Raw genomic sequence first — 576716 nt, forward strand, 5'->3', positions numbered from 1 at the left:
GTAAACTGCCTATTTTATCACTTCATGCCTCCCAGCCTGACGACGATGTCATCCTCCTGTGGAATTGTGGCGGTTTTTTCCACCACCTGAATGAGCTACAACTAAGCTTTACACCTGCTTTCTGCATTGCCCTCCAGGAAACGTGGTTCCTGGCAATGCAGACCCCTGCCCTCTGCGGCTATAAGGGATACTACAGGAACCATAGCGACTGTAATAGAGTGTCAGGTGGAGTTTGCGTTTAAGTCCTCAACTCAGTCTGTAGTGAACCTGAGCCCCTTCAAATCCCTCTTGAAGCTGTGGCTGTCAGAAAAAGGATGACACAGGAAATAACCATCTACAAAGTATATCTTCCTCCAGATGGTGCAGTACACCTGAACATATTGGCTGCACTGATTCATCAACTCCTTAAACCTTTCCTGCTTTTGGGAGATTTTAGTGCCCATAACCCCTTGTGGGGTGACACCATGCTTACTGGCCATGGTAGAGATGTTGAAAATTTACTGTCTCAACTCGACCTCTGCCTCTTAACTACTGGGGCCCCCACACATTTCAGTTTGTCTCATTATACTTACTCGGCCATTGATTTACCACTTTGCAGCCCAGGACTTCTCCCATCTGTCCACTGGAGAGCCCACGATAACTGGGGTGGTAGTGATCACTTCTCCATCTTCCTTTCACTCCCCAGGCGTCATTCACCCAGATGCCTACCCAGATAGGCTTTAAACAAGGCAGACTGGGAAGCTTTTACCACTGTCATCACTGTTGAATCCCTCCCACATGGTAACATTGATGTAGTAGTTGAACGGCTCACCACAACGATCGTTTCTGTGGCGGAAAATGCGATCCCTTGTGCCTTGGGGTGCCCCCGGCGAAAGGCAGTGGATTAAGGGTTGCTGAAAATCGCTGAGGCCATTAAAGAGTGTAGGCAGGCTCTACAGCGACATAAGCACACTTACAGCTTTTAAACAGCTCCGTGCTTGTGTTCGCCACCTTATAAAAAGACAGAAACAGGAGTGTTGTGAGAGCTATGTCACGGCCATTGGGTACAGTACGTCGCCTTCACTGGTCTGGATGAAGATCAAATGTGTTTTTGGGTACCAGACCCCAACAGGTGTCCCTGGCATTAACATCAATGGCATGTTATCTTCCGACGCGAACGCAGTTGCCGAGCACTTTGCTCGAGCCTCTGAGTCGGAGAATTACACCACTGCCTTTCGCACCCTCAAATGGTGGATATAAGAGAAACTCCTCTTATTCACTGTACACCACAGTGAACCACTCCATTTACTGAGTGGGAGCTCATCAGCGCCATTGCACATTGCCCCGACACAGCTTCTTGGCCAGATCGGATCCACACTCAGATGCTCAAGCATCTATCATCGGACTACTAACGAAATACCATCGCCATCTTCAGCGGCATCTAGTGTGATCGCGTATTCCCATCGCAGTGGTGGGGAAGCACCAGGGGTGTGAACTAGAGATCAGAAAGGAGCTGTGTATGCCACATTTGAACTTGCCAGTGGGTCCTGTGACGTCATCTCCAAACTCACTGTCTCTTTACGCCCGGAGGCTCAACTCACCATCTCGATGGCTGCCGGTGTAACTGAAAATGCGCCACTTGAATCTGCTGTCAGATTCAAGTGGACTATTGCAGTGTAGCAAGGAGAGAGGGACATTATGAGTTCACAAATATAAAAGAGGACTTGCAGTGGCATTGCTGCTATTTACACTAATGCTGGGCGTGATGATTATTAATGTACTGCTCAGTCAACTGTAAATATTATTCTGTTTATGTATTCATTTATATAATTTTGTGTGTGTGTGTGTGTGTGTGTGTGTGTGTGTGAGAGAGAGAGAGAGAGAGAGAGAGAGAGAGAAAATTTTAATATGTTGCAGCTGTTGTCATATATTATGAATATGTTTTGGTAATTGATTGTCTTCTTTGTTTTTTTTTTTTTTTTTTTCAGTGTATCCCCCAAGGCGAGCTGCTAGAAATTTGGATGATTTCTACTACAGCACAGCTCCACAATCTCCGGTTGACTCTGATTATCATGAACATCAACTTTCTTCTCCAGTTACGATGAGCCCTCCTATTTTAGAATTTCCAAGTCATCGAAGGCATGATCTACATGCTCATCATGGCCCCCTTTATAAACCTGTTGGTGTAAGAGCAGACACAGCCCAAAGCTCATCACGTATTACACCCCAAGGTAGCCCAGTCTCACATACAAATCCACTTCTTGTTACTGGCCGTAATTTCCACCCTGTTAATTTATCAGAGGCTGGTGGTGTTTATTTTACAATTGGTGATCATGTTAGTGATAGTACTCAAACTGAAGGTGCTTCAGGGTTTACACATGAACATGGTGAACTGCAACAGTGTTATGTGGACTCTGGACATTATTGGGTTCCTGTGGATAATACACAGTCATCTTCAGGCCAGGCTTTCCAAATCCAGACAGGATTGGGAATAGGGCTTCCAGGATTCAGGAGAGTGTCTTCTGCTTCTGGAAATCTTCTTCACTTGGCACATGGCCCACCTCAGCTAATTTCTGCAGTAGGTCCTACTGGTTACTATTTCCAGCCTGCCCCAACACCTTTACTCAGAGCAGGGATGAGTATTTCACAAGGAACTCAGCGACGGGGATCTCTTGAAGAGTCTTTACAATCTGGATCACCAACTTTCCTCCATTCCACACCATCAAGCTCTGTCAGTTCAAGTCCAAAGTTTTTTCATACCCATCTGACTGAAGATAAGCACGACCCTCACCTAAGGTTTGATGATACTTTTTAGTATACAGAGTAAGCCATATTTTCGATATTAATTGGCTAACACAAATGACTGCTCATTTACTGAAGTTGACTGAATTTAGAAATAATATTCAGTGTGAGTTAGTCATAAATTCCTAAAGTAAATTACTTTATATTAAATTTTCAGTAGCTCTACTGCGCATGGGTAGAGTGTGTACACATTGCAGATAAAAGTGAATAAAATAAAATTTGTTATTCTGTTGAATTTAGTTTTGCTTTTCTTACAACCACTCCTGTTTACTCTCCTGTTATAAAACCATAGCATTCTGTGAAACTGTTGTCTCCAAATTATAAATTTATGTAAAAAGAGTAGGAATAACACTATCATATTGCATTATATCAGTCATTCTGTCGTGTCCATTTGGATGGCTTTCGTTGAATTCAGTTCTTCATGACCTACTCATTCTTCCATGCTGCCTTGAATCCTTTCTCACCCCAAACATATTCCTGCATTTTGTGTCCCCCCCCCCCCCTTTTTTCCTTCTGTTGTCAGTTTATGAATGTTCATAGTTGCTGTGCTTAAATTTCCATCCTTGACTTGTGATTAAAGTTGTAGTGTATGTTTATCATTCATTTTGTAGACTTTTAGCAACTATTATTGTTTGAATTATACTGATATTCCAGGATAGTACATTATATCAGACTGTTCGCTAACATATTTCTTCCTTCCTGTCGTAAAATCCAGGCTTCCACATCTGATGTTTCATCCTTGGTGACTTTAGTAATATGGGCATTAGGCTGTGATCTAAGTCATATCATTGTGCTTAACATATCAGTGCAGAATATGTTTATAAATGCATGCATTTAACCAAAACTAAAAGCACAGTAAAAAAAAATTTATTCAGAGTTAATTATAAATTCCAAACAAAAGGCTATACTCTCTGTTTTGGCATAAATTTTGCAATATACAGTGATGATCAGCCAAAGAACCTATAATGTTAATTAAATAACAGTGCTTCAAATTATACATTTTAATTAATTAGTTTGTTTATTTCATAACTTTTTTGCATGTGTTTCTTTTACTAACATTGATAAACCCTATACATTAAATCAAAGTTAACTATAAGTGATGTTCCTGGTTTCGACAAAAAATTAAGGAACCACATAAAGAAATTGTCTGTTTACTATGTTTCACCACATTTTATCGTATGGAATCTCTATTATTTTACACATTTTCTTATTTTCTACAGTTGAATGCACTATATGCTTCTCTCAAAGAGTTGAATTTCAAGCTTTGGATTTCTCCTGTAGAGCATGATTTTGGCCTTGGATAAGGGTGTCCATTTCATTTTTATTATAAAATCGAACATTTAAAAAATTTAGAAAAAACCTTGGACAATTAAGGAGAAAATGGGATGCAAATTGCCTTTGCAGAAATTAATGAACACCTTTGCATCATGCACTCAGGTGATTCCAAAAAACTTTACAGTCATTGAACTATCACACCCTTTTCATGTTTTAAGTATTTTACCAAGAAGTGTATATTGTTTTGACATTTTCTCATAAAAGTGAGCACATGATATGCCATCAAAGGGCCATCATTTTGAGAAAGCCATGCCTTTATTGTTTCAACTTTCATTCCTTTTTGCCCATCTGATCACAGTGAGTTCACTAAGGAAAACACTCAGACATTCCACAATTTCTCCATTACTGATGGTAAAAACAAGCTCACTTTTTAGATTATTGTTAAAATTACACTTTCGTTTTGGCATAATCAAACAGTGATAGCATAGATTTGAAAGTCTCATATCCAAAATAATGGCTTCAGAGTGCTTACCACAATGGAAATGGGAGTTCTTACTATCTAAACCAATCAAAAATGCAACTCAACATGAAATGGTATGATCAACAGTGTAAAACATTAACAGTAAATAAAGAATGTAGAGCAAGTTGTACAACTGTCACTTCCTAGTGTATATACTTGTGTAGTAAATTGTTATTATAAAATACTTTAGCCATGCAGAATCACAGAAAAGTGGGACATTTGATTGCCCTCAATAAAACTTTTGGAACTGTGGGACATCATGGGGAAAAAAACTGGACTGTCCCAGGAAAAATGGAACAGATGCACACCCTACCTTACAGCAATCATTTCTTTTGCTGATACTATGAGGGCATGCTGAAAAATAATTCGTCCAATTTTTTTTATGTGAAAAAAGTGGTTCATGGTGTGGGTTCCTGTAGTCATGTCCTAGTTCATGAACCACGGGCAACGTATGAGTGGCCAAGTAAGTGGTCCCGACAGTCGGGATACCAATTACTTTGGAATAAGGCTGGGCATCTCGGACATATTCTGAGTCGTGGTCACCTTTGTGCTCATACGGCAAAGACTACCTAATCCACCGGTTAGTCCCTCAGCCGTTAGGGGTAAAACCCAATGGGACTCGGGGCAAGTAAGGCTAGCAACCTGCTTCCCTGGTACTTTAAATATGATGCTGGCAACAATCAGAGCAAAATGCCTCGGACCTTTGGAGGTGACGGAGTCCTACCTCTAACTGACAAACTAGGGACTCCTAAGATACGACTCGGCAAACAAATGGTAATGAGACGGGGAGCTATTAATATCAATGGGGGCTACTCTGGGAAGAAGGTAGAGCTGGCAGAGGCTGCAAGTAAGATGGGGCTGGACGTTCTAGCTGTTAGTGACATTCGGGTAAGGGGTGAGAAAGAAGAGGAAGTGGGAGAATACAAGGTCTACCTGTCAGGAGTGAAAGCAGGAATAGCACAATGGGGTGTAGGGCTTTACATCAGGAAAGAAATGGAACCCAGCGTAGTTGCAATAAGGTATGTAAACGAACGACTGATGTGGATAGATTTGACAGTGTCTAGCAAGAAAATTAGGATTGTGTCAGTATATTCGCATTGTGAAGGGACAGATCAAGATAAGATGGATAGTTTTTATGAGGCACCCAGTGATGTAGTTGTTAGAGTAAAGGACAAGGACAGTGTTCTGCTCGTGGGTGATTTTAACGCCAGGATTGGAAATCGAACAGAAGGGTATGAAAAGGTTATGGGTAAATTTGGAGAGGATATGGAGGCCAACAGGAACGGGAAACAACTCTTGGATTTCTGTGCCAGTATGGGCTTAGTAATCACAAACTCCTTTTTTAAACATAAGAACATTCACCGGTATACTTGGGAAGGCAGGGGAACCAGATCTGTCATTGACTATATAATAACAGATCAGGAATTCAGGAAGGCTGTGAGGGACACACGTGTATTCAGGGGATTCTTTGATGACACTGATCATTATTTAATCTGCAGTGAAATTGGGATTGTGAGGCCGAAAGTGCAGGAGGTCAGGTCCATATGTAGGAGGATAAGAGTGGAGAAACTTCAGGATAAGGAAATCAGGCACAAGTACATAACAGCGATCTCAGAAAGGTACCAGTTAGTTGAATGTAGCCAATTACAGTCATTGGAAAAGGAATGGACAAGGTACAGGGACACAGTACTAGAAGTGGCTAAAGAATGTCTTGGAACAGTAGTGTGTAAAAGTAGGAAGAAGCAAACAGTTTGGTGGAATGATACAGTCAAGGCAGCCTGTAAAAGGAAAAAGGAGGTGTATCAAAAATGGCTACATACCAGAACCCAGGTAGACAGAGAAAGTTATGTTGAAGAAAGAAACAAAGCCAAACAGATAATTGCAGCATCCAAGAAGAAATCGTGGGAAGACTTTGGAAACAGGTTGGAGACTATGGGTCAAGCTGCTGGAAAACCATTCTGGAGTGTAATTAGCGGTCTTCGAAAGGGAGGTAAGAAGGAAATGACAAGTATTTTGGACAGGTCAGGAAAACTGCTGGTGAATCCTGTGGATGCCTTGGGAAGATGGAGGGAATATTTTGAAGAGTTGCTCAATGTAGGTGAAAATACGATCAGTAATGTTTCAGATTTTGAGGTAGAATGGGATAGGAATGATGATGGAAATAGGATCACATTTGAGGAAGTGGAAAAAATGGTCAATAGATTGCAGTGCAATAAAGCGGCTGGGTTGGATGAAGTTAAGTCGGAACTCATCAAATACAGTGGAATGTCAGGTCTTAAATGGCTACACAGGATAATTGAAATGGCCTGGGAGTCGGGACAGGTTCCATCAGACTGGACAAAAGCAGTAATCACACCAATCTTTAAACATGGAAACAGAAAAGATTGTAACAACTACAGAGGTATCTCTTTAATCAGCGTTGTGGGTAAAATCTTTTCAGGTATTGTTGAAAGGAAAATGCGAGTATTTGTTGAGGACCAATTGGATGAAAATCAGTGTGGGTTTAGGCCTCTTAGAGGTTGTCAGGACCAGATCTTTAGCTTACGGCAAATAATGGAGAAGTGTTATGAGTGTAACTGGGAATTGTATCTATGCTTTATAGATCTAGAAAAGGCATATGACCGGGTCCCTAGGAGGAAGTTATTGTCTGTTCTACAAGATTATGGAATACGAGGCAAACTTTTGCAAGCAATTAAATGTCTTTACATCGATAGTCAGGCAGCAGTTAGAGTTGACGGTAAATTGAGTTCATGGTTCAGAGTAGTTTCAGGGGTAAGACAAGGCTGCAACCTGTCTCCACTGTTGTTCATATTATTCATGGATCATATGTTGAAAACAATAGACCGGCTGGGTGAGATTAAGATATGTGAACACAAAATAAGCAGTCTTGCATATGCGGATGACTTAGTTGTGATGGCAGATTCGATTGAAAGTTTGCAAAGTAATATTTCAGAGCTAGATCAGAAATGTAAGGACTATGGTATGAAGATTAGCATCTCCAAAACGAAAGTAATGTCAGTGGGAAAGAAATATAAACGGATTGAGTGCCAAATAGGAGGAACAAAGTTAGAACAGGTGGACGGTTTCAAGTACTTAGGATGCATATTCTCACAGGATGGCAACATAGTGAAAGAACTGGAAGAGAGGTGTAGCAAAGCTAATGTAGTGAGCGCTCAGCTACGATCTACTCTCTTCTGCAAGAAGGAAGTCAGTACCAAGATTAAGTTATCTGTGCACCGTTCAATCTTTCGACCAACTTTGTTGTATGGGAGCGAAAGCTGGGTAGATTCAGGTTACCTTATCAACAAGGTTGAGGTTACGGATATGAAAGTAGCTAGGATGATTGCAGGTACTAGTAGATGGGAACAATGGCAGGAGGGTGTCCACAATGAGGAAATCAAAGAAAAACTGGGAATGAACTCTATAGATGCAGCAGTCAGGGCGAAAAGGCTTAGATGGTGGGGTCATGTTACACGCATGGGAGAAGCAAGGTTACCCAAGAGACTCATGGATTCAGCAGTAGAGGGTAGGAGGAGTCGGGGCAGACCGAGGAGAAGGTACCTGGATTCGGTTAAGAATGATTTTGAAGTAATAGGTTTAACATCAGAAGAGGCATCAATGTTAGCACTGTATGGAGGAACTGTATAAGGGGGGCTATGCTCCAGACTGAACGCTGAAAGGCATAATCAGTCTTAAATGATGATGATGATGATGAAAACTATTAAAAGTTTTTAAATAAAACAAACATTATTAACTTTCTACATCTTTATTGTACATGTCCACATGTTTGCAGCCCCCTGCTGATGGAGGGCTCCAAATTGTAGCATGTAACATGGCGGGGTGTAACTTAACTATGTCAGTGCATGAGAAACAGCTTGTTGTAATCAAGTTTTGAATTCGAAGAGTCTGTCCACACACACACACACACACACACACACACACACACACACACACACACACAGAGAGAGAGAGAGAGAGAGAGAGAGAGAGAGAGAGAGAGCAACCTCTCTGTCGTGACAATGCCAGAACACACTCAAGCACAGCAACATTTGCAACAATGTGATGCCTTGGATTCACTGTAACTGATCATTCTCCATTGAATCCTTACTTAGCCCCTTCCGATTTTCGTCTGTTTCCAGAATTTGAAGAACACATTCGAAGACTTCATTTTGATAGTGATGAAGCAGTTTAGGTACAAGGGACATTATGGTTCCATCAACAAAGTGAAACATTCTACAGTGATGGTATCAACAAACTGGTCTCTCTTTGGGAGAAATGTGTGTCTCCAGGCTGACTATGTTGACAATTAAATATTTGACATTAAGCAGGAAAGCTATAGTATGCTAATGAAGCTTGTTTTATTTAAAAATCTTTAAGAGTTTTCACGTAAATTTGTAGGCATTACTTTTCAGCATGCCCTCATATTCTGTAGATTTTCAATTGCCTTTGCCATTAGCCAGCACAAAATTCTATTTTTTTCCCCTTCTCGGTGTTCTTTACAATCTTAGCATAGCGTATTTTTTGGATTGTTGCTGTGCACACATTTTGCTATGAGTAAGATTCTGCTCTAGAAATACTGTAGTGGAATATGTTGTCAAATACGTTAACACATACATGAATTCATTGTGGAATTAATTAGAAATTGGATCTCAAAGACCAGCAAACAAACAATTAGATGACCATCACTATGTTTCACATACTTTATAATCCAGTTGTAGTTGTTGTCTTGATTCAGTCTTGCTGCACATATAAGTGTTCATCAGAAGGAAACCTATTGGACTTAGATTCTGCAAACCATACCTTACATTACAACTATCAGAGTTCTTTACCTTGACAGCTGTTATCAAATGTTACTTTTCTTATGGGTGTTTTATCTATATACAGAGGCAATTTCACCTTACTACTTCAATCAGACAGCTACATTTCATGCAATCTCTTAATAGTCAATGTCAGCACTTCTGTTTTGTCTTGCATGGAAACTTACTTTAAGCATGTTTGTCAAGAAAGGATCCTTACAACTTCTCTGGAAATTTGTGAATTAAATTTACCAGAGTTTTACAAGATCTTTCACATTTCACAATTGTTAGCTTTGTCTTTTTCAGTTTCTTAATTGCATTTTGAACATGTTTTCACAAAACATGAAAATCTAATATGATCTCGATCCAATCACTGAAACATCATTATTTCCACATTCAAAGCATATGCTTGCATTCATCTTCATTAATGTGTTTTTCTCTGTCTGGAAAGAATACATGTAAAGGGACTAATGTACTTTCCATGCTCACACAATGCTTCAGTTTCGATCAGTTTCCTGTGATTCTGTTTCTTTCATTTCATATGGTTACTGGAGTTAGTATTTTATTTGAAACTGCTAATGTTTATTGTCCATTGTGTCAGAAGCAAGATCATCAAATGTAATGAGTGAGAAAGTTCAATGTCACTCTCTTGGCGAAGGTGCTGCTTTACAGTGAGAAATTGTTTGTGTGTCAGGATAGCTATTTCAAGGAAGAAGAGTTGCTGCGGTTTTGAATGTAGATAGAAACAAGTAAAACATGCCAAGGGAATGTTAGAGAAAGATGAGGAAGCTAGAAAATTATGAAAGTTGGTAACTCTGATGAAAAAAAAAGTTGTATGGATAAGCAGATTACCAAATAAATTCATTTACTGAGAATATGATGTGGTGTCAATTCTATAATTATCGTCACAAAAGGGAATATCTGAGACTTGGCACATTGTTGGCCACCCTTACAGAAGTATAGCACATTATTATATGGAGTTTTTCACAACCTGGAATTTCGTTATGAACATTTCTGTGGATGTAAACTGTCAATGAAGAAAGATGATGTGGCTGCATGCTATATATTTTTCTCGATGTCAATTTTTAAGACAGATCCAGATGATGAATAACAGAAGTGTTCCTCCTTGATGAAACATGGATCTGTTCCACCCACATTCTCAAGCAATGCTGGACAGATGCCATAACAAGAGGAATAATGGTAATGCCTTCCAGAAAGGGAGGCAGATGTAATGTTCTGCTTGCAGACAGCTTGCTAGGTTTTCTGCCAAACTGTCTCCTATTTTTTAAAGAAGAAAATTGAGACAATCTTGAAGGAATGAATTGTGATAAGTTCACTAATTCGCTAATCCCAAATAAGAAAAAAGAAACATCAACAGGTATTATTGAAAATGCTCTTTACCATTGTTTTGGTGTTGTTAAGCTACCTACTGTGGTAAAGCAAGAGGAGGAGGTCTTTGTTTTTGGCTTCAACATTGGAATGTCAAAGTAAGTGAGAATTTTTAAAATGTGCTTCTTGTAGATCTAATATCACCCTATAAACCACTGTTCCCCAAATATGAAACAGATGAAGTGGCAAAAACATACAGGTGTACAGTCACTAGGCTTATCACTTCCATTTTATTCAGTTATAATTGATCTGTATCTATATTAAAGGTTACATTATGCGCAATAATAATAGTTTATCCTGTCTATAATTTGAGCACTTTCCAATGAAACACTTAGGAAAGTCACATCTAAAGACTTGTCAACCATCATTCCTATTTGGTGCATTCTGGAAAAATGTGTCTAAGTAAATCAATTGTAGAAAAGTCAGTGGAAAAAAATAAAATAAATAAATAAATAAAAAAGTGATCATTTCATTAAATGACGACTGTGAATGTGACACTCCCAGCATTTATGATAGCGACGAAAGTCATGTTTATGGAGTTTTTCCATTGTCGTCACAGAAACGTTGCACAGGCAGATTCAGCTGAATGTTTGCAGTATATGGTCAACAATGGTAAGTACTTGTGTAGCAAAAATATATCTTTGCAAATGTTAAAATTGCAATAAGATGACAATTATTGTCAACTGAGGTGAAATGATGTTATCTCAGTATTCAGTGTTATTAAGGAAATTTCTCACTGCTTACAATATAATTGCTTCAACACTTAGGCAGTGTTCTGATGTCACTGTTCTTCTTTCTTCCTATACCAGTAGACTTATTTAAGATACATTTTTGCATCTTGATTAACATGCAAAAATTTTAATTTGTAGGTAGTTTTATAAATGAATAGGCTGATCAGAAAATGTAGTAAAGGTCAACTGTAAACCTAACTATCACTTTCTCATGAGAAAATTAAACTGGTGACCCTGTGCTCTTGATGCACCAGAAAAACCGTATTTGTCATGAGTAGCTCAGATTATCTCATGTTAGAACTCTCTTAAAGAGTTTCAATTTAGAATAGATGAAAATTTGGTTTATTCTTCAACATCATAAAAAATGCATGTTTGTAAACTTATTGTATGCCATATTAACCCTTTCATGGGCCATGGGGGATATACTTCCATCTAAATATATTTCTGTACAGTGTTTATGGGAATATGTGTTACCACTTCTGTTTGCTCCTGGCATCTAGTGGCAGTGTGCTGCACCAGCCTTTAGGACTGTGGGAAGTTTATATCCCGCCAAACAACAGTGTTTTAATGGTTACTGGGAAGTATGGGTACCACCTGTGTAGTTTCTGGAAGAGGCCTGGGAAGAATATTTACCAAAAAATTATGCTGTCATTTGTGGTCCTTGAGAAGCATAGTTGCCACCAACTTAGGGGTATTCCAAAGCTTTTGGGAATGCGTCTTACCACCTCTGTCTATGTCTGACATTTTGTGGTAGTATACTGCACCAGGTCTATGAAAACTTCCACAACAACCAGTGTCTGTCTGTCATGGAATCACTACTGTTGTTGTAACACATTGCTTCACTTCTGCAATATACATTATTATGACCTGCATCAGCTCATACCTTTACTGTGAAATAAAGTTTCAAGAATAGTTTTCACATTGTGGTAAGTAAACTTTAATATCGGTAACAAATATTTTTTAAACAAAGTAAAAGAAAACATTAAATAAAAACAAAAAACATTGTTCATTAATTTTTTTACATGTGATGGCAACACTTAACAGCTCACGAAAGGTCAGTGGGATATCAATTTACTCCCACAGTTTTAATAACTCACCAAGGTGCCATGGTGGTATATGTACCACCTTAGTTTTTGCCGTAAACCACAGAATAAAATTATCAAAAAATAAATATTATTAGTTGATCAAAATTCGAATAGGATACCAAAAAAATTATCTTCGCTGAGTTGCTACAAAAAAAGCGCCTGCGAAAGAGTAAAACATTTTTGCCAAAAATAAACTAAAATGGAAACACAGTGCATCTCTTTTAGAACACACTGATATCAGTTCCATCTATGTACATTTAATAGTTCACAAGTTCAAATGAAATGCAAGGTTACTTGCATGTTTCGTGTGGGATCTGGGAACTCTGTCTCCACATGCTCCTGCTGAAGTACCAATTCTAAAATAATTTTTGAAGTGAATCTATTTACAGTACTTTTCCAGACAAAATAAAATTATATTATAAAGCAATTCTTTATTTTCTCTGCTACCAGTAGCTCTATTTGGAGTAACACATTATAGCACATACTTCACACCACAATGTTCACCACTCACACTTTACACTTAAAAAGTCATTGCAGTTACTGCCATCTGCACATAATAATCCTTCACAATTTTGGTTGCATCTAAGCTGCTCGAAATGGTTTTGTTGTAAGTATATCACAATATTGTACAAGTCAGTGATCAACACACATGATATTGTATTCACCTTAACCCTCACAACACCAGGAATTCACTTTACCTAGTAATTGCATCATACTTACATACCAAACCAATTATGAGTTATTGAATGAACAACATTTTGGGTTCAGAAATTTGATACAACCATAAGGAAAAAATTTCATGTAATTTGTATTTCTGTGATTGGAAACATGTCCATGAAGGATCTTGAAAATTAGAAAACTATTTCATCTGTATGAAAATCCTTTTTATTGGACTCAAGACTGCTTTTGTGGCACTACAACCACATCTTCAGGAGGACACCTAGATCTAAACACACCACCATTATACACTGCTCAACAGAATTATGGAAACATTGCTTTGCTCAACTGCTGTTCTTCATTGAGCAATAATTGAGGTGTGGTTATGTTACCAAATTATACCTTTATCTTTCACAAATTAAGTACTCAACCAGACATCATTATTACATCCCTGGTCATTTACATAAAAATAAAAAATTAAAAAAAAACACACAAAGTGGAGACAGTCTTTCCTCCCGTCATCCTGGGTGCATTTCATTGGGCTTTGAGAGCTTAAATAACATTTATGCCCTGCATGAGCATTCATCACTGCCTGACATGTATGTGGCATGCTCCATATAAGTTTAGGGAGGTCATTGTGGGGTATCCGTTTTCATTCTTCTGTGATGGCCCTTGGAAAGTCTTTGGTGGAACAGGACCATCACGAACACATCTGTTAAGCATGTCCCACATAGGCTTGCTGGGGTTTAGATTGAGACTCGCCACCAGCCATTCCATTACTTCAATGTCTAAGGCTTCTCAAGACTTCCCCTGCTAATGCCCACGACATAAGCTCTGGCATTTGAAGGAATTCAGGCCACTGCCATATACATTAGCCACCACATGGTCCAACAGGATCTGTTTGATGTACTGCCTGGCAGTAAGGCAACCATGGATGATGACCAGATCCATATGGCTGTCAGCACTATTACTTCCCCCCACTTTGGAAATCTGTCAATTCCCTGGGCAGGATTTGGCAGGTATTGCTCATCATGGCAGGTATTGCTCATCACAGGTCTCTGCACATGAACATGGCCATCACCTTCAATCAGAGGATCCGTGGACTCATCTGTGAATAACACATTTTGTCAATGACAAAGTTGCCAGTTGACATGGAAATGGCAGAAATGGAGGAGAGTTGCAAGATGTCATGTGAAGTGGAATACTCAAACAGGATTTTTGGGTTTTAAGGTCCATTCTCTTGACTTGTTTATTACAGTCATTGGACGCAGTGGCTTCAGTGGGCCTTCCGAGACCATATTGCAGTGTTCTGGCAGTATCTGCATGACACTGCAACATGGAGGTGGCCAGAAATGTCTTCACATGGGGTTGTAATGCGTCAGCAATCTTGTCCAACTCGTCTTGTATACAGACCTGTCTCCCTGTAGCTTGTCCACAACCTATGGATGACACATAGAGTGTGACTGATATCTGCAGCAACACAACCATAAGTCCATCCATTTTGGATCAAACAGAATGCTCTTGAAACTTGGGCTGCTTTGATGTTTTCCATTGCATGTGCTTGGTTGAATATAAAGTCTGCAAATAATGACTACCATCTGTGCATTCCACTAGAAAACTCTATGACAGAGGTACAGCCAATAGATTGCGGATGATATTAATTGTTGTTTTAATTGAAAGTGAAGATCTCAAGCCATGCAATAAGATGACGGGTACTGGCTGTGTCAAAACAGATTTAACAAACTGGAGGTTAATACATGTGTGCTCCTAATTCTTTTGAATCGTGTATTTATCCTTTTGTATAAGTGCATAATCTTAAATGTAGTTGTAATTTATTTATTTATTTATTTATATACTTGTTCCATAGATCTGTACATGTGAGCAAGTCACTCAGATGTAGAACGTGTCAATGTACATAATAAAATACATAGAATAAAGACATTGTTATAGTATTAATAACAGTGCACAAAAGTCATACTTATTAGCTTAAGAACTAGTCAACATAAATGTGAAGATAGCAGTTTCATATATAGGGCATTATTTCATCTATTTTAACCTTGAACAGTAATCAAAACTTCCCACTTTGGGTTTAAAAGTGACCCAAAAATGGAAATGAGAAAAACAGGAATTTTTACATTAGGGCATTATTACATTAGTTTAACAGTAAACAGTGTCAAAAAATTTAAAATCATCTTTCCAATCTGGGTTTTACTTATTTCTCTGAAAGAATTCCTCTAGTGAATAAAGTGAGGTCTCAAGTAAATAATTTTTCAAGCTACGTTTAAATACTGATGTACTACTCCTTATACTTTTGATGCTGTTGGGTAGGGAATTGAAAATTTTCGTTCCAGCGTACTTTACCCCTTTCTGAATAAGTGTCAAGTTCTTTAACTCACAGTGGAAATCCTCTTTTCTTCTGGTGTTATGTTCATGATGTAGGCAATTCGTTTCATACAGAGTGGGGTTATTTATTACGAAGCACATCAGTGAAAATATGTACTGAGATGTTGCTGTCAGTATTTTAAGTCGTTTAAAAAGATTTCGACATGAGGTTTGTGGGGGTACACCACAAATGATTCTTATTGCTCTTTTTTGTGCTGTGAGGATTTTCTTTGCGGCAGGTGTATTGCCCCAGAAGATGATGCCATAACACATGACTGAATGAAAATAGCCAAAGTAAGCTGACTTTGAGATGGTAATGTCATTGAAGCGTGACAAAATTCGTAAAGCAAATGCCGACGTCAGCCGTTTTAGTGTTTGTAGAACGTGATGTTCCCAGTTCAGCCTACTGTCCACGTATACGCCTAGGAATTTTGATAAGTACACTTGCTTTATCATCTGATCATTCTGTGTGATAACTATTTCTTTTGGGTTTTTGTGGGTTGTCTGGAACTGGATAAAATTGGTTTTTTTCAGGTTTATTGAAAGGGAGTTAATACTAAACCAACCCAGAACTTCTTTAAGGATATCATTGACCTCAGATTCTAAGTCAGTAGTTGACACATTATCCACCACAATGCTCGTATCATCAGCGAACATTGTAAATTTACACTGCTTATTGATGGATAAAGGCAGATCATTAACATATATGAGGAACAGCAAGGGCCCAAGCACTGATCCCTGTGGCACTCCCTGCTGCACAATTCCCCACTCAGAGTCCACTATATATTGTGATACACTATCTGAAACATCTAGAATAATCTTCTGCTTCCTATTTTCGAGGTACGATTTTAACCAGTTTCCTACAGGTCCTGTAATTCCATAATGACAGGCCTTCTTGAGGAGTATCTGGTGATCTACACAGTCGAACGCCTTTGATAGGTCGCATAGGACACCAATTGGCAGCCTCTTTCTGTTTATAGACTCTAGAACATCATTTGTGAATGAGAAAATTGCGTTATCTATTGAAACTCCCGTTTGAAAACCAAACTGCTGACTGTTAATGATGTTCAGGTCACCAAGGTGTGCCACAATCCTGTTGTACAGAGCTTTTTCTAGGACTTTTGAAAATATTGTTAATAGAGAGATAGGGCGATAGTTTGACACATTTGTAGCATCCCCTGCTTTGTACAGGGGCCTGACAACAGCGTATTTCATTCTGTCTGGAAACACTCCTTGTTGCATGGATGTGTTGCAGATGTGAGCCAAAACTTCGGTCACTTCACTACAGCAAGCCTTCAACAGCTTGCTTGAAATATCGTCGATACCAGCAGAATGTTTATTTTTCAAAGACTGTATGATTTTTTTGATTACATTGGCAGTAATGGGAGGCACACTTATTTGACTGAAAGGCTCTGGAAAATTATTTTTCATTATACAGGCAGCTTTATCTACAGAACCATGGCAACCTATCTGTGTTGGGACAGTTAAAAAATGTTGGTTAAAGATTTCAGCAATTTCCTCACTATTAGTTATCTCTGAGTTGTCAACAGTTAAAACAATATTTTTGTCTTTGGTGTAGTTTACAGTCCCTGTTTCTCTCTTTATCACATTCCAGATTGTTTTAATTTTATTTTCAGAATTAGTAATTTCAGATGCTATACACATACTTTTAGAGTTTTTAATTACTTTGGCAAGAATTTTACAGTAGAGTTTATAATGTTTTAGCTGAGCAGGGTTGTTAGAAGTCTTTGATGCTATGTAGAGTTGTCTTTTTCTCTGACACGAAGCTATAATGCCCTTAGTGAGCCATGGTTTTTTTGCAGACCTAGCAGGTTGGACTCTGTATGACTTTTTTGGAAATACACTTTCAAAGGTACCTGCTATCTCATTTGTGAAAAAATTGTATTTTGAATTAGCAGTTTCTGCTAGATAAACAGGTGTCCAGTCAGTATGCTGAAGACATGATCTGAACGTTTGAATAGCTTCCTCACTTATTTTCCTTACTGTTTTCCATCTAGGTGAGGTGTCACTCAGAGGAATTCCCAAACTGTTGAAAGTAACTCGTTGTCCGTCATGGTCAGACAGACCATTTATAACCATTTCAATATTAATATGGTTGACTTTACTCTGATCAACAAAAACGTTGTCAATGAGAGTACTGGAAGAGGTTGTGGTTCTGGTGGGCGAGCTAACCACGGGAACAAGGTTGTACGTGCACATAAGATTTTCAAACTCCACCTTGCAGGGAGAATTAACCAAGAAATCTATGTTAAAATCCCCAACAACTACCATGCCCCTATTTTTTCTACTTAAGTACAACAAAAGAGTATCTAATTGTTTAACAAACACTTTAAAATTACCAGATGGTGCCCTGTAAACTGCCACAACTGTTAATCTGGAGGCAGTGTCTGAGAAAGCAGGTGTACCAGTTTCTTTGGCTCTTTAGTGTATGACAATCTTAGGCTCTTTAGTGTATGACAATTTTAGGGCTGATCTGGATCTCCCATGGGAATTGCCCACTATTTTAACTGATAATGAGATGAGTGTGGTTTCTATTTTAAGATTTTGTGATGCCTGGAATTGTTTGCCGAATATTGGGTGTGAGATTTTAATGTGTCATAGTATGTTTGTCACCCATTATTTCTAAGCAGTCATCCAGTCACTTGTGTGTGTGTGTGTGTGTGTGTGTGTGTGTGTGTGTGTGGTATCAACGTTCGATACCACACTTGTTAGGGGCTGCAGTTACCGAGTGCGGTCCGTATTAGTATCGTTGGACCTGCGACCAGCATTGCTCTGCGGCTTGTATCAAGTTTATAGTGAGCTCTTGTCCACTCTGGGTCGTAATGCCAAGTAGTAAAGTAGCATAGCCTTCAGCTGATTGGAAGCAACCTGTAACAAGGCACTTAATAATGTATGGCCAAGTGAGGCCTCAATAGCTATCTGTTTATAATTTTATGTATGCAGCCAAGAAGAATCCTGTACAATCAGTTAAGTACAATATACAGGGTGTTACAAAAAGGTACGGCCAAACTTTCAGGAAACATTCCTCACACACAAATAAAGAAAAGATGTTATGTGGACTTGTGTCCGGAAATGCTTAATTTCCATGTTAGAGCTCATTTTACTTTCGTCAGTATGTTCTTCCACCTACACTCAATGGAGCACGTTATCATTATTTCATATGGGATACTCTACCTGTGCTGCTATAACATGTGCCTTTACAAGTACGACACAACATGTGGTTCATGCACGATGGAGCTCCTGCACATTTCAGTCGAAGTGTTCGTACGCTTCTCAACAACAGATGACCGATGGATTGGTAGAGGCGGACCAATTCCGTGGCCTCCACGCTCTCCTGACCTCAACCCTCTTGACTTTCATTTATGGGGGCATTTGAAAGCTCTTGTATACCCAACCCCGGTACCAAATGTAGACACTCTTCGTGCTCATATTGTGGATGGCTGTGATACAATACACCATTCTCCAGGGCTGCATCAGCACATCAGGGATTCCATGCGACGGAGGGTGGATGCATGTATCCTCGCTAACGGAGGACATTTTGAACATTTCCTGTAACAAAGTGTTTGGAGTCACGCTGGTACGTTCTGTTGCTGTGTGTTTCCATTCCATGATTAATGTGATTTGAAGAGAAGTAATAAAATGAGCTCTAACATGGAAAGTAAGCGTTTCCGGACACATGTCCACATAACGTATTTTCTTTCTTTGTGTGTGAGGAATGTTTCCTGAAAGTTTGGCCGTACCTTTTTGTAACACCCTGTATTTTTTACCAACGACTTCTAATTATTTTAGTCGTTGCAGATCCAGACCATGCAGCCAGCATCTTATCGATGTTACTAACAAATCTGCTGTGATTTATATGTTTCTATTTAGCATTGGCTACCAGGCAACATTGGCGACTACTTGTTCATCATCATCATAACAGTTTGTACTGGTATTTTGTCCTTGACTTTATGTAATTATTGTGATACGTTTTGTCTGACTTTTATTCAGGGCTTTTCTGATACTCACCTCATTGTGACTGTCTTTTTAATTCTTGTATGTGAAAGCAGCTTGGTTTTCCAATTTATTATTATTTATTATTATTATTTAATTAATATTTATTTTCACCATACTCGTCCGTATATCATTCATGCAAGGGTGCTAATAACATTGCTGTTCAGTGCCCTCACCCACAACTCGGCCAACATACACCCTTCATTTCATGCACTTTCTTATTGGAGTCATTTAATTTTGTGGCGTAATAATAACCTTTATTCATAATATTGTGGTATAAATAACAATAATGGTCACTATACTCTGTACTTTTGTTTGTCATTGTTTTGCAAGAACCAGGGTTTCGAAGGTGATGATGAGGTGAGGTGAAGGTTGAAATGTATTGGAAACATTATTTATGTGAAGATGAGATACTTTGAGTTACAAAGAGTTCTTCAGGGTGATTCAGATGGTGATGAACTTTTTTCTGACAACTCAGAAGAAGATTTTATACTGCAGACGACTATAGAAGATGAATCATCTAATAGAAGTGATACTGATTCTTCAGATATTGCAAATAGAAATATACAATCTCCTACCACTACTACTATTACTACTACTACTATTATTATTACTGCTGATAAATTAATATGAATGTATCCTTAACTAAACATAATTTTACAGTACTTAATTTAGAATTTGTAATTGCTTTCCTATACTTTTACAGTTATTCATTTGTTTAATTCAAAAATTATTGTGTGTTATGGATCAAGAAGATTCATATAACAGAAGAGGAAATGATACTGTTCTTTGGAATGTAGACCAACTGAGCCGGCCGGTTCTAGGCGCTTCAGTCTGGAATCGTGCGACCACTACGGTCGCAGGTTCAAATCCTGCCTCGGGCATGGCAGTTTGTGATGTCCTTAGGTTAGTTAGGTTTAAGTAGTTCTAAGTTCTAGGGGACTGAGGACCTCAGATGTTGAGTCCCATAGTGCTCAGAGCCATTTGAACCAAGTGACTGTTTCTTCATCGTCTGATGTAACACATAAATAAGTGGCTCCTGGTGGCACAGTTAGGTCAGAATCAGTGCCCAATTCACAAGGTGGATGTTTTCCTGTTGATAACATTTTGAGAGAATCTCCTGGACCTATACCACACACAAAAAGAAATGTAAGTGATGGACATTGTCTTGTTTATAGACAACTGTATAATCAAACATATTTTGAAATGTGCTATAGCAAAGCCACACAGAATACTAGGAAATGACAGTTGATCAGTGAGCACAGAAGAAATAGAAGCATTTATTGCCATTATTTATGCTTATGGAGTGTGTGAGTGGTTGTAAAAGTACAGACCTCCACAGCTTATGGTCAGACTCCTGGGAGCTAATATTTTGTGGAGAAAACATGAGTAGAAATATATTGTGTGAAATTACGAGATTCCTGAGGTTTAGTGCAAAGTCTATGACCTCTGTATGTTCACAGACTGATAAAACTTGCATTGGTTTCTGCTCTTTGGAACAAATTCATAAAAAAACTGCACCATGTGCTCTAAATCCAGTTCTGACATACTAGTAATGATAGAACAACAACTCTTCCCATGTAGAACTAGGTGCCGATCCGCACAGTCCATGGCTTCGAAGCCAGATGTGTATGGACAAAAGTAATGTTTAGCTGTAGATTTTGACAGCAAGTGTATTCTCAATGGTTTCCCTCACCTAGGTAAGGACATTTCATGATCCCGAGATGAAAGGATTTCCAATTATGTTGTGATGCACCTAACCGAACCATTTCTATCCAAAGGCAGAAATGTCACTACAGGTAATAACTTCACTTTCCTCAAACTTGCCAAGAAACTGAAAGAAACATTGCTTCCATTGTAGGAACTAATAGAGCAAGAAGAGAAGTATGACATGCTCTTAAGTCTTTGAAAGTCTCTCTGTATTTGACAAAAATTTTAAAATAAGATGATATTTTCTTGATGGTCTATCAGGGAAAGAAAGTAAAAAATGTGCTAATGATGAGTTCCTTTCATTCTCATGTTACTATAAATATAAATGAGGAAACAGTCCAGAAACAGTAAGTTGTTACAACAAGACAAAATTTGGGGTTGATGCAGAAGAAAAAATGGTCAGGTAGTATTCAGTCAAGACAGCCTCAAGAAGGAGGCCAGTACACTCCTTCTACAATAGTCTTGACCTAACAAGAACATATGCATATGTAGTATTCAGAGCTGTTCCTGAGACAAAGATCAAAAGAAGACATTTTATTCAGCAACTTGCAGAGGAACTATGCACTCACAGAATGTGCATAGATTTGTTCACTTAGTTGTACCACCAGTGATTATGAAAAAAGTGACAGAAATGTCATTCTTAAACTGTGCAAGTGTAATAAAATTACTTCCAAGTACTCTGTTTGTAAGAAGATGGTTTCAGAAAAAATGCTCAAAGTAAATTGAATACAAATGTATCAATTGTGCAGAAGTATGAACTAGCTAAAATTACTGTAAAAATGAATAATTAAATTTCTCTATGCATTTAAGCCTTAAGTAAACCACCTCACTTACTTACTCTTTTTGTTGAAAATTATTTTGTAATTACTGCTGTTAGGCATTTTATTCACAATTCTGTTTCTTAAATTATATATATAATGTGCAAAAATATTAAAATATAATATCTGCCTACAATATTGAAATAATAATTCAGAACCTTTTTGTTATACTTTAATGGTCAAATTGGCCTCTGTTTGTGTTAATGAGGCCAGAGAAAGGCATTCTAGTGCTAATCTCAATATTCACTGTAGGATAATAATCCTGTTTATTTTTTCTCTCAGTTTCTTAAAAAAAAATGCTTCCCTTACATTTTCAGAGTCCTTCCTCATCACCTGTCCAGTTTCTATCAGTATATCAAATACTTAGGACCTCTCACGAACTCCCATTTAGCTTTCCCTCTCTGTGCCATCTATCTCTTCCCTTCTGTCATTATTTTCCTCATCATGATCTGTTACAATGAAAACTTGAACTTCCTTGTTTCCAACCATCTCTTATTCACCTAGTAAACCCAGTACTCCATCTTTTGTTTTCTCTTCTTTCATTGTTATTTACATTGGCTGCTTTCCTTTCCATTTTCTCTGGATCTCCAGCTTACACCCCTCCAACCATTGCTCATAGTAACTTCTCCTGATACAGCATTTAACAGATTCAAGTCCTGCAAAATATCCTCAGTTTTCTTTTCAGGAATTCCTATCAATTTTTCCTTTTCATGCATTGATAGTTTGATTAGCACAACTGAAATTAGGTCTTCCTCATGTAATGGGTTGTCTAGTATAAGTTATTTTCAGAAAAGCTTGGAAAAAATCTCCATAGCTATTGTACCTACTCTCTGAGAAGTTTATCCTCTGAAAAATGCTGTTTCTGCCATCACCTTGAGTACTGTTTGACCAGTATTTATGTAAGAACTTTTTCATAAATTTTACTCATGAGACTGGTAAGTATTTCCTGTTTCAGTTCCCAAGACAGAGTGTTTCCTTCCATTCTCCTGGTGATGCAATCTATTTTTCTCCTATTGACCCAGTATTCTGGTAGTACTCCACTGAATTATTTAATAAAAGTTTTAAGGTTTAGTAACCCTTTTGCAGAAAAGCTGTGGAAAGTACATGCTTTCAAATAGTGTTGTTCATTGGCAATATGTCCACTGTTAATACCACCTCTAATGAGACTTCTTAATTTTGAATTTAATTCCTTCTCTTCTATTTCAGCAATAAAATCAGTGTTTTTGTTAGCAAAATCACTGACCTTGTGCGGAACACCATCTACTCATGCAAACACCTCCTTTGTGTTATCAACAACAAAATTTTGAATTGAATCTATTTTGATGGATAGTGAAGATTTAACATTATCTATCTTATTATTTATTTCAGAGATTGTCTTTTCACATTTCTCAGTTTCTTCACTAAAAGTAGTCTTCAAAGCATCAATGGCTTTTTAATTTTCATAAATATATTTTTTGTGTTCCATTAGCACTATATGACTGAAGTTATTAATTTTATACTACCTTCCTCATTTTGGCCGTAAGCCATTCTCAAAGGCTTTAAGAAAGAAATACGTGAAAGGGCATCAATGAAGAAAAAAATTGGTGGAATTACATAACATGTACAATGTAAAAATGGAAGAAGCGATCACTCGGTGAAAAAAAAAAAAAAAAAACATTGAAAAAATACATAATACACAGATCATAAAAAACAAAGACAGGTAGAACTTGCCAAAATATCTATAACATATTCTTAACTAAAACAAAACTGAATTTGTCAAGCATGAACACAATGTATCCGATCTACATTACTTGATGAAATCTGAGTGCAAGATGACTGACTGTACACGTTGAAGTGTTAGGTAAAGAAGATCATCAGGAGGCAGTTCTATAAAGCGTTTATGAAAATTATGTGTTTTGAAGTACTAATACAATTGATTGATACAATGTACTTTTAAATGACAAATAATATTCTGTTATATCTATTATATCACGCAGTTTTTTCTCTAACACTTATCCATCTGCTGCAAGGAGACTGGCAAAAATTATCGCTGCAAGATGGCGTCAATATAAAAAAATGTCATTCTAATAAGTGAACATCTAGCTGTGGAATAAAATAATAAATTACAACAAATGCATAATTTAGTATCCAGAAGTGCAAATATATAAAAGTAGAAATCGATATATTGTTATTCCAACCATAACATTAAACAAAGTTGTGTAGGTTTTGATCTTCTTTATTTATTATATGAGCTCAACATAGTTATTACACAGTTTTATTTTATAACACCACTACTTATTCATAACATTTGCTTTCATGAGAAGATATTTATGGTATTTCATTGTTCCTGCGTACTTCAACTATTAGGTGACAGTGAGCAATTTATACTTGTATATCAACGATTTTTTGTCATGCAGCAATATTTTTGAAAGCACCTGTAAGCCATTACAGTTGTCATTTAAACGTGCATTGTATCAATCAATTGTATCAGTGCTCCTGTATTTGCAACTTATAATTGTCATAAATACCATACAGTAGTGCCATCAGTACTTCTATATTTCAAAACATATAATTTTCATAAATGCCGTATAGTATTGCCATCTGATGATCTTCACCTAATACTTTCATGTGTACAGTGACTGAGATTGCACTCAAATGCCGTCAAATGATGTAGACACAGATACTCTGTGCCCATGTTTGACAAATTCAGTTTTATTTTACCTAAGAATATGTAATAAGTATTGTGGTGAGTTCTATCTGTCTTCTTTTTTATGATCTTTACTTCATGTATTTTATCAAAATTTCTTCACTGAGTGAGTGCTTGCTTCCTCCATTTTTATTACAGACATTTTATGTAAATATTTTTTCACTGATATCCTTTCATGTATTTCTCTTGTAGGGCCTTTGAGATGGTGTAAGCCTGAAATATGTAAGGCAATATAAAATTAATAAATACAGTGCTCAAGGCTAATATCAGTTTTTGAGTGTTTTCTTGAATATTTTTCGGGTATTCAGTCATGAATATTTTTCGGGTATTCAGCCATGTGGTGTCATAAACTGTTGACTCAACAGATAATATTGCTGAAGAAAATACTTTTGTTGGTATCAGTGAATATGTAGCCACAGGAAATGAAAATACAAACAGCAGTATGAAGGAAATGGTGCAAATGTTTAAAAGCAAATTATCTAAAATAAGGAAAACTGACTGACCTGATTCTAGGAATACTGACAAAAAATTAGATGACATGATGAAGGATATCAAACAGACTAATAATAAATTAGAAGAATCTCCTAGGGATACCAACAATGGCATAGACAAAATGGAGGTAGCTTCCACCATGAAAATAATAGCAACTGAATTAGATGAAATGATGGATATCAAACAGACAATAATAAATTAGAAGAATCTTCTAGGGATACCAACAACGGCATAGACAAAATGGAGGCAGCTTCCACATGGGAAATAATAGCAACTGCATGGGATACTAACAAAGAATTTAAAGCAAGAAATGGGATTACAAGCTTCAAAAAAGAAAAATTAGTAACAAATTATTTATGTAAAATAGATGCAGCTGCAAAATTCATAAATGCTTAGTGAGATGTTGCTACTGTTTTTAATGCACTCAAAACTTATGATTTTAGGTTTTTCCAGTGTATGGAAATCTTGAATCTTTCTTGGGTATTTGCTGGGTGGCATCATCCAAAAGATGTGATATTTCAGCAAGCTGACTTCTTGCCATCTTCAGGCATTCCTGGAATCTGATTGATATCTGATGGATGCTGACTCTCTATAGTCTTTACTCCCCTCCCACAGCCTCCGTCTTGGGCGCTTCCATGCAATCCATGGCCGATGGTGGGGGAAGCATAGCACCGGGTGATGAGGGATGCACGGCACCCTACAACAGATCATGAACCGCAGTCGTTCCACGGTACCAGCTGCATGCAGATCTCAGCTGCCATGGTAACAGTGTGTGTTCTTCAGATGTCCTTACAACAGCAGATTTCTGTAAAGACTGCCAATGTGATCCGATCATACTCAAGGCTGGATCCCAGGACTTGGTTAACTGAAAGACACTGTTCTTATCTATTAGCTCATCATGCAGCTGGATCTCCATTGTCTCTTCGAGAATACAGTTCCAGAAGATATTCAGTAGCTGCAACACCTTCATGCCATCATAGTTCATGCCCTGTCCATGGGAGATGAAGTGCTCTGCCACAGTGGACTTTATTGGCTGTATGTACACTCAGTGCATCTCTCCTGTTCCATCCAGATAGTCTGACCTGCTACATTTTCCTGTGCTGGCAAGGAATTTGGTAAGCTTCTGGTTTCCATAGTCCTAAGTCATCTTTGACTGATCCTCATAAGGCGGGCCTCGGATGGAAGGTGAAACACACACTTGACATTGTGTTTCCAGAGGATTCTGCCAATCTTTGCTGATGTGTTCCTGAAGTATGGTATAATCACCATCACAACTGGTTTTGTCTTCATTCTCAGTAGACTGCAATTTCAGCTTCTTCGGTCTTAGGGCATGTTTTATGGGACAGTTGTGTTAACTGTTAATGTGGAACACTGCCTGTAAGTGCTGCAATTCAGCTGCTAAGCTGCCACAGTCTGAGTTTTAGCATGCTCTGTGCACCAGAGTGCTTGGGACACCTTCTCTCTGTGAAGGAGCATGACAGCTGGTTGCATGCAGGTACAAATCTGTATGTGTCGGTTCACTGTAGACACTGTGTCGTCTGGTCTTGGCTTGATGAGCATATCCAGAAATGGGAGCTGGTTGTTTTATTCTACCTCCATCATGAGCTTGATATTCTGGTGCAGCAACTTAGGTGCTGTAGAAAGTCTTGTAGGTGATGTAGTCTGTGCAGCCAGATTGTGAACGTATCATCTACATATTCAAAAATGCAAGAGGGCTCGTAGACTGCCGACTCCAGGGCTGCTGCTTCAAAAGCCTATACGGACATATTGGGTGTTATTGGTGATAGTGGGCAGCCCATCACTACTCCATGTGTTTGTTCATAGTAGTTCCCATCAAACAGAAAGTATGTTGATGTAAGTATGAATTTGAACAGTTTCGTTAGCACTGGTCTGAACTTTTCTCCTATGAGGCTTAGGAATCTCTTAAAGGTACCCTAGTAAAGAGAGATACCACATCGAACATCACCATTAGATCTTCTTGCCCAGTCAGAATTTCTGAAGCTGCTGGATGAAATGCACCAAATTTCTCATGTGGTGCTGACATTTTCCCACAGAGGGGCTGAGTGTCAATGCTAGTTGTTTTGCTAATTCATATGTTGGTGCTCCAGTGTTGCTCAATTGGGTGGAGAGGCATTCGTTTCTTGCGGTCTTAGGTAGTCCGTAAAGTGTAGGAGGTGCATCTGCTCATGGATAAAGTTTCTTAATCATCATCTTCTTGTGTGGAAGGTGTGCTGGAGAAGCTCTGAAGAAGGAGGCACATTGTCCGAGACCTGCACATGGCCTGACTGCAGGAGGACTCTGGTTCATGATCTGACATGACGCACTGTGCTTCCCTCACCACTGGCCACGGACCACACATAGACACTGAGGGGGAGGCTACAGGAGGGATGTAAATGTTATTATGTTGGAATCCATCAGTGATAAATCAGATCCAGGACTGACTGAAGATGGCACGAAGTCGGCTTGCCAAAATATCGTGCCTTTTGGATGTTGCCATCCGGCTGAGTAACTGAGAAATATTCAAGATTTTCGTACGCTGGGGAAACCTAAAATCACACATCAAGTACCTCTACAGGGAGGGATGCACAACAAAATCAAAAACCTTTACAAACTTTGGAACAGGAAGGAGTGCCTTTTGGCCTCCCTTGTCTTTCTACTGAGCTGCTGAGAGACCAAATCATACCATCTTTTGCTAAGGTCCTTCATCATATCAGAACCACAGCCACTAACTGAATCACCAGAACACCTTGTCTAGCACTGGTTAGGGAGAGGATCCGGTACACTTGACGCAGACTTGATGAGACATCAAGAGAACCCCTCTCACTCCACTTACAGCTGGCCTCGACACTCTCTCGTGACTCATGGGAGTCGATAGGTGCAGTTAACTGGTCTCTGCCCATTTATTGTCTTCTAATTTGTCATTAGTCTCTTTGATATCTTTCATTATTTCATCTAATTTTTGTCAGTATTCCTGGAAGCAACTTTGTTAATTTTCCTTATTTTAGCAAATTCACTCTTAAACATTTGCATCATTTCCTTTATACTGTTGTTTATATTTTCATTTCCTGTAGCTACATCCTCATGGATAACAGCTGGAATACTTGCTTCAGCAGTATTATCTGTTGAGTCTGCAGCTTTTAGAGCCATGTTCTGCTCTTTGTTTTCCTCTAAAGCTCTCATTCTGTATTCCTTGCCCTTCTTAGAGCTCCTAAGTTAGTATATATATTACAGAATTCAATTACTTGTATTTAATCCCTTCTTATATCCAATATGAACTTCAACTTACCTGCTGTAAGTTTTTGAGATCTGTATTATCTGGAGGGCATAGCTGATTGAAGAATGTGTCTGCATTGCGTATATGTGTTGAACTCTGTACCTATGCATTTGCACCTCTAGTGCGCTCCTTTGCTGGCCCCACTGTGGCTTGGACTGCGTCCTGCATGCTCCCTATGCACAGTGATTCTCTCTCTCTGAGTTGGTGACTAACCTCCCAATGTCTGCTGCCACTGTCTTCTGTCTCCTTTCTCACAGTGTCTGACTGTGAGATTTCACTCAGTAAATAACTATACGCCTAGGTCACAAATTCAGTTTTTCCATGAAGCAGTCTTATTACATTCCATGACATGCACTTTTCACACTCCTCAACATGTGCTATTATAATTCCACATTTATCCCCTCAGGAGTCCTTCTAATTCAGAAGTTCACCTCAAGCACAATTCTAAATCTCTAGTAAACTGTGGCACTATTTGTATTTCTTATTTCCATTGCAGTTACTTCAAAATTGCAATCCCTATCCTCAGCAATCCAAAAAAATCTCTCTTCTGAAGCATGGGGTGTCTAATTACATATACTATCCTTAACACAGGTTTTTCAACAAAATCATCCCCCGTAAGGGATGCCATATTGTAATTTTCTCCCATAGTTCTAAACCTTCCATAGATATTTATCTGTCTAGCCATGAGTTTGTAGGAAGTGGTGTAGGTGAAATTCAGTACAACTGGACTTTCCTTGCCACTCAAGACTGTGAAAGTTAATCCTTTCCTGGGTCAACTTTGTGAATCAATGCATACAACTCCACCCTACCTATTCTGTGTGTTGCTCTTGCTGACATAGTCCCTTGAAGCAGTTCTCATAGCATACTGGATTCGTTTGGAGATGCAAACAGCCTGCCCATGTGGCTATAAGTGGAAATGTGAGTAGCTTATCTACTTTAAATAAATTCCAGGATGCCAGTATGGTGTATTGCATCCCAGTACCAACTGAAGAAATCTTTACTACACTGTGTAGAACTTCAGTAGTATTCGTAGATTGCTGACAGAGTAATAGTTGTCATTTGTTTCCTTATACGAGTAGTTTACTGCATAGTAGCACTATAGTAGCAAAGCTTTACTGACACTTGGGCTCCCCCTTCCATTTATTGTGGTCAAGGTGGATTTTAATAATTGATATTTGATAAAGAAAAATCTTAGTTTTGCACCTAAATGTTGCTTTAATTATTCAGAATGGCTGCGAGGGAGTCCACTCTCATGACTTAATTCATAGTTCCTCACACCATTGATGTACTTCAGTAGCATGTGGCTTTCCAGTCTCACTGCTTGGGTTCCAAAATTGGGAAACGCTTCTTACCCACTGTAATAGCATTCTTCATTTCTGCTCAAGAATGTGAGTCATCCATGTTAACTGCAGTGTCCCAATACAATTTTAAAATTGGCAAATTGTTGTCTAAAATAAGAGGATGCCAAAGGCTGAAAGAGATTTCCTTAGACTAGATAACAGCTTTATAAATAGTAAACTGATGCTAAATTTTTAAAAAAATCTTAAAAACAACTTATCAAAATGTAAGCGTTAGTGCAAAACAATAAATGAGACCAAATTGAGGCCGGCCGCTGTGGTCGAGTGGTTCTAGGTGCTTCAGTCCAGAACCACGCGGCTGCTACGGTCGCAGGTTCGACTCCTGCAGCGGTTATGGATGTGAGTGATGTCCTTAGGTTAGTTAGGTTTAAGTAGTTCTAAGTCTAGGGGACTGATGACCTCAGATGTTAAGTCCCATTTGAACCATTTTTTGAACAAGACTGAGCAAGTACTTTGGGTAGAATTTCTGGTTCTCCAGTTTGATCATAAATTAACATTGACAGATCACATCAATAGCATAAGTAGTAAATTAAATTCAGGTTGTTATGCAATACAGAAGCCAACTGAAATTATTAATACTGAAGTCCTTTAAGTGTTTTACTGTGTACATTTTGAATCCATTGTGTCATATGGAATAGAACTATGGGGAAGCTTGGTAAATGTGCAGAAGGTATTTATCACACAGAAAAGGGCTATTTGCATAAAAAAAAACAATGAACAAGCATTTTTGTTCTTTGCAAGGTGTAAATGTCATCAGCCCAAAGAATTTCTACTTGTCACATCTTTCATATGACCCACAGTGTCAACGGAAAGTGTCAGTTTCACGATACAAACAAAATTATTTTTAAGGCACCATTTTACGTGCCCATTCAATATCACAGTTTCAAATTAGTCTCGTGAAATATTCATTTTATTGATATCAATTAACAGTGACAGTAAAAGAGGAAGAACAGTCAGTACTCCAGCAGTGACAGCAATGCTATCCCCCATGCTGACTGTTAGTGCCATGCAGCAGCACAGTTCAGTTGCTGTTGGTATATCTGTTACTCTTCCTGTTTTAATACAAAGTGAGGTGATGCAGTGGTTAGCACACCTGACTCACTTTCAGGAGGACAATGGTTCAAACCCACATCCAGTCATCCTGATTTAGGTTTGTCGTGATTTCCCTAAATTGCTGCAGGTAAATGCCAGGATGGTTCCCTTGAAAGGGCACGGCTGACTTCCTTCCTCATCCCTCCCTAACCCGATGGGACCAATTACCTTGCTGTCACCCCTCATTCCCCACCCCCACCCAAAAAAAAAAAAAAATCAACCAACCAACCAAGCAAGCTATCTTGTTTTAATGTGCCTGTTAATACATATTGATATATTGATAAAATGACTATCACACTAGACTAATTTGGTGCTACTGTATTGAATGAGCATGTAAAATTCTTCTTTCAATATGATTTTGTGATTTTGTTTGTCATGGGAAATAAACTGCCACTCTCCATTGCCACTGGGCACTGCATGAAATAAAGGCTGAGCAGTATTTGTCCATGCTGATTCCAGCTACACAATGCTAAAATTAAATTGGAGTTATATGCTGAAACACCGGAAAAACGTGCCAGTTGACTCGTAGGAGAGACAACCTGTAAATATAAAATACTAGTAACACTGAGGATATTAGTCATTTCAACAAAAAAAAAAAAAGAGGAGGTTCATTAATACAAAACAAGAACCTGTTGGAAACAAAGAACAATCCAACACTGGACAAGTTGTTATGAAAAAAGTGTTACATAATGCAAATGGACTTATTCTGTTGCTTTCCATACAATATCTGCCAAATAAATAAAGAACATTTATGCCTTTAAGAACACAATCGGAGAAATATTGGAAAAATCCTTGTTATTCCTTAAATGAATTTTCTAATTGTTGGAAGGTAAATCCAAAAGTATAATGCATGCAAATCCAAAAAACTGTCATTCAGTTTTGATAAGCAGTATGATGTATATGTATGTAAATCTAAATGTGAGGGAATTAGTCATATCCATTAAAGGAACAAATTCATACACTATAAAACATCATCTCTTTATTATGCTGTAATCTGTTCTATACAGGGTGCAACAAAAACGTACACCACAAATTACGGAACACGTTCATCACATGTACCCGAAGAAATTATGTTATGTGAACATGGGTCTGGAAACACTTTGTTTCCATGTTACAACTCATTTTCTCCAACTCATTCGTCGTGGGAAACACACAAAAATGGAACATTAGAATCATGGGGTACATGCACTCTTTGTAACTTCTGGTTACGTTGTGCACCTCCAGTGTTTTGTTTTACTTGTCATTGTTGCCATGTGATGTATGTCATTGCCTGTTTACAGGTATCATCAACTGTTCCAGCAATCTGTACAACCGTTGACAGCTTTTGGTTATACGTGTAGAGTTAACCACAGACTTGGCTCATGCAATGACAAAGTACACAAAGGCAGGATGCGAGATGCCAATTTGAAGTATGGATCAGCTGACGTTAATGGCACTCATGCTCAACGTTTGTACCGGGAGAGTTTTCCAGGACGAAGGTGCCTGGACAGGAAAACGTTTGAAGCCATTGATAATTGACTTAAGGAACATGGGGCACTTAAACCTGATACTGGTGACGGGGGGAGGCCTAAAAAGATGGGGACACCACAACGGGAGGCAGCAATTTTTCATGCAGTTGACAATGACCCTACTGTCAGTACAACACATGTAGCTGCAACACTGAACGTTGACCAGGTGACTGTCTGGCGAGTGTTACACAAGGAACATCTGTATCCGTACCATTTACAGCATGTGTGGGCAAGTCAGCAGTTGATTTTTCTGCATGGGAACACTTCTGTGAATGGTTTATTCAACAAAATGTGACCCCTAATTTTAGTGCAACAGTGCTGCTCACAGATGAGGCATCATTTCAATGAGATCAGATTGTAAATTTTCACAATCTGCATGTGTGGGCAAACACCAATCCTCACTCAGCTGTTAAAGCAAATTCGTCAACAAAGATTTTCTGTCAATGTTTGGGCCAGCTTTGTTGGTGACTGTTTGGCAGGGCTCAACAGACAAAATTATCATATTCTCATAGAGAATGTTCTATCATATCTGTTAGCAGATGTGCCTTTAGTTGTGCAACAAAATGCGTACCTCATGCATAATGGAGTACGTTCTCATTTTAGTGATAATGTCTGTTGGCTTCTAAATATCAGATCTGGTGACAGATGGATAGGTAGAGATGGACCAATTGCCTGGCCTCCGTGCCCTTTGGACCTAAACCCATTGGACTTTTATTTGTGGGGGCATTTGAAAGGTTTTGTGTATGGAAATCTAGTACAAAATGTTCATAGTCTATGTGTCCGTAGTATGGAAGGTTGGGAAATCATGTGCAATACTCCAGGGATACATCAGTACATTCAAGATTTACTGTGATGGTGGGTTCATGCTTGTACCAATGCCCACAGAGGGCATATTGATCATCTCCCGTGAGAAAGAGTTGCATGTGGTATGCTGGTGTGTTCTGTTCATGTGTGTTTCCCATGATTAACGAGTTGGAGAAAATGAGTTGTAACATGAAAACACAGAATTTCCAGACACATGTTCATTTAACATAATTTCTTTATCTACATGTGAGGAATGTGTCCTGCAAATTATATTGTACATTTTTGTTACACCCTGTATGTATACTACATATTAGAATATCCAATGTAAATGTTATTGTATAATCCAAATGCCAAGTCGTATATCTAATGATGCAACATACATCAACTGAAATTTATTTTATTTATTTATTTATTTATTCATCCGTGGAACAATAAATATTGTATGGATGTTGTCAGTTACAACACATGAGCACACATTTACATTTACAATGAAACAGGTTTCTCGTATTTTGTGTATTTTTTAACTAGTCATACACACATTTATAATTACATAATATTTTGGTGATAATGTCATATGTTGCTAATAATCTACATCTATGTTAAATATTCTTTTACAGTATAACAACTTTTACTTACTAAAAAGGTTTTAAGCTTTTGTCTGAAAGTGAGGGGCTCATTTATTTCTTTAATTTCTTGTGGTAATTTGTTATACAGTTTTATCCCATTATAAAATATACTTTTTTGCGTCTTTGCCTTGTTCTTTCTATCTAGGTGGAGGTGGTGACAAGCTCTTGTTTCATGGTCATGTATTAGGCTGTTTGTGTTGTACATGTTGAGATTTTTCTTAATGAACATTATGTTCTGAAAGATATACTCACAAGAAACAGTTAGAATGCCTGGCTTTCTAAATAATTCTAGACAGTGGGCCCTGTTGTTGCTGTTTGTTATTATCCTTATGGCTCTTTTTTGTACTTTGAACACAGTTTGTATGTTACTGGCACTTGTTCCCCAAAACATGATCCCATAGCTGAGGACTGAGTGTAAATATCCGTAATATGTTATTTTAAGACAGGTATTATTGCATACCGGTGCAAGGATTCTAAGAGCATAGCACGCTGTGGATAATTTCTTTGCCAAAATGTTGACATGGTTTGTCCATTTCAGTTGGCTGTCTACATTCATCCCTAAGAGTTTGGTACTTGTTACACATTCTAATTCATTATTATTAACTTTTATTCTAGTGGCATTATGTTTTTTGTTCAATTGGAAGTTAATATAGTTAGTTTTCTTTACATTCAGGGTTACTTTATTTTTTAATGACCAGTTGTGGACATCATTGAGAGCCTCGTTTGCTCTTTCTGACAGTTGTGTTGGATTTTCACCTGTTATTACTATGTTGCTGTCATCAGCAAAAAGTATTTTTTCTCCATGTCTGATACTTTGTGGGAAGTCGTTAATGTATATAAGAAACAATATTGGGCCTAATACACTTCCCTGTGGGACGCCTATATTCACATTTTCTTGGTCGGACAGGTGTTTTATAAGGGAATTGTTTGAAACTTGTGATATCTCAACTCGTTGAACTCTGTTTTCCAAGTATGATTTAACGACTTCTTTGTCACACCTCTTATTCCTATTTGCCCTAATTTATGAAGTAAGATTTTGTGGTCAACTGTATCAAAGGCCTTGGACAAGTCTAAAAAGATACCACTTACATTTTCACCTTTGTCCAGTGCTTCTAAAATTACTTTAGTGAGCTGTGCTGTAGCATATTGTGTGCCTTTTCCGGGCCTAAAACCAAATTGGTCATTGGAAAGAAGATTATATTTATTCAGGTAATTTAGCAGTCTCTTTTTGACTAGTATTTCTATTATTTTAGAAATGATAAACAGTATAGAGATCGGCCTGTAGTTCCTCTACATTTTGCACATCTCCGTTTTTAAGGATAGTATAACTTTTGCTTGTTTTAGGTACTCCGGAAAGTATCCAGATTCGAAAGATTCATTAATTATGTCTGTTAATGGGCCCTTTATGGAGTCTATACAATCTTTAATTACACAGACTGGGATTTCATCAAGTCCTACTGAAGTTTTATTTTTTAGTTGGTGTACTACTAATGCCACTACCCTTTCTGTAGTTGGCAAGAGCACCATTGAGTTTGTTGGCTAGTTCTGAGTAGGTAAATCATACGTATCTGGAAATTTCTGCTGTAATTTTTTTGCAATGCTACTGAAATATGAGTTTACAAAATCAGCTAATTTTTTAGGGTTACCTACTGGTACACCTTTGTTTTTAATATGTGAATTGAGGTCCTTTTTAGCAGAGTTAGATGTTTCCTGTTTGACGATGTTCTAGGCTGCTTTGCTCATGTTTTCAGCTTCAAGTAATATTTTGTTGTTTGAAAGTTTTTTTGCGGCTAGCAACACCTTTCTGTATATTTTCCTGTACTTTTTGTAGAATTGCAGAACTTCTGGGTTAGATTGATTATTTTTTATGGAGTTCAGATATCTAAAAGTTTCTGAGGATTTTTTGATACCTGTAGTCACCCATTGATTTCTCTTTGTAGTTTTAATTTGATAAAGAGTTTTGGGAAACATCTCTTCAAATCTGAGTTTAGAAATTGACATGAACTTGATAAATTTCTGATTTGCATTGGTTTCTGCATAGACTTCCCTCCAATCTTTATATTCTAGCTGGGATTTAAACTGATAAAGGGCTGATTTGGAAAACATTCTTTTGTATGTACAAAGTTTAGGAGGAGTTTCTACATGAATGTTAGTTTTTAAGATCTGGCAGAGGTGGTCTGATAGGCCCAGGTTTTGGACAACAATATGACATTTTTTACTATCAATATCTGTAGCTACATGATCTATAGATGAGGAGGATACTTTCGTTATTCTAGTTGGACAATTAACAAGGGACGATATTCCATAACAGCTTAGAATATTCACATATATGTTGCTAGCCTTATCAGGCTTCATCATATTAATGTTTAAGTCACCACAGATAATTACATTTGCTTTTGGTCCAGAAACCTTGTCTAAGCTTTGATTCAGTTTTGAGAAGAATATATCAATGTCTCCACTGGGAGAGCGGTACACACAAAAAATGACTAATTTTTTTGCTATGCCAGGTCCTATTATTTCAACAGCGGAAAGTTCGAAATGTTTGTCCTCACCTAGATCTAAAAGATCATATCTAACTTTAAATGACATACCTTTTTTTACATAGATGCATGAACCTCCACCATTCATTGAGATTCTGCTATAGTAACATGCACGGTCAAATGAGGCTAAGGCAATGTGTTCAATTTCCTTCCCTTTGCACCAGTGTTCAGTGATACACAAAAATTGGCTATCAAAATTTTCCAATTCTACTTCCAGCTGTTGTGCTTTGTTCTTTATGGCTTGAATGTTTTGGTGAAACACCGTTAGGCATTTGTTTTCACTTATCTTGGTGGCGCCTTTTCCTGTAGACCTGATGCTAAAAAATCCTTTAGATGAGCTGGTGCCATGGTTATTCTTCTGTTGATGACAGTTGAGGTGAGTCTGTTGCCAGATAGACTTGGAAGTTGGTGTATCTGAAGGTATCTGCCTTATGTTAGTCTTGTAACTGAGGCCGGGTACCAAAAATCCTTGTTGTAGATTCCTCTGCTTGCAAGCATTTATCTCTTTCCTTGTTATGTGGTGTTGTTCACTGCTTTGCCCCAGCAAAAATCCTGGCTTCTCAAGGGTGGCTGCCTTCTTCTGCTGTGATGACTGCTCCTATTACCACTGCTGCTGCTGTGTGCTGTTGCAGTGAATGCCAGTGATTCTGGTTGCTTGGTTATTGATGTTGGAACTACTGCTTCTGATGTTGCTGTGACTGCTAATGATTCTGGTTGGTTGGTTTTTGATGCTGTAACTATTGCTTCTGTTGTTAGTTCTGCTGCTGCTAATGTTGGTTCAGTAGTAGGTTCCTCTGTTGCTACTGTTTTTTGGATGGTCCATTTGCGTGCTGCTCCTGTTTTTGCTGGTGTTTCTGCTATTGGAGATTTATACCATCCCAGTTCAGTGGCTGTCACTTTGTAATTGCATTTAATTGCTTCCCTTATTAAGTTTCCTAACCTGGCCTTTCCATTTCTGTTAAGGTGAAGCCCATGTTTCATAAAACATTCTCTGTCAAGTGTGCTTGAGTCAGTTAATTTCACATTGCTGAATAGCCTACAACTACTTTTGAGTTTTGCATTAATTCTGTGAATTTCCTATTTCACACATGACCATTCAGGTAAATCATGCCTGTGGGTAAAGTTCACGAGTAAAATGTTTGTATTTGACAGAACTAGCAAAAGACTCAAGAGCTGTTTATACATTTTCATAGCATTGTTTTCGTAAATGTCTTTAGCTCCTGCGCAGATTACAACACTGTCCTGCTTGTCATAGTTATATTTTACGATGTTTTTCGTCACTTTTTTGAAACCAGCATCTGGTTTAACCATGCCTGTGACTGTCGTTGATTTACTATTTACTTGCAGTTCTTGAGAAATTCCTTTGGCGTGACTGTCTCCAAAGACGTCAACTTTTGATTTTTTCTTCTTTGTCACACACATCGGTTTTTGTTTATTTGTATTTTCACTTTGTTGCAAAACGTCATATTTGTTTTTATCGCAAAATGTGACAGATTTTACGGAGTTTGTTATTCTTTTAGTGGACAAGGAATTACCTTTTAGCGACACTTTTATCCACTCAGACGTTGTTTCACTGTCTTGCATCACTTCACTAGCGTTTTGCATATCCTTATTGCAGGCATCACTACTATTCGACAGAACACTGTACCTGTTTTTATCTGTAATTATAATTTCATTTGCTGCCTTTGATGCCTGTCTATCACTTCCTTTCCGCTTCTCATAACTCACCAGGTTCCCGTTTTGTGGCTTCATTGTTTTATCATTTAGAATATGGCGCAACTTCTTCAGCTCACAGTTTTCATTAGTTATATGCGAAATCTCATGTCTTAGAACATCTACAACTTTTTGTAAACTTGAAATGCGTTTGTTTAGTTTTTTGATTTCACTTTTACAGTTTTCACAGGATTCCTTTTTTACGACAGAACAGTAACTTTAATTCACTCATTCACTATGCATCACTACACTCATCGCCATCTTGCATATGTCCTATATGATTGACTAAATAAGTAAAAGAAATATAATTACCTCCTTTGATCTGCTCCAGAGCATTTTCTGTTTCTGTCCATACGACTGATGGTGGTTGTTCTATGAGAACATCAGTAGCTTTGGGTCTGTGGTGACTTTCGCATGTGTCACATGTGTGGGCTGATTATAAAATGGGTGGGCTTTAACTAGAGTTCATGTGGATAAATATGGACAAAATATAATTTAAAATAGCAATTTATTGACCTTACACAACTCCACCAATAAATTCATTATAACAGACATCATAACGTGATAAATTTGATTTGTAATTTAGATAGAATTTATTACTATGTTGTTTGTGCTTATTTCCACTGTAAATTTATAGTTATTGTGTGCATTTATGTATCAGCATCAACAAGATAAAATTTCATAGAGTGAATATACATCCATAACTTTTTACAGCAAACTGAACTTCTGTCTTTCATTTCTTCTTCAGTAAAGGGCATCATCTTGTTTGTCATGTTCACCTGAAAATTGTCTTTCGCTAACTAGAAGTAGTTCATGCTAACATTATTTGTTGTAGAGAAACAGTAACCACTGTTGATTTCTATGTACAGTGACAACAACAAGTAAAGTTTTAGTAAACATATGGATAACCTTTTTGATGCTCATAAAACTGCAAGAAGATTCAAAACATCAAGATGACTTCACTTGTTATTGGAAAATGGAATTTAAATCAATGGAGTTTGAGCATGTATTATCTGAAGATTATGTAGTACCCATCAAAATGCATAGTTGTTGTATAACAAAACCAAAGACGGATTCTATCTTTTTGTTGGTATTTTAAGTGTACAGTAACAGACTCGAAACTGTTCCACCTTGGCCAAGGATATTTTAAAAAAATTATGTGTGACTGTTAATTTACATAAGTAACTTGATGATGATGATGATAATGACAATGATAATGATAATGATGATAATGATAATAATAATAATAATAATAATAATAATAATAATAATATGACTTAAGAGACACTGTAATAATTAACATTTCATTTCTTAATCATTTCCAATTTTTGTTTATTGCTGTAGCTATAAATACAAGGATCTTTGTTGCTACCTCACTTGCATCACTTCGTGTGCCAGCCTCCCATAAACCTTTATAGCCTGATATTCTCTTTGCGTTAAAAACAAACTACGGGGAGAGCAGCAAAAATGTTGGGCTTTTGAACAAGAATGATGTAAACAATATAAAATAAGAAGCTACCCCTCCTAACAGCAAAATACTGCACATTTCCATTCCTCTATCAGGAGCTTCAGTAAACCTGTATACATCAACTGTATTTTCCAAAACACACACTCCCTAGTAACAGCGAAATATTGCAAATCGATTCCATTCTTACATTGGAAGCTAAAGTACACTTATACAGGGTGATTCAGGAGGAATGTCACATAATTTGTGAGTCGGGTCTACATGTGAAAATAAACCAAAAAATTCCTAAGAACATGTCAGATTTTCGATCGTTACAGAACTGGACTGGGTTGAAGACTACATACATCCATGAATGAATATGAAATGCTGTGTGTGTACTGTGGTGGACAGAATAATGATGGGACAAATGAATGATTAATCTTACAAGATGTGTGGGGGTTCTCCAACAAATGAAAGCATTGTGACGTTGCACGGAGGCAACAGCTGCAAGTGTACTCAGTGCACAATTATGGGTTGGATCAGTGAGCAGCCGTGAGGCTGTGTGTGTGTGTGTGTGTGTGTGTGTGTGTGTGTGTGTGTGTGTGTGTGAGAGAGAGAGTGAGTGAACGGAGTCTGACCACCAGTACAGGGCTACAGGGCACGCCATCAACTCGATATTCCACAAATGTGAGTGTGACATATGTTATATTCTGAGGGCTTGTACCCATTCCATGTGCAGACCGTGCAACATCTGCATCCAGGTGACTAAGTAAGCAGACAACAATTTTGAACAATTTTGTGAGTGGTTGGCTGTACACAGAGGCATCATGTAATACACTTTATTTACCTCGTGCATAATTGAGTACGTCCTCATTTTAGTGATAATGTCTGTTGGCTTCTAAATATCAGATCTGGTGACAGATGGATAGGTATAGATGGACCAATTGCCTGTCCTCCATGCCCTCTGGACCTAAACCCATTGGACTTTTATTTGTGGGGGTATTTGAAAGGTTTTGTGTATGGAAGTCTAGTACAAAATGTTCATAGTCTACGTGCCAATAGTATGGAAGGTTGGGAAATCATGTGGAGTACTCCAGGGATACATCAGTACATTCAAGATTTAATATGATGGTGGGTTCATGCTTGTACCAATGCCCACAGAGGGCATATTGATCATCTCCCATGAGAAAGAGTTGCATGTGGTATGCTGGTGTGTTCTGTTCGTGTGTGTCTCCCATGATTAATGAGTTGGAGAAGAGGCCACATTTACATGCAGTTGTCATGCATGGGTGATGGAGAACCAAAATGACACTAGGGAAACAAGATTTTAAGGTGGGTTCTCAGTTAACGTCTAGTGTGTTATGATTGATGACCTGGTGTAGGGCCTGTGTTACTGCCAAATTGCATGACAGCTACAGCCTACACATATTTCTGGATAGAAGACCTACCTGCACTTTCGTAAGACCTGACATTAGAGTAACGATGGCAAATGTACCTACAACATAACTGATCACTGATTCCTGTACCGCACATTTATCTGAATAAACTGCTTTCTCAATGGTGGATTGGCTGTGACAGACCCATTAACTTGCCTGCCGGGCCACCCAACCTACTCACATTAGACTTCTATTTGTGGTGCTGTTTAAAGGGGGATGTGTATGCTATGAAGGCGGATGCATCTGTGGAAGTTGGCGCTCACATTACTGACACAATTAAACCCCACTGAGATGATGTGTCGTGTGCGACACAACACACCCTCTAATGCATTGACAAATGCATTGAGATGGGTGGGGCTTCATGAACACCTCTTGTAGGAAGGATCAGTCATCCATTCTGCCATTATTGTGTCCACCCAGTGCCCACACAGCATTTCGGTAAATAACATTCACACTTGTCTTCATAATCATTCATAGATTTGTGTTGTCTTCAACCTGCTCCATTTCTGTAATGATCAAAAGTCAAACACATATTCATAGGACTAGATTCGTAGAATCACCTCTCAAAGTATGTGATATTCCTCCTGAATCACCCTGTATATGTAAGCAAATCTTGAAAGATAACATACCGACATGAATAGCACGCATTTCTCAGCATGTCATGCCACAAAAATAAACTATATCTCAAAACACTTGTTTTTGAGGCACATTAATTTTATTTTCTCCTAGAAAACTGCAAAATTGTTACCACTGAGAAAAAAGCAAAAAACTGTGAAACACAAAATAATAAACAGATATTTACTTACTTTTAAAACAGATTAATCCTTCTGACAAAGGCCATTGTTATATGGTCAGAACATTGGTCTGATAATTAAATTAAATTAGAGATGATACATAGAATACCCAGAAGAATTCTGATCATCATGACACTGACTGTAGAAGCCTACTAATTCTGTTGTTGTCACTGATGGCGAAATAATCAACCACTATTTGCAAGTGTAAAGTCTTTTGTCACAGTCCTTTCTATTGCAAGAACAGATAAATACCTTAGGCTTTCATCAGATATTGAGTTCCTTAAATAACTTTTTACATGTCCCATTCACAAAAATGTTCTATCACATGATGCAGAGGGTGCTTGAATAGTTACTGCTATTTGACTTACTTTGTACAAAACCTGTAATCCAAGTTTATATTGTTCTAATGACTTGAGCAAAGCAAGCAAAATGTCAGTCTTCACTCTGATTTGCTGTTCACGTCCTATGATAAGATTTTTCAACATCTTAATTTCTGATTTCAAAGATTCAGTATTGTGAGAATTAATTTTGTGCCAGTGGCAGTAACATCTGCTGATCAATAAAATTTTCGCTTTTTGGGTTTAGATAAGTGATTCCTTTAAATATTCTAGAGTCTGAAATAAATCATTTCTCAAGTTCTCTGTCTATTATATGTAAGACAATATCAAATACAAAAGAATTTAAACCATTTGGTTGTACAGGTTCCAGGCTGCCTTTATTCAGCCAGTCACAAACATACACTCCTGTAAATGGAAAAAAGAACACATTGACACCGGTGTGTCAGACCCACCATACTTGCTCCGGACACTGCGAGAGGGCTGTACAAGCAATGATCACACGCACGGCACAGTGGACACACCAGGAACCGCGGTGTTGGCCGTCGAATGGCGCTAGCTGCGCAGCATTTGTGCACCGCCGCCGTCAGTGTCAGCCAGTTTGCCATGGCATACGGAGCTCCATCGCAGTCTTTAACACTGGTAGCATGCCGCGACAGCGTGGACGTGAACCTTATGTGCAGTTGACGGACTTTGAGCGAGGGCGTATAGTGGGCATGCGGGAGGCCGGGTGGACGTACCGCCGAATTGCTCAACACGTGGGGCGTGAGGTCTCCACAGTACATCGATGTTGTCGCCAGTGGTCAGCGGAAGGTGCACGTGCCTGTCGACCTGGGACCGGACCGCAGCGACGCACGGATGCACGCCAAGACCGTAGGATCCTACGCAGTGCCGTAGGGGACCGCACTGCCACTTCCCAGCAAATTAGGGACACTGTTGCTCCTGGGGTATCGGCGAGGACCATTCGCAACCGTCTCCATGAAGCTGGGCTACGGTCCCGCACACCGTTAGGCCGTCTTCCGCTCACGCCCCGACATCGTGCAGCCTGCCTCCAGTGGTGTCGCGACAGGCGTGAATGGAGGGACGAATGGAGACGTGTCATCTTCAGCGATGAGAGTCGCTTCTGCCTTGGTGCCAATGATGGTCGTATGCGTGTTTGGCGCCGTGCAGATGAGCGCCACAATCAGGACTGCATACGACCGAGGCACCCAACACCCGGCATCATGGTGTGGGGAGCGATCTCCTACACTGGCCGTACACCACTGGTGATCGTCGAGGGGACACTGAATAATGCACGGTACATCCAAACCGTCATCGAACCCATCGTTCTACCATTCCTAGACCGGCAAGGGAACTTGCTGTTCCAACAGGACAATGCACGTCCGCATGTATCCCGTGCCACCCAACGTGCTCTAGAAGGTGTAAGTCAACTACCCTGGCCAGCAAGATCTCCGGATCTGTCCCCCATTGAGCATGTTTGGGACTGGATGAAGCGTCATCTCACGCGGTCTGCACGTCCAGCACGAACGCTGGTCCAACTGAGGCACCAGGTGGAAATGGCATGGCAAGCCGTTCCACAGGACTACATCCAGCATCTCTACAATCATCTCCATGGGAGAATAGCAGCCTGCATTGCTGCGAAAGGTGGATATACACTGTACTAGTGACGACATTGTGCATGCTCTGTTGCCTGTGTCTATGTGCCTGTGGTTCTGTCAGTGTGATCATGTGATGTATCTGACCCCAGGAATGTGTCAATAAACTTTCCCCTTCCTGGGACAATGAATTCACGGTGTTCTTATTTCAATTTCCAGGAGTGTATTTCCCAAGATGTTTTGGCAACTTTTAAATCCTAATATGAGAAGAGGAGTCAGTGGAAATATCAGTACCTGTTTTGCTGCCACATTTACACTTTCTTTCCATACGTAAAAACCTGAGTCTGATCCACACATTTGGCTGAAATGATCCCTTCCACTAAGTTGATTACAGGAACAATATCACAATTTTTGCCTTGATTGAAATTAGATAGTAACTTGCACTTTCCTGGAAAACATATGAACAGGCTTAAATGAAAAAATAAAAGAAGAATTTAGCGTTGCTCTAAATCCTGATGTTTCTGCAGCTCGTTCTGTATTTTCTCCTTGAATGTTTGTTATGGTTTCAATGTCAGCTTCAGTTGTCTTCTTCATAAACAAACATGAAGCATACTAATGGGATCATCTAGTGTCACTCAACTTTTTTCATTCCACTTTTCCAGCCTTCATTTTTACTTGTGTATCGATAAACAATTGATGCACTGTGCTGATATAAATATAGAATCGCTGCAGTGTCATAAAAAAATCTGTACTTAACGTGATCCCTTTACCTGTTGCTACTGTGACGTGATTCAACTTGTGGTTCAAATAGTGTGTGTAGATGGCTTGTGGGTCTTGCCTGCTTAAAAGAACTTGAACACCTGCACAAGAACCACTGGTAACTGGAGCTCCATCATATGTTTGTGCAGCATGGTAATTTAAATTAACTCCACACTGGTTTTCTTTGTTGCTGAGTAACAAGAGAAATACATCAGATTTTTTTGCAAGTTCAAAGCCAAGAAACCCATCGTGTATGCTACCATTCAAATAATGCTGAATGAAAGTTGATAGTTGCTCAGTTTTTGAACATGATATTGCTTATGGTGCTAAGAATTTCATTTTGTGCATCATGAGGTGTGTATTTTTCCATTTAGTTCAAGTTTTTCCCCAACATCTGGAATTTTGTTTTCTTTTTTCTATAAGATCCATTAATGATAAAAAATTTCCCGTATTTGCATTATCTTTCGATTCATTATGGTCAGTGGGTCAGTGTTAACTTTGTCATAAAATGAGCTTCAAATGTATTTCTGGCTTTAATAAGGGATGATACAAAGTTGTTTAACAAATTGACAGAGTGGTTTACCATATGCCTAAAAATTTATATGAGTTATTTTAATTTTATGAAATAAAGTTTGACTTTGGACTTGGAGTTTGTAAGTTGTCTGTCTTATTGAGGTAGGCCATGAAAATTTCTCCATATATGGAGAATGCTATCTTATCACAGCTGTGTATTGAACTAATACTGCAGTTGTTGAAAAGTAATGAATGCTTACAGGAAAAATGTGTAGAAGCTCCAACATCAAAAACTTACATTTTCATTCAGTGACAAGGTAAAGTCAAATGATTAAACTTTAAATTCAGGCAGATTTAAAAGTGATGTACTCATTAATGACACAGGGAAAATGGGCGTGTCATAATTATAAACTCTGTGCGTTTCATAAATTAACCTCTTACTATACCATTCAGTACGACAAGATCTGTGCTCAAGTGTTCTGAGATGATATATGTGAAATGAGTCACCATGATGGGCAAGACAAACACAATACGAACCAACATGCACATACCCATTATATAGCTACACTTTTATTTGTTCCATTTGATATTGCTCTTCCAAATGTTAACACTAATTTAATTCTTGTTCCTTTTTTGTGCATTTTTGTAATATGTTGTTTCAAACAGTACTCCAAAATACAAATATAATTTTTTACAAATAATCAATACTTTAATAGAAATTATAATCTTCCTCAGTGTCTTCAAACGTGGTTTCTTCTGAAGGAATGTAAGAACACAATGCCTAAAAGTAGATATTGTCAATGGAAATGTAATTGCAAGAAGAAATCCTCCCCTTGAATGAATATCTAATAGAAAAATACCTACAACTCTAAAAATTAGTAGTCATGCATGGCATGTTAGTTGCAAAAGCATTGTTTTAGATGTAACCCTCTTTACACACCATGCATGCCCATGTTGTTTCACTTCATACTTTTCACTTCATGAAGACTTTGCACATCCTTGTTGATCTTTGTGTGTGTGTGTGTGTGTGTGTGTGTGTGTGTGTGTGTGTGTGTGTGTGTGCTGGATTGATACATTTTGGGGAATGATCCAATATTGTGCTTGGAGTCAAAGAGGTGTTCCATGTACTGATGGTTTCCCACACTTAAAGGTAGTTCATTAGTTTTAATGAAATTATAAATAGTTACAATGGACAATGTGTCCATGTCATCCTCCTATATTCCTGTTATGTAAACTGTTTAAATATTCATTATATCATTATGTACAATGTTTAATTGCATTTATAATGGTGAAAATGACTCGTGGATTAAAATAAAGATATAAAATCCAAAAATGGTTGTTGAGTAAAATAGGTAACTTTTTAGCAACTGGTGTATATTAAAGAATTTTTTAGTGACAGAAGTGGTTAACCCTCTTTACCCTTAGCTGTATCTCCAACTTTTTCTTACAAAAGTTTGTATGTTGACACATAATCTATAAGTATCTTAACTTTTCCATCCAAACTATATCTTATGACTGTGTTGTCTTTTGAGGAATGTATTATTTATGAAAAGTATATTTTACAAACTAAAATTCAGAAAACTTTCTGTCTCAAATATTCCTTGTTTCAGAGCCAAAATTTCCCATAACCACCTCATAACCAGACCTATCAGTCCCAATGTGTGCATTCAAATCCCCTATTATTGTAGTGTTTTCTTGTTGTACCTGCTGTTGTAGTTTTCAAAAAATTCTGATATCTTATCATCATCCCACCCTTGTTGAGGACATTACATTTGGATTATTTTAAAGCCACTGTTGCTCATGTTTATTCTGGCTTGAATTATTCTTTCACTAATCAAAGTAACATCAATTACAGGAGCAATATTCTTGTGGAGTACCAAGCCACTTCCATTTCATGCCTCATTTCTTTGGCCATTCCAGTACCTTGCAGTTCCCTCTGAACATTTTTGATCTATAGTGGCTGGCAAAAAAATAGATGAGTGAAGCTTACTCCATCCTTTTACAGTGCTGGTATGTTATAGAAAAAATTCAAGTTCACTTCCAATAATTACAAAAATAGTAGAAAATACTAGTCAATAAAATGAACAAGTTGATGTACTTATAAATTGTAAAAATAACTTGGTTATTATGATAACAAATAAAAACCAATTTGGGTTGAAACTTAGATAAAAATGTTACTTTTTATTTCAAGCAGGAGAAAACATCATAACACATCACAAAATCAAGCTGGAAGAAATTATAGTTTTTTGGTGTGTGTGTGTGTGTGTTTGTGTGTGTGTTGGATCAATATGTTTTGGAAAATGTTCCCAATATAGAGAATATAAAAGAAAGCTGTTAAAATATAATATGAAGATTTCTGTCAGTATTTTCCAATATGTTGGTTAAATTGTTATCGCAGACTAACTTACACTTTGTTTTAACCAACAGAAAATTCCAGTGAGTAAGTTTCTCCGAAAACATTTGAATTGCTTTTGATAACTCAAACAGCATCTTTAATACACTATGATAGCTGTAACTGATGTTTTGTACAGGATGTGTAATGGGACAGGTGTGCATCAGAAGGGAAACAGCAAAATAAGAGACAACTGAAGAAAATTTGGGATATATTTTCAGTGATGGAATACCCTGGGGCAACAGGTCAAGACTGACTGTCAGTCAAGGAGTGTGGTCAAAAATAATAAAGGAATAGGAAACAGGAAATTGGTGGTTCACATTGGTGCAGCTCATGGCTGGTTTTAGCAAGCAGGGCCAAGTCTAGAACTTGAGAGAGAAGCAACTGTTCTCCAAGACTCTTCTGTGACCCAGTGTGTGATGCTCATATCATATTCCCCATTGGTTAAAATAGTGGTGTGGGTATGCAAGTCTGTTCAGTAGAGAGACAGGAAAAGTGGCATGATACTGAATTCAGGAACTTATGCTGGATTGAACTGCCTCTGCCATGAAAGGCATGCTAGGATGGCCCTACTATGGAGAGCTCTGTTACAATTATTTTTGTAGTGTTGAGGGGAAAACTGTGTATGGTTATATTGTTGAGGTTTCTTGAAAGAATTGTTACAAGGATTTTACTTTTAAGTGCGAAATTTCAGAAACAAAATAATCTTTCCAGTATCTGTTTCACACAAAGCATGAAATTAATGAGTGCTTCCACTGAAAATAAACACTGATTGTAAATGACATCAGAGTCATCGATACAAGCAGAGTCTGATCATACCAATACCTCATTAATTATTATTTCCCTTAATAAAATTCCTGTATGCCAAATATTGCGGTTCTCACGAAGAGAAAAATATGCAACTTCTTATAATAGAACACAATTATTCCCAATGCACTAATCATTCTACAAAATACGACACTTTAGTGTATATTTAATGTCACATCATAGTAGTTCACTACTTTGGTACAAACCTGTCCCCTAGATTTGTGCCATCAAAGTTTTAATATTAGAATTCTTAAGAAATTACCAAACATAAAGGTAGTAGTAGTCTGGTACCCATATCTTAAACAGTGAAATTCAAATACGGTATGAAATAGAAACCTTATATGCTACATGCAGAATATTAAGTTCCAGGGTAAGTGGAAGGAATACAGATTAATGGGGCTAACTGGGCACTAAAGAGTAAAAGGTATACCTACTCACTTGAAAATTCCTTGAATTACCTCGTGGAGCAACGGTTGTAACACATCATGTATTGAAATACTTAGGAATACACAGCAAAACATACACAGTTAAATCTTACTCCTAGATCAGAATTTCACTGTTGCTGCAACATGGTTACGTCATTTGAAAAATGACATTATGCTCAAAGTTCAATGACAATCACAGGGCATCAGTTTGTGTTATGCCTACTATGAACCGGTCATATGTACCAAGAGAGTGGGACCCAAAATAGCAATATGTCAGGATATAGCCGGTGAACACACAAAAGAAGAAGAAGAAGAAGAAGACACACCATGAAGGAATTATCTGAATTTGACATAAATTTTTAGATGTGATGTGCATGTACAGACAAATAAATGGTTACAATTTCAGAAAAATAGGATAATTGATTCAAAAGAAACAACTTCACAAATTGAGCAAGTCAGTAACATGTTGACCCACTTCTGCCTCTTACACAAGCAGTTAGTTATTCAGCTTGGCACTGATAGAGTTGTTGTATGTCCTCGTGAGGGATATTGTGCCAGATTCTGCCCAACTGATGCGTTGGATCATCAAAATCCTGACGTGGCTGGAGGGCCCTGCCCATAATGTTCCAAAGATTCTCTGTTGGGGAGAGATTCTGTGACCTAGCTGGCCAAAGTGGGGTTTCACAGGCATGAATACAAGCAGTAGAATTTCTCACCATCTGTTACCTGGACTCTTTCTGACTGGAGTAGAATTGTCTTCAGTGATGAGCTCCAATGATCAGCAAAGACATGTCTGGAGACTCCCCAGACAGGTGTGGGATACCAACCAGTCGGCAGCTCGTGGTCGTGCAGTAGCGTTGTTGCTTCCCACGCCCGGGTTCGATTCCCGGCGGGGTCAGGGATTTTCTCTGCCTCGTGATGACTGGGTGTTGTGTGATGTCCTTAGGTTAGTTAGGTTTAAGTAGTTCTAGGTTCTAGGGGACTGATGACCATAGATGTTAACTCCCATAGTGCCCAGAGCCATTTTTGATACCAACCAGACTGTCACCCACCATATGGCCTGACAACCAGGAGTGGTGGTCGGGAGAGTCATTTCTTTTCATAGCAGGACCTATTTGCTTGTTATGCGCAGCAACTCTACAGTGCAGCATACATCGACAATAGTCTACACCCCATTTTGTTTCCCTTCATGGTAAGCCATCCTGGGTGTACATTTCAACATACTAATGCCTCCCAACAAATGGCAGGAGTTTCTACTGCTTGTATTCATGCATGCCAAACCATACCTTGTCAAGTAAGAACATTTGGAGCATTATGGCTAGGGCCCTCTAACCAGCAGAGATTTTGATGGTCTATTGCACTAATTGGGCAGAAGTTGGCATGATATCCGAGGAGGAGGAGGAGTAGGAGGAGGTTAGTGGTTAAAATCCATTGACATCGAGATCATTAGAGATGGAGCACAAGCTTGGATTAGCAAAGGATGGAGATGGAAAGTGGCCGTGCCCTTTCGAAGGAACCTTCTCAACATTTGCCGTAAACCATTTAGGAAAATCATAGAAAACCTAAATCAGCATGATCAGATGTGGTTTTGAACCATCTTCCTCCTGATTGCGAGTCCAATATGTTAACCACTGTGCTACCCTGCTTGGTGGCACAATATCCCTCAGGAGGACATCCAACAACTCTATCAGCTGAATAACTGCTTGCATAATGACCAGAGGTGGACCAATGTGTTGACCTATATAAACGCTGCCGCATTCACAGGGGATGCCATACATGCCACAAACTCAAAGACCTATGTTGTTTGTAATAGGGCATAACATATCTCTTATGTTGGATACAGGCTGGAAATTGGTCTCTGTCCACGTCTCTTCAGCATGCATCCTATCTTGGATCAACTACGGGCAAGATAGGATGTGGGTTGAAGAGACATGTACTAAGACCAGAGTTCCGGCCCATATCCAAGATAAGAGATATATGACACCCTGTTAAAGACAACATAGATCCTTAAGATTTTGGCCTGTATGGTGTCCACGGTGAATGTGACAGCATCTACATAGATGCATAGTTTGCTATTTGCGCTATTGGTGAACGTTGTGCAGAACATCAATGTCTTATTGAACAAAGGGAACTTGAGAAGTCAGCTGTGGTTGAACATTGACTAGAAAATGGGGATAAAATTCAATTTGAAAAAACAAGAGTTTTGGCTCAAACACTGTCATATTCAGATTCTGCTCGAAAAAAAGCAGCTGAAATTAGAATAAATGGCGGCAGTTTTAACAGAGACCAGGGGTAGACACTTAGTAGGGCATAGGGGAAGGGGCTTTGGACATTAAGTGAAGGTAAAGACGGAGGTTTGACACTTGTTGAGATGTGGGAGCATCAGTTTCAAATTTGCTGCCAGCCCTTCATGCCATCTGATGTCACTTGGTCCAACAGCGGGACAGAGCCACTGGAAGCTGCCCAACTTTCCTTTGGCACATGCACCACTGCAGCCCTCTATGGTAGGTTCCAGATGCTGTCATTGCATCTATATAAGCGGAACAACATGCCATCACCAACAGTCAGTGGTTGTAACTACTGATGACGATAGTGGAAACTGCTATCAGATGCTTGAATATTTTATTCAAAGTGATGGAGGTTGTAAACTGAGAAGACTTTATTTAACTTCAGCCAGCCTGGACAGCTGACACTGCACCTCCCACTTGCCTCTGTTCTTCAGTGTTGGTCCAGACTTTGATTCCAGGCAATGCCTTGGGACACTACGACCTTCTGCAGTGCTGGTCAACCCTGCCCAGTGCCACAGAAGCCACAGGTGGTGCAACCCCACCCCACCTCAGCTCAGCATACCAGAGACACCATCTTAGTGCTGTCTCCCAAGCAGCATGCATCCACCCTATTCTCTGCTGTCTTGCCTGCTCCTACAGCACCAGAATATTACATGATGATGCAAATGCACTCAAATGACTGTATGAGTTGGCTGGATTAATTAAAGACTTGTATTCATCTTTATGCCTGCCAATTGCCACTTCAGATCAGTTACATGGTGGACTGTAAACTATATAAATTAGTAAAGAAATAATAAAGAAGTTATTGTACCCTCACCAGGACCTTCCTCTGCTGTACATATCTGCCTGATCTTTGGCAGAGAAATGCACCCACAATCAGCAGATCTTTTCTCCCTTTCAGCTACCATACAATGCTGTGCTCAGAACATACATTCTCAGAAATTTCTCCCTCAAATTAAGGCCTATGTTTGATACCAGTAGACTTCTCTTTGCCAGAAACACCATCTTTGCCTGGGCTAGTCTGTTTTTTATGCCATACTTGCTTCATCTGTTGTTTCAAGGTATCAGAATTCCCTAACTTTGTCAACTTCATTATCACCAATTTTCACAAGTTTCTTTCTGTTGTCATTTCTGCTAATTCTCATTACTTTTGTCTCTCAGTCCGTATTCTGTAATTATTAGACTGTTCATTCCATTCAGCAGATCCTATAATACTTATTCACTTTCACTGAGGATAGCAATATCATTAGAAAATCTTGAATTTTAATCTCACTCTCAAACGTTTCTTTTCTTTCCTTCATTACTTATTTGATATATAAATTGGACATCTGGGGCAAAAGAGCCCATCACCGTCTTACATCCTTTCTAATCTGAGCACGTCATTCTAAGTCTTCCAGTCTTGTTGTTCCCTCTTGATTCTTGTACATATTGTATATTACCCATCTTTCCCTATACCTTACACCTATTTTGCTGAGAATTTCAAATATCTTGCACCATTTTAAATTGTCATATAAATTTTATTGTTGACAAATCCTATGAGTGTGTCTTTTTCTTTCTTCAGTTTTGCTTCCATTATCCATATTCCAACAACAGAACTGCCTCTTTGGTACCTTCACATTTCCTAAAGCCAAACAGATCACCACCTAACATATCCTCAATTTTTTTTCCATTACTTACTTTTGTCAGCAGCTTGGATGCGTGAGCTGTTAAGCTGATTGTGAAATAGTTCTTGTGCTTATTTGCCCTTTCTATCTTCAGAATTGTGTGGGTGATATATTTTTTGAAAGTTTGGTGATGGTATGTCAGCAGCCTCATACATTCTACACCAAACTTGAATAATCATTTGGTTGCAACTTCTCCCAGTGATTTTAGATATTCCAATAGAATGTTATTTATCTCTTCTGCCTTATTTGATCTCCAGTCTTCCAGAGCTCTTTTATATTCTGACTCTAATACCGGAGAGCCCATGTCTTCCACATTGACTCCAATTTCTTCTTCTATCATGTTATCAGACAAATCCTCTTCCCACATATCCACTCTCATCTGCATTTAAAAGTGGAATTCCCAGTGCACTCTTTAATGTTGCGACCCTTGATTTTAATTTCACCGAGAGTATTTTGACTTTTCTATATGTTGGGTCATTTTTCCAAATGATCATTTGTATTTTGATTTCATCACATCTTTCCTGCAGCCATTTTGCCTTGGATGCCCTGCAATTCCTATTTATTTCATTCCTAAATGATTTATTGCTGTATTTCTATCTTTCCCTGAATGTTTTTGTGCTTCCTTCTTTCATCAATAATTTGAAGAATTTCCTCTGTTGCCCAAGGTTTCTTCATAAATTACCTTCCTTGTACCTACGTTTGTCTATCCAGTATCTGTGACTGCCCTTTTAAGAGAGTCTTATCCAGAGTATTCGCTATTACCATCTGAAATTTATTGCAGAACTCAGTTAGTCTTTCTCCTCTCTCATCCTTACTGCCCAGTCCATATTCTCCTGTACCCCCCTTTTTTGATTCCTTCCCCTACCTCCATATTCCAGTCCTATAATGAATTACCCATTCAGTATTGTCATATACTTTCTCTGGCTCTTCATCTTCTGCTTGCGATGTTGGCACCACTACCTGGGCTAGCATTGTTGGCATCGATTTACTGTTGAATCTGGTGAGAACAACCTTATCACTGAAATGTTTACAGTAGTTCACCCTCTCCCCATCTTTCCTATTCATAATGAATCCTTCTCCTGGTATACTATTTCTGCTGCTGTTTATATTACCCAGATCACGAAAGTTAAGTACTGTCAGGCTTGGCTAGCACTTGGATGGGTGACTGCCTGTGTCTGCCAAGTGCTTTTGGCAAGCAGGGTGCATTCATCCCCTGTGATGGCAATTGTGGAGCTACCTAACTGAGAAGTAGTGACTCCAGTTACAAAAACTGACAACAGTTAGGTAGCACCTCAATTGTCAACACAAGGGTTGAGTGACTCCAGTCACAAAAACTTGTCTGGGAGAGTGGTGTGCTGATCACTTGCCTCTTTATATCCACATCCAGTGACGCTTATCGGTTGAGGATGACATGGGAGGCAGTCAGTGCTGTTCGACCTTCTGAGTCCCATTCCCATGGAGTTTAGTGTGACTTAAATGTTACCAGATATTCGTCTGACCTGAAATCCTTATCTTCATTCCATTTCACTTCACTGACCGCAACTATGTGTATATTGAGTCTTTGCATTTTTTTCAGCTTTTCAAGCTTTCCTACTATGTTCAAACTACTGACATTGCAAGCTCTGACTCACATGAGGTTATCCCACTGTTGGTTATTCGATCTTTATCTCATGCTCACCTCCCTCTTGACAGCCCCTGGATGTCTGAAAAGGGGACTAATCCAGAATCTTTTGCCAATGCATAGATCATGACAGTTTTTTCAACTACAGCCCACATGTCCTGTGGATACACACTATGTGTCTATAATGCTGCAGTTTCCATTTCCCTCTGCTACCAGATGCCATTGATCATTGCTGATTTTTCTACTGCTTTAGTGGCAGTTTCCACCACAAAGGCAAGAAACTGTCTTGAGCCTTTGTCAGCCCCTCTGTCCTCTTTGACAAGGCTGTTGGCAGGATGAGGGTGTGTTTTATGCCAATGTTTGTACCATCTACAAAGCAAGCAAACTTGATGTGGTAATGTTACTGATTAAAGGTCACAGATATACACAAGAAAAAGTGCCATAAGATGGAACCTTGTGGGAGACCATGCCTGATAGCTTAACACATGTTGACACTCTCTATTTCCTGCCAGAAAAATGCAATTTGAACTATTTTCCAGCATTTCCTGTTACACACCAATATTCCAATGTACTCAAAGGTATATTGTGATTTACACAGTCAAATGTCTTTGAGCAGTAGCCTGTCACTTATTGTTTAATGAATTAAGTACATTCTCACTATATGCATAGATAGCCTTCTCAATATCAGAACACTTAAGTAATCTGAAATGTGTCTCTACCAATATGTCATTAATTAGGTGGTTAAGAAGCAAATTGTGTATTACCTTTTTTCAGGGAAAATTGAGAATTCTGGGAAAAGTGGAAGTGAATGGAAATTTAACAGTGTTTCTTTATCTCCTTTCTTATACAGAGGTTTAACTATAGCACATTATTACTATTCATGGATGGGCCCAATAGGACCACGTGAGGTACAATCCATCAATGTTGCTTTTGATGGTTGGCCTTCCTTTGTGTCCAAATTTGGTTCATCTTTTCAGAATGAAGTTTCTTTCTTTCATGAGACCATGATGTTACAGTCAGTTTTCTGATTTTCCTCTTACCAGCTTTCCAAGCAAATATCTTTTGCCTGAATGTTATTCTATCTGTAATGTCTGCCTGAGTTATACTGGTTATTTTAAGAGCCTCCTTAATCACAGCGATCCATTTAATTGGCTCAGTTTTGCCCTTACTTCTGTTTTCGTAGAATTCTATCATTTGTTTTTTCAACATACTGGTGCCATTCTTTTAATGTGCCCATAAAATTTAAGTCTTTGTTTTCTCATGTCACCATGTATGTGTATTCTTCTATTTCCTTATTACTTCTCAGCCTAAAAGTTTCTCCATCAGTGATTTTGGGGCCTAATATTTTCCTACTAATCTTTCTTTCTTTCTCTAGAATTTCTTCAATATCCCTCTTTCTATTTAAAATTAAAGTTTCTGCTCCATAAAGACTTTCAGGTTTGATTACAGTGTTGTAATGCCTAAGTTTACTGAATTTAGAAAGTGATTTTTTATTATAAATATTTTGTGTTAATCTGAATGCAGATGCCATTTTTCAACAGTGATCTTTGTTTGCAGCTTTTTCCATACTGTTTTCTTATATGATTTCTCCCAAGTGTTTAAACTGAGAAACCCTTTTATTGTTCCTTATTTTGTGTTCAAAAACTATGGTGCTTGCTTGTTACATGTCACATATTCTGTTTTTCTGAATGTTATTTGTAGTCCTACTTTTTCCACAACTTCTTTAAGAATTTCAATTTGTTTTTGAGCCGTGGTAATATCCCTAGTTAAAATTGCCAGATCATTTGCAAAGGTGAGGCTATCTATTCTAACATTACCTCTGCCTAACTTGATTGATTCATCTATACTTTGACTTGACTTTTGCTCTCACCATTCTGTAATCACTTTTTCCAATACACAGTTAAACACAAGGGGGGAGTCCATCTCCCTGTCTAACACCAATCTTTATATCAAATGGTCCAGAAATTTCTCCCATGAATTTAACTTTAGAGGTAGTGTCAGTTAACATTTCCTTAATCAGTGTTAGTGTTTTATTATCTAGCCCTTGCTCCTTTAAAATTTGGTAAAGAGATTCATGATCAACTGAGTTGTAGGCCTTTTAAAAGCCACAAATGTATTGTATATTGTATATTTATTGGTCCTTTGAATCATACACTGTACAGGGGTACATAATGATATAGGACAAGTCAAATAATTTGCAATAAAGTTAAAAGAAAAACTGTTGTATAGTTTTCAGTATATAGCAATATAACTCTAACGTACGGGAATAACATTTCGCAAATACACAAATAAATTTTACATGCACACATTCATACTTTCGGCCTTCATTATACAGACACACCCATATATGTAATAGACCACATATAATACACAGATAAATCTACATGTACACATTTCTTATTTTGGCCTTAATGGTATAAACTATTTAAATTTTTCACATATTTACATTGTAGATAAATATTCGTCAACACTATAGTAGCAATTCTGTAGCAAGTAGTCACTCATTGCAGTTTTGAATTTATGCATGCCAGTTATTGCCTTAATTTTTTTAGGTAGTTTGTTGTACAGTCTTTTTTCCTGCTTTCAAGGGTCCTTTTTGTTTTAGTGTTGTATGTGAAAACTGCATATGTAAATCTTGATTATTCCTTGTGTTATATGAATGGATATTTTGGTTTTTTGGAGCAATCTTGCTATTTTCATGTACGATTTTCCTTATAAACATGATTGTTTCTAGGATATGTAGGCATGGTAATGGAAGAATATGAAGCTTTTTAAATGAGGGTTTGCATGAAGATCGAGGTGCTGAGCCTTCCATGGCTCTTATAATTCTTTTTTGTGCAATAGAACAGCTTTTGCTGGGTGGTGAATTTCCCCAGCAAATTAAACAATATCTTAGTAATGATTCTGCTTGGGCATAGTACACATTTTTTATGGCTTGCATTGATGTGCATCCAGCAAGAATTTTTATACTATAACAAATGGTATTTAATTTACTACATAGGTTTTGTGTGTGTTTCTGCCATCTTAGGTCATCTTGCATCCAAACTCCCAAAAATTTGGTGCTATTTTCAATTTCAAGTCTTTTGCCTAACAGTTCTATGGTTGCAGTTAAAGGCTGTTTATTCTGCACTGTGTGTAGATGCAAAGTGTTTGTTTTATGTGTGTTTATTATTAAGTTGTTCATTGCGAACCATTCTGATACATGTGAAGTGCTCTTTTTTTATTTCATTTTGGAGCTCTTCTGGGGTCTTTCCTTTGATAAGTATATTTGTACCATCGGCATATTTAATGTACTTATTTATAGTTAGGGCTGGATGGTTCCAGATCATTTACAAACAGCAGGAACAAGATTGGTCCCAGTGTGGAACCCTGCAGCACACCATATTTAACACACTGTTTTTCTGATTGATAGGAAGTTAAATTTTTTCCTTCTTTGTACAAGACTTCAACTATTTGGTGTCTGTTTTGTAGATATGACTTTACCCACTCATAGGCTGGGCCTCTGACCCCAACATTTTCTAGCTTTCTAAGCAATAGACCATGATTAATGATGTCAAATGCTTTTGAAAGCTCTAGGAATATTGCTGCTATGTGTTCTTTTTTATCTAATGCATTTAAAGCTTCATTTAAGAAATCGATAATAGCTTTCTCAGTGGATTTACATTTTCAGAAACTATGCTGTGTGCTGAGAAAACTTTATTTTTTTCAATGAAATCTACATGTCTTTTATAAAAGATTTTTTTCAATTATTTTAGAAAAAACAGATAGTAGAGAGACTGGCCTATAATTTGTTATATCTGTTTTCACCCTTTTTGTACAACGGCTTCACTTTAGCTATTTTTAGCTTTTCTGGGAAGATTTCCTGAGAAAGTGAACTATTGCATATGTCTACCATGGGCCTAACTACTAAAGGTGCACATTTTTTAATGATATGGTCTGGTATGTTGTCAGTACCAGAGGAAAATTTTGATTTTAGCTCCCCTATTGTTTTTAGCATTTCCTGTTCATCTGTTGGGTATAGGAAGAGAGATTTGTTACTAGGGATGTACATACTATATTCTTACCAGAAATCCTTTGGTGCCTAAGGATTAGTTTTAAATTAAGAATTTGTTCCCAAAGGATCTGTTTGGTCTAAAGCCTGCTTAGTATTCAACAATTTTAGGTTCTAACTGTCCTTGGACTCGATCAAGTAAACAATGTGACAGAATTTTGTATGTGACCAGAAGAAGAGAGATTTCTTGGTAATTATTAAAATTGGTCCTATCCACTTTTTTATGCAATGGATGACTTAGGGCAGTTTTCCAAACCTTAGGTACTTTCTCAGTTTGCTAGATATGTCCTATTAGTTGAGTGATCTCTTTTATAGTGTTAGAACCAACTGATTTTGTTATACTATCTTCTTCAGATGCTTTATTGTTTTTAAGTCTCATAATCTGTTTAATTATTTTGATTTCATCAGGTTCTTTAGAGTTAGGTTTGGTGTTATTAGTTTGCTGTAGTTGGAATTTATTTGCTATTTCTCGACAGTTTAATAGGTTTTCAAAATAATTAGCAAGTACCTTACAATTTTCTTGGTTGTTATGAGCCTAAAAGACATTTCCATTTTTGAAGCAAAGACTTTGAGATCAGTAATCAGTTAGTTTTGTTTTAAATGTTTTATAAAAGTTTCTTGTATTGTTCTTTTGATTTTCCAGTTGTTGGATTGTTTTTTTGTCAAGTTTGTTTGGGATAACATTTTTTGTTTCGAAATGTTTTTGAGGTTGAAGTTATACTATTATTCACATTACATAATGGTTAGAATCTATATTAGCCTCTTTCCTAACTTGGACATTTAAAATTTCTTTGTAGTTAGGATATGAAATTGACACATGATCAATTTGAAATTCCCCAATAAATGTATCGAGTGCCTGCCAAGTTTTTTGTTTTGAAGGGTTCTTTTTAAAATGTGTAGACATGATTTTAAGGTTAAAATGTTTGCATGTTCCAACAAGTCTTTGGCCATTTTGGTTTGTCCATTTATGTGCAGGAAATCCACCCAACATTTTCTTATATTTTTTGTCTTTACCTAATTGAGCATTAAAATCACCGATTAAAATTTTAACATGGTTTGAGGGATTTTTCAAGACAATGCTTTCTAATGGTTCCCAAGCTTCATTAACTTCTTCAGGTTTTTTACAGTTATCCTCATTCACTGGCATATGTATGCCTTATTTGCACATTTAAGAGAAATTGTCATTAGTGTATTATTAACAGATTTTATCTCTGTTATTGAATTTAAAATATTTTTGGAAACTTCAAAAGCAACTCCCAGATGTGCTGTGTTATTAAGTATTCTTTTAGCAGTTTTACTTTTAAATAGACGATAATTACAGAAATCCATGGTTCCGACATTCATGTTTCTTAAAGTGCCAAAATTTGAATTGTCTGTTCCTTTAATGTATATTCCAGTTTATGAAGTTTACATTGTTGAGAAAGTGTTTTTATGTTAAGTGTTGCAAAAAATGTATTTGTTTTGGTTTTAAGTTGGCCAGAGGACTCTGACTTCCTCTGTTGAATCACACTGCATTTTAACCTGGCTGCCGCAGAATCCGAAAGACCAGTTACACCAGTAATACTGGTGGTGGATTGAGCACCTGGGGTAATATGGTTATTATCAAAATGCTCCATGATGATTGGACCTGGAATCGGGTGGGGTTGAATAGACTCATTGAGTGAACTCAAGAGTGTTAAGACTGGAAGGGTTAGTTCCAGAATATTAATTTCAGCCATCTCACTGATGAACAGACACTGACCATTTTGCAGCTTGCTACAAGACAGATGCAAAGCAAATTTAGTTTTATTTTGCCTTGGTCCAGGACTTCTTATTCTGTATTCACAGCTGTCCACCATATCTGGTAGAACGTACACCTGTGGCCCGTCTGTAACACATTATTTGAGTCAGTTGGGGAAATGTTCCAAACTCAGAAAAACACTTTTTAACTAACTTTGTTCTTATTTTATCTAAATCACTTTAATTTTTCAATTTTAAAGACTTCATGGTGGACATTGCTACTGGTGTAGTTTCTGCTGTTAACGATCGGGTAACTTGACCCAATACAAATACAAATGTTTTATTTCACCATTGAGCAAATTTACATGCAATTGGTGTTATCGGTGTTAACTTAATAATAATAACAATAATAATAATAATAATAATAATAATAATAATAATATAAACTTTGACATGACAAATGTTATTAACTACAATATAATAATCCAAGATGGATAAAATACATAATTTTGGAAATGTCAATAACAAGAAGCAGTTTCCTAATAGATCAATTACAAGATAAGTGAACTACATAGTTCACTGACTGACAAACATGTAATCAAACAGATAATTAACAATAAGTACATGAAACAGTAATAAAATAGTTGTACAGTGTGGCATATGTATAGTTTGCAGTTAAGTTATAGTTCATTCTCATAAGGAAAATGGGTCATTTGTCACATACTCAAGGAACTCTTTAGCAGAGTAAATTACTCCACCTTGAAGACTGGTTTTAAATTTATTTACTGGTACTGAGTAGGCATTTTCAGGTAATATGTCGAAGTAGACAGGACCAAGATATTTGTAGCTGTTATGAGTCTTTGCAAGCCTAGCATATGGTATTTAATTGTATGTCCACTTTTTATGTTATGGTCATGAACTGTTCTCCTTAAGTCAAATTTACTCAGATTCTCTTTAATGAAGACTAGGCAGTTGTAAATACACAGGCCAGGAATTGTCATTATATTCAGTTTCTTAAAATAATCTCAATATGATGCATAAGGGCTAAGTTCTGCTATTCACCTTATGGCTTTCTTTTGCCATTTAAACACTAATTTTGAGCCTACAGAATTGCCCCATAATAATATTCCATAACTTGGGTGCAAATGAAAGACTGCAAAATATGCATATAACAGAAGTTCTTAACTGACACTTTTCCTCAGCTTATACAGCAGATATATGGCATGTAACAATTTGCCACACCTCTTCTCTGTGTGGGTATATGAAATCCTAATAATTTTACTGTTTTGTTATCATGACTGGGACCATTCACATTGAATACAATAGCTTCAGTTTTACTATCATTCTTCTGCAGTACATTTGCCTCAAACCAAGTAGTGCACCTCTCCATTGCCACTGCCATACTGTGTTGCACGTTTTCAAGATTGGAATCACATGTGATGAGTGTTGTGTCATCAGCATATAGCACAGCATCACAGGATGCAACTGCAGGTAAATCATTTATATAAATAATGAAAAGGAAAGGTGCAAGAACAGATCCTTGAGGTACACCCTTTACAACTGGGAGACATTCTGACATTTGATTATTTACTTTAACTGACTGTTTTCTATTGTACAAGTATGACTGCATTAGGCATAGGGCATTCTCTCTCTCTCTCACTCTGTAGTGGTAGAGTTTTTTTGTGACAGTATTGTGTGAGACTGTACCAAAAGCTTTCCTGAGGTCCAACAGTGTTGCACAGATAATATCTTTATTTTCAAAACAACTGTATATTTTTGCTACCATACTTTCAACTGCTTTGACTGTAGAAAGGCTGGATCTGAAACCATACTGTGAGGAGGTGAGTATATCATTGTGTTCAAAATATTGACTCATCTGTTTATGCATGCAGCATTCTATTATTTTTGATATTATGGGTATAAGTGATATTAGTCAATAGTTATCTGGTGATGCTATATCTCCTTTCTTATGTACTGGTTTAACTACAGATATTTTTAAGCATTCTGGATAATTACCTTCACTTTAAATTTTGTTGATTATTTTAGTCAGTGGCATTACAATTTGATTTTTGATATATTTAGTAACATAATTGGAGAGACCATAGCAATCCTCTGCTCTAGAATTACCGAGCTTAGCTATTGATTTATTGACCATCTTCTCGGTTACACAAATCCAGTGAAAGCTGTCTGTCTGCTTACTGTTCATTTTTGGCAGCAGTGCCTCTGCCTTACTCACATTCTCCATAATGCTATTATCTGACTGAGGACTGACAAAATGCGCATTTAGAACATCAGGTAGAATTGGTGTCTGGTATACTTTATCATCACAGTTACTTTCTGTTTTAATACTGTCCCATACAGCTTTGCATTTATTTACTGAGTTCAGTATATATATGTATCATTTGCTTTGCACTTAGCTGCCTTGATTGCAGACCTGTAAATCTTTTTCACTTTCACGTACATTTCCTTGTCAGCATTATTGTGCTTGCACCTAATATTCATGTTGCTGAAGTTATTTGTAATGACTATTTTAGATATTGCATGGCAGCACCTACTGAATCTGACAACTCTATCATTTCACTAACTGTTATGGAATGATTATTAAAAAAGTTGTGCAACACTACACACCTCTTATTGATGTATCATTTACTCTTAATCCTATCTTTTCCTCTTCATCTCTGGTTCTACCAACTTCCTCATTTTTATTTTGTTATCTAATATGATTATCTTTTTCTTGTAATGCAGGTTCTTTGATGCTCATGTTGTTACCTTCAATACTTTGCAATATTTCTTGTAATGAAATTTTATTATCTTACATCTTCCAATTCTGTAGCACTATTTGAAGTTATTCAACATTATTTGAAGTTATTGCTTCCATTGAAATCACTATAATCTATGCTGCAGACAATTTGATGTGCATAATGTAGTAGCATCAGCATCAGAACTGTTTCTGAAGACAGTTTCTTTTTTTCCTTACAAGGAACCCCCATGAGTGTGAGGTCACAAATTCAATCTTTAGTAAAGCTCATGTGAAAGGGTTGTGTTAACAATTATGACAGGAAAACACATTAGCTGCCAATGACTCGCCATGTACATCAGGAAGATGACAGAAAATGAGTGTCTTTGGTGCAAAGATCAATCTTCCATGGGATGCATGTGTTGCACTTCATAAAATGGACATTGTTGATATTCATGTTCAAAACCAACCATTAACATGCACCATGAACACTGAATTAAAAATGGCACTACATAGTGTTCACAAGGTTTAAACCATCAGGATTAAAGGTAAACTCCTTTGTGAGTTACAAACAACACAAGATGTTCAGCTAGATATCCACTCTTAAAGGCTGCATATAGAATCATACTGGTGTAACAGGGCAATGTGAACTGATGGAATGTGATGGGACAAAACCAAACGTGGAACAGTCTGTCACAGAACTTAACTTAAGACTGGTTATTTTTTATGGAATAACTGCAGGTAATGTGATAATATGTTTTATAGGCATGGAAAAGACAAACATCCAGAGGCTGCATTTGTGCAGTGGTTCCAGGTGGTATGAATTGCAATGTCACATGCTTTTCAAGAGGGACAGTTTGGCCTAAAGGAGTATGATATTTATACACAGACCAGGAATCAAGCAAAAGCAAGTTATTTTGACCAACTTTTGGCCAAAAGTAGTGTTCATACCATAATTTAGTTACCTTATGCTCATTTTCCCATTCTTATTTACTGTGACACAAATATTATCTGCTACCCTTGCAAGATCATATACACAAGAAAGAATCTTTGAGGGCAGAGCATCTCAAACTTCTTGCAACATAATAAATAACTTTCCAGCCAATTTACCATCCACATACACATTTAGCATAATTGTATACAAAAGCATTGAGGCATTGATGTTAGTCGACCTTGATACAGTTCTCTTGGTACCTCTACGTTCCATGGTTCCTTTCATATGCATTTCCTCTTCACATCCGATTGGCTGGCATTGAAAACAGATTCTCTACTGAACTATGGGATAAGTTTATTTATTTCATCTACAAATTTTTGGGCAATTCCACAGTTTTCTGTGCATTGTCAGGTTGATGCTTTGCTTGAAATTTTATTATCTTACATCTTCCAATGCTGTAGCACTATTTGAAGTTATTCAACATTATTTGAAGTTGTTGCTTCCATTAAAATCACTATAATCTATGCTGCAGACAATTTGATGTGCATAACATAGTAGGTCACTATCATGCACATCCTGTAAATTGTATCAAGCAGCCTTGATATGCACAAACACCTGTTTTCATAATAAGTGTGCCTTGTCCTCCCTTGAATATGCATAGTTTTTCTTATGCACTACATGGTCATATTGCTGTGGACTTATTCAAAATCTGTTCATAATTGCTTTTTACTATGCCGGTATGATCTTCCATGCATGTAATTTTGTTTAGTACCTGCTCCTTGTACAACAATTGTCCTTCACTACATTTCACTGGAGAACAGATTTGTTGCTCCCTATCCAACAAGAATGATGAACTACATAGCTTGACACCTGTTTCAATATCACTTTCACTTGTTATGAACAGATTGTCATCATTGTACTCCTCATGTACACTGTCTGCACAGTCAGGCATATACAACACCACACATTCCACTGACTCATCTTGCAGAAATACTAATACTTCATGTGCCACTTCTTTCTCACTCTGTGCAATTCATTGGGGTGCTTTCTGACAAAATGTCAACTTTGGCAACTGTTGTTGTAGATATAATGCAATGTTTGCTTTTTTATTGTTAGCATTGCTCTGCTTTGTGTGAACACTGTAGCAGTGTTGTTAGTTACTTGTTGACTAAGGAGTTCAACTATGCTCTACAGCCTCATGCTGTGCTCACCATTGGTTACTTCCAGTCCACTACCTGTTGCCTTTAGCAGCCAATATTGTGGTTGCATGGTAAAGGTTCCTTATTAAAAGGTAATCTTATTGCCTGTTTGTAGAATTTAGTCTAATCTGGGATAATTTGGGGAGAAAACAGCTTTCAAATGAGGAAAGAACTTTATTAATAAAGTTATTGTGTTTTTCATTCATGCCATGAGCACTGTATGCCTCACTCCAGTTCATGTCTTCCAGGAGTTAACTAAAATAATCAGTATTTGTCTTACTGACTGTCCCTTGAATTCAGATTTATTTGAGATTTTATCCTGATCAGTACTAACATTTAACAAAAGAAACTGCATATCACGGTCTGTGACACTATTTACTATGTTTTTGTGATATAATTGTGTTTGTTAGACCTTTATAGAAAGATATAATCAGTGGCTATTTTTTGAGCGATTAGTTACCCTGATTGGGAAGTTAACAGTAGGAATGGAGTTAAATGATACTATTACTGACTGCAACAAATTTTTACTGGAAGAATTTTTAAGAAAACTGACATTAAAATCACCAGCAACCACTATTTTTTCTGATAAACAGGCCAATAGAATTTCAAGGGGTTTTATGAATAGATGAAAATTACCTGCAGGTGCTCAGCAAACACTTATTATTGTGAAGGATTCATTGTGAAATTCTACTTTTGTCACAAAATTAATGACTATCTGTGTTCTTAAACTAATGACAGTTCCTAATGTGTGTGACAGCTCCTACTTTCTCCATTTCTGCTCTACAGAAGTTAGATGCTTACATAAATCCTGTAACAGTTAACACATGTATACCACTGGTCATATGTTGATCAGAGAGGCAGATTATGTCAACTAGGTTAAAAGACTGTAATACAGGGCAGCACAGTTCAACTCCTTTGACTTGCATTACATGAGATAACTTTCCATCCCTACATTTTATAAAAATAGTGTCACTAATAGAAATGAACTTGACGTTTTTACAGTTTTAAAAAATTTTTGTTTTATTTCCATATATGTATCTACTTAAGAAAATGTTTGTGCAGAGGTTGGATTGGGATGAAAACTTTTATGTAGAATGCAGCTTCCTAGTCTGTGCAAAGAAGAAACAGGGAAATAATTAATATCTGGCTTGAAACTTCCTTGCAGATTAAAACTGTGTACCAAACTGAGACACAGACTTGGGGCCAAGTACTCTACCGACTGAGCTATCCAAGCACAACTCATGACCCATTCTCACAGCTTTACTTCCACCTCTACCTCATCCTCTAACTTCCAAAGATGTGAGGATAGGTCCATGAGTCATGCTTTCATAGTTAAGCTGGTAGAGAACTTGCCCACAAAAGGCATACTTCCCAAGTTTGATTCTCAGTCCAGCACACAGTTTTAATATGCAAGAAACTTTCATATCAGTGCACACACTACTGCAGAATGAAAAATTCAGTTTGGAAGTATCTGACTTGTGACTTGATTCAGGGGAATGTAATAAGACCATTCATGTACCTGTTACATATCAATGGCTCAGCTAATAATACTAGTCATAACTTCCAACTTTTCACAGCTGATCCATGAAGAATTCTTTTTTGATAAATCTTGAAGTAATATGCATGTAGATGCTGATAAAATATAAAACATGGTGTGAAGACTGTCATTCCTAAACAGCATCCCATACGAGCAAACCAGTTGCATTTTTACTTGTGGTTACTTGTACTTTAGGTACTTGGGCTATGCACACTTCTGTTTAAAAAGAATAATTAAGTATAGACATATGTCAAGCTGCACATGTCTGCTCTCATGCCCTCCAACTAACTTTCTCTACATAGCTTGTAACTGTGATCCTGCAGTCAAATAGTCGATGCATTGGCTAGAATTGTGAGTTAATAAAGTACACATAAATACAAAATAGAAATTAAATGAGTAATTTAATAACAAGGCTTCTATTCTAACATCTGCAACTGGTGTAGATGATAGAGAATTAGGTTGAATAATTTTTAGTCAAGAAATGACATTTTAAATAAACAGTAAGTGGTCCTATGATATTCAGTTAAATAGCAACAGAAAATACCTTCCTCAAATGCAATTAAGTTACATTGAGAGTGATATGAGAAGGGTAGCAAAATCCCCAAACTAAACAGTCATCAGAGATATTCAAAAACAAAGTCAATTTCATAATCACAACACACAAAATATTCACCAGATTAAAACAGTTCAGAGTTCAACATGATTCACAAATTAACACATGTGATGCAAAGAATAGTCACTCGTACTCTGTCTATTCTTAGTCCCATAAATCAAGCAGAAATAGTTGAGACTCCTACTCTGGAGCACATTCAGGCCTCTCAAAATATAAAGACCCTTCAGAAGTTTAAAGTACAGCAGTGGCCATTCACTGCCCAGAATCAAACATCTCCAAAATCAAGTACCACTTGTTATCACTGGCAGGCCTGCCTTCTTCCAGAACTCACGTAATAGTGTCCATGATCGCTCCCTTGAGTTCATCACTTGAAAAATAGTCCCAGTCTCCACTTGACTCCTGTAGTGTTCTGCTATTGTGTACTTTTCCACTGGCTGAAGGCCATCCTCACCAAAAATACATCACTCTTACACACTGCAAACATAATTTAACTCATCTTGACCACTTCATGGACTAAACTAACATATTATGACTATATTTAAATAAAGAAATGTTATAAACAATCAGTCAATCTCAAACCATTTTTAATAAACATAAATAGAGGTTTGTCCATAAATACACACATCAAAAAAAGTTTTGCATCACCCCAGTTCCCAGAACCCCTGAAGACAGACGTTGACTGTGGATATTGTATCACAGATACAGTCCCTTTGACTGTTCAGAGATGTCATTGAACCCGCCCAATGATGTGAATAACCATGCATGAGCAGCGCCTATTAAATGGAGGGGGTTCGATAGCCAATCAGTCCCAGACGTTCCACTAGGAAGGAGGTACACGGCTCAAGTTGTCAGTAGTTCAACCATGCCTAGAGAGTCAATACCATGGTTTGATCATGTCCACATTGTTACTTTGTGCTAGGAAGGGCTCTCAAAAAGGTAAGTGTCCAGGCATCTCGTGGTGAACCAAAGCAATGTTGTTCGGACATGAAGGAGATACAGAGAGACAGGAACTGTTGATGACATGTCTCACTCAGGCTGCCCAAGGGCTCTACTGCAGTGGATGACTGCTACCTATGGATTATGGCTCAGAGGAACTCTGACAGCAATGCCACTGTGTTTAATAATGCTTCTTGTGCAGCCACAGGGCATTGTGTTATGACTCAAACTGTGAGCAATAGGCTGCATGATGCGCAACTTCACTCCCAATGTCTATGGCGAGGTCCATCTTTGCAACCATGACACCATGCAGTGCGGTACAGATGGGCCCAACAACATGCCAAATGGACCACTAAGGACTGGCATCATGTTCTATTCATCAATGAGTGTCACATATGCCTTCAACCAGAAAATTGTCAGAGACATATTTAGAGGCAACCCGGTCAGGCTGAATGCCTTAGACACACTGTCCAGCGAGTGCATCAAGGTGGACATTCCCTGCTGTTTTGGTGTGGCATCATGTGGGGTCGACATAGGTCACTGGTGGTCATGGAAGGTGCCATAACGGCTGTACGATACGTGAATGCCATCCTTCGACCGACAATGCAACCATATCATGCATGACAATTCACGCTCCCATTGTGCACATCTTGTGAATGACTTCCTTCAGGATGATGAAATCGCTCGACTAGAGTGGCCAGCATGTTCTCTGGACATGAACCCTATTGAACATGTCTTGATGAACTTTTTGACAGTATGCCATGACAAATACAGGCATGCATCAATGCAAGAGGACGTGCTACTGGATATTAGAGGTACTGGTGTGTACAGCAATTTGGACCACCACCTCTGAAGGTCTCACTGTATGGTGGTACAACATGTAATGTGTGGTTTTTATGAGCAATAAAAAGGGCAAAAATGATATTTATGTTGATCTCTGTTTTTCTCTACAGATTCTGGAACTCTCAGAACTTGGGTGATGCAAACCTTTTTTGATGTGTGTGAATAAGTCAGTATTCATGTGCAAGTGAGCTCATGATAAATGATGACAGATTGTTGCTAAATGTTATTTAAACTATTATTTGTACCTCTTTAACAGAACCATCTTTCGGTTCTCTTTTCAATTTTGGTGTCCACTCGCACATGTGATTGACCACTCTTAAATTAGCACTACTCTTTAATAGCACTTACAATCAACATTTGAATAAAGTTACTGGCAATATAGAAAACTGTTCATTAAATAAATACAGAAGTATGACAAAATATGAGGTATTCATGCCTGTATTCATTTGCTGTGTTATTGTGGCATACATGATGTTCTGACAAACAGAACATCTGTTACATAATGAAACAGATATAAAAGACATTGTAAATCAATAAATAAAATAGACTGAGATGCATAGCTCTCAGGGATGGTAGCTATAGTGCAATGCTATCATCTGAGATATTGTTTACTGAAATTGCATGAAGTGATTAAAACTTCTTAATACAGATGTTCATTGATAACATGTTCATTTATTGTAAAATATTAACACCTGTAATTTTAAAGATAGTGAAATATTGTTGTGTCATTGTATGCACATCATTTTTCTGGGATTACTGATGTATTTAGATTTGCATTAATGTTTGACTGTGAGTTATTGTTGAATCTCAAAGAAGTGTCACTCAGTCATTTTTAAGATTCTCTGCCACTCCACCATTTCTTGGAGCATCTCCTGCATAAAGGCCATGTGAGTAACAACCATCCAAATTTCAGGCTTTGGGTTTTTCCCCATTTCTGGCAATGCAGCTAGTCTTTGTACCTGGACTAGTTCATACTGCTTACCTATTTGGAAGCTGGAACTGCCATGGCACACCCTGAGACCTGGGCTTGCTAGTGTTCAGCTGTACAGCAAATTCATATTACCTCATCACAATAGTGGGTGGCTGATTAGCTCACCTAAATATGTGTAATGTTACATACCTCCACTTAACGTGGCTTGTTAGCTCAATAACTTGGCACATTAAGTAGCACCAAATTTAACACACACAACATAGTAAAAACATACATAATGTAATAAATGGAATAACCTACTTGTGTGTCAGAACACTTGTGTAAGTATTCTTGTGGTGGTGTGTGAAACAGTATGTATCAAAAGAGAAACATCATATTATCAGCTTAACAATGTAGAAAAAAAGAAGACACGTCAAGTTGCAGACAGGCATGACTAAAAGACACTCACATACAGCTTTTGGCCACAGCCTTTGTCAGTAAAGAGAATCACATACACACCACATTCATACACACACAGACAAACAAGCACATCTCACGCACACACAACCACCAACTCCATCATCTCTTCTGGAATGCAGCATCATGTAGGATGCAAGCAGCGATCTGGAGGGGGTGGGGACTGCAATTTGATTTGTCTTCTTTACAGTAAGCAGAAATCTATCTTTGCCTACGTTCTTGATATTCCTATCTGGAGTTTCCATTGTTTGGTGTTATCAGCTTAAATTTCTTATATGTGTCACAAATTATAAAATCACAGCATGTTAATTAAATGCAAAAATAAATTTATAAATTTGAATAAACTCTCTAGTTAGCTCATTATTTGCAAGAGTTTTTACTGGTTTTGTGCTTATTTGATTGCACCATTTTTGCTTTGACCACATTGTAGCACTTCACCATCACCATCACAACACATGATCAGTGTTCTGGCATCAAAGATTAGATCAGTCACAGTCCAGCCACCACCACAGAAATTCATGATGCTCTTGACAAAGTACTGCATCGAGCATTTGTCAATCCACAGTCATTGTCAGTGCTGAAGGATGATAGCTGTCAAAATATGACTGTGGTTTAGTTACCAATAATGATATGACTTTCCAAATCCCCATAGGTCAGGCATTGAACACCCTCCCCACTGGAATAAATATATTCACAGACAGGATAGTAAGAAAAAACTGATTTGTAGCATAGGCAGAACACTTGATTTGGCTTGACATTTCAAACACTCTGCCCATGTTACCACTAAAAAACACTCTTTTGCACTATGCAATTTGTTGAATAGCATAAATCAACTAACATTTCATCATTTCTCCACAATTTTATCATATTTAATTACAAACTTTAAAACTAATTCTACATTATGCTGAAATTGCCCATTTAGCTTGCCCATAATGCAGCCTATTTCTGACAGTTTGAGTCGTAACATGACGTTCTGTGGCTGCACAACAAGCATTATTCAGCATGGTGGCATTGCTGTCAGAGTTCCTCTGAGCCATAATCTGTAATTAGCGGTCATCCACTGCAGTAGTAGCCCTTGGGCGGCCTGAGTGAGGCATGTCATCAACAGTTCCTGTCTCTCTGTATCTCCTTCATGTCCGAACAACATTGCTTTGGTTCACTACGAGACACTTGGATGCTTTCCATGTTGAGAGACCTTCCTGGCACAAGGTAACAATGTGTGCATGATTGAACCATGGTATTGACTGTTTAGGCATAGTTGAACTACAGAAAATATGAGTCGTGTACCTCCATCCTGGTCAAATGACTGAGACTGGTCGGCTGTTGGACCCCCTCCATTTAATAGGTGCTGCTCATGCATGGTTGTTTACATATTTTGGGAGGGGGGGGGGGGGGGTGGCGACTTTAGTGACATCTCTGAACAGTCAAAGGGCCTGTGTCTGCGATACAATATCCACAGTCAACATCTCTTGTCAGGACTTCTGGGAACTGGAGTGATGCAAAACTTTTTTTGATGTGTGTAAATTTATTGACTTGGAAAATGAGTTCATGGTCCAATCTGCACAACAAACAAAGAATGTTGATGACGTCAAAGTTGAATAGAAAACCGTAACAGAAACAATGTAACAGAACTGTAGTAGTTTAGACAAAAAAAAAATTAAATGTTGAAAACAGTATGGTAACTAATCTAAATGTTTCAGACCAAAAAATTTCATTAGTTCAGGGAAATTGTATTCATAAAAATCTATATTCAAATAATGGTATTGTGTGGTCCAACATTCCAATCAAACAATTTACATTCAGTGGTTTTTATACACAGCTAAGGGATAGTTTTTGTGTTGGGCATTAATGATGACCAAAAGATAAAATTTGTTGAAAGATGTCTTGAAGGTGAAGCTCTATCTTGGGTAAATTTAAATTTAAGTCAGTGGAAAACATACCAAAGTTTCAAAAAAAGTTTTTTAAATAAATTTTGTTCAAAAAATTAACAAGGGAGAATTAAAAATGAATTTCTGAATGGTCCAAATCATAGTAATAGGGATGATACACTAAAAGAATTTTGTAAGAATCAACTTAAGAATTTAGCACACCTTGACAGGCCATTTGACAAAATGACATTAATTGATTCACTAAGAAGGAGATTGCCAGAAATGTTGCAGTGGGATTTAGTACACAGACCTGAGGATTGTCTAGAACAATTTTTACAATATGTAGACAGGCTGGATAGGGCAGTAGAAAGAAACATGTACCATAACAATCATAATGATAGAGATCAAAATGGTAACAGCAACAGAAACTGAGATGGTGGTAACTTTAATCACTGTCAACAGAAATTTTGAACCTCAGCAGAACAGGAATAATGGGGATAACCATGGGCAATATAATAGGAGGAATAATCATAGAAGCAACTGTTCAGGAAATGGTGGTCGCCTCAATGAAGGTTCACATTTTTGGGGCGAGAAAAACCACAAGTACAGGAACTCCAAGTTACACACACATTTAGAGAATAATAATAGTATCAATAATGTAACACAGGTATCTGAAGTTGAACAAAGGTACATCAGATTTCTCATTTATGTTTTGATCAAAAGTTTTGGAATACTATGTTCAATTACAATGATGTAGATACTAATCACAAACCAGAATGTGAGAGTAATGAGAAAATGATGTAGTATGTACTAATAAATTCTTCTTTTGGTCAGAAAACAATGTTATTCATATATGTAAAACAAGTAATGACTTTATTGGATATGAATTAGGTTGTATTTTTTATGTAGATGTGAATGAGAGCTGTGAAATGACTGGGGTTGGTAAGTCTGCGACTGGTAGCTTATTGCAAATGAATGTAGGTGAGGTATGTGACTTTGATAGTGATGAGAGCTGTGTTGTTAATGACGTTACTGATGAAGTAGTGGAAGAATATGATGATCATATTGATGATAATGAGGATCAGGATGAAGATGATGATGATGATGATGATGATGATGATGATGATGATGAGTATCAGGTTTTTGTGGAGGTTAAGAATAATGAAGTTCTAGAGCTATTTGCAAATACAGGTAAGGTAAGTGATATTTGTGATGATGTAAGTGAGAGCCATGGAACACCAGTCCAGTCAAAGCAGTTTTTCGTTAATGTCATGCAGAGAAATGATCCAAACAGTAAAGGTGAGTTATCTGTAAGCTTTGAGAATAAAGGATTAAAATGTTTTGAAATTTGTTTAGGACCATACTGATGTCAGCATAGATAAATTAGCATTCTGGAATAAGTTAGCTGTGGTTAGTCAAAATTTGTATCCAAATTGCTGGCATGATGTATTTTGTGTTCGTTGTGTAATAAGTGATGTTAATTGTGCTATGGAACCCATTCAGTGTGTTCAATCTTTACCTGACAACATGTGTAAACAAAGTGATGCTATGATACCAGTAGAGTTGTTAAAACCTTGAAAAAACAGTGTAGATGTAGCATTTGATGAAATTGAAAGTGATCTTTTACACGAAGCACCTAATAGCAGAGATGATAATTCAGGTTTTGGATTTCCTTACATTACGATTAAGATTGATCAGTGGGAAGGGAACTGTCTGATTGATACAGGTAGCCTGATTTGTGATATATCTGAACAACTTAGAGACAAAATCCAGTATAGTAAGAATTTTGTGGAAATGCCCATTGTAGGTGTATAGATAAGAGGAACTACAGGTAAGCAAAGCAAATTGGTAAAATCTCAAGCACTTGTAATGTTTAGTATAGAATGCAAAACCTGGATGCTTAGTGTTCCATAGTCTGGAAGAAAATATAATTCTCAGTATGGATTAGATAGTGAAAGATGAGGTGTGTTTTGCATGGAATGCTGAGGAATTGTTTATTTTGGAACCTAAAAGTAATACTTATGTGAAAATAAGTTTCTGTATCTTAAACTGTGGGAAAGTTTTAACTATTTGCAAGACATTGTGAACCAAGATGAGTACCACATGTTTGATGATAATATAGATGTTGATGAGATTGAGGATCAGCATTTTGAAAGTATAGTGGAATCTAAAGTAAGGGAAGCTGCGATTCTTAATGACATACAAAAGGAACAACTTATAAATTTGTTATTGGAGTTTAGAAATGTATTTAGTGAAACACCAGGGAGAGTGAAAGGCTATCAGTGCATGCTTTACCTTAAAAATTATCAACCTTCCTTTCTCAAGCCATATACTATACCATTTTCAAAAAGGAAAGATGTAGAGAAAGAAATTCAGAAAATGGAAACATGGGGTGTAATAGAGAGAAGTAGGAATGCTTACAATAATCCTTTAGATGTGGTAAGTAAGAGAAATGGTGGAGTGAGAGTTGTTTTGGGCTCTAGACATCCTAATAAATTTCTTATCAGAGAGAATGATCAGCCTGAGAACATGGATGAGCTGTTACACAAATCTGATCATGTAAAATACATGAGTAGTTTGGACTTGACCACTGGATTTCACCAGATCCCACTTGAAATTAATTCTAGGAAGTATACAGCATTTTTGTATGGAGGTAAGTGTTTTCAATATTGTGTGGTGCCATTTGGTCTAAATTTATCTGTAGCTGAATTCTTAGGAGCTCTCTATTCTGTTTTAGGAAGTGAAGTGAATTCAAAATTAACTGTGTATGTTGATGACATTCTGGTCACAGAAAAGACTTGGGAACAACATTTGAATCTGTTAAGAGATGTGTTTTCAAAATTAGACTCAGGAGGCATGACTTTGAAAATAGGTGAGTGTAAATTTGGTATGGAAGAAGTCAAATCTTTAGGACATGTTATATCTGAAAAGGAATTGCACCTGATAAAGAAAAACTTGATGATATTGCTAATTTTCCTCCTCCTCATAACAAGAAACAGCTTAAATCATTTTTTGGGTTAACTGGATTTTATAGAAAATTTTGTAGCAGCCAAGCTTTCAATGCTCCATGCTCGTGTGAACCTTTGAAGAAGAATACCATTTGGGATTGGAATCAGCAGTTTCAAGATGCTTTTGATGAAATCAAACAACAGTTGTGTCAAAGTCAGATATTGTTCAGACCAGATTTGTCTTTTCCCTTTTGTATTATGGCAAACAGTAGTGATGTTGGATTGGGTGCTCATTTATTGCAGGAGGATGAAGTTGATGGTGTTATTGAACATAGATGTCTTACATTTGCTAGTAGAGTATTGCAGAAACTTGAAAAGACATAAACTATTACTGAGAAAGAACTTTTGGGTGTAAATTGGGCATTCAACGAATTTAAAAATTATTTAATAGGTCACAAAGTCATCAGCTATACAGATCGCAAAGCATTATGTCATCTCCAGGTGTGTAAACTGTACCATAACAAAATTACTCATTGGGCCTTGTTTTTACAGCAGTTCAATTATGAAATCAGATACATTAAGGGCACGGATAATATAGTTGGTGATGGTTTATCTAGGACACCTTTAGGAGGTGAATTATCTGACAACATTGGAGAAGGAGAAAAAGAGTTTAAAATTATGTAGTTGAAAGGTGTCGAAAGAGGAAAAAGAGATCTTGAAAATTTGCAAAGACATCTGTACGTATCAAAATCATGATTAAAACTGGAAATTGGTTAAGAGCATGATAGGTAAGAAAGGAGGAGAAAAGACAGAACAGTATTATAAGGTACACAAGGGTATTTTATTCAGGGAACATAAGACTGACTCAGAGGATTGGAAACTATGTTGGCCGGAACAGTGTATTGATACTTTAATTACTTATACACATGAGAGTTTTGGTCATTGTGCAACAACCAAATGCACACAAAAGATTCAGGAAAATATCAATTTTTATAACATAGGAAGAAGAGTCAGGAAGAAGATTGCTAGGGCTGACAGATGTCAAAGTGTGAAGGTAAGTAACCAAACACATAGAGGCCAAATACAAAACATATTGCCTAATAGTAACCTTGATCTCATGTCTGTTGATGTTTATGGACCTTTACCTAAGTCTAAGAATGGATTTTGCTATGTTTTTGTGGCGGTTGATATATTTTCAAAGTTCATAAAGTTGTTTCCTCTCATGAAAGCTACCAGTAAGTAAATCATCTCTAAGTTTGAAAATACATATTTTTATCAGGCAGGTATCCCTAAGACAATTTTATCTGATAATGGTTCTCAGTTTACATCACAAGCTTGGAAAGATTTTGTTGATCACACAAAAATAAAGCATATTCTAACCTCAGTGTATCATCCTTCGAATAACGCTGCTGAAAGGTATATGAGAGTGATTGGAAGGTTAGATTAGATTAGATTAGTTTTTCATTCCATAGATCCGTGCTGAGGAGATCCTTGTGGATGTGGAACATGTCATTTTTTTTAAGCTGAAATAACAATACTAATAGTATGAGTATATACCATACATCATTTGTTTCTATTAAATAATTCGTCAATGGAGTAGAAGGAGTTGGTTTCTTTTAAACTGATCTTTATTTGTAACTAAATTTTTTATGTTTGCTGGCAAATTATTAAAGATGAGTGTTCCTGAGTAGCGGACCTCTTTTTGAACTAAAGTAAGTGCTTTTAAGTCCTTGTGCAGATCATTTTTGTTCCTGGTATCATATGTATGAACTGAGCTGTTTGTTGGAAGACTGTTTAGAACATATTGTAGTAAGACTCATACCAATTGGATAGATTTTTTGACTGAATCTAGATGCTTCTCACCATTACTCTTTGCATATGACTGAACTCATTGATATGATTATAAACTTTATTCATTTTGTTGTGTCGAAACAGTTTTTGCTGGTTTGTACCCGGTGTGGTTTGGATTCATGGGTTGGTCCCCATATTTTAAACTCGGGCTCTAATAGTTTTCCATTATTTTGTTCTTTCTTGAGTCAACATATCCTTGAATACTATGGTTTATATGGCTGACTGATTCCTACTTATGATCGAGCATATTCTTCTGGTCTGTAACTGTCATTGTGAGTTTTTGAGTCAGCTCACTTGTTGTATTCTTAGGCTCTGAAAATTTTTCTCTTCTCTTTTGAAGATTTTGAGGGTTTCATTGTATGGATCATAACTTAAAATTTAGAATTTCTAGTAATTTACATTGTCTCTGTATTTATTTATATAGTTTAGTTGTGTAATGTTGTAGTGTTGACCTTGTATTAGATGTCTTGTGGACAGTACACGCCACAGATCTGAAAATCTGGATGCCATATCCTGATATATGTATAGATTATGATTTTTGTAGTAGATATTTTTCTTATGTTCTCTGTAATATTTTATGTATCAGATACTTCTATACATCCATCTGCTATCATGGGCATAATTTTGTACACTGTTTGGCAAACTTATAGTCTGTCACAAAATATTGTAAACACTCTATTTCCAAATTTTGTGAGGGGGATATTGTAATGAATCATCCTCCTCCTCAAACATCACCTTTTTTTTTTTATAGAGATAACCGATACCATGTATAATCTCGAAACTCGCATAGGTTAAAATTATCTCAGCTGTTTCATTAAAAGAATTCATATGATTTTGTATATGATGTATTATATTTGAGGCTAAAATGTATGAAAAGAAATTAATGTGTTACAATCAATATGTACTAACAGTTAAAATTACTGTTCTTTTAAAAATATTTGAAATTACAAAATTTGCGGCATACTTAAAATTCACATTATTAATTGCTTAATATAATATTAATGACTGAATTCATTTCCGGATTAATTTATGAAATAATGATACATTTTAGCAATGATTCATCTTTTGTTCTGTAAACTCTTTTGAATAATGTGAGCACTGCAGAATGTAGGTAGTGGTGGGCATGCATGGAAATGCTCATATTTTGCTAAACTTGTCGACAACAATGTAATTATTGGTTTTTTGAATCTGGCAATTGTAAATTCAGTGTGATTTAGAGAAATGGGATAAAATAAAAAGAATATTCATAGCAACAGGCAACTCTTCAACAGTTATTTTGTCATCACGAACCTAAGAAATCTTAATTTTCAGCTGCAAGAAAGTACTTCACACAAGACTTTGAGCCATCGGCAACAACAACGAGATTATAAAGCTAAGTAAAAAAGTTCTTCTTTTGTAATCTTACTCCTCTTGCAACTTTCAAAAATTTGTGGATAGAATGATGACATTAATAGTGATGAGTGGGAGGGTAAGAGTACATACTGACTAGTGCCTCATTAGGTTCATTATACATTCCACCTCCACCCACCTTTGCCTCTGTTCTGATCACAGAATCCCTCATCAAACAAACATTCATGCCCTCATTCATTTCCCTTCCTACAAATAAATTAACGAATGTCTCAACACATTTTACAATATTCATATACAATATCCTTTACTGAAATTGCACGAAGTGATTAAAAGTAGTTAATTCAGAAGTTCATTGAGAACGTGTTTATTCATTGTAAAATATTAATGTCTGTAGTTTTAAAAATAGTGAAATATTGTTGTGTCATTGTATGCACATCATTTTTCTGGGATTGTTGATGTATTTAGATTTGCATTAATGTTTGACTGTGAGTTATTGTTGAATCTGAAAGAAGTGTGACTTAGCCATTTTTAAGATTCTCTGACACTCCACCATTTCTTGGAGCATCTTCTGCATAAAGGCCACATGAGGAACAGTCATCTAAATTTTGAGCTTTGGGATTTTCCCCATTTCTGGTGATGCAGCTAGTCTTTGTACCAGGACTGGCTCGTACAAGTTACCTAGTTGGAAGCTAGAACTGCCATGGCATGCCCTGAGACCTATGCCCACTAGCATTCAGCTGTACAACAAATTCATCTTACCTCATAGCAATACTGGCAGCTGATTAACTTGCCTAAATATTCGTTATGTTACATCTTAATACAGAGAACAGTGAATGTGCACAATTAATGCAACATGAAAATATACTAGCCTTTGACAAGACATTTAATGAGTCACATCTGGGGCCAGCAAATACAATCAAATTAATGGGGATAATAGCACTTGGGAATACAAAGTGCAGTGAGCATGTAAGTTCATTTTTAGGTCTGTGTACAGCAGATTATGCAAAAGAACTTTGTTCACTTCTAGAAGTTGGGTACTGGAGGTCATTGGAGCAATTAAGCATTTCAAATGATTGAAAAAAATAATGATAAATGCGAGTCATGCCTTTCCAAGAAGAGCTGTACGACAGATGAACATAACTGTGGATCTACACTGCCTGCACAAAAAATGAAACACTTGAAAAGTGAGAAGAAAACAAAATGAAACTTTGTGGGTTGAGAGGGCATGTGATGTTACTGCAGTGATTAAAATATATAGTCAGATCTACAAAGAACTTGGCAGTATGAGCCCACTTACCAGTATGATGTTGAACCCTGTCTGGTCTTAATGTATTTACTGATTCTGTTCACATAGGTGTCATTAAGTCATTGTGTACTCTCACAACTGTTGAACTGGTCCTTGATACACTGGATACTAGCACTGTTACAAAGCTGCTATCCCAGCTGGCTCCAAGTGTATTCTATTGGGGATGGGTCTGTGGCCTTACTTGCTACAGCAGTACCTCAACATCACATAGACATACATGCCACCTGTGGGATCAGTGTTGTTTTGCTAGAAAATGATACCACAGTACTGTCACATGAGAGTAACAAATGAGGACACAGGTTGTCTGTGATGTACAGTTGTGCCATCAGGTTTCCCTGTTACTGGAGCCATACCTGAGGCTTCCCACACCATGATGCCAAGAGTAACACCACTGTGCCTCTCCAAAACATTGCAAAAATGGGACTTCTCCACGGGTCATATTCGATGACAATTGTCACCTTGGCTAGTGCTGGTTTACGATTCATCATTGAACAGAATGCAATGCCACTCATCAGTAGTCCATGCTTCCCAGTCAGGACATCACTCCAAAGCAACTGTTTGTGTTATGGTGTCAATCACAGCCTACACATTGGATGGCAATTCCCTAATCTGGCTGCTGCTAGTCTAAGACCCATGGTGTGGGATTAGACAGAATGTTACAGGGAGTCCATTACTTGTTCTCAGGTGGCAGGCACAGATGTGAAGGGGTTACAATGTCCTTAGTGTGCAGTATGAAGAACCTTCCTCGTGGTGCTCAGACACCCGATGACAAAGTCAAACGCTTTGAATTTTCGGCGCGGTTGCAACAGCTCATGGAAGAGGATGCGTTCAGTGCGAAACTTGTTTTCAGTGATGAAGCAACATTTTTTCTTAATGGTGAAGTGAACAAACAGACACAATGTGCAAATCTGGGCAGTAGAGAATCCTCACGCATTCGTGCAGCAAATTCGCAATTCACCAAAAGTTAACGTGTTTTGTGCAATCTCATGGTTTAAAGTTTACGGCCCCTTTTTCTTCTGTGTAAAAAACGTTACAGGACATGTGTATCTGGACATGCTGGAAAATTGGCTCATGCCGCAACTGGAGACCGACAGTGCCGACTTCATCTTTCAACAGGATGGTGCTCCACTGCACTTCCATCATGATGTTCGGCATGTCTTAAACAGGAGATTGGAAAGCTGATGGATCGGTCATGGTGGAGATCATGATCAGCAATTCATGTCATGGCCTCCACGCTCTCCTGACTTAACCCCATGTGATTTCTTTCTTTGGGGTTATGTGAAAGATTCAGTGTTTAAACCTCCTCTACCAAGAAACGTGCCAGAACTGCGAGCTTGCATCAACGATGCTTGATGGGGACATGCTGTGCCGAGTGTGGGAGGAACTTTATTATCGGCTTGATGTCTGCCGAATCACTAAAGGGGCGCATATCGAACATTTGTGAATGTCTAAAAAAACTTTTTGAGTTTTTGTATGTGTGTGCAAAGCATTGTGAAAATATCTCAAATAATAAAGTTATTGTAGAGCTGTGAAATCACTTCAATCATTTGTAATAACCCTTTATAACTTTGTACAGATGAGCACGTAGGTGCAAAGCCTTAGACCCGACGTAAGTAGTGCAAAGTTTTTATTCCAAGCGAAGCTAAAGCAAAGCGTCCCGTCTGCACTTGATGAACTGGCCGAAAGTGGAGTGGCGCTCGTAGAGCTGCACAGCGCTGGCCAGAGGGCGCTGTGGTCGGCAAAGATATTCTGCTCTTGTAATGCCAACCTACGCTGTGGCATCAGAACTATTGACACCACAGAGACCATCTGCTTCTGGACCCTTAATTTCTTGGACAGAGTCTTTGGAGGACTATCCTTAAAAAGTTTTGGTTCCTGTACTGAAACCTTTGTTTCTTAAGGGGCTCAGGCACTGGCTTGATCAGAAGCTACACCTCTGCACCTGGAGGTATCTTGGACACCATCTGCTTAGGCTAATCCACTGTCCCCAACCCCTCAGAGACAAAGATAAGAGCACCTTTATCCAGATGGACCCTCCTGAATTTGGGTCCTGGAAATGCATCACCCCCAGTCATCTCAAAGAGAGCTATCTAAACGAGTTCCATCTGCTGTGAAGTGACGTCGAGCAGTGGCTATCCATCTTGGATAACCACTATCTTGAACACTGAGACTGCAGTAGTATAAGTCTGTTTCCCTATTTCCTGTCTTGGCTTTTTCTGGATGTGATTATCCTGAGAAGTGGAAGTGTCAGACTTCTCCCTTGTTCTCTTGTTTCCTTCTCTCCATGACAGTCTTTCTTGGTGGCGTTAGGTTAAAGAATTTTTAGGTCCCCCTCCCCCAATTTTGTTTAGGAAACCATTCTTTACCTCCTTTTTGTTTCTGTTCTTGGAGAAGTTTTCTCCTCTGAGCCCCTGAGAAATATTTAATTTTTTTTTTTTTTTTTTTTTTTTATTTTTTTTTTGTTTTTTCATGTTCTGTGCTCTCCATTTTGGTTTTGCAAAAGTTGTGGAAATGTTCAGTTAACACCATGGAACCCCATGCAGTACAAGACTATTTAGTCTGAGAAGTCACCTGGTATCCCTGCCACTCCATTAGTAACACATCTTCCCATGTGCCATGCACCCATTAGCATGGATCACATGACAACTTTGGTTGCATATCAGGGTAAATGAGGTACAGCTGTGGGGTTGGATATGGGAGAAATGGGGCATAATAGGACACTCTTCATCTTAACCACTGAGGCCTTTCTGCCATGGGAGACACTGCCAGTAGCTGTGCTACTTATGGCATAGCCCTCAGTTCCTTGCAAATATGCAAACCTCCCTTGCCTGCATGGATAGTGCTTCAACAAGGCAGTGTCTTCTGGAGAGAACTCAGTACATCATTCTCATTGGGAAAGAATTCTGAGGTATGAAAGTCTCAGGTGTACCCCAAGGAGGCATTATATGACCATTGCTATTGACAATTCAAACATAAAATGATCCAGTGGATGATATCAGAAGCTCCATTAGGCTGTTTGGTGATTATGGTTTTGAACATAGAGAAGTTGCATATCCAAAAAATTGTAGTGAAATAGAGGAAACTGTGCAGAGAAATGGCAGTTGGTGCAGGTACACATTTACGGTATTGTGCATGAGTAGGCACAACTGTCTCTGTCAGATACTGTAAACAGTCACAGCAGTGTCTGGAGTGATTTGAGGCTGAAGAACCACATAGAAATTATTTGCCAGAAAGTCAGATCCAAATTGGAAATTAACTGGGAGAATCCTTAGCGATTATGTTGATTGCTGAAAACTGATTCTTGAATATTGTTTGGCAATCAGGATTCTTACTTGGTAGGAATATTAGAGAAAATATAGAAGAAGCAAAAAATTACTGAACATTTTTTAAAAGTTCCATTTAGTCAGTACAAGATCATGCTGATGTTTACTGTTAAAATTCAAAGACTATACATTCCAAGTATAGCCTAGTAACATATCTCTTCTTCCCATATGCATCTCAATAAATGAGCATCATGCTGGAATCAGAGAAATTTGAGATCATATAATTTACAAATGTAACTGATGGGAGGATAATAATAGTGGTACATGATGTACCCTGCAACACACACTCTAAGTTGGTCTGTGGAATAAAAATTTAGATGTAAAATGACAAGTTTGATTCATTGGTAGGTTATTAAACAGCTGTTGTTAGTCTACAAAAGGTATTGCTTACAACATATTTTTAGTACCTATATTAGCATACTCTTGAAGTGTGTGATAACACAATATGGGACATGATGAATATAAAAAGGAGATCTTTGTGAATGGTCAGTCTGGTCTGACAGGCGAGAGGATATAACAGAAATTCTGGAAAATCTCAACTGACAGGCATTCCGAGAACGACACCAAATATCTTGCAAAGCTCACTTGAGAAATTTTAAGAAATACAAAGCAAAATAACTTGAGGAAGGTTACAATATTTACCAAGCAGCACTGTGGTGTCAAGGCTCTCTCAAATGTTCACAGACTGTACTTCCCAGCTAATAAATAACACAAGAAAATCTAACCAAAATACATGATGAAGAAACACACAGGATACCCATAAAACAAATGAACTGACAAAACACTATTTTAGGAAAGAACGAAGAATGTGTTTTGATGAGAATGCAATGTAATTCTTTAGCTGCACATTTTTGTAGTACAAAAGGAGAACTTCACTATACAAAATGTTTACAAGCAAATGACCAAAGACAGTTGTGGACCAAGACAGTGATGAAAGGTCATTTTTTTGAAAATACAATCTTGGCCACCAAAATAAAATTATTTGTCATTTAAGTAACAATTTCAAATACAAAAGAGGCCTGTGTGCACACATCGCTTATATGTAAGTTTATGGATCTAGAGCCAAAATTTTGAACTTCATGCCAAAATAAAATTGTATTATCTCTCAAAATATGCAAAATTTTGAGTAAAAAACACACACAGCACTATCATCATAACTTAACTATTCCATAACAGTGAAAAAATAAATATAAATGTCTTTTATATTAGCACCATTGAAATAAATTATATGTTAGTTGAAGAGCATAGTTCAATCTTTGCACCAAATATGAAATTTATCAAAATACAAAAAACAATTGTATATAATGCTGCAAAACCCAATAGGCACAAATGCTGATCTAACTTACAGTTTAAAGTGCACTTGTCAAGGAGAATATACAAAGTAAACGATGTCATTTTCACTGTTAGCACTAACAACATCTTATGCTCATGAGAAGCAGTTTCAGCTAGTTCATCATTCATCTGTACAATTTTCTGTTGTATTGGTAGTTGAGGTGGCCAGTAAATACAATCAAACATGTACAGAAAGGTAACACACTAATAAGTTTATTTACAGCATGTACACTTAATTATTAAGTTATACACAACTTTGAAATCTACAATGTACTGTAGTGAGCTGATTATAGGTAACAAGAATGGACTGTGTAGATGAGCTACCACTAAGTGTCATTGTTGTTTATAACATTGAGTAAGGTCACTTTACTTGATTGCTTAATACATTTTTTTCGATTAAAGTTAGTAGGACAGTTTTTGGCACATATGCCAGTAGGATAATATACAAAGAACTTTCAATTGATAGAGACTGATCAACACTGCAATGAAAATATTTGATATAAGTAAATGTGAATTCATGAAAAATTAAACTGAACTATTTTGTGTTCATCATTGAACTACATGGCTTACAACAAAAGCAGTTTCAGATTGTGAGGCTTCAGTTCTGCATATGCCAGTGAGGAGCTTCAACCTGCAACCAAGTAAGTAAACATTACACACAGGGCCTTTCTAGGTAAGGTTAGGTTCTTGACACTAAGAACAAGCTCTTACAACTGACAAAATTGGAATCCAGTGTTAACGAAAAGTGAATGTTTAGTGACAGTAACAGTGAAACACTGAATTAGAAATTCAGCTGAAAATATTAAAGTGCAGAGACCATTCTTACTTGAAAAAGTGGATAGTGTACAGAAGACTAATAAAAGTGACAAAATTAGTTAGGATGCTGCACAGATGAAATGGTAGAGATGGCACCAAATTGAGGATCTACTAATTGAAAATTAAGAATCAGTTGCCATGTTTTGCAATCAGGATCAGTCAGTGGACATATGAAGAAAACTGACACCATCATGTAAGGGTTTCAGCCAATAAGGAAACAGCTTGGAGCCCACATGTGAACAAATAAGCCCAACATAGAACCATGAACAAATTGGTGGGAATGGAAATGCAATACCAACTAACATCAAAGAAATATTAAGTTAAAGTGTTTTTGTTTTCAAGTGTTGTTTACTATCCTTTCAAGATGAGTGTTAAAACAGTGCAAGACACTGTGACTAATGTTAATGAACAGGGGGCAAAAATTAGTGGAGAAAAAGTAATATTTAAAGGTGAAATTTACTAAGGTGTTGAATTTAAGTCAGAGTTAGATCCAACCCTGTTTGATGAAGTGAATGACAGTCAAGTTACTTATAAAATGTCAAGAGCTTCACCTACTGATTGTGGTAGCGTGAAGAGTGAAAAGAATAATTCAGAAGTAGTGGGAAAGATAATGATAATGTGAATTGTATTAAAAAAATAAAGATATACAATGAAAGTTTTAAACTGAGGGCATTAGTTCATTATTATTACAGTCATTGCCAGATCTCAAATGGGACATTGGCAAGTTAGATTCAAGTCTGAATACAAAAGTGGGCAAAAATGGTAATGAACTTAAAAGTAATATGGATGACCTGGATTTGAAATTGGACCAAACTAATGAGAACACTACTAACTTAAAATGAGACTTGAGTAAATATATCAAAGACTTAGATGATAAAATAGAATATTTCGTTGTTTGTTCAGACAATAAGTTAGAAAAATTAATGAAAACTTGAATGTAAAGGAAAATACTGTCAGTTATGAATGAGAGTCTATGAAAGATAAAATTGCAAAGTATTGTGAAAAGAGGATGGAAGCTGTTGTTGCATAGCAAAGAATTTACTGGGGATGACTAAGTAAAACTGGGACACCTATCATGGTAATGCAAAAGCTCTTGGAAGCAGGAAAGTTTGTGCCAGCCAGGTGAAGCTACATCAGTGGCTATCTGCTGTTATGGTAAGCAATGTCAGCAACTGTTGAGCAGTTACCACATAGCCTGGCTTAGCAGAGTGACCATAATCATAATATCATTGACACAACAGAAAAGAATAGTCACTGTGGCATAGGTGATGTAACTGCTTCATGTCTGAGGCATGGTCCTGTTATGGAAACTCATGCTTTGGCAAAATAAGGATGGACTAAGCCAGTATAAAAAATCCTTCTAGACAGAAGTGTTGCAGTGTACCAGCAACCAGCTCTGAGAGGTGTCCTAAGATGGCCCATGAGTCTATAAGTCTAAAGGGATTGACAAGTCTCCACCTTTGGACTCTGCCACTGCTAGCTGCAGCCCTGTTGCTTACGCCATGTCCAGTGATGTGGACTTAGTGTCCTACATCTAGTGGGCAACCTGTTGGCCTACCTCAACTACTGCTAGACTTCTATCCTACAGGTCTACAATTTGAGCCTGGCCCCATGCAGCCGTTCAGCTGGCGTCATCTGTGTGGCAAACTGCTCGTTGTCTGCCTCTACTCATGTGGACAGACACTGCTGCTGCTGACACGAGCCATCTCACCAGTGCTGGGCCCACAATGTGATTCAATATGCCTCTGTGCTACCAGACAGTCTGTAGTTGGCATTGTGAGCTGCCACCCACTGCTGCAATCAACATTGTTGCAGAATTGCTGCCATCATCGCCTGCTGATTGCATGACACTGTAAGCTGTCATGCTACACACTGATGGCTGCTTCTCCTTGCTGGCTGTGTACAGCTTACATCTTTGAGACATTGACTTCTCTGAGTATCATCACAATTGTCATAGTTGATGAACTATAAATGAATGTTTTAACAATAATGTTTTCATGGCAATACAAATGACCGCTACCATGCCTCCACTCACTACTCCACTGCTACCACACTCCAGGCAATAAACTGCTGGCCTCCTGACCTCTCTCATCCTGATTACGCCACCCTACATAGAGACCTGCCACCCCAACTTCAATAAGTGGTATCTGAACCGGTCACGGATGTCTGCAGCTGGGTCCAGCGCCACATCTCAGATCACAACAAGCAATCCAGCAAATCAGTTTTGGTGAGTGAATTTTATTTTTTTTGCCTTTTTGCTTTGTTTTGTATGTGGTCATTGTAGACAGAGATGATGTGCATAGGAACATTAAGGTATGATATGTGAAACATGAGGGACCTGTGCATTTATCACAATTTAAAGAACATTGTAGAGAGTACTATTTATGAACCCCACCCCTACAAGGCAGGTGGGATGACTTGCATGCCTCAGTGATAAAGACAGCTGTACTGTAGGTGAAACCGCAATGGAGGGGTATCCATTGAGAGGCCAGACAAACATGTTGTTCCTGAGAGGGGCAGCAGCCTTTTCAGTAGTTGCAGGGTCAACAGTATGGATGGTTGACTGATCTGGCCTTGTAACACCATTCAAAATGGCCTTGCTGTGCTGGCACTGTGAATGGCTAAAACAGTGGGGACACTACAACTGTAATTTTTCCCAAGGACAAGCAACTCTACTGTATGGTTAAATGATGATGGCATCCTCTCAGGTAAAATATTCCAGACTTAAAATATTCCTCCATTTGCATTTCCAGACAGGGACTACTCAGGATGATGTCATGATCAGGTGAAACAAACCTTGAATTTTACAGGTTGCAGTGTGGAATATTAGTTCCTTTAGTTAGGCAAATAGGTTAGAAAATTTAAAAAGGGAAATGGATAGGTTGAAGGAAGATATAATAGAAATTAGTGAGTTCAGTGTCAGGAGGAAGAGGACTTCTCATCAGGTGAATATAGGATTACAAATATAAAATCATATTGGGGTAATGCAAGAGTAGGTTTAATAATGAATAAGAAAATAGGAATATGTGTAAGCTACTGTGAACATCATAGTGAATGTGGTATCATACCCAAAATAGACACTAAGCCCACATACACCACAGTAGTACAAGTTTATATGCCAAGTAGCTCCAAAGAATGAAATGTAAGATTAAATTATTCAGATAGCTAAGGAAGATAAAAAATTGTGATAGGGAACTGGAAAAAGATGAGAAGGAAAATAGTAGGTGAATATGGACTGGAGTAAACCAATGAAAGAGGAAGCTGACTGGTAGAATTTTGCACATAGCATTTAATCATTGCTAACACTTGACTTAAGAATCATGAAAGAAGATTGTACATATATGTGGAAGAGACCTGGAGATACTGGAAGGTTTCAGATTGATTATATAATTGTATGATAGAGATTTTTGAGCCAGATTTTAAATTTTAAGACATTTACAGTGGCAGATGTGGACTCTGACCACAATTTATTGGTTAAGAAGTGTAGATTAAGATGAATGACATTGCAAAAAGATAGGAAATTAAGATGGGACCTGGATAAATTGAAAGGACAAGAGATTAGTAAGCATTTCAGTAGGATCATAAGGTAATGTTTGACTAGAACAGGGAAAAGAATGCAGTAGCAGACAAGTGGTTTGCTTTGAGAGACAAAATAGTGAAGGCAGCAGAGGATCAAATAGCTGGAAAGACAAGGCCTAGTAGAAATCCTTGGATAACACAGGTGACAATGAATTTAATTGATGAAAGGAGAAACCATAAAAATGTAGCAATTGAAGCCAGTGAAAGGGAATACAAACATCTAAAAAAAAAAAAAGAGATTGACAAGAAGTGCAAAATGGCTAAGAAGGATTGGCTAGAGGACACATTTAAGGATTTAGAAGCATTTTTCACTAGGGGAAAGAAAGATACCACCTACAGGTAAACTGAAGAGGCCTTTGGAGGAAAGAGGAGGAGCTGTATGAATATCAAGAGCTCAGATGGAAAGCTAGTAATAAGTAATGAAGGGAAAGCTGAAAATTGGAAGCAGTATATAAGGAAGATGAACTTGAGGGCAATATTATAGAAAGAGAGGATGTAGATGAACATGAGATGGGAGATATGATACTGCAAGAAGAATTTGATTGAACACTAAAAGACATAAGTTGAAACAAGGCCCCTGCAGTAGATGACATTCCATCGGAACTGCTGGTAGCCTTGGGAGAGCCAGCCATAACAAAGCTATTGCATATGGTGCACAAGATATATGAGACAGGTCAAATACATTCAGACTTCAAGAAGAATGTACAAGAGCCATGGGATACCTCTTGATATCATGTTGGACATCTTTTTGCCCAGTTTAGAGCAGCAACATGATGTGGCATGGACTTATCAAGTTGTTGGAAGTCCTCTGCAGAAATATTGAGCCATGCTGCCTCTATAGCTGTCCTTAATTGCAAAACTGTTACTGGTGTTCCACAATGCAGTTTCGTCGGCTGCAGAAATGACCTGGTTCAATGCGTTTGCCTCATTTTTGGTGCTTCAAATACCATTTCTTCAAATGTGGTTTCTTCTTAAAGTTTATATAAAAAAAGTAGTAACATAATTCATTTTTCCTGTTCACTAGCAAATTATTATGACGGCTACCTGCACATTGTTCCACCGTCAACACACACCAAGAGTTCACTGCTGACTGACTACAGTCAAAGATGACTCCAGCGTCAAAGACATTTTACACAACACACAAGCTTCCACTTGTAATCAGTCTCTTTGATATTCTTCGTCACATCTACTAATATTAATCAATATGCTGGCACTCTCAAAAATATAAGAAAATGAGCATAAAATAAGGCAAATTATAATTCACAAAAAAATGTTCTGACAAAAATATAAGAAAACATTTACAACTTCCCTCACTAGATTTGGTATCGACAAATCCAGTAGAAAATAACACATCTCCCAGATCCATTATAGGTGGAGGGTCATTGGGTGCAAAATTACCAGGGTAAACAACAGAATGACTGCCATCAGGGTAAGTGTTCATTGAATGTGAATGGGAATTCACTAACCACCAAATGGCATTCCCAGTAAGGCATTATCCTCCAAGGTGGTGCAGTGGTGAACTGTTACTTGATGGGCATGCTGAACAGAAACGAACTTATGTTTTCATAAGACACAGAGGCTCATGTGTTGGTGACTAATCTTGACCTCTTGTATAGGTAGGGACTGAATGCTCCATGATATTTATTATGTGGAGTAGGGGTCAGTGATGTGGAATATTTGGGATTAACGTTGCTCAGTTTCTGTACTGGAGCAGGGAATTTTGGGGAGTATGTGGAAGTATTTCCCAAGTTGGTGAGGTACTGTGCAGTCCTAGGGCTAGATTTTCTGAATAAGCATCACACAAAAACTGATCTTTTGCAGCACATTGTCACTCTCAGTGTTATGTTCCAGCAGGGAATCTCACTAGGTTCACTGATCATGAAAGTGAAACTCACTAATCTGCATACACATTTATTGAAGCTCAATTTCCTTGATAAAATACTAAGAGGTAAGGCACAGGAAAATTACTCTGGGCGAGGGTGGGTACTGACTTGCTGAAAAATGTGTTGTGTGTTATGGAGCTGTTGGAACACAGTGGCATATGGGATACTTCACACTGTTTTGTATGTAGAACCATGTGCACATGTGCAGGAAGTATCTACATCTACGTCTATGTTTATATTCTAAGAACCACTGTGAAGTGCATGGCAGAGGGTACATCCCAGTTTACCAGTTATCATGGCTTTTCCCATTCTATTCATGTATGGAGCGTGGAAAGAATGATTGTTCAAATGCCTCTGTGCATGCTGTAATTAGTCTAACCTTGTCTTTATGATTCCTATGGGAGCAATATGTAAAGGGTTGCAGGATATTACTAGAGGCGTAGGATCATTCACACAGGAGGATCATACAAATGTACCATTTTTTGGCAGTTGTACAGACTTCCACATAGGGGACATAGAAATTGTCATCTGTGGTGTAGAGAAGCAACTGAAAGAGTTGATAACAAATAAGTCACCAGGTCCAGATGGCATCCCGATTTGCTTTCACAGAGAGTGCTCTGCAGTGTTGGATACTTACTGAGCCTGCATTTATTGTGAATCTCTCCTGCAGCAAAAAGTCCCAAGCAACTGAAAAACAGCACAATTGACTCCTGTATATAAGAGAGGCAAAAGAGATGACCTGCATACTTACAGGCCATTATCCTCAGCAATGGTTTGCTGCAAAATTCCTGGACACATTCTGAGTTTGAATATAATAAATATCCTTGAGACAGAAAAGCTTCCATCCACAAATCAGCACAGTTTTAGAAAGCATTGCTTGTGTGAAAATCAGCTAGTCTTTTTCTCACATGATATCCTGCAAACCATGGATAGAGGGCAACAGGCGAAGTCCATAATCCTAGATTTCCAGAAAGCATGTGACACAGTGTCCACTGCAGACTTGACAATGGTCCAAGCATACAGTTTATGTTCCCACATATGTGTGTGGCTCAAAGACCTTTTAAGTAATAGGACCAAGTATGTTGTCCTCAATGACAAGTGTTCATCAGAGACAAGGGTACCATGAGGAGTGCCCCAGGCAAGTGTGATAGGACCACTTATATTCTCCTTGTATATAAATGTCCTGATGAACAGGGTGAGCAGCATTTTACAGCTGTTTTCTGATGACACTGTGGTGTACAGGAAGGTTTCATTGTTGAGTGATTGTAGAAGTATAGAAGATGACTTACATGGAATTCCCAGTTGGTGTGATTAATGGCAGCTTGCTCTAAATGTAGAAAAATGCAAGTTAATGCAGATAAATAGGAAAAACAATCCTGTAACATTCAAACACAGCATTATTAGGGTACAGCTTGACACAGTCACATTGATTAAATATAGATGTAACATTGCAAATTGATATGAAATGGAATGATCATGTCAGGATAGTAGTAGGGAAGGTGAAGGCTGGACTTCATTTTATTGGAAGTATTGTGGGATAGTATTACTCATCTACATCTACATCTACATCTACATTTATACTCCGCAAGCCACCCAACGGTGTGTGGCGGAGGGCACTTTACGTGCCACTGTCATTACCTCCCTTTCCTGTTCCAGTCGCGTATGGTTCGCGGGAAGAACGACTGTGTGAAAGCCTCTGTGCGTGCTCTAATCTCTCTAATTTTACATTCGTGATCTCCTCGGGAGGTATAAGTAGGGGGAAGCAATATATTCGATACCTCATCCAGAAACGCACCCTCTCGAAACCTGGCAAGCAAGCTACACCGCAATGCAGAGCGCCTCTCTTGCAGAGTCTGCCACTTGAGTTTGTTAAACATCTCCGTAACGCTATCACGGTTACCAAATAACCCTGTGACGAAACGCGCCGCTCTTCTTTGGATCTTCTCTATCTCCTCCGTCAACCCGATCTGGTGCGGATCCCACACTGATGAGCAATACTCAAGTATAGGTCGAACGAGTGTTTTGTAAGCCACCTCCTTTGTTGATGGACTACATTTTCTAAGGACTCTCCCAATGAATCTCAACCTAGTACCCGCCTTACCAACAATTAATTTTATATGATCATTCCACTTCAAATCGTTCCGCACGCATACTCCCAGATATTTTACAGAAGTAACTGCTACCAGTGTTTGTTCCACTATCATATAATCATACAATAAAGGATCCTTCTTTCTATGTATTCTCAATACATTACATTTGTCTATGTTAAGGGCCAGTTGCCACTCCCTGCACCAAGTGCCTATCCGCTGCAGATCTTCCTGCATTTCGCTACAATTTTCTAATTCTGCAACTTCTCTGTATACTACAGCATCATCCGCGAAAAGCCACATGGAACTTCCGACACTATCTACTAGGTCATTTATATATATTGTGAAAAGCAATGGTCCCATAACACTCCCCTGTGGCACGCCAGAGGTTACTTTAACGTCTGTAGACGTCTCTCCGTTGATAACAACATGCTGTGTTCTGTTTGCTAAAAACTCTTCAATCCAGCCACACAGCTGGTCTGATATTCCGTAGGCTCTTACTTTGTTTATCAGGCGACAGTGCGGAACTGTATCGAACGCCTTCTGGAAGTCAAGAAAAATAGCATCTACCTGGGAGCCTGTATCTAATATTTTCTGGGTCTCATGAACAAATAGAGCGAGTTGGGTCTCACACGATCGCTGTTTCCGGAATCCATGTTGATTCCTACATAGTAGATTCTGAGTTTCCAAAAACGACATGATACTCAAGCAAAAAACATGTTCTAAAATTCTACAACAGATCGACGTCAGAGATATAGGTCTATAGTTTTGCGCATCTGCTCGACGACTCTTCTTGAAGACTGGGACTACCTGTGCTCTTTTCCAATCATTTGGAACCTTCCGTTCCTCTAGAGACTTGCGGTACACGGCTGTTAGAAGGGGGGCAAGTTCTTTCGCGTACTCTGTGTAGAATCGAATTGGTATCCCATCAGGTCCAGTGGACTTTCCTCTGTTGAGTGATTCCAGTTGCTTTTCTATTCCTTGGACACTTATTTCGATGTCAGCCATTTTTTCATTTGTGCGAGGATTTAGAGAAGGAACTGCAGTGCGGTCTTCCTCTGTGAAACAGCTTTGGAAAAAGGTGTTTAGTATTTCAGCTTTACGCTTGTCATCCTCTGTTTCAATGCCATCATCATCCCGGAGTGTCTGGACATGCTGTTTCGAGCCACTTACTGATTTAACGTAAGACCAGAACTTCCTAGGATTTTCTGTCAAGTCGGTACCTAGTATTTTACTTTCGAATTCACTAAACGCTTCACGCATAGCCCTCCTTACGCTAACTTTGACATCGTTTAGCTTCTGTTTGTCTGAGAGGTTTTGGCTGCGTTTAAATTTGGAGTGGAGCTCTCTTTGCTTTTGCAGTAATTTCCTAACTTTGTTGTTGTACCACAGTGGGTTTTTCCCGTCCCTCACAGTTTTACTCGGCACGTACCTGTCTAAAACGCATTTTACGATTGCCTTGAACTTTTTCCGTAAACACTCAACATTGTCAGTGTCGGAACAGAAATTTTCGTTTTGATCTGTTAGGTAGCCTGAAATCTGCCTTCTATTACTCTTGCTAAACAGATAAACCTTCCTCCCTTTTTTTATATTCCTATTAACTTCCATATTCAGGGATGCTGCAACAGCCTTATGATCACTGATTCCCTGTTCTGCGCTTACAGAGTCGAAAAGTTCGGGTCTGTTTGTTATCAGTAGGTCCAAGATGTTATCTCCACGAGTCGGTTCTCTGTTTAATTGCTTGAGGTAATTTTCGGATAGTGCACTCAGTATAATGTCACTCGATGCTCTGTCCCTACCACCCGTCCTAAACATCTGAGTGTCCCAGTCTATATCTGGTAAATTGAAATCTCCACCTAAGACTATAACATGTTGAGAAAATTTATGTGAAATGTATTCCAAATTTTCTCTCAGCTGTTCTGCCACTAACGCTGCTGAGTCGGGGGGTCGGTAAAAGGAGCCAATTATTAACCTAGCTTGGTTGTTGAGTGTAACCTCCACCCATAATAATTCACAGGAACTATTCACTTCTACTTCACTACAGGATAAACTACTACTAACAGCAACGAACACTCCACCACCGGTTGCATGCAATCTATCCTTTCTAAACACCGTCTGTACGTTTGTAAAAATTTCGGCAGAATTTATCTCTGGCTTCAGCCAGCTTTCTGTAGCTATAACGATTTCAGCTTCGGTGCTTTCTATCAGCGCTTGAAGTTCCGGTACTTTACCAACGCAGCTTTGACAGTTTACAATTACAATACCGATTGCTGCTTGGTCCCCGCATGTCCTGACTTTGCCCCGCACCCGTTGAGGCTGTTGCCCTTTCTGTACTTGCCCGAGGCCATCTAACCTAAAAAACCGCCCAGCCCACGCCACACAACCCCTGCTACCCGTGTAGACGCTTGTTGCGTGTAGTGGACTCCTGACCTATCCAGCGGAACCCGAAACCCCACCATCCTATGGCGCAAGTCGAGGAATCTGCAGCCCACACGGTCGCAGAACCGTCTCAGCCTCTGATTCAGACCCTCCACTCGGCTCTGTACCAAAGGTCTGCAGTCAGTCCTGTCGACGATGCTGCAGATGGTGAGCTCTGCTTTCATCCCGCTAGCGAGACTGGCAGTCTTCACCAAATCAGATAGCCGCTGGAAGCCAGAGAGGATTTCCTCCGATCCATAGCGACACACATCATTGGTGCCGACATGAGCGACCACCTGCAGATGGGTGCACCCTGTACCCTTCATGGCATCCGGAAGGACCCTTTCCACATCTGGAATGACTCCCCCCGGTATGCACACGGAGTGCACTTTGGTTTTCTTCCCCTCCCTTGCTGCCATATCCCTAAGGGGCCCCATTACGCGCCTGACGTAGGAGCTCCCAACTACCAGTAAGCCCACCCTCTGCGACCGCCCGGATCTTGCAGACTGAGGGGCAACTTCTGGAACAGGACAAGCAGCCATGTCAGGCCGAAGATCAGTATCAGCCTGAGACAGAGCCTGAAACCGGTTCGTCAGACAAACTGGAGAGGCCTTCCGCTCAGCCCTCCGGAATGTCTTTCGCCCCCTGCCACACCTTGAGACGACCTCCCACTCTACCACAGGTGAGGGATCAGCCTCAATGCGGGCAGTATCCCGGGCAACCACAGTCGTAGTCCGATCGGGGGATGCATGGGACGAGCTGGCTGTCCCCGACAAACCCCCATCCGGACCCCCACAGTGATGGCCATTGGCAACAGCCTCAAGCTGTGTGACCGAAGCCAACACTGCCTGAAGCTGGGAGCGAAGGGATGCCAACTCAGCCTGCATCCGAACACAGCAGTTGCAGTCCCTATCCATGCTAAAAACTGTTGTGCAAAGAACGTCTGAACTAATCTACAGAGAGCGCAAACAAATTGACACAAAATTGAAACGGTTATTAAAATACAAGATTGCCTAGTAAATGCAGTAATGCTGCCACTTGTGCACTGCTGACACACTGCTCGGCGGCGGAAGGAGACTACGCAATTTTACACTATTCAGGTACTAAAACGCGATGTTACAACTCTCAAATACTATAATACGCCCGAAATTTATGAATTAAACAATGCAAGTACGGTACCAAAAACACACAAAGAAATTAAGAATTAAACTATGTAACAAATGAGTGAGCTAGGAGTATACGACTTGCTGCTGCAGCTGCTTATCCAACGGCGGCAGGGAACACACTGACTCTGACCAACCGACACTGGCCGCTCAAAACAAAAACAGAAGACAGACGACTACGCGAATTTACACTATTCAGGTACTTAAAACACGATGCTGCAACTCTCAAATACTACAATACGCCCGAAATTTATGAATTAAACAATGCAAGTACCAAAAACATGCAAAGAAATTAAGAATTAAACTATGTAACAAATGAGTGAGCTAGGAGATGGTGAATACAATGTTAGTGTGACCCATTCTTGAATACTGTTAAAGTGTTTGGGATCTCCACCAGGTCACATTAAAAGAAGACATCGAAGCAATTCAGAGATGCGCTGCTTGATTTGTGACTGGTTGGTTCTGTCAGCATGCAAGTTTTATGGAAATACTTCAGGAACTCAGATGGGAATACCTGGAGATAAGATGATGCCCTTTTTACAAGAATGGCAGAAGTTTAGAAAATCAGCAATTGAGGCTAACTGTAGAATGATTCTACTGCCCCCAAAGTACATTTCACATAAGGCTGACAAAGATAAGATGAGTCGCAGATAGGCAACAGCAAAAAGACTTTTGTCCAACAAAGCCTTTGTCAAACATAGACGACACTCACTCACACACACACACACACACACACACACACACACACACACACACACACACACACAAACGTAACTCTCACCCACATAACCACAGTCACAGGAAGCTGAAGCTAGACTACTAGCAGCAGCAGCAGTGCATGATGGGAGGGGCAACTGGGTGGGGGTAAGGAGGAGTCTGGGTCAGGAGGGGGTGGGATAGCAGGGTACGGGTGGGGGGTAATGAAGTGTTGCTGGGGAGCATGCAGGAATAAGGTGCAGAGAGGGGTAGGGCAGGTAGGTGCACTTGGGAGGTGACAGCATGCATGGGTGGCAGTGGCGGTGGGGGGAGGGGGGGGGGTTAGTGGAAAAGGAGAGAACTAAAAGACTGGGCGCATTAGTGGAATAGAGGGCTGTATAGTTCTGGAATGGGAATACGGAAGAGGCTAGATGGGCGAGGACAACGACTAACAAAGGTTGAGGTCAGGAGGGTTACAGGAACATAGGATATATTGCAGGGAGAGTTCCCACCTGCACCAGAAAGCTGGTGTTGGGTGGGAAGGATCCATATGGCACAGGCTGTGAAGCAGTCATTGAAATGAAGAATGTCATGTTGGGTGGTGTGCACAGCAACAGGGTGTTCCAGTTTTTTTTCCCACCATCTATCAAACCTACACAATGTACTTGTCCATCCCTACATGACCCCTTCTCCCAACCCCTTACCTCATTACTCATATCCCTGTAATAGACCTAGAGGAAAGACCTGTCCCATAGATCCTCCCACCACCTCCTACTCCACTTCAGTCAAAAACATTACCTATCTCATGAAAGGCAGGACTAACTGTGAAACCAGTCATGTGATCTAGAAGCTAGGCTGCAACCAATGTGCTACATTCTATGTGGGCATGACAATCAACAAGCTGTCTGTCCACATGAATGGCCACTGACAAACTGTGGCCAAGAAACAACTGGACCACCCTGTTGCTGAGCATGCTGCCCAACATGACTTTCTTCAGTTTGATGACTGCTTCACAGCATGTGGCATATGGCTCCTTTCCACCAACACCAGGTTTTCTGAATTGCACAGCTGGGAACCCTCCCTGCAATATATCCTACATCCCCATAACCATCCTGACCTCAGCCTTCATTAGTCATTGTTCTCACCCATCTAGCCCTTTCATTCCGTTTCATGTCATTACTAAGTGTTACAGCCATGTAGTTGTATGAGTTTACAGATTCCCACTATGACTTACTGATCTTATATTCACTGGATACTGTGTTTTTTAGTTTTATGAAGTGCACAATTTTACATTTATGAACACTGAAAGCAAGTTGCCAATCTTTGCATCACTCTGAAATGTTATCAAGGTCTGATGATCTGTACAGCTTTGTTCAGACTGTACTTCACTCTAGATAACTGAATCATCTGTGAAAAGTATGAGAGTACTGTTGATATTGTCTGCAAGATAATTAATATACAACATGAGCAGCAAGGGATCCAACACACTTCCCTGGGGTACCCCTGAAGTTACTTCTACATTAGTCAATGACAATCCATCCAAGATAATATGCAATGACCTTCCAACCAAGAGGCCAATGGCCTTGCCACAGCGGTAACACCAGTTCCTATCAGATCACTGAAGTTAATCACTGTTCGGCTGGGCTGGCACTTGGATGGGTAACCATCCGGTCTGCCAAGTGCTGTTGGCAAGAGGGGTGCACTCAGCCCTTGTGAGGCAAACAGAGGAGCTACTTGATTGGCTATGATTCTGGTCTTGTAAACTGACTTATGGCTAAGAGAGCAACATGCTGATCACATGCCCCCCCCCCCCCCCCACACACACACATCTGAATCCAGTGATGGCTGTGGATTGAGGATGACACAGTGGCTGGTCAGTACCATTGGACCTTCATGGCTGGTTCAGGTGGAGGTTTTTTTTCCTACCAAGAAATCCTCAATCCAGTCACAAATTTCATTTGATGCTCAGTACAATCATACAGTACTTTTTATAATAAATGTAGGTGTGATACTTAGCCAAATGCTTTTCAGAAACTGTGTCTACCTGAGTACACTCATCCATGGCTTTCAGAATGTCATATCAGGAAAGTCTGAGCAGAGTTTCACATGATCTATGTTTTCAAAATCCCTGCTGGTTGTCATGGAGGAAATCGTTCTCTTTGAGAAAGCTCATTCCGTTTGAGCACAGAACATGTTATAAGATTATAAAACAAATGGGTGTCTAGTATGTTGGACGTTAGTTTTGTGGATCACTTCTGCTGCCCTTCTTGTTAAGATTTGTGACCTATGCCTTATTCCATCTACTGGGAACAGTTTTTGTTCAAGAAATCCATGATAGTAGATTATAGTTAACAGAGTGGCTAACTCAGCCACATACTGGGTATAGAATCTGATAGGGATTGCAAGGGTCCCTGGGGCTTTGTTCAGTTTTAACAACTTCAGGCATTTCTCAATGCCGCTGACACTATAACTGAAAAAAGAATTAAAAAGTACAGTGAAGGAGAGATTCATTTTAACCTTATGGCAATTGTATCAGACAGAAGGATGATATATGAGAGGAAAATTCAAGAGATACAAAAACAAGTGGAGGAGAATGGAATGGAAACTGATGCTCAGCAGAGTGAAATTGCAAGATTAAAAGTGCTCATAGAAGAGGAAGAAGCCAAAATAAAAAGATATCAGGCTGAGAATATTAGAAGAAAGCATAATTATTTGCCTTTAATTGTTGAAATATTAAAGATACTAGCAAAAGAGGGACAGTTGCTGCCACTATACGAAAAGGCAAAGGAAAGACATTTAGAAAAAGAAACCAAATGAGAGGAAGTGAAAACTTAACTTATTTCACTCTTCTTTTCAGTGGTATGAGAATTAAATTGGAGCAATACTCCTGGATTTTCCTTCGCAAAGGAACATTTGAAAATAGAGTTAAGCATTTCTGCTATTCTCAATTTCAGTATCTGCCTTGTACATGGGTGACTGGACATTAACTTTGGTGCCACTAACAGCCTTTATATACAACCAGAGTTTCTTTGGGTTTTGTGAAAGATCTTTTGACAGTAATATTCTATGGTAGTAATTGAAGGCTTCAGGCACTGCTCTCTTGACTGACAAATGCATTTCATTCAGTATATCTATGTCTATGCTAGGGCCACAGATATGTTTCATTATGATTATCTGAAAGCTAAAAGAATCTACATAAAGGAAGTAGAAACAGCCAAGAAGGCATATAATGTTAAGTTCATTTCTGAAGCCTGCAACCCATTCAAAGCATCCTGATAACTGGTTAACGAACACAGTAAAAGACTCACTGATTCATTAAATGCTTGAAACACTGATGATTATGTTAAATACTTTATTAATGTTGTTGGGAATACTTTATCTGAAGTACCAGATTTAGAAATTGATATTAAAATAGAATAGAATAGGATCTTTATTTGCCTTTCAGTATGTTTTCCATACAATTGACATCTTCAGTGTGTTCAATACATTTTTTTTTAAATTACAATAATTATTATTGTACATAATAATAATAATAATAATAATAATAATAATGTCGTGTGATGAGGGCTTCCCAACGGGTAGACCGTTCGCCTGGTGCAAGTCTTTCGATTTGACGCCGCTTCGGTGACTTTCGTGTCAATGGGGGATGAAATGATGATGGTTAGGACAACACAACACCCAGTCCCTGTGCGGAGAAAATCTCCGACCCAGCTGGGAATTGAACCTGTGCCCTTAGGATTGACAGTCTGTCATGCTGACCACTCAACTACCGGGGGCGGACATTATTGTACATAATTGTGAAAGTAATATTGATAATACAACAATTATTCATTCACAATTGTAATAATAATAATAATAATAAATGGACAGGTAGACAATTTAAGAAAATTCTTTCTAGAACGAGCAAAATACACAAAGCAATCACTCATATAAATACATCAGCTACACCATTGCAATTTCATAACCACTTCTACAACCCTTTAGATCACATAACATCAACAGATACAAAGAAAGTAAATTGGAAAAAGAAAACACTACATGGCAAGCACCCATATCATCTAACACAGCCACACATAGATCAAGACGCATCCAACACATGGCTAAGAAAAGGCAATATATACAGTGAGACGGAAGGATTCATGATTGCAATACAGGATCAAACAATAAACACCAGATATTACAGCAAGCATATTATTAAAGATCCTAATACCACAACAGATAAATGCAGACTTTGCAAACAACAAATAGAAACAGTAGATCACATCACAAGCGGATGTACAATACTAGCAAATACAGAATACCCCAGAAGACATGACAATGTAGCAAAAATAATACATCAACAACTTGCCATAAAACATAAACTAATAAAACAACACGTTCCCACTTACAAGTACACACCACAAAATGTACTGGAGAATGATGAATACAAATTATACTGGAACAGAACGATTATAACAGATAAAACAACACCACATAACAAACCTGACATCATACTCACCAATAAAAAGAAGAAATTAACACAACTAATTGAAATATCCATACCCAACACAACAAATATACAGAAGAAAACAGGAGAAAAAATTGAAAAATACATCCAACTGGCTGAGGAAGTCAAGGACATGTGGCACCAGGATAAAGTCAACATTATACCAATTATATTATCAACTACAGGAGTCATACCTCACAATATCCACCAGTACATCAATGCAATACAGCTACATCCAAACATATATATACAACTACAAAAATCTGTAATTATTGATACATGTTCAATGACCCGAAAGTTCCTAAATGCAATATAACATATACCATACAGTTACAAGGAAGTCACGCTTGACCGAGGTCCGCGTCACGTTCCATTTTTAAGCAGACTTAAGTCTGAGGAAAAAAAAGATGATAATAATAATAATAATAATAATATATCATAACAGTTAAATATACAATAGTATCAAGATATATTTATGGTACATCTTACGTATCCATATAAAAAGTCTTTGTTGGTACATTACTATCACAAACATATAGGTATAATTCATATGGCAGTTTTTTGTTTCATGTAGCATATCTCTTTTGTGTCACTGTTTAGAAACTCATCAAGTGAGTAATATGGCATACATTTGAGCCACCCTTCTATTGTTTGCTTAAAGTTATTCTTTGGTAGTTCACTCACAGCCTTTAAGAGTTTGTTATAAAATTTCAAGGTAAGGTGTTTATGGCTCTTTGTTTGGTTTGTGTTAATGTCAGCTTTGTGTATGGTAGCAAGCAATATAAGCATTAACAATTTTTGCACACTGACAAGGTGGAAGAAAGGACTTCCAGATGACTTAGTGAAAAGTGTGAAAGGTTTTAAACACCCTGTTAGTGCAGATATATATGGTAAGTCATGTGGTGTTCTCAAGGAAACTGTATCTGATATTGCTAAACTTTTGACTGCTGTCATTAACCAATGCCTTGAGGTTGGTACTTTTCCAGACTTCTTAAAACTGGAAAAGACAGCACCAGTGTATAAAAAAACGTGATCTTAACCATCCATCAAGCTACAGACAATTTCTGTATCACCTATACTAGCAAAAGTGATTAAAACTATTATGTTATTTTGAGGACAAAAACCTCTTCATGAATAACCGACATGAATTTAGAAGAGAGAAATCTACATTTACTGCAATACTTGATATGATAACAAAAATAATGGAAGCATTTGAAGAAAAGAACTGGAAGGCTTTAATTCTTTGTGATCAGAGCACTCTTTCCAGATGACACAATGTTAATGAATAAGGGTAGAAATTTAGCTGAGCCACTAAAGGATGCTGATATTTTGTTTGAAGTAGCCAGAAAGTGGTTCAAAGCAAACAAAATGAAATTAAATGAAGGTAAAACCCAGGAAATATTATGCAGCCTTGGTGACCATGGATCCGCACCAAATGTTGATAAGTGTGAAACTCCTGGGATTCCCCATGAACAATAAGCTGGCATGGAACAAACACACTGCACATGTGTATTCCAAGCTCTCAAGAGTAATTTATCTCCTGAGGAAGCTGAAAGATGTGATAACAGATCAGTACTTAATCACAACATAATACGCACTTTTCCACAGTCATGTCACATATGGACTGCTGCTGTGGGGACACCCTAGTGAAAGTAAAAACATATTGCTCCTACAAAATAAGTCTGCAAGAATAATATTTTCGAGCAAGAAATCTGACCACAGCAGGCCCATTTTTAAATAGTTTGGAATAATGTCAACATTTAGCCAATATGTTTCCAACCCTCTTCTCTATATAACACTTACAATCACTGTGTTGTCAATTGACACCATTATGTTTCACCAACTGCAGAGTGGGAACACAGAATGTCTGCATTTGATTACGCTGGTGGTAAATGACAACAATCTAGTACAGGAGTGTTCCACATGGAGCACTTTCATCTCCTTTGAATAGGGAAGTCAACAGTCAAATTTTTGCCATGCTGTGTTACATGTGCTGTAGTGTGTAGCTTCACATTTTTTCCTTTCTGTTTCGAGCCTGTTGAGGATTTATAGAAGACAAAGGTGTTAGAAGTTTCCTAAAGGTAAGGTTATTGTGTGTTTGTTATTTTGGTGAATGCTGTTAGCTACATTGTTTCAAATCTGGTTTTTGTCATTTGACACCATTATGATGACATGCATTCATATAGCATGGATATTCCCATTTTTTAGGTAATACTTTTGATGTTCAGTTGAAATAATTTTGAAAGATAATAATTCTTAATATATTTAATGGATATTTTGATTATTTTCACTCATCACATAGCTCATTTCAGTAAATATTTTAATTTTTCAGGCTCTGATATGGTGAAACTTTCTGACAAAGAAATTGAGCAGATTCAATTAGTGCTCAATGACAGTGAGCTTTCAGAGCTCTCAGACAGTGAAGAGTGCAGCAGATACAAGGAGTGAAGAAGCACCATGGGAGTGCTGGACCTCACAACATGAAAGAGATACTCTAGAACCTGAAAAAGAAGTTTCACAAGCAGAAAATGAACAGCTGCAAGGTAATGTCAAATGAAAAAAAATGCCTTTCACATGCCTTGACGCTACTTTCAGTGGTCCAGATACTACAGCTGATGAAGAAGTAGGAAGAGAGAGAGAGAGAGAGAGAGAGAGAGAGAGAGAGAGAGAGAAAGAGAGAGAGAGAGAAACTAATTGGAGTGCATATTTTGATGTGTACATTAGGATTTCTCAGATTGCATATGTACTGGGAGCCTCACACAAGAAAACCTTTGATTGCGGACACATTTTCTGTAAATAGAATATTCAGACTGAGGAATCATCTTCATTTACTTGACAATATGGAAGGTGGCTCTCCAGAAGACAAACTTTGGAAGGTGAGACCACTGCTAAATAGAATCAGGGAAACTTGTCTCAGTCCAAAACAAGAAGAAAGGCAAGGTATTAATGAGCAAATGCTCCCTTTCAAAGGAAGGACTGTAATGATGCAATTTGTTCATGGTAAACCAAACCCTGTTGATCTAAAAAAATTGTTTGTTGTGGAGTTTCCAGAATTGTATATGATTTTGAAATATATCAGGGCAAAAGTACAGGAAATTGAAGTGAGCACAAGCATTTGAGCCTTGGTGGTTTCACTGTGATGTGACTGAGTGGAAACATTCCACAAGGCTGCGGGTACAGACTATATTTCGATAATTACTTTACATCTATGTCAATGGTGCATGAGTTGTTGAAAAATAAGATCTTTTCCTTTGGGACCATCAGAGGTAACTGGTTACAAAAGTGCCCACTGAAATCTGAGTCTGAACTATAGAAGGAAGGAAGAGGATCTGTTGATGTTTGTGTGAACATAGAAGAAGATCTCTGTGTCATTTGCTGGCTCAGTAATAGCGCTGTCACCCTCAATTGCTCATACGTGGGTGCAGACATTATCTATAAAGTAAAGAGGTGGAGTACAGCACAGAAGCAACTACTGGAGATCACAAGACCAGCCATCATAAAGGATTACTGTGCATTTATGAGCATTATTGACAAAATTGGCTCTTTGATCTCTCTGTACAGAATACACATGAAAACTAAGAAGTAGCGTGTAAAAGTAATTTTTCACATGGTCAATCTCTCTATATGCATCTCATGGCTACAACACCTAAGAGACCTGGATGCCAAAGGAAAAGAACATAAAGAGAAAATGGATCTGCTGGAGTTCAGAAATAAGGAAGCTGAAGCTTTAATTCTAATGGAGAAGGAAAACAGCTCCACTCTGAAGAAAAGAGGACATCTGTGATTGATTGAGGATGAGTGTGAAGATGAAGAACCCATGTCGTATGTGGCGAGGCCAGTTTCGGATGCCAGATATGACAAGTTTTCTCATTCACCACATTGCACTGAAGGGAGGGAACAAATATGCAAATTAGAAAAAAGTCACTGGCAGAAGCCAAGTTCAATGTTCCAAATGCCATGTAACACTTTGTTTGAACAAAAATAACAATTGTCTTGTTAAATTTCATATTAAATAATCTGTTGTAATAAATTTTATCACTTGAATGGTGTACTAATTATTTCTGTACCAAGAAGATGTTGACTGCATTATATGTACCTGTAGCAACACAATGGTGTCAAATGACAACATATTTTTCAAAAACCATTTTCGAAATTTCTTTTTTTTTTCAGCAAACATGTGGAGGCAAATCATTTGATCAACAAAAATGCAAAAATAAAATTTTTCATTGGTGAAGAGAAAATAATAACTGAAAGGGATAAAAGAAAATCAAGGATCCTCCTGGAAGAGATAAGAGATTCACAATTACAACACAAGAAATAAGGCTGATGTTGGTATTCGAGGCTGTCACTTAAGCAAGGCACTGGACAGTTTTCTCACAACAGTCCTGAAGGTGTTCAGCTACATACCACTGGATTTTCAAACATGGCTACTGAGGATGTTCAGAGCTAGAGTGTTGCATATGCTCAAGCAACAGCCACTATATTCTGCAAATGAATTTTTCTCTGCAAGTGGAATTGTACACTGTTCAACATAATACCATCACTTGTGAAGCTACAAACTTGAAAGATTTAAGAGCTATAAAGTGTTGTTTATAACCATTGTTTATAAGATCAGTGTTGCATATCTTCTTGTCTATTATCTTTGATTTGGTAGTTGTTTTGATACGCAATCTCTAAGATGTGATGCAATCTGTCTGGTCATGACTAGTGAACAATATTGACTTAGTAATAATAATAGTAATAGTATCTATAGCCTTAGGTTTTGTTTTATATGCATTATGCAATAGTATCTGTTTCTTTAGAAATTTCTTAATAGTGACTGTATACCATGGAGGATCTCTCTCATTATGAACTGTCATATTGGATACATATTTTATCTAGTGCATCGTGAACAATTCTTTTGAACTTGAGCCATAGCTCCTCCACAAGCTCTTACCTTAAGCTGAACATTTCAAGTTCCTGACTGGGATATGACACTACTGTTTCTCTGTCTAGTTTGCTGAACATATAAATCTTTCTGTCTTTTGTACTTTGATATTCATTCTGATATAACTGCCTCATGGTCACTGACACCATTTTCTATGTGGACTTCCTCAAATAGGTCAGATTCGTTTATTGGTATTAGATCTAATACACACATAAAAAAAGTTTTGCATCACCATGGCTTGTGTTGTTTGTAGTTCAACAATGCCTAGATGGTCAATACAGCAGTTTGATCACATCCACATTTTTATTTTGTGCCAGGAATGGCTCTCTACAAGGGAAGTGTCCAGATGTCTTGGAGTGAACCTAAGCGATGTTGTTTGGACATGGAGGAGATACAAAGAGAGAGGAACTGTCCATGACATGCCTTGCTCAGACCGCCAAAGGGCTACTACTGCAGTGGATGACCACTATCTACAGATTATGGCTCAGAGGAACCCTGACAGCAATGCCACCATGTTGAATAATGCTTTACATGCAGCCACAGGACGTCGTGTTATGACCCAAACTGTGAGCAATAGGCTGCATGATGCACAACTTCACTCCAGATGTCTATGGTGAGGTCCATCTTTGCAACCACGACACCATTCTGCACGGTACAGAAGGGCCCAACAACATGCTGAATGGACTGCTCAGGATTGGCATCACTTTCTCTTCACCGATGAGTGTTGAATATGCCTTCAACCAGACAATCGTCGGAGAAGTGTTTGGAGGCAACCCGGTCAGGTTGAACACCTTAGACACACATTCCAGTGAGTGCAGCAACATGGAGGTTCCCTACCATTTTGGGGTGGCATTATGTGGGGCCAACATATGCCGCTGATGATCAAGGAAGGCACCGTAGTGGCTGTACGATACATGAATGCCATCCTTCGGCTGATAGTGCAACCATATTGGCAGCATATTGGCAAGCCATTCATCGTCATGGGCAACAATTTGCACCCCCATATGCACATCTTGTGAATGGCATTGCTTGACATTGATGGCTAGAGTGGCCAAAATGTTCTCCAGAAATGAACCCTATCAAACATGCCTGAAATGGAGTGGAAAGGGCTGTTTATGGACAACATGACCCACCAACCCCTCTGAGGGATCTATGCCAAATTGCCATTGAAGAGTGGGACAATCAGGACCAATAGTGCCTTGATGAACTTTTGGATAGTATGCCATTTTGAAAACAGGCATGCATCAATGCAAGAGGACATGCTGCTGGGTCTTAGAGGTACCAGTGTGTACAGCAATCTGGACCACCACCTGTGAAGGTCTCGCTGTATGATGGTGCAATATGCAATGTGTGGTTTTCATGAGCAATAAAAAGAGTGGAAATAATATTTATGTCAATCTCTATTCCAATTTTCAGTATAGGTTCCGGAGTTCTCAGAACCAAAATGATGCAAAACTTTTTTTGACGTGTGTATACAAGGGGCAATCAAAAAGTTTCCATTCTAAGGCTATATACTCCAGAATCATTATGCCAATGAATTACCATGAACATTGAGGCAATCATCTCACTGACACACCATGCTGAACATACCTGTTTGGTAAAACACCATGTCCTGCTGTGTGAAGAAGTCCACAACTGCCTGCTGTACATCCTCATCTACTGCACATCCTCCTCATCCTGTGGGAGAAGGAGTGGTTAGGATCAGAGAACAACAAGCTGAGGCCCGTAAAACCAATGACATACACATAGCATTCCTCCTTCTGGTCACAGTGACAGAAGAAAGTACTTTTAATGCACCTCCAGATATGACACTGTCCCCTGATGCATGGATTCCTATTTTGGCAGGGAGACCCACTAGTATGCAGTGCTCATGGTGTACAGGTTTCTGTACACCACATTTTAACTGAATGCGTTTTATACCAAGCCATGCAAGCTGCAACCCACTTACCAGCTGACCTGCCCTCTATTTTAGGTGATGAATTGAATGTGGTTCATCTTTTAAGATTCTGTGTGATGTCTGGTCTTGTTAGTAGTGTCTTAGGTAGAAGGTTTTAATGTGTTTATGGGATGGTTGCTTCATTATTTATTTTCCAATTGATTGTGTAGACACATTTCCTTGTTACACTATTTTAGATGTTGTGTGGTTACAGTCCGTGTGTTTTACTCATGTACTACCCTGAGGCATCTGCCTTTTGTTGTTTTGTGTCACAATGTGGGTGAGAGAGTCCCATGCTGGTTGCAGTTTCCATTTCTTAATTTACATTTTGCTGCATGCTTCTCACAATTGATAACCATACTTGTACTCTTTTAGTTGAATACAGGCGCTAATGATGTCACTGTTGATTGCTCTATACATACCACCACCACTACCATCCTATGGAAGATCATGTCTGAGAGTCTCAAAATCAAGTTCTCTGCCAACCATATTTAGACCATGTCATCATATAAGGTTTATGGGAAGAGCAATGTTGTATTTTTTTACCATGAGAGCTACATAATGAGTACAAATTGTGTCTGCATAAACTGCCACCAGTTAACACTCTCACAACACAGGTATATTACAATTTATGGACTATAAGCAAAACCCTACACTGTAATCTATAAAAGCTTCCATTTAAGTAGCAGAGTACTTTCAAACGAACAATATGACTATACTAAACATCAGATATGATATGTCTTCATTCTTTACAGTCGAAAACAACACCCATCAAGTTTATGGCATCTGGTAGAGTTTCATTGTTGCTTCTAAAGCAATGTTTAAATGGCAAAATCCTCAGCCACTCTCTGACTTTGGTATAATATGTGACCTATGATTAGCAAGCTTTTCATTTCAACTGATGAAACAACTATATATTATATGATCTTGTGGCAACCATCAACCAGGAGTGACTGCCACCTACGAAGTGCAGAGTAAACAGTCTTTGGGGACTCATGGTTCTTTGGTTCAGTCTTGTGGACTTCGGTTGCAATGTGCATTCTGTGAATTTCTGTAGTGTTTTGTGTGATTAGACGAATTTAATAAAAGTGCCTGATTGTAACTGGCTGGAGTTTTCTGTGCCTGGTCAGTCACTACAGCCAGTAAACTCATATTGGTTATCCTGAGTCGTTGCATCCACTCGCTGTGTACCACCAGTTTTGCACCAATAGACCATGTTGCATCCACCAGCTTTTCCGACAGTGGAGGACACCGCGATCGCAGAATGGGCATTTGACTGTGAAGTACAACGCTTCACCCCATGTGCTAATAATACACTGTGAATATTCGTATCTCTGGTGTTTGCTTCGACCAGCCAGACGACCCTAACCTCTGCTGGCACACCACACCGGGCACTGTATACATGGGGACGGACACCTTCTATGGCATTCTATGCTCGATAGAATGCTCCTCCAGCACAAGATCAAGGAAACCCCTTGCCCGAGTTCCTACTGCACAACATGGACCATGTGGCTGTCCAGTTTTGGGGTCCACATGCATGGTCGCCCCCTCCTCAGAGCGGTAAGCCATTTAATGTCTCTCCCTCCATGCCAGTCAAAGGGACACTCATGTCAACCACACAGGGCCATGTATATGCCTACCCATCCTGTCGCCCCATGCACACCTCGGACGACGTACCTGTCTTGGTTCTGCTCATCACTCTGTTTGAGATTTTGTGTGCATTGGCCATTGATCCTTCCATGCCTGCTGTGATGTGCTCATTGTGTGGCCTACAGATTTCCTGCCTGCACGGACTGGATATCATGTCTTGCCTGCACAGCTAATGGATGTCTATTGCAACATATCACCTTTCACTGAGGCACAGTTTGCATCAGTGAACAACATGCAGAATCCCCATATGATTCATGCCTTTTCTACACCCCTGCAAGCACTGGTTCCTCGTCATTTTCCATAGCTGCCGCCATTACAACTGGACAACCCAGTGATGTGGTTTACCTTGGTGGACAACATGTGGGACATACACGGTATTGCAGATGACAGCATTAGTTTTGTGTGTTTAGTGAACTACCTGCATGACCACCCTGATCTCATCAGTGACTTGTTGCTGAACCCACCCAAGAGCGACAAATATACCTCTGTCCATGCACTACTCATTGAACAACTTTCTCATCCACCAGCTGATGAGCTGATGTGATTCACAACATTATTTATGACGAGCCTTTAGGTGACAGAACCCCCTCACAGCTGTGGCGAGGCTTGTGTGCTCAGGTAAGTACCCAGATCTTGCTGAACTTAGCACTCTGGGCATTTTGGTTGGTGAAACTGCTGCAGGAACTACAATTACATTGGCTCCCACACACTGCAGCTTCACTTAAGGATAAACTATGGCTGGCAGACCAGGCATATACCATTATTTGGCACCACCACCTCCCTCCGTGCAGCACAGTGCCTAATACTACCAAGGTTGGTAATCCTGTGAGTATACTTCCACCGTCAGGTGGTAGAGGCTGGGCACGTGCGTATCACAGAACAGCAGCCATCTAGCAGCCAAGATTGGGAATCACAAGCAGGACGGCAGCAGCCTCTCTCTTCCCAAGTCGGGTTAGCGCCTGCCTGCCCCACCTTCCCCTCACCAGACGCATCAGCTGGTGGGACGAGTACAGCTGACTCACATATATTCTGGTTCCACTCGACTTACATGGACACCGCTCGCAACCACCGCCCGCCCTGCACATTTCCAAACGCCGCACATGGGCAGCAGTAGGCGCCACGGCTCTCAGATGCATGCAAAGGTGCCCACAGACGTCGCATTCTGTCAGATCCCCCACTTCATGAGGACATCTGTACGCTTTGGATTTAGGTTCACACTTGTATTATCTTGTTGATACCGGAGAAGACGTTAGTGTTATACCTCCCATATTTACTGTAAAGGACATGACACCAGCCAAACTGTTCCTTCAAGCACCAAATAAATCACCACTTCTTGTTGACAGTTTGGCTGAGTTACCTATTGAACTCACACCTGGCAAACAGTTCACTTGGTCCTTCTACGTGGCTGATGAAGGAGACCCAATTTTAGGCATTGACTTCCTTTCCTGTTTCGGACTGTCTCCAGACCTCCAGTTGCCTTCATTATTGCACCTCACCTCATCCACTCATATTGTGTGTTCAGTTGCCTCCTCGGCCCCCCCCCCTCCCCATCAGCTTCCTGATGATTTCAACATGGCTCTTATCGAGTGCTCTTCACTGATGACAGCCCCGCAACTTCTGGGGCCCAGCTTCAGTCCAAGAGCACTGCAGTCGATGATCTCCATGTTCGCAACTCCAAACTGAACCATGTAATATCATCAGCTATGCAAGCCCTCACCAAGGCACGATGCCTCATACAATGGCTGTCAACACCGCCACCCTCTGACACCAGCAATGCACTACATGAGACTTTGATGCTGCTGCCCCCTGACACCGGAAACGCACCTCACGGAACTTTGTCGCCGCCAATGCGGACAGCTTCCTTGGCACATCTGGTTAGTGACTCTTGCATGCTACTGATTCCCATTGGTGATGGCCCCCAAGCAAGTTCGACAGCCCAGCTGAACGCTATCACGAATTGCATGACACACAACATTGTCACAATAGATGGGCCACCAGTGCGTCATAAAGCGAGCCGACTGCCGCCACATAAACTATGCCTCGCTAGGGCCACAGTGGAGAAACTTCTGCAGGCTAGTATTATTCATCTGTTGGACAGTAACTGGTCTTTGCCCATACATTTAGTTCCCAAAAAGGACGGCACAGTGCACCTCTGCAGCAACGATCGCTGCCTCAATGTGTGGACAGTATTAGACAATTATCCAATACCTCATATACAAGAATTCGCACAAGTACTTAGCGGAGTAGGCATCTTCAGTGTTTTGGACTGCTGCAAGGCATATTTACAGATACCCATGGAACAGAGTGACATACCAAAGGCAGCGTTGATCACACCTTTCGGACTCTACGAATTATGTTACACACCTTATGGTCTCAAAAACGTGGCCCAAACTTGGCAATGTTTTATAGACTCATTTCTGTTTAACTGCACATATTGTTACACATACCTTGATGACATACTCATTTTTTTCCTTCTCTGACAGAGGACACGAAATCCACCTGGCCACAATACAGGACTTATTGACATGTAACGGAGTCAAGATCAATAATGACAAGTCACAATGCTGCTGCACCACTGTCACTTTTTGGGGGTACGCCATCTCCTTGGAAGGTATATGCCCCCCTTCAGGAGCGGGTTGACTGCATTCGCCATCTACCTCTCCCAGTGTCAGTTCGTGAATTACGCCGGTTTTTAGGAACTATCAATTTCTACCATCGTAACCTGCTGATGGCAGCAGCAATTCAAGCCCCTTTGACTGACTCATTGGCCAGGAAACAAACCTCAGGCAATCGCCGAGTACAGTGGTTTCTACCGAGTGAGGTGGCGCAGTGGTTAGACACTGGACTTGCATTCGGGAGGACGACGGTTCAATCCCACGTCCGGCCATCCTGATTTAGGTTTTCTGTGATTTCCCTAAATCACTCTAGGCAAATGCCGGGATGGTTCCTTTGAAAGGGCACGGCCAACTTCCTTCTTTGTCCTTCCCTAATCCGATGAGACCGATGACCTCGCTGTCTGGTCTCCTTCCCCAAAATAACCAACCAACCAACAGTGGTCTGAGAGCTTTTGAAGACCTTAAGCTAGCGTTAGCACATGGTGTCACTCTCACCCACCCTTTACCAGATGCCTGCACCTCTATTGCAGCAGATGCAAATGATTTTGCAATTGGTGCAGTCCACCAACAGCATGTCGGTGACACGATACAACCACTCCATTTCTTTTCCAAAAAACTATCTACAGCTCAACATAAATGGTCAGCATTTGACAGAGAATTGCTTGCAGTTTATGAAGCTGTAAAATATTTCTGCACCGACATTGGAGGAAGGAACATAACAATTTTCACAGACCATCACCCCCTCACGGAGGCTATCCATAACCCCACTGTTGACCTTCCCCCAATGTAGGTTTTGGCAGATGGACTTAATTTGCCAATACACAACAGACATCCTTTACATCCGAGATTCTGAAAATGTGGTGGCTGACTACCTATTTTGGCAATTTCATCCCACATTAATTTTGATGAATTGGCCCCCTTACAGGACAATGATACTGAATTGCACTACCTCCAACAGGATCTGGATACTTCCCTCCAGATCGTTTCCCAAAACCTACCGGGCTTGGTCAGGCCACTGTGGCATGATACATCCATGAGCACTGCCCGGCCTATTGTTCCCCTCCGCTATGTCACCAAGTATTCACTACATTACATAACCTTTCACATCCTGGTGCTAAGGCCACTATGTGCCATGTTACAGAATGCTTTGTGTGGTCAGGTGTGAAGAGGGATTGTCGTACTTGGGCTCGTGCATGTTTACAGTGCCAGCACAGCAAAGTTGGCAGACTCACACAACACCGTCAAAGTAAATTCAACATCCCCAAAGGCCGCTTCCGACATGTGCATCATGACCTCATAGGACCGTTATCCGTGTCTGATGGTTTCAGGTATATCCTGTCTGTCACTGTCCATGTTACATGTTGGATGGAGACAATACCCCTGCAGGACATCACAGTGGATTCCGTAGCATGTGCATTCATATCCTCCTGGATAGCTTGATTCAGCTACCCTACATCAACCACCACTGACCAGGGAAGGCAGTTTGAACCCCTGCTGTTTAACAAACTCTGTGGGGTGGATAGATTCCGCACTGTCGCTTACCACTCACAAAGCAACGGACTGGTTGACTGGTGACACAGGAATCTGAAAGTGGCCCTCTTGTGCCAAGGTGCTGAGTGGTCTGATGCCCTTCCCTGGGTAATGTTAGGAATGCACAGCTTACAAGACAGACCTCCAGGCTTCACTTGCAGAGGTCCTGTATGGCGAGACCCTAGTTCTCCCCTCAGAGTTCATCAGTGACAAAGCCATCGTCAACATGTGTGTGATCCACATGCCCTTCCATGACCACACACCTGTCCTTGGGTCTTTCTGCATTCGGCACTGGACTCTTGGTAGTTCATTATGTTACAGGATGACACAGTCAAACCGGCATTACAGCCGCCTTACTCTGGCCTGCTCTGAGTAGTGGCTCGCATGGACAATACTATGGATGTTCTTGTCAGTAACCATCAGCAGACAGTTTCCTTTCAACACATGAAACCAGCCTGGTTGATTGAGAAATCTGTACCACACCCTCTCGAGTCAAATGTTCCTCCGTCAGGTGATGACTCCAATCTCACACAGACCTCCCACTCCCCTGTGCCCCACCATGATCATATGAGCACCAAGCCTACACCTGTGGGCAGCTCAGGTGTTGCATGTGATGATACTGTACCCTCATTTCTCTCAGGCACTGCATGTGACAATCCACAACCTCAGGCTCAACTTCATGTTGCATGTGACATTACCTGTCGCAAGTGTTGGCAGCCAGTGCTCCCCACAGAGTGTTCCAGTGTTTCTCCTGAACTATCTTATTTTTCCCCACCACCTCCCCTAGTGCCCTCTATGTCCACTGCCAATGAAATCTGCATCTCAATCAACACCTCTGAGTGCCCACACGATGAGCTTTCCTTGCAGCTCCACTAGGTATCCATCTTTGTCCTCCGCATAGGGGACACTTCATGTGAGTCGACCCCCACGTCACATATCACCATCCTGGGCACAGTCCCCATCCCAAATGGGGTGGATATGGCTGGCATAACTGTAACATTTAGCACTGATGGAATGCTCAAGCTTCGCATCCCCCCTCTCCTCCTGTACTTCAACACTGACATCGTCTGTGCCAGTCCAGTTCACGGGTGCAGGTCCACCAGTCTGTCCTCCCCACTGGATGGCGGATTATACAAGCACCTGCCCACCCTGCACAGACAAAATGGACTCTTCGCACATGTCTCTGTCAACCAGCAAGCGTCTCACAACACCACTACACAGGAAGACGCCCATGTCCTTCCTCCAGTGCTCCGCGCTCCTGGAGGGACGAGTAACTGCCACCTATGAAGTGCAGAGTGAATGCTCTTTGGGGACTTGTGGTTCTTTGGTTAGGTCTTATGGACTTTGGTTGCAATGTGCATGCTGTGAATTTCTGTAGCATTTTTCTTGTGTTTTGTGTAATTACATGAACTTAATAAAAGCGCCTGATTGTAATTCGTTGGAGTTTTCTGTGTGTGGTCAGTTGCTACAGCCAGAAAACCCACAATATTTTCAGTGGAGCCACATGGGATCAACCAAATGTAATGGCAAAGTAATGACAGCCCATGATCGTATGAAATCTTGAAGCTGCATACAGCTTCTGACAGATAAGAATCTTCATCAGATTTAATTCCATGGGAATTTTTGTCCTACTTATGAATCTGCTATCAAGTGGCAGCTCACTTCCAACAGAAAATACTATGACCTCAAGTATTTGAAAGCAATTATCACCTCTTTGTCTCCTCTACCTGCACTTGCTGCCAACACATCCTTGTTCTTCCACCCACATGTGATAGTTGTTAGTTCTTAGTTTCTTACCTAAATGTGCAACCAATTACAAATTACAAGAAACTGAAAACAAAAACAGAAACTGAAGACCTGCAATTACCCATGTGTAAATCACTGATTTGTGTGCACAGGTGTACATAAAAAAGATCTGATGTATCAAGTTTTTGAGATATAGATATTTTTGTAGCATGTAGGTTCTAGATGAGATTTACACATGCGCACCTACACTAAAATATGAAGGAATCTGTTTTGTGTGCCAGAAGCAAGAACAGGATCAGAGGCTGCAAGAAGTCAACATAGAAGCCATTAAACCTCAAAGTATGTACTGGAAGGTGTAATCCATAAAAGACAGTAATACACACACATCAGAAGATTCAAGCTTTTCTAAAGAAGATAACATGACACAGCAAAGATAAAATTATCTGAAGCAGAATGCCATAGACTCTGGAACATTGATTATAGGCCTACCAATCATATTTTGTAACATATAAATAGTACAGTCACTGCTTAGTGACTGTTGCTTTCACTTAGTTACAACTTCAGGACCAGGCTAGGTCTAAGCTAGGAAAACTCACTAATCTAAACTCTTGCATTCCTCAACTGTTATCTGCCCTGTTTTGCACACTATAGCCAAGTCTAGAGGTTTCATTACAGAACTGAGTTATAAAACAGCAAGAGCAATACACAAGACTGAAATGTAAAAACTGGGTGTACCAATATAGCTACTGCTAAAAGAAAAGTCACACAACTTTAGGAAGAAAACACAAAACTAATTAAGTGACTTCATTGTCAGCCAGAGTGCTACATCAAATCTTTATAAATGTATTGCTACATCAGAAATTGGCATTCATCTCCATTTATGTGGACATTTCTGCATTTTTGATCTTTAATGTAGTGTCTGAATACATTTTTATGTACTCTGCTAATGTTAATATTTTGTAGCTCTGGGAATTAAGATATTTTGAGTTTTGTTTTCTTGTATCTTCTCAACACTGCATATCCTTTTTACTTCAGTTATTGAATTACATCATCATAGAAATTTAAAAAAGAAATTATTGCCACTTATGAGCCAAGCCAGAAGAAATGGTGCAAGTGCATTGAATCATGTAGTAGTGAAATTGGTTGGTTGGTTGATTTGGTGGAGGGGACCAAACAGTGAGGTCATCAGTCCCATCTGACAAGGGAAGGATGGAGAAGGAAATTGGCCATGTCCTTTAAAACAAACCATCTGAACATTTGCCTGAAGCATTTTAGGGAAATCACAGAAAATCTAAATCAGGATGGCTGGATGTGGGTTTGAACTGTCGTCCTCCTGAATGTGAGTGCTGTGTGCTAACTACTGCACCACCTCACTCAGTATCTAGTAATGAAGAACAGTATAATGAATTAGTTAAAACTGTGTGCTTTTTCTTTGAAGTGCTGAGAGTTTTTCTTATTAATACAGGCACAGCAGACAAAGGAGAGAAATAGACTAACAGCTGAATCTGTAAAATGAATTCAAATGATATAATTTAATTTATGTCAGCAAACGGAACTTTCAAACAAGATTCAGTCCAGTGAAAAATATACAAGGGATATCATATGTAAAGTAAAGGAAGTATGCATGATGTGTAGGATATAATACTTTTATTGTGTTTGTTTCACATCTAATATAGTCATCTGGCATTATAAAATTGAACTAACACTGTTTCATTTGGAAGCCCTAAAGTGTTTAGCCTGGATTTCAATAGGAACATCTCAATCACTGTTGATTACCTGGGATACAAAACAGCTAAGAAGTATGGAAGTCATATTTCTTTATTTAAAAAAGAAAAAAAGAGAACATTCTAGAACAGCTATATATATGATATGACATCAGCAATCTTTGCTTTATTCTATCCTCTTATTGAGATACAGACTAGAACCATCCTAAAAGCATTGTGATCAATCATGTTGCAGGTGTTCTCATTTTGGGGTTTCAGAATATGGTAATCCTGTCAGAAGTACATAAAAATATTCAAGTGTTGCAGGCGTCATGGCTCAAATGAACAATGCCTTTTCTACTGGGCAACTGTTAGCTGCTCATTGATCTGTTTTGACATCTGTAAAATTCCTTTCAGTAATGAATAGGAAGCATGCATGTTCAAGTAATGATAATTTGTGAGGATTATCCAGAAACTAAGGTTTCAAGGCATGTACCTTTAGCATGGAATGTGCAGTAGGGAATTGGTACCACTGCCATGTAGTGGGAAGCCAGCAGAAGGAACGAGCATTCTCAGCAATCAGTAGCTCACTGATTAGTGTTGTGGTCACTGTTAGAAATGAGCTTTCTCATTCAGACTCCCACTAAGTGCAAAGTGCACATTATAATTTGCTACCTAGATACTAAGGGCATGAATGGTGCTGCGATTAATCATGAAATTGTTTCAGTTTATGGAGAGGACATAATCTCAAGATAGCATGTGACAAAATGGGTACAGAATTTCAATTTTGGAAAGACAAAAATTCGTGATGAAGACAGAAACAGAAGACTGTTGTAACTGCTGATGTGGTGCAAAAAATTGAAGAACATCATCTCTCAATTCAACAGTTGATGACCTGCATGCACTTTCTCCAAACATTTCCTGAACTGTTGTTCATGAAATCATAACTGATTGACTAAATTATTGCAAGTTGTGTGTGCAATGGGTGCCCAAGGTGCTGACCAAAGCACACAAAATGAACAGAGCCAGTTTTGCTCGCAAATTTCTTAAACATTTTGAGACTGAAGGGGAGGCTTTTCTCAACTCTACAGTGATAGGAGAGGAAACTTGGGCTTATCACTATATTCCAGAGAGCAAACGACAATCAGTGCAGTGGCGCTGTACTCATTCTCTCCCAGCCAAAAACTTCAAAACTCAGCAAACAGTGAGGAAAATCATGGTGTCAGTGTTTTGGGACAGAAAAGGGGTTCCCCTCATTGACTTTCTGGAAAGAGGTGAAACAATAAATCCTGCAAGATATTGTGAGACCATGAAGAAAATTCACAGAGCCATGCAAAACAAATGTCGCGGGATGCTGACCACAGGAATCCGTTTCCATGACAATGCATGTCCACACACTGCTCATGCAACACAAGAGTTGTTGACTTCATTTGGTTGGGATGTTTTAAGCCATCCCTCTCACAGCCTTCATCTTGCACCCAGTGGCTATCATCTGTTCACTAAATTGAAGCAACACCTTCCTGGAAAACACTTTTCTGACGACAACGAGGTGAAAATTGAGGTGAAGAACTGACTGAAAAAGGAATAAAAAAACTTGCCCCACAGATGACAAAATGTATTGAGGTAAATGTTGATTATGTGGAAAAATAATACAAGACCTATACTACAAGGCATGGAAATTTTATTAAAATAAATTCATTTTTTGTACTTCAAAAAATTTTTGTAACCTTATTTTCCAGATTATCCTTATAATACTTACACTTTGACTTATTTTTGCTTCTTTCATGTGCTTTTCTTTCTGCTTTTTCTTCTTCTGTGTGTATCTTCTCATCAACATTGTTCTGTGGTTGGAATTGTGCTAAGTAATACATAGGTATTACTTATCTAAATACCTGGTAGTTTCTAGCATATACAACAATGCACATTTCACCACCAGTTGTAATTAACCAAGTTTCAATCCACGATTCTTTTTTTGTCATAAGCAATTTAGAATATTTATGAAATACATACGGAAGGCACAAATTCAAAAGTTTCAGTATGAGTTAATAAAAAATATCACACACTACACTGCAACCACTCTATATCCATGGTTTTAATTACTTGCACAATACAAAATTAAATTAGGCCTACTCACATAAAATATTAAATTAATGACAAATCTTGTTTTTATGTGTGTGTGCTGTATTGGGGGGGGGGGGGGGGGGTGCAAGTGCAAGTCTGGCAGACAGTTTTAATCTGCCAGGAAGTTTCATATCAGCACACACTCTGCTGCAGAGTGAAAATCTCATTCTGGAAACATCCCCCAGGCTGTGGCTAAGCCATGTCTGCGCAATATCCTTTCTTTCAGGAGTGCTAGTTCTGCAAGGCTCACAGGAGAACTTCTGTAAAGTTTGGAAGGTAGGAGACGAGGTACTGGCAGAAGTAAAGCTTTGAGGACAGGGCATGAGTTGTGCTTGGGTAGCTCAGTTGGTAGAGCACTTGCCCGCGAAAGGCAAAGGTCCTGAGTTTGAGTCTTGGTCCGACACACAGTTTTAATCTGCCAGGAAGTTTCATATCAGCGCACACTCCGCTGCAGAGTGAAAATCTCATTCTGGAAACATCCCCTAGGCTGTGTCTACACCATGAAGTTTCAATTGGTGTGAATGTTTACCATCCGTGTGGAACTGTGTCCAGACACTAGTCCCACATCAGTCAAATATGACAACCATGTTCAGCTCCTTAATGAACATACAGTTACAGTGAAGCCATTCACACTTCCACGTTGTGGAAATCTTTTGAGGCAATGTGCAGGCAGGTTAACAAATGTTTTGTTCAGTTATTGGTGGAACAACAGACAATTAAGTGACAGCAGGACGCTGGTGTTTTTATTGCCCTAATAAATAGAGACATTTATGACAGAAGCCTTCATGTGGTTTACATCTGTATACTGAGCTTAAAGCAACAGTAAACCCACAAACAGTCATAGACTCTTCCCTGTTCCATGTCCAGAGTAACTAATGGTCAGACTGGGACAGGGCAGATACTTTTCTATAAGATTGATTTGCATGAGACATATTTGTAGTTACCACTGGATGAGAAATCCAAGAAATACTTCATGATAAACACTCTCCTAGGTTTGTTCCAGTTTCAAAGACTAACATTTGGAAGTCCTTCAGCTCCTGCGATTTTTCAGTGGTTCCTGGAACAGTTAACAGCAAAAGTTCCTTCTTGTACAAACTATTTGGACAATATTGTAGTAGCGGGTCACCCACCTGCTAAAAATTTAGAATATTTAGATTGCTTGTTTCAATTTCTTTCCGTGGCCAGCTTAATGTGCAATAAAGAGAAGTGCTCCTTCTTCCAGGAACAACTGAACTACTTAATTCACATAATTAATGCACAGGGTGTTCATCCTACAATTTCACATTTGACTGCAATTAGAGATCTGCCAGTACTCTGTATGATTAAGGAGCTCCTATTTGTCATGAGTAAGCTTTCATATTATATGATGCTGTGGAAATTGCTGCATTGCTCAACTGGCTGCCCCAGAAAAATGTTCCTTTTGTGTGGGCCAAGGAATGCCAGAATGCATTTCAGCAATTAAAGGACACATTGTTAAGATGTTGTTGATGTTTGATTAATTTAGACACAGCTAAGCCCAATGTGTTAACTGTGGATGCATCTTCTTATGGTATCAGAGCTCTTTTCTCCAATAAAATTGGTTCTCCTGATAAACTTATTGCTATGGTATCAAAAGCTGTTACTAAAGGTCAGGGTAACTACAGCCAGCTTGAAAAAGAGGCACTCACCATTATCCATGGTGTTAGAAAACTCCACCAATATTTTTATGGTTGGATGTTCTATTTGCAGACAGATCATTGGCCTTTGACAGCCTTGTTCAATACTGCCAAGCCTGTCCCACCTCTGAGAGTGCAGATGTTGCAATGCTGGCCTCTGATATTGTTTCATGATTGATGTGAGTTATTGTACAGGCTCACTGCCCAACATCCAAATGCTGACTTCTTGTTTTGATTACTGGTCTGTTCTGACACAGCATTTGATTCATCTGAGGAATTGTGTTTTCAAATTGATTCACAGAATTTTGAAAATCTTCAAAATTTTCCTCTCAATTTTTGGTGTGTTGCCATTGCAAATGTTTCTGATGCAGCTCTTAAGGTTGTTTTGCCACATGTGTGCCATGGGTGGTTCTGTAATTTGAAAGAAATTCACCACCCAGTAATGTGTCACTACTTTTTATATCAGGTGTTCTGCTGTTGCATACACAGAATGACAGTGCATGTGTCATGATTCCTCACTCTCTTCAGTGGTAAGTTTTATCTTTATTGCTTCACTTTCATTGGGGTGTAGTTTGCATGAAGCAAATCACAAGACATCATTTTGCTTGGTAGTGAATGTAGGAAATGACCTCTCTTTGTGAAGTTTCTGCAGAACATCAGTCAGCTCCACTGCAATACTTGTTTGAGTGGCTGCATCTGTCCAGCCTATGAATACTCATTCATATTGACTTTGCAGGTCCATTCTGGAACATGTGATGGTTGTTAGTGGAAGACACTTGCAGTAACTTTTCTTTTGTTGTCCCCCTGACATCCTCCACTACTGCATGTACAGTATAGGCTTTGTTTTCTATTTTTGTCTTTAACATCTTCCTGAGGTCATTGTCTCAGGCAGTGGACCACAACTCATGTCAGCTGATTTCCAACAGTACACTCTGTAACCATCACACCTCTTCACCCTCAGTCTAACAGTGAAGCTGAACAGTTCATTCAAATGTTTGAACTGTTACTTGCCATGTGACAGGAAGTCAGCAGCAGAATTATTACATGGTTTTAGACACTGTACCCTGTTGCATCTTCTGCAGCCACCACAGAAACAATTTCTCCCACCTGATCAGACAAAGTTTCAGCTGCAAGATGAAGTCTTCTACAAAGTTTTCAGAAAGAAACAGCATTGGGAGCATGGAATCACTACCAAAGCTGTCAGACGTTCTTCTTATGTCATCCAAAATTCTGCAGGGCCGCAGTGGTGCCACCATAACCAGCTTTGGTGTGCTTCTGAGTATGTTACTGATTCTACCACAGAATGTTTGTCCATAGGCCCAACACATCTCTGGGGTTCACAGCAGCAATTGCTTCCATCTCTCCAACAGTCAAGACTGGCACCATCCACAGTGGAACCCATGGAGGTTGATGCTCAGCCACCTCAACTGGCGCTACTGATGTCACCACCACTGGCTCCCACCCTGTAGCCTGAATCAATGCCTGTGGATGCACTATGCCTGGACAGTCGTCATGCCACTCTAGAAAATCACTTTGCTCTTCAATTGACCACACCATCTGCATCTCCGAATGTGGGTGTGTCTGTGACTGGTATTTTGTCTGGTGTTCCCAGTCACTTTCAAGGTCGATACCAGGTGTGGACAGGTAGCTGTCATCCTCTACAATTACACTCTCCATCTCCTCATATGCATCCACACTGAATTTTCTCTGCTGCCATCATTACATGCATCCACCATGCATGATGGTAGTGTGGAGTTTTGAGGGTGAGGAATGTGGATTCATCCAAAGAGCGGGCTGCCAAAGTAAGGTTGGCACCTCAAAACAAAACCACAGAAAAGTATAGTCACTGTATACTGCACTGATGAATGAGAGATGATGGCATAGCCATGCCTCCTAGAGCTTCTCTTTGTTATTGCAATGGCTTGGTTACTTACATCTGAGCAGAGGGACACTTGCCCAGTTTGTAGTCAATGGTTTAGATGACAGCAATGTCTTAGATAGGCCACCAGAGAATTAAATTTTTTAGATGGAAATTAATGTGAACACTGTGCAAATTTGTCTGCATTAAGTAATACATTAATATTCAGAGACAGTTGTAAATACTCATAACATTCCTGTGGAAATGGATTGTACAAAGTTAAGTAAATCTACCTCTACATCTACATCTATACTCTGAAAACCACCATGAGCTTCATGACAAAGGTATGTCCAATTGTACCAGTTATTATGGTTTCTTCTGTTCCATTCACATATGGAGCAGAGGAAGAATCATTGTTTGAATTCCTCTGTGCATACAGTAATTATTCTAATCTTACCTTCATGATCCCTATGTGAGCAATATGTAGGGGGGTTGTAGTACAGGGTGTATCAAAAAGAATCATCTGATTGAAAAAAATCATAACTATTATGTTATTCGAGATATGTGTGTGAACAACATACTGCTGGAAAGAGCAAACTCTCGAGTTTTACATGGTTCCTGCTAGGTAGCAGCAGTGTGCACCCACTTCAGTTCTAGTAAAAATGGTGTCAGGACAACAGAAAGTGTTTGTGTTCCACATTTTATGCAGTCTGGGTCAATAATAACTGTTCAGCATGATCTTTGTACTAGGTATGGTGTGGGTTGTCCTACAGTACAGAGCATTAGATGATGTAATGAACAATTCTGAGAAACAGGTTGTTTACATAAAGGCAAATCGCTGTGCCATCCCTGAGTGTTTGACACAGGCGATGAATGCATCCACCATAGTTTCACAAGAAGTCTGCAGAAATCCATTCGCCATGCAGCTCGACAGCTCAAAATGCCCCCGATGTCCATCTGGAATGTGTTGCAACAATGTTTACACATGAAACCCTACAAAATTCAGCTACTGCAAGCTCTTTGTGAAGGTGACAAACACAATGTATGGAATTCCATAATTTCATTCTTGGCTAGACAGAGGTTGATAGTTCTCTTCCATGCTTAGTGTTCAATGATGAGGCAACATTCCATTTAAATGTAAAGGTGAACTGTCATAATGTGAGAATATGGGGTATGGAACAACAACATGAAGTTGTACAACATGAGAAGGACTCTCCAAAATTTAATGTGTTTTGTACCGTTTCATGGGAAAAGGTGTATGGTCAATTTTTCTTTGCCGAGAACACAGTTACAGTAAGCACATATCTCGATAAGCTTGATAACTTACTTTTGCCACAGTTGGAGACTGCTTCAAATGACTTCATTTACCAATAGGATGGGGCTCCACCACACTGGCTTCTGGAAGTGCAGGAATTTTTAAATCAAAGAATGACTGAAACATGGACCAGTCACTCTGGACCAAATGATTCAGACTTATTTTACTGGTCTTCAACGTCACCGGACCTGACTGTACGTGATTATTTCTTGTGGGGGTTTATAAAAGACTCTCTTTACGTGCCTCTGTTACTGACAATAATGAACAAACTGAGACATTGCATAACAGCAGCTGTGGAAGCTGTAACTCAAGACATGCTTGCTGCAGTGTTGGAACAGTTTTAATACTGCATTGACATATGCTGTGCATCTGAAAGGGGGCATATTGAACACCCATGAAAAGGTATGAAAAAAATTTTCTTGAATTTCCCATTCATCAAAAAACAATATTCATTGTATATGTTTATTAGTTTCAGAAATACAGACATGCCAAATTGGATGATTCTTTTTGATACTCCCTGTATATTCCTAGAGTGATCATTTAAAGATGGTTCTTGAAACTTTGTTAATAGGCTTTCTAGGGATAGTTTACGTCTGTCTTCAAGTGCCTTCCAGTTCAGTTCCTTCAGTATCTCTGTGACATTCTCTCATGGATCACACAAACCTGTAACCATTCGTGCTGCCCTTCTCTGTATATGTTCAATATCTGTTGTTAGTCCTAACTGGTATGGGTTCCACACACTTGATCAATATTCTAGAACTGGTTGCATGAGTGATTTGTAAGCACTCCCCAATATTCTACCAATAAACCAAAGTCTACCACATGCTTTACCCATGATTGATCCTATGTGATCATTCCATTTCATAGAATGTGAAGTTTGGAAGGTAGGAGATGAGGTACTGGCGGAATTAAACCTGTGAGGACGGGATGTGAGTCATGCTTGTGTAGCTCAGTTGGTCGAGCATTTGCCCACAAAAGGCAAAGGTCCCGAGTTCGAGTCTTGGTCCAGCACAGTTTTAATCTGCCAGGAAGTTTCATTCCATTTCATATTCCTAAAAAGTGTTACACCAAGGTATTTGTACGAGTTGGCCGATTCTGACAATAACTCATTGGTTTTATAGTCACAGGATACTATGTTTTCTCATTTTGTGAAGCACAAACTTTTACATTTCTGAACATTTTATGCAAGTTGTCAATCTCTGCACCACTTTGAAATCTTATCAAGATCTGACTGAACATTTATGCAGTTTCTTTCAGGTAGTACTTCATTGTAAATAACTGCATCATCTACAAAAATCTTGATTTTACTCTTAATATTGTCTGTGTGGTAATTAATACACAAAATGAACAGAAAGAGTCCTAATACACTTACCTGGCACACACCCAAAATTACTTCTACATCTGACAATGACTCTCCGCCTAAGATAAGAGGTTGTGTCCTCCCCACCAAAAAGTCGTCAATCCTGTCAGAAATCTCACTTGGTACCTCATATGATTGTGTTTTGACAACAAGCATAGGTGCAGTACTGAGGCAAATGCTTTTTGAAAATCAAGAAATACAGCATCTACCCAACTGCCTTGATCCAAAGCTTTCAGTATATCATGTGAGAAGAGTGCGTGTTGGGTTTCACATGATTGATGTTTTCAAAATCCATGCTGGTTGGCATACATTCATAAAGTGAACTAATATTTTACATGTTAAAAGTTTTACTCAGTGTCATTCTGGAGCAAACCAAAGAATCTAACATTGTGTCAACAAGTGTATTTTTTTATGATAGATCATAAATAAGTCATGTCACCTATAGTAATGCTTATGGAAATTAAAGTTTGTCTATGTATAGCCCTTCTGGCTGAAATCAAGAAAAATGTGTTGTCTGAAGTAGATTAGATTAGTACTTGTTCCATAGATCATGAATACGACACTTCGTAATGATGTGAAACATGTCAGGTTAATAAAAGATGTCTATATAAGATATTACATTACACAAAATATTACATGACACTTAATATTTTTAATATTTTTTCGTGGGGGTTGGGGAAATTACCCACTTACTATATCCAAAAATTCATCTAATGAGTAGAAGGAGTTGCCATTAAGAAATTCTTTTAAATTCCTTGTAAATGCTATATGGCTATCTGTCAGACTTTTGATGCTATTAGGTAAGTGACTTTTGTGGCAGCATAATACCCCCTTCTGAGCCAAAGTTAGATTTAACCTTGAGTAGTGAAGATCATCCTTTATCCTAGTGTTGTAGCCATGTACACTGCTATTACTTTTGAATTCGTTTGGATTGTTAATAACAAATTTCATAAGTGAATATATATTTTGTGAGGCTACAGTGAAGATCTCTAGCTCTTTAAATAAATGTCTGCAGGATGATCTCGGATGAGCTCCAGCAATTATTCTGATTACACGTTTTTGTGCAAAGTAAAGTGAAACTTGACTTAATTAATTTTTGTCTGTTTGTGAAGGAATGTAAAATGTTATTATTGTTTATTGCTGTGGAGTGACATTTTGTAGAGTCATTTTATGGACAAAAAGCAAATAGATGATTTCATATTTAATAATTTTGTTGTGAAGAGGTATGGAGTAATCAAGTAATGATGATATCAGTGAGGTATAATGATGTTTTGAATTGATGGTGTATTGTGTTATATGTAGTGATGAAGTATAATTTGGTATTTTTATTGAGTTGTTGCAAAGAATTTGTAGCGTTTTTCCGTAAGTTTAATGAACACAACAGATACACATAACAGAGATTTTAGTCATCAATAATATACACTCCTTCCCTGTTTACAATAGTCTGCCAACACTGGAGTAACTTTTTCAGTTCTGTGACTATAGGAATCATGTGGTTGTGAGAACAAGAAACCACTGAGCCATGTTCAGAGTGCATTTTCATTCAGAAATGAAGTCGCTTGAAGGTTATTTCACAGAGAACAGAAAAGGTGAAAATCTGAGGGTGCAAGATCAGGTGAATAAAATGGGGGTAGAATAACTTCCAAACTCAGTTTCTGTGAATGTTTTTTATCAGTCTAGCAGAAAGCAGGGGGACATTATCATGGAGTAGCATCACTTCATGCAGTCTTCCTGATCATTGTTCTTGGACTGAATCTGCAAGATGTCTCAATTGTTCACAATAAATGTTAGCAATGATGGTTACACTTTTTGGAAGCAATTTGTAGTACACCACACCATTCCTGTTCCACCAGTTGCATAAAATTGTCTTTTAGTGATGAACACAGATCTTTGTATGGGGTTTACTGCTTTGTTTGGCCTCAACCATTCATTTCTTTTCCTTATGTCGACATAAAGACACAATTTCTCATCACCAGTAATGATACAGGATAAGAATGGCTAGTGTTGTTCATGAACCTGTTGATGATGCGCAAGTAGAGATGTGCATATGGCCAGCCACTGATTTTTGTAATTTTGGCTTAGAGCATGTGATGCCCAAACACCTGATTTTTTTAATCTTCCCCACTGCATTCTAATGTGGCACCATGATGGAACGATGACAGTTGACCACATCTGCCAGTTCTCTAGCACACTTACATGGATCATAGTGGATTAATACATTCAAATGGTCTTCATAAAATCCTGATGGTCTTCCTGAACGTGGAGAATAACTAATATCAAAACGATCCTCCTTAAAATGAGAAAATCATTTTCTTGTCATGGTCTGTTCCATGGCATTAACTCAATACACATTGCAAATGTTTCTGGCTGCCTCCACTGCTGTCTCGACTCTGTTGCACTGAAACAGCAGAATATGTTGGACATGTTCCAATTTCTACACTTGGCATTCCATTTTCTGGAGTCCATAGCTTCACTCACTATCTCCAATCAACAGAATGACAACATTTAAACAAAAACAGCAACAGTGAACTACAAATAAAAATTACAATTGATAAATAAGCCCATAAGAATTGGAACACCAATGTGCAAGACAAAAGCGCTATGAACGTATGCACCAAACTAATAAAAATGGAGCTACTACTTATGAATATGAGAGATATTATGTGATGCAGCAATGATTAGTGACCCTGTCTTTGTGGTAGTTTAATTCTGCAAATGCACTTCTACAATCAACAAGATTGCGAGGAAAGAATTTGATGGATAGCAGACATGAGTAATTAAATCTGACTATATAAGGGCTAAGATGATTTTTTATATGAAAAGTCACTTATATTACTTGTGGCAGCATTGGAGTAATACCCCTGCAATTTATGGCTTGGTAAGTAAAATGTTGAATGAAGTCTTGACTTATTTAATCGTTAATCAAATATATATACTGCTGCATATCCTATTTTCAGATAATTATAATACTTGATTCATTCATGAAATAAATTATGTGTATAGATGATTTTTTTTTATAATTTCAATAATAATATGCTAAAAATGTACCAATAATTAATCTGTTAAACAAGCAAGAAAAACATAAAATATCTGACAGGAATGAATGATGGAAGTGAAATAGTTTTGGTATAAGTAAAAGTGGAGAATTTTAACTATTGGACTTAATCTCAGAATCATTTAAATTCAAAATTAGCTTCCATCTGCTTTAATTTAATTATGTAAAATTCTGTATGTTCATATTATTAACAATTTACTTGTTAGGATGATTAATCCAGTTTCCTTCAGCATAAGGGAAAAATTGTATTATTATGCTAATTTGGAATATTTTCTGTATTTTTTTGTGCATATATGGAAATGGAGAATCAGGAAATCCAGAGAAATTGGAGAAAAGTAATTGGGGAATGAATCAACAGCCAGAATTATTTGAGGCTAGAGGACAATTTGGAATCAGAAGTATGTGTATTCCCAAGATTTTGCCATGGAAGGAGTGAGCAAAATTGTAAAAATGGTCTGTCTCTTCTTGTTTAATGTTTCAAGAGTGAAAGCTGAATTGTTTAAAAGTTAACATTCATGTATACTGAACATTTTAATGAATTTTAATTTTTGTGGTATAAGATGATGACTAGGTTTCAGAGACAGTTGCATACTTGATATTGTAGATTTATATTATTTGAAATTTTCTGTGTTTGACTTTTGCTTAACTTCAAAATTCTTTAGGTGAAGTGTGATTTGCTCTTTGTTTTACACTGAATTATGAAGTCAGGTATTTGTAACTATCTCTCTATATAAGTCAATGTAGTGGCAGTGAAACATAGCAGAATGGGTCACTGTATCTGCTATTCTTCTGCATTTCTTAAATCACTATTTTTTTGTTAATTTTATATGAGTTTAGTTATATACATGTGTGAGGAAGGCAATGACAAACCACCTCCACTAGGACTTTGCCTAGTCGGCAGTGCAGGTCTCCTGTATCGCCCCTACGCTCCTTGGAGTATGGGACCTCATCAACATCATCATCATCATCATACACATGTGTGGTGTTGATACAGTTGGAAACTTAACAAAGATTGAGGTTAATGGTGGAAGTTCATAATTATTTATGCAAATGCACTGTGTCTGTTTTTTTGGACATGTTTATTGATATCAGCTGTTTTGGGACTTTACAGGGAATCAGCGGCAACAAGTGAAAACGTGTGCTGGATTGCATTAACCACTGTGCCACCCAGACAGAATGGTTATTGCAACTGTAGACTATGTTGACATGCCTCTTGGGTGACCCACATTCCCACCTAGCTCCACCTATCTGCAGTCCCTGGGTCAGCCAAGATGCGTGTCAAGATAGTCTGCACAGGTGTAATAAATACTGTGTCCAGGTGGCACAATGGTTAATGCTGCTGCTGGTAAACAGGAGATCCTGGGTTTAAAAACTGGTCCAGCTTACATTTTCACTTGTTGCTGCTGATTCCGCGTAAGGTCCTGATGCAGCTGATATCATTAGTCCCTTGCCTTTCCTTTCCTTTCTCCTCCCTCCACTTTCAGTTTCCATCATAATTATTTAACTAAGATTGTAACTTCTCTATGTAAGACTTTGGCAAAATATCATACTGAACAGTAGTAATACAAATTTGTTTAGGTATGAAGTGAGGATTGCTATACACATGGATTGGGTGTGGGAATGAGACATGGGCATTGGCATGTGGGTGGGGGTTAAGGGTTGTGTGTAAAGCATGGCACGCGGATGCATGTGTGTTTCTTTTGTACCTGAAATCATTCTTATTTTGATAAATAATTTTATTTTTGGGGCAAAGTTTGTATTTTCAAGATATTATCCTTTCATTTGTGTCTTGTTGCATAACTGATTTTGCACTTTTGTGAACCTGACAATTCGCATGTTTCACCTCTGTCTTGTTCCTCCCCTGTGTTTGATCATCTTGCGTGTAAAATTTTTTTTATTATTATGAAGTTCTCCTTATTCATTATGAAAATATGCAGTTTAAGTGGTACATCACAATTCTTCCTTCCTTCCTTCCTAAAATGGTGTTTGGTTAGTTCTTGTCTCTTTTGGGTATGTGGCTGTTTTTACATCAGGTATTTCAATGAGATTTTTGGTGTTATTAAGTAGTTGGTAAAGGGAAATACAGTCTACAAGTGCTTTAGAGAGCTTTGACACTACGGTTCCAGTTACTAAATTTTGCAGCCATACTCAAAAATTTGTTTTGTATGTAATCTCAAGTAGGTCTAGTTCAAATGAAATAAAAAGGAATGTTAGCCTGTTAATGTCATTGATTACATTTTTCATGCCTAAAATGTTACTTGCAAAGGTGAAGCAGACACAATCCTCTAGAATTACTTTTCCTCAACAGAAGTAGTTGAAGCCAGAACTAATTTTCAAATTTTGGACAGGTCAATATTATCTCAATTGTTTATCTGAAAAATTTCGTATAATTTTATACAGAAAATGTTATATTTCAAGCTAAAAACTATGAAATTGAATTACTTTATTTTTGTTACAATCGATACGTACAGGTTCTGTATGTACAGTTAATATTAATATTTTTTAGAACATTTGGAGTTACAAAATATTTGGCACACTTAAAATTTCTATTATTAATTACACAATTTGGTACTGTTTATTGTATTTATTTCTGGATTCATTTGTATAAATTAATAGAAATTTATTTGTCAAGAAAATTTGTAAAGCCTTTGGAACATTGTTATTGCTGCAGAATGAGGAAGTAGTAATGGGCATGCCTCTGATGTGATCTGACATGTTTTTGTATTTTGGAAGAACAATGTAATCTTGGCTTTGTTAATGTGAAAATTCAAAAGACAGTGTGATATAGTAAAATGTGACGCAAACAGAGATAAAAAAAGATTTGCACAGGCATTCTTCAACTTTATTTACATCAGTTGGAACATGAGAACCTAAAATGTGAAAATTTCAGCTTCAAGAATCGGACCCCTAGATATAAAGAACTGGAGCCAACCACAAGAAAAAAGATAAGTAAAAAGTGTACTGTTAATCTTACTCCTCTCAAATTTTCAGAAATGACTTTACCATCAATGACAGTAGTGACAATGAAGGAGGGAGGGGTAGATTACAAGTGGTGGTGTCATCCGGGATCAATTGACTAATAATGAAGTTTTGTCTGTTGCAGGAAAGAGAAAGTATTTTATTGCATTTACAGTTTACGTATGAATGAATTTCTGATAAGACAAAGAAAGAAGACCCAGGGCTGCCCAACAAAGCAAGTCATATCAACAGTGATGATGTACTGCCAACAATAACAGTGCGGATCAAATGAAAGAGAACTTTAAAACTACAACCAGGGACATCAAAAAGGAAAGATAAGTATAAACTATTTGTGAACTTAATTTGTTTGTGGACTTGTGTGCTTGTTAACTAAATGAATAGGGATGAGGGTAGGAGTGAGATAGAATTGGAAGCTGTATGATCCAGCCAGGACATATCTGAGCCAAGTGAAATTGTAGTCAACAAAGAAACAGTAAAAATTGTAAATTAACTAAAAAAAACACTGTTTTTAGCCTTGTTCCACAATTTACTATTAATGTTATTGCACAACCTAGGATTCAGGTTATAAGCCCATTTTCAAGTGCATTACTTATTTCCAAAGATGATAATCCACAGATAAACATGATCACAAAGCAAAAATATCATCTCAACTTCTTAAGGTATCGATCCATAGCTTAATGTAAAATTATGTCAATGACCATATTTTTCTAACAAATTACATACATTATTACACATTCACCAATTGTACTACACTGACCAGACTAAAGTTATGTATCAGCCAAGATATTTTTACCTACAACAGACTGGGGCCCAAAGTTTTGCTGCTGTCCTGGGGTTGTGATTACATCTAAGAGAGCTGAATAATTGAAATGGGTTTGCTCTTTTAATAGTAGGTGTGGGGATATACACTTCTGTTTTTTAATTTCTAAAATTTCTAATGGTTGAGTTTGGTCCTCTTTTCCTCTGTGTGTAGGACTTGTACATATAATGTGTATCTGTGGTTATTGTTCAGGCAATGTTCTGCAAAGGCTGAATCAGCCTTCTTCAATCTCCAGTTTCTGTGGTGTTCTTTAAGCCTGGTACAGATTGACCTCCCCTTCTGTCCAATGTATTAAGACACACTCACAGCATGTGATTTTATAAACCCCACTTTTTGTGACAGCTGGTTGTTTGTCTTTTGCATTGAACAAGAAACTACGTATTGTCTGAGGGACATAGAAAAACACAGAGAAACCCTTTGTCTTCAAGATGTTACTTGTGCTATTTGATGTTTTCCCTATAAAAGGTAATCTGCACTATTTCCTTTCCTGTTTGTCTGTGTTTTTCATTGAGGACAGTAGAGATCTGGCTTGCTTCTTCATATTTTTAACTAAAATTTTATCAATGGTGTTGGGGTCAAATTCATTGTTTATGGCTTCTGTTTTTATTGAGTTAAGTTCCTGCTCAACGTCTTCTTGGATCATGGGGATAGGAAGGAGACAATGGATAATGAGATGGAATGCTGCGTGTTTGTAGGTTGTAGGATGTTTCAAGGAAGCAGGTGTGAAAGTGTCAGTGAAGGAATCTTTTTGGTAAATTTTAAATATTATGGTTACTGTCTTCTATCTTTAAGCTAATGTCCAGGAAATGTATGCTGGGTCCCTAACTCCCTGCTGACCTTTATGTTAGTGTGCCACTGGTTCATATTTTCCACAAATTTATGGAGTTGTCTATTGGAACCTTTCCACATGCAAGGAATATCATCTGCATATCTGTACCAATACACAACATGTTTTTCCAGTGGTTCTCTCTTCAGAAAATCAGTCTCCCACTTGTCCATGAACATTTCTGCTAGTAAGGAGGATAAAGGTGAGCCACTTTCCAGACCATCTGCTTGCTGATAATAGCTCCCTTGCAAGCAGAAATAATTTTGGTTTAAACAACATTCCACTTTACTAACAATGCTGCCGGCCGGTGTGGCCGTGCGGTCTAGGCGCTTCAGTCTGGAACCGCGTGACCGCTCCGGTCGCAGGTTCGAATCCTCCCTCGGGCATGGATGTGTGTGATGTCCTTAGGTTAGTTAGGTTTAAGTAGTTCTAAGTTCTAGGGAACTAATGACCACAGATGTTAAGTCCCATAGTGCTCAGAGCCATTTGAACCATTTGAACTAACAATGCTCAGCTGCTCTTCTGGATTTATGTTATGTGAATATAATGATTGTGACACAATATCTATACAGTATTTCACTGGAATTCATGTGAATAAGCTATTCACATCAAAAGAGACTAATTTTGCATCTGTTGAAACCTTAACACCTGTTAACTTGTTAACTGAATCTAAACTGTTCTTAATGCTATATTTCCCTATGAAGTTCAGATTCTTCTTCAAGATGGTGTTGATTCTCCTGCAAGTCTTGTGTACTGGAGCTTGTATTGCATGACGGATTGTCACTTCTGGTTTGTGAAGCTTTGGTAAACCATACAGCTGTGGCGCCCTAGGGTTCATTTGCAGCATGCTCTTACAGGCATATTCAGAAAAGATATTGGAGCACTTGTTTACTACCTGCTTAGCCTGATCATTATAAGTAGCTGTTAAGTATCTCTGTAGTTTCCATAGCTGCACTGATTGGAAAAAAATCCTTTACTTTGCTTGCATAATCTGTTCTATTTAACAGCATGAGGTACTGAACAGCATACTTAGTACACAAAACAATGTTGCAGGATTAGATGTGAATGCTAGACCAGACGTAACCTATCCGTTGGAGTGAGTAATGAGAAATCTCGGAAGGGGGGGGAGGGGGGACGGAAAGATGTGGGTGGATCCACTCCCATACTGCTCTATGGCTGTATGCCTGTGCTGGTCCAGTTGACTTACCAGAGATCATAGGTGCTGGGTACTGTACTCAAGCATCTGTCAACTATGTCAGTGTTGTGACTGAGATTTGTAAATTGTTAGCCAAGAAATTATTCTATATGAAGAATTCATGGAACTATTTGTTTACAAAAATTGTCACTGGCATGGATATGTTATTCCACATAAATGGATGTTTTTTCAAGTAGAAGGATTAACTTCTCAATACATTATGTAACTTTAAATCGGTATGTATTTTTTATTATCAATTGTAAATGAATCTTCTAGGCCTCTCTTTATGTAGGTTAGTTTGTGTGAACAATTAGCAATTAGTGTGGAAGACATTTGCAACTTTAGACAGTATAACAAGATGTATACATTTTTGATTTCACACACTGATTTTGATCCTCAAGCTACTCGATTATGTCATGATTCAAAGCTATTTATGACTGATTACCTGTATTTATCCTGAGTACTGCAATATTGTATCTCATTGGAACTTGAGTTGTGGGCAAACTCATGCTTAACTCTGTTTTGGATACCCCTGGTCGTCGTGACCATGTGTGTATACTCAAGGAGAACGTGCAGCTGTTAATTGAGGCTAGATGCTTTCTATAATTACTTTTTACTTATAATTGAACTTATTGATATGTTTATGAACTTTATTCATTTTGTTGTGTCGAAACATATTTTGCTGGTGTGTGCCCAGTGTGGTTTGGATTCATGGGTCGGTCCCTAGATTATAAGCTTAGGCCCTAATAGTTTTTCATTATTTTGTTCTTTCATGAGTCAACATATCCTTGCATACTCTGATTTATGTGGCTGATTGATTATGTGCTATATTCCTACTCATGATTGAGTATATTCTTCTGGTCTGTACCCGTTTTTGTGAGTTTTCCAAGTCAGCTCACTCGTCGTACACTTAGGCTCTGAATTTTTTTTCTTCTCTTTTGAAGATTTTGAAGGTGTGACTTTACAGATTTAAGCTTGCAATTTGTAATTTTAGTAATTTATATTGTCTCTGCATTTTTTTCTATACTCTAGTGTTGAATGTTGTAGTTTTGACTTTGTATCATTTGTCTTGTGACAGAATGTTCCACAGATCTGGAAATCTGAATGCTGAGTCCTGATATATGTATAAATTATGACTTGTATAGTAGATATTTTTTATGTTTTCTGTAGTATGTTATGTATCAGATACTTCTGTACATCTGTATTTTCTCTTTTGGCATCATTTTTACACCTTTTAGCAAACCTTGTAGTAGGTCACAAAATATCATAAACACATTGTTTCCAAATTTTGTGAAGGGTATATTAAAGGGACACCCTCCTCTAGATTTACGTTTCCTGAACAGAAGTAGTTGATACCAGAACTTATTTTCGAATTTTGGACAGGTCAATATTATCTCAACTGCTTATCTGAAAAATTTCATATAATTTTATACACAATATGTTGTATTTCAACCTAAAAACTATGGAATTAAATTACTTTATTTTTAATTACTTTTGAATACATTATGGGAGTGACAGTGATCAATACATTACAAATATTTACTATTAAAAACAGTCTTGATCACAATTTATTTAGTATGGTGACCGGTTTTGACCAGTACTGTGGTCATCTTCAGAGCAATGAGCAAGAACCACTTTCTGCTAGAGAATCACTACTCACATTCACAGCAGTGATTCTCTAGCAGAAGGAGGTTCTTACTCATTGGTCTGAAGATGACCACAGTAGTGGTTGAAACCAATCACCATACTAAATAAATTGTGATCAAGACTGTTTTTAATAGTAAATACTTTATTTTTGTTGCTACAATTGATATGTATAAGCTCTGTATGTACAGTTAATTTTTTAGAAACATTTGAAATTTCACACACAAATTCTATTGTTACTTGCGCAATCTGGTACTGTTTATTATATTTATTTCTGGATTCATTTATAAATTAATAGAAATTCATTTGTCAAGAAAATGTGTAAACCCTTTGGAATATTGTTATTACTGCAGAGTGAGGTAGTAGTAGACAGTAGTGGGCATGCCTCTGATATGATCAGACATGATTTTGTATTTTTGAAGAACAATGTAATTTCAACTTTGTTGATGTGAAAATTCAAAAGACAGTGTGAGACAGTAAAATGTGACACAAATAAACATAAAAGAAAACAAAAAATCTGTGCAAGCATTCTTCAATGGAACATGAGAACCTAAAATGTGAAAATTTCAGCTTCAAGAATCAGACCCCTAGACATGAAGAACTGGAGCCAACTATGAAAGAAAAGGTAAGTAAAAAGTTTATTGTAAATCTTACTCCTCTTGAATTTTCTGAAATGACTTTACCATCGACGACAGTTGTGACAACAAAGGAGGGAGGGGTAGATGACAATATACACCTTAGGCTTTTTCCAATACTTTGTAGGATGTAAAGGAGACTTCCCAGGGCTGCAGAATATTACCTTTCTGCCAAAATTCCCTTTTCACAGATGAATTAAGAGTCAAAATACAGTGGTATGTGCCTTATGATATTTATACATACTATGCATAAATTAAGCAGATTCAGAAGGATGTAGGCTGCAGTAGGTACTGGAAGATGAAGAAGCCTGCACAGGATAGAGTAGCATGGAGAGCTGCATCAAACCAGTCTCAGGACTGAAGACCACAATGCCAACAATATGTATAAATTGTTGTACAAAAATCTCAAAGCAGAGTGTGTTGATTCTGACATGGTCCTAACAACTAATAAAACTAATGTTTAAATTACATGTATGTTTTTTAATTTTCATTATTGATACATTCTTTATTTTGTGTATTCTTTTTTTGTTATAAAACTGATGTACTGCAGATATAAGATAGAATATTCAGTTGATAAACATTTTTCCTTTTATGTGGGAGAAAAAAAAGGTGACAAAGAGTGAATTAACTCAAAAATAATTGATACAGAACGTTATTCATTTATATGTAAAAGTTTGATCTGAATTTTGTACTGCAATGTCAAAAAAAAAATTCTGTGATACATGTTTCTACAAAAAATTCGAACTTAATAAAACTTCTTTTTCTTGAAAGTAACTCTAATCAAGATGGGTGCTTGCAGCACAGAACCATTGATCTGTATTCTATGAATATTATGACTAGTTTTAATTCCACACCTACTTTCTTTCATTTTCCATCAGTAGAAAATTGTTTTGGTTATGTGGAGAGTATTTTTCATGTATACTGCACCTTCAGGAAAAACGTAACAAATTTGTTGTATGGTAAATCATTGTAGTATTTCAAAACTGCAGTTAAAATATTACAGCCATCAAACTGAAAAAAAAACTTCAGATCAAAGTACACTTCATATATTACACTTTCTTGATGAATCATTTTGCTCTCTATTTGCAACATAATAGTAACTCTTATATTTGAGTAGCTCAGATGCAAAAGTTGCATTTTTTGTCAATTTTGAGTTGGACACACTGCTGTTTAGATTTTTTCAGCACCTACACAATGGAATAGCTTTCAGGGTGCAAAACCCATTATAAACTGTTGAAAATGGCTGTAGAAAATGATGTTCAGTTGCAGAAGTGACTAACTCCATGTTTTCTTTGGGTGCAAAGCTCGGTAAATGTCCAATTTCATTTCCTAGATCTTTTTGTGACTGTTTTAACTAAGATGCAACTTCCCTTCAATTTCTTCATTTTCTAAGATTTTGTTGATGTTTTACTAAGATGCAATTTGGATTTTATTTTATTCCCTACAGTAACTTGTGATGTCAAAAGCATGAGTGTGTTAAAAAAAAAAAACCCTAATGTTGAACATCCATTTTTGTTCTTTTTTTGAAGTTAAATAAATCAGTTTTTCCTGGTAAAATATTGTCACTTTACATGCCAGTTTTGCAGAATTTTCAGCTTTCTCTTTGAAAGAAAACATATTCTGTTTGCATTCATAATAATTAAATTCCATCCTCCTATCATTCATTACATATCGCTGAATAGCATGTTTTATAACTGAATGTTTGTTTCATAATTGGACTGATATGTTTGCAAAGCCTGCTAACTGCATAAATCTGGTGCAAAAACCACTAAGCCAATATTTCACTGAAGATTTCAATGTATAAAACATAAGTGCAGATTTCAGCCATTAATATTGAGTCATTAATTATATTTTTACTTTAAAAAAAAAAAAAAAAAAGAAATAAAGTCTTTAGTTTTAATAGTTTGGATGGGATGAGTTTTTCAGAAATATTTGAGTTTCACTTATCATGCAGTTAGCAGATTTTGCATCAAGGCTACTCATTTGTTGTTTTGTATGATTTGCAAGTAAGGTGTATACTGAAAGATAACACAGTAAATATTGATTGTGTAATCATTACATGAGATCAATATAGGACATGTGAACTTAACTATGTTATTTTTCAGTAATGATAATCAGGTATTTTAGTATGATGTTAAATTTTGAATTTATACATTTATTCTAAATTAGTGCATATAATAATTTGGCAATATCTTACATAAATAAAATCCTCACCTTTTCATTTTCCTGGTGAGTAATTAGAACACATTTGAGGTGATGTTAATTGCATTTGAAGACACCAGTCATTAAAAAAGGTTGCACAAATTTCATCTCAAAATTTTTGTCTGTTCACCAAAATTGTACTACAATTAAAACTGTCTTCCTGTATATAATTCAATAAAACCACGATACTGAATTAAAATTGATGTGTACCTGGAAAATTCACTGGTCTTTCTGAAACAGAAGCAGACTGTGAGCTGCCTCCTCATTTAATGCACTCTCCTTCCTTTATTCCTGAACTCATTTGTAGTACAGTCACTATCACTTTCAATACACTCTTATCACAATCACCTATACTGCACAGTGTGTATTAAACAAAAGATATAATGGTTGAAGGAAGACAAGCCAAACTTTCACTAGTAATACTGAATTGTAAATTGGTTCCACACACTCCAAATATCAAGCATGATGCCACTCCTGCATTCTAGAAATGAAACCAAAAATATCAGTGGAACAATTAGATTTTCTGTTTAGAGGGACATGATAACAACTTTACTTAGAGCTTCTTAACAGTGTTATTATAGTTAATTTTATTTTACTCTCTTGTATTCTTTGTTTATCAGACTGGTTCTGATATTTCACACAAGCCTTTCTTTCAGGCTTTAGATCATTGACAATAATTATTGTTACTTTGAATTATCAGAAGTATTTATGAGCATTCCTCTTCCTTGGGTGGTAACAGCCTTTCATTATAATTTTAATAAAGTAGAAAATATGCTGAAATTTTCAAGAGAGCTCTATGAAATACTGTAATTATATAATTCAAAAGTAATAAGACTAAAAATCTTTTGAGTAATGTCATCAAAGGCTGCAGCGATACTGTGAGCAGAAGTTGCACACAATATGCCATTTTCAGTATGACAATTTCTGTTGTTTTGTTTTTAGCATTCCGAGAAATATTTCATTTCACACTTCCTTTAAGGTATGTTCTTTTAATTTATAATTGATTTATTGGGTAAAGAGAGGTGTATTGGTATGATAATAGGTTGGAATGCAGAATGTATAATTTTTTTTTCATTTTTTTTCATGAAGAATTCTCTTCTCATACTTGTTATCAGTAATTGTATTATTGACATCTTTACTTAGGCAATGCAACTCCTCTGAGTGCTTTCAACATAAATAATACTGGCTTTTTAAATACAAAATACCACAGAAAAATAGAAAGAAATTTGTACTAAGACTTGTTTCTGTTTATAAATTTGGTGCTGCCTCTCTGGCTTGTTTTCTTAGATACCTGCAGTAAAATATATTTTCTTTAAAGTACTGTTCAATGCTTGACAATGTGACACTATGGGTTTCAGGCAGAAAAATCCACACATGTACTGCTCCTAATAGTGACATGCCAGCAAAGAACCACTGCAACACATGTGCTCCACCAAAATAGTAGAGCATGTCAAAATAGCACTGGATGGCGGCAAACATAGCGAGGTACCCAAATGACATGACAATACCATGTGCAATTCCTCTTATTTCAGTAGGGAAAAGCTCTGCAGTCATGATCCATGGGATACTCAACAATCCTGACATGCTTGTGCAAACATAGGCCAGCACACAAACTACAGGAATCCAAGTTAAACCTCCTCCTGTAGGAAAAAAGAATAAACAAATGCTAATATGTTCACAAATAATAGTTTACTACTACTACTACTACTACTAATAATAATAATAATTGATGTTGTTGTTGTTATTATTCATTTCTTTATAACACTTTATTTTCCTCATTATGTGAAGGGAGTTTTCAGAATCTCATAGCAAGTTGCCTTACTGTACCTCATATGTTCTCAGAAATACTACATAGTGGGAATGACTACTTAACTAAAATGTGGCTAAAACAGTACTTCAATCATTTAGAGCATAGTGAATGGTTTAATACTTTTTCTGTATCAATTTATTATTTGTTTAACTATTGCTGAACACAGAAAAGATAATTCTTTGTTCATTATATTATGAGCTTTTAAGTAGAAGTGAGTCATTTATTTAGCTTTTTCTGTATCATTTTGTAGTTTGATATATAACTTATTGTGTTCACAGGAGAGCTTCTGTAAAGTTTGGAAAGTAGGAGACAAGGTACTGGCAGAAGTAAAGCTGTGAGGACGGGGCATGAGTCATGCTTGGGTAGCTCATATGGTAGAGCACTTGCCCGCAAAATCCGGCACACAGTTTTAATCTGCCAGGAAGTTTCATATCAGCACACACTCCACTGTAGATTGATAATCTCATTCTGGTAATTTATTGTGTGTTTGTGTATTTATGAGGCCCAGACTTGTGAATATTAGTGGTGTAGTGTAAATTCACGCTGTCTTTAATATGGGTTGGGACTGTGAATGCTGTGTTTGGATGTGAGCTGAGATGGAGACCCTCCCCTCACAGCTTCAGGCAGTGCTGGCTTCAGCCAAACAGCTTAAAGCTGTGGCCAGTGTGCATCACTGTGGGAATCAAAGGGATGTCCGGTACATCCCACATGTCCTCTGATTGTTTCATTGCTGTAGTTGGCCTGGTTACTGTCCACACGGATGTTAACCTCTCACCTGCAGTTGAATGACAGGTCGTTTTGCAGTGTGGCAACTGGCAAAAGCCTTCCAGGGAGACTGATGAAAAGTCCTCCCTGGTTAGTCTGATGAACATATTTCAGGCACTGTCTGTGGATGATAATGATCCTGAGCCAACTTTAGTTGCTTGCCCAGTTTCAGAGGAAACCTCTTGCTGTGCAGGGTCAGGGTATTCACAGCCGGTGAGATTATCAATGTTTAGGAGCTCTAATATTAAGTGTGTAATGGAGTCTCTAGGGGAGATGGCTGGAGAGGAGGTACAGAATTTGTTAATGGTACTGACAGCTGGCTAAAGCCAGAGACAAGTTCAGCCAAAAATTTTACCGAGGACTTAACGTTATATGGAAAAGATAGACAAAATTCAGTTGATGGTAGTGAGTGTGTTACTGTTAGAAGCAGTTTATCTTATAGTGAAATTGAAGTAGACAGTTACTGTGAGTTAGGATACATTGATGTTATACCCAATAATTGAAACAAATTTATAATTGGTTCCTTTAAGTGACCCATGGTTCAGATGATATAGTTTCTGAAAGTTTCAAGGAATATTTGAATCTCATTTTGAATAGGTATCCAACTCATACAGTTGTAGCTGGTGAAGACTACAGTCTGCCCTTGATATGTTTGTGAAAACACATGTTTAAATAGTGCAAAGGACATCACATATCACTTTAAGTAGTTATGGTCAAAGACCATTTTCCCACTCATTTTGTACACACGTCATGGATACAGGAAAATTTCCAGTGAAAATGATGTTTGATCATTGTTGTAAAAGTACAAGCAATGCCTACAGATATCTGTTAACAGCAAGAGTTAAATATATATGACAAAACACAATATCAACATATAATATTTATAAATAATATTTAGTTATGCAGAGATGCATGGAGTGTAAATTAAAGGCATACACAAAATTAAACAACAAAGACTCATGAATAATCATTAGCATATTTAAGGGGAAATGTCTACTCCAGTGTGCAGGAGCACTCAAGGGGCAACACACAGCAACCTTCTAGATTTAGGAAACATAACTGGAAGGTACATCATAGACATAACTGGAAGGGTCATCATGGTTATGTGATTGGAAGTGTCACCATCTTGGATTTGTAGGGTATATAACAAGCCTTGAGGGCCACAATTGATCATTAATCTTTGGTAGTGCATAGTGTCAACATGGCTTCCTCCAATGTGCTAAGCATCCCTAAATTATTATGGATAAAAATGAGACCAGTGATGAATGTGATAAATTCTTCAAGCTCATCTCTGCAAGATATGGCATAGAGATGAAGCTACCATTTCTCCTACAGCAAGAGGCACATTACAAAAAATTGGTGAGGAAGCACTAAAAACCATTCTGAGAAAATATAAAAATGCTGTGGTTGTACCACATAAAGTAGAATTGACGGACATTAAAATAGCTGTACAAACAGATGGGCTATCTGGGATACTGAATCACCTAACATCAAACCGTAGCTTTTGTGTGTAAGTACATTACTAAGGGACAGCAGTAGGACTGTGAGCAATGGTTGGAACATGGAGTTTAATGTGCATCAACTCCAATTCTAGGATAAAGATATTATGTTCAAATGCAAGCCCAGGAGTGAACAACGATAGTGGTTACCATCTTATTGATTTTATGAAGTGCCCTGATATAATCTACAATAAAATTTTATGTCTTCCTTGGCTAAAGAAGACACAATTACCAGACTGCAAACTATGATTTATAACTATAGACTGGATGGTGTGTTTGATCCTGTGGAAGACTGTCTAAGTATTTCAAATGCCAACGAAAAGTATGAATGATACACTCCACTGTACTCTGTGCCAATCACTTCTATGTTACAAACTATTCGAGAACTTAAAGAACAGTTGCTGCATTAACAGTATTTCTCAATTTGCCTGCATGATAGGTGACTGGGGTACAAGTAAACTTTCCAGACAATCCAAAACAAGAAAGATTGTAAACTATGTTCTATCTGCCTGTAATTTTAATTATTTACCTGTGAACTATGTGGAAACTAACACAGATTCCCATAAATATTACCTGAGTATTACATATAAGTGTATATTTTTCTCAAAATCAGGACATTGTTCTTCACAATACTGTCAATATTGATACTGCTGAACTAAGACTGGTCATGTGCTAATAAAGAAATTGAGCACCATAATTTAGAACTACAGAAACTATGTAAAAAACTAAATCATGGATGCTTGCTAGACATTAGCAAACTGAAACATGTAGAACATACCAGGCACGGACTTCACTTAAACAGAAATGGAAAGCTCAAGTTAGTGAACCAGATAACGGAAATTTGTAAGGAACTGCATAAAACCACAGACCCAATCATCTTAGATTATAATCAACAAGTTTTTTTTTAACCACCTGGATTGGAATGAACCCTGTTCACATGCTGAAGAAACTGACTTGGAATTGAGTAAATTGTTATTACAGTGCAGTGTTACAAAATTGTGTAATAATTCGACTGATTCAGAATACCATGTCACAAAGTGTTGCAAAATATCAATGCCCTTTAGGATAATGCATCTAAATGTGCAGTATCTTACGAATCAACTCAATTTACTGCAAGTATTTGTGGATGAGAATTCATCACACCTGTTAGTAATTACAGAACATTGACTAAAAGACAATGAAATTGAGTATTACAAATTAGATGGTTATGTGTTAGCAGATACTTACTGCAGGTAACAACACAAAGGGGATGGGGTGGCAATATTTGTAAATGAACATCTTCCATTTAAGAAAATCTCATTTGTTGAACAATACTGCAAAGAAGGAACAATTGAAATGGCTGTTGTTGTGGTCCACGTAAACACTCATTCAAGCTGGTTAGCTAACATAAAGTTATTGGTATGTACCACCCACCAAATACAGATGTGTTGTACTGCCTTGATAGACTTAACAGGCCAATTAGACAAACAGGCCCCACTGACCTTAGCATAGTTGGAGACTTAAATATTGATGCAAACTCCTGCAGTATAACCTATTTGAAAATAATAGATATATTAAACTCATATAATCTCACAAATATAGTGAACTGTGACATTAGAGTAACAGAGTCAAGCTCCAGTAAGATAGATTATGTAATAGTCGACAAAAATTTAAAAATAGTGTTAACTTTCAAAGTGTTGATTTTCATTACTCAAATCACTATTGTCAGATGTTAGAATATTTAAGGTTTGCTGTAAGAACAGCAACTAAGGTAATTGAGAAGAAGTGGATCCTGAAGAGCACAAACATCAGTGCCTTCAAAACTAAGTTAGCTGAGGAGAAATGGGTAACTATTTACCAACCTAAAGGGTCAAAAAACAAATGGGAAAATTTTTATAGGACATTGCTGAAGCTTTTTGACTGCTGCTGCCCTCTCAAAGAAATAACTAGGGTATGAACCAACTCTAGTCTTGAAAGTAATACTAGGCTGAAACTTGCACCTAGGCCGATTAATTTAAGGCAGAATATATATCATCTTGACTATTTATGTAAGGAAATAAAGCTACACATATTTAAGGAAAAGTAAAATCAAGTAAAAAAAACTTTTAAGACAGACCTTTTACATTTGAGGAAACAGATAAAGCAATAGAGCATTCAGCCAACATAGGAAAGGCATCCTGGAAACTAATCAATAATCATCATAAAGCCACCAGCAAGGGACAGAGTGAACCAATTAGTATTAGATACAAGGGCCATCTACTGAAAGATCCAAATGAAGTATGTAATTTATTCAATAAGCATTTTGTCTCTCCTTTTGACCAACCAGCCCCTATTATAGATCTACAGGCTGGTACACCAAATGATGTCACGGATGGTATAGAGCTGGAATTTATGGAGGTGAATCAGAAAGGAACATTTAACACAGTACAAAAGCTAAAGAATAAGCAATCATCTGGATGGGATGGTATCTCAAGTGTGGTGTTAAAGAAATGTGCCAATGAAATAACTAAACCCCTTACCTATCTTATCAACTGTAGTATTAATGAAAACGTATACCCAAATGCCTTAAAAATAACTGTAATTCAGCCAGTCCATAAGAAGGGAAGTAAAGAAGATGTTTCAAATTGTAGACCAATATCATTCATCCCTACCTTCAGTAAAATATTTGAAACAGTTATCCTATCAGAGCTCACATTTTTCTAAAGACACAAAATGCTTACCAAATCACTGCATGGGTTTAGGAAAGACCTAACCACAGCCACTGCTGTTACCAGTTTCTTCCATGAGATGTATAGCAATATACAATGGGGTATGCACACAGCCAGAATATTCTTTGACCTGAGCAAAGCTTTCAACTCTGTAAACCCTCTGTAAACCATGAGCTTCTCTTAAAAAACTGTGGGCGTACAATATCAGTGAGGCATCAATGAAACTTCTATCCACCTATCTGGTGAATCGGAGACAGAGTACCAAACTTACACATCAAATTGACAATAAGTTCTTAACTTTTAAATCCACAAGTGAAACAGTGACACAGTGAGTCCCTCAAGGCTCAATTCTTGGACCTTTCCTTTTCTTTTTTAGCATATATTAATGACATTGTACACCCCATTAAATTGCACATTGTAAATTATGCTGATGATACCTCAGTTTTATTTCATGGTAAAGATTGTGAGGAACTTAAATTTTCAGCAAATAATGGGATACTAGAATTAAGTTCATATTTTCATGCACAAGAATTAAGGATCAATGTAAATAAATCCTAGGTGCTTAAATTTACAACTGGCAGCTCACACCACTCATGTGTAAATGAGATATGCAGTATAGTGGCAGAGGAAGTAAATGAGTGTAAATTTCTAGGGGTCCATCTAGACTCAAAACTCTGGAGGATTAGCCACATTAACACTGTATGTAAAAAAGTCAGCAATGGGCTGTATCTTCTTGGCCAACTGTCAAAAACGGTGCCCACCCACATGCTTAAAACTGTGTATTATGGGCCAATCTATCCCCATCTTAGCTGCTGTGTAGAAATATGAGGTTGTGCTGCAGACATTCACCTTAACAGAGTACTTTTGCTACAAAAAAGAGGATTAACAATTATACATGAACTAGGCTATAAAGACTCTTGCTGTGATGTTTTCAGACAACACATGTACTTCACCATATACTCTTTGTATCTTTATAAATTAATTAATTTTTTGTCTCATAGAAAACTGAAGTAACTAAATGTAGTGATATACATGACCACAACACCAGGTCTAAAGAGAATTACTACCAACAAAGAACAAGATTAAAAATGACGGACCAGAGTCCATGTACTAATGGACTGATTTGGTATAATAAACTGCCAGAGTCCATGAAAAACAGTAATAAAAACCAATTCAGATCAAAATTAAAAGAATTCTTAATTGAAAAGTGTCTCTATTCACTAAACAAGTTTTAAATGGTTGAGTTTAAGAGCTGTAAAATAATGTCTAAGAAAAATTGGCTGAGTTAATATATGTAAGATGTAATGCATTATTTTGACAAGCATCAATTTACTGTTTAACTACTACTGTAAGGCCAAGATCTAAATGTCTTTTTTTGTTTGTAACTGTACTTGACATTTGAAAAAGCCATTGTATTGATGACTCCACGAAAAAAAGCTATTAAAAGGTTTTAAGAAAAAGAATAAATGTATCAAACAGATTTAAACCATTCCCCATTACAGAAATTATTATTTTAGGTGTAGCTAATGTGTTATGTATACTCAAAAGAAAACTGGAAATGGAAGAAGTCAAAGTAAAAAAGTACAAAGAGAGAGAGAGAGAGAGAGAGAGAGAGAGAGAGAGAGAGAGAAAGAGAGAAAGAGATATCCTGAATTACTGGAGCAAATCATCTCCAAATTTTCTTTCAAGAAGGTCTATACTTTTCCATGCATAATGAGCAGGACCCGAACATGTTGGTGCTACATGGGTACCCTTATATCTAGTGGTACATATTCCAATAACTACAGGAGCATACTTGTTAGGAATTCAAGATGTGTGTGGCTATTTATAGACCAATAAATGAAGCAAGGACCAACAATGTGATCCTTGAGAAGCTGGCACAATACCTTTACAATTCAAGGACATTGCTTAGGCACTTCTCTCAGCCATCAAGGATTATCAACTGACCAGTACCTGAGATATTGATTTCCTCGTGGTTTTTAAATGATGCTTCATCCAGAAATAAACTCTTACATATAAATTTTTGTAGATACCATCCTGAGATCTGTAACTGGTTTTGAAAGTCATTGCCATGAAGCTATTGATGGAGTGAAAGTAAGAAGGGTTAAATGTGTTTGAATGGGGTAGTCACTGAACATTCCTTTGGCTAATCCTACTCACACATACAAGATGTCTTGTAGATACATATGGCTTATGCATTGCCACTGCTAAAATGTTAGTTGCATTTATATCCTCAGTTAATGTTCTATTTTGTTTCCAGTTTCTCAAAATTATTTTATAATGTTTGCAACACAGCTTGAGAGGGCCTGGCACAATCATGGTACCGTTCAGGATACAGCCGTATTCCTGCTCTAACAGTTTGGTGAGCCTTGCCATAAATGAAAACTATACCCACCTTTTCAACTTTCATGTACATTGTTAAAATCTGAGTAGCTTTGCAACAAACTGATTCTTACAACAGTAGACAGACTGATGACCTTTAAATGTACAGCTAAACACATGAACTTTGGCTGTGCAATGTATTTGCTTACATCTGGTACAGTAGGCCAGAAATTTGTGGGACCTTTTGGGCTGATGGTGGGGCAGTGGTTTGCTTTACTGTTGCCTTGTTACTGTTAGACCAAGTTCCACTCATTGCTCGAACAGTCCATGGGTGTACTGCCAGTCCATAGTGTCCAACGGGCACAATATTTTGGTGATCAGACATGTCACCATCATTAGGTGCACTGATGAACTGAGCTCCTGGGGGCAGGCATCCATCTTAAATCCCCTCTCCTCGTTAGGCATTCTCTCCATGGTCCATGCCCGTGTGTCAGCGGTTGCTGAGACACTGGCGTCAGCGTCAGTGGTGGCGTCAGTGTAATTGCCTTGTCTGTCCTAGTCGCCCGTTCGTTTCCTTTGCTGAGCATCTTTTTAATTAGACTCAATGCTGGTTCGCATGCCCTGCTGTGGTTGTAGCTGCAGTCTTGATTGTTGAGTCCATCCCTGGTAAGAATTTTGATAGACTCTCTAATGGTGCTGTCCCAGTATTTAGATGTATGTGCCAATACCCTGGTATGTTGGTAGTCCATTTCATGATTTTCAGACAAACAGTGCTCTGAGACCGCCGACATGTTGGGGTACCCAAGTCGAGTGTGCCCCTGATGTTCTCTGCAATGATCTTTGATGGTGCACACTGTTTGTCCAATATAAGTCTTCCCACATTGACATGGAATCTGGCATACACCAGCCTTCTGCAAACCGAGATTGTCTTTGACACTTCCCAATAATGCTCATGTCTTATGTGGTGGGTAACAGACAGTTCCTACTTGATGTTTCCTCAATATTCATCCTATTTTTCCAAATAGTGTGACAGTATATGGTATATAGGCAGTGGCTATCTCTTTCTCTGTGACTTCTTCCATTTCCACACACTGTACTGTAGAAGTGGGGCAGAGAGCGCGTCTGATCTGCCATTCCAAGTACCCGTTTTTCCGGAATACAGTTCTGAGGTGTTCCAGCTCTTGGAGCAGACTCTCTGCGTCAGAGATGGTGCACACTCTGTACACCAGTGTTTTTAGCACCCCATTCCACTGCACAGGGTGGTGGCAGCTATCCACATGCAAATACAGGTGGATGTGCATTTTCTTCCTGTATACCCCATGGCCCAGGGTGCCATCCGCTCTTCTTTTGACCAAGATGTCCAGGAATGGTAATCCTCATTCTGCTTTGGTCTCCATAGCGAATTTTATGTTCACATGTATGGAGTTCAGGTGTGAAGGAAGTTTAGGAGCTTGTCCCTTCCATGAGGCCAGATCATGAATGTGTCATCCACATAACGTAGAAAACAAGTAGGTTTCCATTTGGATGACGCCAAAGCTTCCTCCTCGAAATGCTCCATATAGAAATTCGTGACCATCAGCAAGAGTGGGCTCCACATTGCAACTTCTTCTGTTTGTTCATAGTATTCTCCATTAAAGAGAAAATACATGGGGGTCAGAACATGCTTGAAAAGGTGAGTCATCTTCTCGTCAAATTTCTGTGCAATAAGCTCAACTGACTCTCAAAGAGGTACCCAGGTGAATAATGAAACAACGTCAAAACTCACCAGGATATATGAGTCTTTCAGCTTGAAGTTGTCGAGACGTTTTATGAAATCCACAGAATTACGAATGTGACTAGGGCATTTACGCACATAAGGGCTTAGTAATTCTGCCACGTACTTGGCCTGCAAATATGTAGGTGCCCTAATGTTGTTGACAATTGGGCATAACGGCATCCCTTCTTTGTGGACTTTAGGGAGTCCATAAAGTCTTGGCAGTACAGGTCCTTGAGGTGTCAATTTGCGGCCTTGAGAAGAGCTCTATTCTTGTTCTCCACCTTCTTTGTGGGGTCAGCGTTGATCTTCCTGTAAGATATGTCATATAGCAGGCTCTGCATCTTCTCAATGCAGTCCTTATGGGAAAGAACGACCGTAGCATTGACTTTGTCAGCCGGTAAGAGAACAAAATGTCTGTTCGCTGAAATATTGTGCCCGTTGGACACTATGGACTGGCAGTTCACCTGTGGACTGTTCGAGCAAGAAATACACTGAGAGAAACTGCAGACTCAAGTTCCACTCATGTTCACTCACTGATGTCCTTTTTGTAAACTAGCATGTATCTTAGCAAAAACTGCACCTTGATATGTTTACCCATTCTGGATATTCACTTTTGGCCATGAAAACTGAAACACCAGGAAAGATAGCTAATGATAAAATTTTAATTATTATGCTTGTATAGTGTAGTAGGCAGAGTACGCAATTAATATTGTAGGTGGTTTCAGGGAATACAGCATGCCATAGAGTATGAACTTGGATGATATTATAAATATGGGGACATCATTCCACATCATTCCATGCTGTTCCAACTCTATGCTAAAGTTTCTCAATATCAGTGAATGGTGAGTGGTGGGAGGCTAGTCTATTGGTTACCTGGGACCAGATGTTTCAGTAGGTGAGGCATTAGGAGAAATTGCTGGCTAGTCAGGTTAAGTAAGAGCAGTATGAGCAACATTCTGTCTTACATTACCTCATTGAAGGATACCTCCAAGTTAGGGCACAGTAATCAGCCTTAAACATATCAGAAATGTAATAGATGACAATGATGTGAACCCAATGGTACCTCCATACAATCATGCCATGTGCTGAGCTTGTATGATGAGTAATGCAGTCAGGCAATGTTTGTTCTCCTTTGAGCCTGCACACATGTATTCAACCATCATAAGACTGTACACAGAACTGGGACTAGTCTCAAAACACTTAGTGGTACCACCCTTGTGCCCATTGTTGTCACTGAGCACACTTTTGTTAATATGCCTCTCTCTGTTGCTGCTTCAGAGGAAACTGCAACAATGGCTACTGTGATGAAATTCTGTGGTGTTTCAGATGTGCTCACACTGTCCATGTAGATTTCTGTCTTGTTACAAACAGGCCTATTTCCTGACTCACAGTATGTGATGGGTCTGCATGATCCTGTGGAGGTGCGCAAGCAGTATGCATATCCTCTCGGGCACTAAGCACATAGAGCCATTTAGATCTTGCAGCCAGCTGGTGTGGCCGTGCAGTTCTAGACGCTTCAGTCTGTAACCGCGTGACCGCTATGGTCACAGGTTTGAATCCTGCCTCGGGCATGGATGTGTGTGATGTCCTAAGGTTAGTTAGGTTTAAGTAGTTCTAAGTTCTAGGGGACTGATGACCACAGATGTTAAGTCCCATAGTGCTCAGAGCCATTTGAACCATTTTTTTAGATCTTGCACAGCATTGATTATCGCCCTCCTCAAGCTATAGATTCCATATTTGTGTGACACTGATGGGCTTCCAACCACTGAAAAGCATATTGTGATCTTCAGACAAACAACAAATATTCAAATTGGACTTCTGAACGACAAATCAACACAATATTTCCTTATATACAGAATCTACTTGGCACTACTCTTACTTATTTTGTGCAGTTGCCCTGAAATGCTAATTAATTGCATATGCAAGCCCAAAGTACACTTCGTGCCTGTTTGATATTCCCTACAAGCCACCTTCTTGATGTTGCAAGTTTAGTGGCCAGAAGTCCATCTGGGATGGCTTGTCTTAGCTTCCTCACCCAGTACACTCAGTTTTGAATTGGACTTCAAATGAAGTTTACATTTATCACAGATATATTTTTCTCCATTATTTATAGTAATTCATCTGCATCAGAGTCAGTTTAAACTGATATTTAATCTAGCAATACTAAGCATCTTCACCTTGCCCGAAGTTTAGTAATACACTGAATATACTGGTGTCTGAAAATGTTGAGCAAACATTTGTACACTTCACAATTGTTTTTAATGGAAGGAGAAACTCCTTTATTATAAGGCAGTGCATAACCAATTATAATTCTACTGAAAAACCATTACTTTTCAGAGATCGTCATCTTAATAAATTTACTACATTTATGTCATCACTAGGCATCAGTGTCCACAGTGAGTTCAAAGGCCCCTCAGCTAGAGCCATCATGGCACTAGTGCTGCAACAACAGTGCTGACAGCAGGTATGACACTACAGCACTGCTCTCTGGAACCAAGGGGAGAGGCTGCAGTGTGATGCAATGCATGCAGTGTGCTGCAGTGCAGAATGTAAGATGTTGAAGAAGACACACCACAAGGAACCTGGAGACACCACTGAACAAGTGGGCTGGATTGACTTCACCACATGCCTGGGCAGCTGTGGCTGAGTTGGCAGCCATTAAGAAGACTGTGCTGGCCATGCTATTGTAGTATGGTATGTCTAGTGTGGTTTGCTATAGAGCTGTCTGTCCTGCCTGGTCTGGGAAGACATGAGAGAATGTTGAGCACCACAGAAGACTGCATATTGGAGGGAATCAGGCAAGCAAGCCAGCAGAATGGATTTTACAGTATGCCTGGGAAGCCACTGTACACTTGGTGGCCAATAAGAAGAGTGTGCTGGGCAAGCAGTGGAGTTATGGCACAACTGGCTCTGTTTGCTATAAGGCTGTCTGTCCTGTCTGTTCCTGGAAAGCACAACTGGGTGTAGTGTCTTGAGCTATACGAGTCATACAGCACTTCCTTAAATTCTTTGTGCATATTAATTATCTCACCAGTATGATTGGTTGTTTGTTCACAGGAGAGAGCAGATTATTTCTGTATACATACAGTTCTATTCAGTGGTAGAGCAATCAATGCTATTGTGTGCATGCTCAGTCCTGTTATGAAATTACTCCTATTCCTGAGTATGGCATTTTGTTTATAGAGTGCAATTGTGTTGTAGTACTCAGTGAACCATTTATGTTACAGTACCTGTTGGCAGCTCACATGAGAATGTATAATTGAAACCAGCCTTGGCATAGTTTCTGCTAGGGTACTTGGTATCAATCTGATTTCCTCTAGCAATGATTGTGTTCAAAACCTTGCTTCTTCTGATTAATGTTGTTGTCACAAACCTGCCTTAAGTAGAAAGTCTAAATTATTTGTTGATTTTACAAATTGCTTTGATACGGGTTATGTCTGGTAACTTCATCAGTAATTTATAACTGTCTTGTTGGCCAGGTTGTGTGTGCCACTTGAAAGAGCTTTCATGTGATAATTGTCACCATCATAGGAAGCTTGTATGTAGTGCTCTGGCATAGGTACAATGGTTTGTTTTGAGTCTGTTATGCATTTTAGTATTTTTTATAAGTTGTACTTATTTTGGTGGGTGGCTCTATGTACTTCCATTATTCCACTTGTTTTAACATGATGTGTCTACCCTTGGGTTCTGTTACCTGTTTTTGTATCTTTAAATGTTTATTTTAACACCCTGTAATTTTTGTCTGATTTAGATGTTACCACTCTGTTAATACTATTGAATGTTACAACTCTATTAGAATTGTGAAACCTCACTGAAAAATTGTTTTTGGCTTTCTATTGTTGAAAATTTTGAAGAGTATGGATCAATCACAGCTCAACTCAGTCTCCCCACTCCATATAATGTCACATTTTGGTGGCAGAGCATGGTCATGGACATGGAGAGCTGTGAGTGGTAGGTAGAACTAGTTTATAACATACACTCCTGGAAATGGAAAAAAGAACACATTGACACCGGTGTGTCAGACCCACCATACTTGCTCCGGACACTGCGAGAGGGCTGTACAAGCAATGATCACACGCACGGCACAGCGGACACACCAGGAACCGCGGTGTTGGCCGTCGAATGGCGCTAGCTGCGCAGCATTTGTGCACCGCCGCCGTCAGTGTCAGCCAGTTTGCTGTGGCATACGGAGCTCCATCGCAGTCTTTAACACTGGTAGCATGCCGCGACAGCGTGGACGTGAACCGTATGTGCAGTTGACGGACTTTGAGCAAGGGCGTATAGTGGGCATGCGGGAGGCCGGGTGGACGTACCGCCGAATTGCTCAACACGTGGGGCGTGAGGTCTCCACAGTACATCGATGTTGTCGCCAGTGGTCGGCGGAAGGTGCATGTGCCCGTCGACCTGGGACCGGACCGCAGCGACGCACGGATGCACGCCAAGACCGTAGGATCCTACGCAGTGCCGTAGGGGACCGCACCGCTACTTCCCAGCAAATTAGGGACACTGTTGCTCCTGGGGTATCGGCGAGGACCATTCGCAACCGTCTCCATGAAGCTGGGCTACGGTCCCGCACACCATTAGGCCGTCTTCCGCTCACGCCCCAACATCGTGCAGCCCGCCTCCAGTGGTGTCGCGACAGGCGTGAATGGAGGGACGAATGGAGACGTGTCGTCTTCAGCGATGAGAGTCGCTTCTGCCTTGGTGCCAATGATGGTCGTATGCGTGTTTGGCGCCGTGCAGGTGAGCGCCACAATCAGGACTGCATATGACCGAGGCACACAGGGCCAACACCCGGCATCATGGTGTGGGGAGCGATCTCCTACACTGGCCGTACACCACTGGTGATCGTCGAGGGGACAATGAATAGTGCACGGTACATCCAAACCATCATCGAACCCATAGTTCTACCATTCCTAGACCGGCAAGGGAACTTGCTGTTCCAACAGGACAATGCACGTCCGCATGTATCCCGTGCCACCCAACGTGCTCTAGAAGGTGTAAGTCAACTACCCTGGCCAGCAAGATCTCCGGATCTGTCCCCCATTGAGCATGTTTGGGACTGGATGAAGCGTCGTCTCACGCGGTCTGCACGTCCAGCACGAACGCTGGTCCAACTGAGGCGCCAGGTGGAAATGGCATGGCAAGCCGTTCCACAGGACTACATCCAGCATCTCTACGATCGTCTCCATGGGAGAATAGCAGCCTGCATTGCTGCAAAAGGTGGATATACACTGTACTAGTGCCGACATTGTGCATGCTCTGTTGCCTGTGTCTATGTGCCTGTGGTTCTGTCAGTGTGATCATGTGATGTATCTGACCCCAGGAATGTGTCAATAAAGTTTCCCCTTCCTGGGACAATGAATTCACGGTGTTCTTATTTCAATTTCCAGGAGTGTATTTTGATGTAATGGTTTCAGTGCCCCACCAAGGCAGATACTATAGTTTGGTGGTCTGTCTCAGTGTTTCCACAAAGAAGGTGACTGGGATGGACCTGTATGAGGACAAGTGGCATATTCCTAAAAAAAAAAAAGAAAAGAAAAAAAGAAAACACCCACCTTACTGGGGGAAGTGCTGGTGGAATGGTGCAATGACTCTGTGAGGTCTGCTTTTGCTCAGTGGGCCACCTTACCAGACATGCATCTGGTAAATGTGCCATCTCCCATATATAGTTGTTCATATCATAGTTATCTTCAGTTGTCACATGATTAGATTCTATGGTTTGAGTAGTGTCAATGGAGTAGAAAAGTGTTAGGGATCTTAAAGCTTATTGGTTGTTGCTACTGATGGTCTCTGGCCAATCAGAACAGGCAATATGGAAGGCTATGTAGGAGATATTCACTAATGTACATTGCTGTTGTCAGTTCATTTAATGGTTAAAGATGGAGAACCACTTTTCTTGGGGTTGTGTGGATGCATGTGTGCTTCTTTGTTGGTTGTTCCCCACTATCACAGTTAGGGCACCAATGGATATCAATGTCTGAGTCAAATCATCACTATCTGTAGGCCATGTTTAAGGGAGGAGATCATTTCATGTGGGTTTGCACAGATGTATGTATGCATCTTGTTAGTTAAGCCTTGCTAATGGAAATTGTTTTGACTGTCTTTTGGCCAGGCTGAAGGGGAGTGACCTATGTACATTCAGTTGCATAGAGACATGCATATGATTTGTTGGTCAAATCCTACCAAGGGGGACTGTGGTATTTTAGGCTGTGCTAAGAGGGAAACTGGACTGCACTAGTTACATGTGTGTATATATGCATATAAGTCAATTAGTATCCTTAGGTTGGTTAATCCTTAAAGGGGAGGTGACTGTGCTCATGAATATCTAATATTTGGAGACCATAGGCAATGCTGAAATGGTATACACCTTACGGCTCTTGAGCTATGTAAATTTGAGTAACTTGGATCTGGCTGTTACGTAAGGAGACCTTAGTGCTATAAAGCGGGGAGGCAGCCCATGTCATCAAAGCGAGTGGATCCAACCAATGTTTGTATAATGTTAAGGGCAGTGAGATCTTGGCGAAGCTTATCTCATTTATGGAGTCATGTTCTAATAATATGGTTCATCACTCCAGTTACTGCATTGGTAAGATATCCAAAGAGTAAATGTAATTTTAGACTACGCTGTATCTGTGGTGGAGGCATTATTTTGTAATGTGTTGCTCAAGAGTTTTTTATTGTTTAGATCCTTGGTGGTGACTTACAGTTATAAAATAAATTTTTACATCCCATATACCTTAAAATTTAGTTGGAATTCGTTTAAGGGATTAGTATGCCTGAACATAACTGATACGTGATTAACTGGATTTGAATTAAGGGACTGACAGATATTTAAGAGTAGTCATGACAAAGATGTAGGGTGCAAAATAATTAGTGATGTATGTGTTTTTAGTGGAGATTGTTTGTGTATGTTAGTCTTTTTTATTTAGGTTTGTTGATCTCTACAGTGGTACAGGCAAATGAAGTGAAGATTTTGTATGTAAAGCCAAGTCTGTTTAAGCTCATATGGCAGCCTTCGTGTTGATTAACAGGCATGTGCAAGCTTCCCAGCCGCATCACTCCTACTGAGTGGCTGCAGTTTTGAGGTGGGGAGGAAGTGCCATCACTAGACTTCACCATCCATGGTAAGTTCAAAGGCCCTGTGACTAGAACTGTGGTGGCACTAGCGCTGCAAAGTGATGGCCCTAACAGGAGGTGTGACGCTACAGCAGCACCCTCCGAGCCAAGGAGAGAGGTCATGGTTGTGCTGCAAGTGAGAACATAGGGCATCACAGAAAATGGACACATCAAAAGGAACCTGGAGCCAATGCTGAATGTGTGGGCTTGATTGATTCGACTGCATGCCTGGGTGGCCATGACTGAGTCAGCTGCTATTATGTAGAGTGTGCTGATGGATCTGTCTCATTACTGCACACCCAGTGTGATTTCTGTCCTGCCTGGCATGGGAAGACATGAGAAAACATGGAGCAGCACAGAAGACTGCACATCAGAGGCACCCAGGAAGCACCACCAAGCAGGCTGGATTTGATGGAACACATGGGTAGCCATTGTGTACTTGGCAGCCAATAGGGAGCATGTGCTGGCTGTGCAGTGGAGTTGCAGTATGCCATGCTCTGTTTACTATAGAGCTGTCTGCCTGTTAGTTCTTGGAAGGCGCAACTTGGGGCAGTGCCTTGACCAATGTGAGTGTGTGTTACACAGTGCTTCCCTAAACTCTTGGTGCAAGTTGTTATTAATTAACTTCTTGCTATTATGGGTAATGTGCTCATAAGAGAGAGCAGATCTATTTCTATGTACATTTCTATGTACACTAAGTTCGGTCATAAAATTAGTATGTTTATTCACTGTATTTGTTTCATAGTAATTATTGAACCACACATGAGCCAGGTGCCAGGTGATGTGAGCATGTATAATTGAGACAAATATTGGCATATTTTCTTATAGAGTGCTTGCATCTCAATCTGGTTTCCTCTTTCAATGTATGTGTTATAAGCCTTGCTTCTCCTTGTTAATGCTCTCATCACAAATGTCCTGTAAGCACACAGTCTAAATTATTGTGAGAGCTTGTGAAAGAATTTTATCATCTTTTTATTTCCAAACTGCTTCAGTATTGGTTATGTTTGGTAATATTGTCAACAAATTTAGGTAAATGTTTCATTGGCCAGACTGTGTGTGCAATTATTTCAAGCTAGCTTTCATGTAAGAATTCTCACAGTTATAGCAAGCATGTTTGGGGTGTTCTGTTCTAGGTACAATAGTTTTTTTGAGTCAATGATGCATTTTAGACGTTTTTTATTAATGGACTTATTTTGGTGGGCAGCCCTGTGTAATTCAATTATTCCAGTTATTTGAACATTAGATGGCTATCTTTGCAGTCTGTTACTGTTTTTGAATTTTTTAATGTTTATTGTAATCCCTTGGAAATTTGGACTACTTTAGAGATTATCAGTCTGTTAATACTCTTAGAAGTTGCAAATTTTAAAAAAAGTGCCATTTTTAGAATTGTGGAATTTCATTGTAAAATTGTTTTTGATATTCCATCAATTGAAAATACTGAAGCATATAGATCACTCCTACCACTTACTGTACAGCACAACATTTCAAACATTTTTCTATATTATGGCTTCAGCTCTATAGTAACTAATCTCTGAAATGTTAACTTTTTCAGTGATTAATTGAGAGGTATGTCTATCATGTTTTCCAGAGGAATAGAACAGGTTTTATCTCTCTATGGCTATACTTTGAGCAAAGTAGAGTATAATTTTGATTTGAAAACCAACCTCTTAAGAGTTATGTGCAAATTTTTCAAAGAGGGCTATAGAATAGCCTACCAAAATTTAGCATAAAAGCTACTTCTTTTCTGAAAATGGCATCAGTATGTTGCATTTTCTTGAGCTTCTTTGTGTCATAAAATATTAAAGAAAATATGAAATGCTGTGGGCTCTGGTGCAAATAAATTGCATAATTTCCTTTTTCTTTTAGGCACAAAGACTTGTAAGTAGCTGCAACACTACTATTTATAATAGTATGAGTTTCTAAAGGATTATGATAGGAAAAATGGTCACAAAATCTTATTTGGATCCTACAATTTGATCTCAGCAATTAACTTTCCAACATGGGTAAATAAAGACAGTAGCATAAGGTTGTTTTTCAAAACAAGAAAATAACTGTATACTCAGTAACAAATGCTGTCTCTGATGATGAACAGTTAGGAAGATAAGATAGTGCTTTACAGTATAGATACTTTTCAATGGAAATCAAAATAACTGATGACTCCAGGATAAATGTTTTTCAGAATAGTTTACCAGAGAAGACCTGGGATGAAATTTATAATGAGCCAAAGGCTGATATAAAATTAATATAGTCTCATTTGAAAATAGCTTTCTGCATAAGTTAACATGGAACTCTAGAGGGATTAAAGCATCATATGAAAGGAAAAGGAAATGCATCTGTTTCTGAGAACAAGTAGAGATAATATAGTAGTTGCTCATTACAGAAACTACTCAAGATTCACATTATGTCAGAACTCAATAATTCTGACAACACACTTCAGGTCATATGGAATGTAATGAAAGAAGAGATAGGATAACAGGGTACAGAGCATGACAACATTAGATGGAATGGCTATAAATGATGGTATGAACTCCTCACATAAGATATTTGCATAATGCAGATTATTTTACTCAGACATATGGAAAAGCATTAAAATTTCGAGAAAACAAGATGAAAAACATGAGTAATTTATATTTTTGTGTAATTTTATTTCTCATTTTAACTTTTACCTTGTGAGATTTCCAGAAATATGAAAGATACAAGTAATTAAAGCATTAGGAGCATTTGAAGTGTGAAATAGAAAAGTGAAGAACTGTCCTCATATGCTCATTATGTATCTACCTCTAAAGTGGAAAGAATTAACAATGTTTGTTTGTAATGACCCTATTTCAGATGCGAGTAAGTTGAATATTTTATAGTACTAATATCATCTGATACTAACCTACAGCATACCAAGCAGGGTACTGCAGAACCCCAATATAGCTACTACATTATTTGTGGCTGGTGGAAATACTTTATACTCTTCAGACAATGTGAGACTGTTAAAATGTTTCCACTAAACACTGCAACTTTTGAATTTTTTCATGTAAATTTATCTATACAATAGATAATTGTAATTTTTATGGGGGTCCTTAGGGATCCCACTTCCAATTGATGAGAAAAGATGCACACTGTAGAAAGTTATGTTGATATAAGTGTGAAATGAATATTTTAAATTTTAATGCATTGTTGTGTGTAATAATGGTCCATCAGATATTTTTCTCTGTTAGTCATTTCCTTCAGTTGTGTTGCTAGAGTATATTATGTTTCAAAATAAACTTGTCAAAAAAAAAAAAGAAAAATGAAAGTTAGAGAAGAAACATGGTATACAAAGTGAATGAGAGATAGAAGAAGTAATACAAATAATAGGCACAATATCAGAACCAGGAGATAGTGATGTGGAGTCTGTGTGTTCAGAAATAGAAAATAATGTGGAGTCTGTGTGTTCAGAAATAGAAAATAATGTCGAAGGAATGGACATGGCTGAAGATGTTATTGAAGGAAGGGACAATGAAGAAGTGATTGATGAGATTCAAATGCTAAAGAGACCTACATACATGATGAAAAATGGAAAGATATGACAGTCAATGTACAAATAACCAAGCAGGAATCAGAAACAGGATATTCTGTCTAAATATAGTGGTTTCTTAGTGACTTTCAGGAGTGTGTCTTCTATTAAGGCTTTCATGTTGTTCATTAGAACTAATATAGTAGAAAAAGTTGTAAAATACACAAACCTAAAAGCAGAGACAGTCTGCAATTTATGGAATGTGACTCTTCTTTTTAATATATGTAATTGGATCCCAACAAGTACAACAGAAATGTTCAGTTTCATAGGGCTCTTTGTAATTATGGAAGCACTGAAAGCTAAAAGATAACCATATGCAACAAAGGAAAATATTCCCAGCTTTATTTTCAAGAAATAGGTTTTCTGAACTTCTTTTGTACATCAGATCTGACGAGATGACCACTAGAGAGGAGCAGAGACAAATAGACAAATTTTGTGCATTTAGAGAAACATTTACAGCTTTCACACATGAATGCTGTGTACACTATTACCTAAATAGTCATTTGAGATGGGATGAGCAACTGGTAGCTTTTCTTGGGAAGTGCCCTTTTATGGTTTACATGAAGTCCAAATCAGCTTGATATGGCATAAAAATTTGGGCCCTCTGCAGTGCTGAATCTTCACATGCTTTGAACTTACAGGTATACTGAGGGAAAAAAGGATCTATGGAAAAGAATCGAGATGCTAGAGTTGTAATGGACCTTACATCTCCTTTCATAAGTGTTCCACTTGCACAGGAGCTATTGAAGCAAGGGCCAACCTTTACTGGTACATCTGTATTTCCAGTTAATGCCTTTTTAAACACAATTTTTATCTATGTTCGCATCCAATGAAAATCTAACCCTAGTATCATAAGTGCCTAAAAAGAACAAGGCAGTAATTCTTTTGAGTTCTAAACACCATAATGCCAACTGTGGCACAGAAAAGGAGGAGTTTAAGCCCAATATTATTCTACACTATAGGAAAACTTAAAGTTCTGTTGATACCATGAACAAAATGGCAAATAAGTATTCATGCAACAGGACTACCAAGCTATGGCAATTTGTACTATTCTTCAATGTGATTGATGCAGCAGCCATAAATGCCTATGTTATTAGGAACAAAAAATATCCTGACTGGAAGGCTCATGCACACAACAGAAGGAGAGAATTTTTGTTATATCTAGGACAAGAACTTATAAAGCCTCATGTGAAGCAAAGAATGCAGAAGCCAAATCAAATGCCTGAAAACACAAGAACAAAAATTAAGAAAATATTTATTGGTGAAGATACAAGTCCAAGTTCAATGGCACCTCTGCAAGTGACTCCCATGTTGGACTTTGCAAACTGTGTTGTAGGAAAAATGACCGGAGATGTAGAACAAAATGTGGCAAGTGCTATTGTTGTATGTGTAGTCAACATGCAGTTATGAAAACGAAACGTATGCAGAAATTGCACTGATTCAAACTGAAACATGAGGAATTACAAATAGACACGAGATTACTGTGTTATTATATGTGACTACTTTTGTTTCTATACATCTACCATGTCTAACAATACATTTTGCTTTGTGGTACTCTGGTACACCCTCTCTTCCCCCCCTCCTCCTCTTGTGTACCTTTTTTTTATGTGGAAGATTAAGAATGTGTCAGCTGAGTCTGCAAGGAATTACGTGATTAGTGTGAGAAGAAATGGCCACTGATGTGTTATCCAGCACCTCTTAAACACTAATAGTAGTTAAACTACTTATTGTTACTAGGAAGTTATTCAGAATGTGTGCTCCTGAATAATGACATCCGTTTGGACCAAAGTAACTGCTTAAAATCTTTATATAGTTTATTCTTATTCCTAGTGCCAATTTTCATGAACTAAGCTATTAATCAAATGAATATATAACTTACAGCAAAGGGGACTATGAAATAACTACAAGGAGGAGCAGTAATCAGTAAATCCTGTTATCTGAACAGATTTCTGCAGGAAATTTTTGAATTCACACAAGTAATTCAAAATAAATCCCATTGGGTTTCAATAAACTCTATCTTGGCTTCATAAGATACCCAAAATACATTATAATGTAACCTCATGCAATTAAGACTATATATTCCAGCTTTTTAACTTTTTGTCATGTCTCTCAGTTTATATTTACATAACAAATAGTAGTTTGTTTTGGTGTTTTCCCATTTTTTGATTGTGCTCTCTTCAACTTAATTTTTATTTAGTTGCAATCCCAAGAATTTTATCTGCACAGCCTCTTACTTTGTACTTGGATGGAAATTTGTCACAGGTTTTAACTGCAAATAGTGAGCATATCCAAAGTTTAATGAAAGTAAACTGACTACAATTCATTTATTAATGTCCAAGAATCCATCATAAGTAGCTGCTTCTAATACTGTTTTTGTCTTACCATTTTTTTATAATATTTGTATCATCTGCCAACAAAATAAGGAAGAATAGAATTGAATTTCCTGTTGATGATAAGGCCATTATAGTTGGAGCACATGCTCGGAGATGACCAGGTTAGGGGAAGGAAACTGGTTGTTCCTTTTAAAAGGGGATATGATATCATTCCTCCTAATCTATTTAGGAAAACTACAGGAAATCCACATGTGGAAGCCTGAATGAAAAGCTCCTTCCAAAAATGAGTCCAGTCTCCAACACTGTTTGCACTGCAGCAAGGTCATCATGCAAAAAAAGTGCACAAGAATGGAGAATCTCATACCAGGTGGCCACCTTCACATATTTATACTACTCAGAACAAAAGGTATGAAATATACCACTGCACATCACTTATCTTCTCTTTGACTGGTATTGGTCATGGATTATTGCATTAGTGGGGCTCATTATAAAATATGCTATTGATATAGACATTACAAAGGAGTTGAAAAATTATTTGCCTTGATTACACAGCAAAAGGTCACATGTCTGCTACTTAAATTTTCTCACGATTGTCAGTTAGGATTCTTGACACCCAAACTTTTGAAAAACTATTGGTAACAATCTAAGGAGACTAATTCTTCCTGCTTGGAGACTTGATGTAATGGACTGAAAACTGATAAATATTCTTCAGACATGAATGCAAAGTGGGTCTGGTAAATTTCAATGGAACAAGGGCCACTGTGGATGAGGTCAACTGTGAAAAAATGGTTTTGTTGATTTTTCTACTGCTCGTGTACACTTACCGTCTGAATATCTTGTGTATATCTTCTACACATACACAAATTAAAAGTCTCCACCCCCATCCCCCTCATGGTTTCAATCTGTATGTTCAAGCTAATCTCAGTAATTGTAGGGATTTTGATACGGTTTTTACTAATAGACTGATTCTCAAGGAAGGTTTGCGGGCACATGGAATAGAAGTAACTCCGCCTGCAGCTGTGCTAAGCTAGCGCAAGCTGCTGCTACCGGGAGGCTAGTGTGAGCTACTAAAGACTTTCTAAACTCCCTGTGATGTTGGACGTATCAAATATAAAGCTGACAAGAACAGAATTTTTGGTATATAGTTAATGTTTAAGGGGTGTAACGGGAAATGGGCAAAAAGGTCACACTGAAAATGTAGTTGTTGTTAGACTGGTGCTGATATTGCATGTTCAACTAGTGGCCATAGCTAGTGCTGAAGTCAGGTGGAAAGGTCGGTGTGGAAGCGTGCGACGCCTGTCATTGCCATCAGATGTAACTTTTTTTTCTTTTTTTTTCTTTTTTTTTCTCTTTATTGGATTTCGATTCCCCTCGGGGGGGGGGGGGGGGGGCTGGCAGCGGCACAATACACTGCTCTGCAGCCTACAGAAAAGTTAAAAAACAGAATTAGGAGATATGAGAACAATAAAACCATCACTGTTAAAAACTGAAACATGGAGAAAAAGATGTGAAGAAAATATAAAAACAAAAGATTGGTGATGCTGATTAAAACACATAGTAAATAGGCAGGCACAAGTAAAAAACACCGCGACAATCTGGTTTCTGTTCGCAAGAGATAAAAAACACAACTAGGGACAGTATGGTGGCTGTTCGCAATACTGACAGGGAATGCACAACACTGAACACTCACTTAAAACAGCACTATAGAGGCGACACGGCGGCAGATGGGGGGAGGGAGGATCCCGACCGATGAGGGGGAAAAGAAGGGGAGAAGAGGAAAAGAAAAAAGGGGGGAGCTGATGGATGGAGGGGACACAAGGTGTCACTCCAAATGCCAGTTAAATATGGAACAGATAGCATTAGTGCCTCACGTGCACTTTCTTGGCATTTTCTGGTTAGATCATTTAAGTTATATGAAAGTGATAAAATAAAATGTTGTGTGACTAGGGCCTGCCGTCGGGTAGACCGTTCGCCGGGTGCAATTCTTTCGATTTAACGCCACTTTGGCGACTTGCGCGTCGATGGGGATGTAATGATGATGATTGGGACAACACAACACCCAGTACCTGAGCGGAGAAAATCTCCGACCCAGTCAGGAATCGAACCCCAGCCCTTAGGATTGACATTCTGTCGCGCTGCCAACTCAGCTACCGAGGGCGGACATGAAAGTGATTATCTTCAGTTACTTAAAGTTATTCTCTGAATTTTCACCACAACTCTACGAAGTGGCCCTTAAACAAAATTACCGCTACTCTAGACAATTCATCCGATCGTCAATGCTTAATGCTATCCATGTAAAGCCGGGGTGGGTCACTAATAAAATTATAAACGTAGTAAACTCAAGGAAATGAGGGGGCTAACATGTACGAAAGATTACTTAGCATGATTTAGATTTTCTATGGTTTCCCTAAATTGCTTAAGGCGAACGTCCATTTGGATAGTTTGCAAAGGTAACCGCCAATTTTCTGTCCCACCCTTGTCCACTCTGGCCGTGTGCTCCACTCCTATTGACCACGACGTCATCGGTACTGCAAATATTAACAATTGTGGCCTTTCTTCGACAGTGAAATGAACTTTTACTCAGCATTAATAAGCAAAGTCGCTCAAAGTAGTTCCATACTCATGGAATGAGCGGAGGGGAGCAGATGCAGGGATTCCACATCTCCTTTCTGGCCCACGTCCTAGTGGAGGTTGTTTGCCGTTGCCCTCCTGTAACGAAGTGTGACGTGTGTGTAAGTGTCGTGTGGATGACAGTGTTGAGTGCTTGTACAATGCAGTTACGGGATTGTGCTGTTACACACGAAGGGAAGGGAGTGTGTGAAACCCAGTGTCGGCACATAGCCTGCTCCTCTTGATGACCTTCAATAGCGTCGAGCGTAACGTCCGCATCCGACAGAGTTCATCAACAGTGTCACGTGCTTTCACTTCACGAGTCATCGCAGGGAAGATTTGGAATTTCATCTAAGACATTGGAGCAAAGATTAGTGACCAGGAAGTTGACACCACCACTTCTCCTTCCCTTGCTGACCAAATACTGGCAGTGAAAATTTCATTCACCACCAGGATTCGAACTGGCTTAACTTCGAGTCGAACGCCATAGCACAAATGTGAATTAGCGACTTTCTTTGCGACTTCGGCTGCGGTGGCAGGTAAATTAATAATAACATTAATATTAATAATAACAATAATAACAATAGCAATATTTTAAACATAGCTGCACAACAGCAACGGTTTCACGTAATAAAATTATAAACAGCCGACCAGTTACAATGGATAAAGAAATTCTTTACCTAGGTTACGACAAATATAAATTTGTCTTCTTCAGAATGTAACAATTTTACATTAGTAAGGACTAATGTACCATCGCCGTTTTTACAATTGTCGGCATAGATCCATGTGTCAAAAATAAAATATAGCCCTAGAATTAGGGTTTGTAACGTTAATATCAAATAGCTTACAACCGACTGAGTGTAATCGGCGAGCGTAGTTACTCTGAAAACAGGGCAGGTGGCCCTCGTGCCGAGAACCATGTGCCAGTTGGCGTACAAAGGCAACGTGTAAATTATCAGTATTAATAACGTCCTAAGGTAAAGTAACACTAAAAAAAGGAAGGAAATTAACACTCCCGTTATAACAGTGTGGGAGCATTGGTACAAATAATGTCAGTGTTGAGTGCTTGTACATTTGTACCAATGCTCCCATACTGTTATAACGGGAGTGTTAATTTCCTTCCTTTTTTTAGTGTTACTTTACCTAAGGACGTTATTAATACTGATAATGTAACGGCGATGGTACATTAGTCTTTACTAATGTAAAATTGTTACCTTCTGAAGAAGACAAATTTATATTTGTCGAAACCTAGGTAAAGAACTTCTTTATCCATTGCAGCTGGTCGGCTGTTTATAATTTTATTAATAACAATAGCAGAAATCGTAATAACTGTAATAATACAACAATTGTTACATTCCATCCTGTATTTTCTATTGTTTCACAATAATAATAATAACTAAGTGAATTAAGGAATGGCTTGAAATAGTTTGATATTTACCATTCATTATGTACATTGTAGAAAATCCCGACAGTATCATACTAATGGACATGCCGAAGCAGCTGAAGAAACAGAGTGTTCGACGACCGAAGTGTTTCAATAAAATTGTGTTTGCCACGCTCATACCAAATCGCACCATCCCCAGGAATACAGTCGCCAAGTTTGGATCTATCTCAGTTCCAATGTCCTGTGGAAGAAAATATTCTTTACAAGATTCGCTTTATTTACATCGAGTTACAATAGATATCGTGAATGCATTGCATTTTACAGATGCCTAATGCACAGTCAGTGTAAAACGTTTTTGGGCATTCCTGTATTTTGGCTGTGAAACGTGTCCGGATGTGAATCAGTACACTAACAAAGACGTAGATTGTAAATTTCAGATGATGTGGTATTTATGTATTTCATCAGGTACATAAAAATTAAAAGCACAATATCAATTTCGTCACTGACACCAAAATTATAAATTTTGTTTCTTCTCGACATGTAAAATGTATTTAGACACGAGAAAATTTAAAGACAACCCATTTTAACCTGTGATTAAAGATGAAAGGCAGGCTGGGATGAGATGAAGTTGAAGAAATAAATCGGCTGTGGTCTTGTTTAACAAATAATTCTGGCATTCAGCTCGATTAATACGGAGAAAGCACAGAAAACCAAAATCAGGATGGTCCGACGGCAGTTCGAACCTTGTTCCTCCTGAATGCGAGGCATGTGTCTTAAGCATTATGGCAATTAATTTAGAAAACTGAGCCCTTGTCAACAAAAAAGAAAAGTGTGTACATAAGAGTTATAGTACGGAAACAGTGTGTTTGGAGCATAGCTCTCGTCGTGCTGTTTAGTACATTATCAATCGATTTGTGAAGGGTTCAGATAATTTTTGCTAACAAGAATTAAACAACTGTTGATAACTTAAGTTTTAAACTGTTATCAGTTTTTGTTACTTAACGCAAATAATGAGAGTCGCAGTAATTGCGCTATCCAGCTTTCTCTGTGCGTTTGAGATAACATTAGCCCGCATCTCGTGGTCGTGCGGTAGCGTTCTCGCTTCCCACGCCCGGGTTCCCGGGTTCGATTCCCGGCGGGGTCAGGGATTTTCTCTGCCTCGTGATGGCTGGGTGTTGTGTGCTGTCCTTAGGTTAGTTAGGTTTAAGTAGTTCTAAGTTCTAGGGGACTGATGACCATAGATGTTAAGTCCCATAGTGCTCAGAGCCATTTGAACCATTTTTTTGAGATAACATTCATAATTCCTCATACGACCCTTACAGGAAAAAATTTGTGAGCATTAGCTTTCTTCATAGCCGTGCCAATATATTTCGTTACCATTAGGCCAATAAATTCTCCTTAAACTGACTCCACTGTAAAACAGTCGCCGAATAGTTTTTTTCAGTACCTTACCTGGATAAGTTTTGCATATCACGTGTGGATGATCATTTATAATTTAGTTATATTTGAGATCAGTGTTTTAAGGAATAAGCATCATAGCATTTTACGCTTATGCTCTGGATTTATTAACATGGTGTGTCATGGCCTAGTTCAAAATCTAAAAATGTAAACTACCTAATAATTTGTACACAGACTGTATGTATTGGGATGTTTGATATTTACAGACATAAACATGTATAAATTCTGATGAATGCAGAAATTCTGAATCATACACAATGAAATTCTGAGAACTCTGAATGCTTCTTTAGGTGCTTTGATTTATTCAGCATCTACGTGCGTTTCTTCATACAAATCTGTCTTACGATATCATTGACATTCACCTGTTGTAGAATCTTAGAACATATTCTGAACTCGAAAATAATCAGTATATCCATCAGCATGACATTCTCCAAGTCAACCAACATGGAATCCGAAACCACCGATTATGCAAAACCATGTTCGTGCAATTTCTCACATTACATCCTGAAAGCCACTGATCAAGGCAAACAGGTAGATGCAATAATTCTTGACTTCCGAAAAGCATTTCATTCAGTACCACATGAACGATAGTAACGAAATTTGTGACTACATCGAGGATCTATTGGCAGGAAGGACGCAGCATGTTATCCTATCTTGAATGGCGAGTGATCGACAGATGTAGAAATAGCTTCAGTAGTGCCCCAAGAAAGTTTGGATCCTTTCTGTTCGTATTATATATTAAAAATCCAGCAGACGATATTAATACACTGAAGCACCAAAGAAACTGGTATAGGCATGCGTATTCAAATACAGAGATATATAAACAGGCAGAATACGGTGCTGCGGTCGGCAACGCCTATATAAGACAAGTGTCTGACGCAGTTGTTAGAGAGGTTACTGCTGCTGCGATGGCAGTTTATCAAGATTTAAGTGAGTTTGAACGTGTTGTCATAGTCGGCGCACGAGCGATGGAACACAGCATCTCCGAGGTAGTGATGAAGAGGGGATTTTTCCGTATGACCATTTCGCGAGTGTACCGTGAATATCAGGAATCCGGCAAAACATCAAATCTCCGACATCGCTGTAGCCGGAAAAAGGTCCTGCAAAATAGGACCAACGACGACTGAAGAGAATCGTTCAACGTGGCAGAAGTGCAACCCTTCCGCAAACTACTGCAGATTTCAGTGCTGGGCCATCAACAAGTGTCAGCGTGCGAACCATTCAACGAAACATCATCGATATGGGCTTTCGGAGCCGAAAGCCCACTCGTGGTCCCTTGATGACTGCACGACACAAAGCTTTGCGTGTCGCCTGGACCCGTCAACACCAACACTGGACTGTTGATGAGTGGAAACGTGTTGCCTGGGCGGACGAGTCTCGTTTGAAATTGTATCAAGCGGATGGACGCATACGGGTATCGAATCCATGGATCCTGTTCAAGCCGATGGAGGCTCTGTAATGGTGTGGGGCGTGTGTAGTTGGAGTGATATGGGACCCCTGATAAGTCTAGATGCGACTCTGGTAGGTGACACATACGTAAGCATCCTGTCCGATCACCTACATCCAGTCATGTCCATTGTGCATTCCGTCGAACCCGGGCAGTTCCAGCAGGACCATGCGACACCCCACACGTCCAGAATTACTACAGAGCGACTCCAGGAACACTCTTTTGAGTTCAACCACTTCCGCTGGCCGTCAAAGTCCCCAAACATGAGCATTATTGAGCATATCTGGGATGCCTTGCAATGTGCTGTTCAGAGGAAGCCTCCACTCCCTTGTACTCTTACGGATTTATGGACAGCGCTGCAGGATTCATGGTGTCAGTTCCCTCCAGCACTACTTCAGACATTATTCGAGTCCATGCCACGTCGTGTTGTGGCACTTCTGGGCCCTCGCGGGGGCCCTACACGATATTAGGCAGGTGTACCAATTTATTTGGCTCTTCGGTGTAGTAACCTTACACTTTTTGCTTTTTGTAGGTGATGTAGATGTAAAAAGGCTATTTTTTTTCAATCTCCGATCGACTGTGAAAAGGAAACCACAGTGAAAATTAAAAAAAAAAAGGTTTGATTTGCAACATTTAGCTACACCTGCCAGCTACTTCTCCAAATAGTCGCCGCTCTGACTTACACATTTGTAGTAGCGTGGCATAAACTTTTTGCAATACCCTCGTCGTAGAGGCAGCCGCCTGTGCTTTCCACCAGTTACCTATACGTGTCTGTAGTTCGCTGTTTGTGCCACAATGCTGTTCTCATTGCTAGCGGCTCATCTGAGACACTTCCCGTCGAAAACGCTGCAGGAGCTTCGTTATTGCACCTGCAGTGTGAAGGAAATGCATGACAGCTACGTTATGTGGACTGAATGAAATCAGGAGGAACACCTAAATAGACACTTCGAACTTGGTGGGAGACACTAAAAGTTGTGTGCATTTTTGCGTGCTCACTGTGATCTCAGAATTGAGTAGTGCGACATGACGCTATCGATGGGCATACAAGAGACGCTGCGCGACACATCTGTGCCAAGATTCATTGGATTTTCACTGTTATTTTAATGACACGACCAATAGGAGGTTAAAAAAATAGCCCTCAACTGAAAGGAAAGCTGCACTAATATTCAGTCAGTTCTAGATAAGGCTTCATAGTGGTGCAAAGATTGCTGTAATGTTCAGAAATGTACACCCGTGAACTTCATAAATCGCGAAAACAATATATCCTGAAACTCCAATATCGACGAGTCACAGCTGGAATGAAACAGCTGATACAAATACCTACTTGTCACAATTCACGGGATTACTGGGTGGAGGCAAAGTCTTAGGTAAAGTAGGTGGTAGTCATCGGTTAATTGTTAGGTTACTGAGAATATGCAGTCAGTATATAAAGGAGATGCTTACGAAATTCTCGTACAGTCCACCTTAGAATATTTCTCGAGAGTGTAAGAAGGGATATTGAACGTATGCAAAGAAGGGAAGCAGTAATGCTGACAGGCTTTTTGACCGACGGGAGAATGCCACGGAAATCCTGAAAATCCTACACTGCTGGTCACTTGAAGATAAACTCTATCTATTCCGCAAAAGTGTACTTGCACAATTTTAAGAACCAGTATTAAATGAGGAATCTAGCAACACCCTACGTATCGCTTACACAGATACCACAAAGACAAGATTAATCAATTCCCGCGCTTGATGTAATCATTCTTCCCGTACTCTATACGCAAATGCAACGCGAAGAAACCAAATAACAGTGCAATGGGAAGTATGCATTTCACAGTGGTTTGCAGAGTGAGGATGTAGATATATACATGTAGATGTGCTATTGTATCAGCACCTGACACCTAACTATGACGAACAGCTTCTTATGGAAATGTCATGCAATTTCTACAAAATCATACACTACGCTTAATAACCGTTCAAGCACCAGTAAGATCTTGAATATGATTACGTAGGGTTTACGGCGTAATAAGTCATGAAAGTCTCTTCGGGTTTGCTGCCAGATGCTAAAATCAACTTGACTCGATATTTCGGCGATCCAACTGGTCGCTATCTTCAGGAAAATGCGGCTTTTGCTGATGAGTCCCGCTGAGAACTGACACCAGGTTGCAAATCGACGTCCTATATAGGCCACCGTTCAGTACACGGCGCATGCGCCGCCCATCACTGTTTCTGCCTTCCAAAACAGGGAGGTTGGCGCCGCCCTTAGTGAAACACTGCTGGCAACGATATATCGCAATCAAGGCCGCACCGAAGAACGTTCAGTCAGCATGCGAGATAATACAGGATTCCACGTTTTGCTAAGAGGAAACCCATTGTCTCTGTTGATTAAATTATCAGCCAACCTAATTTCAATCGCCTCTTTATAGACACTGTTCCAAAAACCGGAAATGTTGGCAACCACAACAGTTTCCTCAAATTTCATTTTGTGTCCCTCATTTAGGCATTTGTTAGCAAGTGTGAACACCATATATCCAGTTCGGTGGATTGTATTCGACGATTGGGATCTTTGAAGTTTAGTCCTTCAGATCTGTTAGTGAGTTTCGATGTGGTATGCCTATTTACACGAGTTCCTCTGGAAGAGTCCCTTAGTTTGATCAGTGAAAAACTGGATGAAGAGCTGGTGAAGCTTTGTCGTCATGTGCTGACCTCGACGTATTTTTTATTTAACGGTAACATTTTTGAACAGAATGACGGAGTGGCTATGGGTAGTCCTTTGTCACCCATAGTCGCCAATTTATTTATGGAGGACTTCGAGGACATGGCACTGAGGACTTCAGCTTTGCAACCAACGTGCTTCTGGAGATACGTGGACGATACCTTCTTCGTCTGGCCGCATGGACGTGATGCTCTTAACAGATTTTTGGACCACTTCAACTGTCTTCATCCCGCGCGACCCCTACGGTCGCAGGTTCGAATACTGTCTCGGGCATGGATGTGTGTGATGTCCTTAAGTTAGTTAGGTTTAAGTAGTTCTAAGTTCTAGGGGACTGATGACCTGAGATGTTAAGTCCCATAGTGCTCAGAGCCATTTTTTTTTAACTGTCTTCATCCCCATATCAAATTTACTATGGAGGTCGAAAATGATGGGATGCTTCCATTTTTAGACGTAATGGTTTATAAAAAACCAGATGGAACTTTGGGACACAGTGTTCATCGAAAGCCAACACACACAGATTGGTATCTGCATCCTAAGAGTTGTCATCCACCGCACCAACGTAGTGGCGTCCTTAGGACTTTGGTACGGAGAGCATATGCCATTTCCGACGCAGACAGCTTAACCCAAGAACTTGAGTATTTGATGACTGTTTTTAAGGAAAATGGATACACTGAGAAGTAGATTCGTCGGGCTATGGAGTTTGGACCATCTCCGGAGGTGTACGAAGAGGAACACAGATCTGTGGCCTTTCTTCCTTATGCTGGAGGCTTATCGTTTAAGATTGGACGAATTTTAAGGAATTTTAACATTAAGAGTGTGTTCCGTCCACCTTCTAAGATTAGGGCTCTGCTCGGCTCTGTGAAGGATGATTTGAGGCTTAGGAAACCCGGAGTATACAAAATTCCGTGTCAATGTGGGAAAGCTTACGTTGACCGTTCTGTTCGCACAGTGCATGACAAGTGTGTGGAACATCGCCGTCATACGAGGCTACAACAGCCGGAAAAATCGGCGGTAGCAGAACACTACCTAAATGAGGGACACAAAATGAAATTTGAGGAAACTGTTGTGGTTGCCAACATTTCCGGTTTTTGGAACAGTGTCTATAAAGAGGCGATTGGCTGATAATTTAATCAACAGAGACAATGAGTTTCCTCTTAGCAAAATGTGGAATCCTGTATTATCTCGCATCAAAACTGAACGTTCTTCGGTGCGGCCTTGATTGCGATATATCGTTGCCAGCAGTGTTTCACCAAGGGCGGCGCCACCTCCCTGTTTTGGAAGCAGAAACCGTGATGGGCGGCGCATGCGTCGTGTACTGGACGGTGGCCTATATAGGACGTCGGTTTGCAACCTGGCGTCAGTTCTCAGCGGGACTCATCAGCAGAAGCAGCATTTTCCTGAAGATGGCGACCAGTTGGATCGCCGAAATATCGAGTCAAGTTGATTTTAGGATCCGGCAGCAAACCCGAAGAGACTTTCAAGATCTTGAATAATTCTAAAAAGACAAAAGGTGCTCATTTTTCGCTTTTCAGTAGTGTAATTTAACGAACGCACAACTCTTGTATTATTTTAAAGGTAGTCTATAATATACTGACTGTGACGAAGGATAAGTAGAGTAAATTTTATTCTCTGGCTCCATGATCTGTGGATTTGCAGTTTTAACTAGTAGCTGCGCATATTACAGTAAGATATATTAACAAAAAACTAAATAGGAGTAACTCAGGAGTGAGTCTAATACTCCGTACGAGCAGGCCTCGGAAGATCCTCATCCGATAGACGTCACTGGATGCACGTATGGAGGGGCATGTGGTCAGCACTCGGTTCTCCCGGCCGTTGTCAGTTTTCGTGACCAGAGTCGCTTCTTTTCAATTAAGTAACTCCTCAGTTGGCCTCACAAAGGCTGACTGCATCCCGCTTGGCAACGCGCTCGGCAGACTCGAAGGATCACCCATCCAAGTGCTAGCCAAGGCAGAACCAGTGTTACCACTGCACCAAGGCCCTTGTCTAGTGGGGCTAATAATGAATAACAAAATAGGAATGTAGTTCAGCAACTAGGAACAGCATAGTCAATGCATTTCTGTAGTCAAAATGGATATAAAGCGGACACCAGTGATAGTAGTACAAGTTCATGTGTCGACTAGTTCCGCAGGTGGTGAAGAGGTTGAGAGAATGTATGATAAAAGAAATTATTCAGATAGTTAAGGGAGATGGAAACTAATTGTGATGGGGGACTGGAATTTGATTTTAGGAAAAGGACGACAATTAAAATTGTGGAGAATATGAACTGGAGGAGAAGAAAAGAAGTTGAAACCGCCTGATTGAATTTTACACGGAGCACAATTTAATCATTGCCTGCACTTGGTTTAAGAATCATGAAATGAGGTTATATATGTGGAAGAGACATGAAGAGACGGAAAGGTTTCAGACAGATTAGATAATGGTGACATATAGATTCCGAAACCAGAATTTTAACTACAAAATGTGTCCAGGGGTTAATGTGGACGATTACTATAGTTAATTGGTTATGAACTGCAGATTAAAACAGAATAAACAGCAGAAATCTGGGAAAGTAAGTGGATGGAACCTGGATAAATTGAAAGACCCAGATGTTGCTGAGAGTTTCAAATGTAAAGTTAGGCAACGGTTTATTAAAACAGAGTAAATGAATACTACAGAAAACAAATGTGTAGCTTTGAGAGATGAAATAGAGAAGGCAGAAGAAGATAAAATAGGAAACAAGACAAACCAGAAGAAATCCTTGAATAACACACGAGATGTTGAATCTGCTTGGTAAAAGGAGAAAATGTAAAAATAAAGCAACTGAAGTAGCTAAAGAGAATAAAGACGTCTCAAAAAATAAGATTAACAGAAAGTTCAAAATGGAAAGGTAGGAATGATTAGACGGGAAAAGCAAGATATTTATCATTATCGTAAATTAAAGAGACTTGAAAAAAGGAGAAGCACCCTATGAATATTAAGAGCCCACATGAAACGCCCGTACTTTGCAAAATGAGGGAAGGCTGACAGATGGAAAGAATATGTACGAGGTCTACATAAGGGAACCAAACTCGAAGACAGTGTTATAGAAGGAGAAGAGAATGTAGATGAAAATGGGAGATATGATAGTTCCAGAAGAGTTAGGCACAGCACTAAAAGACTCAAGTCTAAACAAAGCCCCTGGAGTAGACGACTTTTCATCAGAGTTATTGAGGCTCTTGGGAGAGCCAGCCATGACAAAACTGTTCCAGCTGGTAAGCAAGGTATATGAAACAGGCGAAAAACCATCATACTTCAAGAAGAATACAGTGATTACTATTCCAAAAGAAGACGTATCCTGATAAGTGTGAGAATAAAGCAGCTGTTGACAGGTGTGAATATTATCTAATAATTAGTTTAAAAGTCATGGTTGCAAAATACTACATCGAATTATTTAAAGAATTATGGAGAAACTGGCAGAAGCCAACCTCGGGGAAAATCAGTTTGGCTTTCGGAGAAATGTAGGAATATGCGAAGCAATACTACCCTACGACTTATCTTGCAAGACAGACTGAAAAAAGACAGACCTACATATATAAATTTTGAGAAAGCTTTTGACACTGTGGAGTAGAATATGTGTGTGTGGTCTTCAGTCCAGAGACTGCTTTGATGAAGCTCTTCATGCTACTCTATCCTGTACAAGCTTCTTCATCTCCCAGTACCTACTGCAACCTACATCCTTCTGAATCTGTTTAGCGTATTCATCTCTCGGACTCCCTCTACGATTTTTACCCTCCACGCTGCCCTCCAATACTAAATTGGTGATTCCTTGATGCCTCAGAATATGTCCCACCAACCGATCCCTTCTTCTAGTCAAGTTGTGGCACAAATTTCTCTTCTCTCCAATTCTATTCAATACCTCTTATGTAATCTACCCATCTAGTCTTCAGCATTTTTCTGTAGCACCACATTTCGAAAGCTTCTATTCTTTTCTTGTCTAAACTATTTATCGTCCACGTTTCACTTCCATACGTGGCTACACTCCATACAAATACTTTCAGAAACGACTTCCTGACACTTAAATCTATACTCGAAGTTAACAAATTTCTCTTCTTCAGAAACACTTTCCTTGCCATTGCCAGTCTACATTTTATATTCTCTCTACTTCGACCATTATCAGTTATTTTGCTCCCCAAACAGCAAAACTCATTTACCACTTTAAGCGTCTCATTTCCTAATCTAATTCCCGCAGCATCACCCGATTTAATTTGTCTACATTCCATTATCGTCGTTTTGCTTTTGTTAATGTTCATCTTATATCCTCCTTTCAAGACACTGTCCATTCCGTTCATCTGCTCTTCCAGTTCCTTTTCTGTCTGTGACAGAATTACAATGCCATCGGCGAACCTCAAAGTTTTTATTTCTTCTCCATGGATTTTAATTCCTACTCCGAATTTTTCTTTTGTTTCCTTTACTGCTTGCTCAATATACAGATTGAATAACATCGGGGGTAGGCTACAACCCTGTCTCACTCCCTTCCCAACCACTGCTTCCCTTTCATGCCCCTCGACTCTTATAACTTCCATCTGGTTTCTGTACAAATTGTAAATAGCCTTTCGCTCCCTGTCTTTTACCTCTGCCACCTTCGGAATTTGAAAGAGAGTATTCCAGTCAACATTGTCAAAAGCTTTCTCTAAGTCTACAAATGGTAGAAACGTAGGTTTGTCTTTCCTTAATCTATTTTCTAAGATAAGTCGTAGGGTCAGTATTACCTCACGTGTTCCAACATTTCTACGGAATCCAAACTGATCTTCCCCGATGTCGGCTTCTACCAGTTTTTCCATTCGTCTGTAAAGAATTCGTGTAAGTATTTTGCAGCTGTGGCTTATTAACCTGATAGTTCGGTAATTTTCACATATGTCAACACCTGCTTTCTTTGTGATTGGAATTATTATATTCTTCTTGAAATCTGAGAATTTATCCTTTGCAATTCCGAAGGCAGCAACGTTAAAATACAGTGAGAGAAATGTTATCTACAACCTGTACGAAAACCAGACTGCAGTTATGAGAACCAAACGACAGCAGTAATTGAGAAAGGAGTGTGAGAAGGTTGTAGCGTCTGCCCGATGTTATTCAAGCCACAAATTGAGCAAGCAGTAAAGGAAACAAAGGAGAAGTCTGAAAGGGGGCTAAAGTTCAGAAAGAAGAAATAAAAACTATGAGGTTTGCCACTAACATAGTAAGTCTGTCTGTTCATGCAAAGTACTTGCAAAACCTATTGGGCGGAGCAGATGTCTTCAAAAGCGGTTGTGCGATGAGCTTAAACAAAAGAAAAACCAGTAAAATGTAGTGGTATCGAATTAAAGCAGATGATGCCGGTGGAACTGGGCAGTAAAATAACTGACAATGGTCGAACTGGAGAGGATATGAAATGCAGACTAGCTGTGGCAAGAAAAGTATTTCTGAAAAAGAGGCATTTGTTAACATCTAGTATGAATTAAAGGATAAGGAGTCTTTTCTGAGCACATTTGTCTGGAATTAGTCGTGTGCAGGAGTGAAATATGGACGATAAGCAGTTCAGACAAGATGAGAAAACCAAGCGAGATTGTGCAGTGGTTGGTACACTGGCCTCGCATTCGGGAGGACGACGATTCAAGCCCGCGTTCGGCCATTCTGATTTCGGCTTTCCGTTATTTCCCTAAATCGCTTGAGACAAATGCCGGTATGGTGTCTTTGAAACGGCATGGCCGACTTCCTTCCCCATCCTTCCCTATTCCGATGGGACTGATGACCACGCTGTTTGGTTCCCTCCCCCCAAATTAATAACTCAATCAACCAAGATGAGAACAGAAGTTTTTGAAATGTAGTGTTGCAGAGGAATGCTGATGATTAGATAGCTAGCAGGAATAATAAATGAGAAAGTACTGAATCAGAGTGGGGAAAAACAAGTTTATGGCACAACTTGACTAAAAGTAGTGATCGGCTGTTAGGACACAGCCTGAGGTATCAAGAAATAGTCAGTTTGGTAATGGAAGGACGTGTGGAGGGCAAATTTGTAGGAGAAGGCCAAGGCTTGAGTACAGTACGTTGAAATGGATGTGTGTTGTAGTTATGTAGAGATGGTAAGGCTTGCACAGATTAAACTAGCATGGACAGTTGAGGACCGAAGACTACAACAATAGTAGCATTGTTTTAATGAAGGTCGCCTGTGGGGTACTGTAGGCTGCACATGACCGATTCTGCGCTCTGCTGTCATGGCGACTAAAGGTAACATTTCTAACGTCGTGGAAGTCACGTGGCACTCCTAACTACTCCATTCACGTTAATGGCAGGAGAGATGATTTCGCTACACAGCTGCTATTTCTAGATTCATGAATAGTTCACCGGTGAGGTACGGCGGATTCACTGCAAGAGATCCATTTCATTTTATGTAAATTTATTTGCAGCTGCGAATATGGACAACCATCAACTATAAAGTGGAATGACTACAATGAAAATTTGTGCCGGATCGGTATACGAACCTGTATTTCCCGCTTATCTCGAACGGTCACCTCACCATTAGGCTATCCGAGATCGTTTCAGGGCCAGACCCAAACTTCCACAAGTCGTCAACCATGTTTCTCAATATGCACTTGTACATTCATTGTGTATATTGCCGTACAGGGGCATGCACGAGTTTGAACAACATAGGCACTACAGTATCGTATGAACAGTGTTCTTTTGGCAAATTGGATACATCCACTCGTGTAGTTTTCGACATACTCGTAGTTTGTGCTCTGTGACATGGAGTGAGCAGAGGTATACGAGTGTCATTCCTATCCGTATCGAGGTGTTTCTGGATGGTGTGGCTGCTCACCGCTTGTCGTTACTGAGTTACTGACGAGTCATTTGCTGAATTGTTACCCAAGTATCCGACGTTACAACCCACGACACTTGACGAAACTTATCCTCAAAATGATGTTGCCCCCTGCATTTGCGTCTGGCATAAATTTTCTTCGAATCCAGTTATTCATGGTACCGGTACACCTTTGACACGGTGGCACATGAAATCCCAGTGCCGCACGACCCATATGGAGATGGAATGTCCCATGCGCCGGGAACTCATGACAGTGATCTGGTTATATGCACTCGAACGTGTGTCTTGGCCGATTCTGCGCTCTGCTGTCATGGCGACTGCAGGTAGCCGGCCGGGGTGGCCAAGCGGTTAAAGGCGCTACAGTCTGGAACCGCGCGACCGCTACGGTCGCAGGTTCGAATCCTGCCTCGGGCATGGATGTGTGTGATGTCCTTAGGTTAGTTAGGTTTAAGTAGTTCTAAGTTCTCGGGGACTGATGACCTTAGAAGTTAAGTCCCCTAGTGCTCAGAGCCATTTGAACCATTTGAACTGCAGGTAACATTTCTAACGTCGTGGAAGTCACGTGGCACTCCTAACTACTCCATTCACGTTAATGGCAGGAGAGATGATTTCGCTACACAGCTGCTATTTCTACTCAAATTACTTACGGATACACGGGGTGGTCATAAATAGTCTATAAGCTTTTAAGTGTGTTGCAGGGTGGGCTGTACTGAGAAATAATTATTAAGAAAAAATTGGATACGTTGCGCATTTGCTAGCTAATTAGCACTGAAGTTAGCCAATGAGAAAGTAGTGCGCACAAAGTCAAGCAGCCGGCCAGAGACGGCGTCGCCAAACGCGTTCGTCGTTTGGTTTCATAAGACCGAATAAGAGCGAAGTGCAAAAATTGGACATAGGACGGCAGTAAGGATCGGACCCGAGCCAAAAGCTGAGTAGTCCCGTGCATTATCATCTACACTATGATAACAACTGACAATAATTGTATCTGGCAGGCTGCTTGAATTTTCATGCACAACGGCCTGATTGGCTAACTTCAATGCTTATTAACTCGGAAACAGCGCAATTATCGAATTTTTTCTTAACAGTTATTTATTGGCGCAACCTACCATTATAAGCTTTTCAGACTGTTTATGACCCCACTGTACATAGTCTTTGATTCAAAGTTCATATTTGATCTTTCTACTGTCTTGACTATACATGTGAATATTTGTGTTGTGGTTTAGGTCTATATGTTTACGGTGTCTTGCGATGGTCTACAGGGCGGGAACAATAAAACTGGACCAGCAAATATTTCATGTATCTTAAGATAGGCAATCCAAGTTACATGATCGCCTCCTGGGGTAGATGATGTAAGTTGGATTGCCTTTCTTTAAAGTGCATGAAATATTTTCCGGGCCAATTTTATTTAGCCTGCCCTGTGTGTAAAAGTTATGTAATACGTGATAAAGCTATAAGGTAGGTAGTTTAAAGTGTAGAAACTAATTTCCGTATTGGTCAATTTCTTTTTGAATTTCGTTTGTAAACAATTAGGGTTATGACCTCTCACTTCCAAAAGTAGCACATAGCTGCTGAGAGAGAACAAACGCATGAATACAATTTAGAGCCAAGGCGAAGAGATCGACTGCTGTTCGATTACATTACTGGCGACAAATCACTGGAGACAGTAATTAGCGTAAAATATCGAGGAGTAGCCATGAGGAGCGACCTAATGTGGAATGACCACATAAAACGAATTTTAGGAAAAGCGGATAGCAGGTCGAGATTCACTAGAAAAATCTTACGGAAATTTAATTTATCCACGAAAGGAATAACTTGCAAAACAACTGTTAGACCAATTCATGAGAGTTGCTCATCGTCTAGCAATCTTAAAAGGTTGGGTTAATGGAAGAGATAGAAAGTGTCCAACGAAAAGCGAAGTGTTTTGTTATGGTATCGGGTAACTGGCGCGAGAGTGTTACGGAGATGCTCAACAAACTTCAAGCAGACTCTGCAAGAGAGGCATTGTGCATCACGGTGGGGTTTACTGTTGAAATTCCGAGAGAGAACGGTCTGGGAAGAATTGAGCAACATATTACCTTCTCCCACTTTCGTACCGCAGAATGACCACAACGAGAACAGCAAAGAAATTAGAGCTCAATACAGAAGTTTACTGACAATAATTAGAAATAGAAATAGTGTCTGACAAATCAAAATATCTTCATCCAAGCTTGAACTGTTGAATTAATACTTCTTGTTTCTACGTATTCTTTAGCTAGTTATTATATGCGTGAATTGCGAGTTATAATCATCACAAAATCTTCAAAGCACCGTCATTTTAATTGCTTGTTGACTATCTTTATTTATCACCTCTCTTAGTCACATTTCAAGTTTTTCACATTTCTTTTTGACCACATATTAAAGACGAGAACTCTTTCTTTGAATACATTTATTAATTTATGAGCATGTATGTGCCTTAAATACAATGTTAACTTACCTCGAAGAAGTTGATTGCATAGAACAAAGTTATATAAATTCCTGAAAACTGCTGAACGATAAATAGCACAAACATGATTCCCAATGGCTTGTAGCCAGTGGGTTTCAGGAAGGACTTCATGCGCATGGGGAAGCTTGAAACGGCGAGCGCCCGCATGTCCTGCGATCTAACCATCGCAGCTAGTTGTCTCTTGTGTAGCGATTTCTGGAAAAAAAGGGAAGATCGATTAATTTTGCTGTATTTACCTGTGTCTCCGCAATAATTTTTGTGGAAATATTATTAAGGCGCTAGCTCAGATTGTGACTGGACAGATGCCTTAAGTTTTTTTAGTGTGATTAAAGAAAAGAAAGTTAAGACGATTCAAGCGATTCATTTCATCAGCGATCTTCCAGATTCATACATGCCAGTAACTATTGATGTAGCTAATTGACATATATCAGTACCTTTGCCACGCAATGGAACTAATTTTGAGTACATCATTTTATAAAAATTTTAAACTCTCACTTTTTTATTGTAGGGGATCCAATATTCCGTAAATACGTCTTATGGCTTCCAGAGGGCTCTCGTACTGTGCCCAGAAGAAGTATAATACGAATAAATGTACTGAGCGGGGTAGCGCAGTGGTTGTTAGCACACTGGATTGTGCTCCGTCGCTAATGACCTCGTTGTCGACGGGACGTTAAACTAATCCCCTCCTCCCCCTTTCCTCCACGAATAAATGTAAAGGTAACTGCAAAACATAAGTCTTCTCAGTATTCCCAGAAACACTGAAATTGTTTTGTCTTTTTTTTTTCAGCTCCGGACCTGATATTTTGGGTCTAGCGCTTCGTCGCATTCCACAGGTGCTGAGATGATCTCTTCAGAAGGTCTGCTGAAGCTACTTTAAAGGCTCGCTTTGGGGTTATGTATTGGTTCGTGTTATCTTTCATATGCTGCTTTTATTGATACCATCGCTTTGTTTTGAGAAAAACATGAATTTTCAGAAAGAATTAAAACTTACGAATTACATCATATGAATACCAAACAATTTTTCTATAAATACAGGGTTATTACAAATGATTGAAGCGATTTCACAGCTCTACAATAACTTTATTATTTGAGATATTTTCACAATGTTTTGCACACACATACAAAAACTCAAAAAGTTTTTTTATGCATTCACAAATGCTCGATATGTGCCCCTTTAGTGATTCGGCAGACATCAAGCCGATAATCAAGTTCCTCCCACACTCGGCGCAGCATGTCCCCATCAATGAGTTCGAAAGCATCGTTGATGCGAGCTCGCAGTTCTGGCACGTTTCTTGGTAGAGGAGGTTTAAACACTGAATCTTTCACATAACCCCACAGAAAGAAATCGCATGGGGTAAAGTCGGGAGAGCGTGGAGGCCATGGCATGAATTGCTGATCATGATCTCCACCACGACCAATCCATCGGTTTGTAGCAATTGTAAACGGTAAGGCTTTTGCTTTAGCCTTTTCCGTAAGATTTTCCAAACCATCGGCTGTGGTACGTTTGGCTCCCTGCTTGCTTTATTCGTAGACTTCCGCGGGCTACGCGTGAAACTTGCCCGCACGCGTTCAACCGTTTCTTCGCTGACTGCAGGCCGACCCTTTGATTTCCCCTTACAGAGGCATCCAGAAGCTTTAAACTGCGCATACCATCGCCGAATGGAGGTAGCAGTTGGTGGATCTTTGTTGAACTTCGTCCTGAAGTGTCGTTGCACTGTTATGACTGACTGATGTGAGTGCATTTCAAACACGACATACGCTTTCTCGGCTCCTGTCGCCATTTTGTCTCAGTGCGCTCTCGGACGCTCTGGCGGCAGAAACCTGAAGTGCGGCTTCAGCCGAACAAAACTTTATGAGTTTTTCTACGTATCTGTAGTGTGTCGTGACCATATGTCAATGAATGGAGCTACAGTGAATTTATGAAATCGCTTAAATCATTTGTAATAGCCCTGTATATTCGCATCGAATATTGAAAGCGACAAAAGCGTGACTATTGAAAGGTTACGTTTTACAGACAGACAGTGTTAACTACTATTTAACTGGAATTAAACATGTTGCTCAACCCTGAACTCACGTGCTGTTTCAAAAAGTTTCATCCGATTTTTCAAGACCACTTCTTCAGTATGAAGGAAGACAGAAACTTGGTATGAATTTTAACTTACGTATTGAAACTAAAAGTTCACATTTTTCAACACCACTGTTAATTTGCCGATCCATGTGGTTGCCGGTAGGGGTCTCCTGGTGCAGCTAGGTCGCGACCTCGCTCTTTCATTAGCCAGTGTGTATCGAGTCTAGATGACAAAAGCCGGCACCGAAAGCCGTTTTAGGTTCTCCGTTTCTACAGGTGCCATTCAACTACAGTTGTGCCGCATGGTAGCTGACTGCACCCCCTGCAGATCCAAGAATTCGATGACAGCACCTGCAGGTTCAAGACACTGCGTTTCTGCGACGAAATCAGCGGAGCGTACACCTGAGAGGCTCACTATTGTTTTTCGAACTACGCCTGTCGATAGTTTACTGGCGGTTCTCCGGATATGCCGGTTGTATAGCATGCTACATTACAGGGTAGCGTTGTATTGGTAGGGGGCGTGAACAATTTGATCGCGTGTATGAGATCACAGGAGCTCATTTTGTATCTGTACATATTATAAGTTGAAGTACATCGCCGGGTTTTTCTGTCTTTAGATACGATTTTCATTAACAGATAGACTGATTCATGAGGAAGGTTTGTGTATGGAGGGTGACGCAGCTACGACAAGCTACTCAAGATATATCGATAATGAATAAATATATCGATTTGTGGTTTTCGCCAAGTCATAGCGGATTATAAGGCGAATTTCCTGCCGTTTTCATGTAATTTTTATCGTTTATAGTCGCAGAATTAAGACACTGACTTTGTTTTTTTAAAGGGAACTGTAAATATTTTCTGTGGTGTTTTAATGACGCTTCTACGAGAACTTCAATGACATGACATGTATAGGACTTGATCAAATAGTACCGAATTAACATCATGGCAAATCGCTGTCCCGCCGCCAGGGGAAGAGGTTCCACAAACATCTGCCTTTATACACCGAATATACACTACTGGCCATTAAAATTGATACACCAAGAAAAAAATGCAGATGATAAACGGGTGTTCATTGGACAAATATATTATACTAGAACTGACATGTGATTACATTTTCACGCAATTTGGGTGCATAGATCCTGAGAAATCAGTACCCAGAACAACCACCTCTGGCCGTAATAACGGCCTTGATACGCCTGGGCATTGAGTCAGAGCTTGGATGGCGTGTACAGGTACAGTTGCCCATGCAGCTTCAACACGATACCACAGTTCATCAAGAGTTGTGACTGGCGTATTGTGACGAGCCAGTTGCTCGGCCACCACTGACCATACGTTTTCAGTTGAGAGATCTGGAGAATGTGCTGGCCCGGGCAGCAGTCGAACATTTTCTGTATACAGAAAGGCCCGTACAGGACCTGCAACATACGGTCGTGCATTATCCTGGTGAAATGTAGGGTTTCAGAGACATGTAACAATGGCACCCCATACCATCACGCCGGGTGGTACGCCAGTATGGCGATGACGAATACATGCTTACAATGTGCGTTCACCGAGATGTCGCCAAAATCGGATGCGACCATCATGATGCTGTAAACAGAACCTGGATTCATCCGTAAAAATGACGTTTTGCCATTCGTTCACCCAGGTTCGTCGTTGAGTACACCAACGCAGGCGCTCCTGTCTGTGATGCAGTGTCAGTGGTAACGGTAACCATGGTCTCCGAGCTGATAGTCCATGCTGCTGCGAACGTCGTCTAACTGTTCGTGCAGATGGTTGTTGTCTTGCAAACGTCTCCATCCGTTGACTCAGGGATCGAGACGTGGCTGCACGATCCGTTAAAAGCCATGCGGATAAGATGCCTCTCATCTCGACTGCTAGTGATACAAGGCCGTTGGGATCCACGGCATTCCGTATTACCCTCCTGAACCCACCGATTCCGTATTCTGCTAACAATCATTGGATCTCGACCAACTCGAGCAGCAATGTCGCGATACGTTAAACCGCAATCGCGCTGTGGAGCAATGGAAGAAAATCATTTTGTCGGTTGAGTCTTATTTAACACTGTTTCCAATTTCTGGCGGAGTTAACGTCCCAAGAGTGAAACATGGCGGATGTTCGGTGATGATTTGGGCAGCCATGTTCCATGGGCCCCATTGGTATTACTGCCAAGATTATTGTGATCATTTTGGTGGATCAGGCCCATCTTATGATGCAATTTTTGTTCCCCAGTGGTGATGCTGTTTGCCAGGATGACAGGGGTCCTATTCACACAGCTCAGATCGACCAGCACTAGTTTTGTCACCACAAGGATGAACTGCCGCATCTCCCCTCGACACCACAGTCACCATATTTCAATATTATAGGGCCTTTGTGGTCTGCTTTGGAGAAAACGGTGCGTGATAGCTATCAGCCTCCATCTTCGTATCCACTAATGTATAAGATTCCCTTGAAAACTATATAGGACCTGCTATTGTCCATTCCGTGACGACTGGAAGCTGTTTTGAATGCCAACGGTTTTCCTATACCCTATTATTAATGCTATTATGTTGTGTATTAGGTGTTTCCTTACTTTTGTCCACCCTCTGTACTTTCTGAAGCTTTCTCGTACTTACCGAAAAGAAGGCTGTCTTTACAATTTACGGGAGAATCGTAATACAATTCGAGGCCACAGGTGACGTAATTTTAATGACACGGTTACTGTCGGCGAAAGGTCGTGAGGATTTTTTTTTAACAATCTAGCAGTCGCTCTAGTTGTTATTTACCCCAGTTGAGTGTAACAACACTCCATTTACTACAATAGCTGGTGTACCTATATTATAACCTAGTGTATGTTTCCTTCCTGCGGAGTCTCGTCAAGGACAAGTTTTGCACCACTCCACTTCCAGCGACACTGTCGGAAATGAGAAGGCAGATTACTACAGTCATTGAGGACATTCGTCAGACGTGCTTGAAAGACTGCCGCAGCCATTTCGACGCCATTGTCATATGGTTTTTAACCTTAGGCGGGAAGAAATTGCAGAAGTTTTTCGCTACTATAACCTCAACTGCACTGCTCATAACAAGGCAAGCTACCAACTATTTATTTGTTATACTTGCCAAAGGACAGCCAGACTGATTTCAACCCATACCGTGAACGAGCGTGTTTTTGGTCAGTATAGAGATATTCATGTCTAAAGGTTATGACTATGTTATTTCAAGTACCAGATTCATTTTTTTTTAAAAATCCCGCATCAAAATTTATCAGTTCTGAATGTAACAGCAGCAACAATAATTTCTGTGTTTTAGTCAATTCATTGAGACAGAGCATTACACGTCTTTCATCGGTTGGTTGGCTGCAGTGCGTGGGTAAAATCTGTTTGCATAAAATCATTTATTAAAATTTTAAGAGTATATTAACTTTTTTATATGACAAATATTAACTTTAATTGTTTTTAATAGATCTGATGTAACGAAGGGATGTCGATAAATATCTTGTCTGTTTGGTTCTGGTTCTCCAACGCAAATTCCATCATTAATAAAACATAAATGAAAATACTATTCCAAGTTGAATGTACAGAGTTTATTATCAAAATTATTTCCATCAGAACGCGGCGATCGTAAATACAAAGTAGTAGAGTTGAATTTCAGGAGGAATTGCTCAAGGTGAGTTTAGTCAAGTTTCCTGTTCCAATGATGAATGCAATCACTATGTTTAGTGAAAAACAGAAATTATCAAAACGATAATTGATGGTAAGCAATGAAGTGCGGCGAATACTTTGCTGCTAAACACAACGACCCAGTAGTTTGCCTACTAAACGCTTAAGAAAAAGTTCGGTAACTAAATTCAGTCAGGTCAAAGAGGGCATTATAGCGTAACATAGTGTTAAAAGTGTTGGTATTGTTGCTTGTATTCGAGAGTTCCGAATTTAGACGCTACGGACTAAGTCCTAGCAAGGTCACGCTGCTCCACAGGCGCTACCAGATTCGTAACCAGACGCAAAAAGAATACTTAAAAAACGGCGACAGGGTCGGTATAATATTGATAACTCGCTGGAAATGAAAGGAAGTGTGACAGCATGTTGACAGAGGTCTCTCAGTCGAGCACAGAAAGCTGGGCGTAATACGGCGTGATGTCAGCGTAAGTACAGCGTCAAATGGGGCTGGCTCCGCTTCATGAGACCGTTGAAGGAACTGGAAAAAGACTGTGTGTGTCAATTAGCGAGCAGTAACGGTGCATTGTAGTGGTGCTTTTCATTACAACATGACCAGGAGACATTTGTCTGACTTCTCACGGAGAAGAATCATCGGGAAACTGGGAGAAGGACGAAGTGCGCCGAGTGTAGCCCAGGAGTTTGGTGTTGCGCTACCTTGTTGAAGAGGCAGGAAGGAACTTAGTTGAAGCAGCGAATGCAATTGCAGCCACATTTAACAGCACTGCGAGGCACGCGAACTCGTGCTCCACAGTGGCACGGCGACTGCATGGGGTTGGTGTTTTTGCCGGACGATCAGTACAGTGTGTTCCGTTGACACATGCAGATCGGCGGCACCGTTTGCGATGGTGCCAAGAGCATAGAGACTGGTCCAGCGAAGTGTGCTATCACGTGCGGTTCTTGAATGAGAGCAGATTCAGTCTGAGTAGTTATTCTGGACGTCCCCTCATATGGCGAAAGGTGGGAACACGTAATGCACCCAGGAACATTGTCGAAGGTGATCGTTTTGGTGATCCAGTTGTGTGGGGAGGCAAAATGTTGCTTGGGCGTATTGACTTCCACATCTTTGAACGCAGTACAATCACCAGACATCGTTATTATGACACTATACTCCTACCCCAAGTGTGTTTTCTCATGGGTGCACTAGGTCCTGACTTCATTTTTATGGACGATAATGCACCACCGCATGGAACAGCGCAGGTGGAGGAGTTCTTGGAACAAGAGGATATTCAGCGAATAGACTGGGCTGCCTATTCCGCCGACTTAAATCCCATAGAGTACGTGTGGGATTTATTGGAGGTGACGTATTGCAGCACGTGCAGATGCATCAATGAGTGTCCAGCGGTTGTCAAGCGCGTTGCTGGAGAAATGGAACTCCTTACCAACATTGTGGCCAGCATGGGAGGATATTGAAAAGCATGAATTGCCGCCTACGGTGATCACACATCCAATGAAGGACCATGTCCCACCTTTTCTAATGTACAGCGGATCATCATAGATCGCGGCGACTTCACTGTAACTATACTGCTGGCCATTAAAATTGCTACACCAAGAAGAAATGCAAATGATAAACGGGTATTCATTGGACAAATATATTATACTAGAATTGACATGTGATTACATTTTCACGCAATTTGGGTGCATAGATCCTGAGGAATCAGTATCCAGAATAACCACCTCTGGCCGTAATAACGGCCCTGATACGTCTGGACATTGAGTCAAACAGCGCTTGGATGGCGTGTACAGGTACAGCTACCCATGCAGCCTCAACACGATACCATAGTTCATCAAGTGTAGTGACTGGTGTATTGTGACGATCCAGTTGCTCGGCCACCATTGACGAGACGTTTTCAATTGGTGACAGATCTGGAGAATGTGCTGGCCAGGGCAGCAGTCGAACATTTTCTGTATCCAGAAAAGACCGTACAGGACCTGCAACATGCGGTCGTACATTATCCTGCTGAAGTGTAATGTTTCGCAGGGATCGAATGAAGGGCAGAGCCACGGGTCGTAACACATCTGAAATGTAACGTCCATTGTTCAAAGTGCCGTCAATGCGAACAAGAGGTGACCGAGACGTGTAACCAATGGCAGCCCATACCATCACGCCGGGTGATATGCCAGTATGGCGATGACGAATACACGCTTCCAAAGTGCGTTCACCGCGATGTCGCCAAGCACGGATGCAACCATCATGATGCTGTAAACAGAACCTCAATTCATCCGAAAAAATGACGTTTTGCCATTCGTGCACCCAGGTTCGTCGTTGAGTACACCATCGCAGGCGCTCCAGTCTGTGATGCAGCGTCAAGGGTAACAGTAGCCATGGTCTCCGAGCTGATAGTCCATGCTGCTGCAAACGTCGTCGAACTGTTCGTGCAGATGGTTGTTGTCTTGCAAACGTCTCCATCTGTTGACTCAGGGATCGAGACGTGGCTGCACGATCCGTTACAGCGATGCGGATAAGATGCCGGTCATCTCGACTGCTAGTGATTCGAGGCCGTTGGGATCCAGCACGGCGTTCCGTATTACCTTCCTGAACCCACCGATTCCATATTCTGCTAACAGTCATTGGATCTCGACCAACGCGAGCAGCAATGTCGCGATACGATAAACCGCAACCGTGATAGGCTACAATCCGACCTTTATCAAAGTCGGAAACGTGATGGTACACATTTCTCCTCCTTACACGAGGTATCACAACAACGTTTCACCAGGCAACGCCGGTCAACTGCTGTTTGTGTATGAGAAATCGGTTGGAAACTTTCCTCACGTCAGCACGTTGTAGGTGTCGCCACCGGCGCCAACCCTGTGTGAATACTCTGAAAAGCTGATCATTTGCATATCACAGCATCTTCTTCCAGTCGGTTAAATTTCGCGTCTGTAGCACGTCATCTTCGTGGTGTAGCAATTTTAATGGGCAGTAGTGTAATTTCTTGGAGCAAAAGTATCGCTTCCGTTCGTCTCATTGGGTATTTCTTTCAGTTTCCTTCTGTACTATAGTGCAGCAGTTCTTTCTATATATTGTCAAAGGTTTATCGTGCTATGTTTCGTGGCAGTGGAACATCATAGAAAAGTACTTTCGGCCATAATTTTCCACACTAGTGCGTGTTCAACGTTTATTCACTGACATCTATATTGACTGTCTTCCAGGGCTGCTTAGAGACAAGGCTCAGGCCTCATATGAAGTTCTGCATCTCATCTGAAGAAGATTATAGAAAGAAGAGGAATAGCATTCTAAGAGCTCCTATCTCTGCAAGGAGTGTATGACAGTCTTTAATTGACAGTGTAATCAAGTTCTTTATGCGTGAGAGCTGCTTCGAAGATACCAGGTCAAAAATATTTAAATACTCAGAGCATGCTATAAGTTAAAATTAAAGCAATTACTTTAATTTGTAAACGATCGCTGGCCACGCAGCCATGATGAAAACTTTAAGCATGTTATAAGAATAAAACACAGCTCTGCGTTTGACCATTTCTCAGCCTTCGATCCCGTCTGGAAAATGAACTAAAAGTAGCAACCAAAAGAGCCATTTCTTTAATCTTAGCATCTAAAATGGTTAAAAGTAGCACAAGAGATTCAATTCAATGGCAAGTACTGAACTTACGTTTTTGCCACCGAACCATTTGAGCGATGCCTCTGCTTCGTCAACTCTTCCTCTTGCAATGAGCCAGACTGGGCTCTCGGGAATGCACGTCCATATGAGAATTATTGGTACAATTATGTATATCATACTCAGCCAGGAACAGGTTCGCCAATGTAGCAATGCTCCTTCGCCGTAGATTATAAGCATTCCTAAAAAAAAAAAGAGCGAACAACGTTTCTTTCTGTTTTACAAGAAATATGTCCGACACATAAGATTTCACAATTTTTGGAGGAGGCCAATATATTTCTGCATTCAAAATAACTCGGAAACTGATTAGAATAAAATGAAATTACAAATTTATAGAAACTCTGAAAGTAATGTGTATTGATGAACCATGACATCATATCCTTGCAGCTGTCATTTTGACCAAGTCAAGTTGGCAGGAAATATCATTTTGATTTACTTGTGAGCTGTGTACCAGTGAACATGCAGTGAATGGAGACTGACATTGCAAGTCTGATTCAGACACAATGCACAAAACGTGACATCAACATTCACTAACAAATCTTAGAGGTCAAAAGTCGTCTATTCGTTTTGATCTAAACTAATCCAGATAGGCGCTACCTTTTCCGATTATATCCTCAACCAGTTTTGATTGTCTAATTCGCCATTACTTTAGTAGACCCACCTTTTCCCATATAACTACAGAATTTCTTTTCTCCGTGCACTTGAAATGGGACTGGGAGGAGGCTAGTAATTTACTTACTTTTTGCATACTACATTCGTTTACCGGGCGTACAATGTCATACGTTTCTGGTAGCATACATTCTTTACTAAGATGGCCCAATAGAGGGATGCTACGAATATGGTACGAACATACGTAGACGCAGTTCACATCAAATAATCGGTTTTATTAATGGTGAGGAATACACGAGAATCTATTACTTTATCTCTTGATAAGCAAGATTTTTGACCATTCTGGGGATTTCGTAGGGTATGGAAATGTGTGACAAGGTTGAATATTCACAAGTCAAGTTCACTGCCGACCGGGGTGGCCGAGCGGTTCTAGGCGCTACAGTTTGGAACCGCGCGACCGCTACGGTCGCAGGTTCGAATCCTGCCTCGGGCGTGGATGTGTGTGATGTCCTTAGGTTAGTTAGATTTAAGTAGTTCTAAGTTCTAGGGGACTGATGACCTCAGAGGTTAAGTCCCATAGTGCTCAGAGCCATTTAAGAGTTCATTATAATAATACGAATACCATCACAAAGTATACACAACGTTATTGCATCCATATAAAAAGAAAAATGGTCCCTCGACACATGTAGTGATTACACTCAGTCAAGATTGAGTGGGAACGTTGGAATACGTGAATTGGGAGTGTATTTGAAACTAGGAAATGTCACAAAAGGAAAAATAACTCGGTTTTCCATTTGCGCTATTAAGTGCTCAAAGAGGTTCTAAGGGCTTTATGATCTCATCCCAATGCCATACAACCATACAGGCAAAGACAGAGGGATTGAACTACAGCGGGATAGAATCAGAGATCACAGCTTTCCCACAGAAGTCAATAAATTCAATAACTTCGTTTAAATCTCTTTTCCACCACACGAACAGGAGTTCATACTGTATAGAATACCAGGTGTAAAAGTATGAAACCGGAATTCGGTTGCAATAATTACACTCTGTTGTTTGAAACTGATAAAGAATATTTTATTCAAAATAATCTCCATTGTTATTTATACATTTCTCCCACATCTCCGGCAGGCTATGAATAAACAGTTCTTCTTTTGAAGCGAACCAGTCAGCGAGCCATTTTCGTTCATTTTCATGCGAATTGAAGTGTTGTTCAGTGAGAGTGTGTCCCAGTGATGCAAATAGATGATAATCGGACGGAGCGAAGTCTGGAGAACAAGCCGCATGCCCTAGTATTTCCCAAATAAACGCCTCGATCGTTTCGCTGATTCGTTTTGCTGTGTGTGATGGGGCGTTATCATGGAGCAATATGACTGTGTTGCCTTTTTCGATATTCCGGTCGTTTTTCACGTAATGCTCGATTTAAATAGATAATTTGCTGTTAACGGTTTCACCAGGTTTTAGCAGCTCATAATAGACGACACCCTTATGATCCCACCAAACACAGAGCATTGTCTTCTTTCCAAAGCGGTTTGATCTTGCAGTGGATGTCGATGGTTTGCCTCGATTCACCCACAATTTACGACGCTTAGGATTCTCAAAATATATCCATTTTTCGTCACCTGTCACTATTCGGTGGAGAAAGGACTTTCTTTTGTATCTGGCGAGCCAGCCGGAGTGGCCGTGCGGTTCTAGGCGCTACAGTGGTTCTAGGCGCTACAGTCTGGAATCGAGCGACCGCTACGGACGCAGGTTCGAATCCTGCCTCGGGCATGGATGTGTATGATGTCCTTAGGTTAGTTAGGTTTAATTAGTTCTAAGTTCTAGGCGACTGATGACCTCAGAAGTTAAGTCGCATAGTGCTCAGAGCCATTTGTATCTGGCGAGCAGTATTTCACAAGTGGTCTTTCGATTTGCTCGCTGTCTGTCATTCAGTTCACACAGAACCCATTTTCTGCACCTTTCCCATAGCTTTCAACCGCAGCCTAGCGACTTTCTGCGCCACATTCAATTGTTCCGCGAGTTCCTGTTGAGTTTGAGTATCATCTTCATCCAATAAGGCCACGAGTTCGTGGTGGTTTTTCCACGCTCGTCGTTTCTCACGTCAAAATCACCACGTTTGAATTTCTTGAATCACTCTAAACACCGTGTTTTTCCCAAGAGCAAGTTCGTCGAAAGCTTCGACAAGCATTCGATGCGATTCTGCAGCAGTTTTCTTCAAATGACAACAGAAAACCAATGCTGTCTGCAAATCGTAGTTCGTAGGCACAAAACTAGACGTGTTTAAAACGCGATCTCACAGACCCTACACTGACGGCTACCACCATCTATAGGGAAATTCCGGTTTCATATTTGTACACCTGGTACTTTGGTCTATTCACTGGTGGTGCCTCTAACCACGAAACAGTTACTTTCATTACATGTGGTAATTTCGCAGCACAAAGGTTCAAACCTCAATGCATGGGCAACGATTACAAAACCCGAAATAAAAGTAATGGAAGCACACGCAAGAACCAAGAATTGATATCTGATGGCGATTACACAATTAAACAGTTACACACTTCATTAAACATGAGTATGACACTGAAATTGATCACTCTAGAGTATTAACTTATCTAAGCGCTGAAAATGATCCAGTGGCAAATGATGTTCGTGAGTTGGGAGATATTAATTCCTACGGGCATGCCAAGAGATTCAAGTTACCAGCGACAGGTGTTGAAAGCACGTGGTTACGTCCAATCTGAACAAAAGTCAATGTTAAGCTCACTCACTGCACAATAAATGCATAGGAATTACACCACGAATGAAACAAAAAAAAAAAAAAAAAGTATCCGAATGTGCATTTGAAATAGCTGAAATATTGCCTAACACAGAATAACCGTTAAAGATGACACACTCAAATGAAGTCATACCACGCTATGTTCCGGAGAACAAGATTCGCAGCTCGACAACAAATCGCAGAGCAACTAAAAAAGCTCTGGCCAAAGACCTTTGCCTCTAGGACAAGTTTTTTTCAGCAGGGTGGGGGCGGTCCTCTAGCCAATTATGCGGACGAAAAAAAGCCAGAAAGTTCAGGATCGATTGGTAACTAGTTTGCCAGGATCGATTGGTAACTACAAAAAGTTGGCACTCCCGTGCATGAGAGAAAAGAAACACTCTGTCCCACAACTGGCATATTTGAAAACTCATTCACTATGTTTACATGCGGCTCCCAAAACAGGGTTTCGTAAACCGATTTTAAGCTACCATTTCTGGTAGGCCATGTGAACATTCCCGAATCTATTGTGGGAATCCGTTTATAGGTGCTGGTTTTCCACCTACACAATCGATTTTTGTTCCCACGTAAACGTACAACCGTTTTTGAACGTGCTTGGGTTGTCCAGGTTGCGCTATTTTTTCGAAGTATACGGCTAATATGGAGATAGTGACTTATTGTGCAGTGAAGGAAAGTAGAAATATTAGACTGAGCATGAATCTATCTCTAATGTTTCATTGAAGAGAAACAGCGATTATGCTGACTAAATCAGACGCTGGAACAGCTGTTTCCCAGACGCCGTATTTAACTAAGCTAGCAAATCCGCTTCAGACCTTCACATGTAAACATCACAGCGAAAAACTGTTTCAGAAATTTGGTTTCGTCTTTCGGAAGATGTGGCACATGTAAACGTAGTGATTCACTCATACATTTGCTCTTACAGATTCCATTTAGGGGAAATGTGATGAAGCAAACAGATTTGCATATTCACTTTCCAAAAACTTCATAAAATAGCACAGAAAACAAGTGTGTAACTCATAAACGTAATACCAACGAAGATAAATGGAAAACATGGAATAGGGCTAAAATAGACCCCTTTCAAGGTGTAGGGGAATATGCCAGCAAGCGAATCAGTGACTGCTTGTAATTGCAGTTTAGGGAGTATATTCACAATGAAAATCGAAACGGTCGACTGTCAAAAAAATATGGAAACAGTTGATGTGACAACCGAAGACTTTATACGGTAACGTCGTCTGGATTTTGGCAATTCCTATATGGAACCGTCATTGTCACAGGAGGCGAATATCTACGATAAATGTATATGATACCTGGTCCCTAACTCCGATAAGTACTTGGAAGCAATCGCAAAAGTAGCGGTTGGTACGGCCTTGCGTATCAACACTACTGGCCATTAAAATTGCTGCACCTCGAAGATGTGCTACAGACGCGAAATTTAACCGACGGGAAGAAGATGCTGTGATATGCAAATGATTAGATTTCAGAGCATTCACACAAGGTTGGCGCCGGTGGCGACACCTACGACGTGCTGACATGAGGAAAATTTCCAACCCATTTCTCATACACAAAGAGCAGTTGACAGGCGTTGCCTGGTGAAACGTTGTTGTGATACCTCGTGCAAGGAGGAGAAATGCGTACCATCACGTTTCCGACGTTGATAAAGGTCGGATTGTAGCCTAGCGCGATTGCGGTTTATCATATCGCGACATTTCTGCTCGCGTTGGTCGAGTTCCAATGACTATTAGTAGAATATAGAATCGGTGGGTTCAGGAGGGTAATACGGAACGCCGTGGTGGATCCCAATGGCCTCGTATCACTAGCAGTCGAGATGACAGGCATCTTATCGGCATGGCTGTAACGGAACGTGCAGCCACATCTCGATCCCTGAGTCAACTGATGGGGACGTTTGCAAGACAACAACCATCTGCACGAACAGTTCGACGACGTTTGCAGCAGCATGGACTATCAGCTCGGAGACCATGGCTGCGGTTACCCTTCACACTGCATCACAGACAGGAGTGCGTGCGATGGTGTACTCAACGACGAATCTCGAAGCACAAATGGCAAAACGTCATTTTTTCAGATGAAATCAGGTTCTGTTTACAGCATCATGATGGTCTCATCCGTGTTTGGCGACATCGCGGTGAACGCACATTGGAAGTGTGTATTCGTTCAAATGGTTCAAATGGCTCTGAGCAGTATGGGACTTAACATCTATGGTCATCAGTCCCCTAGAACTTAGAACTACTTAAACCTAACTAACCTAAGGACATCACACAACACCCAGTCATCACGAGGCAGAGAAAATCCCTGACCCCGCCGGGAATCGAACCCGGGAACCCGGGCGTGGGAAGCGAGAACGCTACCGTGCGACCACGAGCTGCGGACTGTGTTTTCGTCATCGCCATACTGGCGTATCACCCGGCGTGATGGTATGGGCTGCCATTGGTTACACGTGTCGGTAACCTCTTGTTCACATTGACGGCACTTTGAACAGTGGACGTTACATTTCAGATGTGTTACGACCCATGGCTCTACCCTTCATTCGATCCCTGCGAAACCCTATATTTCAGCAGGATAATGCACGACCGCATGTTGCAGGTCCTGCACGGGCCTTTCTGGATACAAAAAAATGTTTGACTGCTGCACTAGCCAGCACATTCTCCAGATCTGTCACCATCTGAAAACGTCTAGTCAATGGTGGGCGAGCAGCTGGCTCGTCACAAGACGCCAGTCACTACTCTTGATGAACTGTGGTATCGTGTTGAAGCTGCATGGGCAGCTGTACCTGTACACGCCATCCGAGCTCTGTTTGACTCAATGCCCAGGCGTATCAAGGCCGTTATTACGGCCAGAGGTGGTTGTTCTGGGTACTGATTTCTCAGGATCTATGCACCCAAACTGCATGAAAATGTAATCACATGTCAGTTCTGGTAATAGATTTGTCCAATAAATACCCGTTTATCATCTGCATTTCTTCTTGGTGTAGCAATGTCAATGGCCAATAGTGTATACTGCAACATAAAGACAAGTCGATGAACGTTTTTACCAATAGCCTCGAAAAGTACATGACCGATTTACTTCTTCTGGCTATAAAATCCTATTTTTCAATATAATCTCCGTTCAATGCGAGCGCCGCCTTTTTGGGAAGGCCTGTGTGCCCCATGGTACCACTCTATTGGTCGACGTCGGACTCAACGTCTTGCCGCATCAATAACCGCCCTCATCATCCACATACTGCTTCCCGCGGAGTGCATTCTTCATTGGGCCAAACAGATGGAAGTCGGAAGGTGCGAGATCCAGGCTCTAGGGCGGATGAGCAATAACAGTCCATTCAAGTTTTGTGAGCTCCTCTCGGGTGCGCAGACTCGGGTGACACCTTGCGTTGTTATTGAGAAGGAGAAGTTCGTTTGCATTTTTGTGGCTGCGAACACGCTCAAGTCGTTTCTTCACACCCGAGGATAGCGCAATACACCTCAGAGTTAATCGTTGCACCATGACGGAAGACATCAAACAGAATAACCCCTTCAGAGCCCCAGAGACCGTCACCATGACGTTACCGGCTCAGGGTGCGGCTTTGAAGTTTTTCTTCGGAGGAGAGGTGGTGTGGTGTCACTCCATGGATTGCCCTTTTGTTCCCGGTTCTAAGTGAGGAACCCATGTTGCATCGCCTGTGACGATGTTCGGCAAAAGATCGTCACGATCAGCCTCGTAACGAGCAAGCAATTTCGTACAGATGGTTCTTCGTTGCTCCTTATGGTCTTCTGTTAGACGGCGAGGAACTCAGCGGGCATACACCTTTCAGAACTCCAACTGTTGGACGACTGTGTTCACACTACCAACAGCGACGTCCAGTTGAGCAGCGAGGTGTTTGACTGTGGTCAGTCGATCACCTCGAATGAGTGTGTCCGCACGTTCCAACACTGTGGGAGTCACAGCTGTGTGCGACTGGCCAGCACACGGGAGATCGGACAGGTTTGAGCGACCTTGTTGCGATGATGACAAGGCGCCTCGCACAACGACTCACTGTGCTTTTGTTCACTGCCAAGCTTCCGTAGACATTCTGCTAGCGCCTATGAATATCTGCGATGCTCTGGTTTTCCGCCAAAAGACAGTCAGTGACAGCCCTCTGCTTGCAACGCATCTCCTTTACAGATCCCATTTTCTAGACAAGTATTGCGCCGCCACCTACCGGAACTTCATGAAACTGTAGGGACTGAAGCGGGAATGTTGGACGATGTCCCACAACAGATTCCACATTTTTTCAACCGAAATTGGCAGAGAAAAAAATTTATTGAATGCCCCTCTTTGTTACCAACGAGCTCGAAAAGTTCTTGACTGATTTACCTCAAATTTTTACACAATACTGTAATAAACATTCATAAGACGTTGGCTATGTATTTTTTTAAACGACAATGTACAGGTTTTCCGTTAAACCCGACTGAGAGAAAGAAAATACTGTGCTGTTCTGTGAAAATGCGTGGTTTTTATTTCTTTCTTGCAGTAAGTCTCTACTACGGTAGAAGGGCATGTAAACCATTAGACAAATTGTTTCTCCTATGTGTATTGTTTCTCCTCATACAGTAATTCACACAAAAATAGTATACACAACAATGTGCTGTACTGTTTCCTTCCTCGCCATCGGTTTTATAGAAAATAGGAATGTTGTATTTATGGCTTAGCGGCTTACAATTGGAATACTACTACAGAATCTGAATTGTTCAAATCTTTGTAACCCTATCTATTCACAGAATAAAAACATTTAAACTATGTGAAATACAGTCACCGAAACTACTATCCTCCCAGATACATCAGTTAGTGAGGTAGATGTCTGTTATGCTCGTATACCAGTGATACCAAATGATTTACCCATTCATTTTAAGCTACTGCAATTCACAATCAAGATCTCGTTCGCAATAACAGTAAGCAAGGCTCAACGTGAGAGAGAGGGGTAAGAGGACATAGAGTGGGGAGGGAGGAAATAGAAATAGACATGGGGGAAAAGAAGATGGACGGAGAGAGAGGGAGGGTGGGATAGAGAGACGGGGGAGGGAGAGAAGGTGGACAAATATTTAAAGGGAAGGGGATGGAAGAGATGGAGAGCGAGGCACAGGAAAACAAAAGTGCATCATGAAGGAATCCGAATGAGACGAAAAGCGGTAGATTTTAGGAACATGTACAGACAAACACATGATTGTAATTGCAGAAAAAAACTGATGATTTATTCAAGTGAAAGAGGTTCACAGAATGAGCAAGTAAATAATGCATTGGTCCACCTCTAGCCCTTATGCAAGCAATTATTCGCCTATAGTGAAGCTCTTTCTCTTGCATAAATCATTCAATTTCTCTGGAATTGTAAAAATTTGTTTGTCTGTACATGTATGTCAGATATACTGATTTTCTGGTGCGTCGTTTTTTTTTTTTTTTTTTGTCTTACGGTGTATACCCAATTCCCACACATACACTATGCGATCAAAAGTACCCGGACACCCCCAAAAACATACGTTTTTCATATTAGGTGCAGTGTGCTGCCACCTGCTGCCAGGTACTCCGTATCAGCGACGTTAGTAAGCATTAGACACCGTGAGAGAGCAGAATGGGGCGCTCCGCGGAACTCGCGGACTTCGAACGTTGTTTGGTGCTTGGGTGTCACTTGTGTCATACATCTGTACACGAGATTTCCACACTCCTAAACATCCCTAGGTCTACTGTTTCCGATGTGATAGTGAAGTGGAAACGTGAAGGGACAGTTGAAGGGCGTCGTAATGTGTAATAGGCAGACATCTATCCAGACCATCACACAGGAATTCCAAACTGCATCAGGATCCACTGCAAGTACTATGGCAGTTAAGCGGGAGGTGAGGAAACTTGGATTTCATGGTTAAGCAGGTGCTCATAAGCTACACATCACGCCGGTAAATGCCAAACGACGCCTCGCTTTGTGTAAGGAGCGTAAATATTGGACGATTGAACAATGGAAAAACGTTGTGTGGAGTGACGAATCACGGTACACAATGCGGCGATCCGATGACAGGGTGTGGGTATGGCGAATGCCCGGTGAACGTCATCTGCTAGCGTGTGTAGTGCCAACAGTAAAATTCTGAGGCGGTGATATTATGGTGTGGTCGTATTTTTCATTGAGGGGGCTTGCACCCCTTGTTGTTTTGCGTGGCACTGTCACAGTACAAGCCTACATTGATGTTTTAAGCACCTTCTTTATTCCCATTGTTGAAGAGCAATTCGGGAATGGCGGTTGGCATCTTTCAACACGATCGAGCACCTGTTCATAAAACACGACCTGTGGCGGAGTGGTTCCACGACAATAACATCCCTGCAATGGACTGGCCTGCACGGAGTCCTGTCCTGAATCCTAATAGAGCACCTTTGGGATGTTTTGGAACGCTGACTTCGTGCCAGGCCTCACCGACCGACATCGATACCTCTCCTCAGTGGAGCAGTCCGTGAAGAATATGCTGCCATTCCCCAACAAACCTTCCAGCACCTGGATGAACGTATGCCTGCGAGAGCGGAAGCTGTTATCAAGGTTAAGGGTGGGCCAACACCATACTGAAATCCAGCATTACCAATGGAGGGCGCCACGAACTTGTAAGTCATTTTCAGCCAGGTGTCCAGATATTTTTGATCACATAGTGTGTTCAGCGATTCGCTAGTACAATATAAAATAGTCCACTGTTATTCGTAAATGCATTTTCTTTACTGCATTTTTGTTACGTTGCACCTATCTGTGTCTTGTCAATACAATTCAGTTGAGCTTAGTGTGTGCATTAGTGATTCTTTGGTTCTATAACGAAATCACAGCGGCATATATACCCTATTTATTCGCAAATGATTTTCTAGACTTTTTAGTAAAACTAAAAAGGAGTTTCTCCGAACACCAGTATAAAGTGGAGACCAATAACCTTCTGCTGACTAGCATATTGTTTCGAAGCAAGATGTGCCATTAAGAAAAATTCACTCGTCGCCAAGAAAGCTCGTTTTGCCTCCATTTGGTCACACTATTTACTAAGGGATTCAGGTGTGAAATTACGCTTTTTGTCGTTTAGGGTAAACTTGAGTTTTTTCCTTAATAACTACTAATTGTTGAATAGTCGGACGTATGGTTATATCGCATCCCCACTGTCTACATTGTTTTGCACTCCTTGCTTCTGCGCTATGAAGGAACTAGCGAATCTACAAACTGAAATACAACGCCTCCTTTAACATACCTGATGTCGTTAGGTTTAAGTAGTTCTAAGTCTAGGGGACTGATGACCTCAGATGTTAAATCCCATAGTGCTCAGAGCCATTTTTAATATACCCCGTATGTCTGACCCCTACGTTACAGTGAAACCACTATTCAGATGCTTGGGGTAACTATCATATTTTTCTTTTCTCTATGCAATAAATTAGCTAAGAACGGTCTACATCTGACTGTTACAAAGTTCTTCTCTGAATATGCATTCGGTTACCAGTGTAGCCCGAAGGATTGTTCTAATGTAACGTGACTTGAAAATTATCGTTCTTTATGCCTGATTTATTTAGTTTTCATTGATATTTAATTCACCATGGACACCATGGATGAGGAGATTTAGCCTCAGCTAGAACGGTATTGCTCATCCATTTTAATTTCACGTACAAATTTCTTTTCTTTGGTCGAAGGTTTCAGACTCCCTATAAATTACATAATAGGTTTTTATCCGAATTCTCCTAGCTAAATGAAGAACGCTAAGATTAGATTAGATTAGATTAGATTAATACTACACTCCTGGAAATTGAAATAAGAACACCGTGAATTCATTGTCCCAGGAAGGGGAAACTTTATTGACACATTCCTGGGGTCAGATACATCACATGATCACACTGACAGAACCACAGGCACATAGACACAGGCAACAGAGCATGCACAATGTCGGCACTAGTACAGTGTATATCCACCTTTCGCAGCAATGCAGGCTGCTATTCTCCCATGGAGACGATCGTAGAGATGCTGGATGTAGTCCTGTGGAACGGCTTGCCATGCCATTTCCACCTGGCGCCTCAGTTGGACCAGCGTTCGTGCTGGACGTGCAGACCGCGTGAGACGACGCTTCATCCAGTCCCAAACATGCTCAATGGGGGACAGATCCGGAGATCTTGCTGGCCAGGGTAGTTGACTTACACCTTCTAGAGCACGTTGGGTGGCACGGGATACATGCGGACGCGCATTGTCCTGTTGGAACAGCAAGTTCCCTTGCCGGTCTAGGAATGGTAGAACGATGGGTTCGATGACGGTTTGGATGTACCGTGCACTATTCAGTGTCCCCTCGACGATCACCAGTGGTGTACGGCCAGTGTAGGAGATCGCTCCCCACACCATGATGCCGGGTGTTGGCCCTGTGTGCCTCGGTCGTATGCAGTCCTGATTGTGGCGCTCACCTGGACGGCGCCAAACACGCATACGACCATCATTGGCACCAAGGCAGAAGCGACTCTCATCGCTGAAGACGACACGTCTCCATTCGTCCCTCCATTCACGCCTGTCGCGACACCACTGGAGGCGGGCTGCACGATGTTGGGGCGTGAGCGGAAGACGGCCTAATGGTGTGCGGGACCGTAGCCCAGCTTCATGGAGACGGTTGCGAATGGTCCTCGCCGATACCCCAGGAGCAACAGTGTCCCTAATTTGCTGGGAAGTGGCGGTGCGGTCCCCTACGGCACTGCGTAGGATCCTACGGTCTTGGCGTGCATCCGTGCGTCGCTGCGGTCCGGTCCCAGGTCGACGGGCACGTGCACCTTCCGCCGACCACTGGCGACAACATCGATGTACTGTGGAGACCTCACGCCCCACGTGTTGAGCAATTCGGCGGTACGTCCACCCGGCCTCCCGCATGCCCAATATACGCCCTCAAAGTCCGTCAACTGCACATACGGTTCACGTCCACGCTGTCGCGGCATGCTACCAGTGTTAAAGACTGCGATGGAGCTCCGTATGCCACGGCAAACTGGCTGACACTGACGGCGGCGGTGCACAAATGCTGCGCAGCTAACGCCATTCGACGGCCAACACCGCGGTTCCTGGTGTGTCCGCTGTGCCGTGCGTGTGATCATTGCTTGTACAGCCCTCTCGCAGTGTCCGGAGCAAGTATGGTGGGTCTGACACACCGGTGTCAATGTGTTCTTTTTTCCATTTCCAGGAGTGTAGTTCCATGGATCATGAATACGATATTTCGTAATGATGTGGAACGAGTCAAATTTTCCAATACATGACATAATTAAGTTAATTTAACAACATACTTAAGTTAATATAACAACTTTTTCATTTTTTGTGTTCTTTTATTTTTATTTTTTATTTTTTAATTTTTTTTAAATTTATATCTAAAAATTCTTCTATGGAGTAGAAGGAGTTGTCATTCAGAAATTCTTTTAATTTCTTCTTAAATACTTGTTGGTTATCAGTCAGACTTTTGATACAATTTGGTAAGTGACCAAAGACTTTAGTGCCAGTATAATTCACCCCTTTCTGTGCCAAAGTTAGATTTAATCTTGAATAGTGACGATCATCCTTTCTCCTAGTATTGTAGTTATGCACACTGCTATTACTTTTGAATTTGGTTTGGTTATTAATAACAAATTTCATAAGATAGTATATATACTGAGAAGCTACTGTGAATATCCCTAGATCCTTAAATAAATGTCTTCAGGATGATCTTGGGTGGACTCCAGCTATTATTCTGATTACACGCTTTTGTGCAATAAATACTTTATTCCTCAGTGATGAATTACCCCAAAATATGATGCCATATGAAAGCAACGAGTGAAAATAGGCGTAGTAAGCTAATTTACTAAGATGTTTATCACCAAAATTTGCAATGACCCTTATTGCATAAGTAGCTGAACTCAAACGTTTCAGCAGATCATCAATGTGTTTCTTCCAATTTAATCTCTCATCAATGGACACACCTAAAAATTTGGAATATTCTACCTTAGCTATATGCTTCTGATTAAGGTCTATATTTAATAATGGCGTCATACCATTCACTGTACGGAACTGTATGTACTGTGTCTTATCAAAATTCAGTGAGAGTCCGTTTACAAGGAACCACTTAGTAATTTTCTGAAAGACAGTATTGACAATTTCATCAGTTAATTCTTGTTTGTCAGGTGTGATTACTATACTTGTATCATCAGCAAAGAGAACTAACTTTGCCTCTTCATGAATATAGAATGGCAAGTCATTAATATATATTAAGAACAGCAAAGGACCCAAGACTGACCCTTGTGGAACCCCATTCTTGATAGTTCCCCAGTTTGAGGAATGTGCTGATCTTTGCATATTATGAGAACTACTTATTTCAACTTTCTGCACTCTTCCAGTTAGGTACGAATTAAACCATTTGTGCACTGTCCCACTCATGCCACAATACTGAGGTCTCACGTTGGCCAGAGTAAGGCTTAGTTTTGCAAAAAAATATGTAATTTCTTGACGTAATTATGGTAATTAAGAAGAACTTTATTAATGATTTGAGGAACAATTGAAATATTTCACGAACAACTATTTTTAGCTATGTAAATGCAGTGTCTTATCTCTTCAACGCCCGGTTATTTGGGGTAAAAAAGGACGTTTCGAGAAAAACAGCCACTAGGAGAATACTTGAGGTGTCGAACAGTTTATCTAAAGGCCTAGCTATTCTGCGCATAAAAGGTTACAGTGGTGTGATATTTAACTGTGAAAATGTTTTCCTACTACTAAATCGTACTAAATTCAGGACATTTAGAGACTAGAAGATCCTAGTAAAGCAAATGCGATGTTAATAACATCATACTTTCTGAACAAAACTTGAAAATAAATAAAATTTTTGAAAAACAATCGGTCAAATGTTTTGTGAAGTGATTTGTCTAAAAGTAAGAAATAAAATAGATTAGAGAAACGCCGGCCGCTTTGGCCGAGCGGTTCTAGGCGCTTCAGTACGGAATCGCGCTGCTGCTACGGTCGCAGGTTCGAATCCTGCCTCGAGCATAGCTGTGTGTGATGTCCTTAGGTTAGTTAGGTTTAAGTAGTTCTAAGTGTAGGGGACTGATGACCTCCTCAGATGTTAAGTCCCATAGTGCTTAGAGCCATTTGAATTTAACTAGATAAACATTTGACGCGTGTTTGAATGGTGCCCGAAATCATCTACAGCAAATGACGTGTGTTAAATGTTTCTCTAATCTATTTTATTTCTAACTTTTAGCAAGTCATTGCACGCAACATTAACCGATTGTTTTTCAATTTTTTTTCTTAGAGTGTCACATCTCTATTCACAACTGCGACGTACTCATAGCGTGGTAATATTGCAGTCAAATCACGTTCCCGTGGTTAGAATGAATCGAATTCAAATCCTTGTATAATGACGCTGATTTACGTTTTCCGTCGTTTATCGAAATAAAGAGACGAATGCCCCTCCTGACCTTGTCAAAGTGATTCGTGTTGTGATTTTTAGGCGACGTTCAAAATATGGTTTTAAAACTAATTGAAGTCTGACTGGAAAATAAATAATTGACTAGATGGTCAGTTACAGGAAGACGCGCAAGTTTCCGAACTCCTCAGGTTAATTTCGCGTAGCACATCAACGTCTCATTGCAGCTTTCTGACGAAACAGTGGCCACGACGTAGTATTTCATTGCAAGCACCGTTGCCCTGCAGCGCCTGTGTGCGTGCAGTAGTGTGTGTGTGTGTGTGTGTGTGTGTGTGTGTGTGTGTGTGTGTGTGTTTGACGAAGAATGTGCTGTCCGGCAGAGATCCAACACCGCCGCACAACACAACAGCGTTCTTGGCCCATATGAACTAATCTTAGTTTTACCCAGTCTGTCTGTCATGCTGAGACTGTTTCATGGGTCGTGAAATGCGAGCTTGACCACTTCGTTCAAAATGGTTCAAATGGCTCTGAGCACTATGGGACTTAACATCTATGGTCCTCAGTCCCCTAGAACTACTTAAACCTAACCAACCTAAGGACAGGACACAACACCCAGTCATCACGAGGCAGTGAAAATCCCTGACCCCGCCGGGAATCGAAGCCGGGAACCCGGGCGTGGGAAGCGAGAACGCTACCGCACGACCACGAGCTGCGGACAACCACTTCGGTTTAGTCCCTTTGCGAGATAGAGGAGTCCGAGTTCAGCATCTCAAAACAAGACAAATTCATGAAGGATTTTCAGTTCTTGTGGACTGACAAGGGAAGAGCGTGGCCTCGAACACACAGAACCACATACAGATACGCTCAGAATGTACACTACTGGCCATTAAAATTGCTACACCAAGAAGAAATGCAGATGATAAATGGGTATTCATTGGACAAATATATTATACTAGAACTGACATTTGATTACATTTTCATGTTATTTGGGTGCATAGATCCTGAGAAATCAATACGCAGAACAACCACCTCTGGCCATAATAACGGCCTTGATACGCCTGGGCATTGAGTCAAACAGATCTTGGATGGCGTGCACAGGTACAGCTGCCCATGTAGCTTCAACACGATACCACAGTTCATCAAGTGTAGTGACTGGCGTATTGTGACGAGCCAGTTGCTCTGCCACCATTGACCAGACGTTTTCAATTGGTGAGAGATCTTGAGAATGTGCTGGCCAGGGCAGCAGTCGAACATTTTCTGTATCTAGAAAGTCCCGGCCCGCAGCTCGTGGTCTTGCGGTAGCGCTCTCGCTTCCCGCGCCCGGGTTCCCGGGTTCGATTCCCGGCGGGGTCAGGGATTTTCTCTGCCTCGTGATGGCTGGGTGTTGTGTGATGTCCTTAGGTTAGTTAGGTTTAAGTAGTTCTAAGTTCTAGGGGACTGATGACCATAGATGTTAAGTCCCATAGTGCTCAGAGCCATTTTTTTTAGAAAGGCCCGTACAGGACCTGCAACATGCGGTCGTGCATTGTCCTGCTGAAATCTAGGGTTTCGCAGGAATCGAATGAAGGGTAGAGACATGGGTCTTAACACATCTGGAATGTAACGTCCACTGTTCAAAGTGCCGTCAGTGCGAACAAGAGGTGACCGAGACGTGTAACCAATGGCACCCCATACCATCACGCCGGGTGATACGCCAGTATGGCGATGACGAATACACGCTGCCAATGTGCATTCACCGCGATGTCGCCAAACACGGATGCGACCATCATGATGCTGTAAACAGAACCTGGAGTCATCCGAAAAAATGACGTTTTGCCATTCGTGCTCCCAGGTTCGTCGTTGAGTACACCATCGCAGGCGCTCCTGTCTGTGATGCAGCGTCAAGGGTAACCGCAGCTGTTCTTGCAGCTGGTTGTCGTCTTGCAAACGTCCCCATCTGTTGACTCAGGGATCGAGACGTGGCTACACGATCCGTTACAGCCATGCGGATAAGATGCCTGTCATCTCGACTGCTAGTGATACGAGGCCTTTGGGATCCACCACGGCGTTACGTATTACCCTCCTGAACCCACCGATTCCATATTCTACTAATAGTCATTGTATCTCGACCAACGCGAGCAGCAATGTCGCGATACGATAAACTACAATCGTGGTAGGCTACAATCCGACCTTTCTCAAAATCGGAAACGTGATGGTCCGCATTTCTCCGCCTTACACGAGGCATCACAACAACGTTTCACCAGGCAACGCCGGTCAACTGCTGTTTGTGTATGAGAAATCGGTTGGAAACTTTCCTCATGTCAGCACGTTGTAGGTGTCGCCACCGGCGCCTACCCTGTATGAATGCTCTGAAAAGCTAATAATTTGAATATCACAGCATGTTCTTCTTGTCGGTTAAATTTCGCGTCTGTAGCACGTCATCTTCGTGGTGTAGAAATTTTAATGGCCAGTAGTGTAAATCGCTCGTCCCAAAAACTGCGCGTCTTACCTCTAGTGGCATTTCAGTGATCACCTACAGAAGGTTAAATGGGGGTTAATTAGTAATGCGAAGGAACAAAATGTCGATATAAAAGGGCAAAAGGCACTCATATTTCAGTGTTATTATTTTTTACTGTGTTTCCATCTGCTTAAAATAATTACGCTTTCAGAACAACAAACTTTTTCAACTAATCTGATACTGTTGCACAGCTATTCAGTCTTCAATGCGTAGCAGAAGGATTTCAATGAAGTGGTCTAAGCAATGAGGAACAGAACAATACGCATGGCCATTTTTTCACATTCAACATCGCTTCTGCATTAAAGCAGTCCAGTATCAAACACCAAAATAATTACATTTTGAAAGGATGATATTGGTATATCATTGCCATAAACTGGCTTTTGCCAAGCATATTGTAACATAGGTTTGTACTTCGGAGCAGAAAGGTTGGTTGTATAGTACAGAATGAAGCCTGATGATGAAAGGATGACAGTGTAACGTTACTTGTGGTTTTTGACGTTATAGTCTCACAAAATAGATTGTCCTTTTCACATAGAGCTTACAATGCCAAACCAATTACACATCAAATGATTAGCAATATTTGCTGTGTTCGGTGTATTTTTGTTTCTTCACGTTACCAAAGTTACTTTCTTACACCTTGAGTGGGTTATCATCCAATTGCCTCTCGTGGTGACACACGAAGTTTCGCTTGCGCTTGGCTCGTACCACTTTTTTTAGGATGAGCTATTTATATTCTAAGCACATTTTCGTGAGGTTCCGAGCGTTCTAGGTCACGCACTTCGGTTGTCAGTATTATAATGGATTTAATAAACCTTGCATACTGACAGGTTTCAGATAGATTATATAATGGTAAGACAGATATTTAGGAACCAGGTTTTAAATTGTAAGACATTTCCTGAGGCAGATGTAGATTCTGACCACAATCTATTGGTTATGAACTGCAGATTGAAACTGAAGAAACTGCAAAAAGGTGGGAATTTAAGGAGATGGGACCTGGATAAACTGAAAGAACCAGAGGTTGTAGAGAGTTTCAGGGAGAGCATTAGGGAACAATTGACAGGGATGGGGGAAAGAAATACAGTAGAAGAAGAATGGGTAGCTCTGAGGGATGAAGTGGTGAAGGCAGCAGACGATCATGTAGGTAAGAAGACACGGGCTAATAGAAATCCTTGGGTAACAGAAGAAATATTGAATTTAATTGATGAAAGGAGAAAATATAAAAATGCAGTAAATGAAGCAGGCAAAAAGGAATACAAACGTCTCAAAAATGAAATCGAGAGGAAGTGCAAAATGGCTAAGCAGGGATGGCTAGAGGACAAATGTAAGGATGTAGAGGCTTGTCTCACTAGGGGTAAGATAGATACTGCCTACAGGAAAATTAAAGAGACCTTTGGAGAGAAGAGAGCCACTTGTATGAATATCAAGAGCTCAGATGGCAACCCAGTTCTAAGCAAAGAAGGGAAAGCAGAAAGGTGGAAGGAGTATATAGAGGGTTTATACAAGGGCGATGTACTTGAGGACAATATTATGGAAATGGAAGAGGATGTAGATGAAGATGAAATGGGAGATAAGATACTGCGTGAAGAGTTTGACAGAGCACTGAAAGACCTGAGTCAAAACAAGGCCCCGGGAGTAGACAACATTCCATTAGAACTAGTGATGGCCTCAGGAGAGCCAGTCATGACAAAACTCTACCATCTGGTGAGCACGATGTATGAGACAGGCGAAATACCCTCAGACTTCAAGAAGAATATAATAATTCCAATCCCAAAGAAAGCAGGTGTTGACAGATGTGAAAGTTACCGAACTATCAGTTTAATAAGTCACAGCTGCAAAATACTAACGCGAATTCTTTACAGACGAATGGGAAGATCTGTTTGGATTCCGTAGAAATGTTGGAACACGTGAGGCAATACTGACCTTACGACTTATCTTGGAAGAAAGATTAAGAAAAGGCAAACCTACGTTTCTAGCATTTGTAGACTTAGAGAAAGCTTTTGACAATGTTGACTGGAATACTCTCTTTCAAATTCTGAAGGTGGCAGGGGTAAAATACAGGGAGCGAAAGGCTATTTACAATTTGTACAGAAACCAGGTGGCAGTTATAAGAGTCGAGGGCATGAAAGGGAAGCAGTGGTTGGGAAAGGAGTGAGAAAGGGTTGTAGCCTCTCCCCGATGTTATTCAATCTGTATATTGAGCAAGCAGTAAAGGAAACAAAAGAAAAATTCGGAGTAGGTATTAAAATTCATGGAGAAGAAGTAAAAACTTTGAGGTTCGCCGATGACATTGTAATTCTGTCAGAGACAGCAAAGGACTTGGAAGAGCAGTTGAACGGAATGGACAGTGTCTTGAAAGGAGGATATAAGATGAACATCAACAAAAGCAAAACGAGGATAATGGAATGTAGTCAAATTAAGTCGGGTGATGCTGAGGGAATTAGATTAGGAAATGAGACACTTAAAGTAGTAAAGGAGTTTTGCTATTTAGGGAGTAAAATAACCGATGATGGTCGAAGTAGAGAGAATATAAAATGTAGACTGGCAATGGCAAGGAAAGCGTTTCTCAAGAAGAGAAATTTGTTAACATCGAATATAGATTTAGGTGTCAAGAAGTCGTTTCTGAAAGTATTTGTATGGAGTGTAGCCATATATGGAAGTGAGACATGGACGATAACTAGTTTGGGCAAGAAGAGAATAGAAGCTTTCAAAATGTGGTGCTACAGAAGAATGCTGAAGATAAGGTGGGTAGATCACGTAACTAATGAGGAGGTATTGAATAGGATTGGGGAGAAGAGAAGTTTGTGGCACAACTTGACTAGAAGAAGGGATCGGTTGGTAGGACATGTTCTGAGGCATCGAGGGATCACAAATTTAGCATTGGAGGGCAGCGTGGAGGGTAAAAATCGTAGAGGGAGACCAAGAGATCAATACACTAAGCAGATTCAGAAGGATGTAGGTTGCAGTAGGTACTGGGAGATGAAGAAGCTTGCACAGGATAGAGTAGCATGGAGAGCTGCATCAAACCAGTCTCAGGACTGAAGACCACAACAACAACAACAACAACTTTCCATTACATTCCACGATAACAACCATGAGGTCCTCTTTAACGCGACACATTACCATGCTTAATAAGCAGTAGGAAAATCGTTGGCATTCAAAACAGCTTCCAGTCGTCTCGCAATGGATAAATAAGATTGGCTGGTTCAAATGGCTCTGAGCACTATGCGACTTAACTTCTGAGGTCATCAGTCGCCCAGAACTTAGAACTAATTAAACCTAACTAACCTAAGGACATCACACACATCCATTCCCGAGGCAGGATTCGAACCTGCGACCGTAGCGATCGCTCGGCTCCAGACTGTAGCGCCTAGAACCGCACGGCCACTCCGGCCGGCGATAAATAAGGGGCCTATATGGTTTTCAAGGGAATCTTATACCATTCTTCCATCAAAATGAGGCACGATCAGGTAACGATGATGGTGGTCGTTAGCGCTCACACATCCTTCTCTCCAAGTAGACCACCAAACCTCAATAATATTGAGGTTTGGTGACTGTGGGTGGCGAATGTGGTGACCAGAGAGGTGCGACAATTCATCGTCGTGCTCACAAAACAAGTCCTGGATCATACGAGCAGTGTGAATACGTTCCCTGTCCTCTTGGAGAACAGCATCACCAACGGGGAACAAATATTGAACCATGGGATCGGCCTGATCGACCAAAGTGGTAAATTAATCCTTAGCAGTAATGTGACCGTGACGAGTATCTATAGAGCCCATAGAATACCACAAATGGTTGCCAAATCATCACTGAACCCTCGCCATGTTTCACTCTTGGGACGTAAACTCCTCCAGAAGTTGGAAACCGTGTGACGCAAGACTCGTCCGACAACATGACCTTCTTCCATTGCTCCACAGTCCAGGTTGTATGGCTTCGGCACCACCTTTTCCTTTTTCGGGTGTTTGCATCACTGGCAAGTGGTTTTGAAAATCCAGCTCGCCCTGTAATTCCCTATTTATAGAGATCCTTCGCGTTGTTTTGGTGCTGACACAGTTCTCGGGCGCGATATTCACTTCTATTGTTACTTTTGCAACTGTTTTATTTTTCGGCAAAATCCTCTTCAACGACAGTTCGTCACGATCACTCAGCACGCCCTTTCGTCTGCGTTGTGTCTTAGCTGATGTTTTCCCGCTTTCCCCGTAAGCGGTATAAATCTTCGACATGGTGCCTCTTGAAACAACTAACGCTTCCGCTGCCTTGGTTACGGAAGTACCCAGCATCCGACCACCAACAATTTGCCCACGGTCGAATTCACTTAGCTCCGACATAATGTACTTACGAGCACACAGAGCACTGTTCTGACCACGACTGACACTTGAAACGTATTGAGGGTATTGCACGGTGCCCCTCGTGCTCAAATACAGTATCACAACCTGTAAGGTTGGCTAGCATCTGCATTTATGTTCAAGCGTACATTTCTCACGGTATTTCCATATTTTCGTCCAACTCTTGCACGGACGGAGCTGACACCTCAATTTATGGAACAATTCTAAATCAGTTAGGGATATTCACGCTGTCATTTGTCCATCAGTGGCTAAACTCAAATGATACCACCAAATTCCCGCCACGGCTATATTTTTTTTTTTTTTTTTTGGAACTCATTTATAAACACATTTTTCACAAGCTGTAAATTTTAGTCGTTACTCTGCAGCGCGCCATTAACAGTTTTGGCTTCATCGCTTTTACAGCTTCAGATTCTGCAATTCTGTCAGCTTGGTCTTACGTAACATTCCTTTTTCAGTTTCACTATATTTGTCTTAAAAGATTGTTTCCTCGTTATTATTACTACGTACATTTTCGTGTTAGACATCTTTGCCTGTTCTGAAACCAAGCAACTGGAAGCTAATCGCTCCATATTCTTCGTGGTCGTCCAATCCTTTTTCTTCTCCTGGGGCTGTAGTCGAAGGGCTTCCTTGGTAGCCAGCTGATATCCATACGTAGTAGATAGTGATGCAATTCCTTTCTATACTGTGGGAACTTTTTACTATTTCTAAAGCATGGAGTTCCTCTCTTATCTCACTGCTGCTCTTTTGATCTTCTAATTGTATCCTGCAAAAGGTCTTATAAGTCTCACTTCTGGCGTTTCAATTCTCTGTGATTCTTTGGTAGTTAAAGTCTATATTTTTGATCGCTAAAGCAGTAAAGGTACAGTCATGGTGTTACAGAATTTAAGAACCGTCTCTTTCCTAATTTTGTTCAGGACTAATCTCTTAATCGTACAAAACGTGTGTATTATTATAGTTTCTTTTCAGGTTTACCTCTAAAAAAAGCGACGAGAAAATCATACAGCTTCCACCGTCATACCTGAGCGAAAGAACTTGACGAGAACCCGAGAAAATTTTGGTCCTACTTAAAACAGCAAAGCGGGTCTAAGGCTCTTGTCCACTCACTCGTTGACCAGTCTGGAGTAGTAATAGAAAATAGCAAAAGGAAAGCTGAAGTTTTAAATTCTGCGTTTAAGAAATCATCAGGAGGGTCGTACAAACATTTCCGTCGGTTGACCGTCGCGTCTCTCGCAAGGAGGACATAGTAACAGATATCGCTGGCGAAGAGAAGAAGCTGAAAGAGTAAAAACGAATAAGTCGCCAGGACCGGATGGAATTCCTGTTCGGTTTTACAGAGACATGGGTCCTTTACTTAGCTTGCATTTATCGCGAATCTCTCGAAAGTCCCAAGCGACTGGAAAAAAGAGCACGTGACTCCTGTGTATATAGGAAGGGTAAGAGAATGGAACCGCAAAATTACATACCAAATCGCTTTACACTGATTTGCTGCAGAATTCTTAAACATATTCTTAATTAAAATATAATGAATTTGCTTGAGATTGAAAAGATTCTTTCCACAAAATATCGGTACGAATTTAGAAATCATAGCTCGTGCGAAACTCAGCTAGTCATTTTCTCGCACGATATTCTGCAAAACATGGATACGGGCAACTGGCATATTCTATATTCCCAGATTTCCGCAAAACGTTTGACACGCTGCCGCACTGCAGACCATTAACGAACGTACGAGCATACTGAATATTTTTCCATATAAGTGAGTGGCTGGAAGACTTCTGAAGTAATAGGAATCAGTACCTTGTCCTCGAAGGCGAATGTTCATCAGTGAATGGGTATCGTCAGGAGTGTCCCAGAGAAGTGTGATAGGACCGCTCTTATTATCGATATACATAAATGATCTGACGGACAGGGTGAACAGCAATATGCGTCTGTTTGCTGATAATACTGTGGTGAAAGGGAAGGAGCCACCGTTAAGCGACTATAGGAGGAAACAAGATGACTTAGACGAAATTTCTACCCGTTGTCATGCATGGCAGCTTGCTCTAAATGTATCCCATAATGTTCGAATAAGGCATCAACAGTGTGCTGTTTGACACAGTGACGTCGATTAAATATCCAGGCGTTAAGTTGCAAAGCGATATTAAATGGGACGAGCTCGTCAGAATGGTCTTGAGAAAGACGATTGGTCTGATTCCGTTCATTGTGAGAATTTTAGGGAAGTGTAGCCCATCTATAAAGGAGACTGCGTATAGATCATTAGTTTGACCCATTCTTGAGTACTGATTGTTGGTTTGGGATCCCCACCGCGGCGGATTAAATAAAAACATAGAAGCAATTCAAAAGCGCGCTGCTAGATTTGTTACCGCTAGGCTCGATCATCATGCAAGTATTGTGGAGATGTTTCTTGAACGAAAATTGGAGTCACTGGAGAGAAGACAACGTTCTTTACGCGAAACACTACTGAAACATTTACAGAACCGGCATTTGTAGCTGACTGCAGAGCGATTCTCCTGCAGCCAAGGTAAATTTCTCGTAAGGGTAAGAAGATAAGAGAAATTAGGGCTTGTACGGAGGCATATGAACAGTCGTTTCTTCTCGCTATATTTGCAAGTGGAACAGGAGAGCAAATGAGTAGTAGTGCTGCAAGATACCCTCCGACATGTACCATACAGTGGCTTGCGGAGTATGTATGTAGCTGTAAATGCAGATATAGATCAGTATCGATTAGGGCCTTTATAAACTTTTTCACATCTACTCAGACATCCTTAGTGAGTCGTCGTTACAATGTACATACTACATGAGGTTACGTAACAACAACAATTATGATAATAATAATAACAATAACAGTAATAGTAGTGTAGTAATGAATATATGGTGCAAGGGTACGTATTTCTCCTCCAATCATTATTTATGATTTTATGAATTGCTTATGTCACAGTTTTGATGCTCTCAGTGTCATATTTTTAACACGTCGATGCTCGGGAAATGAATACGATGGGATATTTTTGTTTTTCTTCTCTTGAGATGAGCAGCCTCTTTCTTTCCCATTACCTGATTGTCTGCCTGTACGATATGGTAGCATGGGGATGTATTTTCGATTATCGTGGGTAGATTAGAAAAATTTCTTTCCCTCAGAATGTAATGATGCCATTCTCCCAATTTGCTCTCCAACATCCCTGTTTGCGTTTCTCAGACGCCTGCCGCGAATCCTGAGCCTCCCCGGCTTTTATGTTCCACTCGACTGATCAGCCGAACGGCACCATAACCTGCCCTTGCAAAATACGATGCGCCGTCCTCAACGGACGCGCAGAGGCTGGTTTTTAGACTCACTCTTCTTGCAGGCTCAGATGTGTGAGCATGGCTGTTCTCCTGGAATATACTTTTAGTACAAGTCGGGTGACTTTGTGTGAGTTAGGGTGTTATGAGGTATGAAAGCATCAGTGCTTTCATGTTCAATTAATGATCTGTTAAGCTTTATCACTAATATTCGCAATGATTCGTGTGAAACATAAGATATTATGCTCATGTATTGAGCTTCAGAAGTGTGTATGCATGTGCATGTATCACACTACCTCATGGTAAGCTCCGTGTTCCATGTGTTGCCTTGATTATCCAATGCTATTGGTTTTGCGGAGTGTTAATTGAGCGAAATACTTAACGATAACGAAATTTTCCAGTGTAGAGGATTTGGTCTCTTTCACGAGCGATAGTCCATTAGTTGTTTTTTGTGACTTTGAGTTTCATTTATTTTCTCCTTTCCACCATCTTCATAAACCATTATATTTCACACCGGCCTGCGAATTTAGTTGCTGAAGCAATACGACTGATAGAACCACGCCCCTCCTCTGTGTGGTACTGGATACCCGGTGGCGCCAAACCTATATTTTATGGTAAATGATCACTTTTACCAAAGAGAGCTCGATTCAATGAACAAGTCATACCCTTATCACTAATTTCAGTTTCTTATAAAGAATTATAAAGAATTTTACTAGATTTAACGTGATTTGCTTCCACGTTTTGGTCCTGTTTCCTGTTGTCCCTGTACAAAACGGCTCTGAGCACTATGGGACTTAACATCTGTGGTCGTCAGTCCCCTAGAACTTAGAACTACTTAAACCTAACTAACCTAAGGACATCACACACACCCATGCCCGAGGCAGGATTCGAACCTGCGACCGTAGCGGTCACGCGGTTCCAGGCTGAAGCGCCTAGAACCGCACGGCCACACCGGCCGGCTGTCCCTGTACACATTCGTTACCCTTGTACATCTTTCTTTCCAAACATGTTCTCCATTTCGCAGTATTCTTAGTGAGTTCTAAGAAAAGGAAATTTAAGCAACCAGTGCTCATTAAATTTTCTTTTCCCAGAACTCGCTAAGTCAGAAAACATATATTTTGTAAACTTATAAAGTCTTTTTATATCTGCCACTATCATTATTGTTATTGTTATACCACTATTATTATTTACATGAATGGCATTCACAGTTGCAAATATGGACCACCATCAGCTGTATAATGAAATGACGACAATGAATTTTTGAGGCATTGCTAAGGGGGTGGGGTGTCGGGTCAAAGTGGGCAGACGTTGCAACCCGAGGCCTGGCCACGATATCCCGTTCTCCCTCTCAGAACTAAGAAGGTTGGTAGGCATAGAAACCAAGGGGGCCAAAATGCATCAAGTAAAAGGAGGAAAAATTTTTTTCATCACCAATGTGTTGCAAAATTTCGTGTTATGGGACGCCTCATAATACCGAGAGGAAGGCAAACGAATACCGGCCCTCGTCGGCTACCAAACAGGAAGAACAACATAAGAGGTCATCACGTTGCGACGTGAGGGTGCTCCATGGTGCTACTCGCTGCGGAATTATCGATGCATGTCTTCTTCCATCAATGTGGTTGCCATTGCTAGTTCAGTCTTAATAATAACCAAAAAAAAAACTTCGTGGTTCAACGTCTCCTGTCGTTGATAATCCAGCTATGAGGTGTGTTATGGAACGAACTTCGGAGAAATTTGAGAAGTATTGCTGGTACTTGGGATTCTGTGCGATCGCACAGTGTCATTCGTTTAAGTAGGGCCAAAAATCGAGGGCTGTCTTCTCACAGCCACCAAACAAGTAGTGTACGGGGTGGCCGCATATCTATGTCACAGAATTCGTTTCTGCCCTCGGAAAATACACGCCATCTGGGAAGAGGAGTGACTGTGCAGTTATCTGGCCTGGAGACACGCTTGTGACGAAAGCCAATATCTGGCACATCAAATGCCAAACATCATTCGCCGATCCGCAGGCAAGACCATCGTCATCTGTATCCATCTTTTCGTAGGTGACATACGAGGTGCATTCAAGTTCTAAGGCCTCCGATTTTTTTTCTTATTAACTACTCACCCGAAATCGATGAAACTGGCGTTACTTCTCGACGTAATCGCCCTGCAGACGTACACATTTTTCACAACGCTGACGCCATGATTCCATGGCAGCGGCGAAGGCTTCTTTAGGAGTCTGTTTTGACCACTGGAAAATCGCTGAGGCAATAGCAGCACGGCTGGTGAATGTGCGGCCACGGAGAGTGTCCTTCATTGTTGGAAAAAGCCAAAAGTCACTAGGAGCCAGGTCAGATGAGTAGGGAACATGAGGAATCACTTCAAAGTTGTTATCACGCAGAAACTGTTGCGTAACGTTAGCTCGATGTGCGGGTGCGCTGTCTTGGTGAAACAGCACACGCGCAGCCCTTCTCGGACGTTTTTGTTGCAGTGCAGGAAGGAATTTGTTCTTCAAAACATTTTCGTAGGATGCACCTGTTACCGTAGTGCCCTTTGGAATGCAATGGGTAAGGATTACGCCCTCGCTGTCCCAGAACATGGACACCATCATTTTTTCAGCACTGGCGGTTACCCAAAATTTTTTTGGTGGCGGTGAATCTATGTGCTTCCATTGAGCTGACTGGCGCTTTGTTTCTGGAATGAAAAATGGCATCCACGTCTCATCCATTGTTACAACCGACGAAAAGAAAGTCCCATTCATGCTGTCGTTGCGCGTCAACATTGCTTGGCAACATGCCACACGGGCAGCCATGTGGTCGTCTGTCAGCATTCGTGGCACCCACCTGGATGACACTTTTCGCATTTTCAGGTCGTCATGCAGGATTGTGTGCACAGAACCCACAGAAATGCCAACTGTGGAGGCGATCTGTTCAACAGTCATTCGGCGATCCCCCAAAACAATTCTCTCCACTTTCTCGATCACGTCGTCAGACCGGCTTGTGCGAGCCCGAGGTTGTTTCGGTTTGTTGTCACACGATGTTCTGCCTTCGTTAAACTGTCGCACCCACGAACGCACTTTCGACACATCCATAACTCCATCACCACATGTCTCCTTCAACTGTCGATGAATTTCAATTGGTTTCACACCACGCAAATTCAGAAAACGAATGATTGCACGTTGTACAAGTAAGGAAAACGTCGCCATTTTAAGTACTTAAAACAGTTCTCATTCACGCCACTGGCGGTAAAATTCCATCTGCCGTCCGGTGCTGCCATCTCTGGGACGTATTAACAATGAACGTGGCCTCATTTTAAAACAATGCGCATGTTTCTATCTCTTTCCAGTCCAGAGAAAAAAAATCGGAGGCCTTAGAACTTGAATGCACCTCATACAATGGAGAGTCCGTGAGGTGCATTTGATGTAGACGAGACTGTCACATCCGCTTTTCGGTAACTATTAGGTACCAAGCGGACTGAACGTGGCGGCGCTCACCGCGATATTTCCTTTAAATCACGTTCGATGCCCTACTCTGCTGAAGGTTGTTATATATCGCCCTCAACGATGCCAAGATTGTGCGCAATAGTGCAGCGCCGATGTGTCTTAGTTTAAGGAATAATTGCCCAATGTAGCAGAGAGGCACTGGGATATGCGATAACAGCACCAGTGGAGAGAGAGAGATCGGCACTAAAGCCTCCAGCAGCAAGCTTGTACGATGTGTCGGGCAACTTCGCCACATCTTCATGTTGGGGCTTACAAATAGGGCCTTCGCTCTGTCCTGAACATTAAAAAGATATAAGCCCCTCTGCCCTTGGGAGGGTGGCAGACTCGTTGCCGATCTTAAGAAGCTTCCCCATAGTAATAAAGGATCTCAAAGCTGCCAGCATGCGGCGGTCCAGAGATGACGGGATCGGAAATGTCTGCGCAACATGGGGAATGCGGGACGCCAAATAGACGTTGGCAATCGCGACTGTTGCTGGATGTCTCGAGTCCTAAGACGGTGATCAGTTAGCCCTGCTCTGATCTGGGCTAATGGACGCCTGCCGTTGATGGCTATCGAGCGCTGAATGTCAGTTGTGAGATCAATGCCCAAGGAACGTAACGTGTCACTTATTCGTAGGGGAACGACGCACCTATCGGGCAGCCTTTACCTATAGATAGAGCATGCGATTTTTGGAATTTGAGACTACTGCCCGATGCCGGTCGATAGGTCGCCATCCACGCCGGTGCTGCGCGGACATCATCGCCGTTGCGAAGGAGTACCAGATCGTCGGCATAGGCAGTGCAGCAGAAAGTGTGTCCGCCGAGTGTCATCCCTGCCAGTACAGTGATTTCAATGTAAAGGCGGACAATATCGCTGAAAGAGAACAGTACCGTCTCACGGATCGCTAGATAAGGATCGGCGGCGTGAGACGGCCATTGTACAACACGCATAGACATCGCGCCTCTACGAAAGTGTCTGGGTAGCCCATTTGTCCTAGTACCGCTGTCAAAAACGCGTGGTCAATCCTGCCAAAGGCCTGGCTGAAGTCGAGGGAGGCCAAGACCCCAGACATTTGACGAGCCTTGGAATGAGCAGTCATGTCACGATACCGACAAAGTGCTTTGTGGGTGTTATGATCGCCTCCTAGTGATGTCTGGTCCAGTGAAACGACATAACGGACCGTCTGCTTGAGACGTACCCCTAGCAGTCGAGCGAAAATCTTCATGTCACAGTTGAGTAAGATCAAGGGGCGATAATCGCAGAACCTTGATCCTCCTCTAGTTTGTGTATTAGTACGATCAGTCCTTCAACGAAGGCTCCAGCGAGCGGCACCGTGGGAGACAGTTGATCCGGCAGATGTCCAGGCTGGCTCCAGCAATTGCTGGGAAGCCCGGTAGAACTCCAGAAAGCTCCCACCCGTATCACTTCAAGGATCTCCACCTCTCTTACATCTTCAATCAAATCCATTGCCGCAGCCAGGGTGATCGTGCCAAAAGTGAGCTGAGAGACCTCCGCTGTCACCTCCGTGGGATGGATCTTTTCCGAGTACAGCCTAGTGTAGTGAGCGTGAAGGACGTTCCCTATATTGTGCTGAGTATCCAGGCATCGTCTGTCGCCTGTTGTGACAACGTGGATCAAGGCCCGTCGCCGGCGTCGTCTTTCTGCAATGATACAATAGTGGGTGATCCCACCTCAGCCGCTATGTCTCGAGCGCGCGCTGACGACCGCCCCTCAAGGTGGCGGCGTGTGAGGGTGATGATCTGAGACTTGGCGCGATTTACCACCGTCTGCCGTGCCGGCGAATGCGGCAGTATGGAACATTCCCGTAGAATGCTGTAATAGAAGTTCGTGGAATGTCCTCTTCATGCCGCCACGCCTCCACCGTAGCCGGTCAAGGTCTCCCAGAGGGCAGCCTCGCAATTTGGCTATCCGAGCACGCCCGACAACCAGACCTAAACTTCCGTATGTCATCAACCATGTGTCTACAACTTTCACCCGTTCATCCATTATGTATATTCTCGTACAGGGGAGACATTTTAACTGAAAGTCACTAGCCCAGTTTCGGTGGATAAATACGATATTACGTTCCTTCGAACATGCATGCATGTCCAAAGGAACATCACATAGCATTTGTGAATAACACAGGCATTGCAATATCGCCTTATTATTATTATTGTTATTATTATTTTTACCACTATTAGTGGCAGCATCAACAGTAGTACAAGTACTACCATATTAACTTTATTAGTTCATAGTCTGTATTATTTTCTCACACAGCCACTTCAGACACTCAGATCATATGAATGGAAATGGAAATGCCGTGTGGCTAGTGCCTCCCGTCGGGTAGACCGTTCGCCTGGTGCAAGTCTTTCGAGTTGACGCCACTTCGGCGACTTGCGTGTCGATGGGGATGAAATTATGATAAGGACAACACAACACCCAGTCCCTGAGCGGAGAAAATCTCCAACCCAGCCGGCAATCGAACCCGGGCCGATAGGTATGAGATTCCGTCGCGCTGAGCACTCAGCTACCAGGTGCGGAAATCATTTGAGTACTACTTCTCATATTAAAACTGTTATTTCTTAGGTAACTATGATGTAAAAAGAGGTACTGTGTGTGTGAAACCCCGATCCGATGTAAGAGAGGGCCTGATGGCCCTAATCAGATCAGGTTAAATAAATATATAAATGAAAAAATATCCATTCGTAGCATCCAAGCTAAACTCGTGGTATTTGTGATCCTAAGTAGAGCGAATCCCCACATGTATGACAGTGTTTCTTTGGATCGGATGTTATCGAAGTATTTGAATTCTTGGCGGCCATGTTACACTTAGAGTTTTATGGATTGTGGGTCAATCCAGTGGTATCATTTCTTCTTCAGTTTCAAACATCTTATCCAACGTTTCCCCCGAGAGGTGGTCTTGCTGACCCACTTAATGATGTTAATAAACGTATTTTTCGTCTGTATTAGATTACCATAGGAAACTAAGATTTATCGCCGATGTTAAGATCGTTTTCTTTGTGCCGATCTGGAATTTTATATCATAAATAACTGGTCCTGTGGGAGATAATATCCAGTTCGAGTCACCCCCTGATTGGCAGTCACACTGCAAAAGCATCCTAGAGAAAGCAGAAATAGAGTGGGATGCGGAATATTGGGTTAAAAGTATGTCCACACGATGCCTCTTTCGGCACTGTATGCCTCAAATTAGGGATCGTCACAAACCCCAAAATCCATTAGACCGAAGGCTGCATTTTTCAATTTTGAGTGTTTTGCATCATCAATGTCCTTAATTTCAGTTTGTAGTAGTTTGTTGAGGAGTTACAAATACCTCATATTTTCTTTTATTTAGATGTCTGGCTCCTCAGTTGTGCTTTTAAGTAGCAATAGCATGAATATTTGTCGAATATTATAATATCCTTTTTTCATGAATTTGCGGACTTCTTCTCTGTCTTCCTTATTCGAGACTTGTCTTACTTTTTACAGTAATATGATCGGAGTCTTTCTGTCTAATACTTGACGCTGAGGGCATCACATGTGAAATTTTTGTTCAAATAAGCCTAATCTTCAGAAGTGGCGTTCCACTTCTGTAATTATCTACAAATTTTGCGCTTTCTTTGGAATCAGCAGATCTTACTGCACATAAATAACCTTAAAACATAATCTCAATATACTACACAACAAAACACACATGGGCCCCAGTTGCACGTCGTCTGCTAAACAATGCAAGACATTTCAACCTGAGGCGGGAAGCAATGCGCAATTACGCGCGGCCTCCATTTCGAGAAAATTACCCATAGAAAAATGCGCTTGCGTAGTTGCGCTGTTGGAAATGTAAGTGCATACGTCAATTTAACAGAAAAAAGCATCGTGTGGACACACCTTAATTCTTACATTGTGAGAGAAAGCATAGTTCGACGTTGGACAAATAAAACACAACAGAGATGTGTCGAGAAGCAAGCTACTCTGGCGAGATCTAGGCTTATCTTTATTTGGATGACGGTATGCACTTTATGAAATTCTGTAAGCTGCAGGGATAAAATACAGGAGCGACAGATTATTTAAAACGTATAAGAAACCAGACTGCGTTTGTAAGAGTCGAAGGACAAAGAAGCGAAGTAGTAGTTGCAGTTCATTTGTAGACTATTTCCGATGTTACTCAATTAAATCCGTACATTGAGGAAACAATAAAGTGAATTAACGCAAAACTTTGAAAGGAAATAAAAATTCAAGAAGAATAAAACTTTGGGCTTTGCAGCCTGCTGTTGAACGGATACTATCTTGAAAAGAGGCTATAAGATTGTAATATCCCCTTATATTCTACTAATTATCCCGGCACAATTCTGTGAGTGAATTACGTTTCCTACTTGACCATCTATATACTCGCAGAATCGATGCGCAAAGTAGTACAGTACTATTACTATTCCATGAGCGCATAATTACTCTTTGCAACATTCTCTCTGGAGTGTGTTGAGAGGACTTCTAGGATCTTCTCCGTGCCGAATAGCCGCATTTTATAATTGTAATTTTGGTATCGAGATTACTGGAAGAAAGAGATTGAAAATATATTGTATGCTAATCAAGAGAATATATACTGAGCATTTACATCAAAGGCGTGTAAGGAATTTCATTACATATGTGTATTCTCTAATTGGAAATTTGCACGGAGGTGTCGTTTAGTTGGTAATCAGAAGGGAATTTCCGATGAATTGGAAACGAACCTGCAATTATTAGATCCAAGAGCTCCAATATTTCATCGGATAATTAAACTCTATCAAAGCAAACTTTCCGCTTGATCTGAGGTTTCCCGACTGACTAAGCAACGCAAGGAAACCAAGACATTTTATTTACACAGGATTGCAGATCGCTTCGAATCATCGAGACTGCGGACAAGGAGAGTTATCGTCCGATTCTGATTAAACAAGTAAAGCTTAATTATAAGTTTCTTGAGCGACTGTGATGACTGTGATATAGCTGCTTATGAATGAGATCATTAATAAAATACTAATAACTAACTTTCCTCCTCACCAGCAACCAGTATAAACACAATATTAATTAAAATTATAAGATAAATATCATCAAAAATAAAACAAGAGTAATGTTCTCAAATTAAATAATGTGATGCCTAGGGAATTAGTTTAGGATTTGAGCAAAATAACTGATGATGGACCAAGTAGACAGGTTCTAAAATGTAGACTGCTAATAGCAAGGAAAGAGTTTCTGAAGAAGGGGATCTTGTTAACACAGAATGTAAAAGAGTCAGAAAATCTTTTCTGAAGATATTTGTCTGTAGTTAAGAACTGTACAGATAAAAAGTTCCGGCGACAAACAGTTTAAACAAGAAGAGAGTAGAAGTTACTGAAATTTTGTGCTGCTGTAGAAGTGAGTTGAAGACTACATTCAATGAGTAGATCGGTTAAGTAGTTACAGTAGTTATGCAGATATGAACAGCCTTGCATAGAATACATGAGCGTGGAAAGCTGTCTTCGGATAGAAGCAACAACAACAACAACAACAACATCGAAAAGAGCATGTGTGATGCATTAAATGAGTTCACAAGGTATACTCACTTAAATGTGGTCAGTTCTAGTCTTAGGCAAACACTTAGCAGATTTTACTCGAGCCTAACGCTCCGTCTATTGTGTAATGAAAACTGGATGGCAGTATTTTGTTTCCCTTTTGTCTTTAATCTGGGTCATTCTGTTAGTCTAAAATTTAATCGTCGGATAGGTGTACTGGATCGTTTACAGATGTTTATTTTCAGCTACAGTAATTTTCTGAGAAGATCTGCTGACGCTGTTAATAAACGCTTTACTGAAGACAGCCTATTCAATTGTCTGTTACTATTATTTATGAGAGAATGCACAAAAAGTTAAGGATATTCACATGTTATCTGTCAGTCACATCCTAAACTTATTTAGTAACAACTTCATGTAGTATGTTGTTACGTAAGTGCGTGTAACGTAAGGTACAAGGATATAGTTACAGAAATGAGTGCGCAATCGTACCAAGTGATGCAAGCGTTGCTCCCGCCGAAGTCAAAGCTCCCCTGATCTCTGGCTTTGCAATTTCTGTCGTGTAGACAACAGCTGGACTCGATCCCATACCTGAAATTCATGACCAATCATAAATACTGAGTAAGAACAATATAAAAGGAATTATTTTTTTAACGTATTAGGGTACAATTTTGCAGTCTGGAATATGAGAGTTCCATACATCAATTAGCACTCCGACACTGCCACCTTATCACTTTTGCTACGTGTTACTTCAGAATGACATACTTCACTTTAGAGTAATGTACACGCTGAAATAAATGAGTCCGAGAAAGATAGTGATGTGAGGTTGATGTTCGGAAGCCTTACGTTAGGTATGTTGCAGGGGCAAATTTTGACGTTTCATCAGTATACAGCTAGAGAGAAGCAGCTTCAATTTGAGAACCACTCTAAGACCATTACATGCATCTTAATTAATACCGCGAAAGAAAAAGAGAGAGAGGGACAGAAGCTAATAATTGTTCAGGAAATTAGGTCTCCCAGTGCAGAAGGGAATATATTATGAAGAGAGAGTTCTTCAAATGAAGTAGGTTTACACACACAATTTGGAGTTACAAATAACCACCCTTTGCAGCAGCTTCAGTACGTTATTGGTGTGTTTAGAGCGGGAATTGAAGTGACTGAACAACTTATCCCGTAACACATAATATTAATTATGATAAACGTACGTAACAACGTGAAAGAAGAGCAGCATAATCTTTGTGAGATCTTTATCTCTTGCGTAGTAAAGTCCGCTTCCAAAAAACAATTGTAAGTTTAAAGTCTACAGGCATAAATATTAAAACGACACTTTTTATGTGGCATTGAAAAATTCCTTTACTAGATCAGGGTGGACTAAATTAGTTGTAAATTTATTTGTTGTAATTTTTAAGAGTCAAAAAAATATGAAGAGGACGCAGGATGTTTCACATTGTAGCTTCTAATTTCGGCATGCTATCATACATAAAATTATTTATTTTCAGAGTATAACGCATGGCAATATACTTATATAGTTGCTCCGCAGTTATTTTTTATCTATGTCATGACTTAGAAGACGATTTTGGCAACAGTAGAGTAGCAAATAAACTGTAATTATTATCTAGTAATATGGCTATGGTCGCCCTGAACTTCTAATGCTGCCTATCATCTGTGAAGTACGAATACTGTGGGATTATTGAACACCTGAGTGACATTTTTGTCGGTCATCAAGAAAAGTCATCCTATAGCCGCGGGAAGAGTTGATCTAACTAAAATTGTATTACAATCTAGTCCTAGAAATATTAAAATGATTTATGTCCGGGAGCGCGCTTACCCTGACAATGAAAATATGCTATTATTATCAGCCTGTAGCACCTGGTAGTATATTGAACAACTAAGTTAATGTGAGAAAATACTAGTAGACAAACATGTTTTTGAATTTATCTCTGGAACGAAAGCAATAATAAATTCGACAGGGAATTTCTTCAACGACGGTATCGTGTTTTGGAGGAATATCAGGGAAATACATGAAGTATAGCGAATATTACCGTACTACGACTTACCTGTGCCTATGCCGGTTAACATTCTTCCAATAAGTAGAGGCACGAAACTCTGCCCACTTCCGATTAAGGCCCAGCCTATTATAGAAGGTATAGCTGCCATTTTGATTGCGTTGAGACGACCATATGATTCCATAAGACAGCCAGCAGTCATTGTTCCAACCGGCACAAACAGTACTAAAGAACTGGCTGAAAGATTATAATAGATTAGTACCAATGGTGCAGATTTTTGGTAGATTTACCAAGTATATTGGGATAGAATGCAATGCAAACCTCGAACAGGTTACACGTAAGTTACTTCCATGACACAGGATAGTTTCAAACGCAAAATTCGTTTCTTAATATTTTTAATTTTGTTATTTCGTTCTTTTTATTCAATTTCCATCAAATTTGGATTTTCAAATGAGAAAACATAATAAAAGCAGTCTTCAGAGCATTCTAATTATAAAACAAAATTTAGTACAGAAATGGTAATTAATGTAACGCAAGTGCTGAATCATTGTAAAATTTATGTTGTTATGAAGTGTCAAAGTGACAATATGCAAGCTAAAATGTACGTTAAAATTTTGTGGTAACAGAAACGTAAAAAGAATGAACATTAGTTGGACTTCATTTGAAAACTTGAATGGCGAATTCAAAAGCAAATTTTCTCTATGCATGAAATGGAAAGCCTACAACCACTGAACACAGTCTGTGTTAATTTACAGCAATTATATATCGACCTTAAATTCGAAAAGCATCGAAAATTGACAACAGACCTACGAAATATTGATAGAAGTACACCATCTGGCCAAAAAGTTCTGAGGCTGATTTTAATCTTGGCGTACAAGCGACGACAGCTCAGTAACTACGGTGTCAGCTTAAACTAACAACTGTCAACAATAAATGTGCGTTCAGCCAGTCAGTGAACAGGAGTGTTCAAGACGAGAAAAGTGTGTGCAAAGTTTGTTCCGAACACTGACTTCCGAATAAAAACAACGACACGTGGACGGCTACCGCGACTTGATTGAACTGCAAAATGCGGACAGTTCTTTTCTCGAAAATACCGTCACGGATGATGAGACTTGTTATCAATACGAACCGAACACAAAGTGACGAAGTGAAAAAATTCGGATGAAGGGCCAGTGCTTTGACGACATACCAGACATTCAAGCCAATGTGAGCCCAAGTTGAACAACATCCCATAGAGGAAGTTTTCTGATAGTTTCGCATGGTTGTATGAACATTCTGTGAGTTGTGAGCAAGTGGCCAAAGACTATGTAGCTTTAAAACCGCCATCTTAACTTTTCTCTATTTTTTATTAATCCAGTCTCGAAACTTTTTGGACTTTTCACTCTGATAGTAACAAGAAGAGAGGTACATCGGCAAATCAGCCAAGAAAAAGATGAAGAAGATGGTCGGTTTACATCGCCATGTCTTCACCCCACCCACGTGAATTTGAACACCGTTCATTCTGAATGGTTTTCTTGAGTCTGAACCACTACGCCACATCGCTCAGCAGAAAAGACATGAGATGCCATGTCTTAATGACCTGGTGGCCTGGGCATATAGCTAGACGAGCTGAGCTAAGACGGAGTTAAAAAATTCTTAATGGATACCTCACGATAAGAAACCATCTCCACGATAGCCTAATGTAAACGATGCAGACGACGTCGGGAAACCTGCAGCATAATTCTGATTGCACAAAGGTAATGATCGTAATCTTTGAGAAGTAAGAAAGCAGTCAAGAACCAGCAACAGTCAAAACAGGCTGCTGCTGATGAGAAAAAGCATTATAAACTGCAAAGGGAACCTATTTCACTGAGTAAAAATGTGCAGAGACTTTGTTTTAAAGGAACCACTGTGACGTAACCTTATGCAAATTCTACTACATCTGCAGTTGAAAGCAGAAATCTTCTCCAAAAAGCTGAGAAAATACGAGGGTTGGAATATTAATAGTGACAACTATTTATTTACAACTTTACAAAACAGGTACATGTTCTTAGCAGCGCCAGTTGTGTTGATAGTTCGAGTGGAGCGGTCTATTGTCCGACGAATCTCTAGCAGTTCCGAAGCGAACGCCAAGAAGTGCTTCCTTTAATTTAGGAATCAGGTTAAAGTCACAAGGGCTTAAGTCCGGAGAGTGTGAGGAGTGGTACAGTTCTTCCCAGCCCCACTGATAGAACAAATCAGTTACAACTTGCGCCATATTCGCCCGGGCATTTTTCTGCAAAATGATGGGCGGTTCATGCAGAAAGTGTCGCCGCTTTTTCACTAAGCTGGTCGCAGCCTGTGTTCCAAAAACAAACGGCTTAAAGAATGATGCGGCGACACTTCTGCAGGATTCGCCCACCATTTTCCAGGATACTGCCCGGGCGCATATGCCAATACCCAAGTTGTGACTGATTTGTTCGCTCGCTGGAGCTGAGAAGTGCTGTATCACTCACCACACATCCGGACATACGTCCTTGTGACTTCAACTTGATTCCTAAATTGAAGGAAGCATTTCATGGCATTCGCTTCAGAACTGTTACAGAGATTCATCGGACGGTAAATCGTCCACTCGAACTATCATCACAACTGCAGCTGCTAAAGAGTATCCCACGACTTCGACTGGCGACGGGCTATACAAAATACTGGTGACTACTTTGACGGACAGCAAAACTTTGAAACATGTATCTATTTTTTATAAATTGTAAATAAATAGCTGTCACTATTAAAGTTCCAACCCTCGTATGTACTGAGAATTTACAATTCTCATTCAGTATTAAGTACCAAGGCGTTACAATTAACTATCTCTTTAATAACCAGCAACTCTAGTTAAAAGCACGCTATTTTGCAGTTAGGGTAACCACAGCTTATATTATACATTGTTACTTGGAAGAAGGTTCAAAAAATTCTAAGAAATCCTTTAAAATGTTTTTTGAAAGTGAATGGAAATTCTTCAAGGCCGCATTGGCTTCCTATATACAGCTGCCTATATAAAGCTAATGCGGCCTCGAAAAATTTTCATTTATTTAAAAAAATTAAGGGATATTTTAGAATTTTTCAAATGTTCTTCGCAATAACAATGTCTAGTTAACAGGCTATTGTTCTCTAAATGAAATATTTTATTTTCTATTACTACTTACGATTCTATTGTAGTAGGAGAGAAAAAAACAATGCTTACCAAGCCACGACGCCTGTGATTTAGAGATATTAAGTTCGTCTGCTTCCTTCATAATACTTGGTACTAGTATAGCAGAAAATGCCAGTGAAACACCGACAACTATGTGGAACGACATAGCGGCAGCTGTAGCAAATATCTGAAAGAAGACGAGAGATATCAGCACAAGTAGAAAAAACACATAATTCTCACTTACAGTACTGGTGTAACTGATAAACAGCAGTTCAGTTATTCAGATCACTCTTATCACGAATACGTATTTAGCAGTTACCCCATGGCTTCTCCTACTACCGCATTCATTTTTCATTAATTTCCTTGTTAACGAGATCAGACAATAAGAAAGAGATTTTTTTAAAATTTCTATCACGAAAGTAGAAAATTTCGTAAAACTTAAGTAGCGTTACAAGTCTGGACTGACGTGTTGATTAGTGATGAGAACCACTGGACAGTCAGTCATACGACAGAATAATCCAACGGCGACAGTAACTATCAGAAGTAACGTCATATACCATCCAATAACAACAGAATATTTCTTGAATAAGTGATTATCAATGCCCGCATCTCGTGGTCGTGCGGTAGCGTTCTCGCTTCCCACGCACGGGTTCCCGGGTTCGATTCCCGGCGGGGTCAGGGATTTTCTCTGCCTCGTGATGGCTGGGTGTTGTGTGCTGTCCTTAGGTTAGTTAGGTTTAAGTAGTTCTAAGTTCTGGGGGACTGATGACCATAGATCTTAAGTCCCATAGTGCTCAGAGCCATTTTGATTATCAATGTCATCGCTTTTAACGCTTATTTATTTATGCAGCGTATGGCTATATAGCAAAAAATGTATACTATTGTCTCAGTTACACACAAATATCCAGGCAACGAATGTGGACTATTGATTCCTCCGTCACCACCAGTAACTCTGTTTGATCGCCAAAGCTCTCAGAGAACATTCTCGAAATACATGGCAAACAGTCTGCTTTTCATCTCCACACTCGCGAATTAGAAAGCTGTTGACTTCCACTTGTACAGAAAGTCGGCACACCTTCCAGTGTTGGTCCTAATCAGATCATGCGTGGCAATTGAAAGCCAGATGACATGATCGACATGCACGGCATCTTTATTGATTTTATAGTGACATTAATCGCCATGTATGTCTCCCGCGTCATTAATACACTCCTGGAAATTGAAATAAGAACACCGTGAATTCATTGTCCCAGGAAGGGGAAACTTTATTGACACATTCCTGGGGTCAGATACATCACATGATCCCACTGACAGAACCACAGGCACATAGACACAGGCAACAGAGCATGCACAATGTCGGCACTAGTACAGTGTATATCCACCTTTCGCAGCAATGCAGGCTGCTGTTCTCCCATGGAGACGATCGTAGAGATGCTGGATGTAGTCCTGTGGAACGGCTTGCCATGCCATTTCCACCTGGCGCCTCAGTTGGACCAGCGTTCGTGCTGGACGTGCAGACCGCGTGAGACGACGCTTCATCCAGTCCCAAACATGCTCAATGGGGGACAGATCCGGAGATCTTGCTGGCCAGGGTAGTTGACTTACACCTTCTAGAGCATGTTGGGTGGCACGGGATACATGCGGACGTGCATTGTCCTGTTGGAACAGCAAGTTCCCTTGCCGGTCTAGGAATGGTAGAACGATGGGTTCGATGACGGTTTGGATGTACCGTGCACTATTCAGTGTCCCCTCGACGATCACCAGTGGTGTACGGCCAGTGTAGGAGATGGCTCCCCACACCATGATGCCGGGTGTTGGCCCTGTGTGCCTCGGTTGTATGCAGTCCTGATTGTGGCGCTCACCTGCACGGCGCCAAACACGCATACGACCAACATTGGCACCAAGGCAGAAGCGACTCTCATCGCTGAAGACGACACGTCTCCATTCGTCCCTTCATTCACGCCTGTCGCGACACCACTGGAGGCGGGCTGCACGATGTTGGGGCGTGAGCGGAAGACGGCCTAACGGTGTGCGGGACCGTAGCCCAGCTTCATGGAGACGGTTGCGAATGGTCCTCGCCGATACTCCAGGAGCAACAGTGTCCCTAATTTGCTGGGAAGTGGCGGTGCGGTCCCCTACGGCACTGCGTAGTGCGTAGTGCGTCGCTGCGGTCCGGTCCCAGGTCGGCGGGCACGTGCACCTTCCGCCGACCACTGGCGACAACATCGATGTACTGTGGAGACCTCACGCCCCACGTGTTGAGCAATTCGGCGGTACGTCCACCCGGCCTCCCGCATGCCCACTATACGCCCTCGCAAAAAGTCCGTCAACTGCACATACGGTTCACGTCCACGCTGTCGCGGCATGCTACCAGTGTTAAAGACTGCGATGGAGCTCCGTATGCCACGGCAAACTAGCTGACACTGACGGCGGCGGTGCATAAATGCTGCGCAGCTATCGCCATTCGACGGCCAACACCGCGGTTCCTGGTGTGTCCGCTGTGCCGTGCGTGTGATCATTGCTTGTACAGCCCTCTCGCAGTGTCCGGAGCAAGTATGGTGGGTCTGACACACCGGTGTCAATGTGTTCTTTTTTCCATTTCCAGGAGTGTATTAAAGCTGTAGTCAATTAACATCCTTGTAGTTTCCAGGGATGGATGACGAGAGCAAAGCCTTCCTTTGCTAGTTATTGGAATGGCTGCGCGAACAGGGCGGTGAGGTCATTTCTGTACTTTTTGTACTCCTGTACAGGTGCACTTTCCCGTCGCAGGGATGGAGCTGGTATGTGGCTAAGTATGGGTACCCAGAAAGTAGATGTAGGTCTGACTGCACCAGTTACAAGACGCATAGTATGGGGTTGAGCTCTGTGTCAACAAGTCTTGTGTAAGCACTATTCGCCCAAGCCGGGGAACAACGTTGAAAGTTCTGTATTAGCGACAGTTGGTTGCAGCCTCCATTTGCGGAAACATTCACCAGTAGCGGATAAATCATTGGTCAAAACAGACTCGGCAATTTCAAGATCGCGATGTCTTATTGCGAGTGTCCAGTCGTCAGAATGACCGAACTTTCTTGGTGAAGTTTCAGGCAAGCTGAACAAAAGAGGGACCAGAACAGATCCTTGTGGCAGATCATCTCTTTGCTTAATAATACTTGGGAACATCAGTTACTGGGCATTGCACTGATGAGATTGCCAGTTTTTAGGCCTGGGATGACATGTACAAGATTCAGTATGGCACCTTGCCTCCAGACGCTAACAAAGGCAAGAGTTGGCGAATCACACACACACGTACACACACACACACACACACAACATCAGCAGAGCAGAGTTGTTGAGCTATACGCTTGTAATAATAATAATAATAATAATAATAATAATAGTAATACATTCATAGAGTTGCCTGCAGTACAGGAAGGAAGGTTAGAGCAATGAGGTCTTCAGAGACTCTGCCATAGCTCAATTGGAAAAATATTGAGGATGGAATAGGCAGTGGCCTCATCCAACAAACCGTCCTAGTATTCGGCTTAAGTGATTGAGGGAAACCACATGGAATTTAAATGAGAAAATAACGATATCCGGACGCGTATCGGTATTCCTCTCTCTTCCAGTTCAAGTCCTTAACCTCGGCCCTGTGTGCCGTGGACTGAAAACATGTCAGAGATTACTGATCCGTCTGTCAGATGGAGACGTTTAACAACGTGGTCCCTTTCGAGGGAGTTGATATAAATGGACACCAACATTTGCCCTCTGCCTTCCATTCCTTTCATTTTCATAGTATTGGTACAGCAGAAGCATGTAACTAAACTGCACGAGACCGAATGGCATGTGGTAGTCGTTACGCCGCTGAACTACGCTCGGGATCCACATTTCGGCTTCTCTGAATCACTTAGACCGAACCCTCGGATGACTCCTTTGATATGGCCGCTGCCTGTACCCTACTCGACCAACTGAATTACAGCTTTGCCTCTAATGACCTCACTAAGGAAACAGGACACTCAACTCTAACACACCCTCCTTTCTTCTCTTTCTCTCTTTTATTTTTTGGTGCTCATAGCTCCTTTAATAATCTTCTTCTTCTTCCTGGCAACCGTCCCGAAGTCATATCGTACGCTTTTTTTTAATTTCATGATTTGGAAATGACGATTTGCTTCAAACTATGTGAGCAGATCCCCTTGCTGCTGTCACAGTGCTGGTCAGCGGGTGGGGTTAACTGACGAGCCAGTCGGCGCTTCCTACTAGTGGGCTCTCTCTGGTTACTCTGGTAATACCGTAGAAGGCGACGAGCAGGTCGGAGGCCTGCAGGAGGCGATCGTTTGATTGAAACACAGCTGGCCAGCCGATTCAAGTTACCGACTAATGTGCGCCCTACGCTTATTTCCAGTACTGTCGTAGGAGGCGATGAGTAAAGAGAGCAGCAACAAATTTTTTGAAAAATAACAGATTTTCACGTTGTGTGTTTCGATATCTTTAAATATCACATTTTATCTGAGTATAAAATTATTTTTGAAGACGGAAAATGAATTACACGGCTCTGCAAAACTTAAGTGCGAGCTAGATAAAGTAACATAACATATTAACTTCGCCGTGGAAGTTAATGAAAGTGCGATAGCATGTTACCAGAGGCCTCCCAGTCGTGCACGCAAAGTTAGACGTCACGTGGTATGAGGTCAGCGTAACTGTAGCGCGAAATGGGACTCGCCCCACAACAAGAGGCAGTTGAAGGAAATGGAGAAAGACAGTGTGTGAATCAGCGAGCAGTTACGGTGTACTGTGGTGTTGTTGTTCATTACAAAATGGGCCGGAGACAACATTTGGATGACTTAGTACAGTGAAGAATCATCGGGAACTGGAAGAAGGCCGAAGTGTGGCGAGTGCAGCCCAGCAAGTTGGTATGTGTGACGTGAATGGGGAGTGCTCCGAAATAGAAGCATTGCTGCCCAAAGGAGAGGAGGCTGTCGACCATGGTCAGCTATAGCAGCAGAGGACCGCCATACAATGTGGTGACGAAAGTCACGGAATAACGACATGCACATGTACAGATGTAAAAATTTGTAAATTTGTGGTAAGCTCTTATGAGACCAAACTGCTTAGGTCATCGGTCCCTAAGCTTACACACTACTTAATCTAACTTAAACTAACTTACGCTATGGACAACACACACACACATGCCCGAGGGAGGACTCGAACCTCCGACGGAGGGTTAGCCGCGCGGACCGTGACAATACGTCCAAGACCGCGCGGCTACCCCGCGCGGCATGTACAGATGGTGGTAGTATCACGAACACGAGGTATAAAAGGGTAGTGCACTGGAGGAGCTAACGTTTGTACTGAGGCAATTCATGTGAACGGGTTTTCGACGTGATTAAGGATGCACGACAGGAATTAACAGACTCTGAACACGGAATGGTAGTTGGAGTTAGGCGCATAGGACATTTCATTTCGGAATTCGTTACGAAATTCAATATTCTGAGATTCCCAGTGTCAACAGTGTGCCGAGAACACTATATTTGAGACATTACCTCTGACCACGGACTGCACAGTGCGACGACCTTCGCATAATGACCGAGAGCAGCGGAGTTGTCAGCGCTTACAGACAAGCAACAGTGCGTAGATCAACCAAAGAAATCAGTGTCGGTCGTACGATGAACGTATCCGTTAGGACAGTGAGCCGAAACTTGGTGTGGCTGTGCTATGGCAGCGATCGAGGGATGCGAGAGCCTTTGCTAACAGCACACTGCCTACAGCGCCTCTCTTGGGCTGCTGGCCCTAGACGAATGGAAACCCGTTACCTGGTCAGATGAGTCCCGATTTCAGTTGTTAAGAGCTGATCGTAGGGTTCGAGTGTGGCGCAGACCCCACGAAGCCATGGACTCAAGTTGTCAACAGGGCACTGTGCAAGGTGGTGGTGGCTCCTTAATGGTGTGAGCTGTGTTTACATGGAATGGACTGGGTCCTCTGTATCAACTGAACTGATGATTGACTCGAAATGATTATGTTCGTCCACTTGGAGGCCATTTGCAGCCATTCATGGACTTGATATTCCCAAACAACGATGGAACTTTTATGGATGATAATGCGCCATGTCACCGGGCCAAAATTGTTCGTGAGTGATTTGAAGAACATACTGGACAAGTCGAGTGAATGATTTGGACACCCATCGAACATTTGGCCACCCATCGAACATTTATGGGACATAATCGAGAGGTCAGTTCCTGCACACAGTCCTGCAACGGTGGCACTTTAACAAATATGGGCGGCTATAGTGGCAGCATGGCTCAGTATTTCTGCAGGGGACTTCCAACAACTTATTGAGCCCATGCCACGTCGCGTTGCTGAACTAACGCTGGGAAAAAGCAGGTCCTACACGATATTAGGAGGTATCTCTGGACTTTGTGCAACAGGCAGGAAGGAAGGGAGAAGGAAGATTTGGTTTCATGTGTAAGTAGGCTGTTTATGTTTTCTTATTGGCAACGTTACGTAGCGCTCTGTACGAAAATCACTGGCTGTGCTGTGTGCAGTCTGTGGCTAGTTTGCATTGTTGTCTGCCATTGTAGTGTTGGGCAGTGGCAGCTGGATGTGAACAGCGCGTAGCGTTGCGCAGTTGGAGGTGAGCCGCCAGCAGTGGTGGATGTGGGGAGAGAGATGGCGGAGTTTTGAAATTACATATATTATGACTTTTGATGATATTAAGGTGAATACATTGTTTGTTCTCTATTAAAATCTTTCATTTGCCAACTATCCCTATCAGTAGTTAGTGCCTTCCGTAGTTTGAATCTTTTATTTAGCTGGCAGTAGTGGCGCTCGCTGTTTTGCTGTAGTTCGAGTAACGAAGATTTTTGGTGAGGTAAGTGATTTGTGAAAGGTACAGGTTAATGTTAGTCAGGGCCATTCCTTTGTAGGGATTTCTGAAAGTCAGATTGCGTTGCGCTAAAAATTATTGTGTGTCAGTTTAAGCACAGTCCTGTATAAAATGTTCTAAGGGGACGTTTCAAATGTCCCGTCGACATCGAGGTCATTAGAGATGAAGAACAAGCTCGGATTGTGTCAAGGATGGGGAAGGAAATATGCCGAGCCCTTTCAAAGGAACCATCCCGAATGCGCAAGTAGGAATGGACGCAGGTCAAACAGCGGGTACAGTTGTAACCACATTTAATGGGACTGCAAAGTATGCAATCTCACGCTCCACAGTGGCAAAGCGATTGCATGGAGGTGGTCTTTTTACTCGAAGACCAGGAAGTTGTGTTCTGTCGACACCTGCACATCGGCGGTACCGTTTGATATGGTGCCAAGAACATAGAGACTGGACCAATCAGGAGTGGGGTCGCGTGCTCTTCTCGGCTGAGAGAAGAATTGGTCTGGGTAGTGATTCTGAACGCACCCTCATATGGTGAGAGGTGGGAACATTCAGTGCACCCAGAAATATTGACGAACATGGTTCAAATGGCTCTGAGCACTATGGGACTTAACATCTGAGGTCATCAGTCCCCTAGAACTTAGAACTACTTATACCTAACCAATCTAAGGACATCACACACATCCATGTCCGAGGCAGGATTCGAACCTGCTACCGTAGCGGTCGCGCGGTTCCAGATTAAAGCGCCTCGAACCTTCGGCCATTCCGGCCGGCTTGACGAACATGATCGATACTATACTGCAGCAGTTCCTTCTACGCATTGTCCACGTTTCATCGAGCTATGTTACGTAGTAGTGACACATTATCCGTAAGTTACTATCGTCCTTAAGTTTTGCACACCAATGTATTAGTTAAGTCAAAACGAATGTAAGATGTGTCACAGTTTTTCAGACCAAAGGATCAAAAACAAGCTTTCTTCACAGCGGAAATGATGATTATTTATTCTTTACTTCTACTTAAATGACAGCATAACATTCTATTATCACATTTTCTCAGGCTGATAACATTTTCCTTGTTTGAGACAAAAATACGTGTTTCGCGGCGTGCCACTCGAGTATCTTTTTTCTGCATACCAAGGCAAAATTAAAAGTAAAGAAAAATTAAATCGTGATCATCTGATCTTTCCACCTGTTCTAGCAGTTTCGTTGTCATAAACATTAACACCCGGTTATATACTGCTAAACACCAAGTTAGTTTTGTATAGAATCCACTATTATGAACTTGGTCGCTCAATTTTCATGCGTTCCGAAGATGACAACAGATTTTAAAGACTTTTCTTTTTCTTACATTTCTGATTCCTCTGAACCGCACATAAACACTAACACTTCTGAAGATTTCTGTATGGAATAGCATAATAAACTTCTAACGGAACTGATCCCTAGCTTTTCGACAATTTATTTGAAATTCCTTTTTTTCCTGTTCAGCCGGAAGAACCACTGAAACGGCGCGAGACATCCACCTTCGGAAAAGTCGGTCCGTGTCTAGTGTCAGCCATAGATGTCAGTTTATCTGAGTGAAGAATGTGATTTTATTCATTACGAATGGTTGAGGAAAGCTTGTATCTGTAAAAATAATGGGTTTGTTAATAAAATAAATTTTCCTGCTATCCGTCACGATTTTCTTTTTATTTACATTTCGCACTACCGGTTTCGGGAAATGGTTCCAATTATCAAGTGCTTTTTCCGTGTGGTATGCCATTTATTCGTGATGTTTTCCGTGTATGAAATGCTGAATTTCTGCTGCAGAAGACAACAAGAAAATCGTAAGAAAAAACTCTTACCAAACTCGCCATTATCTCGATACAGGGTATCCGAGTAGCAATGGTCAATGTTCAGGGATATGACAAGAACACTCAATTGAAGCAAAAACGTCGTATGGACATTTAGCCTGTTCTGAATGGTGTCAGAGATAGAACACATTTAAAACAATTTCTTTTTTTGAGCTAGTGGCGCGCACTTGTGTGTCTTTTCCATACAATCTCTTTGACTTTGTAGAAGTTGTCCATGGTGTTTTGTGACTGAAGTAATACGGGAGATTGAGAGTGTATCAGAGAGGAACATCGGTTAATTTTGTACAAGCGTTGGCTAAAATGCCACACATCTACGCTAATGAACAATATGCAGATATGGTATACGTTTACAGTTTCTGCGATTATAGTGCTCCTGCTGCTGTCGAAGAATAACATCGGCACTATCCGGCTCGACGAATTCCTGGTCGTAGAGTGTTTACTAGAGTTTTCAACTCTTCTTTTTTTACTTCAAATGAACGTTCCTGTCATACTCCAATGACCATTCCTCCTAGGTCACTCTGTATAAAGATCGACCATTAATTAAAAATTTACGCGTGTACAGAAAAGACAACAGGACAGTACAGCATTTCGGCTTTCGAAAACACCACGAATAAATGACACAGCACACGAGAAACACGCTTGAAAATGGAATCATTTCCCGATAAGCATCGTGCAAGAGATAAATAAGAAGAAAATCGTGACTGAGAGCAGAAAAAATTACTTCATGAAGAAACACATAAGTGAGAAATGATGTTAACGTCATCAAATTTATTGAAGATGGGAAGGAGAAAGGAGTTATGGCGCTGACAGAATAGGAGACAAGACATGGAATCAAAACGTTAGAGATGAATAAGTCAATATTGTGCAGGAGGGACGTAGACTGGGGTTCGTGAATCTACCGCAAAGAAAAAGAAGCGAAGTTTACACGATTAATATCTCACTTGATTTTATAGATAAATGTATAATGAGATTGCAATTTCTTAGATCTTATGAACGATGTAAAGAAATAATCACCGAGTGGCAGGAACTTCAAAGCCTTTATCGCTCAGAACTGGACTGCAAGGCTAGGCCCAGGGACGTGCCCCGCTCTTATTTCGTGTATACATACCTGAGGTGATGGACAACATGAGCAGCAGTCGGCGGCTGTTTGCTGATGACGCTGCGGTGTACGGGAAGGTATCAATGAGTGACTGTGGGAGGATACAAGGTGACTTAGATAACATTTCTAGTTGATGTGATGAATTGCAGCTTGCTCTAAATGTAGAAAAAATGTGAGTTAATGCAGGTGAGTAGCAAAAACAATCTCGTAATGTTGATAGAGCATAATTAGAACGCTGCTTGGCACAGTCACGTGTAACGTCGCAAAGATAAATGAAATGCAATGTTTGTGTAAGATCGGTAGTAGAGGAGGCGAATGCTCTACCCCGCAGCCTTGCAAAGTAACAAGAGAGTTAAGATACACAGGTAGGTCAGTCAACAACCATATAAGGTTGTGACCGAATGGCAACAGTTTTGTGTAAAACAGCGAGCGTCCCACAACATGAAACCTTGGGCGTCGAACGACAGCCAAGGTAAACAAGTATTGACGTCATCCAGCGGAGATGTGTTTGTGGAATTGTGTCAATGCGGCGTCCTGCAGTTCGATCCGTGTCTCGGGGTAGACCACCTACCTGGGTAGAGCCTACCAAAGTGAAGTGCACGTTCGGGACGCTCGGTATCGGCTTAATGCGACGCGAGGGCGAGTCACGCGGTCTGAGCAGGCAGTAACGCCGAACGTGCAGTGCCGATTACACGCATTAGAGCCAAGTCAAGTCAAAGTAGTACCATACGCAGGGAATGAGCTTAGGGAAGCAGATGCAGGAATTCAGAATCACAGTTCTAGATAAGGTCCCAATGAAGCGGGTTTGTGCCGGCCGCGGTGGTCTAGCGGTTCTGGCGCTGCAGTCCGGAACCGCGGGACTGCTACAGTCGCAGGTTCGAATCCTGCCTCGGGCATGGGTGTGTGTGATGTCCTTAGGTTGGTTAGGTTTAAGTAGTTCTAAGTTCTAGGGGACTTATGACCTAAGCTGTTGAGTCCCATAAGTGCTCAGAGCCATTTGAACCATTTTTTTTTGAAGCGGGTTTGTCATTGCCTTCCTCCGACCTGCTTTGAAGTGTCAGGGGTGTATCTGTGTCATGTGGGTGACTATGACGAGTGCTTGTACAGTGTAGTGTCCGACCAGTCATGTTATGGATGACGGGAAGGTGCCGGCATATACCCTACTTCTCTAGAATAGCTCCACACACTGAAGACCTATTTCTCTGACGCTAGTTGCTTGTCGAGTTGTTAAACGTCCACTATGTGATCAAAAGTATCCGGACAACTGGCTGAAAATGACTTACAAGTTCGTGGCGTCCTCCATCGGTAATGCTGTAATTCAATATGGTGTTGGTCTTGATAACAGCTTCCACTCTCGCAGCCATACGTTCAGTCAGGTGCTGGAAGGTTTCTTGGGGAATGGCAGCCCATTCTTCACAGAGTGCTGCACAGAGGAGAGGTATCGATGTCGGTCTGTGAGGTCAGGCCCGAAGTCGGCGTTCCAAAACATCACAGAGGTGTTCTAGAGAGTTCAGGTCAGGACTCTGTGTAGGCCAGTCCATTACAGGGATATTATTGTCATGTAGACAATCCGTACATTATGAACAGGTGATCGATCGTGTTGAAAGATGCGATCGCCATCCCCGAGCAAGAAGATGCTTAAAACATCAATGTAGGCCTGTGCTGTGATAGTGCCACGCAAAACAACAAGGGGTGCAAGCCGCCTCCATGAAAAACACGACCACACCATAACATCATCGCCTCCGAATTTTACTGTTGGCACTAAACACACTGGCAGATGACGTTCACCGGGAATTCGCCATACCCACTCCCTGCCAGCGGATCGCCACATTGTGTACCGTGATTCATCACTCCACTCAACGTTTTTCCACTGTTCAGTCGTCCAATGATTACGCTCCTTACACCAAGCGAGGCGTCGTTTGGCATTTACCAGCGTGATGTGTGACTTATGAGCAGCCGCTCGACCATGAAATCCAAGTTTTCTCATCTTCCTCTTAACTGTCATAGTACTTGCAGTGGATACTGGTGGAGTTTGCAATTCCTGTGTGATGGTCTGGATCGATGTCTGCCTATTACACATTACGACCCTCTTCAAATGTCGGCGGTCTCTGTCAATCAAAAGACGAGATCGACCTGTACGCTTTTGTGCTGTACGTGTCCCTTCACGTTTCCATTTCACTATCACATCGGGAACAGTGGACCTAGGGATGTTTAGGAGTATGGAAATCTCACATACAGACGTATGACACAAGTGACACCCAATCACCTGACCACGTTCGAAGTACGTGAGTTCCGCGGAGCACCCCATTCTGCTCTCTCACGATGTCTAATGACTACTGATGTAGCTGATATTGAGTACCTGGCAGTAGATGGCAATACAGTGCACCTAATATGAAAACTACGTGTCCCGATACTTTTGATCACATATTGTATTTTGTACTAGAGTACAATTACACTCTCGATACCTGTCAGCTCTTCTATGGGAAACAATCTGGATCTGCGAACAGAACAGCGCGTTTGTATCAAGTTCTGTACGAATATCGGGAAAAGTGCCTCGGAGACCCTTGTAATGATTCAACAAATGTTTGGGGGACAGAGCATGAGCCGTACGCGTGTGTTTGAGTGATATGCTCGGTTCAGGGCCGGCCGTACAGCCGTCGAAGATGATGCTCACACTAGAAGACCCGTTAGCCGCACAACGCCAGACATTATTGCCAAACTTCAACAATTGGTTCGTGCGGATCGACGTCGAACCATTCAAGACCTTGCGGATGACGTGTGAATTGGCTGTGGGACATGTCAACGAATGTTGACTGATGAATTGGGCATGCATCGTGTCGCCGCAAACTTTGTGCCAAGGATCTTGACTGCCGATGAGAAGGCACAACATGTTGAAGCGTGCACGGACCTTCATCAGTCCGCATCTGATGATCCAACCTTCTTGTCACGGGTTATCAGTGGCGACGAGAGCTGGATATATGGTTATGATCCAGAGACAAAGCAACAATCATCCCAGTGGAAGAGCCCAGGCTCTCCAAGATCCAAAAATCCGAGACAGGTGAAGAGCAAAGTGATGAGCATGATCATCGTTTTCTTTGATATCAAGGGAATTGTGCACAAAGAATTCGTCCCACCCAACCAAACAGTGAATTGTGACGTTTTGCAATGGCTCCTTGAAAATGTGCGGCGACGATGGCCCAACTTTGGCGTCAACTGCTGCATCACGAAAATGCGCCCTGTCACACATCTTTGCTCACCAGGACCTTTTTGGCTAAAAACAACATGGTGGTTGTACACCACCAAACTCACCAGATTTGGCACCTTGCGACTTCGCGCTATTCCCAAAACCCTGAAACTCATGTTTAAAGGCCGTCGGTTCAACACTCTAGAGAGGATTCAAGGAGCATTGTTGGCAGTGATAAACACCCTCAAAGAACAGGACTGCCAGAAAACATTTGACCAGTGGCAGAAGCATTGGGACCAGTGTGTACGTGCGGATGAGAGCTACTTTGAGAGTGATGGTGACCATCATTCCAAAGGTAAGGTTTTCAACAGATGGCAGCACGAGTCCCGAAAGTTTTGGATAGCACCTCGTATCTACATTCCGCAAGCCAATTTACGGTGTATGGTTGAGGATACTTCTAGAAAGACTATATTGTACGTCTTCCTTGTTCCATTCACGAATGGCATGTGGGAAGAATGACTGTCGGTGAATTTGTGCATGAGCTTAAGTTTTCTCGTCACGGTTATTTTGCGAGATAAATGAAGGAGGAAGCAATATATAGCCCGACTCTTCTCGGAAGTACTCTTTCGGAATTCCAACACCAAATCTGTCCGTAATACGTAACTCCCCTATTGTAGCGTCTGCTGCATGCTACTGGAGTTCATTGACCATCTCCGTAACACTACAACGCCTATGTGTGTCCGCATATGACGGTAAATGGGAACATGTAATGCACTCAGGAAAATTGTTGATCATGATTGTTTTGGTGGTTTAGGTGTTGTGCTGGGGGGAGGCATAATGTTGCAAAGGCCTACTGACCTCCAAATGACTGGACATGGTACACACATCGGCCAACGTTATTGTGGCACTGTACTCCTTCCCCAGGTGCGCCTTTTCTGGAGTAAATTCGCCTCCCATCTTATTTTTAATGATGACAGTGAGCGACAGTATCGAGTAGCGCAGGTGGAGGAGCTCCTGCAACGAGAAGATATTTGGCGAATGGACTGAGCTGGCCGTTCCTCCGACTTGAATTTCATAGAGTGAATGTGTTGGGGAGACGTAACGCAACACTCCCACATGCACCAACAACCATCCAGCAGTTCTCAACCACTTTGGCGGTGGAATGGAACCCCCTGCTATGAGAACTCCTTACCATACTTGTGGATACCATGGGAGCACGTTACAGAGCATGCATTTCCGTCATGGCGATCACACACCCTGTAAATATCCATTTCCTACCTGTTGTAAAGTTCAAAGGACCATCATAAATCCCGATGACTTTACTCTAATGATTATCTTCGAATAAAAGTTTCATTTTTGTTCGTCTAGTTGCGTATTTCTTTCAGTTACCTTCGATACCATACTGTAGCAGTTCGTTGTATGTATCATCAAAAATTTCTTCAAGCTGTGTTACTTGCAGTAACACATCACGCGAAGGTCCTTTCGTCCTTAAGTTTTGCTCGCCAGTGTAGTATCGTGAGAGAAGATGATGTGCGTATAAGAAAGTGTTTCCATTGGCTCCAAGGTGAAATGAATTTTAATTTGCGTTGTTCGCTTGGATTCGGCCTCAAGTGCCACGGTATTTAATATAACAGTCCGTCCTAACAATTACACTTCTATAATTCTAATGTGAATTTTCTGATAGCCTAGAGACATAGTTAGTGTGAGACAACCAGGAGACAAATTAGAGCAAAATGTGCTAACTGTAAGAAGCTGCATAGAAAGTGCGTCCCACACTCACATAGGGTAACCTCTTTCCGTTACTCTGGTTTCTCTCTGTCTTAAGCTGTCTTAAAATTGAAAACCTAATTCATCACTCGCTTTTACTGACAAAACATCATCACTAGTTATGTTGTAATCATTATGAGTAGATGACACTTTCGTTCCTTTGGTTTTATAGACTGAATGACATTTTCGCTTATGGATGACTTATTAGAGAAAAAAGACCTGTTTTTAACTGTAGCTGCATGAGTAGGTCTGAAAAAATATTTTTAGTCAATGATTGCTTCAGTCAGACCAGAGAATCCAGTCTATTCCGTGTAAACACAACCCACACAATTATGGAGCCACCACCGGCTTGCAAAGTGCCTCGTTGACAACTTGGTCCGTAGCTTCGTGGGGTCTGCGCCGCACTCGAAACCTACCGTCAGCCGTTACCAACTGAAATCGGGACTCGTCTGACCGGGCCACGGTTTAACAGTCGTCTAGGGTCCAACCGATATGGTCAGCAATCCAGGAGAGGCGCTGCAGGCGATGTTGTGCTTTTTAGCAAAGGCTCTCGCGTCGATCGCCTGCCGCCATAGCCCATTTAGGCCAAATTTCGCCGCTCTGTCCTAACGGATACACTCGTCGTACATTCCAGGTTGATTTCTGCTGTTATTTCACGCACAGCTGCTTGTATGTTAGCACACTATGCATGCATTACAGTCCCATTTAACAGTCGAACGAGGTACATGGTTGGACACTAAAGCGGACATTAAAAGGCATACATGTAATTATTTTACGAATCATTTATTGGGAAGACTCGCCATGAACCCCAACACTTAATAAGACTGATAGATACAGATCTGGTTGCAGGAATTATAAATATCCTGAATAATATAAAGAAATATAAAGTTCTGCTTTTTATCTAAATGACAACTTGGCGTGAGGTCCAACTTAAAATGGACATATTTCGTAACAAAAATTTTTTTTAGATCTGAAGAAGACAGAAAAGTCTGTCGAAACCAGTTGCTTTAAATGACGATATATTTATGCTATCTTGGCTTTAGAATGTTTTTAGTAAGTTAAACAGATCGCTCATTGTGTCTTCTCAAAATGCGAAAATTCAGTATACATAAAATAAAATTCGCGATAACTAGCGAGGCTTACACCGACGGTGTCCCTCACGAATTTTACCTTTTACACCTAACTTAGTCCTACCACGTGTTCATAAATTTCGATAAGATTTATGAAAGAGAAATTATCAGTTGGTAAGCTCAGTTGGACATAGATCTGCGTACAATTAGCACTACAAAACTTGGAAGTATGTTAATTGCGGATATGGACGACCATGAGCTGTAGAATGGAATGACGACAATGAAAATTTGTGTCGGACCGGGACTCGGACCCAGATTTCACACTTATCGCGAGTGGTCGCTTTACCATTTGGTTATCCGTGCACGACTCACCGCAAGACGCAAACTTCAATATGTTGTAAACCATGCGTCTGCAACCTGTACTCGTACATGCATTATGTATATTCCCGTACAGATGAGACATTTTACTCGGAAATCGCTTGCGCGGTGTCTAAGATAAATACGATATTGCAGTGCCTGTGTTATTCTGAATTACGAGTATGATGCAAAGTTCCTTTGCATATTAATTCAGAATAACACAGGCACTGCAATATCGTATTAACTATTTTGATCTGTTCTCTCAGGAACCTGATAAGCTTTTCCATATATCACACTCTATTGGAGCTTTTAAATGATGTTCCCAGCCCACAGAATGAATTTTCACTTTAGCATAGTGTGCGTTGTTTTGAACCCTTTTGGCAGATTAAAGCTGTGTGTCGAACTGAGACATGATCGCAGACCCTTACTCAGTCGACACACCTTTGCCGGCGAAAAGCAAGGTTCCGCTATCGTGTCCCAGTCCGGCACATAGTTTTAATCTGCCAGTAAGTTGCAGTTACTTAGCCCCATTCTTGTTAAACCAAGATTATTGGCTGCTTTCGTGTCTTTGTACTGTTGTAGCCGGATCACCATTGTACCGTTGATACTCTATGGTGTTGTCTTCGCAGACTCCAAACCTTCCTACCTTGGTCTGATTAAGTGACGTGGTAGTGGGGTAAGTTTGTGATTGGAGAGGTGTGGACGTGGAATCATTGTTCTCTGTGCCCACTGTATTGAGTCTCAAGAAGTGTGCCTTGTAGTCCATGTTTCCCTCAGCCTAATCAATGGATAATGTAGTCTATCCTGCGAAAATTAAACCTTTGTGCTTTGGGATTTGTTTTAACATTAGACATCATGTCTCCTACTGTCTCTTTATACAGAAAATTTTGATCACTGCTTATCAACCCAAAAAGTACTGTCCAGTTTCTAAATCTGGAGAGTGTTATCCAGTGGGAATTTGTTGTTTCTGTATTGCTGCCATTGCGTGCTCTTCTGGATTTAATGGATGGTTAAATTGTCTCTTAATTAAAAATAAGTTCTCTTATTGGAGAGCCTCTGGTGTCAGTGGCTATGGTAAAAGACGGATCTTAACGTTTATGGCGACCATTTCTAGTAGTTTAATTCCGTGTTCTTAGACAGCAATGTCTCTTCCTGCGACCACATAATACTCTGTGCTACACGAGTACTGTGCGCAAATTGAAGCGATGGTCCACATTCCATTGGTACCAATGATATCTATTATAGAGGTATGTTGGAAGGAGAGCTGAGTGAGTATTGGGGCTAGGAGATTGTCATTAAATGTAATTATTGCAGCCATGAGTTAGAAATTCCCAACTACTGCTTTGATTCCCGGAAGGAGATGGAGATAGCAGGCTGACCTAATGTTCGGTTTCGGTAGGTATACAAGATTTACACGCACTTCCTCTTGAATTGTCAACAGTTCTGCCTTCATCAAGGTGCACTGCGCTTCGTTCATCTATAAGAACCTAATCCGTAAGTCTTTGTAGATTTTTTTAAGGTTGAACGTTTCATTCTCTCTGAAGCAGGTCTGCCACAATTATCACAAAATTCAATCAAGTCAGTAGATAGATAACCCGAGATTAAGGTCATGTCATCAGGCCATTGTGTTGCTAGGTGCATGATATTTTCATCATTTGGAGCTCAAAACTTGTCATAAGTTGTTCTGCTGCCTGAAAATAGAGCCTTTCTCCCGTTTATTTAATTTCAGATTCTTACAAAAAATAGCGTAAATTATCGCAGCTTCGTCAGGTCTTGAAGCTTCTCCACATTCATGTCTTGAAGCTTATTCGCATTCGTGTCGTGAAGTTCCCTCACATTCGTATCGTGAAGCTTCTTCAGTTTCTTTCAGAGGAGCTACAGTGACAGTTTGACAGTTTATTTCTTGTTTTTGAGATTGCACCTAGGCTACTCATCTACACTCCTCATGCAATATATAATGTTGTGCTTACGTTACTATTTTCATACTAGGTGTCATAAAAGAACAAAGTGTCGGGATTACAGCTCCATATCTTGCTAAAGTCCTGGTCTAAAGTGAGGTATTTAGTGAGTTTCGATGCCTCTCCCCTACCAACATGTGTCGTTCCAACTGATAAAAATTTCATAGATTTCACAAAGCGCTGTTGTTTGTGGTGCAACATTATTTCCTATTCGCTTTTGTCATGTTTCGACACTGAAGCGGCTGGTCGTCTGTGGGAGGGGGGGGGGGACAAAGTGTTTAACGAATCGATAATTAGTGTGTGTATGTGGTTTAAGGGTGCCCAACAGCGAGATTATAAGCAATTTTGTTTTTGTTTTGTTTTTGTACTTCGTCCACTTCTTACCTATAAATACACCCTTCAACTAACCCATCCATATACGTTAGGAACTATGTTTGCAGTGTTAGCCAGTGACAGTACCGGTGTGTTGTGTTTCTGGCGAGCGATACTTGATACAGCATCATTTCATAAAGTTTTTAGGATCAAAGAATCTGTCAGTTACATTACCGACAACTGTAAGTGATGGCAACGGTTCTGATTGATCTTCGTTAAGTCAAAGCAATATTTCTTGTTTCTCATAGCAGCTGATCTTTACCGGTTTCTTCCTTTAACTGACGATAATTTAATATAAAGCTCTCCTGTATCGTGTGATTGAGTTAGTCAAAATGGTGTGAGGTTTCAATGAATACCATTTCCATCTTCGCCATATGACGAACTCACTCAGATGGCAACGTGAGAGTGTTATATTAGTTCAACAAGCTGAGAAAGACAACGTGATGGTGATTTGTACCTAGTATGCGGCGGCGACGTATTAGTATGCTCTGGGCTAGTCGAGTAGCGACTGTATATCTCAATATAACGATGAGCTGTATTTACTTTTTTTTCTTTATTTGTTTACATAGTTTACGCCCACATTGGAGCAGTAAATCAAACATAATACAATAGAGTCTACAATGATTAAGTTTAAGTCTTAGCAGTCAGTAATTTCTTCGTTTCCCAAAATTTCTTCATTCGCTGTGATCTGGCTGCTCGTTCTTCTGCAGATACGACTACCTTCCTCCGTTCTGATGGTTTGAATGTCAGCCGTGTGTATTTGTTCTTCAGAAGCAGTTTCTCTTCTCTGTGTTGAATTTGGTGTGTGGTGATGTTCAATTCATCCAGATCACTTTGTAGTTCTTTAAACCAGACATTTTTGGTTTTACTGTTACAGAAGTAGTCAGAAAGTTACTTCAGGATTCTAGTATTTAGTAGGCGAAATATGTGGCCGAAAAATGCAATCCTTCTTTTCGCATTGTATCAATAATGGATTCACTATCTTTATACACTGCTGAATGTGGCAAAAGTCTCCACTGCCCATTCATTTGATATTTTTTACTGATAATTATTCGGAGTGTTCTTCTATCAATTTTCTGCAATTTGTCAGTTGTTGCTTGAGTATTTAGTTTGAATAGTGTTTCACTTGCATATGTTGCTTCCGGTTTAACGACGGAGGAGTAATGTCGAAATTTAGCATTTATTGAGGGAGATCGTTTTTTGTAGGTTGGCCATGTGGTTCTCTGCGCTCGTTGTAGTTTTAATGTTCTACTATCTATTGATGCTCTTTCATTAGCATTCCAGGTAATAATCTCACCAAGATATTTAAACCTTTTTACTACTTTAATTCTTTGATTATTATTGAATATGATATGGGATGTGTCAACTAGGAAGCTGGGCATCATTTCTATTTTCTCAAACGAAATTTGCAATCCAACCTTTGCCGCTAATCGTTCTAGGTGTTCTATCGGAACCTTTGCTTCATCAATATTGTTTGCTAACAGCGCCAAATCATCTGCAAATGCAAGGCAGTTAAGTCGAATCTTTCTTCCAATAGTAACAGATAGTGGGCATATCTTGTTCCATTCACACATGATTTTCTCCAGCACACAATTGAACAATATTCGAGACAATCCATCGCCTTGTCGAAGGCCAGTATGAATCTCAAAAGTTTCAGAGAATTCATTTCTGAACCTTACTCTAGCTTTGGTATTCCGCAGGGTGACTGCAACGAGGTTGGTAAGTTTCTGATGTGAACCAAATTCTTTAAGAATTGACAGTAGAGACTCTCGATGGACACTGTCGCAGGCTTTTTTAAAATCTACAAAGGTGATCACTAGCTTCTTGTTCCTGACTCTTTGATGTTTCATTATCCATTTGAGACTAATAATTTGATCAGGTCAGCTGCGTCCTGGACGAAAGCCTCCTTGATATTCGCCCAGTTCACCATCAAGCTGTTCTTGAATTCTGAAATACAGAACCTTGGAAAAAATGTTATAAGTAATATCCAGCAGGGATATACCCCTATAATTATTTGGATCCGATCTATCTCTTTTTTTGTGTAGTGGATGGATTATTGCAACATTCTATTCCTCTGGAATCTTCTCAGTATTCCAGATGTCAGTAAAATTTTTGTGTAAATTCAGAATAGTTTGTACATTTGTATATTTTCAAAGTTGTGCCACTAGTTGGTTCTCACCTGCTGCTTTATAATTTCGAAGTGAGTTAATCGCTGCTTGTACGTCATCTGGATGTGGTGGTATAACTCTTTCTAAATGCGTTTCATTTCTTGGATAGGGGTCAAACTCCTAATGATGTTCAGGTTCCGCGCTATTTAGTAACTGTTTGAAATATTTATCTAACATCATTGAATTGTCATAATTGTTATGTCCTACCTTTCCGTTTGTATCCTTCATCATAAGAGTAGGTGGAGTGTATTTCGAGTGGTACTGTTTGAATGTCTGATAGTAATCTCTTATCTTGTGGCGATTAAAAGCATCCTCGATAGATTTTAGCGAGTGCTTATGTAATTGCCTTTTGACCCTTCTAATTTCTTTGGCGGTTGATCTTCTAGCATTTATTAATTCCACCCTGGAGCTTTCGGCTCTCTTTTGTTGGCCATTTAACTAGGACTGATATCTATGTTGAATCGCTACATAACATCCTCATTCCACCAAGCGTGTTTCTTGCGTTTCCGTACAGGAGCTACTTCTTCAACCAAGGCTTTTAATCGATTGACAGTAATATAACTAGGGTCATATTTACTCTTTGTATCTAACTTTCGAGGTTTGCTTTTTCTTTAAGGTGTCAGTATGATTTTAATTTTTGAAATGTAGTGGTCTGAATCACATCGACGCCATGCAGCACTTTAACATTATAGATTTCCTTGTGGAATTTCTGATCTATGGCCACATGATCCATCGGAACTCTCCTAGCTTGACGTTAGAGCATTTCCATGTCATTAACTTGGGGATCTACTGCCGCAACTCTGCTATGCTCAACTCTAGGATTGGTGTAGTCGACTGCTGAATACTGTACCGCTGTCTGGCTCAGTAGTGCCCATACAAATATCATAGATACCTAACTAAACCCAACAATGCGTCTTATCACTGGCACAATCAAATCTACTCCCATACATTGGCTATCAGTACAAAGTCATATCCCCTCCCTCCCCCCCCCCCCCCCCCCCGCCAGATCTCAGACGTAAAGACGTTCTCTTAAGAGAATTCAACAAAATAATGGACAATCCAGAACTACTGATACATTCTAACATCAGCAGCGCAAATGCTAGTTTCCTGCGTTCGAGAAAACCACCAACAAGAGATGGCATAAACTTGACGAATAGCAACTACCAAACTAACACTGAGTGGCAGAAGAGACTTAACAACAAATGCTGCCCAACAATGCCTCCTGTGAAGAAGGCGTCGCCACCTGGTTTCAGTCTCCCTCGCAGACGATGGTCCACACTAAACAGAATCCGAACCAACCATGGGAACTGTGCTGCCTCCCACTTCAACAGGAACATAACTTCAACGCCTGAGTGTGACTGTGGTGCTACACAATAGACGATCTAGCACATCATCACCGAACGCAGGACGAGAAAGTATAATGGCACTGCTAGTAACTTTGCTGTCGCGACTCCACAAACTATAGATTACATTCTTAATCTCGAGATACAAGTGTAAATTTCAGTCATGACAGATGTTGTATCTTTAGCCATACGCTAAATAAATAAACTTATGTGGTCTTCTCCTAAATCTCGTTGTCTTCAAAACCAATCCATTTGTAGTACAAAATTCAGTTAACCGTTCCCCTTTCTTGTTTGTAAGTTTATGCGCTGGCCATCGCCCCAAAACACCTCGAAATTTCTTCTCTCGTCCTATCTTCGCATTACAGTCTCCAAGCAAAATTTTAATGTTAGTATCCGGATGGTCCTTACTATTTGATCAAGTTAATCCCAGAATTTTTCCGTTCACTCCTTGTCAGTTCTGTTTTTAGTATTAGTTGGAGCATGAATATTTATCAGTGTGTATCTTTTGTTTTCCACCTTAATTGTTAACAATGCCATTCTTGAGGAATTGGATGAAAAATCCTCAATGGAATCTAATATTCAATTATTTACCAAGAAACCCACACCAAATTGGGGAACATTTTCTATTACCCTTTCTCCTGATGGTCCCTTATAAAGTCGATATCCTCCTGATTCGATCGGGTCCTGGTCAGTATTGCGTAACTCTTGAAGGGCTGTGATAACTATGTTCTGTTGATCTAAGACATCTGTTAAATGTTTCAATTTACCAACTTTCCTTAAAGAATTAATATTTACTGTTGCAAAATACGAAAATCTTCCTGGTTTGTTAAATTTTAGCACCTTCTTATGTGGAACATGTTGCATGTTTGTTAGTTCATTCTTTGCATCACTAGGCGCTCCAACTCTCCTTTGTCCTCTATGTGACACCCCACCGTATCTGAATGGTGTCTTCGCCTGGATAATCTCATTGTGACTGTTCAAACCAGTGGATTCTTTCAATAGAAGACTCTTACTCCTCATATTTGTTTGATTGTCTGATCATTGATCAAGTGTCTGACCAAGGTCAGGGTTTACAATTCCAGATGTGATGTGGAAAGGCGACGGGTGAATTATGGATGGTAAAAAATGAGATAGATGGGATGTGTGTTTGGTCTAGGACAGCTATTTTATGTCGCTCAAGTCCGCCAAAAAGCTGGTGAGGACCCCCCTATCTGCCACCTGGGATGCGCCACGTAGGAGTACATCTCTCCTCCTATTTTGACAATGTATTTCAGTGCCCCATATGGGGTGGGCTGGCAGCAGCATAGGTGCCGCTCTTCAGCCAAGAGACAGACAGTAAGTACAGAACATGGAGACATTTAAAAACGCAACAGTAAGAAGGGAAATACGGCGAAACAGACGATAAAAGGGGAAACATAATGGAAGATAACGTGAAAAAAGGGAGTGTCTGTAAAAATGGTGATAGAAAGCTAAAAACTGTACACTGACAGCAACACTATGTACAAGTCCAGCACATGATTAAAATCACAGCTCTTGATGTCACAGGAGAACAGCACCAAACACAACACTGATGTAACACACCGATGATGATGAACAAACAGAGAGGATCTGCCAGGGGTATGGAGACACGAGAGAAGGGAAGAAAGAGAGGAAGGGCGCAGCTATAGGGGTGGGGGAGAAAGAGGGGAAGATGGTGGGGTGCGAGCCAAAGGCCGTCCGGTGTGGCCATGCTGTTCTAGGCGCTTCAGTCTGGAACCACGTGACCGCTATGGTCGCAGGTTCGAATCCTGCCTCAGGCATGGCTGTGTGTGATGTCCTTAGGTTACTTAGGTTTAAGTAGTTCTAAGTTCTAGGGGACTGATGACCACAGATTTTAAGTCCCATAGTGCTCAGAGCCATTTTTTGCGAGCCAAAGGGACCTGGGGAGGGAAGGGCAGGGGAGGAAAAGGAAAACAGCCTAGGAGGGGTTGCAGAGACTTGGGGAGAGTGGGGGAAGGAGGAAAACCGCTCTGGGGGAAGGCAGGGGGAGAATAAGGGGGCCCCTGAGGAGGGGGGGGACAAGGCCAGGCTACAGTTGGTACAAAGGGTAGATGTCATGGTGAAGTTCATCATCTGGGAGGGGGAGATGCTGGAAATTGCCCTGATGAAGGAGATGGAGGGTGAGACACCGGTAGAGGCCCGGCAACGGGCGGGGGGGGGGGGATAGAGACAAAGGAGGAAACCAGGGGGTGGGGGGATCACGCCTGCACATAGTATAAAGGATGTGGGTATGTTGGAGGAAAAGGAGGAGGTGGGGGAAGGGGACGGTGTCATACAGGAGTTGTGTGGGGGAAGGAAGGCGGATACAGAAGGCAAGGCGGAGCAAATGGCGGTTTTGGAGGGTCTTATAAAAGCGGTGGGGGGGGGGGGGGGGGAGGCGAAAATCCTGACAACACTGCCATAACAGAGAACAGAAGATGGGATGGATGAGGGATTTGTAAGTATGGAGGATGGAGGAAGGATGCAGTCCCTATGTCTGGCCAGACAGGAGTTGCAGGAGGTGGAGGTGGGTCGAATTAACTTTTATGGAGGTCTATTATCAGTCAAGCTGTCATCCACTGCAGATGAGTGTGATACAGTGTGTGTTCTGTATTTCCTGTTTTGTTACCTTGTACATAACGTGAACATGCAAAAAATGCTTACACCCTTTTTGTCTTTATTTCCATAGTTTAAAGCTCATCACTTTCATTATTACACGGCGTATCTGTAACTTCGTCCATTTTACAGAAGTAGTGGTGTAAATGAGGTTGCAGCACTTGCAGCGCCGCGACACTGCCACATGGTCTCTAACCTTGCATACATCTGCTGTTCTAAAACGACAGGGTTGCGTACTCTCGGGCTTACCTCAAAAGCGTGAATGGCGGAAATTTTACCACAAAAGCCAGTCTTAAGTCAAGGGTTCACTTCTTCTTTAAATTCCTTAGACAACAGAATTTTATTTGGGTTCATTTCGTCCATATACACTAGTGTGCGAAACTTAAGGTCGCAAGTAACTTTTGCATGATGTGTCACTACCAAGCAATGTAGCTCGGTGAGACTTGGACCATACATAGAAAAAACTGCTACAGTATAGTACAGAAGTTAACTGAAATGAAATATGGAATGAGACGAATAGAAATCACACTTTTAGTCAATGACAGTTATTACACTGACGTCACCGCGATTTATGATGTCATTCTTAACAGGGTGTGATCACCTCAGACGGCAATGCATTCTCAGCAATGCGCTCCCACGCTGGTCACAGGGTTGGTAAGGCGTTGTTGTGGTAGGGCGCTCCATTCCTCCACCAGCGAGGTTCACAATTGCTGGATGATCGTTCGTGCTTGTAGAAGTGCGGCAATACGTTTCTCAACGCATCCCACGCACCCTCTATGGGATTTAAGTCGGGGGAAAGGGCGGGCCATTCCATTCGCAGAATATCTTCTCGTTCCAGAAGCTCCTCCACCTTGCCATGCATAAAAATGAAGTTAGAGTCGAATGCACACCAGAAAATACGCCATAGGGAAGGAGTGCAGTGTCACAATAACGTTGATCGGTGAGCGTGCCGTGTTCAAAGATCTGGAAGTCAGTAGGACATGCAACATATTGCCTCTCTACGCCTTAACACCTGGACCACCAAAACGATAGTTTTCAACAACGTGGCTGGGTGCATTATGTATTCCCATCTCTCGCCATATGATGCTACGTCCAGCATTTGTGGCGGAATGGAACGCCTTCCACAAGAACTCCAAACCAAGCTTGTGGCCAGCTTAGGAGAACGTTCCAGACAATGGCGATCACACACGCTAGCAAGAACCATGTTCCACCTTATTTAACGTCCAGGGGACCATCATAAATCGCTATGACTTCAGTATAAATATTGTCTTTGACCAAAAGTGTAACGCTGTTTGTCTCATTGTGTATGTCTCCCAATTACCTTCTGTACTATACTGTAGCAGTTCTTTCTGTATATGGTCCAAGTTCCATGGAGCTATGTTCCTTGGATGTGACGTATCGTGCAAAAGTTCAAAATGGTTCAAATGGCTCTGAGCACTATGGGACTTAACATCTGTGGTCATCAGTCCCCTAGAACTTAGAACTACTTAAACCTAACTAACCTAAGGACATCACACACATCCATGCCCGAGGCAGGATTCGAACCTGCGACCGTAGCGGTCACGCGGTTCCAGACTGAAGCGCCTAGAACCGCACGGTCGCACCGGCTGGCTGCAAAAGTTAATTCCGTCCTCATGTTTTGCACATCAGCGTATTTCCCATCGAAGATCTTGTATTGTACGTGATTCAGTCCAATTAGTTTTCTCTTTTTCATGAGATCTCATTAAATATTGTTAACTTTGTTTGTGTATGCCGCCAGTTTCTGTTGATGTTGCTGCTATTCAGCCTCTCTTATTACGACATTTGCGGTGGTCTTCATGGTCGGTCTTGAATGGCGGTGATTTCCCGAGTTATGTTCTCATGAACAACTTTAGTGTCAGTTCTTCGTATAGCTCTAATGAACACGATGTTATGTTGCGTAACAGAGGTTTGCTTCATCATTGCAGCCGTTTGCATTTTTGCTATTGCACCACCGGGATCTGCCTCAGCCATGCCAGTATAGGAAATGACTGATCTTTCTGAGACACTTTTTAATTTCGCATTTTCTGCTACAAGCTGTTCTATCCTGCTTCTAATAACTGGTGAGCTGACTTGCCTTAGTTTTCGCCTTTGGCGTAATCCCTCCTTAGGATCTGATACACTGGTTTACAAAGGACGCATTCACCGAACTTGTCACCGATTTTGCTCATCCGTCGCACAGTTGTAGTACATTTTTAGATGCAAAAAATGCTATTCTAGTACGATGCGCTTCTCAAGCGTTCTCTAGAAAAGAAATTCAAAGTTTTGTAAGCCTTTTGAATGCCGCAGGAGAGTGCCATCCCTCTTGTAGCGGCGTTAGCGTCACCAGCTTATATGGCAAGGCTAGGAGTCCGTCTGTACAACGTTCGATTTTCGTAATTTTCTTTTCTTTTTTGCTGTTTTTTAGTCAAACACTTGCGTCGCTACGACAAATCATGTTTCTTCGGAAAGAAGAACAAAAACAGTTACAATAATAATAATAGTAATAATAATAATAATAATAACTGGCTGAGGAAGTCAAGGACATGTGGCATCAGGATAAAGTTGACATTATACCAATTATACTATCAACTACAGGAGTCATACCACACAATATCCACCAATACATCAATGCAATGCAGCTACATCCAAACTTATATATACAATTACAGAAATCCGTAATTATTGATACATGTTCAATTACCCGAAAGTTCCTAAATGCAATATAACATATACCGTACAGTTAAAAGGAAGTGACGCTTGATCAAGGTCCGCGTCACTTTCCATTTTTAACCAGACCTAAGGTCTGAGAAAGGAAAGAAGATAATAATAATAATAATAATCAGTGTTGTACATTCGCAGCGGGATATAATCTGTTGTTCTATACGTGTTGTACATTAAAGTTCCCTACCACGTTTTTCTGTCGGCTTGTGAAGGCTAATCTCAGGAACTACAGTAGGAGTTATGATAGAGTTTTCACTAACACATACGTTGATTTATGAGAAAGGTTTACGTAGATGATTTGTTACCGCTATGCCAGATAAGTCCTCCCACCATAGATTCGTGCGAAGTCGTGACGAGTCGCTAGCTAAGATATTGCAAGGAATCGTGCTGAAATGACCATTTGTTTATCGATACATGCACGCACATTCACAGTGATGTCATGACTGGTTATACCTGTTTTGAATAACGTACACCGTATTTGCGACACGCACTTGGATGTATCGATAGGTAAATGATCACTTCATTACTATTCCTTATGATATCTCGATTATATCTTGACAGGAACTTTCCGAAGAAAAATGATTCATTTAGCGATAAAAATGTTTGGTGGATGATTAGAAACCGGTTCTAGGCGCTTCAGTCTGGAACCATGCTGCTGCAACGGTCGCAGGGTCGAATCCTGCCTCGGGCATGGATTTGTGTGATGTCCTTAGGTTAGTTAGATTTAAGTAGTTCTAAGTCTCGGGGACTGATGACCTCAGATGTTACGTCCCGAAGTGCTCAGAGACGTTTGAACCAGGTGAAGATTAGAAAAAACGAAAAAGAAATGATTAGACTAGCACGCAAAAAAGGAAGGAAGGAGGACTAGGGTTTAACGTTCCGTCGACATCGAGGTCATTAGGGACGCAGCACAAGTCCCGAGTGATTCATGGACGGATAAGGAAATCGGCTGTGCACTACGATAGGAACCATCCCGGCATTTGCCTGAAGCCATTTAGGGAAAGTACGGAAAACCTAAATCTGGATAGCGGACCTCCTGACTCCATTGAACTAAAAACTGCGCCAGTTCGCTGGGTGAGATTCGAACGCAGTATGCGCAGAGTTGTTGTTTGCGCTAACTCGCTGCTCTAAGACTCGCTGTAAGCGGAGGAAAAGAAACCCACATAAAAATGGAACAATGTCTTACAAAAAACTAAAGAAAGACTATGGTTGTCGTTCGGCATTCAACAGGGACGCAAAACTTCGAACCTCTTTTGCCCGAAAATCTTGAGAAGCGCATCGTGTTACAATCGTGCGGGAGATGAGCGAAATCGGTGACCCGTTGGGAGTATGATTATGCCCTGTTCACGGACTGGACCCTGTCTGCAAGCGATTTCGCGTGGCCTCCCATTAACTGCTCGGTGTTTCGTCCACGCCGAGTTGCGAAATAACATGTGCGGGACAGAGTCTCGTGACCGTGGAGCAGCACGCTCGCCTCCGTCGCCGGCCGCCCAGCCACGCAGCGCCCCGGGCGTCAGCCGACCGCCGGCCCAAGTCGCTCGCGTGACGCAGCAGGCACCAGACAGCCCGTGCACTGCGCCAATCACGGCTTCGCTTCACCTTCTGGAGCCGCCACCACTCGCGGCGTTGCGTAATCGGCAACCGTGAAACACTGACCGTTGCGCTGCCGCACAAGAACTCTGTGAGACTTCTACAGCCCACATGCGACCCCATGAAATGTGCATCATATTTCTCTTTCAAATTCTAAAGGTGGAAGTGGTAAAATACAGGGAGCGAAAGGCTATTTACAATCTGTATAGAAACCAAATGGCAGTTAGAGTCGAGGGGCATGAAAGGGAAGCAGCGGTTGGGAAGGGAGTGAGAGGGTTGCTTCCTCCCCCCAATGTTATTCAATCTGTATATTGAGCAAGCAGTAAAGGAAACAAAAGAAAAATTCGGAGTAGGTATTAAAATCCATGGAGAAGAAATAAAACTTTGAGGTTCGCCGATGACATTGTAATTCTGTCAGAGACAGCAAAGGGCTTGGAAGAGCAGTTGAACGGAATGGACAGTGTCTTGAAAGGAGGATATAAGATGAACATCAACAAAAGCAAAACGAGGATAATGGAATGTAGTCGAATTAAGTCGGGTGAAGCTGAGGGAATTAGATTAGGAAATGAGACACTTAAAGTAGTAAAGGAGTTTTGCTATTTGGAGAGCAAAATAACTGATGATGGTCGAAGTAGAGAGGATATAAAATGTAGACTGGCAATGGCAAGGAAAGCGTTTCTGAAGAAGAGAAATTTGTTAACATCGAGTATAGATTTAAGTGTCAGTAAGTCGTTTCTGAAAGTATTTGTATGGAGTATAGCCATGTATGGAAGTGAAAAATGGACAATAACTAGTTTGGACAAGAAGAAAATAGAAGCTTTCGAAATGTGGTGCTACAGAAGAATGCTGAAGATTAGATGGGTAGATCACATAATTAATGAAGAGGTACTGAATAGAATTGGGGAGAAGAGGAGTTTGTGGCACAACTTGACAAGGTTGGTAGGACATGTTCTGAGGCATCAAGGGATCACAAATTTGGCATTGGAGGGCAGCGTGGAGGGTAAAAATCGTAGAGGGAGACCAAGAGATGAATACACTAAGCAGATTCAGAAGGATGTAGGTCGCAGTAAGTACTGGGAGATGAAGAAGCTTGCACAGGATAGAGTAGCATGGAGAGCTGCATCAAACCAGTCTCAGGACTGAAGACCACAACAACAACAACGTTTAACATCAGCTTGCTTTAACTGTAATTTCCATTCTGACTTTCCATATAAGCACAGTACAAGGTGTTATAGAAAAGACTGTATTCTACTCGAATGAAATTAGACTTTTAACTGACGCATAGAAACTATAAGTTCACCTTGGCGTCATTTGTGAGTTAGCGGTGTATGTAGTTGAGGGCAGCGGTTTCCGTGCTGCAGTTATCTCGCTCGCAGAGTTGACTAAGCAATGTGAGTGGAGTCGAAATGTCTGTAAAACAGTAACAAAAGGCTATTTGCATTGTTCTTCGTTTCCACTGGGGCAGTTCATTTACAGCTGAACGAAATGGTTTTTGTCGATAGTAGTACGATATCGCACGTCCTACAGTTCAAAGCATTTGGCCACGGCACAGGCCCCGTGCGCTCAGTCAAGATGTAGATCGCATTCAACAGTGTATTCGAGATATAACCATTCCTAAAGTGTCTCTCTGGAGTGTTTTGCGGCGACGTTTTTGTTTCAAGCCATAAAGGATTTAGTCGCTTCAAGCTCTTCATGATGGTGACAAAAAATGACATGTAGAGCTTCGTGAATCAACTCGGGGCGTGTAGTTGAAGGATTATTTCCTTTGACGTTTAGTGTTCATTGCTGAAGCTATGTTTCATGTAAGTGGGAAAGTTATCGGCCACAACATAAGAATATGCGGAATATAGCAGATACATACCGTAGTCGAGCACGAAACTCTTCAAAGATTTATGTGTTTTACGCAATTCCCAGTGATAAGCTTTAGGTCTCATTCTTTTATACGGAAAAGACGGTTGCAAGAATCACGTAATTCGATATGTCACAGATTTGGGTTTTTCCACGGTTGCCAGAACATTCCAAAAGTTTCATATTTCAGGTGGACGCTCTGACATCTGCATGTAAGAACATTTCTTAACAATGAGTTGCCTCAACGATGGATCGACCGTAAGAGGAGTACGGATCTCGTATTGCAGTAAAATTCTCCAAGGTTGTCTTCTCTCGCTCTATGTATTGTGTGTGTGTGTGTGTGTGTGTGTGTGTGTGTGTGTGTGTGCGAGTTTGTGAATTTCTTTCCAACAACTCTGGGTGATGTCGAAGCCGTATAGCAACAACAATGAACGCAGTAACACCAGATATGCTCCTCAATGTATGGAACGATTTTGACTGTCGTGCGACCAGTGGAGTTCACCTTGAACGGTAGTGAAAAATAAATGAAAACTTTTATCCTAAACGACTTTGGAAAAAAAGTAGACTAAGGCTGTATGCGCAGGCATGTAAAAGATATACAATAATAATACCGGATGGTTCCTTTAAAAATAAAAACTGAAGCCCCATGTGTAACTTAAAAATGACCCCTAATCTCTATCTTTATTCAGTAGACGATATAGATATATCAAACCAGATAAAGTTTTTGAAACCTACTGTATTGTATAGCACTCTGCGCCTAGAGTACTGCAATTTAGGCATCTGACAGAATTATTGTGTAGTAATTAGCGACCGTTACAATTGCAAAAAATGGTTCAAATGGCTCTAAGCACTATGGGACTAAACATCTGTGTTCATCAGTCCCCTAGAACTTAGAACTACTTAAACCTAACTAACCTAAGGAGATCACACACATCCATGCCCGAGGCAGGATTCGAACCTGCGACCGTAGCAGTCGCGCGGTCCCGGACTGAGCGCCTAGAACCGCTAGACCACCGCGGCCGGCGTTACAATTGCAGCCCTGCTGAAAGCAGCGTAGTATGGCTGCAGCTAAGCGAGATGACTGTTTGATTCCACTCTTTAGACGTATGAAGGGCATCCTAATTCAGTTTATAGTGCTAATTTACGAAATTTTTGGATAAGAATTTACTCTACCTGTCGGTGTTTATTTATTCCCAAAAGGGAATAATAAGAGTGGGCGACCAAGGACGAAGTGTTCGTATTAAAAAGGGTGTAAGACAAGGATGTAGCCTTTTGCCCCTACTGCTCAATCTGTACATCGAGGAAGTAATGATGGAAATAAAAGAAAGGTTCAGTAGTGGAATTAAAATTCAAGGTGAAAGGATATCAATGATACGATTCGCTGATGAATTGCTATCCTGAGTGAAAGTGAAGAAGAATTACATGATCTGCTAAACGGAATGAACAGTCTAATGAGTACAGAGTATGGACTGAGAGTAAATCGAAGAAAGACGAAGGTAATGAGAAGTAGTAGAAATGAGAACAGCTAGAAACTTAACATCAGGATTGATGGTCACGAAGTAGATGAAGTTAAGGAAATCTGCTACCTAGGCAGTAAAATAACCAATGACGGACGGAGCAAGGAGGACATCAAAAGCAGATCAGCTATGACAAAAAGGGCATTCCTGACCAAGAGGAGTCTACTAATATCAAATATCGGCCTTAATTTGATGAAGAAATTTCTGAGAATGTACGTCTGGAGTACAGCATGTTATGGTAGTGAAACATGGACTGTGGGAAAACCGAACAGAAGAGAATCGAAGCATTTGAGATGTGGTGCTACAGACGAATGTTGAAAATTAGATGGAATGACAAGGTAAGGAATGAAGAAGTTCTGCGTAGAATCGGAGAGGAAAGGAATATGTGGAAAACACTGATAAGGAGAAGGGACAGGATGATAGGACACCTGTTAAGACATGAGGGAATGAATTCCATGGTACTAGGAAGGTTGCAAGTGCTACTCTGAGGTTAGCACAGGAGAGGAATTCGTGGCAGGCCGCATCAAACCAGACAGAAGACTAATGAAAAAAAGAAAACCCATCAGGGACACAAGCTGATGTTATTGACAAGTGAGGTGATAGGTAGTTCATCAGTATAGTAGCATGACAACAAATTCAGACCAAGTGAAACACAAATGTCGCAATGAAAGGTGCTTAAACAGTCGCATCACAGCGCAGTGTACCTCTCTCTGGCACCAGAGCGGGCGTGTATTGTCGGATGCAAACGATCGTAAAGGTGCCAAACGTCATCCTGCGATGGACTGTCCCAAGCGTCTTGCGCCTTTTGTTACACTTCGGCAACGTTTCTAGTAAGTCCCAGAGAACGAGTAAAGTCGTTCTTCATCATGTCCCAAACGTGTTGAACTGGCGAGTGATCTTGCTGGCCAGGGCAGATACTGTACACAACGAAGAGCACGTTGCGTCACAACAGCCTCTTGTGGACGTGCATTGTCCTGCTGAATAAGCACGTCAGCTTCCTGTCCAAGAAATGGTAGTCGCGCGGGGATAACAGCCTGTGCAGTGTAACGGCCACTGATCGCTTTACCCTGCCGAAACACCAAATCTGACCGCTAGTTGTGAATGATGACCGCCCACACTATGAAGCCTAGGATGGGACCTAAGTGTCGTTTGCGAATCGGCACCGAAGTACCGTGGTGTCAGTGTTAGCCTGGTCAGAGGCACGCGTGATCTTAATCCTGCTGCAACCAGACGCTTCCCAATAGTCTCTGACGACGCAGTAGCTGCAACATATCCCCGGATTTCGACTCTGGATGATGTTCGGTTGGCCACCGTTGTTCGCACAATACGTCGATCTTGACGTGCGTGGGTACTGCGCGGACATCCAGAGCCTGGTCTACAGATGTCCAGATTTTCCAGAGGCCGCCACTGGAAGCAGCAACACCACACCGATAGACTGTGCCCAACATGTCCAGCATTCCATCAATACGTCCATCCAGCTTCCAGAAGTCCCACAATGCTACCCCATTCAAATGGATGAAGCTGTATGAATGTTGCAAATACTCTTCACCACTAAACTCAGCACAGTTCCTGCCTGCAGAGTAGAAACAGATGGTGCACAGACGTGCCTCCTGAGAGACGTATGATCGCCGATCTGTGTGACAAAGGAATCACTAACACTGCACTCCTCAGTATGCACTTATTATACCACGGTGCCATTCAAAACTGTCCTTGAAGGTGTTGCAGTTTTGCGGGCAATGTATATACAATATCTGATCAAAAATATCCGGAGACCTATTAGTGAACATTGGTATGGTATTCATCCACTTTCGCCTTTACGACGACTAGAACTCTGCTGGGGCCCTTTCAATATGTTATCTGGATGTCTGTGAAGGAATGACAGCTCTTTCTTCCTCAAAAGCCGAAACAAGAGGAGGTAGTGTTGTTGGACGCTGGGGTCTCGAGGGAAGTCGACGTTCTAACACACCCAAAGATGTTCCTTTTGTATCCCACCTGGAAGACGGCGCGTGGGTCTGCTCCTGAAAACTGAAAGGTTGGCCGAATGACGAAAGCGAGTAGGAGCAGGAGAGGTAAAACACTTCGGTACTGCGTGTAAAATTATAGATGTTTATTATAGGCAAAAACCAAGTTAATAAATGGATGCATAAGTTTGCAATGATGAGCGCGTAGGTACGAAGTCTTAGACCCGTCGTAAGTAGTGCAAACTCTCTATAGGAAGCGAAGTGTCCCGGCCGTCAGTTCTTGATCAAATGGGCTGAATATGGAGCGGAGCTCGTAGATCTGGACAGCGCCGGCTAGAGGATGCTATCGTCGGTGCCGGCGTCGTAGTGCCAACCTACGAACTTGCACCTACACCGTGGCATCGTAGCTATCGATACCACAGTTCCGTTGAGTTCAGGTAGGAACTCTGGTCAGGACAGTCCATTTCAGGAACGTTATTGAGCACAAACCATTGGCTCACAGATACTATTTTATGACAGTGTGCACTGTAACGCTAATAGAATCAGTCATCATCTGCGATGTGTTCTTCTACTGTGCGCAATATACAGTGCGGTAGAATGTGTCCATATCCCTCCGCTTTTAACGTTTTCTTATGCTCAGTAAGGGCACCACACTCTGACCACGAAAAACATACTCACACTAGAGCACCACATCGTCTGTACTTCGCTGTTGGCACTACACATGATGGCAGGTAACGTTCTCCAGGCATTCTCCAAACCCAAACCTTTGCATCGGACTCCCAAAGGGTATAGCGTGTTCATCACTCGTTTCCGGCTATCCAGTATCCAGTGGCGTTGCTCTTCACATCACCTCAAGCGTCGCTTGGCATTGATTACAGAAATTTGTCGCTTATGAGCAGCCGCTCGACCATTCTACCCCATTCTTTTTAACTCCCTTCGCACAGTCATTGTGCTAGCTGGACTGCTGGTAGCACTTCGAAACTCACGAGTGATTCCTTCTGGGGATTTTATACGATTTTTAACAAGTACCCTCCGCAACGCTCTGTAGTCCCTGTCCGTCAATACATGAGGTCTGTTGGACTTGGTTAGCTGTGGTTATTCCTTTACGTTTACAATTCACAGTCACATCACCAACAACTTTAGAAAGTTTGATATGACCGTAATGGATACGTTACTCAGCTGTCATCCAATGATTAATCCATGTTCGAAGTCACTGAGTTCTCTTGATCTATCCATTCTGCTGTTACTGCTTCTTTAGTGACAACACAGTACTCTCCGTCCAGTTTTGTACTGGCGGCTCCGCCTCTTGTGACAGCTAATGGTCAACTCCGCATTATATGGGAGTGAGTGGATACTTTTAATCAGCTAGTGTGTATTCTATATACAGGGCGTAACAAAAATATATGTTTTAACTTTCAGGAAACATTCCTCGCACATAGAGGAGTAAAATGTGTTATATGGACATGGGCCCGAGTACACTTTATTTCCATTTTAGAGAGCTCATTTTCTACTCCTATTCGCAGTCACATACCTCATGGGAAACATGAAGTGCGCCCTTGGTTACCTTTGGTCAGAATGTATAGTAACCTGTTATTCGGTGTTTGTTGTTCCCATTGAACAAAGGCAATACTGATATATGACTCACTTAATTTCTTATGTTGTCCTGTTTCATTGTTTGTGTCGACACGCGACGAACTTCATTGCTTGTGTTGATATGCGACTAACTTCATTGCTCTGTTAGCATCAACTCTTTAGCGTTCATCACGGTTATGTTATTTATTTAATATTAAAATTTTGAGAAGCAATACTTCAGTCCTGTGTAACACTTTTGTAATAACTGTGCTAAGTGGGACTATATGAAAGGGAGAGAGCGAGTGATACATCGATTTTCAGAGAGTCGAACAAGAAGCGTGTGAGTGGGAGCTAGCGTGGCATGGAGAGAGTTGATGGGTCGGTCTTGTGTCGGAATAAAATGTATACCAAGTAGTGTCGAACACTTACATTCTGAGTACGGTGTAAGCTTAACATTACCATCAACATTATGTGAGGAAGGATCAAACTGTTTTAAATAATGTGAGCCTGTCAACCTGTGTTGACAGTCCTTACGTTGGTGAGCCGTGATTGTTACTTGGCTGGACTGACTGCAAATACTGATGTATTCTAAAATATTTCATTTGTATCCTAATGAGAGTTCACTCGCTATAAAACAATAAAAGTGGATCTAAAACATTAAAGCTGTTTTATACATGTGGAAATTATTTTCCACACTGTGTGTTCGCGGATGTGACACGAGTGGCAAAAACAGATGAAGTGTAACTTCACACTCCACGAACTGAAGTGAATTTCAGGAGCTTATTTTTCATTAGTGCAAGGTGTAAAAACCATGGGAATTTTAAATCTGATAGCTGTGCGGTGACAGTAACACACATTTACGTTCTATAACTCGTCATATTGCAGCATTCTCGACGTAAAGAATGAGCTTACTTACTTTTGCAAATATATTTGGGCAATATTCCTACTTGTGTGACTAATTCAAACAAAAGTGTTCTTAGGATTTCTGTAATGTACTTTCTTTTGAGGTTTTGTTTGCTAATTGCGAACGAGTAACTTCGGCTCCGCCACCTCTAAAATCAATAAATGTTATTACATTATTAAATATGTAGGCACCACACTCAATCCGACCAGTGTACAAGCCAGAGGTAGTTAATCTACCACAGGGATTCGATCCGGGATTGGCTTAGCGCCCTCTGTGGGGTACCCGCGCTCTGCGATTTACACTATACGAGGAGGTTTGTTGTGTTTGTACCTAGTGCTGTGTTTTCATTAATATTAGTATATAAAGTTATCTGCCTTCTTCGAACCCCGTAAATATAGCGAAAGTACGCAGATATCAAACATTTCACTATTAAAACATGGGTAGGTACAGTGGACATTGCGGGGACTTGATGGACGAGTTAACTGGAAGCTAAAAGCTGCGTTGAAAACTATCGATCAGGTTTACATGACCACTACAAAGTGCGTTGGTGATATAATGGTATGGCTGTCTTCTGTTACATTATTTCACAGAGTTCGCCAGTCTCTGGGAGAATTGTTAGCGCAGTGCTTGCAACGAATAGGTTTTAGGGATTTCCTCCCCTGATAACGAGACAGAACCAGCTGTTCATACCTCACCCAACTGAGAAGCGGCCTTTCCTTCCTCAATGTCGGGGAAGCCGGAGGGGAAAGACGAGGTTGCTACCAGTAGGCGATTCTGAAGTTAAACGTGCGTTGCACAATTTTAGGGTAATGGCGTCATTGGAAAAAGAGCGAGGGATAATACAGAGTAGTCTGGATGTGTATCCTGGCAAGAATAATCTGTCAGATGGAAGAGGCTATCTCGAGAAAAATCGAAAACACAGCTACATATTGATATTCACGAGGGTTCCCACGATATCTGTCGCCAGTGACCTGAAATATGTTTGGTTCTTTCCGGAAATTGGCGGAAATGTGACGACAGCTTAACCGCACTCGTACTGACTCAACACATCTCTTGAGTTGCAGCAATGTTTCGAGAATTGATCGGAGTTCACTGGTGGAGGGTCTAAATCCGAGGCTTGGAGTAAGTGATGAGTTTGGTTGCAAATTTATCGACCTGCAGTGTATGATGGAGGACGTTGAAATTACCTTGAATGCTTAAGACATACGGTACACATGTATCTTTCAAAGCATTTCCCATCGCTGGCCACTACTTTCTCCCATCTTTCGAGCAGTGTACGAATCCCGCGTCGAAAAAATTGTTCATCTTTTGAAGCGATCCTCGAATCGATACAATTTGTGACTTCTTCATGAGATCGGAAGTGTTGGTCAGCCAGGCCATGCGCCATTGATCTAAACAGGTGATAGTCAGAGGGAGCAATGTCTGGAGAATACGGTGGGTGGGGTAGGACTTCCCAGTTTAACGTTTCCAAGTACGTTTTGACCTCTTTTGCAACGTGGGGTCGAGCGTTGTCGTGCTGCAAAATCACTTTATCGTGCCTCTCGCTGTATTCCTGCCGTTTGTCTTTTAACGCTCTGGTCAAACGTATTAATTTCGTTCGATAACGAGCACCTGTGATTGTTTCACTTAGTTTTAACACCTCATAGTACACGACGCCGAGCTGGTCCCACCAAATGTAAAGCATGATCTTGGAGCTGTGAATATTCGGTTTGGCCGTCGACATGGAAGCATGGTCGGGATATCTCCATGATTTTTTGCGCCTAGGGTTATCGTAATGAACCCATTTTCGTCCCCGGTCACAATGCGACGCAGAAATCCCTTCCGCTTTTGCCCCTGAAGCAACTGTGCACATACATACAACTGCCTTTCTACCTCTCTTGGTTTCAGCTCACACGGGACCCAAGTTACTTCTTTCTGAATCATGCCCATAGCCTTGAGACGTTTTGAAATGGCTTGCTGTGGCACTCTCACTAATCTTGCCAGTTCTTCTTGAGTTTGACGCGAGTCTTCACTCAGCAATGTCTCCAATTTCGCATCTTTGAAAACTCTCTCTCTTCCACCACTATGCCGGTCTACGACGTTAAAATCACCGTTCCTGAAGCGTTGAAACCACTCACGACACGTTCTTTCACCAATGGCGTCCTTGCTTTACGTACTTGAGAGCATTCGATGAGACTCAGCCGCTGTTTTCTTCATATTGAAACAAAACAAACACCTGCCGCAAATGACAAGAATTAGGCTCGTAAACTAACATTTCCAATCGAGAACAACTTTATGGTGCCGATAGAAACCGACTAATGTTTGAATGAGGTTATGTTGACCGAAGTCCAAGCTAACTTCCTGACGTCTGCCATCAGTTTCTTTCGACCGCTACTTACCTTTGTCGCCACCTATCGGTCAACGGCGGAAGCAAGATTGTACACCTTGTATCTGTATATTTAACTACATACATCAACAAAAGTTTTACATCACCCGATATGTCGTGCAGTTACGTCGTTATTGTGATTGTTCCTATGCCCATCGGAAAGTCACCCATGATTGTAATTGCGATGTACCGAAACTACAGTTGGGTAGTTTTGGTATAGCACATAAATGACTTAGTAAGTGGTAGGATTACCGGTAGTATTGGTAGCATTGGTAGGGTAAGAAACTGAATGTGTAAGAGAGAAACTGCGAGACGATGACTTCTCTTTGTCTCTTTTTATTGTTTAATTGTTTTGCACATAGTTAGAACCGCACATCGTTCAGTGTTAGTCCATTGTATATTTTATATCATTTTGTGCTGTTTCCCTGCACTCACCAGGGCGAATAGTGTTGAAGAAAATTTGTTCTACTGTCGTGACAATGAAATTAATCACTTGGTATTCGGAAACATATGGCCATCCATCAGCGACGGGAGGGCTTTTGGACGCTTAATCTTATCTGTGGCAACAGCGTGAACACGTTGATATTCAGCGTTGAGCCACGTGGTGTCCACGGCATGGCGGTTAAGTGGCTCCTAGCCAGGAAAAATTAAATGAAAAGTTTTCCTCCAGTCTGGATGTCTAACATCGATAACGAGGCTCGTGAAGCATACACAGCTCTAGCGACGACTTCGTCTACGTCTGCCAGAAATTGTTGTAGGAGAGCTCGGTGAAACTGATGAGCACATCTGGCTTTCAAGAGACTAGATTGCTCATCAGGTGAGGTCGCAGACATAGTAGACATCAACGTTTTATTAGTTGCTTCAGAAGTGGTCTTCGACATTTTTCATGATCTGTGTAAAATGTTCCATATGTTTGGTAGATTGTAGTCAGAGTTTATCTTTCTGGTGGTTATCTCTTAGACGTGTAGCCACTGCATTATGATATACGTATTGTTCCATAGCACTCATACTTGACTTGTGTCTTGTTTTCGATAGTCCCTGTATTGTTCAATTCCCACACTTCTAAACGATGAGACATGCTGAAGAACGTTGGTCGCTTACTAATATTCTGTGAGTTACATGGCCCTATATACGGGATTATTACGTGATGGTGTTACAGAGTTTCAGGAATGATGGAGAAGGATAAATATATCAATTTGAGGCAAGGGCCCTGGTTCGGATACGACCGAGTCAAATGTTATTAGCGAATGTCGTTTTGATACCTCTGACAGTTGACCTCTTCTACAGCAAGCTTTTTGCTTTCCATATTTTGAGAAGTGGTAGTAGGGAACAAAAAAAGTAAAAAATGTCCAGTAAATATGGGATCTAAAGTGTATACCTTAAGAGGTAAGAGTACTTATTCGTCCTTGCTATTGTGAAACGCATGTCTTCTGCTGAACAAGTGCTCATAGCTCTTAAGGTAGGCAATTTAGAGACCATGTTTACTAGACAATTCCTTGTTGTTTTGGTCCATACTACCGTTTGCCAGAATATGGAAAGGAAAGCGACTGCAGTAGAAGAGGTCCACAGTTGGAGGTATGGAGGTATAGTAACGATTTTCGCATAAAAATTTATATTAGATCGTTTCCGGGCCAAATTCACTTGTCTCAAATTGATACATTTATCCTTCTCCATCATCCCTGAAAGTCTGTAACATCATCACAAAATCATCCTGTAAATCCACACTCAGTTTCTAGACGGTTAGGCGCTTCCAGTTCCGAGTAGACTCTAGTAAGACACCGATCATATATGCAAACAAAGTGGTCGAAATGAGGTAACGCCCTATACTCGCGCAATACACTTCATGTACATGTAACGTGGGTAGGATCTTAACTGACCAAGTCTATTGTGAAAACTACAGTAGTCTACGCTTACTAATAGTAGCCTACGGTAGTTTTGCAACCCTAACCCCGACGTTGTATGTAACATACACAGAGTTAACATGGGCGCTACGTAAGGGGCAGAACGCCACACTCAGATTGCAGTATTTCAGTTGAAAGTAAAGTCCCATTAGGACGCATGAAACACTTCTGCGGAACGGTAGAGTGAACATCCATCACGCCACGATCGACAGTCGGGACCAATGAAGGGGTCTGCATCACCAAGTTACGCGCAGAAGGCTTCTCAAATAGGGACGTTGCTCGACATGTACACCGCAGTCAAGTGATGTGGTGTGGAAATGGAATCGGTTCCAGTTGACAGGTACTGCTGATGACTTACATCACAAGGCTGTCCACGCACGACAAGTGCTTAGGTTTATCGAAATCTACGATATTTGAATCGAAGGGTGCTGCAGAACTGACTTTTGCATTCGAAGAGGCTATAGGACACACTGTTAGAAGACGACTGCATGAGGCGAATCTCAGTTCCTGACGACCATGGCGATCACAGCGTCGTACACGACAACACCACGAACTCCGTTACAGACGGGCAAGATATGATGCAGAATGGACACCTTAGGATTTGCGTCGGGTGTTGTTCCCGGCGAAACTCGACTCTGTTTGTCTCCTGATAATCGCAGACCCCGTGTTTGAAGACAGACCGTTAATATCGGACGCCTCCAACAATGTGTCCCACTTGAGCAACAAGGTGGTGATGGAGTGATGTTCTAGAGTAGCATTACATGGGGCCACCGTACACCTCTCGTGGCTGCTGAGCGCCACCTCACTGCTGTATGGTAGGGTAACGAGATTTTGCAACCAATAATGGGACAAAACCTGCCGAATATCTCCATTCAGCTACACTCTCTACTCATTTAACCTGCTGAGCACTTCATCATTACCATTTAACTCAAAAATTTTGTAGTTATCCTATGTCTCACACACTTTGTACCCTATGGCTGCCTTACATACATCGACCAAATCTTCTCCATCCATCTTAGTGGGGCACAGACCTTAACTTCAACACTTATTTCCCCCCGGACTTAGGTGTTGGAGTCGATTTACCAACACTCTAAAAGGTGACCAGGTTCTCCTACCTTAACACACCCAACATGAAAGAACTCTATCCTTAATGTCACCGAATATTTCTCTACACCCCCCCTCCTCCCTTCCATCCCCAAAACTATTTCCATACCAACTGAAACTCCTACTGGAACACTATCAGCGCCAAAATCGAAAGCCACCCAATTATCTTGCACAACCTCAATCACCTACCCGTTATTACTTCCTTCAAGGTAATCTATCTCAATCTATATTCACTCATCGTCGCTCCACACCTGACCCTGACACACTCACTCGCCACTTCCAACCATAGCGACATCTCCATAATCTCCTTTAGCAAAGAAACGCTGGGACTGACGACAGAAATTTACGAAAGTCAGCTCCACATTTACCATAATCTCAGCAAAATATTAAACAGCTTTCTACCGCCTCACTGGTATAAATATTTCAGCAAATTACCCTCCCTTTCTTAACAACCAACCATTACCACCGACCTCTTTGTCTCATATCTTGAAGATGTTCACTGTTCCCAATGATCTGAGCTTTGACCACTCCATGCCCACAAATGTGCACCAGTGTAAAAATACAATCACTTCACCTCTTGCCCACAGCTTTCAGTACCTAGACACAACGCCACACGTCAAATCAAACACTCCAATTACAGCACAAGACATTAAAACAACAGTCTACAGAAAACACAACAGCGCCTGGTCATGACTCCATGACCGATGGCCATCTTAAAGGAGTTCATTTCTTTTTCCTACAAGCCCTAGCAACGTTGTATGGTGTCATCGCACACGTTGGTTTCCATTCCCAGTTGCGGCTCTAGGCGCTACAGTTTGGAGCCGCGCGACCGCTACGGTCCTTAGGTTAGTTAGGTTTAAGTAGTTCTAAGTTCTAGGGGACTGATGACCTCAGCAGTTAAGTCCCATAGTGCTCAGAGCCATTTTTGAACCCAGCTGTGGAAGACCTCCAAAATTCTAATATTCCTTAAACCTAACAAACCTCCCAGAGAAACCTCTGTTTATGAATACATCAGCTATATTTCAGCCTTCAGCAACGTACTCGAATCAATCCTAACCCACTGTACCTACAAACGTTTGGAAAAGCACATACGCCTTCCTAACAGCCAGCATAGATTCTGTCCGAAATACTCCACAGGCGAACAGCTTCTCATCCACATTCATTTCCTTTCCCTACAACTGAACAAACACCATTGTGCTATCATTGTCTCCCTCGACATCGAACAGGCCCTTAGTATGGCATTCCAGTCTCCTTTACCGGCAACAATCACAAACACTTCCAATCACTTACATTTGTCTTATAGCTTCGTTTGAGACACAGCACTCCTCTTTGTCACCATCAACAATACTCAATTCAGTATCTTCTGCCCATCTACAGGAGAGGCCCAACGATCTGTCGTACCCCTCCCTTCAACACGGCTGATATTTCACAGCTACACGCCCCCATCCTTCGGCTTCACTATGCTGATGACGCTGCCTTCGTTACCCTCCACCCAATTCTCCAAAACTTTTCAATGGTTCCTTCTAACCAGCCTCAATAGCTTTTTCCTCCTGTAACATTTGGTACCACAAGAACAGTCTTGTCAAAAACTATGTAATAATCGTGCAATGGAATTTAGTCTCCTGACAGCCACCTTGCCATCCATACTAGAAATATCTTTGACTAACACTCTACAACACGCTAACATGGTACCATCTATTAAGCATCCAACAAAAGGCCCACGATACACTGAAATTACAGTAAGGGGCAGACAAATGAAAACGAGACAGATGTAAAAAAAATTAAGTAAACTATTTGTTATTTCATAAGTATCGCCATAACTGTGAATACGTTTCCCATTGTGAGACAAGGCTGTCAATGCCTTCACGCAAAAATATTTGCGATTGCTTACGAACCGCGACTGTACCCAGGAGAGCACCTCCTCGTCGAAAGCAAATCGAAGGCCACTAATGTCTTTCCAGGGCTCACATGTTGTCAAGTTTGTTTCGATATCGTTGCAGAAGTTTGCTGGGAAGCCCTTACACTTCCTCCTGATCTCTCCCCCTGCGATTTCCGTATTTTTGGATCGTTGAAGGAAGACATTTGTGATCGTCGATTAGTTTCCGTCGCAGACGTGCTCGCCTGAGTACAATCACGATTCCGTGGACAACTGCAAACATTTTTTCCATGAAGGCACTGACAGTCCTGTCTCGCAGTGGGAAAAATATGGTCACAGTTATAATCAATAATTTTGAAATAATAAACAGTTTACTTACTTTTTTCCGTCTTTTTATGTTTTCATTTGGCTGTCCCTTATAAAATTATTAACGGACCTGGGGATTACATCTTCGGTATCTTACTCTGATATCGAAATACTGAAGTCTGTTAATGCAGCCAATATAGCCCAGCTGCATGACACGTAGCTCTTGATTAGTGACCAATGGGATTCACAATGTGAACTCCGTTAATAACACAAAAACAATTGAACAGCGAGAGTCGTCGAGAGCTATAAACACACAGGTCCTAAACACTTTTTTTAAAAATGTCCATGCCAAAGCTGGACCGGTACACCGTTAATCTGATGGTGTGTCGCGATCAACATCATAGGTTTGCAGCAACTGGTCAGCCAGCGTGATGGCCAGTCTTACATCTGATCGATAGCAGGTTTGTGTCTTACACACTGTTGAAATCGATATGCTGTGATATTAAATACCTTCTCCCTCTAATCGGAACACTGAGTCGGTAATGGGCTGGGCAGTAGCGTGGACAGCGGGGAATGATGAGCTATAAGATAGACATCCTACTAGTGGAGTAGCATGTCGACATCGGGATTGGTACCGGAAGTGGCGTGTGAGGGAGTAAACGCTCAATTTCTATTTGTAGTTACTGCATTACATACACTCCCACAGGCTCCAGTGGACTACAGTGTTGTAGAATTTTAGAACATGTTTTTTGCTCGAGTATCATGTCGTTTTTGGAAACCCAGAATCTACTCTGTAGGAATCAACATGGATTCCGGAAACAGCAATCGTGTGAGACCCAACTCGCTTTATTTGTTCATGAGTCCCAGAAAATATTAGATACAGGCTCCCAGGTAGATGCTATTTTCCTTGACGTCCGGAAGGCGTTCGATACAGTTCCGCACTGTCGCCTGATAAACAAAGTAAGAGCCTACGGAATATCAGACCAGCTGTGTGGCTGGATTGAAGACTTTTTAGCAAACAGAACACAGCATGTTGTTATCAATGGAGAGACGTCTACAGACGTTAAAGTAACCTTTGGCGTACCACAGGGGAGTGTTATGGGGCCATTGCTTTTCACAATATACACTCCTGGAAATGGAAAAAAGAACACATTGACACCGGTGTGTCAGACCCACCATACTTGCTCCGGACACTGCGAGAGGGCTGTACAAGCAATGATCACACGCACGGCACAGCGGACACACCAGGAACCGCGGTGTTGGCCGTCGAATGGCGCTAGCTGCGCAGCATTTGTGCACCGCCGCCGTCAGTGTCAGCCAGTTTGCCGTGGCATACGGAGCTCCATCGCAGTCTTTAACACTGGTAGCATGCCGCGACACCGTGGACGTGAACCGTATGTGCAGTTGACGGACTTTGAGCGAGGGCGTATAGTGGGCATGCGGGAGGCCGGGTGGACGTACCGCCGAATTGCTCAACACGTGGGGCGTGAGGTCTCCACAGTACATCGATGTTGTCACCAGTGGTCGGCGGAAGGTGCACGTGCCCGTCGACCTGGGACCGGACCGCAGCGACGCACGGATGCACGCCAAGACCGTAGGATCCTACGCAGTGCCGTAGGGGACCGCACCGCCACTTCCCAGCAAATTAGGGACACTGTTGCTCCTGGGGTATCGGCGAGGACCATTCGCAACCGTCTCCATGAAGCTGGGCTACGGTCCCGCACACCGTTAGGCCGTCTTCCGCTCACGCCCCAACATCGTGCAGCCCGCCTCCAGTGGTGTCGCGACAGGCGTGAATGGAGGGACGAATGGAGACGTGTCGTCTTCAGCGATGAGAGTCGCTTCTGCCTTGGTGCCAATGATGGTCGTATGCGTGTTTGGCGCCGTCCAGGTGAGCGCCACAATCAGGACTGCATACGACCGAGGCACACAGGGCCAACACCCGGCATCATGGTGTGGGGAGCGATCTCCTACACTGGCCGTACACCACTGGTGATCGTCGAGGGGACACTGAATAGTGCACGGGACATCCAAACCGTCATCGAACCCATCGTTCTACCATTCCTAGACCGGCAAGGGAACTTGCTGTTCCAACAGGACAATGCACGTCCGCATGTATCCCGTGCCACCCAACGTGCTCTAGAAGGTGTAAGTCAACTACCCTGGCCAGCAAGATCTCCGGATCTGTCCCCCATTGAGCATGTTTGGGACTGGATGAAGCGTCGTCTCACGCGGTCTGCACGTCCAGCACGAACGCTGGTCCAACTGAGGCGCCAGGTGGAAATGGCATGGCAAGCCGTTCCACAGGACTACATCCAGCATCTCTACGATCGTCTCCATGGGAGAATAGCAGCCTGCATTGCTGCGAAAGGTGGATGTGCACTGTACTAGTGCCGACATTGTGCATGCTCTGTTGCCTGTGTCTATGTGCCTGTGGTTCTGTCAGTGTGATCATGTGATGTATCTGACCCCAGGAATGTGTCAATAAAGTTTCCCCTTCCTGGGACAATGAATTCACGGTGTTCTTATTTCAATTTCCAGGAGTGTATATAAATGACCTAGTAGATAGTGTCGGAAGTTCCATGCGGCTTTTCGCGGATGATGCTGTAATATACAGAGAAGTTGCAGCATTAGAAAATTGTAGCGAAATGCAGGATGATCTGCAGCGAATAGGCACTTGGTGCAGGGAGTGGCAACTGACCCTTAACATAGACAAATGTAATATATTGCGAATACATAGAAAGAAGGATCGTTTATTGTATGATTATATGATAGCAGAACAAACACTGGTAGCAGTTACTTCTGTAAAATATCTGGGAGTATGCGTGCGGAACGATTTGAAGTGGAATGATCATATAAAATTAATTGTTGGTAAGGCGGGTACCAGGTTGAGATTCATTGGGAGAGTCCTTAGAAAATGTAGTCCATCAACAAAGGAGGTGGCTTACAAAACACTCGTTCGACCTATACTTGAGTATTGCGCATCAGTGTGGGATCCGTACCAGATCGGGTTGACGGAGGAGATAGAGAAGATCCAAAGAAGAGCGGCGCGTTTCGTCACAGGGTTATTTGGTAACCGTGATAGCGTTACGGAGCTGTTTAACAAACTCAAGTGGCAGACTCTGCAAGAGAGGCGCTCTGCATCGCGGTGTAGCTTGCTCGCCAGGTTTCGAGAGGGTGCGTTTCTGGATGAGGTATCGAATATCTTGCTTCCCCCTACTTATACCTCCCGAGGAGATCACGAATGTAAAATTAGAGAGATTCGAGCGCGCACGGAGGCTTTCAGACAGTCGTTCTTCCCGCAAACCATACGCGACTGGAACAGGAAAGGGAGGTAATGACAGTGGCACGTAAAGTGCCCTCCGCCACACACCGTTGGGTGGCTTGCGGAGTATAAATGTAGATGTAGGTGTAGGCACTTGTGGTGCGACAGAAGTATGGACGCGATTGATGTTCTGCTGTTGATAGGGTCGTAGCGCTCCCAGATTTAGACCTATGATTGTGGTTCCTGAGGTCCTTGTAGGTTTGAGAAGAGTATGGGCTGTACCTGTTGCCACTGTCAAAGTTGGTTCTCATGACGGACCTCCTGCCTGTGCCCAGCTACCATGTCCAGAAGCTGGTACCTCCCGTGACCACAGGGTCCTCCCAGAAGTTGAGTCTAGATGTAGGAGTCCGCACTGTAATAGGAGTTCGAAAACAGACTGTGAAGTTGCAGAGATGAATGCAATTAGTCGAGCAGTGTTTTTTCTGCGGGGTCTGCGGGTCGGCCGGCCTGCTAACACTGATGGGAGCGGCTCCATAAGTTGTGAGGAAACTTGTCAGGACTTCCACAGATAATGTCATCACCTTCCTCATCTGCTCATGGATTAGACGATGGGTAAAAATGATTTTTGGTCAGATTTTCGATGACATTTCGTTGGCAAAACAGCTGAAATGTAAATGAGGTGAACTGAAATGTATTGAGAACAAAGATTTGCAATCTCTGCTCTTCTAGTGGCAACTGTAAATATGCGTCTGCGAGATAAATCGTAGAAAAATACTGGCCAACTGTCAGTTTTTCCTGTGATTCTCCTGGGTGCTGCTTTGGACGCTTAGACATCGTATGTTAACAATTGTCTTAAAATCACCACAGATTTAGAAACCGCATTGCATATTTTTTAACTACAACCACAGGTGTTGCCCATTAACTTAATGATACTGGCGTAATGACGCCAAACGTATAGAGTATATCTAGTTGTTCTTTAACAGCACCTCCAAAGCAAATGGAAGTGGTCGAGCTCAATAGAAACTCACATAAGAGAAATGCGAGGATGGTTCCTCTGAAAGAGCGGGGCCAGTCTTCTTCCCCAACCTTACCTAATCCGAGCTTGTGCTCCGCCTCTAATAACCTTGTTGCTAACGGAACATTAACTTCTAATCTTCCTACTTTCCTTTTGTTTTAACAATATATATGATTGAAAATTTGTAGTACAGTCGTATGAGGTTTGAAAAATTGCTCATACTGTTTATACAACTTATTCAGGTGTTAAAAATGAATAATAATGGATAATAGATTGATTCTCTCATCTGCTCTAAAACCAAATGCTATGAAAGCATCTATTCCAAAAATATTAATGACTATTAATGGGTTTACAACCAAAAATGTTAGTTATTCCTGTATGTTCGGACACTTTACTTGTGTGCTGAGTTAAAACCGAAGTGTAATTATTTTCCCTTTGCGGCCACTTGAGAGACAATGAACCGACACCACGAAATATGTCCTGACTCATAAGGGACACAATGGCTATAAACTTGCTGGCTGTTGATGATTAATGTGGTCACTAGGTTGTTTGGAGTTCTGTCGGCTGCTGGCACAGATGTGATACCGTGTAGAGGTGCTCCAGATCTTGACGTAGACACTTGTTTGTGAAGAAACGTTGAAGACAGGTGTCCGGGCCTCTAGCAGGAAAAACACTTAGGCGTCTTGGTGCGCGCAGTGAGGCCGCACGTTGTTTATCTTAACACGTTAGGGGGAGTTGACAACGTTGTGCTGGGGCCGAAAGTGTTTTTTTTTAAATCAGGTTTGGAAGCACTATCCGACGAAGCGGAGGAAGCACCCGGAGCTAATTTACATCTTAATCTACCAAGATTTTCCAAAATACCTTGCGTTGGAATCAGAGAAAAGGAAAGTGTATTTTGGCTGGATCTTGCTTACAACATGGACTACAAAACATGCTGTGCAGAAGCAATTTCAAGCGATTTTTCTAAGTGCAACACTTCACTGAGAGAATGATCAAGTGACGAAGGCACTTTGATCATGCTTCTCGACCGGTAGCTAAACGAACGATTAAATCCCTAATAAGTTATTCAGCATAAGATTCGTTGCAGTGTTTACATGCGAAATTGCACTGACGAGGCCTAGGCTGCGTATAATTTAGCAGATTGCTTTCAAGATTGATTAAATGTTGTCCTTGTGGCTACTGTGTAAATTTGTTAGCCACGGAAATTGCAAATGAAATATGTGTTAAAAAGAACGGGAGTAACGTAAGACAGTTTATGTGTATCATACATTTTTAATAATTACATTTTAAAAATAGGTGCAAATAGTTCACAAGAGAAAGCAAGCAGTATATCGAAGAAACAATGCAGAGGACATTTAGTGAAATAAAAATTACTTTTATATCGCCATCTGAAATAAGGAATATAATTAAGACCCTAAAAAGTACAATTTCGTATGATGTGGATAATATGTTCAGTAACATACTGAAAATTCTAGGCCCTATAATACACTCCTGGAAATTGAAATAAGAACACCGTGAATTCATTGTCCCAGGAAGGGGAAACTTTATTGACACATTCCTGGGGTCAGATACATCACATGATCACACTGACAGAACCACAGGCACATAGACACAGGCAACAGAGCATGCACAATGTCGGCACTAGTACAGTGTATATCCACCTTTCGCAGCAATGCAGGCTGCTATTCTCCCATGGAGACGATCGTAGAGATGCTGGATGTAGTCCTGTGGAACGGCTTGCCATGCCATTTCCACCTGGCGCCTCAGTTGGACCAGCGTTCGTGCTGGACGTGCAGACCGCGTGAGATGACGCTTCATCCAGTCCCAAACATGCTCAATGGGGGACAGATCCGGAGATCTTGCTGGCCAGGCTAGTTGACTTACACCTTCTAGAGCACGTTGGGTGGCACGGGATACATGCGGACGTGCATTGTCCTGTTGGAACAGCAAGTTCCCTTGCCGGTCTAGGAATGGTAGAACGATGGGTTCGATGACGGTTTGGATGTACCGTGCACTATTCAGTGTCCCCTCGACGATCACCAGTGGTGTACGGCCAGTTAGGAGATCGCTCCCCACACCATGATGCCGGGTGTTGGCCCTGTGTGCCTCGGTCGTATGCAGTCCTGATTGTGGCGCTCACCTGCACGGCGCCAAACACGCATACGACCATCATTGGCACCAAGGCAGAAGCGACTCTCATCGCTGAAGACGACACGTCTCCATTCGTCCCTCCATTCACGCCTGTCGCGGCACCACTGGAGGCGGGCTGCACGATGTTGGGGCGTGAGTGGAAGACGGCCTAACGGTGTGCGGGACCGTAGCCCAGCTTCATGGAGACGCTTGCGAATGGTCCTCGCCGATACCCCAGGAGCAACAGTGTCCCTAATTTGCTGGGAAGTGGCGGTGCGGTCCCCTACGGCACTGCGTAGGATCCTACGGTCTTGGCGTGCATCCGTGCGTCGCTGCGGTCCGGTCCCAGGTCGACGGGCACGTGCACCTTCCGCCGACCACTGGCGACAACATCGATGTACTGTGGAGACCTCACGCCCCACGTGTTGAGCAATTCGGCGGTACGTCCACCCGGCCTCCCGCATGCCCACTATACGCCCTCGCTCAAAGTCCGTCAACTGCACATGCGGTTCACGTCCACGCTGTCGCGGCATGCTACCAGTGTTAAAGACTGCGATGGAGCTCCGTATGCCACGGCAAACTGGCTGACACTGACGGCGGCGGTGCACAAATGCTGCGCAGCTAGCGCCATTCGACGGCCAACACCGCGGTTCCTGGTGTGTCCGCTGTGCCGTGCGTGTGATCATTGCTTGTACAGCCCTCTCGCAGTGTCCGGAGCAAGTATGGTGGGTCTGACACACCGGTGTCAATGTGTTCTTTTTTCCATTTCCAGGAGTGTATGTTCTGCTCTTAATCACTTATGCAATGCATCATTAACTCAGGGTGTTTTCCCAGGCTGACTGAAATATACCATTTTGAGGTATCTCTATAAGAAGTGTGACTCCACAGACGTGTATAAGATCCGCCCAGTGTCACTCCTTACATCATTTTTCCAAAATTTTTGAGAGGTTAGTGTGCTCCAGACTTGTCATCCACCTATGCAGAATAGGGTACCTAGTAAATCACGACTTGGATTTTAAAAGGGCCATCAGTGAGTCAGCTTTTTATACATTTATTGAGCCCATGATGACATCCTTAAAGATAGAATTTCACTTTTTGCGATCTTCTCTGGCTTATCGAAGGCGTTTGATTGCGTCTTATTAGAGGACTTAAGTTTTTGTGGAATATGTAGTTCAACACATGCCTGGTTTGGTTATTATTTAAGAGACAGTATTCACAAAGTTACCCTAGGCTGTTCGAGTAACACGAAGAGGGATGCCACACCATTTGTATGGGGAGAAGTTACAATGGGAGTCCTTTAGCGTTCGATCACTGGCCCACTACTGTCCTTGTTTTATTTCAAAGGATTTGAGATTTTATTTGAACCAGGAGACAGAAGCAGTTCCGTTTGCAAATGATAATTCACTGTTGTGAAGCCGAGCAAAGAAGTATAAACACAGAAAATAGTAAATGATGTTTTTGTGAAAATTACTAACGGCCTCTGCACAAATGGGCCAGCTTTTCTTTCTTTAAAAAAGAGACATAGTAGATCCAGTTTGGTTCTGGCAAAAATATCCCACTCCTTTGAACATAATACCCAAAAAAAGGAAACAGCATAGAAAATTACTAGTTCTTAGGTGTGCATATTGATGAAAACTAATTGGATAATCCATATACACTCCTGGAAATTGAAATAAGAACACCGTGAATTCATTGTCCCAGGAAGGGGAAACTTTATTGACACGTTCCTGGGGTCAGATACATCACATGATCACACTGACAGAACCACAGGCACATAGACACAGGCAACAGAGCATGCACAATGTCGGCACTAGTACAGTGTATATCCACCTTTCGCAGCAATGCAGGCTGCTATTCTCCCATGGAGACGATCGTAGAGATGCTGGATGTAGTCCTGTGGAACGGCTTGCCATGCCATTTCCACCTGGCGCCTCAGTTGGGCCAGCGTTCGTGCTGGACGTGCAGACCGCGTGAGACGACGCTTCATCCAGTCCCAAACATGCTCAATGGGGGACAGATCCGGAGATCTTGCTGGCCAGGGTAGTTGACTTACACCTTCTAGAGCACGTTGGGTGGCACGGGATACATGCGGACGTGCATTGTCCTGTTGGAACATCAAGTTCCCTTGCCGGTCTAGGAATGGTAGAACGATGGGTTCGATGACGGTTTGGATGTACTGTGCACTATTCAGTGTCTCCTCGACGATCACCAGTGGTGTACGGCCAGTGTAGGAGATCGCTCCCCACACCATGATGCCGGGTGTTGGCCCTGTGTGCCTCGGTCGTATGCAGTCCTGATTGTGGCGCTCACCTGCACGGCGCCAAACACGCATACGACCATCATTGGCACCAAGGCAGAAGCGACTCTCATCGCTGAAGACGACACGTCTCCATTCGTCCCTCCACTCACGCCTGTCGCGACACCACTGGAGGCGGGCTGCACGATGTTGGGGCGTGAGCGGAAGACGGCCTAACGGCGTGCGGGACCGTAGCCCAGCTTCATGGAGACGGTTGCGAATGGTCCTCGCCGATATCCCAGGAGCAACAGTGTCCCTAATTTGCTGGGAAGTGGCGGTGCGGTCCCCTACGGCACTGCGTAGGATCCTACGGTCTTGGCGTGCATCCGTGCGTCGCTGCGGTCCGGTCCCAGGTCGACGGGCACGTGCACCTTCCGCCGACCACTGGCGACAACATCGATGTACTGTGGAGACCTCACGCCCCACGTGTTGAGCAATTCGGCGGTACGTCCACCCGGCCTCCCGCATGCCCACTATACGCTCTCGCTCAAAGTCCGTCAACTGTACATACGGTTCACGTCCACGCTGTCGCGGCATGCTACCAGTGTTAAAGACTGCGATGGAGCTCCGTATGCCACGACAAACTGGCTGACACTGACGGCGGCGGTGCACAAATGCTGCGCAGCTAGCGCAATTCGACGTCCAACACCGCGGTTCCTGGTGTGTCCTCTGTGCCGTGCGTGTGATCATTGCTTGTACAGCCCTCTCGCAGTGTCAGGAGCAAGTATGGTGGGTCTGACACACCGGTGTCAATGTGTTCTTTTTTCCATTTCCAGTAGTGTACTATAACTGCTAAAATGTTAACGTTCGGCTACAAGTAATTAGAACTACATGCGGGGTTCACACACGTACGACTTTCAGGTATCTTTTTTAACTGCTGGAAATATTAACCACAGTTTTACAGAACATTTATTGATTTATGAAATTTATTATCAATGATCCATCTAAGTTTTAGGGTTCAAATGTTCGAATGTGTGTGAAATCTTATGAGACTTAACTGCTGAGGTCATCAGTCCCTAAGCTTACACACTACTTAACCTAAATTATCCTAAGGACAAACACACACACCCATGCCCGAGAGAGGACTCGAACCTCCGCCGGGACCAGCCGCACAGTCCATGACAGCAGCGCCTAAGACCGCTCGGCTAAGCCCGCGCGGTAAGTTTTAGAGTAACAGAGATACTAACTAGTATAACACTAAGAGGAAAAATGATTTACATTACTCTTTACTGAATCTAGCTTTGGCACAGAAAGGAGTAAAATGTACTGCAATGGAACTCTTTGGAAATCTACTCACGGAAACAAAAGTCTGACAGACAGCAGAAGCGTTTTTAAATGTATCTTAAGGATGTTCCTCCTTAAAAACTCTTTCTACTACATAGAAGAACTTTTTACTAGAAAGAATTAGACGTTTTTACACAAAAAAGCTTTTAAATGGTCTGCACGTAGGCATGTAAATATTTTATTCTTTTTTTAATAATATATATATTTGTTCTATCAACAAGTTCTACATCATAACTTTTATCGTGAATATGAACTATGTAACAAGCAACTAATTAACTAAGTAACTGACTGAAATTACAGAAAACGGCTAGCTTCTTGCTTCTCGTAATAGGTGTAAGTTCACTACTAGCTCATGTAAATTGCTACTGGAGGGAAGGAAGAACGCACTTTAACAGTGTGGATCCGTGATACCTTTTGCCTTGTAGTGTTGCAGAAGATACTGCAGGAATTGCCGATGATGATGATGTCATGTGACGAGGGCCTCCCGTCGGGTAGACCGCTCGCCTGGTGCATGTCTTTCGATTTGATGCCACTTCGGCGACTTGCACGTCGATGGGGATGCAATGATGATGATTAGGACAACACAACACCCAGTCCCTGAGCGGAGAAAATCTCCGACCCAGCCGGGAATCGAACCCGGGCCCTTAGGATTGACAGTCCGTCGCGCTGACCACTCAGCTACCAGGGGCGTCCTGCTGATATCTCTTTACATCCCTCGGAACTGGGAGCTGCTGCGAGAGTGCGATCGCGGTCTTTTTCTGCAGCAGCAGCTGGTTCTGCTGCGTTTATTGCTTTTGGTGCAACACCAGCTGCAAGTTCTGTGCATTCTGGATTGATCGACGAACACTCGTTACCCTGATGATCAAGTCACTCGTGATTGACTTTGGTACCGTACTATGATACCACAATACTACTACTTACTATGTACCCAACCTCTTGACGCTGATATCTTTATCAGAATATTTTATGAGCTGAAGATGGCAGTAGCCGACACCAGTAATAGCGAAATGTACAGTTTGTGTGATCAAGACGGACCTTTACAAACAAAGTGTCTCAGTATGATCACGGACTCATTTACAAATCTTCTGTCTTCAATTGACAAAATACTAAAGTCTGTTAAAATGGTCAACGCAACGCATGCTGCAGCAGTACTTAGCGCTTGGTTCGTGAACTTTAAGATTTGCATAGTGGACTCCGTTGCAAAGCGAAAACCATCATTGAGAACTGTAAAAACCCAAGCTCGAGTCACTGTTCCAGGAAATCCTCGGTGAAGCAGGGTCGGTATTCTGTTAACCTTACGGTGTGAGAGGATCAGCGTCACAGGTTAGCAGCAACTGACTTTATATTGTGCGTCCTCAGGATTTTCTCACTTACGTACTCGCAGCGCTGTTTCCTGTCCGGCAGAGTATTATATCTGTCTCAAATTCCTCTATCATTTTCGGAAAATACTGTATTTTCCATGAACTGGAAGATCAAAACCGAATTGTCTCTCGAATCACCTCTGATCCCAGACTGCTGCCGCACCTTAATTAACACGTCCACCCTCCCTTCATCTCCACACGCTATCATATCATATCCCAAGGAAATTGCAACAGATCCCCTCTTCCTGACACATAAATCTGCCCTAACATCTGCAAATTATACCAGTTGTATCCGTAGCCCCTATATCTTTTCCTTAGATCAAGGCTCTAGTACGTCTGCCCTCCTATCGATCCACCATCGTTCTTTCCCGTCCCAGTCTCCGCTTATACGCTGCCTAATCACATTAATGCGACCACCTCTCAAAAGCCCGAGTAACCATCTCTTGTAACGCGGACAGCCGCGAGACGTGCAGGAAGAGAGTCAGTGTGGTTCTGGAAGGTAACGACAGGGATGTGGGGCCCTGCCGACTCCAGTGCCGAAGTCAGCTGCGCTAGGTTTCTCAGTTGAGAATTCATAACGCGAACAGCCCGGTCGAGACGGTCCCACAGATTCACAATTAGGTTTAAATCGGCGGTGTTTGGTGGGCAGAGGAGCACGGTAAACCCATCCTTGTTCTCCTAGAACCACGCAGGTACACAGCAAGCTGTAGGACACGTTGCATTGTCCTGCTGATAGACACAACCGTGCCGAAGAAAAACAAACTGGACATAGGGGCGGACATGGTACCGAAGGATAGATGCATACTTGTGTTGATCCATTGTGACTTCCATAATGAGATCACCCAAGGAATGTCATGAAAACATTCCCCAGACCATAACGCTCCCTTTTCTGGCCTGGATCCTTCGGACAATTGTTGAAGGGTGTTTGCTTTCAGGCATTTCACGCCGAACACGCCAACGGCCATCTGTCCAATGGGGCATAAAACGTGATTCATGTGAAAAGCTCGCCTGTCACCACTCAGTGACCGTCCAGTTGCAGTGATGGCCTACCAATTCCAGCCTTCGTCGGCGATGAAAAGCAGTCAGTATGGGTGCCTGAACCAGGAAATGGTTGAAAAATGTTTCAAATGGCTCTAAGCACTATGGGACTTAACATCTGAGGTCATAAGTCCCCTAGACTTAAAACTACTTAAACCTAACCAACCTAAGGACATCCGAACCTGCGACCGCAGGCGAGCGGTCCCGGACTGAACGGCCTAGAACCGCTCGGTCACAGCGGCCGGCTCTGAACCAGGAGTCTGCTGCGGAGGCCCGTACGCAACAACGTTCGCTGAACGGCCGTTAAAAGATACAGTTGGTAGCCCGTCGGTTCATCTGAGGGGTTGAGGGGGGAGGGGGGAGGGTCAGCTGCTCAAAATTTGCACGTCTGTTCGTCCGCACACATCTCCGCAGCCGTCGTTCACCACTGTCATCTATGGCACATGGTGCACCACAATTGGCTCGGAGCCGATTATCAATAGCTCCATTTTGACAAGCATGGTGTACTTTAACCACTGCGGCACGTGAACTGTTTACCGAGTTAGCCATTTCGAAAATGCTTCCACCTTTGGCCCGAAAGCCAATGTTCTTATTAAGTTCACCATGGAGATCGAAACGGATGGGATGCTCCCTTTCCTAGATATTTTGATTAGAAGACGAGCTGACGGCACTTTGGGCCACACCGATTTGTATCTACATGCGGATAACAGCCACCACCCGGCACAAAAGAATGGCATGCTCAAAACTCTTGTACACAGAGCTCACACCATCTCCGACAGGGACAGTCTCCAACAAGAATTGGACCATCTGAAGACCGTGTTTCGGAGGAACAGTTACAAGGAAGGGCAAATTCGGAAGGCGCGACATCCCACACGTGCAGCACCGGCGGAAACTGGGGATGAACCTCAGGAGAAGGCGGCCTTGGCTATTATTCCGTTTTGTGGGGCCTTATCCGGGAAAATTGGACGCATTTTAAGTAAAGACCAAGTGAAAACCATCTTCCGTCCTCCAAGCAAAACGAAGAGCCTTCTTGGTAGTGTCTAAGACAACCTTGGTCTACGTAAATCAGGGGTTTATCAGATATAGTACCAATGCGGTAGTGCATACATAGGGCAGACCATTCGTACCATTGGGGACCGATGCCGAGAACATCAACGGCACACTAGACTGCAAAAGCCCAGTAAGTCGGCAATCGCTGACTGAGCATTGCCTGCCGGAACTCCACAGCATGGATTATGACCAAACCAAAGCCCTGACACAGACTTCCAAATACTGGGACTGTGTCATAAAAGCAGTCATAGAGATCAGAGTAAGGGAGCCACAGCTAAATCGTGACAGCGGTTACATCCTTAGCAAGGCGTGGGAACCCGCTATCACCCGGATTAAGAAGAAAAAAGATATTTCCCAGAGCGTACCGACTTCGGAGGAGGAGGGAAGAATAACGAGAGCGGTGCCAGCAGACCCACCTGAACGAGAAGACCAAGGACGCAGCGCCCAGACGGCGGGAGAACGGACGCTGTACCTGGACCGCACCGACTCATAGGAGGAGCCTGAGGGAGGAGCGGGAGGGGGATTGTCCTATACATACATGGCGCCGGCCCACCGCCGGTCAGTACATCAGCGCACCTGATGATGGCAACGTGGTCGATTGCCGAAATATTGTGTCCTATGCACACTCATACCAGGCTGTTTACCCGAGATTTATTTCGTCATTGTTCATACCCTTTTGAACGTCGGATAAATCGCTCCGTTTCCGCATTACGACAACGACTGCTCTGTTTTCTGCACCCCTCGATAGGCTTTATATAAGTTACACTGCCAGTGTTACCACTTGCCGTCTGTGAGTGGTTATTGAACGTTGACATCGAACATAGGTGGTGGTCACATTAATATGACTGGACCGCGTACAATCCACTTTCAACCCAAGATCATCGCCCTTGCTGTCAGACATACCCGCTCATCTACTTCTATTGTCCTATTGCCTCTCACTTCTCCATTCTTTTTTTCTACCCTCTTGGCATTCACAACGAACTTTCCAGAAGGATAATCGTCGTCACCATCTTAGCTCCAGCACACAACTGCTATCGGTGTTTTTGCAGAAAATCAAATGTAATCCGGTCGCAGGTTCGAATCCTGTGTGTGATGTCCTTAGGTTAGTTAGGTTTAAGTAGTTCTACGTTCTAGGGGACTGATGACGTCAGCAGTTAAGTCCCATAGTGTTCCGAGCCATTTGAACTTTTCAAATGTAATCGTACTTATTCGATTGTAATCATATGATTTTAATCTTCGTAGCTGTAGGGTCTATTTATTCTTTCAGCTGATCATGATCGAAAACTGTGTGCTGTAGATTTGCAATAGTGGTTTATATGTTGTGTGCGGCGAGTTGTGTATTTTAATGTGTTCTTTATTTGGAGTGTAAATAGTGAAAGATGGAAGCGAGAGGAACAGTGAATTATTGTGTGTTACTGCCGGAAATAAAGCAATTGTTTGGTTCACTCTCTATTCTTTCCGACCCTTTTAAGTAAAAAAGAAAAAAAAGATTTAGGTATTGACTCCATGTCTGTCTCTGTAGCTGGGTGTTAGCGCATCTGACTGCCACGCCGAAGTCCCGTGGTCAGTCTCCGCTACTGCAAGGGATTTTTCCTTGGCGGGGTGCACTCTACCTCGTGGTGCCAGTTGATGAGCTACTTGAATGACAGGTAGCGGCTGCAAGACCTGGAAAGCTGACAACGACCAGGAGAGCAGTGTGCTGACCCCACAGCCCACAGCCTCCGTGCCGCATCCGAGGCCTACGAGAAAGACAGGCCGCGCCGCGTGCGTCGTGAAGGTAGTCCTGCGCTCACTCGCTCGCTCAAATCAGTAGACAAACTACGTTTCTACCACTGTTAACTCGTAAATAGGCCTGTCCGTACAAACTAAAACTGAATCTTCCACTGAAATCCGCTATTATGAAACCTTACTGTTATTAGTCCTATAATGGTGGGAAGTCCATGGGCCTACTTATAATTTGTTACGGCTGTACTGGCGTACAATAAAATAAAATCATGCTAAAATGATTATCAGTTGCATAAGGCACCACTTCCAGCATGTAATGAGTACTGTTAAGCAGAAGAGACTAAATGCTATAAACACGCCGTTATACCATTTATATCGAGTATTGATCTTAAATTAAATTTTGCTGTAGTACTGTTAATCAGTAAGACTTCATAATAGCAGATTTCAGTGGAAGATGCAATTCTCGTTAGTACTTACACGCCCAGCTGCGAGTTAACAGGTTTAGAAACACATTTTGTCTGCTGAGCTGAGCGAGTAAGCGAGTTCAGGACTACCTTCGTGGCGTACGCGCCGCGGCCTGCCTTTCTCGTGGGCTTCGGCCGCATCAGAATGACGTCATTGACATAGAAATGACATGGCGGCCTGTCCTGGCTGAATGGCCCGTCATGCCCAGAACGCGGAGCTGGTGTGATGTTACATGGTCATAGGCCCGGAAAGGCTTTATTTCTATGTTAGAACTCTTGGTAGTGTGTTATTATGGGAAGCACAGATGAACAGAGTGCACCAGCAAACAACATGAAACTCTTTCTTACGTGAACTGTTCAAATTGCCCTCTTGGTTATGCCTGGCCAATGTTTGGGCACGCACTCTTGGTGCCTGTTAGGGCCTCATGTTCATCCAATCAGGCACAACAGATTAACTTAAGGAGTATTGTATTTGATCTGGTAGATGCTGTGCTCTTGTTAGTGCGTCGAAATACCGAAACACGTACAACACGCTCCTCATTTCAGTGATCGGGTTCTAAATAATCGGTTCCATGACATGTGGTGAATTAATTCCATGGCCCCCACGTTTCGTCTGAACTTTTATTTCCGGTATCATTTGAAAGACCCTGTGTATCAAACATCAGTACAAGGTACAGAGGAGTCTTTTATGGTTGTATTGTGGAAGACTGCAAAACCATACGCATTACTGCTGAGCTGAGCGAGTAAGCGAGTTCAGGACTACCTTCATGGCTAACGGAGGGATTAGTTTGAACATTTCGTGAAATAAAGATTCATACGGTTGTTGTTGGTGTTGTGATATTCCATCTGAAAATTGGTTTGATGCAGCTCTCAATGCTGCTCTACCCTGTACAACGTTCTTCATCTCCGAATAAGTACTGAAACCTACATCCTTCTAAATCCGCTTATTGTATTCATCTCTTGGTCCCCTCTACAGTTTTCAACCTTTCTCCTCCTCCTCCCCCCCCCCACTTTCCTCCAACTCTAAATTGGTGATTCATTGATGTCTCAGAACGTGTCCCATCAACCAATCCCTTCTTCTAGTCAAGTTTTGCCACAAATTTCTTTTCTTCCCATTTCCATTCAGTACCTCCTCATTAGTTACGCGGTCTACCAATGTGGCCGCAGGTTCGAATCCTGCCTCGGGCATGGATGTATGTGATGTCTTTAGGTTAGTTAGGTTTAAGTAGTTATAAGTTGTAGGGGACTGATGACCTCAGATGTTAAGTCCCATAGTGCTCAGAGCCATTTGAACCATTTTTGGTCTACCGATGTCATCTTCAGCATTGTTCTGTAGCACTATATCTCAAAAGCTTCAATTCTCTTCTGCTATAAACTGTTTATCGTTTACGTTGCACTTCCATACAAGGCTATGTTCCATACGAATACCTTCATAAGAAACTTTCTAACAGTTAAAATTTAACAGATAATTTTCTTGGCGCGTCTGCAGCCAGATCATGCAATGATATTGTCACAACATTTCAGCGATCCACCTGGCCGCCTTATTCAGGTAACGTCGATGTTCGCTAAATATCACCGGAAATGATTCCTACTTAGCGCGTCAGTCATCACAGGGGCCCCCTTAGACTCTGGATACAGCGGCTTTTCAAAACGCGTACGACTTCTGCCTGACGTGCAAGAGGACACGAGTGTAAATTCTCTTGGGTGTCTTCGGGATGCCATTTCATGTTTTCTAGATCCTCTAGTGCTGCCAGCAGTAGCATAGTAAGGGTCAGCAGGCCGACCGATCGCGCTGGAAACTTGGCTGTTTACACAGCAGTCTGCATCCCCTCAGATATCAGCTGCGACAGTGTTCGACCATGCCCACCGTGCGGTCGAGCATCTTCATGAGCGGGATGACCTAGCTGCCGATGTCGACATTTGTCGCAGCATACGTGCACCGTGCTGTCGCTGTCGCCACCTTCCGCGAAGCCGACGTCTTCTGGCTGGGGGGGGGGGGGGGGGGGGGGGGGCGGGCGGAGACTGTGGTCTCCTGTCAATCCTCCACTGCTGTTTGTGGGCCGCACCGCCCCTCAGTTCGTGTGGGCTGCCCGTCTGCGCCGGCAGTGTGTGCCGTCTCCTCTGCGTCTCCTATGGCCACGGTTGCTGCGCCTGCGTTCGATGAACCATCTGCCAGGCACTTAAATGTGATTTGCAGAGTATCCATGTAGATGTAGATGAGCCGGTGGTATCTCTCGCCAGAGGCTCGCACTCAGTATTGCGACCGGGAGCGGGCGTCGGCCGGAACGTTCCTCGGTGTTGTGACGAAACGCGACTGGCTCGGGCGTCAATGGCGGCCGTTTTGTACACCACGAAGAACCTAAAGCGCCTGCATCAGAGACCTTCGCTGCTGCCCCATACTGCAAAGTGGAGGTACAGCGCCCCATTGGTGAAAGGAGGCAGATCGATCAATTGCAACGGAGTTTGCGTCTCTGCTGGACGAGTAAAAGACTATTGTTTCTTTTAATGTCAGAAAAACATTAATATACCGGGTGATCAAAAAGTCAGTATAAATTTGAAAACTTAATAAACCACGGAATAATGTAGATAGAGAGGTAAAAATTGACACACATGCTTGGAATGACATGGGGTTTTATTAGAACCAAAAAAAAAAAACAAAGTTCACAAAATGTCCGACAGATTGCGCTGGACAGCAAAACGTCTGTGACTGCGCATAACAATCGTGTATAAAAGGAGAGAGAATCAGATGCGCCAGCAGTAGCAGCATGTGGATGTAACCCGAAAAGACGCTTTTAGTGAAGCTGTATTATAAGAATGGGGAATGTGCTAGTTCAGCGTTACGATCCTATCACCATAGGAAGGGGATTCGAATAGGTAAAGGTCCGTTGACAAATGCAGCTTTGGCGAGCATGATTTCGAACTTCGAAGCCACGGGTTGTTCAGACGATAGACCCCGTAGTGGCCGACCGAGCACAAGGCGTAATGTTGCTGCGACAGTTCAGGAAGAAATGGAGACAATAGCGGGTTCGTCTATGCACGGGGAAGTCAGCGCTCCTGTAGTCGCACGTCGCACCGGCATTCCATACACTACTGTTTGGTTGGCACTTAGGCGTACCCTCCGATGCTATCCGTACAAAATCCATCGGCATCATGAACTGTTACCTGGCGATTTAGTGAAGAGGAGGGCATTTGCGGTGTGGGCGTTTCAAAAGATGGCGGAAGATGACGATTGTTTGACTAACGTGTTGTGGACCGACGAAGCTCATTTCACGCTCCGAGGGTCTGTCAACGCCCACAACTGCAGAATTTGGGCTACCGAAAATCCTAGTACTGTACGACGAGAAAGTGACGGTATGGGTTGGATTTACCACATCTACCGTTACCGGGCCTTTTTTCTTCGAGGAAATGCGTGATTCTGGTTTTCTAACTGCTACCGTGACGGGTGAGAGGTACGCCGATACGTTACAGAATCGCGTCATCCCCAGCCTGGCTGATAAACACATGCTGGAACGTACGACGTTTATGTAGGATGGCGCTCCACCCCATATTGTTAGACGCGTGAAATATCTCTTGCGCGCGTCGTTTGGTGATGATCGTGTGCTCCGCCGCCACTTTCGTCATGCTTGGCCTCCCAGGTCCCCAGACCTCAGTCCGTGCGATTATTGGCTTTGGGGTTACCTGAAGTCGCAAGTGTGTCGTGATCGACCGACATCTGTAGGGATGATGAAAGACAACATCCGACGCCAATGCCTCACCATAACACCGGACATGCTTTACAGTGCTGTTCACAACATTATTCCTCGACTACAGCTATTGTTGAGAAATGATGGTGGACATATTGAGCATTTCCTGTAAAGAATATCATATTTGCTTTGTCTTACTTTGTTATGCTAATTATTGCTATTCTGATCAGATGAAGCGCCATCTGTCGGACATTTTTTGAACTTTTGTATTTTTTTTGGTTCTAATGAAACCCCATGTCATTCCAAGCATGTGTGTCAATTTGTACCTCTCTATCTACATTATTCCGTGATTTATTCATTTTTCAAATTTATACTTACGTTTTGATCACCTGGTATATTAACGACTTGCCACTCTATATTCATGAACATACAAAGTTAGTTCTTTTTGCTGATGATACAAGTATAGTAATCACACACAAGAAGCAAGAACCAGCTAAGGAAATTGCAAATAATGTCTTTCAGAAAGTTATTAAGTGGTTCTCTGCAAATGGACTCTCAGTAAATTTTGAGAAAACACAGTTTATGTAATTCTGTACAGTAAATGGCATACTACCATTGATGAATATAGACTATGAACGGAAGTCTGTTGCTAATGTAGAATACTCAAAATTTCTGAGTGTGTGCATTGATGAGAAATTGAACTGGAAGAAACACACCTATGATCTGCTGAAACGGTTAGGTTCAGCTACTTATGCTATTAGGGTTATTGCAAATTTTGGTGATAAACATATTAGTAAATTAGCCTACTATGCCTATTTTCATTCACTGCTTTCATATGGCATCATATTTTGGGGTAATTCGTCATTAAGAGAGGAAGTATTCATTGTACAAAAGCGTGTAATCATAATAATAGCTGGAGCCCACCCAAGATCACCTTGCAGACATTTATTTCAGGAACTCGGTGTGTTCACAGTACCTTCGCAATACATATATTCACTTATGAAATTTGTCATTAATAACCCATCCCAGTTCAAAAATAACAGCGAAGTGCATAGCTGCAACACTAGAAGAAAGGATGATATTCACTATTCTGGATTAAATCTCACTTTGGCACAGAAAGGGGTGAATTATGCTGCCACAATTGGTCATTTGCCAAATAGTAATAAAAGTCTGACAGATAGCCAACCAACATTTAAAAGAAAATTTAAAGAATTTCTGAATGACAACTCCTTCTACTCAATAGATGAATTCTTAGATATGAAGTAGTAACTGTAAAAAAAATACTAATTAATTAATTATTTTGTGTAAAGAAAACATGTTAAAGTGACACGTTCCACATCATTACGAAATGTCGTATTCAAGATCTATGGAACAAGCATTAATGTATGTATGTATGTATGTACAGTATTCCACATTTTACTTAAAGGATAGCCCTTGTCTCTATTTGTAATATTATCTGTCGGTCTAATTTCAGTCAATTTCTGTAAGACGCGGCCCCAATAGCGAGAAGCAGGAGCAACTATCTGCGTCTCATCGTACATCATTTTGTATCTCTCGGTGAGAGTGGCGGAACTTATTATAGATAGAGACAAGACTTGAGAATAATATTATCAGGTTACGTCGTCACATTCATATGGCGTTCTGGTACATTCCGTTACTATGTCTTTCTTATGCTTAACGCACTTTGAAGAATGGTATAAAATTAGTTCTAACGTGGAAACAAAGCATTTCTGGGCCACGTCCAATAACATAGTTCCTCCTGCTCTGTGTAAGGAAAAGCAATGAAAAACGAAAGGTTTATCCTCAGAAAGTGGTTTCATTTTGATGTGGTATGGACAGGCGTGTGCTCAGCATACACGTCTCCTGGCTGTTGTCGGCATTGCAAACCTTGGTGCCGGACTATTCATTCAGGCATCTCCTCAGTTTATATCACGAGGCAGTCACTCACGCTGTCCATTTCTATTTTTTTTATTTTTTCAGAACTGGCTGACCACTTTTTGCGATGACCTGGAGATATGCAGATGTGCGAGACAGCTGCCGACATGCAAGTAGTTTCCGCACGTTTGTACAAAACGCAAGGGCTCGTCCAGGATTTCAACCTGGGACCTCCTGCACCTGAAGCAGGAATCACACACGTTTTTCTTCTTGCATGAGTAATGTAAGCAAACAAATTTTAGCATAGACCTGAGGATACAGCTACAGCTGCGTCCTGAACACGCTAGTGGTTACACATTTTACAGTACCGATATTGTGCTTGATGGGGGAGGGGGACTGCACATGTTACACTTCCGATATTGTGCTTGATACCCACTTTTAAAAATTGCCCGTACATTGTGGGGATCGAATCCATGACATCTGAATTAGAAGTATAAGGCGCTATCCTCTCTTTATTTTTATTGTTTTTTATTCCAGCCCGTCCTTGCTCTCTCCATTTTCGTCTTCATTGGCGTTAGCTTCATCGGCCTTACGTTTAAACGAAATGATCTTCTCCTCTGCCTAACACGAAAGTGAAACTGGTACTGCAGCGCAGTTTTTTTCATTGTTCTCGGCGGCTTTGCAGTCATCTACTTTAAGGAAGCAGAAGTCTGTTTTCTTCTTAAGATTCACCTCTGGGAAATATAACGAAAGGAAGAAAAAATAAATACAGTAATTATTTGTTTGCTCGTCCTGTTCAGCATGAGTTTTCCCGTACGTGTAGACTTGCTACTTCTGGATGCCTAATTAATATCTGCCTATTAAAAGTAAAGTGAAGAATGTAAGAAAACTATACACTGGCAACCTTTCACATACGCAATCTAACATAAACGTCCCTCCGGCTTAAGCATTCACACACTTGATAGAATATTAAAATTGATTTCCCATCAGTTGCAAACAAAAGAATACAAATATAAAATTTGAAAATCTGCACGTACGCGCTTTTCTTCGTTGTTGCCCTTGTCGGCCTTGGGATGATTTTTCTGAAAGTTTTTTTTTCTGAAACTGGTAAAATAATTATAGAAAGAACTGAATGGAACTCAATAGTTCTTCATATGTCCGCACATACGCGCCTTTTCAATCGTTGACGAATCCCGCTGTTTCAGATGTCCAATTGTATTTTACATATTAGTCTTACACAAGAAACTAGCAAAACACTTTTCTTATAGTTTTTACTCCGTTGTATCTGTGGTGCTGCATGGTCAGGTATATCACAAAATCCTCTTTGTTGTTATCTTCTTTGTTGGTAGTGTAGTACACCCTGAGTCCTGATAACCAGTTCACAGCATTATATTTAACCTCTGGAAATGGGTTTGCATCAGGATTGAGAAAATCGGCTGGCGTTACTGCATTCGGCGAAGTCCTCCTGACGCATGCCAGTTTCTGCCTTATATAGCCCCTTATATCTTTTGTGATATTGCAGACGAATCTGTGTTCCTCGCTGTCAGTTATGCAGTTTGGCGAGTCTGTTAAATGGATTGCATCGAGACTAGACTTCGTCGCGATTTGTCTGGTTATGGCAGTGTACCACAGAGCTTTTACCAGTGAAGGAAAGTACGAATTATGGATGTTTTCCTAAGTCGAGCGACAGTTGTTGGTCGGAAATGTGGTCTGTTACATTCCTTGATTTATTTTCCATTATGGTCTTGTAGATTTCGTTAACTTTAGTCATTTTCTTTTGAGAGAATCTCGTGGGTATATAACTGTACTTTATGAGAAAATACCGAAAGTGATTGAGCGCAGCAGGCATGTGGTGTACAGTAGGTGGCCGGAGGTAAGCCGGCCTAATTTCGTTCAGGAGATGAGCGGTCATACTGTGCGGTGACATTCCCCACACCTGGTAGGTTTTGCACGCGTAAAGGGCTTGTGTCTTCTTGTGCACATCGATGAAATGTAGTCCTCATTTTAGTGTCGGGAGAGTCAACGTGTCATATTGTACTTTAGATATGTGGCCACGAAATATATAATGTCCAAGAGTTGACAGGACACTTTTTGTTAAATAGTGACGTATAGGCAGCCCTTGGGTCACTAATTTATTTTTTAGTGATGTATAAATTCATCAATCGAACTTTTTGAAGCTCATTTAATTTTCTGACACTGTGTATTTGTGTACAAGCGCTAACCTTAGTAAGCAACTGCTTATTACTGGCGGCTATGGTGTGGCGTATTGTGCTCCTAAAAGCGACTAGTAGACATTTCATCTTAACAGTTTCTTTTAATTGACTGTGATGTACCACGCCTATTCCTTGCTCAGTGCTCATGATTCCTGCCCGCATCTCGTGGTCGTGCGGTAGCGTTCTCGCTTCCCACGCCCGGGTTCCCGGGTTCGATTCCCGGCGGGTCAGGGATTTTCTCTGCCTCGTGATGGTTGGGTGTTGTGTGCTGTCCTTAGGTTAGTTAGGTTTAAGTAGTTCTAAGTTCTAGGGGACTGATGACCATAGATGTTAAGTCCCATAGTGCTCAGAGCCATTTCATGATTCCTGATTTTGTCCCATTGAATTGTGCACCTGATGCTTTTTCATATTCCCTTATTATCTGGAGAGCCATCTCTACCTCATTGGCATGACAAGGAAGGCAATATCGTCGGCTTAAGCTCTACACACTCTTCTGCCTCTTTATCTGCAGTCTTTTTAAACGTTCCGTCAAACCAACAGTGGTTCTATGGCGATGACAAAAAGTGCCATCGACATAGGGCACCACTTCCTTACGGAACTGTTTATTGGAACAGACCACCTGTCGGACCGTGTGTTATGACCCTTGATGTACTGTTCCTTAACAAATTCTGTGTTATGCTGATGAATTGCAGGGAAAACCACAGTGTATGCATGATTTTGAAAAGGTAGAGGTGGTTCACCCTGTCAAACACTACTTCAAAATCTAAGCTTATATTTCATCTTGGAGGCGTCTTCGACAGATATTATATCCATGTAGTCCGCTAGTGTTTGATATATGAATCTACCTTTTCCGACACTCGTCTGATTTCATCCAATGACGGTGTTCATCACAGTTTTCATCTTCACTGACAGAACACGAGTAAAAAATTGTAATCGCTATTTAGCAACGTACTCTGCCTTAAATTCGTTACCGTGTTATTACTTGGTCTCTTTCGTACTAATACAAAAAGCCCTTTTCTAAATTTTTGAGGAATGTTCATATCAGGCTTCATTAGTTCGCTGCATATCGCATTCAGTTTCGTCTACAGTTATGGCCAGGAGACTATAAAGTTCCATTGGGATACAGTCATATTCTAGGATTTTGGTTTTTAGACCGTGAAATACAACACCTTCCATCTCATTTTCTGTCACATCTGTAACGAGTTCGTCTGTATCCGCAGGGCTAAGTCTGGTCGTCAAGTTTCTTCAAAGCTGCCAAGTGCATTTGAGTCATCGTTTTACTGGACATCAGTTCTGTGTAATGATTCTGAATGGCATTTCTAATATAGTTTGGTCTTGTTAAAATAGTGCCTTCGTGGGATTTTAGTTCAGTTAATATCTTTGTTCTTGCTCTTTTATTCTCGCATATTAGGTGGCACATGGACGTCTCTTCATCTTTTGCCGTATTATCCATCCTAGCTCTGATTTTGAAACCTTGTATCTGTATCCATTCTGAAATTAATATTTTCGTTAGAACTGTTTTAATTCTGGAATAGTTTTCAATTACTATAGCATATCCCGTGAATATTTCATCATGGATTGCTGAATTTTTTGTTTAGTGCATTCTGTCCGCCATTTTATTACCGAATCATACGTACTGAAATTAGCTTCACTTTCATTACACGCCTGAGTGAACCGCTGTCTACATTATGGATCTTCTATGTGTGCAACATTGAATTTCCATTGTCCTTTACCTCGGTACGTTTCCTGTTTCTTCAAATTCAGAGTGCAAATATAAGCTGCATGGTCTCAGAAGCTGGATGGCCAAATCTCAGTTTGCAAAATTTGGTGTTTGAGGTTATCTTATTCGGTCTAATCTAACTCCAGAGTGATCTGCCACGTGAGTAAAACCAGGCGACGCTCCAAACTTGTGTTCCCACGTATCGATTGAAACAAAGTCCTTAACTATGTGTCCTAGTTCCAGCGATTTGTTAAAATGTGGTGTCTGAGTTTTGGCCTTAGTTACAAAGCTAAAATCTCCCCTGAGGATTAGTTGGTCCGCAAATAGCGGAAGCATCTCTTGTTTGAAGGATTCCGCTCTGCGTCGCCTGTTGGTTGAGCCTGATTGTGCACATACACTTACGATTCTAGTATTATTGATGGTCACAGCAATTCCTCTAGTTCTTTATTCTTGTCAATAATTCCTCCTTTTGTTAGGATTGCAGTACCCAAATCAGAACCACGTCACGGGTTTGCTATCACGTTGTAGCCAGGTATCTGTTCTAAATTGGTTTCTGCTACCTTCTGAAGCAACAGGACATCAGTGTCAGCAGCGTATATTAGGTCTTAGATGTTAAGCTTGAGAGAACTTCAGATCTTATTTATATTTAATGTAGTAATTTTATATGCTTTCAGATTACTCACTTGTGGTTGTACTGTAGTGACTATGAATATTCTACATTTTAATACACGTCAGAGCCCTCTTCTTTATCATCTTCCTATGTACCCACACTTGTGTCTTCGTGTGCCGCTTCAGTTGTCTTCGAAGGATATTCAGTAATTCTGGAAGTCACTGGAATCTCCCCCATATCAGCGTCCATGTTTCCGTCTTCTACCTCTGCTGCCCAGTCAGTGGTGGTAACACCCTTTAACGTTATACTGCGACATTATTGCTGTTCTTATACCTGTCTTCTCAGTATCCTGGTTCGCCAGTCTTCGATCCTTGGGGGTTTAGCAGTTTTTTGACTCTCGTTGGTATCCAGAATTTCTTGTTGGGTTTGTGTTGATATGCGTTCGTCGGTTATTGCTCTTTCCTTCTTCTCTTTGTTGGAGGAAGTTTGTTCTGTTGACGGAGTCAGAAATTTTTCTATGACTTCATTTACTTCAGTATCAGTTGACGGCTCTTCTTTCCTCTCAGGAATAGCCATAGGGGTCTCAGAGTGCTTCTGAATGCTATTTTCGGGAGGGGGTTCAACATTATTTTCTCTAGTCGGTTGTTCGGTCATTTGACGAAGTGCCGCCGCTGCGTAAGTAGTGAACAAAATTGTCATCTTCGGAGGCTCCACTGTTTCTCCTGTTTGCAGCTGTGCAACTCGTCTGTTGATGCACACGAAAATGATTTGGCGAATTGCAGATCGCGCACGTCCTTGGTTGGCCGTCATAGATAACGAATCCTCTATACCCAATAACGTTAATGTATGACGGTATATGTCGTTGAAGGTCCATCTTCAGCTGCCAAACACCATTCAAAACTGGAAATTTACGGGCATTTGACCATTTCTCGGCGAATTTAGATGGAACTTTCCCATAGGGGGCAATCACTACATTATTTCCTCTGCAGAAACTTCAAAAGGTAATTCAAATATCCTAATAGCGAGTCCTGCATGATTAGCAGTAAGCTCACCGTCATTGTGATTGAACTGAAGTGACCCACCAGTGGATTCCACAACTTTCCCGTATGATTCGAAGTTTTTCAAATTCAAATACATGACAAGTGATAAGTGATGTCTGATTGTATCCTCAGATCGAACTTTAACCACTTCTTCTAGCCAATGCTCGACTTTAAAAGACTTGGGTCGGGCAAAATACTGATCGGAAGTAAATTACAATGTGTCTTTTCTATTAAGTTCAGCCAACACTGATTGTTCTTTACAGAAGACTCAGACTACGGCAAAACGCTGGCGTAAAGCCGTCGGCACACGGACTGTGCTGTCGAACGTTAAAGTTGAGCGTGCCAAGTTCAACGTGCTGCTGAACGCCCGGGAACGATGCGACTTGTGCATACGGTACGTGGGCCCCAACGTGGTATATGCGATTGCAACGCACTCCAGCGGCAGGTGAGGGATGCTTTTAGTTCGTAAATCACATTGTTTACTGAACGGGCGCGCGTAAAATTCCCACGCTAACTCTATTAAAACGCACATTTCCTCCATCATCCACGAAAAGGAAAGTACCATGTCCAATCAATAAGGACACAGGCTTATTAGAGTTCCATTACAAACACTGCGGTACAAATTTGGAATACTTCTCCGCATAAGATAAACATTATTTCATCATTCCCACATTTTAGTAAAACCCCAAGGTCAGTCTCACTTGATCACTGTTCCTACCCAGTAGCAGAATCTTTGCAACTTCTGAATTACGAAGTGTAAAAGAAAAAGGAGCAAAATATCTTTATACAAGTAGCGCAAGCTGTGCTGTAGATTAAGCCAATCGAACAAAGTCATCCCTCAAAAATAGGTGAACTTATATTTACATAACATCAAATATTATAGTATATACTTATATTAAACTAATAATAAAGTATCAGAACCTAATAAGAACGAGAATGTTAGGAAGAAAAAAAAAGGAAGTGGCAAGACACGAACTATCAGCCCAACACACACTACAATATCAGATACTATACCAACAACACGCCGAGTGTTTCTAATCATAGTATGTTACCCATTGCTGAAAACCTTAATCGTACATATGTTACTAATTTAAATTTAATTATAACAGATTGTACCAAGAACAATACGTTTTGGGTGAATCTTCACTGTGTCGCTGCCTTCAAATAGCCTACTCTCATAATACGAAAGTAACAATAATTCTTTTGCCACGAATATGATGTTTCTCATTATTTTATTGGAACGAATCACGCAGGTAACAACAGGTTTTCCAGTGATTCTCGATTTGCTGGTGCTCAGAAACAGCATATATACATATAGGCATGAAATGAATGCCAACATGGCGCCTCACAACTCTGTACTGAAGGGGGACGGCGTATGTGTGTCGTAGGTGGCGTTGTGCCATCTCATTGGTCAACGCTCAGACGCACGCTCAGAATATCTGACATGCCAGATATTGCTCTGCACGTTCTGAAAGACTCCCGAACGTGTTATTCCACGCTATGACGTCATAAACTCGGCACGCTCAACGCTCAACGCTCAACGTTCGGATGCAAGGTCCGTGTACCAGCTTTACGGTGTGGATGTGAACAAAGCCAGCCACTGCGCGAAGCACTACGGAACAACCACTCGCCACCACCGCTGCAGGTAGACTGACCACTCAGCCACAGAGGCGGACTTTCTGTCAGCAGTGTGTCATAAGCGTTTGACCACGAAGTTTTGATACAACCTGTATTTCAGTAAACTTAATTGTTAGATCTTGTCCTTGTCTCTTATGAGCAGCTACGACAGATTGAAACGTAACTTACAAATATAACTCTCGAGCTGCTAGCGTCTGGTGTTGGGCGAGGCGATGGCGTGGCCGAAATTGAGCAGACGGGTAAGAGCAGATAGCGGCAAGGGGAGTCGTTGCCAGAATGGCACGCGTGTGGCTGTCAATGTCCTCATTACTCACTGTTGCGATTACTGAAAGTATCTATTCCAAGAAAATTTTGTTACTTCCCTATTTTTATTACTGGTGCATCTAAGCAGGATTTAGTACCGTGTCCCCATTGTAGATATTATTGTTATTACTGTTGTTATTGTTCCTCAAGTAATAGCTTTCGAACTTCAACTGAATGCATAAATAAAACTGAACTCCGGCTAAAAAAATACAGGGCGTTACAAAAAGGTACGGCCAAACTTTCAGGAAACATTCCTCACACACAAAGAAAGAAAATATGTTATGTGGACATGTGTCCGGAAACGCTTACTTTCCATGTTAGAGCTCATTTTATTACTTCTCTTCAAATCACATTAATCATGGAATGGAAACACACAGCAACAGAACGTACCAGCGTGACTTCAAACACTTTGTTACAGGAAACGTTCAAAATGTCCTCCGTTAGCGAGGATACATGCATCCACCCTCCGTCGCATGGAATCCCTGATGCAGCCCTGGAGAACGGCGTATTGTATCACAGCCGTCCACAATACGAGCACGAAGAGTCTCTACACTTGGCACCGGGGATGCGTAGACAAGAGCTTTCAAATGCCCCCATAAATGTAAGTCAAGAAGATTGAGGTCAGGAAAGCGTGGAGGCCATGGAATTGGTCCGCCTCTACCAATCCATCGGTCACCGAATCTGTTGTTGAGAAGCGTACGAACACTTCGATTGAAATGTGCAGGAGCTCCATCGTGCATGAACCATATGTTGTGTCGTACTTGTAAAGGCACATGTTCTAGCAGCACAGGTAGAGTATCCCGTATGAAATCATGATAACGTGCTCCATTGAGCGTAGGTGGAAGAACATGGGGCCCAATCAAGACATCACCAACAATGCCTGCCCAAACGTTCACAGAAAATCTGTGTTGATGACGTGATTACACAATTGCGTGCGGATTCTCGTCAGCCCACACATGTTGATTGTGTAAATTTACAATTTGATCACGTTGGAATGAAGCCTTATCCGTAAAGAGAACATTTTCACTGAAATGAGGATTGACACATTGTTGGATGAACCATTCGCAGAAGTGTACCCGTGGTGGCCAATCAGCTGCTGATAGTGCCTGCACACGCTGTACACGGTACGGAAACAACTGGTTCTCCCGTAGCACTTTCCATACGTTGACGTGGTCAACGTTACCTTGTACAGCAGCAACTTCTCTGACGCTGACACTAGGGTTATCGTCAACTGCACGAAGAATTGCCTCGTCCATTGCAGGTGTCCTCGTCGTTCTAGGTCTTCCCCAGTCGCGAGTCATAGGCTGGAATGTTCCGTGCTCCCTAAGACGCCGATCAATTGCTTCGAACGTCTTCTTGTCGGGACACCTTCGTTCTCGTCTTCCTGTCGGGACACCTCCGTTCTGGAAATCTGTCTCGATACAAACGTACCGCGCCACGGCTATTGCCCCGTGCTAATCCATACATCAAATGGGCATCTGCCAACTCCGCATTTGTAAACGTTGCACTGACTGCAAAGCCACGTTCGTGATGAACACTAACCTGTTGATGCTACGTACTGATGTGCTTGATGCTAGTACTGTAGAGCAATGAGTCGCATGTCAACACAAGCACCGAAGTCAACATTACCTCTTTCAATTGGGCCAACTGGCGGTGAATCGAGGAAGTACAGTACATACTGACGAAACTAAAATGAGCTCTAACATGGAAATTAAGCGTTTCCGGACACATGTCCACATAACATATTTTCTTAATTTGTGTGTGAGGGATGTTTCCTGAAAGTTTGGCCGTACCTTTTTGTATACTAAACAACTGGATGTCAATACAGAGAAACGCCTTACCCCGTTCTATATTACTTCATAACCATGGGAATATTTTGCAGATTTCAAACATTAAAACATGTGTTAAGTAACTAGACTGCTTTCAGAAACATTAGTAAAGTAATACACAATTAATAAATAAACTGAACAAACTGTTCATAGATTACTAAAAATAATGAATTGTTTGACTTTATATGCTGTGGTATGGACAAATACCTGAGGTAACGCAGGCGCCGTTTCCACTTGTACTGTAGTTGGTTCATATACATTGTTGAGACTTTTCAACTCTTGGCAGTTGACAACAACCGCCTGCACTTCCACTTTCTGTGGGTCGGAAATGCAGCAGCTACGCTCATCATGTCTGCAACCAGATAAAGAGAAAATGCTTGTGAATTTGATAGGTAATACACAGCGTGTAAAATAGCCTCTATAACAAAAATAAAGTGCATGTTCAACGATGGCTACATGTGCCCAAAAGTACACTAGAAAGATATATTTTCACACTGTGTGCGTGAAGGCAAAATTTTAATGAAACTGTTGGGCAGCATTTCGGAATGTAATCACTCTCACGAACATTACATTGCTATGTGGCCCTTCTTTGTAATACACTGTGTGTTTCTTGAAACGAAGAAAATATAAGCTGCTGTTATACATTCATATGTTTGCTCCAGAAACCACTGTACATTGTATAGGTAGGTACAGGGTAACAATTATTGAACCATATGAAATAAAATCGTTATAACTTCTGAATGGTTTGTGTTAGGAGGTTGAAACTCCTCGGTTGGCCGCGGGGCATGATGGGAATTAGTACGCTCAAGCGCACGCGCCTTGTTCTCGTCGGCCATTTCCACGTGAAAATGTCACGGTACAGTGTGTCTGAGCGTACTCCTCCTTCCTTTCTTAAGTACTGGTGTACTGTGCAGCATTCCAGTCTTTAGGTACGGATCTTTCGTCGAGCGAGCGGTTGTGTATGACTGCTAAGAATAAGTCTGTTGTATCAGTATACTCTTAAAGGAACCTAATTACTACTAGGGCTATCCGGAAAGTAAGTTCCAATCGGTCGCGAAATGGAAACCACTGTGAAAACCAGATGAAGCTTTGCGTGGACGTGTTGGACAGTGTCTCTAATACGCCCGTCGATCGCGTCACGTCGCTCTTTTAAGGCGTGAGCGCACTGTGAGCGCGTAAAGATGCCTAGAAAATTGTGTCTCCCGCCAAGCACGAGGCCCCTGTGAGAAATTTACCCCGTAGCTATGCAGCCCACATAACAACTGTCATGCGTATCACCTTTCAAAACAATTCTCAGCCGCATTCTGCAGGGGCAATGAAGATGCTCCTGCAGCGTTTTCGATGGGAAATGTTTGATCACCCACAATACAGCCCGTAATTGGCTCCCTCTGAGTTTCATCTCTCCTCACATGAATCAGTGGCTGTGAAGACAACGTTCTGGGCACGGACAGCGAGCTGTAGACCACTGTAGAGAATTGGCGGCAAGCAATGGCGGCTGCCTTCTATGACGAGAATATTGGAAAGTTGCTACAACGCTATTACGAATGTCGAAGTCGGAGCGGCAAATATGCAGATTACTTTGCAGAAGGTGTAGCTAACTGTTGCAAATAAAACATTTTTGCTTTTCACAGTGGTTTCCATTTTCTGGCCGATCGGAACTTACTTTCCGAACATCCCTTGTATATTGTATGGAACGGAAGTCTTTCCTTTGTTAAGTGATCTAAGCTACTTCGTTATACCTAGGGTATCTGCTTCTAACGTACTAGTCTTGTCAGCTGTTCTTGGTTCGAAATCTGGAGTATTTACTCCGTCTCTCGCTCTGTGTGTAATTACTGCTTATGAGCTATGATTGTTCGGGATCCCGTTTTCATTTATTTACAATGTAGTTGACTTGTCACGCCGAATACGCTGTTGAACTTGATTCAACGCCAAATGAAAGGCGCTATTGCGCAGGCGACCTTGCGTGACAAACGGCTCGTGGGAACTGTCGTGACTGGCTACGGCCACGCTGTTGGCCTCCGCGACTCACACGGTTTGCATGCCATGTATGTTAAACGAAAAAAAAAAACTTTGCATCAACGATCCCACTACGATCCATGTTATTGTCATTTCGAACACTCCCTAGAATGGGGAGGTCGAAACACAACACGTCCAATGCTAGAGATATATTCTGTTGCTAAGGACCAAATAATTTCATCGGGTCGTTGAACCCTAACCACCCTTCCCTTTCCAGTTTCGCAGAGTAAAGGTTGGAGTCCACAGCAGCGAGTAGACTAAAGACGGAGAAAACACGTATGTCAATCTACATCTACATCTATACTCCGCAAGCCACCTGACAGTGTGTGGCGGACGGTACTTTGAGTATCTCTATCAGTTCTCCCTTCTATTCCAATCTCTTATTGTTCGTTGAAAGAAAGATTGTCGGTATTACACTGAGTGGGCTCTAATCTCTCTGATTTCATCCTCATGGTCTCTTCGTGAGATATACGTAGGAGGGAGCAATATACCGCTTGACTCCTCGGTGAAGGTATGTTCTCGAAACTTCAACAAAAGCCTGTACCGAGCTACTGAGCGTCTCTCTTGCAGAGTCTTCCACTGGATTTTATCTATCATCTCCGTAACGCTTTCAAATGGCTCTGAGCACTATGGGACTTAACATCTATGGTCATCAGTCCCCTAGAACTTAGAACTACTTAAACCTAACTAACCTAAGGACATCACACAACACCCGTAACGCTTTCGCGATTACTAAATGATCCTGTAACGAAGCGCGCTGCTCTCCGTTGGATCTTCTCTATCTCTTCTATCAACCCTATCTGGTGCGGATCCCACACCGGTGAGCAGTATTCAAGCAACGGACGAACACGTGTACTGTAACCTACTTCCTTTGTTTTCGGATTGCATTCCCTTAGGATTCTTCCAATGAATCTCAGTCTGGCATCTGCTTTACCGACGACTAGTTTTATATGGTCATTCTATTTTAGATCACTCCTAATGCCTGCTCCCAGATCATTTGTGGAATTAACTGCTTCCAGTTGCTGACCTGCTATATTGTAGCTAAATAATAAAGGATCTTTCTTTCTATGTATTCGCAGCACATTGCACTTGTCTACATTGAGATTCAATTGCCATTCCCTGCACCATGCGTCAATTCGTTGCAGATCCTCCTGCATTTCAGCAAAATTTTCCATTGTTATAACCTCTCGATATACTACAGCATCATCCGCAAAAAGCCTCAGTGAACTTCTGATGTTATCCACAAGGTCATTTATATATATTGTGAATAGCAACGGTCCTACGACACTCCCCTGCGGCACTATTACTTCGGAAGACTTCTCTCCATTGAGAATGTCATGCTGCGTTCTGTTACCTAGGAACTCTTCAATCCAATCACACAATTTGTCTAATCGTCCATATGCTCTTACTTTGTTCATTAAACGACTGTGGGGAACTGTATCGAAAGCCTTGCGGAAGTCAAGAAACACGGCATCTACCTGGGAACCCGTGTCTATGGCCCTCTGAGTCTCGTGGACGAGTAGCACAAGCTGGGTTTCACACGATCGTCTTTTTCGAAACCAATACTGAATCCTACAGAGTAGATTTCTAGTCTCCAGAAAAGTCATTATACTCGAACATAATACGTGTTCCAAAATTCTGCAACTGATCGACATCCCTTCTGGAAAACGGGGATGACCTGTGCCCTTTTCCAATCTTTGGGAACGCTACGCTCTTCTAGAGGCCTACGGTATACCGCTGCAAGAAGGGGGGCAAGTTCCTTCGCGTACTCTGTGTAAAATCGAACTGGTATCCCACCGGATCCATCGGCCTTTCCGCTTTTGAGCGATTTTAATTCTTTTTCTATCCCTCTGTCATCTAGTTCGATATCTACCATTCTGTCATCTGTGCGAGAATCTAGAGAAGGAACTACAGTGCAGTCTTCCTCTGTGAAACAGCTTTGGAAAAAAACATTCAGTATTTCGGCCTTTAGTCTGTCATCTTCGGTTTCAGTACCATTTTGGTCACAGAGTGTCTGGACATTTTGTTTTGATCCACCTACCACTTTGACATAGGACCAAAATTTCTTAGGATTTTCTGCCAAGTCAGTACATAGAACTTTACTTTCGAATTCGTTGAACGCATAGCCCTCCTCACACTACATTTCGCTTCGTGTCATTTTTGTCTGCAAGACTTTGGCTATGTTTATGTTTGCTGTGAAGTTCCCTTTGCTTCCGCAGCAGTTTTCTACCTCGGTTGTTGTACCACGGTGGCTCCTCTCCATCTCATACCATCTTGCTTGGCACATACTCATGTAATGCATATTGTACGATGGTTTTGAACTTTGTCCACTGATCCTCAACACTATCTGTACTTGAGATAAAACTTTTGTATTGGAAATATTGTAGGTGAGAGTGTTGTACTTGGAGGATAGTGTACCTACGAACACGTGATGTTTCCAGATCGGTGTTTCTACCTAGTGATTGATTTTAGAATCACACTACGTAATGCGCACCAAAAACCGCCATAAACAGTTACCAGCATTTTCTACTGTCCCTGTTCTGAGAAATGAGGTTGTGTTTAGTGCAGCGTTTGTAAATACTACGAATTCTACATATTTAAGTGCTGTATAATATACCGAAGTTATCTGAGGATATTATTAATTCTTCAGTTACAGAGTTTTATAGTGAGTAAAATCTTGTATATTTCTTAAAACTACTGGCATAGCGTATGGACGATTAAGCCATATTCGTCAGTCATGCACCACCTTTTACCTTGAAAAGGAAGGTCTTCTACCACGGAAAACGTGATATTTGCAAATGAACTGAGTTTCTTTAAAGTCTTAAAAATTTTCCCTCTCATAAAAATGGAAAGTGTTCTTAGTTGCTAGTAGTTTCTATTTCAAAATGTTTTTAACTTGTAAATGGTTTTTCATTATACATCTTCTTAATTAGATTTAATTTACTGATTATTAGCGTATGGCAGCCCGCATCTCGTGGTCGTGCGGTAGCGTTCTCGCTTCCCACGCCCGGGTTCCCGGGTTCGATTCCCGGCGGGGTCAGGGATTTTCTCTGCCTCGTGATGGCTGGGTGTTGTGTGCTGTCCTTAGGTTAGTTAGGTTTAAGTAGTTCTAAGTTCTAGGGGACTGATGACCATAGATGTTAAGTCCCATAGTGCTCAGAGCCATTTAGCGTATGGCAGAGTAATAACGTAACGTATATACTCTTAAATACAGTATTGACAAGATTTTCCGATAGTAACATATTAACATTTGAATAGAATCTATATACCTAGGTACATGACCATGTTGTACCTGTAACAGATTTCCATCTTCCTTTCGGATGGATTTTTGCAATCTTGTGAAAAGACTGCTGTATACATAAAGTGAATGCTATTATTGAAAATGGAATAAGAAAACACGCTGACGAAAAGGAAATCGCAACAGCAAAAAATAATTCCTGTAGAGTAATGAAATTTCGGGAATAAGTTTTTCTGTGTAACATGTTTGAGTGATTAACATTGCAGGATCATAGTTTAATGTAAGCTCGAGATAGGCCATTGCAAATGTCAAATGCTGTTACGTTAATAACCGGTGTAGCCGCCAGACTGTTGCATGCAAACATTCAAACCTGCATGCATTTTGTCGTGCAGGTGCCGGAAGTCAGTTTGTGGGATGGAGTTCCATGCCTATTGCACTTCGATGGTCAACGCTGCAGTTGTCATTCGATAATGTTCCATATGTGCTCGATTGGAGACAGATCTGGTGATCGAACAGACCAATACAACATATCGACACTCTGTAGGGCATGTTGGGTTACAATGGTTGCACGTGGGAAAGCGTTATCCTGTTGGAAAACACCCTCTGGAATGCTGTGCATGAATGGCAGCACACCAGGTCGAATTACCAGACCGACGTACATATTTGCAGTCAGGATGCGTGGGATAACCACGAGAGTGCTCCTGATGTCATACGAAATCTCACCGCAGACCATAACTCGAGGTGTATGTCCAGCGTGTCTAGCACGCAGACAGGTTGGTTGCAGTCCCTCAACCGGCTTTCTTCCAACCAACACACGGTCGTCACTGGCACCGAAGCAGAACCAGCTTTCATCAGGAAACACAACAGACCTCTAACCTGCCCTCCAATGAGCTCTCGTTTGACACCACTGAAATCGCAAATGGCGGTGCTTTGCGGTCAGTGGCATGCACGCTATAGGACGTCTGACGTAAAGTTCGTTGTGCCACTGTGGTGCCAACTGCTGCTCAAATTGCTGTTGCTGGCACAACCATACGCCGAATACGATTGTCTTCCCTCTCGGTTGTGACACGTGTCCGTCTGAAGCACGGTCTTCTTGCGAACGTACATTCCCGTGACCACTGTTACCAGCGGTCATGCACAGTGGCCACATTCCTGCCAAGTCTTTCTGCAATATCGCAGAAGGAACATCCGTCTTCTCGTAGCACTATTGCACGACCTCGTTCAAACTCAGTCAGGTGTTGATAATGGCGTCTTTGTCAGCTTAAAGCATTCAGGACAGTTACAGTGTGTCTTTAAAGCAAACCTGATTTGCATCCCTGTAGTTGCGCTACTGGAGTCTCTGTTATGCGACGGGCGCGAAAATTCAGGAGACATCACCTTTCAGATGTAGAAACACGCCTATCAACTTTAGCTTATGTCGCAGAACTCCTCCTTGGTGTTGCGATTTTTTTCCCTTCAGTGTATATTAAACTCCTATTACAGACCAGCCCAGCAGGAGAAGCCTGTAAAATGTTCCGCGGTGGAACACTCCTCATAGTCAAAACATAATCGACCACAGGCATAGATACCGGAAACAAATGTTCACTGGACAGAATACTCGCCGCCCCCTTAAAAGAATTCATTGGTCACTTTGGTCGTCGGTAGTGTAGACACTATACCAGGCGCTTATGTTAGCCTTCTCAACGGACGGAAGTGTGTAAGCGCTAGTCTGTTATGGAGAAACAGCGCATTAAGATGGGTCGAAATAGAGACTTTGACAGAATCGCAGAAAAGAACTATCATTCAGACGAGCCCATGAGAACACCGTGAATGAAGTTGCCTGATTTATTGGTGTTTCAGTGCGGACTGTACAACGTTTCTAGAACAAGTGGTCTACCACTCACAGCCATGTAACACGGCGTAGGAGCAGTGCTCGTAAAAGATCCTAACCGACAAATACTGGAGACGAGAGTCGCGTCTTGTCAGAGACAGTTTCAAACGCTCTCAGTGAATGTAGGTCCATCTGAATCAGCTTCCGAGCGTTCATTGTGAAGGGAACTGCATTCGATAGATATTTGGAGTTGGGTACCTCACGAAAGGCCATTACTCACAGCGACCCACAAATATGCACATCTTCAGTGGGACAGTCAATACTGGACAGCAGCTGACTGGAGCCGTGTAGTGTAGTCGACGGGTCGGGATTTTGCTGTTTTTCAAATGTTGCAAGTGGTCGACTGCACTGATAGTCCAATGAGGTGTTCAGCACGTAGTGTTTGGAGGAGGTAGATCAGGCCAGACGTGGTTCTGTTATGTTTTGGGACTGGTTTTCTCACCACGATTTGGACCCAGACATTCATGTTACCATGAACATGAACCAGGATGTTTATTTCAACAGTCTTGGTGACCTAGTATCTTGTACAATATTATGACGAGTATGCTGTTGGCATACCCGTCTTCCAAGAAGTAAACTGACAATATCCATGTGTACAGGCCGCTTTCGTACGTCAATGCTCAGACGATGAAACGTAGCAAACAACATTCCTCCAATTTGGCATCTAATAAAAAGATCGCTTGAACTGGATACGGCATACCGAACAAACCTGCAGACTCTCCCTTGCCGAGTTGAGGCTAGACGTTGTGTTACGCGGTATTAGCGTGATGTCGCCTTTAGGTGGCTTTCTTTTCTCCGGTGTACTTAACGTAAATAAAGCCATTAAAGCCTTAAATATTGATAACATGATTGTTTCAGAGATATAATAAGTGTGGCAAAATGAATTATAGTTGTAAAAAGTCGTGTAAGTATCCGCAATACCTCTTACAACATCTATAGCAAAATAATAAACGAAAGACTAGGAAATATCTCGGATATAAGTTTAACGAAGGAGCAAGCATGTTCCCGAAAGTGAAGATCATACATAGACGACGTTTTTGTACTGAAACAGATGATTCAAAAGAGACGAAAATTTAATCTGCATTTGTGGATTATGAAAAAGTATTTGACAGAATTCACAGAGACAAACTATGGGCAATAATCGAAAAAAGAGAAATCTCTAAACATATTATCCAAACCACAAAAAGCCTATAAATGAACACCAGAATTAGAAATGACCCGGTTAAAGACATAACACCTGAGATACAAATCAAGGTGTAAAATAATGGTTCAGCCTGTCATCAACATTATTCAATATCTATACAGATGACACGATCAGGGAATGAATAAAAAATAGAACACCATCAGGCATAAATACTTGGAGAAATACATAAACTAATTACTCGCGGATGATCATGTTTTCATACAAAATAGCGAAGATAAATCACAAATAGCATTACATAAACTAAACGAGATAAGTGCAAGTTACAATCTGACTATATCCATAAATAAAACGAAAACAGCGGCCTTTTAGATATTTACCCAGTATGACCAAAATATTCCTCAATAATAAACCGCTAGAACAAGTAGCCCATTTCAAGTATTTAGGAAGTGTCATATCGTGTGATCAAGATATGGATGTACAGAAAAAAATTAACACTTACTAGCATATATGTGGGACAATAAGAAGAACAATGAAGGCTAAAACAAGAAAAGAGACACAACTGAAATGTCGTGGCAATTCCTACTTTACTTTGGGGCAGAAAGTTGGACACCGAAAAATAAAGATTTACGGCAACTAGAAACATCAGAAATGGAATTTCTAAGATCTGAGAAAGGCTTCAAAAGGCAATCCAGTATAAAGGAAAATGGAGGGAACGTGTAATCCTTATGTCACCACAAAGCATTCCTAAACTAGCAACTGATTATAAACCATGAGGCAAGAGAACTGTGGGAAGACAGAGGATGAGATGGTGAGACCGGAACTGGCCCTAGACCTAACCCTTGAGTGGCAGAAGAACAAGAAAATTGGTTCTCTTCGGAGAACACAAAGAACTATTCGTGGCTGTTGTTCACATAGAAACTCAGCCTGCAAAGTTAGTCGTGTCAGGTAGATTTCGTTTTTATGACTGTCCTTCGATATAACGTTTAGTCGATATAATTGAAGAAACATGGCTGAACATAATTTCACATAACTGAAGAATATCGAGTGTAATGAAACGTTCACAAAAGTAATGCGTGACAAACACGTTTGTCAGCAAATTAACTGTCGTGCAAGGATTCAGCTAAATGGTCGCGAAAGATTTACAAATCCCCAGGCGGGTTGTTCTAAATGTCGCACACTCTCTTCTAGCAAAGGACGCCACTCGGTTCGAACAGGAATTTGTTTTCAAACATTTGTATTCAGAGGCATCTTACATAGCTAACCATGCTTGCGACAGATTGTGATTGTGTTGCTCTTTGTTTGTACACAACACCGCTTGCAGTCTTTGAAGAGGCGGGAGATGTTGGAGATTGGGGGGCAACACGCCTGCACAGACGGTTACCTCAGCAAGTAGTTGACGCGTTTAGAATACGTGTGTTAGTATTGTCATACATATGCAGCAAATATGAACGAAACCGTTAATGTTGGAAACGTATTAAATATGTTTCATCCAAGTTACTCGTAAGAAGGCGTTAGCCAACAGGAGACGTTGTAGGACAGTATGATCACACCTCCGCAATGTATTTTGTGGATCTGATTATTCAGTAACATGAATATTCATTTGACTGCTCAACTGAAGATACATTGGATAGGCTAGGCGGTGAAGAAAATGTGTTTATGGACGACAACGCGATTAATAGTGTTAAAGATTGTGTGCTATTGGCAGTGGCGGAAAGAGTACTCCTCGAAGAGAAGCTATCAGTTCTTGTGACTATGAACCTTCACTAGAAAAGAAATCCAGTACTGTTAGTATTTTAACCAGATTTTAGGAAGAACGTCTTGAACGTATTTATGATGATTATCATATACCTCCATGTAAAGTTCGTTATTGAAGACACATCCATCTATAAAAAGCATATCGAACATCAAAGTAATATATGACTACGTGGGAAAAAATATGTAACGAACATCTGTTTCAAGAAAACAAAGCTAACAAAGAACGGAAATTAAAACAACGCATTGTATCCCAATCTGACATAGCAAGGAATGAAGGAAAATGTGGCCATTACTGGTATCTGAAATATTGAGCAATGCGAAAAGCAATAGATAGTGGGAACATAAAGTTCAAATGTTCTGCAGCTGTCGTAGCACTTCTCAATGAAGAATACAGAACGTGCCTTATACATATCACTACTTTCATGACAGCTAGAGATGACCAAGATATTCGCCAGTTTCGGACTCGTTTTGTTGAAGGAGTAAGCCAGAAAACTGCAAGGTTCCAGATACAGCCACACTGTACTCGGAACACTGATCAACGTGGATTTAATTATGAACTGAACTAACTTCTGGTGCGACACTATATAAAAAAGGGAAAAAAGCAACAGTTGCCTTGGTTCAGTCTGCAGACATATGACTCATAGTTATACTCGTACAATAGACGTTGGACTTCCAATGAGTGGAGAGAAAATGTCAAAAGACCATTTAAAATCCTTTTTCGTGAAAGCTGTTAATGGCAACGTCGCAAATAACGAAAAGCTTATACAACTTTGTGATTCCTGGGGTGCTCTCAAGGACACAACAATAGTAAATGATTCATTTGCGGGTAAAGGTACTGAATGCATGATCATTCCGCCATACACAACAACATAGGTACAGGTTTTGGATGTATACGTATTCTGTCAATATCAACTATATGCATGAAGTATAACTGACTCCATAAGGACTCTCTCCAGTGACTTCTCACTAACTTAGGAAATAGAATTTTCGTAATGAAAATGCATTCAATTATTCATAATGTATCAGCTTATGTTTAAATATTCCTGGTGAGCGGGTGGGTAGAATACTCCTGCATATGTTGCTCAATTCAAGAATATGTTTAAGGTGGCACTTGAAGGGCTTATTTCAATAGTGATACAAGTCCATTTTTGTTCATTCTGTGATATAGAGTCCTAAAGGTAAATGAGCTCTGAAAAATCTGTAGTTGAGATACCAGAAATATTCAAGTATATATACTTAATCATTTCTGGTATCTCAACTGCAGATTTTTCAGCGCTCATTTAACTATACGACTCTGTATCTCAGAATGAACAAGAATGGACTTGTACCACTATTGAAATAAGCCCTTCATTTGATTTTGCAGCTCAAGAATGTGAATCTGAGAACTATCCAGGTAATGCTTTCGCCAAATGTCCCGACTGTAATTCTGCATATCGTTTCATCCATACTGTTGAGGAACCTCATATACATTTTTAAAGTCCGATAGTGGGCTCACTAAGAGGAACACAGCCAAATGCTTTAAACATCCTGGTCATAGTGGTACGTAAGGCTTCTAAAATAATACAATTGGAACACCGGATTCCTATTGGAGTTGAGAGACTTGCCTTTTAAATGGGGATCGCGCACCAGCTACGGAGTTCATAAATCTGCAAGTGGACGATTGTTCCCAAAGTGTGTTTGTTTTCACATGCATCATGTATAATTTAATGTTTTCCCGATGCGCTGCTTATTATTAGTCATGCACCAAAGAGATACTTAATTTTGAATGTCTCGCTGTTTGTGAAATGGCTTGCTGCTGCGTGTTGTGGTTGTCTCGTGGCTTTAATTCACCACAGGGAGGAGCATGCGTATGAGCTACAACGTTGTATAAGGGTTTTGAAAACGTAGAAAGCTACGTAGATGACTCCTATGATGAGCTTTGGTTAAATTTTATTCTCGCATACTTCTGTTCAAAAGAAAAAGGAAGATACAGGTTTAACGTCCGACGTCACTGGAGGCGCGACACAAACTGGCATCGGGGAAAGATATCTGCCATGTTCACTCCAAAGGAACCATACTGACATCCCCTTCCAATCCTCTCTTTCTCTCACTCTGTCTCTGTCTCTCTCTCTGTCTCTATCTCGATCTCTCTCTTGTTGTAATTCTATGGAATATGTATAGAAAACGGAATAAGAAGTCCTCTTGCTAGGAAAATAATATACACTGCCCGACAAAGAAAGTGAAGCACCCTGAAGCAGAAGAAGTTTACTGCTTGAGGAAGTATGTGATGTTACCTAAGTGATTGGTAGATTGAGTCAGATTTATAAAAAACTTTGCAGTATGAACCCACATACCACTATGACGTTGCTACTGTTCCGGCCTGGATACATGGACTAATTCTGTTGGGAAGCTCTCACAAAGCTGTTACATTTTCTACTGTGGCAAGATGGCCCACAACTGCTGTAACTGGTGCTTGATATCCAGGACACTGGCACTACGATGGAGTTAACGTCCGAGCTTGTCCCACACATGTGCTGTGGGAGTCCGATCTGGGTATCTTGCTGGCCAAGGGAGTACCTCAACGTCTCGCAGACAGTTCGTAGAGACACGTGCCACGTGTGAACGAGTACTGTCCTGACGAAAATTGGAACCATGATACTTTCACGTGAGAGGTAACATATGAGGACGTAGGACGTCCGTGATTTACCATTTTGCCGTGTGAGTTCCCTCAATCTACATCTACAGCTACATGTACACACATATCCGCAAGCCACTGTATGGTGCGTGGTGGAGGGTACACAGTACCACTGCTAGTCATTTCCTTTCCTGCTCCACTCGAAAACAGAGTAACAAGTGTCTATATGCCTCCATACGAGCCCTAATCTCTCTGGTCTTAACTTCATGATCCATACGCGAAATCTACGTTGGTGGCAGTAGAATCGCTCTGCCGGTTCTCTAAATTTTCTATGCTCCTCGAAAGGAACATCGTCTTACTTCCAGTGATTCCCACTGCAGTTCCCGAAGCATCTCCGTAGTATTTGGGTGTTGTTTGAACCTACCGGTAACAAACTGCAGCCCGCCTCTGAATTACTTTGATGTCTTCCTTTAGTCCGACCTGGTGCTGATCCAAAACACTCGAACAGTACTCAACAGTGCGTCGCACTAGTGTCCTAGTCTTCTTTACAGATGAGCCACTCTTTCCTAAAGTTCTCCCAATAATCCGAAGTCGTTATTGGACCTGACATTTGAAAAATGATGCTCAGTTTGAATTCTGAATCAAGAATGACTTGAAAGGTTCATGGAGAGGTTTCAGGCATCAAAAAAGACCGATATTATATTTATCTTGCAGCTAAAACACAGGAAAATTTCAAGAAGTTGGACTGTTTGATGAACCTTAACATTCACTTTTTGATTAATCATCTTGTTTTTGAACCTGAAAATTTGACTGATGTCCGTGAGAAACAGAGAACACGTTCATGAAAACATCAAAGCGATGGGAAGACGGTATAGGACCGCTGGAATATTAATATGATGAGAAAGTACTGCTGGTCACATCACACAGACGTACGACATGCACTTCAACGGAATATAAGCTAGATTACAAGTTTTAAGAAGAAAAGGGAATGAAAATGTAAGGCAGTGGACACAAAATTCCTGCATAATAAAGGGGTGATTTTATTGTCATACTTCAGTAAAATCTTTATTCATATTAAAAAATTAAATTGCTTTTCATTATAATTACTTGTGGTTTTCTGGTTTTCTAGTTTGTAAAGGTTACGGGGGAAAACCTGTGGTCAGATGTGGTTTCAGTGCTTGTAATACCCTATTATTGAGCCATTATCTAACTTAAAAGTAATGAAATATTTGTTCATTGACCTATGAATTCAGTCCTCGTTGGTAATTACTGTTATGTAACAGACTAACTAATGAGGTAATAACAACCATTGGCAACTTTTAAAAGGTAATGAAACAAGTCGTACAATGGATAACGTCTTATTAATTATAAATTTAAAGGGTAGGACTAGCTTTAAAAGTTAACAGTCTTGCATGAAATACACAGATTAACTACCACTCGACAGCACATTTTAGTTAAGAGGCATCTAACTATAAAATGAAAGTGCACGCTTATAAAAGATTCTATTTATTTCCCATAACGAGCATTCAGGTGGGAAAACCTTCAACAAGATAGCAATGAATACAAAGGTAGAGAACAGTTATGTTTAATTCCGCTATTGGTACCAATTTTAGGATCGCGTAATTAATATTGCCGATGGTTAAGCGAAGAGCATATTAGAAAGTGCTAATGAAAAGTGAACTTGGAAGAACAAGCACCATTCACAGATGCAACGCGTCCTGCAAATCAGACAGCTAAGCGCGGTCATCAGTAACCGAAACGGTTAACTCCGTAAAGTTAACGATGCCACGCTCCCTGAACTATTCCACGGAAAAGCATTGCTGGCCGCATCGCACCAAATAAACTTACAGTACTCGGCTGCGAGAGCGCTGCGTGTGAGCGGTAGTTACGGGGAGTAGGACGTCAAACGGGCCGGCTTAGAGCAGGAGAGGCACCACAGGACATTTTAATTTTCACTATCTATACTTTTACAAATAAATTCATAAGGCTTTGTGAGCATGACCAGGAAGGATTCAGGATTCACGCCCATAGCAGTGGAAGTTCAAAAACATTACAAAATAATTTTTTTTACATGCGAAATGTCATCATTTTTTCACTTACTATTGGCTGCATTTGTTGCTATAAGTACATTTTTCTTCATATACATATGAGAGATTCTTCGATGAATTTTGCACAGCGTGTAAACCATTCTTACAGGTGCATGAAACTCTAGAATTTATTTAATTTATGAAAAAGGAATGAGCTGTTACATTTTAAACTTCATGTTTAGAGAAAACTCAAATTTTATAGTTAATTATCTTAATTTTATCACAGTTTTTAATAGATCTGGAAAATTGTAGACGCTCCCAAAGGAAACATCCAACCACCGCTTTCTTTAAGTAAAGCAGACATTCCTCCACGTAGGCACTGCATCCTTGAATGAGCGCTTTCAAGCCGCCCAGTGAGTTACCTCCCGTCGCATTAAGATGGCCAGCCCCTAGTCAGGAGAAGCGCGAGGGTGGAGGCCCTGAAGACCACTGAAAGCTACACGTTTTTGGCTGTGGCGAAGATCGAATGCTTGCGAGTTGTTTCCCTCTGCCGTCTCTTCCTGTTAGGCTGCTGTGCCGAATAAACGGAAAAATACAGCTTCCCACAAACTGAAGTGAACAGCTAATTCAATTCCTAACTTAACTGTTAGCAACATGTGGAATTACGTACGTATTTTTCAAGTAATAATATGAATTTTGAAAATGACATCTCAGTTACCCATTCATTATGTTAATAAACCTAGGGAGCACTATTAGAGCATTGAAAATGCATTAATATGTAGGATGGCGAATGGACACGAATAATTAAGCCACCTTACAACAGCACCTCCATCTCTTCGACGCTAACAGACTACATTTCATGAAATGGAAAAATTAAACAGTTCAACTTTCCCAGAAAACTTACATATCGACGAAATACTTAACAATTTATAAAAAAAAACCTCGGTGAAAGTATCAGAAGCCAGTGTGGGCGGCACAACAGGAGTACAGCCGGCAGTCATTAACCAACAAAATGAATGAAAAAAACAATGGGACAGCTATCACGCGCATGAGTGAAGAGCACAAATGAATCCCACCCCGTTCCTTCCAGGAATGAACCTCGCAAGAAACATAAGGAGTGCCCTTAATGGCATCAGAAATGCGCACGCTCGAACCAAAGAAACTCTACATTGGTTGAAAATGGCTTATGACTCCCAGTGCCAATGTGGAATCAAATAACAGGCACTAACGCACATCATATACGAATTCCCATCGAGAAATTTTGGAGGAACCGTGAAGGATTTCATCGATGCTTTGTCCGTGACAGTCAGAAGCTCCCTAGACACACAACTGTGATAGTAAGATTAAGTTACTCTGATGTTTGTAAATATCCGACCTGCTCTGTCTGATCTTTTCAGTATTCTATGATTTTACATCTATTTGTAGTTTACAGTGTGATATTCACAGATTTGGAATGAACTGTATTAATATCTGTTAGTAACAAAATTTGCTGATTTTCGTACATAATATTATATTAATTTTAATTGTATCGTATGATTCCGTAGATACGCCATACGCTAAATAAATAAGTAGATAAACAATGACTACTTCCCAGGTACACAAAAACGATCAGTATTCTACATGCCTCTTTTTCCAGTGATATTACTCATCTTGTTCCATTACTAAAACATCGATTATCATTGAACATCGTCGTCGTGTTAATGGTAGGTTAAGTACGTGATAAGTTATTATGCATCCTACATCCAGCAGGTGTTTGAAAGTGGAATACATTAGTTTATATATTTCTTCTTGCAGCATGGAAACGGTTTCAACAGAAAACAGTTGTGTAACTGCAGTGGGCAGTTCGTTGTTCTCGACACTCTTAGGCGGCTTGTTATTACTTGTAATCCTCCTTAATAGACCATTACAGTGCTGACAGTAGCTTTGCAAAAACAATGGTATTAACCACCTGTGGAGCCCATGGCTACGCAGTTTAGTTGTAAGGCAAACGACAGAATTTAAAATCCCTTCCTTAATATTCTCAACAGAGATTCCCCCTGATGAACTACCAACTGGCCAGAAAAGACTCAAACTCACAACTCGAACTGCAGGCTCTGGCTAGAGAATGGAAAGCATATTTATAAAGTTCGGACATGAATTATTTGTAGCGACCCATCTATTCAGGTTCCATTTATGGGGTGGTATATTCTCTACATTTTTGCTGAATTTCATTACTATTTTGACACATCACTCTTTAAGTTATCAGCACACTTGTTATTTTTCTTAGTCTATTGAAACCATATAATTTAAGTCCACGTACTTGCATTAATCACATATCACACAATAAAATTATTATTTTTACTTGAGATCTGTGACTAGTTTCGTTGCTACTAACAAATGCAAGCAGTTAGCTATTTCACTCATGAGCAAATGTAATTCTTAAAACGCGTTTTCATGCAACGATGCTATTGTCAGACACTTCTCGCTCTCTTAGATGTCGTACAGTTCCCCAGCATCTTAACAATGTCGTTTATACCGTTCTGGGCCGGTTGCAGCATCTGCTGACAGAGTGACACTTCTGGAAAGAATGAGGGAAAAGAAATCCTAATACATGCACATACTCAAAAATAAACCTGTACAATGTTTGTGTATAACACATATACACATTAAAGAACTGAAGTGTCGTCTTCTTACAAGTATTTTGACTTCCGGAAGGCGTTCGATACAGTTCCGCACTGTCGCCTGATAAACAAAGTAAGAGCCTACGGAATATCAGACCAGCTGTGTTGCTGGATTGAAGAGTTTTTAGCAAACAGAACACAGCATGTCGTTCTCAATGGAGAGACGTCTACAGACGTTAAAGTAACCTCTGGCGTGCCACAGGGGAGTGTTATGGGACCATTGCTTTTCACAATATATATAAATGACCTAGTAGATAGTGTCGGAAGTTCCATGCGGCTTTTCGTGGATGATGCTGTAGTATACAGAGAAGTTGCAGCATTAGAAAATTGCAGCGAAATACAGGAAGATCTGCAGCGGATAGGCACTTGGTGCAGGGAGTGGCAACTGACCCTTAACATAGACAAATGTAATGTATTGCGAATACATAGAAAGAAGGATCTTTTACTGTATGATTATATGATAGCGGAACAAACACTGGTAGCAGTTACTTCTGTAAAATATCTGGGAGTATGCGTGCGGAACGATTTTAAGTGGAATGATCATATAAAATTAATTGTTGGTAAGGCGGGTACCAGGTTGAGATTCATTGGGAGAGTACTTAGAAAATGTAGTCCATCAACAAAGGAGGTGGCTTACAAAACACTCGTTCGACCTATACTTGAGTATTGCGCATCAGTGTGGGATCCGTACCAGATCGGGTTGACGGAGGAGATAGAGAAGATCCAAAGAAGAGCGGCGCGTTTCGTCACAGGGTTATTTGGTAACCGTGATAGCGTTACGGAGATGTTTAGCAAACTCAAGTGGCAGACTCTGCAAGAGAGGCGCTCTGCATCGCGGTGTAGCTTGCTGTCCAGGTTTCGAGAGGGTGCGTTTCTGGATGAGGTATCGAATATATTGCTTCCCCCTACTTATACCTCCCGAGGAGATCACGAATGTAAAATTAGAGAGATTCGAGCGCGCACGGAGGCTTTCCGGCAGTCGTTCTTCCCGCGAACCATACGCGACTGGAAGAGGAAAGGGAGGTAACGACAGTGGCACGTAAAGTGCCCTCCGCCACACACCGTTGGGTGGCTTGCGGAGTATAAATGTAGATGTAGATGTATCTACGATTTACATTTCTTTGCTCAGTAGACTAGGGAATTACCGTGCCATGCGTAGGCTGCTATTAAGACCACAATACATACGGCTGCGTTAAGAGTACTGAGAGACCGGGAAGTATTGAATGGTGATGAATGGCGTCGCACTGTGTTAAGTGGTGAATGGTAGTTCTGTACTACCCAAGATGATCAACGTCGGTGAGAACGGCGGCGACCTGGGGAGAGGTCAAATTCTTCAAACGTTTTGGGGAGGCACAGCGGTGTTACTCCTGTCTTCAAGGTGATGGGAGCCATCGTGTATGACATCCGGTCTTGGCAGGTAGTGGTTGTCCTATGTAAAATAGCTACGTGCGTCTAACGCTTCTATCCAGTCACTCGTTGACCGCTATGGTGTGGCAGTAGAAGATAAATAAAGCCGAAGTTTTAAATTTCGCATTTAAGAAATCGTTCACGCAGGAGAATCGCACGATATACCATCGATTGACCATCGCCTTCTGAACTAATAAACTCTATGTAGTGGACTGACAAGACAGCCAGTCCACAGTGACGGGTAACCGAAAGGCACGCGTACACACACGCCGACTTGCGTGAAGTCTGGAACAGGATACGTTATTAATGCACCAAAGAAAAGTACGGATCGTCTGTTTACTTAACTTTAATTCATCCTTGTGGTACATCGCTCTTGACTATACAAATGAGACTCTCTCTAGATATGATTAATGGCGCCTTGCTAGGTCGTAGTCATGGACTTAGCTGAAGGCTATTCTAACTGTCTCTCGGCAAATGAGAGAAAGGCTTCGTCAGTGTAGTCGCTAGCAAAGTCGTCGTACAACTGGGGCGAGTGCTAGTCCGTCTTTCTAGACCTGCCGTGTGGTGGCGCTCGGTCTGCAAATACTGACAGTGGCGACACGCGGGTCCGACATGTACTAATGGACCGCGGCCGATTTAAGGCTACCACCTAGCAAGTGTGGTGTCTGGCGGTGACACCACACTCTATACGCTGTTTCTAAAGCGCAATGCAGTGTGATATTCATAAGCATAAGACATCCTTACTTTTATTTAGACAGAAATCTGCCAAGTCACGCCGTCAACCATTGGCGGGGTGGCGTAGTGGTTAAAAGACTGGAGCGGAATCGAAATCCTCACTCGGCCGCATGGTTCGGTTTTCCGCGATTGCCCTTAAGCGAGGCTATGGCGTAGTTAAGCCATGGCTAGTGCTCCTTCTCTGATGATATCGACGTTGGCGGGACTTTAACCTTATTTCCTGCGCCCTTCCCTCCATTAACTAGGCGTTAGTTCTGAATCTGCGTGTGGAGTCCACGTTCACAGTCTTCAATGAAGCACGGTATCAATTTCACGAGACTGCTGTTGACACCTATGTTTAAAAGTGAAACTGTTTTTAATTAAATTGGTGTAAATTCATTATATGCACTACTGGCCACTAAGATTGCAACACCATGAAAGTGACATGCTATAAACGTCAAATTAATATGAAATTTACTGTTCCTTATATTGCCTGTGCTACGTGCAATATCTGACTGTCTCCTGAATCAAAGATACGTAAATTCGATGATATATCATAAAATACGTATCAGTCATATGAAATTTTATGTGACACTCCAAACGTCACTTTGAAAGTTATCAATAAACGGGAGTTGGTATAAGATGTGAAATGATCAACACATCTTTTATAATTACCTCTTGTGAGTATTAAATTCATTCAGACAGAACTAACAATACTACTTTAAGTTAAACACGCTATGTTAGTATGCTACTGAAGACGAAGCATACTTAAGTGGCAGACATCCAAAAAGTTTCATCCTTCAGTTGCTCTACATTTTCATATTCCATTACAGTTAACACTTGTTTTGCTTAGTGTCTCCTATGGTCCATAGTTGAATCCGCCCGTTCCAATAACGAGTCAGAAAATATGCCTTAAAACCGTTAAGAGCTGTTGTACTAATAATAATAATTTTTATTATTTTCGTCTAATTTCGATTTTAAATTATCACCAGTTTGTCAAATACTATCAATATACCATGGCAGGATGGTTCGTTCATATCAAAAGTACAAAAGCACAGGTAAAATGCAGGCGCTCAGTGTATCAAGCATCATCATTTTACAACATAGTTAAGTTTGTTGACATCAGATGACAAGCCATGGGGCAAAAGTGGCTCTGGATAAAAGTCGGGTAGTCAGATAAACGTTAAGAATGGATATTTACACTAGAGAGCGGAAAAATTGCGGAAGCGTAAAACTGACTTGGAATTCAGAGACAGCCATATAACATGTGAGATGTAAATAATTATAGTACCACAACGATAGTGGCTGCACGGACAAAGGATCGTTCGTAGAATGAGCGACTTCTTCACGACATTTGAAGTAAATAGCTGGCCGTCGTGAATGGCGTTTGTCAGGTCGGAAAATTGAGCGCATTGGAGTGCTACTGCAGTTACACGTTTGTGGAAGCATCGAGTAGAGGACAGCCAGACAAGTTACGGACTCGGCAATCGACCGCGCAATGTTTAGTCAACGTGTTATGCAAGATACCTTGGCAATGCTGGAACGTTTAGCTACGCATCAAGCAGTCGGGCCTGGTGATCTAGCCGTAAAGCGCGTGCCTGGAAAGCGAAAGAACGAGTGATCGAATCCTGATCGGAAGTCGACTTGCCGCGCCGGAACTGGAGGAGGGGACGTTAACCCTTTCCACTCCGTAATGCAGAGACAACGCGTCTCCGTGCTCTCTTAATTAAATCGAGCGCGCCACAGTGAATTACGTGAGTCTCTTAGCGGAAAAAATGAGGCTACTGACCAACAATTAGAGTATATAATAAAACAAAAGTGCGCTTTCATTTAAATGTAGTTACATAAGCATCGCAATACAAAACAATTCATTGTTGATATTTTTTTGAAACTCTTCAGGGAGGATTGTTTCCATCCTGATTTCACTCAAATTGTCCTGAAATGAATCACTGTACTCATCAAAATCATTGTGACTCTCGTTTTGACATAGATATTCCTCTAAATTCTCTGCAATGTATTCTACTGAAAGGACTGTCCTTGAACGATTAAAATTACTTGATAGTTGTCGTTTGTCACTTGCCGCTATAGTGTTGCCACATCCGCTGCCAGCCACCGTTCCTTTATAGGCGACACAAAACACCGTGGGCCACTTCACAAACGCTGTTAATGTGTAACGCAGAGTAATGTAGGAAGCGGCCGTCGACAAGTATGACGGAAATGGGAGATGGTCTGCCGACAGCTGATTTTGAATGATCAATGATTGTACTGCGGTAGACGACAAAATTTGTAACACTGAACTGAAACCCATATCTTAACCTGACCGCAACCTCGTGATGTACGATGTAGCTGAGAAAGCGGCGATCATCCATCTGCGGCAGAACTAAAATCTCGATTGCTGTGTTCACTACGTATAAGGCTAGCCTCTACGAGCAAACTCAAGATAGAAAAATTCATAATATGTTTCTTTGCATGGCCATCTTCTGCAGCAATATTTCAGTTTTAGCGGTAAAAGCAGACTGTAATTTTTCACTATCACTGGTTACCTGAAACTATCCTAGCACTGGCTACATGGGATGCTGTCTTACCAATCGATGAGAAATCGTGGTTGGCACTTGGTTGCAGATTGTAGGCGACATTAGCAGATTCCAAACGAAAAAAGATTGGGAGAAAGAAAATAAAGAGCTAATAAAAAATTCAATACGATATTGAAAGTGACACGGCAGATTATCATAAATAAAAACCATTTAACCAATTAACTGAATAAAAATAATAATCAGAGTCTTTTTATTAATTTAAAAAAATAAAAAAATTGATGTATTCGGCGAGATACGAACCTTCGACTTTCTACACGGCATTTTTCTTAGACGCTACTCCCTTTTTTAAATAGATGCTATTCATTTTTTGAGATATGACCCTACATTCTTTTTTGTGTTATTTATTTATTTTATAAAAATCTCTGTTGTTCGAAAATAAAAGACTCTGTTCTCTGTAAAATTAAAAAAAATATTTCTTGAAATGTAAATAAGTATACTTTTTCAACATAACTTTTTTTAAAGCACGTATCATATCCCTTTTTTCGTTTTTTATTCGTTTAGATCACACAGGACGCCCTCCAGGCGAAAAATAATAGCACCAGTAACAAGCAAAACATAAATGGAATTAAAAAAAAACACCCTCCTGGCAGAACAAACAAAACAGCATCTGCGCCCGGCCAACTGCTGGGTAGACGCGCTCAGAACCCAAGGCAGTCAGGCATGTTCTGGGCACGTCTTTGCGATGAATATTCCATTTTGCCAATGCAATGGACCGAGTCCTGGTATTACGCAATCATACTGAAATCTTCTCCTCATATCCGGGACACCCCAGCTGCAGGGGGAATCGAAAAAAGCACTACCCAAAAAGTTGTCATAGTACAGTCGGTATCGCGGATGGTGCATGAGAAAAGTAAGGCGATCTTTCAGGAATTTCCAAAAATCAAGAACACTCTTATCGCCTTCTTGCAACAAATAAGAGATCGATAGGGCTTTTATGCTGTTCACTTCGTTGGTCTTCGTACGTTGGAAATAAGTCTCATCTGGGAACTGAAGTGTCTTCGGTGTAATGGCATGGGAAGCCGTACGTAGAAGAAAAGCAAGCATTTTCTGAATCAGCTGCTACACCTCTGCAGTAGATCGACACATCAGTCGATGTTCGTCCGTATCAAGCGTGTGACAACGAGGGCATAGCGGCGAATCTGTCGTGTTAATGGCATGTAGACAAAGTTTTGTCATGTATTTTCCATAAAGAACCAGATACCACGTCGCACGAGCCTTCGTGTCGACGAGGATATGGTGCATAGAACGCCAAACCACGGGCCGCTAGATCGTAGGGTATCGGCTTTCCACAACATTCAGAGTATGATTTTTCGTCATTAGGCGGTAAATATCACGTGCCATCGGGTTCCTGGTACTACGCAAGTCGGCATGGACATAATTGTATTCGATGAAAAAGGTCCTAGTAAGTGAGAGAAAGGAAGATATGGGCTACTGCAGTGGGTGCCACTCGGTAGGGAGGGCCAGTTCATTAACCAGGCTTCCCGATAATCCGGTTCGGTGGCGGGTCCACGATTTAACCATCGAACTTACATAAAGGGCAGCTGCTCTTGCTTGGACGTTGACAAGGCCGAGGCCGCTGTCTCGAGAAGGAAGTGTCAGCGTGTCGTAGCGGACTTTGAAGATAAGACCCGCACTTACAAAGTAGCCGAACGCCGCCTGCACTCTGTGTGCCATTGCCTTTGGCATCGGTAAAATCTGTGTTAAATAGCGTGGTCGCGAGGCCAGATGAGTGTTAACAAAATCCGCCCGCTGTAACGTGTCCAATGCTCTCACGAGATTGCCACGAACGTTCGTGCGGACAGCTTGAAGCCGGCGTTTATAGTTAAATGAGATCGTGCGCTGTACATCACCCATGAAGGTGATCCCCAAACATTTTAGCTTGTCCACTAATGGCAATGGAGCCACACTTCCTGCTGGAAGACCTCTACCAACGAACGTTGTTGTTGTTATGGACTTCAGTCCAGAGACTGGTTTGATGCAGCTCGCCGTTATACTCTATCCTGTGGAAGCTTCTTCATCTCCGAGTAACTAGTGCAACCTACATCCTTCTGTATTTGTTTACTGTACTCATACCTTGGTCTCCCTCTACGATTTTTACCCTCCGCGCTTCCCCCCCTCCCCCCCCCCCCCAATACTAAATTGATGATCCCCTGATGCCTCAGAACGTATCCTACCAACCGATCCCTTCTTCTAGTCAAGTCGTGCCACGAATTCCTCTTCTTCCCAATTCTATTCAGTACCTCCTCATCAGTTATGTGATCGACCCATCTAAAAAAATTGTTCAAATGGCTCTGAGCACTATGCGACTTACTTCTGAGGTCATCAGTCGCCTAGAACTTAGAACTAATTAAACCAAACTAACCTAAGGACATCACACACATCCATGCCCGAGGCAGGATTCGAACCTGCGACCATAGTGGTCGCTCGGCTCCACGGCATTTTTCTTAGACGCTACTCCCTTTTTTAAATAGATGCTATTCATTTTTTGAGATATGACCCTACATTCTTTTTTGTGTTATTTATTTATTTTATAAAAATCTCTGTTGTTCGAAAATAAAAGACTCTGTTCTCTGTAAAATTAAAAAACGCTTTCCTTGCCATTGCCAGTCTGCTGGAACACGTGTTTCGACAGGAATTCCTCAGGTGTCATGTACGAGAGGGATGCCTCCACCTTATGTTTGCGGGACGTTAACGGACACCTGTGCATGGCTCAGCTGCTGATGCCCACATTGTCGCTCCACGGGGGGCAACCAGTGCACCGTGACTCCTGGCAGTGTGTGCGGTCTAGTGGACAGGGGCGAAGGGCGGTGCATGCTTCACGATCAATTTTTAACTGTGTAATTACTTGTGATGTGTATTGCACATATTGCATATATTCCAGTCCCGCATACTGATTCTTTTATATATATATATATATATATATATATATATATATATATATATATATATATATATATATATATATCCTTGAATTTCCCCTTAGTGAGATCCTTCCTCTCCACCACAGAGCCACCAATTTCCAGGTAGAGAAGGGGAGGGGGAGAGGGCAGGTGGCAAGGGGGAGTGGGGATGGGGTGGCGAGGGTGGTGATCAGTTTCCTGAAAACTTCTTTATATATAAACTATATTTCATACATTGCTTTAAATCCCCTAAATTGTTTAAATAAACAATGTTCCACACACTGACTGAATTGTTTAAACAATATTCCGTACACAGCAATCGGTTTCCAGAAAATTCCTTAACTAAGTAAATAAACTATATTCCATACACAGCCATAAATAACTAAAAAATATTCTATACATTGTCTAAATTGTTTAAACAATATTCCATACACTACAATCGAATTCCCTCCAAATGACCGATCAACTGAAACTTTTCCCACCAATTTCCAGGAGGGAGGGTGGGAAGGAAGGGGGTTTACCAAAGGGGGAGAGGTTAATTAATTGATTAATTTAAGTAAGTAGTCGGTCAAATTGATAAGAGTGAGAGGGGCTATTACAGTAACTCATACCTAAAAGCGTACCTGTAGCAGCAAGGGGGAAGGTTTCCTGAGGGGGGAAGGGAGTGGGAGGGGATAGGGGAACAGCAGGTTAAGTGCCTGTCAATCAAAAGGAAGAATCCTTTTAGCAGAACAATAGGTTAAGGACCTATCAATCAGAGGAGAAGAATAGGTTAAGTACCTGTCAATCAAAGGAGAACAATAGATTTGCCCCTGAGTGCATACCTGCCCCTGATGTAGGCAACCTGCACTAACAAATGCACCACAACAAAGCTTGTTCCACTGGTAGCTGCTGTTGTGTAGAGTTGTCGGTGCTAACAGACAAGCAACAACGAGTGAAATAACCACAGGCATGAATGTGGGACGTACGACCAACGTGTCCGTTATGACAGTGTCCCGAAATTTGACGTTAATGGGCTATGGCAGCAGACGATTGACGCAAGTGACTTTGCTAATGGCACGACATCGACTGCAGCACCTCTCCTGGGTTCGTGACCATATCAGTTGCATCCTAGACGATTCTAAAACCGTGGCCAGGTCAGATGAGATCCGGTTTCAGTTGGTAAGAACCGATGGTAGGGTTGAAATGTGATACAGATCCCACGAACTATGGACCCAACAAGCCACTATGCAAGGTGCTGGTGGCTCCACAATGGTGTGGGCTGTGTTTACGCGGAATGGACCCTGTCCCCTGATCCAACTGAACCAATAGTTGACTGGAAATGTTTATGTTCAGCTACTTGGAGAAGTTTTGCAGTCATTCATGTACTTCACGTTTTACTAATGACAGTGCACCATGTCACAGGGCCACAATTGTTCACAATTGGTTTGAACAATATTCTGGACAATTTGAGCGAATGGTTTAGCCACCCAGGTCGACCGACATGAGTCCCATCAAACATTTATGGGACACAATCTAGGGGTGAGTTCGTGCACAAAATCCTGCACTGGCGACATTTTCGCAATTATAGACGGTTGTAGAGTCAGCATAGCTCAATATTTCAGCAGGTGTTTTCCAACGACACCATGTCGAGTTGCTACACTACGCCGGGCAAAAGGAGGCCCGTCGCGATATTAGGAGGTGTCCCATGATTTTTGTCACCTCACTGAATTACAGATGTTTACACACTTACAGGTCTGTTTTGACAAGAATGTGGCAGATAATAAGCTCTGGGCTTAAAGGCTCTGAGCACTATGGGACTCAACATCTTAGGTCATAAGTCCGCTAGAACTTAGAACTACTTAAACCTAACTAACCTAAGGACATCACACACATCCATGCCCGAGGCAGGATTCGAACCTGCGACCGTAGCAGTCGCGCGGTCTGGGCTTAAAAGGAGAAAATGTATACTGTAATTGCGTAGGCTTCCATGGCCAGAGTCAGTTGGCATTAAAGTTTTCTAAGCATGGTATCACGTCATAATGTAAAAAAAAAAAACTGTGTTGGAGAATTCAACGTGTCTGCCACGGTTACAGTGGCCTTCTTATGGGTCACCAGAAGACATTTTTAGTACGTGTTTAATGACGAGTTGAATGCTCACGATAAATCAACGCGAGTTCATGCGGAGCATAATTCGTCAAAACCCTCATCAAAGTCTGCAGTGGAAAACTTTGTGGTGAAGTAGCACTAAACGGGTTCAGCAGCGAATAAAAACCGTAACCATCTGAAAGTTGTTGGAGTACGATTGAAGGAAAGCCCGGAAAAAAATCAACCAAATCATCAACATCATTTATATGTTGTTGTTGTTGTGGTCTTCAGTCCTGAGACTGGTTTGATGCAGCTTTCCATGCTACTCTATCCTGTGCGCAACCTACATCCTTCTGAATCTGTTTAGTGTATTCATCTCTTGGTCTCCCTCTACGATTTTTACCCTCCACGCTGCCCTCCAATACCAAATTGGTGATCCCTTGATGCCTCAGAACATGTCCGATCAACCGATCCCTCTTCTCCCCAATTCTATTCAATACCTCCTGATTAGTTAATTTATATGTGCAAGTGGAAATTAGGAGAGAGTCGTTGGGGAAGATTATCAAAAAGTATCTGCATCTGTATGCTTGTACATTTCTGTTGCACATGAGTTAAAGCGTCCAGATGGACTTTTGGTTGCTAACTTCTGCCGATAGTTTCTGAGTGAAGTGGAATCAGGATTTTTGGTTTGTCGGATTTTCATTTCTACAGATTTCAGCTAATCAGGGTATGTGAACTCACAGAACATGCGCCACTATGCACTGAAAATTCCCCATCAGTACTTTGAAGAGCCACTGCATACACTCAGGACTGGTGTATGGTGCGCAATGTCTGGTGTCTACACCGTAACACGATTCTTTAACCAAACTGTTATTGCTAACCTGTTTGTCCGCAAACTGTTTTATTCAAACACGCATCAACTCGCAAAAGCCGAACGACTGTATAGATATTTCAGCAAGATGGAGCAACAGCACACACCGCCTTGCAGCCTTGTCATGATGTGTTCGGTGAGGAAAGGACAATCAGCAGAGACAACAGAATCTCCTGGCTTGTGGTCTTAAGTCCAGAGACTGGTTTGATGCAGCTCTCCATGCTACTCTATCCTGTGCAAGCTTCTTCATCTCCCAGTACCTACTTCAACCTACATCCTTCTGTATCTGTTTAGTGTATTCATCTCTTGGTCTCCCTCTACGATTTTTACCCTCCACACTGCCCTCCAATACTAAATTGGTGATCCCTTGATGCCTCAGAACATGCCCTACCAACCGATCGCTTCTTCTAGTCAAGTTGTGCCACAAATTTCTCTTCTCTCCAATTCTATTCAATACCTCCTCATTAGTTATGTGATCTACCCATCTAATCTTCAGCATTCTTCTGTAGCACCACATTTTGTAAACTTCTATTCTTTTCTTGTCCAAACTACTTATCGTCCACGTTTCAATTCAATACATGGCTGAACTCCATACAAATACTTTCAGAAACGACTTCCTGACACTTAAATCTATACTCGATGTTAACAAATTTCTCTTCTTCAGAAATGCTTTCCTTGCCATTGCCAGTCTACATTTTATATCCTCTCTACTTCGACCATCATCAGTTATTTTGCTCCCCAAATAGAAAAACTCATTTACTACTTTAAGCTCTCACTTCCTAATCTGATTCCCACAGCATCACCCGATTTAATTCGACTACATTCCATTATCCTCGTTTTTCTTTTGTTGATGTTCATCTTATATCCTCCTTTCAAGACACTGTCCATTCCGTTCAGTTGCTCTTCCAGGTCCTTTGCTGTCTCTGACAGAATTACAATGTCATCGGTGAACTTCAAAGTTTTTATTTCTTCTCCATGGATTGTAATTCCTACTCCGAATTTTTCTTTTGTTTCCTTTACTGCTTGCTCAATATACAGATTGAATAATATCGGGGATAGGCTACAACCCTGTGTCACTCCCTTCTCAACCACTGCTTCCCTTTCATGTGCCTTGACTCTTACAACTGCCATCTGGTTTCTGTATAAATTGTAAATAGGCTTTCGCTCCCTGTATTTGACCCCTGCCACCTTCAGAATCTGAAAGAGAGTATTCCAGTCAACATTGTCAAAAGCTTTCTCTAAGTCTACAAATGCTAGAAACGTAGGTTTGCCTTTCCTTAATCTATTTTCTAAGATAAGTCGTAGGGTAACTTATATAAGTTATTTTATTTTGCCAATAGTGTGTGAAGTATCAAATGAAAGCTGATGATGTCAGCAACACCGCAATGGGTTACATTTCAAATCCTGCATGTGTAGCAAAAGTTAAACGCGATTTTCTAAAAGCTAGATAAGCGAATGTGCCTCAGCCGTAAATCCTGTACAGAGAGATCCCACACGTAATGCGGAATTGATCACTAGCTGTCACAAGAGGCGGACCCGCAGGTACAAAAGGAGGCGGGAAGTATTGTGTTGTCAGCAGAGAAGCAATAACAGCAGAATGGGTCGGTCGAGAGAGCTCAGTGACTTCGAACGTGGACGAGTCATTGAATTTCAGCTGAGTAACAAATCCATCAGGGACACTTCAGCCTTCCTAAAGCTGTCAAAGTCGACTGTTGGCGATATGATTGTCAAGTGGTAAAAGTCGATTGTTAGCGATGTGATTGTGAAGTGGGAAAGCGAAGGAATAAACAAACCTAAATAAAGTCCAGTCAGATCTCAAGTACAGACGGACAGGAATCGTCGAGCTTTGAGAAGGATGGTTGTAAAAAATCGTGTAAAATCAGAAGAGGGAATCACCGGTGAATTACAAAGAGCTACCAGCAGTCCACATAGCACAATGAATGTGGACGGGGAATTAAAAAAGAATGGGGCACAATGTACGAGCAACTCCTCGTAAGCCACGCATTCCTGTTGTCAGTAATAAGCGACGCTTGAGGCAGTGGAAAGAGCGACGCCTGTGAATAGTGAACGACGGGAAACGAGTTGCTGGGAGTGATGGATCACCCTATACATGCAAGTAGTGCGAACATTAAAGTACGGAGGAGGTGGTGTTTCGGTGTGGGTATGTTTTTCGTGGTTAGGTTATATTCCTCTTATTGCTCTTAAGAGAGCGCTAAATGCGAAAAGATACAAACACATTTTACAGCACTGTGTACTGAGTACAATAGAGGAAGACTTCGGAGTTGATGGTGGTTTGTATCAGCATGACAATGCAGCCTGCCATAAAGCAGCATCTGTGAGGCAATGGTTTGTGGACATAACATTCCTGAAATCGCGTGGCCTGCCCAAAATCCCGACCTCAACGCAATGGAACACCTCTGGGATAAGTTTGAAAATCGATCTCCTTTTATGTACCGTTTCATAGCTTTGCGTCTTTAAACGCGTCTTCTATATGACTACAAGTCACATGAGAGCTACATTTAATTGATTGGTGCTATTTTACACGCAATACGAATGCGCAGAAAACAAATTTCAGCGTGATTTCAGTTTCACTTTAAACCATACGTGTCTGGGAAACTGACTGAGTGAGCTGGTAACTAGGTTCCAGTAACCACATCGAAGAGTATAGTACCTAACAAAGCACTGTGGCGTTCAATTACTACAAAATAATAACCTACACTATGTGATCAAAAGTATCCAGACACCCCCAAAGACATACGTTTTTCATATTAGGTGCATTGTGCTGCCAGCTACTACCAGGTACTCCATATCAGCGACCTCAGTAGTCATTAGACATCGTGAGAGAGTACAATGGAGCGCTCCGCGGAACTCACGGACTTCGAATGTGGTCAGGTGATTGGGTGTCACATGTGTCATACGTCTGCACGCGAGATTTCCACACTCCTAAACACCGTAGGTCCACAGTTTCCCATGTGATAGTGAAGTGGAAACATGATGGGACACGTGCAGCATAAAAGCGTACCGGCCGGCCTCATCGGTTGACTGACAGAGACCGTCGACAGTTGAAGAGGGTCGTCATGTGTAATAGGCAGACATCTATACAGACCATCATACAGAAATTCGAAAATGCATCAGGATCCACTGCAAGTAGTATGACAGGAAGGCGGGAGATGAGAAAACTTGGATTTCATGGTCGAGCAGCTGCTCATAAGCCACACATCACGCTGGTAAATGCCGAACGTTGTGCGGAGTGACGAATCATGGTACGCAATGTGGAGATCCGATGGCAGGGTGTGGGTATGGCGAATGCCTGGTGAACGTCATCTGCCAACAGTAAAATTAGGAGGCGGTGGTGTTATGGTGTGGTCGTGTTTTTCATGGAGGGGTTTGCACCCCTTATTGTTTTGCGTGGCACTATCACAGTAGGACATGTTCTGAGGCATCAAGGGATCACAAATTTAGCATTGGAGGGCAGCGTGGAGGGTAAAAATCGTAGAGGGAGACCAAGGGATGAATACACTAAGCAGATTCAGAAGGATGTGGGTTGCCGTCAGTACTGGGAGATGAAGAAGCTTGCACAGGATAGGGTAGCATGGAGAGCTGCATCAAACCAGTCTCAGGACTGAAGACCACAACAAAAACATCACAACACAGGTCTACAATGATGTTTTAAGCACCTTCCATCTTCCCACGGTTGAATAGCAATTCGGGGATGGCGATTGCATCTACCAACAAGATCGAGCACATGTTCATAATGCACGGCGTGTGGCGGAGTGGTTACACGACAACAACATCTCTGTAATGGACTGGCCTGCACAGAGTCCTGACCTGAATCCTAAAGAGCACCTTTGGGAGGTTTTGGAACGCCGACTTCGTGAAGGCCTCACCGACCGACATCGATACCTCTCCTCAGTGCAGCACTCCGTGAAGAATGGGCTGCCATTCCCCAAGAAACCTTCCAGCACCTGATTGAACGTATGCCTGCGAGAGTGGCACCTGTAATCAAAGGTAAGGGTGGGCCAACACCACACTGAATTCCAGCATTACCGGCGGAGAACGCCACGAACTTGTAAGTTATTTTCAGCCAAGTGTCCGGATATTTTTGATCACATAGTGTATTTTTCCCCATTTATGTATACTTCTTCAATTTTTGATGGATTTCATTGAAGTTATTTGACGCTGAAGTGGACACGAAACAGCACAGAAACTATCTCGGTTGTTACGTGACGGGTGAGATTATTGACCAAACGTCAACGTGATTTGATAATAAAATGGAACATATGCTGCTCCAAATACATCGCTTTCATTTGAATTTCGCTTATATTCCGTCACGCGGCGCTCCGTGAAGTGAATGGCACGTGTCGGAACAACCGGAAATCTTACGTCGTGATAGAATTGGGCGCTTAAATGTAAGAAACGAGGCAAAACAAACGCAGAGAGCTCGAAGCCATGAATTACTCCCGCAGACGTCTTTACTGCGGCCGTTGCCGTCGACGGGACGTTAAAAGAGGGAGAAGAAAGGCCGCACTCTTGAAGCGTTGTTGCCGTTCTTGCTCAACTATCGACCGAGGCTGCGAGTATGCTGCGGTAAGAAACGTTTAGCTTCCTTGGTTTGTTTACGTGGTCCGCTTCACAGTTTCATTTCTGGCTAGCCGTCCTCCCAATTTGCAACTTCCGTCGATATTCTTATCACATAGACAGAAAGACGACTGCCATAAATAGCATACTTAAAAACGAATTATCTATTCAAATGACCCGCATCTCGTGGTTGTGCGGTAGCGTTCTCGCTTCTCACGCCCGGGTTCCCGGGTTCGATTCCCGGCGGGGTCAGGGATTTTCTCTGCCTCGTGATGGCTGGGTGTTGTGTGCTGTCCTTAGGTTAGTTAGGTTTAAGTAGTTCTAAGTTCTAGGGGACTGATGACCATAGATGTTAAGTCCCATAGTGCTCAGAGCCTTTCAAATTATGTAACACTTGTATATACATCAGTTCAGCAATCTTTATGTCCCGAACTCATAACCAAGTACTGCATGGTCAGCAGATGCTCCTATGTGTTATCGATCTACACAATTACGACGGTGGATTAGTTGTTAAAAGCTATAACGATGACACATAGATAAGAATGGTCGTGATCAATTTACAACTTTAAAGAATTACTGCTTTAGCTAATGTTCACGCAGAATAGATTACAGTTCATTAAATTCTTGGATTCGCAGTGCTAGCAAAGTGAAAGTTAGTGAAAGCAGGCGAAACTGGTAGATGGCAAAATTTGTCTGATGACTTGTAGTGGCGGACATTTAGAAAATGACAAGCAGAGAAAGACTTCAGTTATCTATAGGGTGGGAGAGTCACGCGACTGCAAATGCTGCCAGACACGGGTTAGCGTGAGATTGTTCTAAATATTTATCCCTGAAAGGCATTTAGTTAGGGAACAGGGTCGTGCAGACAACTTCTTCGGTCTCTTAGCAATTAGCAGACCCGAACTTTCCAAAACAGTTAACGTAGATGAGGGAATTACTGACCTTCTGGTTGTTATAGCATCAACGATTACATATGTGAAAAGGAACATTAAGACACATAGCAAAATATTTTTGCTTAGAAAGAGTAACAGGCAGCAAACTGTAGAGTATCAAAGCAATCAACATTATTCAGCTCTGAGGACGAAGATGTGGAGTTCAGACGTATAAAATACATAACCATTGTAAAATACCCTGGTCGAGGTTGTGAGGGATGGAAAAGACCCATGTCAAAAAGTTGCTACGAAAGCAAACAGCTTCACCATAGCTTTAAGTGAATTAAAAGCGTTGTTGACGGACATCTGAAAGAGCCAGAATGAGCGTAACGAGAACAGTGCGAAGGACAATCATTGAATTCGACGGTAAAAGTTTGTCAACCGATCTAACGAACAAATGCCAAGAGGCTCTGGTCTTATGTAAAGTCGATAAACGGATTAAAATAGTCTATTCAGTCGCTGTATCCATACTCGTACCGAGGCTGAAGATGACAGAGCGAAATACTGAATTCGATCTTCGGTCACTTTTTCACAGCGGAAGATCTCCTATCCATGGTCGCACGAGCGCCAAACTGGAAGATGTTAAGAAAAGTGATCGTGAATCAGAAAATCAGTTAAAAATCACTCAGTGGTGAGAATGCATCTGTACCTGATAAGATACCTGTAAGATTCCACAAAAAATGTGCGAAAGAACTATCTCTCCGAGATACAACAGCAGATCACCGTAGGTCGCTGCAGCAAGAAATTGCGCCAAACGATTGAAGAAAAAAGAAAAAACGGAGATCATTTTCCGTTTTCCAAAGGGCCGACGGACTAATGTACATAATTCTAAGTCTTCATCGTTGATGTCAGTCTGTTGTAGAGTTATGGAACATGTTTTATGCTCACAAATTTAAGGACTTTTAAATAACGAATATCTCCTTTTTAGAAGGTTTGTGCAAACAGAACTCTTATGGGACTCAGCTCGCTCTGTTCATCTATGAGATCCAGAACACCATAAAGAAGGACATCCATGTTGATGCCGTCTTCTTTGACTTCCATAAGGAAGATACATTTCCGCACTCCCGTTAGTGAAAAGAATATGACCTTTCCAATTATCAAAACAGATTTGTAACTGGATTCAGGACTCTGTAGCAGACAAGCTCGCACGGTAGTCCTTAAAAGGACGAAATCGCCGGCTGCAAAAATAATTTCGGGTGTACTCCAAGAGAATGTTGTAAGGGTGTTAGTCTTTATACGTACAATGCGATTCATCTGCCCATACCGCTGTCGTTTTATGCAACCCGTAATGTTATATTCGATATTCAAAAACCATGTGCGAGATTTTCATATTCTCTCGCTCACTACATGCAAACTATTGCATCTATATAAAAAAGGCGCACGACCTTTCTTTGTAGGAAATTTAAGGAGTTAAATTTTTTAGTGGCCGTATTTTTCGAGTTATTCAAGGAAAACGTACAAAAGTGACCTTCAAACGCACCCCCCTCCCCCACCTCCCCCTCCTATAGTCAGCCCCCACCGGTCAGGATTTCGTATGTTGTTCGTGGTACTCCCGTTTACTACTGTACAGAAATCTGCGACTGCACGAATTATTTCCCACATTCGACCTTTCTTTGGTCTTCATTGACTGGGCTTATTACGAAATCGGCTAAGACGAGCACTTACAAATTATAAAATTGACATTTGTGTAAATTTTATCTAACAGTTTTGTGAATTTTTAAAGAATAAAGCAAGGAATTACATTGTTGTATCTGTGAGGCCTTCTGAATATGAAATTACTGTGCTTGTGAGGGTTAAGTTTGGATGTTTTGTCAACGTAATTAGTTTTAGCACAACGTATACCAAAGCTCTTTTTCTTTCATTGCCCGCATCGTCACGTTTAAGTTACTAATGATAACGAAATAGTCGACTATGATGATTGCGTAATAGCCCATTCAATACAGACCAAAAAAACGAATATTGGGAATAGATGGTGTAGCTGGAAATTTTTGTACAGTGGTTAGAGGAAGTGCCACGAAAAAGATACTACAAATTCTCACTGTTGGAAGATGAGTGTGAGCGTGGGAGCGCATTTGAATGCCACTTTTGTACATTTTTCTCGAATAACTCGAAAACCGCCGCCTCCAGCGAAAACGTTTCCCAGTACAAAATTTAACTACACACACCAAAAAATGTTTTGCATCACCCCAGTTCCCAGAACTCTTGAAGATAGACGTTGACTGTGTTTATTTTACCACAGACTCAGTCCCTTTGACTGTTCAGAGATGTAACTAAACACGCCCAAAGATGTAAAAAACCATGCATGAGCAGCGCCTATAAGACGGAGGGGGTCCGACAGCCAGTCAGTTCCAGTCATTCCACCAGGAAGGAGGTACATGGCTACTGTTGTCTGTAGTTAAACCCTGCCTAGACGGTCAATACCTCGGTTCGATCGCGTCCGCATTGTACTTTGTGCCAGGAAGGGCTCTCAACAAGGGAAGTGTCCAGCCGTCTCGGAGTGACCCAAAGCAATGTTGCTCGGACATGGAGGAGATACAGAGAGACAGGAACTGTCGATGACATGCCTCGCTCAGGCCACCCACTACTGTAGTGGATGACAGCTACCTACGGATTATGGCCCAGAGGAACCCTGACAGCAACGCCACCGTATTGAATAATGCTTTTCGTGCAACCACAGGACGTCGCGTTAGGACTCAAACTGTGAACAATAGGCTGCGTAATGCGCATCTTCACTCCCGACGTCCATGGCGAGGTCCATCTTTGTAACCACGACAGCATGCAGCGCGGAACACATGGGACCAACAACATGCCGAATGTACCGCTCAGAATTGGCATCACGTTCTCTTCACCGACGAGTGTCGCATATGCCTTCAACCAGACAATCATCGGAGACGTGTTTGGAGGCAACCCGGTCAGGCTGAACGCGTTAGACACACTGTCCAGCGAGTGCAGCAAGGTGAAGGTTCCCTGCTGTTTTAAGGTGGCATTATGTGGGGCCGACGTACGCCGCTGGTGGTCATGGAAGGCGCCGTAACGGTTGTACGATACGTGAATGCCATCCTCCGACCGATAGTGCAACCATATCGGCAGCATATTGGCGCGGCATTCGTCTTTAGGGACGACAATTCGCCCCCATCGTGCACATCTTGTGAATGACTTCCTTCAGGATAACAACATCGCTCGACTAGAGTGGCCAGCGCGTTCTCCAGACATGAACCCTATAGAAAATGCCTGGGATAGATTGAAAAGGGCTGTTTATGGACGACGTGACCCACCAACCACTCTGAGGGATCTACAACGAATCGCCGTTGAGGAGTGGGACAATCTGGACCAACAGTGCCTTGATGAACTTGTGGATAGTATGCCACGACGAATACAGGCATGCATCAATGCAAGAGGACGTGCTACTGGGTATTAGAGGTACCGGCCCACCACCTCGGAAGGTCTCGCTGTACGGTGGTACAACATGCAAAGTGTGGTTTCCATGAGCAATAAAAAGGGCGAAAATGTTGTTTATGTTATTCCAGTATTCTGTACAGGTTCCGGAACCCTCGGAACCGAGGTGATGCAAAACTTTTTTTGATGTGTGTACACTAAATTTCCTACAGAAAAGGCCCTATTCGTTTTCTCTATAGGGATAATAGTTTGCGTGTAGCGAGCGAGAGAATATGAACATCTCGCGAGTGGTTTTTGAAGGCCATTTATAACATTGCATGTTGTGTAAGAGGACAGCGGCAGGCGCAGCTGAATCACTGTGTATATATATGCATCTAGCGGTTATCACCGGAAGCTCCGTGAGACTGTTGGCGAAATATGCTGTTGCCTGCAGGAATATTGTAATGCCAGAAGATTGTGATGAAATACGGAAAGACTTGCAGATAATCGACGACTGTTGCAAGGGACGGCAGTTGATCACGAAAGTTTGCCAACTGTGTATAAATAACCTGAAAGTTCTACTACTGTTCGATTAAGCTATTGAAGGCAAATTACTTTAAACAGTAAGAGCCGTAAAGTACCTAGTAGCAACTGGCCTGAGTGACCAAAACTGGAACCACCGTGTAAAGCGAGTTACAGGGAAAACAGATACCAGGCTGAGACTCATTGTAAAAATCCTAACGAAACTAATCCATCCACAAAGGCTATGGCTAATGAACTACGATGCGTGAGAGTGTTACGGAACAGCACATCAAACTGCAGTAGCAGACGTTTCAAGAGAGGCGTTCTGCATCACTGGGGACGTTTGCTGTCAAAACACCAAGAACATACGTTCCAAGAATATTCAGGCGACATATTACTTCCTCCCATGTACATCTCGCGAAATGATCGCGATGAGAAAATAAGAGGGATTCGATTTCGTGCTGATACTAATCAATAGTCGTTCCCACGAACGACTGGCGACTGAAACTGCAAAACGGAGAAATGATAGCGCTACCGGAAGTCCCTTCCACCACACACCTCACTCATAGTGTCATACATTCTGGAGTACATAAATGCAAGCGCAATGTGTCAGCAGCACAGACGCGTTATTCATCAGAATGAGTTTAGGAGGAGAATCGAGCGATTTGGACCAAGCCATGATTGCAGGAAACTGAAAGTTGGAGATCTCAAAGGTATTACATATGCTCCCCTTCACTTTTAGCGATGTTAATCTGATAGGAAAGAGCCATAAACAGGAAATGTGCTAACTGTCCAAAAACCCAACAACTAAAGAACAGGCATCCACATCTGCTTGAGATATTGAATTAGGCGTGACGCAGCAAAATTTTTAGATAACAATTCGAAAGGAAACATGACCAAACATCCATTTACCCCTTAAGCACATTTTTTGTATTAAAACTTAAACTTTACGTTATGTACGTACAGTATGCATGGCTCTTTTCTGTTTTCGAATAATGTAAACACATAATTTTTAAGTGTTAAAATGGTTCAAATGGCTCTGAGCACTATGGGATTTAACTTCTGAGGTCATCAGTCCCCTAGAACTTAGAACTACTTAAACCTAACTAACCTAAGGACATCACACACATCCATGCCCAAAGCAGGATTAGAACCTGCGACCGTAGCCGTCGCGTGGTTCCAGACTGTAGCGCCTAGAACCGCTCGGCCACTCCAGCCGACTTAGTGTTAATACAAAGAAATGTGCTTAAGTGATAAATGGATGTTGCGCTACACTTCCTTTCGAATTGTTACTTAATAATTGTACTACGTCACGCCTAATTCAATTTCTCAAACAGAAGTGGCTGAATTGCACATTTGAACTGAAACCGTCGTGGGTTCCTCTTCAAAATATTATGTACTCATGTCCTCACTCCGCTCTACAAGTCCTAGAAGTTAGTAACAGAAATTTCTGAACACCCTGTATGTATCCAGAATGAAATGAACACACACGCACGCACGTACGCACACACACACACACACACACACACACACACACACACACACACACGCATAATCGTCACCAGAGTGGTTGCACTACCACACCAGGTACCCTCCTTTCCCACCACTATCCTCAATAGTTCCCATGATTCCTCAGTTAACCTAGCAGGAAGGTAAAGTGCAGTGAGCAGTACGAGAGTACCTATGGCCATTTATAACAAATAGGAGACGCAAAAGTAAAGGCGCAGTCTGTATTCCTTATTTGTAAATAATTTGAACGTTAAGGTAACTAGAAGTGTTGCTATGAAATGCTATGTATCTGAAAGCAAAATATTATAGCTAAGCAAAAAAATATTTCTTTGTAGACCACTGAAGATGCTCAAAGCAATTAAGTGAAACAACCATAAAAATTCAGTTAGAAAGGGCGATCAGTAGTTGTTCTTATCTACAAGATAAACCGGATTGGTTTAGGAAATGAGAATAAATGGACATTAAATGTTGAAGAGAAAGTTCAAAATGGTTCAAATGGCTCTGAGCACTATGGGACTTAACATCTGAGATGATCAGTCCCCTAGAACTTAGAACTTCCTGAACCTAACTAACCTAAGGACATCACACACGTCCATCGCGAGGCAGGATTCGAACCTGCTACCGCAGCGGTCGCACGGTTCGAGACTGAAGCGCCTAGAACCGCTCGGCCACAAATGCTGGCAAAGAGAAAGTACTTTTTTGTAATGTAGCTGTGAGTCTTTATAGTAAAAAGCAGGGGATGGTATACAAATTTTGTGCTTTTATATCTTATCGACATGAGCTTGTAAGGAATAGTATTACGTAATATGGAAATATAAAAATCAAAACACATGCGTAAGGAAGTGGAAATTGGAGTTTGTCGTCCGGTATACGGCGGAAAATCAAATTCCACCGACAAAATTTTGTATGTAGTTTAAGGATATTGTCTGAGTATTTCGGCATAAGAGACTTGTGCTCTCTGATGGCTCGTTACAGACTAATTACAATTCGTTTGATTTATTACGCCGGTTTAATTCCGTGTTTTTATTGCTCCAAAAACATCTGCACAAGAATGCATATGACGACGGTAGCCATTTGTGCCTTGTTTGGAACCAAAGCCGCGCGGGATTAGCCGAGCGGTCTCAGGCGCTGCAGTCATGAACTGTGCGGCTGGTCCCGGCGGAGGTTCGAGTCCTCCCTCGGGCGTGGTTGTGTGTGTTTGTCCTTAGGATCTACATCTACATCTACATTTACATGATTACTCTGCAATTCACATTTAAATGCTTGGCAGGGGGTTCATCGAACCACAATCATACTATCTCTCTACCGTTCCACTCCCGAACAGCGCGTGGGAAAAACGAACACCTAAACCTTTCTGTTCGAGCTCTGATTTCTCTTATTTTATTTTGATGATCATTCCTACCTATGTAGGTTGGCCTCAACAAAATATTTTAGCATTCGGAAGAGAAATTTGGTGACTGAAATTTCGTAAATAGATCTCGCCGCGACGAAAAACGTCTTTGCTTTAATGACTTCCATCCCAACTCGCGTATCATATCTGCCACACTCTCTCCCCTATTACGTGATAATACAAAACGAGCTGCCCTTTTTTGCACCCTTTCGATGTCCTCCGTCAATCCCACCTGGTAAGGATCCCACACCGCGCAGCAATATTCTAACAGAGGACGAACGAGTGTAATGTAAGCTGTCTTTTTAGTGGACTTGTTACATCTTCTAAGTGTCCTGCCAATGCAACGCAACCTTTGGCTCGCCTTCCCCACAATATTATCTATGTGATCTTTCCAACTGAAGTTGTTCGTAATTTTAACACCCAGGTACTTAGTTGAATTGACAGCCTTGAGAATTGTACTATTTATCGAGTAATCGAATTCCAACGGATTTCTTTTGGAGCTCATGTGGATCACCTCACACTTTTCGTTATTTAGCGTCAACTGCCACCTGCCACACCATACAGCAATTTTTTCTAAATCGCTTTGCAACTGATACTGGTCTTCGGATGACCTTACTAGACGGTAAATTACAGCATCATCTGCGAACAACCTAAGAGAACTGCTCAGATTGTCACCCAGGTCATTTATATAGATCAGGAACAGCAGAGGTCCCAGGACGCTTCCCTGGGGAACACCTGATATCACTTCAGTTTTACTCGATGATTTGCCGTCTATTACTACGAACTGCGACCTTCCTGACAGGAAATCACGAATCCAGTCGCACAACTGAGACGATACCCCATAGGCCCGCAGCTTGATTAGAAGTTGTGAGGAACGGTGTCAAAAGCTTTCCGGAAATCTAGAAATACGGAATCAACTTGAGATCCCCTGTCGATAGCGGCCATTACTTCGTGCGAATAAAGAGCTAGCTGCGTTGCACAAGAATGATGTTTTCTGAAACCATGCTGATTACTTATCAATAGATCGTTCCCTTCGAGGTGATTCATAATGTTTGAATACAGTATATGCTCCAAAACCCTACTGCAAACCGACGTCAATGATATAGGTCTGCAGTTCGATGGATTATTTCTACAACCTTCTTAAACACTGGTACGACCTGCGCAATTTTCCAATCTGTAGGTACAGATCTAGCGGTTGTATATGATTGCTAAGTAGGGAGCTATTGTAACAGGTTAAGTAGTGTGTAAGCTTAGGGATTGATGACCTTAGCAGTTAAGTCCCATAAGATTTCACATACATTTTTTGTAACCAAACTTGTTCCATTCACTCACGGTACTTACTGATGACAACATGAATATCCATTTTACTCTTCACCCCTCAAACTTCCATTCGGTCTCAGGTTTGTTTCTCCTGAACAATTAGTTGTACGTTAACTGCGATACGCAACAGCATCGGTAAGTTTACTAATGAAGGTTTAGCCGATATGCATGTCGTGTTTCGGTTCACTGTATGCAATGGGCGAGCGGCACGGCACTATTGTGAGTTGTTCCCGCGGCCACAGAAACCACAACACAGTACTGTTGTATCTGTCTGAGTGTTGTTGCATTACTCTGTATTTAGTGTTGTACGTTTTCGTGAGCTGCATATCATAGGCTTTTTAATGTTGTGATGGTACTGTCACAGGCTAGGGTAACAACCCGAGTAAATCATAATTACTCTTCAACGAGCCACCAGAAACCAATGGTTCGTTTTAGCAAAATATTCAGAAAATATCCCTGCATAAACTCCAAAATTTTTAAGTTTGGTATGAGGGACCCGTGGTCTCCAGTGGCTCGTTACCGACTAACTTATATTCGCAGCTGCGTGCTCTGAAAATATCTGCGCAATACTGCACACGCCGACGTTACACATTGTATACAATAATATCACAGACATGCCAGAATTGAAAGAAAAACTGTCATAAACACAGAATGATACAATAGAATATTCGATAAATAGAAGACGTATGGAGAAGATGAAACATCATTCTAAATATTGGTGCTTTAAAAGCTACTCGTGCATGATAATCAAGATTCACCCACATTTTACTGTAGAACAGAAACATGCAGGTATCAACTAATCCAGAGGTAAGAGCCTACACATACAAAGGAAACTAACAACAATCCGAAAGTAATTATGAACATTCGCAACAAGAATACATTTACGAGAATCATTGTCATCTATATGTTCTCACACCAGAAATATAAAAACAAATGGTATACCATGTGACACATCTAAAGGAATAGTTAGTTTACTACAGACATCACGCGAAACAATAAACATTCCTCTGATATACAGTCAGGAGCAGAAAACATGACTATTGTTTTAGTTATAGAATTATCATTTACTAGCGTTCTGTCTGCAGTTACTGACTTCATTGACAACAAAAATGATTGAACCAATGGCAACAATTATACTTCTTTCACAAGGAAAGTAATATACTTTAGACAAATAATAAAGAATCACAATTTATTTTCTATCTGCTCTGGAATGTGTGCTGATTGGAAACTGACAGCAAAGTGGAAGACGAGATACTGGCGAAGGTACAGCTCTAAGAGTAAGTCGCGAGTCAAGCTTGGATAGCTCAGTCGGTAAAAAAATTAAGGACCAAAAAAAATTTTTTTTTAAATCGACAAATTGATAGAGTGCTTTCCCGCTGAACGCAAAGGTCGCAGGTTCTAGTCCCGGTCCAGCACAGTTTTAATCTGCTAGGAAGTTTCGATAATCAAATACCTGTGATTCTTCTCACGTATTCCTGTGCCGGCCGAGGTATTCCTGTGTGGTCATCACACAATGACAACCAAAGAAACACTATGAGGAGGAACCTTCGAGAAATATTCCAACTCTTAATGAGGAGTTATGCAAATCACCCTACATGAAGGTATTTCGTGTTGGAGAGAACCCACGTGCGCTCAGAAACCTAAGTATTCAGTGCGTGTGCGGAAAAAAAAGACGAACTTGAAGGGGCAGTGCAGGCTGTCTTCAGAAACAAAATGCGGACGGGAACCCATGTCCAGAAACGTAACCGAACGACGCCCTAAAGTGTGGCAGCTATAGTGGTCAACGCCTATTGCAAGGCGACTTCGCAGTAAATATAAGTTTGTGCGGAAGTTCTCGTAGTGGTTCGGGACGAACACCACTCCGCCTGTTACAACAACACTGCAGAGATTGCTAAGCTGTACGTCAAAGTACAAACATTTATTGCAAAAGGGGTAACCAATAAGCAGGTCTTTGCCCCCATATCTTCGAGGCACTATATTATCGTTCAATAACGTTCCTGGACCACGGTTTCTATACATAATTTCTTTCCGAAGACACCCTTTAAAATCCTTCGAATTTAATTGAAATCGGTTTGATACAAAATGGTTCAAATGGCTCTGAGCACTATGGGACTTAACATCTATGGTCATCAGTCCCCTAGAACTTAGAACTACTTAAACCTAACTAACCTAAGAACAGCACACAACACCCAGCCATCATGAGGCAGAGAAAATCCCTGACCCCGCCGGGAATCGAACCCGGGAACCTGGGCGTGGGAAGCGAGAACGCTACCGCACGACCACGAGATGAGGGCGGTTTGATACATCCTGTATACAAAGCGTGAGGCAGCTAAGGGAGGCCACTCCAAATAAATCCAGAACGACTAAATACAAACTCTGCTTCTTTTTTTGTGCCTTTGTCTTGTATCGGTGCAGGGTCGACATGGCTCCTGAGCGGAATATGTGTGACACAACGCTCTGCGAGTAGTATTAGTCATGGGAAAGTGAGCTAAAGGTTTTTAAATGTTTGCGAATCGTGTAATTGAGGCGTAACTTGGGTACCAGCAGGATTTTCACCTAGTGGAATGTGGGAAACGGCCTAAAAACCAAATCCAGACTGGCTGACACACCGTTTCTCGTCGTTCATCTGCCGCGTGGATTCGACCCGTAGCGGGCGCACTTCCCTTGAAGCGGTGCTTTAACACCCACGGCTAAACGGGCGGGTAATGACTAAATACACACTACCTGGCGAAAAGTATTCAGAACCCTTGCGTAATGCGGAGTTGGCCACTAGATGTCATTAGAAGCGGACCCGTCGGTATAAAAGCGGGAGGTGGTGTGCTGCCAGTAGAAAAGCAGTAGCAGGAGAATGGGTCGGTCACGAGAGCTCAGTAACTTCGAACGTGGACTAGCCACTGGATGTCACAAGACTAACAGATCCGTCAGGAATATTTCATACTATCTATAGCTGGCGACATCGACTGTTAGTGACGTGACTGTGAAGTGGAAACGTGAAAGAACAACCCCAAGTAAACCAAGACCTGCAGACTTCAAGTAGAGACACCGTCGAGAATTGTGGAAGGTGGCTGCAAAATATCGAATGAAATCAGCCGAAGGAGTAACTCGTGAGTTTGAAAGCACTACCAGCACTCCTCCTAGCAAAATGGCAGTGCGAAGGGAGTTAAAAAGGATGAGGTACAATGGTCGAGCAGCTCCTCATAAACCACACATTTCTGTCGTCTACGCTAAGCGACGCTTATGGCGGCGTAAGCAGCGATGCGGCTAGTGCGGTTAGGCATTAGAGAACTGTAAACAAGTGATCGGGAATGGTGAATCAGTATATACAGTGTGCCAATCCTAGGGAAGGGTTTGTGTTCTGCGAATGCCTGGAGACCATTCGTTACCTGTCATCGTGTGTAGTGCCAACAGTGAAGTATGAAGGAGGTGCTGGTACAGTTTGGGGTATGTTTCTTGGTTAGGATATAGTACCCTTATTACGATTAAGAAAACGCTAAATTCGGAAGGACATGAAAACGTTTTACAGCATTGTGTACTGCATATAGCAGAGGAACATTTCGGAGATGATGATTGCTTGTGTCAGCATGACAATGCACCTTGTCATAAAGTAGCATCTGTGAGGCAGTGGTTTGTAGACAACAGCGTTCTTGAAATGGACTGGCCTGCCCAGAATCCCGACCTGAACGCAGTGGAAGAGCTGTGAAATTAGTTAGAACGTCGACTTCGCTCCAGATCCCAACATCCAATACTACTACCTTTTCTGGTTTCGGCTCTTAAAGAAGAATGGACTGACATTCCTCCACATTCAGACAGCTCATTGAAAGTGTCCGCAGTTGAGTTCAAGCCGTCATAATGGGAAGGGTGCGCAGAACCCATATTAATATCCAACAGCAAGTGTCCGGATACTTTCGATAAGATAGCACAACATAGTGCTATTTTTGCTAAGTTAAGCGGACAATTCACTAATTTTCTGAGTAACGAAAGTAATTTTGAACTTCTACAGCTGCCAATTTGTGACACCGATTATTTCTGGATAAAGGAAGTATATTTTTTTATGTGACATTGGAAAGAGGTTTCGAAACTAACAGCGGCTCAGACCACAGTCGCCGTCCGCTGTGACCGAGCGGTTATAGGTGCTTCAGACTGGAACCGCGCGACCGCTACGGTCGCAGGTTCGAATCCTGCCTTGGGCATGGATGTTTGTGATGTCCTTAGGTTAGTTAGGTATAAGTAGCTCTAAGTTATAGGGGACTGATGACCTCAGATGTTAAGTCCCATAGTACTCAGAGCCATTTGAACCATTTTGTAGACCACAGTCTCACCATAAGGAGGAGGGGTATTACGAACGTCTGTCTTATTGTTCCAAATGTAACTCAGGTAAGGTTACTGGCTTTAACAAAGAGCTTGAGTCACAAAAGTATGGCTCTGCTGTTGTAGCGAAGATAAAACTTCTTCATGAAGCTATTTAGGCTTTCACAATGTTTAAATATGTTTACTGTTAGAGAACTGGTGATATTGTATTTTGAAACGAATCATGATCGTGCCAAGTACTCACGATCTCTCTTGGCAAGCATTATAAAAATTCAAGAAGCTGGAAGAGTGAGAAATAAAATAGCTCAATGAAAAAATAAAGCAAGAGACATGCAACCAATTGGTCTTTTGTTTAATTGATGGGACTCTAAATACACTCCTGGAAATGGAAAAAAGAACACATTGACACCGGTGTGTCAGACCCACCATACTTGCTCCGGACACTGCGAGAGGGCTGTACAAGCAATGATCACACGCACGGCACAGCGGACACACCAGGAACCGCGGTGTTGGCCGTCGAATGGCGCTAGCTGCGCAGCATTTGTGCACCGCCGCCGTCAGTGTCAGCCAGTTTGCCGTGGCATACGGAGCTCCATCGCAGTCTTTAACACTGGTAGCATGCCGCGACAGCGTGGACGTGAACCGTATGTGCAGTTGACGGACTTTGAGCGAGGGCGTATAGTGGGCATGCGGGAGGCCGGGTGGACGTACCGCCGAATTGCTCAACACGTGGGGCGTGAGGTCTCCACAGTACATCGATGTTGTCGCCAGTGGTCGGCGGAAGGTGCACGTGCCCGTCGACCTGGGACCGGACCGCAGCGACGCACGGATGCACGCCAAGACCGTAGGATCCTACGCAGTGCCGTAGGGGACCGCACCGCCACTTCCCAGCAAATTAGGGACACTGTTGCTCCTGGGGTATCGGCGAGGACCATTCGCAACCGTCTCCATGAAGCTGGGCTACGGTCCCGCACACCGTTAGGCCGTCTTCCGCTCACGCCACAACGTCGTGCAGCCCGCCTCCAGTGGTGTCGCGACAGGCGTGAATGGAGGGACGAATGGAGACGTGTCGTCTTCAGCGATGAGAGTCGCTTCTGCCTAGGTGCCAATAATGGTCGTATGCGTGTTTGGCGCCGTGCAGGTGAGCGCCACAATCAGGACTGCATACGACCGAGGCACACAGGGCCAACACCCGGCATCATGGTGTGGGGAGCGATCTCCTACACTGGCCGTACACCACTGGTGATCGTCGAGGGGACACTGAATAGTGCACGGTACATCCAAACCGTCATCGAACCCATCGTTCTACCATTCCTAGACCGGCAAGGGAACTTGCTGTTCCAACAGGACAATGCACGTCCGCATGTATCCCGTGCCACCCAACGTGCTCTAGAAGGTGTAAGTCAACTACCCTGGCCAGCAAGATCTCCGGATCTGTCCCCCATTGAGCATGTTTGGGACTGGATGAAGCGTCGTCTCACGCGGTCTGCACGTCCAGCACGAACGCTGGTCCAACTGAGGCGCCAGGTATAAATGGCATGGCAAGCCGTTCCACAGGACTACATCCAGCATCTCTACGATCGTCTCCATGGGAGAATAGCAGCCTGCATTGCTGCGAAAGGTGGATATACACTGTACTAGTGCCGACATTGTGCATGCTCTGTTGCCTGTGTCTATGTGCCTGTGGTTCTGTCAGTGTGATCATGTGATGTATCTGACCCCAGGAATGTGTCAATAAAGTTTCCCCTTCCTGGGACAATGAATTCACGGTGTTCTTATTTCAATTTCCAGGAGTGTAGTTGTAAATCTTTACGTCTCCTAACAGATATGCTGCCGCAGTTATTGGTAGGCAACTTACGAGGCATAAAGCAATCCATGCGGTACCAATATGACCGACGACCCCCCAGTTCTACACAGATATTCTTAGCAGAGCATTTGGAGATAGCTGGATCGATTGTTTGGGAACACAAAATGTCCTGCACGCTCACTATACCTCATGGTTCAAAAGGCTCTGAGCACTATGGGACTTAACATCTGAGGTCATCAGTCCCCTAGAATTTAGAACTACTTAAACCTAACTAACCTAAGGACACCACACACTTCCATGCCCGAGGCAGGATTCGAACCTGCGACCGTAGCGGTAGCGCGGTTCCAGACTGAGACGCCTAGAACCGTTCGGCCACACCGGCCGGCTCACTATACCTAATACTTCTGGGCTTTTGTATGTGGGAAAACTGAAAACAAGAGGTGTAAAAGGAAACATAAACGAATCCCGCTGCGATAAGTCCAGACGGAATTTAACGTGCAGTATTGTCCTCCCGGAATCGCTCAAGGTCGAAATTTCGAGCATTAATCAATTGTAAATGTCAACATTTTGAGCATCTGATATGCAGTCATAATAATAAACATGCGAATCGTTCTTGACAAGGGAATGGTCCGATCGGACATGTCGAAACCTATTGTGAAATTTTTCACACACGAAGAATACACCGAAAGAAATGCACTCTCAGAATATTAGCTGCTATGAAGCACTGCAAGTATTTAAAAAACGTTAAACTACTCAGTTTTACCGCACGAAGAACCACTTATAACAGCGCTTAGTGCGGGAATCGGCGAATAAGCAGATGTAGCCGTGACAAGAGGGCGTAGCGCCGCATAGCGCGAAGACCAATGTACACACGCGCGAATTTTAAGCTCTTAAACCATACCAGAAAATGTGTCAAATCATTATTTTTGAGTAACTTGTTGTTCATATCGATAGATAAACTGCTGCAGATGTGAAACTTCCTGGCAGATTAAAACTTTGTGACGGACCGAGGCTCGAACCCGGGACCTTTGCCTTTCGCGATCAGGTGCTCTACCGATGTTATTTCACTCTACTCGCATCTACAACTGAACGCGGCAATGTTGTATTGGAATACTAGTACAAAGTTTGCCATTCTTTGCTAGTAAATAGGCGCTCATCGCACATTACAACAATGGCAGCGCGCTGGTGTAGCAACTATTCTCCACCACAGCCTCATATATATTGCAGATAATAAAGAAACTGCTGTACAGACTCATAACTGACAAACACGGGGAGTATTCATTAGTAACGACATACACTGTAATCAACTAAAGTTCAAGCTCTGCGCCCGTGCTTTCTGTGCCGCAATAGCTACAACGGTGTGCTCAATCTCAGCATCTTGCGTCTGACATTATAACGATGAAGTGACCAACCAGAAAATAACGAAAATTCTCCTGCAAATGTAAGAAGTTTGTATCTTTAAACTGTGCAAAGGAAATGTTTCTCCTAATCACGGTCTGATTTCTATGACTCCTCAAAGCTGAGACTCACCAAAAAATGCTCAAAAAAGCACTCTTTCTCTCAAATATTACATCGTATTTCGCCCCCCTTTTAACTAAAGTGTAATATTCGTACATGAAATAAAAGTAGACATTTCCAAAATTCCCGGCAAGGTACAAAACATCGGTGTTTGTCAGACGATGTAACCAGGATATGAGCTCAAAGTCAGGGGTCAATCATAATGAAATGGATTGCTAGTTCTGCGTGGAATCTGAATTATACTAACAATCTTTTCGTACTTCTCCTAAAGACAAAGGGGTCGTTATGTCCAAGCGCAGAGTCCAACAAAAGCAATGAATTATTTTCTGCAACTAGTAAGAAGACATTTTGGATGTAGTAGGGAAAGTTATTCTCTCATTTTCCCAGATTTTGCGACAGCGATTACATGACTTTTGCCACTAATCAGTCTTTTTCGGCCATAATTTGCCTTGAGGTTATTCAAGACAGATATAAAGCTGCGAAAACAGTAATTCACTGATACTTATCTCTGGATTTGTTGTTTACGAATTTGCCTTAGCATTCATCGACTGGACAAGCGACTCTTTCTTTTTTTCTCAAAATAATAATGTGTGATTTGCATGCAGTTCTTACAGGAAACCTGACTGGCTGGCTTTATACACAAAATTTTAGGGGTAACAGGAAGCTACGAATTTGTCTATAGCACTATGTATTAATGACATCTCCTCTACACATTTACTTGAAGTAAATTTCGTAAAATTGCGACTTCCTTTTCCGTATAATTTTCTGCCTGTGTTTAACCAGGCCGAAGAGCCTTGAAATCAGTGATGTTCAGCTCATTTGCAAATCAGAGGGCCTAGTCTGGCAGATATACCTCGGTAACGGTACACTGACTCCCTCGAGCAGTTCCAGATTTTTCAATCAGTTTTTCTTTCAGATTTTTGTGAGTTTCATTTTGGTGCGTATTTCTTACTGCGTATAAATCTTCCTTCCATTTATAAAATTCATTTTCAGGTTTTACGAAACGAAGCCGCCTTTTCAGACAGCTCAAGTTTAAGCTTTTTATCCCTCCTTTGTTTAACCAAAAATTTTACAGGCTTTTATTTCTGAAAACTGTTATTATACACGCTTTCCTTGACCCAGGAAGGTACCTTATTTTTGTTGTAGACTTCAGTTAGTACAGCAATCATCGCTCGAACCGGAATTCACGGAATCGTTCGAGTTCTTTCTGGATTCTTCTACTGTTTACACAATTTCTAACGAAATGGAATGTATGACCAAGAAATTAAATAATAAGTAACACATATGCAGGTCGTCAGGAGAAGTAAGTGATTTCGACTGCATACCATGTTCTTCTTATTTTTATCTTTGCGAGGTTGAAAACATTAATTGGATACCACATTACCTCGAAACTCTGGAACCTACACAAAGACAGAAGCTATTGGTAAACATATACGAAGAAAACACAAAGAAAATTAATTCAGTTTTATGGTGCAAATGATACAGCCATTGTTGCAACGAAATGGGTGTTTATTTTGTCGGTGGCCGGTTTCGGGCTATGCTCATTCTCAAACCAACCAACGTTTGTCAAGCAAAATGTCCATCCAAAATGGCAGTAAATAACGTAGATACGTATGTGTATCGTCCCAATTAATATTCGTTAACAAGCTACAATTCTGGCTGTCTCTTTTTGCATCACAATCTAAAACGAGTTGTTGTCCCGCATTACCCAGCACGTTGAAATTATGCAAATTCATGTTTATCTCCATTATTAACACTTAGCGATACTGCAAAGGCAACTTCTAATTATTATGTATATTAAATGAGTTGTAAATTCCAGCGAGTAGTAACTGAACAACTGTATTAGTGAAACTATCAATGGAAACTGAAATTCGCTTTACCAATTACGATCGCATTGTGCCATGTTATCTCTTTACCGATGTGCCGTCAGTGAAGGATATGTGCGTGCCGTGTTGCATATGTGCTGCCTGCTACAGCTACGGTAAGGGTGTATATTTTTCCAGCCACATGGTAAGCTAAGAATTTGACAATTTTCAACATTTTTAAAAATTAGCAGCCTAAATTCTGACATTGTGTCTCTGTCGGTGTACTTTTCAGGGCAAGTTTCGACATGTCATATTCGACCGTTACCTTGTGAGTAAAGTGGTTCATTAGGGCAGTTCTCTGTATGACCTGTTCTCGTAACGACGGGAGGTCGTTGAAGGCTCTTTCCAATATCGCAGAAAGTCTATATAATTTCATTAAAAAACAATATTGGTACCACAATTGGTCAGCTATAATTTTTTTTTAAATTAGTTGCGAACATTATAAAATTAGTGAGCTGTCCATTATAATTTAGCAAAACTCGCATCTCGATATATTCATCCGTTCTGGATGTATCTAGGGGTGCCTATAATAGCTCCTTCATTTTGCGCAACTGTGAGTCCTTTGCCAAAGTTACATGGATAAATGTACAAGAATTAACACCAAATTTATCTATAACGTTACTTTTTCTCACAAAACTACCGGAAGCATTGTGGTGCATTCGCCACAATTAATCTGCCATTGCGAGACGTCATGAGTGTCGCTTTACTCATTCCTTCAGCTGTATAACACAAAATATTGACATATGCTTCTTAATCTAACTACATGTCTTACTACAACAAAACAAACTACAATGGGTACAACACAGAATAACGTAAGCGATAAATGTTTAGACGTACAGATCCATCCATCTTTTGTTGTTTCACCCTTCCTGAGGTTCAAAATAAACACGAAACTAAGCAGTTCTACAAGGACACCAGACTACAAATCACAGAAAACTTTCACTACGCTACACTCATTTCTAGTTCTAAACTGCATAACTACTGCTACATATGTTCACTCCAAAAAATTCATTTCTGCCATGGCATGAAATTGCTTCTTACCTAATATCTTTCACTTTCCATTTCGGGTGGTAGAGGCCAATTCGTGTAGTGAGAATCTTCTCTTCTACTTTTCTTATCTGTTGCTTGTATGGCTACCTGTTGGGTAACGACAAGATGAATTGTAAAACCTCGATGGTCTGAAAGAATTATCTCTTTATTGGTGCAAAACATGCAATCTTTTGCATTTCAGTTCACTTGTCAGAGGTGATATCATCATATCCACAATATAAGTTAAAATTATCGGGCTGTTCGATACCTGTGTCTATGAGTTTATCTTTTCAGTGCGCTCGAAGTCAATTTCACGCTGTTGATCAACACGTGCTTGGTCTTGGACAATTTCATCAGTTGGGTTAGTAGCTATGAGATTCGTGAGAGCCTTTACTATATTTGAACGTCACTGGCATCTTTAATATGTGAGCGACCCGTCCTCTTCAGTGAAAACCAATAAAAAAATACGTCCCTTTCACAAAATCTGTCACGTGCACCTTGCATCCTTTAATTCTGCCATTACAAGTCTTATAGCTACCAAAACCTTATGTACAGAGCATTTCAGCACTCAACGCCAATTCTTGCTCCTGTGACACAACAGAAAATTCCGCGATAGTTTCCTCAACGTCCGGTTACATTAGGTTTATTGCACCGGCAGCGAGACTTTTACCCTTGAAAGCCCTCACAGTTAGGTTCACAAACATGTTCTTTAATGTTTTCACGGCCCAGTCAGTGGTAGCCACTCTCCCTACTAAGACGTCGCTTTCTACGACCGATATGGTAGCGCAGTGCTAAGACTCTGGACTCTCTTTCTAGAAGATGATGGTTCAGACATAAATATTCAGGTTTTCCCTAATTTCAATAAACCGGTTAAGGCAAGAGCTGCGTAGTCTAGCTTAGAAATCTTACCTAGTGTCACCGTTGGACTTAGACGTGTGATTGCTAGGCTCTCAAACTTTCAAGAGAATGTGCAACAGTCTGCAACGTTATGTGATATTTTGTATTCTGAGGGAGTGATTTGTACTTGGTCACATTCGAGGCCAGGAAACAAAAACTGAGCCGGCCGTGGTGACCGAGCGGTTCTAGGCGCTTCAGTCCGGAACCGCGCGACCGCTACGGTCGCAGGTTCGAATCCTGCCTCGGGCATGGATGTGTGTGATGTCCTTAGGTTAGTTAGGTTTAAGTAGTTCTAAGTTCTAGGGGACTGATGACCTCAGATGTTCAGTCCCATAGTGCTCAGAGCCATTTGAACCATTTGCCAAAAACTGAGTTCTAGTATCTTGCGATACTTAAACATCGCACGAGTTAAGACGACTTTATTGTTATTGTTAACGTGCTTCTTAGGTGCTAGTAGACTGAGCTACATTAAAAATGGTGTGAGTGAAATTGTACGATACTATACCTTAAGCTCTGTCCCACGACTACATCAGCAACTTTTTACAGTGTGACAAAACCTACACTCACTAGGAATTTTATAATCTGTGTAATCGAAATACGATGTAATCCGCCCAACTACTACTTGAGAACCTGCAGCTTTATGTAATCAATAACGTTTAAATGGGCAACACTGTTTGCGATTATTTAATTAATAAATAAATTACATTAATATATCAAGCTATTCACGCTGCGTATCCTTGGCTTACACGTTGTGCGCTATTGTTTGTAGAATAGATCCAACAAAGCAAGTAGATTATTTTGCAGATTACATGGCTCTGCTTGTAAGAAGACGGACAAATGTAGGTGTGTGCGATCCGGCTTTCCATCAGTGATGAGTTATTGCTATTCAGTAAGGCGTCGCACGTTTGTCTAGCAGTACGTGGAGTAAACTCACAGTGCGGAATATTGTGAACTTCGAATTTTAACATTACCAGCAACGGAATGCTAGAAAAATTGTTATTTTTCATAGGGGCTAAAGCCAATTTCTAAAATTATTTGTATCTGGAATTAAGTGAGGACTTTAACAAAATTTCAGTGGTTCAAATGGCTCTGAGCACTATGGGACTTAACTTCTAAGGTCATCAGTCCCCTAGAACTTAGGACTACTTGAACCTAACTAACCTAAGGACATCACACACATCCATGCCCGAGGCAGGATTCGAACCTGCGACCGTAGCGAAAATTTCAGTGAACTTCACAATTTTCCTCTGGTTCGGAACGTTGATTGATTTCAGTCATAGTGAGTAGACTTTGGTTGTTATTTTATACGCGTAAGCCAGGAGTTTGGTAGCGACTTAGTGCTTTTTTTCTTTACTCGTTCCTTCGAAATACTTAGATACGGCACCATCTACACAAAGCACGCCAATAGCTATGAATTGTAAGTTAAACGTGATTTACAGTGAATAAACATTAAATTAAAAATTATCCTGTGTCACCGACCGTCATTTAGCTACGAACCTACAATTCTGTAGTTGCAGGCTCTTGAGGTAGCTGCAGTGAGCTTCAGTTTGGACTTGAGCGACATAATACGGATGTGTGTGGTCTCCTACATAAAGGGACGGCATCTCTACAAGCACAGTTCGATCATACGACACATATAAGTGGAGCGAAGCTGGCACTGACTTTACAATCTCTTACCTCCACAAAGTTCCAACTTCGTATTTTGAAGCAAGTGTGAAAACGACAACGATCTAATTTCGAATTCTGACAGAAAGCGTGAGCAAAACAAAGTATGCACTTCAAAGATGCGTGGGATTAACTGAGAAGCCGTGAATAGCACGAACAGTCCACAATGACAACCATGGGCAACATGTCACTACAACAGCAAAATAAGTACAGCGTACCATAAACTCAGCGAAATGGACAGCTTAATAGATTGTAGCGAATTGGTTTAGCCACGGCTAGCACCATGGCTGTTGCGAATCACCTGTGCACACAACTAACTATTCTGGGCCCGAGCCCGTTCCCAGAGAAGATATCAGCTGCATGAACTGAAAGCAGTAGCGCAATGCTTAAGGTATTGGACTCGCATACGAGAGAAATGGGCTTGAAATCACTATCCAAGCACTCAGAATGAGACTTTCTGTGGGTTCCTCGAAGCGATTAAGATGAATGACGTTGAACTGAATCTTTCATCAACGTGGAGTGTGGCTCGGTGGCTCAGTGGGTTCCAAACGTCCGGGATCCAATCCCCAGTTAGTCCTAGTCACCAGTTTTTTCACCTCTGGCAGTGATATGTTAATTTTTTATACCACTTATTGTTACCAAGCTGCAACGTGGTGCCGGCCGCGGTGGTCTAGCGGTTCTGGCGCTGCAGTCCGGAACCGCGGGACTGCTACGGTCGCAGGTTCGAATCCTGCCTCGGGCATGGGTGTGTGTGATGTCCTTAGGTTAGTTAGGTTTAAGTAGTTCTAAGTTCTAGGGGACTTATGACCTACGATGTTGAGTCCCATAGTGCTCAGAGCCATTTGAACCATTTTTTTTTGCAACGTGGTTAGGAGTCCATGTCAAACTGTAGGTCTCCCTATAACTTGCTGGGTAAGCGACTCTCCGCCGGTACGGACGCGCCCAATCGAGCGACCTGCCGCACGCACCTGCCATTGAGAGTGGTGGGGGAAGCCGCGAGCGAGCTGAAGCGACATTCGTCCCGGCGCGCTGAAGAGACATCTCTTCGTCTAACGCCGAAGATGACTGGGCGCGCCATTGCAAGCTGCAAAGTCATGTCGCGTCACTGATCTTCCTATCGTGGCGCGACTGATGGAACAGTTTACGGCGGCAATGTGTAACGCTATGCAGACTGCGCTGTGAGCAATAAAGGAGCGACCTACTGTGGAGACACCAGCAGCCCCGATCGCGGTTTTTGGAGGTTTCCCTTGGTCGTGAGGTGAATGCCGGAGCTGTCCCCACAAGCCCTTCCAAATAAATTGCTAATTAGGAGAAATAAAATGTGGCCCTTCCACTTGTCAAGAAATAAACAGAGCCAACATTAAATAGTTAGTATCTAGCACCAGTTCAGTTGTCGCTCTCAATTTCCAATCCAGATCCATTAGAGTAGCGAATGAAAAAGTAAGACAGTTCAAAGGTTGGGGAAGGCATGAGCATATCACTTCCAGAAAGACCATGCGTAGTAAAACGCTGTGTGTTCATACCAAATTTCATATAGAGGACACCTTTACCTATACTTCTTTAATAGCGTGCAATCCTACAACCAAAATATTACTGATATTTCAAAATACATTTGAAAGGACGTTATTTGTACGCCTAATGCCATGGTTCTTTCAGACGAAAACATACGAGGGTCGCGCAGACAGTAATGCACCACTTTTTCTTTCTTCCGTAATTACAAGGCGCGTTCGATAAATAATGCAAAACTTTCCTTTCTGAAAGCATGTTTCTTTTATTCAGGATTCCAATAAACATATTATTCCCCACAGTTTTGGCAACAAAACCTACTCATAATCTGATTCCAGAAAGTCTTTCTCACCATCTGGTTTATGTTCTTCAAGTGAGTCGTCCGTAGTTGTTCGTTTTATTGTCCTTCTTCATGCGGGAGTGAGTAGAAGAATTCATGATGGGTGGGGAGGATAAATGGAAGCAAGCCCAGAAGATTTTTGTAAGAGGGGCGTTTGAAAAGCCCGTGCAAAGTCCGAGAGATGGCACCATCGGCGCGTATCGAGGTCATGTTTAGTTAGTAGCATCTTTGGAAAGAACTCACATCAAGTTACAGCCATATTGGTCCATTTATTTGTGTTTGGCATTCGTGTAGCCGGCCGCGGTGGTCTAGCGGTTCTGGCGCTGCAGTCCGGAACCGCGGGACTGCTACGGTCGCAGGTTCGAATCCTGCCTCGGGCATGGGTGTGTGTGGTGTCCTTAGGTTAGTTAGGTTTAAGTAGTTCTAAGTTCTAGGGGACTTATGACCTACGATGTTGAGTCCCATAGTGCTCAGAGCCATTTGAACCATTTTTGGCATTCGTGTGAATCAAGGAAGTCGAGTGATTGTCAAAAGATGGACGAAAAAGAATTTCGTGTGGTGATTAAACATTACTTTACGAAAGGCAAAACTGCTCAGGAGACAAAAGAGAAGCTTGAAAAACATCACGGTGACTCTGTACCTTCGATTAGAACAGTTTATAAGTGGTTTCAAAATTTTCGGAGTGGCCATATGGACACAAGTGATGCTGAACGTTCTGGACGCCCTGTGGAGGTTACGACTACAGAAATCATTGATAAAATCCATGATATGGTGATGGATGACAGAAAAGCTAAGGTGCGCGAGATTGATAGTGTTGTGTGCATCTCGAATGAACGGGCACATAATATTTTGCATAAACATTTGGACAGGAGAAATCTATCCGCAAAATGGGTTCCGCGATTGCTCACGCTTGACCAAAAACGGAATCGTGTGAAGTGTTGCGTGGATGGTTTGGAGCTGTTAAGGAAGAATTCGCAGGACTTTAAGCGTCGTTTCGTCACTGTAGATGAAACATGGATACACTACTATACTCCTGAGACCAAACAACAACCTAAAAAATGGGTTACCAAGGGAGAATCTGCACTAGAAAAGGCGAAGACCATTCCTTCGACCGGAAAGGTTATGGCAGCTGTCTTTTGGGATTCGCAAGGGATGATCCTCATCGACTATCTGGAAAATGGTAACACTATTACAGGTTCATATTATTCATCGTTATTGGACCGTTTGGAAACCGAACTGCAAGAAAAACGCCAGCGATTGGACCGCAAAAAAGTCCTTTTCCATCGCGACAATGCACCAACACACACCTCAGCAGTTGTGGTCGCAAAATTAATGGAAATAGGATTCCAACTCGTACTCCAGACTTGGCTCCTTCGGACTACTGTTTGTTCCCCAGTTTGAAGAAATGGCTGGTGGGTCAAAGATTTTATTCAAACAAGGAGGTGATTGCAGCAACTAATAGCTATTTTGCAGACTTGGGCAATTCCTATTATTCTAAAGGGATCAACAAATTAGAACAGCGTTGGACGAAATGTGTAAGTCTAACAGGAGACTATGTCGAAAAATAAAAAATGTTTACCCCAAACACGTAAGCAGTTTTTATTTTTGCACGGACTTTTCAAACGCACCTTGTATTTAGGAAGTTTAATCTCTGGATATTGGTTTTACAGAGGTGACAAGACGACAATCGTTGGAGTTTTGCCTTTTCTGTCAGGTTTTTCTAGACACAAGTGCAAATGTACCTCGTTAGTGCCAGCTGCTTCGTGAAATCTTGCAACTAGTTTTCTTTTCGTTCACTAGGGAGCAGCATAGAGTGGGCTTTCACTTTTATTCCTTTGCCACATCAATTTTACACGCTTTACCATGCTCTAGACACACTTATTTTTCTGGGAAACTTCACTTGTACCTCTTTGTTCCTGACCCCCTCAATTGGTCGTAGCTGAGGAAGCAAGTTCAGTGAAGTTTAATTCAGCGTTACAGCATTAGCAGCAAGTGTAACGGCATCTTAGCACCGTATTTGATATAAGAAATGAACAGAATCTGGTGGTTAGTGTTGCTGTTATAAACAGTCGTACACCTCCAAGTACAGTAATTATCATGACAGATTCAAAAGTCCGGCAGCTATCACTATTATCTGGTGCAGCGTCAACTATACAGGCCTATTAGCTATGTGTTCTCGTGTCTTGTCAGATTTTGGCAGTGGTGACATGCAGGAAAAACGTCAGTCCACTACATAGTTGGCCTGAATTAGAGGGTAGTTCCCACTTGGTGCTGTCACCCGCACATCAGTCAGTACAGCAGGCTGTCTTTTGTGGTTTTCAACCATTTATGATCGACTGTGGTGACTGATTCGCAAATATTAGTCAAACTGCTGCTGCAAATCTGTTCCAGGTCCAGCTGTTTCTAAATGATTCCTAGAGTCCCGCTCCAAGTCCAAATGTTTGTCATTATGCATTTTCCCTTCACTCTGCCCTTCCTCTGGAAACAGAGCTTGCGTTTCTTAACAACTGGATGGTAGTATGGGTCCCTCCGCCAGTCACGAGTGTCATTGTAATACTTTTCTCATATATTGTTTGTTGACTGATTCCTCTCGTCTTGTTACCAAAGACCACGAATTTGTGTAATTTAACACAGATGTTTGTGATGTTGGTTTCTGGCTATCAACTTGTGTTGATTCGGGTATCTGCTTGCCGGCGCTATTAGCGCTCTCCCCTAGAGGACGTCATTGACGCCAGCAATACTGCCGTTTACAAGATAGCGAGGCCAGCGGGAGTTACGGCACGCTGTAGACAATGGTATTCAACTGGACAGCACCACGATGACACAAATCTGTTTCCATGACTGATGAATTACCGTATTCAGGGTATTCAGCGGTACTATAGAGGTGTCGATACTTTTATAGGTAGCGTCTTTTCCGGTATCGGCGAATACTTACGTCACGTAGAACCTTCGACCATCGATTACGGACTATAGGAGTTTGATGACAGAATTCAATTTCCATGGCCGTGCTGCTTCCTAGAATCAGATAAATAGAAGAACAATTATGTGATGTGGTTTAGAGTGCTGCAAACGAACTCGGCATTGATCCATGAACCAGTGGAAGGTACAAGGAATGGTGGGTCAGAGTACGTTATAAGGGTCTCAGATGATCTAATAAAATCCTAACATCGGCCAGAACTAATGGTTTGGCTCTCACTTCGCCAAAAATACGCTACAGTTGGGATTCAAACATTTTCCAGTATGAAATGATAAGGGTCCCATTAAAAAAATTTAATAGAGTGTTTTTGACTGGCCTGCTCATAGCCTGGTTTGAGCCCATAGAATGTTAGTGTGAAGAACTATAAAAAAGAAAGATTCAGGTTTAACTCATGTCGACGACAAAGTTAATAGATGTGGAGTGTTAGTTCGAATTGGACAAGGATGGAGAAAGAAAATGATCGTGCCTTTTTTTTAAGATACCATCGTATCGTCATTTGTTTTAACAGGCGTAGGAAAAACAGAGGTAACTGCAACCACTGCGTCACTTTTCACGGTGGCTGGATAAAATAATCGCATACGGGCCATATTATTCTCCTGTAAAGCCGACACTATTCACTACAGGCGGAGTAGCCGCGCGGTTTCAGGCGCCTTGCCACAGTTCGCGCGGCTCCCCACGTCGGAGGTTCGAGTTCTCCCTCGAGTGTGTGTGTGTGTGTGTGGTCCTTAGCGTAAGTTACTTTAAGATAGATTAAGTAGTGCGTAAGCCTATGGACCGATGACCTCAGCAGTTTGGTCCTATAGGAACTTACCACAAAAAATTATTCACTATATTTCTCGAATTACAGATGCAAATTCTAGTTTTAGTGTACCAGAACATAGTGGAAAGCTATCCTCGAACTTTAGACTCTTCTATGGTAGGCAAAGAGGATCTTACGTGCTAATGTGTTCTTTGCTGGCGTCTTTGGAATAAACACCAATTAACGTCTAGTGATATTTGGGCAAATATTGCATTAAAAAAATGGTTCAAATGGCTCTGAGCACTATGGGATTGAACATCTGAGGTCATCAGTCCCCTAGAACTTAGAACTACTTAAACCTGACTAACCTAACGACATCACACACATACATGCCCGAGGCAGGATTCGAACCTGCCACCGTAGCGGTCGCGCGTTCCAGACTGTAGCGCCTAGAACCTCTCGGCCATACCGACCAGCTTGTATTTCACACGCATCGTACAAGAAACAGGAATGTAGGTCACCCTAAAAGCCTATAAAGTCTGACCACAGCGCAGAACCGTTTTTACTTCGATAGTAACGATGCCAATATGATTAAGAACAATGATGGGTGAAAGGAATGTCTGACAAAGAGCCTGCACCTATACGCTTTAGAATACTCGTGTGTTCTCCTTGTTATGCTCCCGTCACTTCCATAAAGATTAAGTACTATACGAAAGTAATGGACACAGAGAACAATCGTATCGCTTTACACCGCCAGCAGCACTTAAGATCGTTGCTAAGCTTTCGTTCCCATTGACAGACACCATATAGCTGATAAGAAGTTCATTGCAGCTCTTTTGTCGCATTTTATTCTTCCGGTGTCGAGTTTGTTAAATACTGTTGGCACTGGTCGAACGTGTGTGTTGAGCTTTCCTGACATGCTTTTCTGCAAACGAAATTATGCATTGTTTTTGTTGTCAGTACTTGTTACAAAGCACCTAGAGACTGAACTTATGTAGAGTGTAAGTGCTTTCCACTGTCACGCGATGTACGAGACCTTACCCAAATCCTGAAAACTTGGCCATTATCTAGCCAGGTTGTCGAATTCCTGCATTTCTCCTTGAGTTATACCAGTCTCTTCACCTTGACATATAGGCTACGTATTCTACTCTTTATCTTTGCCTGTTCTTATGCTGTAATCTTTTTCACTGAACCCACTGCAAAGCTGACTAGTCCAACAATGTCCTTTATTCCGAAAAGCAGTTTGTACACCGGTCTCTTTGAATATTATACGAGGAAAAGGAGGAAATTCCTCAGTCTTCCACAGACGATTTTATCTTCGTTATTTTCGTGTATGACGTGGAAACCAATTTCAGCTTGTCCTGATTAATTGTTCTTTCTACACTCCTGGAAATGGAAAAAAGAACACATTGACACCGGTGTGTCAGACCCACCATACTTGCTCCGGACACTGCGAGAGGGCTGTACAAGCAATGATCACACGCACGGCACAGCGGACACACCAGGAACCGCGGTGTTGGCCGTCGAATGGCGCTAGCTGCGCAGCATTTGTGCACCGCCGCCGTCAGTGTCAGCCAGTTTTCCGTGGCATACGGAGCTCCATCGCAGTCTTTAACACTGGTAGCCTGCCGCGACAGCGTGGACGTGAACCGTATGTGCAGTTGACGGACTTTGAGCGAGGGCGTATAGTGGGCATGCGGGAGGCCGGGTGGACGTACCGCCGAATTGCTCAACACGTGGGGCGTGAGGTCTCCACAGTACATCGATGTTGTCGCCAGTGGTCGGCGGAAGGTGCACGTGCCCGTCGACCTGGGACCGGACCGCAGCGACGCACGGATGCACGCCAAGACCGTAGGATCCTACGCAGTGCCGTAGGGGACCGCACCGCCACTTCCCAGCAAATTAGGGACATTGTTGCTCCTGGGGCATCGGCGAGGACCATTCGCAACCGTCTCCATGAAACTGGGCTACGGTCCCGCACACCGTTAGGCCGTCTTCCGCTCACGCCCCAACATCATGCAGCCCGTCTCCAGTGGTGTCGCGACAGGCGTGAATGGAGGGACGAATGGAGACGTGTCGTCTTCAGCGATGAGAGTCGCTTCTGCCTTGGTGCCAATGATGGTCGTATGCGTGTTTGGTGCCGTGCAGGTGAGCGCCACAATCAGGACTGCATACGACCGAGGCACACAGGGCCAACACCCGGCATCATGGTGTGGGGAGCGATCTCCTACACTGGCCGTACACCACTGGTGATCGTCGAGGGGACACTGAATAGTGCACGGTACATCCAAACCGTCATCGAACCCATCGTTCTACCATTCCTAGACCGACAAGGGAACTTGCTGTTCCAACAGGACAATGCACGTCCGCATGTATCCCGTGCCACCCAACGTGCTCTAGAAGGTGTAAGTCAACTACCCTGGCCAGCAAGATCTCCGGATCTGTCCCCCATTGAGCATGTTTGGGACTGGATGAAGCGTCGTCTCACGCGGTCTGCACGTCCAGCACGAACGCTGGTCCAACTGAGGCGCCAGGTGGAAATGGCATGGCAAGCCGTTCCACAGGACTACATCCAGCATCTCTACGATCGTCTCCATGGGAGAATACCAGCCTGCATTGCTGCGAAAGGTGGATATACACTGTACTAGTGCCGACATTGTGCATGCTCTGTTGCCTGTGTCTATGTGCCTGTGGTTCTGTCAGTGTGATCATGTGATGTATCTGACCCCAGGAATGTGTCAATAAAGTTTCCCCTTCCTGGGACAATGAATTCACGGTGTTCTTATTTCAATTTCCAGGAGTGTATAAGGCTTTTAGAAATATTCGTTTGTGTATTTTCTGTCCGCGTGAAAATATGTGCTGTATTTTCATATAAATGTTTGTTTTCATCCAAACTTGATCAATGGTGATTAATGACGTCTGTAATATCTGGCGTCGTAGGAATGTATAAAAAGAGTGTAATACGTTTTGTATGTACAACCAACCAAGAGAAAGCGTTTTGCAAGATTTTTGCCGCATTTGTTGAGTATTGACTAAAACCAAATGCGAACACATACATATGAACAGTGTTTGGACTGTTGCAAAATACGGCAGTCAAAGATGTGGCTGAAGGCCGGTGACCCAGAATCATAAAATTCGAGGACGATTTCACACGCCATAAAGAACATGGCCAGTGTTTCCTGTGCTGTGTTCGGGAATTTTCTTATTGATTACCTTGCAAGGGCAAAACAATAACTGGCGAATAATAGACTAGCCTTTTCGATGAAGTGGATGAAACAACATGTGAAAAGTGGTCCATATTTTAAAAGAAATAAAATTTAACTTTCCTCAGGAGTATGCAATGGAAATACTGAGAGATTTTTAAGTATGAATGGAAGAATCACCTCAGATTTGTCACCGTTTGACTTCCACCTATTACCACACCTAAAACAACTTTTTGCTGGATAATGTCTTTTTGTATTATGTTTCATATGTTTCATCTATGAGCTTCCCTAGCCTCACAGTGTAAATATCTCTTAAGCGATATTATCCATATCTATAGCTGTTCAGCTATTCCTTTTTTTTTTTTTTTTTTTTTTACAGGTCACTGCACTATTACACTAGGTATCACAGTTGTGTTAGAGGCAGTATAAACTGGCTTGGCTAACAGGTGTCAGACTACACACGCAGATGTTCGAAATTTGATTCAAGGTTAGTCGTTTCTGGCTGTTATCATTACTTACGTCTCCGGCAGTGCTTTGCGTGTGTGAACAATGTCAACATACATTGTGCGTTGGAGTCCGCGCTAAACTGTATATGCCCCAGCCTGTGTAATCCTGATGAAATACCAAATAAAACTCGGATCATGTCTAGTAAAGCACTGTAGTGTACAATCCAAGTTAATTATTTTACTATAGAAGAACTGAAAAAAATTACCCGATAAAAAATTACAGAATTCTTCGACAAAAGGAATAAGTGACATCAAATATTCATAGGGAGTGAGACAAGAAACGGAAACGAAACACGTTTAGAGCGCAGCACTGTATTAGGTGAACACTGCATAAACGCCAGTTTGTCAGACAGTAACCTATATTGTGGTCATGTGAAGTTCTTGGCCAGTCGTTACGAAATCTTGTGGTATATATATACGTGTGACTGGACAGCAAATAGGTAGTGAGAAAATGGCTCTGAGCACTATGGGACTCAACATCTTAGGTCATAAGTCCCCTAGAACTTAGAACTACTTAAACCTAACTAACCTAAGGACATCACACACACCCATGCCCGAGGCAGGATTCGAACCTGCGACCGTAGCAGTCCCGCGGTTCCGGACTGCAGCGCCAGAACCGCACGGCCACCGCGGCCGGCCCAGGTAGTGAGAGTTCAACTGTAGTGGGGCTACAAGATGTATGTCATTTCGTTAGGGACCAATTACAGGAAAAGGGAGACTTTTACCTCGATCTCGGATATTGCTGCATATTTGGAGCTACTTGAAGTTGTGACACGGGAAAACTTTGATGTCTCAGGAAGACTGTGTACGGTGGCGTAAGATAGCAAGTCGAGGATGGCATCAGCTTTGATGAAGAGTGCATTACGACAGTGATCATCTAGAAAATATAGCAGTCCACTCTCACGCTGAATCATTAGCTAACCCGACTTGCCCACTAAACCGAACTTACCAACTGACATGTCTGACAAATGGATCTGTTAACCTGACTACTCGCGATCTGTCCCATTCGTAGGTGGAAATGGACGAATACGGGTATGGTTCGGTCTGCAAGGTGCTACACTGAGGTTGCAGCTTTAGGTCACGTTCACGTGGCAACAATCTGATCTCTGGTGCTTGTAAGTAAAAACACCCCAAATTTTTAGTTTTTCAATTTCCTTGTGGGCTCAGTGCAATAAACAATATTTTTTTTCAAAATAGTAATGGTACCATTCAAGAAGAAATGGTAGGTCACTCATATCATCTATATGCATACGTAAAAAGACGTGGGACGAACTTTTATCACCGTAAATAGACCCGAAATTTCATCTAATGACGCATCCGTAACGGATGTGAAAATGGCAGCATAAGGGAGAATATATGTTATTGAGTCTAACTTGCGTGGTGGACTTAAGCGCCTAGAACCGCTCGGCTACCACGGCCGGCGTGGAATATAACAGTTCCTTTGAAGGAGGTGTAACAGATTCCCTTCTCTAACGTTGTCCCATCGCAACTTGTGCTCCAGGTATAATGACTATGTCATCGTCTCGACGTTAATTTGTAGTGTACCTTCTTTTCTTACTATTGGATGGGATTACATGACTGTATATGATCTCTGGGGATTCATTATGGCCGTAAACAGCAATGCGATGCTAATCAGAGCCTCCAAGCGTCGTGGCATAGAATCAGAGGGCATGGATATTTTTTTGGGACCTCTACGTTAGTTCTCAAAGCTCTAGCTGTGCTTGTTGGAGCACCGTGATAAGAATGTCACACACAAACGACGTCCCAGACATATCTTTATTTTACTTTTTTAATTAGTCTCAAGCCTCGAAGAACCTTTGAAGCGAAAGAACGGAACAAGTGCGGGACGAGCGACATTCCCATCGGTGTCCTTCCATCCTGATTTATGTTTCCCGATATTTCTCATCCCCCCGACCTCTTCCTCCCTCATGAAAAAAGTCACAACGTAATTCATAGAATGCAGACAAAATATAGTTAGGTTTGTGATAGTGAACACTCAAACAAGCAACACAATTCTGCGAAATGAGAGGAATTCCTGTAAGGAATAAAGTGAGTGTGACACAAGAACGTCTTTCAGACCCATGACTGATAACTCAAATTTTTCAGTTCTGCAGGAAGACCATTGAAAAAAGAACTGTAGAAAAGTACACACCTTTCATTATTATGGACGAGGATATGTTATTCAGGCAAAAATCTTTTTATGGAGCGTGTTTACTGAGTGTAAGATGCAATTCGTCTCGAATGAGTCGATGTTATTAACAACAAACATCATAACGGACTATACGAAAAGCAATGGCAAAGCTGAAATTCGGAGTCAGATGAACAACAAGCGACACGAAGCTCGCATCCAGACTTCATAGAAGGTTCACACCGCCCTTTTCTCGGCTGAGTATGTCCTTAGCGATTTTACAGCGTCATGTTACGGGAAACAACAGAGCGGAAGTAAGCAAAGTAAACAAGATTTCGCTTCTCATTGTCAGCGGCAGGAGAGACTCCTGGGCTACAGTCGTCACACTTTGTCCTTCTTCCAGTTTCCGGATGTTTCTTACCCGTGTGAAGTCATCCAAATGTTGCCTCCGGGCTATGTTGTAATTAAGAACACCACCACAGTGCAACGTGGCAACGGCCTTGCCGCAGTGGATACACCTGTCCCCGTGACATCACCAAAGTTAAGCGCTGTCGGGCGTAGTCGGCACTTGGATGGGTGACCATCCGGGCCGCCATGAGCTGTTGCCATTTTTCGGGATGCACTCAGCCTCGTGATGCCAATTGAGGAGCTACTCGACCGAATAGTAGCGGCTTCGGTCAAGAATACCATGATAACGACCGGTAGAGCGGTGTGTTGACCCCACGCCCCTCCTATCCGCATCCTCCTCCGAGGATTATATGGCGGTCGGATGGTCCCGGTAGGCCACTCGTAGCCTGAAGACGGAGTGAGTGTACCACAGTGCAACGCGACAGCTCGCTGATTGAAACACACTGGGTTTTCGCGTTCCTTCAGCTGCCTTGTGTTGCGGGGCCAGCCTCGTTTGCAGCTATAGTCACGCTGACCTCCACGCCATCTAATGTCCGTCTTTCTGTGCTCGACTGGGAGACCTTTGACCTTTGGCAACATGATCCCACATTTTGATTTATTTCCGCTGACTGGTTAATTATGTTACGATACGTTACCTATCTCGTTCTTAAGTTTTGCAGAGCAGTGTATTTATAGAATTTAGCCTTTTCTGGTTTCATAAGAAACTTCGCAGTTAATTTTCAGCTCTTCATTTTGTTCACTTAATCTCAAGGCACTGAACTTGCTTATTGGAGGAATCATGCCCCATATCAGTTTGATATAGTTATGGAGACTTTCAAGCAATAAAGTGACCATATAGTTCGCCAAAATATTACATTTTTTGCAGTTATGGGACCATACCTACCATCTAAAAAGATCAGGTATTTGCGGTCGTATACTGAAATACAATGTTTTAAAACGACAAATTTATTTTGGCTGATTTAGTGCAGTTGCTGCATTCAGTCGAGGTAGGGGGAGCTTGTACCTAAGACATAGTTTTTGTGTTTTCGATGTACACTATTGGCCATTAAAATTACTACACCACGAAGATGCCGTGATACAGACGCGAAATTTAGCCGACAGGAAGAAGACGCTGTGATATGCAAATGATTAGCTTTTCAGAGCATTCACACAAGGTTGGCGCCTGTGGCGACACCTACAACGTGCTGACATGAGGAAAGTTTCCAACCGATTTCTCATACCCAAACAGCAGTTGACCGGCGTTGCCTGATGAAACATTGTTGTGATGCCACATGTAAGGAGGAGAAATGCGTACCATCACGTTTCCGACTTTGATAAAGGTCGGATTGTAGCCTATCGTGATTGCGGTTTATCGCATCGCGACATTGCTGCTCGCGTTGGTCGAGATCCAATGACTGTTAGCAGAATATGGACTCGGTGGGTTCAGGAGGGTAATACGGAACGCCGTGCTGGATCCCAACGGCCTCGTATCACTAGCAGTCGAGATGACAGGCATCTTATCTGCATGGCTGTAACAGATCGTGCAGCTACGTCTCGAACCCTGAGTCAACAGATGGGGACGTTTGCAAGACAACAACCATCTGCACGAACAGTTCGACGATGTTTGCAGCAGCATGGACTATCAGCTCGGAGACCATGGCTGCGGTTACCAGTGACGCTGCATCACAGACAGGAGCGCCTGCGATGGTGTACTCAACGACGAACCTGGGAGCGCGAATGGCAAAACGTCATTGTTTCGGATGAATCCAGGTTCTGTCTACAGCATCATGATGGTCGCATCCGTGTTCAGCGACATCGCGGTGAACGCACATTGGAAGCGTGTATTCGTCATCGCCATACTGGCGTATTACCCAGCGTGGTGGTATGGGGTGCCATTGGTTACACGTATCGGTCGCCTCTTGTTCGCAGTGACGGCACTTTGAACAGTGGACGTTACATTTCAGATGTGTGACGAGCCGTCGCTCTACCCTTCATTCGATCCCTGCGAAACCCTACATTTCAGCAGGATAATGCACGACCGCATGTTGCAGGTCCTGTACGCGCCTTCCTGGATACAGAAAATGTTCGGCTGCTGCCCTGGCCAGCACATTCTCCAGATCTCTCACCAATTGAAAACGTCTGGTCAATGGTGGCCTAGCAACTGGCTCGTCACAATACGCCAGTCACTACTCTTGACGAACTGTGGTATCGTGTTGAAGCTGCGTGGGCAGCTGTACCTGTACACGCCATCCAAGCTCTATTTGACTCAATGCCCAGGTGTATCAAGGTCGTTATTACGGTGAAATGGTTCAAATGGCTCTGAGCACTATGGGACTCAACTGCTGTGGTCATAAGTCCCCTAGAACTTAGAACTACTTAAACCTAACTAACCTAAGGACAGTACACAACACCCAGCCATCACGAGGCAGAGAAAATTCCTGACCCCGCCAGGAATCGAACCCGGGAACCCGGGCGTGGGAAGCGAGAACGCTACCGCACGACCACGAGATGCGGGCTATTACGATGAGAAGTGGTTGTTCTGGGTACTGATTTCTCAGGATCTATGCACCCAAATTGCGTGAAAATGTAATCACATGTCAGTTCTAGTATAATATACACTCCTGGAAATGGAAAAAAGAACACATTGACACCGGTGTGTCAGACCCACCATACTTGCTCCGGACACTGCGAGAGGGCTGTACAAGCAATGATCACACGCACGGCACAGCGGACACACCAGGAACCGCGGTGTTGGCCGTCGAATAGCGCTAGCTGCGCAGCATTTGTGCACCGCCGCCGTCAGTGTCAGCCAGTTTGCCGTGGCATACGGAGCTCCATCGCAGTCTTTAACACTGGTAGCATGCCGCGACAGCGTGGACGTGAACCGTATGTGCAGTTGACGGACTTTGAGCGAGGGCGTATAGTGGGCATGCGGGAGGCCGGGTGGACGTACCGCCGAATTGCTCAACACGTGGGGCGTGAGGTCTCCACAGTACATCGATGTTGTCGCCAGTGGTCGGCGGAAGGTGCACGTGCCCGTCGACCTGGGACCGGACCGCAGCGACGCACGGATGCACGCCCAAGACCGTAGGATCCTACGCAGTGCCGTAGGGGACCGCACCGCCACTTCCCAGCAAATTAGGGACACTGTTGCTCCTGGGGTATCGGCGAGGACCATTCGCAACCGTCTCCATGAAGCTGGGCTACGGTCCCGCACACCGTTAGGCCATCTTCCGCTCACGCCCCAACATCGTGCAGCCCGCCTCCAGTGGTGTCGCGACGGGCGTGAATGGAGGGACGAATGGAGACGTGTCGTCTTCAGCGATGAGAGTCGCTTCTGCCTTGGTGCCAATGATGGTCATATGCGTGTTTGGCGCCGTGCAGGTGAGCGCCACAATCAGGACTGCATACGACCGAGGCACACAGGGCCAACACCCAGCATCATGGTGTGGGGAGCGATCTCCTACACTGGCCGTACACCACTGGTGATCGGCGAGGGGACACTGAATAGTGCACGGTACATCTAAACCGTCATCGAACCCATCGTTCTACCATTCCTAGACCGACAAGGGAACTTGCTGTTCCAACAGGACAATGCACGTCCGCATGTATCCCGTGCCACCCAACGTGCTCTAGAAGGTGTAAGTCAACTACCCTGGCCAGCAAGATCTCCGGATCTGTCCCCCATTGAGCATGTTTGGGACTGGATGAAGCGTCGTCTCACGCGGTCTGCACGTCCAGCACGAACGCTGGTCCAACTGAGGCGCCAGGTGGAAATGGCATGGCAAGCCGTTCCACAGGACTACATCCAGCATCTCTACGATCGTCTCCATGGGAGAATAGCAGCCTGCATTGCTGCGAAAGGTGGATATACACTGTACTAGTGCCGACATTGTGCATGCTCTGTTGCCTGTGTCTGTGTGCCTGTGGTTCTGTCAGTGTGATCATGTGATGTATCTGACCCCAGGAATGTGTCAATAAAGTTTCCCCTTCCTGGGACAATGAATTCACGGTGTTCTTATTTCAATTTCCAGGAGTGTATTTATCCAATGAATACCCGTTTATCATCTGCATTTCTTCCTGGTGTAGCAATTTTAATTGCCAGTAGTGTAATAGTAGGATGCTTATTGTATTTGTCGTATATTTTTGAGAACCGTAATAAAAGTATTGTTAGATTGGGATCATTTCCATGTTCCTTCAATTAGAATATTCCAAACATTTTTCTTGTATTCAGAAACGTTAGTAGTTGCGGTAATTTCCTGCGTTGGTAAGTAGTAACGGTTATCGAAACACGGTATTATCAATTCTTTATGAAATATTGGTATGGAGGACGGGGGTGTTTCTACGTAAAGCTTGTTGCAGTGCAGTTTCCATCATAGACTCACAGACTGGTGACTATCGAACGGCGTTAATTTTTCACTGTTCAGTTATGAGATGCATAACTGTTAATAGTTTGTGATCAGACTATCTAAGGTAATACAGGAAGCTGTACCAAGCTATCGGAGGAACACAGAGAACTGTGAAATAACATACTCAGGCTGAAGAGCGCTACATTCCAGGCCCGCACCCGAGGCACCTAATTCAGAGGGGAATTCACACAGATGTCCGCTTTGTGGAGCAACAGGCTCGTTTATATCACGCAGCACGAATTAGGTTGCGCGACACATGTCGTTCCGAGAATCAACCCCAAGCGTCAGTGTCCGCGGCCTCGGCTATTGTGCTGGAGGCTTTGTGAGCGCCATTGGGCAAGCTGCAGCGCCCAGACACGCCACTCACTCTGGTCTCTGCTCTCCCGCCAATAGACAGGGTCAACGAATCGCAGCTACTCCAATCAGCTCTCTTATTGTTCTGTTGTCGTGGTCAGAAATAGCCATGAACGAACCAGAAAACAGTGACGAAAAGGAAACACCGCGTTTCGAGCCAGGAAAACTTTGTGAAGGACAAGCAGCAGAATAAATTTAAGCCTAGAAAAGATATATGACAGAGTGGATGTGAGGTGCACCTTCTGAGAGGCTACGTAGATAATATCAGCCGCAGTAAACAGCGTTGCCAGTTCAGCTCTCTCTGCCCATTGAAGAAGCGCAAGTAATTCGGAGCAAACACGCAGTTTTGATCACGTGACACTAATTTACAACTATGTAAAGGAGAAGAGAAAACTTTTTACTTTACGAAACGCAAGTGGTGCTTTATAATTTTTTTATGAAGAGTCAGTCGTATTAAAAATTTCGTTGAGAAAAATGTTAAATCTTCAAACGGCAATCGTAATTTAGGTTCCCCGCGATTTCCCTAAATCCCTTCAGGTAATTGCTGGGAAGTTCCATCAAGAAGACTATGACTGATTTCCTTCGTAATAATAGGTCAGCACTCTCATTTTTCACTTCCGCAATCAGTCATAAGAGCAGAAACGTTATGCTTCACTCACAGGCACTCATCACATCCATACTGACGATAAAAGAACACCCTTGATGCATAACACTGAGTATGCCGCACGGACACATATCCAAATAGGTCGTGGCTGTAGAGTTCCAACAAACTACCAGTCAAGAACTTGGAACTTAAATGAGACAGGCCGGCCAGTGTGGCCGTGCGGTTCTAGGTGCTTCAGTCTGTAACCACGCGACCGCTACGGTCGCGGGTTCGAATCCTGTCTCGGGCATGGATGTGTGTGATGCCCTTAGGTTAGTTAGGTTTAAGTAGTTCTAAGTCTAGGGGACTGATGACCTCAGATGTTAAGTGCCATAGTGCTTAGAGCCATGTGAACCATTTTTTTTAAATGAGACACCGGTATATAATGCCGCTGTAAGCACTATGTTGTTGTTTTGGTCTTCAGTCCGAAGAATAATATAATGCCCTCGTGTAACACCAACACTTTGTGCCTATTATTGTCTATTCATAAATGTACACTGATCAGCCTGAACATTATGACCATCGACCTACTATCGATATAAACCCGTCCAGCATAGTCACCTGGCAAGGAATGACTGCTAGTCAGACACACGCACAGTGCATGCAGTATCAGTGAGCGTGCTGTCCGTTTGTAAAACGGGGAAAGCCCGCTATGAGTCTGATCGAGGGCAGATAGTGATGACAGGGAGGCTCGGCACGAGCATTTTGGAAACCGCACGACTTGTCCGGTGCTGGAGGAGTGCTGCTGTTAGTGTCTTCAACCCAAGATGAAACCACGTCCAGACGTCTTGGGGTTGGGCGACCACCCCTCATTACACACGTCGGACGACGTAGGCTGAGCAGACTGGTAAAACAGTAGAGTCGGCCAACTGTGGCGGAACTAACCTCAGACTTTAATGCTGGTCAGAGTACAAGTGTGCCTGAGCACACAGTGCACCGAAGACACCTAACATTGGGCCTCCGCAGCCGACAACCTATGCATGTGGCACTGTTAACACCACACCATCTGCAATAATGACTGAAATGGGCAGTTGGCCATCGGCACTGGACGTTGGCGCAGTGGTAGAGTGTGGCATCATCGGATGAATCCCAACACCTTCTTCATAATGCCGATGGGAGTGTGCGAATCTGTCGTCTCACAGGGGAACAGCTCCTTGACACCTGTAATGCAGGGCGGAGACAAGCTGGTCGCGGCTCCATTATGTTCTGGGGAACATTCACGTGGACATTCGTGGGTTCAGTGGAGCTCGTGCAAGGCACCATGTCGGCTAAGGAGTATTGTACATTGGTTTCAGACTTCATAGCGATCATGTTTCCCAATGGTAGTGGCAGTTTTCAGCTAGATGATGCGCCATGTCACAAGACCGGGAGTGTGATGGAGTGGCTCGAGGAACACAGTGGTGAGTTCCAATCGATGTGCTGGCGCTACAACTCGCCAGATCTGAACCCGATCGATCACACCTGGGATGTGATTGAACGAGGCGTCAGAATTCACGGGCATTGGGTGACTTGTTTGTGCAGATGTGGTGCCAACTTCCCCCAGCGACTGACCAAGGCCTTATTGCTTCCATGCCACGAAGCGTCACCACTGTTATCCGTGCTAAAGGTGGACATACTGGCTATTAGGTAGGTAGTCATAATGTCCTGGCTGTTTAGTATATATACTTTTTCGCTATATGTCGTAATGAGAAATATTTTAATGTTTGACTTATGTATGAAAAAATGTTGGTAGTCTTACTGATTCAGGCATAGGGATTGATAGGTAGAATTGTTTTCTCAGGAAAGGAAAAGCTGGAGGGAAGCACCTCTGTGTATGGGAGGTAGTTAGTGCGCCTCAGTGAAAGGCCTAAGGGCGCTTGTGAGCGCTCCAAGAGAGGAACGGTGATCAGTCAGTCGCCAGTCCATAGACCGTTAACATCTTGCGTTGCAAGCGAGGCTAAATTATCTGCAATTTTACAGGAAATAAGCTTCGGACACACGCTTGACCAACTTACTCCGACTTGGAATGTGTCTATGGTGTTTGGATATGGTAGTAAGAATTATAGTAGAGCAATTTGTGTGCTGAACTACGCTTACGCAGTACTAGTCAACGCTGTCGCCGCAGCACCTCAACACATCGTCGCCTCTAGGCAATGTACTTTTTCAATGGATTTGTAAAAATACATGAATCCGTATCTCCTTTGCTACCATCTAATACATTAGCGGAATTTAATCTTCATGTGTTCCGAGTCCTTAGTCACGTAACCTATAATATGTCCTATCCCTAATCCCAAAAGTTATCGAGTGTCAATAATGTTGACTTTAATTATAAAAGACTAATTTTGTGAATAACAACAACTGAAGAGCTAAAAATATGAGTAAAATCACTAGTTACATTAAAGAATGGCTGCACTTCTTAGATTACATAATCAGAAGAAAACATTTGCTTGCAGCAGAAAATAACTAGCAGCCGATTCCAATCTGTTTCGAAGCCATTCTTAAATAAATAAGTGATTCAATGGGTGAATACTGTGTAATGCAGTTCAGCTTTCTGCAGCTACACACACGCTCTGAAAAACACAGTGAAGTGCATGGAAGACGATACTTCCCATTTTACCAGCTATCAGGGCTTCTTCCCGCAGAAGAATAACTGTCTAAAGATATCTGTGAGCGCTGTAATTAATCTAATCTTACCCTCACGTTCCCTATTGGAGCGATACGCAAAGAATAGTAGAATATACGCTAATGAGCCTAAACATTATGATCACCTGCTTAATATCTTGTATTTCCACCTTTGGAACGAAATACATCACTGATTCTGCTTATCGTGGATCTGACAGCTTGTTGGTAGGTTTGTGGAAGTATGTGGCATTACATTTCTACTTACAGGTCATGCAATTCGCGTAAATATGTGACCCCTGATATGCGTACGCGGTGATGATGCCCGATAGCGATTTAGATGTGTTCCATAGGATTTACATCAGGAGAGTATGGTCGCCGAGACATCAACATGAGTTTACTTTAATGCTCCACAAACCACTGTAGCTCGCTCCTTGCTCCGAGACCCGGACAATTATACACTCCTGGAAATTGAAATAAGAACACCGTGAATTCATTGTCCCAGGAAGGGGAAACTTTATTGACACATTCCTGGGGTCAGATACATCACATGATCACACTGACAGAACCACAGGCACATAGACACAGGCAACAGAGCATGCACAATGTCGGAACTAGTACAGTGTATATCCACCTTTCGCAGCAATGCAGGCTGCTATTCTCCCATGGAGACGATCGTAGAGATGCTGGATGTAGTCCTGTGGAACGGCTTGCCATGCCATTTCCACCTGGCGCCTCAGTTGGACCAGCGTTCGTGCTGGACGTGCAGACCGCGTGAGACGACGCTTCATCCAGTCCCAAACATGCTCAATGGGGGACAGATCCGGAGATCTTGCTGGCCAGGGTAGTTGACTTACACCTTCTAGAGCACGTTGGGTGGCACGGGATACATGCGGACGTGCATTGTCCTGTTGGAACAGCAAGTTCCCTTGCCGGTCTAGGAATGGTAGAACGATGGGTTCGATGACGGTTTGGATGTACCGTGCACTATTCAGTGTCCCCTCGCCGATCACCAGTGGTGTACGGCCAGTGTAGGAGATCGCTCCCCACACCATGATGCCGGGTGTTGGCCCTGTGTGCCTCGGTCGTATGCAGTCCTGATTGTGGCGCTCACCTGCACGGCGCCAAACACGCATACGACCATCATTGGCACCAAGGCAGAAGCGACTCTCATCGCTGAAGACGACACGTCTCCATTCGTCCCTCCATTCACGCCTGTCGCGACACCACTGGAGGCGGGCTGCACGATGTTGGGGCGTCAGCGGAAGACGGCCTAACGGTGTGCGGGACCGTAGCCCAGCTTCATGGAGACGGTTGCGACTGGTCCTGGCCGATACCCCAGGAGCAACAGTGTCCCTAATTTGCTGGGAAGTGGCGGTGCGGTCCCCTACGGCACTGCGTAGGATCCTACGGTCTTGGCGTGCATCCGTGCGTCGCTGCGGTCCGGTCCCAGGTCGACGGGCACGTGCACCTTCCGCCGACCACTGGCGACAACATCGATGTACTGTGGAGACCTCACGCCCCACGTGTTGAGCAATTCGGCGGTACGTCCACCCGGCCTCCCGCATGCCCACTATACGCCCTCGCTCAAAGTCCGTCAACTGCACATACGGTTCACGTCCACGCTGTCGCGGCATGCTACCAGTGTTAAAGACTGCGATGGAGCTCCGTATGCCACGGCAAACTGGCTGACACTGACGGCGGCGGTGCACAAATGCTGCGCAGCCAGCGCCATTCGACGGCCAACACCGCGGTTCCTGGTGTGTCCGCTGTGCCGTGCGTGTGATCATTGGTTGTACAGCCCTCTCGCAGTGTCCGGAGCAAGTATGGTGGGTCTGACACACCGGTGTCAATGTGTTCTTTTTTCCATTTCCAGGAGTGTATTGCTGAAGGATGACACCGCCATCCGGGAAGGCATCAAGCCTGAAGGGATACAGGTAGTTCGCTGCTACCATCGTGTCTTCGATTTCTACCACAGGTCCCACGCAAGCGCAGGATAATGCCTCCCATAGCGTAATACTGCTCCCAACAGCCTGCGTCGTGGCGCGGTGCACGTTTCGATGGCGGCGTTTGTGGAGACGACCATCGACCTAGTGTAGCAAAAATGTGATTCACTCGAAGAGCCGACATGTTTCCATTGATCGACCGTCGAATTTCGATGATCCCGTGCTCACTTCAATCGTAATTGATGATGTCGTCGAGTGGATTTGTGAACACGTGGAGGTGGTCTGCTGCGGAGCTCCATGTTCAACAATGCACGATGAACCATGTGCTCCGGAATACTTGTGCGTGCACCAGCATTGTGCTCTTTCGGCAGAGATGCCGCAGATCACCATCTATCCTATGTTACAGAGCAGACAAGCCTCCAAACCGCACTTTCTGTGAAGAGTCGTCAAACTATTTAGCGCCTAGTGGTAGTGTCACTGTCCTTCTCGCCCCTTCTGCGCTTGCGACAGTAGCACTTGAAAATTCGACCAGTTTCGCCATTTTCGAGGTACTCGTTGATAGACTCTGCGTAATAATAGTCCGCCCTTTGTGAAAGTCGCTTGTCTCGATGGATTTCCCCATTTGCAGCCTGTATCTTCTTTAGGAAGATCCCCCGTCTGGCCCGCTTACATACACTCCTGGAAATGGAAAAAAGAACACATTGACACCGGTGTGTCAGACCCACCATACTTGCTCCGGACACTGCGAGAGGGCTGTACAACCAATGATCACACGCACGGCACAGCGGACACACCAGGATCCGCGGTGTTGGCCGTCGAATGGCGCTGGCTGCGCAGCATTTGTGCACCGCCGCCGTCAGTGTCAGCCAGTTTGCCGTGGCATACGGAGCTCCATCGCAGTCTTTAACACTGGTAGCATGCCGCGACAGCGTGGACGTGAACCGTATGTGCAGTTGACGGACTTTGAGCGAGGGCGTATAGTGGGCATGTGGGAGGCCGAGTGGACGTACCGCCGAATTGCTCAACACGTGGGGCGTGAGGTCTCCACAGTACATCGATGTTGTCGCCAGTGGTCGGCGGAAGGTGCACGTGCCCATCGACCTGGGACCGGACCGCAGCGACGCACGGATGCACGCCAAGACCGTAGGATCCTACGCAGTGCCGTAGGGGACCACACCGCCACTTCCCAGCAAATTAGGGACACTGTTGCTCCTGGGGTATCGGCGAGGACCATTCGCAACCGTCTCCATGAAGCTGGGCTACGGTCCCGCACACCGTTAGGCTGTCTTCCGCTCACGCCCCAACATCGTGCAGCCCGCCTCCAGTGGTGTCGCGACAGGCGTGAATGGAGGGACGAATGGAGACGTGTCGTCTACAGCGATGAGAGTCGCTTCTGCCTTGGTGCCAATGATGGTCGTATGCGTGTTTGGCGCCGTGCAGGTGAGCGCCACAATCAGGACTGCATACGACCAAGGCACACAGGGCCAACACCCGGCATCATGGTGTGGGGAGCGATCTCCTACACTGGCCGTACACCACTGGTGACCATCGAGGGAACACTGAATAGTGCACGGTACATCCAAACCGTCATCGAACCCATCGTTCTGCCATTCCTAGACCGGCAAGGGAACTTGCTGTTCCAACAGGACAATGCACGTCCGCATGTATCCCGTGCCACCCAACGTGCTCTAGAAGGTGTAAGTCAACTACCCTGGCCAGCAAGATCTCCGGATCTGTCCCCCATTGAGCATGTTTGGGACTGGATGAAGCGTCGTCTCACGCGGTCTGCACGTCCAGCACGAACGCTGGTCCAACTGAGGCGCCAAGTGGAAATGGCATGGCAAGCCGTTCCACAGGACTACATCCAGCATCTCTACGATCGTCTCCATGGGAGAATAGCAGCCTGCATTGCTGCGAAAGGTGGATGTACACTGTACTAGTGCCGACATTGTGCATGCTCTGTTGCCTGTGTCTATGTGCCTGTGGTTCTGTCAGTGTGATCATGTGATGTATCTGACCCCAGGAATGTGTCAATAAAGTTTCCCCTTCCTGGGACCATGAATTCACGGTGTTCTTATTTCAATTTCCAGGAGTGTATTTTGGTTGCCGCTTCACGTGCCCACAACGCCACCAGGCGGCATCCAACGTCGCGTAGGGCGGTGGTCATAATGTTTTGGCTGATCAATGTACCTAGATTCATAATTTTAAGCTGGTTCTCGAAACTCTGTAAGTATGCCTCTCGAGATAGTTTGTTTCTATCTTCAAGTATCTGCCAATTCAGTTTCTTCAGCACCTCCATGACAGTCTCTCACGTATCAAACAAAACTGTGAACATTCATTCTGCCCTCTCTGAATACGTTCAATATGCCCTGTTAGTTCTATTTGGTGCGTGCCCCACACACTTGTGCAGAACTCTAGGAAGGGTTGCACGAGTAATTTTTAAGAACTGTCATTTGCAGACTGGCTGTATTTCGCTACCATTCTACCAATCAATTGAAAACTGCTACTTGCTTTATCTTAACTGACAGGAGAATGGTCCAATTGCATTCAAATTTTTCTCACAGGGATAATACAACGAAAGAAACACACTTCCAAAATTTTAGCTGCTAAGGCGCACTGTGAGTGTTTAAAAAAACCTTGAAGTTACTCGGTTTTTCCGCATCAAGAACAGCTTGTAACAACAGTTTGTACAGCCATTCGTGACTGGTGCGCGATTTAGCGAATAAGCAGACTCAGCCGAGACAAGAGAACGTGGCGCAGCGTAGCGCGCTTCCAAAGTGCAAACACGAAAATTTGTAGGACTTAAACCACACATAAATGTATCAAATCATTAACTTTTTGAATAGCTTGCAGTTTATATCGATAGCTAAGCTGTTGCAGATGTAATTGTTACACAAGTGACTGACAGAGGTAATAAAATCAAGGCAGTGTATGACGTTACATTACAGACGACTTCCATCAATCGGGACTTTAAATTTTCGACATGGTAGTACAGATCTTATAATAATTTTTAAATAATGTATCTTTTACTAACAATGAAGCAATCCCTTGTACGAAGTGTGTATTGAATGATAAAAACAAACTTTTCTTTACATTAGGGACACATGATAAAAGAAAACTTAAGGCATTCAGGCAATTCAAATAATTATTAGTTTTTATTGAGAGAGAACTAGAATGAAGTAAGAAATGGTGGTGGCCATTGTTTTGCATATATTGCTGTGTAACGCGCACACTTGATAAAGTTCGTAAGACGTGGTGATGCAAATTGACAATTAGCAGATGACTGATGTTTAACAATACTATCGGAAATTATACTGTCTGACAATTTTGTGAAAAATGCACTGTGGAAACATTTCTTTATTGAGAGGCTGAATCACATTATTAGTTCCGAGTGGAATCTGAATTACATTAACAGTCTTTTCGTCATCATCCTAAAGACGCAAGTGTCGTTATATCCAATTGAAGAGTCCAACAAAAGCAATGAATTAATGTCTGCAGCTGCTGAAAATTGAACATTATTCTCTCCCATTTTTCTAGATTTTGCTACGTAGATGACAAGATTTTTACAAATATACAGTTTTTTTAAATTTTTGTCCTTATTTGAACTGAGGTCCGTCAAGAACGCTACAGCTGTGGAAACGTTAATCATCTGATAGCTATCACTGGCATTGTTGTATACGGATATGTCGACTGCACAAACGAGTCTGTCTTTATTTCGCTCGAAATGATAAAGTGCGGTTTGGATGCAGTTTTTGTACGAAACCTGACTGATTGGCTTTTTACACAGCACTTTAAGTGATAACAAGAAATTTTATTTTCATACCGTATTACTCATTCATGAAATATCTTCACGTTTACTTCTAGTACGCGACTTCTTTTTCCGTATAATTTCCTGAATCTGTGTAACCAGAAGGCCCAGTCTCGTAGATATCCCTTGGTAACGATGCACTGACTGTCATGTGTTGTTCTAAATTTTGCGAATAGTTTTTCTTTCACACTTTTGGAAATTTCATTTTGGCGCATATTTTGTTCTTCGTGTAAACCTTTCTTCCGTTTGTAAAATTAACGTTCAGATTTTACGAAACGAAACAGGCTTTCCACACTGCTTAAGAGTAAGCGCTTTCTCCTCCCTCATTTAACCAAATTATTTACAGCTTCTTCTTTGTCACTGAAAGCTATTACTGTATATGTTTTCTGTGGGGGTAGAAAGGTACTGTATTTTTGTTCTGGACTTTAATTAGCGCAATAATCATCTTTCATTCACAATTTACGGAGTTGTCAGAGTTGATTCCTGTTTGTTCTAATGTTTACACAATTTCTAAGCAAATTTTGACATCATTCGAATGAATTTCCAAGAAATTAACTAATAAATAATACATATTTAGAGCGCCAGGAGAAGTACGTGATTTCAGTTGTATACCAAGTTCTTTATATTTCATCTTTGCAAGGTTTAAAACATTATTCGATTCCACATTACTGTGAAACCCTGGAACCTGCACAAGGACAGATACTATTAGCAAGCATATACGAAGAAAACACAAAGAAAGTTAATTCAGTTTCATCTCCAATGTTAACACTTAGCGATATCGCAAAGGGAAATGTTAATTATTATGGATATTAAATGAGTTGCGAATTCTAACGAATAGTAACTGTGAACAATTGTGACAGAGAAACAATCAACGATAACTGAAATTCACTTTATAAATTAGGATCGCACCGACAACCAAGGATATCTGCCTGCAGCGTTGAGCACGTGCTGTCTGCTACAACTGCGGTAGGAGTTTACGGTTTTCCAGCCACCTGTCGAGGTGCGAATTCGGCAATTTTCAGCATTTTTAAAAAATACTTCAAATGTGCCTTAGTATCTACAATTTTGACAGTGTTTTTCTTTCGGTGTATTCTTTTTGTATAAAAAATTTCAGGGCAAGTTTCGACATGTCGGACTGACCATTCTCTTGTGAACCTAAGTGATCCGTTCGTTTCATATCCCCACAAAGTATTACACCCATGAATTGACCGGAACCAATCATGACTCGCTGATACTGTAGTCGTAGCATGCCATGTTTTGTTTCGTTTTTCTTAGTGGACAATTTTAAATTTCTGAATATTTAAAGCAAGTTGTCATTCTTTGCATCACTTTGAAATTTCAGCAAGATAGGACTGAAAATCTGTGCTGCTTCCATTATAAATAACTGTATCAATTGCGAAACGTTTGAGGTTACTACTTACACTCCTGGAAATTGAAATAAGAACACCGTGAATTCATTGTCCCAGGAAGGGGAAACTTTATTGACACATTCCTGGGGTCAGATACATCACATGATCACACTGACAGAACCACAGGCACATAGACACAGGCAACAGAGCATGCACAATGTCGGCACTAGTACAGTGTATATCCACCTTTCGCAGCAATGCAGGCTGCTATTCTCCCATGGAGACGATCGTAGAGATGCTGGATGTAGTCCTGTGGAACAGCTTACCATGCCATTTCCACCTGGCGCCTCAGTTGGACCAGCGTTCGTGCTGGACGTGCAGACCGCGTGAGACGACGCTTCATCCAGTCCCAAACATGCTCAATGGGGGACAGATCCGGAGATCTTGCTGGCCAGGGTAGTTGACTTACACCTTCTAGAGGACGTTGGGTGGCACGGGATACATGCGGACGTGCATTGTCCTGTTGGAACAGCAAGTTCCCTTGCCGGTCTAGGAATGGTAGAACGATGGGTTCGATGACGGTTTGGATGTACCGTGCACTATTCAGTGTCCCCTCGACGATCACCAGTGGTGTACGGCCAGTGTAGGAGATCGCTCCCCACACCATGATGCCGGGTGTTGGCCCTGTGTGCCTCGGTCGTATGCAGTCCTGATTGTGGCGCTCACCTGCACGGCACCAAACACGCATACGACCATCATTGCCACCAAGGCAGAAGCGACTCTCATCGCTGAAGACGACACGTCTCCATTCGTCCCTCCATTCACGCCTGTCGCGACACCACTGGAGGCGGGCTGCACGATGTTGGGGCGTGAGCGGAAGACGGCCTAACGGTGTGCGGGACCGTAGCCCAGCTTCATGGAGACGGTTGCGAATGGTCCTCGCCGATACCCCAGGAGCAACAGTGTCCCTAATTTGCTGGGAAGTGGCGGTGCGGTCCCCTACGGCACTGCGTAGGATCCTACGGTCTTGGCGTGCATCCGTGCGTCGCTGCGGTCCGGTCCCAGGTCGACGGGCACGTGCACCTTCCGCCGACCACTGGCGACAACATCGATGTACTGTGGAGACCTCACGCCCCACGTGTTGAGCAATTCGGCGGTACGTCCACCCGGCCTCCCGCATGCCCACTATACGCCCTCGCTCAAAGTCCGTCAACTGCACATACGGTTCATGTCCACGCTGTCGCGGCATGCTACCAGTGTTAAAGACTGCGATGGAGCTCCGTATGCCACGGCAAACTGGCTGACACTGACGGCGGCGGTGCACAAATGCTGCGCAGCTAGCGCCATTCGACGTCCAACACCGCGGTTCCTGGTGTGTCCGCTGTGCCGTGCGTGTGATCATTGGTTGTACAGCCCTCTCGCAGTGTCCGGAGCAAGTATGGTGGGTCTGACACACCGGTGTCAATGTGTTCTTTTTTCCATTTCCAGGAGTGTATATCGTCAACAATGTCATTAATATACGACACGAACAACAAATATTCCAAGACACATCCATGGGGACCACCAGAAGCTACCTCTAAGTATGTCGTTGATTCTCCATGCAAAGTAACACGCCGCGTTCTCCCTACCAAGAAATTCGCAGTCCAGTCACAAATTTCACTTGATATCTCACACGATCGTACTTTTGATAATAAGCGTATGCATGGTACGGAGTCAAATAGTTTTCGGAAATCGACAAATACTGCGCCTACCCTACAGGCACTTAGGATTTCATGTGAGAAAAGTGCGATTTGGGATTCGAATGATTAATCCATGCTGGTTGGCATGAGGGTCACTCTGTCCAAAACATATCTTTACAAAAATGGTTCAAATGGCTCTGAGCACTATGGGACTTAACTTCGGAGGTCATTCAGTCCCCTAGAACGTAGAACTACTTAATCCTAACTAACCTAAGGACATCACACACATCCATGCCCTAGGCAGGATTCGAACCTGCGACCGTAGCGGTCGCGCGGTTCCAGAATGTAGCGCCTAGAACCGCACGGCCACTATCTCTGTACGTTTGAGCTCAGAATATGTTGTAAGATTCTACAACAAATGGATACTAAGGGCACTGAACGGTAGTTTTGTGTCTCACCTCTGCTACCCTTCTTGCACACGTGTGTGTCCTTCCCTTTCTTCCAAATATTGGGCGTGGCTTTTCGTTCGACGGATCTACGGTGGATTATGATCAAAAGAGGGACTGACTTGGTCGCCAATTCGGTATTGAATGTGGCAGGTATTCCATCGGGCCCTAGAGCTCTGTTCAATTTGAGCTGTTTCTTAGTGCCAGTGACACTAATATCTATATAATCATCTTTTCAATTAAATTGGGGCAATATCCCCGGATTTTCATTTGTAAATGAACATTTGAAAAAGAAGTTCAGAGTTTCTGCTTTTGCTTTGCGACCCCGATTCGGCCTCTGTCTCGTCCATGAGTGTCTGGACACTAACTTCAGTGCCACAACAGCCTCTACATACGATCAAAATTTGAGTTTCGTGACAGATCTTTCCATAATATTCTGCTACCGTATTCGCTGAAGGTTTCTCGCATTACCCTCCTGACAGCAAAGCCCGTTTTATTCAGCATCACCCTATCTATAGCTCTATGATTTGTTTTACACTTCTTATGTAGTGGACTCTGTTTTCCTAAAAGTTTCTTTCCAATGACTGCATACCATGGAGGGTTCCTCCCATTGTGAACTGTTCTACTATGCATGTATCTATCAAGTGTATGATCAACTATTCTTGTAAACCTCAGTCACAGTTCTTCTACATGTTCCTTTCCAGAGCTTAGTGTTTCGAGTTCCTTATTGAGATACGACACTAACACCTATTTATCTAGTTTGCTAAAAATATGCATCCTTTTATTTGTTTTACTTGCCCTTGTGTACTTTGTAATCATTGTCACTACGACTGCTTCATGGTTACTGATACCATTTTCCATTTGGAAATCTTGAAAGAGGTCAGGTCTGCTTCTTGCTATTATTTACAATACATTACCATCATTATTGGGATTCCGAACAATCTGTTCAACCTAGTTATTAGAGAATGTATTTAGTAAAGTTTTGCAGGACGTTTTGTCACGCCCATCACTTGCAAAATTGTAATTTTCTCAGTTGTTCGTTGGATGATTTAAGTCTCCTGCAACGATGACAGTATGACTGGGTAACTTACACGCTAGTTAACTTTAGTTTTCTCTAAAATTTTCCGTCTCCTGAGGAGATGAGTCTGGTGGTCGATAGAACGATCCGATTATAACTTTATGTTCACCATTGATACTGACTCTTGTCGAGACAATCTCACACACAGTTTCAGTTCTTATCTCTGTGGAGTTGAGTTTCTTGTCTTCTGCGACAAACACATCAACTCTATTTATCATTCTCCTATCTTTTCGATATACGCTTAAATTTTCCCCAAGAATCTTACTTCTATGAACTGCTTGTTTTAATTAACTTTCTGTACATGGTATTATGTGAGCTACACTGCTTTTTAATAGTGCTTCAAATTATGGGACTTTGTTGCGAACGCTTTGGCAGTAAATTACTAGAATTTTAATACTCTCGGCTGTAGGAGGCATTTCTTTTCTTTTTATACTGATTCTTCTGGGTCCCCTACATCCATCGTCATCTAGACTATATGAAGAATCACCTAATCTAACAAACAGTTGTGTGTACTCGCGCACACAGTCAGTTACCTCTGATGTGCAGTGCAAGTCTGAAACATTTAGGGCGGCCGTGAATTTCTCAACCATATGGCAAAAGTCCAGGAATTCATAGCCTAGCTTTTCTCTGGTTCAGTTCCTTCTCTCGTCTCAGAACCTAGAGGTCATTATCAGTCTGGGTACAACGCTGCAAACTGTGAGCGTTGTTGAAACTCCGTGAGCAATACTGGTCGTTTCAACTTTCTCTGCCCATCGCTGGAATGATCCAAGTATGACCTCGGAGATCAGACGAAAGGCATCGTTTGTTCTATCGTGCAACACAATCTGCACTTGGTTGCACCCTCTTCTCTCAGTGGTTGCCGGAATAGTCTCTTCAACGTGTTGAATGAAGTCACCCAGGCATACACACTGAGTACACCTGCTATTCCTTCCCACTCCTTGCTGCTATTTCCCTAAGTGGCACCATTATTCGCCGTACGTTTGGGCTGCCGAAGATTAATAGACTCTTCCGTTTTGCGCTGGCCTGCGTTTGGCACTGGACACTGCAGGTGAAATGAGTCTCAATGTCTCATTTCCAGTGTCAGTGGAAGTCAGTAGATAATGTTGTGGGGAAGGCGAAACAAAGACTGCGCTTTGTTGGCAGGACACTTAGAGGATGCGACAAACCCACTAAAGAGACAGCCTACATTACACTTGTCCGTCCTCTGCTGGAATATTGCTGCACGGTGTGGGATCCTTACCAGGTAAGCATGACGGAGGACATCGAAAAGGTGCAAAGAAGGGCAGCTCGATTCGTGTTATCGTGCAATAGGGGTGAGAGTGTCACTGATATGATACGCGAGTTCGGGTGGCAGTCACTGAAACAAAGGCGGTTTTCTTTGCGGCGAGAAATATTTACGAAATTTCAATCATCAGCTTTCTCTTCCGAATGCGAAAATATTTTGTTGACATCCACCTAAGAAAAGAGAAATGATCATCATAAAAAAATAAGAGAAATCAGAGCTCGAACGGAAAGATTTAGGTGTTCCTTTTTCCCACGCGCCGTTCGAGCGTGGAATGGTAGCGAAATAGTATGAAAGTGGTTCGATGAACCCTCTGCCAGGCACTTAAGTGTGAATTGCAGAGTAACCATGTAGATGTAGATGTAGATGTAGATGTAGATGTAGATTGTTGCTTAGGGGAATGGGCGTAACACGACAAATTGTCCCTTGTTTCTGTCTCTCCTGTTCAGGACACCTAGCCTTACCAGTGACATGCCACTCATAGTCGAGTAGACGACTAATGACAGGTCCCGTGCTTCCTGCAGGGGAGATAGGATCCACAGGACAGAATAGTACTTTAGGTACGACACTCACGTGAGCCAGCGTTCCAAACAATTTTTGGAATGTGTTATTGTACTGCGATGGCCCCTGTATTCTAGAAGTAGGTTTGCTCATTACTTGAATGGATATCATAAGAAAAAGCTAGACAGTTCAGTTAGCAAACGTTATTGAGAGGGAGAGGTTTCCTCGTCCATTAATATCTCATTGTAGAGAGCTATATAGCAACTGATGACAGTGACTGATTTTGCGAATCTCTCCACGCTCGAGATTTATACCAGCAGGTTCCATTTTATCTGATGAATCTCTGAAGTTTAAAATTATTAACACCTATTTCCAAATCATATCTCTTATTTGGACTGGTTGATGTATTTCTACGTGGGTACAAGTAGTTAAAACTGCCAAACGACTCCCTGTTCCAATGCTGCTTTCGAATCTATATACCGAGCGAGATAGCACAGTGGTTCGCACATTGGACTCGCATTCGGCAGAACGACGGTTGAAATCCGCATTCGGCCGTTCAGGTTTAGGTTTTCCGTGAATTTCATACATCGTTCCACTCAAATGCTGCCATGTTTCGTTCCCCATACTTGAAACAATACTAGGCTGTGCTCCGTCTCTAATGACCTCGGTGCCAAAGGGACGTTAAACTGTATTCAAATGGTTCAAATGGCTCTAAGCACCATGGGATTTAACATCTGAGGTCATCATTCCCCTAGACGTAGAACTACTTAAACCTAAGTAACCTAAGGACATCACACATATCCATGCCAGAGGTAGGATTCGAACCTGCGACCGTAGCAGCAGCGCTGTTCCGGACTGAAGCGCCTAGAACCGCTCCGCCACAGCGGCCGGAAAACTGTAATATTCCTTGCTTCCTTCTAATCTGTATTCTCCTGTATAAAACAATTTTGTGTTTTTGATACAAAATAAATAGTCCAATTGCTTAAAATTCATTAATTACACAATCATGGTTATAAATCCTGTAACATTAACTTGGTACCGGTGTCTTACACTCGACCTTCCTCAACAATTTTTACCCCTCAAACTGACGATTCATTTTGCCTCATCATGTGTCCTATCAACCGATTCATTCTTTTAGTCAAGGTGAGAAACAAATTTCTTTTCTGCCCAGTACTAACATAATACTTGCAGCTGTACCCTTGGAGAGTATCACAAGATATATTTAGACCGGGATTAAAATCTCATAGTTCAGCAGTCTGTCATACGCAGGATTAAGTACACTATTAAAGCCATTAGCGGTCGAGCCGAATAATTGGTAACTTTGGAACCATCTACCAAATAAACAAGGATAAGGTTTCTGATATGTACAATATTAGTGCGAAGAGTAATGGAGGAGCTCTGTAATTCCTTACCACTTGCCGTTAGGTACTTGAGGTAAATATGTGTTTAGTAGAAGAGCTAACTGCAAAGTCATGCGCAAATAAAACGACGACGGGTTTAATATCCCGTCTACGACGAGACCATTATACACCAATTGAGGAAGCATAGGGAAAGAATTCGACTGTGTTGTCGTCAAAGGAACCATTTCGCCATTTCCCTTCAGTAATTTAGGGAAACCACGAGACACCTAAACCTGGATAGCCAACCGAGGATTTGAACCACCGTCCTCCAGAATACCAGTGAGTTATCAAACTGTCTGTGCCGGCCGCGGTGGTCTAGCGGTTCTGGCGCTGCAGTCCGGAACCGCGGAACTGCTACGGTCGCAGGTTCGAATCCTGCCTCGGGCATGGGTGTGTGTGATGTCCTTAGGTTAGTTAGATTTAAGTAGTTCTAAGTTCTAGGGGACTTATGACCTAAGATGTTGAGTCCCATAGTGCTCAGAGCCATTTGAACCATTTTTCTCAAACTGTGTGATCTCATTTGTGCATATGCTGATGAGTTTTAGTGGGCTACTGTGTCACGAGAAGAAAAACCTTTAGTTCCTTCAGGCTCTGCAGATTTATCTTGTAATTGCGACACATCCATCATATCCTTCTGAAGTGTATTCATTGGATTTTATTTCCGATGAATTGCTGCCCACGGCATTCGAATGATATTCTCACACTGCAGTGTGCCGTTCATTAATAATTTCTACGGAGACGAGTATTGTCGTCCACGAAATTCAAGGATCTACCGATTGCACAAGCATAGAACAGAATAAGCATTAGAAGTTCCTCTACAACTCAAAATTTTCATAGTCATTTCAAATTACGTTGATCTCTGTATATCCGCCCGTGTTTATCCTTAAATTCGCCATCCCTTTCTATCACGTCAGAGTGTCACTTCCACACGAGAACGGGGTTTTTCTCTGTAGATATAAATGAGTCGGTCGTCAGATTTTAGTGACTGACTACAGAAAGAAATACGACTCGACATATATTTCTCCGATGTTATTGGCAGCTACTACCTCATGCCGTTAATTATGGCCGGCCGATGTGGCCGAGCGGTTCTAGGCGCTCCAAAAAAGAATGGTTCAAACGGCTCTGAGCACTATGGGACTTAACATCTGTGGTCATCAGTCCCCTAGAACTTAGAACTACTTAAACCTAACTAACCTAAGGACATCACACACATCCATGTCCGAGGCAGGATTCGAACCTGCGACCGTAGCGGTCACGCGGTTCCAGACTAAAGCGCCTAGAACCGCACGGCCACACTGGCCGGATAGGCGCTCCAGTCTGGAACCGCGCGACCGCTACGGTCGCAAGTTCGAATCCTGCCTCGGGCATGGATGTGTGTGATGTCCTTAGGTTGGTTAGGTTTAAGTAGTTCTAAGTTCTAGGGGGCTGATGAGCACATATGTTAAGTCCCATAGTGCTCAGATCCATTTGAACCATTTTTGTTAATTGTGTACTGTGAACGTATCTCGGTAAATACCACTTCCAGGAATATGACTATAATCAGTGAAATTATATGTAGGGCATTCTGTTCCTGCATGTAAGTCTGGTTGTATTCTACCTCTGAATGTGGTGCAACGTTAGTTAGTAAGTCATTGTTTGTGGAAGTCGTAAAGGGACGTTGCGTGTTGGTTAAGCCGCTGTGCTCGTATTCGGGAAGAGAAGGGTTAAAATCCCGGTCCCGTCTCCTGATGCGGGTTTTCCGTGATGACCTGATATCATTTGAGTTGAACAGTGGAACTGTTCGTTCAGTAAGGTCGATTCCCTTCCACATTATTGTTTATCCTAGCTATTGCTATGCGTCTATAGATTTCTACGTCCCCAGCTTGTGAAACTTACACATTCATTTTGCGGTGATCTGCCTTGTCATAATCTTTTTAACGCTTTACTGCATTTGGAAACTAATACACCACGTTAAATTGAACTCTGTGACATTGAAGTGTCGTAGGAAAAACGCAGCAGAGAATGAACAGCTTCTGTCACTGCGTTGTGTCAATGCACGTCTCGTTCTGACAAATAACGCTATTGAGGCAATGCCACCTGAGCTCTTCCCGGAATGAATACCAGAGTTGAACCTGGTAGATTTGTGGAGCTCAAATACTTGATTATTGACTCCTTTCAAACTGCAGTCGGTCAGTGAGTCACTTTGGTACGTTACCTCCCTTCCGTTTCCGACGCTACACTGCCAGGTACATCCGGCATGTGAAATGGCGTAAACGTGTCGAAACGACACCAGTCCGAGGTATCTGTGGACGCTAAACCACATATGTATGTTTCCGCTTATACGTTAAATATGGATCGTTGCTCGCACTTTTACCCACGACTACAGTAACAGTTTTTCAACATCGGCAATTGTCTGCCTCGTGATGACTGGGTGGTGTGTGATGTCCTTAGGTTAGTTAGGTTTAATTAGTTCTAAGTTCTAGGGGACTGATGACCATAGATGTTAAGTCCCATAGTGCTCAGAGCCATCTGAACCATTTTTTTTTTCAACATCGGCAAATCAGAGCCCCCTGACCTCCTCAGGGTGTCCAGTATCCATACTACGGTATTTTACAAAGAAACGTACTGACCTATTAACACTGCAAAAATAATATGGTTTATCATTGTAGTTGATTTTAACGCCACAATGTCCTGTGCGAAGTCTGTTAACTGATTGTTTAATGGTTCTAATATACTTCAAGAGTACCTTTCCAACTAGAAAGATATGTTCTATTTGATGGGATTTGACATTTCCCTCATTAGCCAACGCCACCAAAAAATCTTCAAACTGTAGTAACGCTTATCGCTGGACACTTGTAGATCTTGCTCTCACGAATACTTCCTTCTTCCGCTAAACCAGTTCCAGAAATTTGGTTCTACCAACCAACTAAAACTGTTCACTCAACTCTTCTTAAATATGCATGTTATAAATTACAATACTACATCAATCTGGACTACTTTCTTCAAATTCTATATCTTAAAAAGAAGGAAAGAAGATTTTGGTTTAATGTCCCGTCGTCATAGAGGTCATTAGAGACAATACAACTACGAATACACAGTAATACCGTCGTTGGCGAACTAAACCGAAGATCAAACCCTACTTAGCTTGTAACTAAATTCTAAAAAGATAGCACTTAGCATAAAAAGTACATAAGCACCATCTTGAACCAGTAACCTTTCCAAGTACGCTTAAACAACATCGTAGCTGAGATCCCTTACGGGTAATATCTCAATTCTCTGCTCGTTGAGTTATGACTGGATATGAATTGTAATCATAAATGAGGACACCGTCTGTGTCACATAGTATATCTTATTAGGAGGACCGGTTTTGGGCAGCGACACAGGCCTCTTAATCTTCACCTCGCTCAGAAGCTGCACTTTGAAGTAATTGGAGGTATGGATCTGAGATGACTTGGGTCGCAGGTCGAAAACGATTGTCGCAATAAAACATATCAAGTAGCCCAGACGTGTCTTTCTTGTTTAGAATTACGAGTGGCCACGGTTCTCTGAAAGATTGTCTTCAGTTAGGATACAGATTTTAGGGCGGCGTGAATTTGATGACATTCATATCGAGTGAGTCGACAGAGGAGAGATATCCTAAAGGCCTCTGAAACATTAGTTGCGACACAAGTAACAATGAGTGCCATGATGGATTTAGGATTTGTTGAAGAGAAATTGAATGCCACAACAAACGATGTTGAGTGGACGCTTGACTTAGAATTTGAGAATATTCACAAGAGTGAAATCTGCTGACTCTTGACTAAAAGGGAGGGATCGTAATTGTAGGAGTAATTTTACGTAGTCTGAATTGGAGCTACCCTGTAGTGGAGAAATCGGACACTGTGATCTGAGAAATTATTTATCATTATATTTTATTGTTGTCCTCCGTACTATTTCTCCTCGTAATGAGATCATTACGATTGTTGTCTTCGGGAGCCGACAGTGAATTTATCGTCAGGAGTACTCGACGGAAGTCTAATACCACCGTTCTTGTTCCCTACGTACGTAAACAATCCGACAGATAGGATCAGCAGCAATCTACGAATGTTTGCTGATGACGCTGTATTGTACGGGAAAGTGTTGTCGATGGGTGACTGTAGGAGGATACAGGATGACTTAGAATTTATATTTGCTCTAAATGTAGAAAAATGTAAGCTAATGCAGATGAGTGCGAAAAACAATCCTGTAATGTTCGACTACAGCATTAGTGGTGCCTGTTTGTCACGGTCATGTTGATTAAATATCCAGGCGTAACGTTTCAAAGCAATATAAAGCGGAGTGAACACATAAATTCGGTAGCAGTGAAGGTGAATGGTCAACTTCAGGTTATTGGGAGAATCACGGGATTGTACACCTCACCTATAAAGGAGAACGCGTATAGAAAGCTTGTGCGACCCATTCTCAAGTACCGCTCGAGTATTTGGGAGCCCAATCAGATCGGATCAGAAAAGGACATCGAAGCAATTCAGAGGTGTGCTGCTAGATTTGTTACTGTTAGATTCGATCAACACGCAAGTATTACGGAAATACTCCGGAATTTAAAATGGGGATTCCTGGAGGAAAGATGGCGTACTTTTCGTGAAATACTGTTACGAAAAAAAAAAAAAATTACGAAAATGCAGCCAGGTGACGTCGTCGACAACCGCCGATTTTTCGACATGTGCACACCCTGTCATTTTCAAGGCAAAACAGCGTAAACTGCACACACATACGCACACAAAAACACACACACACACACACACACACACACACACACACACACGCACACACACACACACACACACACACACTGTAAACATTAGAGCCATCACATAACCAAAGGTGACCGACGTCAGAAGTTATGGATAGTGAAAATTAATACTCAACGGGTGAAGGAGCATTAAATCAACGGTCTATTTTTCACAAGGGGGAGAGCTGGATTCCACTCACAGTTTACACAAAAACCTCCATCTGAATCTGTAAGGTTACTTGCTAATTTAATTTCAACTGCTTCCTAACAATACTATCTCAATAGCTGGAACTGCATACCAGAGTCTCCGTGTTGTTATATATAGCAGATCTGCTCGGCTGTTGGAAACGAGTGTGACGCTTATGCTTAGTGCATTAATCCTACACAGTCCTGATAGTCTGATCAATATATCACTTGTCACAATTGCATGGAATACGGTAGATACCCCCCATATGCAAACCGAGATCATCTTACGGAACCTAAAAGGACCCTAATATTAGATGGTGGTCGAAAAACACATTTAACATCATATTTACTAAAAATACGACCAATTCTGTTGGGAAATATTCCCTGTGTAAGGCAAAAAGAGCTTAGACTTTGGTGCCACCGCGGTATTATCATCATTCACCCGGTGCACGGCTGGTCGATAACGCCACGCACATCTATAACTTTTCTGACGAAAGGTAACCTCGAGATGGCTAACTCAACTGACAAATACTCGGTCCGAGATGACGTGGGCCCTGTGAACCAAGGTACTAAGTGCTCTATCATGCTGAGCTGGATGCTGACAACTATAACCCCACTGATACAAGTCACTGCCATTACGGCTTCCGTCCGCAGCTCGTGGTTGTGCGGTAGCGTTCTCGCTTCCCGCGCCCGGGTTCCCTGGTTCGATTCCCGGCGGGGTCAGGGATTTTCTCCGCCTCGTGATGACTGGGTGTTGTGTGATGTCCTTAGGTTAGTTAGGTTTAAGTAGTTCTAAGTTCTAGGGGACTGATGACCACAGCTGTTAAGTCCCATAGTGCTCAGAGCCATTTGAACCATTTTTTTAAATTACGGCTTTCAATAAACGGCACGCCCCAACGTACCATCAACCTTCCTCCTGACCAAAACACCATGGAAGGCAGCCATCCATTCCCACATCCATCGCGAAAAAAATATTCGGCTGATTGAATTCAGATGTTCTAAAAATTCGTTCAAATTCTCACTGCCATGAGGTCAAACAGCAAAAGTCTCATCTGCATATATGAAAGACCATACAGGTTTCAAAGCCACCGCCTCCAAGGCACGAGCCTCGAAGACTTATGTAAACAAATTGCCAACAATAGGTGATACCGGGTTTCCATCGCAACTCCAACTTTCTGCTCATAGTAGTGGTCATCGAATAAAAAATAAATGGAATTCAGTACATGTCGAAATAGGTTCGGTAATACAACACCAAATCTAACTTCAATTAACTGTAACGAATCAGCCAGAGAAACGCGAGTGAAGAGAGAGACGACATCAGAACTTACTAGAATGTGGACGTCATTCAAAAGCATTCCCTGTCATCGACGCAAGAAATCAGCCTAGTTCTTGATGCGATGTTCACACCGACCAACTAGTGGACTCTGTTCAACAGAGTAGCAAGCTGTTTTGCTACATGATACGCTGGAACACCAGTGGTACTCAAAATCAACCTAAGAGGAACCCCATCGTTTTGGACCTTCGGTAGGCCATATAACCTATGGGGAACGGCACAATAAGTATTAAGACTCTTGATAGTCTTCCACGACAAGGAACTTTTCTTCAGGAGGTTGTCAGTCTTTCTTTCAACACTTTTTGTGGGGTCAGCACCGATCCTGCGATTCGTCCAATCAGAGAGTAAAGACTGCATCTTTTGAATGTAATCCGGCTTGTCGAAAACGACTGTAGCATTGCCCTTGTCCACAGGTAAAATAATAATATCCGAATCATCTATAAGTGAACGTAAGGCATCCCTCTCAGTTGCTCAGGGATTTTCTCTGCCTCGTGATGACTGGGTGTTGTGTGATGTCCTTAGGTTAGTTAGGTTTAAGTAGTTCTAAGTTCTAGGGGACTGATGATCATAGATGTTAAGTCCCATAGTGCTCAGAGCCATTTGAACCTCTCAGTTGCTGTTATTTAGTCTCCGGTGAACGTGCCACAGTAAACACACAACATGCCTCCCTCTTAGCCTCCTTTACAACATTAGGAAGTAGTTGAAAAACAGCATGTTCAACAGAACTAATAAAATCAGCCACCAACTAACGCTTGGGAGTCGGTACAAAATTTAAACCTTTCCCTAGCACGTATAAGCTGCGCCGTCAGAAGCTTTCTCCATGAGATTGATCACAGATCGTCGTGATAACTGTAGTATATGACTCCGAGCCACGGAACATGTTTTCAAATTTGGAAAAAAAACCTTAATTTTTCGGACTAACTTTTGTAATTTCAGAAAAATGCTGCACCACACATAAAGCGAATGTTAGCATTTAAAAATGGAATAAAAAATATATTAAATTTCTATTACAGGGCTGGGTAGAGTCGAAAGTTTGACAAGTGTTCCAAAGTATAACATTCTCTCTACTTAATTTCCTTTAGAAGCGTGTTCATATTAAATATATTGCTACTGAAAATGATGTATTTACTCGTTGCGTGTTCCGATCTTTTTGTTTCTGTTTCGATACAATTCAAGTCATACTCGACGTCAGCGCAATCAGAAGCATTTGGTAGATATCATCAGAAACTTCCAGATAACTCATTCTCCGTGGAAAGCATTGTTTCATCTAAGACATCCGGATCTGTACTCGCAAGAAATACCACATTTATTTCTTGACAATGCAACATAACAGACTGCTTTGCTGCAACTGTAGTGGTATATTGTAAAAAAAAAAGCCCGTCGACGACAATGTAATTAGGGACAGAAAAGACAAAGGACATCGGCCATGTGCTTTTCAAAGGAACGATCTCGTTATCTGCGTTAATAGATTTATGGAAACCACAGAAGACCTAAATCTGTATGACCGGACGGATATCTAATCCGCTGCACTCCCAAAGGCAAGTGAGGTTGAGACGTGGCATGATGGCGTGTGTCCTGAGTTAGGATAGGCGAACCCTGAACGAAGGTGGGCGTGGCCGACTAACACAGCGAGGTGACAGCAAACGTCAATGTCCCTGGCCAGGGACCCTGAGTGGGCGAGCCAACACTGACAACAGCGTGCGCCGGGCCAGCGCGTCAAGAGCAATTCCCCGAAATTTCACATCCAAGACGGTACCTAATAGCTGTAGTTCGGTGCTCCCAGAGACGGCCGCCATTTCAATAATCTATCAGTATAAAGTTGCGATACCTCCACCAATACAGGTAGTATTTGTTAGTCTAAAAACCTTTCGACTCAGAAAAAATATACAGACTGTTTAAGAAAGTTTCGCCTTCCATTCTATGATAAATGACCTACTCATGACAAAATTAAAGAACCCGTTTCAACATTTACTTTGAAAATTGATAACTCCAGTAGGAAAAGTCACAGCTGTAATGAAGGTGCTATTCGGCGATCCGCTTCACGAGGTAGCAAATGATATACGAAAAGTATGATTAATATTCAAAATTCAAGCGTTTATTGCATATAATTGAATAGTTAAGTAATTGATTTCAGAGTAAAATAAAAATTTATTACAGTAGTAAACTATAGCATACCATAGAAAATAATAACATTAAACATTTTGTTTCAATCAAGAAACTGGGCAAAGCCTATTTCCTAGAATTAATTACCTTTTAAATCTGAGATGTCACTAATTTTCATATTTAGTGAGAAATGGTAAAGTTACGTCATGTTGTCATCACAAGGAGAAAGATCAGAAAAAATCCTTTGAATTCTTAATTTTAATGATTCATTTTAAATTAATCAAAGTATAGTAACTTATAATAACTGAAATTTAATAAATGACTGCTGAAGTCAAGCAATTAACGCAAACACCACCGTGTTTGTTGTGGATGGATGCGGCTTTGAAAGTGGCACAGTGTGGTGCCATTAGTATTAATGTAGATTATAAGATGTAGTTTTTATCATAATCTTCCTGTAGTTGGGCAATAAAGGTATGGGATTTGGAGGCAGAGTGGGAACGCAGGTACACTGACTGGGAACGCAAAGTGAGAAGCAGTGTATGAGCCAGGGATTTTCTGAGTCGGATTCATCTGTATTTTGAGTCGGAAAGTTTAGTGTGAATAGAGATAGATTATGGGCGGCCAGAATGTTGCAGCATTGAACTTTATACAGTTCGGTGTGGAATAGCAAGTTTGAGACTTAATAAAAATCAGCGTGCATTGGCTTATCGTGCGTCATATCGCGTTCGACGTTGCAGAGTTTTCATGTGGTAGCACCTAAATTTAATAATTTAGAGTGAACAATCGGAAACTTGAAATTTATTGGAGTTTTGGCCGCAGTCTTCAGCTTAGTTTACAGGGCTGAAATTTGAAAAAAAAAAGACTGCAGTTGAATCTGAAAGGTACCCTCACTCTCACTCAATCTCATGATGGACTTACGATACTCACGTGCCCACTCTCTGTAACAGATTGCCGATATTCATTGCCAATTCTGTTGATTGAACGGAATGTGAACCCAATTCTCGTGTGTTGCCTAGAGCCATTACTTCTTATTACCCACTTATTATACTTTAATAATTACTGTTTTAGGAAGCAGAAATTTTTTAACTTCATTGGAAGATGAGCGACTGTGTGGGGTCGCTCACCTCGACAACCAAAACCCAACCATTTAGGGACACATCGTTTCAATTTATTTAGTGCTGAAAGAGAACCTTATTTCCGGACAAGGAGTTTACCGCTGCGCCACCAGGAACGGTCTTCGCTAAAAAAATAATCGTATCCATACGTACATTACGACAGCTGAAAGGAATTCAAACTAGTTTCACTCAAATATACACTCCTGGAAATGGAAAAAAGAACACATTGACACCGATGTGTCAGACCCACCATACTTGCTCCGGACACTGCGAGAGGGCTGTACAACCAATGATCACACGCACGGCACAGCGGACACACCAGGAACCGCGGTGTTGGCCGTCGAATGGCGCTAGCTGCGCAGCATTTGTGCACCGCCGCCGTCAGTGTCAGCCAGTTTGCCGTGGCATACGGAGCTCCATTGCAGTCTTTAACACTGGTAGCATGCCGCGACAGCGTGGACGTGAACCGTATGTGCAGTTGACGGACTTTGAGCGAGGGCGTATAGTGGGCATGCGGGAGGCCGGGTGGACGTACCGCCGAATTGCTCAACACGTGGGGCGTGAGGTCTCCACAGTACATCGATGTTGTCGCCAGTGGTCGGCGGAAGGTGCACGTGCCCGTCGACCTGGGACCGGACCGCAGCGACGCACGGATGCACGCCAAGACCGTAGGATCCTACGCAGTGCCGTAGGGGACCGCACCGCCACTTCCCAGCAAATTAGGGACACTGTTGCTCCTGGGGTATCGGCGAGGACCATTCGCAACCGTCTCCATGAAGCTGGGCTATGGTCCCGCACACCGTTAGGCCGTCTTCCGCTCACGCCCCAACATCGTGCAGCCCGCCTCCAGTGGTGTCGCGACAGGCGTGAATGGAGGGACGAATGGAGACGTGTCGTCTTCAGCGATGAGAGTCGCTTCTGCCTTGGTGCCAATGATGGTCGTATGCGTGTTTGGCGCCGTGCAGGTGAGCGCCACAATCAGGACTGCATACGACCGAGGCACACAGGGCCAACACCCGGCATCATGGTGTGGGGAGCGATCTCCTACACTGGCCGTACACCACTGGTGATCGTCGAGGGGACACTGAATAGTGCACGGTACATCCAAACCGTCATCGAACCCATCGTTCTACCATTCCTAGACCGGCAAGGGAACTTGCTGTTCCAACAGGACAATGCACGTCCGCATGTATCCCGTGCCACCCAACGTGCTCTAGAAGGTGTAAGTCAACTACCCTGGCCAGCAAGATCTCCGGATCCGTCCCCCATTGAGCATGTTTGGGACTGGATGAAGCGTCGTCTCACGCGGTCTGCACATCCAGCACGAACGCTGGTCCAACTGAGGCGCCAGGTGGAAATGGCATGGCAAGCCGTTCCACAGGACTACATCCAGCATCTCTACGATCGTCTCCGTGGGAGAATAGCAGCCTGCATTGCTGCGAAAGGTGGATATACAATGTACTAGTGCCGACATTGTGCATGCTCTGTTGCCTGTGTCTATGTGCCTGTGGTTCTGTCAGTGTGATCATGTGATGTATCTGACCCCAGGAATGTGTCAATAAAGTTTCCCCTTCCTGGGACAATGAATTCACGGTGTTCTTATTTCAATTTCCAGGAGTGTAGTTCGACTGTCTTAATCACGTCCTACTTCTACCGATGAGTCCAGATAACTTTGATCATCTATCTCACAAAATAGTCAGCAAGTGCTCCCCCACAGCTGTGGTTTGATATTTCCAGACATTCATGAAGAAAAATCTTCCGTGACTACTGTGGGAGACGAAGTGCACACTCTACGAATAGGGCCAAAGTGTCTGTCATCAGGTATTGTGAAGACAAATTTGATTAGGTAACAAACGCTCCGGTGAAAACGTCGAAAGGCAATGCATTTATGACAAAATAAGACAAATTTTCTTTATGTCGACCTATCTTTAGCAGGACAACCAACGTGCAAACTTATTCGTTAGTGTAATCTTATTTTGTTCAAAGGAAATAAATGAAATTCAAATAGAAAATAAAAGAGAATTATTTCTGTAGAATCGACAGAATCAGATACTGTAGTTACTAAAAACAGATTGCTAATACATTACGCACGAACTTACAACATAGCATCAATTTGTCACTTTTTGCAGCTCAATTACTGATGTCACATTGATTTTGTAAGTCAGTAGTACTGCCTTTTGGAAGAAGGCGAAAGCCACTAGAAGTAGGACACAAACTCAGATATGGAAGGATAGCAGGATGGATCAGCCATATTCTTATTTAAACAACAATCCGTGAATTTACATGAAGTGCGCTCGTGTGGTGGAAAATCTAAACCGAGACCTCCAGACAGAAACTGGAAACACCATTTGTATTAAAACACCATTTCCACCTACTGTCGAGTTGTTTCTATCACAGAATGCAACAAATTATCAAATTTTGCGGCTGTTACACAAATTTAGTCATCTGTTATCTCATCTATAATTTAGCTCAACTGCGATATATACAAGATGTACCGAACTCTACCGACAAAATTTCGGAGATTGCTCAAGCATATTTTCGTACATTCTGGTATGAAGATCTGTGGTCTGTGGCGCATTGTTACTTATTTGGATTTTGTTTGAGTTTTTACCACTATTAAACTTTGTATATATATTGCAGTGAAAAGACCTAGACAACAACACAAATGTCGACGGTATGTGCTGTGTGTCTTGTTTGGAAACGAATTTGCATCATTCACTCACAGTACTTGTCAGTGAAGACAGTAATTCCTACTTTACTCTTCACCCTCGTTCTTGTATTCAGCACTACTTGGTTGTCTCTGGTTTGTTTTTTTGGCAGTATCCTTTTATTGCGAACAGTAAGAAAAGTAAAATCGTATGGCATGAAAGGCTGGAAGACCCCAAAGGGCAGGTTCAGCAACCCAATTAGAAAAGTCTTCCCTATCCTTCGCGAAGTATGAAAACTGTGTGTGCAAGTCGGTCTGTAACTGTAACGGGTATGTGTGTAGTGTAATGTCATGTTTGTGTTGGAAATGGTGAGAGAAGAGCACCAAGGGGGCCATCAAGACTAACATCCCCGTCCAAGAGCACCAAGGGAGCCGCCGAGGTTAACATCCCAATCCGAGAGCACCAAGGGGGCCGCTGAGCTTAACGTCCCCATCTGATCGAACCAAGGGGGCCGCCGAGGTTAACGTCCCCATCCGAGAGCACAAAGGGGGCCGCCGAGGTTAACGTCCCTATCTGAGAGCACCAAGGGAACCGCCAATGTTAACGTCCCTATCTGAGAGCACCAAGGGGGCCGCCGATGTTAACATCCCTATCCGAGAGCACCAAGGGGGCCGCCAAGTTTAACGTCCATATCCGAGAGCACCAAGGGGGCCGCCGAGGTTAACGTCCCCATCCGAGAGCACCAAGGGGGCCGCCGATGTCAACGTCCCTATTCGAGAGCACCAAGGGGGCCGCGGATGTTAATGTCCCCATCCGAGAGCACCAAGGGGGCCGCTGAGGTTAACATCCCCATCCGAGAGCATCAAGGGGGCCGCCGATGTTAACGTCCCCATCCCAGAGCACCAAGGGGGCCGCCGAAGTAAATGTCCCCATCTGATAGTACCAAGGGTCCGCCGACGCTAACGTCCCCATCCGAGAGCACCAAGGGGGCCACCGAGGTTAACGTCCCCATCCAAGAGCACCAAGGGGGCCGCCGATGTTAACGTCCCCATCCCAGAGCACCAAGGGGGCCGCCGAAGTAAATGTCCCCATCTGATAGTACCAAGGGTCCGCCGACGCTAACGTCCCCATCCGAGAGCACCAAGGGGGCCACCGAGGTTAACGTCCCCATCCAAGAGCACCAATGGGGCCGCCGATGTTAACGTCCCCCTCCCAGAGCACCAAGGGGGCCGCCGAAGTAAATGTCCCCATATGATAGTACCAAGGGTCCGCCGACGCTAACGTCCCCATCCGAGAGCACCAAGGGGGCCACCGAGGTTAACGTCCCCATCCAAGAGCACCAAGGGGGCCGCCGATGTTAACGTCCCCATCCCAGAGCACCAAGGGGGCCGCCGAAGTAAATGTCCCCATCTGATAGTACCAAGGGTCCGCCGACGCTAACGTCCCCATCCGAGAGCACCAAGGGGGCCACCGAGGTTAACGTCCCCATCCAAGAGCACCAAGGGGGCCGCCGAGGTTAACGTCCCCATCCGAGAACACCAAGGGGCCACCGAGGTTAACGTCCCTATCCGAGAGCACCAAGGGGACGGCCGATGTTAATGTCCCCATCCGAGAGCACCAAGGGGGCCGCTGAGGTTAACGTCCCCATCCGAGAGCACCAAGGGGGCCGCCGATGTTAATGTCCCTATCCGAGAGCACCAAGGGGGCCGCCGATGTTAATGTCCGTATCCGAGAGGACCAAGGGGGCCGCCGAGGTTAACGTCTCCATCCGAGAGCACCAAGGGGGCCGCCGATGTTAACGTCCCTATCCGAGAGCACCAAGGGGGCCGCCGAGGTTAACGTCCCCATCCGAGAGTACCAAGGGGGCCGCCGATGTCAACGTCCCTATCTGAGAGCACCAACAGGGTGACAGATGATCACCATCGACAGTGTCACATGCCATCTCTTCACGAGACACTGCAGAAAGGTTTTGAATTTAATGCAGGACATTAGCGCAAACCTTTTGATCAGGAACTTTACGCCACCACCCTTCCTGTCCCCTCTGCCGCAACGGCACCATGAAAATGGTCAGCAGCTGGTTGCATACCCGGAAGTTTAACCATCCAAGCACAGGCCATGCCCGACACAGCTTAAAATTCGATGATCTGACAGAAATCGGTGGAAAGACCTCGGTTCAGCAGTTAACTACATTGACAGCGATACACAGCAGTATGGATAGGCTTACCAATGTGCACCTCATATATAGGATCCCTGAAGGCAATGGAAGAGCGGCAGAACAATGTTTTGCTGAGCTGTTACTGCAGCGACGGCAATCTCACCACAGGTGTTTTGCATTGCACATTGATTCCTACGAGAAAGTGGATACTTGCATGCCATGATGCATGCGTATTACAAGCTATTGTGGGTCTTTTCACATAAACAAAAGTAACATAGGCATCAAATCGAATAAATCATAATTACATTATTATTCTGTAACGAACCTTCGGAAACTATAGGTTCCTTCTTGTGTGTCGTCCGAACAAGACACAGCCAGGGCAAAAGCATCACAGGCGCAAAGATGCGAGCTGCTGCCAGTGCCATAGAGACTCGCCACTAGTGCGAGTTCCACCAGCGCCACGGGCGGCGCTGAGGATGAAGATATCGACTTCGCCTCGGCCAATTGCCGGTCGAGTAAAATCCGCCAATTACGGGACGACAACAGACAGAAGCCTACTCGGAAGATGGAAGAGCAGCTCTCGCCCACTTGGTTATAGATCATCGTCCAGGGCTGACTTAGATAGGGAACGTCCTTTTGTGAACTCTTAGAAGTGAACAGTCATTGTAAATTACATTTGCTATCTACGGTGAAGTTTACCTACGATTATTTGCACTTAGCCATTGAGGGCCTTTTTGTGTTATATTAAATGCAGTGTTGGAGACTTCATTATTCGACGAGTCACAAAGATAAGTAAGCCTTTTTCAACTCAGTTGTGTGACTTCGTTACTAATTTGTTAGAGTGTTGTAGAACCTTCGTTTTCCCATCCTGTTACGTGACCCTGGGGCATAGCTGTTAATAGTGGCAGGGAGAAATTGTCTTTGAATTTTTAACATATTACAGCCCTGTCAGCAACTGTGATAAATTAATATGTCAAAAATCCGCCTCAGTTGCAAAATGTTACTGGTCTTTACCCAGGTTTCAGCTAGAGTAATCTAGCCTTCTTCAGGAGCATAAAATAAACTAATGCATGCCAGAATAAGGCACGGTCAAACATAAAAAGCTTAAGTACCGTGGGGTACCATGTCAAGCTACGTTATTTAGCTGAGAATCAGCCCCGATCCCACTTCGTGGAAAGCGGTCGGTTAGCCGCGGAAGCTACGTTGGCACCGCTAAGTAACGTAGCTTGCCATGGTACCCCACGGTACTTTAGCTTTTTATGTTTGACCGTGCCTTATTCTGGCATGTATTAGTTTATTTTATGCTTCTGAAGAAGGCTAGATTACTCTAGCTGAAACGTGGGAAAAACCAGTAACATTTCGCAACTGAGGCGGATTTTTGACATAGAAACTGCCTTAGCGGTGTACTGCACCAGAAGCCGTTTCACGAACTCACAAACTCGACCTACCGTAACAGCATTGGCAACTCGGCCTCCACAGCAGTAGCGACGAGGCCTTTACAAAACGGACGACAAGGGTTTATAAAGCCTTCTACCAGAATACTCAGAAATTATTGAACAACATCTGAATTTTTTGCGACAGAGGTCGGGTTCACACGGAATGTTGTACGTCGCACAGTGAATGTTAAATGACACGCAGTTAATCGTCTGTGCATAATATTCAGATACATAATTCACAGAGTTTATGAAGTGCGTTGCATTATGTTCGTACAGTGTACTAATTCTATTAACTTCATTCATTTGTGTCAACCTGCTGCTTTCACACAATGTCATATAAAGGAAATAGCACTGTTGTTTCGTTATTCGATATTGTAGTCTTGATACGTACGTTAAAAACAAAAACGCTGCTATAGTGATCGCAAGCGATACACGGGCTGAAAACGTATTTGATGAAATTTTCCCGGGTTTTCAGCCGAGTCCTGGCGTCGTATTGTCGCAATGTTTTGACGTGTTTCTTACTCGTCAGCTACAGGCGAAAAGTCGGGTTCACATCCAGTTCGTTCCTTTATAGCAGCTAGCCGCAGACTCCTCTGTCGACGGGTTATTTGCGCTGCCTCTTTGATGAACGAATTTCAGAACCCGTTGAGGCGGCACAGCACTTTATTTGTTCAAAAACAAACGTATGTCCTTGGTTGATGCCGTGCTCTGCCACTGCAGACTTGTGCATGTCACGCTTGCAACGGATGCTGTAGGCGCCAGATGCGCTGGCAGTCTTGGCTGTGGACGGTCCTGCGAATGGAAGGAAAGCCAGGCGCTTGGTTTCTTCTTCTGAATTCTTTTCTTTCTTCTTCTTGCTCGGCTGGGAGCATGTCTTATTTTTCACTTCGAGTATCCGTTCTTGCGAAAGATTTCGCGCAGATGCTGCAACTCGGTAGACAGAGCTCGTGCTGTGTGTGCCAGGATGGTAAGCACAGATTTGCGCTGCACTGGATGGCGGCAGCTGTTGGCGTTTTTAAGTACAGGTCTGTGTGTGACTTCTTTCTTTAGACGAGTTGTTCCTCCGTGTCGTCAGGATTCTCGTCTATCACAATGCCTAGGAATGGTCGGCATCGATGTTCTTATGTCTCCATGGTGAACCTGACGTAATCTTATGCTGTTAAGGTTGCACGGAAACTCGTCCAGGTTTTGCGGCAAATCTATGAATGTACCGTCTGCATAGCTGCAGAACAGGTACGCGGTCCCAAGGGCTGTTTTCTCGAAGTGCTCGACACACAGATTAGGGCTGCCAGAAGATAGAGGGGATCCCAAGGGGACTTCGTCTATCTGTTCGCAGAACCTCCCACCACAGTGGAAGCAGATGGTGGTGAGTGCGTGTCTAAACAATTTTACCATGTCACTGTAGAAGTGATTTTCTAGTAACATCATGGAATCTTCTAGCGGTACCCATGTGATGAGAAACGTGTCTTCGAAGCTGACTAGGAGATCAGGCTTGTCCAGACTTGTCTCTTGAAGCACTTCAACAAATTCTGTCTAGTTCTTGAGACGGTGTGGACAACAGACCACGACAAGTTTTAATAGCCGTGTCAGTTGTTTGGCTATACCATCGTTGGAGAAATTATTGGGTTCATTATCGGGCGCAGTGGAGCTCCTTCTTTGTGTATTTTCGTTAACCTGTAAAACTGTGGTGGCACCAGTGCTCTGGGGTACAGCTCTCTCATCATATCCTTCTCCAGTCCTGAGTTCTTGAGACGGTCTGCCCCGTCAAATGTAGTGTAGGATTTTTCTATACTTGTTTGTGTGCCAGATCCTGTAATAGCATCTGAACCTTCTGCCGTAACAGCACCGTCGAATTGCGTTTGTCAGCTGCTAGGACGACTGTGTCATTGTCCTCATGTAGAACAATTGTAGTCCTGCAATCGGCCAATGAGACGTTATTGTTCAGCATTTTGGCTTTATCGAGGACCCTACAGGCCTCCCTTTTCACCCCTTTGGCAGTATCAGAGGGGAGTCCACGGATCGCCTGCACGATGACTGCAAGTGTGGCATGAAGTACATTGGCGAGACACAAAGAAGCGTCTCGCCGTGCTGTTCAGATCATGTAAGGAGTGTTCGCCTCTGCCACACCAACAAGTCTGCAGTGGCAGAGCACAGCATCAACGAAGGATACATGTTTGTTTTGGACAATCGAGGTGCTGTGCCGCACCAACGGGTTCTGACATTCGGTCATCAAAGAGACAGTGGAAATAAGATTACATGACGATCTTGTCAAAGGGGATAACTAAGCTCAGCATGGAGTGTGGCGTTAGCAAAAATAGGCCAGGAACGCTTTGATGTTAAAATGGCGGAGACAGCGGAAGGAACAGTAGGCACCGCCACGACTCAACGACCGGACCCCTCCTCCATCCCACCACTTGAAGGCGCAGCGTCGAGAAAGCCATCTGTGTGCTCCCCTTTAATACTGGCAAAGAGATGAGAAGAGAGACCTGCAGGCTCCTTGACAAAACCAAAATGCCAAACAGTATTCCCAGTGGTAGAATGCGAGGCTATACGTCACCTTCGTGAGGACAATGACGCAGTCGTCCGAGCACTTTTTTATGCTACTACAGATTCCGGCAAAAAAACAAATGAAGAAGGATCCTACACCACATGTGACATAGATGACCATCTCATACCTTATGAGCTCAAGACTGGAAAAGGACATGATCAGAATGCTGTAACTCAGATCAAAGGTACGAACCACGGCTTGATGGCTTCCCGCAAGAGTGAGTTCCACTACATCCGATAGTGAACACCACACTTTCTCGAACATATGGCATAGCTAAATACCTGGGACACTACTAAAACTTCTCGTGGGTCACTATCCACACCTGGTCAAGAATTCGATAGAATTTGTGAAAGTGCTTTATGAGATACTTCTGGACAAGGGTGATATAGTCAGCTATGGCACCACATCTCTCTTCATGGGTGCCACTAGAAGATTTGATTGGAAGTGCTCAAATGGTTCAAATGGCTCTGAGCACTATGGGACTTAACATCTGAGGTCATCAGTCTCCTAGAACTTAGAACTACTTAAACATAACTAACCTAAGGACATCACACACATCCATGCCCGAGGCAGGATTCGAACCTGCGACCGTAGCAGTTGAGCGGTTCCAGACTGAAGTACCTAGAACCGCTCGGCCACACCGGCCGGCTGATTGGAAGTGCCAGAGAATCACTTTGTCAGCGATACAATTAAACTATTTTAACACATCCTCACTGCCACCTACTTCCAGTTTGATGGAAAGAACAGATAACTGGAGATCTCCTGTAGCGTCAGGCATTGCTAACCTATACATGGAACATTTCGAGGAAAATGCTCTAGAAACAGCACGCCTGAAGCCAGGGACGTTCTACAGACATGTGAACGACACATTCATTTTATGACCGCGTAGTTTGGATAGCCTACAAGAATTCCTGTGTCAACATAACAGAATACAAAACGTCAGGTTCACCATAGAGGTGGAAGAAAACGGATGCCTACCATTCGTAGACATTCTGATAAAGAAGAACCCTGATATTACGCTGGAGCATTCTGTCTGCAGAAAGAAGACACACACGGACCTGTAGCTAAAAGCCAATAGCTGCCACCATCCAGCAAAACGCAAATCTGTGGTTACCACTCTACGTAGAGAGCAAGGCATATGCGACAAGGCAAGTCTGCCTTGTAAATTACAGGATCTGTGTGAAAACTTTTGTAAGAAAGGCTACTCGAAGGTACACGTAATATGCTCTTCCAACTGAGCAAGAAGAAGAAAGAAAATAATCCAGAAGAAGAAACCGAACACTTGGCATTCGTTTCATACGCAGGACCGCCCACAGCCAAAATTGCCAGAATGATGTAGAAGCGCAACATTAAAATAATTTCCTGCTCAACGGTTGAAATCAAGAATATACACTCCTGGAAATGGAAAAAAGAACACATTGACACCGGTGTGTCAGACCCACCATACTTGCTCTGGACACTGCGAGAGGGCTGTAGAAGCAATGATCACACGCACGGCACAGCGGACACACCAGGAACCGCGGTGTTGGCCGTCGAATGGCGCCAGCTGCGCAGCATTTGTGCACCGCCGCCGTCAGTGTCAGCCAGTTTGCCGTGTCATACGGAGCTCCATCGCAGTCTTTAACACTGGTAGCATGCCGTGACAGTGTGGACGTGAACCGTATGTGCAGTTGACGGACTTTGAGCGAGGGCGTATAGTGGGCATGTGGGAGGCCGGGTGGACGTACCGCCGAATTACTCAACACGTGGGGCGTGAGGTCTCCACAGTACATCAATGTTGTCGCCAGTGGTCGGCGGAAGGTGCACGTGCCCGTCGACCTGGGACCAGACCGCAGTGACGCACGGATGCACGCCAAGACCGTAGGATCCTACGCAGTGCCGTAGGGGACCGCACCGCCACTTCCCAGCAAATTAGGGACACTGTTGCTCCTGGGGTATCGGCGAGGACCATTCGCAACCGTCTCCATGAAGCTGGGCTATGGTCCCGCACACCGTTAGGCCGTCTTCCGCTCACGCCCCAACATCGTGCAGCCTGCCTCCAGTGGTGTCGCGACAGGCGTGAATGGAGGGACGAATGGAGACGTGTCGTCTTCAGCGATGAGAGTCGCTTCTGCCTTGGTGCCAATGATGGTCGTATGCGTGTTTGGCGCCGTGCAGGTGAGCGCCACAATCAGGACTGCATACGACCGAGGCACACAGGGCCAACACCCGGCATCATGGTGTGGGGAGCGATCTCCTACACTGGCCGTACACCACTGGTGATCGTCAAGGGGACACTGAATAGTGCACGGTACATCCAAACCGTCATCGAACCCATCGTTCTACCATTCCTAGACCGGCAAGGGAACTTGCTGTTCCAACAGGACAATGCACGTCCGCATGTATCCCGTGCCACCCAACGTGCTCTAGAAGGTGTAAGTCAACTACCCTGGCCAGCAAGATCTCCGGATCTGTCCCCCATTGAGCATGTTTGGGACTGGATGAAGCGTCGTCTCACGCGGTCTGCACGTCCAGCACGAACGCTGGTCCAACTGAGGCGCCAGGTGGAAATGTCATGGCAAGCCGTTCCACAGGACTACATCCAGCATCTCTACGATCGTCTCCATGGGAGAACAGCAGCCTGCATTGCTGCGAAAGGTGGATATACACCGTACTAGTGCCGGCATTGTGCATGTTCTGTTGCCTGTGTCTATGTGCCTGTGGTTCTGTCAGTGTGATCATGTGATGTATCTGACCCCAGGAATGTGTCAATAAAGTTTCCCCTTCCTGGGACAATGAATTCACGGTGTTCTTATTTCAATTTCCAGGAGTGTACTTGTCAGCCCAAGACCTACTAGGGCTACAGGCACCTGGTGTCTACAGCATCAGTCGCAAGTGTGGCAGGCAGTACATCGGCCAGACGCAGCGATCCATCTCGCAGCGGTGATCACAACAAGTGAGGAGCTTTCACCTCGGACACACCGGCAACTCTGCAATACCAGAGAACAGCATCAACGAAGGACACATGTTTGTTTTTGAACACACAAAGGTGCTATGCCTCGTCAATGGGTTTGTAGGAATAGGTTGTTTAAGAAGAGTGGATATAAAAGTTACTTGATAATCTTACCAACTGGGACACCGGTTAACTGTGCTCGGTATGGGATGTGGTTTTAGCAAAAATACGTCAAGAAAGCTTTGATGTTAAAGCGGTAGAGGCAGTGGACGTAATAGACCGACAGCACCAGGGTTCGATGCACGAACACCCCTGCAGCCCCCGCTCACCCCCCTTCACCACACTCCCCAACACCGGCCAGGACATGTCTTCCAGAGGCACGCGCCTGGCCCATCCCGTGGGCCTTCAGCAGAGGGTTCTGTGGTCCAGCTGCTATAAAGAAACGTGATTGGCATAAACCCGACACTTCACCTGAACATAACGAGTAACAAACTCGTCGAAAGGTTGCTACAACGCGACGTCACGACCCGGCTGATAACATGACAATATTTCATCAGCCAAAATCGCAGAGAAAGCCTATACTCCAAGCACATTTTGGTTTAAACCAGACTTCTGGCCGAAAACAACTCAGCAATGGTAGAGGGAAGTGAGTTTTCTGACAGTATGCTTTCTGCATACCTTGTGTGCCTATCGACAATAATACCGGAATGGTACCCAGTTTTGCGTCACTTATTGCACTCGCAGATGCATCCAAGCAAATAGTGAAATGTGGATTTTCCTATACATAGTTCCTTTCTTTTTCTTGACGTGATCAGAATGGCGGCGCTTTCAGAAATGATTTCGATCGTGAAATGCAGCAGCCTTGCAATCTTACATACATATTGGCAAGTGAAGGTATTCATCAGATACTACGTTTTCATTTCAGCAAGAGATCGACTAGAAGCCAAATAAAAGTTTATTGAAATTTTTATAGGTGTAAAGTGAGGAAAGTTAAGGACAGTTGCCACTTTCTGGCCCTAGACGGGTCAATTGGGCCCGACCGATCGCTTTGTCAGCCTCTTCCAATGACGTCATTGGCTGCAGTACTGAGGGGCATGGGGTTAGCACACAGCTCTCCCGGTCGTCGTGTTTAATGATCGTGGAACCGCTATTAATCGGTCGAGTACCTCCTCAGTTGACCTCACGAGGCTGAATCCACTCCGTAACAGTCCTCCCATCAAGGAAAAATCCCGGGTGATACCGGGAATCGAATCCGGGTCTTACGCAGGCAGTCAGCCGCACAGACCACTCACTTACGTAGGCTGAATTTTATAGACGCGCGACTTAGAAAAGGGAACTGATATTTTCATACAATGTACTAAAACCTGCTGGAATTCACACATACCAGCGGTAACAGGTTATCTGCAATGAAATTAAAATGAAATGATAACTACAGCCATTTGTAAAAAATAAACAACTAAAAACTGTTTTCATGTAACGTTGTGAGATTGTAGTCTTAGACAGGGAGAATTATACTTCGAAACGTCACTCAGTTTCCATAACAGACTTCAAAATTTGATTGGTGCCAGAAAATACAGCTTTCGCTAAAAGAAGCCTTTGATAGAAATCGTTACTGATTTGGGAAGTGCAATTTCATCATGGAAAAAAGTAAAATCTTTTTCTTGACTTTAATTTAAATACTTCATAGTTCTGTCACAAATTAAAGGCTCTGTAGTTACTGTCTCCAGAATACATGAATAAAACTAACCGATGTTTAAGGTCTGTTAACCTTTACTTTAATAATGAAGCGGCTTTAAAACCGAACAGTCAGAAGGCAACCGAGCCCTACCGCTCTCAGATAACGTACATTAAGATTTATATGTGTCTCCACTCCTCCCCACTGTAGATATCTGCTGACGTGTTGCTGTTGCTCTCACTTTTGCTAAGGCCGACCTGTCGTTGTCACTTTCTGGTGTCGTCCTTGGTTGTGCAAGATATGTCCTTCCTTCCTCATTCCATTCCAGTTGTGTTTAAGATACGACCTCCCGCAGACTGAGAACATGTCCAGACTCTACAATGATTGGAGAAGTCATCAACACTCGACTCGTGTTCGGGAGGTCAGCCGTTCAAGTTCCCGTCCGGTTGTTGAAATTAGATTTCTCCTGGTTTATCAAACGCACTTAAGGTAAATGCCAGAATGGTTTCTCTGAAAAGGACGTGTTCGATTTCCTACTCTATCGTTCCCCAATCCGAGTGTACGTGTCGTCCTCACTTCCTTCGAATGGGGCCACGGCCGATTTCCTTGTTTATCCTAGTTCAACTAAACTACTGCTCCATTTCTAAAATCTAAACGAACTACGCTTCATTCTGAAATAAATGTAGTAAAGATTCGTAACGAAATTTCTAAGCGACTTCATCACATCACATAATCTTTGAATGGAATTTCGGTTGATGTTAATTTTGATTATGGTTTAACCCGAAGGGGTCTCTTAAACAGAATTTGCAAATGGGATAAAATTTGACATTTAACTTCATTCGTCTCATGAAAGGGTAGGGGCAAACTTCTTCGAACTACATTGCTCGAAAAAAAAGTGAAGCACACAGAAGACATGGTGAATATGACATGTAACTTTACACGTACGCACTATTGGCGGGTATGTAAATGATTACAATTGCAGTTTTCTGTGGCAAGTAGAACGGCCACCACAGTGCGTTAGTGTCGTTTGTATTTAGTGTTCTTGCCGGGCATGGTGGCGTATACAAGTGTCGTTTGTATTTAGTGTTCTTGCCGGGCATGGTGGCGTATACAAGTGTCGAGAACAGCGTCAAACTTTGAGTTAACTCTATGAAGGACACAGAGATGCCGCATAGTCGTGTGAGACATCGTTATCAGCACTTGGAGTTTTAAAGGGGCCCCATAGTGGGTCTCTGTTTAGCCGGACCGAGCGAGGTAGCGCAGTGGTTACCACACAGCACTCGCATACTAGAGGACGACGGTTCAAACCCGCGTCAAGTCATCCTAATTTAAGTTTTCCGTGGTTTCCCTCAATCGTTCCATGCACTTGCCAGGATGGTTCCTTTGAAAGGGCCCGACCGATTTCCTGCCTTATCCTTGAAAAAACCAGAGATTGTGCACCGTCTCTGACAACCTAGATATTAACAGACTGTTAAATACTAATCTTCCTTCCTACCGCTAATCGAATCGTGCAATATTCAGACTTTTGGGACATTCATATGTGACAGTGGCCCGAAGTTGAACCACATGGGAACGCGAAGGAAGGTCAAGGTTCCGGCCGAACACGTCTGACTACCCAAAAAGAAGATCGCCGTACTGTGCACCAAGCACGACGTAACTCCTTCACATCTGCGCCCGCCAATGTACGATGGTTGCCCAAAAACAAAAGCACCGCATTTTTTTCTCAGCCGGAAACAATGCTACGAATGCGAATCATTACGTACACTATGTGATCAAAAGTATCCGGACACCTGTCTGAAAATGACTTACAAGTTCGTGGCGCCTTCCATCGGTAATGCTGGAATTCAATATGTGTTGGCCAACCTTAGCCTTGATAACAGCTTCAACTCTCGCAGGCATGCGTTGAATCAGGTGTTGGGAAGTTTTTTGGGGAATGGCAGCCACATTATTCATGGAATGTTGCACTGAGGAGAGGTATCGATGTAGGTCGGTGAGTCCTGGCACGAAGTCGAAAACATCCCAAAGGTGATCTATAGCATTCAGGTCAGGCCTCTTTGCAGGCCAGTCCATTCCAGGGATGTTATTGTTGTGTAACCACTCCGCCACAGGCCGTGCATTATGAACAGGTGCTCGATCGTGGCCGGCCGGAGTGGCCGAGCGGTGCTAGGTGCTACAGTCTGGAACCGCGCGACCGCTACGGTCGCGGGTTCGAATCCTGCCTCGGGCATGGAGGTGTGTGATGTCCTTAGGTTAGTTAGGATTAAGTAGTTATAAGTTATAGGAGACTGATGACCTCAGATGTTAAGTCCCATAGTGCTCAGAGCCATCTGAGCCATCTGCTCGATCGTGTTGAAAGATCCAGTCGCCATCCCCGAATTGCTCTTCAACAGTGGTAAGCAAGAAGGTGCTAAAAACATCAATGTAGGCCTGTGCTGTGATAGTGCCACGCAAAACAACAAGGGGTGCAAGCCCTCTCCACGAAAAACACGACCACACCATAAAACCACCGCCTCCGAATTTTACTGTTGGCACTGCACACGCTAGCGGATGACGTTCACCGGGCGTTCGCCATACCCACACTCTGCCATCGGATCGCCACACAGTGTACCGTGCTTCGTCCCTCCACACAACGTTTTTCCACTGTTCAATCGTCCAATGTTTACGCTCCTTACACCAAGCGAGGCGTCGTTTGGCATTTACCGGCGTGATGTGTGGCTCATGAGTAGCTGCTCGACTATGACATCTAAGTTTTCTCACTCTCGCCAAACTGTCATAGTACTTGCAGTGGATCAAGATGTAGTTTGGAATTCCTACATGATGGTCTGGATAGATGTCTGCCTATTACACATTACGACCCTCTTCAACTATCGGCGGTCTCTGTCAGTCAACAGACAAAGTGAGGCTGTACGCTTTTGTGCTGTACGTGTCCCTTCACGTTTCCACTTCACTATCACATCGGAAACAATGGACCTAGGGATGTTTTGTAGTGTGGAAATCTAGCTTACAGTCGCATGACACAAGTGACACCCAATCACCTGACCATGTTCAAAGTCCGTGAATTCCGCGGAGCGCCCCATTCTGCTCTCTCACGATGTCTAATGTCTACTGAGGTCGCTGATATGGAGTACCTGGCAGTAAGTGGCAGCACAGTGTACCTACACTACTGGCCATTAAAGTTGCTACACCACGAAGATGACGTGCTACAGACGCAAAATTTAACCGACAGGAAGAAGATGTTGTGATATGGAAATGATTAGCTTTTCAGAGCATTCACACAAGGTTGGCGCCGGTGGTGACACCTACAACGTGCTGACATGAGGAAAGTTTCCAACCGATTTCTCATACACAAACAGCAGTTCACCGGCGTTGCCTGGTGAAACGTTGTTGTGATGCCTCGTGTAAGGAGGAGAAATGCGTACCATCACGTTTCCGGCTTTGATAAAGGTCGGATTGTGGCCTACCGCGATTTCGGTTTATCGTATCGCGACATTGCTGCTCGCGTTGGTCGAGGTCCAATGACTGTTAGCAGAATATGGAGTCGGTGGGTTCAAGACGGTAATACGGAACGCCGTGCTGGATCCCAACGGCCTCGTATCACTAGCAGTCGAGATGACAGGCATCTTATACGCATGGCTGTAAGGGATCGTGCAGCCACGTTTCGATCCCTGAGTCAACAGATGGGGACCTTTGCAAGACAACAACCATCTGCACGAACAGTTCGACGACATTTGCAGCAGCATGGACTATCAGCTCGGAGACCAAGGCTGCGATTACACTTGACGCTGCATCACAGACAGGAGCGCCAGCGATGGTGTACTCAACGACGAACCTGGGTACACGAATGGCAAAACGTCATTTCTTCGGATGAAACCAGGTTCTGTTTACAACATCATGTTGGTCTCATCCGTGTTTGGCGACATCGCGGTAAACGCACATCGGAAGCGTGTATTCGTCATCGCCATACTGGCGTATCACCCGGCGTGATGGTATGCGGTGCCATTGGTTACACGACTCGGTCACCTCTTGTTCGCATTGACGGCACTTTGAACAGTGGACGTTACATTTCAGATGTGCTACTACCTGTGGCCCTACCCTTCATTCGATCCCTGCGAAACCCTACATTTCAGCAGGATAATGCACGACCGCATGTTGCAGATCCTGTACGGGCCTTTCTGGATACAGAAAATGTTCGACTGCTTCCCTGGCCAGCTCATTCTCCAGATCTCTCACCAATTGAAAACGTGTGGTCAATGGTGGCCGAGCAACTGGCTCGTCACAATACGCCAGTCACTACTCTTGATGAACTGTGGTGTGTTGTTGAAGCTACATGGTCAGCTGTAACTGTACACGCCATCCAAGCTCTGTTTGACTCAATGGCCAGGCGTATCAAGGCCGTTATTACGGCCAGAGGCGGTTGTTGTGGGTACTCATTTTTCAGGATCTATGCACCCAAATTGCGTGAAAATGTAATCATATGTCAGTTCTAGTATAATATATTTGGCCAATGAATACCCGTTTATCATCTGCATTCCTCTTGGTGTAGCAATTTTAATGACCAGTAGTGTGGTTTGAAAAACGTATGTTTTTGAGGGTGTCCGGGTACTTTTGAACACGTAGTGCATGTACTATCTGAAGTCTCCTGAGGGAGAGCGCCAAGTTTCCGTCACTTCCGACAGATAGCGTAGCTGCAAGACAGTTTAAAAATGGCGTCTGTTGGTGATGTACGTTACAAGCAACGTGCCGTCATTGAACTTCTCACTGCAGAGAAAGAAGCTGTGGAGAATATTCACAAATGCCTGTGAAAAGTCTATAGAGCGTTTGCTGTCGACGGAAGTACAGTTAGTTGCTGGGCACGGAGGATGAAGTCATCAGAAGGCGGTTCGGCGGAGCTCCACAATTTGTAGTGGCGGGGGAGACCATCCACTGGTGTCACACTTGACAGCCCTGAACTATCCCACTCGTACTTGCACTTGTTTGTGTCATTAAAATATGTCATTTGTGGAAAACATTTTGAGGACGATGAAGAGTTGATTCACACAGTGGAGCACTGGCTCCGCTACCAGGACAGGGGCTGGTACCGACAGGGCATACACGTCCTTGTTTCGCGCTGGAGGAAGGCCATAGAAGGGGATTGATATCACATGGAAAAATAGGCTGTGTAGATAAAACACCATTCTTTCGTGAGTGTAATTCTCATTATGTTAAATAAAGAATTGTTGAAAAAAAAATGCGTCGCATTACTTTCTGGGCAACTCTCGTAGTATTCAGCAATGAATCGCAGTTCTGCACTACACCCCCCCCCCCCCCCCCCATGACCATCGCCGGCGAATGCGGTCCAATGGTATGGCTTCATGTGACGGCTAGTAGTGATTGACGGAACTCTGACGGCAATGTTACGTCACGTACATCCTGCGTCCTCATGTGTTACCTCTCATATGACAGAATCGTGGTACCATTCAACAGGATAATGCTCGTCTAAACATGCCGTTTGTATCCATGAACTGTCTGTGTGACCATGAGGTACTTTCATGGCCAGTAAGAGCCCCCAGATCTCTGCATCATAGGACATGTGTGAACCACACCGAACGTTAACTCCGGCCCAGTCCCAGTATCCAGGCTATCAAGGACCAGTGAAGACAACTGTGGACCAGTTTGCCTCAGAAGAAGATATAACGGTTTTATAATATCCTTCACAAACGAACCAGTACATGCATCAAGGCCAGAGGGGGTGCAACGTCATTCTGATAAATGGGATCATACTTCCAAGTTCTTTGTCAAGTTGATATGGTACTGCAATCACTGAAATAACATCATACACCCTCTTAATCCGTGAAGTTTCATATCGATACCTTCTCTCTTTCTGGGTGCTTCACCTTTTTTATCAGTCACTGTATATTATACATGAGGTTGTTGTAGTCCAGTCTGACGAAAGGCTTCATGCAACTCTCCACGCTATTCTATTAATTGCAGCGCTATCCATCTCTATATAATTATTGCAACCTATATCCATCTTTACCTGCTTACTGTAGTAAAACTGTGGCCCAGGCCTACAATTTTCAGCACCTGCATTTCCTTCCATTAGCAAATTTACAATTCCTTGAAGTAACAGGGTGTGTGCTATCAGTCGCTTCCTGCTTTTAGTCAGGATGAGCTATAAATATCTTTCTTCTCCAATTCGGACCAGTACCACTTCACTAGTTATCTGATCTACCCCTCTAATTTCCAGTATTCTTCTGTAACACATCATTTCAAATGCTTCTGTTTTCTTCTACATCTACATCTACATCCATACTCCGCAAGCCACCCGACGGTGTGTGGCGGAGGGTACTTTGAGTACCTCTATCGGTTCTCCCTTCTATTCCAGTTTCGTATTGTTCGTGGAAAGAAAGATTGTCGATATGCCTATGTGTGGGCTCTAATCTCTGATTTTATCCTCAAGGTCTCTTCGCGAGATATACGTAGGAGGGAGCAATATACTACTTGACTCCTCGGTGAAGGTATGTTCTCGAAACTTCAACAAAAGCCCGTACCGAGCTACTGAGCGTTTCTCCTGCAGAGTCTTCCACTGGAGTTTATCTGTCATCTCCGTAACGCTTTCGCGATTACTAAATGATCTTGTAACGAAGCGCGCTGCTCTCTGTTGGATCTTCTCTATCTCTTCTATCAACCCTATCTGGTACGGATCCCACACTGGTGAGCAATATTCAAGCAGTGGGCGAACAAGTGTACTGCAACCTACTTCCTCTGTTTTCGGATTGCATGTGTATTCGCAGCACATTACACTTGTCTACATCGAGATTCAATTGCCATTCCCTGCACCATGCGTCAGTTTTTGTCTGAATGCTTCATCGTAAATCTATCACTTCCGTACCAGCTACACTCTAGAAAAATACACAAAGAAAAGACTTTCTGACACCTAAATTTATATCCGATCTTAACAAATTTCTTTTTTTAGAAACGCATTTCTTTTGCTGTTGGTATTCTGTATTTTATATCCCCTCTACTTCGGCAGTGCTACCCAAGTAGAAAAACTCATCGACTACTTTTGGCCGGCCGTGGTTGCTGTGCGGATCTAGGCGCTGCAGTCTGGAGCCGAGCGACCGCTACGGTCGCAGGTTCGAATCCTGCCTCGGGCATGGATGTGTGTGCTGTCCTTAGGTTAGTTAGGTTTAGTTAGTTCTAAGTTCTAGGCGACTGATGACCTCCGAAGTTAAGTCGCATAGTGCTCAGAGCCATTTGACTACTTTTGGTGTTTCATTTCCTAATCTAATTCCCCCAGCATCGCCTGATTTAATTCGATTACATTCCATTACCCTTGTTTCATTTTTACTGATATTCATTTAATAATTTCTTTTCAAAACACTATCCGTTACGTTCAGCTGTACCTTCTTTGATAGTACTGCGTCATAGTGAAACTTCAAAGTTTTTACTTCTTTTCCAGACTTTAATTTCCTATTCAAGTTTCTCCTTGGTTCCTTTTCTGCTTGCTGCACGGAGAAACTGAATAACATCCAGTAGAGGCTTCAAACCTGCCTCACTTCCTTCTCAGTTACAACTTCCCTTTCATGTCCTTCGACTATTGTAACTGTAATCTTGTTTCCGTAAAAGTTGTAGATAACCTTTAGGTCGCTGTATTTTATCGTTGCTACCTTCAGAATTTCAAATATTCTATTACAGTCAACATTGTCAAAACCTGTCTCTAAATATAAGAATGCTATTCACATATGTTTGCTTTGCTTCGGTTTATCATCTAAGATAAGTCGTAAGGTCAGTATTGCCTCTTGTGTTCCTAGACTTCCGCGAAATATCTTACTGACCTTACCCGAGGTTGTCTTTTAGTGTTCTCTCCATTATTCTGCAAATGATTCGTGTCAGTACTTTGGAAATATGACTAACTAAACTAACAGTTCTCTAATATTCACACCTGTCTGCAACTGCCTTCTTCCGAAATGGAACTGTAACATTTTCCTTTCAGTCTGAGAATATTTCATTTGTCTCGTATATCTTGCAAATCGGGTGTATTTTTTTCAAGATTAGTTCTTCCAAGAATCACAATGATTTTGAGGGAGTATTATCTACGCCAGGTGCCATGTATCGACATAGCTCTCGTTTCATATATATCTACTGCCTCTTTCCTGTTCTGTATTCAAGTTAGTTTCCTTTATATAGCCCTTCTATATATTCCTTGCGCCTTTCAGCCTTTTCTTCATTGCTTAGTACTGGCCTATCTTCTGAGCTCTAATTATTGATACAGTTGCTTTTCCTTTTTCAAAGATCTGTATTATATTCTTATAGACGATATCTGTCTTTCCCATACTCATTTATGCTTCTACAGCTTTGCATCTCTTCTCTGGCAGTTACTTGTTTGTCATTCTTCTACAAAGAACACCGACACTATAATTTAACCTAATTTTGGTTTGTTAATGTCAATAGACATTGTACCAATTTAAAAAGTGTATGTCTGCACAAAAAATACACTTTCTAAGTATTATTGCAATCTGTTGATTGGCTAACGATACGAGCCCTGACTACCAATCCATTCGGTGAAAACCGCACATCAATAGCACTTTCTATATCCGCAATATTTGCAGTGCAAATTTTAATTGATTCGCCGTGTACATCGTAGGACATCAGTGACTGAAGGCTATGTATAAAGACATAGGGACCAATCTGTTGCCATTTTTTACAGAAGAGTAATCCATAAAAAAGCACATGTCATAAATATTTAAACTTATACTGTTCATGTCGAACTAGCAGAATCCTCTTACAGAGTACAATTTAAAACACACAAACTTTGTTTACACTCCACGTTGTCCTACTATTTTTCCTTCTTTTCCTTTTCCTACTATCATTCTAGTCCTCCGTCACAATTAAATATTTGTCTTCCATAATACTATGATTTTTTTTATTAAATTTCATCTACATTCTATAAACCTCTTTGTCATCGTCAGAGCTAGTAGGCATAAATGCTTGTACTACGAAGTGCACCCAGAAAGTAAGTTCCGATCGCATCCAGAGATGGTATGGGTAGTCGGATAGGAATATGCATGCACAGGAGTAGAGAGGAGGTACGTGAGAATAATGCAGCGCAGTTTCGGCCTTGTGAAGACAGCGGTTACCACACAGTAGCCGCTCTGGTCTTGTCTCCCGCCAACTGCGAGGTTCATGCAGTTATTCACTCTATGAGAGATCCATCGCCAACTGTGCCGCGTTTACGGACACGACGTTATGAGCGACAGTATGGTCAGACGATGGTGCAAGCAATTCGATGAATAACGGATCAATATTCACGACGAAGACCGTAGTGGCTGACCGTCCGCGGTGACACCACAACTGATGGAAATTGTGCGGCAAGCAGTTTTACAGAACCGGCGCTTCACATCTGAAGAACTCTCTTGTCAATTCCCCCAGATGTCTCGCTCGCTGGTGCGTAACATTGTCTCCCGGTGACTTGATTTTCATAAAGTGTGTGCAAGAGGAGTGCCAAGGCAACTGACAGATGAACACAAAACCAAACGTCCGGCCGCAGCATTGACATTCATACAGTGGTACTCAGAAAAAGGTGACGAGTTTCTCGGCCATGTTGTCACTGGGGATGAGATGTGGTTGTCGCATACCACACCAGAAGCAAAACAACGGTCGTAGCAGAGGCGGCACAGTGGCTCTCCTGTGAAGACCAGGTTCTGGCAGACAGTCTTTGTCAAAAAAAAAAAAAAAAAAAAAAAAATGTGCACTGTCTTCTAGCATCGACGCGGTGTCCTCCTGTGTGAGTTTTTACCGCGAGGAGAGACCGTCACTGCTGATCGGTAAGTCAGACATTGAAAAATCTAGGGAGGGCGATCCAGAACTAGGAACACTGGATGTTGACAAGATGCATTAAGCTTGCGCGCGACAATGCAACACCTCCTACAGCCAACACTCCACGAAATTTGTTGAATCAGCTGGGAAGGGAGATCTTCTACCATCCGTCCTGTGACCCAACAGACTTTCATCCGTTCCGTCTCATAAAGCGTTTTCTGGAGGAAGCGGTTCCATAACGACGCTGAGGTGCAGACTGAAGTGACTCCAGGCGTTGGTGGTAGACTACTATGACATGGGCATACAACTGATGGTGCACCGTTATGACAAGGATGGAAGGAATGAAGATTGGGTTTAACCTCCCGTCGACATCGAGGCCGTTAGAGATGAAGCACAAGCTCGGAATGTGGCAAGGATATGGAAGTAAACCGGCCGTGCCTTTTCAGAGGAACCATCCCGGCATTTGGCTGGAGCGATGCAGGTAAGTCACGGGAAACCCAATTTTGGATGGCTGAACGTGGGTTAGAACCGTTCTGCTCCCGAATGCGGGTCCAGTCTATTAACCACTGCGCCACCGCGCTCGGTCGATCTGACAAATGCCTCAGCAATGGTGGTGACTATGTTGAGAAGTAACCAGTGAATCTATATCAACATTCCAATAAATATTTCTTACTTAGTGTTCTTTTCTTACTTTCAGGCTCCAGCTCGTACTAAAGTGGGTATTGGCATTGCTTCCATCTTGGTTACGATAATGCGTTCACTATGCAGTTCAGTAACTCACGCACATTCCTATTTTATTATTCATTATTAGACATACACCTGCATTACCTCTATTTTATTTTGTTCTGATAAATAGAGGAATTTAACAATATAATTTTTTGATGTGTACTAAAATACCTAGTGATAGTAATACAGAACATGTGTGACATAGAAACAGCTATATGAGGAGGACTCGCTTTCATTGTTTTGCTAGAAATCTAGTTTTGCAGACGGGAATTTTGTTGCTAAGACAATTAACACTTTTTCCACTTTTACACGTAAACGTCGGACTAATGATAATTTGGTTTTATGCTTACGATACTCCTTCTGGCATACACTGTCAATTTTGTAACTATTTTTTGTGTTTAAAATGCCGTCGTCTCTTAATTTCTTACTGAATAAGGTAACGAAACATTAACCGTTGTCTGATTTGGGATCTTCGTTATATTGAAAATCTACAACATCTGATATGGATAGAGTTCTCTCTCGTCCAGTTCAAAACCACACCAATGTGTTCTGCCCTAATAACGGAATATATACACCAAAAAAAGTCTAACGGAAGGAAATACTAAAACTCCAGTTAAATCACCTCTGCAAAAATTTTAAATTATACGACGTCTTAAGGTGTTTCAGCTATTACATCTAGATGATATAAATCCCTTAAATGATTTCTGTTTCACGGAAATAACTGCAGAACTGGATCTCTGTCGTTCAACAATTCCTATCAGCAGCTTGCAAACAAGTTATTCAAAGCAACTGGTTCATGTAGCAGAGAGGTAGTCTAGTAACGGACATTGTTCTCCTACATATTGCTATGAAATACACTCCTGGAAATGGAAAAAAAACACATTGACACCGGTGTGTCAGACCCACCATACTTGCTCCGGACACTGCGAGAGGGCTGTACAAGCAATGATCACACGCACGGCACAGCGGACACACCAGGAACCGCGGTGTTGGCCGTCGAATGGCGCTAGCTGCGCAGCATTTGTGCACCGCCGCCGTCAGTGCCAGCCAGTTTGCCGTGGCATACGGAGCTCCATCGCAGTCTTTAACACTGGTAGCATGCCGCGACAGCGTGGACGTGAACCGTATGTGCAGTTGACGGACTTTGAGCGAGGGCGTACAGTGGGCATGCGGGAGGCCGGGTGGACGTACCGCCGAATTGCTCAACACGTGGGGCGTGAGGTCTCCATAGTACATCGATGTTGTCGCCAGTGGTCGGCGGAAGGTGCACGTGCCCGTCGACCTGGGACCGGACCGCAGCGACGCACGGATGCACGCCAAGACCGTAGGATCCTACGCAGTGCCGTAGGGGACCGCACCGCCACTTCCCAGCAAATTAGGGACACTGTTGCTCCTGGGGTATCGGCGAGGACCATTCGCAACCGTCTCCATGAAGCTGGGCTACGGTCCCGCACACCGTTAGGCCGACTTCCGCTCACGCCCCAACATCGTGCAGCCCGCCTCCAGTGGTGTCGCGACAGGCGTGAATGGAGGGACGAATGGAGACGTGTCGTCTTCAGCGATGAGTCGCTTCTGCCTTGGTGCCAATGATGGTCGTATGCGTGTTTGGCGCCGTGCAGGTGAGCGCCACAATCAGGACTGCATACGACCGAGGCACACAGGGCCAACACCCGGCATCATGGTGTGGGGAGCGATCTCCTACACTGGCCGTACACCACTGGTGATCGTCGAGGGGACACTGAATAGTGCACGGTACATCCAAACCGTCATCGAACCCATCGTTCTACCATTCCTAGACCGGCAAGGGAACTTGCTGTTCCAACAGGACAATGCACGTCCGCATGTATCCCGTGCCACCCAACGTGCTCTAGAAGGTGTAAGTCAACTACGCTGGCCAGCAAGATCTCCGGATCTGTCCCCCATTGAGCATGTTTGGGACTGGATGAAGCGTTGTCTCACGCGGTCTGCACGTCCAGCACGAACGCTGGTCCAACTGAGGCGCCAGGTGGAAATGGCATGGCAAGCCGTTCCACAGGACTACATCCAGCATCTCTACGATCGTCTCCATGGGAGAATAGCAGCCTGCATTGCTGCGAAAGGTGGATATACACTGTACTAGTGCCGACATTGTGCATGCTCTGTTGCCTGTGTCTATGTGCCTGTGGTTCTGTCAGTGTGATCATGTGATGTATCTGACCCCAGGAATGTGTCAATAAAGTTTCCCCTTCGTGGGACAATGAATTCACGGTGTTCTTATTTCAATTTCCAGGAGTGTATGTTCCGCATTGGTCAGGAATACGTGAAAAGTTTAAGGGTAATACGTGGAAGCTTGGTCTTTATCAATATTAGAAAAGAGCAAATGCTTTGATTCCCCCCCCCCCCGACCCTTAATTGTACAAACAAATTTAAACCATCCCTTGTGAAGTTGAAAATATATGGAAGTGTGAGTTGTTAGAAACTATTTTTTACTTTCAGGCGTAATTCAAGAAGTATTATCAATAATCCTACAGGGTATGGACAAAAATTTGGCAACACCATAAACACAACATAATAGCATGCCTAATACCCTGTAGGAAAACCATTGGCATCAAAACAGCTTCCAGTGGTCTCAGAACGGATAAATATAGGTCCTGTATTGTCTTCAAGAGAATCTTATACCTTTCTTCCTGCAAAATAGTCTCACGTTAGGTAACGATGATGGAGGCGGATAGTTGTCACCCACCCTTCTGTCCAAAGCAGACAACAAAGGCTCAATGATATTGAGACGTTGGTAACTGTAGTGGCGACAATTCATCCTCGTGTCCACAGTATCAGTTCTGGACCGGATGTGTGAACCGGACTCCTGACGTCTAGGAAGACAGCATCGCCATTGAGGAACAAACTTTGTATCGTGGGATGGATCTGATCAATCAAAATGGTCACATAACCCTTGGCAGTAATGTGACCTTGCATAGTACCCACAAGGCCCATGGAGTACCACGATGTGGCTGCCCAAATCATAACCGAAACCGTCGCCTTGTTTCAGTCTTGGGACGTAAAGTCGACCAGAAGTTGGTAATGGTGTGAGACTAGACTCATCTGACCATATGAAATTATTTCGTTGCTTCATAGTCCCGGTTTTGTGGCTACGGCGCTACGTTTTTATCTTGTGGGCATTTACATAATCGATGGGAGGTTTTGGAATTCCAGTCGTCCTGCATTTCCCAGCTTATGGAGCTCCCTTCGTGGTTTTTAGATGCTGACGGAGTCCGCTAGTGCTACATTCAGTTCTGCAGTGACTTCTGCAGCTGCCGTCCATTTATTTTCCATCACAGTCCTCTTCATTGACCGTTTGTTATAATCACTCAACTAATTTCGTCCGTGTTGTCACTTAACAGATAATGTTTTTCGCTTTCCCTATATACGGTATAATTCTTCAATGTGGTGCTTCTTGGACATAAAACACTACGGCTACCTTGGTTACAGAAGCAATACGAGTACTAAGAATGTGTCCACGTTCAATTTCACTTAGCTTCGTCTTAATGTACTCACAGCTACCCAGAACACTGTTCTGAACACGATTGACGCTTGCACTATATTGAGAACATTGTACAGGTGTCATTCGTGGTCAAACACAACAACGCAACGTGCAGGTTTCGCTAGCATCTGCGTTTATGTTCGAGCAAGCATTTGTCGCGGTATTTTCATTTGTGTTCAGCCCTTGTACGTTACATAAAAAACAGTCGAAATCTACACGATAGGTCTGTAATATGAATCAGTTAATGAAGTCTATGATATTTTTCGCTTATGATGAGTTATTAAAGCCCCGCTCTTGATATATTAGACAATGAATAAATTTAGACGATGCCTTTCGTGTTATTTTTTTCACATTTGTCCATATGAAATCGCGTATTCTCGCAGTGAAATCTGAAACACTTTATTATTATAGCAGATATTTAAAGAATAGCATACGTGTGCCAATGTGCAATGAAATCGTTATACATGTACACACAGTATGCAAAATAAATCATTATTCCACGGATGCCTTTTAACGTATGGAATCGAAAAATATTTTTTTAATTTTTTTTTCGTTGTCTACTGACCAGTCGAACGGTTTTTATCAGAGACGGAATGTTATGTTAGTTTGTTAACGGTGAGGGAAGGAACGGACCAGCACAGTACTCCATGCAGAATGAATTATTAAAAATTCTCCTGAATTGGCTACTATCTATGAAAACGACATGCAATTACAGAAAGAAGCGATTAAATTTATATAACGATAAAACAATAATATATACATTAATTCAGTGGTGGAGCAAACCTCCGATGGCACGGTATTATCATTCTGTTCCACAATATTCGTTCCTTCCCTGAAAAACAAATCCCCATTTTTGCACACACTCTTCTTTACGATTGGGATAAGGACTCATAGATTTCACACCCATAAGCCCTACTAAAACAATTAAAACCAACCTGAGTAAGAAACACAATAAAATGCTGGGGACTAAACCCTGAGTATAAAGCATCATGGAATCTATATTAACTGTTCTATGGCAAGCCCGACACAGACTAAAACTAATAACTGGCCGAGCATGGGATTGTATCTCTCCACCAGACTACATATCCACAAATCCTCTATCCGCCATATTTCCATTTCAATAAAACTCTGTCACTCCCTGAAAACTCTTGAATGCTAATCACCATACAGTTGTCCCTCCTTGAACGACTCCATTATCGGTTCATAAAATTCCCGTCTATCCTTATTAACACTGAACACCTATGAATTCCATAAACTAAACCTACACAATTCCATCGTTTCTCCACTAATTCCCAGTCCTGGTACATTGCAGTATCTACACCAAAACATCATTTTGATCACACACCTACGTACTCTCCAAACGTATTCCAATTTTCTGTGAGAGGCTCTCAGCTCTAGTAAATGAAATCGATCACAGCATCAATCCATTTTATCAGATCTAACCTATCCCCCTATCTACCCTTTTCTATATGGGAGCTCTGAAGCACTATTCCCCTTTCTCGCAACCACGTCACTATGGGACAACCTCCTCCTTTCTTACACAAACTCAGACTCCCGCGTTGTCCCACCACCAACCCTTGCACATTACAACAATACCGCACGCCAATCCAGTAAATCCATTGGTACCCTTCGTACTCTCAAAGAACCAGTCAACCTCAGAGTTGATTAGTTTTGTGGAGGCGCGAGGTGCGACCAACTGTTAGATTGTATTGTGTTCGAGTATAATGACTTTTCTGGAGACTAGAAATCTACTCTGTAGGAATCAGCATGGGTTTCGAAGAAGACGGTCATGTGAAACCCAGCTCGCGCTATTCGTCCACGAGACTCAGAGGGCCACAGACACGGGTTCACAGGTAGATGCCGTGTTTCTTGAATTCCGCAAGGCGTTCGATACAGTTCCCCACAGTCGTTTAATGAACAAAGTAAGAGCATATGGACTATCAGACCAATTGTGTGATTGGATTGAGGAGTTCCTAGATAACAGGACGCAGCATGTCATTCTCAATGGAGAGAAGTCTTTCGAAGTAAGAGTGATTTCAGGTGTGCCGCAGGGGAGTGTCATAGGACCGTTGCTATTCACAATATACATAAATGACCTGGTGGATGACATCGGAAGTTCACTGAGGCTTTTTGCAGATGATGCTGTGGTGTATCGAGAGGTTGTAACAACGGAAAATTGTACTGAAATGCAGGAGGATCTGCAGCGAATTGACGCATGGTGCAGGGAATGGCAATTGAATCTCAATGTAGACAAGTGTAATGTGCTGCGAATACACAGAAAGATAGATCCTTTATCATTTAGCTACAAAATAGCAGGTCAGCAACTGGAAGCAGTTAATACCATAAATTATCTGGGAGTACGCATTAGGAGTGATTTAAAATGGAATGATCATATAATGTTGATCGTCGGTAAAGCAGATGCCAGACTGAGATTCATTGGAAGAATCCTAAGGAAATGCAATCCGAAAACAAAGGAAGTAGGTTACAGTACTCTTGTTCGCCCACTGCTTGAGTACTGCTCAGCAGTGTGGGATCCGTACCAGATAGGGTTGATAGAAGATATAGAGAAGATCCAACGGAGAGCAGCGCGCTTCGTTACAGGATCATTTAGTAATCGCGAAAGCGTTACGGAGATGATAGATAAACTACAGTGGAAGACTCTGCAGGAGAGACGCTCAGTAGCTCGGTACGGGCTTTTGTCAAAGTTTCGAGAACATACCTTCACTGAAGAGTCAAGCAGTATATTGCTCCCTCCTACGTATATCTCGCGAAGAGACAATGAGGATAAAATCAGAGAGATTAGAGCCAACACAGAGGCATACCGACAATCCTTCTTTCCACGAACAATACGAGACTGGAATAGAAGGGAGAACCGATAGAGGTACTCAAGGTACCCTCCGCCACACACCGTCAGGTGGCTTGCGGAGTATGGATGTAGATGTAGATGTAGATCAGGAGGGTTAGGACGTCAGAGTAGTTGCAGTGAGCCCTGGTAGGAAACGGCGGTCGAGTGAAGTATGTGTCCGGAGGAAGGAAGGCGGGCCATAGTTATGGAGAGAATACAATACACCTCTCAACGAGTTTGCTGTTGAAATTCGCCGCGCTATTGTATTCTCGGCGTGATAACCGTTTATGAAGCAGTAAATGTGTTCAGTTCCACAACAAAAGCACAGCCTTACTACCAGGAAGGCAAATAGAGCGCTTGTACGCATATCTTAAAAGATCAACCAAACATGTAGAGGTTTTCACAAGTTATCGGTGCGTTCATACCGCCACGAACAAAGCACAGAGACTGGCGTGCAGAACGGGCCGCGCGAAGGCCAGCCCGCATGGCTTCACCTCGAAAGTACTGAGGAGCAGATAATGACTACTGCGATTGTAGTCTAGCGCGCAACATTGAGGAATGCGTGACGGACGCTGGTCTGCAATGGTAACCTGTTGCATAAGAGCCCTGCCGTTACCCATGGGACGACTCCCAAAGCTGCTTTCTCCCCCTCCTGTCTCTACTATCTGTCAGACTTTCGAAGACTTTTCTAAGTAACAACAAAAGAATACTACTGAATCTGACTGTAGCTAATGACACGAACGTGTTTTTCATCACAATATGTGCGAGAAATGTTATTGTAATCGCTGCAGTGTGGCCATTACTTTGATATAGGAAAAAGGTAAAGGGAAAAGGGTGGGAGAGAGAAAGGAAGAAAAATAAGAAAAAGAGCATTCTATTTTGTCTCGCAAGCAGCAGGCTGTGAACAAGCCTAGCTTAAGTTTTCAGATCTGACCCTGGTTCGGTACGTTTGGTACCAGCGACGCTGCCTGTACATATGCAAGCATTCCTTCAAATGATCTCACCCCGTTCACAAGTGCACTCAGTTCCAGACTGCCTGACTCGTAATAATCATGGAACATGTATTGGTTGCTGAACTCTGAGCTTCCGAGTAAGCAACATCGCCTACCGCCAGAACAATGAGACAATCTTACGGGTGCCTATTGTACAGGATATTGTGTAATTAAATGTGAAATGTCCACGAATATGTGTCTTTGCTTAAGTTAACTAAACAGGTGTCTAGGAATAAATACTGAAGATCAATATATGATTTACGTGTACAGTTAGTAATGGTAAGAAGTCATAGAGCAGCATAGCTGAGTACGCTACCGGTGTCCTGGTGAAAAAGAAACTCCGTAAAGTACAAAATTCCGACACTGAACACAGAGAATGCCTCATGGTGTGCGACAGAACTCTCCTACTATCCAGTTCAGTTCACTCCACCAGCTACACTCTATGATCGAAAGTACCCGGATAACTCCATAAACATACGTTTTTGATACTAGGTGCCTTGTGCTGCAACCTACTGCCAGGTAATCCATACCAGCGACCTCAGTAGTCATTAGACATCGTGAGAGAGCAGAATGGGGCGCTCCGCGGAACTCACGGACATCGAACGTGGTCAGGTGATTGGGTATCACTTGTGTCGTACCCGAGATTTCCATGCTCCTAAACATCCATAGGTCCACTGTTTCCAATGTGATATTGAAGTGGGAAATTGAAGGGACACGTACAGCACAAAAGCGTACAAGCCGACCTCGTCTGTTGACTGACAGAGACCGCCGACTGTTGAAGAGGGTCGTAATGCGGAATAAGCAGACAGCTATACAGACAATCACATAGGAATACCAAACTGCATCAGGATCCACTGCAAGTACTATGACAGTTAGGCGGGAGGTGAGGAAACTTGGATTTCATGGTCGAGCGGCTGCTCATAAGCCACACATTACGCCGAAAATGCCAAACGACGCCTCGCTTGGTGTAAGGAGCGTAAACATTGGAAGATTGAACAGTGTAAAAACGTTGTTTGGAGTGACGAACCACGGTGCACAATCTGGCGATCCGATGGCAGGGTGTGGGTATGGCGAATGCTCGGTGAACGTCATCTGCCAGCGTGTGCAGTACCAAGAGTAAAATTCGGAGGCGGTGGTGCTATGGTGTGGTCGTGTTTTTCGTGGAGAGGGCTTGCACCTCTTGTTGTTTTGCGTGGCAGTATCACAGCACAGGCTTAGATTGATGTTTAAAGCACCTTCCTGCATCTCACTGTTGAAGAGGAAATCGGGGATGGCGATTGAATCTTTGAACACGATCGGATTCATAATGCACGACCTGTGGCAACAATAACACCCCTGTAATGGACTGGCCTGCACAGAGTCCTGACCTGAATCCTACAGAACACCTCTGGGATGTTTTGGAACGCCGACTTCTTGCCAGGTCTCACCTACTGACATCGATACCTCTGCTCAGTGCAGCACTCCGTGAAGAATGGGCTGCCATTCCACAAAAAACCTTCCAGCACTTGATGGAACATATGCCTGCGAGAGTGGAAGCTGTCATCAAGGCTAAGGGTGGGCCAACACCATATTGCATTCCAGCATTACCGATGGAGGGGACTTGTAAGTCTTTTTCAGCCAGGTGTCCGTAAACTTTTGATCATATGGTGTACCTTCGTTTTGTATTGGAGGCTATTTTGTGTGCCACTATCACTTCCCCTTTTCCTGTTACAGTCGTGAATTCGCTAGAAGAACGATTGCTGGTAAGCTTCTGCGTGAATTCGAATCTGTAGACGCTATTGGGAACGTACGCTCTAGTAATTTTAACAGCAAACCACATCGTTATCCAGAACGCCTCTGTTGCAGCGTTTGTCACTGTAGTTGACTGGGTATCTTCGTGACGCTTTTGCGGTTACTAACTGAACCTGTAACGAAACGTACTGCTCTTTGCTGGGTCATTTCTATTCTGTCTATCGATTCTATCTGTTACGAATCCCAGAATGACGAGCAATATTCAAGTGTTGGCCGAATCAGGATTTTGTACGATATCTCTTTATTGGGTGGACTACACTTCCTGAGAATTATTACAATGAATCTGTCTAGCATCTGCCTTACCAACTATTCGTTTTATGTGGCGTTTTTAAATTGCTCCGTACTCATACTTCTAGATACATACAAAAGGTATGGCCAGATATTCAGGAAACATTCCTCAGGCATAGAGGAAGGAAGTATGTTATATGGACATGGGTCCTGGATCGCTTTATTTCCATGTCAGAGCTCATTTTCTACTTCTCTTCACAATCGCCTTAATCATGGTAAACCATGTTATGCTGGTACCTTCTATTTATGTGTGTTTTTCATGATTGATGTAATTATGAAGAGCGCTAGAAAATGAGCTCTAACATGGAAATGAAGCGTTTCCTGCCCATGCCCAAATAACATATTTTCTTCTTCTATATGTAGGAAATTCAAATGGCTCTAAGCACTATGGGACTTAACAGCTGAGGTCATCAGTCCCCATTCGGGAGGACGACGGTTCAATCCCGTCTCCGACCATCCTGATTTAGGTTTTCCGTGATTTCCCTAAATCGCTTCAGGCAAATGCCGGGATGGTTCCTTTGAAAGGGCACGGCCGCTTTCCTTCCCCATCCTTCCCTCACCCGAGCTTGCGCTCCGTCTCTAATGACCTCGTTGTCGACGGGACGTTAAACACTAATCTCCTCCTCCTCCTCCTCATCAGTCCCCTAAACTTAGAACTACTTAAACATAACTAACCTAAGGACATGACACATCCATGCCTGAGACAGGATTCGAACCTGAGACCGTAGCAGCCGCGTGCTTCCGGACTGAAGCCCCTAGAACCGCTCGGCCACCGCGGCCGGCTATATGTAGGAATGTTACCTTAAAGTTTGGTCATACCTTTCCGTTACACCCTGTACTATGGATGTGACTGCTTCCCGTGACTCTTCTTCAATCGTGAACTCATATAATAGTGGGCCTTTCTGCCTTTTTATGTGCAATACGGTACATTTGTTTATGTTGACGTTCAACTGACTATTCCTGCACCAAGCATCGATCCTCTGCTGGTCTTCCTGCATTTCGGTACATTTTTCTAGCTTTGCGACCTCTCTGTATACAACAGCATTATTCGCGAAAAAGCTCAAGGTACTTTCGAAGTTATCCAACAGGTCAGTTATATACAGGGTGAGCCAAAAGTATGTAAACATTTGAAAATTCGACACTTCTCGGAATACTGTAGGTAGAGATGTAATATTGACACACGTTCTTGAAATTATATAGAGTTCACTGAAACCAATAATTTCACAAAATTATCAACAGATGGCGCTTCATATGATACAAAAGCAATAATTAGCATAACAACTGATTCTTAGCAAAGACGATGTTCTTTGTAACAAATGCTCAACATGTCGGCCACCACTCGTCAACGATACCTTTAGTCGAGGGACAATGTTGTGAACAGCACTGAACAACAGATCAGTAGGTATAGTGAGAAATTGCCGTCTAGTGTTGTCCTTTACCTTCCCCAATGAGGTTGGACGACCGCGGTAGACTTCCGACTTCAGGTAACTCCGCAACCAATAATAACACGGATTGAGGTCTGGAGACCTGGGAGCCGGCCGGAGTGGCCGTGCGGTTCTAGGCGCTACAGTCTGGATCCGAGCGACCGCTACGGTCGCAGGTTCGAATCCTGCCTCGGGCATGGATGTGTGTGGTGTCCTTAGGTTAGTTAGATTTAATTAGTTCTAAGTTCTAGGCGACTGATGACTTCTGAAGTTAAGTCGCATAGTGCTCAGAGCCATTTGAACCATTTGAGACCTGGGAGACCCAGTGCGACGGACTTGGCGGTTCATCGCGCGATCCTCGCAAAACAATGTGTGCAAGAGACCTTTCACACGTGTAGCAATATGGGGTGGAGCGCCATCCTACAAGAAAATCGTACCTTCCAGCAGGTGTTTATCATCTAAGCAAGCGATGATATGACTCCCTCTCTCACTAAAGCTCATTTTCATGCTGCGACACTGACTTGCTGCTGTCCAGCGCCATCTGTTGACCAGTTTTTGCACTCGTTTTTTGTTTGAATAAAACCACATGTAATTTTAGACGCGCATGTCCATTTTTACCTCTCTGCCTTCGTTATTCTATGAATTACTGCCTTTCAAATGTTAACGAACTTTTGGGTCATCCAGTATATTGTGAAAATTTGTGGCTATACAGGGTGATTTTTTCCACCGTGTGAAAACTCTACGGATTGGTCGATGAGAGGATACGGAACAAAAAAGGTCTAATTAACTTATGTCCGGAAATGCATGGTTTCCATGCTAGAGACCGTTTATTCAATCATACATTGCTACAGAGACTTTGGTCTAATACGTGCAGTACCATGCAGCCAGAGTTACAGTATGTGCTGAAAATGGTTTCCACGTGCCTCAACGCAAGCGTGTACGCGCCGTAACATGTTCTGTCTCACACGTTCACATCAGACAGGATGCATCCGAACAGTGTCAAAGGCAGCATGAATATGCTGCTCCAGTGTCTCCACATCTGGAATGGGCTCTGCATACACAATACTTTTGAGATGGCCCCATAACCAAAAATCGCACGAGTTGAGATAAGGTGAAAGAGCAGGCCATGGAACTTGACCCCCTCTTCCGATCCATCGACCAGGGAAGACACGACTGAGATGCGTCCGGACGTTAAAGGCGAAGTGGGCTGGAGCACCAGCATGTAGCAGCCACATAACCCTTCGAATCATCAGTGGCACTTCTATCAGCAGGGGAGGCAAAGTCACCCGCAAGGAACGCCGACAGTTCTGGCCTGTTAGGCGACGTGGAAGGAAGACTGGTCCCGAAATACGGTAGTAACAATTGTCCTGGAGAATGTTCCACACGGTTGTCTGGCTTACCCTGTATTGGCGGGCCAACTGCCTGGTACTGACACTGCGGTCGCCTTCCACAGTGTTAAGCAGAGTTTCCTCCAAGTCGGGTGCCCGAACATTTCGGGTACATCCTTCATGATATCCTGCTTTCTGAAACGATCCTGTCTCAGACAAACGGCGAAACACAGTTGCAAACATTGAATGCTGTGCTTGTTGTCAGCGGGGACAGGTCCCCTAATACAACATTGCTGCTCGCCGCCCGTTGCCATTTGCCTTTCCGTAAGTAAACACCATGTCGGCAAGCTCTCGAACCACTGCGTACAACGCTGTATCGCATGCACTACAAGGTGAGTCAGCAACCGAAGTGAATCGGACACATTACCAGTTACTAACAAGGGAACCTCCCCATCGCACCCCCCTCACATTTAGTTATAAGTTGGCACAGTGGATAGGCCTTGAGAAACTGAACACAGATCAATCGAGAAAACAGGAAGAAGTTGTGTGGAACTATGAAAAAAATAAGCAAAATATACAAACTGAGTAGTCCATCTGCAAGATAGGCAACATCAGGGACAAATAGCGCTTAGGACCGCCGTGGTCCTGTGGTTAGCGTGAGCAGCTGCGGAACGAGAGGTCCTTGGTTCAAGTCTTACCTGGAGTGAAAATTTTAATTTTTTATTTTCAGACAGTTATCAAAGTTCAGACACTCACACAAAATCAACTTCGCACTGCAAAATTCCAGTAGATGTTCAGATTTGCTTGGACGTATGCAGGATTAGGCGGTCTACACACGGAAAAATTTGAAAACGTTAAAAACATGTTTTGACAGAATACAGGGAAAACTGTGCGACTGTGAAACTGTTGCATTCATTTGTTGCAGTTTATGTGACAAACTCTTACGTTTTCATCACTTTTTTGGGAGTGATTATCACATCCACAAGAAAACCTAAATCGGGCAAGGTAGAAGAATCTTTTTACCCATTCGCCAAGTGTACACGTTAGGTGGGTCGACAACATATTCCTGTCATGTGACGCACATGGCGTCAGCCGTGTCGTATAGAATATATCAGACGTGTTTTCCTGTGGAGGAATCGGTTGACCTATGACGTTGCGATCAAATGTTTTCGGTTCCCATTGGAGAGGCACGTCCTTTCGTCTAGTAATCGCGCGGTTTTGCGATGCGGTCGCAAAACACAGACACTAAACTTATTACAGTGAACAGAGACGTCAATGAACGACCGGACAGATCATTACTTTGCGAAAATAAAGAAAGTAAAATTTTCACTCCAGGAAAGACGTGAACGAAGTACCTCTCGTTCCGCAGCTGGTCACGCTAACCACAGGACCACGGCGCTCCTGAGCGCGCACTGTCCTTGATGTTGCTTATCTTTCAGATGGACTATTCAGTTTGTATATTTTGCTTATTTTTTCATAGTTCCACACAACTTCTTCCTGTTTTCTCGATTGATCTGTGTTCAGTTTTTCAAGGCCTATCCACTGTGCCAACTTATAACTAAATCTGAGAGGGATGCGATGGGGAGGTTCCCTTGTAAGGCAGAAGAGGGCGCTAGGGCATTACGTACCACCCTCTAGGAGGAACCCATGCGTACTGTAATTGTGGCTGCATGGAATTAGACCGCAGTCTCTTTAACAAAGTATGACTGAATAAACGGTCTCTAGTACGGAAACCATGCATTTCCTGTTCATTAGATCTTTTTTGTTCCATATGCTCTCATCGATCAGTCACTAGACTTTTTACACGGTGGAAAAAGTAACCTCGTATAACACTTCCTCGGGGCGCTTGGGAAGTTACTTTTACGTCTGAAGATCTCTCACAGTTGGGAATCACATACTGTGTTCTGTTGTTTTCAGAACCCATGTTGATTCCTGCAGAGGAGATTTTCGGTTTCCAGAAATGTCGTAATACGCGAGCATGTACCATGTTCGAAAATTCTACAACAGGCCGATGTCAGAGAGATAGGCCTATTGCTTGAAAACGGGAATGACTTCCGCTTTTTTACAGTGACCTACGGTACACTTCTGCTAGAAGAGGAGCAACTTCTGTAGCATGGTATTCTTATCTCATCAGATCCAGTGTCCTTTCCTCTCTTGAAAAATATCAGTTGTGTTTCTGTCTCGTAATTATTGATTTCGATATCTGTAATTTTGACATTCGTGCGACGATTTAAAGGAGGAACCACAGTACCCTCTTCCTCATTGAAACAGTTTTGGAAAAAGGCTTTTAGTATTTTGGCCTTCTCTGTGTCATCCTCTGTTTGGGGATGTCATTATGGTCACAGAGTGTCGGACAGGTGACTTCGAAACGTTTTCTGATTTAAAATAAGAGCAAAACTTCTTAGTATTTTGCTTTCAAACTCGTTGAACGCCTCATGTATTTAGCTACACCTCCAATGAGCACAGGAAATACTGATTTCTTTAATTAGTAGAGGGAAACGTCAACGGTATGAAGCATAGTCCGATGGGCTACCACAGTCCTCGTACAGACGAAATTCATGTTTCCTCTGGACAATGATAGCAGTTTGGAACGTAAGTTTGTACTTGTGCATGGATGGAAGGTACGCCTAGGTTTAAAGTTCCATGAACGACGAAGTCATCGGAAACGGAGTACAAACACAGATTGGACAAGTATAAGTCAAGAAATCAGTCGTTGTCCTTTCAAAGGAACCATCCGTGCACTTGTATTGAGTAATATAGGGTAAGCACGGCAAATATAATTTTGAAGTGGAAGGGCGGGATTTGAACCCCACTCCTCTAGAATGAAATTTCACTGCCTTAACAGTTTTTTTTTTTTTAATCTCATTTTGTTCGGTTTCGTTCGTTGCATCTGCTCGGGGCGGACGTCGTAAGACATCCATTTAAGATCGTTGTTGATCGATTAACTCAGTTTTTTTTATTACAGAGGGCAGCTAACCCTCTGACCGAACACGCTGAGCTACCGTGCCGGCAAAGAGTTGAGCAACCACGTTCTGATCTTGTGTGTAGGTTTATAGTCTCATAACACAGGAAACCTCTTGCTACTGATCTTCAGTACCTCGTAAGACCTATGAAGTGAAACAATCTATTGTGTTTGCTGATAGCATTTCCTTGATTTTTGCAGCACTTTTATTGAAGACACAGCGGTAATTAGTTCCCACACAGATAGAGAATTCCAGAAACATAAATTTGGTTTTTCGTCTTTAAACACGGATATTGTTGCTGCATCCATAATGGGCCTGAGGAAAAATTATTTTGCGTCATGTTCTCGTAGAAACTATTTCATGGTTTCTGCAAATGGTACCTCTATGAAGTTGGGAATGTGCAATACATCCAGTTTTACATTGAGAATACGGGGTCTGAGAATGAAATGGGAAGATATCAGTTGGTTGCTGAAGAAGCAATTTTTACTGTTTTATTACGTATTTAAGTGGAAGTCAAATGAAAACAGACAGATGGAAGAAAGTAAGTAAAGTGTTTATTATTTCAAATGTAATCGCCGTAACTGTTAAAACGTTTATCCCACTGTAAGATAAGAGGGTCAATGCCTTTGTGTAAAAATGTTTGTGGTTGCCTACGGAACTATCATTGTACGCTGGCGTCAACCTCTCCGTCCTAAGCAAATCAACGGCCAAGAATGTCTTCCTTCAGATCTCTAACAAATATGGAAATTGCGTGGGGAGAGATCTGGACTGTATGGGGGATGTGTAAGGGTTTCCCAGTGAAACTTTTGCAGCATAGTCGATGCAACAGCCACGCCAACTGCGGGAAAGTCATGATGACCTTTTCCTTTGACTGCAAGGGCCGGATGCTCATTGATTTTCTGAACACGATGCCGCAATTAACGCACAGCGGCACGCGGACAATTTGCAAAAATTGAGCGCGCTATCAAGTCCAAGCGCCCAGGAATGTTGACGGACGGCATCATTCTGTTGCAGGACAATGCCCGCCACATGTTGTCAAGGTTATTTCGAGTACTCTGCAGAAGTTTCGCGAGTAAGTCCTTACATACCCTTCATACAATCCTGATCTCACCCCATGCGATTTCCGTATTTTTGGAACCGTGAAGGAAGACATTAGTGGCCGTCGATTTGATTTGGACGAAGAGGTGCTTGCCTGGGTGCAATCATAGTTCCATAGGCAACTGAAAACAAAAAATGGCTCTGAGCACTATGGGACTTAACATCTGAGGTCATCATTCCCCTAGAACTTAGAACTATTTAAACCTAAATAACCCAAGGACATCACACGCATCCATGCCCGAGGCAGGATTCGAACCTGCGACCGTAGCGGTCTCGCGGTTCCAGACTGAAGCGCCTAGAACCGCTCGGCCACAACGCCGGCAACTGCAAACATTTTTCCATGAAGGCATTGACCGTCTTGTCTCAGAGTGGGATAACGTATTAATGGTGACGGTGATTACATTTGAAATAATAAACAGTTTACTTACTTTTTTCATCTGTCGCGTTTTCATTTGACTGTCTCTTAGAAACTGATTGTACGATAACAGTCGTTACGGGTACAACACCAACACAAAGACGTTTTTGACTGAACACAATATCCAGCAAATGCCCTCCGCGCACTATGCTCTGTCTTTTCAGCATGAAGATTCTTCTCTGAGGTTAACGAGAGTTCACCAACATTCTGTACCTTAAGTTTTGGTTATTCACTAAACCGGAGAAGTGAAAGTGCGTCTCGTTACTAATCCACGTGTTGTTCACTTTGATGCGATTTTCATCAAGAATCTTGACAATATGATCGCAGAATACGGTTCATTACTGATAGTCGCTCCAATTAAGAGATTACACACGCTGAAGAATTCTCGGAGAACCCTTCCCCTTACGAGTCACTTATTCCAAGGTGTAAGGCATGTTACGCGGTTGATCGACATGGATTTTTTAAACCGCTGCTAGTTGAACTGCTGCGATGTTTTCAAAGGTCTGAAGCGTTTTTACACTACCGCCTTTCTCTTTGAACGTCGGTTCGACTCGCTAGAGGTTGCTTATCAACATTCCAGTCGCATTGTCTGATCGAACAAGCTGGTTACGCCTAATTTAAAAATGACTCCGAAAGTTACGTGGTGGTTTCACCAAACTCTTATTATTCTGATACTATCTTTCAGTGCGTAGCCACGGCGACCACCCGACCGACGATCCATTGCACCTAAACGGTACGCCGTGCAGATGGTGAGGGCCAGTAACCTACACTCCGACCACCTCCCGACTGTGTCCCATAGCTACATAAAATCTTCCCGTTTAATTGGTGGCGCTTTTATTCAGCATATACTGCATACGTACAAAAATAGGGGGGAAGGCGGTTAATAGGTGTTTAGTACCTTCAGGCAATCATGAAATTAGAAATAGAGCTGGATACAGTGTATGAGGAATACACGAAAAAGCAAGGATTAACGAAAGATCAGAAATGCATGAGAGTCTTTTTGGTTTGATTAGTTCAACTAGAGCGGCTCACTGTCCTCACAGACGAGAGTCCCGCACAAGGTCGGGTAACCGCTGTGTCGCAATTCCTAAAACTGTTATTTGGCACTGCCGCCAGAAGCGCACCGAAATACGCATCACCTATTGCTGCTTACCGGTCTTGTTTTGCAAAAACTTTAAAAAACATTGGAAGTAAGTATTTAATGTTATAAGAGCTTCAGTGGTCGTCCTGCAGTCTTAACTGTCGTATAAACAATTTCATCGGTTCTTGACTTAGAGCTTTTGTGACTTCGCAGAGCTCACATCATCTGATGGTGTGGCAGCTGTGTCAGGGAAGAGAGCGACCGTTGCTTGCCAGTCTGCAGTTTCTGGGAACGACTCGGACAATGGTTGTCTGAAAACAGGAGATGCTGCAGTACGCCGGCTCTTCTGAAGATAAGGAGAGTAGGAATAAATATACCGTCGATGACCCGGGTGTGGACAGCAGTGGGAAAGGAAAGCGCACGTGTCCTTTTCAGAGGTACGGTCCAAGCATTTGCCTTGAATGCTTCTTTTTTATTTTTTAGACTTCAGTCTGGATGGCTGTACATGAATTTGAATCATAACCAAAAAAAAAAAAAGTTCAAATGTGTGTGAAATCTTATGGGACTTAACTGCTAAGGTCATCAGTCCCTAAGCTTACACACTACTTAACCTAAATTATCCTAAGGACAAACACACACACCCATGCCCGAGGGAGGACTCGAACCTCCGTCGGAACCAGCCGCACAGTCCATGACTGCAGCGCCCGAGACCGCTCGGCTAATCCCGCGCGGCGAATCATAACCTTCTCGAATACACGTGCACTGTGTTAATCACTCCGTCACCTCATTCGACAACTTGTCTGAATTTCGTTTGCCGACAATTTTTCACTTTCGTGTATGGTAATGTTCGACCAGTGCCCCTTCACCTATTCCCAAGCGCATGTCACACACCAAGTTAATGCTAATGTTCACTGATCATCTCTCAAACGAAGTCTCGGCACGACTGCCAATTAGAATTTCGTTTAGATAGTCTCGAAAGTACGGCCACTGCTTTCACAGACGAAACAGTGCAGTGAAAGTTATTTTCGAACGTGGATGCTTTTGTGACGGATGGCAGCTCTGTACACGTCTCGAAGCTGTGTGTCAGCTGCCTGTATACTGAATTTCGGCCTATTTGATTTTCACATATAATTAGTAATAGCAGCAGTAACTGTGTAGACTGAAATACACGGTACGCCCGCAGTAGAAGAGAAAGCATTTTTGGAGATACAAGCTCATATCAATAACAAACTTGCTGCGAATGAAGACTGTATCATCCGTGTTCAGCTACAAAGTGCAGAATGGTGTGGCACAATGATGACTCCGGACTCACTCGTGGGAGGAGCGAGATCCAACCTCCAATACGGTCATACAGATTACCATTTCCCTCAATTTCTAAGGTGAAGGTTAGGGAAGTTCATCTGAAACAGACAGAGCTGATTTTCTTCCCCATCCTTGCCAAAGCCGAAGCTGCTTTCCGTCTCCAGTTATCTCGTTGAGCCGGCCGTAGTGGCCGAGAGGTTGTAGGCGCTACAGTCCGGAACCGCGCGACCGCTACGGTCGCAGGTTCGAATCCTGCCTCGGGTATGGATGTGTGTGATGTCCTTAGGTTAGTTAGGTTTAAGTAGTTCTAAGTTCTAGGCGACTTATGACCTCAGAAGTTAAGTCACATGGTGCTCAGAGCCATTTATCTCGTTGATGATGAAACTCCCTGCTTCTGTCGCAATAGTGGGCAGGGGCACTACGTCAGTAATGTGTGGATAAGCTGAGAATTTGGGTCTGACGAAAGGCGTCCTAGGGTAGTAGAGTAGTCCGTGCATTTGCGATGACCAGTGTGTCCGGATGGCTTAGTGGTTAGAGCATCTGCCTAGTAAGTAGGAGATCCGCGTTGCAACCACAATCCAACACAAATTTTCAACTTTCCTCTTGGTGTAAATCTACGTCCGCTGCCCCCCCCCCCCCTTCCCGCCCCCGGTATATATGTATATAAAGGGTGGTTCATTGATTGTGACCGGGCCAAGTATCTCACGAAACAAGCATGAAACGAAAAAACTACCAAGAACGAAACTCGTCTAGCTTGAAGGGGGAAACCAGATGGCGCTCTGGTTGGCTCGCTAGATGGCGCTACAATAGGTCAAACGGATATCAACTGCGCTGTTTTAAATAGGATCCCCATTTTTATTACATATTCATGTAGTACGTAAAGAAATATAAATGTTTTAGTTGGACCACTTTTTTCGCTATGTGATAGATGGCGCTGTAATAGTCACAAACGTATAAGTACGTGGTACAACGTAACATTCTCCCAGTGCGGACGGTGTTTGCTTCGTGATACATTACCCGTGTTAAAATGGACCGTTTACCAATTGCGGAAAAGGTCGATATCGTGTTGATGTATGGCTATTGTGATCAAAATGCCCAACGGGCGTGTGCTATGTATGCTGCTCGGTATCCTGGACGACATCATCAAAGTGTCCGGACCGTTCGCCGGATAGTTATGTTATTTAAGGAAACAGGAAGTGTCCAGCCACATGTGAAACGTCAACCACGACCTGCAACAAATGATGATGCCCAAGTAGGTGTTTTACCTGCTGTCGTGGCTAATCCGCACATCAGTAGCAGACAAATTGCGCAAAGGGGTGAGGTACACGTACACACGAGGTTTCCGTTTTCAATTACGGAGTGGAATAGAGTGTGTCCCGACATGTCAGGTCAATAGATGTTCAATGTGGTGACCATCATTCGCTGCACACAATTGCAATCTCTGGCGTAATGAATGTCGTACACGCCGCAGTACATCTGGTGTAATGTCGCCGCAGGCTGCCACAATACGTTGTTTCATATCCTCTGGGGTTGTAGGCGCATCACGGTACACATTCTCCTTTAACGTACATCACAGAAAGAAGTCCAGAGGTGTAAGATCAGGAGAACGGGCTGGACAATTTATGCGTCCTCCACGTCCTATGAAACGCCCGTCGAACGTGTACCTCACTCCTCATGGTAATGTACATGTGCGTCAGTGAAAAAGACCAATAAAAAGGTGTTAGCTTGTGGAAGTAATGTGCTGTTCCAGTCTCTTCTGTACCTAAGGTCCATCACCGTTCCCTTTGGATCTCGGTGCTCTCCGATACACACGATCGAACAGCGGAGGAGTGGTACTCAAGCGTCAACTTTAGGTTACAATATCTCCGGATGTAATTAACATTTTACAATGCAACAAACGGCACTGATTACGTATTTGCTTATATGTTCAGATGTGCTAACAAAACTAACGGGGTTCGATTTTAAAAAACCGTAGGTTTGTGTTAAAAAACATACTTCCGTGCATTTTTTTTATGGTTTGTATTAACCAATTACACTAGCCCCTCTCCTCACGTTCGGTCTGTGGAATCGATTCGTCAGTATTTGATGTGGTTTACGAAATATATCCAGCGGTAATGTTAGGTGACTCACCATGTATATGGTGTCTTTCCGGACATGCCCGAAAGAACAGATACCATTTTGATCCTGCAGCCATCAAAAATCATGACACAAAGGAATGAACGACATGTAGCTGCGTACTGGATATTGATTTACATCAAGGGGAAAGTTGATAATTTGTGCCGGACTGGGGTTGCAACCCGGATCTTCTGTTTACTAGGCAGATGCTCTGACCACTAAGCCATCCGGACACACTGATCATCGCAAATGCACGGACTACCCTAAAACGCCTCTCATCAGACCCATATTCTCAGCTTATCCACACACTACTGACGTAGTACCCCTGCCCATTATGCTCATTGCTCAGGGCTTTTCGCCGATTCCCGTAAGAGTTCGAGCGTGATGTGCATCTACACCGAAGGGATCATTGACCAGCCTCGTCTTGATTATATCCTTTAGAGAACACTATAAAGTGTAACGAAAATGTCCTGCAGGAGACTTTCCTCAAATGTAGACGAAGAAATTAAGTTATACGAACATGGACCTGGAAACGCTTTGTTTCCATGTTGCAACTCATTTTCTTCAACTCATTAATCACTGGAAAGGTACACGAACGGGATGCACCAGCAACTCTTTCGCACAGGAGATGTTCAATATGCCCTCCGTGGACATTGATACATGAATCAACCCGCCGTCGTAGTGAATCTCGGATGCGCTGATGTATCCCAGGAGTATTGCGTACGGTTTCGCAGCCTTCCATAATACGGACACGGAGACTCTGAACATCTTGTACTGAGGTTCCCCGCTTTCAAATGCCTCCACAAATAAAAGTCGAGTGGGTTTAGGTCCAGGGAGCGTGGAGGCGAGGCAATTGGTCCATCTCTTCGTATCCATATGTCACCGAATCTTTTATTTGGAAGCCGACGGACATTTACACTAAAATGAGGAGGTGCTCCATCGTGGAAATAGGCATCTCCCATCTCTGCATTTGTGTACACTGCCACTGCACGAGTCAAGTCTGAGATTATCTCTATGTAGTAGCCTGTGTGCTTGCAACGATCGTACTGATCGATGGAACAATTGATGTTTTCTGTAAAGAAGTAATGACATCGCATGGCAACAGGACATGTATCACAAAGCAATAGCGATGCACAACGTCACCAGATGTCACTAGAGTGTGTGTTCCCCATGATTGTAACGTTCTGTTCTTGTGTGTTTTCCATGATTAATGAGCTGGAGAAAATGAGCTGTACCATGGAAACAAAGCCTTTCCTGACCCATGTTCAGGTAACATAATTTCTTAGTCTACGTGTGAGGAATGCGTCCTGCAACTTGTGCTGTACATGTTTGTTACACCCTGCGTATCTGAAGAAGATAGTTTGACGTACTGTCGTCATCGAAGCCATTCGAGACGAGAGACAAAAGACTCCAGACCCACATAATTCACGCGATAGATGAACTCCATGGAAAAGTACATTTGCCAAATTAGAAATGGTTTGTGGATGATTTTGTACATCCCTATAGTCAAATATCATTAGTTGCCTTTCTCCCCCAAAGTTAAAGACGTCAGAATAAAGTCTATCAAAACGTGGATTGCTCTGTGCATAGGCAGATAGCTTAAACGACGCTCTTGTTTGTTAGAATATGCAAAAGTTATGTGGCTTTAGTAATGGCAAGTGGCCTCACAGATCACCGTCACTTTCTACTGTGAGGAGTAGCTTTCTTTACAACCACGAAGAGAAGAGTAAATGAAGCAGAAGAGCTCATTATCCTTCGATGTAGTTTTCCCTGAAGATAGCAGGATGAAATAGAAAAAATGGTTCAAATGGCTCTGAGCACTATGGGACTTAACTTCTGAGGTCATCAGTCCCCTAGAACTTAGAACTACTTAAACCTAACTAACCTAAGGACATCACATACATCCATGCTCGAGGCAGGATTCGAACCTGCGACCGTAGCGGTCACGCGGTTCCAGACTGTAGCGCCTAGAACCACTCGTCCACCCAGGCCGGCGATGAAATAGAAACCTAAAAAGTGTAATATATGTTACAAGTTTCACACAGAAAGAAGTCTATCGTAAAACAGCCAAGAATGAGCCACAATGTAGATAGTAGGCTCGAAACACCACTGGAGATTCTTAAGAAATGAACTGAAGAACTTGAAGCAGATATTCAGCTATAAAGCACAACATTTTCCTGACTGTTACGTCCCTCTCGAGTCCGTAGCTGCATCTGAACGGAGTGTTGTAAAAAGTAAAATCAATTTGTGTCGGAATTTGCGTGACAGTGCATGCACCACTTTCGAATGGGTATGTGATAGAGATAGAGAGATAGAGAGATAGATAGAGAGAGAGAGAGAGAACAGTCTCAACCGGAAGTGAGCGTCTTGAAAAATCTTTTTCAAACTCTTACGATCTTGACACTATACTCTCTAAAATACTTATGTGTCCATATAGATCTGTCATATTCCGTTCAGTTCTACTGTGTTATTAGAATGAACCAACTGAGTTTGTTTTATGTCTTCTAACATAGGGTTCGTCGCATGTACCGTAAGCTACTGCTAGGCAGTGATACTCTATAAACGTTGTAACAGTCTCCTAGATTTTAGGTATGAGTCTGGTGTGTACTAGATCTGGATATTCCTCGTAATTTGTGGGAGACATCGGAGGGAGGGAGTAGGGGGGGGGGTAGGGGTCACGTCCAAATATGCTCTCCTACGGCGCCCGTTGTAGCTAAAATATCCTTTTTATGTCTAAAAAGTTCGATCTGTTACAGACAGGTTAGTTTAATACAAACCCAAAAGTCGTCATTACTTGTTTGTGTGCGATCGCAGAGTGGATAACTGGGAGTGAGACAAACAAGCTGGTACTCGTCCAGATAAATAGGAGAGATTGTATGCCTGGCTCCGGGGCGAGTGGCCAGGAAGTGGCCGCGCAGCCCGAGGCGCCAGCTGCTGACCTCCGCACTAACACCGGCTGAGCACGTGCAAGTCCTGCTCAGCGTCTGCGACTCCAGAGGGTGTTACCGGCAGCACACGCCCTGGCGTACTGCCAGACGCTCACACTGAGCTCAGTTCGTAAATGGAACCGAGCAATTTCATTAAAATTTTTCGTTTAAGATGGATCTCGTTCGAGGAATGCCAAACCTATTTTTTCAAGACGGGTAAGGTCGATTCTTTTCACTCATTGTCCAGTACACTTTGTATTCAGTCCCTAATGATTCTCGATTTATAATGGACGTTGAACTCAAACTTTCGTTCTTTCCTTCCCATAACGTAGTACGTTAAGTTAACTATTGAGTTGGATTAGAAACACCCTAAGCCGTGTACCAAATAGCTTGCAAGCATAGACGCGTGAACAGATAGACCTATCAGTTGCCTAGGATAGTCAATTGATAACTAAAATGATGTCTTAGAGTGTAGTTTCTAGGATTCAGCTGCAGAGTTACTAACTTGGTACGCTAAACCATCGGATGTAACATCTAACTCAAGAAATGGCTGCTGTTAAACCTGATGAGAGCAATGAGGTCCTTGGAGACGGAACTCAGACTCAACTGAAAGTGAGCGTCTTGAAAAATGTTTTTCAAACTCTTACGATCTTGATACTATACTCTCGAAACCACTTATGTGTCCATATGAGCTGTCGTATTCCGTTCAGACAAAGAGTGTGGACAAATTCCGTATCGACCCTCTTATTCTGAATGATTCCTCCAGTCACATGAATTTCCTCTCCCCCCCACCCCCCCGAAAAAAAATCACAGAAGCTGCAGCAATGTTGGTTGACGTGGATCCGTTAGGGACATTAATCATTAACAAATTAACAACACTGTAGTACGGATTTTGCCCACGGAACTCGCCCAAGTCACGTAATGTTTAAATTTGTTTTACAAACAGAAAAGACTTATAGCGTGACAAAATGCATAATCGGCAGGCAAAAAAAAAAAAATGTTCTAATGGCTCTGAGCACTATGGGACTTAACTGCTGTGGTCATTCAGACTGTCAATCCAAAGCGCCCGGGTTCGATTCCCGGCTGGGTCGGAGATTTTCTCCGCTCAGGGACTGGGTGTTGTGTTGTCCTAATCATCATCATTTCATCCCCATCGACGCGCAGGTCGCCGAAGTGGCGTCAAATCGAAAGACCTGCACGAGGCGAACGGTCTACCCGACGGGAGGCCCTAGCCACACGACATTTCGTATCAGTCCCCTAGAACTTAGAACTACTTAAACCTAACTAACCTAAGGACATCACACACATCCATGCCCGAGGCAGGATTCGAACCTGCGACCGTAGCGGTCGCGCGGTTCCAGACTGTAGCGCCTAGAACCGCTCGGCCACTCCGGCCAGCATCGGCAGGCAGCTGGGGCTTCTCATTCTGTTCTAACTATGTAGAATACCCGTGGTTCTAGTTTACTGCGCTGAGAAGTACTGAAAATCAAATGTTTACTTTTCGTAACGTAAAGGATGTGTGAATACGAATCAATAGATATCATCAATCAGTCAAATTAATCTTATTCTGCTTTTGTAAGAAATAAACTGAATTACTGGAGTTAATACAAGAATGACTGCCAGTGCATTGCAAATATTCCGTAGCAATGTTATTCCAGTACACGTAAAGTAGCACACGTAGAGTTGAAGAACAACAAGCATTCCTACATTGAGCTCAATTTACAATATTTAAGTTTCGTTAACTCGAATAATGTATTCAAGTTGTAGACACATGGACGTGCAGGCATAGCATATGTATCTGCACGTAGCAAATTTACTGTTGAGTGTTGCGCACCTTCCTGTATTATCAATAATTGATTGATTGGTGAATGAACAAAATTAAAACTCGCCCCTAAGAAATAGATGCAGGGGAATGTCTCTAATCTACTTCTTTTCCTTGTGCCTTTGCCCTACATCGGGACAGGTGCGGCATTCTTACTAACGGATTCCGAGTAATTAATTTAAGTGGTGGCCGGATACCCTTCCTTAGCAACCCCGTTACTCCCCAGGATGTAATACGTGTACGCCAACTGTCTGCATATTGTGTTTTTCATGTGAAAGTGAGCGCGAGTTTTCTTAATCTTTCCGGATCGTGTAACTGACGCGAGGCTTGGATACCAGCCCAGTATTCACCTAGTGGAATCTGGGAAACCGCCTAAAAATCACAGCGAGGCTGGCGGGCACAGCGACCCTTGTCATCAGCCCGCCGGCCGGATTCGATCCGGTGCCGGCGCACCTCAGTGTCCACGAAACGGCGCTTCCACACGCATGGCTACCAGGGCGGGTTGAAAATTCGCTAATAGAGCTCCTTTCCTAACATGGGCGGTTTTAATGTCGCTACATAGATAATAGAATATCTTTTCAATTCAGGGTAGAGACAATGAAAAAAAAAACTCTTTGTGCATAAAGCTCTCTCGATTCGCATAGTGCAAGTTGCACGTAATTACACATTTGTAAGATGTTAGAAACTGGTCTCAGAATCTGCTGGCGGAAGAAGTAGAAGACTGCGATCAAAGAACATCCACTCTGGACTCGAGCCACGTCGAGCTGGCACTCCTGCAATTCATGCTACTATCGATTATCGCAGCGAAGCGGGCGCTGTTGCTAAGGGCTATCGTCGGTAATCCCAAGTCCTGTCGCGGTGTCATACAAGCAGCTCTCTCCCTGTCTTTCCTAGCGTTCAAACCGTCGGACGATATCCGCTGTTAGTCATAATTTAGCATAGGCTATTTGATTTATTTACCTTTGGGACTGGATGTCCTTTCTGTCACCACAGTCGCCGTTTAACGTCAGGGAGAGAATTCGTCTGTCAATCACCTAACTTTCTTCTGCGTGTTACCTCACCGGTATATAAACTGCAAGTGTATCGTATTTTCCGCGGCGGTGGCTAAGGACCATCTCAGACACTTTCTAAACTAGCATCGAAAACCGCCTGAAAGACTTTTAGGATGGCCAGTGTACCAGACCAGCTGTCGTTAATTCGGCAGGCTGATTCGCTCGCACTCTGACTTATCTCTCTGTTTAGCAAACTATCGAGTTTGAAGTAAAGCTGTTCGAACAGATCGTTATACGAGTACCACTAAGGCGCAAATTTCAGTTAACTGATAGGAAAATTAACTGTTGGTGAACCATCTGCACATTTGTAGTTGATGGTAAGGCTCAAATATATTACTTGGATGTCTAACTGTCTGGTGAAGTGAAAAGCATACTGAACAATTACCAAACCGCCTTCTACTGCGCCCACTAATAGATAATAAAAATAAAAAAAAAATCAAGCGAAAATCACAAAACGTAAAAGGAGAGAGTACAAGGATAACTATTCTTTAACGTGCTTGGTAGAATAAAATAGTTACTGTCTCTGAGAAAGACAATAGAGGGGTGGGGGGGGGGGGGAATTGGTGGAAGATGGTTAACTTTCTTTGAACGTTATGTTCTTTAATGTGATAAACGACAAGTATGAGTAATTATTTCTTAAAAATTGTGTCGATACCTGGGTGAAATCTTGTGAAGGTACATTTTTTGTATTATTACTTACGTATTTCAAACGACTGTTTCTTAGGTCTCCACTTCCAGGCATGTAAATGTGACGAATAATCCTGATCTCTAGGCCTAATGCATCGATGTAAGAACTAATTGCAGAAATTAGAACGACTAAGGAATAAAGATATATAAGGATCGAGTACTTAGTCACTTCCTCCGTTTAAATACGGCTACTTTCCGTACTTGTAAGCATTGTAAACATCAAATATCTACATATTCGAACAATTAGTGCATTATTCAAGTACTAGTGGGGAAGATGTCAGTAGACAGCACACTTACAATGCACAGAACCAGACCAGTAGTAACAATAAGCGCCACAAACAACGCTGAAAAGTGGTGGCAACCAAACCGAGAATCCAACCATATATTTAAATTATTATAACCACGACTGGAATGGAGGATATAAGTTTACTTCTGGTTAAGTACTGGGACCGAACCGGTAGTCGAACATGAGCTCGGGTTTAGCAAGTGTAGGAAACGCCACGTCGTTGAAGAGAGTAGCTTCGTGTAGCGCGTTCATTGGGTAATGTGAGCGAAACATTAAACGGAAAGCCAAACGCGTACCACCACCTCGGAATTTGAAGCCGGCGCTCTCAAATGCGAGCCCAGGATTTCACTGTCGCACGAGTTCTAGAACGGGCTTTTCCTGTTCGTAAAAGAGAAAAAGGAAGGGAAGAGTCGGCGGAAAAAAGGCATCATTAATTTTGAATCGCTAACGGTCTCTTCTCGATAGCCAACGCGAAACAGCAAGACGTGGGCACGAGAAAGGCGTGTAGTGAGTGGCACTGACCTGTCGGCGTCCATGTCCCGGCGCTGCGGCCAGCTGACTGCGCGTCGCCCACACGCAACGCAGCCGCCGCGGCGCCGGCAGCCCCCAGACGCCAGCCGCCACTAGCGCCGCACCGCGCCTGTCGCCGACACCACGCATCACAAAGCACTCGTGTGTTCTTTCTGCCACAGCGAAATCGTGGCGGCTGACGATTTCGTATGGTGGAGTAGTGGTAAGGCACTCATCTCGCATACGAGAAGACAACAGCTCAGATTCACTTTCGGAAATACATACACTACTGGCCATTAAAATTGCTGCACCAAGAAGAAATGCAGATGATAAACGGGTATTCATTGGACAAATGTATTATACTGGAACTGACATGTGATTACATTTTCACGCAATTTGGGTGCATAGATCTTGAGAAATCAGTGGCCAGAACAACCACCTCTGGCCGTAATGACGGCCTTGATACGCCTGGGCATTGAGTTAAACAGAGTTTGAATGGCGGCTTCAACACCACAGTTCATCAAGAGTAGTGACTGGCGTATTGTGACGAGTCAGTTGCCCGGCCACCATTGACCAAACTTTTTCAATTGGTGAGAGATGTGGAGAATGTGCTGGCCAGGGCAGCAGTCGAACATTTTCTGTATCCAGAAAGGCCCGTACAGGACCTGCAACATGCGGTCGTGCATTTTCCTGCTGAAATGTAGGGTTTCGCAGGGATCGAATGAAGGGAAGAGCCACGGGTCGTAACACATCTGAAATGTAACGTCCACTGTTCAAAATGCCGTCAATGCGAACAAGAGGTGACCGAGACGTGTAACCAATGGCACCCCATACCAGCACGCCGGGTGATACGCCAGTATGGCGATGACGAATACACGCTTCCAATGTGCGTTCACCGCGATGTCGCCAAACACGGATGCGTCCATCGTGATACTGTAAACAGAACCTGGATTCATCCGAAAAAATGACGTTTTGCATTCGTGCACCCAGGTTCGTCGTTGAGTACACCATCGCAGGCGTTCCTATCTGTGATGCAGCGTCAAGGGCAACCGCAGCCATGGTCTCCGAGCTGATGGTCCGTGCTGCTGCAAACGTCGTCGAACTGTTCGTGCAGATGGTTGTTGTCTTGCAAACGTCGCCATCTGTTGACTCAGGGATCGAGACGTGGCTGCACGATCCGTTACAGCCATGCGGATAAGATGCCTGTCATCTCGACTGCTAGTGATACGAGGCCGTTGGGATCCAGCACGGCGTTCCGTATTACCCTCCTGAATCCACCGATTCCATATTCTGCTAACAGTCATTGGATCTCGACCAATGCGAGCAGCAATGTCGCGATACGATAAACCGCAATTGCGATAGGCTACAATCCGACCTTTATCAAAGTCGGAAACGTGATGGTACGCATTTCTCCTCCTTGAACTAGGGAGCACAACAACGTTTCACCAGGCAACGCCGGTCAACTGCTGTTCGTGTATGAGAAATCAGTTGGAAACTTTCCTCATGTCAGCACGTTGTAGGTGTCGCCACCGGCGCCATCCTTGTGTGAATGCTCTGAAAATATAATCATTTGCATATCACAGCATCTTCTTCCTGTCGGATAAATTTCGCGTCTGTAGCACGTCATCTTCTTGGTGTAGCAATTTTAATGGCCAGTAGTGTATTTTCTTTTTTGTAGTGTAGGGACAAGCAAAATGAGTGCTGTCTGGTTTTTCTCACAGTCCGAACGAATGAACATAACAGTTGCAAAGCGAGGGTTGCTTGAAACGACAGTACATATATTTTTAAAAATAGCCGCGTCTTCCTCACCGAGACACCCGAGCCGCACGGGCGCTCACTGTCGTTTTTGCTGAGTAACGGTCCGTCCTGTCAGTGGCGAGGCATGAAAAACGCTTACCGGGGCGACCGAGCGCCGCTCGCTACAGCATCTCCTGGCGCCTTACACGCTACCAGACGTCGTGCTTTCCCTAAATCTCCTAACACAAGTGCCAGGATGGTCTTTCCTTCCATGTCCCTGCATAATCCGCTCTTGTGTTCCATCTATAGCAACGGTTTCCAACCTAGCGGTAATTAAAATTTTCTCAGAGGTAAAATCAAAAGGGTGCACGAAAATTTACTAATTTTAAAATATCTCTTTTCAACAAATCAATTCCAGTAGCTGCAATGTCATATTTATTTGTTTGTATCTAGATATTTCTGCACAACGAGCTTCTCTTTTTTGGCTTACAATTCCATTTTCTAGTGCACCCGTGGGTATTGTGAATAATGAATCTTATTTACAACTTACTTATGATCAAGAATGCATTTTTATACAGTACATTTCTACTTACGTCTAGACGGAGTTGACGATCATATGGCATCCAGGGGCCAACTGCGAATCTTCTGTTGGGAAATATTATATTATTGTGAAATATTGTTATTATAACCAAGTAGCTGTCCTGACAAAACTCTACCATCTGGTGAGAAAGATGTATGAGACAGGCGAAATTCCCTCAGACTTCAAAAGAATATAATAATTCCAATACCAAAAAAGCAGGTGTTGACAGATGTGAAAATTATCGAACTATCAGTTTAATAAGTCACAGCTGCAAAATACTAATGCGAATTCTTTACAGACGAATGGAAAAACTGGTAGCAGCCGACTTCGGGGAAGATCAGTTTGGATTCTGTAGAAATGTTGGAACACGTGAGGCAATACTGACCTTACGACTTATCTTAGAAGAAAGATTAAGGAAAGGCAAACCTATGTCTCTAGCATTTATAGACTTAGGGAAAGCTTTGGACAATGTTGACTGGAATACTCTCTTTCAAATTCTGAAGGTGGCAGGGTTAAAATACAGGGAGCGAAAGGCTATTTACAATTTGTACAGAAAGCAGATGGTAGTTATAGGAGTTGAGGAACATGAAAGAGAAGCAGTGGTTGGGAAGGGAGTGAGACAGGGTTGTAGCCTCTCCCCGATGCTATTCAATATGTATATTGAGCATGCCGTAAAGGAAACAAAAGAAAAATTCGGAGTAGGTATTAAAATACATGGAGAAGAAATAAAAACTTTGACGTTCGCCGATGACATTGTAATTCTGTCAGAGACAGCAAAGGACTTGGAAGAGCAGTTGAACGGAATGGACATTGTCTTGAAAGGAGGGTATAAGATGAACATCAACAAAAGCAAAACGAGGATAATAGAATATAGTTTAATTAAGTCGGGTGATGCTGAGGAAATTAGATTAGGAAATGAGATACTTTAAGTAGTAAAGGAGTTTTGCTATTTGGAGAGCAAAATAACTGATGATGGTCGAAATAGAGAGGATATAAAATGTAGACTGGCAATGGCAAGGAAAGCGTTTCTGAAGAAGAGAAATTTGTTAACATCGAGTATTGATTTAAGTGTCAGCAAGTCGTTTCTGAAAGTATTTGTATGGAGTGTAGCCATGTATGGAAGTGAAACATGGACGATAAATAGTTTAGACAAGAAGAGAATAGAAGCTTTAGAAATGTGGTGCTACAGAAGAATGCTGAAGATTAGATGGGTAGATCACATAACTAATGATGAGGTATTGTATAGAATTGGGGAGAAGAGGAGTTTGTGGCACAACTTGACCAGAAGAAGTGATCGGTTGGTAGGACATGTTCTGAGGCATCAAGGGATCACCAATTTAGTACTGGAGGGCAGCGTGGAGGGTAAAAATCGTAAAGGGAGACCAAGAGATGAATACACTAAGCAGATTCAGAACGATGTAGGCTGCAGTAGGTACTGGGAGATGAAGAACCTTGCACAGGATAGAGTAGCATGGAGAGCTGCATCAGACCAGTCTCAGGACTAAAGGCCACAACAACAACAGCTGTTATAATATGAAATTTTTCTTAATACTAACTGTTTGACAGCTATTTGCTAGCTCGGATCCTTAGATGCTATATTCCTACGGAGTTTCTTATGTCATGCATGATCCCAAATAGAAAAAAAATCTGTAAATATGTAGCATTTAAGAGTCCCAACTGTCTAGTAGGTGTCAAACAATATATAACAAGATTATAACAGCTACGTGATTATAATAACAATATTCCACAACAAAAAGCTCACAATTGGTCCCTGGATGCCATACGGTTGTCAACTACACCTAGACGTAAGTAGAAACGTAATCTATAAAAATACGTTCTTGATCATAAGTAAGATGTAAATTACATTCATTATTCACAACTCCCACATGTGAACCTGAAAATGGCATTGTAAGCCGAAACAGGCAAGCTTGTCGTGCAGAAATATATAAATACATGCAAATAAATACTACATTGCATCGACTGGAACTGATTTTTTAAAGAAATGTCGTATTTCGACGTAGTTCATGCTACAGCCCTACTGAGACAGAAACTTTTAAAATATCTTACTATTAACACTATTTCGTAATACTGTAACACTGATAACGTAACTTACCTCTAATTACATTTTTTTAAATACTAGAACCGGTATTAACGTGTGACACAATGTGATGGAGTTTACTACTTTTGTGAAGTGAATGTTTAAACTATATCTTCCTCACATAGACCATCCACTACAAACGTGCTTTGTTCCATACATTCGCAACACCAAAATTGAGACATATCATCACACATGCTTAAATATCTGATGAAAATGCCTTCTTCCACTTGACAGTAGTTCATGAAATACTTTAGAACTTGCTTCGTTATTGACTTTGCAGCGATAAATGAACTGACGCCACAAAACAACAGTAAATACAGAATGACTTGTAAACTGCTGTAGGGCCTGCACTGTATTATTATTATTATTATTAGTAGTAGTAGTAGTAGTAGTAGTATCAGTGACAATGGTCAGACACAAAGCGTTGGCAGCCTGAAGTCTTCCAATTTCTATCAGTTCAGAAGCAAGGAGTCCAGCAATTAAGTGATTTACGAACAGTGGGCCTCAGTATAGTGCACACACTTTAATTTGGTTGATTTTAAATGGGGGATGCGAGGTGTGGGTGGAGCTAGAGTCGATATGGGGAGGAGTGGTGCAGCAAAAGTGTTTTGCAACAAGTGTCTGCCCTCAATGTGGTTAGTTAGCTTTCTTTTCTGCTCGTAAGAAGGAGTTTTAGGTAACAATCACGATGCACTAAGCATTGCCTCGTTATTCCTTAAAAATAGTTGTTACAAATAAGCAGTACCAGTTGTATCACTGACTCATTAGCTCATGGTTCAATCAAACACCTACAGTAACTAAATTTATTATGCTGTATTTCTAGAAAGCTGGGAAATGCCGTTAAGGTCCAGCAGCCGGTAACAAAATATAATTTATCATTAAAAAATAAAAGCAAAGCGACCATAAAATGACAACAGTTGCAAAAATACAAATATGCTCGAGAGTTACCAACCAGATCGCGAGAAGAAGAGACATCTGTGTATTATAGTCTGCGAAAGATAACGCGCTGCACCAAAGATATAAAAAAGAACTAAAAACCACTGACAGAACGTAAATAAACCAGCTGTGAGAAATAGGAAGCGTAGCAGAAAGTTAATGCCGTAATAGGCTTCGAGCTGAAAGTAACTATTCGCACAAGATAATAACAGGTCTGAAAGAAATGCGAATTTCCAAACTTGAAGAATAAATTCAGAAACTGATTGCAAATATAAATGAAGAGCTGTTATGTTAGGTAACGTTCGAATCACCAAACTCGAGGTCTGCAGTACCAGACGGAATACCTGTTAAGTCATACATGCAACTTTCGGATGAAAATTAGTTAAAATACTAAGTGAGATACTACTAAAAACAAAAATTCACTCAGTATTTATATAAAGTTTAGCAATATCGTGCTACTGGTGTAAAATCCACGTATTATTAGATCAATAGTTGGCTTCAGAGCCATTTCCTTTCTTCCAGTCTACTTGCAAAATATTAGTAAGGTGCACTGCAAAACGAAATGAAGCTCTTAATACATAACCCATTGGACGCGAACCAAGTCGCCGGTGTCAGTGTAGGGACATAATTGGACACAGAACGCGAAGAAGAGTCAGGCATCGTTTATGTCATTGGAGAAACAGGAAAGACTATTTCGATTTAACGTCTTGTCGATGATGAGGTCGTTAGAGGCGGAGAGTTGCCCGGATTGTAGAAGGTTCGTAAGGATTGGGAAGGAGTTAGGTGGTATCGTTTTAAAAGCAACCATTCCGAAATTTGCCTTAAGCGACTGAGGGAAACCACGAAAAATCCTAATCTGAACAACTCTCCTCCCGAATATTAATTCAGGGTGTTGACCAAGGCATCATCTTTCTAGGTGTTACAAGGTATATTAAAAAATGGCGCCATTGGAAAAGTAGGAACAGGGCAGTTTTCTTCTGCAAATCAAATAGAGAAATCAAATTTTCTCTTATTTTGAAAGTCTAGTATGTTCAGTTTTACTAAAAAGTATAATCCATCTTGCTTAAGGGATGGGGTAGGTGAGTTAGAGGTGATTTTTCGAAATTTCATGCAGATGATGATCTTCCTCCTTTTTTGAAGATCTGAGTTGCAAAATTAACAAGGCCGGAATAAAACAGAAGATTTGTGTAAAAAGTAACCCCAAGGAACCTGGATACCAGCAACCCGCGCCGCTTGGCACGGGTGGCCGTAAGCATCTACGGCCAGGTGACTTGTCTGGCATAGCTGTAACAAATAATATACACAAATCTTCCTCATAAATCAGTCTATCTATTACTGAAAACAGTAACAAAATCCCCACAGTAGTTCGTGAGATTAACCTTCATACACAGACAGAAACGCGTGACGAGGGACTTTAAGTTATAATATACAGGGTGAGGCATAAAGGATGAACGGTTTCAAATGAACAATACATCATTAGGAGTGCTTCAAAAAAAATTTAATTACAGAATAACACTCAAATAATGTTGCCGTTTAACAAAATTAATGCTTGAAAACAACATCTCCCAGGTGACGGCTGTTTTCATCGATGCACTTCTCAAGGCGCTCTCGGAAGTTGGCTCTGCAACATGCCTCTGTCTATCTGGACGATTTCCACACGAACAGCTTTCTTCAATTCTTCAAGTGTACGTGGTTTATGCACGTACACACGTCATTTGAGGTAACCCCACAAAAAGTAGTCACATATGGATAGGTCAGGGGAACGAGGAGGCCAACGAATGTCTCTGAACTGGGAAATAACTCTACCACGAAAAACAGTCTTAATTGCTTCCATAGTCAATCTTGCCGTGTGGGCTGTAGCTTCATCCTGCTGAAACCACACTCGCCGGATAAGAGTACGTTTTCTTCTTAATTCAGGTAGGAAGAATTCAGTGATCATCTCTCTATGTCGTTCAGAGGTTACGGTTACAGTGTTCTTGCTCTCGTCTCGGAAAAAGTATGGAGCGAGAACATCTGTACCTGTCACAGCACACCAAACAGTCATCTTGGGACTATGTATTTGGTTTTTCATGCAGTAGTTTTGGGTTTTCACGTGCCCAATAACGACAGTTTTGCTGATTTACTATTCCATCAAAATGGAAATTAGCTTCATCACTCATAAGCAAAATAATGTTGTCATTTTGCTCAAATATGGCCTCCATTTCTCGGGAAACGTTTAGCCACTGTTCATAATCTCTTGGGTTTAATTTTTGCCCAATGGCCAATATGTAGGGATGAATTTTTAGGTTAGTGTGCAAAATACACCTTACTGAGCGATTACTGAGGCGCAGCTCAGTCAAGTGTCTTCTAGCAGATCGACCAGGACTACGGAATATGGCTTGCCGAACTCTTTCCACATTTTCTTGCGTCCGAACTGTGCGAGGAGCTCCTGGTGGTTTTTTGTTCATAACTGTTCCTCGTGTTCGAAATGATTCTACCCAATGTAAAATGGCGTTACGAATGGGAACACTATCATGTCTAGCGAGATTGAAATGGCGACGAAACTCACGCTGCACTGCAACGACAGACTCACAGTTGTGCTAAACACACGATGGTGCACGGTCCACAGCTGCATACCCCTGACTAAACAAAATGGCAGGAGCTACCGATCACGTTACCGCATCACTCCCCCCACTCCGACCGGCTGAGCCTGAATACTAGCTGTTCTAAAAACGTCCATCCTTTCTGCCTCACCCTTTATATAGAAAATATGTATGGATTCTGGTCAAGCTTCGCTGCTCTGGAGTTGCGGGAGCTGTTTACTTCACTGCTTGTCCTGCCAAGTTACCACCTCCTCTGTAGCTTACCACCTCGCGGCTTCCATCATTAACACGAGATGTCACTCCAAACGCCTGTGAAATATGGAACAGATAACAATAAACATATGATACAGCCATCATTAAGATATTTATAAACTAGATACATAAATTTTATTCTTGGATCAGTCTATCTATTAGTGAAAACCGTATCATAATCCCTACAACAGTTTTCGAGATTAATGTTCGTATACAGACAGGAAACCGTGAAGGGGGATTTGAATTTATAATACTTCTAGATGTTGTGACGTGTTCTGTGAATGCCCCTGGTTTGGCTCAAATTATGCTATAGAACATGAGCGATTAAAGCGAGGAAAATATAAAATTTGTCTGTCAGTTGACATTGCGTGATCCTATTTTTTATTTTTGTGGTCGCTCTCTCTCACGTTGTGTACATACGCTTTTCAGATCCATTTCAGTATTTCAAATCGGTTATCACGACTTTACTGTGTTGACATATACGAGTCTGTAATGTTTCCCAAAGGTCGAACTGTGGTAGCCGTTGACTACAGCGCAGTATAACGAATACATTACCAGGCCAGAGAGACTTTGCGACGTGACACGGATCCAAATTAGTGACCTGGAGATGAGGCACTTACTATTGTCCACGCAGAGGACGTTTTCAGAGGACGATCTATTGACCAAGTGCGGCCTGTGTTTTCTGAAGAGTCATAAGGTTCATGGCATTGCAATGCCAGCCACTTGAGGAAAGTGGCTAGTCGACACCAGCGCGTAGGTGCCTAAAAGTCCTGTTCGTATTTGCTACACAGCAGCAGATAAAAGAAGCTACACAGCGACTCTGATTAACACATGAGCTGTATTTCACGCAAACTGAAGAAGGTCAATTATCCTGCAGGGGAGACCAGGTAGCGCTATAATCAGTGGGAGTTAGTACTGGAACATAGCGGATAGTGACAGAAGTTGGCTGCAGAGACGAAAAGTTCTTGTAAACGACAGTCTTATTGTGGTGCTAAAAATTGTTTTTTTTTTTTTTTAAATATTGATGTTATTTGTGGCTTACGCTTAAACTGGGGTAAGCATTGCAGTACTTCCAACTGTAATAATCATAATGTAGGTAGATATTATGTTTTCTATTGCGTCTTTCAGCACTGATTTTGTAACTTTCCGAGCAATAGGAGTCCCATTGAAGACTGGTCTCTGCCTTGATGTCTGAAAGGAGTAATATCGACAGGCGAATATGGGGCAATGTCAACCGGGCATTGACATTTTCCCATGCTCTGAACTTCAAAAAAGAAGTTGTTTACAATTAAGTAACGCCTTACACGTAATTTCAGATGGCAAGAACAATAACAAGAAAATCAGAGAAGAAGCACTTAAAATTGAGTTAAGTTTAGTGAAGTCAGGGAGATCACTGAATATCATATTAAAGGAGCTGAACATAATACAATTATAGTATATGATAGAATAAAATCAAATTCAGACACGCAACATTCCTCAGGAAGAAGTTATTTTCTTACTCCTGAACAAGAACAAAAATTAATGTCATTTGACTAAATTGGCACAATTATTATATTTCATTTCCCTGGTTGAGACGCTGAGAATTTCCTATGATCTTTCCGGCAAACTAAGCCTTAAGCACTATTTCAATAATATTACCGAGAAATCCTGAAACAAGCTTAAGAAAACCATCAGCGATAAGTATCAACAGAGTTAGAGGCTTCAATAATGCTGAAGTCCATTTATATCTCTCCAACTTGAACACCTGTATACGTATTTTGATACTTGTTAAAGTAATAAAATGTGTTATTTTCTTAGAACAAAATTTTTTCTGGCTGTATTTCATACTAAAGGTGTCGATATTACCCAGGTACTCGGGGCAATAAAGACAAGTTGTAGACTTAAGAAAATGTTTATGTCGCTTCGAAGGTATTAAACATTTTTCAATTTTTCTGGTACAGCTATGTATCTAACATTCTGGATCACACAGGGTGCTATGAATTTTTTCGTGGAAGTGATTCCGAAATAAAACGAGAAATCTCTTAAGGTGCCGGTATTCCCCCGGTCACGCCTACATCAGGGCCGAAGTAATCGACTTTGAATGCTGTTGTTTAGATTCAACGAAGTGCTCATCCTAAGGGCCAATAACTGTTACCTGTTAGGTGAGTGTGCACAACCACTCAGTGGCATCATTCTCAAACAACATACGGATTTTGGTAAAGGAGCTGCAGAGAAGGCGCCGCTAATGAGTCCGCGGTATGCGCGGATGTATTGCATCGCCCTATACTCACCATTGTCTTCTAAACCTAAGCAAATCGCTGTGATTGTTAATTGCTGATAAAAATTTCTCGTTTCTATGAATTATCTTAAGACTGGTTGATGCCTGTCGTATTGTTATTTTGTCTTGAATGATACTCGTCTTAAATGTAACCACACCGTTTATTACACCATTCCTTAAATGTGACTGTAAGCGCCTGATGACTATCAGTGAAGCCCATAATAATAACAGTTCGTCAGTTACCAGTTTATCTGAGCACGATGCACTAAAGATTTTACTACTTTGTAGTTTGGCACTCAATGAAAATGGAAGAAATTGACAATCGATGGACAATTCGTTATTAATACAGTTCGAGGTATTACAAATTGACGGACATCGTACAACTTAGAGAAACTGAAGTGAAGTGTGTTTACGCAGAAGCAAGATTTGCTTTATAAAAGCTAGGCAGTACGGAGAGGCAGAGTTCGTATTACGACTGTAACGTTTTTATTCCATCATATGTCAGTTTTAGTATGGACAACTGCACGGAGAGCGTGGGTGCGAGTCAGTTTTGTTGAGTTGGATGTGTATTGATATGTCTGTTCCTAATGATGGTGATATTGTTGGATAAATTGTAGTGTTGATCAAGCTTTTGTGTCCAGAGAATGTTATTTCTTGTACAAAAGAAAATACTCTGCTTTTGGCCTCAGAAAAAGTTATTAATAATGCTTTGGAGAATTTGGTCATTCCAGCAGTAGTAAATGGTGTCTGATAACGGCAATATACAGCTTGAACTCGAACTCCAGAAATAAAATTGAGGAGGCTGTTCAAGAATACTTTCCGAGTATTTTAGTGCAAGGGACGCATTGTCTGCGGTGGCTCGTTACGGAATAATAATTTAATGCTGACTCATTGTTGCCCAATTAGCTTTACTTCTATGATAATACCTTCACACTAGTGAAAGAGTCAGTAGTCACCAAAATGTAAAGCAAAAAACAAAGAGTAGTACAACAACCTTCAGATGGAAAATCAATATGGTTGCTGTCGGCGTGGAAACAGCTCAGCATAAAGTCGTTGTGCCACTCTTCCATTGCCGTCAATAAACCCACAACGAGGTGCATACAGGCCAAACCATTATCAGTAAACCTATCCATACTGCTGTTTATCACTGTTAAAAGTGCAACTAACGCTATAGGAAAACTAACCGAGACAGAACCAAGCAGTACTGAATACCAGCTCCTGGGCGAACAGTAAGCTTTACTGCTGTCATAACCAAGTGTAATGAGTGAACGGAACAAGTTTGTTTCGGAACAAGGTCCATAGCACACTCTGTTGAAACATGCACTTTCGTGCAGATATTTTTGATTCGATACAGACACGAGGATAAATTGAATAAGAAATCAAACAAAATGCAGTTTCTCTGTAATAAGTCGCGGGAGACCATGGGTCCCTTATATCAAAATACTCAGAAAGTATTCCTAAACAACTTCCGACATTTTCACTGCGGAGGTCGGATTCATCCTGGATAAACGTTGCAGCAGATACACATTGTATGCGGGATCAAGCAACTGTAGTGTCACCTTGCACTTCACATGAGGGCGACAGGTGCAAACGCTACTGACAGAGAAGCTGACACGGTCAACAAGCAACAGTCGGCTAGTCTGGCAGAGAACTTGCTGAGCAGCAGGGAGATGGGCTGACATGCCTGAGGAAATGAGAACAATAGCCAGAAACATACCGACATATTAATCCTGGAAAGCACGGGCTGCGTCTCTCAGACTCAAGCGCATTTTGTTTTAAAAATATCCACAAGGGTACGCTGCTTATGAGTAAGTCATTCATCGTTGCTGTTAGTTGACGCACCTAGAGGCGATTACTTATCAGTCCATTTTCTTTGCCAGTTCATTTTTGACTCGGGAAGGAAGGTGTTGTGGGCCTGAGACACGCAGCTCGTCCGTTAAGTCAGATTTTTCGTTTTGCACTTCTCTTGTTATAGGGACTGCGTGCAATAAAACGGTTCAAAATTGGCTTGGCAGCATCCACTAAGTCAGAAAGACATTGAAAAACTGTTATTAAAATGTGATATTGACTATTGAGATATATATATACTGATTCTAACACTAATCGATATTCTCTATTAACTAGTGTGTTTGATTGCGATCCCTCTTCAAGTGATTCATCATCTTACTAAGTGTCGAGAGATGGACAAACTTAATGACTGAAAAATGTTCCCAACCAAAATGTCCGCATGACATTTCACAATATAGTTACGGTATTCATTTTCCTTGTGTCAGTGGCGAAGTCAGAAATGCTAATATCATTGTCAAGGCCTGGAAACTGTTCGTTGACGATGATTGCTCGGCTTGGATTTTAGAGCGCACAAACACGTACATAGATCACGTAAGACTTCTTTATAAAAGTGACAAAAATACCACAAGAAACTTGAAAAAAAAGGACTTAAAGGCATTTTGGGACTTTTGTACATTTCTAGCGTTCTTCATGGAGGAAAAATGAATATGGAAGAATTTTGAGACACTTGGAGCATATACCTTCCCTACTAGAATCACATTGCGAAGATTTCGTTATCTTTTGCGATGTGTTATATTAGATAATATTCACACAAGAGAAGAACGTTAGTGATGTCAAGGAGCGATTCCCAAAAAACTGCAGAATGCATTACACAACAAGTGAATACCTTACTGTGGATGAAATGTTACTACCTATTACGGAGCGTTGTTCTTTCAGAATGTACAATCCTTCAAAACTTGGAAAGTTGACATGAAAATATTTATCTCTATTTATCTCGAAAGATGCAAAAACATATTCTGTAAAAAATTTGGAACTGTATATCGGACAACAACCGTCAAGTTTCTTACAAGTTATTCGTTGTAATTCCAAGTTAAATAAATAAGACGTGCCTCTTGCTTTCACAACAACAAGAACATTTTTTTATTTACTAAGGCGGAAAGTATGACATGAAAATATTTATCTCTATTTATCTCGAAAGATGCAAACACATATTCTGTAAAAAATTTGGAACTGTATGTCGGACAACAACCGGCAAGTTTCTTACAAGTTATTCGTTGTAATTCCAAGTTAAATAAATAAGACGTGCCTCTTGCTTTCACAACAACAAGAACATTTTTTTATTTACTAAGGCGGAAAAGAGTCATACAAAGCCATTATAATACATAATACTACTGTGCCCGGAAACGCTCCCAATCCTGGACAAACTGCGCCGGTATAACCACTTGGATCGGCCTGATAATCTCTCTTCGCTCCGGAGTAGTGAGCAAAAAGAGTCCGTCCCGGCCAATTCGTAAGTCACTTACCCTCGCCCTTTTCCACATACGAGGATATTGGGACAAGATGTCTTCTTGGAGAAGGACCATGTCACCGATTCTGATCTTCTGGGTTCTGCCAACTTTCTGAACTTGGAGGAAGCTCCTGAGTAGCCGTAAGCAGTCCTTGCTCCAACGAGTCCCGAAATGTTCTGGGATGTGGCTGATGTCATGTGTTCAGAATATAACGCTGGAAGGCAAAAAATAGGCAAGCCATCGTACGTGTTTCGTGCCATCTTGAACATTGCTGGTTTAAATGCATTTGTAGTACACAAAGCAGACACACGATTGGATATCTGAAGACTTTCAAAGATGCTATTTCTCAAGCAGCTGGGTTAGGCATTGATAAGACTACACACGGCACAGGGAGATAACCAGAAGAATCTCAGAAGGAATATTCGTCACCCCGGAGCACGGCTACCCTGGATTATTACTGAGGAAAACGTGGTTCCAGAAAGCAGAGTTATCGTTTTCATAAATTCAAAGACAACAAAAGAAAAACAAAAAAATTGCAAAAGATACGGAAAGCGGCTGTCTGTCTCATTCTGTACCGTCATGTGAAGACTGTTCAGAAATTACGGATCTGTAACATGTGTATCGCAAAAAGGGGCAGTCATTTTTTATTTAATTGAATTTGCACTAAAATGTGTAATAATGTGGAATGCTGTGTATAACAATCCTAAATTCATAACTTGAAAGGATGTACAATTTTAAAATTCCAAAAACTGTTTTAAACATCCAATAATATTTTTAAATGTTGAATAATTTTATTTTTCAGATTTTTGGATGAATATAACCTTATTTTTAAATAAATGTATGGTAAATTTAAATACTAATAAAAAGTGAAAGAAGTATTTTTGGCATTACTGTTTAAAATTTATGCCTTACATATGTCTGTTCCGGGGTCAAGTGAGAGAGAAGTTAGGTAACACAGTGCACGAGGAACTTGAGGAAAGACTCAATTGGGTCTGATGTTGCAGTCCTCCAGGGTCGGCAGGCTGTCAATTGAAAGGTGGTCGCGAAACATTTCGAACCTCGGGAACAGATGAGGAAGATCACTGGTGATGCTGAAGTTAGAGTACATCTTTGCTTCAGAGAAATGAGTTAGATGTTTGCCGGAGTTTTGTAATAAGTTTTTAGCACCGTTTAGATGAGGTGCAAAGTACGTAGATCATTGAACATGCAAATGGTACTGAGTAGGTTTTGGATATAACTGTCAGTATCAAAGAATGGGCGTAATATACAATGTGTAACGTATATAAGTGCATATATTTGTGTATATGGTACCTTAATATGTGCACACATTGATGTGTTGATAGTTTTTTCTCTGCTTCTAACAGTCTTCCCACAAACGCGTCACAAATTTTGCGACTTGATGTTTCCTGCATGGTTGTACTGCACCACTAAGTGGACTACACCTCTCAATAGACCGCGCGAGGTGGCGCAGTGGTTAGCACACTGGACTCGCATTCGGGAGGACGACAGTTCAATTCCACGTCCGGCCATCCTGATTTAGTTTTTCCGTGATATCCCTGAATCGCTCCATGCAAATTCCGGAATGGTTCCTTTGAAAGGGCACGGCCGACTTCCTTCACCGTCCTTCTCTAATCCGATGAGACTGTCTGGTATCCCCCCTCAAATCAACCCAACCTCTCAGTATAGACTAACCGTTTTGCGTCCGCGTATCCACACTTCACCTTCTGACCTGCTGCCCGGGGCAAAATAAGCATTAACGGCTTGCTCTTGTCACCTGTACGAGGACGCACTAACCAACCTAAAAACGTACGGCTTGTAGTGACTATACTTATTAGTCTACAAATGACGTAAATGCTGATGTAATGTTGTTCAGTACACCGCCCTAAGTGCTGAATAGAAATATCTGCGCTTATACCCTTTACAACCTTTATGCGTAATCGTCAAGGCTTCACTACATTGCTAAGAACGTAATTTTAGAATAAAAGGAATTACTGTTCGACACAATTCGCTCGTCAGTCAGTATGTTCTCAATCAGGAGAAAGTAGCATTCTGCGCTGTGTCATGCGTCGATGGGGCCACGTATAAAAGTTTCTGTATGAAATATCTATCTATATACTATTAAGTGATGGTGTAAAGCACCATGACATCAAAGATCTTCTTGGGACTTTATATTATTTCAAGTATCGCAGCATTAGTAATGTGCTTCAAATTTAGCTATACTTGCCAGCCAGTTGGTATAAATATGCCGAGTGTGGAGTACAACAGCACTTAAAAAAAATTCTTTATTCTTCAATATATGATACATAAACAACCCACCACCTTAAACAATTAGTGGGTCCTAATTGATACAATACAAGTGTTATTACTGCAGCTTATTCTACAAAGGTTAGTTCTTTTGTTCACACTATGGGCACTTTGTGCAACAGCACTATGTGCGCAATCTCGCCAGCCACGTGCAAGACAGCTCTAATTGGGCCACGAACAATTGAGGGTTTTATTGAGACAGAATGAGAGCTCGCTGATACAAGAGAACCATATGCCGCAAGTCAGACGCTTAGCCGAGGATTGACTCATGTTAAGTACACACGTTGTCCAGTAGATTTCAGAAATCGCCCGAAAAAAATTCGGTAAAGCCAGTGGACTCGCATAGGGAGGGGTGGGGTTTAGATTCCCTTCCAGCCATCAACATTTAAGTTTTTCGCGGTTTCTCTAAACCGATTCAGTCGAATCCCGGGGGGGGGGGGGGGTCCATTGGAAAGGTCGCAAATTTTTCCTTATCCACTCATGCCTTATCCAACCTTATGCTTAGTCCCTAAAGACCTCATCGTCGATTGGACGTTAAGGCCTAACTTTTTTCCTTCTTTCCTTCTGAAGTAGCAAGGTACGCAGTAAGTGATTATGTCACCAACCCTATCCATGAAGGCAAGTTAATACGTATTGTCGCCACGACTGTGTATGCTTTATTAATGTTGGGCACAAGATCAGAAGTAAGAGATGTTTTTAGAGAAAATCTCTAAATGCAAAAAGAGTTTGAAAGCCACAGCCATTCATGGGGAGTTACTGGAGCGAGTATATGGCGTAAAATGTAAAGAGGTAGATTTTTATTTATTTTCTCGTGACAGAAGCATGCTAAATATATACAGTTCCACAGATAAATATACACTTGATTACATAGCAATCATAATTATATCTACATAGATCACAAAAAGTAAATTAACAAGCAAAGGAATTGACCAACTCCACATTCAGATAACGTTTCTCCAAAATTGAGCCACATCTAGGACTTCGTCACTGGTAAACAATAGATCTTGTTCTCAGCGTGAAAATCGGCAGAAACGGCGGAACATGTGGCTGACTTCCGCTCTTGGCCAAAGTCGCGATTACTGTCCCATGATGTGAAGTCTCATGACTTAAACGATGATTTAACCCTGACGACACCAGTTGTTACTCGGTTAAGGGACCCCCAAACATGCCAGTCCTCATTGCAGCCAGCAGGGAGATGTCTACAATGAAAGTCTTGTCTTATCTGGAGGTAGGTACTTCCAAAGGTTTTGATGTCTGGAGGAAACAATTCCTTGATTTCAGCCTTTGTTGAGACTGTTGATGGCGAGGGTGAGCTTCAACGTTCTCAGCCTTCAGTCGTTCTTGATCAGCAGTGACTCCTCGACGAATACATGGAGGTGCAATGCCTTCAAGACAGTATATCTTTTTTACAGGGGTTGGTTTCAGGCATACAGTGATTAACCTGCAAACTTCATTTAAGGGTCTACCGCCTGGGAATAGGCTGACCTATACCACACAGGGGATACATATTCTCCAGCAGAGCAGAACAGAGCCACTGCTGTGATTTTAACAACCTGTTGTTATGCACAAAAATTTGTAGCTCGTAACATCCTCAGGATGCTATTTCTGGCACTGATTTTATGCTTGATGTTGGAGCAGTGTGTTTTAAAAGCGTGAGAGAGATCCAGTGTTACTCCTTGGTGCTTTGGGGTGAAAGAGTGTTCCAAGAGGACTTCATTCCGAGAGAAATGTAATTTCCTCGACTTCTCCCTGCTCCTGAGTAGCCCTGTCAACGAAGACTAAAAAATATCGACTGCGGAAAGAATTTATTGTAGTCGAAAAATTTTGTACAGTGGTAGGGTGCCACGAACAGCATACTAAAAATCCTGACCGATGGGATGTGAGCATTTGGTTGAGGATGGGGGGGGGGGGGGGATTTAAAGGTTACTTTTTTTCTCATGCATAAGTCGAAAACCACGGCTTCTAGCGAAAATGTTTTCCAGCACAGTTTCCGCATTGCAGGGGATGGAAAAATCGCAGATTATTAAAAATATTGTTTCAACGGTATAAAATTAATGTTCATTTTTAAATGAAGTGGGTCAACAACAAACATTAAATGTGTTTTGTGGGTGTAAGAGTGAAGGGCGGGGGAGGGTGTGTGGGGTAAGGAGCGCGAGGGAAGGTAGGTCACCGGACTGTGATCATGCCCTTCCCTCCTTCATAATTCCGCAAATTGAAGATCGATCAGGCGATACCCTCCCTCTGTCTACCCCACTATGTCACGAGAAGCAATTACAGGATGTTTCACAAAGCTATACCGACCCTCCACAGCATGCTTTATGAATCAGTATCGAGTGGTGACGCAGTGCACAGACATGCCCGGTGGATGTTTATTTTCCGCAAAATGCGTTAACACTAAACGGAATGCAGATATGACTTACTAATAACACTAATGCGCATAAGCAGAATCTTTGTAAATCTCTGCACACTGTTCTACACTGCTAGAAAAAAACTGGCTGTTACTCACCCTTTACGGCAGCTGTAGTATTCTTCCGGGACAGGCAACGTCCCCCACCACGAGTGCTGTAGTGTTAGCGCGCTGAAAATAAACACCCTCCGGGCACGTCTGCGCACTGCATCGCCGTGATTGATAGAGTGGGCTGTCCAAGGTCGGTATAACTTTGAGAAGCACCCTGTAATTGCTTGTCGTGACGTAGTGACGTCACAGATCCCCCTTACCACCCCCCCCCCCCCCCTATACACTGTTACATAGTCGGCACACAATGTATCAGTTAATACGGCTTTAAGACACTTAGATGTGGTGCAGGCATTTAATATTTGTTTTTAACCCACTTCATTTAAATATAAACATTTATTATATATCGTTGAAACCACGTTTTTTCCTTCCCGTGTAACATGGAAACTATTAGTCCCAGAAAAAAATGAATGGGATCATTTTTGCAGGAAATTTAATGTAGTTTAATTTTGTACTGGGAAACGTTTTCTCTGGAAACTGTGGTTTTCGAGTTATTCAATAAAAGCTTATAAACGTGATAATTAAACAACCCCTCAGCCCAACGCTCATACACCATTGTTCAGGATTTCAAAACTTTGCAACTACTCCAGTTTTTTCCATTTACTGTACTACAGGTGGAAAGCTCAAAAATGGGATTTTGATGGGTTTGATCTTAGATGGTTAGCCTTGCAGTATGTGCCAAGTTCCTCGTGGGCGCTATGATGAATGAGTTCTACCTCATCGGAGGATGCACCGTGGCAAGCTATTACAAGGTTGCCTGCATAGACAAAACTTTTTGTGTTGTTGGACAGTGGTTGTCATTAGTGATGATAATGGAGCCAGCATGCTTCCTTGGAGCAATCTATTTTTCTATATTCTATATTTACTTTGTTGACCCAGAAGGCCAACGACAACCCTTCGATTCTGTAACAAGGTTTACATATAACTGGTAAGTTTGGAGTCCTTCGTGAGCACAACATCTTCTGTAATAATATACGGTAGTTCACTGTGTCAAATGCGACACTGAGACCAGTGAAAGCTACTCCTGTGGTTTGTCAGATTTCAGATCCATCCTCAACGTAGTCAGTGAGAGTGAGAACGTGTGCTCCTGATTTGGGTAGCTAAATAATTCAGAAGCTAGTATCTAGAACAAATTATGTGGGGAAGTGAGGGTGCAAGTTTGGGTCTTGGAATAACTTTTCCAAGAGAAGAGAAATTTGTTAACATCGAGTATAGATTTAAGTGTGAGGAAGTCATTTCTAAAAGTATTTGTATGGAGTGTAGCCATGTATGGAAGTGAAACATGGACGGTAAATAGTTTGGACAAGAAAAGAATAGAAGCTTTCGAAATGTGGTGCTACAGAAGAATGCTGAAGATTAGATGGGTAGATCACATAACTAATGAGGAAGTATTGAATAGGATTGGGGAGAAGAGAAGTTTGTGGCACAACTTGACCAGAAGAAGGGATCGGTTGGTAGGACATGTCCTGAGGCATCAAGGGATCACCAATTTAATATTGGAGGGCAGCGTGGAGGGTAAAAATCGTAGGGGGAGACCAAGAGATGAATACACTAAGCAGATTCAGAAGGATGTAGGTTGCAGTAGGTACTGGGAGATGAAGAAGCTTGCACAGGGTAGAGTAGCATGGAGAGCTGCATCAAACCAGTCAGGACTGAAGACCACAACAACAACAAGAGAGAGGGAGGAGTGCATCAAAAGAGTGTGCTGAAAAGGTTGTGACACTTGCCACATGAGCAGAAGATTGTTTTAAAAGCCATTTACTCAGTACAGGGATACTGGAGCGAGTCTCGGAGCATTAAAAGTGTGAGAGACATATTACGTGAGATGGAGAGAAAGGACATACTAATTTAATAATTTAATTGAGAGACAAAAGTGATGGAGTGGTTGTATGTGCTTAAACACGTCGCAATATAGTGTGTCGTTTTCAGCTGTGCCGATTTCTCCACATGTGAATATGTCTGTGTCACTTAGTCCAACGCGATGGAGATGTTGTGGTTCAAATGATTCAAATGGCTCTAAGCACTATGGGATATAACATCTGAGGTCATCAATCCCCTAGACTTAGAACTACTTAAACCTAACTAACCTAAAGACATCACACGCAGCCATGCCCGAGGCAGGATTCGAACATACGACCGTAGCGGTCGCACGGTTCCAGACTGAAGCGCCTAGAACCGCTCGGTGACAACGGCCGGCGGAGATGTTGTGCATACGGTCCATGTCCTGTAAGAAAGTGGACCATACCATGTGTCGGATCTATATATTTCTTGCTCATTCGTTCTCGGGTGTTCGGGAAAAATGTGTATACTCTGCGTCCTTTATCTATTGTGTCCCATTCGGTCTGCCAGGTGTCATTTCACCATTCATTAAATTGTTTCTTGTCAGTTATTTGTTGGCAAGTAATTTGCTGTACTTTGTCTTGTCGGCTATTTTTCATCCAGTATGGTGCAGCTCTGAAACTTACAGGAATGTCTACTGGGCATACACCCAGGACGACACATAATGCCTCTGTAGATGTTGTCCCAAACACTCCTGACATTCTTAAAAGGATACTTCTCTGTCCGCCTCGTACTATGGTTTTGTGTTATGCGAGGCAGAGACTATGGGCCCATGTGCTGGCTGCAAAGCTCAGAATGGACTCAAACAGGGCGATATGGTAGATTCGTATCATCTGTAGTGGTAGTCTAAACTACGCAGTGTTGAGTTTGGCTAGTTTATGCATCAGTTTCGTCGCTTTTTCAGTTGCGAGTTTTTCGTGGTCTTTGAAAGAGTTCGTCAACATATACTCCTAGGTATCTTGTCGTACGTTTTCGCTGTATGATGGGACTGCCAAGTCTGATTGTTTCGGTTTCTTTGTAATGCTCCCTTTAGCAGTACGTACGCAGTTTTGTTGGCTGCTGTTTGAAATTTGCTGTTGTTACACCAGTTATTTACTTTTTCCAATATCTGTGTTGCCTTTAGTTCAAGATTTGCTATTGAGGTGGCCGATATAATCATCATTACGTCGTTTGCATACACAATTACTCCTGTCACCCTGTTGTCGTCATCAAGAATGTTTAAAAGAGGTTCTACAGCGATGTTCCACAATATGGGACCGCATATAGACCCTTGTTGGCAGCCTTTCGTAATTCTTTTGACGACCCTCTGATGGCCTGCCCGACATTCTACAACTCTGTTTTTGTAGTAGGCTAGGAGACTGTAATTGTGGTGTCACCGCCAGACACCACACTTGCTAGGTGGTAGCCTTTAAATCGGCCGCGGTCCGTTAGTATACGTCGGACCCGCATGTCGCCACTATCAGTGATTGCAGACCGAGCGCCGCCACACGGCAGGTCAAGAGAGACGTGCTAGCACTCGCCCCAGTTGTACAGCCGACTTTGCTAGCGATGGTTCACTGACAAATTACGCTCTCATTTGCCGAGACGATAGTTAGCATAGCCTTCAGCTACGTCATTTGCTACGACCTAACAAGGCGCCATTATCATTTGCTATTTATCTTGTGATGCATGTACGGTCAGACTGATGTTCACCAATTATGGATTAAAGTTAAGTATTCCAACAGCTACGACCTTTTTTGCTAAAGTCTAACTTCCTTAAATGTTCCAGACCTCACGCCAGCCTGCGTGAGCTTAACGCGTGCCTTTCGGCTACCAATCATCGTGGCTTGGCTGTCTTGCCAAGTCACAACAGTAATATAACGATGTGGGTATGTGCATTTCCATAAATCTTGCGAATAGTGCAGGCCATCAGAGTTATCAAAGGCGTCGGCTATATCAATTAAGATCGCAAATACATATTTGTCTTGTGTCGTTTGTATTGTTTGCAGTACATTGTTAATGGGGTCATCTATAGATTTCCGTGGTCTGAAACTGAATTGGTGGGGCTGAGGCTGAAGAGCTGTCGGTGCGGCTGAAGTTTGTCGCACAACAGTCTCTCCTGAACCTTGGCCAACATGTTTATCAAGCAAATAGATCTGTATGTCTTCAGATCCGTCGGGTCTCTGTCCTCAGTCTTCTTGATGATTGCTACATTTTCAGATTTCCGTGTTGTGGGTATCTTGTGTTGTAAGGCGCCATTTAGTAATTCAGTCAGAAATGGCATGATCTGCGGTGCTGTATTCCTGATTGTCTCTGAGTGAATTCCGTGTGGGCTTGGGGCTTCTTTGGGTTTGAGTCGTAGGAACGACTGTGAGGCTAGGTCTGTAGAAATGTCACGTAGACGGAAAAGAATTCTTCTGCTAGGCGACCCTCACGAGAGAGGTGAAGGCCAATTGCTACAGGAGAATCTAGATTTGAAATACCAAGTCACAAGCATCGTGAAACCTAGTGCCAAGCTCAAGCAGTGACAGTGAGCATAGGTGCCTTGTGCAGAGATTTTGATCAAAGAATCAGGTATTTATACAGGGTGAGTCAGGAGGAAAGGTAAGAGCTTTGAAGGGTGGTAGTATTGGTGCTTCTAAACATAAAACTCCAAATGAGCATATGACCTTTTCTTAACCGTATCAGACATGCACCTGTTTGAAAATCGCGGGCGTCAGTCACATGTCCTTCTTCATCTGCGCTCACATGTGAATGCAACTAAAGCAACATTAGGCCACGCAGTGTTGTCTTTATTGACCGTTTCAAAGTGCACTTCACTTACCGTGCAGTGTTATTGATGATCAATTCATCGATACATTTGTTTTAGATAACCGTCTTAAGGGAGTACCGTATCTTGATTTCCCTCAAAATCTGTTACGAGACTACTTGGGTTTTTTTTTTGGCAACATAACGTCGAATATACTTTGAGCACGACGTAGCTCGTGCACATTCCATATGGCCAGTGACACAGTATCTCACTGAAACGTATCATGGGCGTTGGATTAGTCGCCATGGAATTATTTCTGGGCCACCGCGGTAAACCGATCTTGGCTTAAGAGCAAAGTCTACAAGCGCAGAGTGGACACAAAGGAGTAACTTCTCGTTCGTATTTAAATGCGTGTGCTCAAGCAAAGGACGCTAGGAATGAACTCAGATCAGCAACACAACAACTGTGTTCAAGAGCTGCAAAATGCATTGCAGTTGATGGTGCATATTTTAAACTTCTTTTTTGAGGAAATGTACACAATTAAACAAAACATTAAAACACGATGTTCCATTTACTATCACCTGTATTTTTCCTGTTCCCCACTGTATCCATTACTTTTTTCGAAAACTTTTAATAACAGGACGTATGTTTATATGACGTTTTTGTTCAAAATCACTAATATTATCACGCCTCAGAGAAAGTACCTTTCCTCCTGACTCGCCTTGTATAGCAGGATCAGGAAAAAACCTAACTAGCAACTTAGAACATAGCGTTAAAAGGTAACCTGGAGGAAATAGGAACAGCAACAACACAATCTTGTGTAGAGTTTGAGGAAGTTTACAGTGCCATGACAAAACCTGAATTAACATGGCTGTTAGCTATGTCAACAAAGAGCTTAGCGGATTGCTTTTCACTGTAACAATGTCTCATAGCTGTACCGTGCCTGTTGCTGCAGTTGGGAGATACGGATACACAAACTGTGGATTGCAACTGAATAGGAGGGTGAAAGATAGGTTAGCTGAGCATCTTGTAGAAGGTGTAAAGGGAGCCACAAGAAAATAGGACAAAACCCCTGTGATTATTGGAGTCAAAACGGGCACAAATTTTAGGTTTGAATCATGTAACACACAGACTGTATTGAAAGAAATTAGAGCAGAACAGGACCATAATATGTGTCACAATTTTCAGAAAAATAAAATTAGTTTTCTGAAGTGACAGGTATTTTGTGCCTCTCTGAACACGATGTACAGGGGATAGGCAAAATAGTGTGAACACCTGTACTTACTTGGGAATGGTTTATTAATAAGGGGTTGGGCCCCCATTCGCCCGTAATACAGCTGCGATTCTTCTGGGAATACTGGCATATAATGATTGTGTAGTCTCTTCGATCAGAACCTCCTCTAACTCCTGCAGTGACGAGGGAGGTGGAAATCTGCTCCTGAGTCTGCGCTCCAATACCGCCCACAAAGATTCGATTGTGTTCAAGTTCGGGGACTGTGCTGGTCAGAAAATGCGCTGCAGTTCAGTTGCATGTTCCTCATACCACGATTGTATTGTCCTGGCTGTGTGAATGGGTTCATTATCGTCCTGAAATGTTGCATCATTGTTGGGGAACAACATTTAAATCATGAGGTGCATCTGATCACGTAAAATTTTCACATAATTGTTGGCTGTAGCACGGCCTTTGTTTGTAATGATGGGACCAGCAGAATACTATGATATGGCTATCCACACTATCACACTTCAACCTCCATACTTAACCGTTGGAATCAAGCAATCAGGATTGTAGGCTTCTTTTGGAGTTCTCCAGACGTAAGCCCGTCCCGATGTTGGAAATAACGAATACGTTGACTCTTCGGACCATACGACCTGTTTCCACTGATCAGCTGTGCAGGATTTATGCTCATGACACCATGTTTTACGCGGACAGTGTCGATAGATACGGGGTCTCTTAGATGGCTATTGAGCTCTGCAGTCACTTTAGCCGCCGTAGTTTTGTGTTGTTTTGACACAATTCGTGTTAGCGTACGACGATTTCTGTCATTTAGTTCTGATTTGCGCCCACTATTACGTTTACGCGATGATGTCTTTCCATGTTTTTTGTAGGCTGTCACGACTGTTGAAACAGTTGCTCTTGAAAAATTCGCTAAGTTGGCTGTCTTGGTCAATAATGCTCCAGCTAATCGGACTCCCACAACCTGCCGTCTTTGGAACTCTGTTAGGTATATCATTGAAAATGACTCTCAAAGTAGCTAGGATATGAAATGTAGGTTGGCTATGGCAAGGAAAGCGTTTCTGAAGAAGAGAAATTTGTTAACATAGAGTATAGATTTAAGTGTCAGGAAGTCTTTTCTGAAGGTATTTATATGGAGTGTAGCCATGTATGGAAGTGAGACATGGACGATAACTAGTTTAGACAAGAAGAGAATAGAAGCTTTTGAAATGTGGTGCTACAGAAGAATACTGAAGATTAGATGGGTAGATCACGTAACTAATGAAGAGGTACTGAATAGAATTGGGGAAAAGAGGAATTTGAGGCAAAACTTGACTAGAAGAAGGGATCGGTTGGTAGGACACGTTCTGCGGCATCAAGGGCTCACCAATTTAGCATTGGAGGGAAGCGTGGAGCGTAAAAATCGTAGAGGGAGACCAAGAGATGAATACACTAAGCAGATTCAGAAGAATTTAGGTTGCAGTAATCATTCGGAGCTGAAGAGGCTTGCACATGATAGAGTAGCATGGAGAGCTGCATCAAACCAGTCTCTGGACTGAAGATAACACCAACAACAACCCCTGTAATAACAGTCATGTAGATGTTAAATACCACGTATCGTTTTCACGTGGAGGTAGCATGACAAAAGGAGGGGTTGCAACATATTTAAGAGTTGGACACAAAGTCGCAGATACTAAAACAAATAGCTTTTCATTGATCAGAGCCTAGAAACATGTGCTTGTGAGTTGTTATTGCAGAATACCTCTCTGATAATTGTGACAGTCTACAGATCCGCTCTAGGAAACTTTCAGCTGTTTATGACACACCTAGATGCATTATTGAGCTACCTTCCAGACAAGAAGAAATATTTGGTAGCTTGTGGAGATTTCAATGAAGATTTCTTAAAAGATAAAGACCGGAGAAATGAACTAGACTCATTATATGGATCTTTCAATCTAATTTCAATAGTCAGTAATCCATCTCGTGTATAGCAAGACAGCAGGACCTGGCCGATAACATTTTTGTAGACAGTGCTCAGGCTGAAACAATTTTAATAGATTATCTGATCATGATGCACAATTAATGGAAATAGACAATATGGTAAATATGGCCCTGAGGGAGCTTCATGTAATGCAGTGAGGCTTATCAATGAGAGCAGGATATAGTGTTTTAAGAGGTACTTTATAGAAACTGGTGGTGATGTCACGTTCAATTTATTCGACAGTGAAATTATTTTAGTATTTGAAAGTTGCTTTTCTAAAAAGTTATCCAGAAGATCCATTAAAGGACGGGTAAGCCTGACAGAAATTAATAATGTGGACAATAAAATTAAAATTAAATGGGATATTGTCAAATGGGAGACAGGACATCCAGTAGGTGTACAAGATACCACAGCAGTTAAACTAAGTGACATTCTTGTGACCACTGATTCACAAGCTGCAAGTAATTGTGCATAATAACTTTCTGAATATAGCAGTAAAAATGAGATTAAATGGTTCAGTTGAAGAAGCAAGAAAATAAATTAAAAATGTCACTCCACGAAACTTTAAGCAACTAAAAGCAGCACCGACATCCTTCGCTTAATTTCATGAATAAATTCTAAAAAAAAGAACCCTCATGTGGTTGTCGATGGAATTTCAGAGTTCTGAAAAGTTGTTCCAACTTAATAAATACTGACCTTAGTAATATAATATGTAATCCATCACTGGTATAGGGAATATTTCAAGACAGGTTAAAATATGCAATTTTTAAACTTATTTATGAGAAACGTGACAGGAAATACTTAAAACAATTGTCATTCCGTTTACTTGCTGACGTCTTGTTCCAAAAAGTCAAGAAAGTGATGTACTCAGGAGTACTCTCAGATTTACTGAGCATATCACAGTTCTGCTTCCAGAAGGGGCACTTGACTGAGAATACATTCACTCGTCAAAAGTACATGCCTTAAATAATAAAATATCGCCTGTTGGCTATTAGTGATCTTTCCAAGGCATTTGATTATGCAGAGTGTGTTACTCTCATAGGAAACTAAACTTTTATGGACTTGATGGCTTTATGGCTGGTCTGAATCATACTTAACAATCAGAATGCAAAAAGTTGTGCTGAATAATTCAAACAATGTTGGAAGGATAGACAATTTTAGTCACTGGGGAGTAATCACAAAGGGACTCCAACAGCGTTCGATTTTGAGTCCACTCCTATTCCTTGTATATGTGATTGACGTTCAACAAAAAGAATTAGTACTCTTTGCAGACAGCAGTAGTGTTATAATAAAGTCCATCAAAGAGAAAACAACAGAAGAAATTGCAAATGACGATTTCAAAACAGTTATTGAGTGGGTCTATGAAAACGGTCTCTCCTAAAAAAAAAAAAAAAAAAAAAAAAAAAAAAAAAAAAAAAAAAAAAAAAAAACCACAACAAATGGAATCATATCCACACTTGATGTACACTACTGGCCAATAAAATTGCTACACCACGATGATGACGTGCTACAGACAAGAAATTTAACTGACAGGAAGAAGACGCTGTGATATGCAAATGATTAGCTTTACAGAGCATTCACACAAGGTTGCCGCCGGTGGAGAGACCTACAACGTGCTGACATGAGGAAAGTTTCCAACCAATTTCTCATACAAAAACAGCAGTTGACCGGCGTTGCCTGGTGAAATGTTGTTGTGATGCCTCGTGTAAGGAGGAGAAATGCGTACCATCACGTTTCCGACTTTGATAAAGGTCGGATTGTAGCCTATCGCGATTGCGGTTTATCGTATCGCGACATTGCTGCTCGCGTTGGTCGAGATCCAATGACTGTTAGCAGAATATGGAATCGGTGGGTTCAGGAGGGTAATACGGAACGCAGTGCTATATCCCAACGGCCTCGCATCACTAGCAGTCGAGATGACAGGCATCTTATCCGCATGGCTGTAACGGATCGTGCAGCCACGTCTCTATCCCTGAGTCAACAGATGGGAACGTTTGCAAGACAACAACCACCTGCACGAACAGTTCGACGACGTTTGCAGCAGCAGGGTCTATCAGCTCGGAGACCATGGCTGCGGTTACCCTTGACGCTGCATCACAGACAGGAGCGCCTGCGATGGTGTACTCAACGACGAACCTGGGTACACGAATGGCAAAACGTGAGTTTTTCGGATAAATCCAGGTTCTGTTTACAGCATCATGATGGTCGCATCCGTGTTTGGCGACATCGCACATTGGAAGCGTGTGTTCGTCAGCGCCATACTGGCGTATCACCCGGCGTGATGGTATGGGTTGCCGTTGGTTACACGTCTCCGTCACCTCTTGTTCGCATTGACGGCATTCTGAACAGTGGACGTTACATTTCAGATGTCTTACGACCCGTAGCTCTAATGCACGAGCGCAAGTTGCAGATTCTGTACGGGCCTTTCTGGATACAGAAAATGTTCGACTGCTGCCCTGGTCAGCACATTCTCCAGATCTCTCACCAATTGAAAACGTTTGGTCAATGGTGGCCGGGCAACTGGCTCGTAGCCGGCCGGAGTGGCCAAGCGGTTCTGGGCGCTCAAGTCTGGAGCCGCGCGACCGCTACGGTCGCAGGTTCGAATCCTGCCTCGGGCATGGATGTGTGTGCTGTCCTTAGGTTAGTTAGGTTTAAGTAGTTCTAAGTTCTGGGGGACTTATGACCTCAGCAGTTGAGTACCATAGTGCTCAGAGCCATTTGAACCATTTGAGCGAACTGGCTCGTCACAATACTCTTGATGAACTGTGTCATCGTGGTGAAGCTGCATGGGCAGCTCTACCTGTACACGCCATCCCAGCTCTGTTTAACTCAATGCCCAGGCGTATCAAGGCCGTTATTACGGCCAGAGGTGGTTGTTCTGAGTACTGATGTCTCAGGATCTATGCACCCAAATTACGTGAAAATGTAATCACATGTCAGTTCTAGTATAACATATTTGTCCAATGAATACCCGTTTATCATCTGCATTTCTTCTTGATGTAGCAATTTTAATGGCCTGTAGTGTAGTACATGGGCAAGAGTCAGTAAGTAGGGCAGAATGCTTCAAATTTATGAGCTTACATATGGATGAAAACTTGAACTAGAAGAAGCATATTATTGAGCTTCTCAAACAATTAAGTTCAGCCACTTTTGCTATTCACAAAACTGGTAATCGTGGAAACAAATCAGTTAATCTCCTGGTATATTTAGCTTATTTCCATTCAATACTCTCTTATGGAATAATTATCTGGATAACTCACCACTAAGAAAGATGGCACAAAAGCGAGCAGCAAGAATAGTAAGTGGTGTTCACCCAATGAGGTCATGAAGGCACCTCTTCAAGGAGGTAGGCGTTTTAACTGCGCCATCACAATACATATATTCGCTAATGAAATTCGTCATAAATAATCCATCATAATTTAAGGACAGTGAGTTCCATACCTACAGTACCAGAGAGAAAATTGTCCTTTATTGTCCATTATTAAAGCTCTCAGTGGCTAGGAAAGTAACAACAAAAATCCTCGATCATTTGCCTAACAACATAAAATGTCTGACAGGTGACAAACTAAATTTTAAAGCTAACCTAAAATCATTTCTCCTGGACAACTCCTTCAATTTCACAGACGAATTTCTGTTTAAAAACTGGTAACCCCTATAAAAATGTTTTTAAGTGTAACTGCATGAATAGGACTGAAAATTAATATGTTCCTATCAATGTTAACACTAATCGTGGCTACCTATCCTGTAAACTATACCGTTCCACATCATTTCATAAAAGAATCATTCATGTGATGCACAGGATGTGTAACTAATTGACGAACTAACTATCTTTGTAGGTGCCATGGGGATATACAGTGTGTGAATTTTAGTATGAAGAGCTGCCACCTCTGGTAGCTGCAATGGTTATAAAACAGCTAGGCACCGAGTTAAGCTGAGCTTGGATGACAGATATGGGAACATCATTCCATGTCTATGCCACAGTTAATCAATTGTATTGGGTGGTCGGCAGTGGTGTAACAGTCTATAGCCTATCCATGACCAAATGTTTTCAATGGGTGTGAGATCTGTAAAACGTTATGGCCAAGTCCAGAGTTGAACACTTCTCGTAATGATGGAGATCGGGTTAGCATGGGAAACATGTGATCTTGGCCTTCTTGTTGAAAGCTATCGTTTTGGAGATTTCGAAGCGAGGGCATAGCCACTGACCTCAACAGGTTAGAAATCTAGTGGCTTCTGTCAAATTCCCAGCTATACGAACCAGAGATGATTGTGTTGTGTACCCAACTTCATGTAATACCATCTTGGTAGGTGTTTGTTTTCATGACAATTACGAATGGAATCTGGCAATATTTGTTCTCCTCGGAACCGTCGCATACGAATCTGTCCATCGTGACACTGTATGCAGAACCAGGACTGATCTGCCACTCCTCTGTTGTTTTGTCGCTTTGTGCACTACTTTCAGAGCCCCTCTCTTTCCTGCCATGTCTAGAGCAACTATAACAATGGTCACCATGCTGGCAGGTCACAGCACTCCATATCTTGCGCACGGTCCGTTTGGATACCTGTCTTGTTGCAGACAAACCTACATCCTGATACGTGGTGTGGTTGTATGATACTGCACAGCTGAGGAAACAATGTCTCTACTCTCATGTGCTAGTTATGTGTGCCATTAAGAACCTGCATAGCTTTAAGAATGATCCCTGAACCCATCAAATAACAATTTCGATCTCAGTTAAAGTATCACAACTAACTGGAGCAGCAATAGCATGAGATGTTAAACTGACATCCTAAAAGGCCACAACCCTGCTGCTGTCGAATTATGTCATATTCTGGATGATGTTTCACCTTATTACACAAGACATAACACAGTCGTCTAAAACATAAACAACATTCAGATGTGATTTCTAAATGAAAAGCCTGCTGCACCATATTTCGTTTTATACGTAATTTAGATTACGTTACTTCAAGAAACTTTGTGTGATTTTATTTCAATGCTCACCAGTTCCATATCCAGTCATGTAGTACACTTCATGTGAATTTGACTTTGTTGCTAGCCACCAGTGAGGGGCTTTGAGGAATAATAGTACATACTGTATTATTACCAGGTCTTCCCCTAAGGTCACCCATCTCACTCCTTTCCCCCCAACCCTCCACACCCCTACTCCTCTAGGCCAATTGTCTTACATGTGAATGGCACTAACTTCAAGGTCAGTGATGGGCTGTTGTCCTACGAGTTAGCGATACTGGCGCAAAATGCATAGTTGCCACATTTCCCCCACCCCAAGATTACCAAAATGGCGATCCATGATGGCGGCCACTATGATGTCACAATTCAGAACGATATTCGAAGATGGCAGCTACACCAAAATGGCAGAAGGTCAAAGGGTCACCAAGATTATGGATGTGAGAAGTGTCATATTGGTCTAAAAAGTCAAGATGGCTGAACTATCCTTCAGAGTCACCTCAAGCATATCCCATACCTCTATGACATCCCGATGTAAGATGTTGGGCAGTTAAAAAACCAAATTTTAAAATGGTGAGATATCTTGTTTGAGATATTTTAAACAGTTACATATTACATGATCTATTTATTTAAGCATTTGGGAAGGTTTTGGGTCGCCCTTCGACTTGTGAGTAACAGTATTTAATTATAGACACATTAAAGACATACCGCAGATGATGCAAGACATTAAAGAGCTCTTACAATTACATTGTTAAAATGTTTTTATGTTATCGAACTGTACCGCATGGAAGCAGGAAGGAATGCCGTTTCTTTCCGAAAATTTGTAACGTCCATACCCACCACTAGGAATTTCAGATTATGTGCCCGCCGCAAACAACTGCATCTTATGATTATGAGCACCAACCACGATCTGCTGCCAGCCCTATTAGCTGTGGCGATCTCCTGAGCGCTGCCAGCCCTGATCTACACCTAAATGTCTGCCATCAGTCTCCCTTAGCTACAAGAATATCCTACGTATCAATGGACCTGAACTTGCTCCCAGATGCCAGCTGTGACAAACTCCTGTGCATTGCTGGGCCTGACTTGACGCCCATCTGCCGCAACAATGTCCCATGTGCTGCTGGCTGTGACCTCATGTATACCGTATATGTCGTTTTAACTTCCACCCAAAGATCTAAGCGCAGGATGTGAACCTTGCCTCGAAGGCAACTGGAGGACTGTGCATGTACACCCCCCCATCCATTCTACTGTTGGCGACTACATGGATAAGTCACAGCTTCACAAGTGGAATTTACATCAGTTTTAATCTGGCTTTTACCATGGAATGTTTATTTGATCACTCTAGACAGGGTGATGAGGGATGTAGACGTCCTCGTCTGATATACACATCATACCACCCCCACTCAAGGGTGATGATAGTGCAGATGATACAGACTGCAGAGGTAAGAAATGGGTGCAGTGGTGGACCCAATACCGCTAAGTAATTATTATTGCCTACATATGTACCAATTCGTATATACATGCTCAAAGTACACTGAGTTCACAAAAATCATAGGTTACCTCCTAATATCATGTCGGACCTCCTTCTGCCCAGCGTAGTTCAGAAACCCGATGTGTCATGGACTCAACAAGTCTTTCGAAGTCCCCTGTAAAAATACTGAGCCATTCTGCCTCTATAGCCGTCCATAACTGCGAAAGTGTTGATGGTGCAGGATTTTGTGCATGAAATGATCTCTCGATTATGTCCCATAAATGTTCAATGGGTGGCCAAATTTCTCGCTCGAATTCTCCAGAATGTGCTTCAAACCAATCGTGAACAACTGTGGCATGGTGACATGGCACCTTGTTATCTATCAAAATTTCATTGTTGTTTGGTAACATGAATTCCATGAATGGTTGCAAGTGGTCTCCAAGTAACTGAAAATAACCATTTCTAGTATACGATCGGTTCAGTTGGACCAGAACACCCAGTCCACTCCACGTAAACACAGCCTACCAGCCTAGACGATTATGGAACCACGACCAGCTTGCGAAGTACTTTGTTGACAACTTGAGTACACGGCTTCGTGGGGTCTCTGCCACACTCGAACCCCACCATAATCTCCTGCCAAGTGAAATCGGCACTCATCCGACCAGGTTGCGGTTTTCCAGTCGTCTAGGGTCCAACTAATATGGTCACGAGTCCAGGAGAGGCGCTGCAGGCGTAGTTGTGCAATTAGCAAATACACTCGCGTTGGTCGTCTGCTGCCATAGCCCATTAACGCCAAATTTCTTCGCACTCTCCTAATGATTACGTTCGTAGTAGTACCTACATTGATTTATGCGGTTATTTCGTGCAGCGCTGCTTGTCTGTCAGCGTTGACAATATGCAAACTCCGCTGCTCTAGGTCGTTAAGAGAAGGCCGATGCCGACTGCAGTGTCCACGGTGAGAGTGTTGTGCAGCCATAATAACATCGGAAACTATTTCACATGAAACACCTGAGTATAACTGGCAGCTCCACCAATGCATTGCAATTTTGTACCTTGTATACGTGATACTACCACAGTATGTATTTGTGCATATCGCTATCCTATGATTTTGGTCAGCTCAGTGTAGTTTATGCTTGCATAAAATGGTTATCCGACTTTTTTTTGTTTCCCAGCACTTCTGAATGATATTGGCGTGCTGGGTTCACCTACTGTGGGCTCTCTGGACTGGGATCCGAACACAGGCAAAACCGCTACATCTTTCCCAGGTCTGTTGAATGATGGGACGAGCCCACACGGTGAAGGCACTGCATTGGTTCTACAGTTGACCCTCCATGTAAGTAATATGTCTCTCTCTCTCTGTCTCTACAAACACACACACACACACACACACACACACACACACACACACACACACACACACACACACAGTGTACAGTTCTTACTTACGTGCTGTCATCTTTTTTTAGAAAATTCAAGCCAGTAATGTAATGTATGTAATGGGCTGGTACATCAGCAATGTCCAGGTTTCTGATGATGATGATGATGATGATGAAGCAATACGATGATGGCAGCCCTGAGACACGAATATGTCGGAATGGGGTGAGGTGGTGTTGTAAATACTCGAAGATAATGAGTGTGTGTGTGTGTGTGTATGTGTATGTGTTTGGATCTTACGTGTGCCCAACAGTGAGGCCATCAACGCACTTACACTTATTAAAACAAACGAATGAATTTTTTTTGGAATCATCAGGAGTAGTCTTGCATCAATTCAAAGTCCATCATGATCACTCCAACTGGGGCAGTCAACATCATCACGCTCACCCCTGTCATGGCCATCGACAGGACAACCACCCAAGTCATGGATTTGATGAGAAAGAGACTGTTAATGCTTACTACTTATTCAAGTGGCTTAAATCTAAAATTGTATGTAAACTCCTTTCTGAAATTTATAAAAAAACTTACAGAAACTGTTGTAATATGAATATAATTCACTATTTTTTTACTAAACAGCTGAATTCCTTTTTATGTAGTATTTCATACAGCTTTCACAAATTACCTCAAGTATTTTACAGCGATATACTTACTTCTAAGTATAGTTGTTGTTACGATTTGAATTGAGAATGTCCAGTGAAAGGCCCTTCTATTAAAATGCTTTGTCATGGTTGTAAAAAGGAACAACTAAAAATGTTTTTCTGTGTATTATCAGTTTTTTTAATAAAATAATTATCAGAATGCGCAGTCATTATAGCTTAATCAGTACTCTATTTTTGTAAAAACTTCTGTTTAAGAATAAATTACCTTACAGACTGAGCTACACTGACTGTCAATCTTAATAAACTTTTCGCTCATTTTAGACGTAAAAAGACAGTTTTTTTTGGGAGGGCGGAATAAAACCTGTTACCATTTTGTAAAAAATGTTATTGTTTTTTATATATGTTTTGGCAAGATTATTATTTGTATATTGTTGAAACGTAGTTACCATTCACAGCGATATGTTGTCAATAACTGGATTTTGTAAGCTTTAAATTTGTCCTGTAATGTATTGAGACCTTCTGGAACAACGATAGATGCAGGAATATAGTCAGTAAATTCACCTTATGCTGAATTTCTACTTATAAGAGTAAATTAGGAGATCTGGATTTAATGGTCTTACATGCACTTATGCATATGCATAACTCCTCAACTGCACAAACTTTATGTTGTATCACATACTCACCAACATCGTCATATGGCATTGTTGTGTACATAGTTCTGCATAGTCAGCGCGTACACAACTTTCCCAATAGAGCACGCCCCGCTAAGCGCAACAGCGCAGGTGCAGCGCTCGTCCGTCTCTGTCCTACGAGATGGCGCTGTCTTAGAGACGGACCAAATTCTGCTTCCGCCGGTCCGCGTACTAATATGTAACGCAGCCAATGGGATTGCTGCTAATGTGGAACCTTTTCTCCTCGTGGATCACACTCGTACAGTGATACCTGAACGCTCGAGGTATTATAATGAGTGTACAGACCTCCAATTAGTCAGTCTGCATTAGTCTGCATCAGTCTGCATTAGTCTGCATTTGTCTGTACCAGTCTATAGTCAAGTTTCAGTCTGCGCCTAACAAGATTACCATATTCCTGTACATAGCCATGAAGATAAATGAATAGACACTTTGTCAAGTATCAGAGATATGTGAGAATAAGATTAACGTACCAAGACCAAAGGAACTTCAGATTGTCAATTGTAAACAGCATCCAGAATCAAGTTATGTAATATCTATGCTTTTTATTATTTTAATAAATGTGTGTGAAAATTAATCAAGTTCTGTTTAAAGTTGGTCACCCTCAATCTGCTACTCTAAGCGTGCAAGTGGCATTTCTATCGTATGACCTAATGGCAGAAAATAAACATGCCATGATAAGACCACGAGACATATTGCTGGCACTCCCCTACTTCGTTAGAGCGACAAGTCAAATAATCTGATGGTGTGTGTACTGAAGGTCTTACAGTACGCACACCACAGGCACTATGACTGATGACCGCCATATACTCAGTGTATACGAGCAGTCCATATGGCACATAAGTCCACAACAATTGCACATTTTAAATATACACTCTGCCCCAAGTCTTGTCATCTTGGCTTCAATGTGGAATTACCAAGTACACTGACAATGGATCTAATGAAGGTCCTGAAGCCGATGTTCTGAGGTAATTCACTGTAGTCAGGCTGATTCTCGATATACTTTAAATTACTGGTACATTTCTTCCCACTTCTTGCCAGGTAATACCACCTTCACACCTTGATGAATATTTTCACCTTCCAATATACCTTCAAAATCTAGGTCCTGTGCTAGATACACACTGATGCACACATGGCAAGTAGTAGTGATGAATAACATTCTGAAATGAATTAGCTAGATGAGTCAACTGATGAGGCTTGTATGCACACAATACCTCCATACCTTCACTATAAAAAAGTATAGGTGAGAAGAGGGAAGAACGTACTGCTGTGTGATCCTGACAGCTGGTGGGCTAGTTCTGCCATCTTGGATTTTGATATTATTGTAGCAGCCATCGTGGCTTGGTGGACCTATATAGCTCTTCCTGTATCTGTCATCTTGGTGACTATTTGGCCATCTTCCATCTTGGAGTGGCCGCCTCTTGGAGTGGCCGCCATCTTGGATCATCACCTTGTAATGTGACGTCATAATGGCCACCAACTTGGCTCGCTACTTTCGTGACCTTGGGGGAGGGAATTCGGTAACTATAATGGCTGTGCACCAGTATCCCCAACCATTTCCGATTTTGAATTCCCTGGCATTTATGTTTAAGGCAATTGGCTTAGAGGGGTAGGTGAGGGGAGGGGAGAGGAAGGAGGATGTGGTTTGATCGTTGGGGGGAAATCTGACAACAGTGGAGTCTGTGTCAGTTTGCCCAAAACCATCTTACTTCCATTTTTGTGGCATTGCAATTTTAATGGGGAGAACAGCACTTATCTTGAAAATTATTTAGAAAAAGTACGTCCCAAAACTGCAGGCAGAGATGAAATTATTGAGAAAGTATGCAATTCGAAAGTTGAAAATCGCTGATCAAAGATAGAAAAAAAAAAATATGCTGCATTCTGGGAGAATAATTAAAGTATACGAAGCTTCGTGTCATAATGCTAAAACGAATGTTTGAGGTATTTACAGACTTTTTTTGGCACAAAAGGAATCTCTTATTGATTACCATGCAGAGGGTAAGATAAATAGCGCGAAAGTCACTTAAACACTAAAGCATCTTCCATTATTACAATTGCGAGCAGGGGAGGCTTGGTATTCGGAAAACTGAGTCATTTGAAGTACGAATTGTGGAAACAGTCGCACTATTTCTTATATTTGGTGCCTTCTAACAATATATTCCCACACATAAATAAGTTTGTGTATGGACAATGGTTTCAGCCCAGTTGAGACATAATGAGAAGTGTAGAGATATATTCTAGCCATCTTCAAGAAGCTGTTTACTGAACAATGAAGTTGAACGATCTTTGGTGTCCCAAAAGGAGACTATAACGGAAAACAAGTTTTTTTTTTTATATTAACTAACACACTTAGTTTTAAAAAGAGCAGTGAATAGTGTAGAAGTTGCTGTTTGTCCTCACAATCATATCATTTTTTTTAAACTTTCTGTTCATTGCACTCGATTTTATTACCCTTCTGATGTTTGCAGCAAAGGCAGACAGTAGTTTAGATAGATTATGTGATCGCTTTCCTTGCAGCTCATAACCCTGATTACGAGAGTATATCGGAGCTCTTTGCCTTTCTTTGTTGGCTTTGGATTCCGAGGCTATGCTTAGAACTTATTGCAGCACACTATGAATAATGGATGGAGTGTTATGTAACCACATGTTCAGGATTTTTTCCCATTTTACTATCTCTGATATCTAAAGGGTTTTAGACGGCAGATCATCTGCCAAATGACACCTCTAAAGGATTTGGTACAGGAGTTTATCAATACTGCCTTCACTTACTTTTACAGACCCAAATGCAGTCCTACTGCTAAACATGCAGATGTATCAGACAACGCATTTAGACTGTCGTGTCATTAGGTTGTCATCTGAAGGTTTTCTATTGTGGTAGCAAACTACGTAACTTTCTTGTCAGCTTGTTAGAGTTTTACCCAGTTATTACTATCTTCTTGTTTTACGATTTCGGAAATAGTTTACTTATCAAATACATGTCAATTCCCTTTCATGCTTGGCCATGCTGATATTGTTTTCATTCTAATGAGTAACAGTTTTTCGCAACTGCTAGTCTTTAGTTTCTAACAGGTTTGATACACCTGCTTATAAAGTGTCATTCTGCCATAAATCATTGAACTGTATGATATAGCATACAAAGTAGTTGTGCTAGTATGATTCCAGTTGATAGAGATAAAGGTTTTTATACCTACTTTGGTATTTCTGAGCCTTACGCCATCACCAACATGATATGAAAACCATTCCAGTCACCTTTGGATGTGGGTGCTTAATCTCATCCTTTCCCTAATACCCTAAGTTTGTAAGTTAAACGACAATTTTTTTCTGTAAGTATGCATCCATCGAATTTTCTAATGTTATTAATTAAAAGAGAACATCATAAGGTTTTCATTTTGATATGCGAAGCTGAACATATTGCACCTCAGCACGAAAAGTGGCACAAACCAAAAATTGGCAGTTTTTAATTTGTCACCGAAAAGTACAAGTGAAGTGCCCTAGCGTACATGGAAAATATGACGGAATTTATTGCCAACAATAATTACTTCAAACTTAAAGGAAGCTTATACTACTTCAATATAACTTAGAAAGCTTATACTATTTCAATATAATGTTTACAGAGTTAATTCTTTAAGTTGAATTTTGTCAAGTATTCATTTTTGAGTTCTATGACTGCTCTTGCCAGGCTGTGGCGTCTTGTAGTGCTATTCCCGCATTCCCCATGAGAAAATTTCTGGTAGAAGTGACCAGAAATAGTAGGATTAAATGTCAATTACTCTGTTTGAGTCACACCTGGCGCCACGCTCATCTACTCTAACAGCACAGTGCTCCACCAACATAGCCTTCACACAGCCATTGTTTCCTGTGGCATATCTACCTCTGTTGCTGAGGCTGCTAACACATGCTTGTACACTGGCCCTCAACTTATAGATAAGCTGTTTCGTATCCTGATGGTGGACGAAATTTTCATTGCCAGTAATTAGCCGGAAAATGGAGCAGGGGTGGTGACATAGAGTTCCTCATCACCTATCTTTGCCCCAGTGCCATTCAAAACATCTCTGCAATGTCTCATTAAGTGAAGACAGGTGACAATGTTGACGGTGATCTGTCCGTCTAATGGTCACATTAAGCCAATATCACTTGGACGTTTAGCTGGCATGGATTAAATTCAGTGGTACCCTTGGTGTTATTCGAGAGCAGTATACTATATATCAGCACTGGGTTTCACTCTCTCCCTTCTCTCATCATCACCACCGCTCAACACAGGAATTACACCACACTGCACATCCATTACACATGCTGCAAAACCCCACTAGTATTAAAGTGAAATGTACCTGGTTCTGAATTAATCATAAATCAAGCACATCCTTGAGATTCAGTGCTGATTTACTGAAGCCATAATTTATTTCGGCCCTAGCAGTGAATCTGAGGGTGGGGGAACTGACATAATATTGGCATAATATTGGCCATTAAAGAGGACTGAATGTGACAAGAAACTCAAGGTTTAAGGGTACTCAGTGGTTTGTTATAAAACACAATTGTTGTTATAAAGCGTCAAAAAATTATACCTGTCCGCAACTTGTCAGCATCTGATACTTTCTAAGTGTCCAAAATGATGCAGTTTGCTCCTTTCTTCCCATCAACAAAACGCATCCACCAATTCTCTCAAAAGTTGGTACAGCTCGCCAATGGCGTAACTTTTCTTTAACAAAATATCGCGCCAAGAAACGGCGAAACTTCAACAAACCAATGAACTGAATTTCTTCCTCTCTTTTCTAAAACTAACTTCCTACTAAATTTTACATCCTCCTAAAGTCACTTCTGACACACCAGTCGGTGCTAATTTAGCCACCAGCTAGTCTTGTTTTACAGCTCCTGTCAAAATGTTCAAAAACTATGGATGAGGCTTGTTGCTGCCTTTGGTGCAACTTAGATTAAGTAGGCCAGAGCTGTTTCGTTATGTTTTTGCGGAAGCCGGAGATGGTTATCTATTCATGTATTTCTTTTAACAAGCTCCTAGCGCCTACCACACGCTGACAGAGATCCGTCTTTTAGAATGAAGGCTTTTTATCTCGGCCATCACGCAGACTGGGCTATAAAACAGACAATGGCCTGCTCACTATTCGGCAAAGCGACCTTCACCGCTCCCCCCCCCCCCCCCCTCCCATCCTCCACCGATATGCAACGACGTTAAACCTGTACTTCTCCTCCCTATGTTTCTGCGAAGGCTGGCGTGTCCACGGTTCCCTGCGGCTGGTTTCGCCGAGCCTCACTTCAAGTATCGTGTCTCATATTCACAGCACTTCTCACTTCCAAAGCTCGCCCACAAAGCAAACTGATACACCCAGAACCACGCTAGATTACAAAAGGTTAAGAAGAGCAAGTGAAATCATGTTATACAAACGTTGTAATAATATGACTTCCGTTAATGTAATTCAGCTCCCCTCCTATTGAATAATTAAAGGTGAATAAATGAAAAGACGTAAGCCAAAGTATTTGGCACCTTTCAGTTATACAAATATGCATTAGACACAATTCACTCGTCTTTAATAAAAGAACCATTGTGCACTGTGGAAGATTACCTTTCATGATTAGGCGGCTATGCCAACTATGCTTTACATTTATTTACTCTTGTGGCGTTTAGATGACATCATCGTCATTCCCATCTGTGCTTACCGTTTACGCCGCTACCGTGGAGTCGTAAATTAGGGAATATGTCCTCTACTTTGGCTTTCCTTGTGGGACAGGAACGTCCACGTATTGCAACAGTTAATCAGTTACTAAGAGCTGTAAGTGTTTTTTGTGTACATGAAGTAGTAGGTTATCAATATTACTTTCTCACAAATGCTTTTGCCATTAAGCTAGTTAATTACGAAGTATGTGTTCATGCCTAACTTTGATTTGATAGTTACGTTAATTATATCACTTCCACTGATGATGTTTATACAGTTTGACTCTCATAGAGCACTCACTTCAACGTCGATAATGGCGTTCGTATTTCACACATAGACTTGACGAGGCAAACACCATATTATGTCGCCATCGATGGCAACGAAGTACCTGTGGAAATTGCAGCACCTCCGACCGCCAACGCAGCAAACGCAGTGCCCCCCCCCCCCCCCCCCTCCACAGTACACAGCTTTCAATGTTATGGGCACTTATAGTTCAGTTTCTAGTGGCTCATTATTGCTGCCTACGCAATCCCTAGGAGTAAGCAAATACGAGCCACTTCCTAGCTTCGAAGACTGCACTAACCACTGACCACTGACTGTCGCAACTTCTTGTAGTATGGATCCATTTACTACTGGTGCCAAAGACTACTGTTTATGAGGATCGCCTGCAGTTATCAGAAACAAGGCACTTCTCGAAACAGGGTTATCATAGCCACTGTAGCCCTGCCGTTAGACCAGTAGACACGCATCACCTCATTAATACCATCACCTCGGAGGCCTCAGTAGCTGGAACTTCTGCACCCAGCAGAAAATAACTTTATACAGGAGCAGAATCGGTATAGGTAGTCCCTAAAATCTGTCAAGGACATGGACCTCCACCTTCGTAGTGCAGACTGCGCCAAATGTGACTATCAAATGGTTCAAATGGCTCTGAGCGCTATGGGACTTAACAGCTATGGTCACCAGTCCCCTAGAACTTAGAACTACTTAAACCTGACTAACCTAAGGACATCACACACATCCATGCCCGAGGCAGGATTCGAACCTGCGACCGTAGCGGTCACACGGTTCCAGATTGAAGCGCCTAGAGCCGCACGGCCACACCGGCCGGCTGTGACTATCCACACAATGTACAAGCAGAACGGACACCGAATCGGAAAATTTCTCCCAGCCACCACCCTCATCTTTGGCTGTACTTTTGATTGATACACTGCACTTGTCGGATGTCAATCACACTGTGAATCACCCAGTATATCAGCTGAATCGTCTCGCTCTGTTTTCGAGCTTCTTCATCTCCCAGTACCTACTGCAACCTACATCCTTCTGAATCTGCTTAGTGTATTCATCTCTTGCTCTCCCTCTACGGTTTTTACCCTCCACGCTGCCCTCCAGTACTACGAGTAAATTGGTGATCCCTTGATGCCTCAGAACATGTCCTACCATCCGATCCCTTCTTATAGTCAAGTTGTGCCACAAACTCCTCCCCAATCCTATTCAGTACCTCCTCATTAGTTACGTGATCTACCCATCTAATCTTCAGCATTCTTTTGTAGCACCACATTTCGAAAGCTTCTATTCTCTTCTTGTCCAAACTATTTATCGTCCATGTTTCACTTCCATACACGGCCACACTCCATACAAATACTTTCAGAATTGACTTCCTGACACTTAAATCTATATTCGATGTTAACAAATTTCTCTTCTTCAGAAACGTTTTCTTTGCCATTGCCAGTCTACATTTTATATCCTCTCTACTTCGACCATCATCAGTTACTTTGCTCCCCAAATAGCAAAACTACTTTACTACTCTAAGTGTCTCATTTCCTAATCTAATTCCCTCAGCATCACCCGACTTAATTCGATTACATTCCATTATCCTCGTTTTGCTGCTGTTGATGTTCATCTTATATCCTCCTTTCAAGACACTATCCATTTGAAAGAGAGTATTCCAGTCAACATTGTCAAACGCTTTCTCTAAGTCTATAAATGCTAGAAACGTAGGTTTGCCTTTCCTTAATCTAGCTTCTAAGATAAGTCGTAGGATCAGTATTGCTTCACGTGTTCCAATATTTCTACGGAATCCAAACTGATCTTCCCCGAGGTCGGCTTCTACTAGTCTGCAAAGAATTCACGTTAATATTTTGCAGCTGTGGCTTATTAAACTGATAGTTCGGTAATTTTCACATCTGTCAACACCTGCTTTCTTTGGGACTGGAATTATTATATTCTTCTTGTGTATCATACTCTGCTTTAAGTTCAGTGGTTTACACACCACGTGCGCAAACGTGGTACAAAGTTGAGACCGTCATCTGTCAACTATGCTAGCTGCAGTGACGGATATGACATCATGTTCAGACTTCAGCGCGACTGAAAGAAGCACACGGTACTATAGGCTCCGGAATCTTGGGGCACTGTGCTGGCTCAGCCTCCTGTGACACAAAGCCGGGCAGCCACGTAGTGGCGCGCACTAAACCTGCACTGCTCAATCAAAACAAAACAATCTCTCGTCTCTTTATTGCCCGTTGTGTTACACAGTAGCGATATTTCTTTTCTCCGAGAAGCGCTGTCGCTCACTATCAATAAAGTTCCGAGATACTCTGCAGCTGTCAGTATCGGACCAGAAGCCGGAATGGCAGTTATTTTCAAACATCGCATTTCTGCATAAAAATTTCTCGGTTTATTGCCGTATCAAATTCATATACAATTCCGAGCTTTCGGTGAATGCGTCCATCATCATCGAAAGGTCGGAATTTTATTCGAATCTGACGCGGCAAGTAAACCAAGAACTTTTAATGCAAGGACTGGTTCAAATGGCTCTGAGCACTATGGGACTTAACTGCTGAGGTTATCAGTACCCTAGAACTTAGAACTACTTAAACCTAACTAACCTAAGGACATCACACACACCCATGCCCGAGGCAGGATTCGAACCTGCGACCATAGCAGTCGCGCGGTTCCAGACTTTAGGGCCTAGAACCGCTCGGCCACACCGTCCGGCAATGCAAGGACTCCGTCGCGAGTAACTTTGTAGCGCATTCCTTGCTTCCCACATGCTACCTTGTACGACTTTGTACTTGTTAAAAGTTACTCTCCATTCAGCTAACACCTCAAAATTTTATCAAGTAAGCATCATGTACTTATTCAGCAGACTTTGCTCGCTGCTCCTTTTGGGCGGGTATTTTAGTTGTGTCCCATTTTAAATGAATCAAGCGCTAGAATTCGATGCTTCTGAGCACTGCGGACATTCGTCCAACAATTACACCTTACGCAAACAATGGAACACAAGCATCCTGATATTTTATACACTCACATGATGTCCGATTCGGTCAGCAGACTTGACCGTTCCTATGTGCATTACTCACTTGGTCTATTCATTCCGAACTGTGCCGAACTACTAAAGACAAAACTCGTAAGTACATACATAATATGTTCATGGATCCAATCGATAGATTGAAAAGCACTTATTTGCAATATTTTCGGCGTGTTTTACTCACAACTGCTGTTCAACTCTAATGATAGGACACGTGATACGTTGCCGAATTTTATTTGGATCTAAGTTACTTTGTTGGAGCCGCTCTCTGGAATCTCAAGGTCTGTATAAGGGGACACTTTCCATGCAGAAAGTTCAGAATCAGCTCTTGGCGGAACAGACAGCTCCATGATGATCTATACTGAAATATTCGTGTAATTTTGTAGCCAACATATTTTGTTCAGAAGAAGCAGGTCCATGAAATCTTTAGAACATGGTGCTCTGTCGTACGAATTATTTATTTTTAATCCTCAAATTAATCTTCTGTGCTTTACAGAAATAAGTCCAAATGGTTCAAATGGCTCTGAGCACTATGGGACTTAACATCTGTGGTCATGAGTCCCCTAAGAACTACTTAAACCTAACTAACCTAAGGACATCACACACACCCATGCCCGAGGCAGGATTCGAAACCTGCGACCGTAGCAGTCGCGCGGTTCCGGACTGAGCGCCTAGAACCGCTCGGCCACCGCGGCCGGCAGAAATATGTAATAATAACTTCGTATATATTGGTTTGAGTGAAACTGAACTGTAATTTTCGTCTCCTTTCAGGATGAATTTCAGTACGCATCGAAAAGTCACTATGTATGTATTGGGATGTTGTGACTACAATGTCCCATAATTCTACGCAACTCGAAATGGCCTTCAGTTTAGGCCAATGTTTTTCACAGGAGCTATTCAGCTCTGATCAGTGATCCTGATACAATACAGTAACTGATATTTGATACTGCGAGAAGTTATGTATACTGTAGTATCCGTCTTGCACTGATCAAGAATTGTGAACGGTGTTAGATGGTACAGGGTGACAATTATTGAATCATATGAAATAAAATCGTCAAAATTTCTGAACGGTTTGCGTTAGGATGTTCAAACTGCACGGTTGGCCGCGGGGCATGATGGGAATTAGTATGCGCACGCATATTGTTTGGTTCAGCGACTTTCATTTGAATGGAATCGTCAATAAGCAAAACTGGCGCATTTGGAGGATTGAGAATCCGCATTTCGCGATCGAGAAGTATTTTCACCCTCAACTGGTGACTGTGTGGTGTACAATGTCCAGTCACGGAATAATCGGTGCGATATTCCTTGATGGCACGGTGACTACCGAATGGTACGTGAAGGTATTGGAAGATGATTTCATCTCCGTTATCCAAAGTGACGCTGATTTCGACAAGATATGGTTCATACAAGATGGAGCTCGACCCCATCGATGCAGGAGAGTGTTTCATGTCCTGAATGCGCAATTTGGGGGCAGCATTCTGTCTCTGGGGTACCTAGAGGCCACTGGCATGGGCATCGATAGGTCGCCTAATTCTCCGGATCTGAACAATTGTGAATCCTTTTGGTGGGGCTATATTAAAGACAAGGTGTACAGGAATAACCCAAAAACCACATCACCTCAATTCAGTGGGTCATATACAGCATAGATGTTCCGACACTTCAGTGGGTCATGCAGAATTTCGCTATTCGTCTGCGCCACATCATCGCCAATGATGGTAGGCATAATCATCACCCTGTATGTTCCGTGGGGCATACCTTCGTTTGCATGGACTAGACTACACTTTGCAGTTGGACTGGGGAAACGTCGACTCCATCTACTTTCGATTTGTCATTCTTTGTCCAATTGGACTGCAGTTTTCGACCTGTTTAGTACTGCGCGTGTTGACTGGAGAACTCGTCCATTATTGTTTAGGTACTATGCCTCCACGCTTCATCAGTTACGTGGCATTCCCCAGAAAAGAACACTGGCGAATTATAGATGTTTCCAGAATGAGATTTTCACTCTGCAGCGAAGTGTGCGCTGATATGAAACTTCTTCGCAGATTAAAACTGTGTGCCCGACCGAGACTCGAACTCGGGACCTTTGCCTTTCGCAGGCAAGTGCTCTACCATCTGAGCTACCGAAGCACGACTCACACCCGCTCCTCACAGCTTTACTTCTGCCAGCATCTCGTCTCCTACCTTCCAAACTTTACAGAAGTTCTCCTGCGAACCTTGCAGAACTATCACTCCTGAAAGAAAGGATACTGCGGAGACATGGCTTAGCCACAGCCTGGGGGATGTTTCCAGAATGAGATTTTCACTCTGCAGCGAAGTGTGCGCTGATATGAAACTTCCTGGCAGATTAAAACTGTGTGCCCCACCGAGACTCGAACTCGGGACCTTTGCCTTTCGCGGGTAAGTGCTCTACCATCTGAGCCACCGAAGCACGACTCACGCCCGGTCCTCACAGCTTTACTTCTGCCAGCGTCTCGTCTCCTACCTTCCAAACTTTACAGAAGCAAAGGTCCCGAGTTCGAGTCTCGGTGGGGCACACAGTTTTAATCTGCCAGGAAGTTTCATATCAGTGCACACTTCGCTGCAGAGTGAAAATCTCATTCTGGAAACATCCCCAAGGCTGTGGCTAAGCCATGTCTCCGCAGTATTCTTTCTTTCAGGAGTGCTAGTTCTGCAAAGTTCGCAGGAGAGCTTCTGTAAAGTTTGAAAGGTAAGAGACGAGATGCTGGCAGAAGTAAAGCTGTGAGGACCGGGCGTGAGTCGTGTTTAGCTCAGATGGTAGAGCACTTTCCCGCGAAAGGCAAAGGTCCCGAGTTCGAGTCTCGGTCGGCCACACAGTTTTAATCTGCCAGGAAGTTTCATATAGATGTCTATTCCACAATTTCATCTTTCTCATCTTAACCCTGGCCTGATTAGCCCCGCGAGTATCCTTTACTTTCCTCACCCTTCTTCAAGCAACCTCCTTAACTAGCTGATAAACTCCTGTTCAGTGGCTAGTTTTAGCTCAGGAGACTATTTTTTTTCCTTGCTTCGATTAGTGCATTAGCACGTGTGTCGTTCTTCTGAGCTACTTTTCACACCGATGCGAGTCCCGAAAAAAGGACAATTCTAGTGATAAAAGAATAGGCCTAAGCTTAAGCTTGCAGGAGTTAATATTCTTCTCAGTTTTGAAAGAAGAACAAATTTTGGTTGACAGGTCAGTGAAGAAATTTTATTTTTCTCAACAACGAAGACTATTAGGAAAAAAAAAGAAAGAGTCGTCGAGACTGCTCACGAAAAGTAGTGAATTATGCTATGAGTTCCCATCTGGGACAAATTTTCATTTGCCACGACTTATTCATTACACTTACAAGTTCAGCACATCACAACGGAATGCACTCTTATCATTTGTATGTCACTGCATCTCCACGGATTTCATTCCCATCTAGACATCTGACACTCCTAGTTTCAAACCCGGCTACGCCTCGTGTACCCTTTCAAAAGCGTTAACAGTTATTACGCCTCAAATGTTTCCAGCTTTTCAGTAAATTGCCTTGACTCTGACATACAGTAGGTGAATATCATTGAAGTACAGCACCTACCCTCTTCATTAAATCGCCAAATTACTCGATCTTATGACTTGTTACGTTACCAACACAGGAGTCAGAATAATAAAATGTTTATTAATGATGTTCCGTAATAAAATACTAATTAAAATAAATAACAATAATAATGATAATAGCAGTAAACAAATATGGATAAAAGCTTGCTTCAGTTTACAATCTTATCCATTTACCAAATTTTACAAGCATTAAATAAAAAAAAGCAACGGTTCGTATTTTCTGTGAGTCACATTATTCTCCATCACAAATTGAAGTTTTATGGGATTGTTGGTATAGCCAAGCAACAGATAATGTCACATCTAACCAAAAGAATGCATGAAGTACTACTTAGTAATTCAGCTAATATACGTAATTCTGACTGGGAAGGAATCACTTGTGGGGTTCCCCAAGGCTCAATCTTTGGTCCAGTGTTGTTTCTCATACATGTAAACGGTCTTCCGTTGAATACACAATAAGCAGAATTAGTTCTTTTCTTGATGATACTAGTATTATAATTTATCCAAACATACATACAAAACCGAAGAAATAATAAACAATGTTCTTAAATTCTACACTTAAAACTTCAACACGTTACATATTAGAGTTACATTTGTTAAAGAAGTTGTTCCTAGTGTAGTCACAGCATATCGATGCAATATTGCACTTATCCCTGGAGTGAGTTATGAATTCTTTCAAACAGCCGCCAATTGTCAGTCAACCTGATCGCTTCGGACTGCTGACGACACGGCACTAGGAATAGGCGTACTCCTACATTCAGTGTCGTCGTTTTCTAATTCCATTTTTGTACCACCATTTATTTTCTTAAATTCTGATTCAAATCACCTTACATTCACATCTAATGCTTTCAAGTTTTTTTAAATCTTTGCTTTCAATTCAGTATCCTAAACTATGTGGTATCATGTATAAAGTTGTGTTGTAGCTGTGATGCAATGTACCGCTCGTTATGTAATGCCTTTACCATTCGACTGTATAGATACAACCCACAGGAACATTTAAATTGTTTTTGTGCTTTTTCTGTTATGTAATATATTACGTTCTTATATCACACGTGAAATTATCTAACCTATAGCTTTCACATTTATTAAAATTAGTCTGTTTTTAAAGATATAGATTATGCAACATTTTAGAAATGTGTAGACAGTATTCTTTTCTACGTCTTCTAATACACTGATGTGCAAAGCTGAAGGAAGAAAATAAATTTCACATACCGTGTCAATGCCAAGAACGTAGCTCGATGAAACTTTGACCAAACATAAAAAAACTGCTACAATATAGTACAGAAGGTAGCTGAAAGGAATACACAATGAGACGAACAGAAATGACACTTTTATTCAAAGACAATAATTACAATGAAGCCACTGCGACTTATGAAAGTCCCTTGAACATCACAAAAGGTCGAACATAGCTCTTAATTGAGTGTATGATCACCTCGGACGACAATGCAGCTCTGAAGATCTAAAACACGCAAATACACTGGCGGGAAAAAATCACAACACCAAGAAGAGATCGTGCGGCATAAACGAAAGTTGGTAGGCGTGTTACTACATCTGAAAAGTTGTGTCAAGTCAAATTTCATGCCAGTCGCTTAAGAGTGGCGCTAGTAGCTCCACTATGAGGATGAAAATCATGTTTGCTTTAAATACACGCTGTAACGGTAGTGACCGTTCGTTACCAAGGAGATAGGACGTGGTGAGTTGATGTTAGTCAAGATTGCCTTTAAGGCGACGAAGACGCCATTATCAACGCCTCACTGAGTTTGAACGAGGTCGTGTAATAGGGCTAGGTGGAGCTGAATGTTCCTTCTGCGATACTGCAAAAGGACTTGGCAGGTACGGTTGCAAGAGGCCCGGGCTCCGGACGACCACGTGGCACTGCCCCGAGGGAAGACCATCGTCTTCGAAGAATGGCTCTGGCGCATCATACTGCATCTGCCGCAACAATCTGAGCAGCAGTTGGCGCCGCAGTGACTCAACGAACTATTCGAAATAGGTTACTTCAAGGACAGCTCCGAGACAGACGCGTTGTACCGTACATTCCACTGACCCCAAACCACCATCAAATGGTCCAAATGGCTCTGAGCACTATGGGACTTAACATCTGAGGTCATCACTCCCCTAGAACTTAGAACTACTTAAACCTAACTAACCTAAGGACATCACACACATCCATGCCCGAGGCAGGATTCGAACCGGCGACCGTAGCAGTCGCGCGGTTCCGGACTGAAGCGCCTTGAACCGCTCGGCCACCGTGGCCGGCAAACCACCATCATTTGTAACTTCAGTGGTTTCTAGCGAGAGCTCGTTAGAGGTCAGCGTAGAGGTCTATTGTCTTTCCTACTGAAAGTTGGTTCTGCCTCGGTGCCAGTGATGGCCGTGAGTTCATTAGAAGGTGGCTAGTTGAGGACCTACAACCAACCTGCCTGCGTGGTAGACACACTGGATATACACCTGGAGTTATGTTTCGTGATGCAATTTCGTATGTCAGCAGGAGCACTCTCGTGGTTATCGTACGCATCCTTACTGCAAAACTGTATATCAGTCTGGTGATTCGATCTGTTGGGTAGCCATTCGTGAACAGGATTCCAGCTGTTGTTTTCCAACAGTATAACGCTCGTCCACATACCGCTGTTGTAACCCAGTATGCTCTACAGTGTATCGACCTGTTGCCTTGCTCTGCTTGATCACCAGACCTATGTCCATGTAGGACATCATAGGACGACAACTCTAGCCTTGTCCACAGAAAGCGTAAACCGTCCCTGTATTGACCGAGCATGTGCAACAGGCATGGAACTCCATCTCACAAACTCCAGTACTTGTACGACACAATGAATGCACATTTGCATGCTTGTTACAATGATTATTAATGTACTAGTATTTTACATTTGCAGTGGAATATCTCACGCATACATTAACCTTTGAACTCGCAATGTAATCACTTAAATATGTTACCTAGACAGAATTCCCGAAATTTCATTCTCTATATTAATGATTTTATGATGTTGCGATTTTTTTCCGTCAGTTTACTATGTGTGCAGACCATGGAAAGAGTTGGTGGTATTCTGAACCACCGTATTCGAAATACTCTACGTCTTTACTGAATTAACATTTAACTAATAGAATACAGTGTGCTATAACAGCTGACTATCGTCGAGATCTTCTCTGGAGTGTAATTTCACATCACCAGTCAGGCACACACTTGGTCCTATATGTGTCAGTGCGTCTACTCCCGTTAATAATCTTTGTTATCAGAACTAACATACCTGAACAAGAGCAAAATAGGGGCTCAGTGTCACACTCTACTAGAAGCGTATAGGATTACCGTATATAGTGTTATGGCAACATACAGGGTGACAGTTATTTAACTATATGAAAATAAACGTAAATTAGTTATAAACTTTGGCTTGCAAACGCTTTATTCAACATGTAAACGTCACTACAGATATTCGGATATAGGTCATGACATGTTCGACATGCTTCCTATCATTGGCGTGATGTGGCGCAGGCGAATAGCGAAATTATGCCTGAGCCGCTGAAGTGTCGGAACATCGATGCCGTTGATGACCTCCTGAATGGCTGTTATCAGCTCAGCAACGGTTTTGGGATTATTGCTCTACATCTTTACTATAGCCCCAAAAAAAGAAGTCTTATATGTTCAGATCCGGAGAATATAGGGGCCTATCGAGGCCCATGCCAGTGGCCTCTGGGTACCCCAGAGCTAGAATGCGGCCCCCAAAATGCTTCTCCAGGACATCAAACACTCTCCTACTTCGATGGGGTCGAGCTCCGTCTTGCATGAACCATATCTTGTCGCAATCAGCGTCACTTTGGATAACGGAGATAAAATCACCTTCCAAAACCTTCACGCACAGTTCGGTAGTCACAGTGCCATCAAGGCATAACGCACCGATTATTCCGTGACTGGACACTGCACACCACACAGTCTCCCGTTGAGGGTGAAGAGACTTCTCGATCGCGAAATGCGGATTCTCAGTCCGCCAAATGAGAGAATTTTGCTTATTGACAAACCCATTCAAATGACAGTGGGCTTCGTCGTTAAACCAAACCATACAGCGCATACTAATTCTCATCATGCCTCGCGGACAACCGAACAGTTTGAACGTTCTAACGCATTCATATAGTTCAATAACTGTCACTCTGCATATGGCTCCATGATACATCGGAGCAGGATACACAGATTTGTCTCCAGACTTTTCTTTGACAAAGCATGCTGTTTTTATGTTAGCCCTGTATCATCACCCTACAGGTAGTAGTAACCAGTATGGCCATGTCTAAGCCAGAAGCACATTGCATCAGCTGTTATAGCTGCCGTATTTTCCACCCCTTCTTATTTCTCACACGCCTGGGAGTAACACAGTAAACCACGTGACAGGGTACTAACCAGAATGCACCTATTCCACCGAAGTGTCTTGTAGTTCCCACTGTAACAACAGCACAAGCCAGTCACCGACTGTAACTTTTAAGTTAGGTCAGTAGTACTAACATGTGTGCCTTCCAATAGTTCCTTCTTCATCCAGTTTATCACAATACTTTCCCTGCAACCCATGCTTATTTTGCTTAGAATTTCGAACATCTATTTGCTCTCTATTTTATAGAACCAATCGTTAAGTATTTAGATAAACGTCAAGGTCGATTTATTGTTATGAAACGAAAGGTCTAAGAGTTAAGTTTTCTGGTGCGCCTTCTTGCAGTTTCTTCCAACACATAAACGTTACCAGGTATCTTCCTATCACGTTACTGTGCGTTGGGAAGAGTCTGTGACACATTTGGCTGTCAAGAGGGTACATTTCCAACGAGAGAGCGAATAGATGTTTCAGATTCTAAGCAAAATAAGCTTGGTTTACAGGGAAAGTGTTGTGATAAACAGGGTGAAGAAGGAACTATTGGAATGTAAGCTCAAGAGCGGGTGAGATGGTTTGATTGACATGTGGTACGACAAAGTTACAGCACTAGTCAACTACTGTTTATAATGTACATCGAAGAACCGGAAGCTACAGCGATATTGCAGATGTTTGCTCCATCAGAACATGATAAACTGTAGGTACGGCTGTAACTTTGTCTTACCACCTGACAATCAAACCATCACACTCGCTCTTGAACTTACATTCCAATAGTTCCTTCTACATCCTGTTTATCACAATACTTTCTGCATCTACATCTACATCCATACTCCGCAAGCCACCTGACGGTGTGTGGCGGAGGGTACCTTCAGTACCTCTATCGGTTCTCCCTTCTATCCCAGTCTCGTATTGTTCGTGGAAAGAAGGATTGTCGGTATACTTCTGTGTGGGTTCTAATCTCTCTGATTTTATCCTCATGGTCTCTTTGCGAGATATACGTAGGAGGGAGCAATATACTGCTCGACTCTGCGGTGAAGGTATGTTCTCGAAACTTTAACAAATGCCCGTACCGAGCTACTGAGCGTCTCTCCTGCAGAGTCCTCCACTGGAGTTTATCTATCATCTCCGTAACGCTTTCGCGATTACTAAATGATCCTGTAACGAAGCACGCTGCTCTCCGTTGGATCTTCTCTATCTCTTCTATCAACCCTATCTGGTACGGATCCCACACCGGTGAGCAGTATTCAAGCAGTGGGCGAGCAAGTGTACTGTAACCTTCTTCCTTTGTTTTCGGACTGCATTTCCTTAGGATTCTTCCAATGAATCTCAGTCTGGCATCTGCTTTACCGACGATCAACTTTATATGATCATTCCATTTTAGATCACTCCTAATGCGTACTCCCAGATAATTTATGAAATTAACTGCTTCCGGTTGTTGACCTGCTATTTTGTAGCTAAATGATAAGGGATCTATCTTTCTATGTATTCGCAGCACATTACACTTGTCTACATTGAAATTCAATTGCCATTCCCTGCACCATGCGATAATTCGCTGCAGATCCTCCTGCATTTCAGTACAATTTTCCATTGTTACAACCTCTCGATACACCACAGCATCATCTGCAAAAAGCCTCAGTGAACTTCCGATGTCATCCACAAGGTCATTTATGTATATTGTGAATAGCAACGGTCCTATGACACTCCCCTGCGGCACACCTGAAATCACTCTTACTTCGGAAGACTTCTCTCCATTGAGAATGACGTGCTGCGTTCTGTTACCTAGGAACTCTTCAATCCAATCACACAATTGGTCTGATAGTCCATATGCTCTTACTTTGTTCATTAAACGACTGTGGGGAACTGTATCGAACGCCTTGCGGAAGTCAAGAAACACGGCATCTACCTGTGAACCCGTGTCTGTGGCCCTCTGAGTCTCGTGGACCAATAGCGCGAGCTGGTTTTCACACGACCGTTTTTTTCGAAACCCATGCTGATTCCTACAGAGTAGATTTGTAGTCTCCAAAAAAGTTATTAAACTCGAACATAACACGTGTTCCAAAATTCTACAACTGATCGACGTTAGAGATATAGGTCTATAGTTCTGTACATCTGTTCGACGTCCCTTCTTGAAAACGGGGACGACCTGTGCCCTTTTCCGATCCTTTGGAACGCTACGCTCTTCTAGAGACCTACGGTACACCGCTGTAAGAAGGGGGGCAAGTTCCTTCGCGTACTCTGTGTAAAATCGAACTGGCATCCCATCAGGTCCAGCGGCCTTTCCTCTTTTGAGCGATTTTAATTGTTTCTCTATCCCTCTGTCGTATATTTCGATATCTACTATTTTGTCATCTGTACGACAATCTAGAGAAGGAACTACAGTGCAGTCTTCCTCTGTGAAACAGCTTTGGAAAAAGACATTTAGTATTTCGGCCTTTAGTCTGTCATCCTCTGTTTCAGTACCATTTTGGTCACAGAGTGTCTGGACATTTTGTTTTGATCCACCTACCGCTTTGACATAAGACCAGAATTTCTTAGGATTTTCTGCCAAGTCAGTACATAGAACTTTACTTTCGAATTCATTGAACGCCTCTCGCATAGCCCTCATCACACCAAATTTCGCTTCGCGTAATTTTTGTTTGTCTGCAAGGCTTTGGCTATGTTTATGTTTGCTGTGAAGGTCCCTTTGCTTCCGCAGCAGTTTTCTAACTCGGTTGTTGTACCACAGTGGCTCTTTTCCATCTCTTACGATCTTGCTTGGCACATACTCATCTACCGCATATTGCACGATGGTTTTGAACTTTGTCCACTGATCCTCAAAACTATCTGTACTTGAGACAAAACTTTTGTGTTGAGCCGTCAGGTACTCTGTAATCTGCTTTTTGTTACTTTTGCTAAACAGAAAAATCTTCCTACCTTTTTTAATATTTCTATTTACGGCTGAAATCATCGGTGCAGTAACCGCTTTATGATTGCTGATTCCCTGTTCTGCGTTACCTGTTTCAAATAGTTCGGGTCTGTTTGTCACCAGAAGGTCTAATATGTTATCGCCACGAGTCGGTTCTCTGTTTAACTGCTCAAGGTAGTTTTCAGATAAAGCACTTAAAAAAATTTCACTGGATTCTTCGTCCCTGCCACCCGTTATGAACTTTTGAGTCTTCCAGTCTATATCCGGCAAATTAAAATCTCCACCCAGAACTATAACATGGTGGGGAAATCTACTCGAAATATTTTCCAAATTATCCTTCAGGTGCTCAGCCACAGCAGCTGCTGAGCCAGGGGGCCTATAGAGACATTCAATTACCATGTCTGAGCCTGCTTTAACCGTGACCTTCACCCAAGTTATTTCACATTTCGGATCTCCGTTAATTTCCTTCGATACTATTTCACTTCTTATCGCTATAAACACGCCTCTCCCTTCACTCTCCAGCCTGTCTCTGCGGTATACATTCCAACATGAGTTTAGGATTTCATTACTGTTTACGTCTGATTTCAGCCAACTTTCTGTCCCTAGTACTATATGGGCATTGTGACCGTTTATTAATGAGAGCAGTTCTGGGACCTTTCTATAGACGCTCCTGCAGTTTACTATTAGCACATTAATATTGTAACCTATGCTTATTTTGCTTAGAATTTCAAGGATCTATTCGCTTTCTCGTCGGAAATGTACTCTCTTGACAGTCAAATGTGTCGCAGACTCTTCCCAACACTGCAGTAATGTGATACGAAGACACCTGGTAATGGTTATATGTTGGAGGAAACTGCAAAAACTTACCAGAAAATTTAGCTATTAGACCTTTCGTTTCATAACAACAAATCGGCAGCGACGGCTTCTGGTATTATATATCAAAATACTTAAAGATTTGTTCTGTAAAATTACAAGGCACTCAAGTTAGCATTACTGATCAAACTTACAAGTTAAAGTGCGCTTGGCGGTGACTGACTGCTGATGATGATCGGTGTGTAGGGCGCTCAACTGAGCGGTCATCAGCGCCTGTACGGAGTCCCAACTTTACACAGTCCATTGTCGTCACTGTCACGAATGATGATGATGAGGAGGAGGAGGAGAACAACATAACAGAAACACCCAGTCCCCGGGAAGAGAAAATCATCAAACCGATTGGGAATCGAACCCGGAACCCCGTGATCCAGAAGCGGGACAGCTAGCCAGTAGACCACGAGCTGCGGACTACGCTGTTATTACAGTGGATACTGCAAGACACTTCGATGGAACAGGTTCATGATGGTTAGTAACCTGTCGCGTGGTTTACTGTGTTACTTTCCAGGCGGGTGAGGAACGTGTTTGTAGACTTGAAATAGTATTGTGGTGAAAATAGGGCAGCTACAAATAGCTGATGGAATGTGCTTCTGGCTTAGACATGGCCATGCTGGTTGCTACTTGTAGGGTTATGACATAGGGGTAGACTAGAAACAGCATGCTTATTCAAAGAAAAGTCTCTATACGCCTCTAGTAGAGTGTGACACTTAGCTCTTGTTTTGCCCTCGTTCAGATACTGCCTACAGAGAACCACTTGTATGAATATCAAGAGCTCAGATGGAAACCCAGTTCTAAGCAAAGAAGGGAAAGCAGAAAGGTGGAAGGAGTATATAGAGGGTCTATACAAGGGCGATGTACTTGAGGACAATATTATGGAAATGGAAGAGGATGTAGATGAAGATGAAATGGGAGATACGATACTGCGTGAAGAGTTTGACAGAGCACTGAAAGACCTGAGTCGAAACAAGGCCCCGGGAGTAGACAACATTCCATTAGAACTACTGACAACCTTGGGAGAACCGGGCCTCACAAAACGCTACCATCTGGTGAGCAAGACGTATGAGACCGGCGAAATACCGTCATACTTCAAGAAGAATATAATAATTCCAATCCCAAAGAAATCAGGTGTTGCCAGATGTGAAAATTACCGAACTATCAGTTTAATAAGTCACAGGTGCAAGATACTAACGCGAATTCTTAACAGACGAATGGAAAAACTGGTAGATACCGACCTCGGGGAAGATCAGTTTGGTTTCCTTAGAAATGTTGGAACACGTGAGGCAATACTGACCCTACGACTTATCTTAGAAAATAGATTAAAGAAAGGCAAACCTACGTTCCTAGCGTTTGTAGACTTAGAGAATGCTTTTGACAATGTTCACTGGAATACATTCTTACGAATTCTAAAGGTGGCAGGGGTAAAATACAGAGAGCGAAAGGCTATTTACAAATTGTACAGAAACCAGATGGCAGTTATAAGAGTCGAGGTGCATGAAAGGGAAGCAGTGGTTGGGAAGGGAGTGAGACAGTGTTGTAGCCTCTCCCCGATGTTATTCAATCTGTATATTGAGCAAGCAGTAAAGGAAACAAAAGAAAAATGCGGGGTAGGTATTAAAACCATGGATAAGAAATGAAACCTTTAGGTTCGCCGATGACATTGTAATTCTGTCAGAGACAGCAAAGGACTTGGAAGAGCAGTTGAACGGAATGGACAGAGTCTTGAAAGGAGGATATCAGATGACCATCAACAAAAGCAAAACGAGGATAATGGAATGTGGTCGAATTAAGTCGGGTGATGCTGAGGGAATTAGATTAGGAAATGAGGCACTTAAGGTAGTAAAGGAGTTTTGCTATTTGGGGAGCAAAATAACTGATGATGGTCGAAGTAGAGAGGATATAAAATGTAGACTGGCAATGGCAAGGAAAGCGTTTCTGAAGAAGAGAAATTTGTTAACATCGAATATAGATTTAAGTGTCAGGAAGTCGTTTCTGAAAGTATTTGTATGGCGTGTAGCCGTGTATGGAACTGAAACGTGGACGATAAATAGTTTAGACAAGAAGAGAATCGAAGTTTCGAAATGTGGTGCTACAGAAGAATGCTGAAGATTAGATGGGTAGATCACATAACTAATGAGGAGGTATTGAATAGGATTGGGGAGAAGAGGAGTTTGTGGCACAACTTGACTATAAGAAGGGATCGGTTGGTAGTATATATTCTGAGGCATCAAGGGATCACCAATTTAGTATTGGAGGGCAGTGTGGAGGATAAAAATCGTTGAGGCAGACCAAGAGATGAATACACTAAACATATTCAGAACGATGTAGGTTGCAGTACGCACTGGGAGGTGAAGAAGCTTGCACAGGATAGAGTAGCATGGAGAGCTGCATCAAACCAGTCGCTGGACTGAAGACCACAACAACAACAACATCTGAATTACGAAAGGTTGTCTTTATTTCTCACTCACTGGGTATTCAACTTTCATACGCACTGAAATGAAACGTGCATATGATATTACCGGTTGGGAACCCCATTTAGGTATTTGGCCGCCTGGTGCAAGTCTTTATACTTGATGCAGCTTGCGTCTCAGTGATGGTGAGGACAAGATTCGCACTCAGTCCTAAGCGGAGAAGATATGCATCCCGTCCGGGAACCTAATCTGGGGACCTGTAGTCGAGAGTCAGTAACGCTAACTGCAAGACCACCAGCTACTGATCTTAGATACTGAAGAATATAGCTAAATCAAGTTAAAATTCTACCGTTTCTTGTCAGTAACCGTCCCACCTGTCCCAGGATATTCATACAGCATGTTTCAGCTGAAACACTAGCAGTAACACAAGAAGTCCGATGCTGCAATGGTCATGGTGATTTATGCAGTGGTGTTTGAGAGCCCTTCTCGACTAGCACTATACACTGAGGAGCATCTATTTTCTTCATATCTCGAGGCAGCTGGACGTCTCGTCTGCCCAACACATTATAATAATAAAGATATAAAAAAGGGGATAAATCGGATGTGAACAACTATAGAGGAATCTCCTTACTTGCCGTCACATACAAGATATTATCAGCTTGTCTTCTTGAAAGAACACAAAAACTGCTAGAACCCAAAATCTCAGATTTCCAAGCTGGTTTCAGACCAAACAGATCATGTCCAGAACAAATTTTAAACTTGAAATTGATTACAAGGATGAGACAAATGCGAAGGAAGCCTACAGTCTTTGTCGACTTTAAAAAGGCATATGATTCAATTCACAGACCCACACTATTTAAAATTCTTGAAGAACAAGGACTGGATAAGAAGACACGGAACATCATAGAGCAGACATTAACAAATACAAAATGCAAAGTGAAATTCATGGGAAAACTTTCAAAATCATTTGAGATAAAAACTGGGGTTAGACAAGGTGATGGATTATCACCTCTGTTATTTAACTTAGTTCTGGATAGAGTCATGGCAGAATGGGAAAAAGAACTCAAAAAAGAAAAGTACTGGAAACCAATATCACTGGGAACCAAAAAAGATGACCTACAAATCCCCTACTTAGCCTACGCAGACGATCTTGCAATAATGGCAGATTCTAGTGAAATGGCAGTCAAACAGATAGAAACCTTAAAAGAGTGTGCAGGAAAAGTTGGCCTACAAATATCTTTTGAGAAAACGGTGTTTACAACAACAAATCTAGAAATTTCTAAGTTACAAACCAAATATGGAGAAATTAAGAGGGTACCATACTTTAAATATTTAGGAGAGATAATTTCTGAAAAATACTCACAACAAGAAAGAATATTAAAAGCTCGTAGGGGTCTAGGGCTGGTCCAAAACATTTACAATAAAAAATGTCTATCTATAAATACAAAAATTAAACATTATAAGTCGGTAATTAAACCAATAATGCTATATGCCAGCGAAACCTTGACACTTAAAAGAAAAACAGATATGGAAAACCTGAAGAAAGAGGAAAGGAAAATCATTAGGAAAATTCTGGGACCAAGATGGACCAAAGAGGGGTATAGATTACAGAAAAATTCTAAAATTGAAGAATATTCTAACATAGAGATAGACATGAGGAAGAGGCGTCTATAATTCTATGGCCACATAATGAGACTTCCCGATCACAGACTTACAAAAAGAATAGTAAGATACGTAGCATCCCTTGTTAATGGAGGAGAATGGATCAAAAATGTAAAGAAAGATCTGGAATTAGCCAACATTACTACTGAAGACATGAACAAAAGAAACAATTTCAAACTTAAAGTTGACAAATGGGAGGTCAAACCAGAGACAAAAGCGCCGAGAACTGGAACAAAATGGAGCGAAGAAAGAAAAGCTGAATTCTCGCAAAGAATGAAGACCTGGTGGGCAAACAAGAAGAATAAGAAGCCCCAGAAGTGAACCATCTTTACTTAGCGTCTTCCATGTTGGGAGCTTTACGACTAATAATAATAATAATAATAATAAAGATATTCTTGTTAAATGAAGATCTTGTGTATACTGGAACGATGGTGCTGTTTGTTTTCGAAACAAGTCCATGCTATTAACAGCAAACGTTAATTGTCTGTTTTTACCGGCCACTCATTCTGCTGTGACAGTTCAAGAGTAATTAAAAGAATGGTCAGTAGCGCGTAAATACCCAGATATGCATTACTAGTTGGAGGCGACCCTATCCTAGCGAGTATAGGCTGGAATATCTATGGATTCACTGCATGGGTACAGATAGACAGTCATGCGAAATACTTTTGATCACCTTTTCTGTAAATGGAAATACCTTAGGCCTTGCAGCTACAAATAGACCGGACCTTGTCGACAACATCAGTATAGAATCGTGGATTAGCGATCATGACGTCATCATAGCAACTATGCTTAAGAAAGTTCATAAATCAGTTAAGAAGGCTAGGAGAGATAAACAGTTGTTAGCATCTCACTTAGACAGTGAACTGCCATCACTCAGTTTCAGTAATTATGGACAAAGTTTAAGCATGTTGTAAATCGTGGTCAGGAGAATTATGTGCCAAGTAAGTGGATTAAGGACCGAAAAGACCCACCATGGTTTAACAAAGAGATTCGGAAAACGCTGAGGAAGCAGAGGCTGTTGCTTTCTCGGCTCAAAACAGAACACGTATATGACGACAGGAAAAGGTTAGTAGAGATTTGTGCGTCTGTGAAAAGATCTATGCGCGAAGCATACAACCATTGCCACCCTCATACCTTAGCAAAAGATCTGGCAGAGAACCCGAGAAAATTCTGGTCCTATGTAAAATCGCAAAGGGGGTATAAAGCTTCCATCCAATCACTTATTGACCAGTCTGGTGTGGCAGCTGAAGATAGCAAGACGAAAGCCGAGGTTTTAAATTTCACGTTCAAGAAATCGATCACGAAGGAGGATTGTACAAACATACCGTCGTTTGACCATCGAACAGACTACCATACAGACGACATAGTAATGGGCATCCCTGAAGTAGAGAAACAACTGAAGGAGTTGAAAACAAATAAATCACTAGGCCTTGATGGAATCGCAATTCGGTTTTTCATAGCGTACTCTACGGCATTGCCCCCTTACACAGCTTGAATTTATCGCAAATCTCTGGCCAAGTTGAAAGTCCCAAGTGACTGGAAAAAAGCAAAGCTGATTCCTGTCTATAAGAAGAGAAAAAGAAAGGCCCCATCTCCCTAACATCGGTTTGCTGCAGAATACTTTAACATTCAGTTCGAATACAATAAATTTTCTTGAGACCGAGGAGCTTATGTCCACGAATCACACGGTTTTAGAAACCATCACTCTTGCGAAACTCAGCATGGCCTTTTCTCACGTGATATTCTGAGAACTATGGACGAAGGCCAACAGGCAGATTCCACTTTTCTAGATTTCCGGGAAGCGTTTGGCACAGTGCTCCATAGCAGACTATTAAAGAATTTACGAGCATATGAGTGGCTCAAATATTTTCGAAGTTATGTAACCCAGTATGTTGTCCTCGATGGCGAGTGTTCATCAGAGACAGGGAGGGTATCGTTAGGAGCGCCCTAGAGAAGTGTGACAGAACAGCTGTTATTCTCTACATACATTTGTCGGGCAGGGTGGGCAACAGCGACCAGTTGTTTGCTGATGATTCTGTGGTGTACGGTAAGGTGTCGAAGTTGACCGACTGTAGGAGAATGCAAGATGACGTAGACAAAATTTCAAATTGGTGCGATGAATGTACCGAATGTGTGTGAAATCTTATGGGACATAACTGCTAAGGTCATCAGTCCCTAAGCTTATACACTGCTTAACCTAAATTATCCTAAGGACAAACACACACACCCATGCCCGATGGAGGACTCGAACCTCCGCCGGAACCAGGCCCCTCAGACCGCTCGGCTAATCCCGCGCGGCGGTGTGATGAATGGCAGCTAGCTCTAAATGTAGAAAAATGTAAGTTAATGTGTCTGAGTAGAAAAAACAAAGCTGTAATGTTCAGATACAGCATTATTGGTGTCCTGTTTGGCACAGTCACATCGTATAAGAATCTAGGCATTACGTTGCAAAGCGATGTGAAATGGAACCAGCATGTGAGGATTTTGGTAGGAAAGGCTAATGGATCACTTCGGTTTATTGCGAGAATTCTAGGAAAGTGTGGTTCACCTGTAAAGGAAGCCGCATATAGGACACTAGGGCGACCTGTTCTTCAATACGTTCGAGTTTTTGGGATGCTTACCAGGTCAGCTTGAAGAAAGACATCGAAGCAATTCAGAGATAGGCTGCTAGTTTTGTTACCGGTTGGTTTGAACAACACGCAAATTTTACGGCAATGCTTCAGGAACACAAATGGGAAGACGACATTCTTTTTGAGGTACACTATTGAGAAAATTTATATAACCGGCATCTAAATCTGACTGCAGAACGGTTCTGTTGCCACCAACATACACTGTGCGTAAGGACCTTTCTTTCTTTTGCTTGTGCCTTAACCTGCGGTTTCGCAGGGTCGGCATGGTGAGGTACGGATTTGGCAATGTTAATGTTAAGGGGTGGCTGCATGCTCTTCCTGCCGCCACCCCGTACTCCCCCCCCCCCCTTGGGAAACAATTAGTGTACCCCAGCTGCTTGCATCAAGTGTAATCCAGGGAATAGTGCGAACGTGGTCAGATGTCTGCGCGTCGTGTAACTGAGCCGGGACGTGGGAACCAGCCCGGTATTCACCTAGGGGGATGTGGAAAACAGCCTAAAAACCACATCCAGGCTGGGCGGCACACCGGCCCACGCCGTTAATCCACCAGGTGGATTCGATCCGGGGCCGGCGCGCCTACTCGAGCTAACCTGATGGCTACAGTGTGTGTAAGGACCATGGAAATAAAATATGTGAAATTAGGGCTTATAGGGAGGTTTATAGACAGTCGGTCTTCTCTCGTTGTGTCTGCAAGTGGAACACGAAAGAAAATTACTAGTAATGGTACAGGGAACCTTCCACCAAGCGCCGTAAGGTGGATTGCGTAGTATCGATGTAGATAAGTCAGTAGATGTACCATGAAGTCATAAAAATTCCCAGCCTATTAAATAGGTGCCTTAATAGTGTGGTAGGATGTGTACAAAATGACCTTGACCTTGAGATAAGAGGTCACTGATAAGATAAAAGCCTCTTCCTCTTCCCCAACACAGGGTGCAGTCATCAAGTCAAAGTACCAGCACATGATGACCTTGACATTGAGAGGAAAGATATGACCTACTCTCACCCCCCCCCCCAAAATCTGACACATGGAAAAGTCATGGAACCACAGTACCAATAGAGGATCGATGTCACCCCCTGTCCATGATATATGGCAAGGTCATCATAGCACAGTGAGAGTTCTGAAATAAATGAGGGTCTAGGATGAGGTCACCCTCTCCTGGGTCAATAGGAATCAAGTTCCACCTCACCTTTCGTCTTCTTCTACGTGATCAGGCCCTGTGGCTGCTACAGGCTGCTATAGGCTGCTACAAGATTCCTCCTTCATTGTATTCTGTCCATTGCTGCTATCCGCCATCCGTCCACATCTATTGATGCTTGGTTTAAATCTTCATGGAGGCCATCCCTCCAACGCTTCTTGGGTCTCCCTGGGGGTCTATTTCCTGTAGGTGTGAAATCCAGGAGGTTCCGAGGCCCAGGAGGTTTCGAGGCCATCTGTGATCTTCCATCCAGGCCACATGGTCACCCACTGCATTTGTTTTGCTTTGACAGTTCCTGCTATGTGGCGCTGCTGGTAGAGTTCCTCAAGCTCTTGTTTGTGTCTGATCCTCCATTCCCCTATGTCTGCATTCAGAACCGGACCGAAGATCTTCCAAAGCACTTCTCTCTAAAAAATGAGGAGCTTATGGAAGTCCTGTTTCCGGATACTCCATGTCTCACAGCCATATGGAACAACAGGCTGGATCAGGGTTTTGTACAGTCGAATGTTGAACTATCTGGAGAGATATCTGGACCAAAGCAGTTTTTTTTACAAATGGCTCTGAGCACTGTGGGACTTAACTACTGAGGTCATCAGTCCCCTAGAACTTAGAGCTACTTAAACCTAACTAACCTAAGGACATCACACACATCCATGCCCGAGGTAAGATTCGAACCTGCGACCGTAGTGGTCACGCGGTTCCAAACTGACGCGCTTAGAACCGCACGGCCACACCAGCCGGCACCAAAGCAGTTGTGATAGGCCGTGGTAAGATCGGTTTCCTCCTTGTATTCTGGCACCGATCTCTGCTTCACATGACGAGTTCTCAGTGAAAAGTGCCCCTAGGTATTTAAATTCATGCACTCTCTTGTAGGACTGGTCTCCCACTTGCAGTGACTGTAGATGACCAATAGTCTGACTTTGACTACGCGTCATAACGAGGTACTCTGTCTTGGCTTCCTTTATGTTTAGCCCAATTTGCTGGCAGCCTCCTTTAGTGCTCTGGTCATTTGCTCCAACTCCTCCTCAGACCTAGAGAGCTAAATAGATGTTGTCTGCATAGGCTAAGTATACCAATCTCTTTCCTTCCATTTCAATCCCTTCGTTCTCTTGGAAGGTCTCGCGTACGATCTTCTCGAGGGCAAAGTTGAACAGGATAGGGGACAAACCATCTCCTTGCCTGAGTCCTGTCACAATTTCAAATTCCTCATTTACGCGATTTCCCATCCTCACCTTCGCCCATCTTAATAAATAATATTGTTATTTCTGCTCTGTATGCCATAGCGAAAGGAATATGTTTGTTCGGAATCAGGGTGTAGGTATTTATTTCTATAAATAATAATAATAAATTTAATAACAGGTGTATTATAAAAAATAATTTTCTTCAACCCCTCCCATCCTACTTAGGAATTGGCTTCAAATGTCCAATGCTGATGTTCTACACTGTAGCTGGAAGCATTAACTACCGTAAGATACTATGAGTATGCATCTGGAGTGAGCCAAAACCAATGCTAGGTTCGGATTCATTTGCCTGAATCATAATGGAGTGTACTTCATCAACCGCAAAAGAAGTGCGCTACAAAACACCTATCAGATCGATCTTCCTTTATGAGTAGCCGTGCGTTGGTCTGAAACCCTTCATTTAAGAGGTACATATTAATAGGTACAAGAGGCAGTCAAATTAAAACGTAACAAATGGAAAGAACTCACCAAGCACGAGAAGGACGCACATACTTGTTTCACAGTAGAAGTAAAGCAAAAAAACGAAAATTCTTATGTTGTAATTACATGACATAAAAAAAAATATTCCCATTGGAACTTACAATGCATTCATCATCAGCTAAAACCATAAGAGAATAATATTGGTGTGTGCAAACATAAAATGTAAGGTGAAGTGATATTTTAGTAAGTAAAAAATATATATATATATTTTTTATTAAATCTTGTCTCTCTCTCTCCACATGTATAAACTGAAGTCCCCTGTTTAGTAGTTGTTGGCTCCTGTAGACGATGGCGTGAATACAAATGAAGGTTTATTTGCACAGTTGTGGCTAAATAACTACTTGTGTACACGATTACTCTGTTTCCACGCATGCGGTGGGGTTTTTCATTCGGCTGTCGGCTGCCGTCCCAGCAGTGACTGGCACCGAACTAATTTTCTTATAACAGGGATTCAATTGATCGTTAATTACCATGATCAATAGGACAGCACAGGGTAGCTAAAGGCATGAGAAAATGTCTGTTCTGGTAAAATATACAATATTGTTACTCCAATAAACACCTAATAAACTGGCGAGGTACCCTGACACATGAGTGTAACTTTAAATTTATGAAATCCAGCTTCTATTGCTTCTTGCAGCAGGACAAGAACATAAAATACAACCATTCTACCTTATGCAAGGCATGAAATTGAAACGGTCCAGCCCTTGAACTTCGAGAGAGTGCGAGGAGAGAAAAGAGAGAGAACTTTCTTCACTAACATGAACGGTAACCGAATCCCGGCCAGGGCAATTCAAACAATTAGTTCAAATGGTTCAAATGGCTCTGAGCACTATGCGACTTAACTTCTGAGGTCATCAGTCGCCTAGAACTTAGAACTAATTAAACCTAACTAACCTAAGGACATCACACACATCCATGCCCGAGGCAGGATTCGAACCTGCGGCCGTAGCGGTCGCTCGGTTCCAGACTGTAGCGCCCAGAACCGCACGGCCACTCCGGCCGGCAACAATTAGTTCTGTGTCACCTTAAATAGCCCTCGGTCTATTGCACACTGAATGATAAGCTGCATAACTACGGGCGCTTCTGAATGTGAGCTCGGCATACTGTGCACAAAGCATGCTCACCGACTCGAAGATGGCTGCTGGTTCCGAACTCATGACCGTCGTAACAGCTCACCTCCGTTCAACTCGTTAACTAGTCAGAACCGGCTATCGTGGCGTCTCTCGTCACTTTAGTGGGCAAGGAGCCTTCGACACGATAGGCTTTCACCGACAAGAAGAGGAACGAGTAGCTAACCTAACCAGCGCCGCGATTACCGTTAGCTTACATGTGCAGCGTCGATAAGCCATGAACCAGGGGTTGGGACTGCTGAATAGGCGGCATCTTCCGTGAAAATGGTGAGCACTCTAGTGTCCTTTTGCGGCAAGTAGCCCGGCCTGAATCCGAAACTTGTCTAAACTCTGCCAATATTCATCATCTTGCGATATTATAGAATTAATCAAATTTGGACCTAGAAAATTCGTCCACCCCGAGGAGCCCATAATACTTTGGTTAGGCAGGCCGACGGTGGTCTCAGATCGTCGGGAAAAATTACTGTGATGGAGAGTAATTAAAGATTAATTATGGTGACTAATTAAATAGCAATTTAATCAACTCTGGATGCATATCAATCGAAAGGTAATTATCTGAACGACCTCAATCTGATGTCAACGGTACTGATTTAATTTAGTTAGTGCACTTTCCGTTTGTCACGGAGCTGAACTGTGCAGCAGTAGAGACTGTTGGCAGTACACGGAAAGCCTGCGCTCTACACATGATCGCTTCTTCTTTTATGTCTGTGCTAGTCTCAAGAAGTGCTGTAAAGATTTTGATAGCGTCTTGGAATTTCTGGAAGCGATATCTTGTCAGTATCGATATGGATAACAGGCAAAAATTTTCGAGATTCTCAAGTCCCGAGATGGATGAACTATGTAAACTGACGCAAAAATATCACAACAACAAAAAATAATTAATGTAGGGTAATAAAATTTCGGGAATACATTTGTCTGGGTAACATATTTAAGTGATTAATTGCATATCAAAGGTTAATGCAAGCGCGAGATAAGCCACTGCGAATGCGAAGGGCTAGTACATTAATAACCGGTGTAACAGGCAAAATATTGTATGCAAGCGTGCAAACGTGCATGCATTGTGTTGTATAGGTGCCGGATGGCAGTCCGTGGGATGGACCTCCATGCCTCTTGCACTTGGTCGGTCAATTCAGGGACGGTTAACGTTATTTGTGGAAGACGCTGGTGTTGTCATCCGATGATGTCCCACATGTACTCGATTGGAGACAGATCTGGCGATCGAGCAGGCCAAGCCAAACAGGCCGACTCACTGTAGAGCATGTTCGATTACAACAGCAGTATGTGGGCGAGCGTTATCCTGTTGGAAATACCTCTTGGAGTGCTATTCATTAATGGGAGCACAGCATGTGGAGTGGCCAGCCCCAAATTTGCAGTCAGAGAGCGTGGGATAACCACGATTTTGCTCATGCTGTTATACGAAATCGCATCCCATAGTCTAGGTATAGGTCCAGTGTGTCTAGCAGACAGACAGATTGGGTGCAGGCAGTCAACTGGCCTCCTTCTAACCAACGCCAGGACATCACTGGCACCGAGGCAGAACTAGCTTTCATCAGAAAACGCAACAGACCTCCACCCTGCCCTCCAACGAATTCTCGCTTCAAACCACTGACGTCGCAGATGGCGGTGATTTGGGATCAGTGGAATGTGTACTACAGTGCTTCTTGGCTCGGATGTGTCCTTGGAGTAACCGATTTGTAACAGATCGTTGTGTCACTGTGGTGGCAACTGCTGCTCCGATTGCTACTGCCGATGCAGTATGATGTGACAGAGCCATACCCAATACACGATGGTCTTCCTTCTTGGTAGTGCCACGTTGCTGCGCGGAGACGGATCCTCTTCCGACCATACATACCCGTGACTACCATTGGCAGCAGTCATGTACAGTGACTACATTCCCACCAACTATTTCTGCAGTATCGCAGAAGGAACACCCAGATTCTCGTGTCCCTATTAAATGACCTCGCCATACTCAGTGACGAGTTGATAATGGTGTCTTTGTCGCCTTGAACGCATTTTTTACTTACATAAACTCACCACGTCCATTCTCAAAGGTAACTAACGCTCACGACCGTTACAGAATCTGTTTAAAGCTGGAGCGAAATTTGAATAGACATAATCTTTCAGATGTAGAAACACACCTACCAACTTTTATTTCCGTCAGTGTACATACATAGTTATGTTTGTACAGAACCCTGAGTGTGTGAGTCATAGTTGAATTTGGCCAACTTTTTTCCATGTCTCATTTAATTGGCTCCTTCTTATACCTGTCACTATAAAGGGTGATTCGAAAGTAGCTGTACACACTTCGTGTGTGTAATGTATGCATGAAAATAAGAAGAAAATACCAAAAAAAGTTTTGTCTCAAACTGATTTGTCTCAGAGTTATGCAGTGGAGTAGGGATCACAAGTGCAACGAAAACACCAAAAAATTAATTTTTCTCAGAAAGTAGTGACAGGAAAGGGTCAGAAATTCAAAACAACTACATACTGTACATTTACACTAGAACGTGTTCAAAATGATGTCGATGTAGACAAAGACAGTGAGGTGCTCGACGTCTTACTACTCCGGGATTGTTGCAGGCTCCGTTCACCTCAGTTTGCACAGTGGCACAGCCATTTCCAGTTCGATGCTGTGGCTGTGCTACATTCTCGACTGAAACACCATACAAGAGCTGCTTGAGACGGCCCCGAAGTAGAAGTCCAGTGAGCTCGAATCCAAAGATATGGCAGGCCAAGCAACTGGTCCTGCACGACCTACCCACTTATCGGGATAAACAACTTCGACATACTCTCTTGCCTCCTGACTGAAATGTGAAGTGACACTGTCGTGCATAAACCATTCATTTATTCATGTAGCGAGTGGGACATCACTAAGCAGATCGCCCAATTCACGTTCCAAACACTGTTGATACTCTACTAGGCAGGCGCTGTGGAATAAAATGCAGTTCGAGTAACTGACTGTCCACTACACTGCACCAAATGTCCACTGCAAAACGATGTTAATATCCTTGTACTGTACTTGTGCGAGGATTTTCATAAGCACATACATGTATATTATGAGCATTCACAATACCTAAGCAGGTAAAGAGGTTCTTATCTGTAAACAATACCTGTCGACTGAACAGTGAATCAGCAGTATGGCGCTCTAGTAAACACTGACAGAATTCTGACGCCTGGGGTAATCTACAGGTGTCAGCTCTTGTACCTTCTGCTGCTGAAATATGTGGAATTGCTTTCTCTGAAGCAGGCGCTATACAGTTGATTAAGGACACCCTACAGTGGCATTTATATGGTGAGTACTTACTGTAGCGTCTTTATCGACCATTTCAAGTACGTTCTCAACACCCACTCCATCCAGTTGAAGCCGACCTAACGATGGCGCAAGACGAATGCCATATTCCGCTAAACGCCAATCCACACGTCCACAGCTGTTGCAGTCTGATGTTTTGGTACTCTTCTTTTGGAAACATTTCCATATACCGTCGTCCTGCTGCTCGTGCATTGTCCTCTCGTGCCCCGCAAAGGAGGTGCATATCCACATACTTGATGCTTGAGTACGCCATCATACCGTACACTGTTACTGCTGTCTATGAACTGCCGACAGAATGGTGTATCTGGTGCCGCTAAACCACAACAGCGCCACGCCGAAGTCAAGTAAAGACGGAATTTCATACCGTAATCGACCGAGCACTGTAGAAGGGTGTAGAAAGCTACATCAGTCGATATGCAGGCGAACACGACACGCCAACCAGAAATGAAATTTTGCGTCATAACCCGCAATTTCAGACAAAACTGTATTTAACATTTTACTCTGGTTTTGATGCATACATTACACACACTAAGTGTGTACAGTTACTCTTGAATCATAGTGTATGCCGATTAAACGAAGGGTCTCAGACCGACGTGCAACTACTCACAAAGGAAGATCTAATAGCTGTTTTTGAACATACTGCTTTAGTAGATGATGAAGTAAGCTCCCTTAGGATTCAGGCAAATAAATCCGAACCCAGACAGTCTTTGGGTTGCTCCAAATGCTTACTCCTAGTATTTTACGGCAGTTAATGCTTCCAGTTATAACGTAGAACATCGTCACTGAATATTTGCTGTCGTTTTCTAAGTAGGATTACTCTGCTCCTTCCTCTTACTACCGAATCTGCAACAAGAATGACGAGGATCTAGTAATAAAATGGAGAGGGGGATGGTGGGTGGCCTGATTGTTGTTGGCCTATAAGAGGATAAGAGAGCATGACCTCAACCTAGATCACCGTCTATTCCACGACTATCATGTTGGAGCAGCAGCCTCACCCCGTGTCATTCATGTGTGGCTGAAATTGTAGCGTGTGTGAATGGGGAGGGGAGGGAAATGATCTCTGCATCATGGCCAGTGTCACAGCTTGAGGCTCACATGGTTGGTGGTGATATTAACGGACATACGGGGCTGCCGGTAGCTTCTTCATTGCGGTAGGTCGCGGCAGAGTGTTGGGCACCAAGTCTTGGGTGGTCAGGCCGTGGGTGTCGCCTCTGTCAAGTGAGCGCTAAATCTCCTCCTCGCGTTTTTAAATAAAAGTGCATTCCTTACCTATGCTAATGGGGAAATAGTTTTAAAGCATAGATTTATCCGTATTTTGTGACTAGATATTTTTTTGAGTTTACTAGGGATGGCCCTATCGTGTCGTCACACATTGTTAGTGCAGGCTACGCATTTTGCTGCATCGTGTACTTGTTTTACTCAATATATGGACATATTTCTTAAAATATCGTACTTGTTTATTATGTTAAAAATAATGCACTGCAGCAGTGGTTAAACGTCTACAGTCACTTTTTTGTATGTATTTTAGAAAATAGGCATGGGTATTCCAAGGAAATCGGGAAAATTATAGAAAATAGGAATGGGTGATGGGATTACTTACAGTAAATGTCTACATAGCATTTTATTATAGTATTAGTTGCTATACACGGCAGTGCCCCGGTCAGAATATATTGCATAATAGATGGTATTAGGACCATTCTCCCTATCAGATGTATACAGACGCATATTCCATTAACTAATCAACGATGCAACAAAATAATTATTATTTAAATGAAATAGCTCACAATCGAAAATTATATATACATATTTATATCTTCATTCTTCTCATAACACTTGCTTATACACTATATTTGTAGTTTTATTGTTCAGATTATAAATGAACAAATTCTGAAGTGTTCCAACTCGTGAACTGGAGCGTACAGTTTGCCATGTGACAAGCATGATTCCTTTAAGTAAACACCACACTATCATAATGTTTGGCCCTGTGCTTAGTTGATGGTTACGATGTAAGCCAGTTTTGCTGGAAATTGCTATCGCCTTAAACTGAAGGGCAATCCAGTTGACATAAAGGTATTCACGGTATAGATACTGTGTGCCCTTTTCGTTTGCCAGTCACTATACTGGCTTCGATGATGTTATTCTGCATGTGCTTGGTGCAGAGTCTTATACCATTACACAGTTTCAGTAAATTCAGATTACACAGTAAAATGACTGGCAAAGTAGCATTCAATTTGAGGCAGTCTAATAGCATTCCCAAAACATTCAACGAATTAAGAATTCAGTGAGTTGGTTCAGTTGGCTCTGAGCACTATGGGACTTAACATCTGAGGTCATCAGTTCCCTAGAACTTAGAACTACTTAAACCTAACTAACCTAAGGACATCACACACATCCATGCCCGAGGCAGGATTCCAACCTGCGACAGTAGCGGCCGCGCGGTTCCAGACTGAAGCGCCTAGAACCTCATGGCCACATCGGCCGGCAATTCAGTAAGAAAATATACAGTTGCGTTTACATCAGTCATGGTATCGATCAACATGTAAATTTTCACTGCTCCTAGAATCATCTCTTGGACGGTCTTGCTGATGTCATAGGTAATTTCGTTTTTTGTCGTTCCTGAATTGGTATAATTTTCGACAATGTCCGGGTATATTTTACTCATGAGCTGCTCAGTTGTTTCAGCGATATTACACAATTTATTTCTCAGTATGATTTGGCCAGAATTTTCGTGTTTTTGGTAGGTACCTTCTCCTAATAGTAAAAATATTTGAAAAATTCTATCACTCTGTGGTCTACTGAGATTTGCTTCTCATATTTGTTGTTAAGTTCATTATTTTTACATGCTGTCATATAAACGACTTTTTTAAGGAGGCATTTATTTAATCTGCTGTCATTAATTTTGGAATGACAGGCAGCATTGACGAAAATCGCCTGACAATGTTAATAATAGATCTATGACTAAACATTGAAGGAATTTCGCGAGTATTTAGCTCTAAGCGTCCCCCAGAATGGAAATGTGAAATTTTTTAAATATTTTATACACATATCAAAAAATGTTTTGCATCACCCCGGTTCCCAGAACTCCTGAAGATAAACGTTGACTGTGGATATTGTATCACAGACACAGTCCCTTTGACTGTTCAGAGATGTCACTAAAACCTGCTCAAAGATATAAACAACCACGCATGAGCAGCGCCTATTAGACAGATGGGGGCCAACAGCCGATCAGTTCCAGTCATTCCACCAGGAAGGAGCTACACGCCTCAGGCTGTCTGTCAACCATGCCTAGACGGTCAATACCGCGGTTCGATCGCGTCTGTATTGTTACTTTGTGTCATGAAGGGCTCTCAACAAGGGAAGTATCCAGGCGCCTCGGAGTGAACCAAAGCGATGTTGTTCAGACATGGAGGAGATACAGAGAGAGAGGAACTGTGGATGACATGCCTCGCTCAGGCCACCCAAGGGCTACCTACCACTGCAGTGGATGACCGCTACCTACGGATTATGGCTAAGAGAAACGCCGACAACCCCCCCCCCCCCCAAGTTGAATAATGCTTTTCGTGCAGCCACAGGAAGTCGTGTTACGACTCAAACTGTGCGCAATAGGCTGCATGATGCGCAACTTCACTCCCAACGTCCATGGCGAGGTCCATCTTTGTAACCATGATACCATGCAGCACAGTGCAGATGGGCCCAACAACATGCCGACTGGACTGCTCAGGATTGGCATCACCTTCTCTTCACCCATGTGTGTCGCATGTGCCTTCAACCAGACAATCCTCAGAGACGTTCAAAAATGTTCAAATGTGTGTGAAATCTTATGGGACTTAATTGCTAAGGTCATCAGTCCCTAAGCTTACACACTACTTAGCCTAAACTATCCTAAGGACAAACGCATACACCAATGCCCGAGGGAGGATTCGAACCTCCATCGGGACCAGCCGCACAGTCCATGACTGCAGCGCCTGAGACCGCTCGGCTAATCCCGCGCGGCGTCAGAGACGTGTTTGGAGACAACCCGGTCAGGTTGAACGCCTTAGACACACTGTCCAGCGATATGCAAGCTGAGAGTAGATATATATATACATATATTACAGTTTCTGTTGCAGTTCTGTAACTTTTTTAAAATCAAGGAAAAAAATACAAAATATTGTGGAATTTCAAACAAAGAGTATCAAAGAACACTGTTTTGCAAAAACGTCAGATTTTAATAACAAAGAAGTGTAATGAATATTAAAAAAAACAATAGAACTTTTTTCAATCAATGTAATGGTTTTTTCCAAGCATTATCAGTGATTTATCAAATATTTCAATAATTCTTTTTTAGTATTTTAATCAATATTCAAGAATTTCCACTATTAATTCCGAAAGTTTGTCTCATTTGTCCAAATATTTTCGGAACATATTCTATGGATTTTAAGAAAAAACTGTAAAATTTTGAGCAAAAAAAAGTATAAAGATTTAAAATTTTGGAATAATCTACTCATCATCACCTCTTTTTTCCTTATGAATGTGGAGAAGAAAATGGAAAAGTCAATAAAACAAGAAACGTTTTTTCATTTCTTTCACTCTGTTACTTATTACATATTTTACATTAAAAATATTTTTTTCCAATATAAATAGGTTTTTTAATGTTTTGGAAGGGTTACAAAATTTAAACATTAACAATATTTTTAATTAAACATCATAAGTGTTATTTCATAGATATGTCAAAATTTTAGCTATCACACACATTCTATATTGAAAAGTATTGTAAGATAATTTTTTCAGATTTATTGATGTTATACATTTAAAGATGATTGTGTAGCAAAGAACATTTAACTGATCTATTTTTAGTGGAGAATATAAAAGTATCAAGTATGAGTTTTATGAAAATTAAAAATGTATTTAACCTAAAAATCATATATGAATTATTTAATTAGGCAATATTACAGCTAATATATCTGTTTTATTGCCCAAACACATATCTTTTGTCATTATGAGGACATGGTTTTTATTAACCTCAACAGACTGAATTACAAGTTTATTGTTTCAAATTAAATTTGATGTTTATGTTGTTCAGTATTATTAAACAAACAGTCTTCATAATATTGTAGGCTTCCATTATTTTTACAACATATTTCTTAACTTCTTCTGAGTTTTCTCCTCAATGCCACCACTTTTCTAAGCATACATTATTGATCTTTAAATACAAAATTCCTTCATTATTTTTCCATTACATTCATGTTCCATTTTATCTAATACTTTTATATTTACAAGAGTAATGTTACAAAGATTATCAATTGGATAATCACTTGTATCAAATTGATCAATACATTTCTTTGTATCTTCAAAAAAAACCTTCTTTATCTTTATTATAAATGCAGTTGTCAGTATATTGATAACAAAGATCAAATTTTTTCTCCATATTGTGGTTTCTTAACTCTAGAATGACAATTATGTATCAATTCTTCAGATAAATTGAATATGCTCATTCCAATGTAAATCGGCTTGTCGAATATAATTTCTTATTCATGTGAATTGGTGCAAGATTTTCATTGAATATTGTTCTCCTTCGGAATTTGGTTTTGCTGTATGTTTTCATCTTTTTTGCATCTAAAACTACTTCCGTATCTACTTTATTTCCAATATTTCATAACATTTCTCTGAATACTGAATTATTCATGAGGTTGAAAAATATTTTTCATAATCATTTTCCTTATCTCATTTCTGTAGTCAGATGAGCAATTGTGAAGTTTCTCAATTTAGTTGTCTTATGAAAGGGAAAACAATTATTAGGAGATTAAAAAATAGTGTTGTTGAAAATTAGGAATCAAAATTTATTAAATCAAGCAAAATTGTTAAAAATTACAAAACTAAATGAATGATGAAATAATTAATATGAATTCAAGATAAAAATAATTTAAAGTTACAGTTTTAAATTAATTTGAAATGGGTTCAAGCTGATTTGATTATCACCTGATTTCTTTATACTTTATAAAAGAATAAATGTTAGTAGAAAAATAAAACTTGTGATTAAGAACTTATGAAGAATTAATAAAAATGTATTGGATATGAGATAAAAATATATTTGATTTTAATTGTATAAATGATGTTTTAAATTATATTTAACTGGCATCAAACTGCTTCTTATCACCAATTTCTTATTTTTGATATGATCTAGAACTCTGTTTTTACATTTACTTGTATGTATATCTTTTGATGATGGATTTGAGTCAAAACAATCAAAATTTTTAACTTCTTGATCATTATTTCATTTCATTGTTATCTAAGCTGAGTTTTAACTGAATTCTGTTAATTCTATATATCATATTTGGTATATTTCTGAATACAGTTTTTATATTTGTTTGTATGTTTGTCTTTACATGATGGATTTCAGTAAAAAGATCTAAAATATTTAATTTGTTGACAATTAATACATTCTTTATTTTTATCATGTTCAGCTCCTTCAAATTTTGGGTTAATAATAAAATCCTTGACTGTTCAACACTGGAAAAATGTTTAAATGTCCCATAACATTTAGAAATATATTTTACACTTACATACAGGTCCATTACTGTGATACAGTTTTTATGATACCATAAGACTGTCTACATGTTGTTCTATAACCATTTTTGTACACTTTTGTAAATTAATTTTATCAGTTGAATTCTCTATTTTGCATATTTAATAATTTTTAGTTTTGACATGCTCTGAAATTTGCTTTAACAGTCACATAATCACTGCCATTTAATAGAAAAAAATTTATAAGACAAAAAATATCCATATAGTAATCAATTTACAAGTTTCCCTAATGTATTCTTTAAAAATATTGTAAGATATAGTTGAAAAATTAAATGATATTAAAAATTAGTAATATTTAAAAATTCCATTTATTCTAATAAAAAATTTTCTAGTATATGTAGTCATTTATAGATATTGTCATTGACAACAGATGTGTTTGTAAAAATATATAGGTTTTTTTAGTTTATGAAAAAGCAACCCTTGGTTTCAAGCAAAGGATGTTGCTGAAATTTCACAATCTGAAAGTAAAAATCTTACAATTAGAAAAAATATTGATGTGTATGCGAAAAATGTTTTAGAAAATTTAAACCCCTCTACCAGATGGGTGTAACATATATTACGGAATACCATATTTATCAACGAATGTGGATTACATACTTTTATTTTATTATCTAAAACAGAAGAAGCAGAAAAATTTAAAAAGGCAGGTACCTAGTAATGTTTTACCTTCAGTTTGAAATATGGTGTGTAAGAACTGCAACAAACTGTAGAATTAACAGCTAAAGAAATGCACCCTAAAGTTTTGTGTATATAACAAACAGAAACAATAAATACCCTGCAGAATGACATCATCAAATTAAAAGAGGATGTACTGAAGTTAAAAGTGAATGTGGAGAATACTTAAATGAAAAAAGAAATAAAATATAACCTTATTTTGTATCCCAAACATTAATCAGAAATTAAAATGAATGGTTGTTCTTTTGAAGCTATTTGATGGTAACTATGAAGCCAATTTTTATGTCATTAGAGCACAAAGAAATGAAACTGAAATAAAAATAGTCATCCTACTTGCTTAGAAATTTATACCAAAGAATGAAAGGAAATATAAAAAAAGTTTGTCCTCCAAATTATTTCAATGTTTTGAATTGTTACACACCATCTTATTAATTATCTAATAAAATTTCGTTCAGTTTTCTGAAACACATATTTTATCAGCTTTAATATTAAATAAGTAATTGACTCAGTTATCAGTCAACTGATTTATGAATATTGATATGATCATAATCATAATTATAATCGTCATCATTATCAGGATAAACAGCCAGATGAAAAAGATTGTGGAAATATGTTTCTAGACATTCTATCAATTTATATACAAAAATTTTTATAAAATAATTTATCTCCATTCACCTCAATAGTATCTGAATTATCAAATACTAATCATTTGACATTAGCTTTATCATCTTTCTTTTTTATAGCTTTTGCTCCAGGATATACATTTGGAAACTTTGTTCTTTGTAGTTCTTGTTCATAAATTTTTCTTTAACATCTTTCAGTCCATTTAATTGGTACTGAAAATTTAACATCTTCAGTTTCAAGAATTTCTGTTGAACAGTTTGCAAACTGATTTTTAGAAAAATTCCTTTCACAATGCTTTTTCTTTTTTGTCTACTATTTTAAAATGTTCATAAACACAATAATAGATACACTTTTAGTCAGGTTTAAATTAAATTAATCAATATCTATTGGTTTACTTTTTATTGTTGGATATTTTCTTTTTATAAAAAATGAGACTGCACCCAAAATTCATCTTTTGCTCCAAAAGCTGTTCACGATATCAACATTTTGCAAACCGAGAAGAAAGGGCATAGGTTCGATATTCTCAATGAAGTAGAAATTTTTAAAATATTTGTCGACATGATAGCCTCATTCTCAATGAGCAGCTACAATTACGTAATAAAAACTTATTCAGTGGGATAAAGCTGTTACTTGATATTTGATTTTGGGTTTTCTCATGCAGTTACTAAATACTTTTTTAATCTAATTTTTGATTTCTTCAAATTCTTCTTGATTAATCTTGCTAAGAAATTTTTCGATTTGTGATTCTAATTCCTTTTTTATTTTTATAATTCTCTTAGTTTTATTTTTTCAATACTTTGCAAATTATTTATTTTATTTCCAAAAATATTCATTCATTATATTCAAAATAACATTGAACTCATAATTATCTGACAATAGCCTTAGCACATATATACCCAAATGGCCACATATAACTTCATCATAATCTTGTTTCAGTGTTTAACATAATTAATTTTTATTTAAAAATTTAATTAGTTGTTTTGATATATTGCAATCAATAAATAAAATAATTGTTATTATTTGTTTTACAGTAAAATATCCAGTGCATACCAATACGATTTGAAGTGTCTAAATTAACTATACCACCTTCAAATTTTTTTGGTTTATTAGGTAATTTGTCAGTCATAACAACACTCAACAGTTTTTCTATATCAAATTTACCTAGTGCATTAGAATGTATAATAAGTATTTTTTCGAACTTTTTTATTAAACTTGAATAATTTTGTACTAGATTATAACTTTCTTGTTCTGCTAATTTTCAATCTTTTTTGTCATGAGTTAGTGACAGCTGCTGCTCTCTAAGCTATTGAATCAATAGCTCCTAATGATGATAGTAAAACTGGTAAAAAACACCACTCTCATGTTGTGTTAAACTTGCTTGTTCTTTCTTTTTCATTAAATTTTATGTGATTTTTTCATAATACGAGTACCTAATGTTATGAGCAAATTTCCACCAATTTTTGGTTTATCCCTCTTTATTTTTGGAGCATCAGTTAAAAAGTATCAATACTATGTCACTCTCTATTATTTACTTTAACTATAATTTTTTTGGTTTAGTTTTTCCACTAGATAAAAAAATATCATCAATTCTGAAGTTATTCATTCACATAGCTTAATAAATTAATATAAAACTTTGTAAGTGTTGCATTTAATTTTTCTCCAAATTATGCATCTTCAAAAAACATTCATTCTTTTGTGGTTTCTTAAAGCTGTTTAAGTTCTTACTGTCTGGATTGTAAATCTTTGTGATTTTTATATGAAATATCATGTTTGTTACACACTTCATCTAGCTTATTTGTACTTTGATCTCTTCTAGCTAATCTTTCTTCTAATTTTGTTCCTGGACCACAATAATTATAGCCAGATAGGTGCATTTCAAATACTAATTACTAATTAATGTGTTAACTAATCCTTTACCATATTATTCATTTTCCCAAAATGTATGAACTAATTGTTCAAAAACGTAAACAAATACATATCAGCGCACACTCCGCTGCAGAGTGAAAATCTCATTCTGGAAATAAAGTATGCTTTTGCATCATTAAACTTGCTAGTTAGCATTTGTGATATAACAACATTTTCATTATGATAATTCTTATTTTCAGGTAGCTGTTCACCACAATTTATCATCAAACTGGCGATTAAATCTCTAACACCATTCACACAATAATTCTCAAATGGTTTTTATGTACATATTGTATTAATACCTCACATTTATTCTCGTTTTCTTTGGTATCTGTGCTAATTTTGAAGATAAACTTCAAAAATTACTTTTATCAAATTGTTATATTTAATACCTCTACCTGGTATTATTTAATTTGGATTTTTTTAATTTGGATTTTTTCAGAAAATAGATCTCCCAAGTCAAATAATATATTTATATAGTTTGGAAATCGTTAGAATCAAATTTTGTATTTTTATCATCTATAGTAACATATTTTTAGTTAAAAGATTCATTAATTCATCTGCTTTCACAAATAATTAATTTATCACAATCACATTTTACTGATAACTTACCAATATGTTTAAATATATTAACAGTTTTTAATTCAAAAACTTTGTCTTCACTATTGTAAATATATCTCATATTCCTTAAATCATACTTATTTTTCACATTTTGTTCAATTCGTTTTTATTTTTTCTTCATATTTTTTTAATACATTGTGTATTTCTTATTTGCTTAATGTATAATCGATTGGTGGTATATCTTCAAATTTTCCTGAGTTTTGATGAACAAGAGTTTTGCTGTAATAACGGATTAATACAGTAGTTTATCACTTCTCTATTTTTCAATAGACTTTAACATGTTATTGCCCAAACCTTAAATTCTTTGTTTAACTTTTTCGAAAGCATTAATAACAAGTTGATCTTGTTTAAATCCCTCATATTCTTTGTGGGGTCTTGCCCACTCGTCTCATATAGGGTGCCTAAGGGATCCTGCATTCTTGGGATGCTATACAACAATTCAGGCAAATAACATTAGTAGTTTTATTTCTATAAGGCAGATTGACAATACTTAACTTTGAAATAACAATGGTGTCACAAGCGATGTGAGACATACAACTTAAATCCGAGGCCTTTTCTATATATAATGTTCATGCAAGTTTTACACACACTTTGTGGATCACTAATAACAGCTATCATAGCACTCTCTGCTAGGCCGTGCTGACTGATGACCACAGCAGTTAAGTGCTCAGAGCCTAGGCCGTGCTAATACTCTGTGAATACTGTTCACTAATGTCTGGCAGAGGATGGCAGAAGCGGCGTTTATATTCACTTCGGCTAGATTCTGTTCTTATTATTGTGACGTCCTGGTCAGCGCGCTATTGGCTGACGTTGTCTGTTCTAGCGTTCTTCTTCTTCGTTCTGGCACTTATGGTTACACCAGAACATTCCTCTCCCTCCCCCCCCCCCCCAGAGCGATGGACCGTCGTCGTGTAGGGAGTGCGCCCACGGCGGGGGAGGCAGGAATGTAGGCGCATCGCCGGGCCGGAAGCTGTGGCTGCAGGGGACGTCAAGCTTCCGACCGTACTACACCATCCGGCGTGCGCTCTGGCGGAAACGTCCCCGGGAAAACGACTAGAAGGGTACGCATCCACCTCCTGCTGCCAGGGACTAGGTGAAGAAGGTGGCGACTGCTGCAGTGTGGGTGGGTCCAGCTCCATCCGTAGGACGAGAGGTGGTGGAGGTGGCGAAGGTTCCGTCTCATGGTGTCGTCCCATGGTGTCGCGATGACACCTTCTGGCGGCTGCTGTGGCCGCGCTGTCCTCTGGATCCGTGAATCTGGGGAAACAGAGACTGGATCATTGTGTACATGATAGAGGCGAAGTTGATTTTGATGGCGCGCTACAAACCATCTGGACCTGAAAGAACATACATGCAAGTGACAAGTCGACAGGCAATCTCTCCTTGGGCCCACCGTTTGCTGCCGCTAAAAACCCTGTCAAAGATATCATGCGGCCTTCCTTCGGCGCCGGGTGCTGAGGAGGGTAAAGCAGGTGGAGCAGTGTCCGACGGTGGCCGCGAAGCAGTTCCGCCAGCGATGGCCCATCTCGCGGATGCGAACGATATGAGGCGAGAAACAGTTGCAATGCTTGATCCCTGGTGTGTGCGGAGCGAAGTTTGGCCATGTGCTGCTTGAAGGCTCTGACAAAACGGTCCGCTTCGCCGTTTGACTGTGGGTGGAACGGTGCACTAGTGAAATGCTGTATGTCATTGCGTTCACAGAATGTTTCAAATTCATTTGACGTGAACTGAGATCCGTTGTCTGACACTATTACTTCAGGTAAACCTTCTAGGCAAAAAATCGATGACAACAATTGAATTTGTGCTACGTGACGTTGTCGAGGTCATTTTCACAGCAAAAGGAAACTTGCTGTGCTAGTCAACCACAATCAACCAATGGGTGTTCCAAAAAGGTCCCGCAAAGTCTATGTGCACACGTTGCCATGGTGATTGTGACTGTGGCCAAGCAGAGAATTTTTGTGGTGAAGTGGATTGATTTTCAGGACATGCGTGACAATGTGACGTTATCTGTTCTACTTGGGTGTCCATAAAGTGCCAAGTACAGTGTCGACGCGCTAACTGTTTCGTACGAACAATCCCCCAGTGTCTTGGGTAAGGTAACTGCAACTCTTCTTTTTGCAAAGCTGTAGGGATCAACAAACGTGATTGTCCACTGTCATTCTGAACAAGGATAACCTTTCTGTACAGCAGAGCTATGCCAACGTGCAAAGTATCGGCGCACTACAGAGTTCTTTATGTTATGCAAGGAACGAGGTCAAGCTGTGCGAATGTATGCTAGCATAATTTTCAAACCTGGATCCACTTCAGTGGCATGTGCAATTTTCTTATACGAGGGTTGTCCGGAAAGTAAAAACCCGATGAAGCTTTGTGTTGGGTAGTGTCTGTAGTGTGACCGTCTGTCACATCAAGACGCTCTTTCAGTTGTGAGCGCACTGTGAGCGAGTAAAGGTGCCTAGAACAACGATGTCTCCCGCCAAGTAAGAGGGTCCGCTGAGAGGCTTCGCCTTAATGAATGCAGCCCACCTAACACCACTGCCACGCACTTCGTTCTTCATGGCAATTCTCAGCCGCACTCTGCAGGGACAGTGAAGACGCTCCTGCAGCCTTTTCGATGGGAAGTGTTCGATCACCCACAACACAGCCCGAATTGCCTCGTCCTGAGTATCGTCTCTGTTCACATGAGACGCTGGATACGAAGAAAACACTTGGACGCAGGCTACGCGCTACAGACCAGCGTAGAGAATTATCGGAAAGCAGAGATGGCTACCTTCTATAACGATGGTATTGGGAATTTAGTATAACGCTCTGCAAATGTCTAAGTCGGAGTGGCGACTATGTAGAGAAGTATCTGGAAAGTGTAGGTAACTCTTACAAATAAAATATTTCTGACTTTCACTGTGGTTTCCATTTAGCGACCGATTGGAACTTACTTGGACAATCCTCGTAGTTCAGCGGAAAAGGCTGAAGCAACATCGATGTGACCACAAGACGCAGCAGAAGTGTCAAAGTCTATGTCCGGGCCAATCAGATGTTTGTTGATTGTGTGTTAGAAACTGTAAAAACCGAGTCTTACTGTGATTTAGCGTTAGTTTATTTTGTACAAGTCATGATGTTAGGTCTCTGAAACTGAGATACTGTTGCACACAACATCCTTTACTACCAAGCTAGTGTCATCAGCAAACAGAAATATTTTAGAGTTACCGGTAATACTCGTACTAGAGGGAACATCATTTATAGAAATAAGGAACAGGAGTGGCCCCCACAACACTGATCCCTTGGGCACCCATCCCCCCTCCCCCCTCACCGCTAGACTGTACGCCACTCAGACCCCAGATCACAGACATTCTCAACATAATGAATAATGACCTTTTCCTGTCTGTTGCTAAAGTAAGAGGTGAACCAACTCTGGGTTACCCCACGTATTCCGTAACGATCCAACTTCTGGAGCAATATTTTGTCATCAACAAAATCAAAGGCCTTAGTTACACTACTGGCCATCAAAATTGCTACACCAAGAAGAAATGCAGATGATAAACGGTTATTCATTGGACAAATATATTATACTAAAACTGACATGTTATTACATTTTCACGCAATTTGGGTGCATAGAACCTGAGAAATCAGTACCCAGAACAACCACCTTTGGCCGTAATAACGGCCTTGATACGCCTGGACATTGATTCAAACAGAGCTTCAACACGATACCACAGTTCATCAAGAGTAGTGACTGGCGTATTGTGACGAGCCAGTTGCTCGGCCATCATTGACCAGACGTTTTCAATTGATGAGAGATCTGGAGAATGTGCTGGCCAGGGCAGTAGTCGAACATTCACTGTATCCAGAAAGGCCCGTACAGGACCTGCAACATGCGGTCGTCCATTATCCTGCTGAAATGTAGGTTTTCGCAGGGATCGAATGGAGGGTAGAGACAGGGGTCGTAACACATCTGAAATGTAACGTCCACTGTTCAAAGTGCCGTCAATGCGAACAAGAGGTGACCGAGACGTATAACCAATGGCACCCCATACCATCACGCCGGGTGATACGCCAGTATGGCGATGACGAATACACGCTTCTAATGTGCGTTCACCGCGATGTCGCCAAACACGGATGCGACCATCATAATGCTGTAAACAGGACCTGCATTCATCCGAAAAAATGACGTTTTGCCATTCGTGCACCCAGGTTCGTCGTTGAGTACACCACCGTAGGCGCTCCTGTCTGTGATGCAGCGTCAAGGGTAACCGCAGCCATTGTCTGCATGCTGCTGCAAACGTCGTCGAACTGTTATGTTTCACCAGGCAACGCCGGTCAACTGCTGTTTGTGTATGAGAAATCGGTTGGAAACTTTCCTCATGTCAGCACGTTGTAGGTGTCACCACCGGCGCCAACCTTGTGTGAATGCTATGAAAAGCTAATCATTTGCATATCAGAGCATCTTCTTCCTGTCTGTTAAATTTGACGTCTGTAGCGCGTCATCTTCGTGGTGTAGCAATTTTAATGGCCAGTAGTGTAAATCAAAAAACATGCCTAGTGATAGAAACCTTTTGTTTAACTCATCCAGTACCTCACAGAGAAAAGAGAATATAGCATTTTCAGTTGTTAAACGACTTCTAAAGCCGAACTGTACATATGATAACAAATCGTGTGATATAAAATGATGTGCTACTAAGTAGAATTTTCTGCTATATAAATAGTGGTGAAATTTGGTGACATCATACACAATAGCCAAAGCCTCTTTTTCAGTTTGTGAATAGTTACACTGAGCTTTGGACAACATTTTTGATGCGAAACCAATAGGTCTGTCTTTATCATCAATTCTGTGCGAAGGCACTGCACCCGATTCCGTAAGAGGGAGCTTCAACTTGCAATACAACTGGTTTGTCAGAATCAAAGTGAACTAAGCATCGATCAGTGAGCAATGCATCTTTAAGTTTTTGAAAAGCTACTTGGCACTCATCTGTACAAAGAAAGGGGACATATTTGCGACGCAAGCGATGCAATGGAGCTGCAATTTGTGGAGCAGTCGGTATGAACCGAAGGTTCTGTTTTATCTGTAATGATGTCGCGCACAAGTCGCGAAACCCTAATCTTTCTTCTTCCTTCCTGGGGATAGAGAGAGATAAAATAGATAGGTAGAGAGTGGAGAACGCTCCTGTCGTCATGACGAATGGCATAGTTCAGTGTGTCATGTCACTTGTATATGGTCAGTTCAAAAAATACATTCGGTCTTTTGGTCCTCCGCGTGTGGCGAAGTCAACGGGGTACAGCGAGTACCTCTGTTCAGGTAAACCCGGGGTCTCCAGCGTCAGCTGCCATGGACATATAACAGTGATAGCGTTAGCAGAACGTAAAGGTGGACTGCTGGGCCGCAGTGCAGCAAAGCATTTGGCAGTTCAGTGTTAGATAGTAACAGTCAGTGAGCACTAATAAGATATCTCCTCGGTTTGAACCACAGAATTTACCGTCAACACGTGTACCTTTGTCCACTACACGACACAGGGTACAGGCATTATCATGGGAGCAGGTAGGCCAACACTGCACGGCTGTAGAGTGGCAGCTGAATCATGGTGCACGCCGTTGTCTAGGTACGAATACGTCGAAAACCAGTCGTCAAGAGTTGTGGTTTGAAGCTGAAGGGTTATGGTTTAGGAAGGTTTTCGGTGGCTGGTGGAATCCATTGTCACAGCAAAAGGAAATGATATATGCTAATAGGTAGAAGTCTCTAATTCAGTTGCTCATGAATGTAACTTCACAGTAAATTTAGGGCGCAAACATCTTCTCTATCCCGCTTTTGATACCATTCATCTCAATATTTACACGCCACAAAATTGACAATTGTCTCAGTACCCTTGTTATTACACCAGTATTGCTCCATCTCCTGCCATTTCCTGAAAGATATGTCCTGCGTAGTATCAACATGAGTGCTGATATACAAGAAGTTTTGGTATTGGTTCAGATTACACACAGTAGATAAGAAAATATCATTGAAGTTTCAGTTACTCTAGTATTGCTCCATTTCTTGCCATTTCCTGAAAGATACGTTCTGCGTAATATCAACATGACTGTTGGTATACAAGAAGTTTTGGTGTTAGTTCAGTTTCACCCACAATAGACAAGAAATTATCACTGAAGTTTCTATATGTCTCAGTGTCCGCAGCTCGTGGTCTTGCGGTAGCGTTCTCGTTTCCTGCACATGGCATCTCAGGTTTGATTCCCGGCGGGATCAGGGATTTTCTCTGCCTCGTGATGACTGGGTGTTGTGTGTTCTTCATCATCATTGACTCGCAAGTCGCCGAAGTGGCGTCAAGTAAAAAGGACTTGCAATACGGCTGCCGAACTTCGACGCATGGGGCCTCCCGGCCAACAATGCCATACGATCATTTCATTTTTTTTATATGTCTCAGTAACATTTTTATTCATTCCTTTTAACGAATAGATTATTTAACCTTTCAGCTTAATACATGGCACTATCTTCGCCACATCCCTTATTCTTATATTATAATCTAAGATTATTGTAGCTTATCATCAACGATCACTTTATTGGCGCTTGTAGTAACATTTTTAAGTCGTAATAATATTTTCTGCAAGCAGTCACTATAAATGATTGTCGATTTTATTGCAAGCACTGATACAGTTTTCGCTGTATTTATTGTCATACCTTTGTGCGCTACATACCCACTGCCGCGGATTATTCTTCAAGAAATGAGAAAATGCTACTGATGCACGTGAGTTGTAATACCATCTTCATCGTAAAATAAGAATTTCAGCTTACAGCATAATTGGTGAGTTGATACTGAAACGCGATAAGACTCATTAATTATAATATCGTGTTCATCATAGGATCTTCTTTCCCAATAACGACAATAACCGCTAATTATAAAGGCGGAATGCGTCCTTGGTTGACATTGCGAGAGCAAACATTTGTCAAGGAGAGCGGCGCTTCTCAATTGAAGGCGACGCGGTTCGTTAAGAGCTCAATTCGTTAAGCTGCACCGACAGACGTAGATCGATGGGCTGCCACTGGATAATGTGGCCAGGGCAAAATGGTATCATTTGATGTAGCCATCGCTTCTCTTTGAGGGATGTCTCAAGTGGACTATAGCTTTTGAGTTACTTGCTGCATCCGTTTCGAATCTACTAAACAATGAGAATCTTATTTGTACACACACTGGGGGGGAGGGGGGGGCACTGAAGGTGTTAATAACGAAGTATCATGTATGCCTAATAGCTCCGATGATGATGAAGAGACTAAAATAATATACTTGAAATAAAATAAATTATTCAGACAGTTAAGGGAACGAAAATTTAATTGTTTAGGGGCTGGAATACGATAATAGGAAAAGGAAGAGAAGAAAAACATAGAATGAGAACATGGACTGTGGGAAAGGTAGGAAAGGGGAGGCCTCCTGGGAGAATTTTTCCAAAATGCGTTTTAATCAAGCCTAGCACTTGGGGACTCTTAAAGGAAGGTTGTGTCCGTGGAAGAGACTTGGAGATTTCAGATAGAATATACAGGGTGGTCAGAAACAGTCTGAGAAGCTTTCAGGGTAGGCTGTGTTGAGAAATAATTGTTAAGAAAAAAGTCGATATGTTGTACCGTTTCCGAGTTAAATAGTATTGTAGTTAAACAATCAGGCCTTTCCGCGCAGAGGCGGTGTAGCCAGACGTGTACTTCGTTTGGTTTCTAAAACCTAACAAAGGAGCGATACAAATATGGGACATGGGACTGTAGTAAGAATCGAACTCGGGCCAGAGGCTAAACAGTCTCGTACGCTGTCGTTTATGCTATGAGAACAACAATGCTATGAGAACAAGTGGCCTGCCAGATACGGTTTGCGAGCAAAACGGCAACTCCAACGCTAATTATCTCGGAAACGGAGCAAAGTATCGATCTTTTTACTTACGAATTATTTCTCTGACCTCCTAATATTCTGGCAAGACGAACATTTCTTATCCAAATTTTAAGCGACAAACTATTTCCAGGACCAGATGTGGACTCTGACCATAAAAAATTGATTACGAATTGCAAATTGAAACTGTAGAAATTGCAGAAACGTGTTAAATAAATGGGAAGGGACCTGGAAAATCGAAACAGACAGATTATGTTCATAGTTTCAAAGGGATTATTAGGCAACGATTGACTGAAACAGGGGAAAGGAATGCGATAGAAGACGAATGGGAAGCTTTGAGCGATGAAACAGTGATGGAAGCAGGGGATCGAGTACGCAATAAGACAGTCCAGTGGAAATCTTAGGGTATGGCAGTAGATACTAAATTAGATTGACGTGACGAGAAGTTTTCAAATATGCAGCAAGTGAAGCAGCACAGAGGAAATAAAATGACTGGCGGAAAGTGTAAAGTGGCAAAGCAGGAATGGCTGAAGGCTGTTGAAGTATGCATGACTATGCTGTCTATAGGAAAGTTACAGAAACCTATCGAGAAAAGACAAGGAGCTATAAAAATTTTCAAATGGTCAGTTGTCAGAACAGTACTAATCGAAGAACGGAACGCTGAAAAGGTGTAAGGAATACATAAGAAGTGCTCCACAAAGAAAAAACAATTAAAGACAATATCATTGAAAGAAAAGAGGAAGTAAATGAAGATAGGATAGGAGGTATGGTTCAGCGAGAAGAATTTGACAGTGCACTGAAAGACTTACGTCAAAACAAGGCACCTGGAGTAGGCTACATTCCCTCAGAATTGTTAATATCCTCGGGAGAAACAATCATCACAGAACTGAATAACTTCATGTGCAGGATATGTGAAACAGGAAAAATCCTCTTAGAGTTAAAAGAGAATGTACTAATCCCAATTCCAATAAAGGCAGACGCTACCACATTCGTAAATTACTGATTTATCAGGTCAATCAGACATAATTGCAGAATGGTGACAGGAATTATTTACAGAAGTATGGAAAGACTGGTGGATGTCGACCTCCGGGAAAATCATTTGAAATCCTGGAGAAATGTATAAGAGCCCATCGAAAAGTTTCCGCTTGAGGCCGGTGCTGCAGCGTATGTGTAACCCAGTGCGACTTCGATGCGGGTATATAAGCACCGACATGTAGCAAGGGGTTATTGTGACCTTCGAACAGAAATTTTTTCATCGCTGCTTAGAGAAATATGCGAGCCAATACTGACACTATCGTCTTGGAAGACACACTGCAGAAAGGGCAACTTACGTTTATTGCATTCCTAGATTTAGAGAAATTTGGTAATGGAGGGAAACGAGGGATGTATATAGTCCAGTCACATAAATGTGACTACTGCTTACGGTTGATGTCAGCGAGGAGTGACCACTCACAGACGGCAGATGGAGCACTAACACGGAAAGATATATAAAGCGCGTAGGAGAAATGCGGAAAACAATGTACACTCCTGGAAATTGAAATAAGAACACCGTGAATTCATTGTCCCAGGAAGGGGAAACTTTATTGACACATTCCTGGGGTCAGATAGATCACATGATCACACTGACAGAACCACAGGCACGTAGACACAGGCAACAGAGCATGCACAATGTCGGCACTAGTACAGTGTATATCCACCTTTCGCAGCAATGCAGGCTGCTATTCTCCCATGGAGACGATCGTAGAGATGCTGGAAGTAGTCCTGTGGAACGGCTTGCCATGCCATTTCCACCTGGCGCCTCAGTTGGACCAGCGTTCGTGCTGGACGTGCAGACCGCGTGAGACGACGCTTCATCCAGTCCCAAACATGCTCAATGGGGGACAGATCCGGAGATCTTGCTGGCCAGGGTAGTTGACTTACACCTTCTAGAGCACGTTGGGTGGCACGGGATACATGCGGACGTGCATTGTCCTGTTGGAACAGCAAGTTCCCTTGCCGGTCTAGGAATGGTAGAACGATGGGTTCGATGACGGTTTGGATGTACCGTGCAGTATTCAGTGTCCCCTCGACGATCACCAGTGGTGTACGGCCAGTGTAGGAGATCGCTCCCCACACCATGATTCCGGGTGTTGGCCCTGTGTGCCTCGGTCGTATGCAGTCCTGATTGTGGCGCTCACCTGCACGGCGCCAAACACGCATACGACCATCATTGGCACCAAGGCAGAAGCGACTCTCATCGCTGAAGACAACACGTCTCCATTCGTCCCTCCATTCACGCCTGTCGCGACACCACTGGAGGCGGGCTGCACGATGTTGGGGCGTGAGCGGAAGACGGCCTAACGGTGTGCGGGACCGTAGCCCAGCTTCATGGAGACGGTTGCGAATGGTCCTCGCCGATACCCCAGGAGCAACAGTGTCCCTAATTTGCTGGGAAGTGGCAGTGCGGTCCCCTACGGCACTGCGTAGGATCCTACGGTCTTGGCGTGCATCCGTGCGTCGCTGCGGTCCGGTCCCAGGTCGACGGGCACGTGCACCTTCCGCCGACCACTGGCGACAACATCGATGTACTGTGGAGACCTCACGCCCCACGTGTTGAGCAATTCGGCGGTACGTCCACCCGGCCTCCCGCATGCCCACTATACGCCCTCGCTCAAAGTCCGTCAACTGCACATACGGTTCACGTCCACGCTGTCGCGGCATGCTACCAGTGTTAAAGACTGCGATGGAGCTCCGTATGCCACGGCAAACTGGCTGACACTGACGGCGGCGGTGCACAAATGCTGCGCAGCTAGCGCCATTCGACGGCCAACACCGCGGTTCCTGGTGTGTCCGCTGTGCCGTGCGTGTGATCATTGCTTGTACAGCCCTCTCGCAGTGTCCGGAGCAAGTATGGTGGGTCTGACACACCGGTGTCAATGTGTTCTTTTTTCCATTTCCAGGAGTGTAGTTGTTGACGTAATGCGGAAACCGAGCAATTTATCTGTCGTTCAAATGGGCATGATCATTGGCTTTCGGGCCAAGGTTGGAAGCATTTTTGAAACGGCTAAATTTGTAAACGATTCGCATGCAGCCATGCTTAACGTATTCCGTGCATAGCAAAATGGCTCTATCCAGAACAGGCACCAAGGCAAATGTGGTGGATCATGGGCCACAGATGACAGGGGTGAACAACGGCTGCGGGGATGTGTATGGGCGAATAGACGCGCAACTGTTGAGCAACTGACCGTCCATATGCCATATGAACCAAGGGGCTACCAATAGTGACCATTCACCAAACGTTGCTGCTTTTCGGTCTCCGCTGCAGGCGCCTGGTTCATAACTGCTGTTCATCGGGGACGAAGACTGGAATTTGGAGGCCAATACCATAACTGGGCGCCCGCTGACTTGTCGACAGGTGTCCTTTTCAAATGAATCACGTTTTAGGCTCCGTGGACAGAAAACAAACAGCCTGCAACAATCGTCGGAAAAATACCTACTGGAGAAGGAAGTTTAATGGTCTGGGGAATATCTTCGTGACATTACCTGGTTGCTCTAGCCATTCTAGAAGGTACAATGGATCAATACAAATATGCATCTGTCCTTGGGTTCCATGACCACCTCTACAAACAGGTTATTTGTCCTCGTCGCGATGGCATTACCAGCAGTACAACGCAACGTGTCACACAACTTGCAGTGCCGGCCGTTGTGACCGAGCGATTCTAGGCGCTTCAGTCCGGAACCGTGCTGCTGCTACGGTCGCAAGTTCGAATCCTGCCTCGGGCATGGTTGTGTGTGATGTTCTTAAGTTAGTTAGGTTTAAGTAGTTCTACGTGTAGGGGACTGATGACCTCAGATGTTAAGTCCCATAGTGCTCAGAGCCATTTGAACAACTTGCAGTGTACGAGCGTCGTTCGAAGTGGACCACGATGAGTTTACCGCAGTCTACTGGCCACAAGACTGCCCGGTGTTAAACGCAATCGAGAATCTGTGGATCCACCTAAATCTGAGTGTTCGCCCCATGGATCTTCAACCGATAAACATAGGGCAGCTGGCCACGGTACTGGAGTCAGCATGTCTCCATATCCCTGTCGGTACTTTGTAGAACCTCATTGCCTCGCCTAAACTGCTCGCAGTGGACCACACTGCAAAAAGAAGTCGTTCAGCCTTTTGACAGGTGGTCAAATGGCTCTGAGCACTATGGGACTTAACATCTGAGGTGATCAGTCCCCTAGAACTTAGAACTACTTAAACCTAATTAACCTAAGGATATCACACACATCCATGCCCGAGGCAGGATTAGAACCTGCGACGGTAGCAGTCGCGCTGTTCCGGACTGAAGCGCCTAGAACCGCTCGGCCACCGCGGCCGGCTGACAGGTGGTCACAATAATGTAACTGGAGAGTGTAAAACCTGTGAGGGAAGACCAAGGCCTAACAACAGTAAGCGGCTTCAAATTGATGTAGTCTACAGAAGTTATGCAGATATGATCAGGCTTGCACAGAGTAGACTATCGTGAGGAGCTGCATCAAACCAGCATTCTGGCTAAAGTCCACCACAACAACGATAAATAATTTGAAGTTCAGCAGCTAACTTTCATCCTACACGCTTTCCACACTAGCTTACTTTCATATTTATTCACAGATTAAGTTATTCGCTTGAACTTCAAGAAACATTATTTCCACAGGCATCTAATGTCAATACCATAGATTAGTAACGAGAAGTTTGGGTTTGTGGTCGCGGCCATTCTAATGTAGAAAATTTGATTAAGGATTTCCACCATTGCCGGAAGGGAAAAAAGGATTATTAGAATTCAAAGTCCCGCCGACAGCGAGGTTATTAGAGATGGAGCACATGTTCGGATTAGGAAAGGACGGGGGAAGAAATTGGCTGTGTTCTTATCGAAAGAAGTCTTAAGAGATTTAGGGAAATCACGGAAAAATTCAGTCGGGATGGGGATTTGAACCTTCATCTTTCCGAATGCAACTATAGTGTGCCAACCACTGCGTTACCTTCCTCGGTAGCACTGCCAGACTCAGACTCTTTTGTTTCATAACCTTTTTCGGAACAACAGTTATACTTTCCAATTATTATCTGTTTAGAATAGGGAGAATTGTTGTCTAATAATGATAAATACAATATATATAATTTAAAAGATACGCGTGCGATCATTGTGCCTGACTGGGTGGAACATAATGCCCACAGAGCTACAAAAGACGAAATAAGTGGTAAAAAACCAGTTTTAACTTAGAAAACCTGTGTTGAGAGAAAAAAGAACTTATTTACCGTATAAATTATTTGTTGAGAGTAAAAACATATTTACATAACATACTTTTTGAAGAAAGAGATCATTATTACTACCTAGGAAAAGTAAAATAAAGTGATTAAAAAAAGCTTAGAGAAAATGTTGGTACAAACAGTAATTGACCACTATCTCATTATTGGAAAACTCGTCCGGAAATTACTAATCCACAAATTTCCAACCATTCTGGTATTCTTATGGGTAAGATTATTCGTCTCGGTCACTTCAAATGCTGCGCCGCGCTGAGCTCTAACTGTCGTACCAAAAGTCTTGTCTCCAATAACAGGAAATGATGGTAAATTTCCTTTTCAAATATGACTGGTGCCCTCCAAATACCTTCTCATTGTCAGTAGCACGTAGAGTTTTCTACAAAACTCTCCTGTTCAACGTATTTTTTAGAATCCGATAGGTGGTTGCAGCAGTTTTGAAAGCCATGTCCTCCGTCACTGCCTGCATTGCTCTCTCCATGTCATATGGATCCCATGACTGAATGTCTTCTCTGCTCCTGAAAAGTAATGCCTCCGAATTTTTTCTGTGAAAGCTATTAAAGTATTTCAAACGAAACAAATTTTGTTAACATTCTACAGCTTTATTCTTCATGTCTACATATTTATTTCTCAACACCGTCACCCAGGCGACGAACACATTTCTCCCAACGAGATATCAATTTGTTGATATCGTCACTGTAGAATGTTTGACTTTGTTGACGAAGCCACAGCCTCAACTCTGTTTGCATCACTTCATCACTATTAAAGCGAAGTCCTCGAAGGTGTTGTTTAAGTTTTGGAAACAGATGAAAATCGGATGGGGTCAAGTCGGTATTGTATGGAGGATGATCGATGACATTCAATTCAAGACACTGAATTGCTGCAGGTGTCGCACATTACTGATGAGGATACACTCATCACCGTACACAGCTTTCAATATTCAATGGATTTCAACTGAAGGCACGTTTTCTGCGGTTAGAAACTCGATTTCAGAACACTGTTTCTCACGCACTGACATTGTTGCGTTACACACCGCCGAGTTAGACGTTACAATTCGGAGCCCTCTAGCGACAAAGGAATGCTGTTTGCATCAGTGAAGCGGGAAAGTCAACCGGATAATATGCGTGACATGTAATACGTCCATCGATACAGAGAACAGAACAAAAAAAATCGGGGGCATTACTTTTCAGCACGCCCTATAATGTGCACACCGTCGCTGTATGAAAAAAAAGCATTTTTACTACTTATAATAATTTTAATAATATTATTGGGTAATAATTGTATTTTGATTGATTATTAATAATACCATTATTTGTTATGGTTTATCGTGTATATTTGTGCACGTAAATAACAATTAAAACAGAAGAAAAACTTTTTATTCTGGGCTGGTGTATTGGTTACTGGCTGGCCATTGTGCCCATTAGACATCTTTCCACAAAAGCTGTTAGTTGCAGACAGTCTCCAAAGATGAAAACGTCGACATGGGAATTTAGTCTTTAGTAATCACTATTTCAACTTGTTTATGTTAGAAAAAGCTAACTTGTAATGTAAGTTTGTAACACATTACACGAAGTGAGAACTTATCTTTCATCAGAAGGTCGTACAAAACGTGCCTGCGAGATAATGCCTTCTTAATATGATGGTGCGTAACTGACAACGAGAGCGCGACAACTCGTCATCATCGATTTGTCCAAATGTATGGTGTATGCAGACATTAACCAGAAATGAAAGTGACTGAAGCGGGAACTCCAGACGCCCACGCATTTAGAAAAAAACATTTATTATGCGGATCGCGCAGTTTCCAGGCAGTTATTGTAGCAGCTGAAAGAGTACAGAACGGAAAACCGATGGTCGTTGGGTCAAATCCTATGCGGAAATTTTTCTTTCAATTTTTACGTTGACTACACTGAAAATAAACCGAAATAATACTCAGTATATTGTCTTCATTAATGTTTGCATAGAAAGCATGCAAAACGAAAGGCAAAGGAAAATTCGAGGTTGCAAATAGATTTCCAGAAAGGGATTGCAAGCCGTACATTACAATATGGTATACAAAAGTAGATACATTTACTATTTTACGGTTGATGATTTACAGGTGCTGGGGTACATTCATCGTAAAAACAGTGGCAGCAGCAATTTTCTCGCAATATTGCAAAAGTAACACTGACCAAAAAAAGAAAAAAGATATCGCAAAATAATTAATGCAGAGTAATGAAATTTCTGGAATACGTTTTTCTAGGTAACATATTTAAGTGATTAACATCACAAGATCGCAGGTTAATGTAAGCATGAGATAAGCAACTGAAAATGTGAAATGCTGGTACATTGATAACCGGTGCGACTGCCAGAATGTTAAATGCAAGAATGCAAACGTGCATGCTTTGTGTTGCACAGGTGCGGCATATCAGTTTATGGGATGGAGTTTCATACCTGTGGTACTTGGTCTGCCAGTACAGGAGCGGTTAACGCTGTTTGTGGGTGGCGCATTTTTCCGAGGCAACATCTTTAGATCATGTTGGGTTACAACAGTGGTATTTGGGCGAGGTTTCTCCTGTTGGAAAACACCCCCTGGGATGCTGTACATGAATGGCAGGTGAGTAGGTCGAATCACCAGATTGACATACAGTTTTGTAGTCAGGGTGCGTGGGATAACAACGAGAGTGTTCATGCTGTCATGTGAAATCGCACGTGTAGGTGCAATGTGTCTAGAACGCAGGCAGGTTGGCTGCAAGCCCTCAACTAATCAACACACGGCCGTCACTGGCACCGAGGCAGAACCAGCTTTCATCAGACGACACTACAGACCTCCAGCCTGTCCTCCTATGAACTCTCGCTTGACATCAATGAAGTCGCAAATGGCGATGGTTTGGAGTCAGTGGACTGTGCGCTATAGGGCGACAGTCTCGGAGCTGTCCTTGACGTAACCGATTTGTAACAGTAAACTGCGTCACCGTTGTGCCAACTGCTGCTCAGATTGATACTGCAGATGCAGCACGTTGCGCAAGAGCCATACGCCGAACACCGTGGTCTTCTTTCTCGGTAATGCCATGTGACCGTCCCGAGCCCGGTTCTTCTTGCGACCTTACATTCTCGTGACCACCGCTGCCAGCAATCATGTACGGTGGCTAGATTCCTGCAAATATCGCAGAAGGAACATCCAGCTTCTCTTAGACTTATTACAAACGTCGTTGATCCTCACTGACGTGGTGATAATGCCATCTTTGTCGTCTCAAAGGCAAACTTGACTAACATCAACTCACCACGTCCAATCTAGAAGGTAACTAACGCTCACGGATGTTACAGCGTGTATTTGAAGCAAACCTGAATTGCATCCTCATAGTGGCGCTACTAGTGCCACTCTTATGCGACTGGCATGAAATCTGAATAGACATCATCTTTCAGATGTAGAAACACGCCTACCAACTTTCGTTTATGTCGCACGATCCCTACTTAGTGTTACGATTTTTTTTCCGACAGTGTATAAACGCCACATTTTTGTACTTACATGGTTATTTTAAAGTTTCTATAGAAAAGCAATAATCTCGCTGTGCTCTCACAATATCGTCGAATAATTCGCGTTATTCGGTCGAGAGTCAGCAAGTGACTTAGCTCCGTCGCCGTAGCGTGCGGCCCCAACGGCCGATGGGCCGATTTGACATGCACCAGGAACCTATTGTTCGCGTGCAGCTGCCGAGGGCTGCTCGAGGGTCAAACTGAAACTAAAGGAATACGTAGTCCTGTAAGCATTAATTACAATCCCTTCTTGCAAAGTCTTCGTGGACGCTGTAAAGAACAGTCCTTTCTTGGAAAACTGCTTGCAATCACAGATTTTCCTTTGCCTTTCTTTTCATGCCTTTTATGAAAATATTAATAAATACAGTATATTGAGCATTATTTCTGTTTACTTGCAGTGTAAGCATCGTATAAACTGCAACTTAAAAAGAAGTTAGCTCATAAGGACTCGACCCGTCGACCCTCGGATTACCGTTTTGTGCTATTTCCGCTATGCGATTGTTTCTAAACGCCTTGTCGTCTGGCCGGCCGGCGTGGCCGAGCGGTTCTAGGCGCTACAGTCTGGAACCGCGTAACCGCTACGTTCGCAGGTTCGAATCCTGCCTTGGGCATGGATGTGTGTGATGTCCTTAGGTTAGTTAGGTTTAAATAGTTCTAAGTTCTAGGGGACTGATGACCTCAGAAGTTAAGTCCCATAGTGCTCAGAGCCATTTGAACCATTCTTTTTTTTTTTTTTTTTTTTTTTTTTGTCGTCTGGATCTCCAACTTCCATCACTTTCGTTTCTGGTCAAGCCCTGCATGTCCCACAAATTTTGGCGAAATCGGTGATGACGAGTTAGCACGGTCCCCTTGTGAGACGATTTCGAGGCAGTGGCCATTATGACCGCCCTTTTCAAATGAAATGGAAACGTGAATCCAATCACCAGAGTGTTTCGTAGATGTCAGAAGGTTCAAAATCAGACTGCAAGTAAGTTTGAACGAAGCTTAATTGTCATCTCGGAGGAAAGAGTTGTCGTTATGCATCTATGCCGGTACAAGAACTGCAGCTACGACAGAGGTACAGGTATGGAAACAGTGGATAAAACAGGGTCACATTCGTCGATGAGTGGGTACTATAGCACACGATGTGAGCACTAGACGAGATGACTTTCATATTGTCCTTGCGGCTACCATGGACTGTATAGCGTCGTCCATAGTGACAGCTTGCTCTGGAGCTCTGCAAACGATTTTGAATTAGCAGCGTCAGCCGATATTGGCCGTCTTCAGCGGGCTGGTCTTGTGACCCGTACGCCATTGCATCGACTTCCATTCTCTAGGTACTACAAATACCCTCGTCTACCATAGGCACACGACTAAAGTCACTACCATACTGAATACTGAAGAAGAGTGTTCTAGAAACTGTGCAGCTTCACCCTGTCGAACAGTGACGGCCGCATACGAGATGCTATTGAAGTAACTGAATGCTAATAATATGCATTGTTTGGCGGTATAGCCAGCAAATGTCATCCATGATGGTATGGGTAAATTATGGACACCTCAACAGAATTTGGCCCCTACGTACTGAGGGAAACACTGCACAGCAGTCTCCACCTGAGGGAAGTCTCAGAAGATGAGATATTGGTCCCCTTGCATGTATTTCAGTATTTCTACATATCATGTTCCAGTATGGTAATGCCCAGCTGCATGTTTCCAAGGAGTTGTGTGTCCATTCCTTTAGCGTATGCTTTGTATTAATGCTCTGACGCACCGACTATACAATACTTTCAAAAACATTTATTCCTCCATTAGCTATCTTTCGGGCTATTGGAGGCCACTGAAGGCACTTATAGGCACTTTACATTTTACGTAGGTATATCTCGTCGCTGGGATCATGGTGCCGATGAAACTAGTTGCAGTTATAAAGAGTCACTTATGCAAATAAATAAAGAATTACAGTGTAATTTTTTAAGTATTTGACACAGAGCTTGACAAATACCCAAATTTATTCACATACTAAAATAACATAGTAAAACAACTGAGTTAGTTCGTAACCTGTACATGCAGAGTCAAAATCCACTAGAATCCGAAACAGATTGGGGCAAGGGAAGAAGCACCCATAAAAGGATTGGCTGGTTGGTTGGTTGGTTGATTTGGGGGAGGGGACCAAACACCAAGGTCATCGGTCCCAACGGATTATGGAAGGAAGTCGGCCGTGCCTTTTCAAAGGAACCATCCCGGCATTTGCCTGAAGCGTTTTAGGGAACTCACGGAAAACCTATATCAGGATGACCGGACACGTGTTTGAACCGTCTTCCTCCCGAACGCGAGTTCAGTATGCTAACCACTGCGTCACCTCTCTCGGTCCACAGAAGGAGTGAACGAAATGAAACATACAGGTTGAGAGGGTAAGCGATGTTATTTCAGTGATTACAAAATGGAGTCAAATTTACGAAGAACTCGGCAGTATGAGATCACTTATCGGTATGACCTCGCACCGATTTTGCCTGGATGAATGCCTTGTTTCCGTTGGGGTGTCATAAAACCGTAGTATCCTCTCCTGAGGCAAGCTGACCCACAGCAGTTATATTAGATCCCTGATATACTGGATACTGGCATTGGGACAGAGCTGGTCCCATAAATGTTCTTTGAGGACGGATATGAGAGTTTGCTGGCGACGGCAGGACGTCAGCACCACCAGACTGTTCATAGAGACTCGTGCCATTTGTGGACGACCATTACACTGTTGAAGAATTGCACCACGATACTGTTGCATGAGTGGTAACGCATGAGGACGCAGGTTTCTGTTACGTACAGGTGTGCTGTGAGAGTTCCCTTCGTCACTATTAGCCGTGACCACAAGTCATACCTAAAGGCTTCTGACGCCATGACAGGATGAGTAACACCCCTTAGCCTCTCCAAAACGTTGCTGGATGGTAAGTCTCCCAGTTCGCTGGGGGGGGGGGGGGGGGGGGGGGGCGAGGGCTCGAATGCATATCCCTGTTTGTTGTTAAAATATGCACCCTTCTGTTGCCGACTCAAAGTGCAGTTTGTCGCTTTTCTTTCCCTATAACTTGCAAGATCGTATTACGCTGCTAGATTTGCGTTGGGGAACACGGAAAGCGCAGTGCATTTGGTAACTCATCCCTTGCGAGAGGCTGCGAAAATCAATATCTTCTGCATCTTTTCTTGCCAAATCACGGCGCGCTGTGTAACGTACCAGAACCACTTCCTCTCATTCTAGAGTAGATGAAAGAAAGAACATCCGTACCTTGCAGTATATGCGCGAATTGCTCTAATATTTGCCTCACGGCCATTACATGATATATAAGACAAAGGAAGTGATTTGTGTCTTCACACTCAATGGAATGTGGGCCCCCGGAATTTTGAGTGCAAATCTCTCTGTCACACAAGCGTCTTTCTTGTAGCGTTTGTCATAGAAGTCTGATGTCCATTTTTGTGTTGAGCGAACATGTGGAACTCTTTTCCGAATTTTCTCTATTTATCACGTAAAACAAACTTGTTAAGGGTTCCAGACTGGCGGAAAATCCTCAAGAATTAGTCGAATTATTGTTTTGTAGCTGGTCTCTCCGTGAGTGAAGTACACTTTCTTAGGAGTCTTTGTGGATAGAATTTACTTCCTCACAAATAGATTTATGTGATCGTTCCACTTTCAATCGATCGAGAAGGATATTCGCAGATATTTGACGTTAGTTCGAGTGACTGATCGCTGATCATGCAGTCAAATAATATCGGAACTTTTCGTCTCTATACAAACAGTATATTAGTCTTTCTATGTTGACAGTCAGCTGCTACTGGTTTGCACCAAGCACTGACCGTCTTAACATTTATCTAGATATCACAATAATCTTTTTGGCAAAGTGTCTTCCTAGTAAACATATCTATGGAGCAACTAGTGTGTAGTTCAAGTTTGTGCTACTAGTCGCCACTGCAGTCTCCAAGCAATCAAAGATGGCGGAGGTGTAAATTCAAAAATGCAAACTAGTGATGGTGGGAAATCTGAAAATGCAAGATGGTGGTGGTGGCAGGACATTTGAAAAAAAATCAGGATGGCCCAAACTAGCCCAGTTATGCTGCCCTCCCACTCTCCAGCCAACATCAAGAATACTATTAACAAGAGGCAGCCAAAGACAGCATAGTATTGTAGTGGGTGCTAAAATGAGGCAGCCAGTCGCAGTTAGCTGCGAAATTACGCAAGCTTCATTTGACTTGCGTAAAAATGGCGTCCAGTTCAAAGATATGCAGTATTACTCACACTCACTCATTCACACACGCACAAACACACATACACACACACACACACACACACACACACACACACACACACACACATATATATATATATATATATATATATATATATATATATATATGTGTGTGTGTGTGTGTGTGTGTTTCATTTCTCTATGTTGTCACGTGACAAATACTATTCACCTTACAAACGTGCAGCCACTTGACGGATTGCCTAGAGAAAAATAGAAGCCTTGGTGGGTAGTGTGAGAGATAGGTATTCACATCTCAGTGGTGGAGGTGTCTGATAACATGCCCAACCGGTCTTCTAAGAGAGACGACACTAGTAAACTCCGGTAATGTTATGTCATATTCCTTTTGTCTCTCTTGCATGAAGCACAAACAATATTATATACTACAGAGGAAATGGGAAAGAGAAAAGTCTCTCCCTCTCTCCTCACACACACACTCACTCGCACACACACACACGCACACACACACACACACACACACACACACACACACACACACACTTTTTACATTGCTTACATTTTTCAGGTATTTACAATAAAAACAGTCATCAACATAATTTTTCCTATTGTAGTGACCCCACGTCAGTCTATTCGCCTCATCTGGAAGTATATCCCATGCAGATAAAGCTAGTTTGTGTTGTTTAATAGCAGAAAATACATGGTACTAGGATTGAATTGTTATATTGCACAATTGTTTCAACTTCTGAGTTCACCTAGCATTCAGTCTTGATCTTGAGTGCATATATTTTTGCTTATAGACTCACAAATTCTGTAATAGGTTCACAGTTCAACTCGTTTTTAATCAATTCAGTTTCTTTTTTCATCAGTGGAACAATGAACCTGTTTTTCAAAGGGAAACCTAAAGTATCACATCTTGTGTGGATATCATTCCTAAAATCCTCGTATATATTTTGAGTTGTTATAATATGACAGATTAAGCTATCAGTGTCTGTGTAGCTAAGTTTTATATAATTTGGCCAGAAACTTGTTTAACGTGTATCCATATTGAAAGTCGACATTAACGGTTTTTGAAATACATAAACTGGCCATTCTTACGCCAATGGCTTCATTAAAGGCTACATTGAGCCTGTTCACTTCAATATCAATTAATTTTTTGTTAAAAATACTACTACTTTGAAAATTTGGTTTGGTAATTAATGCAGCTGCTTCATATCTGCCTTTCCAGGTGTTCTATATCCTATATCTTTCGCACATTTTGCAAGGCTTCTCCAAATGCACTATTATTCATCAGTCTGCAAAAGATTTCCTCAAAATCATTACTTGCACTCATGCATTTCTGTTCATTAATCTCAATGTATGGCTCCATCCAATGTGCTAGCCTAAATAAAAATATATAATGAATTAAAAAGACACTGTTTTCGATTTCTATAGCGAGTAACATAGTTTTTCTCATTATACAAAGTCGAAAATAATTTCTTAGGCTTCTTACTATCAGATGATGATAACATTTTCTATGGACGTGAAGTCAAATATCCATGAAAATCTTGAATACATTTGCGATATTCGAGACACATGTCTAAGACGTACCTTATGTCGGAAACGCCTGGTACTTTTTCTATTTCAAAAGTTTCAACACTCTCTGTTGAAAGCCATACAAAATTGGTCACTGGAAGATGCTGCAACAAAGCCCGGCTGTAAAGGCTATTCACACCAAGATATATGATGTAAGATTCGTCAATTTTATCGTCATAACAGCTCATAAATCTGTTGTTGGTAATGGCATGTCCCTTCGTCCTCTAATGTCTCTTTCATCAAATTGGAGTTGTTCAGTACGATAATAAGCTTCAATTCCACTTTAGTATTTTTCAGTAGAGCTTCCCCTGCTAAACAATATGACTGAATGTAATGCACGGCATCCAGTTCATGTGTTTTGAGGCATAGACAAAGGAAGCTTTTGAACACGTCAACAAGGAGTACCATCTCAATTTGTAAACACAAATCAAAAAGTCTCCAACTTTTTTACACTCGAACACATTTCATACATTGTTCGATCTTTGGTACTGACCCTCTGTTATGGTTTTGCCAGTTGACAATCTTAAATTTTTCAAGTGAGTATAAGTGATCTTCCAGTAAAAGGGATTCATTGTTCACATACTAATACATAAAAATTTTCCTTGTGATTACCTAGAGTAAATTCTTGATCACGAAGAAAATATGTGCACACTAACTATAGTTCATACGATTTCGAATATGATGCACACTTTCTGAGTAAGTCTGTCAAAAAATTTAGCAAATTCATCAGTTGGAAATTTATATGTCAGTATATCTCTCGGTGAAATACTGCAACACTTTTTGTGAATGTTTTAAATTTTTCCATATTAGATGTTAGAGGAAAAACGTAACCTGGATTTAATATGTCTTTGTCGTCATCTATCGTCTTTTGTTTGCCTATATCAATGATAACGAAATGCCTATCATAATTGCTCAGATTGTGGAATACGATGGGGACTACATAGTGTAACCTGCACTCATATTGTACCTGGCACATGCTGTGCCTGGATATGCACTGGTGAGATAACAGTGGTCTCTGTGCTTAATATCGCCTTCCTCGAACGGTCCTTGGCAACTATGGCAGACTTCTGCCAAGCGAAACACTAATTTTACTTCAGAGATTATTTCCAACATTTATTTTGCAATAAAAACTCTTTCATACTCTCAATGATTACATGCCACAGTTCCGTGAACCATTTCTTGCCATCGGTATCTGTGACAGTTTGAACTCGGAATATCCCTTTTCATAGCCACAGTTTATGTAGTTGGCTATGATGAATTGTGTATGTACCTTATGGGAATATGAACAATAATCACTTCTACAACTGCAAGTAGCAACATATGCACATATGCCTTCCATATCACCACAGACTACAAATGGCAGCTTCAGTTTGTTGCTGAGCATCGGAAATTTTATAAACTTGTTCTTCCCACTAGGCAATATACCACTGACTCTTTATACTGTGTTCAGTCAACTGAATGTGCATCTAACTTGCATCAGAACAGCGTTACATTTACATTTCTGTGTTGTGTTGCCAGCATATGCTATAAATTATTAGTGATTATTTCAGTGTGGGTATGGGGAGAGCGCTGTTATGAAATGATTGTAAAAGTATTTTGATATGAATAATTCAACACTTTATTTCATTGATATACACTTATGTATTTAAAAAGTCATATTTGAGAAGTCTCTTCCTGAATAAGCATTAATTTATTATATTGAAAAGAGAGGTATTCAGCTAACAAAATTGGGAAGCTATCAGATCTGTGAACTGACAAGCCTCTGCGCTGGTCATTTCCGTTTCTAGAACATCTTTTCTACGGGAGCAATGCACAGCAGACTGACCCAGAGTAAACCATCGGTATAGGCTTAGCAAGTGAGCTTGCCGTTTTAGTTTTTCGAAGTCCTTTTCTATAGAAGGAGAAGAATGGCAGACAAACTGAAGCGGGAGAAATAGCCAGCCTGCAGTGGTTGAGTGGGACCATGCAATGATACACTCTTCACAAATGACCGAATCATTTTTTATTTCAAGAATGGCACCAAAAGGTGGAATGTATCGTGTGTTTGGTCTGTCTAAATAATATGAGACATGACGATAGCGTGGAAGTAATTTTGCACCATATTCTCAACTGCACTGTATCTGAAGCATGCTACTGATTATTTATTTCGTAATTTTAATGTAATAGGAAAGACAGACATTTGGTAACACAAACTATGTTGACTGTGATTTTGGGTCGAACGTGTTAACTTGTTATTTCAAGTATCTTATATTTATTTTACTTAAATCCTGTTTTAAAATTATAATTCGTTTAGTGAAAGATTCGTATAATACTATGTTTGTGTGTTCCATTTATGTAAGAAAGTGGAGACATATAACTTCGATGGGTCGCATTGTAGCAGTTCTTGATTAAAGCCATTTGCTTAGTTTCTCAAGAAAAAAATAAAATAAGTCTGGAAAGAATAACTAAATTTTTATTCGGAAAGTTTCCTGAATTGGTTATTGAAAATAGAATTGTGTGTTTTATTCCGGTACTAAAAGCTAAAATTACAAATATTCACAGATAAATTCCTTAACTGTTTCAAGTTTGATGAACAGAATTATTTTCAGACTTTGTCCCATTGCATCGGTTAAGCAGTTGCTCGTATGTCACACATTTCTTAAGTCAATGCTAAGCAGCACTTGAGTTGGTGATGCGGATGACTGAGACCGAGTGATATGGAGTGGTGAACGTTAACTGCCGTAAATGAAGTACGGAGGAGGAGGATGTGATGATACTATATCGAAATGTTTTTTTTTTTCTTTTGGTCAGAGCGTGATAAGGTTATGTTGATTAAGAAAATGCTAAATGTGGGTGGAAATGAACACATTTTACGACATTCAGCATTGCATGCATTAGAGTAAGAGTTCAGAGACGATGATTGTTTGTATCGCCATGACAATACATCCTGTCTTAAAGCAGCTTCTGTAAGACGATGATTTATGGAAAATAATATACAAATGAAATGGCCTGCCCGGAGTCCCGACCTGAATCCAATGGAACTTCTTTGGGATGAGTTAGAACGCTGACGTCACTCCAGACCATAGCATTCAACATCACTACCTTCCATGGCTTCAGTTCTTGAGGATGAATGGGCTGTCACTCCTTTACAGATTTTCAGGTGCCTCGTTGAAAGTCTTCCCAGCAGAATTCACACCATCATAAAGGTGAAGGGTGGACACATCTCAAATTAATTTTACAGTGTCGCAATTTTTCTGTAACACGGAGGGCAGTTAGTAGCAGTTTTGTTGTAATATAACAACTATAGCGATGTATGTGCCTTTTTATGTGTAACCATGGGGCAGAGAGAATGAAACGTATTTGACGTTCGCAGTGGAATAATCCGAATGAATTGGCGGAGCGATTGGCTTTCTTGCTAGTTTTCAATGCAATGGACGATAATTCACATGATAATGAAACAATATCTATTTCAGACGAGCTTCGCAAAGCATCAGTTATTGCTTAAAGTTTATGGTCGTTTTGGCAAATAAAGTATAAGACTTAAAAGAATTGAAAATATAGATCACATTATAGTGTCAATATTGCATGTCCCACCTGGACTCTTAAGAGAGTGCAGCATGCAGCACTCAGCTGGATCTTTATCTTATGACGCCCTCTTTCCAGCGACCTCCGATGGCTGTTTTGGCATTTTAGTTGTGTCGGCTAGGATTATCATGCACATCTTAAACGGGCAGTAGTTACATAACTTTTCTAACCAAAGAACCGTGCGCACCCAGTATAATGCAGGCAGCACAGGGATGCAGGGATGGATTTGAGTTCTCTGAATATGCATTTTCCTGCTGCTTTGAAATTGAGATACAACACACATATCCGATATTGAGTTTCCTCGATTATGCATATCTAGAAGCTTACATAAACTATGTTATCAAAAGTATCCTGACACCTGGCTGAAAATGACTTACAAGTTCGTGGCGCCCTCCATCGGTAATGCTGGAATTCAATATGGTATTGGCCCACCCTTAGCCTTGATAACAGCTTCCGCTCTCGCAGGCATACGTTCAATTAGGTGCTGGAAAGTTTCTTGGGGAATGGCAGCCCATTCTTCACGGTGTGCTGCACTGAGGAGATGTATCAATGTCGGTCAGTGAGGCCTAACACGAAGTTGCCGTTCCAGAACATCCCAAAGGTGTTCTATAGGATTCAGGTCATGACTCTGTGCAGGCCAGTCCATTACAGGGATGTTACTGTCGTGTAACCACTCCATCACAGACTGTGCATTATGAACAGGTGCTCGATCGTGTTGAAAGATGCAATCGCCATCCACGAATTGCTCTTCAACAGTGGTAAGCAAGAAGGTGCTTAAAACATCAATGTAGGCCTGTGTTGTGATAGTGCCACGCAAAACAACAAGAGATGCATGCTCCCTCCATGAAAAATACGGCCACGCCATAACACCACCGTCTCCGAATTTTACTATTGGCACTACACACACAGGCATATTATGTTCACTGAGCATTCGCCATACCCACACCCTGACGTCGAATCGCCATATTATGTACCGTGATTCGTCCCTCCACACAACGTTTTCCCACTGTTCAATCGTCCAATGTTTATGCTCCTTACACAAAGCGAGGCGTCGTTTGCAATTTACCAGCGAGATGTGTGGCTTATGAGCAGCCGCTCGACCATGTTTTCACCTCCCTCCTAACTGTCACAGTACTTGCAGATGATCCTGATGCAGTTTGGAATTCCTGTGTGATGGTCTGGATTGATGTCTGCCTATTACACATTACGATCCATTTCAACTGTCGGCAGTCTCTGGCAGCCAACAGATGAGATCGGCCTGTACGCTTTTGTGCTGTATGTGTCCCTCTAGGTTTCCACTTCACTATCACATCGCAAACGGTGGACCTTTGTAAGAAACTACTATTTTCAATAGATAATATTCTACAATCCATTGAAGATTAAAACTAGATTCATATGTCTCCACTGTGTGTAAGGGCTAGTCGACGTTAACTCTGATTTATTTTACGAAAATATTAAACATTTTGTAATAAAATTTGTATCTACAATATTTTTTGTTTGATGTGTTTCTTTTCCTTTCATTCGCTCTGTAACATAATATTCTTGGCTCATTAAAGTAACCATTACAGAGAGATGAAGTTTACTGGTTATGATGATGATATTGATGATGATGGTGTGGCAGAAGTGGAAATACAGTACATAATTATTTGATGTTGTATGCACACGTCTACATCTACATCACTACTAGGCAATTCACTCTTAAGTGACTGGCAGAGGGTTCTTCAAATCACTTTCAGACTGTTTCTCTACCACTCCACTCTATAATAGCACATGGCCAAAAATAAGCACTTAAATCTTCCTTTATGAACTCTAATTTTTCTTATTTTATTACAATGATCAATTCTTCCAATGGAGGTTGGATTAGGATAAAATATATTCGCATTCAGAGGAGAAAGTTGTTGATTGAAGCATTGTGAGAAGATCTCGCCACAATAAAAAAGGCCTTTGTTTTAATGATTGCCATCCCAGTTCGCTTATCATATCCATGACAGTATCTACCCTATTTTGCTATAATACGAAACGAGCTGCCTTTCTTTCGACTTTTTCGATGTCTCCGTCAATCATATCTGGCAAGGACCCCATACAGCACAGCATTACTCTAGCAGACGATGGACAAACGTAGTGTAGGCAGCCTCTTTAGTAGGCTTGTTGTATCCTCTAAGAGTTTCGTCAATAAAACGCCGTTTTTGGTTTGCCTTCCCCACAACATTAATTATTTTATCGCTCCAGTTTAAATTGTTCGTGCCTATAATTCCTAGGTATTTTATTGAACTGATAGCCTTAGGATTTGTGTGATTTATCGTGTAACCGAAATTTAACGGATTTCTTTTAGTACCCATGTGGATAACCTTATACTTTTCCTTATTAGAGACAACTGCCACTTATCACACCATACAGTTATCATATCTAAGTCATTTGCCATTGGTTTTGATCGTCAGATGACTTCACTAGGCGACAAATGACAGCACCATCTGCAGACAGCCTAAGACGGCTGCTCAGTTTGTCTCTACATCGTTTATATACACTGTGTGATCAAAAGTATCCGGATACCCCCAAAAACAGACGTTTTTCATATTAGGTGCATAGTGCTGCCACCTACCGCCAGGTACTCCATATTAGCGACCTCAGTAGTCTTTAGACATCATGAGAGAGCAGAATGGGACGTTCCGCGGAACTCGAGGACTTCGACTGTGGTCAGATGTTTGGGTGTCACTTGTGTCATACGTCAGTACGGGAAATTTCCACACTTCTAAACATCCATAGGTCCACTGTTTCCGATGTGATAGTGAAGTGGAAACGCGAAGGGACACGTACAGCACAAAAGCGTACAGGCCGATCTCGTCTGTTGACTGCCAGAGACTGCCGGCAGTTTAAGAGGATCATAATGTGTAATAAGCAAACATCTATCCTGACCATCACACAAGAATTACAAACTGCATCAGGATCAACTGCAAGTACTATGACAGGAGGAAGGTGAAAAAACTTGCATTTCATGGTCAAGCGGCTGCTCATAAGCCACACATCTCGCTGGTAAATGCCAAACGACGCCTCGCTTTGTGTAAGGAGCGTAAACATTGGACGATTGAACAGCGGAAAAACGTTGTGTGGAGGGACGAATCACGGTACACATTGTGGCGATCCGATGGCAAGGTGTGGATATGGCGAATGCCCGGTGAACGTCATCTGACAGCGTGTGTAGTGTCAACAGCAAAATTTGGTGGTGGTGGTGTTATGATGTGGTCGTGTTTTTCGTGGAGGGGGCCTGTACCCCTTGATGTTTTGCGTGGTGCTATCACAGCACAGAATTACATTGATGTTTTAAGCACCTTCTTGCTTCCCACTGTTGAAGAGCAATTCGGGGATGGCGATTGCACCTTTCGATACGATCGAGCACGTGTTCATAATGCACGGCCTGTGGTGGAGTGGTTACACGACAATAACATCCCTGTAATGGACTGGCGTGCACAGAGGCCAGACCTGAACCCTATAGAACACCTTTGGGATGTTTTGGAACGCCGACTTCGTGCCAGGCCTCACCGACCGACATCGATACCTCTTCTCAGCGCAGCGTTCCGTGATGAATGGGCTGCCATTCCCCAAGAAACCTTCCAGCACCTAACTGAACGTATGTCTGCGAGAGTGGAAGCTGTTATCAAGGCTAAGGTTGGGCCAACACCATATTGAATTCCAGATTTGCTGATAGAGAGCGCCACTAACTTGTAAGTCATTTTCAGTCTGGTGTCCGGATACTTTTGATCATATATTACATGGGCGTCCAGAATATGGTTTGCAGGTGTGTGAATATTCCAAAGACCACTGCTGAAAGCAGTGACACACCGCCGATGCACTGTGCCCAACATGTGGAGCAGTCCATCGATATGCCCATCGCCGGCCGAAGTGGCCGAGCGGTTCTAGACGCTACAGTCCGGAACCGCGCGACCGCAGCGGTCGCAGGTTCGAATCCTGCCACGGGCATGGATGTGTGTTATGTCCTTAAGTTTAAGTAGTTCTAAGTTCTAGGGGACTGATGACGGCGGAAGTTAAGTCCCATAGTGCTCATAGCTATTTTTTTGATATGCCCATCCAGCTTCCAACTGGCCCACAATTCGCCCCTCTACAAATGGCTGAAGCTGTACAACGCAAGGACGTACCCGACGGTGGGGCACGGTTGTATCCTGTAGTGAATGTTACAAAGACCGTTTTCCTCTAAATTCAGCACAGTTATTTCCTGCAGAGTCAAAACAGATTGGACTAATCGAGGCATCCTGAGTGACATCTCATCGCCAATGACGGCAACAAATAAATCACTAACAATGCAACCCATCAGTATGCACATGACATGGCAGTGGGGGATGAGTGGCATATCATTAACATAAATGTTAATAGACAACACAGAGTCTTAAGGTTTACAAATGGCTCTGAGCACTATGGGACTTAACATCTGTGGTCATCAGTCCCCTAGAACTTAGAACTACTTAAACCTAACTAACCTAAGGACATAACACACACATCCATGCCCGAGGCAGGATTAGAACCTGCGACCGTAGCAGTCCCGCGGTTCCGGACTGAGCGCCTAGAACCGCTAGACCACCGCGGTCGGCCCTTAAGGTTTACCCATCGACATGTGGCATAAGCTTGAGCATATTCCTTTCTGAGTAACGAGGAATGTTCTATCGTAGAGGGAACCATCCATAATCTCGATGTAGATATATGACCATGTCCTGGTGCTGCTGCACCTTAATGATGTCGCTCTGTCTTTAGACATCCGTTCTGCCTTTACCATCACAGATTGGGACAAATTTTGAAGAATCCTCAACAACACCAAATGGCAAAATCTCGACCTGACGACATCTGCCAATCTGGTTGCCACTGTTAATTACCTGACCACGAAAATCCAGGTTCAGGAAAACCGCTGGCGTCGACATGGTGGAGTTAAAGCACTTGCTGACATGTTCCATTATCCTAAAAACTTTGAGTTCAGGCAAGAGGTGGAAATCGAATCCGATATTTTACGGATGGATATTCCCAGCCATCGGCAGAGACTGTGAAATGCAGTGGTGGATCAAAGATTCTAGAACCTTTGCCATGGTATGAAAAGGCTAATGGTACTGTTGTTTGTAGGGACAGTACGTTCCTTTGAGGGCTTGGGGATGGCAATTAGTTTGGCCTGCTTCCACTGTGGGGGGAAAAGATCGGTTTTGAAACAGCAGTTCAGGATGTTGATAAATAAGGCCAGTGGTTTGTGTGGGAGCCGGTGGAGGTGTTCATTTAAGATGTCATCCAGACCTGTAACCGACTACTCAAACTTCCGCTGGACGATCCTCTGGACTTCTGCTGAGTACATAAGGTGAGGGGCAGAAAGAGTGGTTTCTGTCTGAAAGTGGTAACGGCCACCAGAATTTCACGTTCATCCTGGAGTTCATCGAGTGTAAGGTCCTTGACAAGCAATTGGTTCTGGGCCCAAATGCATCAGCCACAGTGTCTACCGCACAGAGGGATCACAAGTTGAGCCACCCACTGTGTGGATGGGATGGTTGGCCCAAACTGTGGAATGCTGTAGGGCTTGGACAACAGCCCATTCTGATTTATGTTGGAGGAGACAGGCGGATATCTCGACCTCCTATTATTATGTTTTCCAATCAGCAAGGCGGTGGCAGAATTCATGTGGGAGACGCCTCATGCAATGCTAATCCCAATGGTCACAAAACAGTTTCCACCACCTGCAGAAGTGGTTCTTCTGAATTTTCAGTTCTCGCAATAGGGGAGTCTGGTCATCCAGTGGGGTTAAAGCCCTTGAGACAATGGAAGTAGAGGTCTTCATTGCCTTTTGGGTTTTCGTGGTCAGGTAATCAACAATGGCAACCAAATTGGTAGGTGTCGTCAGGTCGAGATTTTACCATTTTGTGCTGTTGAGGATCCTTCAAAATTTGTCCCAATCTGTGATGGTAAAGGCAGAACGGGTGTCTAAAGACAGAGCGACGTCAGTAAGGTGCAGGAGCACCAGGACATGGTCAAAGGCCAGTTCTTGAAGTGTTCCCAACGAAACCTGCACCTCAATGTTTTTGAAAATGGTCACATCCAGAACATCTGGCTGGTAGTCAGAGTGAACTGGTATATGGGTGGGAAAGTGAGGGCCATAAATCGACAGTTTAGAGGATCTTTCGATTCAAGTAGGGGTCTATCCTTGGGATTAGCAAGATGAGTATACCAAGCCAGATCTTCTCCAGCAATGATTTTGTCAAAATATGATGTCAACATATGGAGGTCCGCTTCAAGAAGTGGTAGGTTAGGACTCAAATACACCACAGCAAAAGTAATAGCACCAAAGGGGGTAGAAACAGTGACTGCCATAGCCTCTATATTTTCTAGTAGTTGGAGAGCCTTGTGATTGTGCTCAAGAGTCTTATGCAGGAATAGTTCCATGCTCCAATCCTGGCAATGGAGTCAGTGAGTGCGATAGAAAACGATGTTGTGGAGACGAAAATCGTGTGCAGGTTTGAGGTGGATTTTGGAGACAAGTAAAATGTCCACAGGGTGGTCATAGAGGAAGATGTTCAGTTTAGTATTCATATATTTAATGCCTTTAGCATTCAGAATACAAACAACTAGATCCTGAGGGGCTGATGGTCGTGTGGTGGACGATTCCCCATTATAACAATATCTAGCTGAACCTATATACAAAGGCCATGACCTTCTGAGCCCGTCCTCTGATCAACGGATCTTTTGACCTGTTTTACGAATGGTAGCCCTGATGTGGAACTGCGTGAACAGAGAAATGATCTGGGGGATCTCTCTCATGTCATCCTTGAAAGAAGCATCTGTCTCCACCAGTGGGGAAATATCCTGGGTGGGCAGCTTGAGCCATCAGCAGGCAGGGCTGGGTGTAGTGACTGGTGGAGAAGGTGCCGCAACAGGAGGCTGGGCCACTTGAATGGGTGGGCGTGAGGAGGCTACAGACAGTCTTTCTGTTTGGTGGGCATTGGTATTCGTCACAGGGGACGGATGAGCAGGATTAGACTGAGCTGCAGCATCTTCTACAGATGGAGCCAAAGGGGGTTCCTGGGTCACAGATACGTTAGGTTTATGAGCTTTTGTGGTTTGATGGTCGTCGGGTGCATCCTTAAGATGGGGAAATGGGTGCAGTTCCACGATGGCATGTGTGGCCGATTCGTCCTTGCTTCCTTCTTGGAGGACAGGAAGACTTCATCGCCTTCTGGTGTATAGGGCAACCCTTCCAGGAAACCAGATGGTAGGGGTCGTGAGTGGCGCCCGAACAGCAGGTGCATGTGGGTGTTTCTGAGGCTGAGTGTTTGCATTCCTCTGACGCACATCAGCTAGCACACTTGACATACCGAAAAGACAGTGGCAAATTTTGACACCTACAGTAGATGGAAGGGCCATTGCGGCCTTCATATGCTTCAATACACACCATGGTGCATAGGAGATACCTGATTTGGTAAATGAGTTCGACGTCTCCCTCCTAATAAGGGATACAACATGGATGTGCATAGGGATTAACTTGCAGGTCTCAGGATCCATCTTGCTGTATTGGTGGACCAAAGGGTCCAGGAACTTGAGACAGAGCAATTAATCCCTGATGTCTGTTTCTGTAATTTCGCATGGATGGCTTTTGATGACGATCTTGGTTCGTCTGTTTCCAGAAGCCTGATGAGTGTAGTAGTCTATTGTCCTTGACTTCACAAAGTTGAGGACTTGGAAACAATCGTCCTTTGTGTCAAGCAGATACTTGATATCGTCTTTCTGGTAAACTGACCACAGTTGGCCTGTAATAATGCTTTGCAGTTGAGGGTTCAGTTTAATGTAGTTCGTGGGATGGTAAACACGATAAGAGGGATCTTCTTCTTCTTTGGTGGTGGTGGCGGTGGATTCTGAGAAGTGAGGTCGATAGGGGGACCCATGTTCTGTTCCATAGGACCTACAGGTGCGGCAGCTCCAGGTGTGGAGGCATCTCAATCCGAATCCCTTGCTGCGAAGTGTGTGAGTGGAAGACGATTTAGATTTTCGACCACGGGGAAGGGGGGGGGGGCAACCAGGCTGAAGTCCCCAGAAGGCCTGTTACACCAGCGAGATGGTGTAGATGAAGAAGCACCTGACAGGGTGTTCACGTGGTGGTCGGTTGTACCAACGTTGGGGCCTGACATGGCATGGTGAGATATCTAACACCAGGGAGTCGTTGGAAGACAAAGAGGAAGATTGGTCTCTCACGCGAGGCTGTGGACAGGGTTCTCATGAATCAGTATCACTGTCAGCGGTTACTGGTGACTTGTAGTGGGAAGCATGGTGTGCCTGGTCCTTAGCTGTTTGTTGATGTCAGTATCGGTGCCTCCGGCAGCTGGCTGGGATGGACGTCGATCAGCTGCTGTCATGTTGCTGTGTGAAGGGGCAGTGGAAGAGTCGCCTAGCTGTGGATTGCCATCCTTGGCCCTATACATGATATGCCTTGGCCCTACTTATGTAGCCAGGCCCCTGGCAGACAAAGTACACTAACTCCTGTCGCCTAAGAATCCCCAGTAGAATGGGACATGTATGAAAAACAATGCTGCCTTAGGTGGCGAACGACAAATCAAAGTCGACCTAGACACTACTACTAAACAATGCAGAGCAGAACTCGTGACCAAAATGGACGACATGCACATACTTGCAAGTAAACACTGTAAGGGATCCAACCTGACTGACTCACTGCTGTATTTTTGTTTTCCTTTTTGTGATTTCATTCCCCTGCCCATATGGGCAGTGGCACGATCTGCTGCTCTTCTGCCGAGTGGCATTACAAAAAATTAAAAGAGGAAGCTATACATAAAGCAAGGGCGAAAAAATGGCCATATAAAAACATAGTAAATGGAGATAATGGAAGTTAAACTATACACTGACATGGGGACGTTCATCGGGGGACAGTTAGAAAAGTCGACATAAAGTTAAAAGAACACAGTTGGCGATTTATGGGGCACTTAAAATACACTGGAGTCACGCACACAAGTTAAAAGTTGGCCACAATATAAAAACACACAGACCGAGATACACTTAAAAACCCACTGTATGGCAAGGAGCACACACGACGAATAAAAACTGCTTGGAGGGAACTGCTAAGGGACAGGAAACCAGAGAGGAGGGAGAAAGAGAGGAGAGGAAGGTGAAGTGGGGGAGGGGCTAGAGGGGTTGGGAAGAAAAGAAAAAGGGGGTTCAGGAGTGCACCAAGAGGCAGGAGCTGGGCAGGGCGGGAGAGGGAAGGCTAGTCAGGAGGGAGTGGAGAGACGCAGAAGGGGGGCACAGGAAAGGGAAGGGGGTATAGGAGAGAGGAAAACCGCTCAGAGGGGGGAGAGGGAACCCTGAGGAGTAGGAGGGGGAAGGTGGGTTTAGACTTGGTAGAAGTGGTAAAGATCAGGGTGAAGCTCATCTTCCAGGAGGGGTAAGTGCTGGAAGTTGTGTTGGGAGAGGAGGTGGAGGGTGTGGTGATGGAGAGGAGGCGGGGCACAGGGATAAATGCGCGGCAGTGGACTGGGGTAGAGAGGATAGAAGACACCAGTGGGTGGGGGGATCGAAGTTGCGGGCAATGTACAGGGTGCATATGTGTTTGAGGAAACGAGGAAGATGTGGGAAGAGGAAGAGGTCGTAGAGCATCCGCATGGGGGAAGGCGGATATGGAAGGCGAAGCAGAGGGCACGGCGTTCTAGGATTTGGAGGGCTTTATAAAATCTGGGAGGAGCAGAAGTCCAAGCGACGCTGGCATAACAAAGGATGGGGCAGATCAAGGATTTATAGGTATGAAGAAAGGTGGAGGGATGCGGTCCCCATGTCCGGCTGGACAGGAGTTTCAGGAGGTAGAGACTAGTGTGGGCTTTGTGTTGGATCATAAGGAGATAGGGAGTCTAGGTGAGGTGACGGTCGAGGGTGAGGCCACGGTATTTCAGGGTTCACTGCTGTATTTTTTTTTTCTTTATTGAATTTCAATTCCCCCCGAAGGTTGCAGGCTGGCAGCAGCTTAGTATGCCGCTCTTCAGCCTACAGACTTTGTTAGAAAGATGAAGAGAAGAAATAACAAAAACAGGCGATAAAATCGGAGACTTAAAGAGTAACATGGCGAAAAGAAATCGTGGAACTTAAAACAAAGAACAGAGGGATGATGATGCTAATAAAATACATACGAAGCAGAAAGGTAAAACAATAGACAGACAATTAAAACAACACGGCGACAGTCTGGTTTCTGTTCGCAAAAGACATAAAAGTCACACCTAGCGACATAATGGTTTCCGTTCGCAACATCAGAAAGACGAACAACACTGAACAGTCACTGGAACACTGCACTAAAAAGTTGGCAAATGTGACATACCACAGCCGAGAGCAGGTGGGGGGAAACTGGACGGATGATGGGAAAATAAAAAAGGGGGGAAAGGAGAGTAAAAGCGAAGGGGGGAGCCGGGAAAGAAGCTGATGGAGGATAAGGACCCATAAGAGGGGTGGGGGGCGCTGGGCAGACGCGACAGGGAGTGGGGTAGGCAGAGGAGGGGAATACAAAAGGACTCAGGGGGGGAGAAGGGAGGTAGGGAGAAGTGTAGTGGGGAGAAAACAGGACAGAAGGGGGGAAGAGGGAGCCCAGGGAAAGGACAGAGGAAAGGAGGGGGAGTGAGAATCAGAGTTGATAGGAGGGATAAATGGAGGGAGAGAGGGCATCATCCGGGAGGGGGAGTTGATGGAAGCCACCCTGGGAAAGGAGATGTAGGGTGTAGAGATGGAGGGTAGGGGGGACCCAATGGTGAAGACGTGGCAGGGGGCGGGGATGGGAGAGGAGATGAGCAACCAGGGGGTGAGGGGGTTCAAGAGGCGGGAGGTGTAGAGGATGCAGATATGTTCGAGGAATAGGAGCAGATGGGGGAAAGGAATGAGATCATAGAGGATCCGCGTGGGGGACGGGAGGCGTATACGGACGGCGAGGCGGAGTGCATGACGCTCAAGGATCTGGAGGGACTTATAGAATTTGGGGGGGGGGGGGGGGCAGATACCCAGGCAGGACTGGCATAACAGAGGATGGGACGGATTAAGGATTTGTAGGTGTGGAGGATGGTAGAGGGGTGCAACCCTTCACTGCTGCTTTTTTTTTTTTTTTTTCTTTATTGTATTTCAGTTCCCCATCGGGGCAGGCTGGCAGCAGCATATGCGCTGCTCTTCAGCCGAAAGACATAGAACAAACAATAGAAGACATTTAAAAAGAACAAAGGAGAGAATATGGTGAACATAGATATAAAAAAGGGGGATCATCATGGAAGGCAATAGACAAAAAACGGGGTGACCGTGAAATGGAGATAAAAAAACTCTTAAAACTGTTTAAAAGTAGCACACACGAAAAGCCACACACTGCGACAATTAAAAGAACACAATGCACAGTATGACTGGAGCATGAAAGGTATCGACGGATGGTGTAGCACATAACAAACACTGATGGCGAACCTCAAGGCAGTACACAATTAAAATCACACCTCTTGACGCACAGGAGAAACAGCACTAAACATAACACTGATGTGGCACACTGACGATGATCAAGACAGAGGATTTTCACTGCTGTACGTCCATGCTCCCTGTATACAGGTATCCTTCAGTAACAGCCCTGAGAAGTGAAGCACACTTGTACCTATTTATGAGTAACAAGTTACATCCGAGTCAACAGAAACATTGGAAGTATGTCTTGTGGTATTTTTTACGAAAGTAGTAGTCATATCTTACTTGACCATAGCATCTCAAGGCGAAAAATCTGGCCAGTTACCTCTAGTCTACTCCAGCGCCATCTATCGAGTGTATTGTGTACCTGAAGAGCCGGCAGGTCAGAGCTTTTCTTTATACCTACCGGTCATGACAGACTAAGCCACAGCTTCAGGTGAGCTAAGCCCTTGTGACCAAGCCTTCCGCCGGCCGTGGCTGGGCATCGGTAAATCCTTGTACACTACAAGACAAGCAGGCGTGGCTTGGGCGTAGAGTTCCACCCTCGACATAGAATCCCCACTTTAAAAAGTCCATTTTACCCACCCTGAAACGTGGATATTATTGTCCATACACCTCGAATTTCTCACGTGAAATGTAGATTTCTCCTTTTTATGTGCGTTATTTCGAAGACGAAAGGAATCGTAGCATACACGCGTTTTCACGTCGCTAATGTATAGTTACGTGTTGAGTCTTAGTGTGAAAATCCTGTACAACAGTATGGCATAAGCTATATTTCGCCTAAGTATTCCCATATCCGGTAAACAAAACTGTTCTTATAAGCTTCATATGTTTTACATCTTGCATCACAGTATTAGAATTGTGAACTCATTTTTGGCTCTTGACAGAATGCTAAGAGCATGCTCTACCTTCGTCATGGGATGCATCCTCTCTTTCAAACTCTCTTAAGGTACTGAAATGCCTCATCATCTACGAATTTTCTTGAGGTAGCCAAATAGCAGCACAGAGGAGTGATAAATTTCAGGTTTACACTACGTATCACTTTATAAATCCAGTAATATAGGTGATTTTACTACAATGACCATCTATTCCTGTGTAGGTGAGAGATGAAGTATCGTTAAATGATCTCGCCGCAACTTAAAAGCGTCTGATTACCGCTCCTACTCGTAAATCACATTCGTGGCACTCTCGCCCGTTATTCCACCATCCCGGTGGAACGCGATTGATATCAGATTTAAATAAATTGATCAAGAACGTCCTTTTGTATCGTGAGTAACTTTCTCCTGCAGTCAGATTACACTCGCCAGGTAACTCAAATGGGAATCCCTGGAGAGAAAGCGATGTTCTTTTCGAGGAACACTACTGATAAAATTTAGGGAACCGACATTTGAAGCTGACTGCAGAAGGATTCTGCTGCCGGCAACGTACATTATGCGGGAGAACCACGAAGAGAAGATATGAGGAACTACCCTCATATGGAGGCATATAGATAGTCTTATTTTCCCTCACTCCGTTTGCGATTGAAATAGGAAAGGTAATGACTAGTAGTGGCGGAGAGTACCCTCCGACACGCTTGCAAAGTATGCATATGGATTTAGATGTAAATTCAGTCTACCTATTAAGATGTTAATCCACCCATTTATAACCACATAAAACCCACGGAAGAATGTTGTCTCTTATTTATTGAAAAAAACAAAGGTGGAACTTCTGCTACTGGTTGCTTCTCAGTAAAACCTTCGCATTAGCCTCTAAGTTTCTCATTGCAGTCCCTTCGCGAGACGTATGTGAGAGTCTGTTTGCCCACAACACTTAGAAGAAGCGGTATAGCGCTCACTTCTTAACTCTCCTTTTGTCAGAGTATCGATTATCCGGCATATTCTCACGAATTTTCCAGGCTTTAATATACAGCATTGGCACCCACCTGATTTTGACGAGTAGGAGATGTCCCCTCCAAGTCACAGACCCGCGCTAATTCTCTCGAAATCCTATCACGTTCCGACAGTACTGACTGTTCCATTAGTCCCCCGCCCGCCAATGACTGGGTAGAGAGCTGTCGCAACGAGACAAATAGCACATCACATTTTTTCCTGCAGCCATATCACCGTGGATGCACTGCATTTCCTGTTTATCTCGTACCTAAGATATTTACATAGCCGTATTAACTCCTTCCTTGAACATTTTTATACTTTCCCGATCAGTTCGTTGATCAATTGAGGCATAGTCGCTAATTTTCATTTCACGAAACGTATCTGGGAGGGAGCAATATGTTCACTAGCAACAAATAGAAGAAGCGCGTAAAGAGATTATCTCACAGCCTCCATTCTGTCAGAGTATCATTACCCTCATATTCGCACGAGTCTCCCAGTCTTGAATATAAAGCGCTATTCTCGTATAAACCCAACCATGTCAAAAATCCCTGCTAGATCTCTCGAAAACCCATCACGTTGCAACAGCACTGTTCCATTAGTTAGAAGGCTGTCTAGGGAAGGCTGTCTAGCCCTCCACCCGTCACTGACTATGTAGAGAGCTACCACGACGAGAAAAAAAATAGCATACTAACATTCAGGGAGAAATTCACCACCATGCAGATGCTCGCGTCCAGACATTTTTTCGATTGGTTCTGTTTCTAGAGATTTGTAGTCAATGACGTAATAAAACAGTAGCAGGTCTCTTCGGCTATTTTAGATTCAATAGCTACATTTATCCGCATTCAGCTCCAACGCCCACTAATCCTCAATCCTCTACAAATCGCTATAGCTTACCAGAGTCGCAACCTTGCTATAGACAGGAGCCTACAAATAAATATGTATTCCGAAAACCACTGCACGGTGTGAAATATGTCGTAGCAGTAGCGTCGATTCCTTCGTTCCTTTTCCAGACACAAGAGTAATGATCGAGTAAAAATGAATGTCTATATGCTCTGTACATACCCTAAATCTCCTCTATAATCGCTACCCCAGACATAGATTTTTAACGGCCAAGGACCACGAATGCCTTAATGCTTGCTACACGAGAACTGCACAAAGAAGATCTGATACATTTGCAATTCATCGATATCGAATGATTATCTATAAATATGTCCCCGTAAGTGTCCTAATATCCTTTATCGTATTCCAATGATCGCTACGCTAGATATGCGACGGCATAATGCTATCAGTCTCTTCACTGACAGCATAGTATTTCATGAGAAATAATCACCATTTTTTCTATTGGGATAATCTCCATAATACAATTCTAACAGTATCGCAGTACTTCCTACATTCACACTATCCACTGAACCATTTACATTGGTGCAACATTCCTCCACGCGCAATTCAGAGTTACTGAAAGATCAGGGAAAGTTGGTTCAAATGGCTCTGAGCACTATGGGACTCAACATCTTAGGTCATAAGTCCCCTACAACTTAGAACTACTTAAACCTAACTAACCTAAGGACATCACACACACCCATGCCCGAGGCAGGATTCGAACCTGGGACCGTAGCAGTCCCGCGGTTCCGGACTGCAGCGCCAGAACCGCTAGACCACCGCGGCCGGCTTGTTACATATTCGAATGGAGTATGTCAACGTATAAGATCCTAACAGAATTCACATGATGCTTTTGCTTCGCGGATCAGCCAAGTAACACGAACTGATGTGGACTCACATGATTAGCGGACAGCGACTATGCAGTGTGAGCTATCGAATCGATGTTACTATGCGTCAATGCGTATCATTTAACCACAAACGGATCCATATATGCTAATATCGGGATAGCAGAGGACAATGACCTCAAAGTTATACTGGAAGTTGAGAATGTATGGTGAGATAC

At 42.0% G+C, this 576716-nt stretch overlaps 2 protein-coding genes and 1 long non-coding RNA gene across 4 annotated transcripts in view; 1 reads left to right on the forward strand and 2 right to left on the reverse strand.

Annotated features, from left to right (window-relative positions):
• The window catches only part of LOC126183376 (uncharacterized), a 303763-nt gene extending 300747 nt beyond the window's left edge, over nucleotides 1-3016 (forward strand). For both annotated transcript variants that reach the window (XM_049925308.1, XM_049925309.1), the window contains one exon: nucleotides 1968-3016. In XM_049925308.1, coding sequence (XP_049781265.1) covers nucleotides 1968-2794 — 827 coding nt within the window. In that variant the 3' untranslated portion in view covers nucleotides 2795-3016. The remainder of the gene's footprint in view (nucleotides 1-1967) is intronic.
• Nucleotides 3017-84533: 81517 nt separating this feature from the next.
• On the reverse strand, nucleotides 84534-123692 carry LOC126184519 (uncharacterized). Its single transcript, XR_007536833.1, has 3 exons — nucleotides 123585-123692; nucleotides 107904-107990; nucleotides 84534-84889 (listed from the first exon to the last, which is right to left on the reverse strand). It is a non-coding gene; the product is annotated as an uncharacterized LOC126184519 (long non-coding RNA).
• A 15731-nt stretch (nucleotides 123693-139423) lies between these two features.
• Nucleotides 139424-454940, reverse strand: LOC126184466 (facilitated trehalose transporter Tret1-2 homolog). Its single transcript, XM_049926857.1, has 9 exons — nucleotides 454854-454940; nucleotides 305333-305477; nucleotides 230325-230460; nucleotides 227180-227365; nucleotides 225615-225713; nucleotides 191270-191457; nucleotides 181896-182099; nucleotides 167042-167228; nucleotides 139424-140798 (listed from the first exon to the last, which is right to left on the reverse strand). Exons 1-9 carry the CDS (start codon nucleotides 454865-454867, stop codon nucleotides 140407-140409), a joined length of 1551 nt encoding a protein of 516 aa, XP_049782814.1. The 5' UTR covers nucleotides 454868-454940; the 3' UTR covers nucleotides 139424-140406.
• Nucleotides 454941-576716: the final 121776 nt, after the last annotated feature.

The sequence above is a fragment of the Schistocerca cancellata genome, chromosome 4 (assembly GCF_023864275.1).
Source record: "Schistocerca cancellata isolate TAMUIC-IGC-003103 chromosome 4, iqSchCanc2.1, whole genome shotgun sequence".
Classification (NCBI taxonomy): domain Eukaryota; kingdom Metazoa; phylum Arthropoda; class Insecta; order Orthoptera; family Acrididae; genus Schistocerca; species Schistocerca cancellata.

Excerpts from the sequence above, each read along its gene's own strand:
- LOC126184466 (XM_049926857.1), bottom strand. Across the intron at positions 167,229-181,895 it reads ATGCAATCAACTTCTTCGAG|GACATTGGAACTGAGATAGA; the intron begins GTAAGTTAACAT and ends TTTCTTCCACAG. Across the intron at positions 140,799-167,041 it reads TACAATGTACATAATGAATG|GAGGAGGTTTAACTTGGATT; the intron begins GTAAATATCAAA and ends TTTTTCCTACAG.